Below are 576,716 nucleotides of genomic sequence, written 5' to 3'. Positions count from 1 at the left end.
TGAATAAACTTATAGATTTTCCGCACAAGTACTTGTCAAGGTAGTCTATTGATTGATATTCATCCGCTTATCCATCAACAAATATATTAAGACTTACTCGGAGTCACACACTGTGCACAGTGTTAAGTAACTAAGACATGGTTCATTCCCTTAGGGACCATCCAGTCAAGACAGGTGAAAGGGAGAATACCTAAATCAGCCTGAAGTGGGAAGGGAGTCAGAGGAGTGCACCGTGTGCCAGGCACTGTCATAGATTTTGGGAATACAAAGACGAAAGCAATTCTCAGTCCAGCAGAAGGTGACAGATAAATGGGGTAAGGGATATGGTAGAGGTTTCTGTTGCCCTAATTCTTCCCTATGGCTTTCAAGACTAGGGACCAGGACCAGGGAATCATTGCTTTTCTTACCCATTTTAAAACAGGAGGCTGATGTTTTGTAAATCTAGCGTTTTATACAGCTCAAAGCTCAGGCCTTCAGAAACAATATTCTTCGTTATTCTTTGCTACAGGCTTTCCTCAAGTTTTTGGTAGAAACACACACATGCACACACACCACACACACATGTGCACACTCTCTCTCCTCTACCCTCTAGGTCTGTGCACCTGAAGGCCCACCTCTTCTGGCTTCCTTCTGTCTCTGCTTCCCTTTTGTACCTTTCCTTATCTCAATAGTTACCTTAAACTCATGAAGGAGTTTTATGACTCCTTTACCTAAACGATATACACCAGGAACTGATATTCAGTTGATATGGCCATATAGGTGGTTCAGATATAGATATTTTCATAACATAGGTAAATAACTACTGCCCTGAGTCCCCTAAGGGCCCCCCACATACCTCCACCTTAGCCTCTTCTCCACACAATCAGAAACTAATGGGTTAATGTCTAACATTACATGGAATTTCTTGGATCTCTCTCACTGTATTGCCCATGCCTTTTCAGTTATTAAATACGTCTACTATCTCTTCTGAGCTATTCAGTACAATGCAGAGTTTGCAAAACTCAGTGCTTCCAGAGGCCAGTAGGAGATGGAACTGGGTGGAGATGGCTAGATGGAACCAGAGGTTGCTCTACACTGGAGGGCACATGACTCTTTACAGGGCGTCTACAAACGGTGGCCACTGGGAATTCAAACCCAGTATCATTCCATTCTCAGAAGACAAGTCAAAGATGTTAGGTCTGAGAAAGAGTATAGTGAGAAGGGTTTTCCTTAATCCTCCTGAAAATAAATAAGGTTTATATCCAAAGCATTATGAAAAGTTAGTATACAAAATGTGCAGATGCTGCAGAGAGTTTAAATTAGTTAAGAATCAGTAAATACATACTGGAATCTCAGTTATTTTTCTAACGTAGGTCACCACAATAAACACACACACACACACACACACACACCAATTTGTTTAATATCCTCCCTATTTTAATAGTCATGGTAAATAGAAGAAGCAAAACACACTGGAGTGAAGACATCTGTAATATTAATTTTGTCTGAAGTAAAAGTATGTCAGAGTTAGAACAACCATCATAAGGTATTATTTTATCTAGGCAACTAACTGTAAACTAAGCTACAAATAGGTGATTTGCCAGTGAAGTTTCAAAAGAAGAACAAGTCTCTGAAACATCTTCTCTGGGTTTGAATTTCTCCCAAGAATCTTCACCTGTTCAGGTCATTGCTGAATATCTTTAAGAGAAATCATTTCAGACACTCATGTGGTATGCCTGGGACACAAAAACATTCTGAAAGAGAGTGTCCTGCAGCCCACCCACCTCAGTGTGCACGGCTTGGGCTAATGTGTGTATAATCTGGCTCTCCTTGGAAGTGGTGGATCTGAGGGCTCTTGGTCTTGTTGTAAGGAACATGATATTAACCGGGCTGCTTAATATGAACTGCTGACAGTTGAAATGATGGTTTATGAAAGACAGAAAATTAATGTAAAATATTAGCTCTGTGTGGTAGAGCTAGTCCTTGGCCGAATCTAAGCCGAATACTGGTGTTTTCCTTTTCTTTCTTTTTTTTAAACCTTTTTCCACTATAAAACATAATTTATACTCACGTATAATCTTGGAGGGGCAATTTTTCTGCTTTACATTTTGAGGGCCACACAAATGTGTGTTTTACTGCTTCTAATCTCCCATGTTTCTTATAGCTTCCTTTTAATTTGTATGATTTTTTCACTTTCACAAATACATATGATTCCATTTCTCAGGTAGTTGAGCTATGCCTCAAACCAAAGTCTGTTGAAGGCCCAAAGCTTGTCCCCTGAACCACTAAAATCTATCTTCTTTTCATGCCTACTGTGTTCATGCCATCACCCAAAACTTGTCTCAAGTATTGGTTTATGGAGCACCTGCCTAGTCCCTGCTGTCCTCTGTCTGTTCACCACCTTGATGCCTGCAGAGCATTGGTCTAAGTCTATTGCAATTGCTCACTTCCATAACCCCAGCTAGACAGACAGGATCTTTGTACTGTTCCATTCCAGCACTTGGCATAGTGAATAGCATGTAGTTGGTGTTTAACAAATATTTGTTGAATAAATGAATGACTGATCCTGAGCTTTCCAAACATATGCTTTACTTTGCCTTCTGTGCCTGAATCCACCTGAGAGAATTTCCATCTGCTTCAACAACCATCAAATCTGCATAAATAAACAAATGGTGGTTGTCAAGTTGGTAATGGATATTTGTTGCTGATTAACTTAACTGATGTGGAGAAATAACTTCTCTGATGATCTACAGGAGCAATGAGAAATGTACCTGAGTGGACATGTTTGTACCTATACATTTTACTGAGATTTTATCGGTTGTCTTATTTTGTTGTAAATGGCATAAGCCCAACTCACATTAGCTTAACAAAAAGTATAGTTATAACTTTGCATATAAAACTGGGAAAGGGAATGGAGAAGCTGGCTTCAGATCCTGGTGAATCCCAAAGCTGAACAATTCTGTCTAGGTCTCTCTCAGTTTGCCCCTTCCTTTCTGTTTATTTCCACGTGTCACATTCTGGCTTTATTCTGCACAACAGCTCTCCCCACTGGAGTATAAAGGAGTACCAGTCAGTGTTCTCACGGTGTGCTGCCAGCAGAACCAGCATCCCTTGGGAGCGGGTTGCAAATGCAAATTCTTGAGCCCTATCCCAGACCTACTGAATCAGAAGTGGGGACCAGACTCTGTGTTTTAACAAGCCTTCCAGGTGTATGGTGCACATTAAAATTTGAGATTCACTTGTTTAAGGATAGGAATTGAGTCCCCACATAAATGGGCTTCATCCAGTCATTCATGTACAGAGCTAGGAGAACATAGGAGATGACCCCAAATGAGATATGTTTGGAATTCCTCTGAAGCACAAGCCACTCACTTGAGGAGTCTTACTAATTCACCTTAATTATGCCCTTATCCCTATTTTGAGAGGCCTTCAAAAAGAAAAGGATTTGGAGAAGGTTTAGTAATGAATGATATTTTGGTAAATTGCATCTTTCAGGCTGACAGACATGGGGGTCTGTGTTCCATCAGAGAAAAGCGTTCAGGGTCAAAATGTCACATTTCCTTCAGAAATTTGGGAACTCCATAACTTCCCGATTTTCATTTTTTAGCACCAGTGTTTTTTGTTTGCAGTGATGAGTATTAAAATCGTTGGATGAAAAACGGTTGTTTGTTAGTTTGGGGAGATAACACGAAGAGGAAAGGTCAAGGAGAACGCAACTGACTCTGAAGCCAGTTTTACGGAAACAGGAATCTCAGTAGATGAAGACAGAAGCCACAGCTCAGAGGAGTGAAAACTGCCAAAATTCCTTGTGCCTCCAGGAATAGACAGGCCCCAGGGACTACAAAGAATCCCCAGGGACCTCAGTTCCCTTAGAAGTGATAACAAGCCACTTTGGAGTGCTGTGTTCTGCATCAATCTGTCTTTTCAGATTTTAAGTGTTTTTGTTCTTGCTAAGTCATTTAGTTTTTTTTAAAAAAGATGTTTTCCTCCTTCTAGGCTGATGGAATTGTGCTTACTGGGGTCATAGACAGAAGATTGTCAGAACACCTCTTCGGGACAGTGAGGGCAGTGACAGCATCTTGGCACCTCCTGAGCTAAAAGAAAAAAAAAAAGTACAAGAGTGAGAAGAGAGCTAAATAATAATTCAAAACAAAATAATCCTAATAATTCTTATAAATAAAAATAATTCTAAATAATAATTATGGTAACGTAATAACGAATATTTATTGATCTCTGATGGTGTGCCAGATCTTGTTTCAGTCACTTTAGTCGTGTTAACTCATTTCGTCTTCTCAACTGCAAATAAAAAAAATTGGCACAGCTTGTCCAATTGAAAGTTTTTTTATGTAAGCGCATGAAGTTCTGTCCTCAGAGCTTAACGCACTTTGTCATTACATCATACCACCTTCCAAGAGAAAGCAAAGCTCTTCAGTTAAAGCATGCAGACATTTGCTAATATTTAATAAGCCTGTGTTTGGGAAGGCCTTTGCATGTAGTTTTATGTAGGAGCTTCTCCATACGGAAATGGGATGCAGACACCATCCTATCCCCATCAGGACACTGTCAGTACAACTAAGACATCGGAGTGGACATTAAGCTCTTTTTGAGAAGCTTTTCTATCTACTGACCCTGTATAGATGTCTTTGAGCTACCTGTGATTTATATTCTTCTTTATAAATTCTTAAAGTCTATGCTATGAAGGTTAGAGGCCATTTCTATCTGAAATGGTTTATTCATTTTTAATTAATTCATTTTTATTGGTTATGAATATGCATGGGATACAAGCTGATAGTCACCACTCGTGCCCAAGGTGTGATGGCCAGATCCATACTGGCAGCATGCTCATTACCAGAAATTGCGATTACACCCCATGTCCCCCACCCAATTATCCCTGACCTCCCACCGCATCCCCCTTTCCCCCACTCCACTTTGTATCCCTAGGTCTGCTCTCTCCCTCTGCAAGTCCAACTCGCCACTGTGGTCTTTCTTTCCTTCCTTCGGAAAAACTACCTCGAAGCTAACTACATGACCCTCTGGAGGCTGAGTAACCTGACTTCTTCACATAGTAACTGATACCCACATGTTGAGTTTTATTTTTAATTTGTCATGCTTCTTGAAGACTGCTTAGAACGTTCAATTATTTTTTAAATTTCACTGCTGGCTTATTAGCTGGTGATCTCAGCGGTTCTTATCTGAGCAGCATCAGCGTCTAGCAAAATCTTATATCATTCTAAAGAAATCAGTTTGTAAACTTTGTTTACTTCAAGAATCTAGTCGACACATAATTTAGCAGCTACAGAATTACAGATAGCCTTACCAAAAACCTATTCGCTGTTCTCTTAGAGATAATATTTATAAATGAAATATAATTACAGCCTGAAAGCACACTGTTTCCAGAGCTAAAAGCAATAAAGCTAAAGCAATAAAGACTTTACTATTAGCTCTCCTGGGGGAAGGAGGCCTCCAGCAGAATGAGAAAGTGGTTTGGTGAGGTGTGGGGCTGGGAAGGGGAAAGGAGAAAGGAGAGAATAGGGTCAAGAGAGAGGCTAGGCTCTTCCAGACAGTGGGTGTATTCTAGGCTGTCCTAAAAGAGAAGGGACTTGTGCCTGGAGAGACCAAAGTCTCCTGCCCTAAGTGGGGAAGATTTTTTAAACCATTTCTCCAACCTGATAGAAATTTTCTCATGGGAATGCTTTGCTCCCAGATGTTTTCCCAAAAGATGCTCTCTCTTATTTTCCCAGATAACTGGATTTTAAAAAAATGTTTAAATGAATATAACACCAACAAACTAGATGATACTGGGCATAGCCTTTTTCCTTTAAGTGTAAATTCAGGCCAGTAAATGTGTATTGATCAACTACTACATGGAAGGTACTTTGCTAGGTACTTTGAGGGATACCAAGACCAGTATGATGCGACCCCTGACCTCAAGAGGCATATGATTTAGAAGGGGAGAGAGGACATGTAGTACTGCCATTACTATACTAGCTACTCTATACCAGGCGTTGTTCTCAATGCTTTGGATATACTAACTCATTTAATCCTCGTGGTAATCCTGCAGGAAGATATCATTAGTTTCTTTAAATAGTTGAGGAAACTGAGGTAGAACAGTATTATATAATGTGTCTAATGTGACACGGCTATAAACAAGTTAAAAAATTGAGACAGTGGGAGATGAACTATTTGACTGAATGTCAGAGGCTGGGCTATAATTCACTTGAAGTCTCCTGACTTCCAACACAAAGCTCCTTTTATTAAACTGTGAAGTCTTTTTGTTTTTTCTTTAATAACGAATGGAACTAGAAGAGATTTCAATACTCCATCCAAGACTCCTACTTGCTTATTCTGAGAAAGCAATCAACTTTAAGTCAAACTTTGTTTTTCTAAAGAGCCTTGAAAATATTCACTAAGGGTTTTATGAAAATTTCAGCAAAGAACTGTTTGTACAAATACTGTTTTAAAAGAGTTTTCTGGCTAGAACTAATATAAACGTACATCTACTGTTGACTTTAGGAAGGCTTTCATATGAATATCAGTTTTTGAAGTTTATTTTTTAAAAATCACTCATTTATCTAAAATGTATGTTTTGCTTTAGCATATGAGAATCAAAGTTCATGAAATGATATTTTATTAGAAAAATGGGTTTTATTTACATAAAATAGGTAAAACATAACTTAAAAGCAATACACTAATTTTTGAAACATCCTTTAAGCGTGTTAATTTTCCTCGATGATTTTTAAGAAATCAGCAGGGATGATTACCATCAAGCTGGACCCTCAGACGAAGGTGAAAGGTAGGTGGTCTCTCTTCAATACCCTATTTTTTGGTCAGCTCTCTTCTTCTTATCTGCTTTCTCCTTAGTTCCTGGATCACCATATTTATCCTCCAACCACTTGAAATATCTCATTCCTATGCTTTTGGCAGACACTGAAATGTCACTATTTTCTGCTTCATTCTCTTAAATTCTGTGCTTTTTAGAGTGTTCAAGGAGATGACCGCATGAATGCATCGGTGATAATGGGTGTGGTAGTTTCCTAAGGCTGCCCTAACAAAGTACCACAAACTGGCTGCCTTAAAGCAACAGAAATGTGTTTATTTTCCTCACAGTTTATGTAGCTAGGTGTCAGCAGGGCTGTGCTGCTACTGAAGGCTCAAAGGGGAGATTATCTCCTTGTCTCTTCCCACTTCTGGTGACTCCTGGCAGTCCGTGGCATTCCTTGGCTTGTATCTGCATCACTCCATTCTCTGCCTCTGTTATCAGGTGGCCTTGCTCCGTGTGACTTCTGTATGTCTCTGTATCTGAATCTCCCTCTACCTTCTCATAAAGACACCAGCCATTGGATTTTGGGCCCACTCTAACCCTGTGTAACTTCATCTTAATTAATTACTTCTGCAAAGACCCAACTTCCAAATAAGGTCACATTCTGAGGTTCCTAATGGACACAAATTTGGGAGGACACTCTTTGACCCAGTGCAATGGGTTAATAAGAGAAGGCAAGAGGAAAAGTTGATCAACCAAACAAATATTGGTTTATATTGAGAGGAGCTACAAAGTTCCATCTTCCCAGAATTGCTTTTTTTGTTTTGTGATCATTTCAGCCTCCCTTTATGGCTAATCAGAAATGTACAATGACCTCCTTGGGTCTGACTCTTTCTTCAAAAAACCATGGTGACAAACACCCACGTTACTCAGGACAAGAGGGAGTGTTCGATTAATCAACTTGCCTAATTCTATCGTCACTAAGTGCAAATAGGATCAAGTATGTCTCGAAAAGAAATGATGACTGTTAAAAAGAAGAGAAGGCAAATTGAGCCAGGTGAAAAGAGTTGAGTTTTTAGCATCACATGAAATGGAATTCAGCTGTTAGTGCTGCCAGTACCAGTTCACTAATCATGGGATTGCTGATCATGCCCTTAGCAACAGTTTCTGGGGCAATTAAATCCACATCAAAGGTCATTTTTAGTATTAAAGAAAAATGCAATAGAATTTAAAAAATAGTAGTATGTCTTCTATAGTAGTAGTAGTAGTAGTAGTAGTAGTAGTAGTAGTAGTAGTAGTAGTAGTAGTTGTTGTTGTTGTTGTAATAATAATAATAATAATAATAGCAATAATAATAATAATAATAATGATACTGCCAGAAGGCAATAAGGCTGTTGCCTATAGAGATGGTACCTAAAATGCATTTCTTTTTTTTATTGTAATTATCAATATACAATGTAGTTGATTTTCATGTCCCTTTACCAATTCCTCCTTTCACCCGTCTTTCTCCACCCCCCACTAAAATGCATTTCTATCTTTTCATATTTTTGAGGAAAGTTAATCTCATACTCCACTACCAAAAAAGGGACAGTAGACCACCGTCGAATGCTGGAACAAAAGATGTCAGTACTTCCTGGAGTGATCAAACCTCTGAACGTCTCATGCTTTGTAAGCTGTGGTTTGGTTCACCCTCATCTCACCTTTGGCAGAGCACTGATTTTGGACCTGCTCATTCCTGGGGCCCAGGTCCGGTTCTTCCCTAAGATGGCACAAATCACACACTGTGGCCCTCCCTTCTCCCACAACAATTTTGGTGTGTAGGGAGGGTAATCTTAAAGGTTAAAAGGAGGTGAGAAGCTGCCCTTGACAAGGAGAAGGTAGTGTGTGGAAGGTGAAGTATTTCTAAGTCACCGCCCGGCTCTGCCAGACAGGGTCTGACTGTACACATGAACCTCAGAAAATCTATTAATTAATCAGAGGAACTTCTGGTAAGTAGCCATTCAACACCCCATCTGGATCTCTGTGCTCCAGTCTCTGGCCTCTGTCTTCGGCTCCCTGGTGGGCTTCTTGACTCTCCTGACCCCCTCCCCACATTAGCACATCACCAGCAGCTGGCCCCGCAGGCTCTGCTGCCCGGTGCTCAGGCAGCGCTGTCTTTCTAACAAACGCTCACTGGAGAGCAGCACACTGAAAGGCTTAAAGCCGTTGTGCTCCCTTCTGCTGGGTGGGTTCATTTTACTTTGAATAGTGATTTATTATAAGGGCAAAAAGTATATTTTAACATGAAGTTCTTATTTGACTATTTTCATTAGACTTTCAGGACAAAACAGACAGGTGACAATACTTCACACTCACGGCGTAATAGACCATTTCATTCAGCCCTGTGAGAAGGTACAGTAGACATGGTGTTTGCCCTGTGGAGGTGACAATAGTACTTTATTTTTCTCATTTTGAATATCTCATTCTTCCATTTTGAAAAAAAAAAACAAGAAAAATATTCTATCACATAGCTCTCTCCACTCCGTTCTATCCTTCTTTGAAATATCAACTACTGCCAACAGCAAAGGATTTTCTAAGCAAAACAAAAAGTTTTTTCCTTGCCAAAGGAAAAAAGGGTCAACCATTTGGAAAAGACTACACTACAGAACTGAAAATAATACAGCTTGAAATCCCTCTTTTCTTAGCATGATCCTTTGAACCTTGAAATGGAAGAGCAAAGGGAAATTGTTTTATGTTCTATGTACTACACTAGCCAATGTTACAGATAGTACCTTATTTAAGAAAGAGAACTTCTATCAACTTTAAATACTTGAAAATAATTTCTGACTTTCTTTTTCTTATAGTCACCCACCCACCCCCCACCCCCCACCCCCACACACACAGTTTTACTCAAAATTGATTATAGAAAGGGGAAATGTTAGGACAACTGAGGTCTATTTATCTCCGTAGATGAATTAGACTGTACTGGTCTTATGTCCTCAGAACCTCATATAGTTCCAGTCTTACAGTACAAAGGAAGTCAAAGAAGCGGTGGAAGTACATGTAACGTTCACGTAGAATAAAGAAGCCACACAAGAGAAAAGATGACACTGTAATGCCTCTGCAGCTAGAAAGTGGTCCAGCAGGGGGTGCAGAAAAGTCTCCACTGCAAAACAAGGGTCCAGAAGATAGACCAAGGAGAGTGGTCCCTGGATTTAGATAATTGGGAGGGCAAAGATTTCGTTGAGTTGGGAAATTGGAATTGGAAAGTAAGAAGTTTAAGGAAAATGTTCTTTCAAAAAACATGTTAGAGGCACACAGTCCAGTAGCAACTGAGGTGAGCTGAAACCAGACCCTTGCGGCACCAGGGCCCAGTCTAGGGCCCTGGGGGAGGAAGGGAAGTGCACACAGCCGAGCAGCCGCCAAGGTGAACCAAGACCCGCATGGCACTGGGGCTCAATCTAAGGCCCTGGGGAGAAGGAAGCACACACAGCCCAGCAGCCACCAAGGTGAGCTGAGACCTGCACAGCACCAGGGGCTCAGTCTACAGCCATGGAAAGCTAGAACAGGAGCCAAGGTGGTGTAATATAGATGCTGCCCATACCATCTGTCACCACAAGGACAGTTCACCACCACAGTAGCAGCCAGAGCCACGCTACGGGCAACCTGCCACTCACTTTACTACACTGATATAAGAAGAGTCATTAGTAGAGCCTGCAAATAGAGGAGGAAGTCTTTATCCTCATAGCCAACCCCAGAGTAACAGAAGAAGCAAGTCCTCTACCAGATGACCAAACATCAACGAAAAAAATACTAGAACTACAAACAAACAATAAGATATGACACCACCAAAGGAATACAGTAATGCTCAAATTCCAGACCCCGTAGAACAGGGAATCATTGAAATGTCTGAAAAAGAATTCCAAGGAATAATCTTAAGAAAGCAGGAAGAAATAAAAGAAGACTCAATTAGAGAAAATAAGGAAACAAGAAAAAATATCCAGAATATGAAGGAGGAAATTTACAAAGAGATTAATGCCTTAAAAATGAGTGTAGCAGAACTCCTAGAAATGAAAGATTCACTCACTGAAATAAAAAACACAACAGAGAGCTTAAGCAACAGGTTAGAGCAAACAGAAGAAAGTTTCAGATCTTGAAGATGGTATTTTTGAAATAACTCAGGCAGACAAAAAAAAAGGGAAAAAGAATTTAAAATAATGAGGAAAATCTAAGAGAGATAGCAGACAACCTCAAGCACTCTAACATCCAAAATTTTAGGTATTCCAGAAGGGGAGGAGAAGAGAAAAGCTATTAAAAACCTACTTAAGGAAATGATAACAGAAAACTTACCAGGGGTAGGGAGAGATGCAGACCTTCAGATCCAGGAAGCTTGAAGGTCCCTAAACAGATTCAATCCAAAAAGATCCTCTCCAAGACACATTGAGTCAAATTTGCAAAACTCAAAGACAGAGAATTCTAAAAGCAACAACAGAAAGGCATCAAGTCACCTATAAGGGAGCCCCCATCAGACTAATGCAGACTTCTCAACTAAAACCCTACAAGCCAGAAGAAAACTGGAATGATATATTAAAAAAACACTAAAAGAAAAAAATTGCCAGCCAAGAATTCTTTACTCAGCAAGGCTCTCCTTCAGAAATGAGGGAGAAATAGTATGTTTTCCAGACAAACAAAAATTGTGGGAGTTCACCACCACACGATCTGTCCTGCAAGAAATTCTCAAGGGAGTCCTTCATCTGGAATCTGAATAATGAATGTCACTGTCACAGATACACAAGAAAGAGCCAAACCTGCTGTTAAAACAAAAATGCCAGTGAGAAAGAACAAGAAACTAAATCATGCCACCTCAAATATCCAACTAACATTGAGGAAGAGAAATAAAAGGGGAAGTAAGGATCAAAATATATTTTAAACATCAAAACAAAACACAATTAAATGACAGGAATTAAACAACACCTGTCAATAATCACCCTAAATGTGAATGCATTAAACTCACCATTCAAAAGACACAGCTCAACTGATTGGATTAAAAAGCTAGACCCAAGTATATGCTGTCTTCAAGAGACCCATCTCACATATAGAGACACACACAGACCAAAAATGAGCAGGAGTAGCTATTCTTATATCAGATAAAAGACTTTAAACCAAAAAACATAAATAGGGACAAAGAAGGCCACTATATAATGTTAAAGGATCTATCCGGCTAGAAGACATAACAATCATAAATATATATGCACCCATTACTGGAACACCCAGATATATAAAGCAAAGACTCTTAGACCTAATAAAAGAAATAGGCCCTAATACATTAATAGTGGGTGACCTGAACACCCCTCTTTTAGTATAGGATGGATCTTCTAGGCAACAAATCAACAAAGAGACACAGGATTTAAACTACATGTTAGACCAACTGGACCTGGCAAATATATACAGAACATTTCACCCAACAAATAAAGAATATACTTTCTTCTTATCAGCACATGGAACATTCTCCAGGATTGACCACATATTAGGTCACAAATCTAGTCTCAGCAAATTAAAAAAAAAACTGAAATCATTCCAAGCATCTTTTCAGACCACCATGGACTAAAACTGGAGATCAATAACAAGCAAAACCCTGAAAGCTATACAAATACATGGAAACTAAACTATAGTCTCCTGAATGATCTATGGGTCCAATAAGAAATTAAACAGGAAATCGAAATATTTCTCGAAACTAATGAAAATAAAGGTACATCATACCAAAACCTGTGGGATACTGCAAAAGCAGTACTAAGAGGCAAATTTATTGCAATAAATGCTTACATCAAAAGAATGGAAAGACTTCAAATAAATGACCTAGCACTATGCCTCAAAGAACTTGAAAAACAACAACAATCCAATCCTAAATGTAGCAGATGGAAAGAAATAATTAAGATCAGAGCAGAACTAAATGAAATAGACACCCCCAAAATGATAGAAAAGATCAACGAAACAAAAAGTTGGTTTTTTGAGAAGATAAATAAAATAGACAAACCATTAGCTAGGTTAACAAAAAAAGAGAGAAAGACCCAAATAACAAAAATCAGAAATAAAAAAGGAGACATTAAAACTGATACCACAGAAATATGAAGAATCATTTAGACTATTATAAACAACTGTATGACAACAAATATGAAAACTTGGAAGATATGGGTAAGTTTCTGGACACATACAAACTACCCAGACTGAACCAAGAACCATTGCAGTAATCAGCAATCTTCCAAGAAGGAAAAGTCCAGGTCCAGCTGGCTTTACAGCTGAATTCTACCAAACTTTTGAAGAGGAATTAATACCAATTCTCCTCAAACTATTCCAAAAGATTGAAACAGAAACCATTCTCCCAAACTCATTCTATGAGGCTAACATAACTCTGATACCAAGACCAGATTACAGGCCAATATCCTTGATGACCCTAGATGAAAAAATCCTCAACAAAATATTAGAAATTAGAATATAGCAACACATCAAAAAAATTATACACCATGATCAAGTGGGATTCATCCCAGAGATGCAAAGATGGTTCAACATACGAAAGTCAATTAACATGATATATCACATCAATAAACTCACGGACAGAAGCCATATGATTATCTCAATAGATGCTGAAAAAGCATTTGACAAAATTCAACATCCCTTTATGATAAAGTCTCTCAAAAAATTAGGTATAGAAGGAAAGTATCTCAATAAAAGCCATCTATGACAAACCCACAGCCAGTATCATTCTGAATGGGGAAAATCTGAAGTCTTTTCCCTTAGGAACAGGAACCAGACAAGGATGCCCACTCTCACCACTTCTATTTAACTTAGTACTGGAGACACTAGCCAGAGCAATCGGGCAAGAGAAAGAAACAAAGGGCATCCAGATTGGAAAGGATGAAGTCAAACTTTCCCTATTTGCTGATGACATGATACCATATATAGAAAAACCTAAAAACTCTATCAAAAAACTCCTAGAGCTAGTTAATAACTTCAGTAATGTTGCAGGATACAAAACAAATGCCCCCAAATTAGTTGCATTTATATTCTCTGATAATGATCTAAGAGAAAGAGAAATCAAGAAAGTAAGTCCATTTACAACAGTCACACACACACACACACACACACACAAATATCTAGGAAGCAATTTAATCGAGGGGGTGAAAGATCTCTACAATGAAAATTACAAACCGCTATTGAAAGAAATTAAAGAAGATACAAAACAACGGAAAGACATTGCATGCTCTTGGACTAGAAAAATTAACATTGTGAAAATGTCTATACTACCCAAAGTGATCTACAGATTCAATTCAATCCCCATCAAAATACCAATGACATTCTTCACAGAAATGGAAAAAACAATCTCAACATTCATATGGAACAACAAGATACTGAATAGCCAAAGCAATCATGAGCAAAACATGTAAAGCTGGAAGCATGACACTACCTGACTTCAAACTATATTACAAAGGTATAGTAACCAAAACAGCATGGTACTGGCATAAAAATAGACACTCAGACAAGTGCAGTAGAATTGAGAACCCAGAAATCACCTCTCAGGCTTACAGCTGTCTGATATTTGACAAAGGGAACAAAAACATTCATCGGGGAAAAGACTGCCTCTTCAACCAATAGTACTGGAAAACTTAGATATCCATATGCAGAAGAATGAAACTAGATATGCACCTCTCACCATATACTAAAATCAACTCAAAATGGATTAAAGACTTAGGTATAAGACCTGAAACTGTAAAATTACTAAGGGAAATTATAGGTGAAACACTTCAGGAACTAGGTCTGGGTACAGACTTTATGAACATGAGCCTGAAAGCACAAGCAACAAAAGAAAAAATTAAAAAATGGGACTATATCAAATTAAAAAGCTTCTGCACAGCAAAGGAAAGAATCAACAGAGGGAGACGACAGCATACAGAGTGGGAGAAAATTTTTGATAACCGTGCATCCAACAAGGGATTAATATCCATAATATACAAGGAACTCAAACAATTATACAGTAAAAAAATAAATAACCCAATTAAAAAATGGGCAAAGGAATTGAATAGACATTTTTCAAAGGAAGACATACAAATGGCCAATAGGTACATGAGAAAATGCTCAACATCACTAGTCATCAGGGAAATGCAAATTAAAACCACACTGAGATATGGTTTCACCCCAGTGAGACTGGCTATAATCAAAAAGACTGAGAATAACAAATGCTGGCAAGGACGCAGAGAGAAGGGAACACTCCTATGCCATTGGTGGGACTGTAAATTAGTACAACCACTATGGAAAACAGTGTGGAGGTTTCTCAAACAACTACAGATAGATCCTCTATATGATCCGGCAATCCCACTTCTGGGTATATTCCCAGAGGAATGGAAATCATCACGTCAAAGGGATACCTGCACTCCCATGTTCATCACGGCTCTGTTCACAATAGCCAAGATATGGAACCAACCTAAATGACCATCAATGGATGATTGAATAAGGAAAATGTGATATATATGTATACCATGGGATACTACTCTGCCATAAAAAAGAATGAAATTCTCCCATTTGCAACAACTTGGATGAGCCTGGAGAAACTTTTTTGAGTGAAATAAGCAAAGCACAGAGGGATAAATACCATATGTCCTCTCTCATTTGGGAGCTAAGAGATAAAGAAGAAAGGAAAGAAAGACCACAGTGGTGCGTTGGACTTGCAGTGGGAGAGAACATACCTAGGCATACAAAGTGGAGTGAGGAAAAGGGGCTGGGAGGAGGTCAGGGATAATTGAGGGGCTAATTGGGTGGGGGACATGGGGTATAATCACAATTTGTGGTAATGGACATGCTGCCAGTATAGATCTGGCCATGACAATTTAGACAGGAGTGGTGACAATTTGCTTTGTACCCCATGAATATTCATAAACAATACAAACAAAAGAAAACATTTTTAAAAATACCATCTTAGAATTAAGTGCTGATAACCCATTCAAGATATTGTGAATATATGCCACTAAACATAAAAGAGGCTGGGAAAGACAACCAGGGTCAGAGAACTTCCTTGTCCTTTAAGCTAGTCCCACATGAAGATAGAGAAGAGGAACCAAGAACAGAATTGAAAATGTCAGAGAAGGACGGAAGGAAACTTGTAGCTGACAGCAACTTGTTTTTTTGTCTTTGAGACAAGACGGAATTTTGCACTGTTGGTTAGACATTCAAAAGGCATAGGTCCCAGAACGAAAGTTTTTTTTTTTTCTGTAGATGGAATGGAATTAGAAGGTCCATGGCTCTGATAGAATTAGAAAGAGCAGACCGTGGATCTCATGTTCTAGCACTCGTCTCTGAAATGCGTTTCTCACCATGGGATACTAGATTAAAAATGTTTTTGTATTTTAATCCTCAAGGCTGATGCCCATCACATAATCATCTCAGGTTGTTGCTTGGGACACATTTGCCCAGAGCTCCCCTCTCAAAGCAGAAGACCCACTCATAACAGCAGAGGCACACTCATAACAAACCTTCAGTGTCTCTGAGGTAGATAGCCCTGTGGTCACGTTCTCTTTACTGCTTTCCTTTCACAGCAAGTCTCTGCTATGTTGCCACAAAACAACCCTGCAAAGTTCATGTGGCTTTACGATGCCAAGAATTATCAGTAAACACATTCCAAGTAGGCTATTGCATCCGTGACCTGACGAAAGGAACCAGCCCACCGCACACATGTCCTATTAAAATCTGTTATCTTCTCCAAACACCAGAGTGGCAACTTTGACATCAGGTGCACTATTGACATTGGACAGTAGGTAATTCTTTGTCTTGCGGTGCTATCTTGTGCATTGTACGAGGTAGGCAGCATCCCTGGTCTTACCCATTAGATGCCAATGGCACAAAATGTCTCCAGACACTGCCAAATGTCCCTTGGGGGGTAAAATTGTCCTGGTTGAGAACCACTGCCCTAAGTTGTCATCTCCCATTAGTTCCTTGTGAATTGGTTCCAGGAGTCTAGCAGGGCATTGAGACAATGAGAGGGTTCTGGAGGTCAGAGAAATCCACAGCTCAGGAAACATCAAGAAGTGGCTAGAAAGGGTAGATCTGAACTGGCTATCACAGGAAGGGGATAAATTCCAGACAGCCACAAGAAGATTAGATGAGGGGGAGACAGGGATGAGGCACGAAAAGAAAGCCAACTAAAAGAAAGAAGAAAAACTGAGGACAGTGTGGCTTCACTGCAGGGGAAACACAATGGACAGTCAGAAAACCTCTCGCCTGCTGGTCTTTAGATCATGTGCTTATCCTTAGTTTTCTTACCTACAAAATGTGCGTGTGTGTCCAGACCTGATTATCTCAGATGGTTGTGTTTAAGACAACACATGAGAATATATTACTTTACAAATGTGTTCTTTATAAAAGTGTCAGGAATTGCTCTTTCTGTATAGCTGTGCCTCACATATAAGTCGGAAGGCTGAGAGGGTGTAACTCAAAACTGCTGAGGTCTGGGAATAGAGACAGCTCCAGCCCAGGGCAGCATCATACCTATTTTTTTCAGAAATTGTTAATGGTATCGCATGTTTTATTTTGGTTTCCACTTGTTCATTGTCAATATATTTTAAAAACTGAGTTTTGTGTGCTGATCATGGATCATGGAACCTATGACCCTACTAAATAAACTGTTCTAGGAGGGTTTTGTTTTGTTTTGTTTTGTTTTATAGATTACTTGGAATTTTCTATAAGGGCATAACGTAATTTACAAATAGAGATAGATTTATTTCTTCTTTTTCAATTTGCATGCTTTTTAAAAATGTCTTATTATTGCAGTAGTTAAAAGTTCCAGTACTGTGTTGAATAAAAACTGTAGTGATGAATATCCTTGCTTGGTTTCTGATCTTAAAGGAAAAGCATTCAATCTTTCACCATTAAATATCAATATTAGCTAAAGTTTATTTGTAGACGCCCTTTTTGAGGTTGGAAAAGTTCCCCTTTATTTCTAGTGTACTGAGAGATTTTATCATGAATGGAAGTTGAATTTTGTTGAATGCTTATTTCTGTGTCAATTGATATGATCATATGGTTTCTCTTCGTTAGCCGGTTGTTATGGTGATTATATTTGCTGATTATATATTATATATTTTATTATATAAATTATATATATATAATATTATATATTATATATAATTATATATATAATATATAATATTATATATTATATATTTTATTATATTATATATATTGTATATATATTATATATTATATATTTGGTGATTATATTTGTTGATTTTCAAATACTAAGTCAGCTTGCGTACATGGAATAGATTTCATTTGATCATAATGTTCTATTCCTTCTATATGATGTTTGATTAGATTTGCTAAACCTTTATTCAATTCTCCTTCTAAGATCTGAGAGTTTCAGATATGTGGAACCTGTAACAAAAAGATTTTATTTTTTCTCCCAGGCCTGGTCTACCCTTACTTATGTGAGAATAAATGTGATCTAGAGTTACTGGAAAGGGTCTCACCATATATGGTCTCATCAAAGCCTCATGGCCAGACCAATCTTCAAAATGTTTAAAATCACAGAAAATTATTTTTTAATGTTAACGTGGATGTATAACACACACACATATATAAAATAGATCTCAGTTGTTCTAGTGGAAGTGGGATAGCTGGGGAGGAGGCACAAGTCCAACCTGTTTTTCTCTGCCAACAGTTTAAAAGCCATTCTTCTAACCCACGTTCCCCCGAAAAATATGTAGGATGCTCTGTAAGGGAGAGGAAACACTTAAGTAAGCCGATTTCTTCTTTTATTAAAATTACATAGTTTTACTAAAGTCTGGATGTGGGAGGCTGGTGAAAGTCACTGCAAACTTTACTCTCTCTAACTATCTTTATTATTATTATTATTATTATTATTATTATTATTATTTGGTGGCTGACTGGTACAGGGATCTGAAACCTTGACCTTGGTGTTCTCAGCACCACGCTCTAACCAAGTGAGCTAACCGGCCAGCCCTAACTACCTTTAGAACCCAAATAAAATGGAATGACATGCAGTAGTGGAGAAGGAAAATGTCTATGCAGAAATGGTGTCGACGTTACAATGATCAAGGATAGATTCCAAATTCAAGTTCTGTCTACAAACAGGATGTCTGCTCTGTGAGCTTGACTCCCTTTCCCTACCTTTACTGTTGTCCTGTGCCACTGTGAATCCAGTGACTTTTACATCATCACAATCAGTTTTTCAAGAGGATATTTTGAAGGGTTGGAGCTAAAATTTTAGTAATTCTTACTATATAAATACAAGTAATATATGGGGCCAAAAAACGAGAAGTGACCATATAAAAATAGAAGTTGTGTTAAGGTGGTAAGGTTATGGGTTTTTATTTTCCCATAAATTTTCACAATATTATTTAAATTTAGAGTTTAGAGCTTGATAAATTGTATATCTTATAGCTTTGATAAAAAAAAAAAAGATGTTAACTGGGATTTTGGTTAGCCCAATTTACCCTCTCACGGAGAGAAGAGAACACAAGACTAATTGTGGAAGGGGGTCTTCTGCCCACCTCCCAACACCAGCTCCCCAACCAGAAAGCAGCCACAACTAGGGCTTTGTTGAATGTAAAAGGAAATTTTCAATATAGACTCAGTGATTGTAAAAGACAAAGAAATAAAGACCAGTTCTGGCATAGTGGCCAGAATTCTATTTTGAGGATGGATGTTTATGTTCAATCACTGGTCCTGGAATTACTAATAATGTAATTTTGAACAAAACACTTCAAATTTCTAGCCACAATGTTCTTTTCTATAGAACAGAACTAATACTTGTCCTAAAAGGATACATTGTTCGGTGCTTCAAAGATGCATCTGCATCTATCATGTTAGAGAAGAGCAATTTCCTGTGTACAAGTAAATAGCTCTTTAGACTTGATGCAGTTAGTCTCTAGGCATTAGTGATGAAAACATTTTATATATTGGTTCCTGAATTAGACCAAGCACTGGAAGTTTAAAAACACAGAGATTTAGACTCATCCCAGACTGAGTAAATCAGAATTTCCGTGGGTAAGATCCAAGACTCAGTATTTTTAAAAGCTCTCCAAGGTGACTTTGATAATTGGCCAGGTTTGGGGAGACCAGTGATTTTCAGACTTTAAAGTGCATGTGAGTCACTCAGGGATCTTGTTAAAATGATGATTCTTAATTCAGTAGACCTGGGGTGGGGATGAAGAGTCTCCACATCTCTCAGGATCCCCCAGGGGATGCAGACTCTGTTGTTCTGAGCACCACTCTTTAGGTAGCAAAGATTTAGATCTCCTTTGGATCCTCTTCTTTGAGAGGTGTGGCGCTCTTAATCCTGTTTGTGATGCCAATTGTTAAACTCCACGACCACCCCAGTTGTCCGGCTCTTTTATCTGCAGGTAATCCTGCCGACTGGGCTGGCTATAAAGCTAGGGCTGGGTCTGGAGCTCCCAGACTCCTCAAGCCCATTGTCCAGACTGGGTCACAAACCTTTCACATGCCAGGCTGGGTCACCAGACCCCACACACGCAGGTCAATGAGCTACGTAACCAGCAAACGGGTCCTTGGAAGCCATGGGTTGGAAAGCATGGCTGCTTGCTTGTGGGGCAGTGGCCGCACCCAAGGCAGTAAACTCCAGCCAAGGTGGTGGCGCAGCGCGGGTGCACTAGCTCCGTCCACACACAACCTATTCACAGTAAATTCTCTCGGCAAGATTCTGAACATCTGAGGCGCCCTGACCATTTTCCTATATTTTCCCAATAAGAGGTCAGGTTACAGACCCTGTCAAGGATGTTCTTTCTAGGAAAAAAGAAAGATGATTTCAGTTCAGAAACCCCTTGTGTGAGTGTTTCAAATGGCAAACCACATAGATTATTTTTGGCAGGACTAAAATATAAATGATTGAATTTGTAATTAAAATGTCAACTCCAGGAAGGCACTAGAAGAGAGAAGGCAGTTCATTAAATATCATTTCTTGTTTTTATGAGATATTCTGGGAAGTAGGGGCAGGGGTCATGGTTTGTTTTGCATGTCTATGCATAGGGCAACGTGATCATTGTCTTCTAACAATTTAGAATTATTTCAGAGAATGTTCCAGGTAATAAAATTCCTCTTTTTATTGGAAGCCTCCCTCAACAACTAAAACTTCCATTTTTAATCATTCAAGTCCAGGCTGCTCATTAATATTAAAATGAGACTAGGAAACATTCTTTTGAAAATCAAAGTAAACTTTTGATTTTTTTAAAATTAGTAAACAAAAAAGCAATCTCATCTTAATGAATCTGTCAGCATTCAGGATTGCATCCTCAACTTTGTATGTTTAAGACATTGTATTACAAAGAGTACAATAAACATAGTATCAATGTTTTTAATTTACACTAAAAAATAAAGCTGCCAGTTACAACAGCGATTTTCTTCTTTTAATCAATATATATTTTCCTACAAGGCAACTAATGATGATGTTACCATGGAGACATAGTTTCAGAACAGGGGAATTCATTATATGATCTAAATGATTAATATTAGCAAATCCTGGTAATTTGATGCTTCAGTCTCCAGGGTGGAGATACCACTGCAATGGAGAAAGCACATACTCCAACCTGTATGAATAGGTATTGTCACCAATCAGAAGGACTCTGTCCATAATCTGCTGTAATGGTGCATATCTAGTGAGTACCAGCCCAGTCTGCAAGGGGAACTGGGCACTCGGGTCATTATGTCAGGATACTCTCATCTCTAGATGGTGAATGATGCGGTAGGTGTTTCTTGGTCTATGCTTTTATTGTTGACCACAGTCTTTCTTCCTAAACCACCGAATACTACTTTTTCTCTCCCTTTGGGACAATGCAATAGAGTTAATCACGTTCCTCAGATTATGGCTAATTAAGGTCATCATTCTGTCCAAGGCTTCATGCTCATTTTAGTTTTTTTTCCTCCCCAGCCTGCATGCCCATTTCCACTTCCCTATCCCCTCAACGGGCACCCACTCTAGTATTTGCAATGAATTTCCCTCCAGTTCACCTTCCATACATGCGTTAATCTTTGAACAACATAACGTATGATTTTCTGTCAGTTTAATATACATATACATTTAATGCTAAAAATAAAAATTATACTTGCACTCTCTTTATTGCCATTTTCACAGAGCATTATGCTCTCGATAACCATCAGTGTTATGAAGTCGAGTTCATGCCTTCTGACTGCTACTGCAGTAGTTCCACTCTGTGTATACCCCACAGGTTATGTAGCGACTCCACTGGTGATGGCCTTGCTTGTTATTTCCACCTCCGCTGCCACGAGCAATGCTGTGTGAACATCCTGGTACACGCAGTCTTTAGATAGCACTGTCTTGTGTACATATTAAAGAGTGAAATCTCTAGATTAAGAGGTATATATAACCTCATGTTTTCTACTGGGTTTCAAGAATTTTTCTTGCTCGTTCCAGAAGTTCCTTGTATATTCTCAATATTTACCCTTGTTAGTTATAAAAATTGCAAATACTTTTCCCAATCTGTCTTCTATCCATTTACTTTGCGTAAGGTGTCCTTTATTGAAAAGAAATCTCAATTTTGATGTAGTCAAATGTATATATGTATTTTTCCTATTATAGCTTGTGGTTTTTGGATGTTAGTTAGGACATCTTCTCCCATTTTAAAATCACAAAGATATTATCTTGTGTCTTTTTCTGCATTAATTTACATTTAGGTTTTTACTCATCTAAAGTTTATTTTAATGCATGGTATGTGGTACATATCCAACGTTATTTTTCTCCATGTAATGACCAGTTATCCTAAAAGCATTTACAAAATTACTTTACACTCTTCCAGATTATAGCTACCAATATTATCGTATACTATCATATGGCTACAGCAGTCCATTTATGAATTCTCTACTTGTTTTACTGGTCTATTTATCTGTTCTTCTTCCTTATTTGTTCATTATTTGGCTTTGTAATGTAGCTTGAGTACGAACATCTTTGCTTTTTCCAAAATGTATTAGCCATTCAGGGATTTTTATTAATTAATATTTATTTTTGAATTAATTTTTTAAGCTCCTTTCCAAACTTTCTGAGATTTTTATTGTAACTTTATGGAATGTTTAATTAATAAATTGCTTTCGAGGAGAACTGTTGTTAACCCCATCCCCACCTTTATACATATGTAATTTTTGTGTCCTTTAATGGAATATTAAAATCTTCTGTATAAGGTCTTGTGCTCTCTTTGTTAGGCTAATTCCTAGCAACTACATATATTTTGTGCAATATCTGTTTTTTATAGTTCATTATTGCTCGCACAGAGGAACAATATTAAATCATGTATGTCTTCTATTGGGTACTTTTTAAAACTTATAATTCTAATAGTTTATATAGTAACTCTCTTGGGATTTCATTGTAAATAAAATCATCAATCAATAGTATCTACTTGTCACTATAGCTTTATTTACTTTTTTCTTGTCTTAATATATTAACCTACAATACTTTGGTGAAGAGTTACTGTAATGGCAAAAATTCTTGTTAGGTTCCTGAACATGTAAAATTTGCCTAAAATTTTTATATTAAGGGCAACTACAAGAAAGTTACAAAGTTAAGGAAGTTCTCTTTTATTTATAGTTTTCTAATAATGTTTATTTTCAACAGATTTTGAACATTATAACAGGCTTCTTCTTCATCTATTTATTTAAAATATTTTTATCGTCTAGTAATGTGAATTGTGGTGAATTGCTTTGAAAGATTTTCTTATGTTTAACCTCCTTGTGTTCCTGGGTTTATACTTTATATTACCATTATACATTTAAAAGAAAAGAAAAGAAACATTGAGGTATAAGTACATTGATTCTAACATTACCTCTATTTTTCTCTATGTTTGAAAAAATGTTTATAATAAAAATTTTAAATTAAAACTTCACAAATTTAAAGAATAACCTGTTCAATCATAGGGATTTAATATTTTATTTAGGAGTTTTGCATCCATGTCATTTTTCAGAAAATATGTTAATATAGCTAGCCACTTTTTAAATGGTTAGGACCCTTTATTTTCTGAAAGGCAATTTTGTTTACTTAATCTCTAATATATTATATGTTTACTTTATTTTTTAGGGCTCATGGGGCAATCTTATCTCCTCACTCTGAACTCATTATCACCTCACATGTGCTCTCAAAATCCTACACAAAAACAATCTTCATGGAGAATGTGTCCCCCTTCCAGCTTCTGTTTAAGGCCTAAACTGGGAGATTTGGGGAAATAAGACAAAAGGGAACAAAGTAGTTTTTCTTTTTTTTATCTTTCCAAATTTTTTTCTATAAACCAGATAGACAGTCTAGCTTCTGGTAATGGCAAAGTAGCTTGGTCAACTTACCTCTCCTAAGATAATAATTGTAAAACCTGAACACTACCTAAGAAAAAACTATCTGTAGGCACTGAAAATGGACTAAATCAAGGCTAAAGGAGCTCTATCCTTAAAAGATGGAAAATGTAGTGAGTAGGATTTGCAAGTTTACGTTTTGCCTGAGCACATTTGACACACAAATTGGGGTGGTAGGCAGCCACAGTTCATTGAAAAATGTGAATTAAACTTCCAACTCAAAAAGCTAGACAAAGAACATCAAAATAAACTTAACAAAAAGCAGAAGGAATCAATTAATAAAGATAAAAGTGGAAAACCAATGAGTTAGAAAACAAAAACTATAGAATTAATAAAGAAAATATCAAACATATTTCCCCTTTCTTCCCCAGCCTTACTAAAGTATAGTTGACAAATAAAAGTTGTATATATTTACAGTGTATAACATGATGTTTTGATATATGTATACACTGTGAAATGATTAAATCAAGCTAATTAATATATCTATCATCTGACATACAGTTTTTTGGTGAGAACAAGTAAAACATACTCTCTTAGCAATTTTTAAGTATACAATACATTATTATGAACTATAGTTACCATCATGTACCATAGATCTCTAGAACTTATTCATCCTAACTGAAACTTTGTACCCTTTGACCAACATCTCTTCTTTCCCCCGTTCCTGAGTCCAAACCTTTAACAACCACCATTGTACTCTCTGCTTCTATGAGTTTGATGGGATTATGCAGTATTTGTATTTCTATGCCTGATTTATTTCACTTAACATAATGTCATATATGTTCATCCATGTTGTCACAAATGGCAGAATTTTCTTCTTTTTAAAAGCTGAATAGCCTTCTGTTGTGTTATTACAACCATATTTTCTTTATCCATTCATCTGTTGATAGACACTTAAGTTGCTTCCAAATCTTGATTGTTGTGAATAATGCTGCAATGAACATGGGAGTTTAAATATCTCTTCAACATATGGATTTCATTTTTTTTATACATACCCAGGAATAGGATTGCTAGATCATTTAGTAGTTCTGTTTTGTTTCCTTTTTTTTAATTAATTAATTTTTTAGCTCTCACTTACTAGTGAGGACATGCAGTATTTCCTTCTGTGCCTTGCTATTTCACTTAACATAATTTTCTCTAAGTTCATCCATGTTGCTGCAAATGTCAGAATTTTATTCCTTTTTATGGCTGTGTAGTATTTCATATAGACCACATCTTTCTTATCCGGTCATCCAATGATGGACATTTAGGTTGGTTCTATCCGTTTGCTATTGTAAGTAGAGCTGCAATAAACATGGGAGTGCAGGTATCCTTTTGACATGATGATTTCCATCCCTTTGGGTATATACCCAGCAGTGGGATTACTGGGTCAAATGGCAGTTCTATCTTAATGGTTTGAGGAAACTCCATACTGTTTTCTATAATGGCTGAACTAATTTATAGTCCCACCAACAGTGTAGGAGCGTTCCCCTTTCTACAGATCCTCACCAACACTTATCTCTCCTGTCTTTTTGATAAGTTATTCTAATAGGCATGAGATAATATCTTGTTGTGGTTTTAATTTGCATTTCACTGATGATTAGTGATGTTGAGCATTTTTTTCATGTACCTGTTGTCCACTTGTGTTTTCTTTTGAGAAATGTCTATTCAGTTTCTTTACCTATTTTTTAATTAGGTTATTTATTTTTGTCATGTGGAGTTGTTTGAGTTCCTTATATATTTCGGATATTAACCCCTTAACAGATGTATGGTTTGCAAATATTTTTTCCCAATCCATCAGGCATCTTTTCACTCTGTTGATTGTTTCTTTTGTTGCAAAATATCAAGCATGTTTCTCAAGTTATCAACAAAATGGAAGACATTTTCCAATCTAGTATAAAAGGCAGGTGCTAATGCATAAAATACATGATATAAAAAGTTGACAAAGGGGAATATATAGCAATGCAGAAAGATTTTTAAACATCATGTGACTACTCTATATATCTTTTGTAAATAAATCTGTAAATGTAAATGGAGTGAATAACTTTCTAGGAAAATATCAAAATATGATTAATCAAAACTATAGTTGAGATAGCAGATCTAAGCCTACCAATACCCATTCAAGCAGTAGAGAAATTTTCAAATAGTTTTCCTTCACAAAAGCAGTGGCCTAGATGATTTCATAGGTAAATTCTACCAAACTTTTAAAGATGTAGATAGCTGCAGTGCTATTTATGCTATTCAGTACATAGAAGAAGACCTTTCCAAATTCTTTCATGATGCAACTATAATATTAATACCAATATCAGATAAAAATGGCACAAAAGAAGGAGTAATCTTGCTTATAAATCCCAATGTAAGATTATAAGTTATAAAATCATAAAACACACAGAATTCAGTATTCATTATATTAAAATTCAGTGAGATTTATTCCAGCAAAGCAAGAATGGTTTAATATTATGGGTCTCATTAATCTAAATTGTATGTTGATATATCTAAGGAGAAAAATTATGGGGTCATCTCCTTAGATTTTGAAAATACATTTGACAACAGTCAATGCCTATTCCTGATTAAAACAAAATCAATAAAATAAGAATAACAATATAACTTATACACCACAATGCCGGCATTTTATTTAATGGCATTATATGAAACACCCAACATATTCCTGCTAATGTCAGAAACAAAACAGAATTTCCTGTATCATTGCTACTATTTAACACTGTACCAGAGGCATTACTAACAAAAGCTGATTGTAAAAAGTTATTAAAGATCTAATATTTGAAACAAGAAAGGTGAAACTACCTCTACTTACTGATGATATTACTGTATATTTTAAAAACCCAAGAGAATCAATAGAAAATTAATACTGAAATGCGATAATTAATAAAATAAAATAATATAAAATTAGTATATCTATATCTTTATCTGTATATCTTTTTATCTGTCTAATTAGACTTTGTATATACAAGTAATAATTAATTAGAAAATATAACAGAATAGAAGATCCATTTATAATCATAATGGGAAAGATAAAATATGAAATGTCTTTATGAAGAAAATCCTAAAACATTTCTGAAAAATATAGAAGTTGACTTGAACAAATGGAAAGATATATGAAGTTCTTTTTAAAAAGGTATATCATAAAGATGTCAACTGCTGCTAATTTGTATATTTAATGTAGTTCTTATAACCATATCAACAAGTTCTTATTTTCTTAAGCCATACAAATTGATTCAGAAGTTCATATGGAAGAATAAATAAACAAGAACAACCAGAAAAATGTTAAAATAGAAAAGGATGAGAGGGACTAGTTTCATTATTTGTTAAAACATATAATATAAATCCTTTATAATTAAAGGATTGTCATATTGATTAATAAACACACAAACTAATGGAATAGAAAAATAAGTTCAAAATTAGACCATAAACATGGTAATTTTGTCTATGATAAATTTAGAAACTCAAATTTAAAGATGAAAAGACAGACTTTTTAGCAAAAGGTTGTGATGCTTAATTTTAAAGTCAACTTGACTGGGTTAAGAAATACCCAGATAACTGCACTGTCCAGTATAGTTACCAACTGCAACATGTGGCTATTTAAAGTTAAATTAATTAAAATTAAATAAAATTGGAATTTAGTCTCTCAGTAGAACAAGCTGCATTCAAGTGCTCAATAGCCAGATCTCTGATTACCACACTGGTCAGTTCTACCATCACAGAAAGTTTTAATATACGGCAATGCTATAGAGGGATTGAAAAGGCAATCTAAATTACATGTTCTTTAATAATATGATGCTTTGAAGGAACAACATCTGGAAAAATGTTTCTATGTCTTAGATGGAAATGGTGTTCCGATTTCTCTACTTTTTCCAGAATCAGTTTTGAGAATTTTTATGTTCCTAGAAAATTATCCAATTCTTTAATGTTTTCACATTTATTTGAATAGAGTTGGAAATTAGTCTGTTAAAGTTTTTCTAATTTTCTTAGTCTAATCTAATTTTCTTCTATCATCTTTTATTACAGGAGAAACTTGTGTTAACCTTCCTGGTTTTTTGATTAGATTAGGTGATGGCCAACTATGTAGCTCCCAATTATTCAATCAAACACTAACCTAGGTGTTGCTATGAAGGTATCTTGCAGAGGTCATTAAAGCCTATAATCAGTGTGCTCTAAGTAAAAGAGATTTTCTTAGATAATCTGAATGGGTGTGACTCAATCAATTGAAAGGCCTTAAGAGAAGAACAGAGGCTTCTCAGAGGAGAAATTCTACTATGAACTTCAGCTTTAGCTCATGATAAAGTTCGAGCCTGCCCTTCCTGGTGACCTGCTCCATGGATTTTGAACTTGCCTATGCAGCCCCTAATCACATAAGCCATTATGTTTCTCTAGTACAACCCTGACTGATATAGACTAGCTATTAGTTTTTCCGTTTTATTTGTTTTTCAAAGGGACTGTTTTCATTTACTTATTAGTGTTATCTAGTATTTCCCTATTTCCTAAATCTTTTGCTTTTATCCTTCTAAATTACTTCATTCTGCTCTCCATTGGATCATTTTATTGTATGTTTACTAACTTCTTGAAATACATGATTAATACATTTATTTTTATTCTTTCTTGTTTATAATATACATTTCAAAGTTATTAATATTTCTCTGAACACTGCTTTAGAAGAATTCCATAAGTTATAATGGAGTTCTAACATTGTTATTAAATTTCTATATATTCTGCAATTTAGGTTTGGATTTTTTCTTTGAGTTGTCTAATAAAGTAATTGAGGAATGCTGTTTAAAGATAGGTCTTTTTTTCCCCCAAAATTTGATGATTGTTATTTTCTTAGTTTTTTCATTATTTAATATCTTCTTTTATTGACTTATAACAAGAAAATATTTTTCTGTTCCCTTTCTCTTTTTTCTTAAATGTATTATTATTTTGTTTATGGATTAACGTATGGTCAAATTTCATAACCATCCCATGAGAACTGGAATGAAAACTGTACTGTGTTTTTACACTATAGTTTGGTATATATTGATTTGATCTTATTTTTCATATTGAGAGTTTCTATATGCTTAGCTATCTTTTGTCCACTTGATTATAAACTAAGAAATATGATTTAGAGTTTCCTATTATTAGGATCTATTTATTCTCATATAATTCTCTCGTTTTTCACTTATAAATATTCATGCTATGTTAGTTGATAAAAGTATAATTGTAAATGTTTTTCTTCAACATGAAGTGCACCCTTGAGTATTACAAAGTGCACGTTTTTTGTTCTTGTTTAATGCTTTTGGCCCTGAATTCAACCGTGTCTGATATTTTTTTGTTTGTATTGTCTGATATAATTGCCCTTATCTTCACTTTTAACCTTTCTGAGTCACTTTGTTTTAGAATTGAATGTTGTCTTGTGATGTAATCTGACCCTTTTATTGAATGAATAAGTTTGACCTATTTACATTTATTGACATAATAATTTGAGTTTTGATTCTGCCATTATAGTATATATTAAAATCTGTTTTTTCCCTCAAAAAAAAAATACCCATATAGCTGGTAAAACATCATTTCTGGGTGTGTCTATGTAGGTGTTTCTGGAAGAGATTCCATTTGAACTAGTGGACTGAATAAAGGAAATCTCCTGCACCAATATGGGCAGGTGGCATTCAATTCATTAAGGACCCAAATAGAACAAAAAAGCAGTGGAAGGGTGAAAGTGGAAGCTCTCTTCTGGAGCTTTCCATCCATCTTCTTCTGCCCTCAGACATCAGAACTCTAGGTTCCCAGGCCTTTAGCCTCAGGACTGAGAGTTATAGCATCAGTTTCCCTCGTTCCCAGGCCTTCTGACTTACTGAATTACATCACTGGCTCCCCTGGTTCTCTTACTTGCAGATGGCATATCATGGGACTTCTCAGCCTGCATAATTGAGTGAGCCAATTCTCATAATAAATGCCCTCTTATGTGTCTCTCTCTGTATATTCTATTGGTTCCATTTCTCTAGAGAATGCTGACTAATACAAAGCTATAGGAACAAGTGGTTAGCCACTTGGAAAAAGGTGAAATTCTATCCAGATCACACACTATAAACTAAAAAAATTTCCAAAAAAGATTAATGACATAAGAATCAAACTGTGCAAGTTCTGGAAGAAAGCATGAGTGAATTCCTTTTTTCACCTAGGTATTCCTAATAATAACTCAAAATTCAGAAGCAATAATATTGATAAGTTTGACTATATTAAAATAAAAACATACTTCTGCATGGCAAAACCCAAAAGACAAAGGACACGTTGGGGAAAAATTGTTACGACTGTATCACAGAGAAGGAATAATAATTCTAATATATAATAACCCAAAGTGTCAAAAAGAAAAAGCACAACTTGAAAAAAAGGATCAAAAATACAGACAGTTCTCAAAAAAGAAAGACAATGAGCCTCGGTGAATGATGAGTATAAGAATAGTGCTACTCAACCATACTCATAATAAGAAAAGTGCAAATTAAAACTATGCTGAGATACTGATTCTCATCAGCAATTTCTGTTGGTGTGGCTCTGGAAAGACAGGCACACTCACACTTTGTTAGCAAAAATGCAAAACGGTACAACATTCTTATAGAGGAGATTTGACTGTAGTTAGTAAAATTCCCACTAAAAATTCTCCTTTGATTTAGCAATCTCACTTTTGGAAATCTATCATGACATAAATTTGCAAAAATAAAAAGTGACATGTACAAGATCATTCACTATGGCATTATTTGTAATAGAAAAAGACTCAAAACAACACACATGTTTTTCAAGAGACAACTGGTTGAATAATTATGGTACAATCATACAATGGAATACTATACAATTATTAAAAGGAATAAAAGTATTAGAAGGGTGTCTATACATTAAAGTACAGTCACCTCCAGAATATACTACTAAATAAAGAGACCAAGGTACAGAAGAGTATACGTAGAATGCTACTTTTATATAAGAGGAGACAAGAGACAATAGATAGATACACATACACACCTACATACATACATATTGTAAAATACATATATTTACAAAAGGAAACAATTATGGAAAATATAGAGTTGATGCAAGAATTATCTGAATGTACCTCTTTCGGTCTTGAATTTGGAATCATGTAAATATTTTACATAATCAGAAAAAATTAAGATGAAGAAAAGAATATTTTGACAATGTTGAAAACTGAAAACAAACTGAAAGAAATGAATATCACTATATATAAAGTCTCTTACAGAGAGATTTATTCCACCTGACCTTAGAAAATAATACTGTGACTGTAAATCCTCAGCAGTATGCAACTTAAGAATTAAAAACTGCAGAGAAATCTTAAACTCCATTCAGTAGTTTTATTGTTAATTTAAAAACAGCTGTTATTAATTTGAAAGTATTATACGTTTGCTATGGAATAAAGCCACAGTTCTGTTAATATTGTTAGGAGATGTTTAGAATAAAAGAGATACAAGTATAAAGTCAAAGAGGTTAAGTAATATGAACTTTGAATTGGAAGTATCAGTGAAATTTATATTTTTTCTTTAAAAATATGTATTACTTAACTCTGATAAAAAAGGCCTATAAGCAATGATAACTCAGGAGCAAAGAGCATGTATAATTCCCAAACTGTGGCTTCTAAGAAATATTTACCACTAAAAGGAATCAGGGTTCTTTAGAAAAATGACTGATTTCAGCTCTGGGACAGTAAATGTATAAAATAGACCTATATATATAAAGCAAGAAAGCTATCAAATCCTAATGGGGTTGAATGAAAAGGACACAGAAGTCAGCTTGAAGAGGCACCCATTGGCTAAAATTGCGGGGGCACGCCTGGGGTCCTCCTGCAGACCCAGAAGGAGAAGGAGCCGACAGGATTACCCCTGGTGTTGGGACAGAGGGATCTCAGGGAAAAGTGAGCCTGCTGCACACCAACCCAGCCCCGTGAAAGTGACACTCAGATGCGGCAGGGGTTCTGTCAGGGCAGTTCCACTTTATTGCCATTACACTGCAATTTATATAAGCAAGCAAGTAGGGGCTTTCCATGAACTAACCAATCAATTAAAGGATCACGCGGGCATGCATTTTGTACTAACATGTTTAGCATAGTGATCACGCAGGGTTCATGAGTGTGGAAATACTGGAGGACCAATAAAGACCTTTTGGAGCTATCTTGGGTTATGCCTCCCCTACTTCCCACAGGTGCCATCTTCATCCTCCACCCATAGGCACCATGTGGCTCACAGATAATGTTTGCTCCTAAAAATGGGCCCAACATCTCCCCCTATTTTCTTTATAAAAAGAACAACCCTGTAAGGGGCAGTTGAAGGCTGCTAACCTCTCAACCTTATTGGCTTTTTTGTGACTGTGCCTGTCTTAGGTTGTCCCCCTCTGGAGATCTTACCCGTCATTGGCTAGCCAGCCACTTGTGGAGAGCCAGCGGAGCCCCTGAAAGATTACTGTGGATTTTTTGAAGGGCCATATTGACCCAAGGGTTTTGGGGGTTTTCTCTTGGACCACATTTTCTACCACTTGGGTGAGCATAGTTATGGATCCTAGATTTCGTCGAATGAGAGCCATGATTTTAGTAAAAATTAAAGGACCAAACATTATCACTAAGAGGAGGATTAAGAGGGGGCCCGCTAAGGCAGATATTAAGGTGGTAAGCCAGGGAGAACTGTTAAACCAAGATTGAAACCAGCCCTCATTGGCCTCTCTTTCTCTTTTACGTCTTTCCAAGCGCTCTCTAACCTTTGTCATAGATTCTTTCACTATTCCAGAATGATTGGCATAAAAGCAACATTCTTCCCTGAGAGCTGCACATAAGCCTCCCTGTTGTAAAAATAGGAGGTCTAATCCCCTTCTATTTTGTAATACAACTTCAGAAAGAGAAGTTAATGATTTTTGCAAATGGGTAATTGATGTTTCAAGCCTATCTAGATCTATGTCTATAGCCTCCCTTAAAGCTTGTGTATGGGTTTAAGTATATCCTATTCCAGCAGCCCCCGCCCCAGCGCCTACAATCCCCAATAAAGTACTAATGGTAACAGCGGCCTCCAGTGCCCTTTTACTGCGGTGAGGAAAGTTACTTGTCCAATATTGAAACATTTCTTCTCCTTTATGCCATAATGTTCGGGGAACAATATCTACTGATACACAAGTTTCATGAGATAAGGGTTGATTAAACACACAAGCAGTAAGCCCTGATTTGGCGCATAACCATCGCCCAAGGCTGGGTTTAGTCCAGGTGCTGTTGAGGATAATGGTATTGGAACAAAGGGAGGGGTTGTTTACACCAACACATAATCCTTTTCCCAACATATGTTGTATGGTTAAACCAGGATGGGTTCTGTTGTAATTAATGGCACACTGGGTGTTGTTAGTGGGGAAGATGGTTACGTTACTTAATGCCACAGCCTCAAAATATGGGGGATGAACATCATAACATAACCAACAATCTTTTGTCCAGGTTTGTTGCACTGGTAGGTGATTGGTTCCCCATGTGCCGGAGAGCCAGATGGTCCATAGGATGACCAGGTGACGCACCATGCTGCTGTTGACGGTGTTAAGGACAAAGGCAATCAGGATTGGAGCCAAACTCTCCCAGGAGGACTAAGAGGCAGGTTAACCCCGGTTGTCGCATAAGTCTCCTGAAAGAGAAGAATTTGCCTCAGGGTTGTTGTTGTCCCTGGGCTGGGTTATTGGTTCAAGATTTTGAGGTACAAATTTAAGGTTTTTGGCTGGTATCCATATGGGGCAGGGTTCGTCAAAGGGAAATACACACCCAAATCCCCTTCCCATAGTTAGGAGTGGGTCAAGTCCTCTCCAGTGTCCAGAAATGGGGTCTTTCCATCTAACTTGTACCTCAAGCTTTATGTCTTGATTAGACCAGTGCTTTTGAAAAGGTGTCATTAACTCATTTTTGGAAAAATTTAGAATGTTTAATGTAAATAGTGCTAATCCTAATTGTTGGTGGGGGCTGGTGGTACCCCCTTTTTGTTTTTGTAATTGCGTTTTTAAAATTTGGTGATAACGCTCTATTACAGTTTGTCCCTGTGGATTGTATGGAATACCTGTGGTGTGGCGAATGCGCCAGCTTGAAAGGAACTCCTGAAATGCACGGCTAACAAAAAAGGGGCCATTATCAGTTTTAATTTGATTGGGGGGTGCAAGTGTTGCAAAACATTGTAAAAGGTGACTTTGGGCATGTCAAGCCTTTTCCCCTGAATGTGGTAGCCCAGCAGGCATGAGAATAGGTATCAACAGCAGCAAAAACATACTTGAGCTTTCCAAAAGGAGAAAAATAAGTAACATCAATTTGCCTTAATACGTTAGGTTTTAATCCCCTAGGGTTAACTCCTGGGGATTGTAAAGGGGGCACCTGTAAGTAAGGAAGGCAAGACTTACAAGTATGAGCAATCTTTTTAAAATCTTTAATAGGGATTTGCGGGAACCGTTTATGTAGGCCCCTTCAATTTATATGATTAGGGCATGGAGATTAGATGCATCTTGTAAAGTTAAAACATGGGGGCTCGAAGAGGCTGTTTTGTCTGCTAAAAAGTTTCCTAGTGAAAGTAGACCTGGCAATTTTTGATGGCCTCTAAGATGTTGTATATAGATGGGTTGGGCCTGTTCGAATAACAATGATCGGGCCTGTATCATAAGAGGCGTAATTGGGTTGTTATTTAAACGAATATGGGAATTTAGCAACCCCGGCAGCAAATTAGTGGCATACAAACTGTCAGAAAATAAATTTACGGGTTCTGAGACCTTATTAAGTGCTAAAACTATACCTAAGAGTTCCTTAAACTGTGCAGATCCTTCACAGGGCTCATAGTACTTTTGAGGGACAGTGTTAGATGACGGTTGTTTTCCATGTGGCAAAAAGACAATAACAGCAGCCCCATGTTTACCCCCATCAGTGAACACATTATAGGCATCAGGCGTGGGTTTGTGTAGAAATAATTGAGGTGCCTCCAGTTTAAACGGCCAAAAGAAGTGACCCATTTATAAGGCCCATAGTGACAATCAAGGATGCCAGGGAAACCCTCTAGTGCCAAGGCCATTCTAGGATTGTTTCTGTAGATCCATTCTAGGTCACTCATTCAGTTTGGAACAATTATTTTGTTAGGTTCCCGTGCACAGCATTGGAGTGCTATGTCCCTTCCCTTTTGTGTTAAGTCAGCCATTTGGTCTATGTAGGTATAGACTCGAGGGGATCCCCCCAGAGATACATGAATCCATTGTAAAGGGTTTCCCTCTTGAACTAGGACTGCCATGAGGATGGTGGGATTAGGCAGAATCCATATTGCAAGTCTTTTGAGGGAGAGTATCTAGCAAGCTGAGCCTGGCTGAGAGAATTTTGAACCTCTTGTAAGAGCCGTTTATGTGCAACTGAAAGCGAGATTTTATCATGAAGCAGGCTGTCTCTTAATAGGTTAAAAAGAGGTCACAGCTGGCCCATTGAAATGGGAATCCAGGGCCGTAGCCAATTAATTTCACCTAAAAGGCATTGTAAATCAACCAAAGAACAAGAATCTGGGATACAAAGTTGAGGTTTTAAAGGACTAACGCCTTACAAGATTAACTGGGTACCTAAAATTTTAAAAGGCGAAACAACTTGGATTTTATCAGCTTCAACATGCAAATTACCCTTTGTAAAGCACATTTGCAGGACTTTATATGCCTTGGCTAATTGGGAAGTATTTAGGACTCCTAAGATAATATCATCCATGTAAACGTGCATTTCAACATGGGGGAGCCTTTTGACAGGTTGGAGTAATTCATAAACATAGTTTTGGCAAAAGGACGGACTATTGGCCATACCTTGAGGCAAAACCATGCATTCGAAATGTTTATCTGGCCCCTTAAAGTTAGTTGAGGGGACCGAAAAGGCAAATTTTTCATAATCCTGTGGGTTTAAAGGAATGGAAAAGAAGCAGTCCCTAATATCTATAATCATGAGGCATAAGTTACTAGGGATGGCTGGTACCCAAGGCAGTCCCCTTAGGGGGGGTTCCCTGTAGCAACATTCTTACATTAATTTTTCTAAGATTCTGTAACAGTCTCCATTTTCCTGAAGACTTTTTAATGACAAAAATAGGGGTATTCCAGGGGCTAGTGGATGGGCGAATATGTTTTAATTTAATTGTTCTGCGATAAGTTCCTTAAGTGCTTGCAACTTATTATCTGGGAGAGGCCACTGCTCCACCCAAATTGGGGGTCCTGGTTTCCAACGGATGGGAGGGACCCGGGGGGCAGTGGCCTTTAGGATTGGGGGTGCACCTTCCTTCTTGTAAGTGGTTTTCCCTTCCGCATGTTTTGGAATTCAGGGTCTCCTGTATAATTTGGGCAAGAAGGGAGGTTGAACTGCTGCTGGTACTCCTCCTCACCTAAAATGTCATCACAAAATTCTTTACAATCAGTGGTGATATAGGCGTCTGCTTGTCCCAGAAGGTCCTGGCCTAGGAGGTTTGCATCAAGTCCTGCGGCTATAAGAGGTTTGACTTCCCCTCTTGTGCCATCAGCATCTTTCCAGGGGAGCCAGCCAACAGTTTCTTTGGACTGAGTATTTCCTCTGACCCCCATTATTTGTGGTCCTGGGATCCAGCTAGTAGGAACTTCCTCCTCTCTAAGGACTGTGCGGTCAGCTCCGGTGTCAATTAGGCATCGGAAATTTTCCACCCTGATCATTATATCCATTTTGGGTCTTAACCCAGACACATTAGGCACCATCCAGTTAGCCCTTGCAGGTTTTCGGGCTTTGTTAACTCCTGTTAGCTCTGTGGGGGGTCAGTGTGAGTTGCATCCAGGTTTAGGTTGACTTAGAGGGTTTCTAACTTGTGGTGGAAAATGGGGTCCCCCTTGGGATGACAGGGCTAGGGGATGTCCCTTTTATAATTTAAAGCATTGCCATCCTTATCAAATTTAGATTTACAATCTGCCTTCCAGTGGTAGCCCTTTTTGCATCTTGGGCATGGGGTGGTGAGAGGTTTTCAGCCTTTTGGTTTTGAATTATTTTGGGGACGGCTATTCTTAAAGTGTTCCTGTTCCCCACAGCCAAAGCAATGGCCTGTTCTATTACCAGAGGCCGTTTCCAGGGGAGGTCATGGTATTAAAGGCCTTAGTCATTGCCTCGGTGAGGGCGTCGGTTTGGGCTTGGAGGGCAGTAGCAATGGGGCGGGCCTCATGGCCTTGGGTCCCCACATCCCTAGAGGCGATAATCCACCTTTCTATGGAGTGGTCCTTTTGACCCATACAGGCCAACTTGTGATCTGATGTCACTCCCTCCCATACCAGCATTTTAACAGACTGGTCTCTTAGGGGCCCTGGGGGGAATTTCCTTTGTATGCTTTTTTCTATCCTATCCACGGAGGAAGGGAGGTCCTCATTGTTTCTCTGGGTGATGCCTGATACGGGGGGCTCTGTAGGGCCCTCCGCAAGTTTTTTCCAAGCCGCTAAGCAGATGGCCCTGTCCTGGTCTTGATATGGAGTGGGGATGGTGGCTTGCTGAGTTCCTGTGCTGTATTGGTCTGCCGTTCCAGATAGCATCCCAAAGGTTATTGGGATAACTGGGTTAGCGGCCTGATTCCTCTCTGCCTGAGCATGGCATTCTTCTTTTAAAAAGGCACAAAATTTAATATACTGGGGGCCTGAGAGTACTGCCCTACACAGCATTTTCCAATCCTGGTGGTGCAGGGTTGGTGTGCTAATCCCTGGAGGATGGTTTCCACCCATGGGGAATTTGGACCATCTTTGGCCACAGCCTTTTTTAGCTCTTTTAGGTCCGTAGCCTCCCAGGGATACCAGGGCACTGGCCTGTTCCCCCCAGGGTTGACATTGACAGGAAAAGCCTGGGGTTGGTAAGGAAAGGGTGGTGGAGTTTCCCAGGGATTCCCCATTGGCTCATGCTGTTTATAGTTAACATTAATGGGGAAAACTTGAGGCTGGTGGTGAAAGGGCGGGGGAGCCTCCCCGGGATCATTTAGTTGAAATTTGTATTGCCAACTGGCTGTTATTTGTTTATTGTTTGTGGCCCCCTCCTGTAAGTCTTTAGTGAGATGAGGGAGGGGAGGGTAAGGGCCCTCCCCTAGGGGCTTACGCTGGAGAAAGTCCCGGTCCTCTTGTGACCCCCCATGTTCCTCTGGTGGGTCCCCGGGACTATTTGTTGGCTGAAAGGTGTCCTGGGCATGACCTTGTGAAGAGACGGTTAGGCCACCCTTAATATGCTCCCTTTCAAACTTTTCCCATTGCTCTCCTAAGTCTGGGGAGGTAGGGGCATGGCTGTCACCTTTGTGGCCTTGTGAGAAGCAAAACTTAAGGGCTGAAATAGTAGGTAAAACCCTAAGGGTGGGTCCTTCCTGCAGTGAACCTCACGCTGCCAGGCAAGGGTTTGTACACGGTCCCACGTGTCCCAAGGAAACAGGTTGGCCGAGACCATCCAGGGAGCCAGGGCTAGAACGGTTTCCCAGGTCTTGGCAGCCATACTGTCAGAAATCACAAGTCCTCTACTTTTTAACAAATATTTTAGCACCTTAAGGGCCGGTTCATCCATTTTGCCCGTGGTATTTCCCATGGTGTTTAGACATATTGGAAGAGAAAGAGAAAGCAGCTGAGGGTTATCACCAGAAAAAACCTGACGGGACTGGTGATGGCCAGTATTTTGGGAAAAGGGGATGGCCGGTCCCTCAGCTGGAAGGAGGCAAGGAGGACTTTCACCCAGTCGGGCTTCTGCTACTGGAGCCGACTGATATGAGACCTTCAAGGTCTACCAGAGAGTAACCCTGGCTATGACCTCTCAATTTCCCACACCTGTCTGATTGTTCACTGAAAGTCACAGAATGGAGAAGGAAAGGATAGTGGGAAGTAAGAGTAGGAGGAATAAAAAAAGAGTGAAAATGACTTACCCTATTTGCCTGTTGGGAATAAGGAGACTCACCTTGAAAACGTCCATTACCCCGAGATGGCATTTCTCCATAGGGAAACTCCACGCTGAGGCTCGTGGCTGCTCGTCACCTCTCTCTCAAGGCCGCATGGTGGGTTGGTTCTTCTTATGTGGTGGGCCCCATGTTGGGCACCAGCTTCTGGGGGGGTGACCCTGGGGTCCTCCCGCAGACCCAGAAGGAGAAGGAGCCGACAGGATTACCCCTGGTGTTGGGACCGAGGGATCTTGGGGAAAAGTGAGCCTGCTGCCCGCCAACCCAGCCCCATGAAAGAGACACTCAGACGTGGCAGGGGTTGTGTCAGGGCAGTTCCACTTTATTGCCGTTACACTGCAATTTATATAAGCCAGCAAGTAGGGGCTTTCCATGAACTAACCAATCAATTAAAGGATCATGCGGGCATGCATTTTGTACTAACATGTTGAGCATAGCGATCACGCAGGGTTCATGAGTGGGGAAATACTGGAGGACCAATAAAGACCTTTTGGAGCTATCTTGGGTTGTACCTCCCCTACTTCCCGCGGGCGCCATCTTCATCCTCCACCCATAGGCACCATGTGGCTCACAGATAATGTTTGCTCCTAAAAATGGACCCAATATAACATAAGACCATTTTAGCACACTCTTCCCCCAAGACTGTATATGATTAGAACATATTGAATATGTAAATATCATGAATTTGTAAGTAATATGAACCATGATGACAAGAGTACAATGAAAAAGAAGGCAAAAGAGAAGAAAAACCTCACTAACCACTACTGGAGGTTGTAGGCTAACAACTCTCCACACTGAGAATCAATATCTAAAGAGACAGAATTAGATATTTATCTTTTCCAGTTTGAGATCTTTTTCGGAGTAATCAAGTAGCCCAAGTGCATGAGGGAGAGTTCTCAAATGAAGGATTCCACATAATAAATGCAGAAGAATTTGGAAAGTTGGAAAATCACAATTTTCTTATTCCCCAATGAAAAAATACAAATTGATTCAGGCAGTGGTTATATCTCAGTTCATTTGGGCTTCTGTAAGAAAATAGCATAAATTGGGTAGTTTATAAGCAAAATGAATTTATTTCTCATACTTCTGGAGACTGGGAAATTTAAGTTCAAGTTGCCCGCAGATTCGGCGAGTGGTGAAGGCCCATATCTTGGTCCATGGAAGGCCACTTCTTGCTGCGTCTTCATATAATGGAAGAAGACAAGGCAGCTCTCTGATGACTCTTTCATAAAGGGCACTAATCCTGCTCATGAGGACTCCATGCCCATGACCTAATCACCTCCCCAAGGCCCCACTCTTAGAACCATCGCACTGTTGATTAGGTTTCAGCATATGAATTGGAGTGGGGAAGAGGGTACACAGGCAGAGCACAGCAGTTATCAGTGGTGAAAGACTGTTAAAGAACTTTACTGACAAGGAAGTTTACCACCTAAACTTACTGACCAGTCTTAGCATTATTAAAAGGAAAAATAAATTATGTGCCTCCTGATACAATGCTATATGAATTACACAGCACCGCTTAGGAAGCTTTTTTGTACACTCCATCAAAAATGTAGAAATAAAAACAAATATTGAACCTGAATTAAGCCTTTATATCTAACTTCCTAGTGGAAATATGGGGAAAGAAGGACATATAATATGATATAATTAAAAAGCCATCAGCCAAATCTGGAGTGTGGGATATTTCATAAGACAAATGACCTTGTTTCTTAAAAAGTCAATGGTATTAAAACAGAAAATATAATTTTGGGACTCTTATAACTTGAGAGACTTAAAAAAGTAATAAGAGATAAAAATTGAGTAGGCCTAGTTTGCATCCGATAAAAACAAATTTTAAATGTGTTATGTTGAAACAATTGGACATATTTGAAATTAGACTATTATACAATAAAGAAATTATTGGAGTTTTTATTAGGTATGACTGCAGTTTTGATTTGTAAGATGTCATTTATGTTATCATTTCTCTTATTATTGTTATTTTGAGATTCATTCTGAAGTAGGTAAAGATCAAATCTCATGTGATCTGGGATTGACTTAAAAAGAACAATTCATAATAAAAAGGATCATGTGAGAGAGGGGACACTAATACAGCAAAATACTGATAAATGTCAAACCTGGGTGCTTGGGCTTTCCGTTTCTATTGTTTTGTATTTTTGTGTTATAAATTTTCTTTAAAAAGGTATCACACTGTGCAACCTGGTCAGAATATGGGGTGAAATAGGGGAGGCCAGAAGCTGGGGAGCAGAAGCAAGAGTCCTGCACAGGTCCAGGATGCTGCCTGTGCAAAGGACCACAGACCCTGCAGGCTACCTGCAGAACAGAAGGCTGAGCCAGAAGCCAGAAGGAGATTGGAGGGGACCAGCTGCACAAGAGGCAGTGCAATTAAGACGGCCAGTGTTCCAGGCAGAAAGAATCACTGGAAATTAGGTCAAAGCTGGCTTCAACAGACCAGATCATTGGACGCAGGAAGATAATGTTACCAAGTCCATTATGAGGTTTGGTCCTTGTTTGGCCATTTTAGGATAAACCAAACTCAACATGTAATAATATATTTAATTAAAATTAAAGCAAGTTACAATTGGTTCTGGCATTTATTCAATGAGGCAGGCAAATTCATGATATTTCCTTATAATAATTTATATATTGAAAGACATGATGAATTTACTTCTCAATTTTCTACTTAGATTAAAAAATTAGAATTAAGTCATCCTTTTCTTATACTTTTTTCCCAGTCTTTCATTATTTTTTTCTCCTTTTGAAGTCTCAAAATCTAAATTATAATTACAGAGTATATCAAAATACCATATAAATATTAGTAAATCTTAAAGGAAAAGAATAGGGACCCAATGAAGAGCAAGAATTTTGCACACAAAATATGACTCATAGGAGTGATGGCACGAAATTGGCCTGTATATAGATAACGGCTGGTGTTAAACAGGCATTTTCAATGAAGCAAAGCTCTTTCTAAAGTGGGTATTCTATGTCCTGCATCCTGACGTGGAAATTATCTTTCTTTCTTTTTTTTAAACTGAAGCACAGTTAGAAGTCTGAAGAAGAGTTTGTGTGTGTGTGTGTGTGTGTGTGTGTGTGTGTGTGTGTGTAAAGTCCTTATCAGACTCAGCAGGATTTGTCACTTGAATTTGCATGTGAGAACTGCTCCCTCCCAATGTAAGGCCTCTGCTCCCATCTCCAAGACATCACCTTTTATTCTCCCATTATCTCCAATCAAGAAACTTCTTTCTCCATGGAGTGTTCACTCACCCATCTTGATCTCTTTTCCTTACTCCTTTTTAACTTCAAGGCACTGCGAAGCCCAAGCTAATCAAGCTTCCTTCAAGTGTTTAGGTTGAAAGACAGTATTTTCCAGATGGCTCTTAATTCTTTGCTTCATGTAAATGAAAAATTCTGTGCATCTTTCTTCTGCTTAAGAATGAGATATTATATGGAAAAGAGAAGAAAAATGGGAGGAGGATAACCAAGTAATTACTCTGTCCTTATTTTGTTTAGAATTAAAATATGTGTATGCTATGTCACACATATGTGAGTGTGTTCTTAGCCATTAAATCCTCAGTGCTCCATTTATAGTGTATTTATGAAACCAGAGTGATGTGGCTTGACAAAACTAAAAGTTAGAAAAACTGATTCCTTCAGTTTGGTGTGTGTAATATTATACACTAACTTTTAATTTTTATTTTAGTACCTGTAGATGTTTTAGACACTTATGTAGACCTAAAGTCTTATATTAAGTGCACACCCCCACACCACACAGAGCAACGGCCTACCTTCCCTTCCCTGAGTCCTACTTCCCAGGGAAAATTGTTTTTTGACATTTTCAGCTACTGTTTTAGTATTTACTTCTGTATTTCCAAGCAGTATGCTTATCGGCTATTTCTTATTTTGTTTCGTTTTGTTTTGTTTACAAATTAGGACATTGTCTAATGGCTTCCTGTTCTGGAAGATTTAACCCTTTTACATCTTACCTGCTCCATGAACTTCCATTTCCCCATCATTCCAACATATTTATTTAATGAATTTTGGTTAAATCAGCATTAGAATTAAATTACTAGGACTGTATAATGTTGTTGACTGAGGCACTTGGTATACTATGATCACATTTTTTCTTGTATAATTTTTAATTTCTTCTGGAGTTAATCTTTTTTCATTTGCTTAGTTTTCTATGCATCCAGAAAATTCAGAAGGCGAAGAGCAGCATTGGACCTCACTGTGCCTCTGAAGGCATGAGCTTTGGAATCATCAACAGCAAGTTCCTTTAGGAACTGGCCAAGAGCTGTTCTCTAGCTGACACGTACAGCGGGCAATGGGCAAACTGCCCCTCGGAGACAGGATGCATAGGCAGCAAGTGACATGGGGCTGACATGCCCTGGATCTTACTAGGGTGCAGAAGTAGACAAAAAAAAGGCTGCAGGGAAAGAACGGCAATGGATGTTGTTAAAAACGAGGGAAACTCTACTTGTAAGAAGCCCCAGTGGTTCCCTGAGAAATAACCTACACTAAATTCACGCCTAGGGTGCCAAGTATGTAAAGCTCAAAGGGAAAATGGAAATTAAGACCTTTAAATATGTGGGATCAAGGGGCAAAAATAAGGCTCAGGGAGACTGCAACGTCTCAAATGCTCTGTCTGAGAGTTAAGGCAATGCAAATAGATAGGTTTTCCCGCAGGATAGGGGAAGCTTATCATGAAAATTTACTGTCAGTGGGACATTTCTTGGAAAGGAGTTTCAGCTCACAGATTGTGAGCTTCAGACTGCTGTTCACAGACTAGAAGGCATCCTGGTCCACTGAAGCCAAAACATTTTTTCCTTCTTTCTCTTATACTTTATGTCTACCTTTCTTTCTAAGATAATACCGAGCTTTAGCCTTGGTGCACATTTCTAGGTATGGGTTGTCCTGAATTCTGGAACATAAATCTTTCCTCGGAATTTGACCATAGGGGGACCAAGGATTTGTTTCACAAGTTTTATGGGTATGAGCCCAGTGATGTGATAACCTTATATCCTATTCAGTCTGACTGGAAAAGAGGTATACACATTTTATAGTTGAAATAACAACTATGTAGGTGCCAGCAGAAGACAGCCCAAGATGCAGCAGCTGCTGATGAAACCCAGATTAAGACAGAATCCTCTAAGTTGGACTAAAGAGAACATTTTTTTCAAACTTAATATATTTTTTAAATGCATGAGTAGAACATTTCATCAAGGAATTTAATTCTCTTTGGCAACTTTATATTTGGAGGATGCATAATTATTAATTTTCAGGGCATTGTATTATTTGGAAACACTATTTATGTTGTCATTTGCTATGTCATATAATCTCAGATGAGTTATAGTGGATAGTTACTGGGCCTAATTTGAAATAACAGAAAGAATAAAGTTGACTTTTTATATAAATAGCATAACTTTGAGTTAATTAATTTTCTGTTCTGATCCACATCAAAGGATTTTGGGGTCAGCCATTGGAGCAGCCATCTCATGAATTTCAGGAGTACATATCAGGGCATTGTAGTGTGGCCTGGCATCATGAAGGACAACACGAGGGCCATTCACACTCTAGTTGACCAGGGGCTTGGCTGTAAAGTCTACTGCTATGCTAGAACCAGAATTTGTGGAATCTTGTTGACATCACATGCCTGACGTTGCTGTTTTGTCCAGAGACAAGGATATTTCTATTTCCATTCTACTTGGGAAATAGGAAAGAGTGTTAAAGTCTTATTTCATGTTCTTACTTGCTCCTCCCTTCAGATGGAGGATGAAAAATCAGTCTGTGCATTCACTGGGTCATGGCTTTCTACTAGTGGGTAGGTTACTTTGCTTTACAACTAGGAAAGTGGCATGACCCAGTCAGAAAAGCGGTTGACTTACCTTGTTCTCCACTCTCCTTGAGGAAAGAGAAAGATAGGAGCTTTCCCTGGAGGGCCCAGCTGAGTCTCTGTCTATTCCAGCTTCTTGGCCTGCAGTTGGGTGAGTAAATCAGATCATTCTGGCCTAATTTTGAACATGTCTTCATTTTGGAGTGGGGAAAAAAGTGGCTTACCGTGTCATTAAAGTCAGTCTTGCTCGAGAAAACTATACTTTAGGAAAAAAAAAAAGAAAATGACCATAAATAAGGCTGACACTCTGAGTCTGTAATACCTTTGTGGCTGTTCTCTATTACTTATGGGAAGTTAAGCCTTATCATTTCTTCCTTTGCGAAGCTTCTCAGTCTGTTGTATTGACTATGAAGTGACTTGGAATATAGCAGCTGTGTCGGCCAGCCATGTGACCACATTTGTTGACACGTTGTAGGCCAAGCTGATGAATGTTTGGCAAAGTGGGTCTCTATCCTGGATTGGAATTATCTGGGGAATTTTTTAAAAATTTTGATGTCTGGCCCTACTCTCCAGGGTAGGTTTGAGTTGGGCTCCCAGCATTAATGTTTTTATAATGCTCTTAGAAGTTTCTAATATGCAGCCAGAGGTGAGACCTAGATAAAATTAGAAGCTGACAGCAAATCCTCTTATTTTAACCTAAACAAGCAAGAAACGAGGCTTCTAAGTAATAAGATGCTACTTTAATTCAGGCTTCTTTTATCTTCTCCTGTTCTTTCACCTTAGTGGCCTTGGGGAAGTGGGGAAAAACCCTCCTTAATAATTTATAGACTTTATTTGTTCTAAGGGCTGTAAAGAGTATAGTGTCAGGTGTTAATCCTCATCACAGCAGCTGTGTTTTCATCTTAAGGAAAAATCAAAAGCTAAGAGGTAAAAGCTAAAAGTGAAATAACTTCTCCAAAGTCACACCGGGAAGTGGAAAAACAGGATGTGAACACTTGTCAGTTGCATGTAGTCCTTTACTTTATTTCTATTTGATAAACCATCTTTAAAGTTCATATTTCAGAATGTTTGTGTCTTTATTAAAATTCCTTTTCTTTGCAACTTTTTGAGAGAGAGACGTAGTGTCAAAGTGCCTTCACTCCACTATCTCTTGTTAGAAGTCAGAGGTACAACTTCACCTTGATTATCGCCTGTAGCTCCTCACCACCAGAGGTGGCACAGCTTTGTAGTCAGAAGGGTATTGGCCTGGAGCCAGACGACATTAGGTCCAATCTTAGCTCTGCTCTCCATGTAACCTTTATGTATCAATTCTTTTCACATGGTGTTTCAGTGTTAATGTTATTAATTAGTTCTGGCATATTGGTGTTAGGTATTGCATACCAAGGTTTTCCCACTAATCTTCCTATGCTCCTGTCTCTTGTCCTAACCCCATTACTTATTTTTATCACCTCAGGCAACAGCTATCATAGCCAGTAGCCTAAATAAAGTTCCCCAGGTTTAATGTATTGCAAGCCACCCAAATATTTTTACTTTATGGCAGAACACAAACCAAACATAATTTGACTGCAGGTGTTAAAACAACTCGTGGGACTTGGCAGAATTAACAGATTCCAGCTGCTTGAGGAATAAACTGAATGTTTGTGACTCTGCACCTCAGTGAACTGTGGCTTAGGAAACTTGAAACCTGTAAAGATGGCCATATGACAATCTGTTGAGGTAGGGACTTTGAAAGTCTCTATAGAACGTCTGTTGGCCAGCTTCATGACTTCCACAGCTGCCTGAAAGATAAGTAAATAAGTGGCTGGCATGCTGTGCTAGTTACAAGTGCTGTAGTTTGCTTGTTTTGCTGGTTTATGAAGTATGAGTTCAAAATTTGTCACACAGAATCTTGTGAATCTGGACTATTGTGAGGGAGACTTTTAAATTTGGCAAGGGTAGCAATGCATAACTGTATTTGTAAAATTATTCTTTTTACCTGCTTTGATACAATGATGTCATTTCTAACTGGTTTCTAACTGTTAATTTACAATCAATCTTTGTATCTTGTATTAATTAACCTTTTAAAGATTCCATGGTAATTATAAAAATATAAAATCACTCAAGTATGTTGAGTATTTCTTATTTATAAATTTATAATATCAGTGTTTGAGTAGATAATATCTGGCCAACATAGTCTACTGTTTAGATAGCAAGATAAATAAAATATGGACAACATACAGGGCCATATAAGTAATCATGCTGTTAATGTCAAAGACAAGACCCACGGTCAGATGAGTCTTCAAGGAAAAGGAAGGGCTTGAAGGAAAAGACTTGAAGCAGGGGTTTAGTGAGATTATAGTCATGTGGGACTGACGTGAGCAAAGGTATTGCCACTGGCATAAGTTAGGTATGATCACAAACGGTAAGGAGATTCAGCGGGAGGAAAGGTTTGTGTTCAATATTAGATCCCTTTTAGGAAAAACACAGTTATAATTTTACTTGCTCTTCTGATTACTCTTATTCACTAACACAAAACTCATTTTTGAAGTAGCTTCTCAAGTGTACTTTAAAAGCATACCTATTATTCTGACTGTGGTCACCAAATGTTTATAGTACTATTTAGCAGTGACCTCTGGATCACACTTTTCTGACAATGGTGGGAAGCTGAGGAGTACATTTCCACTAGTCACTGCTTGTTTACCACCTGCTACTTTCGTAGGCGCCGTGAGGATGCCGGAGAGCTCATCCACTACACGGGGCTGCTCCCCCTCCTTGCTGAGCTGTGCTTCTCCTGCAGGAAATCACATGGAACGTCTTATTTTTGAGCTCCTTCTACTTCTTTTAACTGGGTGGAGATGGATGGATATATGGGTATAAGAAGAATTTAAAATAATCCTTAGATTGCTAAGGATGGGCCCTGTTTCCTGCCCTCTCCAAGTAATAGTAGCAGCGACTTGATAGGTTCAGCCTTTCTTCCAACCCAAAGCATCAATATTATAGTTAAGGGTATGAATGCTGGAGCCAAATTACCTCAGTTTGAATTCTGGCTCCCCTGTTTTCTAGGACTGTTGACTTGGAGAAAATATTTAGTGTCTCAGTGCATGAGTATTTTTATTTGTATAATAGAAATGATGATAAATATTTACTTTTGGGGATTGTTTTGAGAGATTTAAATAATTAATATATGCCTTTTAAAAAGTTCTAGACACAAAGTAAGAACTCAAATTGTTACATACTTGTAGTTAAAGTTACGTATTTTAGTTTACTAATATTTTTTCGACAACTGAAATAGTTTTATAAAATTACTGCTACACAGGCCAATTATAATTGTCAAAACTTCAAATGAATCTTGACAGATTTTTACATATTTGGTCATTAAAAAAAATAATCCACCCTATCATAGCCACCCCATTATATAATTGTGGCAGTTTCACATTTCTCTGGATAAACAGTGTCCTTATCTTCTGTCATCTAAAATATACACTCTGATGATCACAAAGACTTGCTTTGCTTTGAGACTTTGAATGTTCAACCTTGCTTCCCCACTTGCAAAGGAGGGAGAAGAAAAAAAAAAAAAGGATATCTTCCCCTCCTTCCAATACCCACCTCAGCACCCCTAACCCCAGGCATATTGGCACTGATTTATCTTAAGGAGAATATAACAAGCAAACGTGAATAAGAACTTTTGGTCTTCCACATTTGAACCTCTTGGACACAACTTTAAACAAATTTGGCATATGTTAGCCATATGTTTAAATGTCAGCCAAGTAGTTAGATGTCTAATATTCAAACACAAGCTGCAAAGTTTAGAATTAAACAGTAGAAAATTTCCTTTCCATTCAGAGCTGGGCTTACACAGTGGAGTTTTATATTGTAGGATTTGAAGGGCACCAGACAGTCTTTTTCCTCTGTCCAAAGAATATCCCCTTTTGCCCTGGTCTTCTAAATGTCTCTTTTGCTAAACTATTTTTGGGGGAAATGACAATGACTCACAGGCTAAAGCAAGTTAGGTTACTTTCTTGCAGGGAAGATTAGGAAATATGAAAATTGTCAGTGTATTGGAACATTTCAGTTGAGTAAGAGGAAACATGGAAAAAACAAAGAGATAGGGCCCTAAATTAAACTTTGCCCACATGATTCTCTTGCTTATGGAGTTTCTGTTTTTACTCATTTCTAAAATTCTCTGAAGGCAGTTTGTTCAGTAAAGGCCTCCCTATGTTATCAGGAAAGAATTGGTTACCTCCTAGGACATGGAATCATCAAGGCCATCAAAGAACATTAGCTAGACCCAAAGACTGTTTTAATCTAAGCAAACAGAGCTGTTTGCCTTTGAAAGATGGTCTAACACTTAATGTCCACGATGTGAAATAAATGAAAATATTCACTTTCCAGAAAGCAAGGGTAGAGTAACTACCCATTGTTTAAGCTTAAATTGTCCCTCTGTTTCTTCAAAAGCAATAGCATTAGTTTCCATGTCTTGTTGTTTCCATGCAGTGCAAATGCAGAAGTAAACTTGCAAAGTATCTGCAAACCCCTTGAAGCCACATCTGACATCCAGCTATGAGAGACTGATCCAACCAAATAACACTATTCAGAAAGCTTTATTTCCATTTTTTCTCATTTGTGCCAATAATTAAGAAAGGCAACAGATTGAAATTTTCTTGTTTCAATATTGCCCTTGGAAACCTTGGTGTAACTGTTAGTTTACGATATGTTTGGGAGGCTTACCTTTAATACTAACTAATTTTTTGTTTTGTTTTGTTTCGTTTTGGATTTAGGACTTTTAAAAAAAAGCAAAAAACTTTAAGCTAAGGCTGTCCTGATTAGAAAGATAGGACAATATACTTTTTGAATCATTATGTTCACATGCAGGTAGAAGAGTTTTTTAGTCATCTGGCTGCATCTGATCATTCAGCCACATTGAAACATACTACCATACCTAGGTGATTGGATCCATTAGGGCTGGTTAAGCCAAGGTGTCATTGGTTGGCTTTATTTGGGGGCAATGAATTGTTTATGGAATGGAGAAAGAGTAGACCATGTACACTGTAGGTTACAAAACTGAATTCATTTGTGAATATAGCAAACACAAAAAACAGCAAACCATGAGTCCTGAAGTTTGAACCTAGGTTCAAATCTTGCCTCTGCCGTTACTTGTTATGTAACTTAACAAGTTATGTACTTGTTATGTACTTAAGCTTTGAATGCCAGATTCTTTTCTTTAAATGAAGATATCCAAATATTCCCGGAGCATAAGAAGGTAATAAAATAAAACATGTGAAATGTGGGTAGGCTGTAGATCATCAATAGCTGGTGCTAATATTAACGTTATAGATTTCTAAATTTTCTTTAATTCACTATTACTATCATGATGAATCTATACATTCCCTGCTTGCTTTTATCTGTGTGCTTGATGAATTAGATCTCGAGAATTTGTAACTAACCTAGTAATAGTTGATACCCCACAATGTGATTGGGTCTTAATTAGCCTGTAACACAAAGAAATATTACGCAAAAGTTTCTGTGGGTGTAATGATCCTCTTACTCTATGAGGATGTTTTCGGCCCTTTTTTGTTTTAGATGAAGAAACTATACTCCTTCCTTTATTGCCTGAATACATACCTATGCCTTAGATTATTCTGAAAATATGTAAAAGCAGACTCAAACTAATTTTTGTCAGCATTTTTTATAAGCTATGCTATATTGTCAACACGGGGATATTTAATATTCAAATGGAATTCTCCAAAACACCTTATTCTGTAAGACATTCATTGGAGGTATTAGCCCATTGATTCGGAGTATTTTCTAATCATTTATCTTATTTTAACTAAACAAGTTGGCTGATATTTCTGTTGGAATTTCTATGAGGTAGTTCTGGTTTCTTATATTCACAGTATGTTCCATGACTGGCTCTACCACAATTTTGGAAAACAAGATTTAGGCAGTCGTTAGATGTAATCATAAGGTTCATCACTTGCATTTACTTAAGAAATATTTACTAAAAGAATAAAGCAAGGGAACATCAGAGACGGAAGCAGTACCTCAATAATTCCACTCTGTTTGAAATAGATTCTGTCTCTGTGACTGCCTCATGTCCTATCAAAGGTCGTCAATATATTTGTCAGAATTTGAATTAAAAAGAGAAACTCATCATAAAATAAAATTGGCTAAATTAATCTGTGATAAAACAATTTGACAAATTTAATATAGATCCCAAGGAGTAAAATTTGGGGGAATTTATTAAAACATTTTTAAAAAATGATGTTGAGCTTATCTCTTGCATTTTAGGTATGTAAGCTTGTATTTCAATTAAGGTTAAGAGCTAAGTGGAAGTAGCTACCACAATGGACTGTCTGGTTTCTATGAGGTATAGATTTAAACCACAGATTTTATAACTTTAAACAACTGTTTAAAATAATTATTCCTATTTAGAAAATTTCAGGCTTTAATTTATTGTACATATGGTATAAATTCAAAATGAGTGAGAATAAGACTGATCTATTCTAATCCTAGTTTTACTTCCAGTTTTTGTTTGTAACGTTTCCTTCTGATTCATTCTTGGTCAACTTCTCCTTCATGGATTTAAATTCTTGATCTTTAGGCCTTTGATATTAAGGGTCTTTAGATTTTTCCTTTGGCAACTGATTTAACTGCACAAATAGTCCTTTCTGTGATCATAAACTAAAAAGTCTGTTTGTAGATTGCCTTTTTAAATATTCCCTGTCATCTGAGATTTCTCATATTCTTTCATGTAAGAAAAAAGAGAAGTTGTCTGCTATAAAGGCTGTCCCTATATGTTGAAGCCCTAAATATATCATGTTGTTGTTTTATTCCCCTGTGAATTGGTTTCTGTTCACTCAGTAACATTTGTATACTTTATCAAAATTTACAAATCACTTTCATGATCTCACTTTAACCTTATAAATCCATGAAGCTCTAGAGTCACTTTTTGAACATCTGGCATGTAGTAGTTTGTTAAGGATTAATTGAATGAAGTACAGATATTAATTTCTTATTTTTAAAAATAGGTATATAAGGTTATGAGAATTTAAAGTGATTTTCTAAGGTGACTTGTTCGAATTCGGACTCATTTTCAGCTTTTCTAGATCGCAGAGAAAAGTTTTTGCTAACATACCATACCACACTGATCCTATTTGTGACTTTAGTTTTTGTTGTTGCATTTAATATAAAATTTATATAGATTGAAGTATTCGGATATTAATTGTACAATTTGAGTTTTGAGAAATGCATCTACCTGTGCAACCAACACACTAACCAAGAGACTAACTTTTTAAAAATTTATTTATATTGGAACATAGTTGATTGTGCATATCTGCGGGGTAGAGCATTGAATATCAATACCTGTGTGCAATATGGCCTATCATGGCCTTTTACTAATTCCTTCCTTACTTCCTTACCCCTTTCCCTCTTTCCCATCTCCAGTAACCTCAGTTCTATTCTCATCTTTTGAAAGTTCGATGTCTTACTGTGATTGTTGTATCTTTCTTTCTCTTTTTATTTACTTATTTATTCAGTTTTTATTTAAAAAAAAATTTTTTTAGCTCCCACTTGTAAGAGAGAACATGCAGTATTTCTCTTTCTGTGCCTGGCTCTTCTCACTTAACACAATTTTCTCATTTTCAGTTCATCCATGTTGCTACAAATGGCAGAATTTCATTTTTTTTTTTTTTATGGCAGAGCAGTATTCCATTGTGTAAATATACCACATTTCCTTATCCAGTTGCCCAATGATGGGCATTTAGGTTGGTTCCAACTCTTGGCTATTGTTGGGGAGATTAAAATACTCAATATCAACCCACAGAGTGGGAGAAAATACTTGCAAACTATGCATCTGACAAAGGATTAATATCCAGAATATACAAGGAACTCAATAAACTTAACAGCACAAAAAACCAAATAACCCCATTAAAAAATGGGCAAAGGAGCTGAATAGACATTTCTCAAAGGAAGACTACAGATGACAAATAGGTAGGTGAAAAATGCTCAACATCACTGATCATCAGGGAAATGCAAATCAAAACCACATGGTGATATCATCTTACCCTAGTTAGACTGGCTATGATAAAAAAAAAAGATAGGAAATAACAAATATTGGCAGAGAAAGGGGAACCCTTCTACACTGGTGGGACTGTAAATTGGTGCAGCCATTATGGAAAACAGTATGGAGGTTCCTTAAACAACTACAGATAGAACTGCCATATAATCCAGTAATCACATGGCTGGGTATATACCCAAAGGAATGGAAATCATTTTGTCAAAGGGATGCCTAACTCCCATGTTTATTGCAGCTCTGTTCGCAATAGCCAAGAGTTGGAACCAACCTAAATGAGATATTGACTATTTTAATCTCCCCAACATTCCTTGGGGTTCCTTCCCCATGACCTTCACTCCTGGAGATCAGTGTTCTGATTTTTTTCCCTGCCATAATTTAGTTTTGCCTGGTCTAGAACTTTTAATAAATGGAATCATATAGAAAGTAATTCTTTGTGTCCCACTTCTTTCACCTGGCATGACGAATGAGATATATCCACATTGTTACATGTACAAGTAGTTTATTCCTTTTTATTGCTGAGTAACATTCTTTGTATGAATATACACAATTTGTCCATCTGTTGTCCTTTTGATGAGCATTTGAGTTATTTCGAATTTTTATCTACTATAAATCAAACTGCTATAAACATTTGCATACAAGTTTCTGTGTGGATATAAATTTTTATTTTTGTTTGAGAATTGCTAGGTTATAGGGTAGATGATGGAAAACATAAGAAACTGCCAAGGCTTTTCCCAAAGTGGTTGTACCATTTTATACTCTGAACAATAACATATGAGTATTTCATTTGTTCCACATCCGTACTAGTCTGTTTCTGTTGCTTATAACAAAATACTTGAAACTGGGTGATTTATAAGAAAACAAAACTTATTGTTTGTGGTTTCAGAAGCTAGGAAGTCCAAAATCCTGGGAACACATCTGGTGAAGGTCTTGGTGGTAACAACAGTGATGGCAGAGTAACACATTGAGAAAATGGTGGAGCAGAGAATAAAAGAGAGAGAAAGAGAGAGAGAGAAACTCTAGTCTCTCTTCTTTTAAAGCCCTCATAACCACACCCATGACCACCATTTTTAATCTATTCACTACAGCATGGTCATACAATCTAATCACCTCTTCAAGGCCCCACCTTTCAATTAGTAGAATAAGATTTCCCACCCTCTGAACAGTCACAGTGGGGACCAAGTTTCTGATACATAAAACTGGCGGGACATCATTCAAGCTTCAGTGAATTTTGGGGGACATAATTCAATCTACTACAACATGCTTGTTGATATTTAGTGTTGACAGTCTTTTAAATTTTAGCCAAAGTCGTGGATATATAGTGTATCTCATTGTGGTTGAATTTGCATTCCCTTGGTTAATGTGTTGAGCCTTTTGTTTGTACTTATATGCTATTTGTGTATCTTTCTTAGTGAAGTGTTCATTCTTTCTCCACTTTTATATATGATTATTTTTCTTTTGTCATTGAGTCATAGGCATTCTTTATATATTCTGGATATACATCTTTTGTCAGATATGTATGTTATGAATATGTTCTCTGAATTGGTAGCTTTTCTATTTGTTTTCTTAATGGTGTCTTAATGAACAGAAATCTACCTTAATAAGTCTTGGTAAACATTTTAATTTTATTAATCTTTCCAAAGAAACAAGTAAGCTTTAACTTTTATATTATGTTGTTTATTATTTCATTAATTTAAGATTTTTATTTCCTTCCTTCTATTTCCTAGATGAGCAAATTAAACTCGAAAGATTTTTGGAGTTCTTATTTTTATTGAATTCTAATTTAATTCTGTTGTGTTTAGAGAATATATTCCATGAAAACTCAACCTTTTAAAATTTACTGAAATTTATTTTATGGCACAACGTATGGTTCATCGTGGTAAATATTTCTTATGTACTTAAAGAACATATGTAATTCTGTTGTTGCATATAGTGATCAATAAACATAAATTAGATCAAATTGGTTATGGTGTTTAAATCTTTTCCTTACTACTTGATTTTGTACAATTGTTCTATCAATTGATTGTAAAGGGGTATTAATATCAAACTATTTTTGTATATTTCTCTTTCTTTATTTGCCAATTTACTGCTTCATGTATTTTGAAGCTCTGTTATTAGGCACATGCATATTTATAATTATTATGATTTCTGTTGAAATGGCCATTTCATCATTATGAAATAACACTTAGGTAATATTCTTTGTCTTAAAGTCAGTTTACTTCAACTGCTATTAATATAGCTACTCTAGACTTATTATGCTGACTCTTTTCATCGTGTCTTGTTTCCATCTATTTACTTTCAACTTTTCAGGGTTTTTATGTGGAATATACTATAAAGCAAATGTACTTCACAGGGCCTGGTTTTCCAAAGCCTTGCAATTTCAAATATTGACCTTGCAAAGGACAGGAAATTTTCCTCAGGTTATAAAGTCTCTGGTATAAGATAAGGAATTCTAACACAGCAAGGTTTCTGGCTTAAAAACAGACTAGTTACTGATTGATATGTAAAGATACTGGGAAATTGCTGTAAGAAGGAATATTTGCTAAGATCAAGCTTTTGTTGATGGACCATTTAATTGCCTTAATGGAATGTCATCTGGCTTGTCTTTAAGGAATGTCACCAGCTTCTATTGTTAACCCCACCTATGTCTCTTCCTGTAACTTCCTGGGCTGGAGAATAAATGCAGGAAGAGAATCCCAATTCGGGGTTAATTTCCCAAGAAAGGAATGCCTCTCTCTTGAGGGTTCTGGGGAAGTTAACTGCTTCGGGGCTGCTCACTGCTCAGAAGAGATGGGCTTTGAGTAATCCTTAGTGGCTCCATCACCCAAGGGAAAAGGGATGACAAATCCATGGGGGGCAAAGCAACATTTTTATAAAGTATGTTTCTTATAGACAGCATGTAGTTGAACCTTCCTTACCTATTCAGTCTGACAATCTCTCCTGTTTTTAGTTAGAGAGAGTTAGATCATTACATATAACATAATGATTAACATGGTTGGGTTCAATACCATTTCACATTTGTTTAAATTTTGTCATCCATTTTTTTAAAATACTCAATTCCTCCTTTCCTGTCTTGTTTTAGATCAATCTTTTTTTTCTCTCTCTCTCTTTCTTTCTTTCTTTTAGCTATGTCTCTTCACATTTTTTTTTAGAGGTTGATTCCAAGGGCTTCAGAAGCATTCTTCCCTAGTCTACTTTGAGAAAATATTTAAATCCTTTACATAAACACAAGAATCTTTTGACATTACATTTACCAACCCCATTTTACTGTTACTGCCATATGTTTTATATACATATATTATAAACCCCACAATAGAAACTTATTTTTGCTTTAAACAGTTGTCTTTTAACAAAATTAAAAGACAAAAATTATAGTCTTTTATATTTACACACATATTACCACTTTTGGTACTCTTCATTTTTCCTGTAGATTGAAGTATATATATAATGTTAATGACATACATCAAGAAGAATTTCCTTTAGAATTTCTTGTTCTGCTGTATTTCTATTATACATACCTATAGGCAATTATAATATATAATTAGTATATTAGTACATTTCTGTGCTATGATCTGAATGTTTATGTCTCCCTCAAATTCATATGTTGAAATTTTAACTCCCAAGATAATGGTTTTAGTAGGAGAGGCCTTTGGGAGGTAATTAGGTCATGAGGTGAAGCTCTCAGGAAACAGTCCCCTACAGAAAACCAAATCTGCTAATGCCTTGACCTTGGACTTCCCAACCTCCAGAATTGTGGGAAAGAAATTTCTACTGTATATAAGCTGCCCACTTTATGGTATTTTGTTATAGCAGACCAAGCAGACTAAGAATTTATACTAAGGTACAGCAGAAACATAGAATTAAAAGATAATATGAATCTTTCCATGAACTTTTTGAAGACCCTGCATATTATATTATCTATGCTGTATCTATATATAGTTATAATATGTAATATAATATACTAACATATATATATCACCACTACTTTATTTTGAGGGTAAAATATTTTCACTGGATTTATAATCCAGAGTTGCCTCTTCTACTCTTTTTTCTTTACCCCCTTCAGTACTTACAAAGTGTCACTCCATTGTCTTCTGGTCTTCATTGTTTTTTATTTGAAGTCATCTGTAATTCATATTATTGTTTGCTTGAATGTAATATTTTCTTATGGTTGTTTTCAATATTTTCTCTTTATTTTTTATTCTTAGCAATTTGTCAATAATGTACCTAGCTGGGGTTTTCTTTGTATTTATCCTGGTTGGAGTTTACTGAGATTCTTGAATCTCCATTATTTTAAAAAAAATAAAATTTGGCAAATTTGCAGCCTTTATACTTTTAAGTATTTTTTTCCATTTCTACTCTCTCTTCTTCTTTCTTTCTGAGGTTAGAATTACATGTATTTCAGACTATTTCCTGTTGCCCCCACAGGTCACTGAGGCTCAATTTATTTTTAAATTCTTTTTTTGTTTTTCAGGTTAAAATATTTCCATTAATCTCTCCTCACATTCACTTACCTTTTCTTTGATTTTCATGTTCAATGAAAGATTTTCAAATGCTTTCAATTTCAGGTTTAGAAATTCTTCTGTTTTTATCTTTTTTTCTTCTCTTAATAGCTTCCATTTTTTTCCACTGAAAGTGCATGTATTGTCAGAATGGGTTATGAACTTATACTTTATAGTCCATTTTTTAATAATAGGTGCTTTAAAGTCATTTTATGCTATTTGGAATATCTTATTTGCTATATGTGACTTTAATTCCACTGGTGATTGGTCACATTTTCTTGCTCATTCGCATGTCTAATAATTTTTTTTATTGTATATTGCACATTGTGAATGATATTTAACTGTGTCTAAATTCTATCTCCCTCTATTTTGTTCTGGCAGGCAATTAACTTACTGGTAGATCAGCTTGATATTTTTGAGGCTTGTTTTTCAGCTTTTTAAGGATATTTTTAGTGTAGGTATTACCTTTGTGCCAAGTATGTGTTCAGCAAGTTTCCTTCATTCTGGCTGGTCAGAATTTCTATTTCTCTTTGTGTATTTCTAGAGTTTCCACTCTGCTCATAGTTCTGTAGCGCCACTTCTCTGGCAGACCTCACTTAGCCTTGTCCTATGCATGTGCATATTAATATTTGCCTAAAATCTTCAGAGGAGCCATGTGAAGATTAATTTTCTCCATACCTCTCCTCTCTCTGTTAGCTTTCCCTGCAAATTCGAGACACATGGCAACATCAAAGTCTGACTTCTGACTCTCAGCTTACTGAGACCTCTGGGGCGTTCTCGAGGTCCCCTCTCCTTGTGCCTCAATCAGTAAAGTGCTCCCAGGCAAAAAGTCCGTGTCATTGTTGGGCTTATCTCATGCATTCTTCTCTTTGAGGATCATAGTACTGTGTTACCTGCTGTGCATCATCTGAAAATAGACTCCTCATATGTTTTGCCCCATTTTATAAATTTTTATATTGGGAGCATTTGTTGGGTACAGGTTACTTCATTGTGGGCAAAAGTGAAAATCTCTCATGGGCAGAAACAGAACTTTCACTCACCGACAGTTTTTTAGCTACTTTTTCCCTTAGATAGTGGTAGCTTAAAATAAGTGGTTAGTTATTTTCTACTCTTCTTCTACTCATCTACTAGGAGAATTTTCTTGCTTCCCTAGAACAGTGGTTCTCAAAGTGTAGGCCATAAACAAGCAACAATGGCACCATTTAGGATAGTGTCAAAAGTAAATTTTAATGGTCTCTCTAAGACCTGAAGAATCAAAGGCTGAGTTTGGGGACCAGCTCTCTGCTTTTTCTCTCTTTTTAAAAATAAGTCCTCAGTGATTCTGATATGTGGTAAATTGTAGTTACTGTCCTGTCAGGTGTCCTGTGAAATGTCTCCACAGCATCCTTCATTCTATGAGCATTTACTTAATGGATTGGTTAGCTTGTCTCCAAGTTCTGTGAAAACAGAAAATGTATCTCATATTTGCCTGATTGCCAAACCGATATTTGCATTAGTCCATTTCTATTGCTTACAACAATACACCTGGAACTGGGTACTTAGTAAGAAAACAAAATTTATTGCTTACAGTTTCAGAGGCTAGAAAGTCCAAAGTCCAGTGAAGACATTCGTGAGGGTCTTTCTTGATGCCAGCAGTGGCACCAGGTATCATGCTGCAAGATGGCAGAAGTAGAGAGAGAGAGACTCTCACGTGCTCTCCTTTTAAAGCCCTCAGAACCACGCCCATGACCACCATTATTAATCCATTCATTAGGGCATTGTCCTAAGAATCTAATCACCTCTTCAAGGTCCCACCTTTCAATTACCAAAATGGGATATCCCACTCTCAACAGTTACAATGCAGATCAAGCTTTGATACATAAAACTTGGGGGACACAATTCAATCCATATCAATGTTTGATCAAAAATTTGAATGCATGTACTATTACTTTGCCTTCATTTCTTAGCACAGTTTTTTTCCTTTCTATTCCAAAGAGCACATATATCTTCTCCCAAGGATTTTGAACATGCAAAGACTGTATTTTTTAATAACTTCAATTGATTTCATTTCATGGAATTATCATGCTTTTTCCTTCAGGGAGGAAAATACAAAATTTAGTAATAAATCTGATAACTTATTTATGGAGTAATCCTGTCTAAAGAAGCTTGATCTTTACAGTTTTAATTTTGATGATTGCCTTTAGGTTGCAGTAGACATGGGGGAAGCTTTCCTGTCAATGAAATTCTGCCTTCAGGAGACTCATCTGTTGAGTTTTGTAGTTAGATCAAGCCCTGGTGAAGTAAAGAATGCTTCAGGATATAGTTGTTTGTTTTTATGCCCCAGAAATAGGATCATAATATCAGTGTCTCAGGGTCTAAAAAGATAAGAAACTTGTGCTTAGTATAATAAATAGAAAGCACGTTCAAATAAGGATTGTGTAGTGAGAGTTCTAGGTCTATTTTTGGCATTAAGCTAAGTTACCATGAGGACATTACAGAACCTTTTAACCTCAGTTTCATTATCTGTAAGATAAAAGTGACATTCTGTGTCTATCCTATGTAAACACTGTTCACTCTCAGTTTTCTTGTAGCTTCACTTTGTCTTCTGCATCATAAGTTTTTTTCTTCTTGACCGGAATATTCCCATGAGCTTACAGATTTTTCATCATACTTAATTTTTTCATCCCTCTTTTAACTCCAGGGACCACCCCAAGAAATAGCTAACCTTTTACTTAATCTTTGTCCTACCAAGTGTTCAGATAAAATTTTCTTAAAAGAGGAAGAGATCAAAGTCCTTGAATCTGTAGCATAAATCTTATTATGATTTATAAATTAGTTCTAAACAGTAGCATTTAGTAGCCCTCTACTAACCTCATAGCCTCAGAATTTTCTGCATTGCCATGGCATGTGTCAGCTTTCACTTTTATTGCCATGTATCTACTCTTTTAAAAAACATTTTAACATTTATTTGTACATATTTGTAAGTACTGTGCATTGTTTCAATACATACATATACTGATAGATAGATAGCATAGTTTTGTACCCATTAGCCCACCATTTTTTTTTCCTATACCCCTTACTCCGCCTCTGGTAACCGTTATTCTACTTCTCTACTTCTATGAGAACCACTTTTGTCTTTTTAAAATTCCACATATGAGTGATGTCATGCAGCATTTGTCTTTTGGGGCCTGACTTACTTCACTTAACGTGATGGTTTCCATTTTCACCCATGTTGCTGCAAATGATAAGATATCATTTTTTTAATAGCTCAGTAGTATTCCATTGTGTATATATACCACAGTTTTTGGGTTTTTAAAATCCATTCATCTGTTGATGGACATTTAGGACATTGATTCCATCTCTTGGCTATTGTAAATAGTGCTGCAATGAAGATGGGAGTGCAGATGTGTTTTTGATATATCGATTTAATTTCCTTGGGGTATATATATATACCCAGTAGTGACATAGCTAGATGATAGGGTAGATCTATTTTTAGTTCTCTGAGGAACCTCCATACTGTTTTCCACTTTGGCTGTACCAATTTACACTTAACACCAGGAATGCAGGACAGTTCTTTTTTCTCTGCATCCTCAAGAGCACTTGATATTTTTTATCTTACTAATAATAGCCTTTCTAACTGGACTGAGATGATATCTCATTGTGGTTTTAACTTGCATTTCTATTATGATTAGTGATGTTGAGCATTTTTTTGTGTGCCTGTTGTGACAATTGTGTGTCTTCTTTTGAGGAATGGCTGTTCAGGTCCTTTGCACATTTTGGGGTTTTTTGGTTGTTTTGTTTTTTGTTTTTTGGTATTTTTTGCTCTCGAGTCATTTACATTTCTTATATATTCTGGATATTAGCCTCTTGTCTGATGTGTGGTTGGCAAACACTTTCTCCCATTCTGTAGGAGGTCTCTTCACTTTGTTGACAGTGTCCTTTGCTGTACAGAAACTTATTAGTTTGATGTACTCCCATTTATCCATTTTTGCTTTTGTTGCCTGTGCCTTTGTAGTCTCACTCAAAAACATGCTGCCCACTCCAATTTCATGTAGCATTTTGCTTATGGTTTCTTACAATAGTTTCATAGTTCAGAGTCTTTAATTTAGGCCTTTAGTCCATTTTGAGTTGATTTTTGTGTATGGTGAGAGATAGGAGTCTAGTTTCAATCTTCTGCATGTGCAAATCCAGTTTTCTCAGTACCATCTGTTGAAGAGGCTGTCTTTTCCCCACTGTGTATTTTTGGCACCTTTGTCAAAAATCAATTGGCTGTAAGTGTAGGGGTTTATTTTGGGGCTTTCTATTCTATTCTGTTGGTCAATTTGTCTGTTTTTATGGCAGTACCATGCTGTTTTGAGTACTATAGCTTTATAGTATATTTTGAAGTCAGGGAGTGTGATTCTTCCCACTTTGCTCTTTATTCAAGATTGCTTTCACTTCATGGGGTCTTTTGTGGTTCCATTCAAATTTTAAGATGTTTTTTTTATTTCTGTGAAGAATATCATTGGATGATTGTTAATTCATTCTACCCATTAACATGGGGTATCTTTCCATTTATTTGTATCTTCTTCAAATTTTTTTCACCAATGTTTTGTACTTTTCATTGTAAAGGTCTTTCACCTCCTTGGTTGAATTTACTTCTAGGTATTTCTTTTTTTTTTTTTTTTTTTGGTAGTTATTGTGAATGGAATTACTTTCTTGATTTCTTCTTGGGTTATTTCATTGTTGGCATATAGAAAGCCTTTTGATTTTTGTGTGTTGATTTTGTATCCTGCCACTTTATTGAATTCATTTATTAGTTCCAGTAATTTTTTGGTGGAGTTTTTAGGGTTTTCTGTGTATATGATCATGTCATCTGCAAATAGGGATAGTTTGATTTCCTCCACTCCTATTTGCATGCCCTTTATTGCTTTATCTTGTCTTATTGCACTGGCTAGAACTTATAGTACTATGTTGAATAAGACTGGGGAAAGTGGCCATCCTTGTCTTACTCCAGATCTTAGAGGAAATGCCTCCAGTTTTTGTCCATTCAATATGATATTAGCTGTGGGTATGTCTTATATGGCATTTATTGTGTTGAGGTACATTCCTTCTATATGTAATTTGTTGAATGTTTTTATCATGAAGTGTGTTGGGTTTTATCAAATGCTTTTCCTGCATTAATTGAAATGATCATATTTTTTTCCTTCATTCTGTTGATGTAATGTATCACATTTATAGATTTGCATATGTTGAACCATCATTGCATCACTAGGATGAATCCCATTTGATCATGGTATATGATCTTTTTAATGTGTTACTGGATTCTGTTTACTAGTATTTTGTTGAGGATCTTCATGTCTGTGTTCATCAAAGATATTATTCTGTAGTTTTCTTTCTTTTTTTTTTTTTTTTTTGTTATGTCTTTTCCTGGTTTGGTATAAAGGAAATGTTGGCTTCATAGAATGAGTTTGGGAGTGTTTCCTCTTCTTCAGTTTTTTGGAAGAGTTTGAGAAGGACTGGTGTTAGTTCTTCTTTAAATGTTTGGTAGAATTCAGCAGTGAAGGCATCTGGTACAGGGATTTTCTTTGTTGTAAGACTTTTCATTACTGCTTCAATCTCATTACTCATTATTGATCTGTTTAGGTTTTCTAGTTCTTCATGATTTGACTTTGGTAAGTTGTATGTACCCCAGAATTTGTCCATTTCTTCTAGGTTTTCCAGTTTGTTTGCATATAGTTGTTTCTTATGATCCTTTGTATTTCTGTAGTATCAGTTGTAATGTCCCCTTTTCATTTTTGATTTTATTTATTTGAGTCTTCTCTCTTTTTTTCTTTGTTAGACTAGCTAAAGGTTTATTGATTTTATCTTTTAAAAAAAACCACCTCTTTGTTTAATCTATCTTTTGTATTTTTTTAATCTCTAATTCATTTATTTATGTTCTGATCTTCATTATTTCTCTCCTTCTACTGATTTTGTTTTTGCTTTGTTCTTGTTTTTCAGCTCCTTGAGGTATAATGTTAGGTTTATTTGGAGTCTTTTTTCTTTTTTGATATAGGCATTTATTGCTAAAAACTTCCCTCTTAGGGTTGCTTTCACTGCATTCCATAGGTTTTGGTATGTTGTTTTTGTTGTTGTTGTTGTTGTTGAATCATAATTGATTATACATATTTTGGGGGTTCAATGTTGACATATGTTGACCAAATCAATATTACTAATATGTATATTATTACAAATTATCCTTATTCTTTATGCCCCTTGTCCAGTCTTTCCCTATCCCCCCTCCCTCCCACCTCCCATAACTGATAATCCTAGATTTCTTCTCTGCTTCTGAAAGAGTAATGGTTACTCTGTTGATTTGTCGTCTTGATGATCTGTCCAATGCTGAGAGATGTGTTCAGGTCCCCCAATATTATCATAGAGCAGGTGCTTCTTCTGTCACTCTGGAATGGGCTCTGTGGAGAGAGATGTCCTCTTCTTTTCTTTGGTGTATGCTGGTGACTCTCATTGCGTCAATGCACTCAAGTGGCTGACAGACCATCTATGTGGTGGTTATGACGTCTAGCCACTTTTGCAGCAGCCGTGGTTACAGTGGTGGCTGTGGTGGGCAACCCACATGGAGGTGATGTTTTTGGCATGCTCCTTGGTGCTGGCGGTGTGCCTGGGTGTGGGCAGGGGGTCTGGTGTCTGGCTCCATGGGTATGTTGTGTTTTCATTTTCATTTGTCTCTAGGAATTTTTTAAATTCCTTCTTGATTTCGTCTTTGACCCATTTGTTGATCAGGTGCATATTGTTTAATTTCCGTGTTTTCATACATTTTCTAGAGCCCCTTCTGTTGTTGATTTCTAGTTTTATTTCATTATGCACAGATAAAGTGGTTGATATGATTTTGATTTTTTAAAATTTGTTGAGACTTGTTTTGTGTCCTAACATATGGTCTATTCTAGAGACTGTTTCAGGTGCTATGGAGAAGAATATGTATTCTGAAGCTGTGGGATAAAATGTTTTATTAATGTCTGTTAGGGCAAGTCCATCTGTAGTAGAGAGTAATTCTGATGTTTCCTGGTTAATTTTCTGTCTGGATGAACTGTCATTTGCTGAAAGTGGGGTATTAAAGTCCCCAACTATTATTGTGTTGGAGTCAATCTCTCACATTAGGTCTAATAGTAATTGCTTTATATAGTTGGGAACTCTGGAGTTGGATGCATATATATTTAGAATCATTATATCATTTTGTTGAATTGATCCCTTTTTTATTTTATAATGACCTTCCTTGTCTTTTTTTACTTTCCTTGGCTTGAAGTTTATTTTATCTGACATAAGTATAGCTATGCCTGCTCTTTTTTGGTTTCCACTTGTAAGAAATATCTTTTTCCATCCCTTCACTTTCAGTCAGTTTATGTCTTTATTGGTAAAGATAGTTTCTAAGGGGAAAAAAACACCAAAGCCAACTCTACACTTTGGTGTCATCCCCCTTTTCCATACACACTTTTTGACAATTTGTTGCTTCAAGTTACAGTTTTCAATATTGCCTTACTCTATGTGAGAGGTATTCTCTATGGCTGACAGTGTTTCTCCTTCATCACTCTGAATATATCATCCCATTTTCTTCTGGCGTGTAGAGTTTCTACTGGGAAATCTACTGAGAGACATACTGGAGCTCTGTCGAATGCTATGTGTTTCTTTTCTCTTGCTGCTTAGTGTCCTTTTAGTGTCTTGTTAGGTTTGTCCTTTAGTCTTTATACTAAGGATGTAGGTGGTTTATTTACCACCTTTTAAAATTTATTTATTTATTTATTATTATTATTATTTTTAAATTTTATTTTGTTGATATACAATGTGGTTGATTATTGTGGCCCATCTCCTCCCTCTCTCCTCCCTCTCCCCCTCCCACCCAACAATGTCCTTTCTGTATGCTTGTTGTATCAACTTCAAGGAATTATAATTGTTATGTCTTCTCCCCCCCGCCCCCGGTTTGTGTGTGTGTGTGTGTGTGTGTGTGTGTGTGCGAATTTATTTATTTATTTCTAGCTCCCACCAATAAGTGAGAACATGTGGTATTTCTCTTTTTGTGCCTGACTTGTTTCACCTAATATAATTCTCTCTAGGTCCATCCATGTTGTTGCAAATGGCAGTATTTCATTCTTTTTTATAGCAGAGTAGTATTCCATTGTGTAGATATAACACATTTTCCGTATCCACTCATCCAATGATGGACATTTGGGCTGGTTCCAACTCTTGGCAAATGGTGCTGGGGGAACTGAATATCAATATGCAGGAGAATGAAACTAGACCCATACCTTTCACCATACACTAAAGTCAACTCAAAATGGATTAAAGAATTAAATATACACCCTGAAACAATAAAACTTCTTAAAGAAAACATAGGAGAAACACTTTAGGAAGTAGGACTGGACACAGACTTCATGAATACGACCCCAAAAGCACGGGCAACCAAAAGAAAAATAAACAAATGGGATTATATCAAACTAAAGAGCTTCCCCACAGCAAAAGAAACAATTAACAGAGTTAAAAGACAACCAACAGAGTGGGAGAAAATATTTGCAAAATATACATCTGACAAAGGATTAATATCCAGAATATACAAGGAACTCAAACAACTTTACAAGAAAAAAACAAGCAACCCAATTAAAAAATGGGCAAAAGAGCTAAGTAGGCATTTCTCTAAGGAAGATATACAAATGGCCAACAGACAAATGAAAAAATGTTCAACATCACTCAGCATTCGGGAAATGCAAATCAAAACCATACTGAGATACCATCACACTCCAGTTAGGATGGCTAAAATCCAAAAGACTGAACGATAAATGCTGGCGAGGTTGTGGAGGAAAAGCAACTCTCATACATTGTTGCTGGGACTGCAAAATGGTGCAGCCTCTGTGGAAAATGGTATGGAGGTTCCTCAAACAATTGCAGATAGATCTACCATACGACCCAGCTATCCCACTGTTGGGAATATACCCAGAGGAATGGAAATCATCAAGTCGAAGGTATACCTGTTCCCCAATGTTCATCGTAGCACTCTTTACAATAGCCAAGAGTTATTTACCACCTTTAAGACGCTGGAGTTTTCTGAGGGTGTCCGTGGACTTACTTTACTAATGAATTATTTACCTTCAAATGTTTTCTTGCTGCTCCTTAGAGTCATCTTCTTTCAGATTGAAGAACTCCCTTTAGCATGTCTTGTAGTGCAGGTCTACTATTGATGAATTCCCTTAGTTTTTGTTTGCCTGGGAAAGATTTTATTTTTCCTTATATTAGGAAGGTTAGTTTTGCCAGATACAGATTTCTTGGCTGACAGTGTTTTTCCTTCATCACTCTGAATAAATCATCCCATTTTCTTCTGGCCTGTAGAGTTTCTACTGGGAAATCTGCTGAGAGACATACTGGAGCTCTGTTGAATGCTGTGTGTTTCTTTTCTCTTGCTGCTTCCCCTTGAGGCAGTATTCTCTTTTGTCTTTGGTTTTTGGTAATGTGATTATGACATACTCCTCCTTGGATGGAATGTGGCTGGCAGCCTCTGAGCACATACCTGGATGTTGTCATCTTTGTTCATACTTGAGAAATTTTCAGCCATTATTTTCTTGAGTATTTTTTCCACATCTCTTCCTTTTTCCTGTCCTTTGGGTATGCCAATTACACAGAGCTTATTTTGCATGAAAGAATCCCATATTTGCTGTATTTCCATTTCATTTTTTCTTATTCTTTTTTTCTTTTTGCTCCTTCATGTGTTTTATCTTTGAGCTCACTGATTCTTTCCTCTGTTTAATTATGATTGCTGTTGTTGAAGCTTTCTATCAAGTTTTTCAATTTAGATAATGTATTCTTTATTTCTAGAATTTCTATTTGGTTTTTTTTTTTTTTTTTTTTTTTTTGTCGTTTTTTCGTGACCGGCACTCAGCCAGTGAGTGCTCCAGTCAGTCCTATATAGGATCCGAACCCGCGGCGGGAGCGTCGCCGCGCTGCCAGCGCAGCACTCTACCAAGTGCGCCACGGGCTCGGCCCCTATTTGGTTTTATTTAATTGATTCTATTCCTTCATCTATTCCATTCTGCTCCTGAATTATTTTCCAGATATCACTTAATCTTCTATCTGTTTTTTCTTGTGACTTCCTGAACGTCCTTAAAAGGTTTATTTTGAATTCTGTCTGACATTTCTGCTGTTCTTCTGCATCCATTGCTGGATCCATTGTTTGTTTTGTTTGGTGGCAACGTATTTATCTGTTCTTTCTTGATCTTTGTGTCCTTACTTTGATGTCTAGGTATTTAAGGAGTGTGCTATTTGCTGCTGATTCTCTCAGAAAGGCTTGGCTGTAGGGAAATTCCAGCCCAGGAGAGAGTCTTTCCTGCAGATTCAACCCCCTGCAGTTCTATTGCCCTAACTGATTCCCACTGAGACCAGCTGCCCATGCTGAGCCCAGTGTTCCCCAGCCTTTCTCCTACACTCCAACAGCTTCCCGTAGGACAGGTCATGCCTGTGTCCCTTACAGTAACTCGCCAGCCTCTGGACAGCTCTCCTCTCTAGTTGGTTGTGGCTGGTTGCTCCCATGGGAGCCGGGAGTAACCTGCCAGTGGTCTTTATGGCCTGTGGGCTAGTATGGTGCATTCTGAAGCTCTCCTCTCTCCTGCAGACTCCAGGCAGGTTTACCTGAAGGGTGTTGTGGCTTTTTCCAGCTTCAGTCCATGTGTAACAGCTAGTCCCTGCCTCTGTACCAGGCTGGCTCAGAACAATAGGTGTCATTCCTATACCCTCTCACCATTGCCTCATGCCTTCATGAACTCCATGAGTCTCTTCTCCTTTTCCCCCAGCTCCAGTGGTTCCAGGTGGGCAGTCTTTGCTTTTTAATAGTCGTAAATTGGTCACTTGTGGGAGAGTGTGATGCTGGGAATTATCTATTCTGCCATCTTGAGGATGTCACTTCATGGGCAGATTATATATCTACTCTTAAATTAGAAGCATGCTCAATCTTTTAAAAGTATAGTACATATTGAGATGCCATTAGAATATGGAAAGTCTACTGCTCTTTCTATGTGGCCTATCTGAATGTTCAAGTCTACATATTATTTTTTAAAATCTAATCAGAAGCCTTTATTTTATACACATTTTCATACAAGTTTGCTTCTGATATCAGCAGATTCAGAAGCATCGCACGCGATCTTTGTTTAAAATTTTTATACTTTTTATTTTAATATATGTCTATTTACTGCTTTGAAAAACTAACTAGAGTATACAATATTGTTTTAGTTTGCTTAGGCTGCTATAACAAAAATACCATAGACTAGATAGCTTAAACAATAAACTTTTTCTCACAGTTCTGGCACCTAGGAAATCCAGTATCAAGGTGCCAGCAGATCTGGTGTCTGGTGAGGGCCTGCTTTCTGGCTGTAGACCACCACCTTCTTGATTTATCCCTATAGGACAGAAAAACAGAGCTCTCATCTCTTTCTTTTCTTATAAGGAAATTAATCCCATCATGGAAACTTCACCCTCATCATCTCATCTAAACCTAATTACCTCCCAGAGGCTCCACATCCTAACACTATGGTCAGGGTTTCAATATATGAATTGGGGGAGACCAAAACATGCAGCCCATAACAAATATTTAATCAAATGTTCACAATTGGCATACGCATCCCAAGTATCATTTTATTAACAGCAAATATTGCAAATGTTAACAGCAAATTCTTGTTTATGCCTCAATTTTCTCTTATGTGAAATCCAGGCTGTTGAATAAAGTGAGAGCTTTTATTTTCTCGGGGAAATCTGTTTTTGGTAGAGCACAGAGAAATCAGTTACCATGACTACAAAATTAGTTGCCTATTCATTCACTTATTAAATTACTGTCAAACAATAGTCATTTCTACTTCCTGGCCCAGGGACATGATCTGACCTGTCACATTGAATTGTTAAGTAAAATTATAAATTCCTGTATTCATTTTCCTATTTGTGAAGACTGGTTTTTATGTGTCCTTGGTTATCAGGATTAATTTTTCTGAATTGATTCTACTCAGTCTTATTACATAAACTCTTGGCGTGAGGTCATAGGTTTTTTTGGTATAACAAGGTCTCAAAGAATACAATTGACTGTCTACATTGAAAACTATAGTTTCTTTTCTATGAAAATTATAGCATGTTAATGAATTTCTGATACCGATTTACTACTGCTTACATATGGGATTTTATATATTTTTTGAAATGAATTCAGTCAAATTAGCTAGCGATAACCAGATGCACTCTACTTATTGTTAAAAGAAATCTTCCCAAATTAAGTTTGAGGTAGGATCATATAAGTTTGAGGTAGAATCATTACAAAGCTTTATATTACAAACAATGCCTTTAAAGAAAAAGAGACATATACAGTCTTTTTTATGTTATTTTGATTACTTAATACTTCTACTTCCTGGTATGGAGTTCTGTGAGGTATGTGAAGAAAGGCATTGGAAACTTTTGAGCCTCTGGGGAAAGATATGAAATTAATTCACTAAAATGAGCTTTATCTTTGTTTATCTTTGTGTCTCATATAGCATTGTGGCCAATATAACATAGTAAGAAGTCTGCAAACAAAATGAATAACAATACCAGAAATAATACTTTTGCCCAGATGGAATATAAGAATGGTGAAATTGTGGGAAATGTTAAACTTTCATACCACTTGCTTCTTTATGTATATAGCTCTGGAACAAGAGAGATACCTTAAGTGTCGTGTAGGATTATTAGAGAAACAGTAGAGTTAAAAGGTAACAACGAGCTATTATAATAACAGTTTACAAGGTAAAGTTTTCAACTTTTTTTTTTTTTTTTTTTTTTTTTTTTACCCAATTGACTATACATCTTGGTGGAGGGAGAGAATACCATCTTAGTTTTACATAAAAGGGAATCCTGGGTCAATTTCTATATTACACTATAGCTAAAACAGGATCACCATGAGACGTTTGGAGCAATTTACCTTCTTTAGCAGCATGAGATATTGTATATGTAACAGGGATTACTCTGTTTGAGAGAGACCATCTGACTACTAGTCATACTGTTGCTACTACAGTACTACTAGTTTGAGATGGTGAACTCCTCCTCTCTAATATTCATGCCATTTACATTCAACTGTGTTTTAAAATTGTGGCTCTAGATTGTGTTTTGTGGTGATGTTTTCTCAACCTCTATTGTTTGAGGGCAAGATAAAAGAGAATTATACTGTCGATAGAATTTCAATATGAAATTATTCTGATACCCCCACCCCATATACGCACATACACCTTTTTTTTTTAAACTCTAAAGATTGTGTCCTGGTAAATTATTTGGCTTATAATAAAAGAAAATTTTACAGCAATTCAAGGGTGTGACAAAGTATCTTCAAAATAATTTTCCTTGCTTAAAATTTGATTGTCCAGAAGGACAAATTATAAAAATCTGCTTTCTATAAAGAGATTTATTATCTTTGCCACTGCCTGAAGTAAAGGAAGACAAATTTCCATACCAGGTGAAATTTTATTAGCTTTCTTGCTCAAACAAGTCTTTCTGAATGGATTTATATTTAGTTTAATAATATACTCTTGATTTATAAGAAAGTTATTGTGATAATTTTGACCCATAGGCATTAGATTTAGATTTTAAATTTTGTCATTCATTCATTCATAATTCTAAGTTTGATGGAATTTCTCCTGTATGGCACATACTGTCCTAGGCATTAGATAAATTGTCATGAACAAAACAAACATGGTGCTTGTTTCTGTGAAACTTAGAGCAATCTTGACTGAAACTTTATGACTCAGAAACATTTCTTTGGCCTTGTCATTTTTCTGACTACATGTCTTTAACAAAAAATATAATTTAAATATGAGGCTTATCAAAACAAATATTATCAGAGAGATCTTTGGTCTTGAAAGGAGTGGAGATTTCTGGCCTGTCCAGAACCTGGGGAGACAGGAAAGAAATAGGAGAAGAGGAGGAAAGTCAGTCTTTGCAAACTCTTTTGAGAGTGCCATGCCTGTCTTTCTCTGGTTACTTTTAAGGTTTTCTCTTTGTCTTTGATATCACCAATTAACTGTAGAGTGCTTAGGTATGGTTTTCTTTGTATTTGTCCTGTATTAGAGATCAGTGTATGTTGAAATCTATCACTCATCAGATTAAAAAAAACTTTCTGATACTATTTCTGAAATATTCCTTCTATCTCATTTTCTCTCATTCTCTTGGAACTCCAATTAAAGGTGTTAGATTGTTTAGAGACTGTTCTACATGTTCTATTCTTTCCATTCTTTTTGTGCTTCAGTTTTGATAATTCCTGTTGAACTATCTTTGCATGCACTAATCCTGTCTTCTGTGTTGGTCTACTGTCGAATCCAATGAGTTTATTTCAGATATATTTCATATATTGCAAGCTGCAGTTCTAGAATGTCCATTTAATTTGTTTTCAATTCTATTTCTACATTCCAATACTCCATTTTTAAAATTCCATTTGTCCACATTTTTTTCTATTTTCTTTATCACATTAATTAATGTGACATATTAACTCCTACAGGTGAATCATCTCTGGGTCTCATTATTTAATTTTTATTAATCACCTTTTCCTGCTAATTACATTTTGGATGATACATTGTTAGGCACTGTATTATGTTGTCTTCCTTTAACTAGTGTTGCATTTTGATTGTCAGTTACATTATGAGCAGATCAATTGGGTCATGTGGAGACTTGATTTTAGGTTTTGTTATGGCAGGTCTGTTTTGTTTTGCCCCTACTTTTACAGTGCAACATTTGTGAGTTTGAAACCTAATAACTAGACACTGCCCTCTGACTTAGCCCGAACTCCAACCTCTATCTCCCCAGAACTGTAGAATGTCCTCTGCTGGGTTTTATGTTGCCATGTAGGTACACAGCCTGTGGGTTAGCCTAGGATTGGAAGGGAATTTTTAAGACATATTTTAGAGTTCTTTTTTGTTCTCATCTCTAGGACTCCCCTGAAATCCCACCTGCCTCGGCACCTCCGTACTATGACTGTATCTTCTTTCCAACAAGACCATTGCTCTTTGCTTGGGCTCTAATTCCCTGCACTGAGGTTTGGAAGATAGCCTCAATGAGAGTGTAAGGAAAGCAGAAAAAGTTTGGTCAGGCTGTCTCGCCTTGCATGGGTTACAAATGGGCAACATTCAGCACATTCACTAGAAACAAGTTATAAAAGTAGTGTAACTGCGCATGTGTGCCCTTTTACTGATCCAGCATGATTGTTGTAATTATGTAATGCTTGGCTTGTGGCTGGTATTGTGTACTAAAAGTACTAAGGTAACTGCTCTGAACTGCTGGTCAGCAGAGCATGGAGGGTCCTCAGAGTGGGTGGCAGAGCTCGTCTGAGAATAAAGCATGTCTGTGAAGCTCACATCTGAAGAATAAAGTATGTCTACCCTGCATAAAGCTGCCAGTATCTTCTTTCAATTACCTGACTCATGACCTGCACAGGAAGGGGCAGAAGGATCTGAGATTCCTGCCCAACAGAGAGTAAGAAAAAATGTAGGGCTTACCTTGTCTTCTCCCTTTCTCTCAAGGATTGTAGCTATGCTCTAGTTGCTGTTCAGTGCCTACAAAGAGTTGTCTATATGTTTTGGTTAGCTCTTAATTATTTATGACAAGAGGATAAGTATAATATAAGCTAATCGCTCTTGGATAAATACAATGCAAGCTAATCCCTCTTAGCCATTGATAATATGAATTCTTTCAAATTTTTTATCAAAATAGCTCTTTTCATGTGAAATCCATTATCTTTATGTTATCAGTGAATCAAATTACCACCTTCTCTTCCAAAAATGTTTAAGTAAGGGGGAAAATATTCTAACCTTATTGCCTTTGAGTTTTTACTTCCAACCCATTAGCCCCTGCCAATATGATTTTTGACATATTTCTTTGCTCTCTGGAATATTCTGTACAAGTTCAATGACTTTTAGATCATCTGAGACAATAAGATTATCTTGATTTTCAACCTCCTTGACCTCTGTAGCATTTGTCATTAATAACAACCATGCTACTCTTCAACATTCTCCTCCTTGTATTATTTTGTATTTCTTCCTCTGACTTCAATAGACTGAATGTTTATGTACCCCCCAAATTCATATGTTAAAATCCTAACCCCCAAGGTGATGCCATTGGGAGGTGGCGCCTTTGGGAGGGTCTCCTCTCATGAATGTGATTAGCATCCTTGTAAAAGAGACCCCAGAGACCTACCTCCCTCATTCTTCTGCCACATGAGGTTACAGTGGGAAGCCTGTCTATGAAGAAACTAGCCCTCACCAGACATCGAATCTGCCAAGCCTTAACCTTGAACTTTCCAGCCTCCAGAACTTTAAGAAATGAATTTCTGTTGTTAATAAGCCACCCAGTTAATAGTACTTTGCTATAGCATCCCAAACAGACCAAGACATTGACAGTATTTCACTGGCATCTGTATTTCATGTTCCCTGTAGATATTTGAAGTTTCTCTCCTTAAAAGGCATTCTTCCTATATTCTCTCTTGTCATTCTAATTGACTCCTGTGGCTTTAACCATCACCACTAAGCCAATGATTTCTTTGGTGTGCAATTGTAGTCCTAAACTTTCTCTCAGAGCCCTGCCTCAAACACCAACTGTTTTGAAATTATGGCGTTATTGAAATAGCATCAGGCTGAGCATCTCTGCTATTATTTTGTAGAAAATTGAGAGCAATTTACCCAACATTTGCGGGAATCCCTCTCTTCTTCCCAAATCTTTCCCCACCAAGTACTTATCAGTTCATAAACCCCATCAAGGCAAAACCAAAATCTTATCTGTGTAGATTTTGCAGTGCTTCGGAAACAGTTGATGAGCATTTTATTGAGTAAACGTTTGTCAGCCGTGTTCATTTGTAGGTCCTATTAATATTCAAGCACAATTATGATGGTGGTCACTAACTAGATTTTGAGTGTGCCCTTCTTATAGAAATAAGAAGTAGATAATTTATTATAAACATGTGGCACAAATATATCTCTTAGAGAAAATTTATTTGTTTACAGGAAAAATAAAACCTTGCTCAGGTTGAGGAAGTAAAAATCCTGGGTGTGATGGCAAGCAGAAAAATAAGCGGCAAAGCCTAAACTGCTCTGCAGAAGAATAGAGTAAGAGAGAGTGGAGAGGAATCAGGAGACTAGAAGGCTGGGTGCTGGCAGGGCTAAAGTCAGAGGGAAACCAGAAAGACTTTTTAGGTACAGGAAAATGCATTCTATGATTGGAATCCGTTTGCTTTGTTTCAGTATAGAACCCCTTTTCATCGCCCTCAAATATCTCGTGAAACCGACTACATTTATGAATAATTTGGGCAAGTGTTTTGTGTTTTGCTTTACTTTGATACTTAGAATGATGAAGGCTGTGTTTCACATCCAGACCAAAAGATCCAGGTATCAGAAGACAGGTGTGGCTGCAAGAACAATTTGTAAGAATTTGGGGAGGAGCTGTAGACTTCCATAGGCTACGGGAGTTCTAAAGTATTTTACCTGTATCTCAATGGGCAGGGAGGGCCTCAGTTAATTCCTAGAAAATAATACCATTTTAAAAATATCTTCAAGTGTAGTTTCTTATTTTTCTTGGTATACTTAAGTTTTTAGAGGACAGAATCATACTTTACTCATTTTTGTTTGTTATTTCTTCTCCCATCCTTGAAGCACAGACTAGTGAATTAGGGAATGAAATATACACTTGACCAGTTTTGAATGAATGAAGTGAATAAATTAATGAATTTAAACTATTTTCTCACTGTTTCAAGCCAGTAAATGACTGTCTTACCTTGACTTCAAAGCATTTTTTTACATGTATAAAGTTGGAGGAGGGGGTCTTCTAAATTTGTTACCAATTATATAGATTTTGGGAAACAACTAGATCAGTAGTTCCCAGATTTTGACATGCTTCAGAATGCACAGGAGCATTTGTTAAAACAGATTTTGGGGGCTCTACGTAAAGTTTCTGATTCTGTAGATCTGGTGTGGGGCCCAGGACTTTGTATTTCTAACAAGTTTCCAGGTGGTACTGATGCTGCTGACTTGGAGACCACACTTTGCGAACCACTGATCAAAGTGACATTATTAAAGCATACAGAGTACTCTTCACAGAAAACACTGCAGGAACAATTCGTTCTTGAAATGCCTAAAATATCCTTCAATACTCTAGCATAACAAAGCAGTAAGTACCCACGTCACACATCTTTAGCTCTGCCACCCACTCAGGGTGACCTCAGGTAAACCATGTCATCTCTTTGTGCTCCAGCTTCTTATGAAGAGGGCCTTGATAACTTTTATATTTTGCAAGTTCTTTCCAGTGTTTCTAGAATGTAAACTCTGACTACATAATTGAGCGTATGTAAGCCTTTTACTGAGAACATTAACTAAGCTCTAGTGACTCAGTTACATTTCCCCCAGAAGCTTTTGTTATGGTATTCTAAAAATATCATAACAAGTGTTATGGAAAAGTCACATACTGATATTACTTACTAATATTACCTATTAATGTTACATACTCATTTTACTGGAAAAGTAACATCCTAATATTGAGCGTAACTAAAACCAGAATTTGACCTTGCCCAATCTTTTATGCTTTCTCTAGTACAAAGATATTGAATGTACCTGATTTGGATTGGGAGCTAGTCTCTTTCCTTCCATATCACATGAGGGCAGGCTGCACAGGAAAATGGGGCAATTGCCTTCTTGGTCTACATCTTGGGAGTACTTTAGTTCTTGGGGTATGTGCACAGTAACTTGAATAGCACAGTCATCCAAAATGAACAAGACTGGAATAGCTTCCCCTTCCCCACAGTCTCCAAGCAAAAGCATGTCAAACTCAGTATCTTTTTCTGGTATAAAACAAAATTTACGTTTTAAATTCAGATATGCGGAATAAAGATATTTTTATTCTATTCCTTTTTTCAAAAAGATTCAAATTTTTAGAATCAGAAGTTTTTTGGGGGGTTCTGTATATGCAGGGGTTGGTCTTGTGGATTTACAATAGCCATATGATTTGAAAGTGTGGGAAAGGCCTAATATTAATTTTGGGCTTCTGTAATGGTAATATGTGCACAATTTAGTTAATCATGAGCACTTCAAGTTCATTGATTGTCATTCGTCTATATGACATTGTAAGAATGTATATTTGGTCTTCATCCCCATCTCCTGACATACAGCTCCTAAAATCCTTAGAATCTCCAATGCAGTAAGAGTCTTTTCATATGCTAATGGTGGCTGGCAGCCCCTAGGTAGCTTCAGGATGGGGGCTGGTCACAGAAAAGACCAAGGCAAGACTTTTAGTCCCGTCCTCCAACCTCCAACCTTCAAGGGGCAGGGCGGGGGGAGGGGGTAGGACTGAAGGCTAAGCTGATCACCAATGGCCAATGATTTAATCAATCATGCCTACGTAATAAAGTTTCCATTAAAAACCCAAGAGCACAGGGTTCTGTGAGCTCTATGCATCTCTTCATTTGCATCCTTTGTAATATTCTTTACAGTAAACCAGTAAATGTAAGTATGTACATGTTTCCCTGAGTTCTGTGAGCTGCTCAAGCAAATTGATAGAACCCAAGGAAGGGGTTGTGGGAACCCTGATTTATGACTGGTCCCTGGTTTATGACTGGTTGGTCAGAAGTTCCAGAGGCCTGGACTTTCGACTGGCATCTGAAGTGGGGGCAAACTTGGGGACTGAACCATCTCCCCCCTTCTCCACCCCATGGGATCTGACTCTGCCCCAGGTAGATAGTGTCAGAATTGGATTGGAGGACACCCAGCTGCTGCCTGCTGGAGAATTGCTGGCTTGCTTGCCAGTGGGGAGAAATCCCCATGCATTTGGTCACAGAGGTCAGAAGTCAGTCTTCTCTGTTACTCCTGTTGTGAGAGCAGAGTAAAGACGGTGGGTGTTTCTTCTGCTCACTCGTTCTCCGTGCTTGTTCATTTTTTAATGGTTGACATTGACTGATATCGTCTAGACAAAACAATTGATTATATTTCTCACTCTATTATTTGGGGGGGATAGATGAAGCCTTGAAACAAGTGAGTTCCAAGTGGCACACTTTATCTGTGAGTTACCACATACCTTACAGAAGAGACTTGTGCAACATCAGGGAGTAATTTTCCAGTGTTAGAAGCTCTAATTTTAAGCTTTCTGATCTGCTTCCTTGTAAGTACTATATATTGGACCAACATTTGGATTCCTCCAGGAAGGAGAAAAATGATACAGATTGCAAATTTTTTAAGAATATTGTGGTACTCTTAGAGTGACAATATAGTTTTAAATACCAATTGCCTTTTCTTGATATTATGACAAAAGTGATTTATTTATTTCTAGGATGCCATTTGCCAGGGACAGTCTTGGTTTGTGCCTATTTTTCTGGCAAACTTATTAATACTCTCTTTTGCTTCCATGTGCTTCAGTTTGGATGGTAAACACGATTACCTAATTTATCAGCATTTATAAACCACACTCAAAAAACTATATGTTTTTTATATGTTTATTAAAGAGGTAAATTGTAAATATTTTCTGGTTCCCAGTGTACATATAGTTTCTAAACCACTGGGACAAAAACAGTCATTTACTTCACCAAATAATTAGCCTCTGATTCAAAGAAGGTCCCTGAGAGACACATTGAAGGAAAATGGCCACAAAACAGCAGATGTGGCATTTGAGTGACACCAGTCCTTTCATCAGTGATTTCTGGAAATTTATAAGCGACTGTTAATGCATATGGAAAAAATGACTTGACATCACACTAAATACATTTTGAGTTATTGTTATTGGTCTCCATAGTACAAATAAATTCTAGCAAATGTTTTTGAGTTCTTCAGGAAAAAGGAAAGAATTCTTACAAGTGATATTTACAGAAAAGAGAGACCATTAAATTTGGAAGGGTGGAAAATTTCTTAGTGAAAGGGGTCTTCCTTCTACTATTTATTATCAGGTTGTGGTAAGTCATAGAGACTACCTCACTATAACAATAAATATTGTAAATTTATCATAAAAATTGTATTCTAACAAGTTAATAAAACACTTATTACCAACTTTGTTCTTGGTACTGTATTAGGCCCTAGAGTATATAAAGACATAATCTAAAATTTAGTAAAGAACCACCAGACAATTATAGAAATGTAAGATCATAATAAATAGGATCTATGATCATGCTGCAAATTGTATGAATTATAAAATTTTAAAGGTATTTAAGAGGTGACGACTAGAGTTGGCCTGTTATTTGGGGCTTCAAATGATGGAGGAAGTGCCCATGCTCAATGCTTACACACTAAATGTGGACGCTTTAGCAGCATGTCACACCAAGTGCTTGAACAAACTGCTGACAGATCTGTAGAAGATCTGCACCAATAAAGAACTTACTTTATGTTCATGAGTCTGTCATTCAGACTTAGGGACCATTTAGCTCTGCATGGAATCAAGTCGCTGTCTGGAAATTCCGGGCATGGGGACAGGGCGGTAAGAAGAGATTGAAGTAACTTATGGTCTGAGAACATTAGATGAAATTGTGATTGACGTGACAGGCATTAAATAACACCATTCTGAAAAATTCAAATAGTTACCAATTTTATAACTGTCTTTCTTAGGGCTAAATATTCAATTGGAGAGCACGTAAGCACATCCTGGAAATTATTAAAGCCCTTTGTCCTCTTGGGAAAATAATTAAAACAGAGGGTAGCCTGGAACTTTTGGAGTCTTTGCCCTCCCTCCTCCTGGCAGGATGAAGGTAGTTAATCTTGACCAAGCGTAGAACTTGGCATTGGCAGGGTGGCAACCTCTAGCTTCCTTATCCTCTCTGCCTAGAACTACTAGTAGTTTTTCTTTCTCTGTTTACCCAGTTTAGAGTAGCAAGTAGCACTTTTCATACACACAATTGTCATAGAAAGCTACTGAAATGATTTTTTGGAAGCCTCCGAGACATAGTCCTCGAGAAAAGGAATTACTACTTGTAGAATTTTAGGCAAGAAGGGAAACTGAAGAATTTTTATTTCCTTCACAACGGAAGCAAACTTTCCTTGGTGAGAAATTCAAGAAGGGAAATTTTGAGGTTGTGTTCAGTGATTTTAGAACAGCTGTAGAAGCCTATTACTAAAGCCCTTTGTACTCTCAAGAAAAGGCGAGGACATGACACTGAAACAAATGGAGAGCCAGAAGAGTTAGGCAGACTAAAGCTCACCCATGGGAGAAAAGTCAGAATCTTTCCATGGCTCCTATACGTAAAAATTTTCAGTAGGAGTACTGCTTCCATGGAAACTAAGTAAAGCTTGTTTCCAACTGTCTCAAAAGCTATTGTTACCTTATATATATTTAAATGAGCATTGTGTTACTACTTCTGAGTTATTAGAGATTACTTTTCTCCATCTGTTAAAATTTTATTTATCTATAGAGGACCAACTCTTTAGAATTGATCTAAAATAAAACATAAACAAAAACCCTGTACACAAACCCCACCCAGACCAATTAAATTCACCTCTGAAGGATGGGGAAGAAGCCTTGTTACTGGGAGATCATGTCTATTAGTTTGTTAGGGCTGCCATGACAAAGTGTCACAGACTGGCTGGTTTAAACAAGAGAAATTAATTTTCTCATAGTTCTGGAGGCTGGAAGTCCAAGATCAAAGTGTCAACAGGTTTATTTTATTTTATTTTATTTTACTAATATTATTTTTACATTCTACGATATTTGTTGCGGAGCAGTTAGGGGAGGAGGGGAAGGGGAAGGAAATGGGATGGAAGGAGGAGGGGTGGGATTGAGGCTTGTGGCACCCCCCTCATTCCCACAGGGGAGATTGGGGTCTTCAAGTGGTGGTTTGGTCATTGCCAGGATAAGTGCAGATGTCAGGGGTGTGTGGCAAAAGCCCTCACCTCCCATTACCTCAGCTCAGGAACCCAGGGCCCCCCTTACTGCAGCTTGGTGGTTGTTACTGAGCTGGTTGTTCGTGTCAGGGGGGTGTGACTGACACCCTCAGCCCCCTACCACTTCGGCTCAGGAGAGCCCAGGGCGCTTCCTGCGGTGACTCAGTGGTTGTTGCTGGGCTGGTTGCTTGTGTTGGGGGTGTGTGACTGAGGTCTGAGGCCCCCCACAGCCCTGGCTCCTGAGAACCTGGGGCACATCCTGCGACAGCAGGTTTAGTTTCTTCTGAGGCATCTCTCCTTGGCTTGCAGATGGCTACATTCTTGCTGACTTCACATGGTCCTCTCTCTGTGTTGTCTGTGTCCTAATCTCCTATTCTTATAAGGACTTCAGTCAAATTGGATTAGGGCCCACTCATATGACCTCATTTTACTTTAATTACCTCTTTAAAGGCCCTATCTCCAAATACACTCACATTCTTAAAAACTCAGGGTTAGTGCTTTAATACAGAATTTGGAGGGGTGAGACAATTCACCCCAAAACATCACATGTGGGTTAGAAGTCGTACTTCAGAGGATGTCTGGGCTACTTAAAGCCGCTGTACACCTGGGAATGTTTAGCACAAACCTCACATAGTTTATGATTTTGCAAATAACAGGCTAAGTCTAGAAGGCAGCCTCTATTAGAAATCAAGAGCTCTGACTTCTCAGGAAGCAGTATAGGATATAGGATTTGTCAACGGCAAAAGCTGCTCTTTAAACTGGTAGCTACATGAATTTAACAGAGTAATTTAATTATTCCATGCCTTATTTTCTTATCTGAAAAATAGGGATAATATCTATTTGATAGGTTACTTTATAGACTAACTATGATAATATTTGAAGCGATTAATATAGTGACTAACAGCAGTATTCAAATATTAGTAAAAACAGAAATTTAGTCCTTTCTCAGCTACTTATTAACTGTGCATCTGTCTTAGTTTTCTATTGCTGCTGTAACAAATTACCACAAACTTACACCACCCATTTATTATGTTACAGTTCAGAACAGTTCTGGGGTTTAGAAGTCTGACACAGGTATCACTGGGCTAATATCGAGGTGCTGGCAGGGCTATATTCCTTTTTGGAAGATCTAAGAGGGAATCTGTTTTCTTATTCTTCCCAGCTTTTAGAGGCCACCTGTAATTCCTTGGCTTGTGATCCTCTTCCTCTATCCTCAAAGCCAACAATGGCGGGTTAAGTCCTCATTTCTCTGATCCTGCTTTGGTCATTGTCACATCTCTTTCTCTGACTCTAGCCAGGAAAGTTTCTCTGCTCTTAAGAGCCCATGTGATTAGACTGGACACACCTTGACAATCCAGAATAATTTTACCATCTCTGGGTCCTCAACTTAATTATATCTGCAAAGTCTTCTTGGCCACGTATGGTGCTATAGCCACAGATTCACAGTAATGGGCCCATTATTCTGCCTGCCACAGTATCCTTGGACACATTTTCTCTGAGCCAATTCTTTAACAGTAAAATGGAAATATTACTGTCTCTACCTTTACCTTGAGAGTTCATTGTGAAAATTTAATACATTATTTCCTATTTGAGAGTAATAATACTACAATGAATAAAATCTCTTATCATTGTTCTATTCCCATACGAGAAATAAATTCTAATTATCAAAGCCATAAACAGAAATTCTATCAATTCTCCTCACATTGTGGTAAATTTCTTACCTTTGAAACATTTTTTTTTTCTTGTACCTACCCCTGCCCCACTGATTCCATTTTACCTTAATGGTAACTCTCTCTTATCTTCCAAGTTCAAGTCCCTGTTCTTATTTTTGAGATGTACCACAATAGCAACCACATCATTCAGTTAACCAAAATACCTCATTCTCCAAATGTCCTAGAAACAAAAAATTGAAATTTGGACATGGTCCTTGTCTACTAGATACAGTAGTCACCCTTTATCTGAAGTTTTGCTTTTTGCGGTTTTAGTTATCTACAGTCAACCAAGGCCTGAAAATACGTAAGTACAGTACAATAAGATATTTTGAGAGATAGAGAAAGAGAAAGAGTGGATATGAATAAGGAAGGGGAGGGAGATTTAAAACAAACTGCTTATTTCAAAATTCTGACTGAGGTGGAGCCCTGCAATATGAGTTGTTTGTATCTAAATTCAGCTACTCAGAGTTCACATTTAAAGTCACATTTAGGCAAGGCAAGACCACAGATCAATTTGCTAACCTCAGATTTTAAAGGTCTCAACAACTAGTTTTATTTTGGGTTACATGGAAACAAATAGCTGGCTTTACTAACTGGACATTTTTAAGCTGGTGGTTTTGGCTCTGTATAGGCACAGCTAGAATCAGGGATCAAAACCAAGTCTCAAGTGTGACTGAGTAGATGCAGGGATGTGAAATAACAAGTGACATTTTCATTTTGGACAGAGATCACAGATTGCATGCTCCTGAATTTTAAATTTTGGCTTCTTCAATTAGGCCATATTTCTAGTTCTGGTATGTTGTCTCATTTTTTCCCCCTACTTTTTCTGAGAACAATAGCAATTTTCATTCAGAGACTGATCTTATGTCCAGGTAGTTGATGTCTCATTGTTTGTGCGTGAGATGTTGGTTTGATTATTTATTTATTTTTTTTGTCATTATCCAAATCCTCAGAGGCTCATTTATATGGAAGGTAAAAACTATAATAACTAAAAATCAGGAGAGCTATAGCTCTGGCCCTTTCAAATTAATACACTAGTACAGATGAGTATCAAGGTTTTAGAAGACTCTGCACTGAGGGCTACAGAAACCAAAATCAGAACAAGGCATGATTCCTACAATGAAGTGAATGATGGTCTGGCTTCTGAGACTGACAAGAACAAATCACCACAATGCAAGTCAGAAAGTGATCGTTATAAACTAAGTGACCTGTGGGTGCAAAGAAGGAAAAGGAGAAAGGTCAGCGAACGGGTCATTAAAAAGGTGATAGTTAAGCCGGATCTTTAAGATTAGGTAGTATCTATTTTTAATACCTTCCATAGCTCATTTTTCTAATCCTAAAACTTACGCATAAGCAGGTTACTGGGCAAAAACCAAAACTACTTCTTCATAATCTAAAACAGGATAACCACACTGGAATTTTATTGTCTTTTAGGCTTTTTTCTTTTTATTCATAGCTTTTACTTGAGATTTATCTGTATAACTTGTATACTACCTATCTTTTTTAAAAATGCCACTTTCTCATGATTTTTAAAATTTTGGACTATTTTGCAATGTCTATATTAAATTTATTTACTATATTATAATTTTAACAAATCCCTTCTTACCAAATATGTAAGTGACTTCCTTTTTTGTTTGATTGGTTTTTGTTGTTGTTATGAAAATTAACAATGCAATTAATACCTTTGGTATTGAGTATTTGCTGCATTAATTTCCTTAAAATAGTTTTCTGGAAATGGACTCTCGAGTAGAAAAACTTGAGGCTATAGAGGGGTAGGTACAGAAATAGTGTTCTAGGTCCGGGTAGCAGGTTAGTCAAAGGCAAGCTATTTCCCTTTGTGAAAATAGCTGTGAAAAAATAAACTTTTTCTGGAAGGATGACTTTGAATGTAGAGATAATTTTCCACATAGTTTCCACATTAATATGTTAATATTGAGTCTTCTATATACAAGAAAAATAAAACAGAAGTCTGAAAGCATGATTTAAATTATATATGGTACTGTGAATTCCTGAAAATAGCATTTGACAGAGATAAGATGTCTCAGAATGGGAGAAAGAAGAAATGTACAGAAATTCTGGGTATGTGGAGTTGTGAATTATAATGAAAAAGTGATTTTAAGATAATTAGGAGCAAATGGGATGAAGGGAGCAGCTAATTACATAATTTACTAATAGGATTAGACAGCTCAACACAGACTATCCAGAGGCTCTGATTCAAAAAACACAAAAAGGAAAAGTTAACAATGAGGTCACTGGACAAATAAAATTCACACAAAGGATCTAAGAAAGAGCTTATTTTTTTAGGAAAGAAATCATAGGAATGGAAGTCCAAATTTGGACTGGAACAACCCAGGAATGGGGACTTGAGGCAGTTTCTCTTGGTTAGGACAGAGAGATCCTGAGAACGTTGCAAAGGATTTCTGGAGCACAGAGACTAAATAAAGGGAGCTGAGCTTGGCTGCTGAGTGACATGAACCACTTAAAATACAATAGGGGTATCTCTCCCCAGGTCAAGGAACGCCAGTGTGCCCCATCTGTGCACAAAAGTGGTTGGTTGAGGGTCCTTGCTATCAGCTGGTAACAGCAGCCATGAGAAGAAAATAACCAGGCGAGGCTGTGTTCTTCAGCCAGCAATGATCTCCGTTTACCTGAGGGTGACAGCGGCAAAGAGAAACAGCTACCAACGCATTAAGAGTTTTACACAGAGTTGCATTTTGTTTGCTTCAATGGTTTAAAACAAAACAAAGAACACTGCATGTTACATCTCCAGTCTCCTAGAACTAGAACTACTCTTTCTTACAGGGGAACCTAGCGCACGTTATCTAGGTGGGGCTGCCTTTCTGGCTCCAGCCAGAGTGTTGGCAGCAAGCACAGTCTTGAGCAACTAGAATACCCAATACTCTGGCTAAAGGCTACAGTGAATGGTTTAAGGATGGGGACAAATCAGGGCAATCAAGGTCACGGGTGGGGTGAGTTAGGAGAAAATCAAAACTCTCTCATCAAAAGCTCTCTTTTTTCCTGGGCTGACCAGTAGCTGTTCGTTCGTTCGTTTGTTTATTTATTTCTGTTTTGTGGACAGAGGAAGAAGAGAGATGTAATCCTGATGTGCTTTAAAAATTCCTGGATCCATCCATTCCTGAAGCCATTATCCCTGATCTTCTTAATCATATTTAAGTCAGACTGGGTGGTTTCTGTCCGCTATAAATGAAAATGCAATGACTAATATAAGTCATGTGTTCTTGTGTGCCACAGAAATGACTTTGTCAAAAAAGAGACAGAGTTTATTTGGAAGACTCTGTAGTGAAGAGAGAAAGTAAAATCAAGATCCTGAAATTCTCACAATAGAGGTACTTGCCCTGGACAAGTTCAGAATGTTATGTAACGAAAACAAGACTGAATGATCAAATATACTTATTTATTAAGTTCACAAAAATCAACTGTTTAACACCAAGTAAAGATAATGTAATAACATGAGAACATAATCAATAGTTTTTTTTTTTTTTTTTTTTTGTCTTTTTCGTGACCGGCACTCAGCCATTGAGTGCACGGCCATTCCTATATAGGATCCGAACACATGGCGGGAGCATCGCTGCGCTCCCAGTGCCACACCCTCCTGAGTGTGCCACAGGCTCGGCCCATCAATAGATTTTTAAAGTAAGTTTTAGTATAACATATTTTACAAATTAATTTCTATATATTATTATTTACTTGCTGGAAATATTTAGATTTCTCTCTTCCCTGCACTGCCAATAAAGTGGTTGTACATTTATTTTGCTTTATTACACACTAAGAAGTATTGATGTAAGCATCCTTCCAAATATCCAACACTTTCCAGATTTTATGATTTTAAGTCATTGATGCCTAGACCCAAGGACTCTTCAATGATGCAGAACAATCCAGATGCTTGAGGTAGAAAAAGCTTCAGATAACCTTTGCGATTTCCCCCCATGTCTTCTCCAATACCGGTTTAAACAATGTTCAGTCCTCCCCTGACAACTTTAGACTATAGCACAATCATCCTCTCTAAGCATGATTGGACCCCAGCTCTTCTCACAAGCTCTGGAGTGCTACTTTTTTCCCTCCTTTGTTCTGACATCACTGAGGTTGTTCAGCTGTTTAGCCATCTGCAAGCTGCTGGCAGCAGCTGATCCTTTAGGGTGCTGCTTTGGGGGCATCATAAATTAATATACTTATCTCCTTCCTTTCACATCTTAGATGTGTTACTGCTTAATATAAGTGAGGACTTCCCATTAAAGGAGTCTGACAAATTCATGTAATGGTTATTTAAAGAGAATCTCTGATCTGAAATACAAAACAACATGATGATTAAGGAGACTTTGGTGTTCAGGTGAATCATGGTGGCCTGAGTTCTTTATACCATTTTTGTTAAACAGGTATGATTACAAAGTTGGAGTTAAACTTGGTTTCATACCATCCCTAAGAGCTATACAAATTACCTAGGTGCTTTTGTCAAAGCTCTTATAACTCTAAGAACCATGGAGAACTCTGGCTCTGGCACAGTAATGTGAAGATCTGGCACAGCTCTCCATAGAGTGGCAGAAAACTAACAATTTAGAGATAATTTCCCTCCACTCAAGATTCATAAATTCTTCACAAAATATATATTAGATATATTTACTATAGGTTTCTTGTTCTGTTTCTTTAGCCCTACAACAGAAGTTGTCACACTTTGATGTACGTAATCATCACTTAGGGAGCTTGTTATAATGCAGATCTCTGGGCTCCACTCCATCTATTCTGGTCCAATAGGTCTGAAGCGTGTCTGGGATTTAAATTTTAAACAAGCTTCCCGGATGACTCTATTGAAAGTGTTCCATGGGCTGTATTTTGGGAAATGCTGCCATAGGGAATAGAGTACTCAGCTGTGTCAGGACAGCACGGGGATTCTTACAGTTCCCCCAAGCTCCGGGTAGAGAATGAGACCTGATGCTTTACTACTTAGTGTGCTCCCAGTAGGTGTTGACCAAGACGGTCCCAGAAAAAGGGCCATTTATTTATGGATTCAAAAATTTTTTCCCCATGATTCATCCTTGACTCTTTAACAAGGACATGGTTTGCCACATAGAGGAAACATCTGGCAGGTTGGCAGTCCAGTATGTAGCCTAGTTTTAAGCCAAGAAGAATTCAGATATAGCAGTATGGTTTCTGGGTTGGTGCCCAGTAAGAACAGTTGGTAAGAAGAACTCCACTGTTTTAATTGGTCATTTGTTTTATGGTCACCATCAGATCATTTATCATCATCCTATGATTGTCTAGCATAATTTCTGAACAAATTCCACTCTGAGTTGTGACTTTAATGGATTTTTTTATAGCCAAGGTGGTAGCTAGAGATAGCATGTTAATTCATTCTTAATTTTTTTCAACTGGGAAGATTACCAGAGCAGCACATCTCACTTGTTTTTCTGTCATTGTCCACAAGAAATCTGGATGGATAGTGTTTCCCTTGCTTTGCACTCACCTATCCTTTGATTGTATGACTTTTCTTCTAAGAAAGCTCATATTTGGTACACTGATTCACTTGGGTGCATAATATTTATTATTGCTAGTAATTAGAGTAAAAGAGCTAACTATTATATATATTATACATTAAAGTAATACAGCAAACTAGAGACCCACTTTTTGCAAAAAGTTAAGATGAATATGAAATGTTCCAATCTTCCATAGAAAAATAGATTGAGAAATACTATGTAAATAATTAACTCTAAATTTTCCTATTAATCATCTTAATGTGTTCATATTTTCATTTTTTTCAAGGTCCAATAGAATGAGTTATCTGGAAAAATTAGCAAAGCGAATTTTCAAATTCAAGTTGTAAGTGATATCATTGAGCTTAGAGAAAAAAGCTGAGCAGATTGGCTTTTACCATAATTTCTCCTTTTCTAGAATTTTGTGTGAAATCTTATTTTGTAATGCTTATGTAGTATCTTGTGTTTTCTTAGCATAATGCTTTGACATTCATCCAGTGCTGTTGTTGTTATTGGTTGGTAGTATTTCATGGAAGAGATGTACCATAATTTGTTCATTCATTCACCCGCAATGAAAAGTTGAGTTGTTGCCAGTTGTTGGTGATTATGAACAAAGCTGCTATAAACAGCAGACAGGTCTTTATGTAGACATGGATTTTTATTTCTCTTGGGACGTATTTAAGAATAGGATTGCTGGGTTGTATGTAAAGTATATGTTTAACTTTATAATTAACTGCCAAACTGTTTTCCAAAATGACTTTTCATTTTGCATTTCTATTTGCAATGCATGAGAGATCCAAGATGCAGGCATCCTCATAGACATGTGTGTTCTAGTCTTTTTAAATTTTAGCCATCCTAATGCCCATGTACTGATAATATACTGTGATTTTAATTCGCATTAAAATATTTTTTCATGTGTTACCTATTCAAAACTTTGGCTCAATTTTTAACTAGATTGTCATATTATTGGGTTCTAAGAATTTTTTGTGTATTCTAGATATAAGTACTTTGAAAGATATATTGTTCTCCATGTATTTTCTTGTGGTTTGGCCTACTGTTGAATTTTCTTAATGTCTTTTAAGAGAATACATTTTTATTTTTGCTTTTAATTTGTGCTCTCTGTGTTCTATGTAAGAAATCCATACCTAGGGCAAGGTCACAAAGATTTTCTCCTAGGTTTTCTTGGGGAAGTGTGGTAGTTTTATTTATTTTTTATTTTTACTATTTCTTTTTTAAGTATCTGAATGAGAGACAGGATTTTATATATTTTTTAAAGTTTATTTATTTATTAATATTATTTTTTTATATTCTATGATGTTGTGGAGCAGCTGGGGGGAGGAGGAGAGAAGAAGTGGAAAGAAAATAGGGTGGAAGGAGGAAGGAGGAGGAGCAGGGTTGCACCCCCCTCATTCCTGCAGGAGAGACCAGGGGGCTTCCAGTGGTGGCTTGGTCATTGCTGGGCTGGGTGCAGATGTCACGGGGGTGTGGCTGAAGCCCTCACCCCCCACCACCCTAGCTCAGGAGACCGGGACACTTCCTGTGGTGGCTTAATGGTCATCACTGAGCTGGTTGTGGGTGTCAGGGGCATGGCCAAGGCCCTTGGCCCCCCACTGCCCCAGCTCGGAAGAGCCCAGGGTACTTCCTACAGCTGCTCATTGGTCATCACGGGGCTGGTTGCAGTGTTGGTGAGCATGGCCGAGGCCCCCAGCCCTCCTTCTTCCCTGGCTTGGTCGCCCAGGGGACTTCCAGTCCTTCTAGGTTTTATAGGTGTTCTTTGGTGATGTGAGACCTTTACTAGTTAATAACAAACTTTGTCTCTGGTCTGTGGGTATTTTGTTTTTACTTCCAGTTCTGTGTTGGATCATTTGTTGTTCCCACCACTTAAACTCTGCACTGGAACTAATTCATTGTCCTTTGCTTACTTCTAAAATGGGAGAAATTCTTGTAGGTACCAACACGAGCTCTGTGGTTGAGCTAAATTGTTGTTTTGCTGCTGATTCCCTGCGGAAGGCTTTTTGTGCAGCTCAGGTTATAATGGTTGACTTTATAAGTACTTCCAGGTCTCGTGAGATCTGGTGCACCTTGGTTGTGTAGAAACTCTGGTCTGGACCTGAGTCTTTTCAGCAAACTGCACCCCTCAAAATATCTCCTCTGAGTGGTTCTATGCTGATTGGGAGGCAGATCAGCTGTCCTTGCTGTGCCCCAGTGTTGTCCCAGTGGGCCTGTCTCCCACACTGCCTGTGCTCAAGACACTTCCCATGGGATGGGCCATGCACTGGTTCCTTTGAATGACTCACCGGCCTTTTTGTGGCTCCTTTTTTTCAGTTGTTGTGGCCCTTCAGTCCTATGTGGGTACACGGGAACCCTGTTAGTGGTCTTGCTGGCCTGGGGGCCACCAAGGCTCTCTTCTCCCCTGCCACCTCCAAGTAACTTCATATGAAGGGCACAGCTGCAGCTTTTGCCAGTGTCTGCTCCATGCATTCACCGGCTCCAGCCTTGAAGTGGCCAGGGCTCGAAACAGTCCGAGTGGTTCTTTCTTTCTGTCATCGTGGCTTCTCCCACCTTCATGCACTCTGTAGGTCTTTCTTCCTCTTCCCCAGATCTCTAGCAGCCCCAGCTTGGCTGTATTGCTTTTTAAGAATTGTAAATTGGTTGATTTGTGGGAGAGGGCAACACTCAGGACTGTCTATTCTGCCATCTTTACTGGAAGCAGTCAAGTGTGGTAGTTTTAGCTTCTACATGAAGGTCAATGATCCATTCAGATTTAACTTTGGTACATGATGTCAGATATCAATTGAGGTTTATTTATTTGTTTATTTTGTATATGGATATCCAATTGTTCTAGCACCATTTGTTGGAGAGAATATTCTTTTCCCATTGAATTATCTTGGTACATTTGTGAAGAATAGATGAACTATATAAATATGGTTCTACATTTTGTCTTTCTATTCTGTCCCATAGATCTACATATCTAACCTTATACTAATAACTATCCTGACTAGTGAAGCTAACCTTATTTAATATGGGTTTCTTGAGGACGGCATTGTAGGTGCCTCTTGCTTTACCCAGTCAGAAAAATCTATGATTTTAACCTAGAGGGTTTAGACTATTTACATTTAATATATTTATATACATAATTAAGTTTTGCTTTTTTGTCCAATCTGTCCTCTGTTTTTTTATTTATCTTTTCCTGCCTTCTTTTGAAATAATTGATTATTTCTTATGATTTCACTTTACATACAGTAATAAATCTATTATCTTATTAGTGGCATCTTTGTTTTAGTTTTTAGTGGTTGCCTTAAGGTATATAATATACACATTTAATGTATCACTGCCTACCTTCAAATAATATGATACTTTACATATAATTTTAGAAACTTACAGTCTATTCCTACTCTTCCTTTTTGTTAATGTTTATTATATATTTTACTTTTACATATATCATAACTCAATAATACATTGTTTAAATAATCAGTTATTTAAAGATAAAAAATGAAAAAAAATGCCTTTTATATTTATACACATAGGTATCATTACCAGTGCTTTTCATTCTTTGTGCAGATCAGCATGCCTATCCATTATGTTTTTCTTCTACCTAAAAAAATGTCCTTTAACCTTTCTGGCAATACAGATCTGCTGTTGGTGGTAAATTCTCTTAGATATTTTATCATATGAGATAGTTTTTATTTCACCTTTATTATTAAAAGATATCCTCACTTGGAATAGAATTCCAAGTTGACTTTTTTTTCTTCTAATAATTTAAATACGTCACTCTAATGTCTTCTGGTTGCATAGTTGTAGAAGAGAAGTTGGCTATCATTTTTGTCTTTGTTCTGTTGTTCATAATGTGTCTTTCTTCCCTCTTGGCTGCTTTTACAACTTTCTTTTTAGCACAGCCTTTCAATAATTTTATTTTTGTATATCTTGGTATTGTTTTCTTTGCTTTTTACTCCTCAGGGTCTTTTGAGTTTTTTTTGGATTAGAAGGTTTTATCATTTGCAATGTTTTAAGCAATTATTTATTCAAACTTTTTTAGTCCAACCATCACTCTTCTGTACTTCTGGGAGTCCAATTATATATATGTTAGACTGTTTGGTTTTATCCCTGATCACTGATGATATGTTTATTTTTGTCTTTTTAGCCTTCTCCCCCCCCCCTCTTTGATTCATTTAAATCATTTCTATTGCTTAGTCACCAATCTGACTGGTCATCTCTTCAGGGTATAATCTGATATTAATCCTATACAATGTGTTATTATTTCAGATATTGTATTTTCCATCCCTAGAAGTTACTTTTGGGCCTTGTTTATATCTTTCATTTCTGTCCTCACTATTTTATGTCTTTCTCTACCTTCTAGAACTAATTGAGCATATTTATAATGCTATTCTAATTACTTTGTTTGCTAATCCTAGCATCTGTCATTTCTTGGTCTATTTCTATTGGTTAATTTTTTTTTCTATTTGTGGGTCATATTTACCTGTTATTTTGCGTGCATAGCAATTTTTTTTACTGGATGCCAGCTATCATAATTTTTGTCTTGCTGGATATAGGATTTTGTTGTACACTTTCATGTAGTGTGTTGGGTTTTTTTCTAGCACAAAACCAAGTTCACACAATTTCAGCCTTACTTTTAAGCTTTGTTAGAGCGGATACTTAAATCTTGGTGTAGGGTTCATTTAGACTCACAACTAACAGTACCTTTCTAATGCCCTGTGTATTAACCTGTATGTGATAAGGTCTTTTCATTGTGGCTGGTGGAAATACAAACTATTCCTAGGCCTATGTATACTCCCCCAAATTTTGACCTACTGCTTTTCTGTGCTTCTTACTCTAGCCTTGGGTATTTTCCTCTCACCATGCACTGATCCATACTCAGGCAAATACTAAAGGGAACCCTTTTGCAGATCTCTGGAGCTTTCTCCCTGTGAAGCCCCTTCTTCCAGACATTCCACCCCACAGATTTTTATCAACTTGGCTTCCCCAAACTCTGATTTTTGTCTCTTCAACTCAGTCAAACCACCAGGCTTTGTCTGGGTATTTCCTTGCTGGACTGCTTCTTGGAACCTGCCATTTGGCAGTAAGCTGGTGCAATCATAGGGTTTACCTGATTTCTTTCCCTTCTCTGAGGGATCACAGTACAGTATTGCTTGTTATTCAATGTCTGAAAACAATTATTTTATTTATTTTGTCTGGGTGTTTCTAGTTGTTTGATATGTAAGGATAAATCTGTTCCTCGTTATTGCATCATGGCCAGATGAATAACATGCTTTTAACACTCAAAAAAAAAAACCCTATCCCTTTACAAAGTCAATCTTCCTTTATTGGCATTTATGAAAATGAAGCTCAGCTTCCAAGTAACTAGTAGTACTAACTTGTTTATAGCCTTCGTTTGTGGAGAGCCCCCGGGCATGAGAGCAATAACTTCTTTATATTTGTGCAATCTCATATTCTTCTGTAATTACCAGTTGGAACTTTTGCCAGTGGTTCTGATTTTTAACAGGTCTAGATTTGTATTCATATGTCTAGAGTAGTTGCTGGTCTTGGTGACTGTGTATTTAACTTTCTCAGTTTTTGACTCAAAAATGACACCCAGATATGTCTCCTTAGGAACTTGCTTTAAATAGAACTGGCTGTGCTATATTTCCAAATATAGATATGAGAGAATAAGATAGACTATGATTCTAGAAGATGACAAAATTTCAAAAATAATTTTTCTCTACTTCCATTTCTCTCATATTGCCTAAATGGTCATTTCTGAAAATGAATCACAGCTTAATTTACCAACTTGGTCTTTAATAGGTAGTTGCTCGCAGAAATATGAATTTTTGACATAATCTTTTTGCCTTCTACTCCTTTATTCTTTTTCCTTTTTTAAAAATTCTTCCCTTCTGCTATCCTTTCCTTTTTTCCCTTAAAAATGATATAAGAGGACCCTCTAAACTCTTCTTAATTGCCACACTCACTATCATCTATCATGTCTCCATATTTTGGTTCCATGCTATTTCCTTTTTTCCTTTATCTAGAATATTTTCACCATATATTTTTCTTTTCTTTTTTTGGAGTGGGGTCGACTGGACAGTACAGGGATTGAACCCTGGACCTTGGTGTTATCAGCACCACACTCTAACCAACTGAGCTAATCAGCCAGACCTTTACCATCTTTCTTTCCTGGATAACTCTCATACATCTTTTTAAGGCTCCAATCACACACCATCAAATAGACCAACTTGTGCCCAGTTATGTTTCCAACATATATATAAATATTTGTAATGAATGAATAAGCATAAATAAAGCAAAATCTTTCCTAAATTATCTGCTTTTGTGTCTTCATCCTAACAGCTTAAGAGAAAGATCTATATAGTGGATAATAGTGTGAGCTCTAGAGTCTGACTCTTTGACTCTGTGGGTTCAAATCCTGACTCTACCCACTAAAAATTACTTTTTTCCCCCTCACAGCTCAATACTTTTATCTCCACATTTGTGATCACAGTACTACTGTTGCATAGGATTATTGTGAGGATTTAATGAGATAATATATAAAGTGCATAAAATAGCACTTAAGCACTGCAAAAACAGCAGCTGTTATTATTAACAGGAACTAATTTTTTCATATCAGTCTCACTGATTCTTCAACTCTGCAATTCAATTGTCCTCTTAAATCTCTCTTCAAATTATAAACTTTGTGTGTTATCATTAAAAAGACTGCCCCAATGTGACAGAATGTGAAAATTATGCTTTTTATTACAGTCACATAAAACAAAGTCAGTTACACCAAATTGTCCAAATGCATTGGTGAATTAAATCCTCCAACTCTTACAAATTTTTATACATATATCTATGTATTTATAAATACATACATATGTAAAAGATATATATTTTCTACTAAAATAAAGTGCCCAAATCTTGATATATGGGGGCATAGTAGGGAGGACAGAATCATAGTTTTACCAGTTATACACTGTACTTCCGCAATACAGGAATCTGTTTGATACGCATTTATTCAGGTATAATGAACTTTAATCACTCACTCTTTTCTGAATTCTCCTAAATGAATTTATTTATCCAAAATATTAAAATAAGTCATGTGCCCAACTTAATGAATCAGAGGCTAATTTTTCTGACTGTGTCTGGCATGGAGCTTTAGCTTCCTAATGCAGGGTAGTAAAGCTCCATTCTTAATGTTCCTGTTTTTTGGACTGTTGTCTTTCTGCTAAGGTGATAAGCAGAGCATAAAACAAATCAGACACCTCAAATTCTAAATCCTCTACTAGCATTCAGTAAAGTCAGGGCTTAGTGGAAAGATTCCTGATGTTATTACATCACCCTGGGCTTGCTGAAAAAAGGCCTAGGATCTGAATTGTGGGTCCCACTGTTTCTGTTATAATTAAAGTCTTGTTTGAGCCAAGGAAGAAAAATTAGGATGTAATGATCAATAGATCATTGAGAGAACCAACTCAAATTAAAATGGGCTTTCTATTACAGTGAAAAACTTTAGTAAGAACATGTTGGAATCTAAGAACAAAACGAAGGATTAAAGAAAAACTAAAAGATTTAAGATCATTCTGAAAATCCTCACTTCAAATAGGCACTGGAGTGCTATTCCCTGTTCCAGCGACCCTTCCTGTGTCTTTACTGTATTATTTACTATCTTAGACTTTGAAGATGATCTTTTGCAGTCTTTGACAAAAAATGGAATTTAAAAGCGCGTTTGAAAAGATTACAACCTATATAGGCAATGTGAAGACGCCTAAAAATAGCTTAATATGAACCCAGCCATCTCAGAATCTCTGGTGGTTACACGTGCAAACTGCATCAGAGTGTATCCTATTCAAGCAGAAAAGGAAGGAATTGTCAGCACTGAAACTGTATAAAACACTCTAAAACTTCCCAACATAGTGGAGGCTGGGAACAGTGGAAGGCCCAGATGTTTCCCAGAGTCAAGACAAGGAATGGAATGTTTTATTTCTGGAAGGAGAAAAAAAGAGCAAGAGAGTGTTTCCGATTACCTGACCCACTTTGTGGGACCTCTGCAGGAAAAGAGCGGCCTAGCTACTGATTTTGGTGAGCATCTTGTTAATGGCTTGCTTCACGTGTGTCGTGGAGCTGCGTCGCCTGGTCTTGCCCTGCACCATCCTCCGGCGACGCACTTCCCGGCACAACTCGTAGAAGATCTCAGTGATGTTCCCTTCTCCGGTGCAGGCAGAACACTCATAAAAAGCACAGGCTAATTCTGTGGCTAGCTTCTCCCCTTCTTCTGTACTAACCTGTCTGGAGTGGTCCAAGTCAGCTTTGTTTCCAACCAAGATGAGAGTCACATTCTTGGGCTTTTTGATCTCGTCGAGGGTGTTCTTAAGTGGCAGCACTTCCTCAAAGCTTCCCCGGTCAGTAATGTCATAGACCAGCACGAAGCCTTCCCCCCAGCGCATGTGGCCTTCCCTCTGAATGGCGTCTTCCTGCTGGCAAAGAAAAATGGCAGTTGAGAGGCCTGGAAGCAATTGCCGTGTATCGAGGCTGCTCATGCTAATTGTAATCACTTAATCACTATTCTCTATAGCCAATGTTATTAACACGTCTTGGTAGTCCATCTGTACAAGTTTACTTTGTCAATCACCTTGGAATAGAAGCTACTTAGTCATATCAAGATGTTACAGGGAACAGGGAATTTTCTAACTTCATGGACTTTAACTTTCTGCTCTTAATTTTTTCTTGCCACATCATTAAATCTACAATCACAAGAACTATAAAGGGATTATAATTTTAGTTGAGCACATCACCTCTGAGACTTTTCATGACAATTAAGGAATTAACAAATTGGTTTCTGACAAGTAGCCCTTACCCCAGCCTTTAAGTATCAGAATTAGAGCCAAAATTTAGCAAGACGCTCTTTTGTTTTGTTCGTTTGTTTATTTGCTTGTTTGTTTTAATCTCTTCTCCCTTCAGAGATTATCGACAATTAGCCTTCAGGGACAGAAAAACAGTAAAACTGTATAGAGAGTCCAACTTTAAGTAGGGGTTTTGGCTTTTTTTTTCTATCTCCATACCTCCAAAATATTATGTAGTATCAATAATGACAGAAATTTATTTGAAGTGATTCTCAGAGGGGCTGATCACTCCTCTGCAGGAATGGAGCATGTATGATTTGAAAAAGCATTGCCTTCGCAGGTTCAAAGGAGACATGAACTTGCGCGCTGCCTCGCTCTTTAGAACCCGTGCTTGGTGAAGGTCAGAGCACAAGGAGGTGGTGATGAGAAGGAAAAGTGTATAATTAGTTTCAAGAACATTTCTTGGATTAAACACCTTAATTCAAGTCTTCTTGGGGTCACAGGTCATTTATAAAGCACCACACCACAGAAATCTTCACTTTCTAACTGTCATTCCAGGGGTCCCCTCTGTCCTTGGGAACTAAACCTGCTTATGTACCCTTTTGTAATCGCAGAACTGACTGACCTCAAAGCACATTTCCAAAGCAAATGTTACAGGAGAGATTCCTAAAATAAAGTATTCTTAAACAAACAAACTTGTGGGTCATCATATGAGATTGGAATACAATACATACTGAATCTCTTTTTTAAAGATGTACCTTATATATAAGCATATTGGAGGCTCTGGGAATTCTTTTAGTAAAGATACCTGTTTAACTTTATCTCTACATTTCAAAGCACATGACCATGAAAACCTATTCATATCTTTCTATGCCACAAAATATAGGTGGAATATTCAACCTAGATGATATGTGAACATTATAGTATTTTCAGACCCCTTTTGAAGCACTGAGCCCTTTATATAAAGATGCACACATAGGCCATAAATACTCACGTTAATATTCAAGATGGCTAAATAATTAGAGAAAAAAGTTTTCAGGCATTCAAAAGTTAGCTGGAAAAAGAGTCTTAATTTTGCTCATATTATGCATGTCTCATATACTTTAGCTAAATTCCTTATTCACCTGACCAGCGGTATCTAGTATCTCCATGGAAACAACTTCATCATCGATGGTTGCTTGATGTCGATAGGTTGATTCTGAGGGAATGAGCAAATAAAGAAGAAAAAAAGGTAAATAAATGCAAGATTTAATTTGGTCCTTAAAATTAGAAATGAGACACGGGAGAAGTATTTCTGTTTCTATAGCATAAAGGACTGTACTCATAGAGGTCCTGGAAGTAGCAAGTTCAATACAGGAGACATGGACTTTCAGACAGCAGCAGGAAGGAGGTCTCTTTGCCTCGTGATTCCTCTATCCTTTCCTCTTAAGGCTCATCTTATTCTCCTCTGAGGTTGCTCCCCGGTGCTCTTTTCCTTCTATAGTGAGGCCTCCACAGTCTAAAATGAGAGGGTGGCTTCCACAAAATGCATTCTTCCTTGACATTTCTAAAAGTCCAGTTTCTAGAAGTCACTGTTAATTCCTGTTCTTAACAAGATAACATACAAAGAGAAGCTACTAATTTCCTCCCAAACCTCAATCCTGGAAATGAAACAGACATTAGAGGGAGGTGGATGGACCTTGCTATATGATGCAAAACTATGAGAAATCGTGGGGACAGTAAAAGCAGTTGGACGCCAGTGTGCGCTGGCTGGTGAGGAACAGTGACCCAAAGTGGAGGGGGGCTGGGCGGCATGGAGGGGACAGGGAACGATGCAGAGAGCTTTTGCTCATGTCACCTTTTCAAAGCAGAAAACTGGCAGCTGCTCAGCATCAGCTGGAGGATGGTAAGTCAGTAGCGGAGTGGTTCCCAAGCCATGCAGGGTGAGGAGAAGTTAGCAGGTGCAAGAAGATTGGCTGGCCCTAAGTATGCCCCTTATCGCATGCAATGGAAACCAGAGGTCATAAATAAGTGCCAGCTGGTGCTGTTCTGTATGAAAACGAGAGCAACCGAAATAAAGAACTCAATGAATGATTGACTCAATGATGAAGGTCGGGTTGAGGAACTCTCCCAGAAGATACCAGTGAGTGATAAGAAAAAGGAGAATGTAAAAGTAAAATTTAGTACAAAGTGTGGATAATGAACTAGAAATGTTACTATCCTCTCTCAAGTGAGCCTCGAAGGAGAGAATAAAATACATAGAGTGGTAGAAACATTTCAGGTTGTAATGACAGAAAGTCTCAGAATGAGAGACACTGAACAACTTAAGATCAAAAGGACTAACAGTACATATGAGAGAAAAAGTCCCACATCTAAACCTCTTACAGCAATGACAAAGAAAAATCTAAAGGGATTTACAGGAAAAAACAAACAAAAAAGCATATTACCTACAAAAGGACATGACTCAGATTGACACTGGATTTCTTACCAGCGAAACTGAATTCAAGAAGTCCATGGCGTAAAACAAAGCAATAAAACTACCTCAAAAGCAGTAGAGAATTACAATTCTAGATGATTCCAATATGTCAATGTGAAAGTGGGGGAAAAACAGAGGAAGTTTTGGGTGAACTAAAGTACTTGTCTTATTCCAGAAGATGATAGATTAAGAAAAAGAAAAAAGAGTGGGGAAGAGGAACAGGTAAAGGGTCATGAAAATCAACTACAATGTATATTGAGAAGTTAAAAGAAAAGAAAAAGAGAAAGACTAGAAAAAGTAAGCTAAGCATTCAACACAATAAATTAGAAGAGGAGAAACAGAATAAACCCCAAAAGATATAAGAAAAGAAATAAAAGGCAAAACATGAAAAAGACAAATCCAAAACATGGTGCTTGAAAACATAAAAAAAAGAGTGTGGAGACATGAAAATATGGAAATGCTGACCAGTAAATTAAGAGATAAGGTGCAATTAAGCAAAATTTAGCATAAAAAGAAGTTGCTCACTCTATTGAAATAAAAATAAAATAATATTATGAACTGCATAGCAACAAGTTCAAATCTTGATAAATTATGGAAGAAAATGCACAGCTTTATACAATAAGAAATAGAGAACTTAACTAGATCAATGGTCATTAAATAAATTTAAATGCTAATTGTAGATCTCTCCCCATGATAAAAAGTAACTGCACCGAGAGATAGTTTTACAGGAGATTTCTTTGAAATAATAAATAAATTGTTAAAGAAAACAGAGAAAGTACAGCTACCCAATTCCTTTTATAAGGAATCATGTTGCCTCCAAGAACAAGTAGTACAGGAGTAACAAGAAGAAAACAAACAAACAAACCAAAAGAAAATTATAGGCTCATTCTACATTTGGACGTAGATTCAAACATTCTAAATAAAATATTATCCAGTTGAGTCCAACAGTGTAATAAGTACATCATGATCAAGTAGAGTTTATTTCAGGAATGTAAATACCAATGAAATTTAACATGTTAATGAACTAAAGGGAAATAAAACACCTCTATAAATGAAGAAAAAAAATTTTCTGTAGCTCACTATGATTTTTAAAAATTAAGAATAGGAGGCATTTTTTAACATGATAAAGGCCATATGTCAAAACCCACAGCATACATCAAATAAATGGAGACATGTTAGACACATCACCTGTAAACTCAAAACAAAGAAAACTATGTGCTATACAAAAATATAATCCAACATGGATCACAAACTTTAGGCAATACAATAAGATAGAAAAAATTAAGTAAGAGATATAAGGATAAGAAAGCAACTTAAAATAACGATTATCAAGGCTATGGAATTTATTTATTTATTTCTATTTTTATTTTTTTTTAAAGATGGCCGGTAAGGGGATCTTAACCCTTGGCTTGGTGTTGTCAGCACCAGGCTCAGCCAGTGAGCGAACCAGCCATCCCTATATAGGATCCGAACCCGTGGCCTTGGTGTTACCAGCACCGCGCTCTCCCGAGTGAGCCACGGGCCGGCCCTAAGACTATGGGATTTAAAGGCAATACAGAATCACTAGCATTCTTCTGCATCAGCAAAAGCCACCTAGGAAATATAACAGAAAATGAAACTACTCGCAATAGCAATAAAATAAATAATAATATCTAGGAAGTAATAAAGAATGAACAAAACTTTAGTAGAAAAATGTATAACTTTATGAAAGGACATAAAGAAAGACATGAGGGTCTGGCTGGTTAGTCAGTTCGAGGGTGGTGATACAACACCAGGATCAAGGGGTCAGATCCCTGTACCAGTCAGCTGCCCTCCCACCCAAAACACTAACTTGAATAAATAGGAAAATTGCCAAGAAAAATGGATAAGCAGCAATTTTTAAAGATGCTAATTTTTCCCCAAGTTAATTTCAATGCAATTCAAATTAAAAGCCCAGTCAGACTTTTTAAGGAACTCAGCAAACTTATCTAAAATGACATAATGCAAAATACATTTATAGTACTATCCCAAACAGTGTGGTACTAATATCAGAATGGCCTTAAAAATAGGTCCAAGTTTACAAGGAACTTATGACTGAGGTGGTATCGCAAAACTACTGGGGGAAAGAGCATGTTGTTCGACTGATGGCATTGGGATTAATGGGTTATTAAAAGGAAGAAATAAAGTTGGATTCCTAATAAAAGTAAATCCAGATAGATTAAAGATCTATATCCACCTAGATTTGAAAGGTAAATCTTAAAGTTAAAATAATAAAAAAGTAAGAAAATATAAAAACTCATGCACGCGCGCGCACACACACACACACACACACACACACACAAAAGTGAGATAATACTCACAATGGAATACTCCTCAGCTGTAAAAAGAAATGATATCCTATCATTTGCACCAACATGGATGGAACTGGAAACCATCATGTTAAGTGAAGTCAGGCACAAAAAGACAAATACCACATGATTTCTCTCATACGTGGAATCTAAAAACAACAACAACAAAAGTGGTTCTTACAGAAGCAGAGGGTAGAATAATGGTTACCAGAGGCCGAGAGGGTAGAGGTGGGAGGAAGGAGAAGTGGTGGACTAACGGGTACAAACCTATGCTGTCTACTCTAAGTGAATCATTGTGCAGTATATGCATGTATTGAAACAACACCCTGTACCCCACAAATATGTGCAAGTAAATGTTAAAAAAAATAAAAAATAAAAAATGGGTTGACTACATCGAAATCAAGAATTTTTGTGCAATATAAAATAAGCTAAAACTGGAGAAAATATTTAAAATATCATAAACCAAAAACTGATTGATATCTAACTGTAGAGGAACTTTTAGAAATGAAAAATAAAAAAAGATGAGTGAACAGAAAAGAAATATGGGCAAAGTATACAAAGAGGAAATTTACAGAGGAGGAAGCCCAAATATCTAAAACATATATAAAATAATGTTTTACCAGAGGGACGCTTATAAAATGATTTTATGACCATAAGATTGGCAAAAACTAGAAAGTGAGATAATATAGTGCTTGACGAAGTTACAGGGAGCTTCCTTGCACTAGCAATGAGACTGTAGACCGGTGCAGGACAACTAAACAGTATTAACTGTGTGTACCCTAACATCCAGCTATCCCCTTTCAGGCATATGCCTCCGAAAAAAATATGGCTCACGTTCTTGCAGCAGTGGTTCTCAAAGTGTAATCCCTTGACCAGCAACATCAGCATCACCAGGGACCATGACAGAAAACAAGTTCTCAGACTGCACCCCAGACCTATTGGGAGTAGGGCCCAGCAATCTGCATTCTAACAAGCCCTCCAGGTCATTATAATGCACACGACAGTTTGAGAACCACTGATTTAAACAAATGCTTTTTCCAGTGATTTCAGCAGTAGTTCCCATTGGAGGCAACTTGTCTGTTAAACACTGGGAAGAAAAATGTGGCATACTAAGGAATGCTATGCAGGAAACTAGAGGCATATACAGCAAAGTGAGTGGATCTTAAAAATACCACGTTTGGTTATAAAGATTAGAAGTAGACATGTACTTGTAGCACAACAAAATTTATATAAATTTAAAGTATATACATACCCAGAAAACACTATTTTTCCAATATATATAATAGCTAGCACATACTGCTTACTATTTGAACAAGAATGGTTCTAAATGCTTTACTTATATTAACTTATTTAATCCTCACAAATATCTCATAAAGTATGTTTTACTCTTATCCCTATTTTACAAGAGAAAACTGAGACAACAAGATTAAGGAACTTCCCAAGGTCACACAAGTAGTAAGTGAGAGAGATGAGATTTCAGTCCAGGGAGTTCAGGCTTTTAAACTCCATACTTAGTATCCAACACATTCGATTATACGTCTATGGAAAGGGGAGGAAAATGGGTGTCAGAATAAGGCACGCAGGAAGAAATAAAGGGACTAATATAACAGCCTCACATACACCAGTAATGGCATGGTGCCATGAAAAGAGTAGTATGATTAACCTAACTACTAACTCAACTCTGCACCTAAACTACCCGAATTACTAACCAACTAAGCAAATAAACCTACAAGTTTCTGCTCCTCTGGGAGCACCTTGTAAGCCAGTGCTTTTGTTTATTTTTTCCTACCTATCTACCTCATGTTTCTGGCTTTCATTGCATTGACTACTTTGCAATCCTTTTCTTCTCAACAGGGTTGTTTCTTTACTGTAAAAATTATCTATCCAAAATACAAAGTGCGGCAGGAGTGGGAGGCGGGGACCCACCTGGAAGCGCCGCAGCGCCGCTGTTGAGCTTACTGCGGCGGCGGCCACCCGAGCAAGTGCCGTGGCAGGGGAGGAGAGCGGCCACGGCAGCGGCACCTCCCCGAGTGGCCCGTGGCTTCCGGCCTCGCGCGAAAGATATCAAGTTGTGCTAGTACAACCATAGAAATAATTAATACCTGAAGTCTCAATGTAACATGGACATTAACAGTGATGACAGATAAATACAGACGCTTGGGAATCAAATACTAGGCGAAACACTTTTTAAAAGTGTATCAGGCTGTTGAGAAACATGCCCACAGTATCCTGTCTATCTTCATACTGGTAGAACTCAGCTAAAGGAATTTAAGAGTTTCTAGTATTCTCCATGACTGAAGCTGAGAGCCTGAAACCCTGATGCTTAAGCTCTATTGTAGATCATAGCTCCAACTCCTTCAGGATATAAGGAAAAGAGATATTTCCACAATGATAGATCTTTGGTTGTACAGAAATATCAAGCATCCATATCAGAAAACCTGCTCATTTCCCAAGCCATGCATTTAAACTTACAAATACAACACACAGGAGTTCAAAGAAGGAAAGGATGGAGTTATATGTGTGTTCCTGATTTCTTAAATGTTTCCCCATGAGTGGATCATGATGACCGTATTGTAGGGACTTGCCATAGTATGGATGCTTCCCGATCTACTCGTGTTACAAGATCAACAGTGGGGTTAAACGGCTTGGATGAATCTTTTTGTGGTAGAACTTTAAGGAATCGTAGCATTGCTCACCCTGAAGAAATCTCTTCCCATTCTCAAGTACGATCAACATCACCAAAGAAGAGACCAGAGCCTGTGCAAATTCAGAAAGGAAATAACAATGGAAGAACCACTGATTTAAAACAGCAAAGTACTCGAGAATCATGGGTAAGCCCTAGGAAAAGAAGACTTTCTTCTTCAGAAAAAGATAACATAGAAAGGCAGGCTGTAGAAAATTGTGAGAGAAGGCAAACAGAACCTGTTTCACCAATTTTAAAAAGAATTAAGCGTTGTCTTAGATCTGAAGCACCAAACAGTTCAGAAGAAAATTCACCTGTAAAGTCAGACAAGGAGTCAGTAGAACAGAGGAGTACAGTAGTGGACAATGATGCAGATTTTCAAGGGACTAAACGAGCTCGTCGATGTCTTATACTGGATGATTGTGAGAAAAGGGAAATTAAAAAGGTGAATGTCAGTGAGGAAGGGCCACTTAATTCTGCAGTAGTTGAAGAAATCACAGGCTATTTGGCTGTCAATGGTGTTGATGACAGTGATTCAGCTATTACAAACTGTGGTGACTGTCAGCCTGACGGGAACACTAAACAAAATAGCACTGGTTCCTATGTGTTACAGAAAAAGTCAGTAGCTGAAAATGGGGATTTGGATACCCAGACTTCAGTGTTTCTTGATAGTAGGAAGGAGGACAGTTATACAGACCATAACGTGCCGTGCACAAATTCAGAAGTGCAGGTTGAGTTGGAGGACCACAAGATAGTAACTGCCTGCCTGCCTGTGGAACACGTTAATCAGTTGACTGCTGAGCGAGCTACAGGCCCCTTTTCTGAAACTCAGTCATCTTTAAGGGATTCTGAAGAGGAAGTAGATGTGGTAGGAGATAGCAGTGCTTCAAAAGAGCAGTGTAATGAAAACACCAATAACGTCCTGGATACAAGTGTTGAGAGTATGCCAGTCTCCAGAGAATCAGAACCATCTTCTGTTCTAGACTGTGTTTCAGCTCAGATGATGTCTTTATCAGAACCTCAAGAGCATCGTTATACCCTGAGAACGTCACCACGAAGGGCAGCCCCTACCAGAGGCAGTCCCACTAAACACAGTTCTCCTTGCAGAAAAAATGGACAATTTGAGGAGAATAATCTTAGTCTCAATGAAACAAATGCAATTGTTAGTGATAATGTAAATGAGTTTCCCACAAATCCTGATGAAAAGTCTCAAAATGAGAAAGGGATGTGCTGTGACTCTCAGAATAATGGAAGTGAAGGACTAAGTAAGCCACCCTCAGAGGCAAGACTCAATATTGGACATTTGTCATCTGCCAAAGAGAGTGCCAGTCAGCACATGACAGAAGAGGAAGATGATGATCCTGATGTTTATTACTTTGAATCAGATCGTGTGGCACTGAAACACAACAAAGAGTATGTGTAAATATGGTAACCATGAATTCTGCTTTGTTTATTATTCCCCAAGTTTTCAGTATCTATTCATAAGTGTTTTTATTACAGCTAACTAATATTAATGCTTTAGCTAAAATTTTAGGTTTAACATATTGATTTTCTCAGCTCTTAAAAAATCTAAGGAAAGACTTTAAAACTCAGCTTTATTACTCTTCTCTATGACAACATGGTCTTTCTCGTTCTGATATTTCACATGTCTCCATTAGAAAAGACATGGGGAAGCATGGTTGTTAGTGTTTTTGTTTTTTAATAAGTTTTATGCCATTTGAGTTAATTTATAAAATGGAAACATCTTAAGTTATGACAGTATACTTTGACTTATGGTTGTAGAATTCTATGAAATGTCTATGCCTTCCAGATGGTGTAGAATAATTAATGAGTACATAGATGTCATCCAGATATGGGTGGTCTTGCAGGTTAGAAATCTACTTTTATCTTTGTTCCTTACATTTAATTCCCCATTAAAATATTTGATTTAAAAAATGTGCTTTATGCATCATCTTTGACTTTTGTGACTTAGAGAAGTAGATGTTACTTTTAACATTATGACAGTTAGTTGTATGTTGTAATTAGTATACTAGCAAGAGTTAGTTTACTCTATAGTTTACATAAAACATTTGACATAGCTTTTCCTGATACTGAATATAGTGGAAAAGTATCTTAAAATGCTATTGGCTTTCAACCTTTGCTATATATGCACTTTTGTAAATAAAAATTTCTGTATCCAAAAAAACCCAAAATACAAAGTGCGGAAAGGAAGCTTAACTAAGTAGCCTACCCCAGCCTTCTACCTGCCATCAGCTCTGTACAATGATCACGGCTGCCAACGTGGCATAGTGCTGAAGTATTTCCCGAAAAGTAAAATTTAAAAGTAAGATTACATTCAATATATTTTAATAACTGTATTTTGCATTATTGCCATTCTTCTAGAACATGCAATCCATACATGATGTGTATAGTGATGCTCAATTCTAGAACATTCCATCCCTCTACTCTTTTATGTTAAATGGGAGATTATAGTTTTGTATGATTTAATTACAGCAACTACTGGTCTGCAAGCGTTCTCTCAGTTATTTCCTTTTTTCATTTTCAAGTGCTCCAGCTTGAAAAGCCCAGACGGCATCACGCATGCCACAGATCCACGCCCTTTGGTGTCTTCCTCCACTGTTCTTCAGTGTTCTTTGTGCTGACATCCCTTTTTAAGAGACTGCCATCAGCCCTGAAGCCTAAAAAACAGAGTTCTGGGCTCTGTTCCATCTGTTTGCATCAAAAGTTGTCTGAGAGACAGGGACATTTTTCTCTGTTGCTTCCATGATAAATAGGATGTGTATTTCAACCACAGAAGGCCACAGCAGGGGGGGAATAGAATATAATGAAACTTGTATGAAGTTGTGAGATGCTTTGGCTGTTTGTTAACTGAAACGAAGAGGATGCAGTGCAGGAAATGAGGGAATGTCTGCCCCAGACACAGCAGCGGGCGGTAGCAGTGATTTCATCTAAGCTGAATATTGGTTTCGTAGCATTTCAAGCATTTTTTTTTTTTAACCTTTTCTCTCTTATTATGAGCCCACTTTCTCTACATGTAAAACAGTGGAAGTATTGCCCAAGAGGCACAGTGTTGTATATCTACATGCTATTCTGGAGATAATTCTAAAAATTGTACTAAGTGCTTTTTGTAATAAACACTATTCATTTTAAAACACAAAAGAAAATGTGTATGTGTTTGGATGATGGAGAAATTTTTTGATTTTTTAAAAATACTACCAGGAAATGACAATTTGAGTCTTATTTTTTTTTGAAGGGCAGGGAGATGATTGTTTAGGAAATATTTCCAAATGAATCAAAATGTACACTCTAAGACAAATATTAGTTTCAAAATGGAATTAGGCATATTAAAAATTATATCTGAATTTCAATGTATATGACAGATATACGATTTAAAATCTGCATTAGGTAACATTTTTATAGATGTTAATTTTGTATATTTTGTATACTCTAAGAGAATTTGATGCTTAAATGCACGTTGCCTGTGGTTAAGCCTTTTATTAATTTAGCTTTTTTGCAAATTTCAACACATCAGTATGGACACTTGGCCAGCACTGTTAACAACAGCAGTTAGTAATGTTGATTTATGCTAGAGTAGAAATTGTACTGACTTGAGTTCTACTGTTGGCCTAACCACAAACTAGCCATGCAATCTTGGATAAATTTACTTCTTTGGATCTATCTCCTTATTTGTCAAATGATGATCTCCAAATTCCTTGCAGTGCAGATATTAAATAGTTCTATGAATTGGCTAAGCACTTCTGCTTTATAAAGTATAAAGTTGAGAGAATTTGTTCTGGGTGTGTCTCTCTATTTGTATGAGCCTTTCTGAGCAGAGGGAGCTGTAGGGCAGGCAAAAAGAAGTAATCACAGAATCAAAGTGCCAATGGATCTAAAGTGTCCCCTGACTCCTACCCTCACTCCTGTCTGAGCTTTTACTAAGGTGATAGAGACAGTGCACAGTGCCTCTGATGTGCCAGTAGTAGTAGTGGTAGATGCTGAAATGCAGTCTCTCACTTTCCCTCCAAATGATTCCGACACACAAATACACACACACACACGATTGCACATGATCTAAGCCTTTGTCTGTATTCTCTGCTATAACCTGCATTCTTAGAGGGTAATAAGACTCTTGCAGGTAGGGATCCCAGTTCTTGGCTGGGATCTCATCAGAACATGTATCCTGTTGTTCCACAGCCAGAACATTGCTGCCACCACCATCAGGGGTCTTCCTGGTTAGATGGTCTGAGTCCCAAATCTTATGGACTTTAGTGGTGGTTTTCAAATGCTATTCATAGACCAGGGCTGACCTCTGGCAAAGATTGTACTGGTCTCCAGTGAAATGAGAATGATTTAAGGAAAACTGGTACTGTTCAATATAAAAGATTGGACATTTTTCTTAGAATAGATCCTTCAAAACACTTGGATGTTAAAAGATTTCCTTCTTTTATGAAATGAAAGTGCACACAGAGTGTAGGTTTAGTTCCCTCTTCTCCTTCTTGCAGCTCTAACTGGAATTCTTACGATAGCCCCTCTCCATAGAAAAAACAAAAACAAAATACAAACAAAAAAATACTGGACCTGAAATCTAAAAGTCTGGGAATCACTTGCTACAATACCAGCAAGCATTTTCTTCATAGAATTATCTTGGAGCAGTAAATATTCCAATTTTGTTAATATGTGGAATGATGTTTATAGTCTGCAGCTTCTCGTGGAGCAACAATTCTGTTACAGGTTGGCAAAAACTTCCCCATGTTTCTGACAAAGTGACTGAATTCAGAATTCAAGACAACTTTTTGTAAATATGTCACTTTGCTTTTTAATGTAGCTATCTCTTCTGGTGGTGGTTTTGAAACTTTTAGTTAAAAGAGCCATATATTCAATAAAGGATCCAGTATTTCCTAAGGTAGTGTGAAGTTAAGCACAGAAAATGATAATTTCTCTTGAATCCGGTGGATTGGGAACCTCTCTAAGATAGAACATTAGTGACTTCTAGCATGTGCACACACACACACACACACACACACACACACACACACACACACACACACACACACAAATCCAGTCTCCAGTGGGAGGTAATGAAACCCTCACCTGGGAGTGAGTCATGTATCTGTCACTCCTGCAGCCTGATGAAAGCTTGTGTTGCTTAGCAGTTACCCTCCTATTTGAGCAGGACAGTACAAGGTCATTCAATACAGTTTCATTATTCTCAGTGATGGAAGCCTGCCCTACAGATTACTAATGTAGGCAGACTTCTATTAACAGCAGTTGTTTTCCAGAATGGATAAAACAAAAGGGATAAGAGTTCACTTAAGACCAGTTAAAAATAGCAACATTAGTTACTGGAACACATTCAAAGAGAGTTCAAAAATTTCATGAGATCATTTTTTATAAGGTTCATCTTTCATTGAGGTATATGAGTATAACAGTAAATAAAATTATTATTTTCTACTGAACTCCCATAAATCAGTAAGATTCTCAGATAATCTCTGTAAAGCTTATATAAGTAATAAAAACATGAAAGGAGAATAAGTTTTTACTTAGGTAGGAGAAACAATAGATAATACATGATTTTTTTAAAAAAGCCAGATGCATTTTTAGATTCTAATATAGCATTGTAAAATTACAGTTTGGCTATATTTAAAAACATGTTGAACAATTCTGATGTGAAAAAACCAATTTATTTAAAAGCAAAACCAGAGAAGAATAAATAACAAATGTAGAGATATGCTATTCTCTTAAAAATGTGAATCTTCTCAAAGCAATTTATAGTTTTTGTGCAATTCCAACCAAAATCATATCATATTATGAGAGAGTTTCTAAAACAGACCTGGAAGAATAAACTGGAAAGAGTAGTCAATACAGTTTTGTAAAAAAGTAATAAGGGAAGATTTTCTCTACTGAGTATTGAACTGTTCCATGGAGCAAACAACTATCAAAAAAGTATGCTGCTGGTGTTGGGTGTGGAAAGCAAATCTTTGTGCCCTAGTGTAAATTATTCAATGTATGAACAGATGACATTGGAAGTAGTGGGGAAAGGAAAGGACTATTTAATAAATAATAGAAAGAAAATTAGTCAATTATTTCGACAAGAATATTAGGTCTTCACCTTGTAATTCTCACTAAAATAAGTTTCAGATAGGTTAAAAAGTTAAATATTAAATAAGTAAACTATAAGACTATTCTATATACGCCTCCCAGTTCAGTTTTCCTTCATAACACTGATTGCTATCTAGCATTTGTTTGTTTGTTTATTGATTCTTCTCTGTTTACTAGACTGTAAGCTCAAACAGCAGAAGCTTTCTCTTTCTCCCTGATTTATCCTCAGCACCTAGAACAATCTGACACATAAGAGGCATTTAACAAACATTTGTCAAATGAATGAATAAAAACAACAAAAGAAGGCAGAAGGGGAAGAGAAAGCTCCTTTTTAATCCGAACATATGTAACCTTGCAGTGATAACAAAAAAACAAAACAAAACTCCAAAAAAAAAATCCAGGAATAGTCTTTGCCCACACTTCACTCATCAACACCATTGCTACTTGCAAGATCCACAGACATCAAATTTTGCTTCCCTTTTAAGAAAACAACAACAGGTTTTATAATCAGATCCATTGCAGAGAAGAGGGAGAGAAATGTAGTTTATTTTCACGCTTCCCTAAAATCAGTTTTCAGAAGCTTCATTTAACTGCTACACTCTTCTCGGTATGCCATTTTACCCCACACCAAACCACCCATACCCGTTTTAACCTCTTTCTCCCATTAGAACGACGCTGCATTTTTCTGATGTGAGACCATCATATTGTACCCATTTCCTTTCTGACTTCGGTTGGACCTAATTTCTTCATCTATACATTAAAATTCTACAGGGTGCTAAGCACAGACAGCACAAAAAACACATCTGGTCTCTTAGAGGGCTTCTTTGCATGATTCAATAGACCATTTCCAAAACAACTGCAAGGGGCTTTAAAAATGTTGCAACGGAAAATGTCATTCTCTCTTTTGGGCCATAAACTTTGATTGGAGAGGAGGAGGAAACAAAATTTGACCTACCGAGAGTGGGATCATATTCCCAGATGAACCGTTTGGTCAGAAATCTCACTACAAGAGCTGTGGAAGAAAAGAGCAACACTTCAAACAAATTGGTTAACTTGCAGAGAGTTCTTTTCCTTGTAATTAAAGAGAAATGGGTCTTTACAACTTTATAGGTGCTTTATATTTCCTTGATAGAAATCCAATAAGTTTATTTATGTTGATTCAAATACATATTCAATTTCATATTATGGCCTTAAAACATGAGTAGTGTTTTAATAGTTTGTGCATTAATCAACAGCTTAGATTTGTTTTTTAAATTACAGGGTTGAAAGCAAAACAAACAAAAACCACCAAAATGTGAAAATACTCACATAAAATTTTGAGCAAAATGATGAATTCATATACAAGGAGTCACAATACAGATGCCTGAGGTTTGACTATTGATAAGGATTGACAAAAGTGAATTGAAATGTGATCATTTTTACTGTAATAAAAGATCATTAGCTGATAATTGTATTATAAAAAAGATACTCAAAATTAGGGATTTTATTAGGAATTCATTAAAGTTCATCAAAAGTAACACTGATAAAATACTTACAGTCAAAGTCAGGTCCTGGAACTGTGCTCAACACCCTACTTGCAATGGTCTCCTCAGTCTTCACTTCATTTTTATGAGGCACCTACTATGCTCGTTCCCACTTTTCAGATAAGGAAACTGCGGCTTTGAGAGGATAACTAATTTAACTGAGCTCATCTAGCTAGTTAGTAGCCTAGTAAGGATTTGAATCCAAGAAATTTGTTTATAATGCCTGTAATTTGTATCCATTGTACCAGACTGATTTTAAGTCTAGGCTGTCTGCACAGTAATTAGCTAGAAGACGGGTTGGAGGAAGAGAAGTGGTAAAATATGCGTACTCTGTTGTCCTTAAAAATTGATGGGACATATGCTGGACATTTGCTTATACTTGTCTTATAGCTGAAAACAGTGGTTTCTAATCTTTTTAGAAAAAAATTTGGAAGGGGGTGTCGCAGACACTCAAAACAGAATTAAAACATTGGATCTCTTTCCCGGAAAAATATGCAAAATCACAATTTGGCATATAACTTCAGCAGGCTCATGAACCCTGAGCCCTCCAAAGACCCTTTGATGGTCTCTATGGGACTCCATGGACTTTCCCTAAAGAATCATTGTCTTATTTTATAGTTATTTTATATTTTATAGTTAAAAATATCTATTATTAGTGTACTTTTATTTTTCCTGAAATGCCCTGAATGTGGTAGCCAAAAGATACTCTGTAAAGAAGTAAAACTAGTGAGCTGAAGATTACTGTCGGTTTTTGTATATCGTCACTTTTAGGATCAACACAGATAAATACCTCCTAGCACAATGTCTTACATGAGAGGTCACAGTGCAGATTGCAATGAGGACTTCTAGAACATAGCACAATCACACGTGGTTTCACGACTCCTGGCTGGAAACTGAAAGTAGCAATGTTCTCTCTAATCACACAGTGTGAGGCTGGATGTGAGCCAAAATATTTGCAGTGCCTAAAGTAGCAAGGCTCCTGACCCTACAATACTTCCCACAGTGAGCGTACTTGTGGTTTTAGCTGCAGTCTTCAGAGTCTGTCACCGTTCACTCTCTTGAGACTGAGACTTTTTTTCCATGTATGAAAGAGTAAGCAATAGACAGACATTTTTCTTTTTTTAAATCAGCAATGTTAGTAAACATAACTGCCTGTGGTATTCAAAAAGTTTTATCTTTTGTTACGGTATACAGTGTTAACTCTAAAGACTGCAACCTGGAAAAATTAATTATCCGGCATCTTCAAGGAATCAACCAACTATTAAAATTGACTAAATTTTTTACATAATTGAAGTTGGAAGTTCCCTAATTCCATACCCATTTAAGCTTTAATCATTTCTCAAAATCTTTATAAAATATATTAGACACTCCATTGCCTTTCAAACCATGTGTACTGAACATAATTGAATCATTTTATATGCCCGGATCTTAGTTAAAAACCTTGATTAGTGGCCTGTGCAGTTATGCAGCAATTTGAAAGTGTGGAGTGGATGAGGCAAAACACCTTTAGAGTGCTAGAAGTTTTGAATATGTATACATATCCAAATATATATTCAAAAATATATGTATATATTTTTTCTCCCTAAGATGCCATAACTGTCTCTTTTTGTTGTGGCCACTAGAACTATCTCTGATTAATAACCCACCTGCACCTCTACTTTGTTTCTTTTATTATGCCAAAGACTGATAAGCCATCTTAACAAGCTTGTTAGAATTTAAGTCCAATATAGGAGTAAATTGACTCCAGGATTAGGTCTAAGGAACTTCTTATACTAATAAAAACATGACTCTGCTGCATCTTTGAGACTTCATGTTTTTTGCTGGCGAGTTGTTCCTGCTGACTTCTGGGTTACTGGCTCAGTTTCAGATAGCCAATTACAATACCTAAATAACCTCCTTCCAGCAGCCAGCGTTGCTGGGCTTAATCCACATAATCAATCTAAACATTTTCAATATTCTTCTTTAAGAGATGCACATAAATGATTATTTTAACAATAGAATCATACATTTAAAAAAAATCAAATTATTTCAAACGAATTAAAAGACATCAAAAACCACTTTGAAAAACTGAGATGTTTGATGTATATTCTTTAAGGAGGTATTTTCAGGTCTCTATCACAGATTATTCATGGAAAAGACAAATGCATTTTGTATATCTTTAAGTTTCTGATAATATTTTAACAATATTATTAGTCTAAAGAAGAAAATAATGATTTTATGTCTGTAGAAGTGTTTTGTGTGAAAGGCTCTATCAGTGTTTAAATCGTGTCGGGGTGCTTAGGTGACATTCACCATTTACCGATGTAATTATCAAACTTCACCAGTATTATTTAGCCCCCAATACTATTACAAATGTATTATGGATTATGATTTTCATATGTGATGTATCCTACCACTTCTCACCTCCTCCACCACTATCGCGCTCATTACATGGTTTCACTTGTGAGCACTACAAATGCTTCCTCAGTTGTGTGTCTGCTTATACCACCCCTGCACAACCTCCTCAGACCACCCTCCACACAGCAGCCACATAATCCTAGGTCATTAGTTCTCACACAGTTCATGAAATAGCCTGATTAACGATGTTCATAGTACAATTGTTTCGTAAGACACTTAAGTATATATGACCTCCTAATCATTTGTGACGGTTGTTTTCTCCATAGGTCTCCAGGTATACAGCTATTGCTATAAAACAAATCCATCCCCAAACTTAGCAGGATACAACAATAAGCATTTATTATGGGGGGCAGATGGAAAAGTTATCATGCAGTTAAGGAAATGTGGTCAGTTGATTGTATTGGAAAAATCCAACTAAAAATATTTAAAGTAGCCAGGGTAGAAAAAGAATTTCTGCTTCAATTAAGAGTGCTTCAGGAACACTACTTATCTCCTCCACATCATGAATAACCTTTAAATTCTGCCTCTAATCCTGGTAACACGCCCAGTGAAAACTCTTGATGTAATACATGTTCTAAGACAGTGCTTATCATCTCCTACATTTGTATAATAATAAAAAGTTATTATGGATCTGTAGTAAGTGATTTATATTGTTTTCATTCTGTAACCTGCAGAATCTTAATAAAAAATATATATCTTTAAGTTGTAATATAATATAGTAATATATTACCTTTAAGTTGTAAGACCAAATAACTTTGAAATACTTTTTAATGGACTTTTGCAAGAGTTTGCTAAGTTTAGGACAATTCTGTCATAAAGAGTCTTAAATATTCTGTAAAAAAAATAAAATTTTTTGCTATATAACAAGAAGCCAAATGTGGATAATATTAGCACAATTGTAGTCCATTATGGATTATGATAAGTACATTTGCCACTTATTACCTGAATTATTTTTCCCATTTTAATTTACAACCAAATGTTTTCGTCTTTAATAGTTAGAAATGTTAAAGCTTAAAAACTGCATGAAGACATTAATAAACTTAGACAGTATCCTAAGGGTGAAATTCTCAAAATTAGGAAGCAGCCAGGACATAGAGTATTTCTCTTCCCTTCTTCTTCTCCTTTTCCACTTCATTATAGTACCTACAGTGCAAATATTTGACTTTCATACCAGCAAAAACCACGAGACCATGGTGTATACCACCAAGCCCACACGGGTTACAGAGTCAACACTAAACTCCTTTCAGTTTGAATTTTAGGATCTATAGTTAAAATATCATAATATATAAATCAAGTATTTAAAAAATAATAAAAAAGAGAACAAGAGACTTTAATACCATTTGGGAATTGTTTTCTCACTTTACAAAACACCACCTCAATTGAAACAATATCATAAACATTATAATGGGAAAAGTTTAAAAATCCTGCAGTCGTATCCTCACCTTCCACCTTCACTTATGGAGTGTGCAGCTTTATGTCAGGCACTGCGCTGGGTCTCGACACATACATCTTCACTCTTGGTTTCCTTCTAGTATGGAATATATAAGTATGGATATGGATGTGTGTGTGTATATATATACATATCCACGAAGAAACGGAAGCTCCAATCGTTTGCATTTCTTCCTGGAATATGAGCCATTCTTTCAGTGCCTCCCTCTGACCCACTTAGTGCCATCCCCTCTTTTTCCAGATGAGGAATTTGCCACCAGAGAACTTAACGGTCTTATTGCTGTATTCCTCACTTGACACTAAATTGTCAATCTGAAACATCTTATGAAAAACGGTCTAAGTATTTTACATGTACCTTCATTTTTACACACACATACACACATATGTTCTTCCATTTTTAAGAAAACACATCATCTAGTCTCGCTCAACACTGCTTTTGTCAAAAAAAAAAAAAAAAAGGAATCAAAATCCTGGTGAAAATAAAGCCTGTAATGTCTCTTAAAAAAAGTGATGTTCTAGGCATAAACTTTGGAACATTTAGTTTATTCTTGTATTGCCTCAGTGTGGAGCACTGAGACTATTCCCTCGATTCTGTAATCCCTGGTACACTAACATATACACAATTATCCTCACGATACCATTTTGCTTCATCATCTTAATTTAGTTGCTTGTATGTTTCTTTCAGGAATTGTTATTATTTTTATTATTTTAAATATAGTGCAAGAATCATTACTTATTTGAGGCACTCCACAAATACTTTCAGTCTGATTTTGTTTTAATTTGGCACACTTGAAAGTCCAAATAAACCAATAACTAGTCAGCAGATCAAGTAGGTAACTGAGAAAGGAACTAAATCAATGAAAGAGGAAAAGAAAGATATTTAGAATGCCGTAGATTCATAAATAATGTTACTCTTTCCCAGTGAGCACTTCCACCTGTGGAACTAATGAAGCATCACCTCCTCTTGCAAGTCTTCCCTAGCCTTACCAAGCCATTAATCATTCCCTATTTGACATGAAATTGTCATTTGTTTCTTCTGTTACAGAATGTGTAAACATTCTCAGAAACATCTGTAAATATTCATCTATATTCTTGTATGTCTAACAAATTGTGAATGATCTGGGATCAGAGATTAAGCCTTGTTGATCAGTGGTGGCTGGCACAGTGCCTGCTATACAATATGTGCTCGATAAATATTTCAGAAACTAATGAGGAAACAATTAAAATCGGGATAAGTTCTTTGGCTCCAATGTTGCTATTGTGCTTGGGTCTGCATTCTAGTATGTTCTTACTATTTGAAAAACATGTTCTGTAAAGTGGAAACTTCCTTTTCTTAAAAATATATCAACTACTTCTCAGATTCAATGCCTGGTTCAGATACCTGTCTGGTCAACCTGCATTGCAAACCTGATCAGGACCACAATATTTCTTCTCTTGGGCCAGAGGGGAACCACTAACCCTGCCCTCTTACTCTATCAGCCCTAAATTTAATTCCAATCCTTAAGTGGTTAAAAGGCTTCAGAAATGAGAATTACTCACAAAAATAGAGAAAACTCTACCCTAGATCTGTGGAGATAGTTTATTATTGAATGAATTAATTTTGTGAAACTAAGTATCCATTTATTAATCATATTAGCTGTTGGATCAAAGTATACGTATTCTTAGAAAATGCCCTTAGGTAGGTTTTAGTTATTTTTAAATAAAAACACTAATGGAATTTTTCGAATATTAAATATCAAAAGGGTGTTTAAGTATACATTGAATACTAATTAGGAGCTTATTTATTTCTTATAAAAACTCTTAAAAGTAGAAATTAATGTTTCTACTTTACATATAAAGAAACCTAAGCAGAAAAGTGAATAAACCTATCTATGTTTACAGAACAGCTAAGTGACAGAACTGAGATTAAACCCATGCTTTTTCTAATAGGCAATATTTACCATTATATTGTAATATTTCAACAAACATAACTTAATTCTACATGGTTGAGATTTTTTGTCTATATAAGCATATATTTTATGGAGAAGCGTGCTTTGAGAAGTCACTTTCTTGTTTATGACTAGATTTTTTCTTCCTTAGTGGAGAAAATATCCATTACCAGAAACCATGGTAACACAGAAAAAGAATATGAATTTCAAAAAGCAAGAAGAAAACTTTTAGATAAATAAGACTTTTTTCCCTTGAAAAATTCTTTAAAGATGCAGCAAATGAAGAAAACCACTAGCACATAATGAGTATATGATAAGCAGCTGTCCCCTTACTAGTTTTCCCAGTCATTAACGAGTTCATTCTTTCAACATCAAAAATTAGAATATCAGGAACCATTTTAGGCAATGAGGCAAACAAAGAAAATGAGACACAGTTTCTATTCTTGAGGAGTTGGGAATCTGCCTCCTTGCATGTCTCAGGAAAAATAAAAAGCCATGTGGGTAATTTAGATATTATCTAATTTGAGTCCTCCTATGATGCCTAGCATTCTTATCACAAGGACTGGATAAAAGAAAGAAGGCCAGATTGACGTAAGCCTGACTCAGTTTCATGCTTCAGAGGGAGAAAAACCTGTGTTTTCCAGAGGAGAAAATCTGATGGATAAAACTGGAGTAACCCAATATCACATCAGCCCCGTGGCTTACTCTGCTCCAGCTTAGAGACAGCAAACCAGAGAGTCTTCCTAAAACACGAGAGGCAGTTTTGTTTTACCTTCTCCCCCCTCCTCATGGGCACCTCTATCGACCTCCTGTCAAATCGAGCCTCCAAATCCAATTTTCCTGTCCTCCACCCCCTGGCTCCAATACTTCTGGTCTTTCACACCTTATTCCTGGGTCTTTCCTCAACCACCAAGTCTGTGTTCCTCCTTTCAGCAGTCTTTCCTCTCTTTGCTGTGATTCCTTTGGCCTCCCCCACAAAGCATGTGCCATGGTGCCTCCTGCAAAGGTGTGAAGTATAGAGACCCCGGCACTGAGCCCTGGTTCAATAAGCTATGTGGGGACCAGCACAACTCTTTGGAGTTTTTGGCTTAGCGGCTGTCAGCGATGGCTGAGACCAATAATGTGCCGGTTTGGAATCTCAAGACCCTTGGTCAAAGGGAACCAAAAGCTATTTCTGAACTGAGGAGCTGTCCTAGAAGGGAATGAAAATGAGCTGGACTGGAAATGAGACGTGAAGAAAAGCCTCCAAAATTGGGTGGTTTGAGATGTCAGATCTTAAGGACGGGGGCTCAGAGCACAGATGTGTGCAAAAAAAGTCAGATTTCAGATATATTTGCTAATAACTAAATTTACTAATTTTCAAATGCTTATCCATTTGGGTCTCCAATCCAATCTTTCTCTCCTCTTCAAATATGTGAATTTCACACATGTTCATTTAATCAATAAGTATCCATTGAACACTATGCAAAGCACTGAAGAAAGCAAGACTCAGAGGATTTCCTAGGCAAGACAGTAGAAATGACCTCATATTAGGACTCCCTTGTGAGCTGAGTTTTGGATGAACTGAAGCTTGCTAGTCTAGGAAGAGCATTTCAAGCAGACAGCAATCATGTTCAAAGACCTAGATGCAGGTGAGTGTAGTTCAGTGAGGAATCACATGTGGTTCAGGGTGGATAGAAGAGGAACATGTGGGTAAAACTATGTCGAGGACAGGTTGCGAGGTTTTAAGAGCCCAGACTATGAAGGACCTCATATGTCACAGTAAGGAGATTGGATTTTAGGTATCCCAAGTAGGAAGATGGTGTAATTTGATCTGGTGGCCTATAGAAATTGTTTATTAATTAGATGTGGAGAGTGAGGGAGAGGGATTAGTGCAAGGGTTCCATGTGGAATAAAAGTCTGGGGGTAGCATTATTCTTTGAGGCAGAACATAATGGGTAAATGAGTTAAAAGCAAGTAATGTTGGACTTGAACATGTTGAACATGAGACATTAAAGAAAACATCAGATAGAGAATTACTATTCATCCATCCATCTATTCATCCTTTATCTGCCCATTCATCCACCCATCTATCATACATTCAAGATATAATTATTGAATGTCTATCATGTCCCAGGCACTGAGCTAGGCACTGTCCATAGGCAGCTGACATCACAGCCTGAAGCTGGAGGAAGTGATCCTTGCCTGAGTGCCACCTTCTAGTGGGTGATAAATGCAATGGGCATGTTAAGATGTCCCAGGTGGATACTTTAAAGTAAGAGAAGAGGACTTAGCCTAGAACTCTATTTTCAACCTCATCTTATGGTGGTCTCTCTTGCTTCTTATGTTTTTCTCCACCTAAAAACCTCAAAATTCTTAGCTGAACTAAAAAAGTTGACAGATCAAGCCAGGGGACAAAAATCTGTTCATATAGCTGTAATTTCTGAAGCAGCCCCATCCCCCCCAGCCCTTATTTCACCTGCCCCCTTGCTCTGCTCCCTGTGAAGGTTAAAATAAATTAACATTAAGAACATCCTTAAGTCCCATAAAAATAGAAATTGACCAATTTAATGAAAATTTTTAAATGAATGCAATATAAAAATGTATGCTTTATAATGCCAGAAGTTAAAATGAGAAGTAAATTAGTTCCAGATGAGGTCTAGGGATTGCTTTTAAATTACAGTGTTAGTTTGAGCCTGAAAATTTTGACTTGCCCTGCATTCTGACAAAAACATTGCTCTGAGAAAGAGTTAAAGAATAAAGGTCAGTTTTCCATACAAGGAATTTCTTAAGAATAAATGGTGTAATCTGCCCAAATCATTAGGGAAAAACTTTGGTTTCTGAAAATCTAGCCTGGGAGTCTAGCTTCCGTGCATTCAAGTCCTGAAAATTGACTTATTTTGCTATGGAAATGGTAAGGTAAGAGTTAATTCGATACTAGCAACTGGGTCTTAAGACGACAGGTCAAAATGGGAAAAGTGACAGAACCATAGCTTGCAATTCCTGACATGTTCAATAGGGAGTAGAGATTTGGAAATGCTTACAAAGAATGAAAAATCAAGAAAATTTTAATTTTCAACTGAAAAATTAACCTATATAGTTGAATAACAGTAAATTATTGCAGAATTTAAATTAAAAGCAGAAAGAAGAGGAAGTAAACTTAGAATATGGTAATCCACTGATTTGGTTTTGTCTTTTTGTTTGTATCTTGGAGGTTAATAAATCAAAAGCTATGGGTTCTGTGTCCAAGATTTCAAACCAGTTTTACATACTTTGAAAATTATTATTTGTGTTAATTATAGGAGTGATGAGTAAGAAATAAATTACTAAATTTCCCAAACGAGAGTTTTAAATTTAACAATTTACAATTTATTATTTATTTTTGATAAAAATAACATTTCATACCATGGCATCATGTTTAAACAGAATTATCTGGAATATAGTAAGTTTTTTTTTTTAAGTTGCCAAGTGATTTGGATATACGATTTGGATTTTTAAGTTTTACTTTTTTCTGGGAGACGAAATACATATTGTGTTAATGTCTAATTTTTTCTCCCTATCCTTATATTACCAGAGCATATAAGAAATTGACAACTAGAAACATTTGGAATTTATTGTGGACAAAACAGTGATTCAGAGTGACTGAGTATCCCAGAGAAGCAGAGAAATACCTGGTATAATCCCCATCGAGTGCCATCTTATATAAATGTCCAAGGATCTTCCAGGTTACTCTGCTCGTGCATGCCTTTTTCTCCACACCGGCCATGCTTCCTGTCTATAAGACCACATAGAATTTTAATAGGCTGTGACTATGGATGCTAGTCCAGGGGGGTAACCTCTAGCAATGGGGTTTCTTCATTTGCAGCCCCATCACCACTTCCATAGCTATCTTCATGGCCCCATAAAAAGACAGGGAACCTTAAAAAATCACAGTGTGTATGGAGAATACAGCTTGGCAAAATCAGAGTGTGAGAGGAGTTGTGGGTGATTGGGCTGGAAAAGTACCCACATCATGAGGAGCTTATAAGACAAGCTAAGAAATTTATAATTATGCTTAAGATGATGGGAAGCCATTAAAGTATTACAAACACAAAGATCGCATGATCATCTTTTTACTTTTATAAAGGTCACTGCTATTTCACTGCCAAGATGAACTGGGAAGGTGCAGGTGAAACTGGAGACAAAACACAAGTTAAGAAGCTATTCCAGCATTACAGTATCATGCAAGAGAAGAAAAGTAAGACTGAATGATTCTCCCATTCAGTGATTGGCAGGTTCACTCCTACCATTAGTCAATGTATCAAATCATAACTGGAAATATACAGTAGGTAGCATTTTCCAACTGGCTTGTATTACTTTGTGATATACATGTAAGTTCATACGTGTCATTTCCTGTCTTGATCACTTATTTCTTTTTATTGCTAAATATTCCAGCGACTAACTGAAGATCATCTTGGTGGTTTCCAGTTTTTGGAGATTAAATTTTGGCGATAAACATTTATATACAGGTGTTTGGGTAAACATTTAGGAGCACAGTTGCTGGATTATGATAAGACTGTTTAGCTTTACGAGAAACTGCCAAACTGCTTTCCAGAATGGCTGCATCACTTTGTAATTTTGCATTCCCATCAGTAATGAATGAGAGTTTCTGTTGTTCTATATTCTTGTCAGCATTAGAATACAGCATTGGCAGGGGTTTTTTGTTGTTTGTTTTTTTAATTTTAGCCATTCTAATAGGTGCCTGTTGGTACCCCATTGTTGTTTTTAACTTGCAATTCTCTAATGATATACGATGTTGGGAATCTTTTCATATTATTTGCTATCTCTATATCTTCTTTGGTGAGGTGTCTGTTAGATCTTTCGCCTCTTTTTAAAAAAGAAGACTGGGCTTTTTTTAGAGCAGTTTTAGGTTCACAGCAAAATTGAGCAGAAAGTACACAGTTTCCATATACTCCCTGTCTCTACACACACACCTCCACTATTTATATTCCACACTTTTGTCTTTTCTTTTCTTTTTTACAATTTATGAGCCTACATTCTTATTACTCAAAGTCCACAGTTTATATTATTATAGTTCATTTTCGCAGTTGTATATACTATGGATTTTGACATATGTATAATGACATGTAACCACCATTATAGTATCATATAGAATAATTTCACTGTCCTAAAAATCCTCCGTGCTCTGCCTACTCGTCCCTCTTCCCCTCCCTAAACTCTGGCAACCACTGACCTTTTCTATTTCCATAGTTTTGCCTTTCCCAGAATGTCATATAGTTGGAATCATATAATATATATATATAGCCTTTTCAAATTGGCTTCTTTCACTTAATAATATGCATTTAAGATTCTCCCATGTCTTTTCATGGCTTGATAGCTCATTTCTTTTCAGTGATGAATAATATTCCATTGTCTAATGTACCACAGTGTATGTATCCATTCACCTACTGAAAGATACCTTGTTTGCTTCCGAGTTCGGGCAATTATGAATAAAGCTGCTATAAACATCCATGCTTATAAACATATGCTTTTTCTGCATATGTGGGTGTGAGCATATGATTATTCTTCTTTAGCCTGTTGATTTTTTTTAAGCCATGTGCAGATTTTTGTGTGAATATAAGTTTCCACAAAAAAACTTTTTAATTTTAATTTTATTTATTTATTTAATTATTATTATTATTATTTATTTATTTATTTTTTTACTTATTTCGATAAATACCAAAGAGTTTGATTACTGGATCATATGTTAACAGTATGTTTAGTTTTGTAAGAAACTGTGAAACTGTCTTCCAACGTGGCTGTATAACTTTACATCCCCACCAGCATTTGGTGGTGTCAGTGTTTTAGGTTTTGACCATTCTAACAGGTATGGAGTGGTATCTTGTTGTTTTAATTTGCAATTCCCTAATGACATAAGATGTTGAACAGCTTTTCAAATTCTTGCTTACTATCTGTATACCTCCCTTGGTGAGGTGTCTTTTCAGGCCTTTCACTCATTTTTCAATAGGGTTGTTTATTTTCTCATTGTTGAGTTTTTAAGAGTTCTTTGTATATTTTGGCTAACTGTCCTTTATCAAATACGTCTTTTTGCAGATATTTTCCCCCAGTCTTTGGCTTGTCTTCTCATTCTCTTGACAGTGTTTTTGACAAAGAAGTTCTTAATTTTAAACAAGTCCAGTTTATCAGTTATTTCTTTCATGGATCATGCCTTTGGTGTTGTATCTAAAATGCCATCACCATACCCAAGGTCTAGCTTTTCTCCTATGTTATCTTCTAGGAGTTTTATAGTTTTGCATTTTACATTTAGATCCATTTTGAGTTACTTTTTTTGTGTGTGTGACAGGTGAAAGTTTCGTGTCTAGATTCCGTTTTTTGCATGGATGTCCAGTCGTTTCAGCACTGTTTCTTGAAAAGACTACCTTTTCTCCATTGTGTCATCTTTGCTCCTTTGTCAAAGATCAGTTGACATTACTTGTGTGGGCCTATTCCCAGTTTCTCTATTCTGTTCCATTGATCTACTTGTCTATTCTTTCACCAATAATGTACTTTCTTGATTACTGTGACTTTATAAGATTTGAAATCAGGTAGTGTCAGTCTCCTGAATATTTTTCTCCTCTAATATTGTGTTGGCTATTCTGCATCTTTTGCCTCTCCATATAAACTTTAGAATCGATTTGTCAATATCTACAAAATTATTTGCTGGGAATTTTATTTTAATTCCATTGAATTTATAGATCAAGTCAGAAGAACTAATATCTTGACAATATTGAATCTTTTTATCCATGAACATGACATATCTCACCATTTATTTAGTTCTTTGATTTCTTTATCAGAGTTTTGTAGTTTACCTCATATAAATCTGGTACATATTTTGTTAGATTCATACTCAAGTATTTTATGTTGTGGGTACCAATATAACTTGTATTGTGTTTTAAATTTCAACCCTTGCTCTATTTATTCATTGCTGGTCTATAAGAAAGCAATTGACCTTTGTATATTAACCTGTATCCTAAAATCTTGCTATAATTGCTTATTTGATCCAGGAGTGTTTTCTGTCTATTCTTTCATACTTTGTACATAGATGATCATGTCATCTGTGAACAAAGACAGTTATATTTCTTCCTTCTCCATTTGTATACCTCTTATTTCCTTCTCTTGTCTTATTTCATTAGGTAGGACAACCAATATGATGTCAAAAAGGAGTGGTGAGAAGGCTCATCCTGGCTTTGTTACTGATCTCAGGGAGAAAGTTCCTAGTTTCTCAACATTAAGTATAATGTTAGCTGTAGGTCTTTTGTAGATGTTCCTTATCAAATTGAGAATATTCTCCTCTCTTCTAGTTTTCCGAGAGTTTTTTTTAATCACTAATGGGTGCTGAATTCTGTCAAATGCTTTTTCTGCCTATGTGGGTATTAGCATATGATTATTCTTCTTTAGCCTGTTGATGTGATGGATTACAATAATTGATTTTTGAATGTCAACCAGCCTTGCATATCTGGGATAAATTTCACTTGGTCATGGTGTATAATTCTTTTTCATTGTTGAATTTGATTTGCTAATATTTTGCTGAGCATTTTTACATCCATGTTCATGGGTGATATTGGTCTGTAGTTCCTTTTTCTTGTAATATGTATCTGGTTTGGGTATTAGGGTAATGAGGCCCTCATAGAATGAGTTAGGAAGTATTTCCTCTGCCACTATGTTCTAGAAGAGATTTTAAAGAATTGGTATAATTTTCTCCTTAAATGCTTGGTAGAAATCACCCGTGAACTCATCTGGGTATGGCACTTTCTGGTTTTGAGGGTTATTAATTATTGATTCAATTATGTAATAGATATATACCTATTCAGATTGTCTATTTCATTTTGTGTGAGTTTTGGCAGATTGTGCCTTTTGAAGAAGTGCTTCATTTTATCTAGGTTAACATACTTGTGGGAATTGAATATATGCCCATATAATATTCCTTTATTAGCCTTTTAATGTCTCTGGGATCTGTAGTGATATCCCTTCTTTCACTTCTGCTATTGTTCTGTAATTTGTGTCTTCTCTCTTTTTTCTTAACCAGGCTAGAGGCTTATCAATATTATGGATCTTTTCAAAGAAACATTTTTTGGTTTGCTGATTTTCTCTTTGAATTTCCTGTTTTCAATTATGTTGATTTCTGCTCTAGTTTTTATTATTTCTTTTCTTCTATTAACCTTGGATTTAATTCACTCTTCTATTTCTATTTCCCTAAGGGGGAATGTTAGATTGTTGATTTTAGAGCTTTATTCTTCTCTCATAGATAAATTTGATGCTATAAATTTCCTTCTAATCGCTGTTTTGTGCTGCATCTCACAAATTTTGATAAGTTGCATTTTCATTTTCATTTAGTTCAAAGTACTTTTTAATTCTCTTAAGATATCTTCTCTGACCTATTTAGAAGTGTGTTGTTTAATCTTGAAGTATTTTGGGATTTCCCAACTATCTTTTTCTTATTGATTTCTAGTTTAATTCCATGTGGCCTGAGAATATAGTTTGTATGATTTGTACTCTTTTAATTTTTTTGAGGTGTGTTTTATTGCCTCAGATATAGTCTATCTTGGTGACTGTTCCACATGAGCTTGAGAAAAATGAGTATTCTGCTATCGTTGGTTGAAGTAGTCTTTAGATGTCTATTACTAGTATATACAGTTGATTAATGCTGCTGTTGAGTTGAACTATGTCCTTACTTATTTTCTACCTACTGGCTCTGTCAATTTTTGATAAACGGGAGCTGAAGTCTTTAACTATAATAGTGGATTAATCTATTTCTCCTTGAAGTTCTGTCAGGTTTTGCCTCACATATTTTAACACTGCTGTGAAGTGCATACATATTAAAGATGTCTTCTTAGAGAATTGACACCTTTATCATTATGTAATGCCCTGTTTATTCACAATAATTTTCCTTGCTCTGAAGTCTGTCTTGTCTGAAATGAATACAGCTACTCCAGCTTTCTTTTTATTATTGTTAGGATGGTATATTTTTCTCCATCCCTTTACTTTTAAGTTATATCTAAAATGTGTTTCTTTTAGACAACATATTTTTGAGGTTTGTTCTTGGATATTCTGTTACACTTTCTTCAGTCTTTTTTCTCTTTGCTTTTCACTTTTGAAAGTTTCTACTAGCATATCCTCAAGCTCAGAGATTCTTTCCTCAGCCATGTCCAGTCTACTAATGAGCCCATCAAAGGCATTCTTTATTTCTGTTATAATATTTTTGGTATCGAGCATTTCTTTTGGAGTCTTTTTATAATTTTTATCTGTCTATTTCCATTAACCATGCATTTTTGCATGTTGTTTACTTTTTCCAATAGAGCCCTTAGAATATTTCTGCCAATTTTTAAATTAGGTTGTTTTTTCCTAATTGCTAAGTTTTAAGAGTTCTTTGTGTTTTTAAAATACAAGTCCTTTTTAAAATATATGCTTTGCAAATATTTTTCTCTAAGTCACTGGCTAGTTTTTCATTCTATTTACAGTGTTTTTCACAGTGCAGAAGCTTTGAATTTTAATAAAGTCCAGCTTATCAATTTTTTTGTTTTCCCTTTTGATGTTGCATCTAAAAAGTCATTGCCAAATCCAAGGTCACCTAGATTTTCTCCTATATTACTATCTAGAAGTTTTACAGTTTTGCACTCTACATTTAGATCAAATATCCATTTTAAATTAATTTTTGTGAAAGATGTATATCTGTATCTAGACTTTTCTTTTTTTTTTTTTTTTTTTTTTTTGGATAAGGACATCCACTTGTTCCAGCACCAAATTGTTTAAAAAACTATCCTTTTTCCATTTAATTGCCTTTGCTCTGGTCAAAGATCAGTTGACATTATTCATGTTGTCTATTTCTGAGCTCTTTATTTTGTTTTATTAATCTGTATGTTTATTCTTTTATCAATTCCATATTGTCTTGTTGCTATAAAGAAGCCTTGAAATCTGCTTGTATCAATGGTGGAATTCATTCTTCTTTAATATTATGTTGGCTATTCTAAGTCTTTATCTTTCCATATAAACTTTAGAAACATTGTTGACATCTACAAAATAATTTGCTGGGATTTCACTTGAATTGCGTTGACTCTATAGATTAAGTTGGAAAGATCTGACATCTTAATAATATTGAGTCTTTCAATACACAAACATAGAATATCTCTCTCCATTTATTTAAGATCTTCTTTGATTTATCCAAGTTTTACAATTTTTCTCATATAGATCTGGTACATATTTTGCTAGATTTATACCTAAGCATTTAATTTTCTTTATGCTGTTTTATTGTGTTCTTAATTTCAAAATCCATTTTTTTATCGCTGGTATATAGAAAAGCAAAGAACTTTTATATATTAACTTTGTATCCTGTGACCTCTCTATAATTGCTTAATAGTTCCAGAAGTTTTGTGCTGATTTGGGGGGATTTTCTATATAGACAATTGTCATCTGTACACAAGGACAGTTACATTTTTTCCTTCTCAATCTGTATATCTTTTTTCCCCTTTCTTGTCTTATTGCACTAGCTAGGACATCTGGTACAATGTTGAGTAGAAGTAGTGAAAGGGGATATCCTTGCCTTGTTCCTGATCTTAGCAGGAAAGCATACAGTTTCTTGCACATTAAAGCATGATGTTCACTCTAGATTGTTTGCAGATATTCTTTGTCAAGTTGAGGAAGTACCTCTGTATTAGTCCGTTTTCATTGCTTATAACAAAGTACCTGAAACTGGGTGATTTATAAAGAAAAATGACGTTTACTGCTTACAGTTTCTGAGGCTGGGAAGTCCAAAGTCCATCTGGTGGTGGTGACAGTGAGAGGTCTCACATTGCAAGATGGTAGAAGCAGAGAGAGCAGAGAGAAGAAAGATGGACTCTACTCTTCTTTTAAAGCCCTCGGAGCCACGCCCCTGATCACCATTTTTAATTCATTCACTACTGCATGGTCCTACAATCCAATCACCCCTTCAAGGCTCCACCTTTCATAATAGGATTTCCCACCCTCTTAACAGTCACAGTCAGGGCTAAGATTCTAATTCATAAACTTGGGGGACATAATTCAAGTTTCATTGAGTTTTGGGGGGACATAATTCAGTCCACTATAACCTCTTTATTTCTAGTTTGCTAATTGAAAGGCATTCAAGCTGCTATAACAAAATACCATACACTGAATGACTTATAGACAATAAACATTTATTACTCACAGCACTGAAGGCTGGGAATTCCAAGATCAAGGTGATGGCAAATTCGTTGTTTGGTGAGGGCCCATTTTCTGGTTCACAGATAGTACATTTTTGCTATATCCCTACATGGTGGAAGGAACCAAATAGCTCTCTGGGGTCTCTTTTATAATTTCAATCATGAGGGTTTATCACCTCCCAAAGGCCCCACTTCCTAAAACCATCACCTTGAGAATTAGAATTTCAACATATGAATCTTGGGTTCACATAAACATTGAGACCATATCACCTCCTTTATCTCTGATACTTTTCCATGTTCCAAATTATGCTTTGTCTGAAATTAATACAGCTACCTCAGCTTTCTTTTGGTTTGAGTTAGCATGGTGTATTTTTCTCAATCCCTTTACCTTTAACCTGTGTCTTTATATTTAAAGTGTTTCTTTCTTTCTTTCTTTCTTTTTTTCTTTGTAGACAACATATGTTTGTCTTTTTATCCATTCTGACAATCTCTTATAATTGGTGTATGGAGACTATTCACATTTGAAGTGACTATTTATAAAACTGAATTAATATCTACTATGTTTCTGCTTTCTATTTGTTGCAATTGTCCTTTGCTTCTTCTCCTTTCCTCTTTTTCTGGATTCTCTGATTTTAATTGAGCATTTTATGTAATTCCATTTTTGGTCTGTTCTTAGCATATTAATTATAATTCTTTTTTAAAAAAAAAATTAGTGTTTGTCCTAGAGTTGGCAGTATACATTTATAACTAATCTAAGTCCACTTTCAAATAATACTATACCACTTCACAGGTAGAGCAGGTTACTTTATAACAGAATATTCCCAACTTCTCTCTCCCTTCTCTTAGAAAATTACTGTCATTCATTTCCCTTATCCATATAATTGTTACTATTAGTATTCGAACAACAGTTATCTGTTAGATCAAGAATAAGAAACATAAAAGATTGTATTTTACCTTCATTTATTTTTTTCACCATTGTTTTTTCCCTTTTTATGTAAATCTGAGTTTCTGACCTATATTATTTTTCTTTCACGTGAAGAACTTTAAAAAAAAAAAGCAGGGCAGCTCTGCTAGTGATGAATTTTTTCAGCTTTTGTTTGTCTGAGAAAATCTTTATTTTTCCTTCACTTTTGAAGGATAATTTTACTGTATACATAATTCTAGGATGGTGATTTCATTTTTTTCTTTCAGCACTTTAAATACTCCACTCTCTTCTTGCTTGGTCTCTCATGGGAAAGACTCTCCCCACCTCCGCCCCCAGCTTCTTTCAAGATATTCTCTGCTTTGTTTTTTTTCTGCAGTTTAATATGATGTGTAAATTTCGATTTTTAATATCGATTTTTTTTTTTTGTATTGACCCTGCTTGGTATTCTCTGAGCTTCTTGGATCGGTGGTTTGGTCACTAGTTATGGAATATTCTCAATCATTATTACTTCGAATATTGCTTCTGGTACGTTGTCTTTCTTCTCTTTATGGTATTTAACTATGTGTATGTTGTCCCTTTTGACACTGTCCTACAGTTCTTGGATATTCTGGTGGCAGGGAGTTTTATTCTTTTAGCCTTCATATTTTGGGAAGTTTTTACTGACATTTCTTAAAGCTCACTGATTCTTTCTTCAGCTGTGTCAAAGCTACTGATGAGTCACTATAACAGAAATTAATTTTTTAATTTCTCTTTCCAGATTTTATGGTATGATGGATTGCCCAGGAACTTCAATTTTCTGATTGGTCTAAGAAAAGTGATTGATTTTCAGTATGTTAAGCCTTTTCCTTGTTGTAACATTGGAAGTGATAACTTACAAGCTCTTTACATGTCAGGGCTGAAATTGGAAGGCTGTTTCAGCTTTTTTACAGAATAAGTAAGGTTTCAGAGCTCCTTGCCTTGTCATTTCTGCCTCTTCAATATTCTTTTACTTTCTTTTCATCTCAGTCAGGCATGACAAGTGTACAATACAAAGAGGGGTTTTTCTGAACATCATTGACATTGTAGGACCAGAAACAGAACTCAATGGACAAGTGTTTAACATTTTACCATCAAATTTATTTATTTTATTTCTAATTTTTTCAAATTACTCATATTTAGTTAACTTTATAAACTGTGCAAGAACATATAGTTGGTGACTACATATGTATTTAATCACAAGCTCCCGATTATCTTCTATTAATAAATAAATATGCATTAAAATTATTTCATAGACACATAAACTTACATGTATTATCTTTTAGCCTTGATAATCCAAGAGCCATTACCTTATTCAAATTAGAAGATTTCAGTTTAGATTCACTTTGCTAATCTCATTTTCTTTTCAAAACAAATGACACAATAATACCCTCTTGCTAGCAAATCTGACAGTAAATTTCTCTAAGAGTAAATTGTCAGAGAAAACCAAAATCTAACAGCTAAAAATTCATGGACATAAAGCAATGTTTCCACATAGATCACTGGAGTATTTTATGAGAAGATTACACTTTACATTTCATCTATTTTAGTCCTTTTGTTTAGAAACAAATTAACCTTAAAAGCTCATCAAACTATTGCCATGTTTATTTATTAGATAGATGATCCTAATATAGATATATGGTTGATAAAGCTCATGTGGTTTGAGCATCAATTATGATTATTTGGTGGTAATTCACCAGTCTCATTTTCTATTTTAATTTTGCTTCTCCTTGCATTTCTCTGAATAATAATAATATTTTGGACCTCAAGGGAGAGAGAGAGAAGAGAGGGAGGGTGGGAGAGAAGAAATAAAAATGCAATACCAGTCTTTCTCATTAGATATTTTCGGTAGTTAAACTATCTGAAAAATTCATTGGAGTTTCTTTATACACACTTTCTGAAACTATCATCAACTATGTTCTCATTCTGAAATAAGTGGTACAAGTCTTGATAAACATATTGGCAAAAGCATACAACTTAACCAGCTTTGTTCTAGCTGTTCCAAACCCATTTTTCGTAGTGTGAGGTGGAAAAGCAAACCCTATCATAAGGAGGAGTACATTTGGATTCAGAGGGAATAGAGTGACCTTACAGAACCATTCTTTGGACTCCAAGAGCTTCGGCTCAATGATCTTCTTTGGTACATGTTGTCTGAAGCTCTGCTGGAGTTTGTGGGGGGCAGGGAATTGTGTGTATTATTGCGGTATGTAGTGTTTGGTAGCTTTTACCAAATGCATTTACCTTATATGTGCACCAGGCTTTTGCTCAAGCATGCTAAAGGAAAACTCAACAGTAGTTAATAGCTTCTTTCCATAGAAGACTTCAGAACAAAGACAAAAATGATGACAAGATAAATTAAGGACATATATATACACATATATGTATATATGCTTAAATACACTTTATATCTGTATATATAACATACAGATATATATATACACACACACATACGGTATTTGATTTTCTCTTAGTTTTAGAGTTTGAGATAACTGCTCATAGGTTTAACCTATTTCATTCATTAATGCAACATATCTTTACTAATAAATATTACATACATGGCACTGAGCTGGCTGCTGAGTAACTGTACTGGCCCTGAGTTTGATCCTTTGTTCATTTAATATTTATTGAGCAGCCACTATGTTCCAGGCTCCTTTAGGTCCTAGAGATGTAAACAAACAGACAAAATCTCATCCCTCATGCTTCATAGTCCTGGATTTCATTACATGCAAACAGATATTAAAACAAAAGACAAATAAATAGTGTGCTATATGGTAAGTGCTATGAGGAAAAGAAAATCGGGGAAAAGAAAGAAGAGTTGGAGGAGTTGGAATGGTGTATTATCTTAGGAAGTGTGATCAAGAAAGGCTTCTCTGGCATGATGTCATCTTGGCAGAGACCTGAAGCAGGAAATAAAGTGAGCTGTGTACATATCTGGGGGGAAATGTCCCAGGAAGAAAGAAGGGCAGGTGCAAAGGCCCAGAGGCAGAAATGCAATTGGCATGTATAAGGAACAGGAGGCAGCCAGAGTAGCGGGAGTAGAGAGAACAAAGGGCTGAGGAGGACGAGAGGAGGTCAGCAAGGTGAAGGTAGAGATGCGGTCATGCAGAGCCACACGGGTGAGCGTAAGGATTTTGATTGGAGGCAGAGAAATGTCAGACCATTCTGAGGAAGAAAGTGATATGATCTGATTTCTTCGTGGGTAATAGGCTATGAGGGGTGGGATCAGGAAAGAAGCAGAAAGAGCAATTAGGAGGTTATTGTGATAATTGAGATCATGGCAGCTTGGACCAGGGAAGAGCAGTGGAGATGATGGGAAACAGATGTGGTTTTGGACTGGCTGTGGCCTGTGAGAGGAAAAGAAATGAGGAGTAGAAGATGATTCCAAGGTTTACTGCCCAAGAAACTAGAAGGATGATGTGCCATTCCTGAGATGTGGAAAGACTGTGGGTAGAGCAGATTTTAGAGGAAGAATCAAGAGTCAGTTGTGAGCAAGGTAAGTTGGTGATATCTTTAGATTTGCAACGGGGATTCCAAGAGCCAACAGGATGGAAGAGTCTGGAATTGAGGACAGAGGTCCAGGCTGGAGATATAAAATTGCAAATCTGTCAGTATAAAGATGGTATTTAAAACCACAAACCAGATGAGGTCACCCAGGAGCACTGTGAATTCTGAGGCACCTGCAACTTTGAGCAGTTGGGTTGAGGTGAAAACCCGTGAAAGTGACTTTGAGGTCAAGCAGGAGGAAATACAGGAGAGCTTAGGATCCTGGAAACTGAGCAAAGAAGGCTTTTCATGGGGAAGGGATTCATCAACTGTTTCAAATGGTGCAAATACGTAAGATGAGGACTGAGAATTTTCAGCAATGGGAAATCACTGGTGACAGAGCATATGGATGACAGCTTGATTGGTGTGGGCTTAAGAGGAAAGGGAATGGAGAGCGTGAATCGAGGCTTTGCAACTATTATCAAACGGTTCTGAATCATGTACAATTCACATCAACAAAAGCATTTTAAACATTTATCCATCACCATTTTGTTTGAAGATAAAATTGTAAATGGCACAAATGTAACGGTATATCCAGCTACTGTTTAGTCGTGTTCAAAATATAGTGGAAAGGCACAATGCCATAGAAACCAGACTAGAACAGAATGGCAGAAAGTTGTAAAATAACAATGAGAAATAATGCGGTGAAGCAATTACTCAAGAGTTTTTTATCAAAATATTTCATGGGTTTTTTTTTCATTCTCCTTTCCTTTTTACATTAGACCTTGACCTCCACTCCCTGCAGGAAGGTAAGCCAGAGCACAAACAGAGAGAAACCAAAGATATTTATCCCTGGATTTTAGCATCCTAGAGACCCAAATCTTGGCATTAACACCTACATTCCAGCCAGAACCCCCTGCCCCCAACCCCAAACATCCCCATCCTCAGATGCCTGAGATAAACACCCTTTCTGGACTAGGAAGAAAGAACAGTCAGACAGAAAAGCAAGGGAGAGAAATTTTGATGTGGACCTGTGTCCCCTTTCCCTTAGGCTGAGCCAGTGATGTGGGGCTGGAGAAGAAGAAAGCAGCCGAGGGATCCCCGGTTTGCTTTAGGAGGTTTGGAGCAAGGAGAAGCTGTCCTTCACAGCCTCTCTGGGCCCAGCGAGCCCTCTCCAAATCCCCTGTGGCTAAGGAGGAAATGTAGGGGCAGCTCATGGGCTGATGGATCTCAAACAGGGTCAGAGAGCCACTCTCCAAACAGGGACCAGGGAACATCAAATGCTTGTCCCATGGCTTAGAGAGTGCCTCAGGTGTGCCAAGAGCCAGTGGGCCTGAGCGTGTCCCACAGGCTAAGTGGATTTCAACAGCAGGTGGGCTCACATGCCTCAGTGATGGCAGCACCAAGGGACAGCTCTGCCTCACCAGTGATGAAGACCTTCCAGGGCTTGAAATAAGCCCTTGTGTCTTAGGTCCAGGGAGCAGAGAGGCAGCAACAGATTCCCACAGTGGCTGAACTGAACACAAGCCCACTAGAAAAATCGGACGTTTCAGGCTGAATTCATATAAAATTGACTATTTTAAGTCAGAATGCAGAATAAAATTTAAGATTGCAATTATGTTGTTTTAGAGAAAAATAAACTTACAGTTGCTTTCTATAGCCTCAGTGATTGATTGAGAGATTTACACCAGACAAATGAACCCACAGTTGCATAGAAAATATATTTACAAGCTCTTTGGGAGAAATTTATGGCATAGAGAAAAACAAAACATTATATTTGGCATAATAAGAACTGGATTTAAATCCCAGCTCTGTTCCTCTCCCTGGAATCTCAAGAAAGATCATAATATTCTCTGAGTCTTGGCACTATTATTCATAAAACGAAGACAAGTAAATATGAAGGTATTTCAAAAACTTCATGGAATAATTCATATTATCTTTTAGTTTTCTATTTTTTTCGTGAACTTCTTGAAGTACCCTTGTCTACTTATAAGACTGTTGTGATTATCAAATGCCATAATGTATATGTAAAAGTATTCTATAAACTCTAAATGTTCAAAAAAAGGGATGAAGGAATTGACACCAAGTACTACAGTATACCAGATTCCTTGTCTAATGGCAAATATATGTATTTTGTATTGTGTTTTTATATTTAATATATATGCAATATATAGTAAGTATATTCTGTTACATTATATTATATTGTATTGTAATATATTACATTATATTATCATATAATATTATATTTATGACTTGCCTGGGATAGCCTAATTTTACTGCTATTGTCCTGGCATAATGCTATGGATTAAATGTGTCACCTGTAAATTCATGTATTAGAAGTTTGACACACACCCCCATTGTGACAGTGATAAGAGGGTAGGAAATCCAACTATGGTATTTGAAAGGTGGGGCCTTTGAGAGGTGATTGGACCATTTATGAAGTAATGAGTGGTCATGGGCATGGTTCTGAAGGCTTTATAAGGACAGTGAGTTAGAAGGTTAGCTCTCTTGCTCAGCCCATTCTCTCGCCCTGTGATACCCTGAGTTGCTGTAGATTGTCACCACCAAGAAGGCCCTCACCAGATGTGTCCCCTGGACCTTGAACTTCCCAGCCTTCAAAATTGTAAGAAATAAATTTCATTCCTTTATAAATTACCCAGTTTCAGGCGTTCTGTTATAAGCAACAGAAATGGACTAATCCACATAATTTTTAATTAATGATGCCCTTTTACTTCCAAAACTGTTGGTTTGGATGATAAATTACATGGTCACCCTATATATTCTTTCCATATAATATCCTTGCAAGGTAGGTAGGTATTTTTATTACCTTTCCACAGGTGAGGTATCTGAAGCTCACCTGGCTTGAGTAATTGACCTATACTCTCATAAGTTAGTTATGCTGTTTTATTAAAAAATCAAATCTGGGTCTGCCAACTTGACAAGTCAGGTTGTTCTGTCTAATGTTGCATTGTGTGAGGTACAACATTACTCTTTGCATTTGCATTAGAACCATATGTGTGTTTCTCTGAGGCACAGAGCATGGAACCCATCTATACTGACAGCGGCAAGTGAAGACCACAGTGAGGGCTAGTGTTTGAATTTCCCAGCAGGCAGCCTCCCAAGTCCTGTTTGCCTTTAGCAATCTGGCCTTTGCATTGGGTTGGCAAACAGTACAAACACATGCAGATTAGCTTTAAGCAAATCAACTTAGAAATATTACGTTAACAACCCTTCTCTTCAGTTTTATTTTTATTTGGGTTTTATTCAAATATTCTAAAAGAAAAACCTACATCTTCCTCAAATCTGCCTTTTCCTTGGCATTCCAAAGCTTTTAATTGTGTCCAGCTTCTAAATCTAAAAAAAAAAAAAAAAATTCAAAGGTTATATTTATTTCAGTTAAGCCTGGAGTAAAGGTTTACGCCAGATCTCATTTTAGCAAAATGTATTCACCATCCCCTGGTAAACACTGGATGAAACTTGTAATTATACTGGTGACCAGAAAGACTCCCTGGCTTTGGTTTACAGAATTATGTGAACTTGAGCTAATATTATAAATCACAATGATTAAAATCTTGGTCTGTGAATGAATACCATTCCTATTGTAAAATTTATTTTCAGCCAAAGAGCATTTCGTAACATTCTTTCACTAAAATTGTCTTTGCAAGCCAAATGAGATGGGTATTCGGGAGAACAATACTTAGTTAATTCAAGCTGAAACAATCTGAATAGAGATGGAAGAAAAGCAAAATCATCTTATAACTGTAATTCTGCATATATATTTATTTTTAAGAAGAGTGAGGGTATGAATTGGAATCCTCTTATACTGATAAAAGATCGGGGAAACTGAAACTGTTTTAAAACACGTGCACATGTAGAACCTGTATCTAAATTATCCCCACTGACCAAGAAATGTGATAAATTACTTGGGAACATTCAACATCAAACAAAATATTACCCCAGAATGATCAACTAAGGCCAAGATCTGAATACATCTGAAGGCAGATTGTAAGAAATTCACGTATTAAAATGCAAAACAAAAAAGAGACCATTCACTTGTTTTCTACTTGGAAAAATGTATGTTTATTTAAAATTGAAGCTAATCCTTCTATCATTTCTATAGGATCAAAAATGAGTCTCAGGAGTTGGACAGCACATCTATGAGTCTTGATAGATAATACTCATAGTAATGTGTACACAAAACATGGAAAACATACATGTAGAGCACACCAGATCCTCTCTGAACAACATGGAGGAATATCCAGATCTAAGATCTCCACTTATAAGAGTGGTTAGATCCATCGCAAAAGTGGAAAGCAAACTTACAGCTCAGGGAGTAAGTGAAATTCATCCTTCGATAATGTGAAGTGAGAGAAAAAAAAGTCAGAGGGAGAAGTTATCCAGAAGACAGGCTATAAGTGTATTACAGACAAAACAACAAATTATAAGAGAACTGTAGGTAATAAAGTCAAAAAGACACCCAGACGGCTAGGCAGACTAGCCATAAGGGGTACCTTGGGAAACCAAAAGTTGGTTTTTTGAAAAAATAAAAACAAAAATTGTTGAAAGATAAAATAATTGATAAACTATTAACTAAACTAAGAAAAAAAAAGAAGACCCAAATAATGAAAATCAGAAATGAAAAAGGAGACATTACGACTGATATCACAGAAATACAAAAAATCATTAGAGACCAGTATGAACAACAATACATTGAGAAATTTGAAAACCCGGAGGAAATGGATAAATGCACATACAACCTACAACGACTGAACCAAGAAGAAAGAGAAAACCTGAACAGACCAGTGACTAGTAGTGAGACTGAATCAGTAATAATGAGTCTCCCAACAAAGAAAAGCCCAAGACCTGAGGGCTTCACTGCTGAATTCTACCAAACTTTTAAAAAGAATCAACACCAATTCTTCGCAATCTATTCAAAAAAATTGAAACAGAGAGTATTCTGTCAAAGGGCCATTGGAAATGCTAATTAGAATAAAATAAGAAAGAGTGAATAAGGAATGTAGTGATGAAAAGAGTGACCTAAAACACACACAGCAAATGAAGTAGAATGGGGGTACTGGTCTGCTACAGGTAGCCTCTTGTTTCTAAAAGATCGTGGAACTGGGTGCTGCAAGAACCAAAAACTTAAAGACACTGGGAAAACATTTCTTCCCACCTAAGCACAGGAAACTTTGTAGGAAATAATCTAAGTGTATTAATTACTAAGGAATAAGTGTTTTGTTTAAAGAATTAATAAATCAGCCAGTGATGCCAAGGGCAGAGGCAGTGAGGGGACATGAAGTGAATTGGAAAAGGTCACTTTTATTGAAACTACCTATTTCATGGGCATTTAAAGATTTTTTAAAATACTCATATATTCCAGCTCCAATATTAATGTGTCTATTTAACACTGACATGTTGGTCTGTACATGCACATCAATCCTTTGGACACTGGTTCCATTAAATTCATTAGCAATCTTTTAATTATTAATGTTCAGTATTTAATAGGAACTGAGAAAAACAGGGCTGTGTTTTTTAGCTTCTTTCTTTCTTACAAATCAAAATATTTTACCTATTTTTCTTTTTTTATTACTTCATCTCAGGCTTCCCTTACATAAGCTGAATTCTGATACTTAATTCTTAGCATTAAAAAAAATATTAAAATGTATCATGATATTTAAAATAAGAAGTATTTAGCTACACCTACTGTGGACAAAGAAAACATCGTGCTAGGCACTGTTGGAAGGGGAGGTGGCTGTTATACAGAAGAACAAGACAGAATTTATATTTAGGGGCTTTGCAGTTCTTATGGGGAGACAGATTGTTCACTAACGACAGTAGCTCAGGGCGGAATGTGACCTGTGTTACACACTGGAAGGGCAGAGTGCTACTCTGTAGAAGAGGTGGGAGATTTAACTCTAATGGAAAGAATTCGACGTCTAGTAATTTATCCCAAAAGATCTATCGGACAATGCAGAAAGATGTATGTATCTAGATGACGCCTGTGTCAGTATTTCAGCCTATCTGTGCTGAACAATTAGCCATCTGCTTGATAGTGCCAACATGCCAATCACTCTGATATTAAATTTAGAGACAATAGAAATTAAAATACTTAGAAGAAAGTGTGTATGTATGATATCTAGGGCCAGCCTATAGACTTTTGAGCCCATGACAGACATTACTAATTGATCATGGCATACTTTCCTTTCTGCTCTTACCATGGCTTAGAATCCTTCCCTCTTGACATGTCGTTCCTGAGGATACCACCAACTGATTCAGGTGATACAAGAGATGAATGCATTTTACCGTCCAGGATATCATCAAGGTGCTCATGCTGTGCTCCTTTAATCTATGAAGCCCCTTGGAGGTTGCTGGGAACAATGAGTGGTGGGCAGAGCCCATGGAGAGCCAAGGTTCCTCACTTTAGCTTCCACCACAGCTCTGATGTTAGAAGTGAGCTCCCTGGTTACCCTTGGAGGGACAGACACAAGGGGACACTTGGGGGTCTGGTAAAGTTGCAGGTGTTTTTCATTTGTGAAAATTCATACAACTTTAAACTTCTGATTTGTGCATTTTTCTATATGTATCTTATGTTTCAATATTAATTAAGCAAGCAAACAAAATAATATTTAACCTGCCACATCCAAAGGAAGATGGCAAGCTCAAACTTTACAGTCACATCTGGGCTTGTATTTAGGCTCAACAGGGTAACCTGCCATGTGACTCGGGCAAGTCACTGAACTTCCCCATTTCATTTTCTTTCATTATCTGACATAGGGATAAAGAATATCTAACTCAGGATTCTAGGAGAGTTAAATGGCATTATGAATATAAAGAACTTAGCATAATGTCCAATATACCATCGTAGTATATTAATAACAATAACTTACATTTATAGAGTCCTTCTCATGTACCCAGCTTTGTTCTAAGGGCTTAATTTTCTCCCAACAATCTTGTGAGGCAGGTCCTTCATCTTACAAAGGAGGAAAGTGATATATAGACTTTAAATTACTCATCCACGATCTCACAGTTATTAGGTGGAAAAGCCAGCACTGAAATTCATTCAGGCTACATGCTTAACCACTGCATTATCTTGTGTAATAAGGACCTAATAAACAGTCATTATGACAATTACAGGAACGAATCTTGGCAGAGATGTGGGAGGCTGTAGGGAAGAATTGAGTGTGGGCTGAATTGCTGTTCTCCAGGAGGCAAATGGCAACTCTAGACTTAGGCTTTGAAATTCTGTGCTACATAAATGTCTGCTATTATATTAGGCAATTACCATACCTAATTTGAAACAGAAAATGAAAGTACATAAATGCAATATTGTCATTGAACTTTATAAATAGAGAACACAGCTGTGTGAAAAGGTTAATGACATGCTCCCCTCACTTTGGTCCCTTAGGATATACTTTGGGGAAGCAGTCTACATGAGTAGACTCTATCCGAAATCAGCCTTGGCTTTGGCGTGATTATGGGTGATTTTTTTCCTCTGTAAATTCAACATTTCTATAATGAACACACTTTACTTCACAGTGGAAAACTAACTTTAAAAATAAAAATGAAGCGAAAACAAAAACCAATCTCTGTAAGGCAATAAGAACCACATGCCTTTTAAATGGAAAACATGCTTATATCTCCTTTGTTTCTTGGAAGCAGCTTGCCGGACACACAATCCACAGCTTTGAACTATTTACATAAACACACCCAAGCCAAGTGTTTGCACGCAACGGCTAAATTGCACCCACATTTGGCAGTTTAATGACTTCACAGTCAATGGTAAAACTGATATTCACTTTGGTTGAATACACCTTAGATATTTCTTACAAACCATAAACCAGTGACAATTGTTGTAGATGGTAGCATCCCAAGTCACTTTGAAAGAAAACTGTATTCATCCTGAGATGGCGGGAAAATACTAAGTGGTAGCAAAAGGTACGAATCCTTCAGGTGAAATGCAATGCCCAGCAATTGAATGGTACCAGATCATTGTTACCACCCACCAGAGGGCACTACCAGTATGTACGAAGCTTTCTCAGGAACCACAGAACACCCCTCTTAACCCCCAATTCTAAGCAGAGAAAGCTAATGTGATAAGTCAACAGAATTGTACTTTTATTATGCTTGCTTTTCCTGTAAAAATTAGATAAGGTTTTTACCCCTTATGAAAGGACTGATGAATTGTGTACTACCCTTACTGTTATGACTCTCTTAAATTGCTGTAATCATTCGGTTGTAAAAATGCTATAAATGTGGAGTGTGTCTCATGTTCTAAGTACTGAGCTTGTCACCATGATGGTATAGGTTAACTAACTCTTGCCTGCAGATTGGAGACTAATACAGGGCTTCTTAGATAACTACGAGGCACTTGAAGTAACTTAAGAACTATAAAAAGCAGAAGGTAGATGCTGTTTGGTTTAGCACTGTTAAACACTTGCTGTTCAGTGATGGGAATATTGGCCACAGTTGTTTTGGAAAGCCATCTGAGGATGGCACAGCAGATTGCACAAATAGAATCAGCAGAAAGAAAAGCAGAACACAGCATTAGCAAAGTCGTAGAAGTAGAAATTTTATTGCTAAAAAAAACACTAATGCCTCTCATTTAACATTTCTGGTTGTCCTACACTGATTTGGAATGCACCAATTCACCTGCTTTAGACTGAGTGATATTTCTGCACCATGTAATGTAGTAGGTGGGCTTTTCATATTTTCTGGTGTTGTTACCTGTAGTTTGTACCCAGAGTTTCAAAAGCCTAGAGAAAAACAACATAGAACAACTCTTGTTTTGGACAGAGTAGGCTCTGAAGCAAGCCAACGCTTGGAGTCTGAAATCTTCACTTCGCCCTGCCTGAGCTAGGTAGGACACAGTAGGGGTTTCCTCTAAGATCAGAGAACACATGGCACCATCCCCTTTCTGCCACTGAAAACTCATGTAACAGTGCCTTTGGGAGTGAAGTTGAACACTGACAACTGGAATTGAGGAAACCAATTCAGCTGGAATGCTTCCCTGTGGTTTCCCAGGTAATAGGAATAGAAATTTGCTATGAACAAAAATATTTTTAAAAGTTCATTTTCACATAGTATTTGAAGTTTAATAGCACTCTTTTGATTGGACCCAGATCTAGCACACATGTTCTTAGGTATTCTAATCTAATACAATTAAATTTACTATTTGAGGAAAAAAAGGATTCTTTAGTCATAATAGTTTTTCTTCAAAAATAACTCTGCATTTTTACCTAAATTGAATTCTCTACTATTTCTCATGTTATGCTACTTAGGAAATGCTATTTTCTCGTTAAATTAATATGTGCAGACAAGTATTTACTCACCGAACACGAACATGACTTCCTTATAAGTCATCACTCCTACTATTTATGGTCTGAAAATGAGGTAGTTCAAGTGAGTCATATATTTACACTTAGCAGAGAGATTAAGAAAAAAATTAACACCACTATTTCCCTTAAGTAATGGAAAAAATGTGACTTGTTACACATTTATTTTCGGTGTCAGTGTTTTTCCCATTCCACAGAGTACTAGGGTCACCCAAAGTCTCTTTAAGTTTTCTTGAAAGAAAAAATAAGGGAGTTATGATGGGTGTTTGATTTTAAATTTGATAACAGTTATCTGCTACTTTTAGAGAACACAACTAACCACTGTGAAGGTCACTGTTCTAGGCAGTGAAAAATATGAACCAGTGGTATAGGCTTTGAATGTTTGAAATGAATGATCTTGAATTAAATTTCTCAAATAAAGGGCCTCAAACATGCACTTTGCTTGCAAAAGAGATCTTTTACCCCGGTCATTAGACATTTGCTTAAAAAGGGAGAGTCTAGTGTTTATAAACAAAATGGAAACAATGAGATTCATAAAAATGCCAGTGAGATCTATGAAGAAATAATAAGGAACCACAGTCCCTGGAAAATATAGAAATAATTGAATAGCATTTATAATTAATAGAAAAAGAACATTCATGGTACACTACTTTTGGTATCCTATTATCTAAGCAAGGAATCTAGAATAAATAAATTCATGGAAGGCAAATTATATGATTCACAAAAATTTCATTAATATCCACAAATTATCCTCTTTGGTAAGGATAATTATCAAGATAGATAATATGACAGGTTGAATTGTGTCCACGCAAAAGACATTGTTCTAGCCCCCAGTCCTTGGGAATGTGACCTTATTGGGAAATAGTGTCTTTGCAGATGATTGAGTTAAGATGAAGTCATTAGGGTGGGCACTAATTGATTAGGATTGCACTCTTATAAAAATGAGGAATCTGGACACAGAGACAGACACATACAGGGAGGTTAGGACATGGGGAGAATGCCATCTACAGGCAGGAATGCCTGAGGTTACCAGAAACTAGGGGAGAGGCATGGAATAGATTCTCCCTTGCAGCCATCAGAAGGAAGCCCTGCTGACACCTTCATTTTGGATGTCTAGCCTCCAGAATTGTGAGGCAATAAATTTCTGTTATTTAAGCCACTCAGTTTGTGGTGCTTTGTTAAGGCAGTGCTAGAAAACTAGTACAGACATATACTCCTAATACCTGTTGTTTGGCTGGGATTTAGCCACCGAGTGTCACTGGCGATCAATAGAGCACAGAAGTTTTGTCCAGATTGCCCTTAGATTCAACCACCTGGTCCGGTTCCGGACCACCTCACACTGCCAAACACATAAGGCAAGTTCCTTTTAAAATTTGCCAGACCAAAGCAATTAGAAGGGCAAATCTGTTATAAAAATTTACATATTGCATTATGAAGCTAAACAGAAATTCTACTCTGATTATTGCTCTATGTGAAGGGGAATAATGTCCCCAATAATCAGAAAAGAATCAAGAATTGATTGTATTTCCTTTTCTCAAGGAATATTTGGCCAAATAGCTGGAGTACCTTAATTAACGAGAATTTTGCAGAATGGGGAAATGCTGGAATTATAAGCAGTGACCATGGACATCCATGATGGCTAAAGAACACAGCAAGTCTGCTGCTGCTTCCATCTGTGGTAGCTCATTGGTCCCCTGCCCAACAGGGCAATCAATGTAGGTTAAAACTTGCCTCAGCCCCACTCAGCAATCGCACTTATAAACATTACTTCTGTGTATTATTTAGGTAAAATAATGACTTAAAAACTAGTATGTAAACAATTTTTAAAACATTAAGCTTCAACGTGGGCTTGTCCTGATATTTGATGAAGGATCTTTAGAGAAGTTCATTTAATGAGATTATAGTACCATACATTTTTATATTTTGAAACGTAAGTTACAAGTGCTTAGGCATTTAGACATTGACACCACATCATCTTGATCCTTGCTCCACAAAAAGACTTGGAAAAAAAACTATTTAGTATATGTATAAAAATAATCAATTGAGATAAGAAACTCAGCTAAGAGATATACAGACTGAAAAAAAATGAGTAAAGAGTATAAAGCAAGCATTAAAAATAAAGGGGAAAAAAGCAGGCATAGTATTAGAGCATATGAAGTTACCTAACACCATTAAGTTTTCTCATCTTTTATTTCCCAGTGTCTATGATGCATTGTCAGTATCAGAAAAATATGCACACACCTGGTGCCATCTGTGTAGGTGTGACCAGAATCTGCCTGTTGGAAAACAAAGGATTAAATAAATGAAATTAGAGAAAATGACACATAAAAGGACAACTGAAGTTTCCAGCAAAATCAAACAGATAACTGGGTTGATCAACCCTCCAGCATAGATAGGCCTCTTGAGCTGTGCCTCCACAGGAAAATGAGGGTGGAGGGAATCACAAAAGTCTTGGCTCCAGTCCACCCCATGGCCTGCCAACGCAGGCCCAACTCCCAGAGCACTGGGCTTGCACCGGTCACTGCCAGAGAGCTGCCTTCATTAAAATTGGGTAGGAAGGAGATCAGGCAGTGTGGTTGAGCAGAAACTGGGACCTGGTAGGGTCTCCTCTTCTGATGGGGAAGGGTCAGGTAGCACATTCCTGGTAGTAGCTAACAATTATCTTATTCTAGCATGTAGAGCTTTTCTCCATTCCTGGGGTCACTGCAATGTTTCCAGGGGACTCGGAAAGCAGCTAGTGGTTAAGCCATGGTATTCCCACTAAGGCTATAATGGGGTTTATGTTATAGAATGGAATCCTGAACCATTTTTGTGCTGTGGACCATTTTTGCATAGCTTATGAAGCACTTCTCATAATAATATTTTAAAATATATAACACAAAATATATGTACTTACAAATAAAAACAACTATGTTGAAATACTATTATTGATATAGTTTAAAATATTGACCTTCTGTTGTGAAAATATTTTTCAAAAACAAATTGGTGGCATAGTAATTATACGCTTTTTTGTTAACATATTAAATATGATCTAGTCTCAAGTCTAATAATTATCATAATTTCACATTAATGATGAGTATAAATGACATCTTGAGATATCAGCAACAACTGATGTGATTGAAATCATCTGTGAATTCTATTGGCGACACAATCACAGATATTGCTAATGACACTGTGATTTGTTTCTACATGCCTAATGGAAGGCAGTGCTAAATGTCACTTAAAGGTTAGAGAAAATGAAGATGAAATGTCTTCCCGTGCAAATTCTCAGACTCCTGATATCTATCCATGGACTCCTCGTTGGGTCTGGACCTCAGGTTAAGAACCCTGCTGTGGAGGTTCATCCATCCTGATACAGAAGATTACCACATCAGTTTTTATGCAATTGTGTCATGATCACCAACTTAGAAAATAAAGGATTAATTTAATCTCTATCTCTCTGATGAGTCAGAAGTCACTTCAAAATCTTCACAAGAAGTAACATTATGAGTATCAAATACCATTGCACTGTAGATTTGAGGAATGCTTGTTAATGAAATTTCAGGGTTCAGAAAATCTGTAATATTTGTTGGTGGTTTTCTTTCTAAACTAAGATAGGTAACAAATTACACCAGAGTGGAATGGTATTACCATTGCATCCTGAGTCCTCAGGGGAAAGAAGTTATTAGTCTTAAAAATAGATAATCAAAATGGCGTCAGTCACACTAACAGGATGTGGGCCCCCGCCTATGGGGCAGAAGGTTTCCAGGAAGGACCCCATAATGGAACTTTCCGAAGTAAACCACAGAGACTTCATGCCATAGGTCGATGTGCAAAGCCCTTTATGCATACTAAGACAACCAATCTTTAACGCCCTAAAAAGACACCCGATTGACATATCACTCCAGCAGCTCCTATCGGACATTTCAACTTTCACCTCCTTAGCCTAAGCTTCAGCTCATTGGAACAACAGGCTCAGCATAGTAAGGGACAAGGCCCACCCCCTGGGATTTCCAGAGGCCGGGTCCCGTACCTATGCCTCCACTGCATTGCCAATAAACATTTAGCCTGATTTCTTCTCTTGGTACCAGTTCTTTCTGAACTTTTCAGAAGTAGACTGGGGTGATCAGCATTGCCAATAAGACAGGACAGTTCAAGCTTTGTAAGACTCCGTGGTCAGGCAGAATTTCATTCTAATCTCAACCCTTTCACTCACATTGGGCAAGTCATTCACTTCTCAGGTATCTGAGCTACAAAATGGGGAAACACATGGTGCTGATCTCGTAGAAAAAGTAAGGGGAATACATGAGGTATTGCATTGCAAAAAAAAAAAAAAAAAAAAAAAAAAAAAAACACCCAGTGACTGTCGTAAAGTATCCAGTGTTGTCAGTGAGAAAGTGAGGACCCAGACGCAGATCTGCCAAACATCTCTCAGCTTGCCTTCTCTTTCAGCTTCTCTTCTGGACCTGCTCTGGATTCTCCCCTTTAGCGAATGGCCTATTTTTCTTTCTGCACGTTAGGTCTCTTAGGTTCAAGAAAACAAAAGAAAAAAGAAGAGGCCATGAAGATTGTAAATAAAGCACATGATCAGGGCATAACAGAATAGTTTAAAACTACTTATAATTAGCAGATAAGAGTGTAGTTCTGGTATCGGCTTTAAAATATTTCGTAATTTTGGAAAATATTTTACAATCCAGCCACCCCCAGTTTTCCTATGCCAAAATGTCGAGAAGGACTTACAAGAAGCTTGAGATCTGGCAGGCAATTTTGCATATGAATTCCCACTAGTTGGGACTGACTTGAAGGATATAATTTATGGCCTTTCTTGGGAAACAACCATATTCCTGTTTCACGAAAATGTGGTGCTAAAACTTGCCAACTGCTTGCTGTCCCTAAAATGGTATAGCTAAACTTACCAGAACTGTCTCATTTTAACTCTTTTTGGTTCATACCTTAAACTTAAATACGCCAAAAACAAACAAACAACAACAAGAACAACAAAAAACAGAAAAAACTGACAAACAGTACTCTAACTCTAAAGCACACAAAGATACCTGATGACTGGGAAATGAGCTTTGGCTGCTTATTTCAAGAAGCTGGGTTTTTTGTTCTTATAACAGCAAATGTAAACGTCTTCCTCCACTGATGGGGAATTTTGCTTTTTGATACTTTTTGTCATATTTTTGGATGCATTTTCAAACTGAGAAAAAAACTGAAAATGGAGTACACAACTCCTATTCTGTTTATCCAGATCCACTCACTGTTTATTTTACATTTTGTTCCATTTGTTTTCATTCATCGTCCTCTCTCTATATATATGCATATATTTTCATACTTCTGTACAATTTGAGAGTAAGTTGAACACACTATGCTTCCGTGCATCAATATGTATGCTTAATAATAAAGATATTTTTGTAATATACCAGCAGTATGATCATCAATATCAGAAAATTTAATATTGATACAATAATATAATCTGATCTGCAGTCCATATTCACATTTCTTCAATTGTCCCAATAATGCCCTGTCAGCTACTTTTTTGCCCTTGGTCCAGGATCTAATCTGGGACTGAACAATGTATTTAGTTGTTATATCTCTTTACTCCCTTTTAAATTGGAATTATTCCTGTCTTGTTTTTTAAAGATAATATTTCAAGTCTTTGACATTTTTATAGTATATAAGGAATCTTGAAAAATATACAGTTTTTGAAGAGGAACAGACCAAAATGACCCTCAGCAGTCTAATATTTCTTCATGATTAGATTTAGGTTATGCACTTTGGGGTGGAAATGCCACGAAAGTGGTGTTGGGTCCTTCTCAGTGCAAAGTAACAAAGGACACAGGTTGTTGGTTTGTTCCATCACTGGTGATGTGAAATTTATTCATTTGATTAAGGGCATTTTCAGTTTTCTCCACTGTACAGTCACTATTTTCCCATTTGTAATTAATATCCTAATCCTCATCAACCTTTCACTCAGTTTCATCATCCACTGAGGACTCTTGCTGAATCAATTATTACTCTGATGGTTTCCCAGTGATAGTTTTCTAACTCTGTCATTCCTTCAGCATTTATTAATTGATATTCTCTGTAAGGAAGACCTTGTCTTTCTCCCCATTGATTTATTTATTCATTTACTGTTTATACCAATAGGAACACATTTATTCTTATTTTATCCAATATTCTTATTTAATCCAATTTATCCATTATTTATTTTGCCTCTGAATTGGCCAGTGAGAGCCCTTTAAAGCAGGCTCTTGTGTCCTTTTGTCAGGTCCCCATCATTTGTCAAGCACAACCATGATAGTATTTCACTTTTTTGCATAATTTGCTGCCTTACTAGTACAGACATAATTTTTTAGTTTTTACATAAAGATGATTCATTTTACTTTAACAAGATGGAGAATAATGTTTGATTCAACTATATATATATATAGTTTATATAAATATATATATATTAAATTTGTATTTGGTTTATCAGAATTTTCAGGACTTTTTATGTCAGATATTGATTTAAGACACTTCTTTATATTTATTGATACAATAATAAATCAGTCTGAAAACAAAACCAACAACAAAACATTCCAACCAACTTTATTTTCCTGGCAATGGAAAAAGAAGAACTTTGATGGATCTTGGCCTGAGACAACGGAGGAAAATTTTGATATTCCATAGTTCATGCAAGAGGGAAGATAGCATTAAAGATTACCAGAACATAACTACTTGACATTTCTCTGTATACAACTGCAAATCTCTTTCATAATAATGACTGGTATAGTTCTCTGTAGTTGAGCAGTTTTTATTTGTAGAGTTCTATTTATATAGCAGCACATTTTGGTCATTTTTGTTTTAAGTCCTGTTCTTGATGCTGTGTTGAGAAAAGTAGAGTTAGATTGTGTTTGTAAGTTCAAAGCACAATGGGCAGTGTAGTAACCCTCTCTGGGCACAGGCCTTTTGACAAGTTAGAAGCAAACAGGTATTGAAGCAGGTGCAAGTATGTGCAGGTGCCACTGAAACATGGCTTTTTAACACCCACTTTTTTGGAACTTTTGTAAGAACTTCATCCATAAAGAGAACAAAAAGTAATCATACAGTGGAAGGTATTCAGAATTTAAAGTGTGACCATAGACATGTTAACCTTTTATTCTCAATTTCATCAGCCCTACAATAGGGATGACAATAATATTTATTTTACCCATCCCACAGAGTCACTGTAATGATCAAAGAGATACTGCACAATAAAATACTGTGCATGCAAAAAAGAATCATATTAGTTATGATCACACTTTGTCCAAATATATTTGAAGACATTACATGGAATGTTGGAAATTTAAAATCCATTTTTCCCCATTGCATGGATAGTAGCATAGTAGAGGTAGAAATTTAAGAACTGAGTTGAAAAACACACACTTTGGGATGCTCAACACGAAGTAAAGTCTTAGAGAATAATACTTTTTACATGAGTGTTCAGGTTAATCTGGTATGAATGAAGTATGCCACTGTGTTGCTGGGGAACACAGTGAAATCTCCATGTGTGAACCATCCCAAGAAAGACATCAGAGTGAATAAAAGTGTATTCTTTGGAGCCTGTTCATCTTCTCTTTAAGCACTCTCCTGTCTTAGGGATAATATGCTGGTTACTGAAAGCCCCTTGCACAGCTAACAGACTTGTTCTCCGTACACTCTGGACCTCTCTTCCAGCTTCTCCCCTTTTATATTTTGCCTGTTCAAGGACCAGCCAGATCCCCTTCATTCGGTGTGAATGGCTGATGTTCTCAACTAATTCTCCTGGAAGTACATTAATTTTAGGGAGAGATTTTAGAGACTCATTCATCCATTCATTCAATAGATACTTATTCTGAATCGGATTCCATGTTAGGAGTTTGGACTCAGGCCATGCGCAGACGTACCCAGTCTCTCCTGTCATGTAGCTTACCATCTGGTGGCAGAGACTTGTAGTTAAAGAATCCATAATATCGATAACAATCATAATAAACACAACAGACCATATTGTTAAGCACTTACCAGGTGCCAAGCACTGTTCTGTGTTTTACATGAAAAGGCCTCTCCGAAACATATGAAGTATTTATTGTTACTATTCCCATTTCATAATTTTAAAAATTAAGTCTTGTGGAGCTTAAGTAACTTTCACACATTTACTATGTGGCAGAGGCAGAAGTTAAGTCCAGTCTGACTCCAGTATCTGTACCCCTTGGTAAGGAAAGTACAGAGCATTATAGAAACACACTGTAACCTAGACTAGGGGTAGGGATGAAAAGCTTTCCTGAGGAAGTGCTGTTTAAGCAGGGAACTGAAAAATGAGACTTAATCAAAATGAATCTCTTGTGAAGCTTTTAGGGCACTTACAAAGGACGATGGTAGGGTAATGGAAAGAGGAATGTTTGAGGGCAAAACAAACCAAATCTCATTGCTGAAATGGCAGCCTGCTCTGGTTACACACCAAGTGGACCAAGATGCATGCATAGCCCTGGCTAAGGACTGCCACCGGGAGAAAGCATAGAGTTGGACAATCAGAAAAAAAATCAAGGGATCAAGTCTTTCAATGTACCAAATTAATCCTCTAGCTAAGAGGAGTGGGGAGAGGTTGGCTGTATGAATATTAACTATACAAGCTTAAAATCCAGAATCAAAAATCCCGTTAGTCTTTTTTCCCTTTCTTAGGGCCACCTGTTAGAGCACTGCTTCTAGGGCAAAGAGATCATTAGAATCCCATTGTACATGGGCTTTGTAAATCCACTGGTCAAAGAACAAGGGGAAATATGAATGGGAGTATTGGAGCGGGAAAATGAAGCAGAGAAAGTTTTTTTCTATACTTATGAGGATCTCTTTTTCTCTCAAGTAAGAAAAAATAAAGCATGAAGTATTCAAACAAACAAACAAAAAAACACAACCAAATTTACCATTACGTTATGTTTCTGGGCTCTTAGAGATTATCTAGGTCAATTCCCTTATTTTGTAAATGTGCAAATGGTCCCAGAAAGATGAGTCTTGCCTATCATCAAACAGCTAATTAATGCCACAATGAAGAATGAAATATAGTCCTTGTTAAAATATTGCACTGGATCTTGGAATCCTGTAATATTCATTTATATTGTGAACAGTTTAAATTCTCCCCACTAGCTATAGCTTACAGGGAGACATTCATGTTAAGCCTAGATTTTTGCTAAGGATTTTAACAAACTTTGCTGAAGCACTATGAGTACTGTCTGCTATTGAGCCCCTGGTTGTATTAATGAGGACTCCTAGTTTCTGCCTTTTGTTGAAATATCACAGAATGTAGGTGGAGATCATGAGCACTTTTCTTTTGCTGTGAGCCAAAAATGCCAGAAGCAACATTACCCCTGCCATGTGGCCCAATATACAAAAAAGAGAACGGAATAACATGCTAGGAAAAGTGGATAACTCAGGCAGCAAGCAAGAAGAAGGGATGACAATTAAAATTTATAATTTCATTTTGTGACTCACAGAGTCATTTTTCCTGGACTGTATTTCAAACTGTGCCTCTATTAATTGTAAGATGAATTGACAGATTTGAGAGAAAGAGACCATGACCCAAAAGAACTAAGGTTCAACATGAATGTAAAGAATTGGGCTAGAAAAAGGAAATGTTTCCAGTAGGGGATGAGACATAAAATGTGGAATAGGAGAAAGGCAGTAATTTAATAGTCAGATGGTCTCTATTGCAATTCCAGATCTGCTCGTTGGCAGTGTATCATAGGATCTTGGCCAGGAAAACAGAAACCACACTAGGTCTTTCAAACAGAGGGCACTTAATAGAGGGAAATTGTTATCCAAAATGAGCAGCCAGTTAGGGGATGGGAAAGCAAGAGCAGAAATCTATAACCACAACTAGAGATGAGAGGACAACAGGTGGGAGTTGGGTAACCAGAGCCTAGCGTCTGGAGCCTTCCAGAAAAAGCCGGAGTCAGTGCAGACTGCCTAGTGGGACAGGGGATCATTGAGGAAGGAGTATTTTTGAGAAAATTAGAGCACTAGACAAGATGCAGTTACTGCAGGAGACACCACAGGAAGCAAAGAGAGAGAAATACCATGGTTTTCCCTCCTTCCCATCCTTCAGTCTTCTGCCAGTACCTCACACTGACCAAGCATCCTAGGAATGTGAAGGATAAAGGAGCCTAGGAAATGTTGTTCCATTTGAAAAAGAGCAAAGCAGAGAAAGGGTAGGAATGAATCAGAGATTACTCAGGTAGCTGACCAGCACATCACACAGTTAATAAAATTTGACCTCAGCAGACTCATTGATCTCTGAGCCAATCCGTACTGGAGCAAGTTTTCCATTAGGGGCTCCATTACCATCCATGGATTTGTCCGTCTTCCCCTCTAGTGCTTTTGAAGTAAGCTCCAAACTTGTTGTCTGTTCACCAAACTTTAGAATTCTCCTGAATAACTAAAGTGCTTGGGCCATCCACAAAAGTTAGCCTCCAGCCCACGATGGGCACCGACTCTGAACATACTGCATTTTTCTGAAACTTTGACAGCCTGTGAAGCTCATTAATTCCCTTTTCCATGGGACATGAGCAAGGCCTGAACTCTCAACTTTGGGCTAGAATATTGATCCCAAACAGATTGATTATCTGGCACCTCAACACAGCCACATATTAGATGTACTGTATCACCACTGGTGACTGTCCCCAATTTCTGTGTCTCCACACAACAGATTGGATCCTTTTGATAGAGTCAACAGCAGAATTTCCCATGAGTCTCTATATCTTGAACTGTAGACTCTCAGTCTTGGGGGCCAACAGAACCATTGTCTAGTTCCTGGGCTTGGATCATTCCTGGTCCACTGAGTGGTCTCATTGACTATTCCTTCTCTATCTTTCCTTCCGTCATTTGCCACCCATGAGAAGTGTTAATTAGCACAAAAGAGTCAAAGGCATATGAAAATAAGACAGAAATAAAACCAAATTTCCTTTGGAAACTTGACCTTTTTGTCCTTGGAGAGAATCCAAAAGGCTGTGATTGAAGTTTTCCAGTGGAGTGCTCTCTTCATTAAGCCAGAGTGCCACTCTGAAGATTGTAATGTAAGAGAAAGTTGTAAATAATCCTCTTGGCACTGAGAATTGTACTCTCTTTTCAAGCCTTCAAACTGCTCCTCTAGAGCAGACTCGGAGCTAAATGAAGACAAGGAACAAACTGTACCAAACTCCAAATTGATGCTGAGGACATGATCAGATTCTCAGTCATTCCCCTTCTCCCTGCGGCACTTTAGAGCTGAAGGTTGGGGTAAGGACTCCTGCTGAGTCCTGGCTGCATTAGTCATAGCAGGGTGGTGACCACTCTGACTGCAAATTACAGATTTCTGCCTCTGCATGTAAACTGTCACAGCACGATTAAGGAAACTAGATTGGAACTCCTTATACCAACCACTTCTTCTAGCCAACTATCTTTTAACTTCTGCCAAGGCTTTTTTTTCTTTTCTTTTTTTTTTTTTTTAACTAAAATCAAGTTGTTCAGCCTCCAAAAATAACATCTGTTGCTCAGAGCAACATTTTCAAACAACATAATAACTGTACTCCCAGAAAATATACACTCTGTGCTTCCCTAAGGGAACTCACAGAATGGATGATATGGGATTCTGGGCTCCCTCATTTCATGTACTGCCTGCCCTTGGGCAAATTATTTAGTTGATATGGGTGGTGGTAAGAGCTATCATCTACAATTTACCTTCATGTGTAGCATTCAGTGACTGACATAGCTTTAAATAACAGCCCTACCTAGAGATGCCTGGCAGGATTTTACTAGCAGAATGTACTTTTAAACTAGGATCATGGTGCCCTGGAGTAGGTACCAGAGAGAGCCCAACAGGTTAAAAAATAGTAATACCCATAACACTCCAAGTACAGCACATTTTTTAGATTCTCTGCAAGGTAACTGTTTTCAGGGATCACCTTCACTCCTACCTCCCAGTATTGCTCTGCAACTTGCTAATCTTAGAATCTTATCCTCTCCATCTCTCCCTGTCAACTTTTTGGAGATGGGAGATGAACAAACCATGGAGGTGCTTGGATCAAAGTCTGCTCCGTGACTATGAGCTTCCTTGATCGTCTTGCAGGTGAAGGCCACTCTTTACAGGAGACTGGAAGAGGATATGCAGGTGGTATATAATCATTACCACTACTTGAGATAATTCAAAACTCATTTCTGTATGCACAGGGTGAAGAAGGACTTAGCTGCATGAGAACCCCTCATTTCTAATACTATGCAGATAGTATCCCGGGGTTTCTTCTAGCCTGAAAGATACTGAAAATGAATACCCACTCTCACGGTCTTGCAAGGAGAATTTTAAAAAATAAAACCTCATCTTTGTACAATTCATCCAATTTAATCTACTTTCTTGATCCTATGGAGGTGTGAGGCAAAGAGGATGGGAAAATGTAAATTTTAGTCTCAGTTGTCGGGACTCTGGACAAGGCACTCAACCCCTCTGAGCCTGTTTCCTGGTGATGATGATGATATCACTATTACCACCCACCTTCCCTAATATATATGTTATTTGAAAACCACAAATGAACGTATATGAAATGACTTTATGAAAGACATAAATATTTGAAAGAATTTATTGCTACCATTTTTATTGTTATTTTTCAGAATGTTGTAATCAACCACTATACTGCCTGACAAAGGGCTGGACTAGATGTCTCAGAGCCCTCCCAACCAACCCTAAGACTATTATGCTCTGTGCCTGTGCTCTCTTTCATCATTGCAGGTTCAAACACCAATGAAAATATGTCTTACAAGTAAGGTAGGACTTATTAAGGAGACAATGCACAAGCAAGCCGTGGTGCAGAGCATACATTTTCTTATCAAGTGTATGGTAGGTGTAAAGATGACTGAGGGTTAGCGTGACTTGGCTTTCCCAGCTGCACGCCCCCAGAGGCTCAAGCAGAGCAGAATTTCCCAGAGACTAGACTCAGCCTGGGTTGAATGCAACTCTCTGCTCTGTTACCCTGAGAGGAGTCCAGCCCCTAGATTGGTCCTCCCTCTTTCTTTGTTCTACAGTGAAATCACAGAGGATTTAGGTTCCGCTTTCATTGGGAAAACTCTCCCCACTCCTAGGTCAATGTCTGCCTCTTCTGGAGCAGTGTTTCTCAAAGTTCAACACCATCAGAATCACGTGGGGGGGCTTGTAACACCCATATTGCTGGACCCCACTCTCAGAGTTTCTGATTCAGTGGGTCTGGGCTGGGGCCTGAGAAACTGCATTTCTAAGACAGTACTGATACCACTGGTCTTGCAATCACACACTAAAAATCACTGTTCTGTAGGAGCCATCATATATTCTGGTGTCTGAAATGACCCTTTAAATGTGCCACGAAAACAAACAGCCTTGTGAGGTGGTTCTCATGGAAGCTGGAATAGAAGGTGCTTCTAAAAAGGTAGTAATCATGGGTGGTGTTAACTTTAAAAATAGATAATATAGTTACATAAATTACATCCAGATTTTTGTGCAGATCTCTCTCTTTAACATTTTTATGCAGACACAAAATCATACTGCTGTTTTGTTTTGTTGCTTAATCTTTTTTCCCCTCTGGCTATTAAAAGTGAATAAAGTTTTAATTGGTTCTTTGCCCAAATCCAGGCAAAAGGCTTTCAGAATGGTGACACAGATTTACAAAATGCCCTTTGAAAGTTGGATAATTATTGGAAATCTGGCTCCAAGAGAAGGTAAGGTCCACTTTACACCTCAGTGTTTCCCTTCATTGTACCTGCAAGTCTGGCTTATGATGGCTTCTCATGTAATTAACCGATTAAGCTCTTTACCGCTCTGTTGTCACACTCAGATCTCCAAGGCTTCACAACAGAAGTGTGCACCATTCCCTACTTTCCTAAAAAGATTACATTTCCTGAGATTTATGTGCTGTTTTCAAGTTCTATATGAATGATATGGAGGTAGTCCCCTGTAGTTTCAATCCCCCTCCATGAACAAGAGGTGGAGTATTAACACGAGGAGCGTCTGCCGTCCCTGTTGGCCTGACTAGCTGCAGAGCAACACGACAGTGAGAGGGCACTGCACTGAGTCTGAAGACCAGGATCCATTCCAGCATAGTGCTTACTGCTTCCAGAGCCTTGAGGAAGCTCCTTGGCTCCCCAGAGCTTTTGCAATTGTAAAATGGAGCCAATAATCTGTGCCCGATCTGCTTCAGAGGATTGTTTTGATGATCAAAATAAAAATGAGATAACACGAGTGAGAGCACTTTGGAAACTGTTAAGCCTTAAAAAAGTCAAGGTCTCCTTCTTGGTGTCATGTTTTGGGTACAGTGACGGATTGTCAGCTTGCCCTGATGCGTGCTTGCACGCTGCACTCCTGCTCCCGGGGAGTGACTTCTCAAACGTGTGCTGCTGGTGTATACCTGAAGACTGAGGAGACGTCTTCAACCCCACACCAACTCACCACCATTTCTCTGCTGCTGTGAAGGTAATAAAATCACTTCCAAACGCATGGATGTCTCTTAAACTTTATAACACTATACAGTTAATATTGTTTCCTCCAATTTGCAGGTGAAGAAACAAAGACGCCACTTCGTACTGTCTTCTCAAGTACAGAGTAAGGGGCAGAACCCAGTCTAGAGCCAGGTCCTCCAGAAAGTGCCATTCTCTTTCCATCTCTAAGATCTTTTCTTCTGGGAAACCAAGTTTAAGTAGATAAATAAATAGGTAGGTGGGTATACAGATAGATAGAGAGCCAACTAAAAGTTCTGTCGTGCTGCTACAATAAAGCTTCTCTTTTTGTGGATGAGAATAATATTATTTTAATGACGTTGGGGAAGAAAAGGTTGTAAATCAAAGGGCTACCAAGGCAAAGAGGTTAAACAACGCAATGGGAGTTGACTTTGGTTTGCCAGTGAAGTGAATCACAAACCCAGGCTGAAACCCACACGACTGAGGCAGTGAGGCGTAAGTGGTTTTACATCACGACAGGTGCTGTAAAAGCCAACTGATAAAGACAGATCTGCAGTTAGTGCTCCTTATAGCTTTACAGGGGTGTGATGGATTTTATGCACTACCTTAACTGAATCACAGGGTGTCCAGATATTTGGCTAAACATTATTTCTGGGTGTGTTTCTGAGGCTGTTTCCAGAAGAGATTGGCATTTGAATTGAGATGCTAAGTGAAGGTGGCCTTCACCAGTGCATGTGGGCATCATGCAATCTTTTGAGGGCTTGACTAGAACAAAAGACAGAGGAAGGGAGAATTTGCCCCTTCTGCCTGACTGCTTGAGCTGGTTGCCAATCTTCTCCTACCCTCAGCACACCTGGCACTTGGGCCTTCAAATTTGGACTAGAATCTACACCACCTTTGGAACTTTCCAGGGCCTCCGGCTTGCAAACAGTAGATTATGGAAACTGTTCAGCCTCCACAATCATGTAAGTCAATTCCTCATAATGAATCTCTTTGTGTGTGTATGTGTGTGTGTGTGTGTGTGTGTGTGTGTGTGTGTACAAGTATATGTCATATTGATTCTGTTTTCCTGGAAAACTCTAACACAAAGGATCTCTCTCAGATGTCTACAAATTTTATTTTTATGAGTTCCTAGCCAGGCATTCATGTGATACCAATTCCTGGCCAGCACTAAACTTCCCTTCTTAATGATTAACCCACACTCTTTATGGAGACCATAAAGTGGGGACATTAACAGAAGCCAAATACTACATAAGCAATGAAACAAGGAGGGCACACATCATCCACTAAAAATGTATGTAGTGTGCATGTGTGCATGCATGTGGGTATAATATCAGGGATATACAATACAGGAGTTCAGGGAGACCAGATGCTAAGACTCAACTTACAAAGTGTTTTGTAATTTTAATCATCATAAAATTCAAAGTAAATCAAAAATACATACATAGGAGTTGCACTTATAACCAAATTTAACTACTCTTATAAGAAAAAAACTTAAGACCACTTTAACATAAAGGTGCAATTTTGCTTAAATAAAATTATTACTATAAGTTATTTATAAATTAATATTAAAGGAGTGAACCCTAATGTGAGCTATGGACTTGGGTGACAATGAAGTGTCACTGTATGTTCACTAACTGTAACAAATGTACCCTTCTGGTGCAGGAGGTTGACGGTGAGGTAGACTATGCATGAGGGGGAGAAAGGGTATACAGGAACTCTGAACTTTCTGCTCAATTTAGTTGGAAATCTAAAACTGTTCTAAATATGAAGTCTATTTTTTAAAAAAGAAATATTAATAAATTATATATTTTTAAAAAGCACACTTTCTAGAGTGTGGTCTTCTGGGTTACTGCTATAATCTGCATTTTACAAACATGCAGAGGCCAGTAGCTTCTAATCTCTGAGTTCAACATGGTGGCCTGGAAGATGTATTCCTGTTTAACTTTTGGAATTATGTTCTGAATGAACATATTTTCTAGAACATGTGACAGGCAGCCAAGCCAAAGGAAGCCTACAGAATCCGGCAGTGTAAAGGCACTCCGAATCGAGACAGGCATTTTCAGCTCTCACAGGAGATGCGACAGCTTTCCCCTACAGTCTGCCTCCTTCCAAATTAACTTCCCCCAAAATAAAATCATTCCAAACAACCACTTTTAAAAATCTATATCACCTTCCTAAAAGCCAGAGGAAATAAAAATCACAATGAATTTAAAGCCAAATGCTAACACTTTCTCTTCTACTACATGACCGTGAGTATAAAGAAAGGTCTGCAGACAATTCAAGGAAGCTTTAGAAAATAACAGCTTTATTCAGAAGTTATTATTCTGTTTGATATACCAACAGAGAGAATTCAATTGATGTGTTTATTGTGTTTATAACCACGGTAACATGAATGATGATATTCAGGTCTCTCTGGCTTATGAGGACCAATGCATGTGGTGCTACTGTCTTGCTTCCGGATGTGCCCACTTGCTTTGGGATGTGTGCATTCATCCATTTAGAAAGCTGTAACCAGAGCTGGTAATTGGAGCTGGTGTTTGGCCCTTCTTGTTGCATATGTATGAATTAGTGAATACCACTAATTTTACTCTCCCTGGTGGTCTTCTGATTTTTCCCCACATATCAGTACCCTGAGCTTACAGTATGATTACTAGACATTCAACAAATATTTTAATTGAATGACTAATGCCATAGATAAATGAATTAATGCAAGGTGAGTTCAGAGGCCAAATAATTTGAAAAATTCTCAGTTTGAATGTTTTTGAAATGACAGTTTTTGAAAGAACAGGGGATAAGGCTGGACTGTAGATTGGAGATGGGCTGTGGGAAATCATGAATGGCCAGATGAGGAGCTGGGGGAAGAGCCACTGAAGATTTCTGAATGGTGCAGGAACACAATCAAAGCACGCTTTAGTAAGAATGGGATTAGAAGTGAGGAGTCAAAGTAAATATCGATTAGGCGTACTTAAATAGCAATCGTTCTTTTTATTTTCTGTTGTTATCTGAAATATTTTAAAATCAGTTTTAGGTTAACCAGAAAAGGCCTTGAAATATAAAAAAAATTAAATTATTCAGCTTCCTTGAACTCATACAAAGAGTATTTTGTAAGTGATGTAGTCCCAAGGAAAAGAACACTGAAAGACTAATAGAGTTTATAAAATAATAAAATAATATCCTAAAATAACGGAGGTTATTGGTTAAACATCCTAATAATAAAAAATGCTAATAATTAATACAATTATTATATGTAGTCCTTTAATTTTTATAAAATAAAGTATTTCAACATGTTTAAGGCCTAATACTTTTTACTAACTCCTTTAAAGCTACACATAGCTTTTTAAAATAGCTTTATTAGAAATTTAATTAACATACTGCAAAATCCACCCATTTAAGTGTGCAACTCAATGGGTTTTAGTATATTCACAGAGTTGAACAACCATCACACAATCTAATTTTAGAATATTTTTATCACCCCCCAAAATAACCTTATTCCTAATTAGCGGTCAGTCCCCATTCCCCTCCCACTCATACCCAGCCCCGAGCAACTATTAATCCCTCTGTACCTATAGATTTTCCTATTCTGAACACTCCATATAAACAGTATCATACAATACATACTCCTTTGTGACAGGTTTGTTTCATTTAACATAATGTTTTCAAGATTCATCATGTAACAGCATGAATGAGTACTCATTTCTTTTTATGCAGAATAATATTTCATTTATGGATATACAATTTTGTTTATTAATTCATCAGTTTATGGACATTGGGTTGTTTTCAATTTTGGGCTATTATAAATAATACTTCTATATAAACATCCATGTGCAAGATTTTGTGTAGACTTATCTTTTCTTTATATTTTATATATATATATATATATATTTAGAAGCATAATTGCTTGCTCATATGTTATCTCTATGTTTAACACTTTTGGGAACTGCCAATTTGTCTCCTAAAATAGCTACCCCATTTTACATTCCTATCGGCATTATTTGAGAGTCCCAATTTTCCATATCCTTGCCAATATTTGCCATTGTCTGTGTTTTGGTTATTGCCATCCTAGTGGGTGCAAGTGGTATTGTATTGCAATTTTGATTTGCATTTCTCTAATGGCTAATGATGTATCATTTTATGTGCTTATTGTTCATAGTATATCTTCTGTGGATAAATGTCTATTCAAATCCTTTGTCCATTTTTAATTGGGTTGTTCATCTTTTATTATGGAGTATAAAGATTCTTTATAAATTCTGGTTAAAAAATCTCTTATCAGATATTTGATGTGAATGTATTTTCTCCCATTCTATGAGTTGTTCTTTTACTTTCTTAATAATGCCCTTAGATGCACAAAAAGTTTTTAATTGTGATGAAGTCCAATTTATGTATTTTTTCTTTTTTCACTTATGCTTTTCATTCTATATCTAAGGAACCATTGCCTAACCCAAAGCCACAAATACTTACTCCTAGGTTTTCTTCTTAGAGTTTATAGCTTTAAGCTCTCATACTTAGATCTATGATACATACTGAGTTAAATTTCATATATGGAGTGAGGTACAGGTCCAACTTCATTCTTTTGCATTTAGATATTCAGTTGTTTCAGAACCATTTGTTGGAAAAACTATTCTTTCTCCACTGAATTGTTCTGTCCTGGATCAATTGGTCATAAATATATGGGGTTTATTTCTGGTCTATTTTACTCCATTGATTTTTTTTTTTCCATTTTTTTTTTTAAATTTTATTTTGTCGATATACATTGTAGCTGATTATTGCTCCCCATCACCAAAACCTCCCTCCCTTCCTTTGATTTGTATTTGTCTATCCTTATTTCTGTACCACACTGTCTTGATTACTGTGTCTTTGTAGTAAGTTTTAAAATCAGGGAATGAGTCTCCAACTTTGCTCCTCTTTTACAAGATTATTTAGATATTCTGGGTCCATTGCATTTTCATATAAATTTTAAGATCAGCTTGTGAATTTTAACAAAAATCCCAATGAAATTCTTATAGGGTTTGTATTAAATCTACAGGTCAATTTGGGACATACTGCCATCTGGCCATCTTAACAATATTGATTCTCCCAATTCATAAATATGGGCTGTCTCTCAAGTTATTTCAGTCTTTAATTTCTTTCAGAAATATTTTGTACTTTTCTTTTTTAAAATTTATACCTAAATATTTTACTCTTATTATTCTATTGTAAACGGAATTGTTTTCTGAATTTTATTGTTAAATTATTCATTGTGAGTGTATATAGATATAATAGATTTTTATAAATTAATTTTGTCTCTTGGAACCTTGATGAACTTGTTCATTATTTCTAATAGTTTTTTAGTGAATTCCTTAGTATTTTCTATGTACATGATTATCTGTAAATAGAAAATGTTTTACTTATTCTTTCATAATATGTATGCATTTTATTTTTAAAAAATATTTTTATGCTGCCTTTTATATTTACCTATGCAGTTCCTTTACTGTGCTCATTACTTCTTTATGGGAAGTCAGGTAGTTCCTACTGTCCTTTCAATTCTGTCTGAAGGATTCCCTTTAGCTTGTTTTGCAAGACAAAAATGCTAGAGACAAATTCTCTCAGTTTCTGTTTATTAGAGAATGTCTTAATTTCTCCTTCCTTTTTGAAGTATATTTGTGCTGGATGTTGAATTCTTGAATGACAGTCTTTTTCTTTCAGTACTTTGGATATGACATCCCACTCCATTCTGGCCTCCAAGGTTTCTGATTAGAAGTCAGATTTAATCTTATTGAGGATTCTTTATACATGATGGATTTTTTTGCTTTTGCTGATTTAAACATACTCTCTTCATCTTTGTCTTTTGAAAGTTTGACCATGATATGTACAGGTATGGATTTCCTTCAGTTCATCCCACTTAAGTTGGTTGATCTTCTTGGATATTTAATTGTAAAATCAAATTTGGGAAGTTTTGGCCATCATTTCTTTAAATAATCCTTCTGTTTTTTTCTCTCCTCTCCTCTCTTATTCCCATTGTATGCATGTTGGTTTGCTTGATAGTCCCACAGGTCCCAGAGGCTCTGTTTATCTTTCTTTTTTATTTTTCCTTTCTGTTTCTCACACTCAATTGACCTGTATTAAAGTTCACCAATTCTTTTTTCTGCCAGCTACAATCTACTATTGGACCCCTCTAATAAATGTTTCACTTTAGTTATTGTACTTTTCAGCACCAGAATTTCTATTTGGTTCTTTATTTATAATTTCTATTTCTTTATTGATATTCTTCATTTGGTGAGATATCATTTTCATACTTTTCTTAAATTCTTTTGACATGTTTTCAATAAGTTCTTTGAACATATTTATAAAAGCTGATTTAAAGTCTTTGCCTAGTAAGTCCAAGATCTGGGATCCCTCAGAGACAGTTTCTATTCTCTGCTTTTTTTCCTATACAAGGGTGTTACTTACTTGTGACTTTGTATGTTTCATTTTTTCTTTCTCTGAAAACTGGACATTTTAAATAACATAATGTGGCAACTCTGGAAATCAGATCAACACCTCCCAATCAAGATTTTTCTTGTTGTTGTCATTTTTTTTGGGGGGGGGGTTGTTTGTTTGGTAACTTTTCTGTACTAATCCTGTAAAGTCTGTATTCTCTTTAGTGTGTAACCTCAGAAGTCTCTGTTCAGTTAGCTTATTAATCAGCTAATGATTGGTCACAGATTTACTTAATTGCCTTGAAAAAATGTCTCCTAACCTCTGTGTGTATGTTGGTGCATGACTTCAGTGCTCAGGCAGTCAGTTTTCAACTCTGCCCTAGACTTCATTTCCTGCTTCCACAGGACTTCCAGGTCAGCCAGATATTAGAGACTGGGGCCCTCACAGGTCTTTACTGTGCATGCATACAACCTTGCACATGAGTGCAGCCTTCTACCTCCCCAGGAGTATGCTAGAGCTTTTCAAAACCCCTATAGACATCACATCTCACTTCCCCTACCTTCCTTTTAAGTTTCTGGCCAGGCTCTTGTTTGTCTGTGACGTTAAACAATTATCACTGATTGTTTTTGACAAATGCCCCAGGGATAGGGCTTTTCCTCCAGCAGGTGTTCTGAATCAGATCAAATAACAACAACACTCTGAATGGGATTTTCCAGAGGCTGTGAGTTAGATAAAAAAGTGACAGTACTCTGCACAAGCAACTTTTTGTGGAGCTCCAAACTGCATCTGCCCCATGAGCTCCAAGGTTTCTGATTTTCACTGCTGCCATGGTTGTGAGGCTGCTGGTTTTCAAGGCTACTGTAGAGGTGGAAAAAGAGTGATAACTGTAGATCAAGTTAAAATGCCACAAACCCTGCAGTTCTTAATGAGGCTCAAGAGTTTTTTTCTGAATAAGCACCTTTCTGATTGTTACAAGATTTTGGTTAATTTCCAGAGATCCAAAAAGTTGATTGGACAGTTTTTCCAGTGTTTTTATTACCTCTGTGGCAGGGCAAATTTACAGAGATCCTCATTCAGCCATTCCAGAAGTCCCCTACTATTATTTTTTTTAAAGGGAAACCTGAAATTTAATTGATACCTTTCTTACATTACAAATGATTCTTCATCTTTATTTTCATCTACTTTATTTAGATGATTTCACATTTTGTTCAAAATTCATGAATTTATGGCATGTGACAGAAGCCTAAATTTTTCTAATTTCTTTCAGCACCTTCTTCATATCACATAGTTTCTAATATTATATACAGGGTTTAATCTCCCTAGTGACCCTCTTTTCTATTCTCCTCAATTTGGTTATGCCTTTCTTACCATGGGGTACTCAGAACTCAACATTTCTGATTGAACATAGGAGGGTTTTCTCTTCTCCCCTGTTATGGGTGTTATGCTTATATTGTTTGTTATATTGCTGTTGTGCACACTTGCTTGAGCTTGTGAGCCTACATAGACTAATATCAGCTAGAGGCAGAACACTGGATAATGAAAAATGTAAAACAGATGCTTAATATGTTAGTTTTTCTCTGTTGGAGACTTGGTACTTGGGTATATTGGGATTTGAAAATGGCCAGAAGGCCAGTCTGCCGAAACATATCTTTCTGACTGTCTATCATGATACCTGTAAATACTTTAGAAAACAATGAAAGAAAAAAATCCATCAGTCATTCATGACTTGCAGGATTGAATTTAAAATACCAAAGCACACACATTTTTCTTTGATATTTTATTTTGTTATTCTTTAAGAATATTTTTTCAAATGTTGAACTAGATTAAGAGAAGATTTCTTCTTCCATTGTGAAATGCATTACTTTAGAGTATCTTTTTAATATTTGACCTTTCAATAAAAGAGCTCACAGCTCACTCTTGCCTATTAACTAAACACACACACACACACACACACACACACCCACACACCTTAAATACCAAGAACACAAAAAGGGTGAATATACCAATTTGGCCATTAATGCTTTCTGATATCTGATTAAAATATTATCATAATGAATTAAAGCATTAATTTTATTGAAAATGTTCTTAATTTTTCTGTATCTATATGATATATAGTATGCTTAATCCTTTGTTTACTTTCAAACAAATTTAAGAACATACTTTGGCATGATAAGTTACAGTTTTTAAAAACTTTTACAACTCATAAAGAAAAATTCTCCCACTATAATTTGGCCAACTTATCTATGAAGTTCTTCTGAAATTCATACCATTGCTTAGTAGAACACCTCAAAGTACATTTCTTTCCAATAAATTCAATGGCCCCATGTTTGAACAAGAAAAAGATAAAAAATAATCAGAGTATGTTTTAGAACTGAAGACACCTAAGCTGTCAGCTTAAAAGAACATCTGTTATCAATCTTCTATCTTATAAACATCTAGGCTCCACCTAAAGATCTAGAGCAAAGGCCAAAAAAAACTTTGACAGATCCTATGACGAACATGAGGAATGCAGAAGCAAAAGACTAAAATTGTGATATCCTGGGTTCCATCTCTTTTTTTCTTTTAACTTGTAAAACTTATCAGATTATTTTTGCTGCTCATAACCATGATATTACACTTTTCTATTTGTGGTGTTAACCAGAGGTACAGAGCACATGGAAAAGGGGAGTTGGAAACATAAATTTAGACATTCAAATACTAGAATCCCTGGATTTCACCTTTTTAGCTTCTTTCCCAAATAGGTTAAAACTCTTCTCTGGAACAGAGTTTATAGTTTCATTGCTGAGGCGAAATAGGAAGGAAGAAGGATATGTGCTATAACGGAGGAATACTCTGCAATTTTCTCACTTTGAATATGTATTAAGAAGAATTTGATTATACAATAAAATAACTTCAAGAATAGCTCCAAGCTCCTTATAAATGGCTAACTACATTCTGCTTATTCATTTCAACAATTCTAACGTGCTACCTCCCATCCCACTTAAAATGGCACCACTGAGTTTTTCTGCAATATCTACTATTATACATTTTTGGGGAGTCTCTAATAAAAATATGAAGACTGGGACCTTGGCACTAATGAAAGGACTGTGTAAAACAAATGTATCAGAAATGATCAATATATGATCTAGGAAAGAGCCCAAGACAACATCAATCTGGGTTTTTCCTTGATTTTATACACTTTTGTTTTATTTCAGGACAGAATATGCTTTAGATTCAGAGAGGCCTAGATTTGGGTTTCAGGTTCATCTTTTGCTAACTAATTGTGTGACATTATGCAAGTTACTTATATTTCAGCCTTGATTTCCTCATCTGTGAAATACAGGTAATAAAACCTCTTATGAGGACCAAATCACAAATTAAATGACTGCATAGAAAGGAGTTTGACTTCTACAAACCTCCAAGACAACCATCTAGGATATGTACACAGCAGCACTCTCCAAGTTCCTCAATTCATATGGGAATTCAATAAAGGGACCATTTCATTAGAGATTGAAAAAATATGCTTTCCTGAAGAGGTTCTCCCTATTAGCATATAATTGTTTTCTCTTCTGGAGTTATAACTGTGTTAAAAAGTCAGGTCAACTCTTTTATCTTAATTATAAGAAGTGGGTGCCTAGAATAAAATTTTCTTAATTAATTACTAAGAGTTTGTATTGAAACTGTAACTTATTACTTTCTCTAGCTTCTATGTTGCCTGGAACAAGATTGTTTCCCTATGACCTAGTTAACAAAAGATTTTGGACATCAGAAAAGAAGTAGGCTTCTGGTCAAGATGGCAGAGTAAATGGTTCCTAGTGTCACTTTCTCCCACAAATCAACCAATTTGCAACTATTAAAATGTAACAACTAGAGACCCAAGAGCCATGCTGGAACAGGCAGAAACCACGTGCCACAGGACCACCAGCCCAGGCCAGTGCCCACCGTCCAGAGAGGCCTGAGAGTTGCTGGGCCCACACTCCCCGAGTCAGCCACACTGGAACAGGCAGGAACCATGGGACCTCCAGCCCAGGTCCGTCCCCACCACTTAGAGAGGCCTGAGAGCTGCCAGGCCCACATGCCTCGAGTCAGCCACACCAGAATAGGCAGGTGCTGCAGGACCCCCACCCCAAGCCAGTGCCCACCACCCAGAGAGCCCTGAGAGCCACCAGGCCCACATGGCTCGAGTCAGCTGTATGTACCAGAACAGGTAGGTGCAATGGGACCCCCAGCCCAGGCCAGTGCCCACCACCCAGAGAGGCCTGAGAGCCACCAGGCCCACATGCCCTAAGTCAGCCATGCCAGAACAGGCAGGTGCCATGGGACCCCTAGCCTAGGCTAGACCCCACTTGCCCAGAATTGTCATTCCCCTCAGGATGCAGGCCAGACATCAGGGTGGAATGAGTGGACTGTGATATCCCATGCCACAATGACTAAACACCAAAGGAAAGATACCAGAAATATGAAAAATCAAGAAAGTACATCACCACCAAAGGAAACTAATAACTCTCAAGCTCTAGATCCTAGAAATCAGGAAGTCCTCAAAATGACTGACATGGAATTTCACGCAACAATTCTAAGGAAACTAAATGAGATCCAAGAAAACTCAGTTAGACAACACAATGAAATGAAAAAAAATATTCAGGACCTGAAAGAAGAAATGTATAAAGAAATCAATGACCTCAAAAAGAATGTATCAGAGCTTGTGGAGCTGAAGGATTCATTCAAAAAAATAAAAAACACAACAGAGACTCTAAACAGCAGGCTAGAGTAAGCAGAAGAGAGAATTTTTGACCTTGAAGACAGGCTGTTTGAATTAACACAGGCAGACCAGAAAAAAGAAAAAAAGAATTTAAAAAACTGAAGAAAATCTAAGAAAGATAACAGACAACCTTAAGCAGTCAAATATCCAAATCACGGGTATTCCAGAAGGGGAGGAAAAAGGAAATGGCACTGAAAGCATATTCAATGAAATAATAGCAGAAAACTTCCCAGGTATAGGGAAAGTCACAGATCTCCAGATTCAGGAGGCCCAAAGATCCCCAAACATATTCAACCCAAAAAGTTCCTCTCCAAGACATGTTACAGTCAAACGGGCAAAACTCAAAGACAAAGAGAGAATCTTAAAAGCTGCAAGAGAGAAGTGGCAAGTCACCTATAAGGGAGCCCCAATCAGACTAACATCAGACTTTTCATCAGAAACCCTAAAAGCCAGAAAAGAATGGGATGATATATTCAAAATACTAAAGGATAAAAATTGCCAGCCAAGAATAGTTTACCCAGCATGGTTATCCTTCTGAAATGAAGGACAAATAGTATATTTCTCAGACAAACAAAAACTGTGGGAGTTCACTACCACATGACCAGCCTTACAAGAAATTCTCGAGGAAATACTGGGTTGATACCTGAAAAAAAACCATCACTGCCATGAATACTCAAGAAAGAAAAAACCTACCAGTAAAACAAAAATGCTAACAATAAAGAGAAAAATAGTTTATCTCCTACCCGAAGAAACCAACAAACACAGAAGACAAAAAGAAAATCAGAAAGAAAGGAACAAAAGACACTTAAGAAATCTAAACAAAAATCAATAAAATGATAGGAGTAAATCAACACCTTTCAATAATAACTCTAAAAGGATTAAATTCCCCACTCAAAAGACACAGACTGACTGACTGGATTAAAAAGATGGACCCAACAATATGCTGCCTTCAAGAGAATCACCTCATCTGTAAAGACACACGTAGACTAAGAGTGAAAGGATGGAGAAAGACATAACATGCAAGTAGACATGAAAAATGAGCTGTAGCAGCTATTCTTATATTAGATAAAATAGACTTTAACCAAAAGCCATAAAAAGATATAAAGAAGGCTACTATATAATGATAAAAGGATCTATCCATCAAGAAGACATAACAATCATATATATGTATGCACCCAATGTCAGAGCAGCCAAATTTATAAAGCAAACACTATTAGATCTAAAGAATGAGATAGACAGTAACACCATAATAGTAGGGGACCTGAACACCCCACTCTCAACATTTGACAAATCATCTAGGCAAAAAATCAATAGAAAAACACAAGATCTAAACAACACTTTAGACCAATTGGACTTGGCAGATATCTACAGAACTTTCCATCCAACAACCTCAGAATATTCATTATTCTCATCAACACATGGAACATTCTCCAGGATAGACCACATGTTAGGTCACAAAGCAAGTCTCAACAAATTCAAAAACAGTGGAATTATTCCATGTTATTTTTCAGATTACAATGGATTAAAATTAGAAATCAATAACAAAAGAAACTCTGGAAACTATACAAACACATGGAAATTAAACAACATTCTACCTAATGACATATGAGTCTAAGAAGAAATTTAAACAGGAAATCAAAAAATTTCTTGAAACTAATGAAAATGATGACATATCATACCAAAACCTGTGGGATACTGCTAAGCAGTACTCAGGGGGAAAATTACCACATTAATGCTTCCTTCAGAAGAATGGAAAGATTGCAAACAAATACCTAATGCTTCACCTTAGAGAACTAGAAAACAAGAACAATCCAAACCCAAAGTTAGCAGACGGAAAGAAATAATTAAGATCAGAGCAGAACTAAATGAAATAGAAACCCCCCAAAAGATATAAAAGATCAATGAAACAAAAAGTTGGTTTTTGGAAAAGATAAATAAAATTGACAAAACTTTAGTGAGGCTAACTAAGAAAAGAAGAGAGAAGACAAATAATAAAAATTAGAAATGAAAAAGGTGATATTACAACTGATACCTCAGAAATACAAGGAATCAATAGAGACTACTATAAACAACTATCTGCCAACAAATTTGAAAATCTAGAGGAAATGGATAAATTTCTGGACACATACAAACTACTAAAACTGAGCCAAGAAGGTATAGAAAATCTGAACAGACCAATAGCAGAGAAAAAAAGAGATTGAAGCTGTAATGAAAAGGCTCTGAACAAAGAAAAGGCCAGGACCAGAAGGTTCACTGCAGAGTTCTACCAAACCTTTCAAAAGGAATTCACACCAGTTCTCTGCAAACTATTCCAAAAGATTGAAACAGAGGCCATTCCCTAAACTCATTCTATGAGGCAAACATCACCCTGATGCCAAAACAAGACAAAGATACATCAAAAATAGAAAACTACAGGCCAATGTCCTTGAGGAATATAGATGCAAAAATCCTCAATAAAATACTAGCTAACAGAATACAGCAACAGATATGCAAAAGTATACACCATGATCAAGTGGGATTCATCCCAGGGATGCAAGGTTGGTTCAACATATGCAAATCAATAAATGTGATACACCACATCAATAAAAGCAAAGACATAAACCATATGATCATCTCTATAGATGCTGAAAAAGCATTTGACAAAATTCAACATTCATTCTTGATAAAGACTTGCTACAAGTCAGGTATAGATGGAAAGTATCTCAACACAATTAAAGCCATATATGACAAGCCCACTGCCAATATCATCCTGAATGATATTAAGGATATCCTGTTCTTCCTTAAGAACAGGAATTAGACAAGGATGCCCACTCTCACCACTCCTATTCAACATAGTGCTGGAAGTACTGGCCAGAGCAATCAGAAAGGAGAAGGAAATAAAGGGCATCCAGATTGGAAAAGATTAAGTCAAACTGTCCCTGTTTGCAGATGATATGACCCTGTATATTGAACAGCCTAAAGCCTCTACTAAAAAACTCTTAGAGTTGATAAATGATTTCAGCCAAGTTTCAGGATAAAAAATCAACACACAAAAATCAGTAGCATTTCTATACTCCAACAGTGAACATAAAGAAAAAGAAATCAAGAAAGCTAGTCCATTTACAAGAGTCACCAAAAAAATAAAATACTTAGGAATAAAGTTAACCAAGGATGTGAAAAATCTCTACAAAGAGAACTATAAACCTCTGTTGAGAGAAATTAAAGAGGACACAAGAAGATGGAAAGATATCCCATGCTCTTGGATCGGAAGAATTAATATTGTGAAAATGTCCATATTACCCAAAGTGATCTACAGATTCAATGCAGTTCCTATCAAAATTCCAATGACATTTTTCTCAGAAATGAAAAAAACTATCCAGACATTTCTATGGAATAACAAAAGACCATGCATAGGTAAAACAATCCTGAACAAAAAAAATAAAGCTGGAGGCATGACACTACCTGATTTTAAACTGTACCACAAAGCTATAATAACCAAAACAGCATGGTACTGGCATAAAAGCAGACACACAGACTAATGGAATAGAATAGAGAACCCAGAAATCAACCCATACACCTACAGCCATTTGATCTTTGACAAATGCACCAAGTCTGCACATTGGGGAAGAGACTGCCTCTTCAGAAAATGATGCTGGGAAAACTGGATATTCATATGTAGGAGAATGAAACTAGACCCATACCTCTAACCATATACCAAAATCAACTAAAAACAGATTAAAGAATTAAATATACACCCTGAAATAATAAAATTCCTTAAGGAAAACATAGGGGAAACACTCTAGGAAGTAGAAGTGGGTACAGACTTCATGAATATGACCCCAAAAGCATGGGCAACCAAAGAAAAAATAAACAAATGGAATTATATCGAACTAAAAAGCTTCCACACAGCAAAAGAAACCAGTAACAGAGTGAAAAGACAACCAACAGAGTGGGAAAAAATATTTGCAAAATATACATCTGACAAAGGATTAATATCCAGCACATACAAGGAACTCAAAGAACTTTACAGAAAAAAAAAAAATCCCAATTAAAAAATGGGCAAAGGAGCTGAACAGGCATTTTTCAAAGGAAGATATACGAATGGTCAGCAGACACATGAAAAAATGTTCAACATCACTTAGCATTCGGGAAATGAAATCAAAACCACTTTGAGATACCATCTCACTCCAGTTAGGATGGTTAATATCCAAAAGACTGAGAATGATAAATGTTGTTGAGGTTGTGGAGAAAAAAGAACCCTCATACACTGTTGGTGCAAATGAAAAATGGTGCAGCCTTTATGGAAAATGGTATGGAGGTTCTTCCAACAATTACAGCTAGATCTGCCATATGACCCAGCTATTCCACTGCTGGGAATATATCCAGATGAATGGAAATCATCATGCAAAAGTGATACCTGTACTCCCATGTTTATTGCAGTACTATTTATAACAGCTACGAGTTGGAACCAGCACAAATGTCCATCATCAGAAGAGTGAATAAGGAAACTGTGGTACATCTACACAATGGAATTCTACTCTGCTATAAAAAAAGAATGAAATTCTACCATTTTCAACAACATGGATGGACTTAGAGAAAATTATATTAAGTGAAACAAGTCTGGCTCAGAAAGAGAAATACCACATGTTCTCACTTATTTGTGGAAGCTATAAATAAATAAATAAATATACAAACAAATAAAGGTGGGGAGGAAGAAGATACAATAATCACAACAATTTCTTGAACTTGTTAAGACAAGTGAAGAGATAGGATGTATTGCGGGGGAGGAGAGATAGGGAGGGGTGAAAGAGGAACAGGTAAAGGGACATGAAAATCAAGTACAATGTGTATTGAATAGGTAAATTTTAAAAAAAGAAAAAGAAAGACAAGAAAAGAAGAAGTAAAAGAAATAAGTATGAGACAAGGTTGCCTACTCTTACCATGTCTATTTAACAGAGTACTGGAAGCTCTAGCCAGAGTGACTAGGCAAGAGAAAGAAATAAAGGGCATTCAATTGGAAAAGATAAAGTCAAAATATCCCTATTTGCAAATGATATAATATTATATAGAGAAAATCCTAAAGACTCGACCAAAAAAACTGTTAGAACTGATAAACAAATTCAGTAAAATTGAAGGATACAAAATCAACATATAAAAATCAACAGCATTTCTATATACCAACAATGAAGTAGCAGGAAAAGATATCAAGAGAGCAATCCTATTTACAACAGCTACCAAAAAAAAAATAAAATAAAATACACGGAATAAATTTAACCAAGTAGGTGAAAGATCTCTATAATAAAAACTACAAAATACTAATGAAAGAAATTGAAGAAGACACCAAAAAATGGGAAGACATTCCATGTTCATGGATTGGAAGAATTAAAATTGTCAAAATGACCATACTACCCAAAGTGATCTATGATTCAATGCAATCCCTATCAAAATTCCAAAGACATTCTTTACAGAAATAGGAAAAAAAACCCCTATAATTCATATGGAACCACAAAAGACCCCAAGTAGTCAAAGCAATCCTGAGCAAGAAGCACAAAACTGAAGGCATTACATTACTTGACTTCAAAATATACTACAAAGCTATTGGAATCAAAATAGCATGGTACTGGCATAAAAACAAACAAATGGACCAATGGAACAGAGTATAAATCCCAGAAATACATCCATGTATCTACAGCCAACTGATTTTTGACAAAGGAGCCGAGAACATACATTGGGGAAAAGACAATCTCTTCAATAAATGGTGCTGGGAAAACTGGATACCCATATGCAGAAAAAAGAAACTAGACCCCTATCTCTCACCACATACCAAAATCAACTCAAAATGGATTAAACACTTAAATGTAAGACCTGAAAATATAAAATTACTAGAAGAAATACTCCAAGACATTGGTCAGGGCAAAAATTTTGAGTAAACATCTAAAATGCAGGCAACAAAAGCAAAAATAGGCAAATGGGATTGCATCAAATTCAAAAGCTTCTGCATAGCAAAAGAAACAATCAACAGAGTGAAGAGGCAGCCAGCAGAATGGGAGAAAATATCTGCAAACTATTCATCCAGCAAGGGATTAATAACCATAACATACAAGGAACTTAAACTACTCAACAGCAAAAAAGCAAATAATCTGATTTTTAAAATGGGCAAATTACCTGAATGGACATTTTTTAAAAGAAGACATACAAATAGTCAACAGGTATATGAAAAAATGCTCAATATCACTAATCATCAGGAAAATGCAAATCAAAACCACAATGAGATATCATTTCACCCCACTTAAACTGTCTATTATCAAATAAATAAGTAAATAAATAACAAATGCTGGTGAGGATGTAGAAAAAGGGGAACTCTTACCCAGCTACCATATGATCCAGCAATCCCGCCACTGGGTATTTATTCAAAGGAAAGGAAATTAGCTTCCTGAAGAGATATCTGCACCCCCATGTTTACTGCAGCACTATTCACAATAGCCAAGGTATGGAATCAACCCAGGTGTCCATCAGAGATGAATGGATAAAGAAAATGTGGTAGGTACACACAATGGAATACTACTGAGCTATGGAAAAGAATGAAATCCTGTCATTTGCAGCAACATGGATGAGCCTGGAAGACATACATTAAGTGAAATAAGTCAGGCACAGAAAGATAAAACATCACATGTTCTCACTCATGTGTGAGCTAAAAAACAAGTTTAACTCTTAGCAGTAGAGAACAGAATTGTGGTTACTAGAGGATGGGAAGGGGCAGGGGTGGGGGGATAGTGAGAGGTTGGTTAATGGACATAAAATTACAACTAGATAGGAAAAATAAGTTCTAGGGGTGTACAGTAGTGTTAGGCACCTATAATTAACAATAATTTATTGCATATTCTCAAATGGCTAGAAGAGAGGAGCTTGAATGTTCTCAATGCAAAGAAAATTTATATTTTTTGTGATGATGAATTTGCTAACTATCCTGATTTTATCGTTATGCATTGTATAAATGTATTGAAATATAACTCTGTACCACACAAACACGTACAATCAATACATTTCAATTTAAAAATAAATAAATCCTTTAAAAAAAAAACAACCAAAATATGGGGAATTAAAAAAAAGAAGGGAAGAAAAGGAGGGAGCAAGAGAGAATCTGTGTTTACGGGGTGAGGAGGGAGGAGCAGGCGGTAGGAATGTGTGTATGTGTGAGGGGTGGGGGTGTGGATAACTTCTTCTTAACTACCCCAGGACCAAGCTGAACCCCTCTATTGTCCTTTGATTAATATAATTCCTTCTAAAGACAGCTGTGATTTTCTCCTTCCATGATCAGCCATAGCTTTTTGCAGTCTCAAAAGTGGTTGGGAACAAAAGATTGTCAAAACCCAAGAAGTGTGGAGAAAGGCTGAGACCCAGGGCTCTGCACTGCTTGTATCTGTCCACCTTGAGTTGCACAACTGCGTTTAGGTCTCTCTGCCATCGATCACTGTTCAAGTGCAGGGCGAGCATTCTAGACCTACTAAACAGAAATCTCCTGACCCACATTGCTGCAACTAAATGTACAGATTTTCTAAATTTCCACCAAAACTGTTTAAAGTACCTGGCTTATTCTCCTGAATGCATTATCTTCCATATTTAGATTAGATTTCTTTAAAAAATTGTCAGGAAACATTTACTTCCTGCCATGTAACATTCAAAAATATCAAGGCATTAAGAGACGTGAGAATATGCTTACAGGTTTTCTCATTCCAATTACTTTTCCTGAAAGCCACAACAGAGTGATTCACTGCTTTTCATGGAGGAAATTACCGATCAACAAAGAACGCAAAATAAGGCACTGAGGGATACGGTGTGGGCAGATCTAGTTAAAGTCATATATATCAAAAACTGTCCACTGCACAACAGGAGCTTCAGAAGATATGCACACAAACCCAGTTTAGGGAAGCTTAGTGGAGGGAAATGAAAGAAAAAAGGAAATGGTATAAGAATATTCCTTAACTAGAAATTTAACTTTCTCTAAACACGAAAACTTTTTCTAAAAAGGAAGACAATGTAATGGTGCCCTTTCAAACAAGACGACTATTACTCTACTTGGAATTTTACTGCAAAGGACTGACATCCAAAGTGAACAAAGATTGGAATTATAAAATAAAAAATAAAGATGTAGCCTTATTTCCAGCATGAAATGAACCCACAAGACACATCCACTATGCGCCCTGGGAGTCCCTGCCCTGGGTCACTTAGTCCCCCAGAAGTCTTCCTCAAACCACTTCTTGTCCAGTAGTAAGAGGTGGGAAGAGCTGGGGCCCACAGCAGACAGGTTTGAGCTACTGGCAACGGCTCTAGCACTGAGAGGATGTCTGCCTCTCCACACAGGCTTGACAGCCAGGCCTCCCGAAGGCAGGAGCTCTGAGGGCTGTAGCCAAGAATGTTCAAATGCAAAACCACCCATGGCCCACGCCCATGAGGCAGATCTAATAAGTCCTCCACAGCGCCCTCTAACTGGAGACGCGGCTTTGAGAGTGGAGTCATACTGGCTGAAGTCAATAGGGACAACGTGAGCCCTTCTATGTGCTAGGAACTGATTCTGAACCCTCAGCTGTCCCTTGTACCATTGATTTAAAAAGCAAAAAAAATCCCTCAAATGGATCTGCCAGCCCCACTTATAGGCTAAAAGCCTCACTCCTGACTGCACGTGGATATATCTTCTTCCCCTTCTGACATGGTAAGGGATGGATGGAGCAGCTCCCAGCTTTGTGAGTAGAAAGCAGACTTTTCCCATATTCTTTCTCCAAGCTGGTGAGCAAGACCGCACAGGCAGGTTACTTCTAGTTGTTTGGCAGCAGCGTGAGTTATGAAGATATTTCATATACTCTCAGTTTCAATTCTTCTAAAATGTACAGGTGATTAATAGTGGCAATTCTATTGCATCCAGATATTCATTTTTCAGATTGTTTTCCCTCTCTCCCCTTGGGAAATGCCCTTTATCTAGGAAGAAACCAAACACAGACATCAATAGCTTTAACAATCTATTTTTCGTTCACCTTGTGCAACTGAGACTCTAGTTTCATTTAGAACTAGCACATAACATAGCAGTCCAAATAAAGCCCGCAACCCACCCAGGGAAGTGGAGGAGGCCCTTAGAGAGTCTGATAATGACTGAGTCATGCGCACTAAACCCAGGAACCCAACAGCCAGAAAGCTAGTCGTCTTCATCTTGAAAAATCCTAATAATCCAAACAATATGTAAAATATTAAGCTACAGTACTTTTTTGAAATTCCATGTCCAATTTGAAAACTGGCATGGGAGTTTTTTCATTGTTTGTGTTCACACATACCCCATTTATCAAGATTGCTGATGTCTGGGCTTTGCAGACTTAAAGAGTAAGGGATGAGTTGTTGTTAAGGAGGCAGTGTTAGAGCGTTGGCAATCAAGGCTGCTAGGTATCAAATCCTGGCCCTGCCACCTACTAGTTGTGCAACCTTTGGTATGATCTTAACCTCCCTCTCCTCAATTTCTTCATCTGTAGTGAAGACAATGTTAACTATTTCATAGGACTGTTAATGACAATTAATAGATGTAAATTGTTTAGAACAATTCCTGGACATTATAAGAGCTCCATAAAAGTGAGATTTTATTATTATATCTGGATGAACCTACTCTTTATCCCTGTGGGCAGAGAGAAAATGACTAAAGCCAGCCAGGGTGGCTGTTTAAGTTTACATCAACAAAGAGAAAGTGGTGGAGAACAGAGAAGAGAAAGTAAAAAGTGATGCCACATGTACAGCCAGGTGAAAAACGCCCCAGGAGGTTACTGCAAAGCAGGGCTCATGCCTTTACTATTCACAGAGTAAACTTGGGGAATGTCACTGTGACCACTGGCAGAAGCCATCTGGAAATTCAGTCATTTTCTTTCTTCTATACTTTGAAGAATTAAATTATATTCATGAGGCAATTTTATTTCAGAAGAAGAAAACAACTGACAGATTCAGTTTGAAAAGGGTCTCCTGGCTTCTTGCTGAAATAGCTCTCCATCCTCGCTAAGTAACTTCTCCCAAGTCTTGACCATAAAGGACCAAGGGACAACTATTGGCTAAGAAGAGTTTCAGAGGTTAAAAATAAACAAATATTGACTCAAAGATATAAAATCACATTTTGAAGTACGTATCTTATTTCTTCTGTCCTCAACTAAAACCATTAAAAACATCTACAGTTCTAGGAAAGATCAGCCAATTGTTAAATTGCCAACATATGCTTTCTACAAATTCATGTTGATTCCAGAATGACATCAACATCAAGTGATATAAACCGTTCATATTTACATTCAGACTTAACAATGATGATCTTTCACTTCCTGATGATTTCAAAATGCTTAATAGACATTATCTCATTAAGAAGGTATTAATAGGAGATTCTTATCCAAACATTATGAAAGGGTGGGATGGAAGATATGGGTGATGCAAAACCTAAATTATGGTGAATCTTTGAAATGTAATAATAGCTCATTACCATATCATCTTTAATCATCTAGAAAACATCTTCTCATGCAAACCTATGAGATGGGCAGGAAACATAATAATCTGGGATCAAAAAAGGACCAGAATATTAAAATTGCCTAATCAATTAGAATTTAAAAAGTAAACGCTAAATTAAAATAATTTTGTATACAAATTCAAAACTTTGTGTCATCTTCCTGAAATATATATTAATAAAGAAAAGCCTTTGTTTTTGGCATCCAAAAAATATGGGGATTTATCTCAATTTTTACTGAAAGAAAATCAGTGAAGGCATAAAATATGGTATTCAATCCAATCTTTGAGTTCAGGTGTACAATTTCTAATCTAGGAAGAATTTTTTCCCTGATATTAAGTTTTATGCCTATAGCATGTTTATTTTACAATCTGTCATCCCGAGATGTCAGAAAACTAGAAAGGTATTAGGATAGTTTCTTCTCTTTAAATAACTGGCCTTCATATACCTTTTGATTCATTTATTTTTTTGATTTTTTGTTAGCATATTCATTATTACAAATCGCAATTTTTCTTTATGCCCTTTACCTGATCTGTCACTCCCCGACCCACCTCCCTCCCTTTCCCCATCTCTACTATCCTCAGGTTTGTTCTCTCCTTCTGAAAGTTCAACATATTGTTGCAATCTTTTCTTTCTTTTCTTTCCTTCCTTCTTTCTTTTCCTTCCTTCCTTCCTTCCTTCCTTCCTTCCTTCCTTCCTTCCTTCCTTCCTTCCTCCCTCCCTCCCTCCCTCCCTCCCTCCCTCCCTCCCTCCCTCCCTCCCTCCCTCCCTCCCTCCCTTCCTTCCTTCCTCTTTTCTTTCTTTCATCAATCTTTCTATCTATCTATATTTCTTTCCTTCTTTCTTAGCACCCAGCTATGAGTGAGAACATGTGGTATTTTTCTTTCCATGTCTTCTGGCTATTTCACTTAACATAATTTTTTCCAGGCTCACCTATGTTGCTGCAAATGGCAGAATTTCATACTTTTTTATAGCAGAGTAGTATTCCATTGTGCATATATACAACATTTTCTTTATCCAGTTATCCGTTGATGGACATTTAGGTTGGTTCCATATCTTGCCTATCATAAGTACAGCTGTGATGAACATGAGAGTGCAGATATCCCTTTGATATGATGATTTCCTTTTTTTTGTATATACCCAGTAGTGGGATTGCTGGATCACATGGTAGTTTTATCTGTAGTTTTTTGAGGAACCTCTATACTGTTTTCCACAATGGCTATGCTAATTTACAGTCCCACCAACAGTGTACAAGAGTTCCCCTTTTCCCACATCCTTGCCAGCATTTGTTATTCTTGGTCTTTTTAATAATGGCCAGTCTAACTGGGGTGAGATGATATCTCAGTGTGGGTTTGATTTGCATTTCCCTGATGACTAGTGATGTTGAGCATTTTTTCATGTTATCTGTTGGCCTTTTGTATGTCTTCCTTTGAAAAATGTCTATTCAGCTCCTTTCCCCATTTTTAATTGGGCCATTTATTTTTTTACTGTATAATTGCTTGAGTTCTATGTATATTCTGGATGTTAGTCCCTTGTCAGATAGTTGGCATAGATGGCAAAAATTTTCTCCCACTCTGCAGGTTGTCTTTTTACTCTATTGATTGTTTCTTTTGCTGTGCAGAAACTCTTTAGTTTGATATAGTCCCATTTGTTTATTTTTTCTTTTGCTGTTTGTGCTTTGGGGCTCATGTTCATAAAGCTTGTGCCCTGACCTAACTGCTGAAGTGTTTCACCTACATTTTTCCTTAGGAAGTTTACAGTTTTGGGTCTTATACCTAGGTTTTTAATCCATTTTGAGTTGATTTTAGTGTATGGTGAGAGATGAATATCTAGTTTCATTCTTCTGCATATGGATATCCAGTTTTCCCAGCACCACTTGTTGAAGAGGCAATGTTTTCCCCAATGCAGATTTTTGTTACCTTTGTCTAATATCAGATGGCTATAATCCTGAAGAGTGATTTCTGGATTCGCTATTCTACTCCACTGGTCTGAATGTCTATTTTTATACCAGTACCATGCTGTTTTGGTTACAACAGCTTTGTAGTATAATTTGAAGTCAGGCACAGTTATGCCTCTGGCTTTGTTTTTTTTTTTTTTGGTCAGGATTGCTTTGGCTATTCAGGGTCTTTTGTTTTTCCATATGAAAGGTAAGATTGATTTTTCCATTTCTATGAAGAATGTCATTGGTACTTTGATGGGGTTTGCATTGAATCTGTAGATTGCTTTGGGTAATATAGATATTTTCACAATGTTAATTCTTCCAATCCAAGAGCATGGAATATCTTTCCATCTTTTTGTGTCTTCTTTAATTTCTTTCAGAAGTGGTTTGTAATTCTCATTGTAGAGGTCTTTAACCTCCTTGGTTAAATTGATCCCTAGGTATCGTATTTTGGGGGTGACAATTATAAATGGGCTTACTTTCTTTATTTCTCTTTCTGTTAATTCATTATTTGAGTATATAAATGCTACTGGTTTGGGGGCATTTATTTTGTATCCTGCAATTTTGCTGAAGTTATTAACCAGCTCTAGGAGTTTTTTGATAGAGTCTTTAGGTTTTTCTACACATAGTATCATGTCATCTGCAAATAGGGAAAGTTTGACTTCATCTTCTCCAATCTGGATTCCCTTTATTTCCTTCTCTTGCCTGATTGCTCTAGCTAGTACCTCCAGTACTATGTTGAATAGAAGTGGTGAGAGTGGACATCCTTGTCTTGTTCCTGTTCTTAAGAGGAAGGCCTTCAATTTTTCCCCATTCAGAGTAATACTGGTGGTGGGCTTGTCATAAATGGCTTTTATTGTGTTAAGATATTTTCCTTCTATACCTAATTTGATGAGAGTTTTTATCATGAAGGAATGTTGAATTTTTTCAAATGCTTTTTCAGCATCTATTGAGATAATCATATGGTCTTTGTCCTTGAGTTTGTTGATGTGATGTATCACATTTACTGACTTTTGTATGTTGAACCATCTTTACATCCCTGGGATGAATCCCACTTGATCATAGTGTGTAATGTTTTTAATATGTTGCTATATTCTAATTTCTAATATTTTGTTGAGGATTTTAGCATCTAGGTTCATCAAGGATATTGGCCTGTAATTTTCATTTTTGTTGTGTCTTTATCTCTTTTGGTATCAGAGTTATGTTGGCCTCATAGAATGAGTTTGGGAGAGTAGAGTATGTTTCAATTGTTTGGAACAGTTTCATGAGAATTGGTATTAACTCCTCTTTAAAAGTTTCATAGAATTCAGCTGTAAAGCCATCCAGACCTGGGCTTTTTTTGGTTGGAAGATTGCTAATTACTGCTTCAATCTCCTTGCTTGTTATTGGTCTGTTCAGGTTTTCTATCTCTTCTTGGTTCAGTCTTGGTAATTTCCATGTGTCTAAAAACTTATCCATATCTTCCAGATTTTCAAATTTGTTGTCATATGGTTGTTTATAATAGTCCCTAATGATTCTTTGTATTTCTGTGGTGTCAGTTATAATGTCTCCCTTTTAATTTCTGATTTTTGTTATTTGGGTCTTCTCTCTCTCTCTCTCTTTTTTTTTTTTTTGTTGTTGTTAATCTAGCTAATGATGTGTCTATTTTGTTTATCTTCTCAAAAACCCAACTTTTAGTTTTGTTAATCTTTTCTATTGTTTTTTGGGTCTCTATTTCATTTAGTTCTGCTCTGATCTTAATTATTTCTTTCCGTCTACTGCCTTTAGGTTTGGATTGTTGTTGTTTATCAAGTTCTTTGAGGCACAGCGTTAGGTCATTTATTTGGAGTCTTTCCATTTTGTTGATATGTTTACTGCAATAAATTTCCCTCAGTACTGCTTTTGCAGTATCCCACAAGTTTTGGTATGATGTATCTTTATTTTCATTAGTTTCTAGAATTTTTTTGATTTCCTGTTTAATTTCTTCTTGGACAAATAGGTCATTCAGGAGCCTATTATTTATTTTCCATGTATTTGTATATCTTCCAGTGATTTGCTTATTGTTTATCTCCAGTTTTAGTCCATTGTGGTCTGAAAAGATTGTTGGAATGATTTCAATTTTTTAAAATTTGCTGAGACTAGATTTGTTACCTAATATGTGATCTACCCTGGAGAATGTCCCATAAGCTGATGAGAAGAAAGTGTATTCTTTAGCTGTTGGGTGAAATGTTCTGTATATATCTGCCAAGTCCAGTTGGTCTAGGGTATAGAGTAAATCCTCTATCTCTCTGTTGACTTGTTGCCTGGAAGTCCTGTCCCATACTGAGAGAGGGGTGTTCAGATCACCCACTATTAATGTATTAGGTCCTATCTACTTTTTCAGGTCTACGAGTGTTTGCTTGATATATCTGGGTGCTCCTATATTGGGTGCATACATGTCTATGATTGTTATGTCTTCTAGCTGGATAGTTCCCTTTATCATTATATAATGGCCTTCCTTGTCTTTTTTTAATGATTTTGGTTTAAAGTCTGTTTTGTCCAATATAAGAATAGCTATTCCTGCTCATTTTTGGTTTTCATTTGCATGGTATATCTTTTTCCATCCCTTCACTTTTGGTCTGTGAGTGTCTTTACAGATGAGTTGGGTCTCTTGAAGACAGCATATACTTGGGTCTATCTTTTTAATCCAATCAGTTAGTCTGTGTCTTTTGAATGGAGAGTTTAGTCCATTCACATTCAGAGTAGTTATTGGAAGTGTTGTTTAATTCCTGTCACTTAATTGCTACTTGTTTAGGTGGTTTAAATATCTTTTGATCATTATTTCCCCTTTTATTTCTCTTCTTCAATGTAAGTTGGGGATTTAAGGCAGAATGGTTTAGCTTCTTTCTCTTTCTTGCTGGCATTTTTGTTTTAACTGTGGGTTTTGCTCTTTCTTGTGTATTAGTGATGATGGTCACCATTATTCAGATTCCAGATGAAAGACTCCCTTGAGAATTTCTTGCAGGGCTGGTCGTGTGGTGGTGAACTCCCACAATTTTTGTTTGGAAAATACATGATTTCTCCCTCATTTCTGAAGGAGAGCCTTGCTGGGTAAAGAACTCTTGGCTGGCAGGGTTTTTTTTATTTTAGTATTTTGAATATATCATTCCACTTTCTTCTGGTCTGTAGGGTTTCGGTTGAGAAGTCTGCTGTTAGTTTGATGGGGGTTCCCCTATAAGTGACCTGACAGTTTTTGCTTGCTGCTTGTAGAATTCTCTCTTTGTCTTTGAGCTTTGTGAATTTAACTATAATATGTCTTGGGGAGGATATTTTTGGGTTGAATCTGTTTGGGGACCTTTGAGCTTCCTGGATCTGAAGGTCTGCATCTCGCCCTACACCTGGGAAGTTTTCTGTTCTATTTTCTTGAGTAGGTTTTTGATATCTTTTCCCTTCTTCTGCCCTTCAGGAATAGCCACAATTCAAATGTTAGAGCACTTGAGATTGTCTGCTATCTCTCTTAGTTTTTCCTCATTATTTTTAATTCTATTTTCCTTTTTTGTCTGCCTGAGTTATTTCAAAAAGACCATCTTAAAGCTCTGAAATTCTTCTGCTTGCTCTACCCTGCTGCTCAAGCTCTCAGTCGTGTTTTTTATTTCATTGAGTGAGTCCTTCATTTCTACAAGTTCTGCTACACTCTTTTTTATGCTATTAATCTCTTTGTAGATTTCCTCCTTGATATTCTGGATGTTTTTTCTTGTTTCATTGGGTTCTCTAATTGAGTCTTCCTTTATTTCTTCAAGTTTTCTTAAGATCATTGCTTGAAATTCTTTTTCAGACATTTCAAGGATTCCCTGTTTCATGGAGTCTGACTTTGGGGCATTACTGTATCCTTTTGGTGGTGTCATTTCTTCTTGATTGTTTTTGTTTCTAGTGGGTTTTTTTGCTGATGATTGGTCATTTGGTAAGGGGTTTGCTTCTTCTATTACACTGAGGTTGGCTGTAGAGTGGCCTTAGTTGCTACTGCAGGGGGTGAACTATCCTACTTGACAGTAGGTGTGGTGGTGGTTAAGTTAAACCAACTTGGTTCCTGTTCTATACTCTGTGGTTGTAGAATGAGCCCCTAGCGCATGGAGTTCTGCTGGGCCAAATTTGGCGGGTCAGATCCGTGGGCTCGTGCTCCCCCCTGGGTTTCAGGTGGGATGAGGGGCCATGTGGAGCTACATGGTTCCACTGGCTGGCTGGTGCTGACATGCTCACCTGCGTAGTGCCAGTGTGAGGTGGCAGGGCAGGGCTTGGAGCTCCCCCCAATCTGGGTCCAAGGCGGCAGGGTGGGGGCCGCGTGGAGCCACATGGTTCCACTGGCTGGCTGGTGCCGGCAGGCTCACCTCTACATTACTGTTAATTTTATATTAGGCTTCTCTCTTTGTATTGTAACAGTTCTATGGGTTTTGCCTAAAGCATAATGTCATATATTCACCATTACAGTATCATACAGAATAGTTCTGCTTCCCTAAATATCCTCTGAGCTCTACCTGTTCATCCCTCCTTCCTCCCTCCCCTGAAATCCTGGAAACACTGATTTTATTATTTTTTTTATTACCTCAAACATTTCTCATTTCTTTGTGTTGGAAACATTCAAAATTCTCTCTTCTAGCTATTGAAACTGTACAATAAATTGTTGTTAATTATAGTCACCCTACAGCACTACAGAATACTAGATATTATTCCTCCTGTCTAGCTGTACTTTTTTATCCATCAACCAACCTCTCACTATCCCAGGGGTTACCAGCTTCTGGAAACTGTCATTCCACTCTCTACTTCTGTATGATTAACTCTCTTAGTTTCCACATATGAGTGAGAACATGCGGTATTTCTTTTTCTGTTCCTGGCTTACTTCACTTAACATAATGTCTGCCAAGCTCATTTATGTTGCCACAAATGACCGAATTCCATTCTTTTTTATAGCTGAGTAGTATTCCTTTGTGTATATATGCCACATTTTCTTTATCCATTCATCTGTTGATGGACACTTTGGTTGATCCCATATTTTGACCATTGTAACTAGTGCCGCAATAAACATGAGAATGGAAATATCTGTTCAGTAAACTGATTTTCTTTCCTTTGGATATATACCCAGTAGTGGGATTGCTGGATCACGTGGTAATTCTATTGGTAGTTTCTTAGGAAACTACAGACTGTTTTTCATAATGGCTGTAACTAATTTACATGTCTACCAACAGTGTATAAGAGTCCCCCTTTCTCCAAGTCCTCACCAGCATTTGTTATTTTCTGTCTTTTTGATAATAGCCAGTTTAACTGGAGTGAGATGATATCTCATTGTGGTTTTGATTTGCACTTCCTTATGCTTAGTGATGTTGAGCATTGTCTTTCTTTCTTTCTTTTTTTCTGTTTCTAATAGCAAACATGTATTTATTTTTATTTTTATTTTTATTTATTTATTTATTTATTTATTTATTTATTTTTGAGCATTGTCTTTCAATCGGTTTCCTCATCCACATCAGTAATCTCCAAAGGGATACAAGAAGAACATTTTCAAACTTTGATTTGTATTCATTTAAATCTTATCCTTTAAAATTTCTACACTTTATATTTTTCATAATGTGAACAACATATTAGTACAGTAATGATAGGTAGTAATTCTGAACGCACCTAGTTCAAGTGAGAGGGAAAGATGTTCCTTTGTATATGAGACCAGCTTTGCAGGGAAGAAGTACTTATTTATACTCAAATGGATGTCACTTGCTTCTCTAAACTGTCTTGCTTCTTAAAAAAAAAGAAAAGAAATATGAGCAATGAAAAGTTTTCTAGAGAATACACAATAAACCAGAATGTCTGACATTTTTAAGTCTAATAAACCTTTTTCCCAATGCATGCTATGCAATCATGATGGGCCTCATTTATCAGGAATGTACAGAGATCCAGACCATTATTGCAAGCTGTAAACCTGGAAACATGGTGTGTTTGAACTGATGGATTTAATAAGATTCAATGACAGCAAATCATAATGACAAAAGGCATGCCATAAAAGCAGTCAAAGACGAATTGTGAAAAAGGCATACTGCTGGGTAAGTTTGTGGGCGACTTGGTGATTTTCTGTGTACTTACTTCTTAAGAAATCCAACCTTCAGAAGTTATTTTAGAAGCTGAACTGAGGTACTTAGGAGGTCTCTCTCATATTGTATAATTTCAAATATCATAAGAAAAAGTGGGGGCAGAAGTAAAGAAGAACATTCTGTTTTATTGTAATTTTATTTTCCCTAAACCTAATGTAACACTCCAATGGAAAGTAACAGAAAAGCAGCTCCAATAATTTGTTGAACACAGACTGAGCACTGCACAAATAGCCTTGACATGATTTCCCCAGTATTTACTTCATTCCTAAGCAGGCAAGGGCTTGGGGAAGGGTGTATGCCCGCATTTTTTTTCCTGATGTCTTTGTTATCGTAATATTCATTTCCCCTCAACACACTTAAATCTTACATCAATTGCTACAGTTATCTGAATACACATAAACAGAACACAAATTCTGTCATATTTCAATAACTAGAATATAGAACACAAAATATTTAGTTTCTTTACTCCTGAGATATGGTCTACATTCCTAATACATTGTCCTTTAACAACCCAAAACTCAAACACATTCTCTAAAAAGAGACAGCATAGGCTGGATGAAATTTGCAACCTACACCTTGATATTCTAAGGCCTGCATTATCTCTCCATCTTGAGAAATGAGCTTCTTTCATCTTTTTCATAAGGAGGGAAAGGGTTTCTAGTATTTAAGGTAACTCTACTTGTCTGACTATTTTTTCCTCTCTTTAATCTGGCCCTGGAGGATTTAACTGGAGGCTGACCCTACACACAGGAGTTCATGTTTGCTAGACAAAAATAAGTTATAAGTACTGTTTCCACATAAGCTGCTAAAATTCTAGAAATTGGATTAAATGAAGGATTTAATCCTGGTGATTTGATTTGAGGTTTAAAAGAGCATAGATAAAATCATCTCTGCTGATCATTCTTTTTAATCTTTTAAACTATGATTTATGGAGCAGCTTTCAGGAACTTTCAAACACATTTATAATTCTGTATTCACAATTCTTTGCAGTAGGTGTTAATTGTTCCCATTTTACAGGAGATGAAACTGAGTCTCAAAGTTTAAATATCTAGCATAAAGCCATGGAGCTACACACAATTGCAGAGCAATTGCTTTTTCTTTTACACTACACTATGTCACCTTTATTGAGTTATTTCTAATAGATTAAAAACTTCAGTAAAATGCCTATTTAGGATATTGTGTTGAACACACACCCCCTCAGGTCACAGCAGAGAGTCATGAGACACTGCCGAGGGGTCTTGTAACCTCCTCCCCTCACAGCCTTGCTTGAGTGTGGAACCTGTGACTAGTTTCTAACCAATAGAATATGGCAAAGGTGATGGGATGTCACTCCCATGATTGTATTATGTTACATAAGCCTGGAATGAGAGAGATTCCCTTGCTGGCTTTGAAGAAGTCAGCTGCCATGTTTTAAGAGAGTCACATGGCAAGGAACTATGGGACCTCTGGGACCTGAGAGAGGCCTCTGGCTGACAGCAAGAAAATGGGGACCTCAGGCACACAGCTGCAAATAAATGAATTCTGTGAATATCCTAAATGAGTGTGGAAGCAGATTTTTCCATAATCAAGCCTCCAAAAGAAGTCACCTCAGCTGACACCCTAACTAAGACCCTCTGCAGAGAGCTCACCCAAGATAAGCATAGACTCTTGGCCCGTGAAAACTGTGCAATAATAAATGGGTTTTATGTTAAATCACTAAATGTGTGGTAACTTGTTATGCAGCCATTGAAAACTAATACAAATACCATCTGTGTTTCTAATATATGGGTTTTAGACACACAAGGTACAAGGTACTATGTTCAAGATCTGTGAAGATCGGAGGTAAACCACTTCTATGGTGATGCACTTCTCAACAATGAGAAGTCACTCTGCTTAGTGACATTCACCAGTGCCCATCTACAAGGAACACCCTTTGCATCCCCTCAAGGAATGCTGCTGAAAGTTGAGCTTCTGAAAGTTTCTCCGTATGGTGCGCGAGTGTTTCAGAGGCAGTCAACAGCATATTGGTCTTGCATGTTTCAGCCTGAATCCACAGGCTCTGAAGTTTGGTTGGAAGTCAGTAATCCTTCACTTCCATGATGGTGAGGCAGGATAAAGTTAAAACTGGTCCTCTTCCTGATCTCCTCTCTTCCTTCACTCCCCCTCCTCGAATGTGACATAAACACTCCCTCGCCTCCAGGCGGGAAAATTCTCTTGACCTCTGTAGATTCTTCCCTTTATCATATGGCTCTGCGTAATTCTACACTGAGACCAACAATTAAGTTCAGAGCAACAGTTTTGGGGAAAGCTTATAGCCTCCACGTGCTGAACAGCCCGTGTCTCTGTGGGAGAATCACAGACTCATACGTTTGCTTTGGTAAAGGCGACAAGACACCCAAAGGGTCAATCGGCAGAAACAAAGTCCCCATCACTCTATTTCCCTCCCTGAAGCACTATTTTCTGCCACAATAGTGTTGAAGTTATTTTACCACTCTAAGAACATAATATATTAGTTTGACAGCAAAGGTGAGCTTACAAGAAAAATAGTAGTAACAAAGACTCATTCCCTGAAGCTACAAATTAGTTGCTCCTGTCTGTTTTGAAGACTTGTAGGTCTGATTAATTCAGTATTGGGAAAACATTGCGATCTGCTCTCATTCTCAGCTATGATGAATGAGGGAGTTGGGTAATGAGTGTAAGATTCGTTTATGCAATTAGAAAACAGATTTTGAGCTCCTACTGTGGGTAAGGACCTAAGCCAGGTTCTGTGGGGGGCAATGGCTCTCCACCTTGGCTTCTTGCTGACTTCACTTGGGGAACGTCAACAGATGCTGACATCTGGGTCTAGGGTGTGCCTAAGATATCGTGATTTTTCAAAAGCTCCCGGGTAGTTTCAGTCTGCACCAACAGGTTGGCAGTCAATGGGTAAGAAAAGCAAAATGGATACGGAAGCTCCTCAGGAAGTTTGCAAATCAATTCAGCATAATGAATTAAATTTTGAACCTTCAAAAAGCAATAAAAACACTTGTCCTTGAGTGGCTAATGGCATGAGACCCTCTCCTCATTTCACCCTCCAAGCTGCTTTTCTCTGACTCCCGGGCTAAGAGATCCTAGTTCTCAGCATCTTCCTCTCCTTTCTGACCCCTAGAGTGTTCTGAGCAACTCCAACAATTTTTAGTGAAAAAGATATAAAAAGAACTCATTTGTTCATTCATTAGAAAAATATTTATTGAATACCTATTCTGTTTCAGGTATTGTACTAGGCATTAGGTGTGGCCTAGACATCAAGATATTTTAAAGCTCCCACGTAATGATAATGTGCACCCAAAGACTGAGAATCCACTGATGGAGGATGAAAAAACGGGTAGGGAAGCTCCTTAGGGAACTTGCAGTTCAATTCAGAGCAGCGTGATAATCTGCTCTTAGAATCCCTCAGTCCCCTACATCCTCTAGAATGCCACTACCTTCCACTAAATGAAGACATCTAATTTAGTGTCCAAAAAACCTCCTCTCCAACCTGTACAAAAGCAATTGCATCATTTTTGAGCAACAATAGGGTGTCTTAAGGGAAAATTCTGAGGTTGGACTCTCATGATTTTAAACTACCTTCCCATGTTATCAAGTTATGGCCCTTGTTACCACAATTAAGAAATTACTAGCATGATGACAACATTGGGAAGTAAAATTGTTTATTTTTTTCTTGATTAGCATTTATAGCAATTCATATTGTCTGGATGTTTGCCGGGCCATGCACTCAAGCCAAAGATTAACCGTGGTGGGGAAAAAAGAAAAAAGAAATGCACATTTAATTCTAATGTTTTAAATCTTTTTCTCTACTCAGAAGAAGTTAGAGGGAACCGAAAAATAATTGATATCAATCTGATATATTGTTTAAAGAATCTGACTTTGACTCAAAGAGATGAGAAAGAAGACAAAGAAGAAGGAGGAAGAGGAGGAGGAGGAAACTGTGTAACAAGAAGGATTTGGAGGCTACTTCTTCACAGCCATATGAGATAAATGACAAAGAACAGGCCCTGCTATTAGTGAAAATAGGCTGCCAAAGTACAGGAGCATGCAGAAAATAACAAAGCATTTAATTACACAGTGACAGTTGCAGTGCTGGGGATTTCCCAGAGATTAATGGAGCAGCTAGGAAGAGTCACTGGCCCTGGGGACAGCCAAAATGATCCCAGTCAATGAATAATACCCAGGAAAAGCTTCTTGTTAACTTTGCTGTTAAGCAGAAAATGGAGGCGGACTTAGATGCTTGGTTTGTTTTCCCCTTTTCCTTCCTATTAGAAAAAAATTAACATAGGGGATAGTTTGGTTTCAATTAAGATTCCTACAGAGATAATTGGACTGTCTAGTTCATCTCTCACTATTCAAGTTTCTTAACTACAGATAAAAGTTTTCCACTACCCCAGGCTAAAGTGGGAGTTATAACCAAGATAATTTTTGAGGAGGTGGGGGAGCAGGGAGAACAGACCTAACAAAAAAATTGAGCTTTCAAGGGGTGGTAGAACCAGCTCCCAAGTTAACAAGTAGGATTAACGCACGATGCTGAATACTAGGTAAAAGACAAACCTCCTGTTGGGAAACAAAGCTTACAATGTGCTGGAGAGTAGATGCAGTTTTTAGCACAACCAGTTGCTAACTATATTAAAACACACTTTACATATGATTTGACTGGAAGATAGCAAGTTCTTTGAAGTCTGGGGTCCTAGCACTACTGCTAATTTGCTCATATATTAGTGATCAGCGATAACACTGTTAGCTCTTAAACTGGACAATGTCAACTAAAACTGTGAACTAAGGCCATACATACACATTTACTGCTTTTTCATGTGCATTTGGCTGTTTTTAACAGCAAAACTAAGTGCTCTGAGAACTGTTTTCTGAGTTGTGCTAGGCAACTACATTGAAGTGAGACTTTACTATAATTTTATGACTACATATTGTTTTCCTCTGCATTATCAGGAAATAAATATGGAAGATATAAGAACCTAGAAAATCTCTTCCCACCAGAGTAAATAAGAATAGAGAACAACAAACTGGGTTTTTGAGTTCCAGAGCTAGAATGAGTCCTTGGACAGGCAGTATTCTTATTTTAAGGATGAGGAATAGATTCCAGAGAAATGGATTACCTTCTTTCCCAAGGTCATAAGGCTAATCAGTGGTAGAGTCAAGACTGTAACCTCTGCTCCCCACCCCAACCCAGTCCAGCGTTCATATATTTCTGCAGTGTTTTCTTTTTTCTCACATGGCCAGCTTTAATGCCTCCCTAGTGAAGAGATATTTACCTTTTATGCTCTAATAGAACAGGTTTTGGACAAAAGATAAGAAAGCACACTAAGCCCAGAGATCCAAGCTTGGGTAATCACTGTTACATGGAGAAGGTCACAGTGTCTCTACAGACGTATTCGGGAAGTTACACAAACACATAAAGCTTTCCAATCTTTCAACATTCTTTGATCATCATGCATGAAAAAATGCCCAGAGAGGAGGCAGTATAAAGTATATTAATGAAAACGGATGGGCTTTGGGACCAGTTTTTCCTCCAACACCAGCTCCTGCTTTTACCTTCTCTGAACTTCAGCTTTACCTAGAAATGGAGATATAAGATATTCTACATATTTAATGTAAGGATAAAAATTTTTAAAAATTTAATAATACCAAGGCCAAGGGTTTAGATAACTGTACTGGCCAGCTGCCAAAAAAAAAAAAAAAATGAATAGAAAATAAAAACTTTAAAAATTTAAATGTATTCATCACATAAAAGGTGGACAGGATATGTGCTTATATAAAAAACATGTTAAATTTGTGTTTAGCATATAAGGGCTGCCCGATAATAGGAGTTTATTTGATCTTCCTTAAAATGACAAAGATGGTGCAGCAGAAAGATAGACTTGTTGATGACACCATGGGACCATCAAATCAACAGTGCCTGACCCGCCACCAGATGCTTTGTTTTGTTTTTTACAGGGGAGAAAAATAAACTTCTATCTTATTGGGGTGTGGTGGGGGAAGGAAGGAAGGAAGGAAGGAAGGAAGGAAGGAAGGAAGGAAGGAAGGAAGGAAGGAAGGAAGGAAGGAAGGAAGGAAGGAAGGAAGGAAGGAAGGAAGAAAAGAAGGAATTAGTTACTTGGAGTTGGCTCCAGAACAGTAAAGAAACTCAAATCTTAGCAATGGTTTGTTATTTTTCCTCTCAATTATTATTTTTTAATTATGCAAGTAATACCTGATTAGGAAAAACAGAGGATTCAAAGACTCAAAAAAGAAATAAAACTAACATCTCTCAAAATCCTCCCAATTAGAATTAACCACTGTTAACATTCTAATATCTTACAAACTTTTTTCTATGAAGCTACATATAAATGCATGTATTTTATGTGTATATATATTATATGTTTCCAAAAATAGAACCAGACTCTATGCATAATAGGGCTATACATGTTTTTTCTTATCGTCAATAAATCTATATCCATGCCATTAAAAAAAGACTGGAAAAGGACTTTTCCAGTCAAAATTATAGTCTTTAGTGGTATATAAATATTCTACTTGAGAAAAGAAGGAATCTGTTGTCCCTTCCACAACTTTCTGTTCTCCACTGGCAGTAGTTATGAAAGTGCCCCAGACCCTCATATTCTTTCAGAGTGAAAGGGAGATTTCGTGAATTCTCTACATCGGTTACCAAAAAACAAAGCAAGGTGTCCTATGCTGTCCCTCATCTCTGGAAGTCCAATAGAACTATCTATGATGACGGAAATGTTCTGTATGTGCACTGTTCTACCTGGATTACTGTAATAGCCTCCTAACTCATTTCTTTGTTCCTACCCTTGTCTTCACCAACCTGTCCCCTGTAAACAGACACCAAATTGTATTCTTGGTATAGAAACTAGAATGGTGCATGTCACCCCCCTACTTAAAGTATTCCAATGACTTTTTTTTTTTTTTATCTTATCCAGTATTTTTATCTTATCCTGTTTTTATCTTATTCCAGTAGGAGTCAAAATCTCTACCATGACCTATAAGAACATATATGATTTCACCATCTCAGAATCTCTCTTCCTCCACTCTGCTCCACTCCACCTAAACTGGCCTTCCTCCTAGAAGACATGGGACCTTTGCACTTGCTGTTCCCTTGCCTGGCATATTCTTTGTCTATGCATCCATATGACTCACTCTCTCACTCTCTTCAGATCTTTGCTTAAATGCAGACTTCTCTCTGAAATATTCCTTGGCCAGTCTTTTTAAAATTGCAACCTTCAACCCTCCATTTTTATTCCCATTTTTCCCCCTTACAGCAACCAGTATCTGATGCACTATGCATTGTAAATATTAATTTTCTTATTATGTTTCTCCCCCTTTAGAATTTAAATTCCATTTCTTAAACTATTTTGTTCATTGCTACATTCTCAGAGCTTCAAATAGTGACTGACATATAGTAGGTGGCAAGTAAACATGTATTAAATAAATGGTTCTATATATAGCAAGAGGATTGGGAATAAAGGTCTTCTCTGACAGGAACTTGTATGACCTTTGCTAACAGTGAGGACTAAGAAGTAGGGAGCTTGGTGAGTCTGTCCTCAAAAATTCATAGATAGAAAACAGTATGGAGGTTTCTCAAACAACTACAGATAGAACTGCCATATAATCCAGCAATCTCACTACTGCATATATACCCAAAGAAATGGAAATCAACAAGTCGAAGGGACACCTGTACTCCCATGTTTATCTTGAATCTATGCACAATAGCCAAGAGTCGTAAGTGACCGAAATGTCCTTCAATGGATGATGGGATAAAAAAATGGAATATACACAATGGAATACTACTTAGTCATAAAAAAGAATGAAATTCTGCCATTTACAGCAACGGGGATGAGCCTGGAGAAAATTATGTTAAGTGAAATAATCCAGGTACCGAGAGAGAAATACCACATGTTCTCACTACACGTGGAAGCTAAAAAAAAAAAATTGATCTCAGAGAAGTAGAGAGTAGAATAGTGATTACTGGACATTGGTGGGGGGAGAGGGGAGAGGATGATGGGTACAGGTTGGTCAGTGGACACAAAATAGTAGAGATATAGGTAGAATGGGTCTAGTGTTCTATAGTAATGTAGGGAGACTACAGTACGTAGAAAGACACGTAAAGTATATGCAGACTAAAGTACTGTACACCTTTGGATAGCTAGTCAAAATGATGTTGAATGTTCCTAACACAAAAAAGGGACAAGTGTTTGAGGTGATAGATATATTAAGCACCCTGATATGATCATTGTACACAGTATGAATGTACCCAAATATTATTCTGTACTCCATTAAAATATACAATTATCATGGGTCAATTAAGAAAAATAAATTTAAAATGTGAGAGGAGCGAGAAATAGAGTGCGGTAGTGGCTACAAGAGGCAGGGAAAGGGAGCAGGGAGGAGGGGCCAGGGAAAGGTGACAGGTACAAAGTTACAAAGATACAGTTAGATAGGAAGAATAAGTTCTGGTGCTCTAGAGTGACAATAGCTAATAATATTGTAATATATATTTCAAGATAGTGAGAAAAGAGGATCTTGAATGTTATAACCACAAAGAAATCAAAATGTTTAGATAGGAGATACGCTAACTATCTGACTGAATTATTATACAATATATGCACATATTGAAACAACAAGCTGTACCCTATAACCATATACAATAAAAAAAATTGAAACTTAAAAAAATTCATAGAAGACCACAGCTTCCTGGTTATCAACTATGCACGCAAGGATACAAACCAGGAAGCTTGACATTGAGAAACCTGCATAATTTCTTAGACTATGAACATCTCCAAATATGCTATTTTTATAATCTCTTATCCATTTCCTAATAGTAATAAAAATATTACTTTTCTTAACAGTAAGATAGGAGAGAAGTTGAGAGTACACTACATAAAGTCCAGTTTAGGGGTGGGATTAAGGAGAGGTTCAAAAACCATAAGAATTGAAATAGATGAGTTTACATAAAGCCTTAAAGCACCTTGGGTCTACAGGGTCTGTGATAAGGGACATAGGAAAGGATGGGAAGTCAGCTGGGTCTGGGATGGGTCTTCAGGGTTTAAACAGTGGGAAGACCTTTGGAGTACTCCAACACCTGAAAGCAAATATCATTGGTAATGAGTTACGTACACAACATAGTTCTAGGTTTGTCCAAATGTAGTAAAGAGGTTACTTAATCTGTAAGTCAACCCAGTTCTGATAAATAGAGCCAAAGAATATTTTTCAATATCTGGAATATCCAGGTTAAGTAGCTGAAAACATAAAAGACAGGAAAACACAAGAAGAAAGAGTCCTCAGTTTGAGACCCTGATAATGGACAGAGATCAAGATGGGAAATACAAAAGAGGAAAGAACAGAGGCATCTGGAGCAAGTGTATTCTTTTTCTGTTGCTGCAAAACAAACCGCTACAAAATTAGTGGCTCAAAACAACACTTTTTCTATATCTTATGGTTTCTGTGGACCAGGAGTCCTTTGCTCACAGTCTTACCAGGCTGCAATCAAGGTATCAGTTGGGACTGTGGTCTCATCAGAAACTGGATTTGGGACAGATCCACTTCCAAGACTCTTTGGGCTGTTGGTAGAATTCAATTCCTTGAAATGATAGGGATAAGGTGCCTTTTTTTTTTTTTTTTTTTTGCTGGCTGTCAGCCAGGGCCTCTCTTGGCTTCCATGGTTACCCACTGTTCCTTGCCACTTACCCTCTCACAGCATGGTAGCCCACTTCTTCAAAGACAGCAAGAGGGGGTCTCTCTCACTCCAGACAGCTAAGACAGTCTTATATAAAGAAACCTAATTACAGAAGTAGTATCTGATCACCCTTGCCATTTTCTATTGGGTAGAAGCAAGTTACATTTTCTACCTGAACTCAAGGAGAGGGGACATGACTCATTAGGAGTCATGTTAGGGCATGTCTGTCACAGTCACACAAGCATCATCTTAGATCTCCAGGCAATCAAACTGCAGTCACAGGCCATTGCCATATGTGATAGCATGGATTTATGTGTAGATGTAAATAAACTACAGGTTCTGGATGTGGAAATGAATGTTCTAAACAGTCAATCTTTCCTCTCCCTCATCAGCCCTCTCCAATCAAGCATTAGCTTCTGTTGATTAAACCTTCCTGAAACCTCTCAAATCTGTCCACCTTCTCCCTAAACCTCTCGCTGTAGTGTCAAGGCCGTGCTATCCCTTGCTGGGACTGCTGCAACTGCCCCCTAATTGGTTACCCCACCCCTCTGCCTCTCCCCCGAGCCACCCAGTAAAATCTATTCCTCACTGGGAAGCCAGAGACATTTTTCCAGAATGTACACTGATGACACCCCTCCCAGGTTCAAGCTCTTTACTAACTTCACATCACATTTATGTTACGTCACAAACTTCCTCGCATGACCTGCTCTCTGCTTACCTTTCCAGTTTCCTCTCTTCTCTCCGTCCTCCCCTTGAACTCCATGACCCAGCCAAGTTAACTATTTCTTCATTTTTCAAAAGTTCCAGGTTTCCTGTGTTTCTTCTTCTTGAAACACATCCCTGTGCCCTATCTCCTCTCTCCTTGGTTGACCTTGACTTAGCTAATTCATACTCATCTTCAGCTCTGTGATTTCTGATCCCCCAAGCCTAAGTTAAGTGTTGCTTCTGTGTTTTCCCGTAGATCTACTTCCCTTATCCTGGCACTTATTCATTTAGCAGGATTGGCCTGACTTGTTAGCCACTAAATCTCTGAGGTTAACCTAGTAACTTGACCTAGTGGCTGCTGACTAGCTGTTGAATGAATGAAAGCTGTTTTACCGTAAGCAGCTGTCTTGCCACTGTCCTGGATGCTTACACTCATTTATTCTACAGTGTTGAAAGGTATAGAGAGAGAACTAGACATATCCTCTGCAATAACTTATTTTGAGATAATTTTAGACGTACAAAAGCGTTGTAAAAATAGTACAGAGAGCTCCATATACCCTTCACCCAGATTCATGTCATATTAACATCTTATGTAACCATAGTGCAATTACCAAAACTAAGAAATTAATACTGGTATACTATTATTAACTAAGCCACTGGTTTTATTTGGATTTCACCAGTTTTTCCAATAATGTCTCTTTTTTTCTTCCAGGATACCATGTTGCATTTTGCTGTCATGTTTCCTTGGTCTCCTCCAATCTGTGCCAGTTCTTCAGTGTTTCCTTGTCTTCTATGACCTTGACACTTTTAAAGAGTACTGGGCAGCTATTTTGCAGAATGTCCTTCAATGTGAGTTTGTCTGATGTTAATCCATGATTAGATTGATGTTATACATTTTTGCAAAGAATGCCACAGAGGTGATGTGCCCCTGTCAGAGTGTTATATCATCATGTCGCTATGCCTCATGCCTAGTGATGCCAACCTTTAGTATTGCTTAATGTGGTTTCTGCCAGGTTTCTCCACTGTGAAGTTACTATTTCTCCCTTTGTAATTAATACCCACTTATTTAAGGGGAGATACTTTGAGACTATGCAAATATCCCATTTCTGCTTACATTTTTCCCCACTAAATCCATCTATGGGTGCTGCAGTGACTATTACTCTGGTATTTCTAATGTTCTATTTCCCTCATTCATTCTAAATTTATTAATTGGAATTATTTTCTAAAGAAAACTTGTTTCTCCCTCTTTTATTTATTTATTCAGTTATTTGTTTATATCAGTTATGGACTCAAGGATATCCATGTTATCCCTTGAGTTATAATCAACAATGTTATTGGCTTTATGTTGTTATTTATTTTGCTCAGATTGTTCCAACTCTGGCTACTGGGAGCTCTTTTTGGTTGGTAGACATACTTCCATTCACCCTTTTATTTTTCTGACACCACAAGATGTTCCATGCTAATCCTTCATTCTCACGAATCCAACCATTTCTCCAAGGAATCCTGGTTCCTTTTATTAGAGAATTTATACCTGCCTCTCAGAACACTGTGATAGTCTTAAATCTACACTTATTCCCATGCGCCCCACACTAGAGTCCTCTCTTCTGTTTTCCTCAAAAAAAGACAGACTTAAAATGACAGCTTTAGGTACTAATATGGGTCCCTGATATAATAATGAACACATGGCCATATCGTATAGCAGAAAGAGTGCTCTGAACTTATTAGAGCTGCGAGATATTCCCAATTATCTGGCATTTTGTCTCTGGGTCTGGTTTGGATTTATATATATATATATATATTTTTTTTTAATATATATTTTATTATATATATATATATCTTTTTTAAGATATATTTTATTATATATATAGTAAGTAAGAGAAATGATAAGTATAATTGCAAATGAGAGAAATCTACCTAAGAACACCTCGGCCATTATTTCCCTTGAATGTGTTCTCATGGTCCTAAATTTTAGTGTTAGGCAAATGATTCAGGTTATTATTACCCTATAAAAAGGAGTGAATCAGGCGAAAGAGGCTTGCTTTTTTTTCTTCCCTTCTTTCCCACCCCTCCCCCGCAAAGGAATCTGAATCGGAGACTTCACTTTGCCAGCATGAAAAAAAAAAAAAAAGTAAGTACCTTTATAAGAACAATCAAAACAATGAGTCACAAACTCTGTGCAAGGATTTAAGATTATTTCCTTGTTTTGAGGACCTTTAGGGGATTATGCTAAATCATACTGTGGAGGGTGAGGACCCTGTGCAGCTGGGGGATGTCTATGTTCGCAGGACACATTCACAGGATTCGGGCTGGACTCAATAACAAACACTGACTTACTTCAACAGCACATTCCAGGCCTTGCTGTGAAGGCAACAAAGGCAAAAGACATTTAAGTCTGAACATAAATGATCTTCCAGAAGTCACTAGAAACTGGCCTCTGAAACACTCTTTTCCTACTCTCACACAAATTGTCTGCTGTACCCCAGTTCTCCAAATATATCCATTCTCCCCTCAGAATGTATGCTTTTGAACATAGGTTTTGTAAGACTGAACGTTTCTGAGGAGGAGGAGGAAGAGAAGACAAAGAGAAGATGCCCAATTGCCCTAAAAAAGCTTGGTGTTCCGTGAAATCTCTATTAGGAATGCTGTGCTCTTTTACTAGCATTCCATTATCACAGATTCATGTACTGTATATACAACCTTGGTGTTGTTTAAAAGCTTGGAGCCCATCTCTTCCAAGAATGCTTAACATGATGTCCAGCTCACAGCTGCCAAGAAAGGAGTCCTATTTTGCTTCACTTTTGTTGATCTCTTGCTATGTCCATTTTTCCCCCCTCCGGATGCTGCACAATGTTGGGCCGATTGTGTCTGACCACTGAGAACTTGATGAAATCCATAAAGAAAATCTTACTGAGGGTGTTAGATTTTCTAGGTGTGATTTCTACAACCATCTCAATATCCACTGTCTCTGTAAAACCAATTTCCAGGCTGCCAGATGGCGCATGCTCACTTATGCCAAGGATTCACCCCTTTACAGCCATCAGAAATTGAGAAGGTTTTTTTTATTTTGTTTTGTTTTGTTTAACATCCACATGTGTTATCTTCCAGCGTACACTTTGTGGAAAGGTTTCATGTACTACCCAGAAAGCTAGAGCTTCTGCTCACGATGTGACTTCAGTAAAGCCCTTCTGAACATTATTACAGCCATGGGTAATGAATAAATAACTTCCCACAAGGGAAGATTCTAATCAGCCACCCAGAGGTGATGGGAGAGCTAAGGGGATTTCCACAATGTCTCCAGGAGCATTGCTTTGGGTAAGGTCCAACACGGGTAAGGATTAGCCTAAGGGGGGCGAAAATGGAATTTGGTGCAAACTGTGTAGGAGCACCCTACCACCCTCTTCACCATGATCACACACAGCGTGCCTGATTAGGAGATGAAGAGTTGGAGCAGCAGAGAGAGGCCACTGTTAACCCCTGTCTTTCCTGCTCACTCATTCTCTTCCTGCTACGTAGGTGGCCTTCACCCTATTCTGTGAGTGATTGTGAAACCTGGTTCTGTAACCTCCCATGGAAAATTTCCACTTACCTTCTTAATGCACACAGCAAGCTTGGCTGTGTGATTTTTTGCTGTTATTGGTTTAGTTAATTACCCAAACCCATCAGCATTTATTTGTCTCAGATTGAACTGAGGTCAAAACAAGATCAGTTCAGGAAGGTGGGAGGAAATCAGTATCGGCTGCCATATGGCACCAGACGGAGACAAGCAGATACCTAGAAGTTGCATCACTAATAGCAAATACATTGCTAATGTCATCCCCACCCAGAGGGCTCACAGCTTCGTTCCCACCCTTTCCTCCTATCCCCAGTTCATGATTTCAGTCGGATGCATGAACAACTCGAGGTAAATAGCCACTCAGTTGGATGGATGGCTTTGTGTTTTGTGGGTCCTGGGATACTTTACAAGTTATAGGGACAGGCACGTGGAAGAGACATGGCCATCCACCCATAATGCTCAGTGAGCTGCACAAGGGCCCCATCCAAGGCAACACCCCCCAAAGCTGAGTGTGTGACCTTTGACCACCTAGAGAATATGATCCAGGCCCTCCCCTTTCCAGGCCGTTTAAAATCTAAGAAATGGATTGCTATGCCTCCACAAGTTTACTTGAGTCAGCCCTCAGTTAACAATTTGTTGAACCAGATTCATCTTAAGTCACATGAGAAAGTAGTGCAGTAGGACAGAAATGTAGGACTGAGCACACTGCCCATCTCAGTTAAACAGTGCGGATGCCGCGCTTTCATTTATGAGAAAAGGAATAACAAACATTCATTCTTCCCAGGCGCAGCTTCTCTGACTGAAGAGATGACCCTGGCTTCCTGAACTGAGATAATTAACATTGTCAGCTTATTACAAGGCTGACATAAACATGCTAGAAAATGACACCTTGTCTTAATCATTCTTTTCCCCTGAGGAAGTATTTCGCAAACAGATGCAACCCCAAGCTTGGGCTTCCTATTAGCAACTCTGTTCAAGTTTAAAGCCCTGGTGTCAAGGTTATTCAGGTCCTCTGCTCTCAAGACTGTGGACCTTGCACCAAAAATATGCTAAGAGTCAACTCAAGTAAACACAAGAGTAAGGGGAAAGCTTTTAGTGATTGGTGAGCATTTAGGTGAATCTAAAAGCAAAACCCATGCCACCTCTCTGGGATAAGAAATCATTTCTAAAGACCTTTAGAAGTGGTGATTCTCTAATTACTATCAGTAATTCATTCAAAGGTAGATATTTTATACATAATTACACTGAAAAGGCTATTCTTAAGCATTCATGGCACAGTTTATATCTCATAAATACTTTTAATCCTTCTCAATTGCTGCCACTGAAAAGAAACAGTCCTAGGTGAGAATAAAAAGAGAGGCAAGAAAGGCCAGCAACAAGAGAGGAAGGTTCTAATTATAAAATAACCAAACCTACTAATTGGCACCTCAAGGGACCATGGGCCTATTCAATCACAGATCCAGGGGCTCCAGTCTCATGTATAACGATAGTTAACGATGACTGAGCATTTATTAGGTGTCAGGCACTGTTCTAAAGTATCTTAAGGGATTATTCTACTTAATACTTAAACCTGAGGCAGTCTTTCATTCTCCAAATATTTACTGAGCACCTACAATATGTCAAACACGAACCTCGGTGGGGATATTGCACAGATCAAAACACACAAAAATGCCTGCATTCTGTAACTTACGATCTAGAGCAGCCAGAAAGCAGCGGAGCCAAGATTTGAATCCAAGAAGTCTGGCTACTGGACTATAAAATTATTATAACTAGCAAGTGTCATAAAAGACAGCTTCTTTTGGAGACTGGTGAGAATCTCATAAATCACAAATGGTTAAATGTGAAGCAATTGGGAGGCGTCTGTGTTCTGTGAGCGACATTACTTGACTGCTAAGAAGGAGCCGTTCTCAATTGGAATAGTCTGAGCAGGGCCTGCAACTGAAAACCGGGTTCAGGTTTTGGCTCTGGCATTTGGCAGGTGTATGCTTTAGGGAAGTTGTTAAACCTCTCTGAGCCTCAATTTCCTCATCTGTAAAATAGAGATTATAACAGGACCTCATTGATTGTGCTGTGGTGAGGGATTAAACGTGATATTATAAATAAAATACTTTGTAAAGTGCCTGGAACTATATAAAGTAAACTATTTTCATTATTTGCATTTAGGGGCCCTCAAACCTAGACAATAGGATATGAGAAGCTAATTTAAGTTATTTTAGGAATGTGAGCCCTGCACCTTATAAACTCCTGACTATACAGATGGGGTCAGAGCACCTGTCTTTAGTACATGTATACATTTTGGTGGGCAGTGCAGAGAAAAAGAACAGACTGCATTACCCAGGAGCACTGTTTAGCTCAGACTGACTTGGGGGCTGAGTCCCCTTTGCCCAAAGAGACTGGGTCTCTTATCCTGTACCGCCAGCTTTGCTTCCTGTAGGTATTTGCCCTCAGAATAGCCATGTCATCCAGGGCCTGTATAAAGCAAAGATCCCTAAATATCATAAACTGCTTTGTCTGTATGGACACTGCCTGGCCTGGCCACTCTGTATCTGGTAGTTTGGTTCTTGTAAGTTCATAACCTCTGGCTCTATTCCTTTACTCTCCATCTTCCTATCTTGTCAACTGGTGAGCAGGCTTCCATAGATAAATGGTTAGTGATTTCCTCTCTTATGTGTACAGCTCTCAGAGGCACCTCCCTTTTTTGTCAAGAGAGTGCAGGACCCAACCGCACTCAGGCTGTGCCTCCCTCAAGTGATTACCCAATGTGATCCCTTAAATGTGGAACTCAACTAGTTATGACTTTTCAGGATTTTGCTCATCCCCATCTACTGGGTGCCCCCCAAGTCTGATTTGGACTCTATTCCGGAGTTTCCAAAGGCTATTTTGACCTCAGGGTGAGGAGGTAAACGTGCGCACAGACTCAGGGACCTCATTCTGTGTAGAATATATTGATTCTGAGCAGTGTCCTATCGTTCTAAGTTAAGCATAAATATGAAATCAAAGTTTCTGGGAGCCACATTCAGCTTTCACGTGTAGGAATCCAAGTTATCACAAACTTCGTGGCCTAAAACAATACAAATTTACCATTTTACAGTTCTGTAGGTTAGAAATTTGACATGCCGTGAGGGTCTCTCTGAAGCCTCTAGAAGAGGATCCATTTCTCTACCTCCTTCAGCTTCTAGAAGCCACCTTCATTTCTTGGCCAATGGTCCCCTTCCTCTATCCTCAAAGCCAGTGACATTACTTCTCTGTGGCCATTTCTCCTTCATCACATCTCCCCCTGACCTCAGTCTCTGACCTCAGCCTGGAAAGGTTTTTCACTTTTAGAAAATCATGTGATTCATTTAGTCTCACCTGGGTAATCTGGGATAACTTCCCCATCTCAAGGTCCATAAACTCAATCACACCTACAAAGTCCCTTTTGCCGTGGAAGGTCATATGTTCACAAGATCTGGAGATCAGAATGTGGACATATTTGAGGGTCATTATTCTACCTACCACAGTCCCCGCTATGGCCTCTAAATATTCACATCTGTTCCACATGCAAAATATATTCATGCTGTCCTGAAGTCCTCAATATTCTCAATCCATAACAGTATCTACTCCAAGTCCAAAACTTCATCTAAATCTCACCAGCTCAAAAGTCCCCAATCTCATCATCTTCCCCATATAGGTCAAGTATAGGTGAGGCTCCACGTGGCTACACAGGAGGGTCTTTCCCAATGTAAATGTTTTGAAATAGTTCAGTTGCTGTTTTTTCTATAGTTTGTAAATTTTATGAAACGTTTCCATTTGGTGATGATGGCATTCTGAGGCATTTTTATTGAACAAGCCATGAGTAGTGTTTGTTTTTTCATTTTTTTGTTTTCTGTAGATGCCCATACATCTACTATATGCATTTAAATCTTCCTTTTCTGAGTGCAACTCTGAGAGTCTAGGATAGAGCTGGTCATGTGTTTTGCTTACATTCCTATGTTCTAGTCCAGTGTTTGGCATATATGGAGGAAAAAGCTAAACACGAGACTAAACATTGAGTCCTTTAGTATCTCAAATTTTTTCATATGTTTAAAATCCAAAAAAAATTACAATTCACAGATGACTTAGGTTCTGATTTTCTGGAGAAGCAGTTTTAGGTTACACATATAGGCGCACATACAGGCACACATACACACAAATACACACACATTCTCATATATATGTATTCATCAAATAACAGGAGATATGAAAATCATCTAATTTAATCTAGTAGCTAGTCCAGTATCTTTAGGGCCTGAAGAATTTAGTCTTCTTTCTACCTGTATTAATGCACCTTTATAGAAAAAGCATTCCAAGATTAAAATAAACTTGACATTTCCTGGCAATTTTCTTCTTTTAGTATATTTGCATTTGCTCCTCAATGAAATGAAACCTTTCACTATAATAAAATTAGTTTTGGGGCCACTCAAACCAATATATGTTAGAAATAAAACATAGTAATAGTGGGAATGATATTGCAACTTCAAATAAGGTACAGAAGGACTTAAAATAACATTGGCTGAGCAGACAAAGGTATTTGGTAGATTATAATGAATATTCTGTAGATGAGCAAATAAGACAAAAATGTTTACTTACTGAAAACTCTGGCAACACTATATTGCATAAATAAAGACAACTTTTAAAATCTGGTTTCATGATACTTTACATAAGACACATTTACAATAACTCATGTTTTCTCAGTGATGGTTGGTTTCAGAAATTTCTAATTTGTACTGAACTAAACTTCCTTTCTATTGATCCTGAAAAATTAACCTGCAAAAACTGTACAGTAAAGTTTCCATTTTGCCCTCAAAGAGGTTTATGCCCATTATTCATCCAAAAAAGCACACTGCAATCTAATTTTGAATAATCAATTATGGAATAAAATAAACAATCATTGACAATAAACGACAGTGGTCCCCTGTATATAAGAAGCATCATATTTTTAACAATATTTATTGACCTAGAAGTCTTCAGCAATAATCAGTCATGAATTATTCATAGCAGATAAACGATCTCTAGTTATCTGATGGGATCCAATCCTACCCAATCTGCCCTCATGAAACATTTGAAGCCTTCTGGCATTTTGCCCTGTGTAGGAGCTTGATTCTTCCAGCTATTTGGTTCACAAGAACATCTCGTATTTCAGTGAAGAAAAAAACACTCTTCCTATTGTGACAAATAATGAAGAAAATCTCTGCAAACCAGTATTTTTAACACATATCGTTTAAAATTTTTGACTTTATATTTTCCTTCATGTTGACATGCTAGGACTTTCAAGTTTTTAAAAGCTTCTGAGTTTTGCTTTTGGGGCTCTTCCAGGTCAAATTATCAATGTATCCTCCCTTTCCACAGAGGATATTTCACACGCTTCACATTTTTCACATATTAAATGTTATGCTCTTCCACATTTCTTTACAGTTTCCATCCTCCTCCCTTAACATCTCCTTCACATACTGCTGGGCCTTGAAAGCTAAGTAAGAGGTTTTAGCATGAAATCATAGGCAGAATTTGGAAAAGAAATTTTATTTTTAAAACCGAGTTGATTAAAAATATAATATAAGGCTATAAAATCTCTTAGTAGTTTAATCACAGTTTCCTCCGTTCTGGTTCCCCGTTTTTCTCTAGCAATGGTTCAAATGAAGCAAAGTACTTTTCACAGATACTGCTTAATCTCCACGAGTGTTTCTAAGGACAACAGGAAGAACACATGTGCTGAGCACCTACAATTGTGCATGGCATTTTAAAAGAAATTTTCAGCATATTGTGAATAAAAGCAGACACTGGATCCGTACTGCCTGAGTTTGAATCCTAGCTCTGCCAGAATCCCCTCACTACCTATGTGACCCTAGGCATGTTACTTCCTTGCTCATCTCAAGCTCCTCATCTGTAACGAAGGGATGAGAATAAGGTGCATGCATGGAGTAGTTGAAATGACTATGAGTTTATACATGTATAAGTCCTATAGCAGTGGTTGGCTTTTAGTAAATGATATACAAACATATGCTAATTTTTATGATTGTGAATTATTATTGCATCTCATTTGATTTGGGTCCACAATGGCCCTAATATAAGAAGGCTATTTTCATCAGCATTTTACTGAATAGGAGACCCTAGGGCTCACCAAAGCTAAGGAAGTTTACCACTCATGAAGTTAATAGATGATCTGTCTGATTCCAAATCCCTGCTTCTGCCACTGAAGGGAAGTAGGATTGATGCATGAGCTCTGCAAAGCTTAAAAAGGGGCTTTCATGTAACTGAATCAGCAAGATCCCAAAAGCCCCTATCCCTTCCTAACCATCATTTAGTTCCTATCCCTTTCTTTTATCACTGTTGTCCTATTTCCCCTTCTTCTTTTTTACAGCTTTGTTGAAGTGAAATTAATATACAAAAAAAATGTATTTAATGTTTACAATTAGATGCATTTGGACATATGCATACACCCATATACAGTCACCACGATTAAGGTAATAAAAATATCCATCACCTCCAAAAGTTTCCTTGTGTCTCTTTTCCATGTGTGTGCACGTGTGTGTGCACGTTAAAAACACTTAATGTGAGATCTACCCTTTTAATAAATTTTAAAGCTTGCAATACTATATTGTGAACTAAAGGCATTATGTTGTAAAGAAGACAGCCAGAACTTATTCACCTTAAATAACTGTAACTTTATACCCATTAAACAACTCCCTGTTTCCCCTTACTGCCATCCCTGACAACCATCATTCTATTTTTTAATCCTATAAGTTTAACATTTCGTGTACCTCATAAGTGGAATCATGCAATATTTGTCCTTCCGTGATTAACTTATTTTACTTAGCATAATGTCTCCCGGGCCCATCCATGTTGTTGCAAATCGTAGAGTTGCCTTCTTTTTTAAGGATGAGTAATACTCCTGTACACACACACACACACACACACACACACACACACTCACACACACACACTCACACACACACACACATTACATCACATTTTCTTTATGCATTCACTTGTCAATGAAGATTTGAGTTGTTTCCATAGCTTGGTTATTGTGAATAATGCTGCAGTGAACACGGGAGTGCAGATATCTCTTTAAGATCCTCATTTCATTTCTTTTGGATATATACCCAGGAGTGGGATTGCTAGATCATGTGGTAGTATTATTTTTAATTTTTTGAGAAACCTTTATACTGTTTTCCACAGTGGTTGCACCATTTTACATTTTTACCAAGCGTATACAATGGTTCCAATTTCTCCACATCCTTGCCAACATTTGCTATCTTTTGTTATTGTTGTTTTTTATATAATAGCCATTCTAACAGGTGTGAGGTAATATATCATTGTGGTTTTGATTTGCATTTTCCCAATGATTAGTGATGTTAAGCACCTTTTCATATACCTGTTGGCCATTGTATGCCAATATTGGAAAAATGTCTATTCAAGTCCTTTGCTCATTTTGTAACTGGGTTATTTGTTCTTTTGCTATTGAGTTGTAAGAGTTCTTTATATATTTTGGAAATTAACTCCTTCTAAAACATATGGTTTGCAAATATTTTCTCCCATTCTTTGAAGTGCCTTTTTACTCTGTTGATTGTTTCCTTTGCCGTGAAGAAGTTTTTTAGATTGATGTAGTCACATGTCTGTTTCTGCTCTTGTTGCCTGTGCTTTCTGGGTCATATCCATGAAATCGTTAAACACTAAACAAAGTAGGTATAGAAAGGATGCACCTCAACATAATAAAGACCGTATATGGCAAGCCCAAAGCTAACAGCATACTCAACAGTGAAAAACCAACAGCTCTTTCTCTAACATCAGGAACAAGACAAGGATATCCATTCTTACCTCTTCTACACAACATAGTACTGGAAGTCCTAGCCATGGTAATTAGGTTAAAAGAAAAAAAAGAAAGAAAGAAAAAACATACAAATCAGAAAGGAAGAAATAAAATTATCTCTGTTTGCAGATGACATGATTCTTTGCATAGAAAACCCTAAAGACTCCACCAAAAAAAAAAAAAAAGGACTTTAGAAGTAATAAACAAAATCAGTAAAGATATAGGGTATAACTTATAACTTAAAAAAAATACTTGCATTTCTATGTACTAACAACCAATTATCAAAAAGAGAACTTAAGAAAACAATCCTATTTACAATAGCATCAAAAAGAATAAAAATACTTAGGAATAAACTTAACCAAGGAAGTGAAAGACTTGTACACTGAAAACTGTAATACATTGATGAAAGAAATTAATGAAGGCACAAATAAATGGAAAGACATTCCATGTTCATGGATTGGAAGACTTATATTGTCAAGATGTCTATACTATACAAAGCAATCTACAGACTCAATGCTATTCCCACCAAAACTCCAATAGCATTTCTTATACAAATAGAAAAAAAATCCTAAAATGTATATGGAACAACAAAAGACCCAGAATAGCCAAAGCAATTTTGAATAAGAAGAATAAAGCTGGAATCATCACATTTCCTGATTTCAAACTATATTATAATGCCATAGTAATCAGAACAGTATGGTATTAACATAAAAACAGACACACAGAACAATGGATCAGATTAGAGAGTCCAGATATAAACCCACACATATGGGGTACTTCAAAAAGTTCATGGAAAGATTTATATTATCTTTTAATTCTATTTTTTGCATGAACTTTTTTGAAGTACCCTTGTGTATGGTCAACTTATCTTCAACAAGGGCACCAAGAATACACAAAAGGGAAAGGGTAGTCTCTTCAACAATTGGTGCAGGAAAAACTGCATATCCATATACAAAGGATGAAACTGGACCCCTATCTTGTACTAATACAAAAAATCAAGTCAAACAGATTAAAGACTTAAATGTATAACCTGAAACTGTAAAACCCCTAGAAGAAAACAAAGAGGAAAAGCTTCACAACATTGGTCTTTTTCCCCTTCTAATTCCAACATCAATGTCATATGTGAATTATTGTGAAGAAAATATCATAATTTTGAAATATAAAAAATAAGGGGGAAAGCTGTTTCACTCCTCACCATAAAATCCCACCGAGCCTACAGTATTTTAAGCTCACTGCCTTCCTAAAGTTCTCCTCAAATATTTCCAATTGATTTCTCTTCCTCCCATTAATTTCTGTAGCATTTATGGCCTGAGTTATACAGCTAAAGCATTGTCTTATGTATGATCTAAACAGCTAAACAGCACATACCTCCGATACAAATTTCTAAGAATAAGTATCTTGTTGGATTTCATCTTTTGAAAATTCATTATGAGCTCTAGCCTTTCTCCAAGTCTCCCTTTCTCTATCCCTTCCAAGCTGTCTCCTCAAATAGGCCTGAACTGAGTCAAAAATCAATTATTCTAAGATCTGTAGCTTAGTTGTATGCATGTCATACAATAGGCATTGCGTCTATGTCAATTTCCTGAATTGATAATGTATTGTGGCTGTGAGATGTTATCAATGGGAAAAACTAGGTGAAGGGTATACAAGAACTCCATGTATTAGTCTTGTAACTCTGTACAATTATCTAAAAATATTTCAAGAAAAAATTTGTATAAATCATTCTTCCTGCTGAATGCAAACTATCAATAGGCGATTTCTAATTGTAAGATATACATACCCAACAAAACACGATGGTCCCTGAGGACAAAGACAGTCTTATATAGTTATTTGGGCTTCCCCCACAAATACTGGCATTTTATTGGGCTTATGGTGGGGGAAATGGAGGAGTGGATGGAAGAGTCCAGAAAATAGTGGGATGTTCATAAATATTTGTAAATTGGTAAATGGGAGATATACGTAATCATGGGTTAAATTTTGGGATACATGTATTTAATATACTGTGCTCCTGATTTCACTGCTTTTGGAACACTGCTAAAAATAGATTAAAGATACAAACTATTGGAATGGAAAAAAGTCCCAGGCAGTAAAACAGATAACCATTATTCATACTGCCATGTGCGGCTAAGTCTTCCTTGAAAACATCTGACTCAAGGTGTGGTGCCAATGACTAGAAAGCTGGCTCAGTTGGAAGGTTCAGTTGCAATTTATAAGGTTCTTAATGCAAAAAGAAGTCAAGCACTTTTCAGACAAATAAATATTCACAATTTCTTATTCTTATTTTTTTGATGTTTGGCTTCACCTCTTCATTTACTGCCACATGGCTAAAACAAGTGAGAACTTTTTGAAAGGTTTTAAAAACAGGAAATGCATCATTAACAAAAAGATGTTATCTTTGTACCTAAAACAGTGGAAACTTAGGAACTTTTCTCCACACTGCAGTTCTTTCTACACTACCATTGCATAAGTTTTATAAATGCCACTGTCAAAGAGTAACTTAAAATCACTTTGTCCGAATATTGGGGAAAGAATAACTATATTGCTTTAATTTGATTCTACATAAAACTTAACTGTAAGGAAGCACGGTGTTAATAAGCTCAAGGTTATGGGTTCCATTCCTATGTGGTCTACTAAGCTTCTGTCAGTAGAAAATTTGGTGTCATTGTCCTAGACCATAAGTTTAACCCCCATGTACCTTCAGTCCTAAGACAAATATCTGAGACTGAAACACAAATGTAAAATACGATATTAAACAAGAGATTATAACCGTAATGCTTCTTCCCAGCTCACCTTTTTTATGGCATATCTCCTAAAGAGAAATTATTTAATGAACATGAAAGTAATGTGTTATGGTGTTAATGTCCCTATACTATGAGCCAAATACCTATGTTTTCTTAACTAGCTATAAGTTATCCAAAAAATGATATAATTTCATTGGGATTTTTCATCATTTCATTGAGCTAAATAATACCAAAGTAAAAAATTCTATGATTCAATGAGAGCGTCAAGGGCCTATAATGTTCCAAAACAAACATATTTCCAGATGACAGAAAGTGGAGAGGATGATACACACGTATGCTGGATCCAAAAGGCTCCTAAGAGAAATATTGATTAAATCTAACAAAATATTTAAGAGGATGAAAAGAAACTTCTACACCTGGATTAAATATACACACACTACTCAGGTATAGGTTTAAGAAGATTTGGTTCAGCAATAGCATACATTAAAATAACCAAAAAAAAAAAAAAAAAAAAAAAGGCCTTCATTGGAAATAAACTCCCCTCATGAGCCAACATTGTGTCCACTATCACCCTGAAACCAACAGTGATCTAGTGATCTTAGGATGCCTTAGCAGAAGTGTCTAGAAGCAAAACCACAGTTGTGCTCTGATCTGTTCTGTACAAACTACATCTGAAATGTCTGCATTCATTTCCAGGCCCCACATTTGATGAACTGTGCGAGTAGAGTGGATCAGGGAGGAGGATGTTGTAACCAGAAACTATGATCTCTGTGGGGTAAATGAAATGACTGTTTGTAACTAGACTATGGAAGAAAGGACTCAGGCATGCTAGCTATCTTCAGCTAAGTGAAGGGCTCTCATAAGAAAGAGGGATTTATCATGCTCTAAGGGGATAATTTTATTTATTTATTTTTCCTTTTGGAAAAAATTCTTATACAATGACTACTATCCATTCCTGATGAGTAATACAAATTACAACATTAAAAGTAATTCATTCTCAACATCTCACTGAAGATTTTGATTACAAGGGAAACTCAAAATTGTACATTAAGTCATTACCCAAATTTCTTGGAATTTTAAAAGATATAAAATATTAGCAGGGACTTGACCAGGTGGTTGTCCACTAATGTCCACAGCAGCATTATTCACAATAGCCAAAAGGTGAAAATAACCCAAATGACTATCAATGGATGAATGAATAAACAGAATGTGGTATATATAAAATATAGTTTGTAGTCTATCACAATCTTTTCATTTTTTTAAATCTTACTATCACAACCATTAATTTTATAAGTTCGGTCAACTTTTTGTGTAAAATCAAAAGAACTTATATTACTGGTAGCAAGTAGTATCAATACAATATATATGTTTACTTTTTATTTTTTAACTTTTTACTATGAAAAATTTAATACATATGCAATAAATCTGGCCACACCAATCAACAACTCATGGGCAATCTTATCTTATATATACTCCCCAGCCGCTTTCTGTCTTCCCCCTGGATTATTGAGAGTAAATCTCAGTATCATAGCATTCGTCTGTACATATTTCAGTATGTATCTCTAAAAGATAAGAATTGTTTTGTAAAAGATATAACCGCAGTATATAATCACATTTTAAAAATCAATAATAATTCCTTAATATAATCAAACATTAAATTTCTTCTCTCCCCCTCCCTCTTTCTTTCTTAAGATTGATTTGTTTACATCAGGATTCAAACAAGTTCTACTTGTTGCATTGGTTGCTATGTCAGTTGTCTCTTAAATTTCTTTTAATCCCCCTTCATCTAGTTTTTCCCCCTTTACCTCATAAAGTTTCCCAAGGTCTGGATTTGCTGGCTCCAGCCCAGTAAAGGGATAAATTTAAAGCCAATGAGAAAAGCCTTTGGTTCCAAAGAAGGTAAAGTAACAAACAGGAAGATGTGATAGCTTCATGTGTCAATTTGGCTGGGCTATAGCATCCATTTATTCAATCACACACTAATGTAGGGGTTAACAAGAGGCAGTTTATAGATGAGGTTAACCTCTACCATTGGTAGACCTTAAGTAAAGATTGCCCTTGATAATGTGGGTGGGACTCATCCAATTACTGGAAGGATTTAAGTGCAAAAACTGAGGTTTCCTGGAGTAGAAGAAATTCTGCTTCAAGATTGCAACATTAACTCCTACCTGCGTTCCAGCCTGCCAGCCCACTCTACAGATTTCAGTCTTGCCAGCCGCCACAATGATGGGAGATGGATGGACGGATGGATGGAAGGAAGGAAGGAAGGAAGGGAAGAAGAAAGTGTGTGTGTGTGTGTGTGTGAGAGAGAGAGAGAGAGAGAGAGAGGGAGAGAGAGAGAGAGAGAGGGAGAGAGAGAGAGGAGAGAGAGAGAGAGGGAGAAAGAGAGAGAGGGAGAGAGAGAGAGAGGAGAGAGAGAGAGAGAGAGAGAGAGAGAATATGGTATTGGTTCTGTTTCTCTGGGGAACCCTGACTGATACAGTTGTGCAAGGATGGAATGGTCTATTTCCAGTCACGTTGCATTCCTGTCATTGGAAACATTCAAGTACAGGCAAGAAAACCACTTTGTCCATAATAAGGAGACCATTTGAAATAGATGCCTCTTCATACAATTATAAAACATTTGTGTCAAACTAGACCACATAGTCTAACTCAATTTATTCATTAAGACCTAGTATGTATCAAACACTGTGCGAGGCTCTATGGATATAATGTTGAGCAAAAGCAGCTACTGCTCTGCTTTTTTGGAACATATATGGATCCTGTACTATGTGCAGGGTACCAGACTAGCCTTGTAGAACACAAAATTGGTGCTCAACTGATAATTGTTGAATGAATAATTGAAATAACAAATATACATATATTTTAAGATTGCAAGGAAATATATATTCACACATATAGTGTTTGAGAAATCTATCAAAAATATTAAAATTTTTAAAACTTTAACTTTTAGTAAGAATAAGATTTAATTACCAAAAAAATTCTATACCATGCAATGTTTCCTTCTCCAATAGAGCATGTCTAAGATATTTTCCTAAACATTCCTCACCTCTTGACTCCCCCCTTTCATACCAACCCTAAAAATAATTAACTTAATGTCTGTTCATTTCACATATTTGAAACTGCAAATTCCTAAGGCATAGAAACTACAACCTCTCGATAGTCTGTAGCAGTCCTGCCTGTTCTGTACTCCACGGAAGAACATTAGTAGCCAACTGCTGCAGTGAGCGTCTTCATCTGCCTCCAGCCATGGACAGCCAGAGAACTCCCCATACTGCTTTTCCAAACACTGAGGTCAAGAAAGTGAAAGGGAAGAACTGGGTGGATTTCAATAATAAGAGAAACTTAGTATTAAACCCACATTTGTACCAGACTTGTAATTTTTCAAAGTATCTTCATTGCCGTAATTTCATTTTATTCTACCTGCATAATTGTGGGGGGAAAAAAAAGAAAAGTAGGTGAATGTATCATTGGACAAATGAATAAAATGAGACACAGATGGAATGAAACTGAGGTTTAAATCCAAAACCTTACAGTCAGCTGTGTGTTTTTTTTAAATTAGATCAAATTGACAGGACATAGTGCAACATAAGGCTATCTGGATAACACTGAGAAACTTATTCTTTAGCAAAAGACGGTTAATTGGTTTCTTTACACTCGATCCAAGGCTGTAAGAAATGGAATACTGCATTACAGGGGAACTTTCTTATATACACAGGTTGTTGAGAATCTTGGCTATATTTATTGACAACATACCTGGTACTCCCAGAGGGCTTTGCCATGCATTGGTTATTCATTAATTACTAGAAATTTCTCATGAAAACAACTCATCAGTTTCTACAGGTTTCATATTATAAAATTCTAAGATCATCTGATTTTCTACTATAAAATGTTTGAGAGGTTGTGGAATAGTACTAGAAGACCCAAAATGAAAACATTTAGTAGCAAAGTTGCAAGAGCCTCGCATAGTCACAAACTGGAATTCTAGACTTGGCTGTGGCACCAATGAACTGGATGATCTAGCTGGGAATCTCTCTTATCTGTATCTCTCATATATATGTATATAAGCTTTACATATTTGTTTATTCATGCTGACATTACCTATTTCAGCTGCCTTGCCTATATAATGTAACAACTTTTATTTTTCACGGGATGAAAGAAATTATGGCTGTTTTCCTGAAACCACATCAATTTTCAAAGGTAGCTGTAGCAACAGAGATGCGTTTGCACTGGAATTTTGGCATCAAGGCCAGTACCACCTTGAAAATTTGGCTGATTCCCCCAAACCCATAAGTTGGAGAAATACCAAGAATAAAAAGGGGAATTACAAGGATGATTTAGAATTTTCTTCATTCTCCTTTAAGTTAGTCCTTGTCAGTTGCCAGGAAAACAAGCCAAGATCAAAATGGAACTGATAAATGGCTGCTATTTAACTACAGAAACAATATTTCAATGAATGAATTATCCATCACCTAAAAATAAGGGACAATTAAATTTTAACAGTACAAGGATATCTCAAAAAGTTCATGGGAAAAGAGAACTAAATAAGACCCTTTCCATGAACATTTTGAACTACCTTCATATACTCCAATAGGAAAAAGCAGGGCTTTGATTTTGTTTTGTTTTGTTTTCCGGTATTATTTCCTTCCTAATTACATTTTTCTAAAAATAATTTTTAAAAAGCTTTAACTAAGAATTGGTCATTTGGCCAACCTATAAAGTGTTTAACCACCCATCAATAAACAATTGATTTTAATTTTTTTTCTTTTCTTTTCCTAAGCTCTCTTAAGCACATACCTCATCTTTGCTTTTCTTCCTGGGCAAGCAAGAAAGGATTTTATACATATCCATAGGTCTCCACCTGCAATTTACAAACACTCTTTTATTGCTCTTCGGGTGGAAAAAACAAATGGCAATCAACTCATCCAGGCCATTTGCCTCCTTTTGCTTTTCTCTCTTTGCAGTTAAATAAAGATATAAACACTTGAAAGCCACAGATAACTATATCAGCTTATTTTATGACAACAGAAAGGCTATTTTTTCTACCCTCACCCAAACTTGTCTCAAGGCCACTTACCCTCCTTTGGCCCAGCCCTTTAAAAAATTATTAATTTTTTAATAATTTCAATTATTCCTCTAACCACCAACTACACAGAGAACCAATGGACTTCATTTCTGGTAATCCTTCAACTTCAAAAACCAACGAGGAGAAGCTTCTTCACACACACACACACACACACACACACACACACACACACACATTTCCAGCAGCATGCAAGTTCTGCACTCACCTGGGAAGAGGGAAACAAAGTCTGTGTCTCTTCTTACCTTGCATAATATTTTCAGAAAACTTGTAATTAAGATTATATAATCTTACGTCTGAATTCCCATGTTCATTGCAGCATTATTCACAGTAAATAAGATATGGAAACAACCAAAGTGCCCATCAACAGACAAGTGGATTTAAGAAATGTGGTATATATACACAATGGAATACTATCCAGCCTTGAAAAATCAGGAAAGTCTGTCATTTGCAAAACATGGGTGAACACAGAGAACATTTTGCTACATGAAATAAGCCAGGCCCAAAGAGACAAATACCTTATGATCTCACTTACAGGTGGAATCCAAAAATGTCAAACTCATAAAAGCAGTGAGTGGAATGGTGGTTACCAGAGACTGGTGGTGGGGAGAGATGGGGAAAGGGGAGATGTGGGTCAAAGAGTACAAAGTTTCTATTGCACAGCATGATGACTATAGTCAATAACAATGTACTGCACACTTCAAAATAGCTATAACGGAGGATTTTAAATGTTCTCACCACAAAGAAATGATAAATACTTGATGTGAGAGATATGTTAACTAGCCTGATTTAATCACTCCATAATGTATACATGTATTGAAACATCATATTGTACCCCATAATATATACAATTATTATTTGTCAATTAAAAATAAAATAAAACAAAAAAAACAATTGATGGTGAAAAAATTTTTTTTAGAATAAAACATTAATGCACCAAAACTTGAAGAGCTGACTGGGACTTTAGTAGGTAAAAACTGGGGTACAGAGCTGTTTTCAGGGTTCACTTTCATGTGGTTTGCACAGCCAAGGCTATTTCTCAAACCTGTGGTCCTCAAACTGGACCAGAAGCCTTGGTGTTATTGGAGCCACACATAAATTTATTTTATCTTCCTGAAGAGTCCATGTTAGTCACAGGTTTGGGGGAAATTGATTTTATATTCAAACACACATAGACATATCATGAATTAGTATTAAATTTTGCACACATTTCACACAATTAATAAAACATGCAAAATAATTACATGATTATGAGATGCTTACATACCCCAAATACCCCAGGTCCTTCTCTACTTCTATCAGAAGTGCTCAGATGACAATGTTCAAAAAGCATGAAACTACACCATTAAGTCTGACGGAAGGGAAAGACCTGTGTATATACTTAAGCTACTTAAGTAGAGAAGTTCTAAAACACAAAAGGTTAGTTCTATAGCACAAGGAAACTGACCTACCCAAGATGCGATTGACATTGTTGTTTTTTATTTAATACATATGAGACCTCATAAACATTCTAGCCATAAAGTACACATATATTTTAAAGCAGTTTTTGATACTTAATGGAAAAGTCACATTTAAAATCAGAACGGTTCCTGCCCAACTTGAAAATAAAATGAAAAAAGCTTTTAACAACTTCTTTATAAAAGAAAGAGATAAAAACAGGCGGGAACAAGAAAGAGGAGGGAAAAATAAATCACTTCTCTTTGTGCCAAGGCAAAAAATATCACGAGGTTCTTTGCATTTGGCACCCAATTTATAGCCCAGTAATCAGAGTCTATGAACTTAAGCCTTCATGGATGAGTGCATCAATTGGTTTTTGAATTGCAGGATCACATTACTCACTTAACTTTGAGACTAGCCCTTTCAAGAAGTATATTCAGCTATGGCACGCAATATTTCAAATCTAAAATGAGGATGTCAACTGTGAAACTAAACTTAAAATTTTAGTTGTTTTTCTATCAGCCCCTCCCACACTTACCTAATTTGAATAATATTAATACAGGAAGCAATTAAATAAAAATGTGAGTATTCAAGGTTTATTGGCAAGTCTTATTGCTTTAATTACTTGCAGGCCGATGCACACAAGTAAAGAAATCTGTGCCCTGCATGCCACATTATTAGTGATTTACCCTTAGCCAGTGAAGGTAAATGTTTACCCTGCTGGGGCAGAAGATGGAAAGGGCTAGGAAATCATGGCCCTACACTTTGCAGTCACCCCACAGTGCTCACCATGCTGTCCCTAAGCCTATCCTGCCAGTACAACAGATGATGTAAATACTGCCATATACATATTATACACATGCACAGGCACACACACACCCCTCACATGTGCTTGTTAGTAATTAACACACTATTAAATTTTGCTCCTGCTAACACTTCTGTGGTCAGCCTGTCAATCAAAAAGTTTTGGTTAATGCTAAATGTTTTAAACAAAAAGAGTCTATCTACTCCCTCTATTATCTGGGCTGAGGAAGCCATCTACCACATACCAGAAGCATTTTCAAATTCAAGGGTGTTAGTTTATTGATGACTCTAACATATTTCTGGCTATTTTTTCCAAGATGGATTAAGTATAAACTACGGGAAGTATTGTCAGTGGGCAACCTATACTCAACATTAATCAGACTTTGGGTTCAAGAAAGTGAGAGAAACAGAGAAAGTGTGTGTGTCTGTGTGTGTGTGTGTGTGTGTGTGTGTGTGTGTGTGTGTGTGTGTGTGTGTGTGTGTGTGTGTTAAAGGTATGTGAGGTAGGGATACAGAATTTTTACCTTATATATAAGCTTTCTGAATTTTAGTGAAAACCAAAATTCCCACTTGAATGTAGCTATATCTTTGATTATATGTTTTCACTAGAGAATTCACAAATGAAAATAAGCATACCTCAAAAAATTATAATAATAGAAGCTAATACCTGAGAATTTGCTATGTGCATGGTGCTATTCTAAAATACCTGCATGAATTTCACTCGATCCTAACAATAACTGAGATAAGCACTATTATATGTTTTTCATAGTTGAAGAAATTGAGAAGTAACTTGCTAAAGTTGCCAAGTTCACACAGCTAACAAAAGGTAGAAACTGGGAGTCAAAAGTAACGGTTTGACTCCAGAGCTTATGCTCCAAGCTGTATACCCTCTGCAAGCAGATGGTTCTTATTTACCCCAATTTCCAATTTGGTATTGAGTATGTGTGGAAAAGTAGAGGGGGTAAGTGAGACTTGAAGCCTCTGAAATAATTCACACAGACCCAAGTCAAATCAAAGACGCTCAGTTTCTACAACTCCAAAATCTCAAGCTGGTTCTCTTAGGGGCACTTCCCAGGCTGGGTGCTTGGAGAGAATTAGATTGTGTAGGCACGGGGGAAGATCACGGCCAGCCTTGGGAGGCATCTGAGTAAGTGAGGAAATGCAGTTACATTCCAACAGGTATAATTTCTTGCAGACTCAAAAAAAAGCAAAAGCTACTTATAGGACTGATACAGTCTTTACAATCAAAAGGTGAATGTGTGCTACAATGAATAAGTGGAGACATCAGATAGCCATCTTTACAAAGAATTAGAATAAATATGATTTCAATGTTTCTACAGTCTATTTTCAAAAACCGATAGATATAAAGTGGCCTGAAATTGTTTTCACCGAACTATGGGAAACAGTCTCAGAATCATCTACCATGCATAAATCAAATCAGTGCTACTTTTTATATGTAAGTTATGGTTACAGGTCTCAGGAAAACAGTCTAAAGTTGAAATAGGAAAACTGCCTGTCTGTAGATGATAGACAAAAAGGCAGCTGTCAAAGCACGTAGTCTACCAATGTCATTTTCACCTAAATAAAAATAAAGACAAATGGTGGAATGTATATAAGGTGGATAGAGAGACAAGTCCAAAGATTCATTAATCAAGAATCATAGGATTTTAGAGTTGGAAAGGGCCTTAGTGAGTGATTTCAATTTCTGCATTTTACATAAAATAAAACTGGGGTCGGCAGAATTTGTTCCTCATGTGCAGCTGTTATCTTCAGCTCTGGATGTGAGGAATCACCCCTAGGAAGAGTGTATGGAGTGAGAAGACCTGGAAGCCCTGACTTTTGAGAGGCGGGCGGATGAAGAGCAGCCCATGAAAGCAGCTGGTGAGGAGCAATGGAGAGATGGCAGGAAGACCAAGGACAGTGATGTCACGGGAGCCTCAGAAGGAGGAGATTTTAGGGAAGAATACGTAGGTGTGTTGAATGGTGAAAAGAGGTCTAAGAAGATCAGAACTGGAAAAAAAAAAAAAAAACAGTCATTAGATTTGCTGTTTATTGATTGGTGGTGACCTTAGCAAAAGCCATTTCAGTAGCATGATTAGCATGGAAGATTGTCATGGATTAAGCAGTAAATGAGAGATCGACATGGAAAGACAGTAAGAGCTCGAAGAAAAGAAAAAGATAGCACAGTGGACAAAAATACACTTAAGGGAAAACGGTCAAGAGAGAATGAGAGAAATAATTAAAACAATAATTGAAGCAATTTGGGGGAAGACAAAGGAAATTAGGGTCAAAGCTCCTGCTGATGGATGAGTCTTGACAGAAGGAGGTACCCAGCTTGCTCTGAGACACTGAGGATGGGACGGGATGGACATATGACAACTGAGTGGTTCTCTCAGGTGAGTTTTTATTCTTATGTTTAACTGTTTAAACCATGTGGAGTTGATTTTAATAAATCATGTAAGGTTTATGAAGTCCCCTTCTTTATTGCCTATGGTAAGTTTTGAATGAATAAAGAGCCAGCCCCAGGCCTAGAGCCTTCGCTCACAAGGACGTAGATGGGCCATGGCTGGCAGCACAGACCTTCCCACATCTCCCCTTCTCTTCGTCCTTCACTCACTGGAACACCTTCCTCCTTCTCCAGATACTTCCACCAGCTGCACAAATTAGGTTCTCATGCCATTAGGAAACACTGAGGAGATTTACAGGGAGGAGCGTCACTATTTTCAATCTTGTGAAGGCTGGCAGTTTCTCAGCTTGGCCAACTATCTATTTTTCTTGCTTGGTTTCTGCCAGAGGCAAGAGCAGGCAGCAAGAAGAAGAAAAGCATGGTGGCAGGAAATTAAAAGAAAAAAGAGAGAGAAGAAGGATAGGGAAGATTACTCCTGAAGTTAAACCAGAGAGCACATTAGGAAAGAGAGGTTAGTCACAGAATTAAAGGGCGATCGTGTGTGTGTGTTTAAGATTATGTGGATTACCTGTTGCGTTGGATTATCCAGCTGATTTCCAAATGGGTTTCCCTCTACGAACACACACCCACTACCTGTTAGAGTCCTTTCCTGAGAACCCAAAGGTCTGTGTGCAAAGTCAATGCTTCTTTCTTTCCGTAAGAGACCGAGGCAACACTCTGAAAAGCCACGTTACCCTGACAGTTTAGTAACATTTACTTTAACATTCTTTACTGATAAAATCTGAGGTATGTTTTTTTCAAATTGGATATTAGGTACGTTTTTCACCTCCACCATTTCACCCTTAATCTTCAAGGTCTATCAAACCTTTTCTCAGGTGGGGAATAAAAACGCTTGTGAGTTACTGTTAGCCAGAATTTGCTAATTTAAATTCATCTCAGAGCCATTGGCAATAGCTGTCTTGCTTGAGAGTATGCACTCCTAAACTTTCACAAGTCCTCACCCGATTGTAGAAGTGTTGGGCAAAAATGCAATTCTGTTTATGGTGAAGATATATTCATTCATTCGACAAGCATTTATTGGATGCTTGTCACACATGCTTGACAATGGACTGCTGGCCGAGAATATCAAAATGAATGAGATATGGAACCAATATTTCATAGAGAGAAGAAAGAGCAAATACATTGTTTAATGTCCACAACCTGATTTCTTTGGCAATTGTTTAATATCTTTCCTCAGAATACCAAGACCTAGGATATATCCATTGCCTTGCACTTTCGGCACAGCTACTTTATCATAATAAGCAAAAGTATATATAACAGCTGTTTATGCAAAATAAAAGTTCTACATAAAGAGAAAGAGACTCCATCCAAAAGAGCAACAAATGAAAATATCAGAAATGCAGACCACCTGCCTGTCCATTCCTACTAGGCAGTAAGAAAGAAACACATACACACATTACAACAACCACAACAAAAATCTTACCTGATTTGCCCACGCCTGCTCTCCCAAATATTGCCAGTTTGACCTCTGCGCTTTTAGCCATGATGGATGTTAGTAGACAATTTACTGTTGTTAAAACTACAGAGCTGAGCAAATCTTTTTGGTTCCAGCCTTTGAATTCACCATATCATTGTAAATCTTGGAAAAGTCCACGATCTTTAAACAAAAGAGATTTGGGAATTAATAAGTGACTGGAAAATAAATTAATATCTATTAAGCATCAACCATATGCCAGCCACCAATCACTTTATCAACATTTTCTAATTTGATCCTCACTGTCCTGTGAAGGGGCTATAGCAATTTGCCATAAACTATCCAACTGATAAATGCTTGATTCAGGACCTGAATTTAGATCTACATGGGCATTTTCCCATACAATAGCATTTTCTAAAGTACTTCCTCAGGAAATTTTTTTATAAAGGCATTGTTTCTTGGAAGTAATTGATAATAGATACTTGAAATAGGTGAATATATGCATTTACCATCCATCTCATGTACAACACACATGATAGGGAGAGTCACTTTGGGACTCTTTATTTCCCTTTGGGTTGAATAATATGCATTCATATTAGTCAGCTTCATGGTAACACAAATCAGTTTTGCATTTCAAGGTTAAATTGCATCTCAGTTCACACTATATCACATGATCAAGTCATGCAACATACATGCGCTTTCCAGGAATCGATATATACCATTAAGATTATATTTTTATATCTTGCTGGACACAGTGCCCTTGTACACAAAAGATAAATGTCATGCTCCATGTTCTGATTCCTTTTCTATGATGACCTCAAGTAAATTAGTTTATAGCATTACCCTAACACTTGGGAAATGACATTACATACAATGTAAACATATTTTATACAGGTTGGTGCTTTAGGAATGACATCTAGGTTCTTAGTACCATGGGAATGTAAAGTTGGAAAGAACCTTGGAGGATCAGCCAAAGCAATCCTGCAGCCATTACAAGAATCTTTCCTTAGGACCAGTCTATCACGTTGGGCCTGATTCACCACTTCCCGCTATGGGAGGTGGGTTCATGACCTCTGAAAGCTGTTTCATTTCTAGTCAGCCACCTCCAAATAAAAGAACTATCTTTCTTCTATTGAGCTCTAATCTGTCTCCTTATGACTTCTCACTTTTTCTGGTTTTCCTCTATGAAATAACTCAAAATAAGTCAACTTTTTCTTTCACTCAGAACCACCCAAGTAGCCTGGCATCTGTTAGGCACCTTGGCCATATCCTAGGCTTCTGTTTTCTAGGAAAATGAGGCCCAGCATGTTTGCTCATTCTTCATGGGTTGTACTTTCTTGTTTATGTTTTTTTGACCCTCACCTTCCGTTTTCACCTCATGCAGCTTTCTCCTGTGACACTTGCCATTTTAGTCACTATAAAACACGGCCTCCACTGCTTTCACTACTTGAGTTGTGACCTGACGTAGCATAAATTCCCTGAGATTTTCATTGTCTTTTAACTGTACACTGTGGCTGTACAGTTGTATTGTAACACAGCCACTCACAAGAAGGCTCACACCTTTTACATGGACTGCAGACTCCCCCACTCTGAACTTCTGGAACTTCTGCAATCAATGGTTTAAACCTAAATACAAGACTTCACTTTTATCAAAGTTAAACTTAATTGCATCAGTCTTCACAATTCATTCACTTTTCCAGTCTGTAAAGATATTTTTGAGACACCAATCTGATATCTAACTGTGTTAACTGCTCCTGCCAGAGTTTTGTCATCTACAAGTTTTTAAAAAAGAGCTTCTCAAGAGACAAAGAAAAAAGCAAAAATCCTTTTGAAAAAGTATTTCTACAAAGACATTAACATGTAATTGTTTTTATCGTTATGCATTTAAGCCATCAACCTGTACCTAACAAATTTTGTATTTGCTGACTTCCAAAGTGCTAGAGCTTCCTCTGAAGGAAAAGGTCAACATTAACATTAGCTATTGTTTATGTCACCCCCAATAATGAAAAAAGTTCATAGTAGTCATTAATAGTACAAAAACCAGAAGCTTAAACATCTGTAATTTGACCATACTTTTGGCTAAAGATAAAAGGACTTCATTATTTGGCATTTTATATGCATTTATTAAGAACAGGCCCCTAGGTTTAAGGTTCAGTGTCTCATCACAGAAGCATAATATATCAAGATATATTAACTATATAAATTCTAAACAAAAATCACTGCTGACAAGCATTTCTTTGCCACATAGAGCATGCAAGTGTCTGGAGCTTGTATAAACAATAATTTGCTGTTTCGTGCAAAACTGTTTATTCCAGTGTACATAAAATCCAAGTTAATTATCTGTCTGATTAATGCTACATGAAAGTAGCTCTGAAATGTGATTCTTTAAAAAACAGGTCAAATATTTCAGTAATTCCCAAATGGCCTCAGAGACATAGGAATTTCACATAAGAAAGAGAAATTGTGTGGGTTATTTCTTCCATGTATAACCTAATCAAGATACAGCTGGTTATTGTCAACCTTATGACACAAAACTGACATAGATTCTTCAACATTTTATTTCTCACATGAAAATGTGAAAAGTTCCATTTGATAAGATGGAAGACAAAGATAAATGCGAAAATTGCAGTAAAACATAACCTGCTGCCAAGTTTCTGATGTTCAAAATAATTATCTTCCATAACGTGGATCTAAGAAAACTCATTCGTTCTGTTGTTGTTCGTTCACTTTTTACTTTACAGTGCTTTATTTGGATGAAAACTTCTCAGTTCCTATCGCTAAAAGTAAAGTCACACCTAAATATTTAGGAGATTAAAGGTGTAGTGTTTTGTTGCTTTTTTTTTCTCTAAAGATAGAGTAATTAAAGAAAAATTTAGAAAAAAGAAAAAGAGCTATCATCCGAATACTGCATTATTATTAATGCATTCATTAATTCATTGCACACTTATGCCTAGCATATACAAACAAAAGTAGCTACCTTTGAAGAGCTTATATCCTGTTAGACCTATGACATTTAGATCACCAATTACTTTATTTAATTTTTTTTTTTTTTTAATTTTAAGAAAGGTTTCATTCCTAATAAATCATTCCCAAGATTGTAGTAATCAAGGTTCATGCTTTCTACTTCCTCTTGGGGGAGTAGGGGGTGGGGGGAAAGCCAGCGTCTTTATAAGGTAATCATTTTTCTAACTTCTGTTTTTATGCTCTCATCAAAATAAAGTGCAGCTGTTAAGGGAAGCAAAGAACCGAGTCTGGCCGTGGGAATGAGATTCTTTTCTCTGCGGGCCGCCCCTTCTCTGGCTCTGAAAACAAGTTTTCCTGGTGTCCTTACCAGGAATTCTCCCTCATCTTAACCCAAGGCATCGCCCACAGGGACGGGGATTACTGTGCAAGCCCCTGGGCTTAGCTGTGCTCTGAAATCAACAGGTCTCCTCCAATGACAAACAAGCCCACCGTGGGCTGCAGGGAAGGCACTTGCTTTCAGCCCAGGGAGCAAAGGCAGCCTAAGTCAGAAGGGCGTCCTCGCCCTTAGCTCAGAGCGCTCTGTCAAGCTCGGGTGCTGCCGTTTACATCTCTCTCAGCGAACCCCAAAGCCGCCCTGCGAGGACCCCGTGACCAGGAGGACTGACCCAGGGGCCGAGTGCTCAGGGGCTTGGAATGGGTCTGCAGAGAGACGTCCCGAAATGGGTCTGCAGAGAGACGTCCCGAAAAAGCCACCTACACACGCGGGTGACACTCACCTGTTCACACTCTCCAGGCCGGGAGAGCCGCGTCCCCTGCAAGTTCGGAATCGGTCCCCCAGACAGAGAAGCCCTCCCACGCTGCGCAGCCCCGGCTGCAGGCTGCGCTTCGGAGCTGCCGGGCTGCGATCGCGGGTGGGAGCGGCGGCAGCAGCAGCAAGTGCCGGCGCCTCGGCGGGGTCTGCTCGCCCGCGCTCGCTCCGACTAGCGGCCGAGGGACTGCGGCAGGACGCGAGCCCAGCCCGGCCGAGGTCGCCGCGCTCCGCCACCGGGTGCTGCAGTGCGGCGCTCCAGCGCCCCCTACCGGGACCGGGCCGGGCTCCTCCCGCGGCGCTGCCTCCCGGCCTGGCGGCTCCGACCCCGACCTTGAAGATGCCGCATCCAAGACAGGCTTCCCTTTTGCTTTCCTTGCTCAGTTCCAGGCCTCTAGGCTCTCTCAGCAGGGTGACCTTCCTTGGCTAAAACCTTGCGTGTGAAAGCATTACCACGTGCTGTTATTCTGTTCCTTACCTCAAAAGATCCCCACAATACTCTTTTGCAGTACATTTAATTATCCCCATGATACCCAACAGGAAACTGAAGGAGAAGAGCAATAACTAGTCCAAGGCTAGTCAACGGCTGGAATAAAACCCAGGCCGGATTGGAAGCTGAGAGACTCTAGGAAAGACGTAAATACTGAATTCAACTGAAATTCATATTTGCATATTTGACAAAGTTCCAAAAGCTTCACATCCTCTTTGCAAGATCAGCATTTGTAAGATTTTCCTTGCAGCCATACCCCTACACGCTCAAAAGCTAACAAAGATCATCAGTATGCGTTCTGTGCTAGACCTGGCTTCATACCCCTCATCTCATCAGATATTAACACCCTCCTTTGAGGTGAGCACTAGTACTAGCTTTTCACAGAAGAGGAGGTGAACTTCGGAGAGGCTGAATGATTTCCCAAGACTGTGAAACTTCTGAGCAAAGGAGCAGGAAACACCTACGCTATTTTTTCCCCCTTCCAAATCTGGGTGTTCTTACCAAGATACTAGGTGACCTCCAGAAAACCCATGCAATATAGAGCAGACAGGGGCTAGGACTAAGCAAACAGCCTGCAGAATGTTCTGGATGGAAAGTGATGTAGCCATGGAGGCAGAAAGGGATGTAACCATGTTACCTGGAGAGCCACTGCAGCCAGGAGGTGAGGGCCAGGCTGAATGGAGTAGCTAGACCAGTGGCAGAAGCACGAATTGCCTAGTTGAGCAGGGGTTGTCCTGCTAATTCTCTGAGAAACCTCAAACATTGTATACTCCATGACTTTCCTGGTTACTAATTTATCATCCACAACCCCCACTCTGTACCACACCCTGGATTAGATGTCCCATTCTAAATCTCTCAGTACCCATTCCTCTCCGTGTTCCTGCTTAGCCCTTATAAACCAGCACTCCTGTCTCAACTAGGGAAGCACGGGCATGCACACCTGCAGTTGCTGACATGCTGTACGAAGAGAGATAAAGTAGATGAAGTGGTTCAGATGAGTTCCTTTGTCTCAAAAGCAACAAAAAGGAGCCACTCTCCCTTGGGCTTCCTGCCTTGTGGATCAGTAAGAAAGGCAGAGGACACTTTGCACTTACACTGCCATGATCAGTGCCTACTGGGCAGGAATTCCCCTGGAGAGAGGTCTTGTCACATGCCAGTCTCTTAGCCTGGCTTCAGGCTTGAGCTAAAATTTCTAACACAAAAGTAGTAGATGAAGAGTCAGTATAACCCCAAAACATGTTAGAAAGTGAAATTCTGTGTGTGTGTGTGTGTGTATGTGTGTGTTTGTGTGTGTGTGTAGCTGTTAATCATGTTCATTGTAAATAATTCAAGCAGTGGAAAAAATACAGAGAAGAAGAAAATTACACTATCCATAAATAAGCATAGATAAGATGACCATCATCCTTCCAGATATTATAGAACATAGACATATTGATAGAGAGATATGTTAAATGGATGCAGATATGCTAAGTACCATCATACTGTAAAGGTTATTTTTAATTTAAAAATACACTGAAGCAGAAGGTGAAAAAATTACAGTGAACCTTAAAGAATGGCTGGACTTCACATGTTCACTCACCTCATGAGATATTTCATCCTAAAGATTCCTCTAAAGTAAATATTATTACATAAAACCAGATCTGAATTTGTTATGTTTAAACATATAGTTGTTTTAGTATCAATCGACTTCTTGCTATTTAAAACAAAGGAAATTAGTTCTCTTATTATGCCTCTCACTTTTCCTTCCCTCCTCCTATATTTTTACTTAGATATTATTTGTTCATTATCAAGATTTATAACATTTGCATTTCATGTATAATTCTCATTTCCAAAGTGGCTTAAACTTAGTTCTATATTTAAATGGAATAAGTGTATTTAATTTTTTTACCATAGTTTTGCTATTATTGATTCTTTATTTTGATTCATTCTTTGATTTCTTCATTAAGTAGTGTTTTCAAGAAGGTCTTGCAGGTGATGAATTGCATAATTGAGAATACTATCTCTCCCTTCTCTTGTTTTTAAACTATTTTGTTATTAGCCTACTTTTGCTTACAATGACTTCCTCCTTTTTTTTACTGCATAGCGTATTTTCATCTTTATTATATTGTTTCTTTTTTAAATCAGAAATTGTATTTGCTTGATACATATTGAATGGATTCTACTTGGCTCCATTCCTACCTTATCTGGATCTGTGTGTTTTCTCCGTGAAGCACTGGACTGAGGGTGACCACTGCATTCTGTCTACCATCCTGAGATGAGAAGATAAAGGAAAGAGGAGAGGTCATCTGAGTCTCTGTGTCTCTGTACAGCCTGTGTTAAAGGTTTATATGATCTGCTTTTCTTCTGAAGTTTTACTGAAGACTGTCTCAGGATTTAGTGCAGGCAGTCAGGACCAGATAACTGTTCCAAAGAAAAGATTCCCTTATGCTTGAGATTGCTTCCCCCACTCATTCTCGGAGGCCTCTACTCTCTCTCCTAAGCCATTTCCACTATAACTACTCACTCTATCCCATCTCCCCATAGAAAATGATGAGGATAGTTGCTCAGTTCACTTCACTCCATATTTGAGGGTCTTCTTAATTGGTGAGAAAGAATACTCAGGATTTGATGACTCATCAATACTGCTCTGGAAAGCCAGGGCGGTCCATGATCTTATATTTCTTTGGAAGATTCATTTTGAAGTTTTATGGCAAGAAATCATACCCTTTTTCTATTTCATTGCTGCTAACGATCTTTTTCTTAACCTTTGGGGTGGATATTTTATTGTTGCAATTGTTTTCTTAGATATCAGGCAAAGGCAAGTCTGACTTTAGCTATGATTAGACTTCCTTGCTTACTAGGAACAACTGTAAAAGCCATCCAAAATGTACAAAATAGCTGTCTGGAAACCCTGGAAAACAACCAAGACAGAGCTGAAAACCTTTAACACAGGAATATACTTGAGTTTAGACCCACATTTATCCAAATTTTCTCCTTGGGCGCATTTTAAGAAGTGGATCCCAATAACAGTAAGAGATTAGAGTTCAGAGCTACTAAGGCAGTTGAGTTCACAAGGTAAATGTGTCAGTGAAGACAACCACAGAGAGAGACCCCCATATATTTTCATGAAAATACCCCTGAGACTTTGACTAATTCTTGGGCTGTACCTCATGTGATGAGTCTCCAAAGATACCTAGTAAAAGAGCAGTTACCTGGAATCTGAAAGCTAGGTGGGTATTCCAGACACCTCAGAGTGCTGGGAAGACATTAGAGTTTAAGCCTCACCAGAGTTCAGGAAACTTTGTGAACAATCTGAACGTTCAGTTGAGACTTCAAAAACACCATCTTCTAGGATTGAGGACCATGCCTTGAAAATAAGGGCTACAACCTAGGAGTCAGAGCAAATCTGAAGTACATCTCCCACCCTTGACAGAGACTAAAATGAGACCTTGACATGATCAGTCTAATCCACCAGTAAATGAACTGCCTGCTGGAACAAAATTCAGTACTCTTGGAAAAGACAATATGAGCCAGAACCTCTGTGACTATCGTCTATAAAGTCAAGCATGCTGTATAAGTCTGCTTGAGCTGCCATAACAAAATACCACAGAATGGGTGGTTTAAACAATAGAAATGTATTTCTCACAGTTCTGAGCGCTAAGAAGTCCAAGATTTAGGTGCTGACAAAGTAGGTTTCATCCCAAGGCCTCTTCTCTTGGCTTGTAGGTGGCCACCATTTTACTGTGTGCTCACATAACCTCTTTTCTGTGAGTTCATGGAGAGAGAAGGCAGGCTTTCTGGTGTCTCTCCTTATAAGGACACCAATCCTATTGGATTTGAGTACCTCTTTATGACTTCATTTCACCTTCCTTACTTCTGTAAAGGCCCTATCTCCAAATACAGGCACATTGGGGGCTATGGCTTTAACATATAAATTCGGGAAGCACACAGTTATTCAGTCCATAACACATACAATAAAAATTACTAGATAGGGAAAAATCTCAAAAGAATACCAATAATTGAGAGATAAAAGTGAGTAGAAGTAGACCAATAGATGATCTAGATATTGAACTAAGTAGACAAGGAATTCAAAATTGCTAAGATTATTATGCTAAAGCCAATAAAGAAAATACTGGGCAGAAATAGATTTAAAAAAATATAAAGTATTTGTCATATTTTGATCCATTTGGAGTATTTCAACATAGAAATAAAAACTATTAAAAAATTAAATAAAAACTTTAGAACTATAAATACCTGAAATTAAGAACTCAAGCTTCCGATCTAGATGGTGGAGTAGTCGGTCCCCAGTGTCATTTTCTCCCACAAATCAACCAATTTACAACTATTAAAAAGTAATGACAGCCAAACTGGGGCCACTAGAGCTCAAGGGAAGAAGAGAGCTCAAGGGAGAGTTCATGAAGGCAGGAGAAGCCGCATGACAGAAAAAAAGGATCGCTCCTACCATTTTGAGACCTGGTTACTTCAATGCTGGAGCTGGTGAGCACATGGAGAAAGAGCTGACAAAAGCTTCAGCTGTGCCCTTCATGTGAAGTTGCTTGGAGGCAGCAGGGGAGAAGAGGGCCTTGGTGGCCCTCAGGCCAGCAAGACCACTAGTAGGGTTCCCATGGACCCACATAGGAGAAAGGGGCTGCAACAACTGAAAAAAAAGGAGCCACTCAGAGGCTGGTGAGTCATCACAAGGGACCTGAGCATGGCCTGTCCCATGGGAAGTGTTTGGAGTATGGGTGGTAGGGGAGATGGGCCCACTGGGATCAGCTGTCCATGCTGATCTGCCCTATAATCAGCGCAGGACCACTCAGGGGAGACTAGTCAGGAATATAGAACTGCAGGGGTGCAGTCTGCTGAAAAGACTTGGGCTGAGACCAGAGTTTCCACACAAATCCAGGTGTCAGACCTCATGAAACTGGGAAGTACATAAAAGGTCAACAGTTAAAACCCGAGTTACACAAAAAGCCTTCCCCAGGGAATCAGCAGCAAAGCAGCAATTTAGCTCAACCACAGGGCTCAAGTGCTGGTCCCCACAGGAAGTTCCCCCATTTTAGAAGCAACCAAAGGACAAAAAATTAGTTCCAGTGCAGTTTAAGTGGTGGGAACAGCAAATAATCCAACACAGAATTGAAAGAAAAAACACAATACCCACAGATCAAAGACAAAGTCTGATATGAACTAGTAAAGATCTAAGACCACCAAAGAACACCTATAAAACCTAGAAGGACCAGAAGCCCCCAGGCTCATGAGCCAGGGAGGGGGAAGGGTGATGCCCAGCCACAACCCCCCATGACCACACCCAGCCCAGAGATGACCACTAACCCCCCACCGAAAGTGCCCCAGGCTCCTGAGACGTGGTGGTGGGGAGCCAAGAGTCTCAGCCATGCCCCTCCCCACATCCCCTCCAAGCCCGGTGATGAACACTGAGCCATAGGTGGAAATGCCCCAGGCTCCTGAGCTGGGGTGGTGGGGGGCCAAGGGCTTCAGCCACACCTTCTTGACATCTGCATCCAGCCCAGCAATGACCAAGCCACCACTGGAAGCTCTCTGGTCTCCTCTGCTGGAATGAGGGGGGTGCCATGGGCCTCGACCAAGCCCTGATCCATCATACTACTCCCACCCTATTTCCTTCCCCCTTTCTCTTACCCCCTCCCCCACAACTGCTCCACAACATCTTAGAATGTAAAAAATTAATAATATTAGTAAATAAATAAATTTTGAAAATAAAATAAGAACTCATTTGATGAGTTTAACAGTAGACCGAAAGATTAGAAGGCAAGATTAATAAATTAAAGATATGTCATTAGAAAATGAATCACAAAGGAAAATAAAGAATGAAAAGATCAAAACAGAGCATGAGAAACAGAGCATTAGGAATGTAGAACATGGTCAGAAGGTCAAATACACATGTAGAAAGAGAAAAAAGAAAGAATGGTATAAAAACAATAGCTGAAGAAATAATGGCTGAAAATTCTGCAAATCAGTGAAAGATAGTAACCCTCTAATTCAAGAAGTTCCATGAACCCCAAGCAAGATAAGTAAAAAGGAAACTACACTTAGACACACAACAGTCAACTTACTGAAAAATCACAATACAGAGAAAATATTAAAAGCACCCAGGGAAACAAAAAATACACATAATCTTTACGGAAAAAAAATAGTAAGAATAAATAATAACTTTTCAATATAAACTATGGAAAACATAAGACAATGGAATGACACGTATAAAGTGCAAAACTAGAATTCTATATTTATTGAAATAAATAATTCTTAGACAAAATTTGATAGAGTTTACTGATTGCTAGCAGAACAATGGGGAAAAAGATTCCATGTGAAAGCAAAAAAAAAAAAAAAAATCAAGTAGTTACCAACAACTTCAGATAGGGTAAATATATAAATAAAAATAAATGAATATTGACAAATGGAAGCCACAAGCACTAAAATGTCTTGTGGATATAAAATAATATGTGGAAGTAAAATATATGACAGGAGCAAACAAGGCAAGAGGTATAAACAAAGGCATGTTGTTATAAGTTTCTTACATAGTTTAGGGTATGGAAAAATTATTAATTTAAAGTAGAATATTACTAAGAATGTATTTTGCAATCTCTAGGAAAACACCAGAAGAATCTAAAAAAGTATTTTAAAAAGCTAATAGCAAAGATAAAATGAAATACAAATGTTTCATTAATATAAAAGAAGGCAAGAAATGAGGGGGGAAAACCCAGTAGATGGAACAAATTGACAACAGATCTTAAATATAAAGACAAAGACAGACAGACAGACAGACAGAAAGAATCATGCAAAGACTTACCAAAGGAAAAGGCAATTCTGAAATTGTGCTTCATTCTATGCTGTTCCATACATGAAAGCCAACTCAAAGCCCATGTTCTTAACCATTATGCTCCACTACTTTTATAATGCAGCTGAATTCATCTCTCCTGGTTAAGATTTCCTTGCCTTGGTCAAGGTCAATTGTTTCCATTCTTTCCCATTCTCATTCTCGGTTCCCCATTTGGTATCGTCCTGAGCATTACAACAAGAATACCAGGAATAAACATGTTTTAAAAAAAGTAAACTGTAGCCAATATTCTGTGTTTCTTTTACACACATTCTCACTCTAAATCCCCACCCCCACCCCATGGTGGGCAGGATTGTTGTAATTACAGCCCACTTTATTAGGAAAGGGAGAAGACAGTGAATGCCCATTTGTGGCTACAAAAGCAAGTTTCTAATTGAACCATAATCCCTGAACCGAATTTAGCTCTCAGGAGTCCATCTCTGTTTAAACTATTTTTTCAGACCACCAAAGATTAGATTCTCCTAGTAGAATTGGATTTTCTATTGAATTGTTATTGCTGTTGCTTTTACTGATTTTTAAGTCAGCAGTAAAACACTTTTAAAATTACTTGCGTGTGTGTGTTAGTATTGCTCAAGAGAGAGAGAAAGACTATCTGCTGATAGCAAATGCAATTTAGTAACCACTATCGTTATATAAACACTCTGATTATATAAGCTAGAATCTTGAAGAAATTAATCATTTCTAATGGAATAGTAGAAGATTTTGTTGGAGGTTAATACTGCTCGGATGATATCAGATGATCTTTATCTAATAAACTGGCAGGAATTTAGAAATATGTTTCCAAAGTTCTGACAATTTGCAGAACCTGAAGTAACATATTAAAAATAAATTCAGCCTAACACAGTGTCAATGTGAGAAGTTAAGTATATTTATATGGGAAAGTCCACGTGAATTTCTACTTTCTAACTTTGCCTTAATGAAACAGGAAAACAAATTCTAAACTGGAACATTTTTTAAGTCTCACAAAATCCAACTTATCACCTATGGTTAAAAAACGTTAAAAAAACCATATGAAGTAGGGTAATTTTCCATCTGTCTTGTCTTTTCTATAGGGTTGAAAGAAGAAACTATTCTTAAGTGAAATGGTGATTTAATGAATCCAATTGCTATTATGACTGTGGGCTGGAATGAGAAAATAGTGAAATAGGAAAGTGGGTGAATAGGAGTTGAAGGCTTAAGAAAATTTCACCAGTGAACAGAAATTCTAAAGTTTAATAACAGCTACCACCTGATGCAGATGAGCAGCTAACTCTGCAAAAACTGTAAAAGGACAGAAAATATTACTTTTACGTACCATTTATTCACATTTTTATCATAGTGCCTGGCACAGAGATGCAGCTCACTTCATTTTCGTTATTGTTGGATGAAATCAATACAATAAAAATATTTATAATCTGTGGATAATCAAACATAAAATAAATACACAGTAATCTCTGGTTTAATATTTCCTCTGGCTAGCTGTCCCCGCTGTCTCTCCAAATGAAACTAAAATACATAAAATAAGATATTAACAAAGATGAAAATTCACACCAACACCAAAATCCAAGACCAACACCAAAATCTAAGGCCAACACGCAAATAAAACAAACCACTTTAGCAATTTAGGATATATTCTTCCGTCTTTATCTGTGTATTTACAGACATACACGCACACACTCATAAATATACTTTTAAAAAAATTTTACACATTGGATCATAATCTAAAAATTGCCTTTGTCCTCACTCACTATGCTTTAGAGATCAGTACATACCACATTGATTTCAACTATACCATGATATTAAGGAACTATGAACCAAACACAATTTATTTAATTTCTTGACCATTTAAAGAACACATTTTCAAATCAGAAATATTATTCATCATTTTTCAAAAAGCGGTAAATCCATATATACTAAATAAAAAAATTTCCAACACCAAAAGGTGTAATACATAAAATCTGATGCTATTTTGATGCCATTTAGCTAAAAAAGATATGAAATTTCTATGTGGCAACACACATGATTTCAGAGTAAATGTATAAAGGATATAAAGCAAACAGATTCTAGCACATTTGGGGAAGTGTTTGGGGTGGATGTTGGTAGATAAGGGGTGGGGGTGTGTGTTAGTTTTATCTGTAATGTTTTAGTCTGTTTTATTTAGTTTATCTTATAAAGGAGATATAATATATTAGTTGCAAAATAAAAATTCTATTATATTTTAAAAAATTAAAAACACATAAACTATAGCATTGATGCACGTTGCAAATGTTTTCAAGGAAAATTTATCCACTTGCAGCAAAATCAGCAGTGCAAAAATGTAAAATGTTTGGATCCTGCAGTTATAGCTTTTATAGGAACACTTCCAAGGTGCCTCCTGCACTTTTCTCTGGTGGTTGTGAATAATATTTTAGCCAGCTTGCTCATGAAGGGTGATTATGAGAAGGCATGAAAGTAAATTAAAAGATGCTATCATTTATGTCAAATTCTGGGGTTGAGGATGGGAGACTCGCTGCTGTCAATCACACGGGTTCATGGCATGTTGTGCCACCACAGGGCTGGCTGCACAAAGGGGTCGCTTTTTAAAAAGCTGGATTCCAGCACAGTCACCTTTAGGTTGCCTTGCTGCTGGTACCGTTTTCTACATTTCGCATGTAGTTTACCTTTGTTCCTTTATTTTCCCTTTCCCTTTAGCTAGTCAATAATATCAGGAGATAGTTTTGAGGGAGCTTATTGAAAAAGAAACATCAAAAGTTATAATTTACTTTTTTAATATTTCTGGGGCTCAGAAAACAAAATAAACAAACAAAAATCTCTTTCTAGGTGTTTACCAAAAATATTGGAAGAAAGCAATTTCTCTTACATTTTAGCAGTTTAAAGATCTGTAATTAAATTGAACTTTTAACTAATATGAGAACTCAGAATTCCTCAGTTCTAATGCAAAGAAGTGATCTGATCGTCACAGCTGAGAATGGAATAAGACTGACCAAAAGACACAAAGTAAAACCCACATATCCATTTCATTAAGATTCTGCAAACCAAGTAAGCAGACATCTCATCAAAACTACTTTAAAAACTTTTTTAAACATTTTTTTAAAAGTTGAGGTGTTGTGCATCATTTAGTCAGATAAATACACACCATGAGAGGGTAAATAGAGGCTTTCATGTGTGTTAATCCCAGCTAGTAGGAGAGAAGAGGGATAAATTCCTGAAGAGAAGCTCTTACATTATAACACGTATCTATTCTTAGAGAATACTACAAAAGCTATAGAAATATTTCCCTAATATCAACTGATTCGCCACTCCAACTAGAGAACCTCAGGAAGGACTTGGGTTACACACCCAGGCAGGACAAGCCAAGTTGAAAATATGCAGATATTAAAGCCTCTGGAGGTGTCACATGGCAGAAGGGCAGAGAGAGAGGCAGGTTTTAGTAAAGTCAGCTTATAGAAGCAAAGACCTGGGATGGAGAGACAGGCAGAAGCAAAAGCTGGTAAAAGCTAAATAAATAATCTGTTTGACAATTGTTTATTCTACGGATTCCATTCGCTTTTCTACCTCCTTTCAAATTCCCCAATCCACCATGCTCTCAGCTGCAATATCTTGAGTCTGTATTCTGAGTAGCATACTCACCTCATACATCTCCGTTTTCTCCCCTTCCCTCACTTTATACCTCTGTCTCCTCTTAGATCCTGGCTGGTGATAGAAGCAGTTTGATAAATTAATTCCTGCCAGGTGTTAAGTGGGGTAGTAGCTCCACGGTAAGATCAGGAACAGCATAGGTTGGAATCCAGGCTTTGCCATTTAATCACCGTGGGTCTGTGATATAGATTCTTATACCTGTAAAATAAAGATAATAATGCTTGCTTTATAAGGTCATTGTGAGGATTCCATTAGATAAATTACTAAATGGGGTTCTGGATAGCAATCAGAATTCAACTACTTTTTTTTGGAGGGGTAGAAGCTGGAGCTGACTTTTAAAGCTGCTAATAGTTTTCTGTTTCTAGAGGTGGAGACATCAGTGGGGCACGTACGTTTTGTTCAGGGAAAAACTACTTAAGAGGCCCTTTGGATTATGTAGATAGACCCCCATGGCAGGGGAGGACTTTTTGTTTGCTGTATGTTTGTATGGTTTTACACGTCAAGAGCCTGAGGCTGAGTTATTCCCTCCCCTTCCTATCTCTTTGCATCCATGAATATAAAACAGCAGTAAATGGAACCTTCGGAGAAGAATGGCATTATGAACTAGATCTCATTCTTTTTAAAGTTTAAAGTTACAGAGTCCAACTGATGGATTGGGGTGATCTCACAGAGGCCACCAGATGCAAAGGCAAGTAAAAATCAGCAGGCTCTTGAGAGGAAAACCACAGAAAGTGAGGAAGTTGGATCTAATTACCTGAACTCAAAACCAGGGCCTCCGTAGGGAGATGGAAAAGCTGCTTCAGGGCACAGCATGTGTTGAATTCCAACAGACTAGGAACTGGGAAAAGCTGAAATCTCAAATGTTGAGACCAGGGTCCCCAACCTTGGGACACCGGCAGTAGGCAGGAAAAGCAGTAGAATTAGGTGGGAATGGATACAGCTATCTTTACATTATCCAACCTTGTGCAGATTTTGAATGCCAACTGGAAGCCACTTCATGTCATCTAGATCTTTATAGACCCTAGGGAAGTTGGGAATATTTTCCAAACTGGATTCAAGAGAATAGGACAAGAGTTCCAGTTCAGCAGGGTGAATTTCCTATGGACTTTGAATATCTGTGTCAGGTATTCGATGCAGGTAACAGAAGCTGAATAACACCAGCCTCTTTACAAAGATATAAAGGGGGGAGGGGCAATGAGGTTGGGTGCTTCCCAGACAACTCTGATTACCGCTTAGGAAGAGGCCAGTGGGATAGCACTGTCTTCTGACTTTATGACAAACCACGGCCTGGCTTTAAGACATCAGTTCTCTGAATCAATTGAGTTCAGTTGACTCACATTATTCAAACTCACAAGAGATTGAAATACATACATCAGGATGACTATTGACTACATTTTCATAGCGTACATCAATTTGTGTGACCAAAAAGTTTGTGTTCCCCATTCAGGTCACTCTCTTCCTTGCATGTCTGGAGAGATAAAATAACATTCACTAGGATTTCAGATAATATAAAATTGGCACAAAGAAATATTTTATCTGGAGTAGACCATGGCAAATTATATTTTATTTTTCATAATTTTTAGTTATGTTTTCATTTTTTTTTATTAAATTAAGAATTATGCAGCTGTCATGCATTTGCAACAGGAAGGATTTCTCTGCATATCTAAAATCCATTAAATATCCAGAAAAGAGGACCTGGTTTCTCTTCTCCTCTTCATGTCTCTTCTGTTCTCTTTCCCTGGAGGAGATACAATAAATTTGATTGGCAGTTTTGTACTAAATTACAATCAATTCCACACCCAGTTTGGAGTTAAAATACTTTTCAAAATCCGTCCATCATCCAATTATAGACCATTTATTGGTTCTTTCTTATATCCATTATTTTACAAGTTCAGATTTCACAGTTTAATTCTCAGAAGGCAAAATTATTCCCCTTATTCTCAAACTTTCCTCAAAGCACACCAGCACTGCACATGTACGTGAGTAACCTTGTTCTGATCACGCCCTGAGTGTTCCACTTTTCTACAGCTTATTTCACTAAGCATCCTTTATTAGGAGGGGCCCTATTAACATTGGGTTATTGATTTATTTAAGAAAGTACCCATACCTATACAATAATCATTAAATGGGCAGTCAAGAGGAAAGTCATGCACCCTGTAGAAACTCAGTGGTTAGAGTGCCCATCCTTGTCTCCTGTGCTGGAGTCAGGGACTCTGGTGCTCCTGGCCCCTGTCCTGAGCCTCTGTCTAACTAACTACACTCCTGGAGCTCCAGCTTCCAAGTAACACATTTGAGAATTTGGTTTCTATCATTCTCCATTCCCTTGAAGCATTTCATAAAGAACTACCTGTCGTCTTAGGAGACCAGACTGTTATTTTCCACAAAGTTTTTTTACTGTCATTTGTTTCTACATTTTGATATAAAACCTGAAACACAGATTAAAATCAGGCGGAAATAACTATCAGTTTCTTTTAACCACAGACACTCTCTTGTTCCATGGGCAAGGAAAATCTTAGGAGGAATGAACTGATACACAGTAAATTAGAAGGTCTTGAATTGATAGGTACAACCTAACTGGGAGGCAGGCATGCATTATTCTCATTTTAAAGGTAAAGAATGGAAAGATGTGGTTTTCATCTGTGCCCAGCAAATCGGGGGAATGAGCCAGGGGATAAGCCTTACGAAGTTATCATGGAGACACATTACTTCTCAAATAATACAACAGGTATTAATGCAGGTGATCAACGTTCTCAGATGGTAACAATTAGACTAGCAACCTCCTGTGAATAAAGTGTGAATAAATGTGAATTCAAACAATCACCTCTGACATCGAGATAGTGCTTTTGTGATGTTGTATTTCATTCTACCATTTGGCTTTATTTTAGAGATAACGAAGCTGAGGTCCAAAGAGTATCTGATTTAAATTTACAAAGGTGGTAATTATTAGGTATTACCTAGTTATCTTTTCTTAGACATGGAAAATGGATTTCATTGTGAAAAACATATTTGGCCATTTAATCTTTTACTTTTAAGTTATTTATATCATTTATTTATTTAACTGACATGATTGAGCTCCTAATATACCCAAAATACTATGCTAGACTCTGAGGCTACTTCAGGGAGTAATTCAGACACAATTCATCCCCTGCACAATTTACAGTATATTGGCAAAAACAGCTACTAAACAAGTGGTGAATGTTATGAGTTTAAAGTTTCTCCACACTCGTCCCAATGTTTGGTCACAGATAATAGCATAATTTTCTCTCCTGCCTTTTGTACTCTACAACGTACTAGTTGACCCTGATACGTTGGACATTAGTTAGGTGGTAACTTCTTTGAAAGAACCAAGACTTATCAGGTACACAGAAAGAGGTCTAGTGATGTTCAGGAGATGTAGAATAGAAATCAAGTATTTCAAAGGTTTAACGAATGGGTAGGCTCTGAGGCTGAATTTCAATGAAGAGGCTTAGAGAGGTCAACGTGAACAAAAATACAAAGGCAGGAATTTATTAAGGCAGGAAAGGGAAGAGGAGTATGTTGCTGGGACCAAATTCAGCATATGCAGAGGCAGAGTCCATAAACTATTTTCACATGAAGAGTGTCAATGATGGCCCACACGGAAGCAAACACAAGAGTGAATCTCAGAAGGACTTCTGTGGCTTTAAGGTGGGCTGGCTGGCACAGGCTGCCCTTAATGGGGTAACTCAAGTCTTCCTTGATAGCCTTCTCTGGGGCTGTCTATTCTAGTCAGAGAAAGGAGAGCATCTACTGAGCCCGTGTCCTTAATGCAACTAGGGGTCAAATGATAAACCTCTTTATAATTCCAATGTAATTATTGGGAGGGGAGGGGGGATTGGGATTTTTCTTAGCAAAAATAATGCCCTTCTAGGTTTTGTTGGGTGAATATTTTTATAGAAAGATTGGAAGAGAGCTGAGACTCTCAAAAGGCAAGTTGAATAACAATGGATTGTTAATAAATTGCCTTTTCAGTAAGTCAAGCCCAGTTCTGAATTTGTTGGGACAATGGAAGATAATTAAGAGATTTGTGAGGAAGCCATCAAAAAAGAAAAACACCTATTGGCTGGTAGCTAAAACATCACTCTTGGAGAAAGAAGTCTAATGGAGATTGTTACTAAGTTGTTTGCTGTGAAGTGATAACCAAAAGAATCTGCTCTGACCAAGTCAGCTAAAGTACAGTGCCTTGGGAGATCTGGAATAAGTCAGAAATCCCGTCCACCTGCCCTGGAAAACATTATTATCAGACCATTTTACTTAGAAGCAGGCATAATGGCACCAGAAAGCCTAGAACACTTTTTATTACCCTTATCCTAGATCCCTACATGTAAGATTAACTTAGTAACATCTATATGTCGTGTACAACCAATAGAAAACCTGATGAGGTCATTAGGTGGGGCTGTCTTTGTTCCTCTCTTCTTTGATCTTTCCCCCTTCTTGTGATTATGAAATGTTAAGCTCTGCAGGCCCTCTTCAGAACACATTTTCTGGGCTACCTGATCTATGTGTCTCCCTCATTGTGACCATCATATTGGCTCAATAAATCCTTGGTATACGTATTCAGCTTCAGTTTCTTTTTTAGGTCAACAGAAGTATGTGGTGCAAATTTTCTCCTTTATTTCCCCAATTAAAAAGAAAAAAAAAAAATACTGCATTGCTCCTTAATGCTTCTGTGACTTGCATTTGACCTTGGAGCATGTGACCAAGTATTGAATCCTTATTAAAGTTGGTTTGGAAAAACTGTAGGTTATTCAAATGGAGAGCAACATGTGGGCTGCAATATTAATAATAATAGATACCACTTATTTAGCATTACTATGCCCTAAATTGTTTCCTTATGTTGTCTTGTTTAATTTTTACCCCAATTATATGATTTAGTGTACAGTTAGGGTTTTAATTGTCTTGGCCTTGAATTGACCTATATTACCACTTCTCATCTTTTACTGGCAAAACTTAGTCATGTGGTAACACTAGCTATAAAGGGAGTTGAACAGCCTCTTCCCAGAAATAACTCTCTACTTGAAAAGAGAGAGCAGCATTTCATAGACAGCCAGTCGTATCAGACAGGTAGATAGTATCCCCATTCCACAGATGAGAAAACTGAGGCTTGAAAAATTGGATAACTTCCTTAATGTCACACAAACAGAAGAGGAAGAGCCTGGTCCATGCCACATATTTTTCTAGATGCTTAATGTATGTATATGATCTAATTTAAATGTAAGTCAAAGTTGCTTTAAGTAAAACAAGTTAGATGAAATAGAGTTGAACTGGCAGCCCAACCACCAGGATAAAAAGGCAACAGAAGCCATTAAGAGGAATAAATAACCTCTTTATGTATGGATACGGAATGAACTCAAAGGCACATTGCTAAATGGAAAAAAAGGGGTAAACCAGTATGATACAATTTGTGTATTTAAAAACTGTATTTATACACATGTATGTGCACTCATACATATATAGGATACCTCTGGAAGGAGGACACATGGTTCCTGGTACAGTGGTTTCTTGTGGGGGAGAGAACTGAGGGCTTGGAGAGTTACTTCCCTTTCATTACACACCCATTTACACCTTTCGAATGCTCTATTATGTGCATGTAATCACTTATGCAAGTTTAAAATTTAGGTAAAACTACAAAAAGTGGTCAGAAGATACAACATCCCTCTGAGAACTGCTGCTTTTTCCCCAGGCAGGAAAAAAAATTTTTTTTTTAATTTATCAATATACAGTGTAGTTGATTTTCATGTCCCTTTACCAATTATTCTTTAGTGTTGACCTTTCCCCTCACAATTTTTTGGCTGCTGTGTCACCTGCAAGGACACCATTCCTGGGTCCCTTTGACTTGAAACTGTACTGACTCCTTAGAGGACACTGACCCTGGTTCCATTGTCAATAAGCAACTATTTGACCTGGCTCTGCCTTCCCATTTCCAGCAATTGAACAATCCAGGTTGACTGAGCACTAACCAAACCCCTTTCAAATTTACCACTTGTGCTTGGACCTACTCTCCCGAGACTGAAAGTCTAGCCAGACTTTCTGGATGGCTGGTCTCAATGCAGCACACATGTAGAAAATCTGCAGAAATAAATCAAGATGTGTGATTGGCAAATGAGTGACTTGAGAACTAAGGATAATGAAGTTACAAATGTGAATTCCTACAATTAAGGATTTGAAGGAAAACAGGGATTCCTTTTTTCTGTTCATGTTTCTCTGAGTAAATCATTAGTGATTTTCGTGCCAGCCATCTAGTTAGGTCAAGCTTCATCATGGCCACAGCTGATTTTCACAAACTTGAAAGCAGGTGCCAACAACTGAAAAATAGCCTTGAATGGAAATAATTACTACTTTATATGATCAAGAAAGCATATCTTTGTGCCAGAAAGGTGCTTTCCTACTTGGCAAAATCCCAATTACCACTGCTCACGGCAAGAGAGTTGATGCATTCATAGAAATTTCTAGCTTCCAATGTTTAAAGTTGTTTTCTAGAGTTTAGAAAAATGCTAAAAATTATCTTCTCATCAAAAAGGCTTCACAGACAATTCTTGCTGTTCCAGTAATGCACAACGTATTAAAGTCCTTTTTTCTTATTTGAGACTTTTCTTATGGGACAGAACACAACTAAAATGTAGAAATTAATCCTTAATCCTAACAGCTAAATCTCCTTGAAAATTATATACGCAATAGTTGTCTCCACTAGAAGTTAAAATAATTTGAACTACAAAGTCAAAACTACATTTGTGATTAAAAGCTTTTAGGGCATAAGATACATTAGGCTAAGTGATACCACATTTCCTAACTAGAACATGACACCCTGCTTGGAATGCAGGTGGAAAAATATAAATTCAACTTTCCGTACATTCTCAATTTCTTGTGTTGTTTGGGGTATTGAGATATTATATACTTTCCTTAACTTATTTATAAATTCACTAAAGCCCGACAAACATGTCTAAGATTATTCATTTTAAATTTATTTAGACAGTGAAAAATGTCAGTGTACAATATGCCTATTCTACTTCAGGCTAGAAACGGATGTCTCAGCTCAAATGTCAACCTTTTAAACCAGATGAAAGATCTGGCAATTGTGTTCTAGCGTTTAGATACGAGAGTAGAAATGAAAACTAGCTGCTCTCCTCATTGTTTCCTGGGGGGGGGTTTTTTGTTTGTTTTTGTGTTTACTTTTTTATTTCAATTCTCCCTCCTGCCCTGCAAAACTTTAAAACTGAAATGGGGTGACTTCTGCTTGTAAGACTTTGTTACCAATTAAATGAAATAAGGGCAATTTACTTGTATTTAGGAGGTCAGTTCATGATATTTTGCTTCACCAATGCTTTCGATCTTACTGTAAAATTACAGAACCTCCCAATATTAACTAAGGAACTGTGTCTGTCAAGAACCAACAGCAACAGAAGCAGATTTCTCTGGTAGAGAAGGATTTAACATGGTACTGCTTTGCCTTTTTCTCTTCAAAATGCTGTTATACCAACCATGCATTTTTCTTCTGGTCTCTGTGGTCATCCCCTCCTCAACTCCTTTGCAAAGTTTGTTCTGTACTTTACCCTAACTACTCATGGAGATCCTTGGAGCCCTTAGATAGGATCCTGTCGGGCTCTTTTACCTGCTCAGAATCCTGATGGCTATACCAATTGTCAGGCTAGGGCCCACAGGCCCTCCAAACCCATTGTACAGGCTAGGTCACAGACCCCTCATGTGCAGATCACAAACTAAGTAATTGGGAAAAGACTCCAAGAGCCATGGACAGATGACAGGAGCTCAGTCCTCAGTTTCCTCAGCAGCAGCAGTGGCAGCTTACAGCAGCTTACAGCACCCTCCAGCAGTCGTGGCAGCTTGCAGCAACAACCTCTAGCAGCAGTAGCAGCCTTCTTTATACTTAAGTCTGATAACCCAGGAACACCTGGGTGTGAGTTAGACAACCCAGGAACACCTGAGCACACATGCACAACTACATCAGACAATAACCAAGGGACGTGTGGGTGCACGTGTGCATATTTACATTAAACAGGCTAGGTCATGCTCTACAAGATTCTGAACATCTGAGGGGTCCTGACCATTTTCCTATATTTTCCCCATAGATCCTCTTTCTTTTCTCTCTTTCTTTGTAAATATTCTCAGGCAGCCCTAAAGTTTAAATGCTATCTCTGTACAGATGACTGCTACACTTATATTACACTATAACTATGAACTTTCCTGTGTCTGGGGCACAAGCCCCAAGGCCAAGAGCAACACAATGCTATGCAAGTACCTGCACATCCTAGAGAAGATGCTAAACCACATGGGGTGGTCATGCTGAGGGATTACGAAACCAGTATTAACCCTTGCCTGCCTTTTGAATCTATGACGGGTCTTCAAAAAGTTCCTGGAAAGACTCATATTATCTTTTAAATCTATTTTTCCATGAACTTTTTAAAGTACCCTCATATAAAGGAGGGCAGTGGATCCATTGGGGGTTGAAGGGGCCACTATAGTAAGGATCTCTTTGGAGGAAATCATCCTTGTGCTGTGCATTTCTCCCATGCTCTCCACCTAGCCATGAAGGAGGGGAGGCGTCCTCCCCTCTCATCTCGACCCATGTGAGTCAGGATTTGGGAGAGCTACTTAGAGTTTAGCAGACGAATTTTGAAGCACACAGGAACTAGTATACCAGACTCACTCTAAGGACACCTAAAGGTCAGAGTGCATCACTAGAGCACTAGAGACAGAATAGAGAAGGTCATGTTAGGTTGAACTGCAGGGACACAGGCTCAGGGCAAATGTATGTTTCCCAGGTGTGAGTTTTTCACAATGACTTCATGAGCTGTCTTGAAAACAGTCCTTCTCAGGAAGGTTCCCTGCCAGGAAATGGGCTAGGTGTGTACCAGCTGTTCACTTTCACCCTACCCAGAGGACACTAATCCCGCATTTCAATCATACCAGTGATTTTTCCTTTGTCTCCTGACCGCCTGGGAATCCTGTGAAGACTCAGAATAATCAGAAGCTACTGGAAGAGTGAGGGCATGCCCCACTGGGGCTCAGGAGTCCAAGCACAGGGCAGCTGTGGGGGAAGAGAGGTTTAAAATTGGATGAGTGTCGGGAACCATAATCATTTGGAGTTTATAACAGATTTTTATGTTGTCTGGTACTGATCTAAAAAACCGTGAGATTTCGTTAGTCAGGGGGAGGGAAAGAACAATGCAACATAGAGGAGTTGAAAGCACAGGTTGGAGGAAGTATAGGGCTGCTTTCTACTTGCAACCTACCCAGGACAGGTCTTTCCAGATAATGGTTGCAGTTTGACATTACACTCAGACTTCACCTCTGAGCTCTAAAATTAAATATGTAGCTGAATACTTGACATCTACATTTCGATGCTTTGTAGCATCTCTAACTTAACATGTCAAAACTTGATTCCAGCCCCACTCAATACCGATCCGATTCTTCCTCCAGCCTTTCCCACCTCCCCACAAGGCTTTATCATCCGCCCACTCCCCCAAGCCAGAAATCCAGAGTGATCCCTCCCTCCACCCACCACACATGTCTAATATTTTAACAAGTCCTGTCGATTCTATCTGCAAAATGCCTAACACATCCATCCTCATCTGTTCATAACTATTACTGTAACTCTTGTCCAGGACACAATCATTTTTCATCCAGCCACACACTACAACAGTTCCCTAACCGGTCTATCCACATCTATGGCTGCTCTTTTTCAAGCTTTCAACACAGCAGCCTCAGTATTAATTACTTAACCATTTTATTGAGGTGTTTCAATTCATGTGCTATAAACATAAAGCAGGTCTTTCTTTATCTCCTAGTTGCTGGCCATTGTTTACCACTACGTATTGTCTCCCCAAGCAATATCTCAGCCTATTCCCTGAGTTTTCAGTCACTTCCAATCAGTTGGCCTCTCTCAGCTTCTAAGATTCAGCTCTGTTTATTTGAGCACTTTGACTCTGTATCCAGTCCAGCTTTCCCCACCCCCTCAGCCCAGGCGACTCTCACAGGTCACACGGCTCTGAGTGGAGGGGCTCTTGCTCTTCTTGGCTCTTACCTTTCTAGATCTGGGTAAGGGGAAGAGGCTAGGGTGGCAGAGTGATCTTCTTTGTGACCTCTTTGCAATGCCACAACCATCTCCCTGTCTGCTTGGTAACTGCTGTTCTACTCCACTGTCTAGGACCTGCAGTGGACAGGTGGCAGCATCCTGCTGGACACTGGTCACCCCTTGTAACTTTCAGCTATGTCTCTGGCCGAGGCCTTGCCCCAGCAGCCCCACACATGCCTCTGGCTCCACACCACGTCTCTAACAGCCTACAAGTCATCCTCCAAAACCTCTGGCACTTCTACAGGGAGATGTGGGATCCAAGAAACTGGGAATAGAAGCGGATGGAGGCCCTCAACATGCATTTCTCTCTAAAAACAGGCATTTCTCTCTAATTCTTTATACCCTTCTCTAGTAGCACAAGAGCAGGTCCAATGCTAAGCTCCGATCTAACCAAATCCTAATTGTCAAGCTCTCCTTCCAGCACCTGCTTCCCCTCCCAGAATAAGCTCTAAGGCTTGTTTAGGAAGGATGGGGAAAAGAAAATGCAGATTATGTAATAAGCACATTGCCAGCTCCCAGGAATCTCTGGAATCTGTTCTAACTGTTCTTCCTAGGATTTATTTAAACTAATACATTTCCAAATTAAATCAGTTTAATTAAGTTTCTGTCTCTTACATATGAGAAAATAGTGACTACTACTACATATAAAGCCCAGGGATTTAGATAAATGCAAATAGAACCAAGGACCAAGCACAAGAGCAAACTCAGCAGGAGAATTTTCTATTCTAACATGTGGCCTTCCAGGTTCTGTGGGTTATTCTTTGTTTGTTCGCTTTGTTTTCTTTTGTTTTAATTCATTTTTGAATAGTACAGTGCACTAAAAGCATAGCCCTGATAGAATAAATACAGCAGGCATATAGAATAGAGAACAACATGACATTGCCATGACATCCAACATGTGACCAGCGAACTCATCTTGCTGAAAAAGGAATAGACTGCTCCAGGTGTTTTCTTTTTAGTTCATTTTCCTAGTAATTCATTTTTATTGTTTTTTGAAAAGTAGCAGTCTGTGATAGAGTGGAAAAATAAGAAGGAAGGAAAGAAAGAGAGAGGGAAGGATGGATGGAAGGAAGGAAGAAAGAAAGAGAGAGAAAGGAAGGACGGGAGGAAGGATGGACAGATGGAAGGAAAGAAAGAAAAAGAGGAAGGAAGGAAGGAAGGGGAAAGGGAACAGAAGGAAAGGTTAAAACGGTGGTCTTTTACTGTAAATAGTTTAAGAATTACTGCACTAGTATATATCATATATTCCCTGTAAACTTTTTTGTATGAAGTGGTAAAGGATAAAATCAGAACATACACACTCAGCCTCACAGCTCTGGATCTCTTAGCTGATCATTTCACCTCCCTCTCATTGGTGTTCCCTTTCCCACCCCATCCAAATATATGCACCTGCTCTTTTCCCCACCTACCTGGCCAATTTCTTCATCCCCACACTGCCAATTATGTGGCATGAAATGCTTTTTAAACTTAAATGATCACATTTGTAGTGTAAGTGAAAATGCCCTTGTGTCCCACAATGGACCATAATCCCCAATAACTTTTTTTATGCCCTATTGACTTGCACCTAAATCTCTTTATACTTTACAATGAAATTACATTCCCACCTCTTCACATCGAACATTTCACAGTTTATATAAGACCTATTTTAACAAAAATTGTTCAGAAATATTAATGATAATCAGTCTGCATTAGAAAAAGTAAGTAGGAACAGGAACAAAATGTTTATATAATGATGTTACACATTTTTCTGAGTGCAATCTGTTGGAAACTCTCCCACTAATTAAAAAAATAAACAAATTAAAATCAGTTGGGCTTATCTCAGTTTGGTTATTGTGGTTCAATAAATATCAACAAGAAAATGCTTTGTCAAGGATCAAACCAAGGAATCCCTTTTCCTCAATCACATCTGACTTTTTCTCAGTGTTAGTTTAGGGTTTTTTGTTTTTTGTTTTTTTCTCTTGCACATATAGTAAATGTGCCAATTTATCTCTCTGCAAGATACAAAACAAAATTCAGAGATGTTGTGGTTTTAAACCCATTCCACTTGATTGGAGATTTTGTTAAAAAAAAAACATAGGAAATTGAGAATGCATTTGGAATTCTACAAGTTAAGAAAAAATATATTTTATTTAATATTCAGTTTAGTGTTCAAAAATATATTACAGTAAAACTGTATATTTAATGCAGTAGAAATCAGGGAAGAAAGAGGCAACTAGTAGTGCAACAGGGAGGATAAGGGCAAAGAGAGGTTGTGTGTGTGATGTTTGTGTGTGGTGTGTGGTGTGTGTGTGATGTTTGTGTGTGGTGTGTGGTGTGTGTGTGATGTTTGTGTGTGTGTGTGGTGTGTGTGTGATGTGTGTGTGTGGTGTGTGTTATGTGTGTGTGGTGTGTGTGTGATGTTTGTCTGTGGTGTGTGTGTGATGTTTGTGTGTGGTGTGTGTGTGGTGTGTGTCTGATGTTTGTGTGATGTTTGTGAGATATTTGTGTGATGTTTGTGTGATATTTGTGTGTGGTCTGTGTGGTGTGTGTGTGGTGTGTGGTTTGTGTGGTGTGTGTTGTGTGTGTGTGGTGTGTGTGTGGTGTGTGTGGTGTGTGTGTGACGTTTGTGTGATGTTTGTGTGTGGTGTGTGTGATGTGTGTGTGGTGTGTGGTGTGTGTGTGGTGTGTGTGTGTGGTGTGTGGTGCGTGGTGTGGTGTGTGTGTGGTGTGTGGTGTGTGTGTGGTGTGTGTGTGGTGTGCGTGAGTGGTGTGTGGTGTGTGTGTGGTGTGCGTGTGTGGTGTGGTGTGTGTGTGGTGTGTGGTGTGTGTGTGGTGTGTGTGTGTGTGGTGTGTGTGGTACGTGGTGTGGTGTGGTGTGTGGTGTGTGGTGTGGTGTGGTGTGTGTGGTGTGTGGTGTGTGTGGTATGTGTGTGTGTGGTGTGTGGTGTGTGTGGTGTGTGTGTGGTGTGTGTGTGGTGTGCGTGTGTGTGTGTGGTGTGCGTGTGTGTGTGTGTGGTGTGTGGTGTGTGGTGTGTGTGTGTGGTGTGTGTGGTGTGTGTGTGTGTGGTGTATGTGTGTGTGTGGTGTGTGTGGTGTGTGGTGTGTGTGTGTGGTGTGTGGTGTGTGTGTGCGTGTGTGGTGTGGTGTGTGTGTGCGTGTGTGTGTGTGGTGTGTGTGGTGTGTGTGGTGTGTGTGTGTGTGGTGTGTGTGGTGTGTGGTGTGTGTGTGTGTGTGTGGTGTGTGGTGTGGTGTGTGTGGTGTGTGGTGTGTGTGTGTGGTGTGTGGTGTGGTGTGTGTGTGTGCGTGTGTGTGTGGTGTGTGTGGTGTGTGTGGTGTGTGTGTGTGTGGTGTGTGTGGTGTGTGGTGTGTGTGTGTGTGTGTGGTGTGGTGTGTGTGGTGTGTGGTGTGTGGTGTGTGTGTGTGTGGTGTGTGTGGTGTGTGTGTGTGTGTGGTGTGTGTGTGTGTGTGTGTGTGGTGTGTGTGGTGTGTGTGTGTGTGTGTGTGGTGTGTGTGTGTGGTGTGTGGTGTGTGTGTGTGTGTGTGGTGTGTGTGGTGTGTGTGTGTGTGTGTGGTGTGTGGTGTGTGTGGTGTGTGTGTGTGCGTGGTGTGTGCGTGGTGTGTGGTGTGTGCGTGGTGTGTGCGTGTGGTGTTTGTGTGGTGTGTGCTGTGTGTGTGCTGTGTGTGTGTGGTGTGTGTGTGTGTGTGGTGTGTGGTGTGTGTGGTGTGTGTGTCTGTGTGGTGTGTGGTGTGGTGTGTGTGCGTGTGTGTGGTGTGTGTGTGTGGTGTGGTGTGGTGTGTGTGTGTGTGTGGTGTGTGGTGTGGTGTGTGTGGTGTGTGTGTGAGGAGGAGAACAAAGAAAGATAAGAATGAGGGAGAAGGGAACTGGGAGGAGGAAGAGGAAGGATACAGAAGGAGACAGCTCATCATTTTTTCACAAAATTTAGGTTAAAACACAAGATTTAGGCTATCACATTCTTTATGTCCTAGTGTGCTAATTTTATAATGTTTTCCATTCTCTCCACTTCCCCCTTTCTCTTTACCACCTATCACCTGAAAAGGCGTTGCCAAAGGAGAAATACAGGCAAGCTTTGCCACCCACTGCAGCAGCATCCTGCGGTTTGGGTAGCAAGTGACCAAACACACAAACTCTGCAAAAAAAAAAAGAATAAGTAAAGAAGACAGACACTCAAAAGGGGCTATAGCGAAGGTAATTGCGAGGTAATTAATAAAAATCCAGCAGACTTTGAGTCATGATGACTGTCATAGGGAGCCCAGACGAGGCTGTGGGACATCCCTTTCACTTCTCATATCCTCACTTAGCATTTCTGGGCCTGTGTCGTGTACTGAACGTGCAAGGCCTCCCTTTCTCTACCTTGCAATTGTGGCAGTTCATCTTCCCCCAGCCCCACACTGGTAGCTTATATAATCGATCGACAGATGGTAGAAACGTTGTGAGGCCAATTGTTCTTGCATTTCATAAAAGCCTAAGCTCATTAAAGAAGATTATTACATGTTTCCAGGATGTAGAGGGGAGAAAAAGTATCTTTGCGGGAAGAAAGCAAGGATGAGGGAGAGAGAGAGAGAGAGAGAGAGAGAGAACCCAGCATCTTCCCAGGTTGGAGAGAGACTGGAGCACAGTAGGCAAGAGGACAGTAGGCAAGAGGAATGGAAACTCCAGCAGTGCTCTGGGGCGGGGGCAGGAAGGACAGGACCAGAGCACCAGAGCTCCAGAGCTCCTGAACTTCAAAGGGTTGTAAGGGCTTATAAACAGGCATCTGATCAGGGTGCAGTGTGGTCACCATCCTAGAAGGGCCTCCTCAAATATTTGCTTTACATAAAACCCCAGAACCTTTGCACAATTCTGGAGGAATGTTTAGGGTTTAGTGAAAGAGACTGGTGGCAAAGGAGCTTAGAGTTGGATTTAAACTGATTTCAAGAAATGAAGAGATGTGACGTTTCTTGCACATGAAGCTCATGACCATTCTACTAAAAGAGATACACATAGAAAATATATGTAATCGTGATATATCCTTATGATTAAAGATTAAATCTGTGGATTGCAGGTGGAAATTGAGAACTCTTTTAAGCAAATATCTGTCTGCCTTTAAGTGGCATGGGCATCAAGGATGGTCAGGAATTCTTCCCCAATGGGGTCCTTCACCCCAGAGCCCCCTCTTTGTTTTTACAGAATTCTAATACCCATGATCCTGGCTCTCCAGCTTATTAGAAACTGGAGAGAGTACTTTGTCTTCAGCCGACTTAGTGCAATTTCTTTTAAACCAGTTGCCACCTTGATTCTCTGGGATACACTACAAGCCTGTCCAAGCCTGTCCAACGCTTAGAGAACCAAGCTCCTCACAGCTCAGCAACTGGAAATCTATAGGGTTGTGGCAGGTCCTTAACACATATTTCTAATTCTCTATTCCCTTTATTTAGTAGTAAATAGGGTGTGTGTGTGTGTGTGTGTGTGTGTGTGTGTGTGTGTGTGTGTGTGTGTGTGTGTGTGTGTGTGTGTGTGTGTGTGAGAGAGAGAGAGAGAGAGAGATTGGGGGATAATTTCGTTGTTTTTCTTTAACACTATTATTTATTGTTTTTAAACATTCTTCTCTGTTACTGACCCCTTCATTCCAGGAGTACATTGCTTCCTCGCTGCTGGAGTGTAGCAACACAGAAATCCAGCCAGCAATTTCACTTGGTGGTCTGATAAACTCTTGTAAATGCTTTGTTTACAGCATTAAGAACGTAAATGCATATTTATGTATATTTCTGGCAAACTATTCTTTTCAAATCTGATGGCCATTAATTTGAACTTCACTAGTTTCCTGAGAAATAAACTGCAGGGGGCCAAGGAGGAATATCATGTGTTTGAAATTTTTCCTCTGCCTGGTATAAACATTAAATTAAATTTATATGCTAATTATGGCAATAATGGCCCTTTGGATGATTCTACATTACATCAAGCATCAACTGAAATGAGGTCCCCAGTTGCCACTGAGAACATCAAAATGATCTTAATGTGAAGAGTGAATATGTGATTATAGGGCTTAGGTGTGAATTGTGATTCTATTCTTCAATAAAGAAAATATGATGGGCTTAATCAGTCAATGAATTAACACATATTGAGCACCCATAGGGTTCCTGGAGCTGAACAAACAATTACTCCATCAACCTGAAAAACATCGGCTGGTGGACTGAGCTGCACAATAAACTCAGCTGAGCGTGGCCCCAAGCAGAACCACCAAGCAGGTGGAATTTATTTTCACTGTGGCCAACATCCCCATTGAGCAATCTAGAACAGTTTGGACTAGAAGTCAGAACTGGTTTCTGTTTCCAGCTCTGTCACCTGCTAGCTGTATAAGGGTATCCAACACACTTTGTCTTCCTGAGTTTTAATTTTCTAATCAATGAATGGGAAATCATTGCCCTGACTGGTGGAAAGTTGCAAAGGAAGCAACAAGTGGGAAATTATAAGTTATTAAACACTCTACAACCACAAAGTATTATTTTCTGCTTTATTTTTTTCAAGACTTGTTTTTATGATCTCTAATTCCTCTCCTTTTTCTCCTAAATCCTCTCTCCAACACCTTTCACATTGCAAATCAAAACAACAACCAATCCTCAGTTTTCATTTTACTTAACCTCTCAGCAGCATTTGATACAATTTATAGATCAGTTTATCTTTTCTGAAACACTTTTTTCATCTGCCTTCCAGATACATACTCTTGCTTTTCTCTCAAAATCTCTGGCCATATGTTCTTTGGTTGTGCTCTTCTTAAGTTTTATCCTTGGAGTTCAAGGGCTTAAGTTCTCAGACTTTTCCTTTTTTTACTCTATCTTCTCTCTACACTCATGTAGCATCATTGAGACAGGAAGTGCTCAGTTTCCCTGAGTTCAGGTTACAGGACACATCTCTGGGTTTCAAGCCACTCCCCAAGGTCTCAGGCCTCTTCTCTAAGCCCTCCCCTAGGCGAAAGCTTCTGTTGCTAGTTTAACCTATTTTCAGCACCAACGCAGGGAAAATAAGACCATAAGAGGCTGGCTTATGCAAATCCAGTGGCTGGGCATGCTCAGTAGAGAGGGGTTATATAACCCTGGTAGCCAAGCATGTTCAGTAAAGTGGAATTTATCCTTTGAGTATCCTTCTGCTAGGGGTACTAAAGAGCATAGTATACCCTTGAATATGTGTGATGCATGTGATAGAATCTGACTAATGAACATGCGCCAAAAGGAGACCAACTGAGCATGTGCAAGACTATGTTACATAACAAGGGACTACCCCCTTAATTGAATATTCATTAGATAGGATGAATATGTATTAGAGAGTGAAACTATAAAAGCCAAATCCCAGCAGAAGCCGGGGCTGTTGCTCAGTCTCTCTGGGGCCCACCACGCTCTGCCTCTGGAGTGTGCATTTCTTTTTGTATCAGACTTACCTTCAGCAAACTGCTGCTCATTCTCTTGAGCCAGCCTGTGCTTTGTACTAAACTTTAACTGTATGTTTCTTCTTCTGTATTAAACTTGTCATGGGCCCTGCTCAGTCCTTTGAGCTAGGGCACAGTCTCTCTGTGAAATGTGTATTTCTTAACTGTTACATTAAACCTGTTCTCACTTTCTACTGTGACTCTGCTCTTAAATTCTTTCCCGTGGCAGAGTCAAGAACCTGGTTAGAGGACAGGGTGGGTTGAGGCCAACTATTGGGCTTCCCAGACCCTCTCCTCTGACATCATCATGACTATAAATATTATATCTATTCTGATTATCCCCAAATCAGTTCAGACCTCCCTTGTTAACTCTACATGGACATTCTACTTATAGCTAGCACCACTGAGATCTCTCATAAATTTTTTAATAAAAATGTGTGCAACACCTAACTTACAGTCTCCCCTATATCTACTTCACCCACAATCTTCCTTTCCTCAGTTAAGGGCAACTCCATCTTTTTACTTGCAATAGCCGAAATTCTTAGTCATCATTGACGCCTCTCTTTCTCTTACACCCCATAATCGATTTCTCTGTCCCATATCCCACAGCAAATCCTATTGGCACTGTCTTCAAAATCTGTCCACTTTCCTCACCATCACTCTTGTGCAAACCACCATCGTCTCTCCAGATTATTGCACTAAACTACTAACCATTCTCCCTGATTCTCTACAAGTTATTTGCAATAAAGCAGCCAGAGTGATCCCCTTAAAATATACATCTCATTGTGTCATTCCTTTATCAAAACCCTCCAATGGCTCCCCATCTAATGAGGATCAAATCCAAGATCTTCACAATGAGTTATAAGATCTTATAAGATCTGCCTCACACACGGGCACACACACTCACCCTTATCTCTGATCTCATCTCTTACCTTCTCCTCACTTACTCTGCCCCAGGTACAATGGCCTCTGTAATATTCCTCGAAAACTCTGGCTGCCTCCTGCCTAAAGGCATTTGTTTTCTGCTTTCTATCCTTGAGTTGCTAACTCCCCAATGTAGACATGACTTGCTCCTTCAGCTATTTCAAGTCCTTACTCAGATTTCACTTTCTCAGTGAAACATTCCCTGACCACTCTCTGTAAATTGCAAAATACCATACTCCTGATGTCTTCTTCCCCTTCTAGGTGTGTACACACACATACATATAGTTTATCACTTAATCTATCAATTATCCAACCCAATATGTTGGGTAATTCCTTTTTTTATTGCCTATCTACACATTAGAATGTTTGTTCCATGAAGAAACGTATGTTTGTATGTTTTGGTACTGCTGTATCCCAAGCAATAAGAACAATGCCTGGCACAGAATAGGCAGACAGTAAATAGTTTTTAAATGAATGAGTAAATGAGTATTGTTATTACTGAACCTGTATATAAAAATAGCTCTAATGATTTCCCATTGTAGGAAAAATGCATTTTGGGGGAAGAAAAGTTAAATGACTCTTACGATAGACATTTTTACACTGATTGAATGATAGTTTTGATTATTTGTGTCTAGAATTATTTACAAAGCTGGCTTCATCTAGCATATCAATTTGGAATAACTGGAGGACAAAGGGGAATTCATACACTTTCACTAGCTCTTTTCCATAGGCCTCTACTGGGTGCTTATAAAGAGATTAGAGGAAAGATAAGAAATTGGAGAGCCCCCTGCTTTGTGGTGCATCTGTGAGAAGGTGATTGAGTTCAATGCTTCTGGGATCAAGCACAAATCATCATCCACTTCCCTGTAGTCTTCTGTCTTGTGAAGAAAAAAATCTAAGGCTCTGGGACAGGAGCACAAAACCCTTTCACCCCAGGACACAGAAAGAGATCCTTGTATTTTTATGTATTTGCCTTAATATTATTATGTTTAAATACAGCCAAAGCTGTATTTCTAAGAATTCTTTATGCTAATTTCCTTTTCATGAAAATTACTTTGCTCTTCAGAATTCTAATGGTATTTTTTTTTTTATTTTGATTTTAAACTTCTTCCCAAAGTAGCAGTATGCCAGGCAATTTTGTTCAGGATTTCAGCAACTCCAATAATAGGTTCCAGACGCCATTATAATGGTCATTTTTAATATTCAGCAGAGAGATGGAAGCTATAAGAAAGCGTCAAATAGAATGGCTAGGAATTTTTTTAAAAACCATGGTATGAAAAGTGAAGAATTCTTTTGTATGGCCCGTAAAAAGACTTGAAAGTGCAGGAGAAATAATAAGTGAACATGAAGCCAGGTGGATAAAAATTATCAAAACTAAACAGAAAGAGAAAATGGAGAGAAGAGAAGATAAACAACAGAAAGGAGCACCCAGGAGCTGTGGGACATTCATCCGTCTAACATGTATCAAATTGATGTCCTAGAACGAGAAGAGAAACAAAGCAGAGCATAAAAATATGTGAAGAGATAATTGCCATAAATACACCAAAAATGGTGAAAAATATCAAACCACAGATCCAGAGGCTCAGTAAGTGCCAAAAATAATCATTTTTAAAAATACACACACATCACACCTAGATGTATCACAATCAAACTGCTAAAAACCAAAATTAAAGAGAAAATCCTAAAGGCGGTCACAGAAAAAAGAAGCATTAAATACAAGAAAAAAGATAAGAATTGCAACAGAATTCTCATCAGAAGCTATACTATCCTATACTGTGCTATACCATACTATACTATGCACCAGAAGACAAAGGAGTAACATCTTTAAAGTACTGTCAACCCAAAATTCTATATTCAGCTAAAATATAGGAAAAAAATGAAAGATAAAAATGTAAAAAGATGAAATAAGCATATTTTCAGAAAAACAAAATTGAGAGAATCCATTGCCAGCAGAACAGCATGTTCCAAAAGAACGGTAACAGTAGACCTTCAGGCACAAGGAGTATGAGACCAGATCAAAACTTGGATCTCCACAAAGGAATGAAGAATGCAGGAAATGGTAAAAATGAGGATAAATAAAGGAAATTTTTTCATCTCATTTTTAATAACCTTAAAAGATAATTGAATGTCTAAAATAAAAATTGCCAGAACTAATAAACAAATTTAGTAAAGTTGCAAGATACAAAACCAACATACAAAACACAAGTGCATTTTTATATGTTAATGATGAACTATCCAAAAAAGAAATCAAAGAAAAATCTCATTTATAATAGCATCAAAACAAATAAAATACCTAAGAATAAACTTAACCAAGGAAGTAAAAGATATGTGCACTGAAAACTAAAAGATTTTGATGAAAGAAACTGAAGAAAACACAAGTAAATGAAAAGATATCATGTGTTCATAGACTGGAAAGTTAATATTGTTAAAATATCCATGATGCCTAAAGCAATCTACAGATTCAAAGCAATCTCTATCAAAACCCCAATGACATTGTTCACATAAATATAAAAAAACAACCCTAAAATTAGTCTGAAACCACCAAAGACCCCAAATACTCAAAGAAAGTTTGAATAATATGAACAAAACTGGAGGGATCACACTTCCTGATTTCTAACTATATTACAATGCTATAATAATCAAAACAGTGTGATATTGGCATAAAGGTAGATATGCAGATCAATGGAACAGATTAGAGAGTCCGGAAATAAACCCACACAAATACAGTTGCTGTGGTTTGAATGTGTCCCCTCCAAACTTGAGATGTTGTGAATGTAATGGTAGTAAGAAGTATAATCTTTGAGAGGTTAGTAGGCCATCATGGCTCCTCCCTTGTGAATGAAATTAAGATCCCATTAAAGAGGCTATATGCAAATATTCAGCAGTTTGCCCTGCCACCTTCTTCTCCTCCAGATGATGCAGTCCTCACTGAAAAACCAAACTGGCAGCACCTTCATCTTGGACTTTCCAGCCTTCAGAATTGAAAGAAATAAATTTCTGTTCTTTCTAAATACCAGCCTGTGGTATTCTGTTATAGCAGCTCAAATAGACTAAGACAACAGATAATTTTTGACAAGGGCCCAAGGATACCCAATGGGAAAAAGAGTGCCTTCAATAATTGGCTTTGAAAAAAACTGGATATAAAGAATTTGAAAGGAAAAACAATACTTTTGCTATTCAGCGGTGATGTGACTGTGAACATAGAAGGTTTAAAATAATCTAAATATATTTTTAAACTAACAAGATAATTTAGTAGAGAATCTGGATATAACATAAATATACAAAAATCAACTGTATTTCTATATATCAGAAGCAAACAATTTTTTAAAAGTATCACAATAACACTAAAAAATACCAAATTCTTAGGAATAAATAAAATATTTAAAATCTCTATGGAGAAAATTATAACTTTATTGAGAAATGTTTTTTACAAAAACAAAATAAAAAGGAAGATAGGCTATGTTTATGGACAAAATATTTTGTAGATGTCAATTTTATCAAAATTCATGTATATATTTCATGAAATTCTATTCTAAATTTTATACGATTCTGAAATTTCTATGAAAATGAGAGGAGCCAAGAACAAGCAAGACACTTTGGAAGAAAATTGTTAGACAAAAAAAAAAAAAAATTACCTACCCGAATACAGGATTTATTTGGAGTTAATACTTAAGACAGTGTTCTTTTACCACAGATATAGGGAACACAAATGACTGGAACAGATCAGGAGTTCAAGAAGAGGTCAACACATATATGGATAATATATATGACACAGACACCATAACACATCAATGCAGAATCAGCAAACTTCAAATAATGAAATTGAGACAGTAAGCTAAACATGTGAAAAAAATTTTAAACGGTATTTCCAGGTTGATAAAGAACCTAAAAGTGAAAGGCAAATCTATAAAATTTTAGGAGATTAGAAAATATCCCCATGAAGTCAGGGTAGAAGAATATTTCTTAAGCAATATACAAAAGTGACTAAGTACAAAGAAAAAATCTATAAGTTCACTCACTTTCAAATTAAAAATATCCCATCTATTAAAAAACAATTTTAATTAGAGTAAAAAAATAATCCATACAAAGGGAAGTTATGTTTGCAACATATATTTTGAACAAAAATCTGGTATACACACACAGTCCTACAAATCAATAATAAATACAAGACCACCTAAAAGAAAAGTGAGCAAAAGAGACTTCAACAGGTTCTTTGCAAAAGAAGAAATCCAAGTGGCTTGTTGTGGATTGAAATGTGTCTGCCAAGAATTCATATATTAAAGTCCTAACCCCCAGTACCTCAGAATGTGGCCTTATTTGGAAATAAGGTTGTTGCACATATAATTAGTTCAGATGAGGTCATATTGGAGTATGGTGGGCGTAATCCAATATAATTGTTGTCCTTATAGAAAGGGGAAATCTCGACACAGACCACAAACAGGAAGAACCCCAGCAAGCACTGGAGCAGAGATTGGTGTGATGCCTCTGCAAACCAAGGAATTCTAAAGATTGTCAGCAAATCACCAGGAGCTAGGGGAGAGGTATGAAATAAATTCTTTCTCACAGCCCTCATAAGGAACCAATGCTGCTGAGACCTTGATCTCACATTTCCAACCTTCAGAACTGTGAGATAAATTTCTGTTTAAGCCACCCAGTTTGTGGTAATTCATTATAGCAACCATTACAAACTAATACATGGTCAATTAACCTAGGAAAATGTGATCAAGCTAGTAATTAGGAAAATTAAAAAAATAGTGATCAATTTCCACACACCCCTCAGATTGGCAATACCTATAAGTGGGGAGAATGTAGAGCAATAGAATTATCAAACACTATTGTTGAAAACCACTTTCAAAACAGTTTGGAATAACAACTTGATATCATCTAGTGAAGTTAAACGTACACATATTTCCTTAATTCATCAATTCCACTGTTAAATATATTCCCTAATGACTAGTCAGTGCATGTAATGATTTCTGTGCACTCAGGATACATACACAAGAATATGTAATAAGAAGCAAAATGTAGATCTATCAATAGGAAAGTCAATAAACAGATCAGGCTATATTTATACAATGGAATAAATGAACTAAATCTATGTACAACAACATGGATGCCTGTCAGAAACAAAATTTTAAAAATATGTCAGGTATGGTTACACAGATGTTTGCTTCAGGATTATTTATTAAACAAAAATATGTGTTTTTCTCCTTTTAATTGTATTTTACAATAAAAATTTCTATTTTTTTTTTCTATTTATGAGAAGTTTCATCCAACAGCTTCAATTTTTAGGTAGAAGTGTGTAGAGGATTCATACAGCAAATGTATTTCACAGTGCCTGGTGTTCCAAAGCCTTGCAGTTTCAAATATTGACCTTGCAAAGGACAGGAAAATTTCCCCAGGCTATTGAGTCTCTGTTGCAAGATAAGAATTATAACGCAGCAAGGTTGCTGGCTCAAAGACAGACAAGTTATTAATTGATATGTAAAGTTACTAAAAAACTGCTGGAGGGAAAAGGAATGTTTGCTATATAAAGCCTTTGTTAGTGGATCACTTAATTGTCTAATAGAATGTCATCTGGCTTGTATTTACTGAATGTTACCAGCTTCTATTGTAAAAACTTGTTAAATAGTACTTAGCAAAAACCCCACCTATGTCTCTTCCTGTAACTTCTTGGTCTGGAGAATAAATGCAGGAGGAGAACCCCAATTCGTGGTTAATTTCCCAAATGGAAGGATGCCTCATGCTTGAGGGTCCTGGGATATTAACCCCTTTCCGGGGCTTCTCACTGCTCAAAAGAGATGGGCTTTGAGTAATCTTTGGCAGCTCTGTCACCCAGGGGAAAAGGGGTGACAAATCCATGGGAGGCAAAGCAACAGAAATGAGTCACCTGTCTACCCCTAAATGCACAGAGTCTAGGAGAGTAATGTATTAGTCTGTTTCTGTTGCTTCTAACAGAGTACCTGAAACTGGGTAATTTATTTCAAAAAAGATGAAATTTATTTCTTACAGTTTCAGAGTCTGGGAAGTCCAAAGTCCCTGGAATATACCTGATAAGGACTTTATTGTGGTTGGTGACTCTCTACAGTGACACAGTGTCATGGCCAGTGACTGAGCAAGAGAGAGCTAACTTTCTCATGTGCTCTCCTTTTAAAGTGATCAGAACCATGCCAATTACCACCCCTTAAACCTTCAGTGGATTAATCCATTCAGGAGGGTACAGTCCTCACAACCTACCCACCTCTTAAAGGCCCACCTTTCAATTACCATAATAGGATTTCCTACCCTCTTAACACTATTACAGTGTAGATTAAATTTCCAATACATGAACCTTTGGGGACACATTTAACCTACAGCAGATAATAACAAGATTCTATTTAAGGAAAAAGAAGATAGATATTTGGTAAGGAGTTAGCAGTGTCTGCTGCAGATGTGCTATTCCTTGTTTGAAATACTTGAGCACAGTTATACTCTTCAAGGAATGTATTTTTTCATACAACAATGTGCAAAAATAAAAGCCAACTATTTTGTCTGCTGGTCAAAAAGTAAATAAAAGGAGATCTGCTCCAAAACTTGAAGCAGAAATTTGCTGCATTGAATTTACCGAAAGTCAATGTGTCAATGGTGAATTTGATTAATTTCTAAAGGACTTTCAAGAGAAAGTGTACATCCCTGAGATTTAATCCCTGTGTGAGACAGACTAGACTATCCCTCTTCTGTGGATTTGGCTTCTTCCCCAACTTGGCGTGATGCTCTAGAGGATGACAGGACCTGAACTATTCCCGGGCTCTGCTGAAATCTTGAAGATATAAACAGGATTATACTTTTTAGGATTTATCATTGAATTTTCATCCCTGGTTCACTCTTTTTATGAATTTCAGAGGTGCTTGGCAATTCACTTTCTGTGGGTTGCCTGAGCCAGCTCTTATCCACAATCCTCTTCTCCCCAGTGACCTGTCTTGGGGGCCCAGATGGCAATGGAGAGAGATGTAATATGAAGGGAAAATTCCCTTTTATAAATGCTATGGGGATGCTGGCAGGTCTATCCTTCCACTGTGAGACAACAAGCATGAGGACTAAAGCAAACATACCATGGGTTGTAGAGCAGGAACTTGGACCAAACCTGGATCCCAATTAGCATTGCTGAACAGTTACATTAGCCCAGGACCGCCCACCTATGAACTCCTTACATCACATACCATTGATTACACATGCTACGTCCTGAGATAAAGTATTTCCAGAAGCATTAGATATACAATGATTATTTCTCACTCTGCCTGCATGGAGATAAACAAAAACTATTGTTGTAGGACCCCTCTAGGGGCCTGTGTCATATAAATCATTGAACAACAGTCATTTGGAATTTGACTTAAAATCCATAAAATACTAACTAGAGAAGAGATGATAAATAACTTCAAAATCAATTTGGTAACAAACTTATAGTAAACTCCTCAGTCTTGTATTTAAAAAAAAAATCACAACTAAGCAAAAATGCTAACAATGAAGAGGTCTTTCAGTACAGAAGAAATAACACTAGTTTGGAAGCAGATGTTTCTGAAAGGAAATTCATTCCTGATCTTTATTTTTACCTTAAAGAAGTTATTTAACTTCTTAGTCTCAGTTACCTCATCTGTTAAATTACTTAGTATTTTTGTTATGCATAGAAAACAGCAATTACATTCCTCATACATGGCACTTGTTCAATAAATAGAAGCTGTTTACTTTCCATTTATTTTATTTATTTAATGCCCACAAAATGAAGTCACTTTCTAGGGTCACTAGTTATGTTATATTGGGGTCATTTATTCTTTTATAAAGTAAGTAGATAGGACAAAATGAGTCTGTAACATTTCTGCACGAGACACAGTTTTCCTCTATGATAAGCCAGCATCTCATGCAAGTAGAGATGCAGAGAGAGAGAGTGGCAAGTCAGCAGACGAACCACAGATCCCTTCTGTTTGAACCATAGAGTAGAGTGAATCTGATTTGGGTATCAGATAAAATTCTCTGATACTTTTGGTCATGATAGGCAAACAAGAAACATGAAAGTGAAAGCAGAAGTGAGTTCAAAGTTAGAAGGTCATGTGGCTGTCCCCGTTTTCCAAGATCCACTGCTGAGACTTGGTTGTCTGGAATAATTTTGATCATAGGCTCAAAGCCACACATCTTGACTCCAGTATCTGGTATCAGGAAGTCTATTTGAGACAAAGGTGCTTCCCTTGCTCTAGGATAAAAAGGAAAGTTCTGGCTAGTATTAATGAAATGACTATAAAGTGGGGTGGGTGAGGCACATAAATAATGTAAGAGAAAACAGATGTAACCCAGCCTAAAGAAGGGATTCTGAATCCCATTGGCACAAAGTAGGCCTCAACAAGGAGATAACATAATAATAACAGAAAAGGAATTATAAACATGAGAACCTGAAAATCCCCTTTGAGTTTAAGGGACTAGTTACTTAGGGGAAAGGCATTGGGTTGCAAACATACAAAATTAAGTAGTTAATTTCAGAGGAAAAGACTATGTTTTAGAAAGCCCCTGCTCAGAGGGCAGTCAAAAAGGTGACCGTGCAAAAGAGCCCACAGCAGCATCGCAGGCTGTACCCCATCAGTAGGGAATTACTATGCTGTTGTGTGTGTGGTCTGGAACTCAAGCCATTTGAAATGCTTAGAATTTGATCTACTTATCGTTCATAGTCTTTTGGATTTTAGCCATCCTAACTGGGGTTAGATGGTATCTCAATGTGGTTTTGATTTGCATTTCCCGGATGCTGAGTGATGTTGAGCATTTTTTCATATGTCTGCTGGCCATTTGGATATCTTCCTTAGAGAAATGCCTACTTAGCTCTTTTGCCCATTTTTTAATTGGGTTGCTTGTTTTCTTCTTGTAAAGTTGTTTGAGTTCCTTATATATTCTGGATATTAATCCTTTGTCAGATGTATATTTTGCAAATATTTTCTCCCACTCTGTTGGTTGTCTTTTAACTCCTTTAATTGTTTCTTTTGCTGTGCAGAAGCTTTTTAGTTTGATATAATCCCATTTGTTTATTTTTCCTTTGGTTGCCCGTGCTTTTGGGGTCGTATTCATGAAGTCTGTGCCCATTCCTATTTCCTGAAGTGTTTCCCCTATGTTTTCTTTAAGAAGTTTTATTGTCTCAGGGTGTATATTTAAATCCTTAATCCATTTTGAGTTGATTTTAGTATACGGTGAGAGGTATGGATCTAGTTTCATTCTCCTGCATATCGATATCCAGTTATCCCAGCACCACTTGCTGAAGAGGCAGTCCCTTCCCCAGTGAATAGGCTTGGTGCCTTTGTCAAAGATCAGATGGCAGTAAGTGTGTGGGTTGATTTCTGGATTCTCTATTCTATTCCATTGGTCAGTGTGTCTGTTTTTATGCCAGTACCATACTGTTTTGGTTATTATAGCTTTGTAGTATAGCTTAAAGTCAGGTAGTGTTATGCCTCCAGCTTTATTTTTTTTGCTGAGCATTGCTTTGGCTATTCGTGGTCTTTTATTGTTCCATATAAATGTCTGAGGCTGCGGAGAAAAAGGAACTCTCATACATTGTTGGTGGGACTGCAAAATGGTGCAGCCTCTATGGAAAATGGTATGGAGGTTCCTTAAACAATTGCAGATAGATCTACCATACGACCCAGCTATCCCACTGTTGGGAATATACCCAGAGGAATGGAAATCATCAAGTCGAAGGTATACCTGTTCCCCAATGTTTATCGCAGCACTCTTTACAATAGCCAAGAGTTGGAACCAGCCCAAATGCCCATCATCGGATGAGTGGATACGGAAAATGTGGTACATCTACACAATGGAATACTACTCAGCTATAAAAACGAATGAAATACTGCCATTTGCAACAACATGGATGGACCTCGAGAGAATTATATTAAGTGAAACAAGTCAGGCACAGAAAGAGAAATACCACATGTTCTCACTTATTGGTGGGAGCTAAAAATTAATATATAAATTCACACACACACATACACACATACACACACAAACCGGGGGGGGGGGGGAAGAAGATATAACAACCACAATTATTTGAAGTTGATACAACAAACAAACAGAAAGGACATGGTTGGGGGGGAGGGGGGGAGGGAGAAGGGAGGGAGGTTTTGGTGATGGGGAGCATTAATCAGCTACAATGTATATTGACAAAATAAAATTAAAAAAAAAAAAAAAAAAAGAATTTGATCTACTATATTTGTGAGTCTGATTTATTTGATTTACAAATTCAGTTCCTAGCAAGATGCTGTTAGATTTGTATTTGAGTGTTTAAAATAAAATCTGTATGTGTCTTATGCAATTAAATATTTGAGATAATACAGATGCATTGTGTAAAATATGTCAAAATTGTCATATCCAAAGCAATTTGATGAAATATATAGTGGTATTAGTTGCTTAAAAAACAATTTGATCTATCAAATTCAAAAAAGCATTTTTTTCAAAGTCACTATATATAAGAATAAAATAAGATCTACAAGTCAAACTTAAAGTCTTAAGAAAATTTAATTTTAAAATTGTAGCTTTATCACATATTTCACAGAATTATTGATATTCAATGCAGTACCCCACAGATATGTACAATCAATTATATTTCAATAAAAAAATTTTTTTAAGTGTCCCCAGTGATAAAAAAAAAATAAATAATAAAATAAAACTGTAGCTTTAATCAAAGAACATTGATTAAAATCCAAGAATTAGATAGAATTCCTGCTCTTGCACAAACTTCTCACATGTATTACTCCCTTTACTATTTACCTTTTTATAGCTCTGGCTAAGCCAAGGAAAGTGCAGCAGGAGAGATAAAGGAATCCCACTGTAAGTAAGTAGGCACAAATCTCTGAAACAAAGGTTTATGCCAACGCCTGCATTTATAGTGCCACCTAGTGTTAGAGAGGGATAATAATATTTTCAGAAGTCAAGCAAGGCTCAGGGGTGTGAAACCAATTGCAATAATGCCATTACCAATCTTTCCTTAAATGCTCAAGGTGTGAAACTTCCAGAAACTTATAGAAATCATCACGTCTATAGCCTTTTCCCCCTGCCGTTTTATGGAATTTTTTGTGTCCTTTTTTATATTCCCATAGAACGTTCTATTCATATTACTGAGCATGTTTCTTGGCTTTGGGGTTAGAAAAACCTCTGCCTTCGTGGAGCTTATGTTCTAGGGGGATTTTTACTTCTGTTGAAGAACAAAATTACAACACATTTAAAGATCTCAATTGGTTCTACTGGGATTCTAGAAGCAGGCAACACCTTATTCCGTAAAACAGAATGTGTTCTAATGAGCTGAGCAGAGGAGGTCAATTTTGCAGACAGAAAGCAGAAACAGAAGAAGGTCGATTGGTCATTTCAGAGTTATTTTCCCTGTAAAATGGAAAAAGGAAGACAGAACAATAGAAAAATGACTGACTAGTTAACATCAGGTTACTTCAGACTATCTCTTTTGTGTAGGGATTAAAGTACAGGGAACTTCATTATCATACCTATTAAGGATTTAAACTAGCCTGTTTGGGAAATTGGCTGTTACCTCTTTCTCCTGATTTCTCAGAGGGTGAGACCACAACCTAAGTGATGTGGAACGTAGCAGGGTGATTCCGTTTTGGTTTTAGTCTGGTCTGTTGGGGCCTAGTGTAGGAACTTAATCCAAAACAATGACCTCCTATCATTTTATTTAACACTTCTATCATAATATTTATCACAGTTGGTTCATATCAGAATCATTTATATACGTCCACCTCTCCAACTGTCTGTGAGCTGTTCCTGCAAAGTGCTTTAGTACTAAAGAGGGCTTGGCATAGTAAGTGCTTGTGGAACTGTGAGCATAACATCTTAGGCCTATTATCACTTATGTCTGGGAGCTTTGCCCATAAAGTTATACAGTAACTAGGGAAAACATAGTTAGAACAGTAGATAGAAACAAACTGCTGACTGTAAAGAAGAAATGATTAAGTACTGGTGTGATGATAAGCCTATAAAGTGGCCTGGCCACCTGCATCAACGTTTGGAGCTAGTTATGTTAAGCTTGTTTACAAACTGCCTATATAAACCTGAGCTCAGTGTTGAGACGGCACAGAGAAGCCTGGCATGTGTCTTTGGGTCATCTCCTCAACACATCACTCTGTAAGTAAGTTGCCCTGTAATAAAGTTCTTGGCTTTATTGCATGGAATGGCCTATTTTGCTGTTGGGCTTTGAGATACCCTTTCAATTAGGTGGACTATCTGCCCTTGGTCCACCTAAAGACAGTGTTCAATAAATGCATATGGAATTAAATAGGTGCACAAAAAAGACTGTTGAGCATAATTTACAAATCAACTAATTTTATAGCTTTAATGCTTCTTTTCTCTAAGGATCTTTGGTCAGCAATTATTTTTTTCATTTATTCTATGCTGGAAGTCACACTGTATATTTTCTATTAGAATAAGAGATAAGATAATAGAATTTCCCTTCCTTTGCATGAGAATGATTAGATACCTATAAAAGAATTATTCTGTCAATGATTTTTAAAAAATAATTGGGTCATCTTTTCTAGTGTATTTAATTCCTTAATTTATCAAATGTTATGTCATATGAGAAAAGTATTCAAGTGCTATGTTTATTGAACATCAACTTCCACAAATTTTATGTCATTTTTTAATGGATATGGCATTTAAAAAACTCAATTTTGTATTCAACTCATTGAAAGAAATTATAATTTTTTTATTCGAAATATTTTAACATTTACTTGTACATATTTGTGGGGCTCAATGTGTTGTTTCAATACATGCATATACTGCACAATGATTTGCGTAGGGTAGACAGCAGAGTTTGGTACCCATTAATCCACCACTTTTATTCCTCCTCCCTCACTTCCAGCCTCTGGTAAATATTATTCTACTCTCTACTTCAAAGAGAGGCACTTTTCTTTTTTTAGGTTCCACACATGAGTGATATCATGTATTTGTCTTTTTGTGCCTGACTTACTTCACTCGACACAATGTTTTCCCGTTCCACCCATGTTGCTGCAAATGACAGGATATCATTATTTTTATAGCTGAGTAGTATTCCATTGTGTAGATATCCTACATTTTTTTTTTTTGTCCATTCATTTGTTGATGGACATTTAGAATGATTCCAACTGTTAGCTTTTGTGAATAGTAATATGATAAACATGGGAGTGCTGGTGTCTTTTTAATGCACTGGTTTCATTTCCTTTGGGTATATACCCAATAGTGGGATAGCTGTGTAGTAGGGTAGATCTATTGTTAGTTCTCTGAGGAAATTTCATACTGTTTTCCACAGTGGCTGCACCAATTTACACTACCCCCAGCAATGTAGGAGAATTCCTTTTGCTCCCCATCCTTGCCAGCATTTGTTATTTTTTGTCTTATTGGTAATAGCTATTCTAACTGGAGTGAGATGATAGCTCATCGTGGTTTTTGATGAATCTTGGACATGACCGGTACCATTGTGCACACAATAAGCACAAAAATAGCCGCTGCCCTTGTCTTCCACTCCAGCACAAAGCCCATCCCCACTTCCCTTTATGAGAAGCCTCATGACTTGAACAGAAACCCTCTTGCTTCTGCAAGGGTGCAATTCTCCACCTTGGTTGCATAGCTTCCACGTTAGCATAATGCCCCTCCTTGATGGTATCAGCCAGCCCTTGGTGCACTATATAAGCTCTACCACCCCCACACCTAGTGCTGTCCCCCATTTTGAGGGCAGTGCTGGGCCACATGTCACTTTGAGTGCAGCCCAGTGGATTCTTTTCCTTTAATAAAGCTTGAACGGTACCCAGCATCTCAGTTCACTATCTTTCAGTTTTGATTTGCATTTTTCTGATGATTAGTTATGTTGAGCATTTTTCGTGTGCCTATTGGTCATTTGTATGTCTTCTTTTGAGAAATGTCTGTTCAGGTCCTTTTAATTGAGTTGTTTTTTTGTTTGTTTGTTTATTTGTTCGTTTGTTTTTTTGCTGTCGAGTTCTTTAAGTTTCTTATATATTCTGGATATTAGCCCCTTGCCTGATGTGTAGTTGTCAAACACTTTCTCCCATTCTGTAGGTTTTCTCTTCACTTTGTCGACAGTGTCCTTTGCTATGCAGAAGCTTTTTAGTTTGACATAGTCCCATTTACCTAGTTTTGTCTTAGTTGCCTGTGTCTTTGTAGTCTCACTCAAAAACATGCTGCCCACTCTCATTTCATGTAGTGTTTTCCCCTATGTTTCCTGCTAGTAGTTTCATAGTTTTAGGTTTTAAATTTAGGTCTTTGATCCATCTTTAGTTGATTTTTGTATATGGTGAGGAATAGGGGTCTAGTTTCAATCTTCTACATGTGGATATCCAGTTTTTGCAGCACCACTTGGTGAAAAAACCATCCTTTCCCCATTGCATTGTTTTGGCACCTTTGCTGAAAATCAGTTTTTTATAAAAGTGTGGGTTTATTTTGGGACCCTCTACTCTATTCTGTTGGTCAATTTGTCTGTTCTTCTGCCAGTACCATGGTGTTTTGATTACTAAAATTGTTTTGAAGTCAGGGAGTGTAATGCCTCCAACTTTGTTCTTTTTGTTCAAGATTGCTTTCACTATATGGAATTTTTTGTGATTCCATACAAATTTTAAGTTTTTCTATTACTGTGAAGAATGTCATTGATATTTTAATAGGGATTGTGTTGAATGTGTAGACTGCTTTGGCTAATATGGATATTTTAATGTTAATTCTTCTGACCCATGAACATGGGAAATCTTTCCATTTATTTGTGTCCTCTTCTATTTTTTTTCACCAACGTTTCCACAGTTTTTTGTTTCGTTTATCCCGCCACTGTACTGAATTCATTTATTAAATCTAGTAAATTTTTGGTGGAGTCTTTTAGGTTTTCTATGTATAGGATCATGTCATCTGCAAACAGGGATAGTTCGACTTCCTCCTTTCTGATTTAAATATACTTTATTGCTTTCTCTTGCCTTACTGTGCAGGCTAGAACTTCCAGTACTATGTTGAATAACAGTGGGAAAGTGGGCCTCCTTTCTTGTTCCAGATCTTAGAGACAAAGCCTCCAATTTTTGTCTATTCGGTATGATATTAGCTGTGGGTTTATTGTATATGGCCTTTATCATGTTGAGGTACATTCTTTCTATACCTAATTTGTTGAATGTTTTTTGTCATGATGGGGTATTGAATTTTATCAAACACTTTTTCTATGTCTATTGAAATGATCATAAGGTTTTTTCCTTTATTCTGTTGATGTGATGTATCACATTTATAGATATGTATATGTTGAACCATCCTTGCATCCCTTGGATGAATCCCGCTTGATCATAGTGTGTGATCTTTTTTGATGTGTTGCTGAAATCAGTTTGCTAGTATTTTGTTAAAGATCTTTGTGTCTGTGTTCATTAGGGATATTGGTCTATAGTTTTCTTGTTGTGTGTGTGTCTTTTTCTGGTTTTGCTATGAGGGTAATTCTGGCCTCGTAGAGTGATAGAATGAGTTTAGAATTATTACCTCCTCTTCAATTTTTTGGAAGAGTTTAAGAAGAATTTGTATGAGTTTTTCTTAATATGTTTAGTAGAATTTGGCAGTGAGGCCATCTGAAAATCCTGGGATTTTCTTTGGAAAACTTCTCATTACTGCTTTAATCTCATTAGTCATTATTGGCCTGTTAGGTTTTCTAGTTGCTCACAATCCATCTTTAGTAAGTTGTATGTGTACAGGAATTTATCCATTTCTAGGTTTTCCAGTTTGTTTGAATATGGTTGTTCATAGTAGTCTTTTATGATCCTTTGTATTTCTGTGGTACCACTGTACACAGATGAGCTGGGGTAGAATAAAGAGACAATAGAATCTTCTATATGATCCTAAAGGTCCTGATATCAAATCTGCCATTTTAAGAAATTTTACTTGCTGGTCTTTTTAAAAAATAAAAACAATCTCAACTAGACTCACCACGAAGAAGCTGGTCTTTATAATTTTTATGTATTTGAAGCTTATGCAAGTATAAAATATAAATATACCTTATGGTGTTTTGGTTCCCAAAATAATGTCCACATTCTAACACCTAGAATCTGTGAATATGCTACATTACATGGCAAAGGGGGATTAAGTTTGTAGATGGAATTAAGTCTGCTAGTCAGCTGACCTTAAAATGGGAAGTTTGTCCTAGATTATCCATGTGGGCCCAGTGTTATCGTGAAGGCCCTCAAAAGTGGAAAAGAAAATCAGAAGAGAGAACCAGAGACAGTACCATGAGAAGGACTGAGCCTTAGATATGGAGAAAGAGGGCCAGGAGTAAATGAATGAGGGAAGTCTCTAAAAGCTGGAAAAGGCAAGAAAAAAGATTTTCCCCAGGACCCCACAGGAAGGAACACAGCCTTGATGACACCTTGATTTTAGCCCAGGGAAAACCATGCTGAACTTCTAACCTAGAGAACTGCAAGGTAATAAAGTTGTATTGTTTCATGGTAATTTGTTTTAGCAGTGATAGGAAACTAATACATACCTAGACCTTCCCACCAACGAATGATTGAAACTTTGTTATAAGTGCATTCCATAAGCTATTAATATTGTCTCTGTTGAGTATTAGAATTAGGCTGCAATAGTCAAGTAAGGAATAGATTATCCAGCCATTTGATAGCAATACTTGGAGGAGTTCATTAGCTTGGGATTTGCTATTACAAAAATAGTGATTTATTGAGAAAGATTGAGAAAGACCAAACCCCCCATTGTGGAAGAAGAGTTAGTCATTTCTTTAGTGATATATTTTTTCTATATGTAACATATAGGAACAATTTATGATTATATATATTTCAAAACCTCACTGTATAGATAAATATATAATAAATCAGAAATGAGTAAAAATACAGTAGAGAAGATCTTAGTTAATTACTGTCAATTTGCATGTTTTTTTTTTTTTTCTTGTCCTTTCTAAGTGATATTGAATTTTCTCAAGGTTTCCAATTTTATCTAGTCTGTGTCGCAACATCGTTTTCTTTATCAGGACTTGTATAAGATTCCCAGTATGTAACATTTTAATTGTTCCAGGACTCTATCACCACTACTTTTATAAGGCTTTGCTCTCTCCAATAGCCTCTAAAAAATGTTAACTTTGCTTTCAGCTTTCTCAGTGCTGCAGCTTTACACTGAGTTCTGATCTCTCTGCTTGAGTCTTTTGCATGCTCATGACCATGTTGGGAGAGCCACCTTACATCTTTCAGTGTAACATCAAGTCAGGTGCACAAGCTTTAGACTACTATTTTCATCTTGGTTCTGCTGCTTACTACCTATGTGACTTGTAACAAAATTTCTTACCCTACTTATCACTCCATTTTCTCATCTATGAAATGGGAGATATTAATACACACCTAACAGAATGGTTGTCAGAATTAAATGAGAATATATATATATATATACACACATACACATACATATATATTCTTTAATGCATAGTGAGAGTTTCACAGCTAAATAATACCTTCTACTATCATAATAATGGTATTATTCCTTGGGGAAGAGAATACATTTCTGATTAGGGTCTAAATTAAAAAAAAAAAAAACTTCTTCCCAGAAACATAGATGCTGTAGTATTTCCTTTGTGAAGCGTTAAACACTCTCTCTGATTACAGGAGTTTAAGATTCTCAGTCTCTATTTCCTTCTCACAATTATATCTTTCAGATGGAGGGTAAGTTAAATAAACATGTATGACTTCTGTGATAGAGAATTGACTCATATTGTGTCCTCTAATAACTTTTTTTTAAACTTCTGATAACATAGTTGATGGAAAATTAATCATCTGGCTATGGCATTATGGACACATGAGCTGTCATTGATTTTACTATAAGCCCAAAGTGTACATTTAAATACACTTACATGTCAGGTATAGGAAGAGTTTATATCTTTACTTGCTATCACTCATTAACAAAGTAGAGTCTTCCTAGTAAGCTGAAATGTAAAGAAATAAAGTAAGAACAAAATGGATTGTTAGGATTTATTCAGTTCAGTTATTTAGAGAGGTGATTCTTATTTGAAATTACAAAAACCATCCAAAACCCTACCCCAACTGTATCAAAGGAGCCCCAGATCTGAAAGGGCACTGGCTTAGTGTTCTCCTATTCCAAAGAAACTCACCCAATGTTGCAATAGGTAGAGACATTGGTTTATTAGACTTATGGGAGGTGCTGATGGCCGCCGGTCAGCTAGAAATCCACACTGCCACGGGGTACATATAACAGTTATATAGTGAACAGATCAAAGGAGAGGTGCAAATCATTTTCATGCTTACTTGTAGACCCCCACCCAACTCAGAGAGTGCAGGAGATCTGGCTGAGTAGATAAGTTAACTTACTTGCCACCCTCCTGGCACACCCTCCTGGCACCAGAGCACTTTCACGTCAATGTGTCCATTTACTTAAGGTCCCTGCTTCCTCCAATCTTAAAGGAGACGTGCCTTTCCTCGGGTAACTACCTTGCGCACGGGTAGTTTCCCAGGGTGGAAGAGGAACTCTGGTATGCATGGGGAGGGGAAAATAAGTCTATGTCCAACATCTACTACCTTACACCAACAATTTTGTTTCTCCTTCCAGTTAATCAGCCCCCTTAAAAAGAAATTATTTTTACTGTGGCTGTGCATTGCATTTCTCACTAATGAACCTAATGAGAGGATGACAGAAATAGGGAAAATTAAAAATAGAATGATTGCAACAGTTCTCCTTTTGATACAAAATAATTTAGCTATATTATAAAATAATTTAGCTATATTCTAGAAAATTACCCACATCCTACTTACCAAATCTTTATGAAGTATAGAGGACACTGAACTAGGAAAAAGCAACTTATCCCCAGCTCTGACATCAACTAACTTTGGGAACTTAGGCAAGTTACAAAACAATTTTGGATCTCTGTTCTTACATAAAACAGAAATAACACCTGACCTATCATTCAAAATTATACAAAGTCATTAAGCCAACATTTAGTGAGTTCTGAAGTTTTCAGAACCTTTGATTCCTGCCATTCCATTACTCAGTTGAATGATCATGCTGTCTTCCAGCACCTTTTAAGCTTCTCAGGCTGATAGGCATTGCTGCTTCTGTTAATACAGAAGGGGATAAACTATGACACTTCAGTGTCAGGAACTGTGTACCTAGAGGTAGGACAGAACTAAAATGCATTCATGATCCAAGAGGCCTGTGACTATGCTTACCACTCAACCACAGCCATTATCTTTTCAGCAAACTCTCACCTACTGTTGTTTTTGCTTTTTCTGCAACCTTAACTGCTACCACCATTGCTGAAAGCAACTGCCATCATATTTTTACTACTCTTATTTTTACTACTCTTATTTTTACTACCCTTGGCTGCCACTTCCATGGATCCAGAAAGGAAAAGATCAATAAGATGTCTTCAACCTTAAAACCTGTCTCTTATATTCTTCCACATTATATTATCTTCAAAAATTACAAAGCTTTTGTTCTGAATTTGCTGACTTGACAAAAAGGAATGTTTATTATGCTAGGTCATATTTATTTATCTTTATTCCAGATGACTCCATTAGAATGTAAGTTTCATGATAGCAGGAACCTTGTCTACTGTTATTTTCTCACATATTAGAACATTGCCGGGCACATAGTAGGCATTCCACAAATATTTAATGAATGCAATGAGTCCTTTGATAATGAGTTATATGTGTAAGAACTGTTTTTAGAAGTGTGGAGAAGTTTTAATGATATTTATTACCTTCTGTTTACTTCCGGATAAAGTATATTAATACGCATATAAGACAAAGTATTCAATATTTAATTTTTTAAATATATAAAAAATTAAGAGAGAGAAAAAATAAAATGAAGGAAGAGAAAGAATTCCAGATTGGACAGCTAAAATTAAAGTTAATCAAGCATTACATCTATCTCCTAGCTTCTAGAAAACAAAACACAAGGTACATTGTGTTATACTTCTCAGTTTTTTATAACCATAAGTAAAATTTTCTGGAGAAATGCTTTCTTTGTTTTTGTAACAGAAATCTAGGACTTATTGCATAGAACAGTATGTAAGGCACACTGGCTAAAATAAATGTCAATTGGTGATATAATACACAGAAATGTAAAACAAAGGTATATCAAATACTATAAAAGATGAGGTTATAAATTACATTACAAGTGAAGATATTTCTAAGGAAAACTAAGACTGGTCATGCTGTGGGTTGAATGTGTCCCCCAAAAGTTCATGTGTTGGAAACTTGATCCCAATTTTAACAGTGTTAAGAGGGTGGGAAATCCAATAATGGTATGTGAAAGGTGGGGCCTTTAAGAGTTGATTGGATCCTGAGGGCACAAGTGGATTAATCCACCTGTGGAATAATGGCTCAATGGATTATCATGAGTGTGGAGTGGTGGCCTCAGAAGGGGAGCAAGTTATCAAGTTAACAAGCCCTCTCACCCAGCCTTTGCCCCATGATGCCCTGTGTTGCCACTGAGAAGAAGACCCTCACCAGATGTACTCCCTGGACCTTGGACTTCCCAGCTTCCAAAACTGTAAGACATAAATTCCATTTCTTTATACATTACTCAGTTTTAGGTATTCTGTTATCAACAACAGAAAATGGACTAACACAGGTCATTACCTAGCTTAATACAAAGACAGATCATAGAGAACAAAACGAAATTGATAGATCTCCTTCTTAGCTTGGTCTCCATGAAATTTCTTCCTAGAGCTATTGGCACATGCTACATCCCTCGTTGGTGATTGGAATATGATCTAACTACATCAGTTGGCAGTTTAATTTTCTCACGAGTGCCTTCAGTACCCATATTTTGTGTGCTTTGGAGACCAGATGGGCAGGCAATGGAACCGACATTCTACCGAGAACCTTTGGAGACAATTCTTATTTGGAACAAGGGTGATCCCAATTTCACCTCATGTGAGGGCAATTTTTTCTTCTTCATCAACAGACCAATATCAGAATGGATATTGGAGCTAAGAGCAGCTCATAGCTTCTACTGTCTTTCCTCATGTTTCCACTTTACCACCTTTTATTGTTGTTTATGGATTGAACATCAGTTGATTCTCTAAAAATGACACATAGAGTGTTTATCACAAAGATTTCCAAAGGGAGTTTTCTGGTTACCCACTGTCAGTTATTCTAACTTTCTGATACTTTTTGTTGTTCTCCATGTGCCCAGGGTCTTAAGCTACCCCTTTCCATCAAGAGCCTCTTCCTGTATGTTACCATGTGAAATATTTTCCTAGGCTATCATCAACAGATGAGATTAGATTACATTCATCAGTATTAATTTGTGTGCTGTGGATGGTGGGAAAATGTTGCCAGAGTTGTCAACGATCCTATGCATTCTAAGAAGTGGGATATTAGATTTCTCCATTCTTGTCACCAACTCATGAGTAGGAAAAGGTGCAGAGATCTAACTATCTTGAAGGTTCTCTCACTTCCCTGGCAGAAGGAAGAGGGATGGCAGTGGCAATAGCCTGGGTCCCTCTAAAAGTGCCCCATGTGTTTGTTGCCTTCAGTGAGGTTAACGTAGACAACTGTCCCTTCCCTGTCTCTTCATCTTTTACATAATCAGTTCCTTTGCCCTAGAAAAGTGACTCTAAGTGTGATTGTTTAAAAAAATAAGATATTTTAGTGTCATTCAAATCAATATTTTATAACAATTAAATTTTTTAAAATTCAATATACATTGGGTACTTAACACATGAGAAGTACTGGACTGACCACTAGAAAACACAAAGATGATTTAGACAAGGTCCTCGACATGCTTCCGTCTTGGAAGTAAGACAGCTATGTACCCAGATGAAACACCATTCCATGGTAGCGAACGCAACCATGAACGTGCGTGTCAGCCAGAACCAAGATTTCTGGGAAATACAAGGGGGTTTAGCATCTACATGTACGGCTCCAAGTGCTGATGTGATATTGTCGAGACTCTCTACAGCTCTTTGTTCTGGTTTTATTTATTTATTTATTTTTCTGCATTAACCTTGTCTTCAGGCAAGCTTTCTATTGATAACATCGAGATGATTCGCAGTACCTTCAGCCTCTCAAGTTACCACAACAGAGAAAAGGCACTTCAGCGGAAGTTCCAGAATTAGTTCTGACTGGACCTCACTGAGTCATGCGTCCCATCCCTAAACCAATCACTGTGTCCAGGGGCATATGAGATTCTTATTGGACGGCCTGGTTCATATCTCCCTATGACAGGGTTAGAGCCAAGTCCATCATAAATAGCACATGGACGTAGAGGAAGTTCACCAGAGAGTGTCACTGAGTGTTACTGTCATTCATCTCTCTGTGAGGATAAGATGGAGTCTCCCCACCACTGCCCACAATTACAAGCCCAATGAGGAGAATTACTGTAGAGAATGGGGTAATTGCAAGAAGCCCCTTGCTGACTCAAAGACAGCCTAGTTACTGATTGTTATGTAAAGATACTGAAAAATTGCTGTTAAGAAGGAATGTTTGCTAAGATAAGCTTTTGTTAATAGGCTTACTGAAATGTCATCTGTCTTGTTTCACTGAAAGTTACCAGCCTATACTGTTAAACTATAACCCCACCTATGTTCTCTTCCTGTAACTTCCTGGTCTGGAAAATAAATGCAGGAAGAGAACCCCAATTTGGCGTTAATTTCCCAAGGAAGGGATGGCTCTTGCTTGAGTGTCCCAAAGGGAGATTAACCACTTCGGGGCCTCTCACTGCTCAGTAGAGATGGGCTTTGAGTAATCCTTTCATCTCCATCACCCAGGGGAAGTTGGGTGACAAATCCATGGGGGGAGAAGCAACGCAAAGCATCAGGAGCTGAGCAAGAGAGTTCTTGAGGAAAATTGGCACATATCCCCTCAGGTATATGAGTAGGTGAACGAAGACGGTGGTGCCTGCCTCTTGCCTGGAGAAGTCTGAAGGAGGAGGCTATGGACTCTCTGTGGGGACAGGGCAATTCAGCAGGCATCAGCAGATGGACAAATTATACTTCAATCATTGTTAGAGCAAGGAGATCATATTTCCCCTTGGGTCAATGAGATGCTTTGGAAGATAACTAGGACCCTGCTCAAAAGGGCTCCCTGCTACAATGAAGGATCACAGAGGGAGGCTGAGGGTGTACTGCTGGAGCGTGGGGGCCAGGCTCCAAGGACATACACAGTGTGCATCACCTCAGTCAGCATCAGCTGGAATTGTGCCTGAGGGCCTTGGGTTATTCAAAAAATTATCCAAACCCCACACCAAAATTATCACTAGGACTTATGGCACACAGAAGCCACTATCAGCTGAAATTACACCATTTGCATTTTTCTGGAAATATACCGTACAGTTTCCCCTCTACTCAAAGAAGCCAGAAGCAAAGAGAAAATGGGGAAGGATACATAAATGAACTAGGACGAGAGCTAGGACAAACAACAGGAAAAACCTTATACGCAATACACCCCCCCCCCCCCCCCCCAGCTACAAGGATTCTGAACAAAGGTGCCTGGTCAGGGGGCCCAAGCAGCAGCTAAAATCCAGCCAATCCTCTCCCTGAGCCACCTGACCGGGGGCCTAAGACCCTAAGCTGTCTTTTGTGCTATGTGTGGCCCTAATCACATCCCCTTACCCACTGCAAATCCCCAAGCCACGAGTTGGGGTTGAGTTAGAAGAAAGAGACAAGTTTTGGATTGAAGGGAAAATTTAAGTTTTTATTTAGATTCAACTAGATATTTTAATACCTGAAAAATAATAATATTCTCATAATACCTAGAAGTGACTGGAACATTGTGGGATCACCCAAGATACATTAAGGGATAAAGAGATATAAGACTGAGCAAACCTGAAGATAGTGGTTAGAATAAAAATGTAAAGTTGTGTTCAGGTTGTGCCTTTAAGTTTAGCTCATTCATTAAACTGATTACTTGTAGGTATTATGGTCTCTTTACACCACTGCTGAATTAATAATTTTGTATAAAGAATATATTGATTACTAGGCACAAACCAAGAAAAATTTTATTTCTCTGGAAAATTTTAAAAAGGAGGCCCAGAAAGGAAGCTAATACTTACTTATATGTATTGCAAATTCACCATTTTATCTTCATTAGCCCCTTTAACACTCCCAACAAACCTAAGGCATGTTATTATTTTACAGTCGAGGACACTGAGTGGCAAAGGAGAGCTTCAAATCTAGTCCTATTTTGACTAACTGGTCCTTTAATTTCTAGTACCTTGTTCTATGAAAGTTACTGCAATTTTAAGACTGGCATCTTCGACATCTCCGTGGTCATTTAGCACTTACATTGGAGCAAACATGTTAGTTCTTCAAACCTTAATCTGCCTGGAATTCCCACACAGCCTTGACCCAGGTCAAAGTAACTAAAACAGAAAAGGGTGGTGTATCGTCTGGTCCCTTATCCAAACAGCCGGAGAGCAGAGCATGTGCTTGCTTACTGAGCCATAAATCGTGGAACTTCACCACAGTTGCCTTTTAATGTGGAAGCAGCAATTTCTTTCATATTTGCGGAAAAAAACCTTTTTTAAAAGTTAAATTAATGCACTCAAATTCCATTCTCGTTTCTGGTGACTGTGTCCATTCACCTGTGTGTGCATTTTCCTTTTTTCTTGGACTGATTAGAACAGTTCTTTTTCGATATTTAAAAAAAATGACTCCCCAACGTCCTCTTTTATTTCCTTCCTGACAGTTATATAGTATTTTTTAGGAGACAGAAGTTATATTTCTTCAGAAAGTTTTATCTTTTTTCCCAAGAATTTTGTCAAATTCCCTCTAGCAATAGGGCACTAGAATATTTTTTCAATTCTTTTTTTAAAATTCAATTTCATTTATACTTATTTTTGTGGGGTACAGTATGTTATTTCAATACGTGCATGTACTGCACAATGATTCACTTAGGGTAGGTAGCATATTTTTGTCCCCTTAGTTCACCCCTTATCTTCCCCACCCCCAGCCTCCTCTGGTAACCATTATTCTACTCTCTACTTTATTTTTTTTTTTTAGCACACAAAGATTATCATCCTTATTGCAAAAAGAACTCTTAAAAATGAGTTAGAAAAATCTAAGCAGAGATTTGGCAAAGGACATGAGCAGATAAGTCACATACCCCAAAGAAACACATGTGGTTAATAAATACATTCTAAGATCTGGTTGGGGGTGTGGTGGTGGCTAGGGCTGGCCCAGCCCGTGTCTCAGGACCCTGGGTGTTGGCTGGTCCATCGCTGGCCTGAATAATGCAGTGGGTTTTTTCAATTCTTTAAGTAAGGAAAAATATTTTCTAGTTTCTGTTTTCAATTAGTTTAATGTTTTTACTAATTTATTTCCATTATTTGGGCCACATTTAGTGGAAATTACAGAATATTAGATAAAAGAAGAGTTTAGAAATCGTCTAGACTATCTCAAAAAGAAACAAACATTAGCTGCTATGCTCCATATTGCATAGCTTGTAAGTCGTAGTGGCTGGAGTGTTGCATTAAAAATGATTCTGAAGTCATTTGTAGACATTGCTGAAAAGAGTACCATGTTTTATTAGAATATCTGCCTTGAGTGTGGTACAGAGCGTGACAGTACTTGTCACATCCTACTGTTCCGGGCTGTCTCCCAAAAGCAGTGCTTCCCAAATCTTAATGCTTACATATTACAAAATGCATAGTCTGATTCAGTAGGCCTGGGGTGGGTCTTAAGAGTCTGCATTAAGTCTTCAACGAGTGGTCAGCAAGCTCCAGCCTGCAGGCTGAATCCAGTCCACAACCTATTATTGTAAATAATGTTTTATTGGAACGCAGTCCACACGCATTTGTTTACGTATGGCTGCTTACAAGCTACAATGACGCAGTAGTTGCTACAGAAACCATATGACCTGCAAAGCCTAAAATATTTACTATCTAACCCTTTACAGAAAAAAAAAAAAAAAAGCCAATATCTGTCCTGGAGTATTGGTTGTCAAACTTGGTTGCACACTACAAATGGCTGGGTAGTTTTTGAAATCCCAGATGCCCAAACCGCTTTCCACATTCCAGATCAATTATTCTGGAGGTGGGACCAGGCATTATTTTGTTAAGGATCTCTATACAAAGTTTGGAACTGCTGTTCTAGAGTAATGGCTCTCAAACATTGGTGAGCACAAGAATCACCTGACTTAAAAGTGCAGAGTCCAGAGCCACATTCCCAGAAAGTCAGATCTGATAGGACTGGCATGAGGCCCAGGAATCTACATCAACACACCAGGGCTCCTGACACCAAGGCCCAGGACCTCACTTCAGAAGTAACAAAGCATGCTCTAATTTCATAGAAACTTACTTTCTTGACTTCTTAAAACTCAGTTGTTTACAGAATTATGATTCACAAGAATGAGTCATTATTACAAAGTACAAACAGTACCAGCAACTCGACTCTTTACCAATAAAAATGATTCTGCACACAAAAAATATTTCACTCAATCCTGATCTCACCTGACCTCTGAGTGTCATTACTGCTATAAATTATAGAAGACAAAGACAAGTTTTTCCACAATTCAGTCTCCATGATTGTACTTAAGCGTTTGATTTTATAAACATGGAAAGGAGAAGTGAATAACTTACTAAATATGAAACACCTGGAAAGATTTTTATCCCTCTATGTTTAGGATTGCTTTAAAGATTAGCAAGATAAATAGCTCATTTTCATGCAATTTAATATTTAAAATTAGTAACTTCTAGGGTATCAGTATAAGTGAACAAAATCTCTAATCAAATTATAACTGTATACAAAACCTATTGTTTTTACAGGGAGCCTGGTTACTGTACTATCTGCTACCAGCAGGGACCTTGAATCAGTAGTTTCTGCATCACTCCACTTTCCATATTTGCAGAGCCTGCATGTGGCAGTGGCTTTCGGTGAAACATTCCTGCTTGTTCTTTGGGCATTACTAGGACGAACAAGATTAAAGGAGTTGGTGAGATCCCCATTAAACCTGGCTTTCACATCTATTGAAATCCAAGAGTGTGAGTTCACGTAGGTCTCCTCCAGTCCAATTGAAGACTCTCCATCTCATCACTAACTTATCTTTTGTTTACCCTCATGCCTACTAAATACGACGCTTGCTAGGATCCTGGTTGATACCTGTGTTTGGAAATGTTCAAACTGAGAGTGCAATCAGGCAATGGGAAGAAAAGTGAAGGGAGCACATGTGAGATATTGATTGCTTGTTTTTATTTCCTAAAAATTCAAAGAAACCAAAATATCCAATGTGTTTTTAAAGAAAACCTCATATATACATTCTGGCAGCAAAGTCATTTAGGTACGTGAATTACAACTCTAGCCTTCCACAAGACAAAAGAATTCTTGGAAAGAATGAAATCTTTTTTTTTTTTTCCAGAAAAGGAAATTCTGAGCATGCAAGGGAGGAGCTGTAAGGAAATAGGTCAGTTTGCCCCCAGTGTAGTGAAGAAGACTGATTCTAAAACAGAGAATTCCTGGCTCCTGAGGGTCAGAATTTAGAAAATCAACAAATGTTATGTCTCAGTTGGCCACAAGATGGCAGAACGTCAGCACATTCCCGCAGATAATGGCTTCCTGTCTCTATCAGGGTTAATGGACAGTAGTAACTAAAGCTCGACTCTCCTCTCAAGAGATTTCATATTCTCATAAACACAAGTATAGTTCAAGGGCTTATGTTTTATAGGTTTAAAATATCAAGGGTCAGCCATTCACATAGTATGGTTGGCATCCACAAACGTAAAGTCGTGGAAAAGGGCCTAGTTTTATCTGTTCGTGGATCACTCCTTTATCTCATTGGGTGAGGTCTGGGGGACCAGCTGGGTGCTGGGTGCTGGGTGCTGGGTGCTGTTCCCCTCTCCTGAGGCTTTCTCAGAAGGGGTGAGCAATGCTACCGCCGTGGTCATGCAGCTTTTGGAACTCCCACAGGACAAGGTGAGGAGAAAGGAAGGGAGGCAGATTTTGATGATAAAAATAAAGAAAACGTTTGCGAGGAAAAGGAGAGCGTTTCCAGTTAGAAAGAAAGATGGATGAAGAAGTGTCCAGCAGAGTACAGTCTGTCAGAAAATTAGACAGTGATACAGGTCTACCACATGCATTCATTCACGTGTCCATCCAGCATTGACTGAGCACGTGTGACTCACCAGGCAGTGTGGTGGGCCCTAGGAAGGAAAAGATCGAAGTGTGCTGTGACCCTCAAAGAGCTAGTCCATTAGAACATATCTAGGAGTGACTGAGAAAAGACCTCCATATGATAGCTAGACTCACACAAAGCAAAGCAGATCAAAACTACAGAACAGTTGAGGAATGGCCCAGTTACAGAGCATGTGGAGAACAAGACAGTAGCCTGCAGGATTAACAGCAAGACGGGGAAGGGGGCTATGAGGTATGATAAGGGGTTAGAAGTGGAGTCATCCCCGGGAATTGGGAGTTCAACATTTGTAAGCCCTTTGGGACCCAATGTTGGGGAAGAACACTGGGACTGGAATAAAAACAAACAAAAAAAACCAACAAAAAACGCTTGGGTTTCAACAGTGATTGCAGGACTGGCTAGCTGTATGACCTGGAACAATTAGCCAAATCTTTCCGAGCTTCTGTTCCTTCATCTGTAAAATGGAGCCTGCAATAAGTAACTCAGGGAGTGAATAAGGATTTTAAAGGTAAAAACATAAGTGAGAGTGCCCAAAATATAATTGCTCATGGCATAACGTCAGTTGCTCTATTTCCCTGTCATATCATTTACAAAAGTTAGCAGAAAACATAAGGAGAGCAGGGCACCTCCATGCTGAGTGCCCTAAACAGACACACGTTCATCCCAGAGCCCCAGCTCCTCCTCCGAGGCTGTAACTGCAGAAAAGGTGACAGTGACACCTGGGATCAGAAATCCTGAGATAGTAGGCTGGCTCCTTGCTTTCCTTACGTAAACGTGAGTACATGCTCCTTGTGGTACAGATGGGCATGGATAGAGACAGACGACAGATACAGAGAGTACAAGCTGTGAAACCTCTTTACACAATAGAATCCCATGTCCCTTTTCAACGGTAACCACATGACGGTCTGGGATGAGTTCTTTCAGCATTTGGCTGGGAGCATGCATGTGTGCGCGTGTGTGTGCACGCGTGAGTATCTCCCATATGTACATGTCTGCATACATCTGTACCAATAACTCAGATGCTGGCTGTCTCCAGGTGAAGACCCCATTTTTTCCCCTTTCCAACCTAGAATCTGAACGTAGACTTTTCTACAGTTTACACAAAAGAAATTCACTCCACAGAGCATTAGGGAGCTGGGTAGAATTTACTGGAAGGTTCTTCACTCTGAAGCATTTCTTTGCTAAGTCTTCTTCCACCCCCACCAGCCACCACCACCAGCTGGGGGTTCGCTTCTCTTTGACCTTCCCTAACACTGCACTGGACCTGCCCCTTGCCCAGTCTCCCGCCTTTATCACACTGTGCCTCTGCTCCCTTCCCCCGAACTTATCCCTCAGGTCGAGGCACTTTTCTAATGTACATGGGTCTTCTCAAAGTTTCTTTTCAAAAAAGATGGTCCCTTCCCATAGAATAATTCCTGTACCTGTGATCATAAAAAGTAATTTTCTCTACATTATGTCTATATGAATATAACCATATACATATGTATACATACAAAGATTTCTAACATAAAAGGGGATTATAACATCACATTGTTTTGTTTGTGCCTTTCAGTTGCTCCTCAATTATATCTTGTTTATCTTTCCAAGTCAGAAATAAAGCTCATTCTTTTTAATTGCTGCATAAAATTAGTACTTTAATGTGAGAAAGGGTAGATTCTTTTGTGCTGTAATTTTGTTCTGGGCAAGATAGAACAGTATAATTCAGGCTTATGATGAGCATTCATCAGCTAAGATATTAGAGGCTTAGAACAAGAGTGCTACATAAATAACAAAAATGATGTTAGCTATGTAAATAATGCTAATGAAAATTGCTAATATTTCACCAGCATTTTTCTATGCGCCAGGAACTATTTCTAGTCATTTATATACATTAACCCATTTAATTTTCGTATCAACTGCATGAAATAGGTACTGATATTATTTCCATTTTATAGATGATCACTCTGAGACATGAAAAAGTAAGTAAATCGCTGAAGGTAACACAGCCCATAAGCGACCTTGCCAAAATGCAATGAGTCTGGCTCTAGTTGCTAGTCACTAAACCATCTACCATTATCTCCAGCAGGAAATACGATGTACAGGCTTGGGAGCCAGGGACCCAAACTGATTGTCATTAACCAAATTTAATAAATCTTCTCACTGCAAGTGCAAGTTGAGCTCCAGCTGATCCTGACGTGGGTCTCTCTGTGATGCACTAGGCTAGGCAGCCAGGCCAAAGGCAGGTATGTGGCAGCCATGAAGAGCAAAGTCAGACAAGGTCTGCTGAGTGAGACATGGCTTGGAGGGGTGGTGGGGAGGGGGAGCAAGAGAGAGAGAATGGAATAATGAAGAGGAATCCTGCCAGGCACCTGGCCCAGCTGAGAGAGCCTCTGAGGTGAGCATGCCAAACCTGAACAGTTCCAAGCCCAGCTCCCAGAATAGCTGGAAGGAGGCACGCTGCCAGTGAGCCACTTACTGCAGCCAGAGCTGGGAGCACTTAATCAGATGCATCCGGTTTGTGTTCACAAGATATTAGGCGGAAATATGTGGTCAACTGCAATGAATTGGCATGCCCCGAAGTGGCCAGCCATTGCCGGAAGCCAGGATTCTCGCAAGTTGAAACCTAATCTTTCTCTCCTCTGAATGCCTGGCACACATCTAATTGATTATGTACATTTTATTCGTATGTAATATACTCTCTAATGAAGAGAAAATATTTCTTCCTTGTGATGACTCGGTGGAAATTGAGAGAGTGTAAAGCTAGCAGGACCACATCCATGAAACACTCAGGGCAGGTAGCCATCAGACAAGGCCAGCCCCCCACCTCCCGAATGTCCCTACACTGCTAATGTCATCTAATACATCAGGCCCAGGGAGTCTGGCATAGAAAACGTGACACCATTATGGAAGGGTCAAGATGGACCTGAGAATTGATGAACTTCCTTTTCTGCCAGGAATTTCCAGAAGTGATGTGTTGTCATTGCTGCCAATTGGCTTCAAGATCTTCCTGGATTAAAATCTACCAGTTAGCTATCTCAGCATGCTAGGGATGTTAACTGTGGTTTAGTATTTTTTTTCCCCTAAAATTGCTTGGCAGATGCTCTTGGTGCCCCATCCAGGTTCCCTTTACCAGGCCAGTGCACCTGCCCTCCCGTCGCTGTGACTGTGGCTGTCTTCCCCAGAAGATTGCCACCTCACCTGGAGATGCCTGGGAAGTCATGCCATCCCCAAGTGGCCTATGGCTGATCACAGGTTGAAGTGAGGTTGTAACAGCTTAGTCTTCTTACCTCTAGGCAGGGCAACATTTTTGTTGTATTTATACACCAAAATTCCATGTGGGATCAGTCTGAAGCTAAGACTCTCCTAAAACCATGATTTTCCTAGCTTCTTCTGCCCTATCCTGCCTCCCTTCCTACTCTACAGGCTTTTCTGGAAAATGTCCTCTCAGTAAAATACCTGTACAAAAATTCCTGCCTCAGGCTCTGATCCTTGGGAAGCTGGCCTAAAACAGCATGTAGGATCTTTGTCAGCAAAGGCCTTATGGTAAACAGATGTCACCACAAGCGATATAGTGCAACACTTCTCAAATCTCAGCTATTCACATACCATCTACATTATTTTGCCCTATTTGCATATTATTTATTCTACTATTTACCCAACAGTTTTAATTCTTTTTTATTTTTAATTGACACATAATAAAGTTACATACTTATGGGGTACAGTGTAATATTTGGATTCATGTATATTAATGTGTAGTGATCAAATCAGGGTAATTAGCACATCCATCACCTCAAATATTTATTTCTTTTTATTGGGAACATTCAACATCCTCTCTTCTAGTTATTTGAAAACATACAATAAATTATTGGTAACTATAGTCACCCTACAGTGCTGTAAGACACCAGAACTTATTCCTAACTGTAATTTTGTATCAGTTAATCAACCTATCCCTCTCCTCCCTTCCCCAACCCCTTCCCAACCTCTAGTAACTATTATTCTACCCTCTACTTCTTGAAATCAACTTTTTAGTTTTCATACATGAGTGAGAACATGCGGTATTTCTCTTTCTGTGCCTGACTTATTTCACCTTACATAATGTCCTCCAGGGCTCATCCATGTTGCCAAGAATGACAGGATTTCATTCTTTTTTAAGGCTGAAAAGTATTTCACTATAAGTATATGCAACATTTTCTTTGATCATTCATCTCTAACAGTTATTTTTAAATAGTTTTATTTGTTTTTTGAATTGAAACACGATTGTATATACTTATGAGGTACAGAGTTTGCTATCAGTATTTGTGTACGGTATGTGGTGATCAAATTGATATTATTAGAGTGTTCATCATTACAAATCATAATTATTCTTTGTGTCCATTACCCAATTACTACCTAACCCTCTTCCCCCTCCCCCTTTCCCACCTCTTGTAATTATAGCTCTGTTCTCTACTTTTGAAAGTTCAACGTTTTATTTTGGTCTGTCTGCCTCCCTTCCTTCCCTCCTTCCTTCCCTCCTTCCTTCCTTCCTTCTTTCCTTCCTTCCTTCCTTCCTTACTTAACCCACTTATGGGTTCTCTGTTCTGGTCCACTGGTACATGTGTCTGTTTCTATGTCAGTACCATGCTGTTTTGGTTATTATAGATTTGTAGTATAGTTTGAAGTTAGGTGCTGTAATGCCTCCCGTTTATTTATTTATTTTTTTTGCTCAGGATTGCTTTGGCTATTCAGGGTCTTTTGTTGTTCCATGTGAATCTTAGGATTCTGTGAAGAATGTCACTGGTATTTTGATGGGAATTGTACTGAATCTGTAGATCACTTTGGGTAGTATGGACATTTTCACAATGATAATTCTTCCAATCCATGAACATGGAATATCTTTTCATCTTTTGGCATTCTCTTTAATTTCTTTCAGGAGTGTTTTGTAGTTCTCATTATAGAGATCTTTCACCTTTTTGGTTAAATTTATTCCTAGGTATTTTATTCTTTTGGTATCTATCATAAATGGGCTTGCTTTCTTGATCTCTCTTTCTGCTTGTTCATTGCTGGTGTATAAGAATGCCACTGATTTTTTGTGTATTGATTTTGTATCCTGCAAGTTTACTGAATTTGTTTATGAGCCCCAGGAAGTTTTGATAAAGGTTATGGGTTTTTCTATATATAGGAATATGTCATCTGCAAACAGTGACAGTTTGACTTTATCTTTTCCAATTTTGATGCCCTTTGTTTCTTTATCTTGCCTAATTGCTCTGGCTAATACTACCAATACTATGTTGAATAGGAGTGGTAACAGTGGGCATCCTTGTCTTGTTTTTAAATAGTTTTCAAACAAACATTTTAAAAAGCCAGCATTGTCCTAACAAACATTTATAAAATTATGATTTTAAGGAGATAATAAAATTTATTAATACACATAAAATGAAATGTGTATGTGTAATGGGTATTCATCTATGCACAACTTAAAATCATTCCATCTGGGGCCAACCCCATGGCTCACTCGGGAGAGTGTGGCGCTGTGAGCGCAGCGACGCTCCCACCACAGGTTCGGATCCTATATGGGGATGGCCGGTGCGCTCACTGGCTGAGCACGGTGCGGGCTACACCAGGCCAAGGGTTGCGATCCCCTTACCAGTCGCAAAAAAAAAAAAAATCATTCCATCTGCCACCATGCATAATATGCACATGGACTACATCTTTCAAAACACAGTAAAGTGAATATTATTTGTAAAAAATCTGTTCTTATTGCTTTATAGTACTATTGCTGATTTGAGCTTATATGGATATGGAATAAATTTTTGCTGATATTTTAAAATTCAATAAATATTTTTTTTATTTCCTCTTAGCCCGTGATCTGGCCCATAGGGGTATGATCAAGACATGGAGTAAAAAGAGAAAAGATATATCAACTTAAAAAAAAGAAATTCAAAATCCTTTGGCATTTTTATCCTATCTTCAATGTTTAGATTTTTCTGGGATCATCTGCCAACATACTGCTATGAAACACATAAAAACATTTTGTTTGATGATTGAATTGAGATTTACTTGCAAGGAAAAGGAAGCTTCAAGAAACTTGAGGCTCTTGTTGCTAGGATTATTATCTGATGTCGTGAAGCTCAAATGCTCTGCTCAGAGGAAGAAGAGGCATTGGTAAAGTTCCTGAGCATCACAGGAACTCTTGACATCAGACACCTTTTTCTCCAAGTTGTAGCAAGGGAGTTGGAATGTATGAGTCTTGCAGATGGAGGCTGCTGTCAAGGATGTGATCTCCAAAGAGAAATGCAGTATGGGCCACTTCATCACAGGTATGGAGTGACCAAAAACATACTGGTAACCCAGACACTGAAGTGTTGGAGGTCTTCATCTTGACTGATGTGTCCCAACTTGACCCTAATGACTTTGGGTTTTTTCATGGCTCCTGTAAAGAAACACAAAGGATTTCAGTGTGGAAGGTGACAAGCCAATTGTCAACAAAATACTTTAGGGGTGAGATTTTGAATCTTATCTTTAGTATAATAATTTTTCTAACCAATTCATTCCTCATACATTCTTTCTGAAACAATATAGTATTCAGGAGATGGAAGCCCAAGGACAACTGTATCTTGAAAAGCAAGTCTTGTACCCTTGCAAGGATTACCAAAGTTATATATCTTGAACCTAATGGGACAAATTTAAAATTAGAGAGTGGGGGAAAGTAGCACCTGTAAATCAGGGAAATGATTGCAGTCTTGGTAAAAGAGTTTCTACTTAATCAAGTCTTAAAATTATTTCCAAAAGTAAAAACCTATTTTTAAAAATGTAATTCTGGATGGTTTTATCCGTCTGTGCATGCTTCATTGAATGACAAGTTATTCTGACAGCAGAACTTCAGCTCCATTGATATATCCATTAATGTATCTGTGTACAGAATTTTCCCGGTGCTGTGTATACAATTAACCCGGTACAAGAAAATACAGAATCTTGGTCTTATTCTTGAAGTGGCAAGGAGCTTTCTTTTACAAGAGATTTGTTTTTATTTTCCAGTAGTTACATAAGGTTAAGATTTTCAGCATGATCCCTATATATCCCTTCATTTTCAGAAGTGTCCTCAATATTAAGGCTTCAGTCCTGGGAAGACTTTTTTATTGCAGGCTCTTAATTGTTGCAATAGTTGCTTTAGTCATCTGTCATTGCTTCCATCATTGCACAGTTATGGCTTTGATAATCTAATTCTCTCTTTTCTTATAGTCCTCTAATTTAACTGAGTATATCCACAGGAGATACTGTACCCTAAAGCTAAGCCAGTCTGCTCTGGGTTGTGGAATGTGAACTAAAATACAGGAACTTTTAATTATATATTTTAAATTTAAAAAATAGGAATTTAAGCTGTCCAACCATATCATATATGGATTGATACTGATGTCCTAATTCACTCATATGTAAGACAGGCAGGTGTCACATATGGTAACTGAGGCATCCTGGGAGAAAGGCGGAAGTCCAAGTACAGAAGAGATGACAGTGACGAAATGAATGAAATCTCTAAGATTTCATGCCATCTTAAAAAAAAAACTTGGACCAATAATTCATAGGCAAACAACAAAAGTTGGCAGACATTTCTATTTCTAGTTTAAGCTCTTTATCAAGTACATCAAGAGGTTAAAAACAATGAGGATGCGAGCAGATATGACAAGAAGTAAGCCAAAATAATTCAAAATTATCTAAGCTATTTTAATCTCACACTTGGTATGTTTTCTGTCTTACAATGTTAGTTAATGATAATGTGGAGCCATCGCAATTAGTAAGACATTTAGACTCTAAACATCTGGAAAGTGCATTATGCTTTATACTTCTTTTCCACTGGTTTTTCAAGCCACAGGGAACCCAATATGGTGGGCTTTTCCATGAGAACAAGTGACTGTCAGTAATATGCTTCCCAGAAGATATATTCCCCCAAATAAACATAGTTAATCTATTCCTTCAAGGTAAAGGTGAGATTTTTAACCAAGAGTAAGAATGCACCTGCTTTTAAAAAGAAATCCTTGTCATTCAAAATACATTTTGAGAACTGTTACAGCTAATTGTTGCATCACTGTGTGATTTTATTGCTAAAAATGATATAAGTGTGTCATCTATGAAAACTTTCAAATCTGCATGCTTATAAATATGGCCACAGATCTATTTAACCTATACCAAAAATCTTCCAAAGAAATGGTTTTGATGGATTTTAAAACATATTTTTAAAAAGAAAAATGCAACATATCTCTATTTATTTTCAAGAACAATGATTGGTATGTGGGAAAATAAAAATACAATACCTGCATTTCAACAGAAACCTTTATGAATTCATGGATGGAACAGAAAAATCAATATCATGATATAATAAGCATGGACAACCGTGAGCTTTGTTTATTTAGACCTCTATATATTTGAAGGTATCTTTTTCAGATATGACAGCCATTCAAACCAATTTTCAAAATAAACTAAATTTAGGAACTTCAATTTCTGCCAAAGATGAACTAATGGGAATCAGATTTACCCTCCAGCCTGAAATTTAAAAAAAAACTAAGCTAAACTAAACACAATAAATAAAAGCATATTTTACATGACCCTGAACATCAGGCAACAAAGAAGAGTAATCCATGACAAATAGGAAAGAAGATAAACCTAAGATTGTTTGTTCTTGCTGCCTTAAGAGAATTTCCAGGCAGAAGCTGAAAGAGGAAAAACCTAGGTAGAGCCAAGTGAACTCCCTGAGTTGTGGAAATAAGCTGGGAGTCTGGTAGGACCAATGTGGCCACAGTTATCTTTCAGAGAAGAGAGAACTGCAAATTGAGAGAACCTCCTCTGCAGAGGCCATATCCTCAAGTGATCAGCAGAATACTTATGTATTAGTGCCTGTATGTGAGAAAACTACCCACTTCCAGGAAAGAACCACCTGAAAGGATTAGAGAAAGCAATAGCAAGTGTTCACACAGGACTGGAAATAGTACTAGTTTCCACTAGCCAGACTGGAAAACCTCGTAATTAACAGTACATTGGGTAGAGGGCTCATAAGATTCTTGCCTCGGTAATGGGAAATAATTAGCCTGCTCAGATCCCACCTAACAAATCAAAAACAGCCTGAACAGAATGAACTACTTCCAAGTAACTTAACTGAGTCTCAGAATAGACTCAAAAATGTCTATAGAAATACAAAATATATGGCAGCCAACAATGTCATGTTCACAATTTCTTATATCCAATCAAGAATACCTAGCAGAGAAAGAAGCAGGACACAACTCATAAAATAGAGAAAAATCAATTAATTGAAACTGACGCAGAACTGTCAGAGTTAGCAGACAACACATCAGTTATTATAACTGTGTTCCATATGTTGAAAAATTAAGTAGAGACACAAAAGAAATGAAAAAGACCCACATCAAAACTTTGCAGATGAAAACAATAATACCCCTAATTAAAAATAAACTCGATGAGATAAAAAATAGATTAGACATTGCAGAAAAAGTATTAGTGAATTTAAAGACATAGCAACAGAAATTACCCAAAATAAGATACAATTATTGATAAAAAAGAAAAAAATACCACTGATCCGTGGGAAAATTGCAAGCAGCCTAATATACATGTAATTGGAGTCCCCAAAGGAGATGGGAGAGTCAGCAGAAATAAATATTGGATGACACATAAGCAAAATTTTTCCAAATTTGAGGAAAACTATAAATGCACAGATCCAATAATCTCAATAAAGTATATGTTGAGAAATATGAAGAAAATCGTACCAAAATACATCATATTGAAGTTGCTTAAAACCAATGATAAAAAGAAAATTCTAAAAGCAGCCTGAGAATGAAGACTGTTAGACGTGTTAGTTGCAGAAGAACGACTAAAAGAATGATGGCAGATTGCTCATTAGAAACAAAGTAAGAAGAAAGTGGAGCTAAATTTTTAAAGTACCGAAAGAAAAACACTTCCAGGCTACAATTCTATGCCCAGCTAAAAGATATTTCAAAAATAAAGGCAAAATATGAAATTTGGGGGCATAAAAAAATTTATCTACAGCTACCTAAGCTTTAGTAAATGTTAAAAGAAGTCCTTCAGGCAGAAGTAAAATTATACCAGATGGAAATTTGGATCTACAAACAGGTGCAAAGGGCACTGGAAATGATATCTATGAAGGTAAATATATGATAGTTTCTCTATTAAATTTTCTTAAGGGGTAACAAACCAAACAAAAATGATAACAATCTAGTATTAATAATTTATGTGCAAATAAAATGTATAATAATGGCACAAAGGATAAGAGAAAAAACATGAAGGTATACTACTACTGTAAGTTTCTTATACTATGCATAAAGTGGTATAATATCATGGGAAAGGAGACTGTGATAGGATAAAGATGTACACTATGAAACTTAAACCAACCACTAAAGTAACACAAAAAAAGTTATAGCTAATAAGAAGACAAAAGGCAGATAAACGAATTATAAGTACACAATTCACCTAAAGGAAGATAGAAAAAGGAGGAAAAGGAAACCAAAAACAAGTGGGATGAAGGGAATATAAGATCATCTATTTAAACACAATCATATCAATAATCTTATTAAACTGGAATTACATAAATACCCAATTAAAATGCAGAGATTAGTAGGTTAAATAAAAAAGCAAAAACCTATTTGTAAGTTTTTTGTGAGAAAACCACTTTAAAAATAAAGACATAGAAGGCTAAAAGTAAAAGATGGAAAAAGATATATCATACCAACCTTAACCCAAAGAAACTGGAGTGGCTATGTTAGTAGAAGATTTTAGAGCAAAGAATATTACCAGGGATAAAGAGAATCATTTTGTAATTATAATGAGCTCAATTTGTAGAGAGAACATGATAATCCTAAACTTTTGCACCCCTAAATACAGACCTTTTATGAAGCAAAAATTGACAGAACTCTAAAGAGAAACCAACCAACCTACAATGATTGTTGGAGACCTCAGAACCTCACCTGTCTCTCAAGAACTGATAAAACTATGCAGAAAATCATTTAATGAATAGAAGACTTGGACAACATAATCCACCAGCTTGATCTATTTGACATCTACAGAACACCCAACAACAGAGTACACAGTATTTACAAGTACACAAGGAACAAAGATAAGCCATATTTGGGGCCAATTTGTTAATAAACTTAAAAGGATTTAGGTGAAAAATATGTTATCTGACCACAGTGAAATTAAATCAGAAACAAATCTTGAAGATTTCTGGAAAATACCTAAATGTTTATAAACTAAATAGCCTATAGATCAAGAAAGAAATCAAAGGGGAAATTATAAAGTATTTTGAACTAAACATAAATGAAAACACAATATGCCAAAATTTATGGGATTCACCTAAATCATTGATTCTCAACTGGGGTAATTTCTCTCTTCCCCCTCAGGAGAGAGTAATGCCTGCAGACATTTTTGGTTGTCACAATCGTGGTGGAGAGGGGAGATGCTACTGGCATCTAGTGGGTAGAAAACAGGGATTCTGCCAAACATCCTACAATGCACAGGGTAGCTCCCCGTAACAAGAAAGAATCTGGCCCCAAAATGTCATTAGTGCCTCTGTCAAGAAATCTTCATCTCAGCCAATAACTAGGGGCCATGCATATATAGTATATATATGCATATATATATGCACTAAACACATATTAGAGAAGAAAAAAATCTCAAATAAGTGAAAACTTCTGCTTTAAGAAACTAAAAAACAAAAAGCACAATAAACCTAAAGTAAGCAAAATAATAAGAAGAAGAATAATAAAGACCTGAGCAAAAATCCATTTTAAAAAATAAAAAGACAATAAATAAAATCAATGAAACCAGGAGTTCCAGTCGAGATGGTGGAATAGACAGTCCCCAGCATCACTCTCCCCAACAAATCAACCAATTTACAATAAAAATGTAACAGCAGCCAAGCTAGGGCTGTTGGAGCTCAGGGGAAGAGGAGGAGAGACCTACAGAGTTCATGAAGGCAGGAGAAACCACAATGAGAGAAAGAAAAAACTGCTGGAAGTGTTTTGGGCTGCGGCTGCTTTAAAGCTCCAGCTGCTGAGCTCACGGAGCAGGAGCCGGCAGAAGTCTCAGCTCTGCCCTTCAGATGGAGTTACTTAGAGGCGGCAGGGGAAAGAGGGCCTTGGTGGCTCCCAGGACAGCAAGACCACTAATAGGGTTCCTGTGGACCCACACAGGAGCAAGGAGCCAGAACAGCTGTAAAAGGGAGCCACTCAGAGGCCAGAAATTCCCCCATTTTAGAAATAAGTAAAGGACAAAAAATAGTTCCGGTCCGGGCACACCACCGGCACGTTGGGGCCTGCCAGGGGACATGAGGCATGAGCTGGGGACCGACACTCACATCCAGGCATACTGCCAGTGCCTCAGAGCCCGTGGGGGGACTTGAGTCACGGAGAAGTGGACTCGACCCCTCTCCCACAGCCAGGCACAATGCGACGGTGCCTCACGGTCCACCAGGTGACCTGAGGCATGGAGCCAGGGACCAAACTCCCCTCCTACAGCCGGGCACATCATGCCAGTGCCTTGGTGCCCACCTGGGGATCTGAGTCATGAAGAAGAGGAATGAACCCCCCTCCCACAACCAGGCACATTGTGCCAGCACCTTGGGGCCCATCTGAGGACCCAAGGCATGGAGAAGGGGACCAGACCCCCCTCCCACAACCAGGCACACTGCCCCAGTGCCTCAAGTTCATTCTGAAGATCAATAATATTTAAAAACTTCTAACTAAACTGATCAGGTAGAAGAAGAAACAAGACACAAATCACCATATCAGAAATGAAAGAGTTAATAAAAGAAGTCTATTCAAGAAAACATGAGTAGATAGCCTGAATAGACCTATATCTATAAAAGATACTAAAATTGTAAATAGACTTCCAACTAAGAAAACTGTAGGCCCAAATGGCTTCACATGTAAGTTCACAGAAACATTTAAGAAAGATGCAAAACCAATTCTACACTAACTCTACCAGAATATTAAAAAATGAACTACATACCAAATTATTCTATGAGACCAACATGACTTTGAAATTAAAAAAGAAAAAAGAAAAAACTACATTACAATATCCCCCATGAATGTAGATGCAAAAAAATCTTAAAATTATTTTTAAAGTTCTTAAATGTCTTTGTACTAGAAGACTCAATATTGTTAGGATGTCAATTCTCTCTCAAATTGATTTACAGATTCAGTGTAATCCCAACAGGCTTTTTGTAGAAACTTATAAGCCAATTCTTCAATGCGTATAGAAATGGAAGGGACTTAGAATATCAAAACAACTTTGAAAAAGATGAACAAAGTTGGAAGACTAATACTACCTGGCTTTAAAATTTATTATAAAGCAACAGTAATCAAGGCAGTGTGCTACTGGCATCAAGATAGGCAAACAATCTTTGGAACCAGTAGAAAACTCAGAAATAGACCCATGCATATATGGAGAACTTATTTTTCAAAAAAGTGCAAAGAGAATTTATTGGAAAAAGATAGTCTTTTTCAAAAGATAATGCTGCAAAAAAAAATGGATATTTCTATTTTTTAAAACAAACTTTAATCCATACCTAACACTGTACACAAAAACTAATTCAAAATGGATCACAGACCTAAGTGCAAAATCTAAAACTATAAAATGTCTAAAAGAAAGCATAGGAGGAAATATTTTTAACCTACGGTAAGGCAAAGATGTCTTTGATACAACACCAAAAATATGATTCAAAAGAGAAAAGACATTATAAATTGAACTACATTAAAATTAAAACTTTCTGTTATTTGAAAGACACTGTTAAGAGAATGAACAACAAGGCATAGACTGGGAGAAAATATCTGCAAATTGAATATCTGATAAGGGAATTTTATCTGAAATATATAAAGAACTCTTGGAACAAATAAGAAAACTAACAACCAGATAAAAAATGAGCAAAAGGTTTGGACAAACACTTCACCAGATAAAATAAGTGGATGGCAAATAAGTATATGAAAGATATTTACATCATTAATCATGAGGGTAATGCTAATTAAAGGGAGATATTACTAATATTAAAAACAATGACCATACTAAGTGTTGGCAAGGATATGGAGGAACTGGAACTTTCAAACACTGCTGGTAAGAATGTAAAATGATACAATCACATTGAAATCAACTGAAAAAATCAGTTTGTAGTTTCTTAAAAATTAAAAATACATCACCATATGACTCAGTCATTCCACTTCTAAGTATTTATCCAAGAGAAATCAAAGCACATGTCCATTCCAAGATTTGAACATGAATGTTCATATCAGCTTTATTTCTAAAAGCCAAAAAGTGGAATCCACCCAAATGTCCATCAGCAGGTGAATGGATAAACAAATTATGGCATTTCTATACAATGGAATTCTATTTAGCAGTGCACTATCGATAGATGCAACAACATGCATGAATCTTAAAATGATTATGATTAATAAAAGAAACTAGACAAAAAAGTGGACACTGTATAATTCCATTTATATAAAATTCTAGAAAATGCAAAGAAATGTACAGTAATGGAAAGCAGATCAGTGGTTGCTTTAGAACAAGAAGGAGGGGCAGAAAGGAGAGTTTAAAGGAACACATGGAAACTTTTGGATGTAATGGATATCTTTACCATCTTTATTATAGTGATGGTCTCATGGCTATACACATTTGTAAAAACTTCTTACACTGTACATCTTAAATACGTGCATTTTATGTATATTAATTAAACTTTTTTAAAGGTATTAAAAATACTTTTGAAACTAAATTTAAAACCAGACTTTGAACTGCTATATCACAAAAAGTTTTTTAATTCATTTATTTATTAATATTAGTTTTTTACATTTTAAGGTGTTATGGAGCAGTTGGGAGAACAGGGACAAGAGAAAGGGGAGGAGGATTGGGTGGAAGGTGGAGGAAGGAGGGAGGGGGGCATGGTTGAAGCCCATGGCACCCCCTCATTCTGGCAAAGGACCCAGGGGACTTCTGGCTGCAGCTCGGTCTTGGATGGGCTGGATGTGGACTTCATGGGGGCATGGCTGAGGTCCTTGGCCCTCCTCTATGCCAGGTTGGGAGCCCAGGGGGCTTCTAGGTTTTATAGGTGTTCTTTGGTAGTGTTAGACATCTACCGGTTAATATCAGAACTTTGGCTCTGATCTGTGGGGTTTTTGTTTTTTCTTTCAGTTCTGTGTTGGATTATTATTATTATTATTATTATTACTATTATTCCTACCACTTAAAGTCTGCAGCGGAACTAACTTGATGTCCTTTGGTTACTTCTAAAATGAGGGAACTTCCTGCGGGAACCAGTACTTGGGCCCTATGGTTGAGCTAAATTGCTGCTTTGCTGCTGATTCTCTGGGGAAGCCTTTTTGTGCAGCTCAAGTTTGAATTGTTGACCTTGTAAGCACTTCTGGGTCTTGTGAGATCTGGTACACCTGGATTATGTGGAAACTCTGGTCTGGGCCTGAGTCTTTTCAGCAAACTGTACCCCCTGCAGTTCTATATTCCTGACCAGTCTCCACTGAGTGGTCCTGTGCTGACTGGAGGGCAGATCAGCTGTCCTTGCTGTGCTCCAATCTTTCCCCAGTGGGTACATCTCTCCCACTGCCCACGCTCCAAACATTTCCCATGGGATGGGCCATGAACTGGTCCCTTGCGATGCCTCACAGGCCTCTGAGAGGCTCCTTTTTTCAGTTGTTGTGGCTCCTTGCTCCTATGTGGGCCCAGAGGAACCCTATTAGTGGTCTTGCTGGCCTGGGGGCCACCAAGGCCCTCTTCTCCCCTGAAGCCTCCAAGCAACTTCATCTGAAGGGCACAGCTGCAGCTTTTGCCGGCTCCTGCTCTGTGTGCTCACCAGGGCCAGACTTGAAGTTGTGGGGCCTTGAAACGGTTGGAGTAGCCCTTTCTCTCTCTCACCATGGCTTCTCCCACCTTCACGGACTCCGTATGTCTGTACTCCTCTTCCCCTGAGCTCTAGCAGCCCCAGCTTGGCTATCTTTGCTTTTTCATAGTTGTAAATTGGTTGATTGTGGAAGAGAATGATGCTGGGGACCATGTATTCCACCTTCTTGATCAGAAGTCCCTATATCACAAAATGTTAAAACTAACATTTTTAATATTAATGAAGCGTATTCAATAACACTGATCTCATTTAAAAAATCATTGTAACAGTTTTTACTGGGCACTGAATGTTTTTTATTTTATTCAAAGTAAAATTAAAAAATTAAAATATAATGTTTTATTCAGATCTATCTCATCCTCAAAATGTACATTTGTGTGCATTTAATAAAGTATGTATTTTATTAGTGCAATTATACATTTATGTAGTTCATAAACTTGAAAACCCTCATACATCAATGTTTTAGCACTTTAATGAAAGTGAGATTTTAAGTAGCTTTAGAGGTTACTGCTTTAACAATGCCAAGCTACTATATTAAAGGCAGTTAGGCTACATGACACTTCAAAGGGTGTGCAGGTGACTGAGTACAGTCTGTAGACTAGACAGACTTAGGCAACAAACCTGACTCCTAATGCAGACATCTCTTAACATCTACTGCAAACGCATCTGTTTCTCATTTGGCTACACCAAAAGTTTATATTTTCTTTCTACTACTGACCTCAAAGTGACTCTGAATTGTTCTGTTTGCCCAAGCAAGTATCTTTTTCTAGCCAGCAAATACTCTTCCCAGTGTACTTTGTATTAAACACATGCTTCTGATTCTCCATTCCTACTGTCTTCTCTTTCTTGACTAGATATCTATCTCTAAATATACCGTAGCTTCCTTTTAAAATAGTACAGTTTGAGCCTGATATTTTCCATCTGCCACTCCACATCTCCACTTTGCTGGCTGCCCTAGCAGGCTGACTTGTATATTCCTCAGCAGTCTTCCTTTCTTTTGGTTTGGTCTGCCGGTGGGTATCCTTGGAAGGAGATTAAAAATTATGAATGTACGATTAAGAACACAGAGAGAAACAGAAGATCATGGTTACACTGAAGGAGTTCCTTTTATCCTACAGATGCATATGGGTACGGCTGAAGATGAATGTAATGCAGAAACGTAATTTGCACAGCTAAAGCCCTGAATATAATGTTCATCCGTGCTAGTTCTCTTATGTTTAGATATGGTGGAAATCAGTTTGGGCTTGGGAAACTTGGTCCTATATTTGGATGAGGCTGAGAACTCTGAACTTCATCATCCCCACCAAACCTACCTTATCTGTGGAAGCAGCCTCTCTATCCTGTAGGTGGTAACCAACCCATCTCTGCATAAAGACTTTTCAGTGATAACACCTGGCAGTTCCATCACAAATTGATGACAATTCTCCCCAGTACCACATCCACCACCTCTCATTGCCTCCAGCTCCAAAACAGAGTTAACGGAGAAATATAAGGTATGATGCAGGGAAGACAGCCTATACATTAAAAGAGTTTTAAAAAAACAACTCACCAATATGGGTCAGTAGGAATCTAAGAGAGTGAATACTCTAAAGGTATGTGTGATATCAAGTTGGACAGAAAATAAGTCCCAAATGGGCCGATTCATTGAAATGAGAGCGCTCACCCAGGATTTGGGATTTAATGTATTGTCTGGGAATGATGTTAATGGTCTGCTAGGTTGGCTAATTGAAGCCTAGATTTAATGATAGCCTATATTTAATGTAGTCAAAATGCCAGAATTTCCCTGGCACACGAGAGGAAAAATTTAAAACAATCTAATGAAATGGATGTATCATGTAGGAAGGGAGTAAAAGGAATGAATTTCCTGACCCTTGAAGCCGCCCCGTGAGCAGAAGACTCTCTCTTTACCCATTCATTAGTGAAGGGGCACCAGTTTCCTTGAAAAGTGCTATGGAAGCCATTTGCTGTAAGCCAGAGATTATAGTGGGGCAGGGTGGGTCACAGCAAGAGAAATAGGTTCTGTTACCTCAATGGGAAAAATGGGATCTTGGAGTGGTAGAAATGGATGAACTTTACTATTCAGGGTGAGTGCAATTACCATGAAAAACTGCAAGGACCAAAGAGTAAACAGATTATTTTGACACTGAGAAAGTTACAGCAATAGCTAATTCATCACCGATGTCCTTAGAAACTCAATGAATGGTCAGGCTACAAAGTTGCTGCTTTATATCTCTAGGTGGAATAAAGCTCTGCATCTGCTAGGCAGACCTAATCTGACCTTCTGCAGAAGAGGTTCCCAGTCAGTTCACAAGTTTAAACTTCTCAAATGAAAGGGAGACCAAGTTTTATAACCAGTCCTAAGCCTTCCCTAAAGAGACCTAAGGCCATTAACTAGGGCACCTATACGATGGGAACAGAAAAATATCCAGGGCTTCCAGGAATTATTAGATATTGACTGAATAGACACTAATCATTGGAGACTCATAATGCCACATTAGCCCAGCTGTCAGGGTGGGGGTTTATGAAGGACAAGACCAAATCAAGTAGACTGGCCTTGACCAAATCTATCTCACAGTGGGCCCAGTGAGAAATGCAGGCCTATTTTGTAGTTATTTCCACAGAACCAGAATGATTAGGGAATAAATATAATTAATAAAATACAGAAACCGCAGGTTGGTTCCCTGATTCATGGTATGAGGGCTATCATGATATGAAGGATTATGTGGAAGTCCCTCCAACCAGACCTCCATTAACACCCTTACCAAAACAGCAAGTCAAAAGCAATGCCACATTCCCAGGTATATTAGAGAGATTAGTGCTACCATCAAAGACTTGAAAGTTTCTGGTGGGTCATTATTACCACATAACTTGCCTGTTTGGCTGGTGCAGAAGCCAGATAGGTCCTGAAAGAATGACAGTGAATTACTGCAAACTTAATTAGAAGGTGATGCTAATCACAGCTGTGGCTTAGAATGTGGTACCCTTATTAGAGAAAATCAGCACAGCTCCTGGCTCCTGGTATGCAGCTATTCCAGATATGGAAATCCCTTTTCTGTCTTCAAGGTTTCTATCCAATAACCATTTGTACACTTACAGAAAGCTTGCTCACTCTTGTGATAGCACATCCAACATCACAGCCAACTGGGATACCTTAGTGCCTAGGAATGCAGCAATGGGCCCTTCCCACAATTCACTGGTGTTTCATGTATCCTATCACCCAGAAAAACCAAGCAGTAGCATGGTCTGTTGAGAATTCGTTATAGTACCAGGTGGCATACAACTCCTTAAATGTTGGGTGCTGCCCTATTGTATATGGTATATTTCTTCAACGAACCCGTGGATGATATATGGAACTGCTTTCACAATATCTGTCAGGGAGGGACATGATACATGGCCTCACTGACCTAGCCATCTGGTCACCAAGATTGACCTAGCTACTGCCATTGCTGAGTGCCCAGCCTGCTAGCCACAAGAGGTCAACGCTGAGTCCCTCACATGGCACATTTATCCAGGGTTTGACCTTGCTACCAGTGCCAGGTTGGTTACATTAAAATTCTCCTATCGTGTGGGTCAGGGTCAGTGTTTTGTCCTCCAGGATTGGTTTCTTTTCCTCTAACACAAATGTTCTCTGCCTGTTTTTTAAATGGTCTTCTCTTTATATCCCACTTCTCTCTATATAACATATGCTCATATGTATCAGAATATACCATATGCTGTATTCTCTGCAAGGTGAGAGTTTTCTATAATGCTAAAGTGAAGCAACCCAAAGTACCAACCGTGCATGGTGAAATGTTTGTCTTCCTTTGGTGGGAAGGATTACTTCCTCACTGGAGATTAATCTGAAAACTGATCCACTTTAATTTTGTGATTTCATGCCATATCTTACATATGCTCTTTACCTAGCTTCCTAGCAGCAGTAGTTCAGAAATTATTTTAGCTCACGTTCTAATATGGTAACCATAAAAGTAACTTGAAAAGAGTATCAGACAGAAATTTTAGGAAAAAAAAGGGGGGTGGGGATATAGATCGACAATGAAGACCACTCAGCATTAAAGTTGTGGTGATTGCTATTACTCAATTTAAAAGATGCAGCAGAAGAAAGAAATGTTACACACCATGCTCAGCACCGAAGCATGAACACATGTGGAGTCTGTAGAAATTCTTCCAGTCATTAGCTATGTAAAATTGTAAGCAGAGGATTTTATCTTTAGTACTTGGTAAAATGGATGTTCTCTCTTGTCAGGTACATTCTTAGAATGTAGCATATACAATTATAAACAAAATCTATTTTTTTCCCTTTTTTGATGAGAATTAAGCAAAAGGGAATCAGAATTTCTCTATGTTTAGGGCCCAAATAAAACCACACACGAAGTGAAAATGTGTGGGAAGTGAATGTTTTATATATACCAAGTATTAATTTAAAAAATATAAATTTTGATCAACCAGCTAGAGGAAAAAAAATATTTTTTTTCCTAAAAATAATATTGCAATATTGTTTTTAAACAAAGAGGCAACCAGAGTATACAACAAAAACTGTAAAAAAATAAATAAATAAAGATATGGCAAATAAAAATGTAGGTTATTTTTCTCAATTTTATGATGCTTGTGGTATTTATTAACTTTTAAAATCTTGTAATTTATTGCTAGATGGGAGGAAAAAGATCTAGTGGTCTATAGCACTGTAGGGTTACTATAATTAACAACAATTTATTTTATACTTTCAATTATCTAGAAGAGAGGATTTTGAATGCTCTCAACACAAAGAAATAAATATTTGAAGTAACAAAAAAAAATCAGTGGTTGCCAGGGTTTCGGGGGAGAGAGGGGATGAATAAGCAAAGCACAGAGGATTTGACAATATGCATTTGGCAAAACCCATAGAAATGTACTACACAAAGAGCGAACCTTAATGTAAACTTTAGTTAATAATAATGTATCAATATTGGTTCATAATTGTAACAAATGTACCCCACTGACATAAGACGTTAATAGTAGGAGAAACGGTGAGTGGGGTGAGTGGGGTCTGTGCTTTCTGCTCAATTTTTCTGTAAACCTAAAACTTCTATAAAAATAAAATGTATTACTAAAAAGAATATTGTAATTTATTGTGATTTCTTTTCTCATTCTAAGTAAATATTTGTTTTCACACTTAATTTTGTATTTTCAGTTTTGTATCATTTTCCTTAAAAAAGACTCCCCATATTGCATAGGCTTTAAGGCCCTAGACCTGCCTCTGCCTCTGAAGTTGCTTAATGTCATTTGACAGGGTCATTTCTTACTCACCAATACACAGTGCCAGGCTGTCACTATAAAAGGGCCTAGGATGGTCATTCTACTTCTCTCTACTGTTAAGATGACTTAGGAATTAGATACTAGTTAATTGCTAGAGGATCAGAACCAGAATTGTTCAGATCCAAGCTTCACAGGACCCACAATATTCTCAATCACGGGAATAAAATACATCACCGACAAATAAAACCGAGTCCATTTCAACATCTATTTAATTACTTTTAAACATAAACCTTGTCTATATTGCACTTCCACTTGTTTCCAATGTGCATACATATTTTCAGTCTTCAGCACTAATTTTCTTGGATCTTTTATTAATTATTTAGAAACATTTCACATAAAATGTGAAAATGACAAAGTATTTTAAATTCTCTCTGATATAATTCAAAGGAAGACATAAATGAATAACTCTTTCTCTTTGTGATGGAATAAATTATCATGTTCTCAAATACAGAATATCTGAAAGAACTAGTGACCAAAAAAAAATGTCATAGAGCTAAAGAGTGTGCTTGCTTGAATCAGAAATTTAAAAGATGTTTTATTCCTGTATATTAGGGAATCGAATCATGTATAGATTTGGATGTGTATGTGTGAAAGGAAACAACCAAAATACATTTCTGGTTTTCCTGTCATCTTTATCTCTGCCTAACCATGGTAGGTTAATGGAGATATCTTACTGGCTCCATGATTTCGATATAGATGTCACTAACTTCTCTTAGACATATTTTAATTGCTGTTAGTTTCTAATCAAATTCATAATCCTGAGGGAAAGTTAAACTCATTGAAGGATCTTCCTAGCTCACTGCAGAATACTAAGCAGTACAAATGTCTGATACTGACATAATAATACTGCATGAGAAGAAATGTATCCCAAAGGCCTGGCAAAGGATTGAATGTATTAGATACTACACAGAGTAACATATTTTCTAACCTATCACACTTCTAATGTAATATGCTACAATAATATTGATTTTTTTCAAAATACAGACCAAAAAGCGCTTATCTGCAGCTTAATAATTCAGTCGTTGTTATATTTGTATTTTGTCATAGCTGCTGAAGTGAAATTTTGGCAACTGAGATTATGGCATTATTCTCAGTAGTGTGAAGCTAGTGACTTTAAAGACTTTTTCCTGCAGGTGTTTATTCTGATAAAATATTATATAAGGCTAATCTTTTTATATCTATTTAAAATGTATTCATTGTGTTTTGAATTATATCCCTAATATTTCCACGTCTTTAGTAAGTGTTTCACCCATTCATTTCTAAAGTAATCTATAATGTTCCAAATCTTTTAGTTAGTAGCCTTTCTATGTATTACTATTTTGTGTAAATCTCTTATATACTCTAAAGCCAATGGGCTCATCAAACATACTCTCAATGTAAATTTTTTCAGCACTTTCTAAAAGTATATAGAATAAAATGTAAAAACTTCCTTTTTGTGTCTGCTCTGTGGATCATCCTGCCCTCTTCAGAAAGCTACTTTCTGAACAACTTTTCCTGTCCACTTATACACATGCATACTTTATACATCAGTGGGATCACACCATGCATATTGTTCTACAAATTGCTTTTTCTCCTAAACAAATCTTCAATATCTTTACATTTCTGTACATGTAAGAGTATCTCATTCTCTTAAACAAATGACCACAAATGTCATAATATGGAATATTCCATTAAGTAGTTAATTATTTCCCTGCAATAGAATTCAGATTGCTTTTCATAATTTAATATGACAAGCAATGCTGCTCAGAGCATTCTTTTCTACACAACTTGTGTACATGTACAGGATCTGTAGGATACAATCATAGATGACAATTAGTTGAGGTCAGAAGTATGGATATTTCACATTTTCATTAATTTCTTCAAATGATCCTCCAATTTTCAGCTAACAACCAATATAATAATTTATAAGAGTTTTTTAATAAAATATTTATGCTTTTACATTAAGGAGAGGTAGAAATTTGTAGAACAATATATACAGTGTGATACCATTCATGTACAAAAACATCACGAGTGGATTGGAAAAACTGCTAAGAGTATTGCTTTCTGAAGAGGGCAGTATAATTTAACAATAAAAAGTTTATAAGAGTTTTTTATACCATAAAAAACACTGGATAATATTATTCAAATCAACAAAATTTATAATACATACCCAATACATACATCATAATTAGCATTTTTCTGATTACTAAAAAGGTTGAATATGTTATTGTTTAATTTATTCTGTGAATTGCCTGTTTGTATCCATTCTCCTTTTTTGTTTGATTGCCTGTTCTCTTTCTTTTTTAATTTGAAAAATTCTGAATATTCTCATAACTTAACCTTTTGTTATATGTGTTGCAAATATACTTTTTCAGATTACAATTTGCCTTTACATATTTATGTAAAATATTTTAAAATGTGGATGAGATACACATAATAATGCAGATAAAAATCCATGTATACACCATATGAGTTTTAAAAAGAATTCTATTATTACTTTTGAAATTCTCTATGTGCCTCTCTTCAGTTCCAATCACTGCTCCTTTCATGGGAACCACCACTCTGAATTTTGTGTTTAACATTCTCTTGACTATGCTTATAGTTTTATCAACTATATTTATATTCTTAAATAATATTTTATTTAGTTTTGCTTATCTTTAACCACATTATGAGATCATATGAATGTACTTTTCAGCAATGTGCATTTTTGGTTCAAAATTTTGTGTCTTCAGTAAAGAAATGTTGTTGCTAGAATTCATTCATTTTCTCTGCAATAGAACAGAATTAATTTTTTGGCACAATGTGCATAATTATATGATTATTTATGTATGATGCAATTGGAGAACAACTGATTTGTTACCAGTTTGTTCCTGTTACTAATTGGGCTATGACAAATATTTATGAACATGGCTAACAATTTTATGTGTGAGTTTTTTCTAGGGTAGTGGCTCCCAGCCTGGAGACCCAGACTCCAGTTCTGTTCTAATATCAGGCCAGTCCCTGCATCTCATGGCTCTGTTCCAGGCCCACCACAGTAGACCCAAGTGTCATGTAGGCCCTTATGAACTGAGGCCCCAGGACCCCCTAAAGACTCCATGAAAAAACTGTTGAACTAATAAATGAGTTCAGTAAAGTTGCAGGATATAAAAGCAATATACAAAAATCAGTAGTGTTTCTATTTATTAACAATGAACTGTCTGAAAAAGAAATTAAGAAAACAATCCCACTTACTGTAGCTACAAAAAAATAAAATACTTAGGAATACATTTAACTAAGGATATGAAAGATCTCTACACTAAAAATTCTAAAACATTGATGAAAGAAAATAAATGAGATAAATAAATAGAGAGATACTCTGTATTCATGGACTGGCAGAATTAATACTGTTTAAATGTCCGCACTACCAAAATAATCTATAGATTCAATGCAACCCCTACTAAAATTCTAATGATATTCTTTACAGAAATTTTTTAAAAATCCTAAAAGTCATATGAAACCACAAAAGTGCCAGAATAGCCAAAACAATCTCCAGCAAAAAGAACAAAGCTGGAAGCATCACACTACCTGATTCCAAAATATAATACAAAGCTATAAAAATCAAAACAGCATGATACTGGCATAAAAAGCAGACACATAGACCAGTGGAACAGAATAGAGAGCCCAGAAATAAATCCATGCATTTACAGCCAATTGATTTTCAACAAAGATGACCAGAACACACATTGAGAAAGAACAGTGTCATCAATACATGGTGGTGGGAAAACTGAATCCACATGCAGAAAATGAAATTAGATCCTATATCCCATCAAATACAAAAATCAACTGAAAATGGATTAAAGATTTAAATGTAAGACCTCAAATTGTAAAAATATTAGAAGAAAATATTAGGAAAATTTCCATGACATTGGTCTGGGCAATGATTTTTTTGTATATGACACCAAAAGCACAGGCAAAAAAAGCAAAAATAGACAAATGGGATTACATCAGACTAAAAAGCTTTTGTATAGCTAAGGAAATAGCAGAGTAAAAAGACAACCTATGGAATAAGAAAACATTTTTGCAAACTGTATATCTAAGGGATTAACATCCAATACATATAAGGAACTCAAGAAAACAAATAATTCAAGTTAAAAACATACAAGGGACCCGAACAGACATTTCTCCAAAGACATGCAAATGGCCAACAAGTATACGAAGAAATGCTCAAACCACTAATCATCAGGGTAATGCAGATTAAAAAGTCAACGAGCTACCACTTCACACCTGTCAGTATAGTTATTATCAAAAAGATGAAAGATAGCAAATTTTGGAGAGGATGTGGAGGAAAGGGAACTCTTTCACACTGTTGGGGGGAGGGAGAGGATATAAATTAGTAGAGCCATTATGGAAGGCAGTATGAAGGTTACTGAAAAAAATTTTAAAAGGACTGCCATGTGATTGAGCAATCTCATTACTGGGTATATAACCAAATAAAATGAGATCACTATGTTGAAGAGATATCTGCATTCTCATGCTCGTTGCATCATTATTCACAATAGCTAAGGTGTGGAATCAACCTAAGTGTCCACCAACAGATAAATGGATTGGAAAAATGTGGTAAGTATACACAATGGCATACTATTCAGTCTGAAAAAAAGAAGGAAATCCTGCCATTTGCAACAACATGGATTGACCTGGAGGACATTATACTGAGTGGAAAAAGTCAGGCATGGAAAGACAAATACCGTATAATCTCACTTATATGTGGAAGCTAAAAAAATCAAACTCATAGAAGCAGAAAGTAATATGGTGGTTACTTTCTATGGTGGTGCCTACTTAATGGGCTCTGAGGTGGGGGTGAGGGTGGGATTGAGGACATGGTGACTATAATTAATAATGTATTGTATACTGGAAAATTACCCCAAAAAGAAATGTATACAAATTTTGTCAACTGACAGTGATTAAATAAATTTAGAAAAATGTAATCTACTACTGCATAAACTCATTGGTCCAAAAATAATAATGAAAATTGCAAATTATTTTGAATTTCATAATATCCTCGGTTTTGTTTTATGTTTGCTAACTTAAAAATGACATGTGTTCCTCATTAATTTTCTGTTTGTGGAACACAAAAATTCAGACCAGCCAATTTCAGAACATCCTTTATTTTCTGCAGGCCAATAGGTAGATGAAATTTCATGAACAATTCGTGGAAAGCTTGACATTTAGATCTGTCAGCATTCCTAAGTGTGTCTTTGTCATTAAGTGCAAGTAATGAACTTAAAATTTTTTGTTTGGGGGTTTATTTACATTCTCTGCAGCAGAAATTTCCAGTATTAACAGATTCTAAACTCCATTGCTCAGAAGCATGAGGCTTCTCACTATTTCTTAACAGAGCAGCTTTGACACTTCGTTGGGGCCTGGTGTATGTTTGAGCTTTTCTTTACACATCTGTAAGTAGACAAACGCTCTCTTTCATGTTGATATGAATCTTTACTTTTACTTTATGCTCCAGTTCCATTTCATGACTCTGTAAGGGGAGGTAATTTCATGCTTTGTGAAGAACTTTGAATGGTTTTGAATATTTTGTTTTTAAGAAATGGAAATGTAGATTGTTCAGTTGCTGCTGTTACTGATATTATATGACATGGTAAATTAGAGTCAACTACCATTTAGAGTCATTCCACCATTTTAAAGTTCAAAGGTCATAAGGAAGATTAGGAAATTAAGAAGGGACATATGTCACCAAAGCAAATGAATCACTTCATTGAATCATTGTCAACATGGTCTATTAATTTGCAGAACCTTAGGGTCTAGAAATAAATCTACATCTTTTCTTCTTTTTTTTCAATGTTGACCTCATCTTGCTGTTATCCTCTGGAAAACATAAGTAACTCAAAGGTTTTATATTTAGGCAAATGAAAACAACGAGGATTCTTAATATGAAAGACAGGCCATTATATTTAGTTTAGGATCAAAAGCCCAACAGTAGTTGATATGGATCAGTGGAGACCTATAAGAATTAGTAACTTTGAGAGTAAGCAGTAAGATTCCCAGAACATCCTTCAGCTCTTCAAGGTCATTGCCAATATTTGATTGGCTTCTTTAACTAAAAGTAACAAATCACTTGCTTTATAAAATCCTTGGATGGACCAATAGTGACAGTTTTTTTTTAAATAATTTTCTTATAGCAAAGTTTCTGAACATGAAATTTAATTTGGCTGTGATTATAAAATAGTAGATGCATGTAAATTTTATTTTTGCATATCTAATTTCAATTCTCTAAAAATAACAATATTCACACTTGCTTTCTACTAAAAAAAATCTAAAGGAGAGTTTTTCAAAACATAAGGAATAGAAAAATAATAAAACCAACAATATTTATAGCCATAGGACATAGCTAAATATACTTGACACATAATAAACACTTAATAAATACCTACTGAATAAAAGGATAAATGAGTGAGTGAGAGATTTTGCCTAACTCCTTAGTTAGGGAATAATCAAAAAAATACTAAGCCAAATAAGACTGAAATACTATTGACAAAATGTTTAATAAACCACATAGACATATAGAAAGTTTTATTTTGGTACTAACATTTACATTTCAGATTGCTCCATTAAGTTAGATTATGATACTTACATTATAAACAGATAATAGTCTAACACTATTGAAGAGAAGCCCTCCACAGACTAAGGGGAAAAATTATTTCCATCCCGATGGAGCGGGAGGAGGAGGATTTTTTTCCTCCGTTTGTTTCTAGAGAGCCTATTGCTGCATTCTGTAAAGCCAAAAAATGAAAATCAGACTAATTCTGCTCTTGTATTTCTTCTTTTGGTATCTATACTCTTCCTTAGTAATCTCAAAACAGTTTCAGAGTTTTTAACACCATTTTGTATCTAATTCATGAGAAAACCTTGTTTTCTGTGCCTATGAAACTCTGTCTATACTCTCAGGAATTCTCTGCATCTCCACAACACGTTATTTCTTACCTGCATCGTCCAACAGCGTTCATATTGGTCTTCTAACCTTGCTCTTTCAAGAGTCAAGAAAATATTCTAAGCACAGAGGCCAAGTAAACATCTAAGTTAGATAACGTGACTTCTCTGCTCAAAACTCGGGACAGGTTTCCTATTCCTCAGGTTAAACACCAAAGTCCTTACCACGATCGTCATGATCCTATCACATGCCACCCTCATCCCACTACCAGGGTTGCCCCTGGACATTCCATTACAAACACACTGGCCTCCTTGCTGTTGCTGAAACAGGCACATCGCTGCAGGGCCTTTCTAGTTTCTGCTCCTTCTGCTTAAACACTCTCTGTATTCCAACCACTAGAACAGAGACTGACACTTAGTAAGAGCACAATAAATATTTCTCAAATAAGTTAATGAATTATTTTTAAACCTGTTAATTTAACTTTTTTACCTAAAGGACAGATTTTTAAATTGTTCATATTAGCCAGATAGTATGAAAGTGCTCAAAGATTAATAGGGTTCTGTAAAAATGACCCAGAAGCAATATTAAAGGGGTTCGTACAATCTAAATTGCAACACCTAGAACATCAAAAAGAGCAATTATGGTAACTGGTAATAACATACTGAATGAAAAAAAATCTATGAGGTCCCTTGGTGACGAGTTTTCAGACACAACACTAAAAACATGAACCATGAAAGAAAAAATTGATAAGTTGGATTATATTAAAGTTTAAAACGTCTACTCTGTGAAACACACTGCTAAAAGAATAAAAAGACAAGACACAGACTGAGAGAAAATAATTGCAAAACACGTATCTTCTAAAGGGCTTGTTTACAAAATACAATTATACAAAGAATTTTTAAAATTCAGCAATAAGAGAACAACCTGATTTTTAAAACATGGAAAAAGATTTGAACAAACACACCTAACCAAAGAAGACAGAGAGATGTCGAGGGGGAATACACAATGGTACAGCCACTTTGGAAGACAGTTTGTCAATTTCTTGAAACACTAAAAATACTCTACTCATATGATTCAGCAATCTCAATGATAGGTATCTACTCAATCCAGTTAAAAAGTTATATCCACATAAAAACCTGCCTGTTAATGTTACAGCAGCTTTATTCATAATTGCCAAAGCTTGGAAGCAATGAAAATGTCCTTTAGTAAGTGAACTGAAAAATACACTTTACAATGAAGAGATTTGCCCATCATCACCTTAACCAAGTAATCAATCTCAGCCCCGCCACCAGTAAATCAACCTGACATTATATCTCTTATAGTGTGATACAATGTGAAATCCTCGACACTTATGAAATATTTTTGCTAAAAATGTTTAACATGAGTCTATAAAACCTCTAGATCTAACATCTAATTTATAGCAAATGTAGGGTATATTGAAATAAATTCACTGATTTCCTGTGGAAATAATTCGATAAATCTGGAATGTGGAACATCCCGTAGGACAACTGGCCTTGACTCTTCAAAAAAAAAAAAATCAATATTAAGGGGGGATAAAAAGCATGGGAGGTTTATTTAAAAAGACTAAAGAAATATAGCACTCGCAATGAGTGAAACTTAATTAGATTCTGAATTGGAAATACATAGCTATAAAGACATTTTGGGACTATTGGGACAACTTGAATTTTTACTGCATTTTAAATGATATTGTGGAATAATTCTTAATTATTTTCAGTGTGAGAACGATATTAAAGGTCATAAAATATTTATGGATGAAGAGTATCATGGTGTGTGCAACTTAATTCCAATTATTCAGAAAAAAAACCCATTTACATAAAAGGAATAGATAGACAGACAGTCAGATAGAGCAAATTAGGTTAGCAATTGGTGAAGCTAGGGGAAGGCATATGGTTGATCATTTTTTTCTCAATATTTTATTATGGAAAATTCCAAAATACAGAAAAGTAGAAAGAATTATACAGAGAACCACTATATGTTTACTGACTAAATTCTATAATTGAAACATCTTGCTAAATTTGCCGTATCTCATAGCTCTCCATCTATGTGATGAGCTATCACACAGCTCATCATTCCATCTTATCTTTTATGCATTTCGATGTTGCAGACATCAGGACATCTCATTCCTAAACATATCTGCGTGCATATTAACTAGAAAGGTGATCATTTATTGTGTTAGTTTTTCAACTTTTCTGTCGATGTAAAAGTGTGTTTAAAAGTTGGAGGAAAACTGAAAATAAATGGCTGTTAAAACATGTTTTACTGAAAATTGGAAGTCTCCGTCTTCAACCATTATTGCCACAATTTCTAAATGTATTACTCCTCAACTCCTGATGAACCTGTCCTTTTTCTGCATCACTGTGTCTCTCTCATCTGACCTCACTCCTACACAAGTGGTGGGCCGAATGCTGGAAGCAGGGGGATGGGACTGGACTGTGGCTGCAGGGCATGGAGCTCAGAAAGACAGAAAGTGGGTAGAAGTGAAAAACCATTGGGGAAAACCAAGTAGACAAACAAAGTGAAGATAATAAGCAGAGAATAAAAACCAAGTAGAAGACAACTTGAAATCTCAACAGAGCAAGTGGATTCCAGAAGTGTGGGCGGAACCTGAAGAGTTTCCTTTGGTGCCAACATGTTGCCCAAGTGTTGTCTCTGGCATTGGTCTTGGGTGAGTAGCAGGTTATTAAGGGCTCAGAGCAGGTTTGAGCATGTCCTTAACTTCACAGTTCTTTTTCTTCCATCTTCACTTGCTTCCTCTCCCAGTCTGGATTTCATAAACTGTCATTTCACTCATAATTATACTAGAACTTAGAATATCTTGATTTTTCTTTTTTCCAACCCATCGTCCTAAAAAATGAACTCAGATCAGTTTGCCTAAAAGATCCAGTTCTAATCATGTCACTTTTCTGTTTAAAACTATGTATTCATGTTAAAATTTTAAAAAATAATAATAATAAAATGCAGGTTCTGCCCCCCCCCACAAAAAATAAAAATAAATAAAAATAAAACCTTTCATTATTCCCGATTCCCTCACCCTGGCCTTTGATGATCTCCTGGGCTAACTATGCTTTTCCAACTTTGAGAGACATCACGGCCCAAAGTGGGCTGGCTAGCGTTCTCTTCTTCTTGCAGATGCTCAGAGATCGAGGCTCTTTCCATTTTGTGTTTTTTCACTTCCTCAGACTTGTGCATGGAGATTGTATGGTCAAGGCCTAGAAGTGAATATCATTTCTGCCATATTCCCTGGGCCATGACTCTGGCTTACTTCAACATCTAACTGCAAGAGAGACTTGCAAAAGTGTAATACAGCTGTGTGCTCACAGGAAGAAGAGACAGACTTGGGCATTGTTGAGCAAAGAAATTTCTGCATGACAATCTTATCTACTCACCTCTCCTAATTGTACTGTTTTATTTTAGGGCATACCCTGCGCTTTCTAGCTTCTAGGATTTGCACATCTATCTGTAAATTACCTTTCCTTTTCGTGAATGCTGTTAGCATTTGTCTTTGTTTCTTTGCTCCTATTTACTGTATGTCATCTTGTTTGTAATTCTTTTAGTGTGCTATCTTTCCTACTAGATTGCAAGCTCCCAGGAGTCAACAACTGTACCTTATTTATCTTAGTGTTCCCAAAATGGCAGGAGTTGAAAAATGTATGCTTAGTGAATGACTTAATAAATAATCCATATGAATCTCTCAGCTAAGAGACAAAATGGAAGAGAGTTAAGCAATTTTATAAGCTTAGTTCTGAGGTTTTATCGTAAAATAATTTGGGAGAGAGGACCACATAATCAACAGGCAGGACTTGACCTGAAGTACTGATTGTTAATTGTTTTGAAACAATCTTTAAACTCCTGATATTTGTGTATATAATCATAAAGTAACATTATCTTTTTATTTTTCTAAACCACTTTACTGAGGTATAACTGACATACAAAAGCTGTACATATTTACTGTATATAAACTGAGTTTGGAGATAATTATCCACTCATAAAACGATTCTGCAATCTATGGCATAAACATATCTATCCCTTCCAGAAGTTTCCTCCTGCCCTCTTTATTTGTTGTTATTGTTATTATTATTATTATATTATGATAAGAACACTTAACAAAAAGATATTCCCTGTTAAGAAATGTTTCAGTTAACTTGTTAACTGTAGGCACTGTCTGTACAGGAGATCTCTACAGATATTAGTTAAAAACTACAAAGTAATACTGCCTTTCTTAAAAAGTAATTTTTCATGGGACAGAATGATTTTTGACCATCTTGGATTCTTGGCTTCAGTTGCTGTTTCATTTGTTTTGCTTTTTTGTTTGCTTGCTTTTTTAAAAATTAAAAAATATATAGTAAAATTCATCCTTTTAGTATAGAGTTTGATGAGTGTTGACAAACGCCTGGTTATGTGACAACCAACAAAATCAAGATTTAGAATATTTTCACTACCCCACAAGTTCCCTTCTTAGTCATACCTTCCATCGCCTCCAGACCTTGGCAACCATTGATCTGTTCTTTTCCCTATAGTTTTGTCTTTTCCAAAATGATGCATAAATGGAATCATATAGTTTGTGGTTCTTTGAATCTCACTTCTCTTCATTTGAGATTCATTCACGTTGCTGCACGTACCAGTAGTTCATTTATTTCTATTCCTGAGAAACATTCTATGAGACGTACAGCCTGTGTTTTGTTCATCCATTTACAAGTTGAAGGATTGCCTTGCTTTTGAGTAATGTTCTCATCCTAGAAAAAATTATTTGCCCTTTCAAGTTTCTCTCCTTGATCACTCATCAACCCTCATCAACATTTTGTGCCACACGAGGTTCCCCAGGATAATTCACGTGCAGATATTCTGACTTTGCGACCTTCTATTTGTTGTTTACTGAAAAAAGTCAACATGAACCAGGAGTAAAGTTTGATTTCCCATCTTCAACAATAAAACCAAAACATTAAAATACATCTTAATTTTTAAATATTGAAAATAAATATTTAATTGTATTAAATATTTGATAGTATAATTCCCATTGGCAATTATTCTACTTTATTCATTCAACCCATGCTTTTGAGTAGCTACTTTATTCCTAGAACTAACCTAAATGCTTGGGAGAAAATGGGAAGCAAACACCTGACATAATCCCTTCTCTTGCAGAGTTTGCAGTCTAACAAAAGAGACATTTATTAACAAATGGTGACAAAAATAAAAATAAAGTATCATTAGTGAATATACTAGGTGTGCTATGCAACCTTAAACTACAGAAATAGATTGAGGAAGAAAAGTTTGAGCAGAGATAGGAGTAAATTGGGGACAGGAGCTCCAGGCAGAGAATAGCACGTCTCAGTGTCAGGAGGGAACATGGTATGCTTGAGTTTTAGAATTTCAAAGAGCAAAGGAATTGGGGGTGTGACAAGAGACTTGAGATGCAGGTAAAAGATAGATTGTACACGGCCTTATGGGCCAGGCTGAGAAATTCTATCACTATACTAGAGGTATTTGGAAGCTATTGGTTGGTTATATGTAGGAGAGTCAGAGTAATAAGATTTGAGTTACAAAAATAGGTTCCAAGTGGGTGCAGTTGCAAATACTTTTCTGTTGTGCTCCAGGATGAAATGGAGGGAGCCAGAGAGGATACAGGTAGACTCTTGCAATTAGGAAGGCATTGCAATAATTCAGGGAAGAAATAATGGTAATCTGAACTGGGGTGAAGGTGGTTGGGATAGAGAGAATTGAACTGACTTAAGAAAAATTTCAGAGGTAAAATGATAGGACATTGAACCAAATTGCGTATAATGGTAATGAAGGTGTGGACAGGAAGGCATCGGGGATGAATCCTAGGCTTCTGGCTTGTGCAGATGGTTTGGTGGTAGTATCATTCGTGGAGATGGGAAATTCTGGGGATGGGGGATTATTATGCATTCAGTTTCAGACCTGTTAAATTTTGAAGTGTTTTAAATATTCAAAAGAAGATTCAAGCATGCAGTTAGATATTTGGGTCTGAAATACAAAACAGTGTCCTATTAAGACTGGTGATATGACCCTGTGGATTGTCTGCATAGCTAGAGTCAAGAATACAGAGCAAAATAGGGAAAGTATAGGATTAAGCATTGAAAATTGCAATATCAAGTGGACAGGAAGCAGAGAATGATCCAGTGAAGGAGATTCTAAAAGAAGAGCTGGAAATGTAGAAGAAACCAGGGGTGTGTACGGAACATCAGAGAAGAATGTCTCAGGAAGGAAGGAGTAGCCAACACAGCTTCTCTCCCAAGAGGTTTCTAGTTGGCCTTGGTGAGACCTGTGCTGGTGAGATGATGGGAGCAGATGACGGGAGCAGAAGCCGGACAGAGTGGGTTGAAGAGTAAGTAGGTGATGGGGAAAAAAAAAGAAAGAAAAGAAAAAAACATAGAGACAGAGACAGAGAGTATATAAAACACTTTGGAAGATATTGCCATGAAGAGGCAGTAGCAGTGATGAGAGATGGGGAGAAAAATAAACAGCAGACAAGGGCATGGAGGGTCCAGTGAAGGTTTTCTTTTTTTTAATTTTAAATATCCAAACATGATTAAAAACCAAAGAGATGATGGGCTGGCCCCGTGCCTCACTTGGGAGAGTGCAGCGCTGGTAGGGTCGAGGCTGCGGGTTCGGATCCTATATAGGGATGGCCGGTGCACTCGCTGGCTGAGCGTAGTGCTGACCACACAGTGCCGAGGGTCGCGATCCCCTTACCGGTCAAAAAAAAAAAAAAAAAACGAAGAGATGGGGTGCAATAGAAGGAAGAGGTTAAAAATGAGAAAGCAGGGAAGGCTGAAGAAAGTGAGCTTCAGAAAATAGTTGGTGGACTTAGCCTTACATGGTTATAAAGACAGAGCTCCTTGTTTTCAACAGGATGGAAGGGGATAGGATGGGAGTGGATATGGGTGGGGATATATTTATCGTCAGGGAAGATGAAAAAGTTGTCACCTAATGGCCCCTACTTTCTGTGTAAGGTAGAAGGTGAAGCCAAAGCACTGAAGGGGTCTGCAAGGCAAAGGGTGGAAGTTTGAGATGAGTAGAAAAGGTTGGAAACAGTCATTGTAGTGGGAGACAGTGAGTTAACAGAGAATGGCAATAGGCCTGACACATATTGATCCCTGATTGGATTTGCCTCAGATGTCCTCTAAACATGTGTCGAACGTTCAACGCTTGTAATTTCTCCACATTATCAAATTACCATATGAAGCAGGATGAATCTCTCCATTCCACTTGCTCTCCCAAGTTGTTCCTCTTACAGATAGTCACACGATGCAAGCGATCTAGAAATGTGCAACCTCGCTGTTTTGCCTTTCTTTCTGTCTTTTGATGAGGAAGATGTTTCAGCCCTCCCTTGGGCACTCAAATTTTCTCCAGAATATTCATGCCTTCCTCAAAATTTTTCTTCTAGATCTTTCTTCCAAGACAGGTAATAACACCAGTCTCTCAGTGGCATCCCCTACCCCTCTTCAGACTACAGGCTTCACCCCTTCTCTCACAATTAGGCTTGGGAATATTACTAGCCTTGTAATTTTAGCATAAAAATTGATTTGATTTGAAGTTTATGACTGATTTGAAGTATGTGTCAGTTCAATATTACTATACCTACTGGTAGAATCCTTACCAGTTAAAGCAGTGAATTTCCAAAGCATGTGATTAATGTTAACATAGTTTTTGCACAGCACCTGAAGTCACGATCACCAAATTTCCCATAGTTATATATTTGCAGCCACTTTTTAAGTGACACATATGTAGGCACTATGTGTGACACACAGTAGATTATAAATGTTGCATTTCTCTCTAATTTGAAGGGAAATAAAGAAGGAAGGTCAGCAGACACAATTTCCACTTAGCAAACAGTATGTCTTGCTCTAGCTATAGATTATATTTAAGTTCTTTTCTGCCAAGCTAAAGTGAATCCTCCTGTGCAGAATGTTAATACTTTAAATTATAATTAATCAAGAAGCCTAGTTATAAAGAAAAGCTAAGTAAGTAGATGATAGCAATGTCTGGAATGCTCAGACTTCTAAAAAATATTTTAGAAGTTCGTTAGCCAAGGCATCACATATAAACAAAGTGTGGGATAAAACTGCATAACGTAAGGCGTAACTTAATGTCATTCACTTAAGTTTTAGGGCAATTAAAGGAAATGTTAATAACAGATAGTAATATTAGTGTATGACTAAAAGAAGATATAGTATTTAAAAAATAACAATCTGCCTTCCTAATTTACGATTGTTTTTCCTATAGTCTGCAATCTATGTCCAATGATACATATTTGCTCATGTTTTCAATATATGTTTTCTTATTCCTTTAAGTAGATAATTTTGTGTTATAAAACCTATACCTTGTAATACAATGTGTTCTTATTTGATATTCTTTAAAATCATGTAAGAGTCAAGTAAAAAAGTAATAGATCTCTTAATGGACAGTATTTAGGGGGAAGAAAAGAGGTAATGGGAAGAATCTCCATGTAAAAACAAGAATGACCTTCTGTAGTGTATCCCACTGCTTTTCAACTGTGGCAAGAATAATAAGTCTTGGCAGGCGGAACATGCTAGTCACCTGAGGGCTGTCAATCATTCTCATTTTGAAAGACACATAATTTATGAGTTCTCAACACATCTTTTAGGTGAGAACCCAGTGTTCATAAAGAGAAAAAACTCAAACAAATGCTTAAATAAATTGAAAATCAAAATGCTGTCTGGTCATCTTATCTTAAGAACATATTACACATAATCTACTGTTCCTATGCTGAAAAAATTGCAATATGTGAAATATGGATGACAGAATGGCTATTACTCTGCTTTTCAAGTGGAATACAGTCTGGAGATCAATGGCTTGAGTGTTTTCTGCATTCCATATAAAGTAAATTATTTGTCATTGAACGGCCCACATAAATACAACTATCTACTGTGGAAACTGCTGACAGCCTTGTAGGCTATTTCAGTAGTGGAAGCCAGGACTAAATACACTGAACTACATTAGAGTTGGTCCCTGGGGGACAGAATTGAGCTTCATTGGCAAGGGCACTGTGAGAGTTCCATCTGACTCCTTATTAAACCTCTCACAGGGATTCTAGCTACTTCTCTGTGGCGGCTACTGCTTCTTGGACTATAGAAGAGATAGATAGAACCACATAGGCATGGATATATCTTCACATAGTTAGGAAAAGAGTGCTTTTCCTGATAAAAACCAAGCCTCTTACAGATTTTAAAAATACTTCCAGTTTCTTAATCATTAACCATCTTATTACTATTTTCAGAGAAAGTAGAGAGCTTTATTTCAATTTGTGAGAATTTTTTGTCTTTTGACATGTCAGAGATTCTATTTTTTTCATCTTTATTTTTTCTCCAGGAAAAGTAGCATGGGGAGAAAATAGTTGGTGATACTCTCGGCCTTCTTTACCTGACAGTACCTTTTCCCTGTGATAAGGAAATCAGAAGAAACATGTTAAAGCAATTGGTGAAGCATAAATTACTATATTCGCTATTTGTTGCCTATGGCCATTCTTGCTGATTTTGAGTCTTGAAAATAGCATAATAAGATTTATCGTACTTTGGAAGTACCGCATTGGAAAACCAGTCAATAGTTTCAAGAAACACAACATGCTCTATAGACTGAAAACCTCATGCTGCTGATAATATGGCATTCACATTCTTCATGGGAGTCTCTTCTAGGAAAATTCACAAGACTGTTAATTGTTTTAAGTGCATTAAAAACAAAAACAATAGCAATGGAAGTACTTTACAATGGAGAGGAAATTTTCTGTGATTATAAAATGATACCTTCAGTCTTCAGGCCATCTAACCCCAGTATTACACTGGAATATTAGTAATGCTAATTACTAATGCTTTACTGGATAATGCTTTACTACATACTGTTTACTATTATTGTTCCCACAAAGTAGTCCATGTGTACTATATATGAGGGCAGAAAGAGCTAAGCAAATTGGGATATAAATGACTAAGAAAAAAATAGAAAGACCTAGCAAAATATGATTTTATTATTGTGAAAGTTCTTTTTGCACTTACCAGATTAATGAATAATCATAATTGCTTTCTGATGCCGTACATACACCAGGCAAGCCTATACCCATGTATATATACATGTACATACACACAGAAATATCCTCATGTATATTCATAATTCACAGCACACATGCACACACTTTGAAACCAGACTCTATTCAAAAGAGAAATTGTTGGTATCCTGTTGGTGTGATTGATTTTGCCACCAGCCTAAACATATCTTTAGTTCTAGAGATTAGATCACTTTGGAGCCAGTTTTTGGGGTGGGTGGGAATAGAATGCTTCTTTCAGGAACTTCAGAATAAAAGGAAAACATACCAAACCCAAGTCTCTACAAGAGCAATCCCAAAGATAACATTTTCAGATAGCCCATGAGTCTGACCAGAGGGAGGGAGAAGCAACTCATATTTTCCCAAGAGAAAGGGAAAGTCCAGGCCAACAAAGGACAGGCATAAGGGCACTAAAGTGAGGGGGAAGAAGGTAAAAACAAAAGAATCTTCTAAAGGAAGACACCAAAGATAATACTCTCACAGACCATTATTCTATACTTGTACGCAGCTGAACATTCAGTAAGCATGTACACTCGTGTGAATATACTCAGCCTAAAACTTTCTCAGAAACACATACACAAAACAACCAAATGATTCGTGCTTGGCCACTGCTCACCTAGCAAGAGGCTGAGTAAACATAGCCCTGGGTCGGTCCTTTTTCAGGTCACCACTCCCTAGCTGTGGGAAAAAGTTAGTGTCTGAACTCCTACATTCACGACGAAGGTGACCTTTCCTGTCTCCTGGAGCCCAAGCATGTCTCAAGGATACGTAGGAAGTTCCATCATTGGCAGGACACAGGGAGACTCATTTACATGATAATAAAAAATGATTTATATCCTCACCGTGCACCCCATAGTTTATTTGGACAGACTTACCTTTCAAAATATACACATAACAGCAAATGGGACAGATACGTAGACTGGAGACACACAGCTTAGAAGTCATTGTTTGTGAGTCTAAAAGGTCCCAGGCTAATTATTCACAGATAATTCAGAATTGTTATTAAAAAAAAAATACGTAGGGTCTTCAAAAAGCTCATGAAAAGATTCCTATTAATTCTACGCCCTTTTTGAAGTACCCTCATATACGGGTTTATAAATATAGGTAAAATATTGTGATTTTTTCCCCACTTTATATTCAGCTTCAGGTGACCGGACAGACTTTGGTGTCAAAGGACCGTCTTTGAAATTTACAGGACTTCCTGATTTCAAATGGAAAACGTGTATAGTTGTCCTATTTCTTCCTAGGAGAGCGTGGGACGGAGAGGGTGACAGTGTTTAGATGGGCTGGAGGGATTGGAACCGGGGGAAGCACCGTCCCCGTGACACGCACGCACGCACGCAGCCCGCCCTCTCCCTCTCTGCAATCACAGCCACGGGTTACGGGGTCTCTGTGACATAACTGAGGGCAAGTGTGGGAAGATTGAGAGGGGACTGCGATCCGGCCCCCGGACTGCTGCAGAGGAGCCAGAGAGCGCCCCCAGAAGTCCCGAGTCCCGAGGCTGTGGGCAGGGTCGAGGCGGAGCCTGCCGCGGGGGCTGTCGGCAGGAGGCGGCGGCGGGCGGACCCCGGTGGGAGGGTCGGGAGGCCGCTGTCACTTTATGAGTCTGCAGCCCGGAGTGCGAGTGTCCGTCGCTGCTAGAGGACCAGGGCTCCCGCCTGTCCCGCACCACGCGGACCCCGCGCCTCCTGGGCAGCCCAGAGCCTCGCCCACTCCAGTCCCCACCTCTCCACCCTTGGCCATCAAGAACGGCAGCTCCTGGCACGTCCTGGGAGGACCCCGGGCGCAGGAGAGGAAGGGCGGCAGGCGCAGGGGGACCGGGAAGGCAGCATGCGCCCGCCCGGAGCAGCCTCGGCGCCCGCGGTCTGAGCGGCAGCCCCAGGTCGCCATTGTGAGCCGCCGTCCCCCCCGGGTCCCCGTCCGCGCCGCGATGGGGCACCTGCCCCCGAGGACGCGCGGCGGCCGCCGCCTCCTGCCTCTGCTCGGGCTCTTTGTGCTGCTCAAGGTAGGGGAGCTCCCCCACCCTCGGCCCCCGCGCCCCGGCGCCCTCGCCCTGCCGCGCGGCAGCCGTGCGCCCGGGACGCGGTGGCCCTGCGGCGGGGAGCGCCGGCCGTGCAGCCCGGAGCACGCTTTGTCGTCCCGGCGCTGCGGGCGCCTGCTGGGCTCGAGGGATGCGGGTGGAAGAAGGAGGGAAGTTCGCTTTCGCCCTTTGTGCGCTGTTGCCGCCGCCGATGCCCCCATCAAAGGGGGGCTTGCTTGCTGCACGGGGCTTGCCCAGACCAAATGAGGTCACTTTGCCTTGTGGTCTCGGCTGCACCCCCGCGCCGCTTAACCTTTCCTGCCCCGACCAGCGGAGCGTGCAACTGCTTTGTCCTACTTTCCCTTTTGCTGGAGTCACACGCTGGGGGAGGGGGCAGCGGGGGAGGGGACAGCGGGGGAGGGGCGGGCCGAGCTCCCCGGCCACAAATGGACCGGCAGGGGTGGGTCGAGGACGTTTCTTGAATAACGAGTGTCAGATGGAGCCTGGTGACGATGCCTGTCCCCAAGTCTCATCTCCACCCTGACAATTCCTTTTAAAAAGTCTCTAGACTTTCTCCACTGTATTTACAGAGGCTGCTACCTCTAAATGTAACGGTAGACAAATATATACAATTAAGTTTTTCTTTCTTCTCTGGGATGGGCTGCCTCGCTCGGGGCTTTTATTTTGAGAAGAACGAGCAGGAAAAGGGCTGTCCTTTTAAAAAAATTCCTGGATTGACAACTGTACCGCACATAAAATTTTTTGAAGAAATGTCAGCCAGATGTTTTCTTGGAAGGTGCTGTGAAGCCGTCAAGTGATTGTCTATCACTCGGGTGCATTTGGGTCTACTTTAGTTCTGTCACTAGTCCTTTCTCTCCCTTCTCCGCAAAGCAACTCAAAAATGATGACAGGTGACCTGGAGCTATCCTTTCAGCACCACGGTGATACCTACCCTGGAAATGGATGATAATGGGTGCTTGTATTTTCTCATTAAAGAGTCCCTTCTTGCTTCTATGCACCATTAATTATGAATGCCTGACAAGGATACAGCGGAACGGAATCAATGGATTAAAAACAACCTTAATTTAAATACTCCACATGTCCATTTATCTCAATAGAAAATAGGAAAAATAGTTTCAGAGAGAAAGAACAAGAGAGCTCATAAGTAAGATTCTAAATTATATTTAATATGCTTTACATTTTTTTAAGTTATCAATAATTCTTTATTTTAAAATCTGGGTCATAATAAATTCAGCTGTTTTCACTGTAGGAGGTTGTTCTTTAGTACCTACTACAAATGTGTTAGACTTATTACGTTTCCTATTATTCGTTTTTCTGTTTGTTGAACTCTGTCACGACTGTTGTATCTATGCGATACTTACGAGCCCCAAATGAGAAACTGAGTTACCATACGTTTTACTGAGTAACAGCTAGGACTTATATGTACCACATCAAATTAAAACCTAACCTTTGGCACTACTGCAGGTTTTTGCTTGAGTTTTTCATAATGACTGACGATTCCAGAAATGAGAGAATGATTGGTTTTAGAATAGGGGTAGACTGCTTCAATTAAAATATAAAATATTGTCAAAAATTTGACTCAAAATTCAATATTGAAATGAGAAAATGCAATCAGTGATAGAAAAATGGTAATCTTAGTGACTGTAACAGAGGTTCACCCTGTTTTGCATAATAGATATATTCCTAAACATTTTCAGGTAAATGTCAGTCATGGTAAACTGCATCATACGGTAAATACACTGACAAAGATTGCTGTTTAAAGAAGTATGATTGTAATTGAACAAATAATTTTGTAAGGAAAATTACTACTCTTTATTTTATGTAAGTGTACTATTTTTGTCACTTGAATATAATACACGAGGAAGAAAAATATATATATACACATAAATATGTGCCTGTCTTTTACATACTTCACATGTCATTTTATTTAATCCTATTTTGTTACAGTTGACAAGAGTTGTTCAAAGTGATATTAGGCACATAGTGTAATGTCTTACATTTAGGGGATAGTATATTACATGGTGCATTGAACACATAGTATAAACTGTTTATAATTTGGAGATGTTTTTGAATTCAGGGCCTGAATAAGTGCCAGTGAAGTAGCTCTAATCATGCAGGTGGTGATAGGAACACACAAAAAAATCTATTATTAAATACCAAATTGTCAACCATATGTCGATGATAAAATTGAAAAAGGTGCATGTGTGCTGAGTCAGTAACAAACGATTCCCCCACCCCCACACCCTCACCCCCAAATCTCCATAGTTTTCATTATGGTCAATAAAGTTTTCACTACTCCATATGAGTATACTCCATATAAGAGTAAAAATCTCTAAGGACCATAAGTAGAGAAATTTAAGTATGAGACTTTATAATTTTACATTTTCCACAACTCAGAAACAAGCAGCTGTACATAAGTGGTGAGAAAATGTGAAAGTTTGAACCTATGTGAATGGCTATAACCAATTTCACTGAAGGAGCTTAACAGTAACTGGCCATGGAAGTCTTTGTGTATCATCCCTTATGCATGGCTTACTGATGTGCACACATAATCGGGTATCTCATGTTGTCTAAATCATCCACCACATAGTATGAGGCTAATATCTGCATAACTGGTGTCACATAAACATAATGTTGGTCATGACAAATTTTAATTTCATATCAATATTGATGGTGTATATATAAATACAGGAACAAAAGTAGAATTCTGTTATCACATGGGGGACTACCAATCTCAGAGTCTTCTAAATATCTATGAATGCAAGTAGAGTATTTATCTGGTGAGTCTCCCTCTTGTTTGGGAGAGTCCCCATAATTCCCAGTGAAAACAATGAAACTTTCCTCACGTGTTCTGTCTTTACTAAACCTCTCCCTAACAACAGCTGCCTGTATCAGTTCACTTGATACCAGTACCTTGTCAACTAAGATGCAAATTGCAGCTTATGATATCATAGGAATTTGAAGTCTTCCCTTCCTGAGTCTACTAGTAGTCAACTGGAATAAACACATAGACTCCTTTCTTTCTTAACCTCCTTTCTATATTTCCTTCCGTTTCTGCTCTTATCTGGGATATCATCAAAGAACATTAAATTTGAAAAGGACCTTAATATTGTATTCTCCAAAAGAGGTTTATGTTTAATTCTATAAAGCATGAGTGTTATTATCCTGGCCGTACTACTCTTTATCCAGGAGAAATACCCACTTCCACCCACAGACTGTCGTCCTTTCGCCATTCCCTGTGTCTTTCTTCCTTGTCCTCCTACTCCTCTTATTCTCTCTCTCTCACCCACACAGAGGAAGGTTCACTTTTCTTGTTGAGATTTCATGCTGATATTATGGAGTGTTGGCAGATGAACCGTAATTCTTCCATTTTTCTGGAGCAGTCTAGACCATCCTTCTCACAATGAAGTTTGTTACCCTTAACTCCTCTGACTCCTTTGATAAATGATATTGCCAGTCTTTTAGAGAGACCCTTTTACATGAGACATCCAACTTAAAGGTATTTAAGGTATTTAAAGGTGTCTAATTATTCAACCTAAAGGTATTTAAACTCATAAGCAGATTGACTCCTGAGTCTTGAGGGTTTGCAAAAGAATCTTTGGTGTTGGATGTGACTGGTGCATCTATATAAAATATGGTGATTGGTATCAGTGTGGCACAGGAGAAGGCTTGAGAGCAATGACCACAGATATCTATTTCTCATTTTCTCCCTAATTTAATGCTTCCAGTACACAGTTTCAGTGGTGGTGCATTTTCAGAAGCATAACCCGATGCAATGAAGTGCTTATTAAGTGTTTTCCTCTAATTACTCCACATACGTTGTAAATATTTTTGAAATAAAGGAATGTCAATTGTAATTTTTTGCCTTCCACTGTGCCTAGTATGTAGTGTTAGGCACATAATAGAAACTGAATAGCAGAATTCAGATTGTCTGCATTATACAAATAGCTTCTGACTGAGAATCGTGAAATATTGTAATATTGACTTCTGAACACACCTTTAAGGAAAACATGAGAAAATGATGATTGTGTAAGTTAGACAGTCATAAGTACAGTGCACTAATTACATTAAAAACAGTAAAAGTTTTACCAATCACTTATGTTATGGTATTATTAAAACTATGAACAAAGGTACTTACATGTTATTTACCTCCCAAAATGTAATACTCTCAGTTGCTCATTTAATCATCACTGTTACCTCATCTGCTGTTTAATATTATTAGTTAAAAAGTAGCAATTGACATACTAGGAGATATGTTTTCCTTACCTATATGTATGACCTATAATTTCAGCCAACACTAACATATGCAGGTAATATTTTTGCTTCCTCTTCCATATCACCACTCTCCAATGACCACTACCAAGCAGGACTGACCAAGATTTCTGCATTCCTAGTACGGGAAGTCCCTCTAATTTTTTGCCAGAACATTGCCCTTAAGAGACAAAACCTTCTCTATACCCCGGTCTTGGTTATACCTATGGTGGTGTTTACTACAAGGTCGTAATCCAATGATTTAAAGAACTCTTCTATAGCAGTCTTAGAGACCCATTGGTATCAGCTCTTTTTTCTTAAATAAACATGTGAGAGACTTCTTTGTGCACTAGCACTGTTGATTTGAGGAGCCAAAACAAGGTTAATGTGGCACAAGCAAAGTAAGCAAGAGTGAGAGCGGGTGAGATGCAGCTGGAGGCAGGATCCGAAGACTCTCGTCTCTTCTCTCCTGGTGCTACTGCCTCCAGCAGGTTCCATATGGTTTCTACCACCCATGAAGAATATATGAATAACTCCCTTAAACACCTCTCGTGTAATCTGTGATCACTAATTACTCCTAATGTTTCCCTTTCCCAAGCTTGTCCTAGGTCTCCAGAGCACCAATCCTTAGATTTTTATTCCCCCTTCTGCACATAGTGCTGTAGAATTTATTTCTATAAGTACATCTATATCTTACTCCTATGTCAGAAAATCGTCCTCAACACTTTCAGAATCTAATTCTCCAGTAAAATTTTCTTCTTTCCTTAGACATTCGAGTTACTTAAAGCCAGCTCCTTTTTCTTCTGAATATTTTTAAACCACCAAACCGAGGATGTTTGAAGCAAGGTTATAGAGGTTTCTTGATAAAAGGCTTTCCTTTTCTTTTTGTCAGGAAATTGAGATGAAAGAAAGAAAAATTACATATGCTTGGAAAAATATTTCAGAAACAGAGAATCAGAATTGGAAATAGGACTTGAAGCTTGAGAGTAGTGTTACAAATTATAAATGTTCATGGTAATTTCTGTAAGAAAATGAATATGGAAATAATTAGAGAATGAAATGAAGAAAGTTTGATGAAAACAAATATACTGTCATCCTCTTATTTATATGCAAATAAATGTGTTTCCGTATAAAATACTCTTCATTTATTTGGTTTTTTCACTCTTCCTAAGTAGGAATGCTGTGCAATTCATTTTTCTAACAAAACTGTTTCTGTGTTAAAGTAAATTAAAACCAAATGAACTTGTTTTTAAACTGATAATTTTGTAACTCTACTAGCAAATAAAAAGCATAGGAATGTAATTTATCTACAATGTGGGGATCCAAAGCCAGAACTGTATCTGTTTATAGTAATCTATATGAGATTTAATCAATGAATGTTTCTATATTTTGTGTTATCTCATTTAGTTGTTTCTCAGATAACCGAGACTTCTGTTTTGTTTTGTTTTTCTCATCTGTCTACTGACTTTTAAAAATCAGTATGTGGGTGATAAAATATCACCATGAGTCTACCACACCTTACTGTTCATTCTTTATTAGCCCCCTTTTGGCTGAATTAAGTGCAGAGGAATTTCTGTCCCTGGTTCTCTTTACCTTTAACCCATACCAGAGATGAGCTCTGGGCCTCTTAATTGATCCAGATTATGACTCCCTCTTGGCTCCACCCACAGGAACTTGTGATTGGTATGTACAAACCAGATGTCAGAGAGTTCCAAAGAATCTTCAGTGCCCTTTGTATCTTTGTTCCTATCTGAAGTCTGGTTCCCAACTCCTGGTACTTACTTTCTCAATCAGGATTCTATTTTAATTAATTCTAGCATTCTTGCTTTTGGATCCTGGCTTTAATTTGTAATTAATCTTTCCTTGTCTTTCAGTTTCCTTGAACAAGCATTCTATAAATTTTTTTTTTTTTTTTTTTTTGTCCTTTTCGTGACCGGCACTCAACTAGTGAGTGCACCGGCCAGTCCTATATAGGATCCGAACCCGCGGCGGGAGCGTCGCAGCGCTCCCAGCGCTGCACTCTACCAAGTGCGCCACGGGCTCGGCCCCTATAAATTTTTTTGCCAACCAGTCTTTCCCCAAAGTCAAAGTAGAAACATTAAGAAGCTAATTTTTTTTTTCAATATTGTCTGTCTTTTGTTTCCTGGATAATGATTTACTGCCCCATTCTATTCATTTAATCAAACATTTATTGAGCATGTATTATGTGCCAGAAATTATACTACATATTGTAGGTACAGGAGTGGATAACATGTAGTTGAATTCCTGCAAATGATATAGTGGGACCATAGACACAGAAAAGTAAAATGTCATTAAAATGTGGGCAGATTTTTTTTAAAAATAGAGGAAAATATGGGATGGTGGAGGAGAGGCACAACTATGGTGGACTGGGAAACAATTTCTTTTAAGATGATGCCTGAGCTGAGTCCTAAAGTATAGACATGTTAGGTTTAAAAATATAGATATTTAGGTAGGAAAAGTTGCATGAGCAAAGGCCCAGGGTTGCAAAAAAGCCTAAGTGTTTAGGGAAATTCAAATGTATGCAGAAGAAAATGAAGTAGTAGGAACCAGATCAGGGAGACTTCTGTATGCTGTGCCAGAAAGTAGGATCTTTATTCTCTAGGTGGAGAGGCATCACTGAAGGGTTTAAACAAGGCATCAATGGGCTGATGTTTGCATTTTAGATAGAGCTCTTCACCTGCAAGAAAGCCTATCTCAAATGTGGGGCAAGTCTGGAGGTAGTTACACTGACTAGGTAGTTACACTGACAACAACTAGTAGGTTATTATAATGGTCCAGTAAGAGATGATAATTGACACTAGGATGATGGTAAAAGGGACTAAAGGAAAAGAGATAATGCTGAAAAATAACTAAGTTGGAAAGACCGATTAGATGTGGGAAATTGGGGAGAGAGAAAAGTCTAGAGTAATTTTCATGTAACCAACCCCTTTACCTGGGAGAATAGTGATCTTAAGATACCATGTGTGCTGGACAGTCTTTGTTCCCCTCAAGATCAACTTACCTCTTTCTCTACACTGCTCAGTGCCAGGAACTTCCCTCTAGGGACTGCTTCTTCAGTGCCCTTTGGCTTCTAGTGAGATTGGCCAATAGGAGTCACTAGCAGAAGAGTAGAAGGAGAAAGAAATCAAAGCACTTATTCCCCCAGTCTCCACCCTGGCCAGCCCCCATGTAGAGCAGTGCCTTATTTCCTCTTGCAATTCTACATGCAGCCCCTCTTACAAGGCTAAAGTTTTGGCCAAGCTCCAGAAAGAGCTCTCTCCTCTTGTCCCTCGATGGCAATAGCTTCTCAGTGCTGCTAGTCCCTGGGTACTTTTCCATCCCTGCTTTGTACCATTATTCCTGCTCCACACCTTTAATAGTCCCTTCATTAAATTCTCTGTGATTCCCCCTCTGAGTGTCCTGTTGGGACCCTGACTGATACAGAACATGATGGGTTTAGTGTTAGACCTTTGAGTTTGAAGCACCTAAAAAACAAAAAAAAAAAAAAAAAAAAAAACAGGATATGAGTCTGAAGTCCAGGGGAGATGGCAGGCCTGGGATGTGACTGGGATGTGCCAGCAGAGAAAAAGGGAGAGCAGGGCAGTGGGCCAGGCTGGAGTCTCGAGGAGCACCAGCATGTAATGGCAGGTAAGTAAGAAACTTAAGAAGATGAGGATAGCACAGCCAGAGAGGTACAAGAGGAAAGCAGAATCCAGGAATCCCAGAGTCTAGCAAATGTCAAGTGGAGGAATTAGCCCGCAGCATCACATCCAACAGAGGGGTCCTGCGAGCTGAGGTCTGGGAATATCTTTGGATTGGGACTTAGGTGGGCTCTTGGTCTCTGCGGAGCATGGGAGGTGCAGCAGCACGCCTCTGGACGATGAGGAGGAAGCAAGGGGTTGCTTATTTGTTAAGAGCAAAGGCATCAGGTCAGAGAGACCCAATTTCAATATCAGCTGTCATGGCTGTACCCCTTACCACAGTAGGATGTCGGGGAAGTTATTTCACCTCTCTGCGTTTCCTTTTGGCGAACTGTTATTCTTATCTCATAGGACTATTGTCAGGAATAAATGAGATATGGCCACAAAGTACTTGGAACAGTGCCTAGGAGACAGTAAGCACTCAATATATGCTATGTTCAGCAATGAAGAGAGGGGCAGAAATAGTACAGTAAGAACAGGCAAAACAAAGTCAAGAAGGCAGAACAATAACCATGTGTACAGTAGTCCCCCCTTATCCACGCAGAATAGATTCCAAGACCACCAGGGGATGCCTGAAACTGTGGATAGTACCAAATCCTCCATCTACTGTGATTTTCCTGTTCTCCCATACCTATGACAACATTTAATTTCTTAGGCACAGTAAGAGATTAACAGCAATAACTAATAAAATAGAACAATTATAACCATATACTGTAATGAAAATTATGCGAATGTGGTCTGACTGTGTCTCTCAAAATATCTTGTTGTACTGTGCTCACCCTTTTTCTTGTGATAATGACAAGATGAAGTGGGGTGACCAGTGTAGATACTGTGTCCAGCATCAGGCTACTTTTGACCTTCCAGTAGTATATCAGAAGGAGGGTCATCTGCCACTGTGGTCCTGGATCGTTGATCCATGACCATGTCAATGGCTGGATGTCAGGAGCAAATGATGTCAGTGACTAACGGGCAGGGAGCGTCTACAGCATGGATACATCTTGTCTCTGAAATCACTGCCAATTAGTCATAAATGGTGAAATTACCAGCAGCTGAGAAGGGGCTGTTCCACCTTTGGATAACAGTTTTGATTTATTTCTTTAAATTGTTGTTTGGTCTGGTCTTCAGATGAACTCTTTCCAGTTGTAGCTTTCACATATTCTCCTATTTCTGTTTGGTTTTAGCAGAGCATATGTGGTGACTGTTCCTGCTCTCAGGCATATTATGAGTAACTGCTTTGCCAACAGACCTGATGGCTTATAAAGATGAAATGTGGGAAGCTTGTCATCTCATTGTCCTGTCCCCAGTCCTCCATCATACCACTTTAAGCTATTTACACCCGCCCCCATTTTCCGCCTATTGACCTTTTTTTCTCTTTTATGGACACATTACGTGGTTGGGTGGAAGACAGATCTCATTCTTCCCCACGGGGGCCCATGATGAACCGTGGTAAGGAGCTGGGAATGCTAGTGTGAGGGAAATGCATGGTACCTAGTCAATACGCTATGAATGCAGATCTTACTTCATTCCAGTCTCTGCTCAGCATCTTTCCTGAATAGCCAATCTGAAACCACCCCATCACTTTAAAATTTCACCACTTTGACCCAGGTTTCTTTTTCTTCAGAGAATGTATCACTCACTATGTAACATTGTATCTTTATTATTCCTTGGCTCCTACTGGATGCTTATAGGTTCCATGAGAGCAAGGGCTGTCTCCATTTTGTTCGTTGCTATGTTCTTAGCTTCTAGAGGAATGCCTGGCACATGGCAGATGCACAGTTAATATTTGTTGAATGAATGTTGAACGAATAAATGGGGTGAGAGAGGTCAAACAGAAGGTCTGGGACAGACTCAAGACAGAGGAAGAGCAGGCTGCAGGTGTGCAAGGGCAGGGAACAGAGGTGCATGGTGAGATGAGCTAGGAGGGAGGGTCTCAGGCAGATGTGTGAATCAGGGGCTGGCAGGCACTGGCATCACAAAGAGGAGATGATCTAAAGACGTGCTTCAATTGCTCTTGTCGAGGTAACAGGTTATATTACCTCAAGTGAAAATGAACTCTTTTAGACATCAAGATAAGGTTCCTCACACTTTTTTTCTTGCTATTTTACTAAGTCAGAGTTAACCACTGAGGACACATGATGGGTGCCCAAGTAATAAATAGATTCTCTTGTGTGATGAATTCCCATCTGTAATGAATTAAAAGCCATGGTTTCTGATCATTTGTTATTCATCTTATGGACTGTGCATTTAATTTACTTTAACTTTTAAAACAAAGTTTCCTGAGTTCTTAAAATCTAAAAATGTGTTCTTTTCTTGGCCCTACAACTTGAAAATATCTAATTGAAAATAAATTTTAAACTAACTTTTTTTCTTTTCTCTCTCACTATGCATGTCAATGTACCCAGATTGGCTTTGGACCTCAAAAGGCATTCCTAGAAACTCACACAACTAATTGAAGCTCAGACAATAAATTATTATTTTGCTTGAAAACTTAAAACCTCTATGATTTCCTTTATTCCCCAAAATTACATATATGTATTTTCAATGCATATGGGTACCGCCTGGAATTTTTTTTTAAGTGGCTTTTGAAAATGGATGTCTTTTGCTGGTTGAGGTACTACCAGGTAATTTTATACAAAAACAAATGGTAAATCTGGTACTCGGTAAAAATACTAGGTAATAAATATTCTATTGTGCAACACGGACAGCAAGTTAAATGTGCTGACTAAATTAGTTTTTAATTCATTAAAGTTTTAATATATGTACAACCAAAACCTAAAATACAAAAATATGTGCTTAGAACAAATCCTATTACTTAAATAATTTAGCATTTCACTACTGAATTGAAAGGTATAAAATGATTTTGTAGTATACCGATCTATATTTTTAGTCTATTACTGTACTGTTGAAGGGCTGAAGTTTGGGTTAGGTATAATTTTTTTCTACAACTTTAATTTTGTTTTTGTTTGTTAGCAAATCAGTATGTCTTCTAGAGCCAAAAATAGGTGGAAAATTGTGATGAAATTATTTAAGTTACAGCTTGATACATGGCTAAAGGAGTTTTCCCCCCACTCTGTGAATTTATGATAAAGAGAATTGCATCCCAAGGGTATAAAAATAACATTAATAATTCTTTGATTAACGAATTATTTTGCTTAAATTTAGTAATCTTTATTTAATATCAAGTCAAAATTCCTGGAAACCTCTGAGAACAAATGTATGCACGTCTCCAACTCTGGAATGGCTACATTAAATTTAAGCTAATTGTCATACATCGTTCTTCCCTTAAGATAAATCAGGAATTTCCAAGTTATGTCAAGTTGGTGGTCCGTAAAATAGATATTAATATTAATAGATAGCAATATCGCTATGGTGTTTCTATTTATTTTGATATCGTGCTGAGAACTAAAGTGTAATCATAAAAACAAGAGTATTCTTGCCAAATACCAAAAAGTTATAAGCATCATATTTACAATAATACTTGCCAGCACCATCACTATAAGAAATGCTTTATTACTTGGATGTACTTAAAGCTTTTAGATTTTTAACCAGGAAGAAAAATTGGCTTCTAAAGTTTCTGAATGTTAAGTTGATTAATAAGGTGAATAATAAAAGACCAAGGGAATTATATATTGTCTGTAATGTATTATTAAACATTCGGTCATGTGGTCCTCCTCTAAAGGATTATAGAAAAAACAGGTTATTATGAAATGCATTGGTATAATAACATGATTTACATATAAGTATAGTGATGAGATGTGGCCTAGTTTATTTTGCATTGTTATGGGGAATTTCCTCTGCAATTTTCCCTAACTAAATTATGCTCTTTAATTAGTCTGTCAGAAATGACTATGGGTCCCACTCAAAGTGTTTTGATACTTGGGATTTATAATATGGAAATTCTGGTATTGCCAAAGCTTCGCTAAAATGATCATAAGGACTAAGATTTAAATAGTTTAGACTTCATCCTAAAAACTTAGCTTGTGGGTTTTCATTCTTTGTTTTTTAATTAGCAAAATGTGCTAAAACTCAGCCACTTCTTTCGAGGTGCCCCACATTGCTTCCTTGAATTTACTTTTTGTATATCTGCAATTAATAAAGGACATTTGTACCTTAAAGCCTTTTCTCATCTGTATTCTCTTACCCAGCAAGTTTCACTGCTTGATTGATACAACATCTTTCTTTTTTGAAGGTTAATTGAGAACCTAATGAAAATCTTTCTTTGAAATACTTGTTGCTATGCTGAGGACTTCAATTAACCTTTTTACTATATGGCTCTTGTGCTTCTGAAAGTAGGGAGTTCTTGGTTTGAAATCTTTAAGTAAATTTGAATCAGGCATGCATCATTGTATACAAGAATTTCATTATAATATATGAAGAATTGGAAAACTTATAGCTGGTCACGGTGGAAAATGTATAAAATGCAACAGGCAGAAAAAGAAGAGAGTAGTCATTCCTAAACACCCCATTCCAAAATAACTATCATCTGGGGATGTATCTTTCCAAATTTTTTTCTATGTCTGTGCATCTGAAAAAAAGAGCAAAACAAACAAACAAACAAAATAAATGGTATCAAACTGCCCTATAATGCATACTTTTTTACTTAACTGTATTATTATAATTTTCTCATGACCTGAGCATTCTCAGTGCTCTGCAGTTTAGGACATTAAGCTGTAGGTCTGTGGATCAATTGTATACAACTCTCAAATGTATTTACATTAGTTAAGGCTATAAATGATAGATATTGACCATAAGCATGAAGTAGGGAACAGGGAGTTGTTGAGCAAGGGCACCATCACCAATGTCTGTCCCTCCTATTAATGTGACTTCTTAAGAATTAAGGAGAGAAACTTCAGATGCTACACTGACAGGCATTTATTTCTCATTTTTACACAGCTCAATACTATGCACAAGAAATTTAAGAATATAGGCTTTCTAGTAAAAAGGACATAGGATTGAACTCTGGCTGTATTCCTTGCTAGCTGTATGGCATTTGGCAGTGTGCTGACTTCCACATAGAAAACAAATTACAGTGGCTGCCCAGTCTGCCATCCCTCCACCCTCACCCCCAACCTTCCATCCTGCTATCATTGTAGGAAAATTCCTCCTCCTTTTTGGTCCATATGGTCTGAGGGGGAAATACCATCCTCTTACTTGATCCCAGTGCCCTGCACAGAGTGATCATCTGAGGGGTGAACACCTGACCCAAGCTAAGCCCATCTTGGGACTGCACCTCACTGACCACTGTTTTGGGGCTGGCATTTGATCTAAGCCAGAACATTCAGAATCCAGCCCTGCAATTGTTTTCAAACTGGCAATGGTGGGGCAGTTATTCTCTTCTCCAGCCACGGAACGATGACATGAGCGAAGACACATGAAACTAAGACATGAGCTTATCCTCAACCATGAAGCTGACTCACAGGAAGAAACATTTTACAGCAGAAAAGGAGCAGAGGAAGAGTAGAGACTTCAACAAGACTCTTTCACTGCAGGAAGACTATCTCATTTCTCAGACTCCAGAGTCACTCCACAGGTACCCGGAATGATTATGAAGCAGCAGTCTACTAAAATTTCATTGTGTCATAGCTAAGCAGGCATAGTAGTGATTCTTGGAATTTTGAAGTAATCTGATTCAGAATGATTATATAATTTATCATACCAACTGGGGCCCTTCTGAGAATAAAGGGATTATTATGCCACAAATCGGCCTGTTCTGATAAAACCAGGACAGATTGTTACCCCCCCCCCCGAATATACTAACAAACACGTTTTATGCTTTTTGTCTTCACTAACTTCTCACTCATCCCACCCATGTCTGAAAACCTCTGCTCTAAACAAGATAAGCTACCAGACCAGAGGAATCGTAATTATTTTCATCAAAAGCTAATACCTGTAAACCAGTGTTCACAGAAGCTTTGTACTAGCCAAAAACTGAAAACGACCAAAATGTCCTTCATGTGCAAATGGTTAAAAAACTGGACTACATTCATACCGTGTAATATTACTCAGCGATAAAAAGGAATGAACTATTGATACACACAGCCACTTAAACAAACCTCAAAAAATTATGCTGAGTGAAAAAAGCCAGTCTCAAAAGGTTGCATACTGCATGATTTCATTTATACAACATTCTTGATATAACATAATTATGGAGATAGCAAATTCATGGTTGCCAAAGATTAGGAATTGGGGAAAATGGGGTGGAGGTATGTGGCTATAAAAGGGTAGCATGAGAAAGCGTTGTAATAATGGAACAGTTATGTAGCTTGGTCGTGGTGGAAATTACGTAAACTTACATATATGATAAAATTGTAAGATCTATACACACACACACACACACACACACATACACACACATACACATACACACACACAAATGAGCACATATGTAACTGGTGAAATCTGAATAAGTTTTATGGACTGCACTAATGTCAATTTCATAGTTCACATATTTTCTTGTTTTGATATTTGAGATATTAGCACCGGAGAATATCTCTAAGGGTGGATAGAACTTTCCTGTACATTTCTGTGCAGTTTCCTATAAGTCTATAGTTATTTCAAAGACAAAAGTTAAAAAAAAAACTTTATTAAGTTTATTTTATCTTATTGTTTTTTTGTTTTGTTTTGTTTTGTTTTCCATGCCTTGCACTCTCCTAAGTATTTTAACTTACTAGTTAATGGATAAAGTCTCTGACCTAGAGGGAATGTCTCAGAAAGACAATAATTATACACATGGAGAAAATAAGGATATCTAAGCAAATGTGAAAAAATTTAAGAAAATACCCAAAATGCACAAGAACCTCAATTAAAACACCGTTAGCTGCAAACTCAAATTCATTATGAGTAAGGTTGCATATTGAACTATATTCTTATGAGATTTATTTAGTAAGTTCTTGAAAAGACTGAATGCTAAGGCATTTTCCTTCATTAATCTTACAACACCAGAGTTAAAGACGACATTTTAATGACTCCAGAGAATGGGATAAAAATGGAGTCATGGAATAACCATTGTAGGAAGTAAGGACAAAATACTTTGTTGATTGATAGAGTAATATTATTCCAGTCTTTTAGCAATTATTAAATAGCACATCTGGAAAAAAATACAAATAAATTGGAATAAAATAGAAAGCATAAGACAAGTTTACAAGATTTGAGTAAAATGAGGGGATGGATGAAGGATTTACAAAGATGAATAGATGTTTAAATGTTTCGAGAAGTCAGTCATCAAACATGCATTAAACTAAGGAAAGCACTGTGTTCATCATTTTTAAGAGTATAAAACAAAGTGTCCTCAGAAAGTCTGTAATATAAAGGAAAATGACATAAAGATGTAACAAATTAAAAGTCAACAGTGACTTAATACAGAAAGAGAAGCCTTGACACAGTAAAGTATTAATTTGCAAATGAATGAGACAGACAGCTATTCAAATAAGTGACCTTGCATTCAGATAAAGGAGAGAGCACGTGGGCTTGAAGGAGCACTGGTTTGATGAAGGAAGACATATTTTAACCTGAATCTTGTCCAGTAGACTTTAGATAGATAGAGTAGATTAAGGAAAACATTTCAGATTGTAGAAACAGAGGAACAGAAGTAGGAACTGAGAAAACGTCCTGTTTAGGAGGCTTCAGTAAACAGGGTAGATGGATTTGGATCCTGAGAAGGATGAATAGTTGGAAGGGAGGTTGAAAAGGTGGTTTTGCCCTGCCATCGGCTTCTATTCCTACTTTCTATTCAATAGTGCTACAAAAGCAAACATTAAAATGAGCTTTAGCTCAGCAGTGGTGTGCAAGAAAAAGAATTATCATACCTCATTTTAGCTTTAATTGCTTTTATAATTTTGAATTTGCTGTTAAATGCAAATGCTTAATTCTAAATACGTGTGCTCTGTCTTAATTAGATAAAATAATCCTCTGTTGCTTGGGTAGTTTGGTAAATTAGTCCCTAGACTTAAATTCCCTTGGATGGTGTTGTTTATGCATTATGGAAAATAAATGGATTTTTTCAGGGACACGTTGTAACTGTCAGCATACTTTCAAATTTATCTCGTCTGTGTGTGACTAAAAAATTGCCATTGTTCACTAGGGTAATTATAATTCATGTATAATGCTCCCATACTGTAGAATTTCTTCTACAGGTTTATACCTTATTTAAAACTCCAAGTTAAAATGAACAGTTTGCTAACCAAAGCTAAGTACAGAATCTAAATCTCACTATTATATACATAAACATCCTACCAACTCAGCAGTCAAGGTCCTGCCAATAGTGCCACCTTTGTATATAAAGTATGTCCTCAAGGGACCAACCGATACGAGTAACTTGGGCAGAAATGAGAAGAAAAGTTCTTCCAAACTTCACTGCCTTATTGACAGTGATGGAGATGATACTGACGATCACTGCCATTTACTGAGTGGCTGCTGTTTAGCAGGGACTCTCCCAGGGACTTTACATACATTATCTCATCCCATCATTATACAGTCTTGTATATTATTTTCACCATTTCAGTAACAAAGAAACTGAGCTTCAGAGAGGTACCGAAGGAGTTAGGAATGAACCCCTGGTCTGTTTGACCACAGAACATTGTGCACACTGGTACGCACCACAGGGCTTTGTGTGCAGACTCTGACATGGCTTTCATGTCCCCACAGACTAGCTTGCCACTTCTCCCTCCTTCCTCTTCCTACAGAAATACCTTGAGCCACAGGTGCCTGAATCAGCTTCTGTCTTTGGTTGGACTGCCATTTGGAAAGAAGTGGTCTAGGGATTACTCCTGGAAACAGATGGTTCCTGCTCATTCCAAATATTTCTTGCAGTTTCTCTTTTCTGTCAATCAATCTGTCAGTCATGTGTTCCCAGACCAAAGCCTGCTGACTAGGAGAGGATTCCTCTATAGTCACAAACGTCAGGGTTATACTTTTGTTATAACCTTCTTCAGCTTAGTGTATCTGATGCTTCTGCACTTTGCTAGATAATTACACAGGCTGAATGTAATGTAATGTGCTGATGTGCAGAACCCATGCTTTCAATTCTTGTGTATCCAGAGCTTTATGGGTAGTGATAGAAGCACCTAGGTGACTCAGGCCCTGGGTTTAGAAGCCTATATGAGATTATGTGGCTTGCTGGCTTTATGCAACTTTTACACCTCAGTGAGGCCTTTCCCTCCAAGAAGGATACCACCCAGACAACAACAATTTTAACACTAATGTCTTTCTTTTGATTGCATTAGATTTGCAAATTAAACAGATTAATGGTGGTGCTCTGTGTTCCTCTCAGCTCTTCTGTTTAATACTCTTATCTGACAAAGTGTAAATAGAAGACGTAATTAATAACTCATGACTTGCGTGTCAAGTTGCGTAAAAAATTACATCCCTAGGAGGCCCATTATTACGTATCTGTCTGTTCTATGAAATTAGTTTTGCAAAGAAAAAGCATACATGAAGATAGGGCTTTGGTTGTTTTTGTTTTTGTTTTTTCTTTTTCTTTTTCTTTACTAGAGTATCTGAAAAAAGATGTGGAAGAACAACATTAGCTGTTAATACAGTTTTAAGGAGCTTACTTCATTTGCCCAAGGATATGTGATTTTTCCTTTCTTTATTTTTCAGTTTGTTCATGAAATATGAAACTGTATAGGAAAGTTGCAAAGTGATGATGCTTCTCCAGAAGGAAAGTCTCAGAATATGACTATTGCCTCCTTAGTATAGGTCCTGCCAGGAAGGTTATTAGCCAAACACGCTATGCCTTACCGTCCCCTCTGTAAATTATCTCAACTTTGAGCTGGAAGTGTGCTACCACGCCTGAAAAAAAAAAAATAGAAGAATTTATCAGCCATTTCTTCTGTCTTATCTGTCTAGAGCTGATCTAAATGAAATGAGGTTCTGCTTTAACTGGAGAGCTCAGCATTTCATGTTTAGCTCTCAATCTGTTCATGATAATTTTTGAAGGAACAGACTGCTTATGACAAAATGTGTTGTACTATTATTAAAGGCATACTGCCTTAGATTTCTATCACCGTGCTTTGAAGCAATGGCTGGGAAGAATTTTTGAATGGGTATATCTTCTGGGTTTTTAACAGATGCTTAATAAAATGTAGTATATGCTTCAGGTAAGAGAAAACCAAGAACCTGATGAAAAAAGATGGTAGAGTTGTCAATGCAACAAGGCAGCTTAAAGGAAATCAGTCATTTCACCTCTGTAAAAATGAGAGTCACGGTCACTTCTACCTTGCAGGATGACTGTGAGGTCTAAATGAGACAATCTGTGAAAGCACTTTGTAAACTGTAAAGCACAACTTAAATACATGATATTATCTTGTTATTCAAAATGATTTCATGACTTGTTTCATTTACTCTGGGACAGAGGTGTTTTCTTTCCCTACACTTTTGTATATCTGTGCGTGTGGGTAGTGTGAGTCATGGAAGGCTATGATTAATACTGCAGTACATTCTTTTTCTTTTTAAAAAATGAAGTTTGCCATATCCAAGTTAACCTCAGGTCACCTGTGTTCCCAGCTTAATTATATGAATGGAATGACAATATATAAAATATAAAATATTTCTAATTTTCACAGCAGCTCCATCTCTTACCTACTGATCAGATCATTTCCATTAAAAATGAGTGTTCACCTAACTTCGTGTATGGAATACCATCAAGCATTCAGTCTGTATGGTATTACATCTATGATCACCAATCATCTTTCATATGTTCTGTTCAACCACAATTCATTCATTCGTTCTGTGAACATTCACTGAGCACCAATTGTTTGTCACATACTGTGCTAACCGTTCACTGTTTCCTTGGATTTCACTCATCTGTAAGTATAAGTGGGTGCATATTTATAAGAACTCCTGTTGTAGAGCAGTTGGCCTCATCAGTCACATGAATCATCAGCCTTTTTCCTTTAAAGATTGCCATTAAGTGTTCCTCAGTGTCCAGTGGGCATTGCCGTGGAACACTGGTTCTCCTGGGTCCCACCTCTGCCTTTCCTGGCCATACATTTTCCTATTAGACATCTTCCCTGCTCTACCAGGTACCACCACTGCCAACCCCAGCACCTTCCTAATGCACTCAGAATTGCTCCTACCCTTAAAAACTAAGGCTTTCTTACTGGGTCAAGCTTGTGTTTTTGTTTTGTTGTTTTTTTTAATTCAAAATATTTTACCATTTACTTGTACATATTTATGGGGTACACTGTGTTGTTTCAATCCATGCATATACTGCATGATGGTTCACTTAGGGTAGATAACATAGTTGGGTGTTTTGTTTGTTTGTTTTTCCCCTTGAACCTTGTCAGTGCGGGCCAATAGGTTTCTGGAATTCCTGTCCCACTAATCATTCTGGCATCTCTGCCTCCATTTCAACACAAGCTGGGATCTCCACCCCCACCCCTGCCCATCGTATTAACAACAGCAAAAATTCCCTATCTAATTTTATCCTCCTCTCATTTACCTTGTCCATGTTCTAGTGCAGTTGAATAAACTAGTGGACAGTGAAATAATCAAAGGCCTGATGGCATGCAGAAAGAGGAAAAAAACATGAAGACAATCTAACTAAAAAGAAAAAGCCTGTGTTAAATACATTCTGTTTTATGACCTTTGTAAAAGTTTGACATCTTAATTGAATGTAAAAATAGATACAGCATCAAAGTTTTATGTTGGATACCTAGTCCCACATATTTATTTCTAAATTCCACAGTGGTTGAGATATACAAATTATTGAAATCCCTATTGATCTCAGAAGTATTAGCATTTTACATTAATGTCCCAAATAAGCAACCATTCAACATGAATTCAAAATTTTAAAAAGCTTCATCTTTCATGTGAACATACCATAAATTGAAGAATTCTTATGTGAGTCTGTATAACCATTATCAGATTCTAACTAAAATAGAAGGTAGATATAAAAATCAGGCTTTATGTCTTAAAAAACAGGAAATAATAATAATAAAGTACTATTTCAAAATTCCCATTTTTGAACATTGTTAATGTTGAAATCCCAGAACTACAGGAACATGGGAAATATGTCATCCTGTGAGTATAATGCTTGCTGATCACATTTCAAAAGCAATAGTGAGCAGCATCCAAATGGTGCTAAAATACATTTATTTGGAAATTTAAATTCAAAAAGCAGATTATCTTCAAGAAATATGATATATTTCACAAACACAGCAATGACTTTTCAGAGCACTTTTTTCCAGAGGAGTAATTCAGGATGGCCAAATTCTACCAAATCTCCCTATACAAAAATCTTATAAAACTTGGATATATGCAAATAAATCAATGAAGAGAATATTGTTTGCTTCCTCCTACCTCAGCAAAGATTAATAGGATGCCTATTAAAAAGGGGAAGGCAAATGTGGTATGCATTATTAAAACTGTCAAAACCTGTATATGTGATCTTTCAGTAAATTCATGTAGAATTTACTTCATGAAGTTTTCAAAATACTATATAAAAAAAGGATTTGAGGTTTGTGATTTTGTGGCTCTTTTCATATGCTGATCTCAATTCAATATCGTCTCTCTCTTTTCACAAACCATCTGGGAGATTGACAAGTTGCATCTCACCAGATGGCCTTAGCATACCAACCTCTCACTTCCACGGCACCACCATTCCATGATAAATCCTGGAATGCTTTTGTACAATGTGCCTGCTCAGGGAGAATTCCAGAGCTCATGCCATTGAGAACCACTTCATCACTCCCAACTTAATTTCCCAAGATTGAAATTGAATATGATTTCCACTGGGTGCTAAGTTGTTCTAGGGCTCAGAGAAATTAAGTGATTTCAGGTGAGGGCACCCTTCAACTTCCTACTATCCTATCTTTCTGTGGTTTTTCTCCTTACTACATCTTTCCCTCTCTACTCCCTGGTCTATATTTTAATTACTTACACACTATAAAGACAGGGTCCTTTCTTCTTTTTTCCTGTCCGTTTTCTGATATATAAACCATTGGAATGTATACTTTAAGGTATCAAAAAGTAACTACAAGGTTTTGAGCTCTGCATGGGGAATCATGTCTTCCTGAATCTAGCATGGAGAGAGTTTACATTGTGCAACTCGAAATATAAGTGCCTGTGTCAATTATTTTATATTATAACTGCATATTTAAAACTTGCTGCTTGTGAAGAGGTTCTTAAAGCCCTTCTTTCTTTTGTCTTTAAAAATATCAGGGAGGCACTAGAGAACTTGCCATGAAGGACAAGAATGTAAAAAAGGCTCTTTCCCCCCCTAATTTAGAGATCAAATCTAACCTCAATACCTCCCCCCATAATTTTCCCCCTACTTCTCCCCTCTGAACCCTTCTCAAAAGTTCTAAATTTTTTTTGACCATTTAGTGTTCCAGAAGAAAGTGTGAATCAGAAACGTTGACAAATATGATATGTCTCATTTCTCTGGTGCCTGAGCATCTTTCTTTTAACATACCAAATTTTAGCTTCCAAGTTTTTCTTTCTTTTCTTTCTTGACTTTAAGACTTTAGTGCCTCTGTGTTCTCTGAAAAACATAGACGCCTCCCATATCTTCACCCTCATGTTGACTACCGAGCCTAGGCACCTGCTAAGTTTTTCTTTTCATTTAGCAGTAATCGACTACCGTAAATGTACTATCACCATAAGAACAAACTATGTCATGTAGATCTTTGCTTCAAGGAACTTTATTTCAAATCTCCTTTTCTGTTTGCTTGTTTGTTTGTTTTAAACTTTTTTTTATTGAAGCATAATTGATTATACATATTTGTGGGTTACAGAGTTGACTATCAATACTTGTACACAATACATGATGATCAAATCATGATAGTTAGCATATTCATCATTACAAAACGTTATCATTCTTTGTGGCCATCAACTGATTTCTTGTACTTCCATTTCTTACTGTTCTTTCATTCAGATTTTATTTTTTTAATTTATTTTATTTTTTAAATGTAATTTTATTAACAGTATTTTTTACATTCTAGGATGTTGTTGCAGATCAGTTGGGAGGGAGGGGGTGAGAGGAAAGGGGAAGGAAATGGGATGGAAGAAGGAGTAAGGAGGAGAGGTGGGATTGAAGTCTGTAGCACCCCCTCATTCCCACAGAGGAGACTGGGGGGCTTCCAGTGGTGGCTAAGTCATTACTGGGCTGAGTGCAAACATCAGGCGAGTGTGACAAAAGCCCTTGCTCCCCGCCATCCCAGCTCGGGAACCTGGGGCCCTTCTTGCTGTGGCTTGGTGGTCATCGCTGGACTGGTTGCACATGCCGGGCTGCATGGCCAGGCCCAAGGCCCCCCACAGCCCCAGCTCGAGAGAGCCCAGGGCGCTTCCTGTGGCAGCTCGGTAGTCACCGCCAGGCTGGCTGCATGTGTCAGGGAGGCATGGCTGAGGCCTTTGTCCCCCACCCTTGGGATTGGTCGTGGGTGTAGGGGGGCGTTGCTGAGGCCCCTGGCCTTCCCCCCCTTTCTGGCTTGGTAGCCCAGGGGACTTCCAGTCCTTCTAGGTGTTATAGGTGTTCTTTGATGAAATGAGACCTTTGCTAGTTAATATCAAACTTTGTCTCTGGTTGTGGGTACTTTGTTTTTTCTTTCAGTTCTGTGCTGTATTATTTGCTGTTCCCACCATTTGAACTCTGTGCTGGAACTAATTTGCTGTCCTTTGCTTACTTCTAAAACGGGAGAACTTCCTGTGGGGAACAGTACTTGAGCTCTGTGGTTGAGCTCAACTGTTGCTTTGCTGCTGATTCCCTGAGGAAGGCTTTTTGTGCAGCTCAGGGTTTAATGTGTGGCTTTATAGGTACTTCCGGCCCTCATGCAATCTGGTGCACCTGGGTTGTGTAGAAACTCTGGTCTGGGCCTGAGTCATTTCATCAAGCTGCACCCCCTGCAATTCTATATTCCTGACCAGTCTCCTCTGAGTGGTCCTGTGCTGATTGGGGTGCAGATCAGCTGTCCTTGCTGTGCCCCAGTGTTTCCCCAGGGGGCCTGTCTCCCTCACCGCACATGCTGCAAACACTTCCCATGGCAAAGGCCATACTCTGGTCCCTTGTGATGACTCACCAGCCTCTGACTGGCTCCTTTTTTTTTTTTTTTTTTTGTATGTTATGGCTCCTCAGTCCCATGTAGGTCCACAGGAACCCTATTAGTTGTCTTGCTGTCCTGGGGGCCACCAAGGCCCTCTTCTCCCCTGCAACCTCCAAGCAACTTCATAGGAAGGGCACAGCTGCAGCTTTTGTCAACTCCTGCTCCACGCACTCAGCAGCTCCAGCCTGGACACAGCTGGGACTTGAAACAGTCAGAACAGTTTTTTCTTTCTCTCATCGTGGCTTCTCCTGCCTTCATGCACTCCGTAGGTCTCTCCTCCTCTTCCCCTGAGCTCTAGTGGTCCCAGCTTGGCTGTTGTTTTTTTATAGTTGTAAATTGATTGAATTGTGGGACAGAGTGACACTGGGGACCATCTATTCCACCGTCTTGAACAGAAGCCCTCAAATCTCCTTTTGACTTAAGTTTTCAAAATGCTACCATTTCTGTTATTTTATTTCTGCTATTGCATCCCTGAGTTGGATCTGGTAGCAGTACCCCTGCATCATGTTTACATGGACATAGGCTTCCCCTGCTTATTCTCCCAGATGCAGAAACACGAGAATTTGTCCACAGCTTACCAGGCACAGAAAGAGTTTTAGGGAACAGCCTCTGCTCAATCCAATCTAATCACAATCCCAGAAAAGTATCATGCTTCCCGCAGGTGTGATTTTGTAGACTAGAAGAACATTAGCCAATCTTTCTCAAGAATCCTGCATTACCTATTTGGTGTGGCCAAAGGAGAAATTGAGATGATCGATGAAAGAGGAATTTCTTGATATAGAAAGAATAAATTAGTTTTGGTGTGGGGATGGTGGAACAACTGCTATTTCAGTTAATTAAAAGATAATGGAATTGATCAAGAGGAAAATCTGCCAACTCACTTTCCTATTTAAAATGCATGATTGGCTTTCCATGGGTCTTCAGATAAGGTCGACAATCCTTCAGGATCATAAAGTCTTTTATGATCTGGTTCATAACTACTTCTCTAGTATCATCCCTTCTCCATTCCTTGCTTTTCATGCAGTAGTCATCGTAAACCTTTCTCAGTTCCTCAGACTTGGTACTTATTCATACCTTCTTCCAGTGCTTTGCATACACCATTCTCTCTGCCTGGAGAATTCATTCCCCTACACCTTCCCCCTAACCCAGCATGTGTCTACTCATCCTGCAGGTCTCAGCTAAGACGACACTTTATTCACAAGTGCATTGCTGACCCCTGTCCTATAAAACTGGGAGAAGTGGCTAAATTTTTCCTTCTCCCTAGAACCCCATTTATATAAGTTCATCTGGAAAAGTCCTGTTTATTCCTCAAGACACAATTAAAAAATCTTTTCCTCCTTGAAACCATCCCAGCCTGACTCCAAGTATAGTAAATTCTTTCTTCCTTAATATGTCACTATAACTTATGTTTATTAGTGATTTCACTACACTGTAATGACAATATTTGTCCATATATTTGTATTCCCAACCAGGCTATAAAAGTAACTCCTTAAAGAAAGAGACTAATTTATATTATGGTGTTTCTGCATTATCTTTGTATCGCAGAACATACTCTTTCCTCCTGTTCATCCTGCAGATGTGATTACTTTTAATTACTTACCTCCCTATTACTGTGTAAGGCTTGTAAGGGAGGGACCATGTGTTATTCATCAATTTTTACCTACCACCTTTCACATAGCATGGCTCATACAGACACTCAAACATTTTTTGAATAAATGTATGAGTTCATGTTAACTTCACATAAAAGATAAATTTTTCTGCAAGTAGTCACAAAAAAGATAGAGCCAGAGATTCTTGGCAGCTTAATAAAGCCTTTACTAATGTTTATAATTTATGGTAAATCAGAGATCATAGAAAGATTTGTTTGGTCTGTGCAGTTATAATTCATTTGCATTGTCTCGTGAAGGGCAAAAGCTATAATACCTAGGATTATAGCAGAAAACATAATACCTAGGATTCTTATAAAAAGTTACAGCAAGCAAATCAAATAAGAATATTAAATTGTCTGATCTATGGTCCTAAGAAATGGCCTAATATAGTCAAAAGACCAGAATATTTTTAATGTCATCTGCATGCATTTTCTTTTATTAAGCACCACTTTTATGTATTAGTTTTCATTCATTAGACACTATTAATCAACTAAAATATGCTAGGCTCTTTTGATAGGAAGAATAATGGTCCCCCAAAGATGTCCACACCTTAACCCTTAACCATAGAACCTATAAATATGTCACCTTACATGACAAAAGAGACTTTGCAGATATGATTAAAATTAAGGACTTTACAATGGTGAAATTATCGCAGAATTTCCAGTTGGGGTCATCTAACCACATGAGTTTTTAAAACTGGATGAGGAAGTTAGAAGAGTTGGTCAGGGAGATGCACACAGAGACTTGACCTACCGTTGCTGGTTTGGAAGATGAGGGAATAGGACCATGAGCCAAGGTAGGTAGAACCTGGGAGCATTTCTCTGCTGACTCCCAGCAAGGAAATGAGGACATCAGTTCTATAATTGCAAGGAACTGAATTCTGCCAGCAACACGAATGAGTAAAAAGATAGATTCTCCCCTAGAGCATCCAGAAAGGAACGCTGTCCTGCTGACACCTTGATTTTAATCCAGTGAGACCCATATTAGATTTCTGACCTATAGAACTGTAACATAATAAATCTGTGTTGTTTTAAGTCACTATATTTAAAAATACTTATTATGGAATCAATAGAAAACTAATACAGCACTGGACTAAATGCTTGGGAGAAAATAATACATACATACTCTTAATTGTTGTCCCTTTTCAAGGCACTCTTGAAATCCTGACCATAGAATAATCTGGTTGGTAAAACAGGTTAATGAAACAAATAATACCAATACAGTATAATAAAACCCATAATGGAAGTACATAAGTTTTATACTTCAAGAGTAGTGATGGAATTAAGGAAAGAGTCAACTCTATTTGGAGGGGAATCAGAAAAAGTTTTATAGAAGAGATAATTTTAAGATGGGTCCTTCAGTGATAAATGCTAGTTTTCTGATTGTACAGATGGAGGACACCATTTAGTAAAATGTTGAGCTGCGAAGGATGCAGTTTGAGATGGAATAAACTTATCTAGTGAGTGACACGGGGACTTATTTATCATACAAAACACTTTGGATGAATAATTTGGAGGGGTTTGCATTTAGAAAGTTTACTCCAACTGCGGTGTACTGTAAAATAGAGAATGGAGAAGGGGCAGGACTAAGCAGAGAGACTGATACAATAGTCCACGCAAGAAAGGTTGAAGTCTCTGCTTCCTAATAGCTACCGGAAATAAATTTACTAGAACTTATTATGAGTCAGCAACTATACCAACGCTTTACATGTGTTATTTTATTTAATCCCTATTAATCAGCGGTGTGAAGTAAATGTCATCATTTCACAGAGTAGGAAACCAAAGCTTAGACAGATGTGCCCCCCCCCCAAAATATGTGCCCCTCAAAAAGCTAACACAAATGGGATTCAAACCCAGGTGTTAATGACATTAAAATCTACACTCTAATCCAGTCTGCCATGGCAGGAGCAGCGGGCCAAAATAAGAGGATAAAATAAAGGGATTTAATAGGGAAAATCAACGGAGCTTATTGCTGATCAGATGTGGTGACACGGAAGAGAGAAGAGTTGTGGCTTCCTACCAGTTTTCTCATCTGAGTGACTAGATTAAATGTGGTGTGGCTAAATAAGATGGAGACCATAGAAGAAGTTTTCTGAGTCGGGCAACGTGGGATAAAAGTTAAATTTTGAATGAATTTTAAGGCGTGTATGGGATATCCGGGTAGAGATGTCCAGAATCCAGTTAGATATGGGTCTAGAGTCTAGAACTGGGGCAGAGTTGGACATAAGAATTTGAAAATCATCTACCTGTTGGTAACTTTCATAGCCTGGAATATTTCATATAAAAATATTGGAGAAATCTCCTGTTTCTAATAGAGAGTAAAAGAGTTTGCCTTTATCAATGCTTTATAAGCAACTCTCATCTGAGGCTGCATGAGAAGATGGCTCAGCCCAATGCCAGTGTGCTGAATGCCAGACTGGGGCTGCGGGCAGAATGGCAGATAGCCAAGGGTGCCAGGGACCCGACCTGTGTCCTGCCTGACAGAGTCAGAGCCCTTTTCCCATGGAAAACATGTTATGTCATGCAGGTCTTCGGCATCAGCAGCCAGAACGAATGTGAACACTTGGCTTTAGATCCCTGTTTTATCTTTTAATGAGCATATTGACTTCCCACCCCACCCCCAATTAACTGCATATCACTCAGTGGATTAGCAGATTGACAGCTCAGCCAAGGGGACAGTGAAGGCTGGTGTAGCAATAAATTGTTAAATCTGACTTGAGTTTGCTATTGGAAAATGAGAGTTTAGAACAGTTACTTCTCCCTGTCCCCCAGACTAAAATCTTTTAGACAAAATAATTGCCATCAAATAATTTGATACAAGATTTCTTAAAACTGCATGGTTACTTTACTAGAGGGAGAAGCAACCGCTAACTGCAAAAGACTACCTCTGTTGTACCAGACGCACAAGAAGAGATTCTTACCATTGCAGAGCTATTTATATACAGCCAACTTCTGTCCTCAGTTCACAAACACACACAACTCCCATTGATATCAACGGAGGCTGCAGACATGTGGCTGAGAACAGAACTTGGCCCACTGAGCCATAAGGCTTGGCACTCTTTTGCTCACTATGACAACTTCAGAACTAGATCCCTCAGCCCATGAGCTTTTTGAAGAAGAGTTCTTGATTTATTTTCTTTTTTTTTTTCCTCCTCTTTATCTTGGCCTTAAAATACAAAATGGAAACTTGAGAAACTACTGGCAGTGATGGGTTCCTTGCATAGAATCAACTGTGTGAGAGACTTGGAGAAACAGGGACCTACAAGTTTCTGGATTCCCAAACTTGACAAAATAGTTGTATGTAAGTGTGCTGCAGTCCTCAGGGTGCAGGCTGACAGCTTGGCTTCACAGTCATCCTGCAAATAAAAGCAAAAGATGCCTTGAGACTACTTCTGAGCCCATAAAATTCTCACATCTAATGTTTAACTTACAATGGCATATTCCAGAGAATATTTGAAACCTGCCATGAATATGTTCCTTGCATTCTTCTTATAGGAATTGTCCCTTCTCTAATCCAAGTGATTCTGGTGGGGCTGTCATACACAAGACTCCTACCTCCATGGTGAGGTACATGTCAGGCTGGCAATCAGTGTATTTAATCTTTTTGGTCCCCAAAATTGGTCCAGCAGTGGGCATTTGAACCAAGGAAAGACAATCAGCATGTGCTGTTACAAAGATTATAGGGGACAGAGAAACTGAGGTTCTACTTGTGAGATCAGGAGATGAAAAGATACAAAAAAATTCACCTGTTTGGGGCCAATTTTCTACACTTGGAAAAAAGTGACAAATAATGAAGCCAACAGAGAGGAAAGTAAAGATATTAGGAAAAAAATTGGTGATATTTAAGTACCTGGATCTAGCCATACCTTACTGGATTTTCCCACTATGAAAGAAAATAAATCTCTTTTATTCTTAAGTTGGTTTGAATTGAACCTCTCATAATTTGTAACTTATAGAGATTTAACAAAAAGCTTTATTCCTACATTCACTCTAGAGATTCTTTCCCCCAAAATGTTTTTTTTTCTATCATATGCAAACACTCATATTTCACCAGCTCTATACATACTGAAACTTTCCTAAATAAATAACATCAGGAGAAACACATCATTTGCAAATTACTGTGGATACTCTGCACATTAAAAAGGTAAGCACGAGGGTCATATCGGAGAATGCAAAGTACACAGTGTCTCCAGGTGTCTGCTCTATAGGGAAAGAGGAATCAAGTGGAGGACCTTCTTGTGCTTGCACTTTGAGGGAACATCCCAATATCTTGGCTCTTGGCTCCTGCCCGGTGCGGCACCCTGATGGGATCTGAGCCCAGTGTGCAGCCCTGGTAATGGATGTGGTGACAGGTAGAGCATGTTACAGAGCTCACTGCCCTTGACCAGCCACCATCCCTACATCAGTTTTCCCCAAATTATTTGACTGCCATTTTTAGAGGAAGTTAGGAATTGTTTGTGGTTGGTAGCTACAGAAGCCACCAATTTCAAAGAAGTGGACACCAGGAAAGGAGGTATAAGGGACAGGAATTTCAGAAGTGTGAAGGCTCAAGGGAAATGAATTTTCTGCCACTTGTACTGCTCGGCCACCCTAAAGACGGGAGAACGTGGTTCAGTCTTGATACGCATGAATTGGAAGAGTAGCTTACATAAACGGGTTTAGTTACGTTTATTTAGCACAGAGATGAATCTACACAGAGCCTTAATAGTTCCTCTGTGCAGTGGATTCACATCAGTCATCCAGAAAATATATGTATGAGGAATAAATTACTGTTAGCTACTTGCTGAGGGATGTAATTATTGAAGAAATTATTTGCTTTCAGCATGGTGTGATTTCTGGGATCACTATCAGTGTGTTTTCTCACATATAATAACTTATTTTCTAGATGTTCGCCTTAATATTCTCATTCATATTCAGGTTACAATATCCATTAGATATGGAAGTGTCCATCACCACACATGCATACACACACGCGTCATAAAGCTAAAAACTGTTGAAGTTTAAGTAGCTTCACTCCTGTCAGAGATTCTCTAAGCATTTGACCATAGAGATAATCAGAAAGCTGGTTTTTCTTCTATTTTAAAGTGTGCCTTTATTTCTTACTGAGTATAACAGGAACCACTTAAAGAGGGCTTGCTGTGTGCTGCAATAAGCACCCCGCATGCATGGTCTTACTGAATACTCACAACAGCACCACGAAAAAATGTGACCTCTATTTTACAAATAGGAAAATAAGACTCAAAGATACGAAATAACCAAGCAAATGGGTTTGCCTCCAAAGCCCATTTGCATAACTTCTAAGTAAATTTTAATACATTGTTGTATATTTTTCATGAATTTTATAAAAGGGTCTCTAAAGATCAAAATCCTCTGAGCCTTTAGTTACAAGCACAGCTATTCCACCATCTATGTCTCCCCTAATTCATTTTCCTTTGGTCTATGTTGATCTTCTCAATTCTATTATTTTTGGAATTCTGATTAGTAAAGAAATTTTGGAGAAGAAGGATGAAGGGAGAGAGAAAGGAAGAGAGAAGCACACAGATTAACAAGAATTTAGAAATGAAGGCAACAGTGATGCACGTTGGTGACATTTCCCTGTGCTGCTTTCCAGGGCTCTCACCTGAGATGGGCCTTTCTGAGGTTGGGTTGAGCATCTGTTCCACAGTTCTGACTGCTTCACTCCCCACTCTCTTCTCCTACAAAGGATCAAAGACTGTGAGCAAAATTGATCTTTCCCGTCATTAGTCACAGGTTGGTTTGGGTTTCATGTAATAAACTAGGGTATGGTCTCCCTTTGCCACCGATTTTCATGTTTATTTCATGGCCTTAGATGACTCAGCTGCAAATCTTCCCCCTACACATGAACAGCCCAGTTCTTGCTGGGCAATTTTAATTCCTTACTATTAAGAAAACACTTCCAACGTGGAAATAGAGCACCTGGTTAGAACCTTCCTGAGAAGCAGGGTTACCATCACATATGAGACAAGGGATGTAGGAATACACTTGAGATCTCTAATTGATTGCAAAACTGAAACTAGCTCCTATTTCCATCTTTCTTCTCATCTGAAGTTTAAAAAAATGCTTGAAAACTTGCTCCTCAAAATAGAGTAATTTGGTCAGACCTTTGCAATCTGATATTCATATGTCTTCTTTAAGTTAACAGATAGTTTTAATGCGTTTTGGACTAAAGTATTAGCATTCAAACTCCTTATAAGTATAAACAGAAGTTTTTCATGGATATCTATATGATTATATAAAAGAAAAATAGCAAAAAAAAGCGCTTTTATTCGTTTGAGGAGGTAGCTGGTATTTGCTAGCAAAGGAGAAATGCCATATAATTAACTGTGTCAAAATGTTTTCTTTGTTCACAGCTAATCTAACTGCAGCTGCTAGGAGGCAGAATGCATAAATATGACTGTGTACTTTTAATTACAGAAAATGACAGGCCTAAGTTGTGACTGGAGCCTTGCCTGAGATTGTTACAGGCGAAAATGTTGCTCAGAGATTCATTGAATTAATAAGTAGCCTTTTGTGTTTTTTGGTGTCAAAATTGTATAGATGTTAATAGTGACCAAAATAAAATTAAAATTCAGAATTTTAATCAGCCAAAGAAAATTTCAATAAAGTTGTATAACGTATATAGAGAATTCACGGAACACAATAACCATCTTATACTGAACATCATACACAATAATCATACACATGACTTTGTCTTGGAGAAAGAAATGTCTCATGTAAGTGAATTTTCTAAAGATGGCTTTAAAAATTAAATTATTTCTCATAATTTTTCTCTCCATTCTATACAAAGAAGTCATTTTCAATTCTAATTTTTACCCTAGATTCTCTATATTAATAATAAAGAGAAAATATTTCATATTTCCTGATTTTTCTGTTATCAGTGATATGTAGTCATGCCTGTAAATGGAGGCTGGGTAGCCCTGGGCCCTTGAGTTCATTCCCCACTAAGTGTTTATGTCTGTTAGAAAATATTAAAGAGAAATGAAGCAGTACTTCATTATCTGGGACATTGTTCTCTCCTTCCCCTTTTCTTTCCTACCTTTAATAGCTGAACGGCATAGGAAAATGTTCTTCACTAGGCTTTACATCAAACAGGATTTTTTATAGTCTTTGGAACCATAACCCTGAGCAAAGGACTTATCTCTCTGAACACCAGCACATTTCTCTATGAGGATGAAATGGGATAATCAGTGTTAAAATCTTAAATATTGTGGTTGCTCCAAAATGTTAATTTTTCTTTTTCCTTTCTATTTTTGCTTTCTATGATTATTTTGTTTAATTGCCTCTTTTCTTTTATTTTTACACATCTTTTCTCTCTTCTGTGCTATGTTAGGCAGGTAGGAGTGTGGCTTTGGTGAGAGAAGTGAAAGGGTCACGGTCATGGCTGAGGATTAGTGCTGATTTCAGCTGCCTTGTTGCCTTCATTCTACTGTTTACCCCTCTGTGCAGTCACTGTGGGGGTGGCTGTCACCTTGGTGACAGCAGTTTTGTGCAGCACATGTGATGCGAACACTGAACACTGACCTAGTGCAGAGTATAAACAGGTCCCGCTGCCTCATGTAATTCACTGTAAGCAGACAGGCGATTGCCTTTGTTCTCTTAGCAGCTCTGCTGCTGAAATACACTAATAATAGAACAAGAGGGTTGAAACTGTGCCTCTCCATCTCTAATTACTGCGTGCCAGCATATCCTGGCTGCTACTGTCACTCCCCAAGAACTGACGGCTCTGGGGGATTGTTTCCGATTGTGCTCAAGGGATGGCTTCCTGCCTTTGCCCCACTGCATAGTATGTTCAATAACTTGACTGATTCATTCCATTATGCTGAATGGCTTACAATAAATTGAAATGAATGTGAAGAAAATATTTTCAAATCAGCAGATGCCCATTGTGGGTTAGCTCTGCATAAAGGAAAGTGCAACAGACATGGAAATTGTTCAGTTAAGATAGTCTGATCTATTCATTCCTGAGTCCAACTCTCCTGATCTTGGTGAAGACAACTATTCAATTCCATCTCTGCTCCTACCTAACTCCCCCACATCTCCATATATTTCAAGCCAAACTTAAATCACAACCTGGTGTCCTTCCTGCTGCAGACACTCAGCTCTGGTAGTCAGGCTTTGGGACCCTAGAAACTCTCTAATCTGGTTTCTAAATAGTACAAATGGAAAAACCCAATGCTAGATGAACTGTCCAAAGTCTCGTAGTAGTTAAAGCAAAAACAGAATAAAAATCCGGCTTTCCCATCTGTTGATCTTATAAGCATTCAGCTTCACTTCATCTGCTGTATCTTTTACCTGTTAGTTCATGTACAGATGTTGCTTATAAAATGTGAACAGAAGTTGCCAGTGGCAGGTACAAATCCCAGGCCAGCATGAAAAGTTTGTCGCTGCCAGAACTTCTGTTCTGCTTTTGTCACATCTGCTAGGGACTCTAAGCTCAGTGTACATAAATTTTCCAAACCCTTGGCATTTTTACATCACTTTTTCCCCCTCCTGCCTGATACATTTTATGGAATGAAACCAAAATGATCTAGGCATGTACAGTTTATGTATTTATTCACTTAAAGTTGAATTTTGGGTGCATCCAGAATTTGATGAAACATCAGTTGGAACTGGGCTATGCCTCAAAACAAGTTTGATATAAGTGCAAGATCACCATGTATTTTCCAGATGATCCGATCTGCTATTTCTGAAAGAGTACATTATCTCATACAACACTAAAGGCAAATTGTATTTCAATGCACAGATTTGGGAGAAGAGGTATAATTAACATTTATGATAGTATTGATTCTCACCCATGAGCGAATGTAGATGTATCTTTCCATTTATTCAAGCATTCTTTCAAATCCTTCATTATTGTTCTATTGATTTTTTTAATGCACTTGTTAGACTTATTCTCAGATGTTATAAAGTTTTGGTTGATTGTTTGAACGGATCTACTTTTCTGTCATGTTTTTCTAATTTTTTAATTTTTTTGACTTACTGGGGCATTGTTGATATTTTTATGTTGATCCTATATCCAGCATCACTACAGAACTTTCCACCTTTCTAATCTCACCTTGTACAGCCCCCCTAGTTTTGCTTCAACCACAGTGACCTTCAAATAGTTCTTAGAATTCTCCAAGCATTTTCCTTACTCAGAGCCTTTGACTTTCCTTTTTCATGTGTCTCAAATATTCTTCAGCTCTTTAAGTGGTTAGCTCTTTTCACTGTATCTTTCAAGACTCCATTTAAAAATCAACATATTCAAAGAGGGTTTTCCACACCACACTGTCAAATGTGAGCTCTCCTTGTATTTTGCTTTCTCAAAATACCAGCACTGTGTTTATATCCTTCATAAAAGTTACCACAAGCTGGAAGTATTTTATTTACTTATGTGTTCACTCTAAAATATGTGTTTCATCAGGAAAGGGACTATCAGTGCAGGGCACTGTTGTCTTCTCAGCACCTAAAACAGTGTTTGACAAATAGTAGGTGCCCAGAAAATATAAAAATGCAAGAAGAGGGATCTGAGACTAATGACTGAAAATCTCTGGTTATAGGTAGGACATAAATTTTCAAAGCATATAGTAATATGCTCTGTCTTCATTATAAAAGAAAATAAATAATATATAATCATAATAAATATTTATAGCAAATAAAATGTGTCAAATTTTCTGTTCCAAGTACTATTCCCAAGTGTTATACAGGAAAACAACAAAAAAAGCAGTGTGGTACGAGCAATCTGAACTTAAATAGCTTATAATTTATGTAGTTATACATTTATATTTTAACCTATAAGATACAGTCATATATTGAAAACATATATCAATACAAGAGAACATATAATAAATATTCAATAAATAGTTCAGTAATCACTTGTTTCAGAAACTCAGAATATGCATCCAACGTCTAGTATATCAATAGAAGAATATGGCTTATTTGGTCATGGGTCATGTACATAGTGTTCTGTAATGACCCTGAATCTGCCACAGAAAAAAGTTACTCTGATCAGTCAAATGAATGCAGTGCATTTTGTTTTGTAAAAGAGCACAAATGACTAAATGAATGAATGAATTAAAAAATTGTTAGTTACATAAAATGTTAAAAAAAAGAATGCTCAAAGTTTTGTCACCATGTACATGCTTTGCTGTGTTATAATTTGCTATATAGCCCCTAATGTTCAACATTAACTCAAACTAGTGTATACATGCACCTTACATTTTATTTAATGTGATTTTGTATTGATTTTATAAATTAAATTATTCACAATAGAAGTGGAGAGATGTCTTATGTTTTGGTTTAGGCTGGTCAACTCTTAAGGCTAAGCTTGCACAGTACTGCTAAGTGTACACAGACACTGTAGATGAACAATGTTGTCCAAATAATGGATCAGAGAGTGTAATCATGAAAACCTACAAGAAACTTCCCTGTGGAGGAGAATAACTTCCCCTTCTCTATCCCCATTCTCATATCAATCTCCTCTGGCACAGCATAACCTATCAGCACAGACAATCCCATGGACACCACAAAAGGTGACGTTTCCATGTGTGCTACTATTGCTGAAGCACAGGCTGCCACTGCATCCTGTTCTCCGAGCTTCTGAAGCATGCCTGAAAGTCACTGAAAGATGCTGGACTCACCAGGAACTATGAAAGCCACCAGCAACTACTGAGAAAGTAATGCAATTGGAGTGTGACCCTGGTTGGGTAGTAAATAGGGAATTGGGTATTGTGTCCAGATGCATCATTCTTGGCCATATGCCTCAAAGCTAGATGTCAGGTTTTGTACAATAATGTCATACTTACTTTTATTTTTACAAATGCAATGTAATTCCAGCATTACAAGTTTATCAGTTTCTAAATGTTTTAAGTACATTTTAATCTAAGTATTATTTATGTTAGATTTACTCTAAATATGTCAGACCTTTATGGAGAAAACAGTAAATAGAAAATCTGATACTTACAGAGCATTTTTTTCAGGTTAATGTGTCTTATTATTACATGCCCTTTCTTCTATGGTATAGTTTAAAGTTCATTAGAGAATGAATTGGAAACTATGAACTAAGTCCAGTAAAATATCAACTACTTACAACCCCAAAATCATGGGTTTGGATCCCCATACTGGCCAGCCACAAGAAAAAAAACTATATATATATACACACACACATATATTTATATATGTACACACACACACACACACACATATATAAACCAATACACCAAAAAAAAAAAAAAAAGATCTAGACTAGAAGTGGCTTAAACTATAATATAAATCTTCACTCCAAAAAAAAAAAAAAGAAATAAAATGAAATTACAGCACACATGTCCAAATGTATTAATAAAATGACATGAAACCTTTTTTTAAAATGTAAACCCGAGTTAAGTGTTCTCACTACTATAGGCTAATGCATACAAAACTTTCCAATTCCAAATTGGAAAGCTAAACCTATACACCAAAATGTTTTCAGTTGAAACATTTTAAAACATTATATTTTCCTATTATAACTTGAGCTTTTTTAAGCTAATGATTCAAACTAATCTTGGAACACTGGCAACGTGATTGGAATGAAACTCAGAACAAATAAGCTATAAATTTATAAATTCAAGATGGCAGAAATTTAATTTCTATGCCAACCTTGAGTATGTCTAGGGAGGAAAATTAGCACTCTCTTAACAAAATAAGCCAGAGTTTAGTCTCTGTGTGGAACAAAGTTTGAAATGAATGTGGAATGAAAGTAAATATTTAGAAGATTAATTCCTCCAGCTTCCTCAATATCTTAGTTTCACAAGACTTTGAAACCATCTTCTCTGGGGACAAGAGAAAGTAATTACCTCTCCTCCACATGGTGTTTAATCATGCTCTATTTTTCGAAGAACAGCTGTGCAATACTGGCTGGGCTACAAATTAAACACACCTCCTTCAACTTGCCTAGATTTAAAAGATAATGAATATGTTGGGTGACAGAATCTGAATTCAAAAAGATTTTAATAGGCCGGAGCTATAGCCTAAAAACAAGATGAAAGCAATCAAGGTTAAATGTAAGGTCTTATACTTGGATCCAAGAAACCAAGTGAACAAACAGGGTGGGAAAGGTATGACTTAACAGCAACATAGCAAATTAACCACAACAAAATTTAGAAGCCTTATTTAATAAGAAGCTAAATATGAGTTGGTGGTTTGATCTTATTAACAAAGAAATAAATAAATGTGGCTCGTCTACCTAAAAGCATTCATAGTTCAAGACCTTACTTAGGTTGACACATGTGAAATAATTGTGAAGGACTTAAGGCTCTTTGCAAACAAATACCGTCACTGTTATTTTAAAGTTTGTTCAAACAGAGATCAAAGGGTCTACACGGACAAAACGTTCATCTTACTACTTTTACTAAAATTCCAAGAGTTCCTGTTATGACAGAATTTGTATATACTTGGATACTGGGGGGCACTGGAACATTATGTATATTAGAATATTAACATATACACTACACATAAGTCAACAAAACAAGATGCAGCCAAATGAGATTATGTTGAACTATCCATTGAACTTATGCTACACTTGTGAAATCTAGATTACTTTTGTATTTCTGGCAAATACTGACAATTTATCACTGTACAATACAAAAGGAAAAAGATGATCTACATAAAAATCACAAAGGATCTGGGAATATGACATGTAAGACATTTTGAGACTTCAGTCCAGAACATAAAGAGTGCAACATGATACATTAACTAGGAAATAAAATAAATCTCTAAACACAGTGAAAGAGAGAGGTCATTATTATCTTTGTGAATATCCATTGTTACAGAATTGGTACATTTCCCAGGTGGAAAAAGTGTTTTCTTGGCTTCTCTCTCTGCAAATAAATCACTGTGGTAAAAACTCTCAGGTGAGTTTTCTGGAAATATTTACCATAATTGATTTCTGTGGGTTCCTAAATGCTTTAGTCCAAAACCTCATTTATCAACTTTTTGTCGATTTCATTGTAATTGCAGAGTTTTCTATTACTATGTTATGACAGGTCAACACAGTGCTGTGACAAGGAGCCCCTGTGTTAGGAGAGAAGCACGTTCCACACACTAGCTCAGCAATGCAGATTCTTGGTTGTAATTAAACTCATAAGGGAGTTATCCTTGTTTGACAAGGAAGGATGTGAGATGATTTGCAGGACTTATTAAGTCTCAGCAATAGTGCTAGATGCCTGTCCCAAAACTTTCTCTGAATTTCTGCAGTGTCTGTACAAAAGACTGAATAATTTCACTCTGTGAGAGAGTGGTACATATTTTAAGAACTGAGCCACACACTGAATCCTAGAATCACTGGTTCCATTAATTGAACAATATGAACATGCTTCATGAAGAAATTGATATACCAAATTTTGTTACTGTAATAGCAGTGCGTGGCAGTCAGAGACCTCTGGCCCAGGATCCAGAAACAATGCCATTGGCAATGGGCTGGTGACTAACTTTGACCTATTCATTATCTTTTCTCTTCTGAACTTGACTCATTTTCCTTTTCACAATTAAGCTTTGTTCCTACTCTGCATCACTTCTCCAGTTTTGACCATGTTTTACCATTTTTGCTAAGAATTCTGAGCCTAATTTTGACTACACTGATTTTACTACGTAGGACATATCCTCTGACCATTCAGCGGAGGTCCTCAGGATCCCTACCTTCTGGATGTCCCGGTCTCTTTCTGCTTCCTCCAACCCCCCCTCCCCTTCTCCCCTCCCCCAAAATCTGGCCAATCCAGATGATCATTCAATTTGTGTAAGTGAGATTCTAACAAAAGTATAGAAAACTTTGTTTTCGAAAAGTAGAAATCATTCAGTCTTTTATTTTTTTGTTTTATTTTTATTTTTATTTTTTTTCTAACTGATGACCGGTAAGTTAACCCTTTTGACTTGGTGTTGTCAGCACCATGCTCTTCCAAGTGAGCCACGAGCCAGCCCTCAGTCTTTTAAATATTACTGTCTGAAATATGTTCAGGTCCTTTGAAATTCAAAAATTTTCTCATTGCCACATAGTTTTTATTTTGGTTAAGGGGGAAAGTGGTTTTAAAATAACTGAAAAGCTAGTTAAACACATTCCTTCTGAAAAATCAAGACAACCTTAGGTAAATGAGAGCAGATGGAAGTTGTGTGTTATCCAAATAATACATTTATATTACAGAGAAAGAAAGCTTAAGGAAAATCCACTAAGATAAACTAAATACAAACCCAAATCGCTTCAAGTAGCTGAAGAAATCCCTAGATGGTGATATCACTTCAAGCTCATCTTTGTGGGCCCAAGTCGCACTCAACAAGAGGCAACCACATAAGCTCCATATACTTGTTAACCAGTGTCCTGTCCCCTTCTCCCAAGCTTCTGTGGCACAGCTGTAGAAAGTGATATGCCCTTTACAGAAAATGGCAAGCGCTGACCTTGCTGCCAAACTCTGCCTCTGCCCATGGGGTATACAAGTATCATGCTGTGATTGCTAATTTTTGTCTTTATGAAAAAGAAAGTGGAAAGATTTCAGCACAGAGTCTGAGCTTGAGGCGAGACAAAGTCGAGAAACAGCAAGAAGAGGATAGGGTTCTCAGGGTAAGATTTAAGAGGAATTTGACTTTTGCTGCCTTTCCTATCTCTGTGTTGTTGGATCCCTGTGCTGCTTAATAGCCATTCTACATTCTGTCCCTTCTCACATTCTCTTTACTATTTCTTGTGTTTTATTTACTCTAACCCAAAAAGAACCTTTTCAACTCCTAAATTTGACCCTTTTTATTATCCCTGTTTTGCAGATGTAGAAATTGAGGAACAGGGAAGCAAAGTCACACAGTCAGTAAGTGGTGGTGCAGACTACTTAACCACTAAGCTGCACTGCCTCCAAAGAAATCTAAAGGTAGTAATCTAAACAGTAGTCCACAGTGCTAGCGAACAAAATCAATAAAAAGTGTATTAGTTTTTTTGTGACTCCCTTTTATTACAGGCTGGGACTGCCAATAAACATTAGGGTCATTTAAACCCGCAACACAGATTTTGAAATATTGTTTTATGTAGACTCAGTTTCTGCTTTCTGGATTTCTCCTTGGCTACAGAAACTTCATTGTGGAGTACTCTTCTTTGTTCTGTTTTTTGTTGTTGTTGTTGTTGTTGTTGTTGTTGTTGTTGTTGTTTCATTAAAATACAGTCTATTTCACATGTATGTTTTTGTCACCCCACCAACTCCATATCTGACCACCACTACCACTATGTCCCATATATACTTAAAACCAAGCAAAGTGTGTAGTTCCATCTCAAAAACTAGACAGGCATTTTGGACAGCACATTCTTGGCAATGGAACCTGGACAACCTTTATCAAACATAGCAGGGAAAGGTCTCACTCTGCATTATAAAAAGGACAGCCAGATATCAACTGTTCTGGAAATAAAATAAGGCAAACAAATTTAACACATCGTTTAAACTATTTTCTTAAAGCGACTTCCTCCACTGGGAGAGATCCTCCTGGTCAGTCATCCGGAAGTAGTTCTTCACATGATTGATGACCTTGGCTTCCACTTTGGGAAGAGAACCACCTTGCTTGCATTTTCGCTTTATTGTCTTCTATAGAACTAGGTCCTTGGGTGTTTTGGGAGTTGGTTGTCTGTTTGTTGAAGGATTCTTGACCTTTCGATCTTGGTGTTGATGGCTTTGAGTCTTTTCCTTTCTGGTTTGATTTTAATGCATTTTTGGCTATAGTGTCTTGGACAGATTTCTTCACTAGAGCTTTTTCTTCATTTCCTCATCATCAGAGTCTTCATCGTCGCCATCCTCTTCATCAGCAGCAAGTTTTACCTTTCTGTGTGGAAGCTTGCTACCACTTCCAGGGGCAGTTCGCTTCCCAGATATCTCCAAAGAGATTCACACACTCCTCCTCTTTGTTTTCCGATTCTGCATCTTCCTCCACAGCTGCTAAGTGCTGTCCACTGATATGCACAGTCCCTGAGCCACACTCCAACCATAGACTGCAGACGGTGTTATCTCAACCCCCAAGGGAAACCGTAGGCCGTGCAGACATTTTCGAGGTTGCCCACATAACTCGTTGCCTCTGCTTCAGCAATGTGCAATTCATCCTCTGCACCAGCCCCCAAACTGACCATTCTTAAAAATAACTGATGCTCATGTTCATCATTATCCACCTTAAAGTGATAATCTGTATAGGCCTTTACTTCACAACCCAAAGATACTGGTGGGGCTTCATGGGGCTCATTTCCACATCCACCAAATCTTTCATGGGGCGGCGGCACACACTTTGGTGGGGGAGAAGGTCAGCCAAGAGAAACTGCTCCAAAAAACAGCTGCTCAGGATGGAATCACACTAAAGAGGGTGTGCGTCTTTGGATGTATTAAACATCTTTCATTGATCTGACATATTCTATAAAAAAAATCTGTAGAATGGGACAGTTCCTTTTCTTCCTTCCATCAACAAAGAAAATCTTCTTCAGTCCCAATTAGCTTGCTGGTAAATGCATGCCTTTGGCAACAGAAAGGTAGAATCAATCAATGTCTGGGGATGCATCTATCCCTGCCACTAACGGGCCATGAAGGGTGATGCCTACTGTTCTTAGATAGGCAATATCTAAATATTTTAGGAATATTATTAATCCTGAATCCCAACCCATTAGACACTGGGGTAACAACTGCCAGCAGATGCAGTCCCTACCTTCAAGTAGCTCCAGAGCTAATTGACAGAGTGTAGAATATTACACTTAGGCTTATCTGAAAAAATGGCTATAAGTTGGCAGTACCAAAAGTAGCCAGATACAATGTAAAAGCAGATAATAGTGAAAAGGTTATACTCATTCTCAAGCAAAAGTCACTGTTATTAGTTGACAAATATCCAACAAAACTTCTCATTCAGAGGCAAACTCCTTACAATGAGCTACAAGGCTCTCCGTGGTCTGGACCCCTCTTACCTTTCTGACCCTATGTTCTCCTACTCTACACCTGGTTCACTCTGTTCCAGCCACAGCCTTTTGCTGTTCCTCCAATATGCCAGCCATGCTCCCACCCAGAGCCCGGCCCAGGCTCTTCTCTCTGTCTGGGACACATCTCCCACCGCCTCCTGGGCACCCAATATTATTCCCTCACTGTATCTGGCCATTTACACAAATGTGATCTTCTCAGTGAGCCTTTTCTTCCCACTTTATGCAAACATTTAATTAAACCATCTCCACATCCCTTGCAACCCTTTGCAGCACCACTCCTTGTCTTACTTTCCTCCTTCACACTATCGCCACTGAAACCCCTGTATAATTCATTTAGTTATTTGTATTTATTGATTGCCTTCATTTCTTCCATGTGGAGAAAGGTTTTGCCTGTTCCAAAAATGGCTGCATCCCCCGCATAGAACACAATCCACAGCCCAGAGTAAAACTCAAAAAATATTGTTGAATGTATTTCTTGTTTGAAAGAAATGAATAAATGTCAAGAAATGTACATAAATATGAAGTTCATTGATGACCCCTAGATTTATCATCTAGGTAATTTTCTCCAAAATATTTACTCTCTGCCCATCATATTGGTTTCTCTTAAAATGTGTCTCCTAAATTGTCATACTCGATTGAGCACTGAGAATGTCATATCACATAATTATGCTTATTGCTGCACCTTTAGCTCTTGGGAGTAGTTAAGTGGACCTGCTATATTTCTGAGAAGACATAGAGAGTTGTCACTTGGTTGAAAATAAAGGATATCTGCTGCAGGGAGGATAACACCTCACATTCTCCTTTATGGGCAGCTCCCCTGGGGGCTGTGAAATCCTGGGGTGGAAAACCACTGAGGTGGCAAATTCTGCATCTCCCTAAGGAAACCTGTCTGATGGATGACACTCGGTCTGCCAGTGCGCTGCTTCAGTAATTCTCTAACCACTGAGGGCATATGAAGGGGACTGCTGGGTGTTTTGAAAGAAGTTTGTTGTTGTTGTTGTTGTCACTGGTCTTTCAGTCAATTCAGTTTTCTATAACTAAAATTGAAAGAGGAATTCCTTCAGTAGGAAGATTTGGTGACACAATCTGCAAAGAGAAGGAATGACTTCTTTGAGTTAGTGCATGTTAAGGGGACACACTCTGTAATTAAAAGCAATTCTCAACAGAAAAGGTGCAGCAGGGGAAGAAAGCAGTCCCTCTCCCCTTGACCTTGGAGTCTTCACCCACAGTTTCCTATTAACCTGCCCTTACAGGTGTACCAACAATCAAAGGTACAGAGCTTAGTCTGAACCTACCAGGTAAGATGTGAAACCTTCTCAGTGATATCCTTGTGGTTTATTTAAATTAAACAAGCCAACCAATTTTACCTTCTCTGTAAGCCTTCCTAAATTCAAAATAAATGATGGCTTAGTTAATTAAAATATTCAATTGGAATTACTAGATTATAAATTTGATACCTAGCATAGACTATAATCTTTGGCATTGTTTTAACTCATGTCTCTTTCCTCGTTAGCTTCACTGATTACCCCAAAACTAAAAGTGATTTCAGTCTCTCACGTTTCTTTTTATATATATTGATAATACCCTAAAACAACTGCACAAAATCTGGAAAATTCTGACGAGTGAAAACTGAGACACATCAATCAACAACAAAAGTTTTAAGCTTATTTTCTCCTCAAGGAATAATATCAATATATGTGTTATCTCAATTATGTGACATATTTTAACAGAAGTTCTTTGAGTAAATCTTTGTGGACAAAGCCTTTGTATACATTTAAGATATTCACAGAAACTAGTATAAGCATTTAAAATATTTTAAAGAAATTAGGAATGTTTTCCTCCTTGTTGCTTTGCATTCCTAAAATGCCAGCCTCCTTTACATCTGAGATTGTCAGTAATTTAAAAAGAAACAGGTAGTAAATACAACTATAAATAGCAATTTCAAGTCTGTCATAACCAATTCAATGAAAATAATTTGAAATACCAAAATAAATTCCAAAGTGATTGAAGCCATAGTTGTAAATTAAAACTGTAACATAATTAAAAGAAACTATACGTGAATATTAATTTAATTATAGCATGTAGAAGGCTTCTCAAAGCATAATTCTAAAGGCATAAAATGTTAAACCTCTTATATGTCATTGTAAGTAAATTTAAAGGCCAAGAAAAATTAAGGGAAAATGATGATTGCAATGTACATATGACAAGACTCTTAATTTTTATACTGCTGATTCTCTAAATAGATAAAGCATTTTTGCAAATCAATACAAAAGAGGAATACTTCAATAGAAAAATAGGCAAAGGAACTAATAAGTAATTCCAAAACAGAAAGTACAAATGGCCAAAAGTCATGAAAAAATATTAGTGAATATTACAAAAATTATGAACTCACTCTTTTGCCTTTCAGAATCACAAAAAATAAAAATAAATCATAATTCTATTCATTTGCAGTGATACAGGAAAACTTCTATAACTTCTCAAGAGCAAATGGCATTAAAAATCAAAAACCTTAAAAATATGCATACATTTAATTCAGTAATTCCATTTAGAATTCTATCCTAAGGAATTAATCAAAGATGACACAAAGCTTTTGGTAAAAATGAATGCAATGATATGTATAAACAGCATGGCACTGGCATAAAAACAGACACTTGGACCAATGGAACAGAATAGAGAACCCAGAAATCAAACCACATACTTACAGAGAACTGATTTTCAACAAAGGCACCAAAAACATACATTGGGGAAAAGACTGCCTCTTCAATAAATGGTGCTGGGAAAACTAGACATCCATATGTAGAAGAATGAAACTAGACCCATAACTCTTGCCATATACCAAAACCAACTCAAAATGGATTATATAAAACTCCTAAAAGAAAACATAAAGGAAACACTTTAGGAAGTAGGAATGGGCAAAGACTTTATGAATATGACCCCAAAAGAACAGAAAACAAAAGAAAAAGTAAACAAATGGGATTATATCAAACTAAATAGCTTCTGCACAGCAAAAGAAACAATTAACAGAGTGAAAAGACAACCTACAGAGTGGGAGAAAATATTTGCCAACTATGCATCCAACAAAGGATTAGTATCTGGACTATATAAGGAACTCAAACAACTTAACAGTAAAAAACAAATAACCCAATTAAAAACTGGGCAAGGGAGCTGAATAGGCATTTCTCAAAGGAAAACATACAAATGGCTAGCAGGTACATGATAACACGCTCAACATCACTCAGTATCAGGGAAATCAAAACTTGCAATTTTTGATTTGCATTTCAGATTAGACTGGCTATTATCAAAAAGACAGAGAACAGCAAATGCTGGGAAGGATGCAGAGAAAGGGGACTCCTCCTGTTGGTGGGACTGTAAATTGCTGCAGCCATTTTGGAAAATGCTCTGTAGGTTCTTCAAACAACTATGGATAGATCCATATGATCCAGCAATTCCATTGCTGGGTATATACCCAAAGTAATGGAAATCATCATGTCAAAGGGATACCTGCACCCCATGTTTATCACAGCTCTATTTACAGTAACCAAGAGTTGCAACCAACCCAAATGTCCATCAACAGATGATTGGATAAGGAAAATGTGGTATATATACACAGTGGAATACTACTCTGCCATAAAAAAGAATGAAATACTGCCACTCGCAGCAACATGAATGAACTGAGAGGAAAATCATGTTAAGTGAAATAAGCCAGGCACAGAAAGGGAAATACCACATGTCCTCACTCATAAGTGAGAGCTAAAAAATAAATGAATAGATCAAAAAATTATTTAAAAAGAAAAATACAATAATACGTTGAACTTTCAAAAGGAAAGAACAGGACTGAGGTTACCAGAGGTTGGAAAGGGGGAGGGGGAAGAGGAGAAATTGATAAAGGGCCATGAAAAACAATTGCATTGTGTAATGTTGAACTCCAAAATAAAGCATTTATTTTTAAAATGTATTAAAAATGTTCATTGAAACACTACTTAGAATAATAAAAAATTGGAGCAGTCTAAATTTCCAACAGCCAGAGACTGTAAATTATGGCATATTCATACCCTGTAAGCCAGAACAATAATGCTGCATAAGATATTCAGCAACATAGAAAATGTTCATGACATATTGCTGAGTGAAAAAATAAGTGGACTGCTTAATACCATAATGCAGGTTATAATCTGGAAAGATTTTCATCAAGCTTTTTCTAGTTGGTGAGATAATAATTTTCCAAATTTTCTGCAATGAGCAAGCATTGTATTTGCAATTAGAAAAAGATAATAGTTTGTAAAAGTTGTGGTACTTTTCAACATGCAAGTTCTCTCTTAATGTTAAATAAGTAGCAAAACCTCAAGTTCACATTTTGATTTTAAGCACCGATTACAGGAAAATGATAATACTTAGTCAATCTTTTTTATTTTTCATATTTTGCAAATTAAAGCTGTCTTTTAAGGCAATTTCACTTTGCAAAATTCTTTAAATTGTGCGTTCCCCTAAAAAAAAGTTCTGCTCACTACATGTTATTCAAGAGTCTTATGTCTGCCAAGTATTTGTGGAGTATTAATGGTTGTATATATCTCTAATGAATCACTTACTTATGTATGCCGGGAATGTTTTCTTCCCCCTTAGCATGTTGGGATGCATTTAAAACTTGACATATTTGATTAACATGAATCTTGGTGTATAAGAAGAATTAACTAGAAAGAGCTTTTCTCTTTGCTCCCTATAGCAGGAACCATTTGTACAACATCTATCACTCTCTAGTTCCATAATGCCTTTCATCTAAGAGACCCTAAAGTCCATTACGGAACTAATAAGGAGACTCTTACCTATTTTTAAATCCCAATCCCTCTGGTTTGACCCCAGCTACTATGTGGCTATGAAAACACAGTTTGATAGTTTCTTGTTTGTCTTAAGAGAAGAAGTAAAGAATAACTTCTCTAATTAAAACCACTATGATTTGGTGGAATTTTGTTTTTCTTTAAGAGGGAGGACAGTGTAATTACAGAGATTGGAATGCGGCCAGAACAGTAAGGAAAAGCAAACTGCCTGAAAGTGAAATACCATGCACGAACTTGCCCACATTAATAAGGTTTTGAGGGTGGGGCAGGCAGGAGAAGTCTATGCAGGACACTCCCTATTGGTTTGTGAATTGAACCTACCGCTGAAGATAAGCTAGATATTGATTTTGAAATATGATGCTCATATTCAGTGTTCCTCTGTAATTTAGCCTGAGAAATAGACTGTCTTAGTCAGTGCCCAGAATTTTCACAGGCAATGCTGCGGAGGATATTATTTTGTGCTGGATTCAGACTAAAACTGGTACAGGCAGGTTATTTGTCAGTTGATTGATTAGAAGTTGGTTCTGAGTCAGTTAATGACATGACTGTCACAAAGGCAAATTGGAGTCTAAGTTTATAGGACAGGCACTTTAATGTTTCCAGATGTTTTACATGGAATCTAGTTAAAATACATGGAAAATTAAAGTAGATGGAATTACAGTACCTAAGAGATGCTATTACCATATTCAGATCCATATCTAAAACACTAAGTGAAGTGGGCACAGGGGCTTAATATAAACAAACATAATTATGGAATTATGAAGTTGAATGTAGGCTTTGCTGTCTTGGACCATTAATGTTAGTGATGGCAAGTTGTCCTGTGAGAGGCACACAATAGGACAGGAGAAGAAAGCAATTTGAGTAATGAGATTGGCATCACAATTGAGGCCCCTGAGAACAAATCTCCATCACTTGTTTTATATAATTGTATACAGAAGGATATTTTGGAGGGGCAAACCTCAGGAATGGTGGAACTTGAGAGATTTCTAAAGTTTCCAGTAGTCTATTCGGAATCTATTAATTTCAACAGTACTTCTTAAATCTTTTTTTCTCCACCCACTCTGATGATTCTTGAGTGTGATATATTACAAAACTATTCTAGTTCTTTATGGAGGGACATGTTTAATGGTCGAAAGTTGAGGAAACAGGGAGGCTGAAATAATATATGTATGGCAGCATTTATTCAAAATGTAATTATTAAACACCAATTATGTGCAAATCATTTTACATAACACAGAGATTGACACTTGCTAAGCTTTCAATAAATGTTGATTTTATTTTTCTTGTCTACTAGCAAGGATAAATTTTCTCAGATACCAAAACAGTAGAAAATATGAGAATGATGATTATTGACAAATGTAGTACAAAATTCCAAGACAGGAATTCATAATCTGTGTTCCAGAGAGATATTAGGGATTCAGACTCATGAACCTCTTTTAAACTGTGTGCATTTTTGCACTCACACATGTATATTTTTGGAGTCAGAGTCTGTAACATTTACCATATTTTTTCAAAGATTCTTCCACTCTAAAAGTGCAAAGAACAATTGGTCGAAGAAAAGAAATTAGGTTGAGGATACCTAATAAGTTAGAGAATGTGCACAAATATTTGCTTATCACTGTGGTTTAAAAATATTTTTGCACAAAATATTTATTACCTAGTTTTGGAATGACACAGGACAATTACCAAGGCAAGAGTAATATTCGTAGAAAGGACTTTCTTTTCCCAAATGGAATCTGGGTCACTGAAATACTAAGAAGGGAGTAAGATAAAAATAACAGTCAATAAAAGAACTTGGAACTTCTGAGATTTCAGAGTAAGGACTTCCATAAATCCACTCCTTCATGAAAACTATGAAAAAATTATCCACATCAACTTTTTCAGAACTCTTGAAATTGACCAAATGCTTGCAACAATCTGAAGAGTGTTTATTTAAGAAAAAGAGCTGAACTTGAGTAAGAACAACAGAGTTTATGGCTTTTTAATTTGACCTTCACCCATCCCCTTCTCCCCAGTTCTTCAATAGCCTTGAAAACCAACAGTCTAGCAGCACTGAAAGAGGAAGACCAGGTTTGGTAGTTCCATCCCCCAAACATCATCACTATTTAATCTGTCTTAAAGCTTTCTGGAAAAGCCCTATTCACTGAGCATTCTTATTATTTGACCTAATTCAGAGCTCAAAAACCCTATCTCTAGGGTTGAAAACAATCTGCAGCAATTGTCTAACATCACGGAAGATTACAATTCCAGGTGGGATAAAAAGAGCTTGAACAAAAACATAAAAGGAAGACCTATCAGTAAGATATCCATAGGGATCTTTGAAAAGTTCCAACATATCATTGGGATTTAGAAGCCACATGCATCATCTGGGCTGTGTGCATGCTGAGGAAAGACCAAAAAGTGCCCCAGTCTCTCATGTCTGGATGACCTTGAGGCCCTGTACAAGCAGGAAGTGAAGGTGTCAGCAGAATATAAACTGTCTGAGAATTGTTGTAGTGCCCCAACACACACAAAGCTCCTTGGCAAAGGGTAAAAAAAACTGGTGAAGGGCATTTGTCTGACCGATCATTAGCTGACAACTTAGCTAATCAGAAACTTCAATAGTTGCCCACCACAAGGAATACAGACTTTGCAGAATGAGTCTCAGAAAATCACTAAACAAAAAACAGCCGCAACAACAACAACAAAAATCAAAAACAAACCTTAGGAAGGAATCTGAATTCCAGATTTGCCACATTGCATGATCTGAAGTATTCAATTTTCAATAGTAAAACTATGCTTCATACACAGGGTAAAATTTTGTCAATTGAAAATGTGGAGCCTGAGGGAACCCAGATTTTAGACTTACTAGACAAAGAATTTAAATAAGCTATTTTATATGTGTTCAAAAAGTTAAAGGGAATCCTGCCTAAAGGATTAAAGGAAAGTATGACAATGATGCTTCACCAAATAAAGACTATTGGAGGCAGAAAGTACTTATATTTTTTCTGTTTTTTTCTTCAATTTTCTTCATATTTATTTTTATGAGGTACAGTATGTTGTTTCAATACATGCATATGCATATGCTGCCCAATGATTAACTTAGGGTGACAGAAATTGTTCTTAAAAAACAGATATTCTGGAGTTATAAAGTAGAATAACTGAAATGAAAATTTCACTAGAAGGGCTCAACAGCATATTTGAGCCTGTGGATAAAAAAATCAGTGATCTTGAAGATAGGTCAATTGAGATTATCCAGTCTGAAAAACATAAAGAAAAATGTATGAATACAAATGGAGTCTCAGAAACCTGTGGGACACCATCAAGCATACCGATATACACATAATGTGATTTTTGTAACTTTTTTCTTCTTCCATGTGATTTAAAAGACACTTGCATAAAACAGCAATTATAAAACTGTGTTGATGGGCTTTAATGTATAAAGATTCAATTTGTATGAAAATAATAATATAAATACAGGGAGAGAGAACAGAGCTATACAAGTATGGAGCAAAGTTTCAGTATAGTATTTTTAGTATTAATCTGAACTAGATTATTTTAAACTAATATAAGTGTATTCCTGGGGCAACCACTAAGAAAATAACTGAAAAAATATTAAATGGTACACTAGAAAATACTTAACAGAAAAGAAAGTGGTATTGGACAAATATAGGAACAAAGACATAAAAAACTATAGAGAACAGTTAGAATAATGGCAGATGTAAATCCTAACTTAAACTCTCTGGTTAAAAAAGCAGATATTGGCAGAATGGATTTTAAAAACAATCCAACTATATGCTATCTAAGAGAGACACACTTCAGATTCAAAGAAATAAATAGGTTGAAAGTTTTAAAAGATTTTTTAAAAAACTTACCATACTGTGAAGTTTAATTCTAGGTGTCAACTTGATTAGTTTAATAGATGACAAAAAGCCTGGTAAAACTATATTTTTAGGTGTGTCCATGAGACTGTTTCCAGAAGAAATTACCATGAGAGCCTGAGAGGACTGAATAGAAAAGATCTGTTCTCAATAGGAAGCTCCAATCCACTGGGAGCCACAAGAGAACAACAATAACAACAACAACAACAAAACGGAGAGAAAAGATGAATCACTCTCTCTATCTGCTGGAGTTGGGATACACTTTTCTCTCCTGTCCTTGGACATCAAAGCTCAAGACTCTTCAGCTTTTGGGTTCCAGCCAGTTGCAGATGGCCTGTCATGAGACTTCTCTTCATGATCGTGTGAGCCAATTCCCCTAATAAATCCCCTCATATACTTATAATGTATCCTATTGATTCTGTCTCTCTGAAGAACTCTGACTAATACACATACAAACAGTAACCAAAAGGAAAAACTGATAGAATTGAAGGGAGAAAGTGACAATTCAAAAATAATAGTTGGAATACAGAAAGAGAAATCAAGAAAGCTTGCCCATTTACAATAGCCACCACTAAATAAATAAATAAAAATAAATAAAATAAAATGCTTAGGAATTGAGTTAACCAAGGATGTGAAAAATCTTTATAATGAGAATGACAAACCACTGTTGAGAGAAATTAAAGAGGATACAAGAAGATGGAAAGATATCCCATGCTCTTGGATTGGAAGAATCAACATTGTGAAAATGTTCATACTACCCAAAGTGATCTACAAATTCAATGCAATCCCCATCAAAATTCCAATGACATTTTTCTCAGAAATGGAAAGAACTATCCAGACATTTATATGGAATAACAAAAGACTATGCATAGCCAAAGCAATGCTGAGCAAAACAAATAAAGCTGGAGGCATAACATTACCTGACTTTAAACTATACTACAAAGCTATAATAACCAAAACAGCATGGTAGTGGCATAAAAACAGACACACTGATCAATGGAATAGAATAGAGAATCCAGAAATCAACCCACGCATCTACAGCCATCTGATCTTTAACAACGGCATCAAGCCTATACACTGGGGAAGAGACTGCCTCTTCAGCAAATGGTGCTGGGATAACTGGATAACAATATGCAGGAGAATGAAAATAGACCCATACCTCTCACCATATACTAAAATCAACTCAAAATGGATTAAAGAATTAAATACATACCCTGAAACAATAAAACTTCTTAAATAAAACATAGGAGAAACACTTCAGGAAATAGGACTGGACACAGACTTCATGAATATGACCGCAAAAGCACAGGCAACCAAAGGAAAAATAAACAAATGGGATTATATCAAACTAAAAAGCTTCTGCACAGCAAAAGAAACAACTAACAGAGTTAAAAGACAACCAACAGAGTGGGAGAAATTATTTGCAAAATATACATCTGACGAAGGATTAATATCCAGAATATACAAGGAATTCAAAAAACTTTACTAGAAAAAAACAAACAACCCAATTAAAAAATGGGCAAAAGAGCTAAATAGACATTTCTCAAAGGAAGATATACAAATGGCCTACAGACATATGAAAAAATGCTCAACATCACTCAGCATTCAGGAAATGCAAATCAAAACCACACTGAAATACCATCTCACCCCAGTTAGGATGGCTAATATCCAAAAGACTGTGAATGATAAATGCTGGCGAGGTTGCAGAAAAAAAGGAAACCTCATGCATTGTTGGTGGGACTGCAAAATGGTGCCGCCTCTATGGAAAATGGTATGGAGGTTCCTCAAACAATTGCAGGTAGATCTGCCATATGTCCCAGCTATCCCTCTGCTGGGAATATACCCAGAGGAATGGAAATCATCAAGTCGAAGGTATACCTGTTCCCCAATGTTCATTGCAGCACTCTTTACAATAGCTAAGAGTTGGAACCAGCCCAAATGTCCATAATCAGATGAGTGGATACGTAAAATGTGGTATATCTACACAATGGAATACTACTCTGCTATAAAAAAGAATGAAATACTGCCATTTGCAATGACATGGATAGTCCTAGAGAGAATTAAGTGAAACAAGTTAGGCACAGAAAGAGAAATATCACATGTTCTCACTTATTTGTGGGAGCTAAAAATAAATAAATACACAAACAACCAGTGGGGGGAGAGGAAAAATACACAACAACTACAATTCCTTGAAGTTGATATGACAAGTGAACAGAAAGGAGGTTGTTGGGAGGGAGGTTTCTGTAATGGGCCACAATAATCAACCACATTGTATACTGACAAAATAAAATAAAATAAAAATAAATAAATAAATACAATTTTTAATTACTGGAAAAAAAAATAATAGTTGGAGAATTCAATATTTCACCTTTAAAAAATGGGTAGAACACCTAGGCAGAAGATCAACAAAGAATTAGAAGATTTAAACAACACTGTGTGCTAACTAGACTTAACAAATGTCTATAGAATACTCCATCCAACTACAGAAGAACACACGTTTTTATTGGACACAGAATATTCTACAAGACAAATAATATGCTAGGTCATTAAACAAGCTTCTGTAAACTTAAAAGAATTGAAATCATACAAAGTTTGTTCTCTGGTGACAAAAGATTTAAATCAGAAATCAATAGTAAAGGGAAATTTGGGGAATTCACAAATATGTCAAAATCAAGTAATGTTTCTAAATAACCAATGGCTCAAAGAATAAATAACAAGTGAAATCTTAAAATGCTTTGAAATGAATGAAAACAAGAGTGTAACATACTAAATTTTGTGGGATGCAGTTCAAATAGTGTTTAGAGGGAAATTTATAGCTGTAAATGTCTATATTAAAAAATAAGAAAGATCTGAAATCAATTGCCCAATATTCCACTCTAAAAAATCTTTTAAAAGGAGAGCAAACTAAACCTAAAGCAAGCAAAAGGAAGGAAATAATTATAAAAGTTGGAGTAAATATAAATAAAATGAGAACAGGAAAATAATAGAGAAAATCAATGACACTAAAGTTGGTTTTGAAAAAAAAAATCAACAAAATTAACAAAATTTAGCTCTACTGACCAACATATAAAGAAAGCACACTCAGATTACTGAAATTAGGAATGAAAAAAGGGACATCACTATATTATGCTTACAATAAAATGAAATCAACATATCGAAAAGAAAACGACGCCTGCACTCCCATGTTCATCACAGCACTATTCTCAATAGCCAAGAGATGGAATTGACCTAAATGCTCATCAGTGGATGAATGGATAAAAAAACTGTGGCATATACACACAATGGAATACTACTCAGCCATGAAAAGAAATAATATCCTATCATTTGAAGCCACATGGATGGAACTGGAAACCATCATGTTAAGTAACTCAGGCACAGAAAGACAAATATCACTCATTTGTGGGCTTAAAAAAAAAAAAAAGTAGTTCTCATAGAAGTAGAGAGTAGAATAATGGTTACCAGAGGCTGAGAGAAAGGGGGATGGGACAAGAAAAGTGATGGACTAACAGGTACAAGACTATGCCATCTCCCCTAGGTGAATCATTGTACAGTATGTGCATGTATTAAAACAACACACTGGACCCCACCAATGTGTACGAGTAAATGTTAAAATATTTTGAATAAAATTTTTTAATTAAAAAAATTCTTACAGTAGTAAGGAAAAAAGGGTTATGAACATGCCAACAAATTAAATAACTTAGATGAAACTGACAATTTTTAGAAAAACACAAAATACCAACAGTAACTCAAGAAAAAATAGAAAAACTGAGCAAACCTATAAAGCAACTGAATTTGTAATTTAAGAACTTCCAGTAATTAAAAAATCTCAAGCCCGAGTGGCTTCATGGTGAGTTCTCCCAAACGTTTAAGGAAGAATGCCAATTCTACACCACTCTGTACACACACACTTCCAAAAATAGAATAAGAGGGACCACTTCCTAATTCATTCCATGCGGCCAGTATTACCCTGCTGCCAAAACCAGACAAAACATTACAAGAAAAAAAAAAAAACTACAGAAGGGGAGAACATATTTGCAAATCATGCATCTGAGAAAGGACTTGTATCTTGAATATGTAAAGAACACTTTACAACTCAGTAATAAAAAACAGACAACCCAATAAAAATTGGACAAAGGACTTGAACAGATATCTCTCTAAAGATATAAAAGTGATTGATAAGCAAATAAGAAGATACAGAAAATCCTTCGTCACTGGGGAAATGCAAATCAAAATCACAATGAGACATCATTTGACGCCTGCTGAAAATGGCTATCTATGATCAAAAGATAGACAACAAAAAGCACTGGCAATGATATGGGGAATTGGGAACACTCTTTCATGGCTGATGGGAATGTAAAATAATATAGCCACTTTGGAAAGCAGTTTGACATTATCTCTGTCCAAGAGAAATAAGATCGTACGTCCACACAGAAACTTGTACAGAATGTTCATAGCCTATTTTTCAAAATAGTCAAAAAGCAGAACCAACCAAAAATGGGTGGAGAAGCAAACATGATTTGATTTATACAATTGAATATTTATTTGGCAATAAAAAGGAATGAATTACGGTTACATGCTGCAACATGGATAAACCTTGAAAATATTCTGCTGAGTGAAAGAAGCCAGTCAGAGAACAACGCATATGATACAATTCAATTTACATGAAGTAGCAGATCAGTAGAGACCAGAAGTAGATTAGTGGTTGCCTCAGCCTGAGAGGAGGTAGGGAATGGAGAATGACTGCTGAGGTATATAGGGTTTCTCTTTGGGGAGAAAAAAATACTCTAAAATTAGGTTGTGGTGATGTGAATCATCACAATCTACTAAATGGGTGAACTTAATATATGTGAATTAGTCTCAAAACAGCTGTGAATAAAGGGCCAAATGAGGAAATGAAGGGCCAGTTTATGCGTAGCTTATTCCTTCCATGAGAAATTTTTCTTCCAGAGAAACATTATGTGATGTGATGAGTACCAAACTCCAGCAGTCCACCTGTTAATCATGGAACCTTGAACTTGGATTTTCTGAGATTCTGGTCTTTCCACTTAAAAATGGAGGAAATAATACCCTCCACAAGGTCTTTGAGAGAATATATTAGGTAATGGCACATTTAAGATCCTTAATAAGTGTTAATTCCCTTTATCCCTTCCATTTGGGGCCATAAGCTCAAGAGAAAAAAAAATAGCCATGGACAATTTTTTAAATTATGAACAGAGAATTCAATAAATGAAACAAATCAAAGGTTATATATAAATTTTACATTTTTGCCAATGGAGAGGAAAGATAAATGAGGCAAGGAGATGTAAAAGAGGTAGATAGGAAAATCTGCACAAAGCAAGAGATAGAAAAGTCAGATAAACAAGTACAAAGACAGTCAAAGAATCAGCAATTTATACATATTTTTTAAAGACATATTGGGCCAACTTAAATGAGATTTTTGTTATTTCAATTAAAATTAAAACTGTGTTGCATTTTGCTGATTCAGAGAAACTCATCTAACAATGAAATTTGGCCCGTGGGCCAAGAGGGCTCTATATCTCATTTTGGCCTGGAATCTGATGAGATGATTAAGCAGAGAAAGAGTAGAAAAGTAAATTTCACCCACAGAACTAAGTAATTTGCTTATCTACTACAGTGCTGATATTTTTCTTGCTTTAAAATTTTAATTCTTGCTTTTTGTTTTTTGATTTTTCAATTGTGTTCTAAAGAAGTTTAGACCAATATAGTTATGATTATATATTTAAGACTTTAATTTGAGTGCATTGCAATCAACTGGCCTTGGAAAGAGGCCTCAATAACATTTGATAGGATTTCACTCCCATGTATAGATTTTAAAGAAACAGTCACACTTATTGACTAGTAGAATACAAGACAGTATGATCATTGAAAGACCAGTTTGTAGTTTTTTGAAGATAAACCAAAATAAAGTCCTGATGATATAATAACCTAAAGACAAAATAGGCTGAATACTGGGATCTGTCTTTGATTGAGAGTAAGCCATCTCGTTTCTACAGTTGATTAATGGTGTATTTTTCCAGTACACACAAACTGAATATTCTCAGCATCCAATTTTTCAAGATTCTTGTTGTATCTATATCACAAACCTTGTCCTTTAATTCTTGCATTTCCATTTGCATTGTGCTTTAAATATGGGATAGATAGGATATTTCTTAAATTGTTATTATTAAGCATTAATATTTGAACTTAATCAAGGTTCTCTCTCAATGTTCTACTCAGATCAATTTAAGGAGCATAATCTCTACTAGAAACCCATCTCCACAGCTGTTTTCTACATCCTTAGCACAACAGTGGTAAAGCCATGAATGATTAATGTGTGGTATATTTTCAGCCAACGACGTTCAAATGACATTTCTAAAGCTATGCATCAGGTCTTCCTTCTCACCATTAATCCCCCCGACAGTTTCAACCCTTAACTGTTGATTTACAGATAACAAGTAAGGCAACAACAATCTCTTAGGCACTCTGCAACAGCTTCATGGTGGGAAATGGTCATGTTGGTTGGCACATCTTTTCTCTGGATATTTCCTCCTTCTCTGAACTCCCATGGGAAATTTGATAACACAGTGGCCTCTGAGTGGCAAGGGTGGATTTAACGTGTTTAATTCTCTTCTCCCTTTCCTTGCCTTAAAAGGAAAGAACGTCTCAGGCAGTGTTTATGTTTTAACTTCAAACTCCTAGTTGGAAAAATATTTGTCTACATTTAATGAATGTTTGGTGGCCTTCTAAGTTGAGGCAATTTTTAAACTCTGAGTTTAAAATTCCCCCATATCTAAAATGGAAGTATAACTAATAGCCTTTTGTGGAAGATTGAGCAAAATAAAATTAGTAACATCTAAAGTTATTTTTTCTTCTTTCTTCAACCTTCTTTCTGAGCCCCAATTCTCTAGCAAACAGAGCCTGAGATGAAAGTTCATATGGTATTATTTCATTAGAAAGTATAATTTCTGGGAAATAGGAAGAAAGAAAAAGGGAGATGGCATAGAAGTGAGAACAGTATATATGAAATTGCGAAGCCTGCCATTGCTTGTATCAAGCAGAGTGCACATGTTTTTGACAGTCTTTCTAGAGGATGGGTGAACCACCGCATCTCAACACAGTCCAGTTGGGGGAATAAATGGGGAAGAATTGATCTGCTGGCTCCCATCTCCTTAACTTCAAAGTTTTGCCCTGCAAGATATCAACTTCCACACATTTTCAGGTGGAGAGACTGGGCTCTGAGCAGACCCCTGGTATCTCACACCTTGACACCAACAGGACAGCCTGGGACAGGAGGAATGAATTTCATAGCACAGGCTGCAGACACAGAAACTGTCAGAATGGTGCATCTTGATTCAGAGGCCAGGCAGAGCCAGTCACAGCACAGGGGCCTCCGAGACAAGTGAGGCTGAGAGGGAATGGGGTGGGACATAGAAGTTTCTGATTCACCATTCTTCAACACAAAGTCTCAGTATAGAAACTGGGCAGTATATTTACTGTCAAGTGATGGGAAGTCCTTTGAATCAATGTATTATTGTTCTGTTCTTGGAGAAAAGACAGTGCATAAAAGTTTGATTATAATCACCTCAAAAGAACCATAAGAACCAGAATTTTTTTAAGACATTGCAACTAAGCACAACTTTTGGCTTTTATCATAAATCTGTTATTTTAATTTAATTTTATTTTTAATTGGCAAATGACAATTGTATGTATTTATGGGGTACAATGTGATATTTCGATACATGCATACATTGTAGAATGGTCAAATCACGCTAACATATACATCACCTCACATACTTATCATTTTTTTGTAGTAAGAACATTTGAAATTCACTCTTTTTAGCAATTTGGAAATATGCAGTGTATTATTATTAACTATAATCACCGTACTGTGTAATAGAACCCCAGGGCTTATTCCTCCTATTTAACTGAAACTCCGTACCCTTTGAGCAGTATCTCTCCTTTCCCCGTCCCCCCGTCACTACCCTCCAGCCCCTGATAACCACCATTTTACTATCTACTTCAAGTTCCACTTTAATAGATTCCACATCTGAGATCATGCAATATTTTTCTTTCTGTGCCTGGATTTTTTCACTTAGCATAATGTCCTCTACTTGGTATCCAGAATCTTCTGAAACCTGTCTCCAGCCCTCATTTCCAAACTTACACCCTAGTAACTTTACCTCCAAAACAAATTTGGTCTTTAGCCTCCTTCAGTAAAAAATGTTGCTGCCCCCAGGAAGAAGTCTAAACTCCTTACCTTTTTTTTTTTTTTTTAATTCGGGGTTGAGGGCAGGTGTGGGGAGGGACATCTTTACCCCACAGAACTCCCAATTTCCCAAATACATTCATTGCTCAAGAAATGCCTTTCCTCCTGCTGTTCCTTTGCCTATAATCAGCCACCTGGGAAAACCTACTTCTCTTTAAATGTTAAGTCTTCAATGAAGCCCTCTCTGATGTCCCCACAGCAGAGTGTAATGCTTTTACCTTTATGCTCCCTTAATACTTTGTTCATATCTCTACCTATCTCTCCCACTAGACCATAACTTCACTTTTATCAGGGCCATGCCATCTGAGTATGCCTGTGTCTAGAACATAACCTAGTACTGTATATTTCCGCTGAATGAATGAATGTACAGATGAATGAAAAGCCAATAATGCAAGTTCTTTAAACAAGAGAAATAGTGCTGGAACACTAATAATTTACTGCATAACAAACCAGAACAAGTCTTAAATAGTGGTTTTCATACTCAAAAATGTATCTCCGTAATGACACCAGTCTTAGAAGAATAGTTTCTATGGTACTATTGTCATGCCAGAATTCAAAGGGTTTTTCTCAGTCCTCACAGAGACTACAGCTGTATTTCTATAAGGCTAATTATTCTGCTGACCTGACAGTTTGATTTATGTGAATCATGACACTTTAAAAGGAAAGCAAAAAGAGATCCACTTAGCTGTAAACAATGCTCATTCCAGAACAATGTCCAGCCAGACCAAAGCAGAAGACCTCAGGGAGTACTAAAAGAGAGAGTGGATTTTTTTCTTGAAAGCATTAGTTGTTTCTTAACTGTTTGGCTTCCTAATGAAAGTATGATTAATTTTCATCATGTTATAAAATAATGTATGGACTACCCAAGAATATTTTAAATTTTAAAACAAATTCAAGAAAAAGTTATGTAAATTCAAAATAAATATCGCATGTAAATTTCATATACTTTCTTTGGGTAATATAGAAGAGATGGCCACTCACCCCAGTTTTATTATAAAATTCTATTTTTGAATTAAAAGCACATTAAAGTGTTTTTCTTCTCATGTTTTAAACTGTTCTAAAATTATAAGATTCGAAAGGCCTTTGTTAATAGCCAGAGTCCTATCATTACCAAATGCCAAAAGAATAATGAAACAACTAAAATGATAATGTCTAAGCTGAATAGACCTTTAATTGGAAAAAAGTTCATGTATTGATGTTCAACATTCAGCAATGATTAATAGATACACCATGTGGTATTTTTTAGTAGGTTAGATAACAGCACTTTCAATTTTAATGTAAATTTACTCGCGATTTTAATGTGTTATTCTAAAATACTCTGTCTGATTAGCTTCAGAGGACTAAAAATATCTTTTTCAGTGAGCACATCCATAAGTGTTGATAGCAAAGCTATTTTGTAGTGGATTGAATTATGTCTCCCAAAACTCACTGAAACTTGAATTGTTTTCCCCAAGTTTTGTGTATTAGAAACTTAGCTCCCAGTGTGACTGATAAGAGGGTAGGAAATCCTATTACGGTAATTGAAAGGTCGAGCCTTGAAGAGGTGATTGAGTTGTAGGACCGTGCTGTAGTGAATGGATTAAAAATGGTGGTCAGGGGCATGGTTCTTAGGGCTTTAAAAGAAGAGGAGAGTCTGTCTTTCTCTCTCTTGCTCTCTCTGCTCTCTCTGATTCCACCATCTTGCAATGTGAGACCCTTGGGTCACTGTCACCACCACCAGATGGACTTTGGATTTCCCGGCCTCAGAAACTGTTAGCAATAAATTTTGTTTTCTTATAAATCACCTAGGTCTGTATATTTTATTATAATCACCAGTTATGGACTAATACATGCTTAAAGTAATTTTATTCTCTGAAATTGTTGCAATAGTTGGCTAGAAGATTTTCATGTTTAATAACCACATGTCATGTCTGTTTTGTTTTGATTTTTATGAAATACAAGTAAGATGTTCATTCTTTCTTCATTCTAGAAAAATGTCTACTCTTATTAACCTCTTTCCTTGTTCTCACCGACAGATGAAAGATAAAGGGGTTCTGTTTTCTGTCTCTTAAAGAAAGCACTATTTTGACCTTATGTTTTTCCTCCAGGGGATCTCTAAGTAGCCAGGTAACAGAAAGTAATAGGAATTCTCATAGTGAACGGTACAATGAACCAGAATGAAACTGAAAAATGACACTCAGGACTTTTTTCTCTTTTCATATTTGAGGGGTTCAGCTTATTAATGAAGAGATTTTGTCTAACCATGCTCCCTAAATATTGCTGTCACAAATAGTAAACTGCTGTTATCTGTTTAATATGATGAGCTCATTATTTCTCAGAGCTGTATCTATCACCCAATTCCATCCTTTCACCTTAAATCCAGACTTTCCATTCCAAGAGCCTTCTGGATGACCTCTATATTCAACCGCACAATCTGAGATTAAATTTTAATCAACCCAACTCAAGTAACTCCCCTTCCAACATTGCTTGTTTTTCATTAACATGAGCAGTTAGTTACCCAGGCTTAATAAATTGAGAGGAAGACTGGACTTATCTGCCCCTTCAGTTCATGTTTCTAGAGCATCTCCAAGAAAGTTTCCTTCAAAACTTTTTCCAGCCCTGTTTTTATCTAGGTTTCCCTCAAAAGCAGAGCCAGAGACCAAGGCTTATATAAAGATAAATAGTTTATTTTACTTGAATGTATAATTTTAGAGAAAAAGCATGAGGGGCAGTGGTTTTGACCAGGGAAGGAGGAAAAAGCAATCCTGAAATGCATTATCAACAAGCTGCCACAGGGTACCCATTGCTCAGGCTCACCGGTTCTTCTGAGGAGTCTTATGGAACTGACCACTGATGGTTTGGGGGTAATGGGGCAAAGCATTCATTTATTGATCACCTTCTCATTACTTAAGGTTAGAACTTAAGTAACGCACTCTTCATCATGCACAAATGAGGACCGAGTGTGGTCCTATGGGTATCCAACACCATGGTGCCAGAGAAGTCCCATGGCAGGAAGTAAGAGTTACATGGTCTATGCCCAAAGTATAAAGCTGGACCAGGGCAAAGCTGGTTGAAGCATCTAAAAGAACTAGTCAGCACAGCAGTGGTTGGAGTAAGAGATGGGCCGAGAGGCTATGAAGTGGCCAGTATAGCCTGTCTTAGCCTGCTGGGGTTGCTATATGAAAAAATCGTAGACTGGGTGATGTTAAATAACAGAAATTTACTTCTCACAGTTATGGAATCTGGGAAGTTCAAGATCAAGGTGCTGCCAGCTCAGCTCTGGATAAGGGCCCTCTTTCTGGTTTTCAGATAACTTCCTTCTTCCTGCATCTTCCCATGGTGGGAGAAAAAAAGAGCAAGCTCTGTAGTCTCTTCAACAGCACTAATCCCATCATGGGGACCCACCCTCATGACCTTATCTAAACTTAACTATCTCCCAAAGACCCTACCTCCTAATAGCCTTACATTGGGGGTTAGAGTTCAACATACGAATTTGGGGGGACACAAACATTGAGTCCATAACATGACCATCCCTTGCACCATTCAGATCCAACATGTCCTTCATTAAATGCAACCTGTTACAGGGTCCCCTCAAGGTAGTGATCAGTCATAATCTCAGAAAAAGCTTAATACCTGGTGTTATTGGAATAAATTCCAGTCCTCACTATGTAACCAGTCCCAAGGTCATAACTGATATTTATAATCTTGCTTCTTAACTATTTTTTCTTTTCATTCCCTTACTCTTGGCAACCTTTGGCTGGCCTAGGTTTCTTGCCTGCTAGGGTGACCCAGATTTTCCTACCTGAGAGATTGAAGACTTTAACTGGGCTTCATTTACTATAATTGTCCATTGACATCATCTCTGGACTTAGAAATACAAAATTTACCCTTCATGAGTGTTATGGTTCCATACATACTCCTCCTTGTTCCCATCATGTAGAATCAATCCTAGCACTTCATAGAAATTAAGGTGGATTACCTCCATCAGTTTGGTAATTCCTCACCTTGGCTGCTGCAATGGCATGGGCAGCCCAGAGTGGCCAAGAGGTGGCTGTCCATTCTGCCTTCAGATGAAAACAGTCCCTTTCCAGAAACCAACACCACTAATTCTATGGAACCTGAATTAGTGGGGAAGGGGAGAACAAATTCCACAAATGAGTCACTGGGAATGATGAAGAGATGAGCCAATTTCACTTGCACCCCTTGCTTCTAGGACCCATGGATCTTAGCAACTAGAGATGGCACTATATGTCAGTCATTGATTTAGTCCATAGACTACACCCAAGAAGATGGCAACCCAACCCAAAATGTGTTTTACCTAAGTTTGTGTCTTCATTGGGCCTCTAACTAACCGTTCCATTATTCTGCTTCTAAGTGATGAGATGTATGGTAAGATAAGTGGGCTGTGTGTTTTTATACCGATTTTTCACCCCTCTGTATTACAAAACTAGTCCTTGGACTGAGACAATTTACTGTAAGAAACCATAAAAGTATATATCAGATATTATATAAGACCTAGGATGATGATAATGTTAGTGGTGATTCTAGAGGAAGAGAAAGCAAATCCACATGTAGAGAACATGTCAAATCATGAAACGATAAGTTTCTGCTCCCTCTGGGAAATTGAGTCTGATATAATCAACCTACTACCTAGTGGCTGCAGCCATCACCCTGGATGATTTCATCATGAGGGTTCAGTGTTGTTCTCTGCTGCTGGCTAGTTGGCAGTAGCTGGATAAACTTTAAAGAAAGGGAGCCCTGCTATTGAGCCTGCATAGCTCTATGTCTACCCCTCTGTTCATGGCCCCATTCTGGGAGGCTTGTGACATCCGCAGGACGAATCATATCTACTTGGTTACTGACTGCCTCTTCTGAGATAGATGCTTTCCGATGGGGTCTAAGATGAGACACAAACAAATGCTCACGTTGTGCCCACTTCCACAGATCCAGTTACATGTATATTTCTATGACTTCATTTTCTCTTACCTTCTAATTGTCTTTCTTCCAAGTCGTGACCAACTAGCCAAACCATTCACTCAGCTTAGGAGACCAAAACTCAGACCACTTTTCCTTCCATGCAAAATGAATTCCCAAATTTCTTCTTCGATGATCTACTCCATCCATCAACCTTCCAAATCATCCCTGAATGAACCCATAGTGTGACAATTATCCAGTAAAGTTAACATGAACAAATCACACCAATTTATCTGTGAATCAGGCCCCCAATTTTGCCCCTTTTGTCATTTAGTCATAGGGAAGCTCATGATGTCACAGTGTGAATGGTGAGACAGAGACTGTACCTCACAGATAACCTGGTTGTTTGTCCACCTGTTTATTTAATCTACTGTGTCTTCTGGAGCTTCTAAGGTCCAATCCTGAATGTTATATTTATGATAGATCACCACTGTTCCTGCTCAACCTTAAGACACTGTGGATTTGACAATATACAGCTTCAGTCCCATCGTCAATTGGTGTTTCAGGACTAGGCAGTCAGACTCTACTGGGATCCAGTATCATGTCAGGAATTATTTTTCAAATATTGCATAATTCTCTGCTACAGAAGAATGACCTTGCTCTGGTGGCTAGGAGTCTTCTATTGAGGTTTACCCTCTGCCTACTAGGACACCTAGAATACCTGCCACTTCCTACTAATCATGTCAGGTTACCATTTATGTCACCAACGTGGTGAATCAACATGATGTGTTGCTGACTATCAAAACGATCAAGATCCCTGCAGACTATATAGTGACAGAGAGTGGTATATTTAATGAAGCTCTGAAGTGAGACAATGCATGTGTATTGTTGTCCTTCCCATGCTAAAGTCGTCTGTTTTTCTTTCTCTTACTGAGGGCGGATAGAAGAGAACACAGTCTCCAGATCACTGGTACAAACATACCAAGCGCCAGAGGCTAAATTAATCTGTTCTTGAACAGATACCACCTCCAACATGTAATTATTTGGATTACCGCTTGGTTAGTGTTTAATAGTTCACTGTCATATGCCCTTATTTGTCAGTCTTACTCATAGGACAGACAAATTAATTAAATGGTGTTATAAGGAGAGTAATAACTTACACAACATTTAAATTTTTAGTTGTTGTGCTAATCTCTGAAATTCCCTTCGGCATGCAGTGTGATTACTATCTTTGTTGGAAGGGGGTGGGAGGATGCAGTTTAAAGGGACTTTACTTGGCCTTTCCTACTATAATGGCTGCTACTTTCTAATTAGGCAGCCAGTGTAAGTGTTCTTCCATCTACAAAGTATATTTATCCAAATTATCCATTCAGGAACCTAGGGAAATAATAACTACGGGTTTGCCTATGTTCCCATTAGATCTCGTTGAGATGGACTTGAGTACAAACTGCTTATCAACTGTCAAACACATCATAGCACTGGAAGAACTCACTCAGAACAGAACAGGCGAGAACTCTGGCAACACTAACACTTAAGAAGGAGGCAAAGGAAAAAAGTGCAGTAAAAGAGACAGAGGAAGCAAGATCAGAAAGGAGAATGAAGGGAGAGAAATACTCCACAAGCCCAGGGAAGGAGATACTCTCAGGAGAAAGAAGTGGTGACCAGTGTGAAACGCTGCTGAGCATCCCAGGGGGATGAGCATGAAATGAGGGAATAGACATGGAAAACAGGAAGATGTTGTTTTCCTTTGCTAGAGCAGTTAAAGCAGAAGAGCAGAGGCAGATGGCACATTGCAGGGGGCTGAGAGCTGTATGGAAACTGGGGAGATTTAGGCAATGGGTTCCAACTATTTCAATAAGTCGGTCCTTGAAAAGAGAAAGAGTGAAGGTATGAAGGCTTGAAGGAAAGGAATAAATAGAGCAAGGCTGTTGTAGTGGTTGTGGGTTTCGTGGGTTTTGTTGCTGGCAGTATTGTTAGGATTGGGGCAGTGCGAGTCAGATGACAGAGAGAAGACAAAAATGTAAGAGAGTTCAAAGAGATTCTTCTTCCCCCCAAAAGCCTTCATCTTTCTGATTTCATAGTGAATGATAAAAATATCTTCCCATATTCTCTTGGAATAGAATCTTTAGTGTCTTATATTGGCTGGTTTTATTATCAACACCTTAATTTTATTTATTTCTGGGAGTTTAGTGCAGTAAGATTTGCAAAACTATTACATTCTAGACTATAGTATGAGAGAAGGAAGGAATGTTTTCACGATTACCTTGAAGCTGTCCAAATTTGAATTACTCTTGCTGTTGAGGAGATAACAATCTATTTCATCTTATAATCTCTTAATATATGACAGCACTGCCGAATTAAAGATCTCATACACTCTGACGACGAAAACTCTTTTATTGTAAAATGGGATCTTCTGGTGTGCCTGAGATCGATTACGCAACAAACCCCAGACAAGTTTATGGTTGTTTCAAAATAATCAGGCCTTTGGGATTACTTAAGGTTATAAACGGAAGCAGGTGTCTAATTCCTCATGAGTGCATTTACCATTGAACACAGATCACCAGTGTGTGTGTGTGCATGTGTGTATGTGTAGCATACCATGCTTAGAAGGACCTATATTTAATAGAAGTTCATTTCATTTATTGCCTTTTATATGTAGGGTGCATCTTTGGATGTATTCTCACAGAAATATATCTGAATATGTGTGATGTATGATGTGCAAATTATGTGTGTAAATTTGTACAGAAATACAGAGGTTTGTATATGTAAATATATATATTTGGTATATGCATTTGTCTGTTTGCATGTGAAAATTAAGGCTTAACAATAGGTGCTGGACTCAGTTGAATCACATTTGTGTCTTCAAATGCAATACAAGTGTTTCTTTAAAATGTGAGAAAATAATTCGTTACGCAAATATAACTTTGAGAAAATCATAGATATCCTAAGTTGTACTATACCCATAAATTTCACTAAATTATTGTTATTTTTTAAATTGAAGTGCTTTGTCAGCACTGTTTTTATAGTGGAGAATTAACTATAAAACATTTGGATCCAAATATGATTCTTAACATGATATGATAATAATGTATGATTAGGAAAAAAACAAAAGGGAATTCCTTGTTGAACAAAGAACCCAGAAACAGAAATTTATAGAGCCAAGATAAGGTACAGGCTTATTCTCTGTTAAGTTTTTCATCTAACATAGGCCCACTCTTCAACATTGTGTGTACTTTTATGGCTCTGTAGAGGAAGAAAATAAAATGGAACTCAAGGAAGCATTTTTATTAGGCCCTTTACTCCTCTTAATATAGTCCTTCCCTTTGTGCATTTGCAATAAAACGGACTTAATTCTTCACTTTCCCTTGGGAAGTCTGACAAAAGAAAATGGAATTGTCGAAAGACACATAACATAGACCAACTATTTTTAGAAATTGCTCTCCCAGGAAGTGGCTAAGTTCTATGGCTGATGTAATTAAGTCAACCTCAGTGAGCTTCACCATTTGTGGATGTCCAGGAGCTCACCTTTAGCATGAATTACTGGATACGTTTTTCTCTGCCTATAATGCATCACTAAATCTAAGACTAATCAATATTTGTCTTCAATGGAGTGGTACTACAGTACTCTGAAATAATTTAATATTTCAGCCACTGGCCTACCATAAAAATTTGTAACTGAAAGACTACATTTCTTTCTCATTAGACTTGCTTCCTTAACCACCAAGATCTAAGCAAGTGATAATATTTATGTCTCTAGCAACTGTGTTTTATTTATACAAAGGAAGAACAGAAATAAGCTTTCATTAAGCAACAACTATGTGCCAGTCACTGTGAAATATGCTTTCACATGTGTTGTTTACTGCTTGCAATAATCCTAAAAGATTAATGTGATTATTCCTGTTTTATGGACAATACGTCCAAGAAGTTAGATTCAGAGTCAGATCTTTCTGACTGAAAAGCCCCTACCTTGGGCTGACAGAAAGAATGAAGACTTACTTCGGTTAAATTGCTTTGAATTGTCCTCAGTTGTCTGATGTTCTTCAAAACAACCACAGTTAGTGAACTTGGATTTCACAAGCTCATTTCATCCCTGGCTAAGTGTATTAGTCCATTTCTGTTGCTTATAACAGAATGCCTGAAACTGGGTAATTAATAAAGAAATGACATTTATTTCTCACAGTTTGGAGGCTGGAAAGTCCAAGGTCCAGGGAACATACCTAGTGAGGACCTTCTTCTGGGTGGTGACTCTCTACAGGGTCCTGGGGCAACCAGCAAGTCACATGGCGAGAATGGCCTGAGCAAGAGCGAGCTAACCTGCTCACTCGCTCTACTTATAAAGCCGCCAGAACGACACCCACTACTCCATGAATGGATCAGTCCATTCACAAGTCCTCACAGTCCTCACAATCTAATCACCTCCCAAAGGCCCCATCTTTCAAATACCATAACTGGATTTTCCACCCTCTTAGCACTGTTACAATGGGGGTCAACGGTCAATGAGTTTTGAGGGGAGGACATACAATCCAAAGCACTAGGTGAGAACATAGACATGCATAACCCTCAGTGCTGGCCCTTGGGGAGGTCAAATGATCCACCGGGCATAGGCTTTGTGGCTTTGGTCCTATCTATCAACCAACCTATATTGAGCACCTGTGTGTCATCTACTATTCTAGGGGCTGGGAACAAAAAAGTTCCAGTCCTTGTGGATCTTATGTTCTATCAGGTTTTATGTGGTTAAGGGTGAGGAGAAATGCAGATAAGTGTACAAACAAAGCTCTGAATTCCAATTGACCATTATCAGCAAAAAATGTACCTGTCCGAAAACTTAAATACTTTTATGGTAGGTCCTGTGCAAGTTTGGGGTGTACATTATTATGGCAAAGAATTACCACCTCCCCTGCACCCAAACCTTCTTCTTTGTTCCCCTGAAGAATTTAAGAGTAAAAGAAATAAACCCGAAGTGAAAACAAGCAGCAGGGGCAAGACAAGTGTTAACTGATGCTCCCAACACAGTGCTGCTCCCATCTTTAGTGTGAAGATAAAAATGAGAGCAAAAAGGAGGAATCTAAAGTGGTCAGGATGGGACTGGTTGAAGTGAATGGTAAGCCTCTTTAAATGCTGACATCAAGCACATACATAGCCTCCTTATTGTGTTGGTGAAATCAGTTGTTTGCAGAAGCACAATATTGTTCAAATGTTTAGAAACAGTCCCTTAATATAACCCCCATCTCTCTCTTTTTCTTTTTTTTCAGCTTACTGTTTTAAAATAATGGTCCTTTGGCACCCTGAAGTCAAGTCTTATTCCCATGCGCATTTTCCCTTTCTTTTTGATTTTACTTTTGGCCTTTGATCCTCTGGGTATGATGGGGAAGGCTGACAGAGATGTGTTCCAATTCCAGCACTGCTTTTATGTACTAGCTATAGCTGTATTTTTTCAGAAAAATAACCCACTGAATCCTGGTCTCGTAGGTACTTCATCTTTATTACAGGAACAATAATACCTACTGTAGAGTGCTGTGAGAATCAAATGAAATTTAGATTGCCTAAATGCATCAGTAGGCATTTAGTAAATTTAGTTAAATCCCTAGAATACCTGTTCTGCTTCAGTGTCGTATGAATGTAATGCTTTGCAGAAAGTGTTCTTTAATTATGTGCCTGATTCAAAGCAGGTCCTCAGTAACTGCTTGTGGATTGAATGTTCACATTTGATATTTCAAATATTTTCCTTAGTCTGTACCACCATCATTTCTCCTTCATGCCAGTGTCATTCCTGTGTTGATGACTCTGCACATGTCCTTCCTTCTATTTGCCTGGAACATGCTCTCCTTTCTCCAAATGCCATCCTCACCTAGTTAATTCTACTTAAAAGCCACTCTCTGACAAGGACTTCGCCTCTGCTCCCGTAGGTGAACTGGGCACCTCCTGTCATCACAGGCCATCATCACATGCTGTATATTTCCACTGTAGAAAGTATCCATATTTTAATTAGTTCATTCAATTTCCTATTCATTTGTTCAACAGATAATTATAGATGAGCATCTACTTTGCACTGGGTACTTTTCTAGTCCTAAAATACAGCCATGGACAAAATATACATAAATCCATACTCTCATACAGCTTTTGCTCTAGTATGTGACACTAAGTTTCTTCCCTAAACTATAAGCTACGTATGGTCAGTGATGATTTCCGTCTTGTTCACCAGTGCATCCCCAGCAACTGGCATGACATGTTGCATACGGTGTGTATCAGACAGAATAGCCTGGGTAATGATACGGAAACAAAAAACCCTAAAGTTTGTAGTGGCCTAAAGCAATATAGGCTTACTTTTTGATCATTCTACATGCCCATCTGGTCAACTGGGATCTCTTTCCTTCTCCTGCTCACAGTCATCCAGGGACATCTCAGCTATTGCCAGTCTTTATGACAGAGAGGGAGAGAGAGAAAAAAAGCTCTTCAGAGTTTTAACCAGGAGTTCAATGACTCCCCAGGGTTTTAACCAAGAATTATATACTACAGCCCAGAAATGCACAAAACACTTCCACTTACATTTGAGGAAAAGATGACTGAATTACATGAAGAATAGTTATGATATAGACAAAAGCCTTCTCTCTTTCTCTGTGAAATATGTGTACATGGGATGTGCATAATATGTATAGATTAGGCTAATGATAAAATAAGTTTGCATTGTTCCAGCTTACAAAATCTACTTATAGCTTGATTAAACTCAACCAATGATGACAAATTTACTGCACACAATGTATGAAGTAGATACCCTACAGACAAATAATGGAGAATTCACTATATTAAAAGTTGATTCTTCAAATGAACTGTAAAATAGTTTTGATTTCCTAAAATTGGTTTTCATGGCTGTTTGGATTTAGACACAGTCTGTAGGATTGATTGAAAAGTAAGATCTATTGCACATTTTGTTCTCCTAGCTGACTATAATTTTGTATTTTGCCTGAACATTCAATTTTCTATATTTAATTAAAAATTAATTAAAATTCATTAGAGTATAAATTGCATCTCGTCATTTCATTGAATCCTAACTATGGGTCATGCCTCTTAAACACAAAATTCTAGCATTTTATTTCAACATGAAATGGAAAAATTATCAGGATTATTTTGTTGCGCAAATGGGGATTTGGCATTTGTTTAGCTGAATTCTGTCTTTAATTCAGGGCATGAAAGGAACCTTTGTGACTTAAATTAGAAGACTTAGCCAGAGTGATAAGAAAACCCAGTAGGAATTCCTCCTTAAGATATAAGATCTTTGTGAAATTTATTTGCCTCTGCTTAGTGGAATTTTCAACTACAAGATTCTAATGATCATGACCCCCTCTGTAGGAAGAGTCCACGATACTATACCTTATATCAGGGCTTTTCATCTGAGGTCCATGGACATATTCTCAGTGGTCTGAGAGTCCTCTGTGTAAATTGTTAAATGTTATGTTTCTAAGTGATAACAATCCAAATATATATATTTTTCCACATAACCAGGATGACAAAAGTTGGCATTTTTTTCATGTCTGTTATTTTAATGGCACCAAGCAGTACTGCTTTAGTTATTCTAACTATTGAGTATATAGAGTGCAATAAGAGAAAAGTGCATTCAAGCCAAGTAACACATAAATGATAAGCTAATTAAAGGATAGTTTCAAAGTAACTAAAATGAGAAGATTGATGTTAATAAAAGTATGTATAGCTTAAAAGAACAGTCACAGTGAGTACCAAATACACCCATCTAATGCAAGGTAGTGCCAGCTAAAGTCATCTGCCATGTTGAATCAATGCTGACAATTTAAATCTAAAGTTTTATAGTTTTATTTTATTTGGTTGGGCACCTCTCATCCACCATCTTGCCCCACTTCCAGCTCAAAAAAGTTTTTTTAATATAAAATCCATGATTGGAGAAGATAAGAGTATTATTTTTGGTAAAAAAAAAAAAAAATGTGTAAGCCATCGTCTTTATTTTCATTTGACTATACAAAGTATTGCACTTTAAGAGAATAAAAGATTCTAAACTGACTGTTTCTCATTTTTAATTTATTAGAAGTCAGTTAATTATCACTATTCCAAATAATATATCCTGAACTACAAGTTTATTTCAAGTTTATTTCATAGTAATAACAAACTGTCTCATTTCATCAAGATTGACAGATGTATGTAAGTACCAATGATGCAGAACCAGATGAGCAAGACACGAGGCACAATAAAAAAAAAAAAAAAATGGAAGAGAGATGTATGGTAGGATCAACTGCAAATCCCAAATATTTTTATATTATTGCTAAAGAAAACTTCATTTCAGATTAAGCTACTAATATCTTAAATTGTTCTATCAACTAATTTACTTTATTTTAATCTGTGGTTCAGTGAAATTGTCTTTTGACTACTTCCATAAGAAGGTAGTGGCAGTGTTGGACCAGAATTTGGAGGTCACCTGAGTCCATTACAGTATTCTTGTAACCATAAGTCACTATTTCTAGTTTAGAGGATGGTTTGCTTTGTAATTATCACTATTACTTGTACAACCTGCCTTCTATTGGCCACTGTGTTTGCAGTCATTACACATGGATACTGTTAAAAGAAACTGCACAACACATGCAAGGAAACATGCAGGGAAATGTTTTCTGTAAGTCCAGAAAAGAGAAAAAGAGCCATGAATCTTCACATGAAATTTGTGTTTCTGAAGCAGCCAAATCAATCATGAACCACATCGAGTATACTTTGATGAACATCAATTTTTCATACAGTCCTACATAGTGGCCACCTTGAAGTACTTTCATTATTCAACTTAATTTAGGTCCTATTTTTTAACCTTTGGGGTATTATAGCCCCTTTATTTGCTAAATTTCTGATCAGGCTGTTTTATATATATTTTTCCTCTAATGAACCCCTATGGTTGAACAAAGGCAATAATGGCATGGCCTTAGGTTAAGTACAGTTATGACTGTCTCCTGAAGAGGTTGAAATCTGGTCACAGTAAAAAATAAATGCTGTAAATTCAAAGTGACCTGATATAGTTGTGTTTATAAAGAAAACACAAAACGTTAGATACACAATGGGGCCAAAAGGATCATTATCATATTTCGTTAACTTTCCTTCAGTCTCCACTTGACAGAACAGGATAAAGACTAAAAGACAATACTAAAAGAACAATCGTGCATCAATAAAGTGGAATAGAATAATATTTTTTCCTCATTTTTTTGATCTAGTCACTAAAGTGGCATGTACTCAAAGATTAAATTGTATTATGTTGATTAAAACAGGAGCTAAAACAAAGATGTGAAAATAATCAGTGGTTCAGTACATAGGGTATTTTACACTCATTTGTTATTTGTTCCACCTAATTCAGTCACAATCTTGGTGATTTTCCCAAGTTTTGGGATCATAGGAACAAGAACGCTGCTTTTCCTCCACCTCCAGCAGAGCTCTGGTCCCCTCACCATGTACCTTAAGATAAACTTCATCTCTCAGCTAAGGATAAAAATCACATTCTGACCTCAAATTTAGTACTTCTATTGACTCAGAATGTTTAGAAAACTCTAGAGACACATGTCAGTCTGGACCCTAGTGTGGCTTCTATTTGGAATACAGTTTATTTGAAGGCTTATTAAAACTCACCTTGTATATAAACAAAAAATTACCAGTTTTTTTCACCCGATTCAATCGATCACCAAACCTGAAAGTATTGATCGAGTCCCTAGGACCTAATACTGTGTCTAATCCAGAAGACACTCCAAAATATGAGTCCTGGGGAAATTCTGAATCCTGTGAGAGAAACAGGAAAATTGGAAGATGCGTCTCTTTTCTTCAAGTAAATTACCATCTACTTGGAGTGCCAAAGCAGAACTACTAGAGAACAAAAGTTGTATGTAGATTGTTTAATGAGTTTATCAGTTGAGGTACTATGAGGGGTCTTCAAAACATTCATGGAAAGATGCATATTATCTTTTAATTCCAGTTTTGCATGATCTTTTTGAAGTACTCTCGTATAACCCATGACTAACATCTAACCCTGCAATTACAGCTAGGATTTCCAACTCTTCTCTTGCAATAGCCCGAAACATTTTTACTTCTCTCACCTTTATTATTATGAAAATTAGACAATACAGGATTTTAAAAAGAAGGAGAGGGAAATGAAAAGTAGAAAGAAAAGGCATGTAGATGATTATTCCTTTAATTTTTTACTTTTTTTTAATCTTTGTGTGAGAGACTTGAAACAGTCCCCTTGTGTATCAGGCTTGCTCACTTTGCCTTCCCAGCAATTTCAAAGCTGACTGCTCCTACAAGATAAGGAATGAAAGGATGAGCGAGAGAGTAGGCACCGATGGGATGGAAGGAGGGACTTGACGGTAAGGACTGATTTGATCTCCTTAAAACCCCACACCCTAGCTCAAGATTATTGCCTTAAGGATTCTCTCTTATCATCTTCCCATTTTGGACTCTAGGATTGAGATAGTATTGTTCCAAGAAAGAATACGCATTTTATATTAACCATATGAATATTTCCCTCCTTCAGATATTCCTGGACACTTCTGCAGGGGGTAAGGGGGGGCGATTTTTAATAATGTTAGTCATTGATGGTCTCTGCTAGAATCACCAGTTCTTTTTTCACCATTATCCCACACTAGAAAATGAAAGATAAATTTGACCATTTTTACTTGAATATTCTGTGGAAGGCTGTATTATCAAATACCCCTCCCCAAATAAGATCAATGGCCTGTTTTGATAAAATGACCATAGTATTGGAGAATAAGTCAGTCATGTCCAGTTCCATTCTTCTTTCTTTATGTCATCTTGAGAAAGTTTATTAACCTTGATGGAAGTCAAGGTTTCCATGTAAATTTTTTCACAAACCTTATCTCTGACATGGGGAAATATGCCTTATTTTTCACTTTGAAGTGATATAAAACTCTTAATTTCTCCTAGCCCCAGTTTCTTTACCTGTAAAATGGCAATATTAGTATCTACCTCCTTGGGCTGTTGGATACTTTAAAGCACTAAGTTTGGCACTATGGATCCAATAAATGGTACTTGCTATTATTACTTAACAGTGGCCAGTGACTAGTAGACTCTCAATAAAAGTTGTGAATAATTTAATTATGTCTCCACTTCCTTACTTTCTCGAATAAATGGGATTTTTATATTAGCCTCCTAAAATTATCATTTTAAAATAAGATTTTATGGTAATAACTTATATGATCTAAGTTAAAACTCTCATCAGAATCTATTGAAAATAAAAAGAATCTGAAGGAAATTATCCAATAAATGTTACAACGATGTCAAAACACTGTAGCTGATTTAACTTGCCAATTTACTTTCCCTGGGTTGTTCAAATAATAAGAGGCCTCACAACAAAGGGCTCAGAAGTATTGTCAATATGCCTAGGCCCATGGTATGCTGGTGGCCTCTGCTGAGAAATGTAAGTTTATGCAGTTTTCTCTAACACTTAGAAGTTCATGCAATTTTCTCTGGCACTTAGAGTTAGCAAACAGGACAATCAAGAGGTAATTTGCATTCATTTGTTAATGCAACATCAATACCTCCTAGAAATAGTAGACTGGAGTGTAAAAGAAGTGTAAAGCAGTGACAACCCATGGGAAATATCCTTCCAACAGCTTACAAAAAGCTGTTTCTCTTCCTGTTACCCTCCAAGCAGGGATCTCTAGATTTAACAAGCTTAGGGAAATACAGTCGGAGAGCCTTGTGGTAATGACACCTGCCCTATTAGGATATAACAAAGAGCTGATAATTAAAGCATAATGGAAAATGAAAGACAAACAAAAAGGAGTAAGAAACTTTACAGATGTGAGAAGAAGAAATAGAAGTTTGCATGAAAATGACACGGGAAATATCAAATGAATAAGCATAATTTGTAAGACGTACATGTCACGGTTAATTTTACATGTCAACTTGACAGGTCCACAGGATGCTCAGATATCTGATTAAATATTATTTCTGGGCGTGCCCATGAGGATGTTTCTAGAACAGATTAGGATTTGAGTTGGTGGACTGAACAAAGCAGATGGCCCTCCACAATATGGGTGGGCCTCATCCAATCCACCGAGGGCCCAAGTAGAACAGAAAGGCAGAGGAAGGTTGGATTCACCTGCCTTCTGCCTGACAACCTGGGCTGGGACATCATCTTCTGCCCTTGGTGCTCCTGGTTCTCAGGCCTTTACACTCAGACTGGAACCTATTCTGCTGTCTCTCTAGCTTTCAGGCCTTCAAAGTACAACACTGGCCTCCCTGGGTCTCCAGCTTGCAGACACGAGTTGTGGGCTTTCTTAGCCTCCATAATCATGTAAGCCAATACTATACAATGAATCTCTATTAATATATAAAGTTAACGATTAAAATAATGAATTCTTTTTTATATATTATTGCATTCTAGTGGAAAATAAGCATTGTGATAGAGAATACTGTAGTCAGGGGATTGAAATTTAGAATAGTTCATGGTGAGGAAACTACAGGTTTCTTATTAAAGGAGTGACTTTTATTGAATTCTACATCTAATATAGCTTCTCATATTTGACAATAAAATTGAAAGGATAGTAGTTTAAGTCTTGGCACATAAAAATTATGTGTCCCTGACAGCTAATTTTCCAAGCTGAGATCAGGATGCTATGCAATTAACTTCCCGAAGGGATTACATGGACAATTATGCAATACTTTTGGTAATGAGGAAATGTTAGCTCACTAAATTAAAGTCTGAGGAAGCAAACTAGTATGAGAAGTATGAAATTGATTATTTTAAAAAAGATGTTTGCACTGTATCCTAAAGATAATGAATGCCTTTTAGGTCATTTGGTAATTTTAAAAATTACTAATTAAAAAGCAAGGAGGATGTTTGTCATTTAAGAGGAATCTTTACTTCCAAAGTCAATCAAAGTAATTATCCAGATTTGTCTCCCACTACTCCCTAAATTGTTCCATTCAGATAACCGTATATGGTCTAAGTTTCTCATTTGCCTATGTTTTTCTGGGTATTTGCTTCCATCCTCTACCTTCAAAACTTAGGTTAGTGTTTTACATGAAAACGAGATAGAGAGATACACACAGGTCTTCTTCATGGTAACCATAGCAAGTTTGCTTCAGAGGAAGCGGTCCTATTTTTAACTTCTTTAAATAATCTACTTTCCTTGTTCCTCCTGGGCATATGCCTTAAACTTGGAAAAGTAACAGAAAAGGGGAGATGGTCTATGGAGAAGCTGAACAAAAAGTAGTGGGGCTCTATGATCTTAATGCAGTCAGCAGTAACCGTGCATTGATACAGAATGTTCTAATACAACCAACTACAATTCCAAAGCCTGACTATGATGCTTAACACATTCGGTCCTCGTCTGAGAGCTTGCTGAACACATTTGATATTTAAGATAGAGAGTCTAAAGGACAGTACTACATACAACAGAAATACAACCTCTTAGAAAGTGGTTTCATGTTATTCCATTTTTTAAGAGTTTATTCCTTGTGCTGTCTGTGTCTGACCATTGTATTGGCCAAGGAGCATCCTTCAAGGAGTCTAGACACAATCTAAATAATTATCACTGAAAAAGAAAAAAGATAGCCATCAAGCCTTATTGAAAGAGGCATGTTGGATAATCTGCCAAGATCATTTACTACCATGTTCTTTGTTTTTACTCCCCGGGAGAGTCTCCTACTGCCCTCTTCAGACCCATGTGTCAGCAAAATTACAAAATGTCCTTGAGGTTATTCACACATAGTTGAAACTATGAATCTTTAATCTGAAAATGCCAAATTTTCAGGGGTGGGGTGAGCATTTGAAAAATACTTTACAATATTATTATTATTTCCTGCCCTGAGGGATACTGTTCCTTTTGAAAAACAATTTTTAGAAATTAGACTTTTTCAATATTTTGTAGGTCCTTAAACCAATGTACAATGTCAGCTACAATATTTTATATATATTTCAAGGCAAATGAAACTTTTGCATTAACCGTTCTATGTCTTCAAATGCTGTAAAAATAAAACACTTCCCTGTGAAAAAGGCTATCATGGTTTCATTGAATACATCACCTAAAATATATTTTTTGTTTGTTAAGACATCTTAAGTTTAGCTTCTACTGCTGTTGGAAGAAAGAAAACCTTAATTAACACTCCTGTAACTTTTTTGTCATACTATTTATAACTAGTTGAGTCATTACAAGAAAACAACTTTAATAAACAAACTTAGTCATTGTTTTGGATAATGGTTTATTTTGTATCTTCTTACAAATGAACATTTGGTGATCTTTACATTCTCCTGAAAGATTTATACTTTCAAGTGTAGCCATTAATTAGTAGAAACAACACGTTTTATAAAATATCTTTAGTACTTATAGAAAAATAAACACCAACGGATAGAGGGTGTTGATATAATTAATGATTGGAAAGCACATTGTTTTTTGAGATTAAAAAAGATTTTAAAAGACTAAAATTTTTTTAAGTGGGAAAAATTTCATTTGAGAAAAGGGTTCCACACCTAAAAAACCATGTTTTAAAACTATTAACTTAGTATCAAGTAACATATTGAAAATTGAAGTTTTGTCAATCTGCTAAATAAATATCTCTTTACCTAATAAATTTAAAACATGAATTGTAAAGTAATTAGAAGGGAAACTACTGATTTTCAGCCAATCTGCCTTTTGTGCAGATATTTACCTAATTCAGAGATAACCAGACTTGTCTAATCATAAGAAACTCCGGGATTCCTTTTAAAATACTGATTCCCAGAAGTAACAACATGTTGTGATATATGTTTAGGAAATCCTGATCTGTTTGCATTAGAGGAGTGTTCTTCAAACGTTAAATTATAGATGAATAATGTTTATAATATCTGGGGATCTTGTTGAAAATGCAGATTTAGGTTAATTTATCACAAGCTCCCAGGTGAAGCTAATATTGCTGTTCTGCAGGACTACACACAGACTGTGTAGCATTAGAGAAGCATGCGAGCTCACAGCACAGGACCCCTTGTCTAGCAGGTTCTCAGTACATGTTTATTGCTGAAAGTCTAGCTAAGTGCATTGACATAAAACATCTCCTTTTCTTTCCTCCCTAATTGTTTCTTGCCCTAACTCAGTCCTGTGCATAGAAACCATTTTATTTTATCTAGGTAAATTCAGCACTTATGTTTGTTCCATGGAGATGTGTCTTTTCTGTTGTGTATCCTTCTAAGAGTCATCATGGTCTGATTCATCTTTCTGACAGTATTTATTTCAAATTTTAATTTAGTTAGCTGCTTCAGTGACAATCAGAAGCTACCTTTTAGAATAGCTTCTTTCTCTCACACTTACATTGGCAGAACTGTAAGAGAACCAAGAAAGTATTGACTAACATTTTATTTCAGAAAGCACATAGAAGGAAGAAATGGATGCGATCTTTTTTTCCTTAGAAAGGGGAATTTAATCAGCTAATATAGTCACTTAGTAAAACATCATTCCCAAATTTGTATTTGATTTGGGGTTCTAAATTAGTCTAAATCCACCCAATATTTTTTAAAACCTAGACTGTTACCATGGAGAGTGCAAGGCAAATACTATCCATTAATTTCTTCAAGAATAAGCTCAAAAGTTAACTCCACCAAGATGATGTGGAATTTAGAAGGTATTTTTTGCATGAGAAGTCCTAATACGGGAAATGGTGAAGAGCTGGCTTGGTTAAGACGGAGAGGCTAAGAAAGAAAACTGAGAGGCAAAAAACAGACAGCCTGCCGTGCACACTTCACACAAAGACACTCAAAGGTTTTTGAAAATCCATAAATAACCTAAATTGTTTTCTTTCCTGGCCTATTTAGCTGTCCAAAGGCAAAATGCCATAACTGGCCTCTTTGCTGTGTCCCAACTAATCAGCAACTCACTCAAGCAAAGGTAAACAAAACTCACTGTTTCAAATTGTCACCAGCTTTCACTTCTTCCCTCTCTCCACTTTCTTTTATATAAATCAGGGGTTTTGTTAGGTGAAATGAATTTATTAAACACTCTGTTGATTATAAAAGTAAAATAATGTCCTAAGAATTAACTATGTCTTCCAATTATTCTTTGGAAAAGGAAATGTGTTTAGTTTGAAACATCTAACCGTAATTATGATAGCCAGCCTCAAATATTAAAAGGCTGTCGTGAAGAACAGAACAAACATTTCCTTTCTGCTGCAGAAAGCCAAAATTATATCAGCAGGTAACAATCACAAGGATAAACATCTTTGCTTAACATGATAAAGAGCTTTCTTATAATCAGAATTCCAATAAAGTCTACCATTTAAGTTAAGGGATTATATAACTCAGACATGGGATAAATAGCACTTATCATATATTTTAATCCCTAATTATTTGTCTATCTCAACTATGAGGCCAGGAACTATTTCTTATTCATCTTTGTATCTAACTATACCTAGTACCTTGAACAAATTTTATTGAGCAGTACTAAACAGCACAGACTTAAACTTTGGATCCCTTCCCAATGCCATGATGCCCTTGTCATGTTGCATGAATGAATGAATCATGAATTTCAAGCTCACTTAACGTTTCTCACATGCCATGATTAATGGTCAAGCTAAATCTCAGATCCTCTCTGTTAATCCAATTTCCCAGAACCTTTACTGATAGCTCTCTGTTAGGAAATGAGCAGTCATTTTTCCACTTCATTTTTGGTAACAGATATGTTCTTCTCTATCACTAAGCAGAGTTGTGCAGATTTTTCTCTAAATTGTAAACAACAACACAAGTTCTCTGGCCTTTTCTTCATTATCTTTATGAGTTTTCCCTGTGTCAGTGGCTGGCCAGAAACAAATAATAATAGGAATATCAATATGCAGTATAAAGAGTGGAAAAGTGGCTGGAATATCAAATTTTTTAATTAAATTTTTTCTTTATGATTAGCATATTAATTCTTACAAATTGTGATTTTTCTTTATGCCCTTTACCCAACCTATCACTTCCCAAACCCTCTCTCTCCGCCCCCCCCCATCTGTAATACCCTTAGATTTGTTTTCTCCTTCTTGAAATTCTGCCATTTGCAACAACATGGATGAGTCTGGAGAAAATTATTTAAGTGAAAAAAGCCAGACAAAAAAATGGAATATCAATTTTACCTTAAGATTCTGTCTATACACACTTATACAGATTGGATGTAATTGAACGATTCTCTTATTCTTATTTATACAGACCCTATTCATGCCCTCCTGAGAGCCACAGGATTCTAGACTTCTGTGCTTTGTAGAATTATTTAAGCAACTTTCTGGGAATGATAAGCTTCATTATTCCTACACAGTCCAACTATATACAAAAGTACCTAGCACATGGCTAAAAAATAATTAATAATACCTGTGCAAATATAGGATATCAAGATAGAAATAAAAGTGAGTTCTACACATTTTACATATAAGTTTTTAATAACTCTGAACAAAAGAATCTTGAGTACAGCAGTTGGATAGAGGATCTTTAATTCATGCCTTAATGAAAGTGGCAAAACAATATCTTAAGAATGGCTGAGCTGAATTTTTTCTAATGATGTATGCAATGCACTGCAAATGTCACAAACACAAAGCTTGCTTCTTAATGTGACTCACTGACCAGCAGCATTGTAACCACCTGGCAGCTTGTTAGGAATGAATTTGCATTTTTAACAAGGTCCCCAGGAGATCTGTATGCACACTGTGTTTGAGAAACTACTCAATACGGTAAGTATTGATTACACTCCAATTCTTTCTCACAGGAACTGATGGTAGAGTTTAACCAGTGTGATTAAAGGAATGATCTCAGTGTTGGTCTGTCTGTCCTAGATTCTCTGTGTCTGTGCTGCCCCCAAAGTCTACTGTGAACTGGGATTCTAAAGGGCCTTTAATAGTAAGATGAAGTCTTTCCCCATACATGCACTCAAATTACAGCCTTTGTGATCTGAGTCTTTACAACTCGCAACAAGGCTGGGAGTCTAAAGCAATGCAATGGTCTAAAGCAATGCAATCCAAAGCAGGGTCAGAGAAGTGGCTGCCCATCTGCAAATTGTTTGTTACTAGTCTGCAGCAAGATAAGGACCTTGGTAGAATATGTATGATGAGATAAGGTGCTTATGCCAAAATGTAAATCACTTGTATCATTAGGCACACTCTTAATTTCAGCTGCTATTTTTTTCTTAGTAAAATTTTTTCAGTAAAGGAAGCAGCATGTTGATTTCCATTGGGATACAAGCTTGTCACCTCCCCATGGACAAGAACTTTGAGTAGCACAGGCAGAGATTAAACACACAGGACTTCTTTACTTGCTCCAACGTGGACATGCTTAATCACTCCAAGCTCTTTATATTAGAGCAAAAATTAATTACTACTTTAGATTAACTTCTCTGTAAACTCCATAATGTCTATTGTGTCTACCTGGCACAGAGATGGACTTCGATGTCTGCTGAATGAATGAACTGCCTAATACAGCTCTTATTGTGTTGTTATTATTCTTATTTTCTTTTTTTCTGGCTTAGGTTTATGAGCTTCCTGAGGTAAAGGAATGGCTTGTTTTACTTAAAGAGGCTTCAGCTGAAGTGATTTTAGAGAATAAACATAAAAGAACTGAAAAAGAGAAGAAAGGTTTTATAAAGGAGATGAAATTAATCCAGAATTTGAAGGGAAAATGGGACCCACATACACATCATAGAGAAAAAGGCATTCCAGGCAATATCTAGTAGACAGGAATGTACATGGTATTTCAAGCCATGAGTATGCCATGTATCGATATCCAAAGGCACAGGCAGCAAAGAAAAAGGTGGGGAAAAGGTGGGGAGAATTATGGAGGGACCAGATTCTCACATTAACATCTTATTTTTTCTAATGTCAATATACTTCAAAATTTGTCTGTAAAGCAATAGTAAAGTCCCCACTTGTCCATTTCCTACACACATGCAAAAAATTAAATATCCTAATAAGCATAGAAAAAATTGTGATACTTTTAAAGTTTCAAGAGTAAAATCTTGCATAACAGATGACACATTATCTACCACGGAAAATTTAGAGCTTCACTAATGCATATTAAATATTAAATCAGTCTTTCAAGCTAGAGTACACAGAAGATCAAAACAGATGTGATTTTGAAAGAACAAAGGTAAACTTGAAGCATAAACTAAATAGGCACAGGCAGATCACCTCTGATTTTTAGCAGATATTCATGTGCTCATTAAGAAAAGCCTCCTTTTCCTTCATTTGTGCTAACAAGTTCATTTAATCCTTTTTGAAATGCTCCAGTAATGATAAGAGAGGAGCCTAATTGAGATGATCTGATTTTTCAGACTCAGGAATTTTGGAGAAAGGTCAGTGTAGCAATAAAGCTGTCCATTAAAAAGAGCATCTACAAACTGTCAGAAAAGAGTAAATGCCAGAGGATGAAGCAATTCAGATTACTACCCTGCTTTTTCAAGATTCCTGGAAGTAAATATTTTCTTTACACATGAGAAGTATAGCCAAATACTTAAATGGAGATAACACAAAATCATTTTTTTCAAGATTTCAGGTTAACTTCAAGTCACCTAAGCCACAGAATAAATAGCAGTGACCTCAAAGTTTGACCAATAGGAAATTTTTCTTTTAATTAATAAACAGACTACAGTAAGAAAATTATTTGATACATGTCTTAGTCCATTTTCTGCTGCTGTAAAAGAATGCCACAGACTGGGTAGTTTGTAAAGAGAAGAGATTTATTTGGCTCGCAGTTCTGGAATCTGGAAAGACCAAGATCAAGAATCTGCATCTGGTGAGGGCCTTCTTGCTGCATCAAAACATGGCAGAAGATGTCACATGATGAGAGAGCATGCAAGAGAGCAGAAATCAGGCTGCACTCATCCTTTTTATCAGGAACCCACTCCTGTGATAACTCATTTACTCCCACGATAATGGCATTAATCCATCCATGAAGGCAGAGTCCTCTTCACCTAATCACCTCTTCTAGATTTTGCCTCTCAACACTGTTACAATGGCAATTAAATTTCAACATGGGCTTTGGAGGAGACATTCAAACCATAGCAATGCACTACATTTATGTAGTGCCCTATGAAAGCATAGCATTTAAGTTGGCATGGTGCACTGAGAGAAAAAGCAGGAAAAAAAGTGAGATCTGTTCTCCACCCCCAGGGAAAACAGAAATAATCCAAAATTGAGTCGAATTTATCAAGATTAATAGATATCATTCAAAGCATTCATTCAACAAACCATTTGAATCGGTTACATATAGGACATTTTCCCCTCTGACTCACACTCTTCAGGGCTCCCTGGGTGTCTTTTTAAAACTTAATGCTGATACTGTCACTTTCCTGCTTATAAACAGGTAGCAGTTCTTTCATAACTTTTGGGATTGTGCCCCAATTCCTTAGCATGTCATGAGAACCTCCAGTTCTAGGTTCTGCCTGATTATCCAACCTCGTCCAACTCTTGTATCAGCTGCCTCAAACTAACCCTCCTCCGTTTTGAAGGCATCCCACCTGTGTGCATCTGGTCAGGATTCGCCCACTGCCTCCAATGGGGTCAGACCCTTTTTACCTTGGGAGACAGCCATTCAGTTATAGAAACTCAACTCAGGCATCACTTTTTTCCCATCTTACCACATTTCCTGGCCAACACACACTACCATTAAATGGATCTGTAAGACTTAAATCTTCATAGTTTTGCAGGGATTAAATGAAATACTATATGTAAATTACTTAGCACAGTGAGTAAGAGTAGTAAATAACTCTCATTAAACAATGAGATATCTAATGTATAAAAGATTTGGCACATAACTGGCATTTAATTATAGTCATTATAATTATTTTTCAAGCTATTTTTGTCTATTTCATTCATTATAAAGCCATCTTTGTACCAAGTCATCACCTTAATATTTATGTAGTGAGTAATAAGTGCCTGTTTTTAAGATTGCCCCAAATGCCCTGAAAAACAGTTATTTAAAAAAAAAAAAAGTAAAAATCCCTTTCATATAGCGACGTTATTATAATGACTCTCTACTGAGAGACGGTATAACATGATTGTTAAATATGTAAAACCTGGATACAGACTGCTCAGCTCCAACACTTACTAGTCCCACGAACTTGGGCAAGTTACTGGGTCCTCTGTGTCAGTTTCCTCATCTGCAAAATGGGTATAACAATAGTTCCTACCTCACAATATGTTTGTGAGAATTGAGTGAGTTAGTACAGAAAAAGCACTTGGTACCTAACACATAGTGAGTACTCAATAAATGTTAACTATACTGCTGCTTTTGATGTACTTTTTAAACTATTTTATGGAAAAGTTCAAATATACACAAAATTAGAGGCAATAATATAATAAATGCCCAAATACTGAACACCCAGCTTTAGCAATTATCAAAATTTTGTCATTATTGTTTCATTTATCTATCCCACTTTTGTCTATTTGTTGTTACTGGAATATTTTAGAGCAAATTCCAGACATCATTATTGGCTTACCTTCAAATACTTCTCTAAAAAGTGACTTTTTAAATAGAACCACAGTATTTACCCCTGTCTTCATATATGTCTTTCATAGTGCCTATGAAATCTCATTGAACTTATTTTTTTTTTTTCCTGTCTTTCCTTGTGGACTCTGATTCTTTGAAAGCAGTGGTTCTGTTTAACTTGTCTAAGCCTCTAGCTCAATGGTAGGAGCATAATAAGTGTACTTTTTTATTTATTGAAACATAATTAACTATACCTATTTGTGGGGTATAGAGTTGGCCATCAGTATTCATGTATAATATGTAATGATCAAATCAGGATTATGAGCATATTCATCATTAGAAAACATAATTATTCATTGTGTCCATTACCGCAAATTTTTCCCTAACCTCTTTCCCAGCTCTAGTAACCATAGTTCTGTTCTCTCCTTCTGAAAGTATTCAATACATTGTAGTTGTTGTTTCTTTCTTTTTCTCTTTTTTTCTTATTCATTCATTTATTTATTTAATTTTTAGCTCCCACTTATGAGTGAAGACATGCAGTATTTCTTTCTGCTCCTGACTTATTTCACTTAACATAATTTTCTCTAAGTGCATCCAAGTTGCTGTAAATGGCAGAATTTCATTCCCCTTTCCTTTTCCTTTTTCTCTTTCTGGAACACTACCCAGCCATTAAAAAATGTGCTTATAAGAGAGAGAGAGAAGTAAAAAACAGAGAGGGGGCAAAGGAAGGGAGATAAAAGAGAAGGGTTCACATAAAAAAGTAACACAATTGATATCAAAATAGGTACAATATAGCACAGCTAGTGCCTGAATGGCAGTCAGGACCAAATACTGTGATCCTAGAGGGTGACTCAGAGATCTATGCATAGCAGGGTTTAAATTACCAGCAGGTTGTTACTTCATTGCCTGGGCCAGGTAGGAAAGAAGAAAGCAAAGATGAAAGAGTGTATCATTCTGTATCTCAGTGGTGTCAGGTGTATCTGTTTCACACCCCCAAGAATTTATATTATTTATCATTATTTAAACTCTTGTGTTTAAAGACCTGCGACACCTAGTGTGAAGCAAAAAAGTGCACAAAATTCAAACATCAGATGGCCTAGGGTCAAATTCTAGCTAGGTTTCTACTAGTTCTGTGACCTTGGGCAGGTTACTCACTGTCCGTGCTTCAGTTCTTCATTTTTAAAGTGGGACAGTATTAGCACCTATCTCATAGTATTGTTGAGAATGCCTGACATGCTTAGAACAATGTCTGATACATGATAAGAAATTTTTTTAAATTTTGCCTATAATAATAATAATTATCATTATCTAGTTACAAGAGAGCAATGAAATGAAACAAATATGATGCTTTCCCATTTAAAAAAAGAAAGAAAAATTTCATTCAAGACACTTCCTCTGCCACAGAATTGCTAAATGAAGCTTTACAGCAATTCCAAAACAATTTACCCCAGAGAGCAGGATTTGGATATTGCCAAACTGAGGATTTAAGATATATATTTTTTGCTGTAATTAATTCTCACCCCTGTCAAAATGTGATTTAAAGGGAAAAAAAAGACATCGCTATATGAAAGGGATTTTTACTTTTTTTTTTAAATAACTGTTTTTCAGGGCATTTGAGGCAATCTTCAAAACAGGCACATATTACTCACTACATAAATATTAACGTGATGACTTGGTACAAAGATGGCTTTATAATGAATGAAATAGAAAAAAGCAACTTGAAAAAGAATTATAATGATTATAATTGAATGCCAGTTATGTGCCAAATGTTTTATACGTTAGGTTGAACCAAATAACACTGCCAATGTTTAATGGTTTCGACCTAAGAAATGGCCACAGGATAAGTTCCAGACTAAATACACTTTTTTCCATTCCTCCAGATAGTAGCATTCTCATTTTTCAGGAAGGAAATCAGGGCTTAGAGAGATTAGGTGACTTGCATAACCCACAGGGCTGCAAAGCAACAGTATTTAGATGTGGGTCCAGGTTTTCAGGCTCATCTCATTAGTGACTAATTCCAGCATCCTTTGTGTATGTCCTGGTCATGTAAATAATACAATATGTAAGAAATGGTTGCTATAATAAATAAGACACTGGGCAATAAGGTATTATATATTTTAAAGAGGGTAACTATTCAGTGACTAATCAAAGGCAGCACAAAGCATCCACTGTTTTTCAGAAGATATGAACAGGAGATGAGTTCATGTCATATAAAACCAAAGAACATTTCTATTCCATATAATAATGAGAGAATCACCATCTATCAATTTTCAATTTCTATTCATCCCATTTTATGTCTTCTCTCCCTAAATTCTAAAATCTTATGGTTATATTAATATGCAAAAATTTGTTTGTTTAACTTTTTAAGGGGAAGGTGAGAAAGAGAAAATATTACACATTCAGGGAGGGAATCATTTTACAGAAATTGAAGCAAAGACTGGGAGGAAAACAGAGTCACCTGGTGGAAAGTGCCCCAGGCTAGGAAAGAGGAGATTTGAGCTCCTGACCTACTTCTCACTAATTGCTGTGAACCTTGGGTAAATCCCTCACCCCTCCTGGACTTCAGATTTCCTTTGTATAAAACAAGATAGCTAGACTACAGGCTCTCTGAGGTTTCTTAGAATTTTTCTATTTTAGTGATGTTGTAAAATTAGACCATTAATTATTTTTTTAAATGTATGTTTTGCATAGTTTTAAGATGAAAGAAATAAACTGATAAAATATAAAATATAATCAGAAATGTTTTTTATATTCGATTATAGTTCATTTATCGTAGAAATGTAAACTGATGTGGGTTACAGTTAAACCAATAATGAACCAGTGTTTGAACTTAGCTAAAAATTACTAAGCACTTACATATTTTTGGATAATCAGATATTATTCACTCTTCTGTATATAAACCCAAATTGACTAATTATTTATACCTTAAGATGAATGAAAACATTTTGATTCATTAAGGTCTATAACATAATGTAAGGGACCTAGAAGTTTTTTCGTTTTTACATTTGTTCAGTGACACTTCAGGTTTATTTGGTTTTAAAAGAGTTGCTTCTTTGCTTTCAACATCACACTGCAAAGGGCAAGTAATAGGATAATCATAGGTTCACTCCCATCTATCGCTTCCACCTGTCAATATCCTAATTATTTCCCTAATCCATTTGGGTGACTCAGAGTCAATCCCATGAATACTGATGCTAAGCAGAGAATTTATTGTACTTCCATCCTGTCATTCTACTCTTACCATTTTTCCAGCTGAGAATTGAAAGGCACACGTCAGAGAAGAGTCTGGTCATCAAAAGAGAATTTCATTAGCCTTTTAAAATATAACAGGCTAACAGGACAAGGAAAAGCATCTCTGACTTGCTGGACAGCATTTCTAATTATCAGCATTTTTCTGGCACTTTGAGTTATAACTGAATATTCTTAAGTGTTGCAAGAATATGAAATGTGGCATATGTATTATCTTTTCAGTGGAATATTTACCATCTATAAATTTCTAGGTATCTCACTGTATATCCTATTTATTTACATAGAGCACATTCTATTTTAAATCTTGTATTTACATAACATTGAAATTCACAAGGTAGTTTTTTTTTTTTCTAAAGAGGCTTTTCCATTGGAGTATGAAGATGAACATTTAAAAAATAACATTAATTAATATTGAAAATATCCCATTTTTTTCTTAATATTTGAAAATGTTTTATGTTTTAAGTAGGAATGGATCCATGAAAAACCATGAATCAATTTGTGGGTATCCATGAAAACTGAAAGAAGTATTTTTAAATAAATATTCATTCATCATTTACAAAGATATGTTAAGTCTCTGCCACGTGCTGGTCCTAGAGAAATAAACTAGTGATGGCCTTGGTCCTTGCGGAGCTTAACACTTTGGGGGAGCTACTCACACTGAATGATAAAACAAACCAGGAGATAATGAGGACCATAGTTGATGAATAAACAAAAAAACAACAGGTATATGAACGAGGAGGATCTTACCTCTTCCGAGAAGGTAAGGAAAATATTCTAGAAGGGAAAACATCTGAGCTGAGTCTTAAAGGATACAGGGAACATTCCCAGAAGAAGGAAGCAGGGCACTTCAGGCAGTGGAGATAAGAGCAGATTTTAAGGAGGTGTGTAGGATGTTCAGGGACTGGTTGCCAGGCCAAGGTGACTCAAGTGCAGATGGCGAAGGTGAGCTGGGCGCAATGTGCAGGTCATTCAGTGAGACATGGGGACAGCGCCATCTCATATGGGAGGCTGGAGAGTGTATCTTTCCTCCCACAGGCCTAAGGGCTTCCTTCCTACAGCTGCATTTATTTTGCTGCTGTTTAAAAATGTGTTGTCGCATTTATTAGAGACTATAATAAAATTGAACCCCTTGGAGTTAAGTTTTCTTTGATTTGCCCATTTATATCTCTGACCTACTTTTCTCATAATTTGCTGTTTGCTTTTTGACCTTGCTCTGTACAAGTATGTCATCCTTTGTCATTGCTCATGTTGTGCTTATGCTTCCAGAGTGTTGTGCTTGTTTGGTTATTTTATCTTCGATTTTATCCTATATGCAAGCTTCAAGTTTAGCTGACAAACACTTATTATGTGCCAGGTTTTGTTCTAATATGCTTTAAACATAATTAATCCTCAAAACAACCCTATGGGGAAGGTAGTAATATCCCTGAATGACAAGTAAGAAAACGGAGCCACATCTGGAAGGTCACACAACTCGCCCAAGGCCACAGCGTTGGTAGGTGGGAGTCCAGGAAATGCGCAGAGCCCTGCTCTGAGGCTATCCTACACTGCCTTTCTTCAAATTTGACCTCTGTTCCTTTATAGAACCTGTATTACTTATCTCATTAAATACAGCCTTGACCAAACTCAGAGATCATAAAAATAAACATCCTAGACATCCTTATAACAATTTTATAGTTCTGTGGACATTTTAGAACTTGAGTCAATCTGAAATTTATCCTTGTGTGTGATTTCAGTCAGAAATCTTCTTTTTCCCTCAAATGTCGGTCCTTTTCCCTCAAATGTTAGACCATTTATTGTCCTGGCCACTCTTTCCCTGACTGATTGAAAGTGATAAATTTATTCTAAAATAGATTTTCATATATGCAGAGGTTTCTTTGTAACTCCTTGGTTTTAGTTCACTGTTCAATTTGTTCATTCCTTCACTAACACCACACTGTTCTAATTACTGTTACTTAAAGCGCTGATGTTGAGGAATGTTAGAATGTCCCATTTTTTCAAAATATTTGCCACTCTTTTTATTCATTTAGATACTCCTCCAAAGAAACACATAGAATCAGCTTCTGAAGTTCTATAAAGTTTTTTCTGAGGGGGGGTAGGTTTTGACTTGGAATTCAATTTACTTATAAATTAATTTGAAGAAAACTGATATCATCCAAGTGATTATCTTTTTTATAGACTATGGTGTGTCTGTCCATTGATTAAGGCCTTTCTCATGCTTTACGCCATTTGTAGTTTTCTTCTTAAAGGTCTCACACAATATTTGCTAAGCCTGTTTCTAGGTATTTTATCACTGTTTTGCCTTTTAATGAGATCTCAAACTCCATTAAAATTTCTACTTGGAGCCTGCTGAGAGACTGAAAAACTATTAATGTTTGCGTGTCTTTCTTTTTTTTTTTTTTTTTTTCTGTTTGAACCTTTTTTTTTTTTTTTTTTTTTTTTTAATTTTATTTTGTCGATATACATTGTGGCTGATTATTGCTCCCCATCACCAAAACCTCCCTCCCTTCTCCCTCCCCCCCCCCCAACAATGTCCTTTCTGTTTGCTTGTCGTATCAACTTCAAATAATTGTGGTTGTTATATCTTCTCCCCCCCCCCCCGGTTTGTGTGTGTGTGTGTGTATGTGTGTGTGTGAATTTATATATTAATTTTTAGCTCCCTCCAATAAGTGAGAACATGTGGTATTTCTCTTTCTGTGCCTGACTTGTTTCACTTAATATAATTCTCTCAAGGTGCGTGTCTTTCTTGTATATAATAGCTATATTAAATTCTCCTATTACTTTTAGTAGTTTTTTAATTAGTTATATTTGAATTTTTTGTAGACAGTCAAACCCATAAAAACTGTTAGCTTTATTTCTTCCTTTGCGATGTTGAACTTCTAAATTATATTGTCTTATTCTGTATGTATGTACCCATACTGAAAACCATCAGTGATAATATTCTTGATTTTCTAGTTCCTGGTTTTAATTCAAATTCTTCCTATATTTCATCATTTAGGTTGTTCTTACACAGGAGTTTGATTTTTACTCCTAGAGTAGTTATTTTACCCTCACGTTTAAAAGACACTTTGGCTAGTGCAGGAATTCAGGTTCTCAATCCTTTTGCCTCAGAACTTTCTAGCATCATTCCAAACATAGCATCCTGTGCTTCCGAGGAGAAGTCTGATGCCAATCTGAGTCGTTTCCCTGTGGTGACTTGCTAGGGCTCTCCATTCCATTCTCTGTTGGTTTTTAAGATTGTCTTCATCTTTGGGGTTCAAAGATTTCATCTAAATTTCATCTAAATGTGTATAGATTTAAATTAAGGTTTCCAGATAAAATGCCAGACACCCAGTTAAATTTAATTTCAGATAAGCGACAAAAATAAAAACTATGTCCCAAACGTTTGTAACTTTATTTGCTAAATCTGATCCATCCTGATGGGGTACTTACTGTTATTATTATTTTTACTGTTTGGCACGTTTGCGCTCTTTAGAACTAAAGTCCTTTTTCAGCTCAGAGAAATATCCACTAGTTATCTCTTTGACACATTGTACTAGGTCAGAAAACTGGTTCTTAAAATCGTGTATATTTTGAATATAGTGTTACCTTTATTCTTCAGACACATGGTTCTTAGTTTGGTCGTGTATCTCAGATGCTCACATGAGAGAACAGGAATATGTGATCCCCTTTACTTTCTCCTCTATTCCCTCTCTTCTTGTTTTCTGGAGAGACAGATATTGGATATTCTGAATCTATTTTCCATGTCTCATAACTTTTCTATTAAATTTACATGCTTTTGTCTTTTATGCTTTGTGTTTTGGAAGTTATCTTCAGTCACCTTAATTTTATTATTTAAGCCTTTCACTAAAATTCTAAATTTCAGATATCATGGTTTTAATTCCCAAGATTTTTTTCTTGCTCTCAGGTTTTTCTTTTCTGTAGCAATTTGTTCTTGCTCTGTGAATTTTTTTTCTGTTTTTGCATTATCTTGGGTTCCTCTAGGATTCGTTCTACTTGATTAGTTTTCATCTTTTTTATATAAAGGTGTCAGTTTTCCTCCAATCTCTGGTGACCCTTGGTTGTCCATTTTTATTCATATATTATTCATATTCATAAATGAAGAATTGGGTTTGTCAATATAGGTGCCTACAGTGGTTTTAACAGTTGTTGTGAAAGCCTGTTTTTGCAATAGGCCTCACCCCTGAATAGGAGAGAGAAATCTGGAGACGCTGATCTTAGTTATGCCAGCAGGAAGAGGCAGAAAAGCTGGGACACCTTCGTCACCACCCAAGCCAGTGTTCCCCAGGCTAGCACTTTTAAGAGCAAGTGCTTTAACAAAGGGCAATGTGAAATGTGAAGGCAGCACCACTGTTTTTAGAACTTGATTCAGAGCCATTACTGCAAATGGTTCTGCTGCAGGGGGTTCCCGATACTTAAAATAGCATAATAATCCTTAGCCCTTTCAGTCTAGGTTCAACGTTGTCTGAAAAAGCAAGGGAAGGCATATAGAACATGCACGGTGTTGTTTCCATCTGTGGGAATATAATCTCTTTTCTTATTTTCATATTCATTTTAGGAGAGATCAGTAGTCAAAATTAAAAGTATAGAAACTTACTGTGATATAATTCAGTTTCTTATAAAAGGATCATATATTAAAGTAGACCCAAAGTATTTTGGATTATGCTCTTCAATAAGTTAAAATTATTTTATAATAAAAAGTGGTTTTTTAATCAAGGGCTGTAAAAATAGAAAATTGTAATTAGATTGAGGTTTGACGAAGTGACAGAAAACACAAATCTGGTGCTTTAAGTAAAAGTTTATATTTTGCTCCCATAATCTGTGTGTGGTCATCCAAGATTGGAAAGGTGCTCCCTGGTGCCAGGAACTTGGGATCCTTCTCTCTCTCTCTCTCTTTTTTTTTTTTTTCTGGGAGGCAGTGGGAGAGGGTTACTGGTTAGTATAGGGATCTGAACCCAGGCACCTTCTTTCTTGCTGCTTCTCCTTGAATGATTTCCATTTTCACCATCACCTCATGGTCTAAGACAAATGCGAGAATTTCAGCATTTCTGTTCACATTCCATCCAGCAGAAAGAGAAAGACGTTTGGAAAAAAGCACATCGTTTTCCTTTAAGAACACTTTCTAAAAGTTGCACTTTCTTCTTCCATCCCAATGACCAGGAACTAGTCATATAACTCTACGTAGCTTCAAGGAAAGCTAACAAATACAACCTCACTTCTCAGGATTCATGTGTCCACTGACAATCAGCAATTATTGGAGAAATTGGATTTTGAGGATAGTGAGAGTGTCTTCCACACCATTTGACCATGGCAGTGTTTTTTGAATCTCATTAAACTCATATTCATTCATTCATTCCAAAGATATCTTTTTAATGCTACCATGTACCAAGCACTGTGTTAGGGCTTGAATAAAAATGAGAACAGCACACGTGGTCCCTACCCTCTTAGAGTTTTAGACTAAAGGTTAAGACAGGTATTAATGAAACAATGAAACACATTAGAATATCAATGTAAGCTGAGACTCTGTTCTTAGAGAAATCGCCAAATCATGGAAAGGTTTCACAGAAGGACTTTGCTAAGTCAGGGCAGGGTGGCACAGATCCAGGAAGGCTTTCCGGAGGAGGTAATAGACGGACTTACATGTAAAGGATGAGTAGGGTAAACTACTCAAAGAAGGGGCTGAAGCAAGAATATCACTTAGAGAAAAGACAATAGTTACTAATCTCAAGATGGAGGGAAGAATATTCCAGTTAAGAAACTGAAAGATCTTTGAAGCTGGAGTACAGAAAGCAAGAGGGAAAGCAGAAGCAGATTAGACTGGAAAGGCTCACAAGGTTAAAATGACACGGGACCTAAGGCAGGCCACATAAGTTTTTATCCCAAGTGTAATAGAAATTCATTGAAGGGTATGGAGACAGAGAGCATCGTGAGTGCCTATATACATTGAAAAGATTTTCTGAATGCAACGCAGAGAACAACTCAAAGAGTATAAGAAGAGACTACTCTAGGAGTACAGAAGTAGGAGAGACAGAAACGTGGACAAAAGCAAGAGATATTCAGGAGATGCACACAGTAGAACTTGATAATTTAGATAAAATAAGAGAGAGTGAGGGTGAAAGAAGAGTTGAAGGTGACTCCCACACTTCCAGATCATACAAATGGTTGGATGGTGGTCCATTTCCTGAAACAGGGGCAAGTCAAGAAAAGGTTAGATTTAAAGTCAAGGTGTTGGTTTTCAGTGTGTTTCAGGAGCCTTGAGTTTGAAGTGCCTTTCCCACATTTAAGTAGGCATTTCAGGTCAGCAGTTAAATACACAGGTCTTAAGCTAAGAGGACTCTCAGGCCTAGCGATGCAGATTCTAGAGTGACTGGCATATAGATAGCTAGTAACTAAACAACAGTCCCAGAGGAAATCCTGTAGAGAGCTAGTACAGATGAGAAGAGACGAGAATCTAGGACTCAAATATAAAAGGTGGGCAAGATGAGGATGGCAGGCAAGGGGCTGCATCAGGAGTCTGTAGTGCGTGGAAGCCAAGGGGTGGGCGTCAGGAGCACTAAACAGAAGTGGATTCTATGGGGGAGTCAAGGAAGAGAAGGGCTAAAAGTATTCGGAAATGTTACTGCAAAGATAAGGTGTGACGAACACCTCTTCAAGGTGGTGGTGGTGGTGGTGGTGTGTGTGTTTGTGTGTGTGTGTGTGTGTGTGTGTGTGTGTGTGTGTGTGTGTGTGTGTGTGTTATGCATCAGTATTTGACCCATTTGGGGAGATGGTGATCAAAGGATACAAAATTTCAGTCACACAGGAAAAATAAATTCAAGAGATCTATTACACATCATGGCAACTACACTTAACAACAATGTATTGTATACTCAAAAATCACTGAGAGAGTAGATTTTAAGTGTTCTCACCATAAAAAATGACAAGTATGTGAAGTGACACATATGTTAAATAGCTTGATTTAGCCATTCCACAATGTATACTTGTATCAAAACATCATATTGTACACCATCAATACATACTATTTTTATTTGCCAATTCAAAATTCATTCATTCATTCATTCATTTAAAATATTTGGACCACTCTGAAACTGAATTCTGAAATGATGCTAATAATATTTAGCTTTGTTAAGGACAAAATTTCCATAGACTACATGTAGATAGCAAAGTAAACAGTTCCTTAAAACTGTACTCAATATTTTGATGTTGACCTCAATTTCTAAAAAAATGTCCCATCAATTTATGAACTTCCAGTTACTTAAGGGATAGAATGGTTACTGTTTGCACTCCTAGAACAAGGGTGTGCCCTAGGTGCTTGGCCCAGGAACACCTAGTTGGTTCTTGATTTTAAAAAGTGGGTATTTCCCTCAGAGACACTTGCCTGAACATCACAATGTTAGACTCTAAAAACCAAAATCATGGCCCACTATGACTTTGCCTTTAGTCCCTGAAAGGATGGACCTGGGATTGAAGGAGGAGTGAAGTGAGGGTCATCACTCTCATCCCAGGAGGGATTAATTAGTTATTTCACTCATTTTTGGAAGTTGCCTTCAAAAATTGTTCCTTTTAGAGAGACTTTAACTTATTTTTTAAATAATTACAATTTTAATGTTTCTAATAATTGTTATAATTCAATGGAATAGGTTATATATGATGAAATTTTCAAAGTAAATGAAAACACAATAAGAAACTCACGGTCTTTGTATATTGCTACAAATTCAGATAATTTCAAAGTGATCATTTCTCTTACGTTTGGCTTTTTATCTTGGAAAATATTATTAGAAAAACTTTGTGCAAGGTTTAGAATCTTCACCAAAAGGACTAGTGTGTTACATAACAAAAGGATTATGTTAATAACTATTTACTACTCTTATTTAATCATTTCTTTTAAATTTGCTTTCTCAACCTAGAGGAACATGTCTAGTCTCTTTCTACATCCATGCTGCATATTATAACATGAAGATCTTAACTAATATCCCATGGCCACACAAGCATCTTTAGAAATTCATGTTCATCGTGACCTTGAGTTCAGCAGCTACTTTTTGTTTGTTTGTTTGTTTTTAAGACAAAATGGTGTCCTGTGCTTTAAGTTTCAAAATCCTCCAAAACTTCCTGTCCTTTTGCTGAATATATACTTGGTCTCTGGGTCACAGCCCAGCCACTGAATTCCCTCTTAATACCTGTATCTCAGATCTTTCTTTTTATCCAGTATGCACGGAAGGTACTCACTTGAAAGTGAGTAGTCCAGTAAAATGTCCTTTGCAGAATTATTTTTTGTGTTTCTAGTACAAATTCCCCAAATGGAAGCACAACTGCATGACACTTCTGACAATTTTTAAACTATTGTTTTACTAGTTGACCTTACGATATTTCTAGATGACATATCTTAAGTTTAAATGCAGTAATTCTCCATTTCACATCAGGATTTGTTGAGCGGCCAGTCTCATGATGGTCTGAGAAAGATAGCTATTTCTCCTTCATTTCTGAAGGAAAGCTTTGCTGGATATAGTATTTTTGGTTGGCAGTATTTTGTTTTGTTTTAGCACTTGAATATATCATCCCACTCTCTCCTGGCCTGTAGGGTTTCTGTTGAGAAGTCAGCCATTAGCCTGATGGGGATTCCCTCATAGGCGATTTGACACTTTTCTCCTGCTGTTTTTAGAATTCTTTCTGTGTCTTTGACTTTGGACAACTTGACTGTAATGTGTCTTGAGTAGGTCTTTTTTGGGTTGAATCTGTTTTGGGATCTTTGAGTTTCTTGGATTGTAAGATCATATCTCTCCCAATACTTGGGAAGTTTTTGACTATTATTTCCTCAAACAAGCTTTCAATGCCTTTCCTTTCTTTTCCTCTTCCAGTACATGCATAACACAGATGTCTGTACACTTAAGGTTATCAGAAAGGTCTTGTAGGCTTTCTTCATTTTTTTGGTCCAACTGTATTAATTCAAAAAGCCTGTCTTCTAGTCCAGAAATTCTTTCTTCCACTTCTTCTAGCCTGTTGATTATGCTCTTGGCTGTATTTTTTATTTCACTGAAGGAATTCTTCAGTTCCAGGCCTTCTGCTTGGTTCTTTTTTATTGTTTCTATCTCTTTATTGAATTGCTCATATATGACGTGGATTGCTTTTACAACTTCATTGTGATTTCTCTCTGTTTTCTCATCCATCATGTTGAGTTTCCTTAATATTGCCATTTTGAATTCCTCATCACTGGTTTCCTATTGTTTGGGGTCTGGTATTGGAGAATTATAGTCTTCTTTTGGGGGAGGCATGTTTCCCTGATTGTGTGTGTGTGTGTGTGTCTGTGTGTCTGTGTGTCTGTGTGTGTCTGTGTGTCTGTGTGCGTTTCTCATATCTCTGCATGGATCTCTAGGCATCTAGTGGTGTAGTAGCTTCTTTCAATTTTTGGAGTGATTTTTGAGGGGAGAGACTAATACCTATAGAAGTGTTTTATATTGATAGGTTGGGCTTCATAGGTTTGTTTCTGGGTGAGAACAGTAGAAAGTGTTGGCCTACTCTCCGCACCTTCTCCACTGGCGCAGGCAGACCACTCTGTCAGACAGGACACTGGGTTCTCATGGAAGTTGGTATGGATCCAGGCTGCTTCTACACCCCTGGCACACTCTTCTCTGGTGCTGGCAGGCTTGCTGCATCGGGCAGACCTCTGAGCTCCCGGGGTAGGAGGGCATGTATCCAGGCATCTGACACAAAGGACCAGTGCAGACCCTGCTTGCTGTCTACCATAGATAGGTGTTTATTTAGCACTTCAATTTTAACCCATAAGCAAAAAAGTATCACTAAGAGTAAATTCATTTTGGTGGTGTGTCCCCCATATAAGTAAAGATAAAAAAAAAATGAGTACAAGTATGTGCTTTATTTTCTCAGTTTTGAATGGTAAAGTAGCAAAGATCAGCATTTCCTGGAAAAAGGAAAAACTTAATGCTTTTCCCAGGGATCTGCAAATCCATTTGAACATCAAGCATTATTCACAAATAACAAAAATATTTCTCACACACACACACAAACATACACACACGGGAATTTTTCCAATTTTTGTAGATGTTACTATGTTTAATAAAACACAGACCCACTTAAACATCACTTTATTCATATCAGCCCTTTTGACAAGCTGACCCAGTTGGGTTAATTTTTCTCAACAACTACTAAAGCTTTAATCAAGTGAATGTGTGAAATGCTTTGAAATTTAAAGGAGCTATTGTATGTGTGAAAAGATTTAGCTAGAAGGATATTCAATGTATCACTGATTATAGTAGTGAAAATGTGAAACAACCTAAATAAGCAAAAATAGGAGTTTGATTAAATAAATTATACTATATCCATGATAATTTGGTCCTTTTAGGTTGCAAGAATCACAGGCACAGTCAGGCAATCTCAAAATAATGGGTGTTGTTGCAAAGAAGCATTAGCAGCTCTGCTGTAGGACACGGCTCTAGCTCTTAACCTTTTCCTCTCAAGCTGTCTCTATTAGTTTAGTTCTGAAGATACCAATGCCCAAGTTTCTCTAACTCTGCTATAAGCAGAAAGGATCTGATTATCTTGTTCAATCACTGTCATCAATGGAGCATCTCCCATAATCATGACATTTGGGCAGGAGGCTGAGATAGGTTAGTGAGAAATGATGGTTCAGTACCATGAATAGCAGAATACTTGTTTCTCCAACTACTAACCACTGTTTTTTCAAACCGTAGTTGCTATATCACTGAAAACGTTCCTATCAACCAGTCATTGGCTCAGGTTGTGATTTCCGGGCCAAGAAGTTCTCATCAGACTAGGCAGATTGGTTATACTTTTTGAACTACCTGGGGAAAGGAATCAAAGTTTTTCCCCCCAGTATATTATGGGCCAATACTTGCATCAAAAATAGATTTATAAAAAATTAAATTAAACCACACATACAAAATACAAGCCCCAATTTGTTTTTTATTATTACATGAAAACAGATGTAACTAGTCTGATAAATTGCTATGAAAGTTGGAAATGCTAGCCCTTCACTGATATACTTAACTTTGTCATAGATGAAACCATAGACAATGTTCCCCCCCACACAAAAAATTTCATATGTTGAAACCTAATCTCCAATGTCATGGTATTTGGAGGTGGGGCCTGTGGGAGGTAATTGTATCATGAGGGTGTAGCTCTCACAAATCAGGTGAGTGCCCTTATAAAAGAGGCCCCAGAGAGATTCCTCCCCTTTCCACAAAGTGAGGACGCAGCAAAGTGATTGTTATCTATGAACCAGGAAGAGGGCCCTCACCAGACACCATCTCTGACAGTGCCTTTACATTGGACTTCCCAGCCTCCAGAACTGTGAGAAATAAATTTCTGTTGTTTATAAGCCACCCAGTGTATGATATTTTGTTGTGGAAGCCTGAATGAACTACAACAGATGATTAATGAACAGTTTTCAGACGGGCATTACTCCACAGACCACTGTTTGAATGACATTGACTAAGTAAACCTCTTGTCCCCCTGTGGGTTCTGTAACAGGCAAGCTCTATAAAGTTTCAAGTATTCAAAAATTGGAACACTGTAGAGTCATTTAAAATGAATACAAGAGGAGAATATTTATTGATGTGCAGTTTTTTTCCCTTATTTTAATTAAGAAAAGCATGTAAGAAAACAATATGATCCCATTTTTATTAAAGAACAGCTGCATGTTGAAAGGGTCAGAAAGTATAACTGTGGTCATCTCTGGATGATGTTGTTAATGTGTTATTACCTATATATCCCAATTTTATACTGTGATCAGGTATTTCTTTTATTAAAATATTAGGACTCATTGAAATGAATTATTATTTTTGAATTGATCATTCATTCAATATTTTTCTATTTCAATCTGGTGTCTATTGCAGCATCCCTATATGCTTTGATATGTAGCTGGATTGCACCTCTGTAGATGAAGTACACATTCTTAGACCCTGACACAATGAAGGCCTCTAAGCATTTATAGTATGAAAATTGAAGAGCTGAAGCTATTTGGTTTTTATTTTTCAAAGCATTTAGTTTCAAAGATATATTTGGTTAAGTGTCATTGATTCATATGGCTTAACCTAATACTAAATGGACTTAGATATAAGTAAGATTTGCTATCCCTTTTTGAAGTATCAACATGTGCCCCTAACAAATGGATAATCATTACTTTCCTTTATTTACAAAAATATATTTTGATATCTTTATTTAGAAAAAAATTACTCTACTAAAATGAATTAACTTGAACTGACATGCGCTTGTTACTGCAAAGTTATGCTTGGATTCTGTATTGTAAATTATCTTTAATAAATTAATCCTTACCTCCCTAGGCCAGACTTTTGACATGTCTGAAACAAAACTCAAATATCAAAATAGGAGGATGAAAATAGCTCAACTGAAACATATTAGCCCAATCTAAATTAGATGAATTTATGCCCTCTGGGATGAAGAGCTCTTATGAAATTGATACTTGTAAAGTAGAATTTGTAATATATTTATAAAAACTATTAAATATATGGGTTTTTAAATAGTGAATCCCTTAGTATCCTAATGCTTCTTTAACATGGTATCGATCTATTTAGAACAATACATAATAGCTCTGCATGTCCTTGGTAGATTATCCTATGCTTCTTCAATTAGGAAAGGAACAGATAATCCCAAGCCTTTTCCTTAAATTTTTGGATACTATATTTCAAATTGTGTAAGTAAAACTTGATGTTTAAATTTTGCTGATATACCACACCTCTGTAACTAAAGTTTGGTGGCCAGAGTAAAGGAAATTATCAGAAGCAGAATCAGAAAAATATACCTTTCAAAACCTTCTAGTCCCCTCCTCTGTCTACCAAAGAAATGGGGGGCAAAGATTCCCACAAGGCACTCAGAGCGGCATCTGCTGTAGCAACTAAAACAATGGGAGAATAACTCAGCGCTTCTTTATTTCCCTGAGCCCTAAAAGGAAAGGAGGAAAAGATATCCTCAAACACCACTGAGATCCATCTCATTGTCCAAGCAGAGAGAGTTCGAGGAAAGGGCTATCCTCAGTAGGAAAGCTTGGCGAGAGCAGACCAAGTAGCACTTCTTTCTTTTTTCCTATCACCAGAAGACTGAAAAAATTCAAAAAGTAGCAACTGCAAGGGGCCTACCTTCCTCATGTTTGGGATAATTACCACACACCTTTAGCCCCCTCTTCCCTGCAGGGGGCACACCATGACCACACACAGCTTCCAGCGACTCCTTCAGCATTTTGCTTACCAAAGTCTACATTAGCACATGAATCATCAAGCCCTCCACAGAGGGCTGCTGCAAAGAATAAGATTTTTGTTAGAACCAGCCCTATGGATTGATCATTGGTTCTTATCACACAACTGTTAGGACAAGTGAAACAGGATAACAACAAATGGCCGTGATTTTCTCTTTGTTAATGGATTTCAAGGGGAAAAGGCAGTCTCAAGTATAAATGTCATAAAAGAATGAATATTCAGTTCCAAATTGTGCTTAAGTAAATCTGGGGAGAAAAAGATCACAGCAGGTTCATATTGCTCAATACCAGCCTATTTGCAGAGAACAAAAAGGCAAAGCAACGTGGGTGAAAAGCAAGAGATCAAACTCAGTAGGAATTTGCCACTTTGGCTTTAAATACTACCACATTTATGAGTTTTGCCACGAGCCTTCACTGATCTCACTTAATTTCCACCCAGAAAGAAGGAGAAGGTTTTGATGAGCAAGGCAGCACTGACACAAAATTAGATCTAGGCATAAGAAAAGCACACTCCGTAGTGTAAGGAATTACTAAATTTAAAGACATCTAATGAATTCCTGGGAAGACCTGATAGCTGCATCCAAGAATAGATTCTTGAATTTGCCACAAACCTATGTGTGGGGAAAATAGGATAATTTAGCCAGGCTCCCTCACATTTCTTGTAAACAAGTTGTGTGTGGGTGGAGTTAGTGCGCATGTGCGCCCATGTATCTTTTTAGTTCATTGCTTTTGTGTGTGTTCTCAGTTAGCAGAGCTGGCCGGCAGAGCTCCCTCTCTGAAGGTAGCATGTGTTTACTCTGCTGGCAGCTGCTCAGTTTCAGTTTTTACTTTGGACTGCCTGTAGCAGTTGAGTTTCAGAGTTTCTCCTTTGTACTGCCCAGCTCTTAGATGTGTGTGTGCTGAATAAAGACTATTCCTTCTTCAACCAAGGCTCCAAGGACCTTTTTGCTGGTTACCTAGCTCATAGACCTGCGTGTGAAGGGTTGGTGAATGGGCTTGAGGGGTCTGTGAGCTCCAGACCCAGCCCTAGCTCTACACTATGCCTCGTAACTGTTACTTTTCACTAAAAAGCAAAATTTTTAAGAGCCAGATTTGCCAGCTACATGAGTGGGTTACACCTTATTGTCTTCAAACAAAAAGGACAATTATAAGTATATTGAATTGCTGGTTCTTTCGAAACTAATGGTTTCATTCTTCACAGATTAATGGCTCAATATCTTATTCAAGGTTTTTTTTCAAAAAGATTCCCCTTTTTAAGAGAAATTGTGTTTGGATTTTTAAATATCTTTTGTTCCTTTCTTCCCTTTTTATTATTTGTCTTTTATTGTTTTTTGTTCTTTTTGAGATGGTAAGATTTAGTGTCTTTCTCTTTCTTGTTTGCATTTTTGTTCTACCAGTGGGTTTTGTTTTTTCCTGTGTATTCATGGTATTGATTATCGTTTTTTGGGTTCAAGATGCAGGACTCCATTCAGGATTTCTTGCAGTGCTGGTCGTGTGGTGGTGAACTCCCAGTTTCTGTTTGTCTGGGAAATGCACTATTTCTCCTTCATTTCTGAAGGATAGCCTTGCAGGGTACAGCATTCTCGTCTGGCAGTTTTATTTCTTTTAGCATTTTGAATCTATCATGCCATTTTCTCTGGCATATAGAGTTTCTGTTAAGAAATCTGCTGTTAATCTGACGGTGGCTCCCTTATAAGTGACATGGTGCTTTTTTCTTGTTGCTTTTAGGATTCTCTCTTTGTCTTTGAGCTTTGCCAGTTTAACTGTAATGTGTCTCAGAGAGGATCTTTTTGGGTCAAATCTCTTTGGGGATCTTTGAGCCTCCTGGATCTGAAGGTCCATGTGTCTCCCTATGCCTGGGAAGTTTTCCATTATTATTTCATTGAATAGATTTTCAGTGTCTTTTCTTATCTCCTTCTCTTCTGGAACACCCGTGATTTGGATGTTTGTGCACTTAAGGTTGTCTGCTAGCTCTCTTAGATTTTCTTCATCTTTTAAGATTCTTTCATCTTTGTTTTTTTGTCCACCTGTGTTATTTTGAAAAGACTATCTTTGAGATCATAAATTCTTTCTTCTGCTTGCTCTAATCTGCTTCTTAAGCTTTTGGTTGATTTTTATTTCACTGAATCAATTCTTCGGTTCCTGGAGTTGTGCTGCCTTCTCTCTTAAGGTATTAATCTCTTTGTAAATTTCCTCCTTCATATCCTGGATATTTTTTCTCGTTTCATTGTGTTGCCTGACTTTTTTCATATGTCACTGAGTTTCCTTAAGATCGTTGATTGGAATTCATTTTCAGTTGTTTCAAGGGTTTCCTGCTGTATGGGGTCTGATACTTGAAAATTACTGTATTTCTTTGGCAGTGTCAAATTATCTTGGTTTTTAGTACTTCTAGTATCTCTACATTGATATATGATCATTTGGTAGAGCAGTTGCTTTTTCTATTACTGTGGAGTGGGCTTGAGAAAAGAGATTACTTTTTCTAGTCTCTGCTGCTAACTCTCCTTGTGTCAATGCAGTCAAGTAGGCAGCAGGCCACCCGCATGGTGGGTGTGGCTGCTACTGTGGTGGCATGCCACCCTTGTGGCAGCAGTGGGTGTGGCTGTTGCTATGGTGGACCACCTGTGCAGAAGTAGAGTTTTCAGCACAATCCTGCCTTCTGCTGGGTGGGAGATGCTGCCCACAGCTCCTGCCTAGGACCCCCAGGCATGCTCCTGCCTTCTGCCAGGCTGCCCACAGCTCCTGCCTCAGACCCTGAGTGTGCTCCTACTTTTGGCCGGGCAGTGGGGGTTGCCTGTGGCTCCTGCCTAGGACCCCAGGTGTGCTCACAATCATGCTCTTGTGATCACAGTCTACCTAAAACCAAGAAAGCACTAAAATTATTGCTGGAATTACTTTCATTTGAATTCTCTGTCTTCTATTTCTTAATTATTGGTAAAATAATAATAATAAGCTCTAAATATTGCTTTAAGGATTATGCATAATTCATCTAAAAGACCTAGAACAATCCCTGGCGTATATTAGACACTTAATATATGCCAGCTATTACTATAGTTATTATTCTTTCTCTCTAATTATAGAAGTTAGTATGGGCTTAATTATAATTACCTGATAACTAAAAATCTCTTTCTCACTCCGAATGCTAAGTGGAATACACAAAAAGATAAACACATTAATCAACTAAACAAGTACAGCAGGTTAATGGTATTTCTTATTCCAGTGAAACAGAGTATCATATTTTTATGTACTAAATATATATAATAAATCATCTTATTATAAATTATGCACCAATATATTTGGAAAATATTGTAATGAATTATCATAATGGATTATCAAATTCTTACAGCAAATGGTCCATGATTTGTTTCCTTAAAGCTTAAACTAATGGAAAAGGCTTGGGAGAAATTGTCATTTTGAAGAAAACAGATGCTGGATTCTTATGGCTTAAAAGGAAGTTTGACATTCATTTCTTAATATTCTTAAAAATTACTCATAGGTTCAGCTTTTATTAATTCACAACTCTTCAAAGTTAAGTATTGAAAGGGGTCCTGAAGTCCAATCTTCCATCCAGTATTTGAATTTCCATGGCACCATCTTAGCCGAGTGAATGGATGGCCGCTGCACGGGGAGTTAGACAATTAAATCTCTGTTAGTCCCCATAGCAGCACATGTTTTATTAATGGTTTATCTATATCTTTTTAAGATTTTGTTCTCTGCAAATCAGAAACAAATTATAACCATAGAAGAAAAAAGGAAGATGGACAATGGATAAGGAAACAAGTGAGAAAGTTATCAATATTTAGCTTCATTTTTTTCTCTGTCAATTATTAAATAGTAACACAGGTAGGAGTCATGACCAGTGACGATACGAAATATCAGTCTTACCCTGTGACTATTTTATTGTTCACTATTACTCTTATTCCGAAATTACAAGTTTTCTTCATTGTCTCCCAACTATTCTTTTTTAAAATTCTTTTAGTCTTTTTTCTTCATGTGATTCCATTTACCTTCATGCCTCTCTCCCGACTCTCTGTTTGGTCAAGTGTTCTTTGATTTCTATAGTACGCTCATATGGTTTTGCCTTAATAACCCAGAAACTGAGCTATAATAATAAATACTCTGACCCACGAGGAGCAACTGGACAGCAACAGTAAGAATACATGGTTAAAGTCTCAATAAATGTATGACAAATAGATGGACGGATGGATAGACAAATTTAATTTTACAAATATTTATTGAGATCCAAATATCAAAGTACTGTTTTAGATTCTGTGACAGATAATAAGCGAGGTTTGATTCTCTGTCCTTGGGAGGCTAAAACCTACCAAGACCTTTACATACAGAATGAATCAAACATAGAACAAAGCAGATAATGAGAAGCAATACAAAGAAAGAAGAAATTTTTTTAAAAAGAGAGAGAGATAAAGAAGAAGAACGAAGGGAAATCTTATGCAGGGAGAAGGAAATAGAAATAAAGTTAATAAACAGAAAATTTATATTGATTGTAAATATTATATTTCTGGGTATTCAAGACAAGAAAGTCATAATTCAGAACTTCAAGCACATTAACATTTGTTTTAAAGTCATGTGGATCCCACACCCAGCCATTGGTGAAAGTACTGCATGCTACTTTATTAAGTCTCTATCATGAATTGAATAATAGATTTGTAAATAACGATCTTTTGTTTAACATAAACAGCATAGATTATTGTTAACTGGCATGGTATACTTGTGTCAGGCCACCAAGAACAGCCGTCTTTACAAACAGAGGCTTTGAAATAATAGGCAAATGCATAAAAAGAAATTTAAATATTTCTGTAAAGAATCTTATGAAAATGTTTCATCATTGCTATTAGATTTAGTACCATTAAAATTAAAATGGTAAAAAATAATCTTTTAAAATTATTCAGTGATACAAAATTCCTATTTTTTACCTTTTAAAATACATATTGTAATGAGCAATACAATGAAATGCTAATTTTTAAAAAGTTCAGTATGTCAAGTAAAAGTAATGGTATTTCCTTACCACCAAATACCACAGATTGATTTATATAAATGCACATCCTTTCAAAGAATGGAATCCTTTCACTTGGTGCAGTAAATTGCACAGTGTCTTTTTACAGCTGTTCCCAATGGCAAAGATTTTTCGAGCTTCATTTATAAAACATAAATATGAGATTGTTGTTCCAGGCTTCTTGTAATTCAAAATAGCATCAGTACTGGCTGAACATGTTACTCATGCATTGGAAATTAAGAAACAGTGACAATTTAAACTTAGCATTGTGAAATAAAGATAAATGTGCAAAATATCCTAGTTTTATTCTGTTTTATATGAAAGATTTGGACATATTTTTTCTTTGTATATTGGTTTAAGTAGACGTTATGAATACCTAACAAGAATAAAAGGATTTTGGTAAAGGAGAAGAGACATTTAAAATTGATTCTACCTCTTACTGTAAGTGCAATCTGCCTGTTTCTAGGTTTGTATAATCTCATATGCAGAGTGATGTGACCTTACAGAGATTAGATAGAGGGCTGTTAGATTACAGGAAGAAAGGGACTAATTCTTTCTGGGGTGTCATAAAGGCTTCTCAGAGAAGGTAGCATTTGAAGAGAGAGAGAGCGTCAGATATTTGAAGTAGAGGAAGGGATATTTCAGCCAGAAGGAGCACATCAGTAGAACCAGAGGCAGGGAAGCACCCAGGGGCATACGAGACTGATGAATTTGCCTGTTTAATGGGATTCATGGAGTTGTGGCAGAGAAACCATGACATAAGATGGGATGATATGTTGCGGACAAATTGTGGAGGGTTTTGAGTGCCAAGTTAGAGAATTTAGTTTTTATTTGGTAACGAATAAGAAGCTCAGTGATTTCCAAGTTTTTAAATGCAGACCATTCAATTGATCAGAGCTGGCTATTTACTAGACACTTACAATGTGCCCGGCTATGGTAGCTAGTTTACAAACATTACCCAATACAGTCATCACAAAAGAATAGTTGAAAGAAGTTTTAACCCCATTTTCCAAATGAGAAAACTGAGTCTGAGAGGCCATACAATTTGCCTGTGTTCAACAATCTAACAAGCAAAAGGTTTTTTTTACCAAAAATTTTGTGCTCATCACTTTTCATAATCCTGCTGTTTTCATAATCCTATTGTTTTACCAAGATCTGATTACTTCATAATCCTGTTACTCTTCATAACCTATATTTTGAAGAAGGGAGTAATAGGAGAGAGAGTAATAGGAGGCTATTTTAATAGCACACTGAGAAGTAATATTTCTGATTCAATTATGTTTGTCACTAAAGTAACAGCCATTCGAGCTACCATAGTTCCCGAAAAATGCACATTGAAAAATTGCATGATTGCTATTTTAGAGTTTTACTATGATGTATAATGTTGAGGGTTCTTATGCAAATGAAAATTTGAATTTCTTTTACTGTCTATTAGGTTTCTTATGTGATTCAGAAAACTTTGTAATGTCTCTAACAAGAAGAGCTTCCCTAGCAGGATTCCTTAAGTGTAATTCCCATTTTTTTAAATTATCAAAATTAAGCACTTAGTATGCATAAGGCATAAAATATGGCAAGAAGCTTAATTACATTTTTTTTTCATTTTAATCTCACAACCTTGAAAGGTAGGTATTCTTTTCCCATTTTACAGATGAGAAAAATAAGGCTCAGAGAGGCTTAGTCTGTATGTGATGGAACTGACATTCATATACAGATTTATTTGCCTTTCAGTCTTTCCACTAAAGCCAAAGGCCCTGTAACTCCTCATGTAATAAAGGTGAGTGATCTTAAAGTCACACTCACGTCTCATGGTTGAAAAAAGATTAAGGTAAGAGATAGTCTGCGACACAAACCTGAAACGCAGTGTTAACTCTGCAGGCTTTGGAATCAGAGCAAGTGGGGTTAACCTCAAATCCACCACCTTCAAGCTGGGTGACCTTAGATATGTTACTTAGTCTTTCTGAGGCTCAATTGCTATATCTGGAAAGTGCAAATAACAATATCTACTTCAGAGTGTTGATAACAGTATTAAGCAAAGTAATGCCTAAAAAGTGCTTAACACAAAGTAGGCTCTTAATAAAAGTAAGCTCTAGGTATGCAACTCTAGGTATGGTGTCTCCTTGATTCCTGTGGCTTCAGTTACAATCTGTGAGTCAATCACTTCTGCATGTTAGGATCAGACCTCTCTTCTCAACTTGGGATCATGTATCCCATCCCCTACTTGGCATCTGCACTTTGATGTCCACAGGCATCTCATACTCATTATGAATCAAATTGAACGAAACAAATGATATATGTCACCCTTCCTCCTTCCCTGCCAATATCCGCTCACCTGCAGTCTTTCCTATATATGATGGGGGGGGGGGGAGTAGTGTGTGTATAAGATCAATACCTCTACCAGCCCACAATCAATCCATTCCCAAGTAACTAAGCTCTATGCCCTCTAAATTTCTCCTGGGATGGCCCTGGTCCTAGCTAATCATCTCTCTCCCAGACTACTTTAGTCGCACCCACTTCTGACTGTTCTCTCCAGCAGTTCTCCACACTGTAACCAGAAGAGTCTTTCTGCCCCAAGACCTAAATAAAATTGACTGTAAAAGTCATTCCACTCTGATGAAAATTCAAATCTCCATTGGGATTCTCGCTAATTTGGTGGAAACTTTCATCTTCCTTCAGGCACCAACTGCCACAAGCGCTGCTCCTGTGCCCTAACACATCAGTATGAAACTTAGCCCCTTCAGCCAGTTCCACAACTGACCCATTGTACAAAACATTTGTGAGCTCAGCAGACTTTAGTAAAGATAGGGATTCAGGAGATGGAGAAGTGTTTACTATTCAAAATGCTAACTTCAAATGGCACATTAGGTATTTCCAGCTTCAAAATGCCCTTTGGCTCCTTCACCATCTGGAGATTTCCTTTGGCCCCTTCTCCACCCCAGCACCACAGAATCCCGCAGGCTCTTCTCCTGTGTTTTCTCTATCCCCTTTCCTCTTATCTCTCCCTTACTTGCTGGAACAAAGCGACTCCTGTCTTTGAAACTTGAATACTAATTTGGCTGTGTGTTCATTGTTTTAGTTTTTGTTTACTGCTCCAGTTTCCTCTATTCGCACCACCTTCTATCCTAAGTGGTTAGTTACCAAGCATTTTCCAATGAAAGTTTTCCCCCAATAGGAATTCCAGAGCCAGCAGGTAACATAATCAACTTTTTACTTCTATTACAGAATGCAAATATGATCATTTTACTCCCCCGCTTAATAACTCATATGTGGCTTTCCATTGCCTTTAGAATTAAGCTTCCAACTTTTTTAGCTCTGTAAAGTTTTCCATGAAGTAGCCCCCACTATTGGCCATTCTAATGTTACTTTGGTTTCTCAAAAGCATTGTGCTTTTTCCAACCCCAGGTCTTCATATACAATGTTCTTCATTGATCCTGTTCTTTCTCCAACTCACCATCAGCCGGACTTTTAATCGCCCTTAGGCTTCAGCTTAAACAGCACTTATGTAGGTTAGAGCCTCCTGCGAGATGCTCTTTGATCAGCATGTACTTCTTAACAGTGCTTCTCCCACTTGTAATTATTTCGTTACCTAAAATAATTTATTTTCTCTATTTTTCTAAAGACTCCAACCACCACAAGGACGGGAACCAGATTTCTTTTCTTAATCGTCATATTCTCAGCAGCAAGCATAGAGCAGTCACTCAATTTTTAAAAATTACCTGAAGGTAAACATTGGGCAAAGCATGTGTGTGAAGTATTGCACTTCATCTCCCGTAACTTCTGGGCTTTAATTTATCCTGTATACAGGGACGAGTCTTCTAGGAGAACCACGACACAGATGGTAGAGGGCACAGGAAACTGTTTGCTTTAATGTTCTGACCATTTTGTTGCTGCTGATGTTAACAACTCAACAAAGAGGGGAGTTAGAGGGCAGTGCTTACAAAAGGTCACAAAGGCCGCACCTCAATATGCTGTGAACTTGGCAAGTAGGCGCTCTTGTAAGCTATCATCAGGATTTAATTAACTGGTGTCACAGTTGGAGAGACACTTCATGCCTATGGGGAAATTTGACTGAACTCATCCATTCTAAAATAAATAATTAGCACCACCATCCTTCACACTGTCTTCCAATAAGTGGGACAGCTCCATTTTTACAAGCATCTTTCTGAGGCAAAATCATTTTCAAACTATAAATACTAGTAAGGATAAAAAAGGAAGTTGGGAAATAATAAATTCCGGCAAAATTATGTTTGTCAGTGCTTCGTTTTATGAAAATGAAGTTTCACAGGCAAAATTAACCTGTCAGGAACCACTATTTTCGTAACAAATTAAGCCAGAAGAATGTTTCATATTTTTAGAATTTGCCTGATCATTGAACCATTGAGAACAAATCTATTTTGCGGCTTCCTGGGTTGTGGGCCCACCCCTCCTCCTCCGTCCAGCACAGCTTCCAGGTCTCTAACCTTCTCAGCACAGTTGGCCCTAAAACTGTTCCCATGGTAACCTTCAACCAAACAGGTTAGCTCAGGCTGTCATGCACAGGCATAAAAGAAAAGGAAATACCAGCTGCTTTTGTTCTCAATCCCACAAAGAGAAGTAATACTGCTTACTAAATAAATAGACTGAAAGTCAGAATGGTTATTGAACCATATATGAATCGTGGCATTAGGGTCCTGAAAAAGATACAGCTTCTAAAATGTTCATGTCCCAAAGAAAATCAATGAGAAAACAGATCAGATATTCTGTAGTAACAATTAGCTATTGTGTTTGGAAGATCTACTAACTATTGGGTGCCGGGACAAAAAATTTACATGTCATTTTGATTGTTCCCCTTCCCCCCCCCCCCCAAATCTGTCATAATATGTTTTGGTATTCCCATAATTTACATGAGATAACTGAGGCTGAAAGAATTAAAAGGAGAGACTACCACTTAAGTGGGATTTGACCCCAGGTCTGCATGTCTCCAATATTTCTGCATTCTTTTTTTTAGTGACACTGTAATTTTTGAGCATCCATCAAGCATATTTAGAAGAATAAGTCACAATTGGTGCTGAGGGAGTTTGCCACCAATTAAGTACAGACAGGAAAGGAAGCATTTGAGAAATCATTTTGGCACTAGAATCTTACAGTCTGGGAACTGTGGTATAATAGAGTCACAAAATTCGTAGTTAGAATTGCCTGGAGTGCCAGCTCCTACATTTTAATAGAGTAGCCTTGAGAAACCCATCTAATTTCTTTGAGCCTCAATATCATAGCTGTGAATTGAAATAATTTAATGGAATGTATGGGGGATCTAATGAGAAAATGCATTTGAAAGTGCTCTATAAAGTATAAAATATGTACATGGCTATTATTATCCTACATATCACATAAAATCTTGGCACATCTCTTTAGCATAATAGTTTCTTTTTACTTAAAATGTCAGGTTGAATTTTTTCCTCAAGGATGTTTTGTTTAATCTCTAAAATTAAGAGTTCTGCAGAGCTTCCACCCTGAGTACATACGGGTAGTCAGGAAGTAATTACTGAATTATTATGTATAACAAATTGTCATTTTACACACATACACACACATATGGCAACTTGATAAGGAAATATCATTTGTATCCATTTTAAATTAATGCTTAATGGATAACAGAATTTAGTTGTCATTTTGTACTCCGGTTGAGCAAAGCGAATACAGCAGGATCGGAAACTGAAGGGCCAAAGACAGGCAATTCTCAAGGAAACAGCGGTGCAACAAAGTCAAGGGCTGTAATCTGGCATCCTGCAGGCAGAGACTGACCTGCACATGTGTTTTCTTTAGCCAGCATAGCTTGTTTTTGTTGTAATTGTGCTTTCTAATAATACTCCCAGACAATGCATGAACCTTCCAGTTTGCTACCTACTCTGTCACTTCTATCCTCTTATACATGGCTGCTTCTTATCCTTGTATTACCTGCCCAACATTTGAGTTTGGAGCCCCTTTACCAAATAAAAGGCAAATGAGATGAGGCCTCTGTGTTCTGAAATCATAAAGGCAGAAGCGAACGTATCTGAGCAGGTACAACATGAAAGGCACGGCTGCTGTGAACTTGGGCTCAGGTACCAGATCCCGCATGAGTAGAGAACTGACACGCTGTACCTAAAAAGATACATTTAGGACACATGTAAAGAAGTCTGGCATTACACAGCAGACTGTAAATAACATCATCATTCTAGTTGTCATCATTGCTGTGATCATTGGTCAGATGCAATTCTAGGAAGGACAAAGGCACATAAAACCTACCTTCCTCTTTACTCCCAAATAGAGTGTATCCCCAGTGACCTGCTCAGTTCCTGACACAAAGTTGTTACTCAAAATATATCTGAAGAATGACTGAATAAATCATGGATGATTAGAGAGGCCATTCCTACCCTTGAGGTCAACATCAAAATTCTCTTCTGACAATTTCTGAAGTACAGTTGTGAATAATTCTGGGAAAGTGTCAGAAGGAGCCCTGGGAGGGCAGTTCTGGAATTTTGATCTTCCTGAGGAACTGAATGGAAAGACTTTCTAGCTGGAAGAAGTTTCCTGGGAGCTGGACAGGATGTAAAATGGATGAATTACATAATGTCTGCAGAGGATCATGGCTGTAAGTGCTGTGTAAGCAGCAGACATCTTTAATATTACTGTTTAAAAGAGCTGAGCATCCTATTGCTTCTTATGTGGTAACCTTGCACAGCAGAATTTTTCTAAGTGTTCTCTCTAAAATGCACTTCATAAGTCTAGTCTTTGGTTGCGTTTCCTGCTGGAGCCCTGGTAGTGTTGTGGACGTGTGTCACCAGGCAGCTTTGGTGCAGCCAGCACTGGCTCAGACTCTTGCCATGTCTCCCCCGAACCATTGCAACAACCTCCTAACTTATTACACTCATTCAGTCCATACAAATTAAGAACCTCAGTAGCACACAGTATGCCAAGTGCTGGGGATTCAGGACACAGTCCAGCTTTCTAGGAACTTCCGTTTAGTGCTGGTCAGCAGTTGTTCGTTCACGAAATGCTTAGTGAATGGAAAATTTGCATTATAGATAAATTTTCAAATTGATGGGAAAATCCTTGTTCTTTTAACCTACTGAAATATTTGCCAAAATGTGCTACCTGTTCTACAAAATGGGCTTCTTCTATTTTTTACACTAACATATTTTACAATTTACTTGGAATCTCAGAATTTTTGTATCTGAAACTAATTATTCTTATTAATAAATTTTATTGTTCATAAATATAGATAGAAAAGATATAGGATATTGGATTCATTCTCTGAAAATTTCATTTTGGGGAGAAAATATTTATTATTTGTTTTCTTTTCCTTACTATTCACCTTAAATGCATAGTAGTTCTTAGTACATAAGAGAAAAGCCTATTAACTAAAATATAGACAGATCAAGCACTGAATATCCAAATCCCATAGCACTGGAACCTGGCTATTACTTCTTATTGGTTATAGAAGCTAATTTCTAACTCAGGAAACAATAAGTTTATCAACATCAGATTCATAATTATTAAGAACTTTTTGCTTTATGTTTTAGCAGCCAATAACTGAAGGTGGTTGCAATAATAAAAAGAGGAATCGTCAATTTTGTAAAGTGTTTAAGAAATATATGTCTAATGTGCCATGATGCTTCATAGACAGTGAAATCTTCCAGAGAAAGGGATAATCTTCCAAATGCTAACGACAGCTTTGGGGATGATTGTACCAGCCATGAAAATAAGCATTGGCCCATGTGCTCTCAGGTTGCCGAAAATAAATCAGAGTAAGCTAATCAGATTCAGTCAGTGGGACTAATGAGAAGGAGGCTGCGGGCCAAGTGAGATCTAGGCAGTGAGCCTGAAAGAAATGTCATCTGTGCCATTGCTTTTTGCCTCAGCCTTTCCTGGAATCTATGTTCAGGAGAAAATTCGGAATGTATGCTGCAGGCATGCAATACCTGCTATGAAGTAGAGCAAGAAGCAATAGTCAAAAGTAATAGAAATGGACGTCATAAACTTAGGCGAGGCCAATGCTATTTATTTGGTGACTGTAAAAATATTTAAAAACTATCTTTTTTGAGACTGGGCAATAGTATTGCTTGACTCTGCAGTAAAAATGTTTTCCCCCCAATTTTCTTTACATAACAAAATTTAATAGTTATTCCTCTGATCCAACATTTTCATTTCACACTTGGGAGAGCAGCGGTGCAAATGTCACACAGCTAATTGGTGTCAGAACAAGGTCTAGGATCCACATCTCCTTCTGCCTCTTGGTATTTATCATTCCTGAACTAGAGGTTAGCTACCTGAGGTGGCAAAAGGGGCCTCGGGGCTTGGCTTCAGCAAGGAAAAGGAAGCCCGGGAGCCTGTAACCCCTACTATAGCCAGTCCTGGGTGACAGAAGCCACTGGAGGCACAGTGGGGAGGACTAAAGAGGAGAAAAACACAGGCTGAGTCTCTAAGGACAAGGAAGAGGACTGGCCAGAGATGGGTACCAGTCAGAAATCCTAGGAAGTCTTCCACTGTCGCTGATAGATATAGCAACTATTACCTATCGATCCTCCAATCTGGACCAGGCTTTGCACTGAGCATTTAAATGTTTTTTTTTTTTGCTCTTTATAACAATCCTCAGAAATAAGTGTTATTATCCCATTGTACCCAGAGAGATTAAATAATCTGCTAAGAGCACAGCAGTAGGCTTGGAATCGGGGGACTGAGTTTATAGTCCTGCTCTGCAGCCTGTTGCCTGGGAGAGCTTGAGGAAGTCCAAGAATCTCTTAACTTCATCTTCTTGATTTATAAAATAGGGCAATCCTGTAACTCATGGGATTTTTGTGAGAATTAAATGTCTTTTTAAAAAATGCTAATATTATAAACTCAGAGAATACTAGTTGTATTTCAAAAGTTATGTGTTTTAGTTTAGTTTTGAGTCACTCAGTAACCTTTACATTATGGAGGTTCTATACACATTTGTTTAACTAACTTCAAAACTCTACAATATTCTGTAATTATGTTCACTGGATGTTTTATTCGCAGGACATTGGAGAGCTATCCACTTATTAATTCAACAACAAACAAACATTAGCTGAGTGTCAGCTTGGCATTTGGCACCCTGCTAGGTGTAAGCAGTAAGCAAATGAGTAAGACAGGAAACTTGAACTCCGGGAGCTCAGACGCTAGTGGGTGAGGTGCCCTCGAATACACAGTCATAACACGAGCTGAAGTATTCTTGGTTACTCTGCAAACAGTCCAGCTGGCACCTGTCTTGCTGCCTGTCTGGACTTCCACTTTAGATGGCGCCCTCTTCTGTTGGAGTGTTGATTCTTTCCGACTCTAAAGCTCCTGATGAGGGTTGCTCATCGTGGTCCCCCACCCCCAGGTCTGAGCAGGCACTTTGACTTGGTCTGGGTGAATCAGAGTACCCAGTCCCTCCCCTATGAGGCACATGTGGACTAAGCCAGGACAACCAAAATGCTTCTTCTGAAATTTCATAACTGGAATTAGTGAAAAGAGCTCTTTTTCCTCTATGGTTTCAAGTATGTATAGATGCAAGCTGGAGAAGTGTCTGTCTGTAATTTCTGCTCCTCAAAGATAGTTGTTTGAGGTAGAGGCCCTGATTGGGTCTGAGGCCCTGGCCACAGCCATCCTAAGGCCCAGGCATTGTGCCGTTTGGCGATATGAGTGAATAAATCCCTCTATTGCTTAAGTTGTTTGAGCTGAACTTGCAAAATTGGCAACCCAAGGTCCTGGCCAATACAAGAGAACTGTTCAGTGCTATGAACATACAGATAAGAAAGCCATTAATTCTGCTTCTGCAGACGGGTATGAGGAAGGTCTCAGGGAGGAAGTAATGTCTGAGAGATGTTCAGGAGTTTGTCAGGGGAACACAGGTCAGAAAAGTGATTTGTTGAAGGGGTACGAGGATCCACAGTCTTCTGCAGTGGTTAGATGACAGTGGCAGGACGTTCAGAGCAGAGGGCTTGTAGCCCAAGCCCAGGATGCACCTTGCTGAGGAGTTTGGATATTTTTTAGGCCCAAGGAAATCGTGAACTATTTTAATGCAGAAAAGTGATATGACTAGGTCACAGTTTAGAAAGACCTATCGATTGACATGAGTGCTGTTACTCTTGCCTTTTCTCATACCCGAGTCTTTCCTAACCAACGACGACACTGCTAGCACTCCATATCACACCCCGTTAAGTTGGTCTATAGAGAATTCTAAGGAAATCAGGAGAAACAGAAGAAAAGAAAAGGAAAATTTTGTAGGCAGAGAGGTTTGACGAGAGAAGAATGCTAGGCTACGGGAAAAACAGAATGGTAAATGTGTTGCCGGAAACCTTAGGTACAATAGTCATTTCAGCTCTAGTTTTGGCTGCTGTTGCTGCTGTTGCGTTGTTTTAGTGCTGGGATTTCCATCAAAAGGATGCCAACACTGATGACTTTTCCTTGAGAAGAAGGGGAGATGATGAGCAGGAGAGGCTGAAGCCCACCTTCACGTTACTCGTTTTCCCCGCCTGATCCCAGTGATGCTTCCACCATGAGGCCGCAGCAGGAGCTAGAGAGGGCTCTTCGTTTTGCCTAGGAAATGCATTTTATTTCTACACTAAAGCAAGCTGGCGGTGCTAGAGGAAGAATTGGTGCCCCCAATGGAGAAAGGATCCAGCTCGTAGAGCTGGCAGCAGGAAGGGGATGGGAGCTTTAAGGAGGAACAGGAGTTAGCCCTCAAAATGCGAGGGGGAAGGAGGTGGCAAGAACAGGTGTACCCTTGGGCCTCCATGAAGACAGGAGTGAACGACTTCACTAGGACTGTCAGGTGCCCCAGCTGCACCTTGAGGCTGTCAAGCATGAGCACAAAGTGTGCCAATAGCCTCTGAGGCACAATCAGAGAGGTGGGAGGGATCACACCCACTCTTGAGGCCTGGCACCTCTGGGTGCCTGGGCATCTCTTGCATATCTGTAAATCACCAGCACACTTTACTTTGGTCAACAAATGCTCCTCCTGTGCACAGCACCAGGGCTTGCTCCTGGGATGGCCACTGGCACTTCCCTGCTCCACTGAGCAAGGGACAACCACAGCCCAGCTGCTCCATGCTTCTGATGGCCAAGAAAATTGTTCACAACACTCTCGGTCTATTTTGTTCACGTGCTATTGATTCCTTACCCTCTCGGGACACTGACAGAGCAAAGTTGGAGGGCATGGGTACAAGATTGGAGTGTACTTGGGGCATAAAGTGTTAATGATGCAATAGCTCAAGATGTGGCCTAGGAGGCTAGGGTGTGTCAGTGATTGTCAGCTAGTAGGTAAGAAAAAGTATAACGGGAAAGAGATCAGCATCTACAGAAGCAACCCAGACCTTTTTAGTTGTGTTAAGAATGGTACTGACAGTTGCTTGAATTAGAAGTAGAATTCTATTAATTTCAAGTCTTAGTCAATAAAGTGCTGTGGTTGACATCAACTTTCTTTAAAAATGTTCTACAGATGAATAAGCCTGGCTTAGTCAGGACTTAAGGTACATTTGGTGTCAGTACTAACCTATGTTATACAGGTAATAATCTAATATCAATTTTTCTTTTTAATGATTAGGAATGTTTATATATGTGTATTTGATTTGGGCATGAAGAAGTGAAGAGAAGCAGTTGAAGACCTTTGTTCTCTCTCTTGGCAAAAAAGGGCCAATGGGCTCAGGACACAACCACAGGCAAAAGGAAGATAAAGAAGCTTGTTGTTAAATTGAATGTTCTTCAAATACATATCTTTCTCCCACTGTCCCCTACTCCAGGGAGGAACAGAAGACCCCACCCCCTCTGTTGGACTGAATCACAGACCCCTCTGCCCTGTCCTGTGCAGGTCGTGAGACAGGCAGTTGAAAAAAGATTCTAGAAGCTGATGGCAGAGTAGACATGCTTTATCTGACGTGCACTCTGCTGCCAGCAGTTCAGAGCCATCATCTTTTATACCAAAATCGCACACTAGTGGCAACGAGCTAAGGCGTACATGGGCTCACGTGCACACTTACACCACTCTTACATAATTGTTTACAATGGATGTGCTGAATCACACCCAGCTGGGTATGAGGCGAGGGGGCCTGACTATACTGCGTCCGTTTTCCTCACACCCTCCATTCTAGGGAGTTCACGTGTAAGGCCTGAAATGGTGAGGATGAAGTAAAAGGAATACTATTTGCAAAGGGGAAGAAGCTATCAGTTGCTATCTTAACTTTCAGACATCCCCGTCCCAAGGCCCTTTTTGCTCCTTTAGATAAACCCCCCGGGAATCAATTCAAGTGTAGAACAAGCCTTTCCTCTAGAGGAGCCCTTAAACACCAACATGGAATAGGAAGCTCCTAGATTAACAGGAAGAGGGAGAAAATGGACGGCACCTCAGACCCTGGCAGGGGAAGGGATCTGCCCCTCCATTACCCTGCAGTCAGCCAGCCAGCCGCCAGCCTTTATTTCAATACGTCCCATATAAACGTTGGCTTTTTCCTTTTCTATTTCCCTGTCCTTCCCTATTTCATACAGAGCCTCTCTCACCTCCACTGGAGGCACTTGTTTCCTTGACCTTCCATTCCTTCTCTTCTAACCTTCCTATGGAAGGAGTGGAGAGAGGAGAGAGGTTTTAGGTCATCTTCTAGGTCAGGGCAACTTGTCCTCAGAAGGCAAACCTTGAAGGGAAGTGCTCCAAGTTCTGGCCCAGATAGGGGCAGGTTTCTTCCCCCAGAACAGCAACAGGCAGGCAGATAGACCAGTTCCAGAACACAGTGATCTCGATGGGAGGTGCCATCAGAACTGAGTAGCAAGGAAGGAGATTTCAGGGGGCCAAAACGTGGGGCACGTCTTGTACTGGTCTCACCCTGATGGTGGAAGACCACCCCTGCGCTAACCTCCCTTCAGATGACCGTGTGCATCACCACACAGCAATCTTGTTCACTGTAGCTGTGTGTGCAGAGGAACAGGAGGTCTTCTCCAGGTCCTGGTGTAGAGGCAGCACTCGACTTGGGCTCTAGTTATTTTGAAATTCCTTTTGGTTGCATGGCTTCATTCTTTAGGACACCATCTAGGACTGAAGAACTGAGGACAAACCAAATGTGTCATGGCTATATTGCAAGGATTCTCTTGATTTAAAAAAAAAAGGGGGGGGGAAGGGCTTTGTGATTAAACAACCCAGAACTATATTCAGTTCTAGAATTTCCTTTTTTTTTTTTTTTTAAGTTTCTAGTTCTCTGGTGAGATTTTCTGCCTTTTCATTTATTATGAGCAACCTTTTTAACATTATTAAGCATAGTTATAATATCTGATTAAAAGTACTTATTTGCTCCATTCAACATGTGGATTATCTCAGAGGTGGTCTTTGTTGATTGTCTTTTCTCTTGAAAATTTGTCACAAAATTTTCTTGGTTCTTTGTATACTGACTAATTTTGAACTATTTCTTAAATATTGTGAATACAGGCATGTGTCATTTAACAATGGGAATACATTCTGAGGAATGCATCACTAGGAGATTTTGTCATTGTGCAAACATCATAGAGTGCAATTACACAAACTTAGATGATATATAGCCTACTACACAACTAGGCTATACAGTTCCACCACCGTCTTACATGCAGCCCATCGTTAACCAAAATAGCATTATGTGGTGCGTGACAGTATTATGTTGTGGAGACTGCAGACACTAATATGTTTTTCTAATGAAATTAATATTTTTGTCTTAGCAGGAAATTCACTTGGTTGGGTACAAACTACACACTCTTGTGAGCTGCAGCTCAAACCTTAGGATAGTTCTTTTAGCTTCAACTGGGCTGCTTGTATTCTGCCCTGCACATGCATGGCTCAAGGGTCAGACTGAGGTTTAGGCAGAAATTAGGGGCCCCTCTCTCTGGCTCCCTTCTCTTAAGGATTCCCCACTCCCTTTCCTTAGTCTTGATTGGCCAGATTCTTTCATCTTTTGTATCCAGCCAGAAAGACTATGAGAGTTTGTCAGAGTTTTAGCCATCTCACATGGTGCTGAGTGCAGACTCTGTCCTCTGTCTCTAAACTGAGATAGGTGATAGATAGATAGAGAGAGAGAGAGAAAGAGAGAGAGAGAAAGATAGATAGAGAGATAGAGAGATAAAGTGATTGATAGATAAACAAAAGTAACTCATTCTGTGCCAGTACCTTCTCTCAAGTGTCAACTTCCCTCCAGTCTTTCTGCCTTTGTTCATGTTGCAGTCTTTGGTCAGTGGTTTGTTATTTTGTCAAAAGTGTATGGTTATTATCCGCTGGAGGGACAGCCAAGTAGGAGTTCACATGGTCATAACTGAAGCAGAACTCGCAGAAACTTATTCCAAAAGAAGGTAATGGGGAAGGGAAAGAGGAGGTTATATTTGTGAGTTCCGTGTATGTGCCAACACATTAAATGCTTTCCCTGTACTTCTCTGTTTTCTTGTTTTATGCTTCTCACCTAAACAATGAAATGCTCTTATGAACTTTATACTAGCCTCACAGTTCCACCTGGACCACTGGCTGTATAGAATGGCTCACATTTTATGTTTGTTCTGAGAAATGCATTACTCTGTTGTCAGAAATCTGCCCATGTCTCTGAGAAGGAGAGACAATGTAGACAAAGGGATATTGTAAAATTCATGATGATGATCTCACGTCACAGAAATCTGCCTAGGACCACCCACATCAAGAAGCACCTAGCAGGTGCCAGGCAGTAGTCTTGGAGCTGGAAATAAGATATAGTCTCTGGGGCCGAGCCCGTGGCGCACGCCGGAGAGTGCAGCGCTGGGAGCGCAGTGACGCTTCCGCCGCGGGTTCGGATCCTATATAGGACTGGCCGGTGCACTCACTGGCTGAGTACCGGTCATGAAAAAGACAAGGAAAAAAAAAAAAAAAAAGATATAGTCTCTGACCTTAGAGGGCTGTAGTCTAGTACGGTCAGAATACCAGAAACACAATTTAGTCTATTATATGGTAAGAGAGAATTAAATTTCTATTAATGTCAGATATTCTTTGTAAGTGCTAGGACCCATAAAAACTAGATTTCTTTAAAAAATATGAAAAAAAAATTTATCAATACATTTTTAGGTTTATAAAGCCTTTCTTAGGGTACTGATGTGTATCTTGTGCTTGATTTGGTTGCTGACAATATGTGAGGTTCCAAAATCAATAACTAGATTAATTCTTAAAAGGTGGACGCCCTCATATACTTAATGCAATCAGCAATTTTTTCATTCATTTAGCAGATACTTAGCAGTTATGAGCTGTGTGACAGACGTAGTGTTAGGAAAATAAGTCAAGAAGAGAAGACAGGCAGACATGTGGATCAATAATGGAGCTAATTTTTTGAACTTGTGACTTGATCTTTCTGATCCTCTATTTTCTCAGCTACCAAATATGATTGAAAATAATAATACCTATCTCATGTGGTCATTTTTAATATTAAATGAGATGATTGTAGTTACAAAGTGTCTGGCATACTACCTGGATCACTGTAGATCCTTAACAAGTTTTGGCAATTTTTTTGTCCCACTGTTATAGAAGAGAAATCTGAGGCTCAGAGCAGTAAAATAACTTACTTGTCCAAGATATCACATACCCAGAAGATAAATTAAAAACAAAGTAGAAAGTGATACAAAGTACATGAGTCTTTTTTGAAACCAGTGGGAAAGATTTACTCTGCCTATGGAGTCTGGGACAGAGTTAAGAAGGAATATTTAAACCAACTGCACAAATAGTTTTTCAAATATTGTCCATAAACATTTATCTGGAGACTTGCAGCAAAGTTTTCAGTCCACCCAGTGCTGACTTTCTCATAGATGCCTGCACATCTTCAGTCTGGTCCCTTCTTCACCATCTTAGCTTCTCTTATTAAGGGCTGGTTAATCTTTAATGAAGAGGATTATCATAGGTTTCTCAGTCCTACTTTTTTTTTTTTTTTCAGAACTGACAGGTGAGAGAGTAAATAATTGCTTTGATACATTCTCCTAGAATTTTCCTAGGACTACATTAGCATTACTCCCTCTAAAGTAAAAAGAGTATTTCTTCAAACCGTGTAACTTCTCCAGCTTAGCTGAATCCAAGGACTTCCCTGGAACATGAGCGTCAGGATGAATTCCATTCATTATTTACTCATCCATGTGATGTTTATTTTGTCTTGATTACATGATGCGATCCATAAACTGGAAGCAGCTTTTCAGTAGAGAAGAATCCTCAAAATAAAACCCTAAGAAGAACATGAGTCATAAGAGGGATAATCTCTCTCTTTCTGATTGTCTTTATGTAACTAAAGTATCTATGTAACTCTATTTTAAGAAATAACTTTATCACAAAAGTTTTAGAAAAATTATCTCAGTATAATTTTATTGCTAATAATCTGAATTTGACCTCTATCTCCTTTTTTTTCTCTTTTCTTAAACAGAATGCTACAACTTTCCATGTAACTGTCCAAGACGATAATAGCATCATCATTTCTTTAGAAGCTTCGGATGTCATCAGTCCAGCATCTGTGTATGTCGTGAAGATAACTGGTGAATCCAAAAATTATTTCTTTGAATTTGAGGAATTCAACAGCACTTTGCCTCCTCCTGTTATCTTTAAAGCCAGTTATCATGGCCTTTATTATATAATCACTTTGGTAGTGGTGAATGGAAATGTGGTTACCAAGCCATCCAGATCAATCACGGTGTTGACAAGTAAGCACCATGTGTACTATTGTCCTCTGTGTTTCTTCTTCGAGTGTATTCTCATGAGTCTGTAATTGAAAGAAAGTCAGCCCAGAATGGCAAAATCACTCTCCTTGAAGTCAAGTGACACAGATTCAAAGTTCCACATTATATTAAGAATACAGGTTCTTGCCAAAGTTTGATTATGTTTACTGTTTGCTTTTCATTAAACAAAAATCTGTTTTAAGCCAGAAAAAAGGAAACCTCAATGAAGTAATGTATTTTGAGACTGAATGATAATTTTAGATTCATGATTAGACAATGTAATTTTCTGCTATATACTTAATAGTGTGACCATAACTTGTCTATTTTTTTTTCAAATTTAATTATACATTTTTAGCTGAGAGAGAGACAAAGATATCTTTATCAGTTGCTATTTTTCACCTCACCCTCAAAATAGTCTTGACTTCCACTGTCCCCCCAAAAAATGCCAAGAAAAAAATAATCACTGGCATTTGAACCCTCAGTAGTCCAAGTCTTGTATTAATACTGATATTAGAAATTTTTAGGAGTGGTTTTAGCTATTTGTGAATTTCACTCTACTCTCTAACATTAATATCCAATCTCAAAGGAAGATACAACTCTACTGTATATCTTGAAGTACACAAAGCCTATATCTGTAAGACAGTAGAGTTTATCACTACAGCAATTTAATGGTTCGGTGAAGTTCTTTTTGCTCGTGTTCTTCAGTGCAAGTTTTCCAAGAACTGCAATTTTTTAAATGCCAGCTATGTGTGATCATTCTGGCCACAATTAAGGAAAAGGACATAGTGATATTGTCTGTCAGGATAAAAGGAGAGAGAAGTAATAAGAAGCAAGAACTCAGAACCAAGCTAGAGGGCATATTTTTAACATGTCTGTCAAAAATTAATTAAAGGCTCCATTGGCAGGGTCCCAGGATCAGTACTGAGTCTTAAAAATTGGGAATGGCACAGATCCAAGACCTTCAAGGTTTATAGACATAATGAACACATCTAGGAATGAGTTGAATTAAAGGAAGAACTTACCTGGTAAAATATTGTCTTCAGTAAGTTCTAGAAAAAGGTGAATTATAAGTCAGATTCAGGCAGCAGGCTAGCATATAATACAAGCTCCTTGAAATCAGAAGCTCTGCCTTACTTATCTTTATAGTTTTATGAACACCTGTCCCAAGCTTCACACTTAATAGATGATCTATAAATATTAGTTCAATTTAGTAGAGCAAGTAATGGGAGAAAACCGGGAAAAAAGACCAAAAACAAAACAAGAAAGGATGTAGAACTGTAGTGATTTGCTGACTGAGCATTTATTAGCACACACTCTGCTATTCCTAGTCAGACAAAGCTGGAGGATTCAGCTCTTTATCTGATTATTCATGTAGAAATTTGATAAGTAAATGCTAAAAAATTTCTGGAGTTTCTCATTGATATTTTAGCACTTGCAGGGATTTCTATTCAAAATATCTTCTTTTTTCCTTTGTGATTCCTTCTTTGACCTGTGGGCTTAGAAATGGGTTAAATGCCCAAAAATCTGAAAATTTTTCATAGATTTTTACTGACTTCTAGGTGAATGCTGTAGTGATCAGAGAACATATTTTGTGTGATTGTAATTACTTGGAAACTGTTGAGCTTTGTTTTATGACATGGTCTATCTTGCTGGGTATTCTTGTTGGGTGAAGTTTCAATAAACATTAGTTAGGTCAAGTTGGTTATTTAAGTCTGCTGTATCCTGACCGATCTTCTGTTTATTTGTTCTAATAATGACTGATAGAGGATTATGAAAGTCTCTCCAGCCAGAACCGTGGACTTATCTTTCTCCTTTCACTTCTCTTAGTTTATGCTTCACATATGTTGAAGCTCCGTTGTCATGTTATTAGGTGCAAACACTTTGAGGATGGCTAAATCTTCCTGATGAACTGACCCTTCTATGTACATGCAATGCCTCTCCTTATCCCAAGTAACATGCCTTGTGTTGAAGTCTTTTTGTCTGATAGTAAAATAGCACTTTCAGTTTTCTTTTGTTAAGTGTTTGCATGACATACTCGTTCCCTTTTCCTTTCAGCCTACTTATGTCTTTGCATGTAAATGAGTTTCCTGTACGCAGCATAGAGGTGGATCTTGCTTTCTTTCTCCTTTGAAGATCTCTGCCTTTTAATAGGAGTGTTTATACCAGCACTATTCAATAAAAGTAGAATGTTAAACACTTATGTAACGTTAAATTTTGCATATTCAAAAACTTTGAAATTAATTTTAACGCATGGTTTTTAAACACATTACATTAAAATATAACTATTTCAACATACAATCAATGTAAAAATTTGCACATCATTTTTTACTTTTAAACATATATTAATTAAAATTAAATAAAATTTAAAATTCTGTTCCTCAGCTGCACTAGCCTCATTATAAGTCATCAATAGCCATATGTGGCTACTGGCTACCAATTTAGACAGTGCAGGCCTAGACTATTTATAGGTAATGTAATTATTGATATGATTGAATTTAAATTTACCATATTGCTAGTCTGTTAATTGGGGAGGGAAGTCAATCTCGTCAATAGTTGAACTGGGTTTAAGTATTAGACACCTTAAGTTCATCACAGATTCCAGATTCTTCCAGGGGTAGGCTGCCAGAAGTAGTAGACAGGATTTCTCAGAGTTCCAGTTCTACCCTTAGTGGTCAGCAAGGCCTGAACACTGCACCACAGAAGGGGTCCCCCAGCAATAGACTGCTGTTGCTTTTTACACAGTGCTAAGTTTTTGGTGGGAACAGGGAAGGTTCTTTGTTCTCCTGATCCAGCCTCAGGCTCAGGCAAAACTTGTGGTCTTAGGTGGGGCTTGTCAACATTCCTCCCCCTTACTTTACACTGACAGCCCAATTCTACCTTATATCTGTTGGTCAGTTTCCTGCTTCTTCTCCAGTGGTAACATAACTCTGCTTTGTGCAGGATCAGGGACCCAAGAGAATTTCTGCCCTGCTCCCAGTAACAGGCATCTTTTGCCTTTACCCACCCCTTGGAAAGGGGGATCTTTTCTGAGAACTGAGAAGGGAAGATTTTTTTCTATCCCTCTCCAATACCTAAAGGCCTCGGCTTTGTATTCAGGAAAGGTCCAGGGAAGTAAGTTTTCTTGCTGGCCTCTTAGTGGCCGCAATTATCATGTATGTCTGTGCCCCTAAGAAGGAGACTCTTTCCAGTCCCCTGCCCTGCCCCCAACATTTCTCGTGGGCACCTGATGGAGGCCCAGGGAAACAGCTAGACAGTGTGGACTCCCAATTATTCTAAACCAGACTGTTCTAGAATTTTTGGATGATGGAAATATTCGATACAGTAACCACTCATTTTTAATTTTATTTAATTTTAATTCATTTTAAATTTAATTTAAATAGCACATGTGGTAGTGACTACCATTTTGGACAGAGCAGTTTTAAACTGTCATTCAGACCACACTCAGCCTTTATGAATTCATTAACATCTTAACTGCTTTTTTCTTACCTACTTCACGGTGGTCTCCACTTCCTGCCATGCTCTGCCAAAGGTGAAACAGTGTGTCCTTCCTCTCCTCATTATCCCAGATTCCAGAAGCAATAATAGGTTCGGAATATAAGAACGGGGGATTAGTGCACAAACATTTCTGTGACATTAGGCATGATGTGGCATTAGGTGACATTCGGGTTTTAGCTTCCTCCTTTATAAAAGGAGTTAAAGTACATGATGACTAAGATCACCTTTGAGCTCTAAAACTACCAGTATTTGTCATTTAATAGGACATTTTTGCCATTATTTTTCTCATGGAATGCTTTTTTTTTTTTGTAAGTCTAGAAAGCATTTGTAGTGTCTGCTCACAGAGTTGACATGTTGCTCTTGAGAATAAAAGAGTACATTTGTTACAGTCATTTATTGCGTGTTAGGTGCTTGTCTTGGTGAAATAAACAAGGACAAAGCAATTGGCCCTAAGGCAGTTCTTTGATATTTTTGCTGTAGTTGTTCTGAGTCTGGCACTCTCAGAGAAAACTGAGAAATAAAGAATAAATTCAGTACAACCTAGTCATTTGGCCAGTTCGGAAGAGTTTCACAACCCTTAGGCTCTGACATCTGATTAATATTTGCTTGATTGAGAATCTTCCATGTATTGCCTGCACTTCAGAAAGAAGGGGTAGTTTCTCAGTAGATAAAATAATACCTGGAAACAACTACTTAGAAATTGGGGAAATGTTGTATACACCCAGCTGTCTCCTGTGTCAGTAAAGTTCTAGAGGTAGTGGCTGTAAACAATGCAGAACACACATGGAGACACTCTACAAATATACTATTCTATACAAATCAATCACAAATAAAAATAATCTCTGAGTTTTAATTTTATTTATTGGATATATTCTCTGTGTCATATCCTAGGTGCCAGAGAAGTAAATATAAAAATACTTGTAATCAAAGATATTGTACTAAGGTAAAAAAAAAAAAAAAAAAAAAAGACAAATAAAAAACCATTAAAAAAAGTATGATAAATGCTGTAAGAGGATTACATAAGAGAGAATGCTTCACCTTTCTAGGGAACACTTGGAAGTTGCCACAGAAGAAACAGTCATTGAAAAATTAATGAAAATTTGGCAAAAGAATAAAGAATGGGAAGTGTTACAGTCGGAGGCAGAAAGAATGAAGGTGTGCATAGCATGGCACGCCCAGTAGGCTGTAAGAAGTTAAGACAGCGAGAGTCAGGTGTTCCAGAAAATAGCAGGATAGGTGCCTAGAAATGTTGGGAAGAACTTTAAGGACCTTGCAAAAGAGTTTAGAACTCAACCTGTAAGTGAGGAGCAATGATGAGAGATCAAAGAAATGACATACGAAGATGTGATTGGGGGAAGCTCCCTCTTGTAGCAGAAGTGCAAGCCACAGGACCCTGATTTCTGCATTGAAATGGACAAATTAGCAAGCAGGTATTTGGGGTAGTGGCTCAAAGCATGAGCTTTAGAGTCAAAGAAATCTGGCTACTATATGTGTATCCTTGAGAAGATAATTACTTCTCTAATTCTTAGTTTTCAAAACTATAATCTATTCCAGGGTTAGGAATATTTATTCTATAAAGACCTAGATAGTAAAAACATCGTGCTTTGCGAGCCATACGGTCCGTATTGAAACGATTCTACTCTGCTGTTGAAACACAAAAGCAGCCACAGGCAATAAATAAATGAGCATGGCTGTGTTCTAATAAAACTTTATTTATAGACACCAAAATTGGAATTTTTGCATAATTTTTTTTTTTAATTTTATTTTGTCGATATACATTGTGGCTGATTATTGCTCCCCATCACCAAAACCTCCCTCCTTTCTCCCTCCCCCCCTCCCCCCCAACAATGTCCTTTCTGTTTGCTTGTCATATCAACTTCAAGTAATTGTGGTTGTTATATCTTCTTCCCCCCCCCCCCGGTTTTGTGTGTGTGTGTGTGTGTGTGGGTGTGTGTGTGGGTGTGTGTGTGTGTGTGTGTGAATTTATATATTAATTTTTAGCTCCCACCAATAAGTGAGAACATGTGGTATTTCTCTTTCTGTGCCTGACTTGTTTCACTTAATATAATTCTCTCAAGGTCCATCCATGTTGTTGCAAATGGCAGTATTTCATTCGTTTTTATAGCTGAGTAGTATTCCATTGTGTAGATGTACCACATTTTCCGTATCCACTCATCCGATGATGGGCATTTGGGCTGGTTCCAACTCTTGGCTATTGTAAAGAGTGCTGCGATAAACATTGGGAAACAGGTATAACTTCGACTTGATGATTTCCATTCCTCTGGGTATATTCCCAACAGTGGGATAGCTGGGTCGTATGGTAGATCTATCTGCAATTGTTTGAGGAACCTCCATACCATTTTCCATAGAGGCTGCACCATTTTGCAGTCCCACCAACAATGTATGAGAGTTCCTTTTTCTCCGCAGCCTCGCCAGCATTTATCGTTCATAGTCTTTTGCATTTTAGCCATCCTAACTGGGGTTAGATGGTATCTCAATGTGGTTTTGATTTGCATTTCCCGGATGCTGAGTGATGTTGAGCATTTTTTCATATGTCTGTTGGCCATTTGTATATCTTCCTTAGAGAAATGCCTACTTAGCTCTTTTGCCCATTTTTTAATCGGGTTGCTTGTTTTCTTCTTGTACAGTTGTTTGAGTTCCTTATATATTCTGGATATTAATCCTTTGTCAGATATATATTTTGCAAATATTTTCTCCCACTCTGTTGGTTGTCTTTTAACTCTTTTAATTGTTTCTTTTGCTGTGCAGAAGCTTTTTAGTTTGATATAATCCCATTTGTTTATTTTTCCTTTGGTTGCCCGTGCTTTTGGGGTCGTATTCATGAAGTCTGTGCCCAGTCCTATTTCCTGAAGTGTTTCTCCTATGTTTTCTTTAAGAAGTTTTATTGTTTCAGGGTGTATATTTAAATCCTTAATCCACTTTGAGTTGATTTTAGTATACGGCGAGAGGTATGGATCTAGTTTCATTCTCCTGCATGTGGATATCCAGTTATCCCAGCACCATTTGCTGAAGAGGCAGTCCCTTCGCCACTGAATAGGCTTGGTGCCTTTGTCAAAGATCAGCTGACAGTAAGTGTGTGGGTTGATTTCTGGATTCTCTATTCTATTCCATTGGTCAGTGTGTCTGTTTTTATGCCAGTACCATACTGTTTTGGTTATTATAGCTTTGTAGTATAGCTTAAAGTCAGGTAGTGTTATGCCTCCAGCTTTATTTTTTTTGCTCAGCATTGCTTTGGCTATGCGTGGTCTTTTATTGTTCCATATAAATGTCTGGATAGTTTTTTCCATTTCTGAGAAAAATGTCTTTGGAATTTTGATGGGGATTGCATTGAATTTGTATATCACTTTGGGTAGTATGGACATTTTCACTATGTTGATTCTTCCAATCCAAGAGCATGGAATATCTTTCCATCTTCTTGTATCCTCTCTAATTTCTCTCAGCAGTGGTTTGTAGTTCTCATTATAGAGATTTTTCACCTCCTTGGTTAACTCAATTCCTAAGTATTTTATTTTTTTGGTGGCTATTGTAAATGGGCAGGCTTTCTTGACTTCTCTTTCTGCATGTTCACTATTGTAGAAAAGAAATGCTACTGATTTTTGTGTGTTGATTTTGTATCCTGCTACTGTGCTGAAATCATTTATCAATTCCAGCAGTTTTTTTGTAGAGGTTTTAGGCTGTTCGATATATAGGATCATGTCATCTGCAAACAGGGACAGTTTGACTTCATCTTTTCCAATCTGGATGCCCTTTATTTCCTTCTCTTCTCTGATTGCTCTGGCTAGTACTTCCAACACTATGTTGAATAAGAGTGGTGAGAGTGGGCATCCTTGTCTAGTTCCTGTTCTTAAAGGAAAAGCTTTCAGCTTTTCCCCATTCAGGATGATATTGGCTGTGGGTTTGGCATATATGGCTTTAATTATGTTGAGATACTTTCCCTCTATACCTAACTTATAGAGGGATTTTGTCATGAATGAGTGCTGAACTTTATCAAATGCTTTTTCAGCATCTATAGAGATGATCATATGGTCCTTGTGTTTGACTTTATTAATATGGTGTATCACATTTATTGATTTGCGTATGTTGAACCAACCTTGCATCCCTGGGATGAATCCCACTTGATCGTGATGAATAATTTTACGTATGTGTTGCTGTATTCTGTTTGCTAGTAATTTAGTGAGGATTTTTGCATCTATATTCATCAAGGATATTGGCCTGTAGTTTTCTTTTTTGGTTATATCTTTACCTGGTTTTGGTATCAGGATGATGTTTGCTTCATAGAATGAGTTTGGGAGATTTGCGTCCGTTTCAATCTTTTGGAATAGTTTGTAAAGAATCGGTGTCAATTCCTGTTTGAATGTTTGGTAAAATTCTGCTGTGAATCCATCTGGTCCTGGGCTTTTCTTTGTTGGGAGCCTACTGATAACAGCTTCAGTCTCCTTTATTGTTATTGGTCTGTTCAAATTTTCTACGTCTTCACAGTTCAGTTTTGGGAGCTTGTGTGTGTCCAGAAATTTATCCATTTCCTCCAGATTTTCAGTTTTGTTGGCATATTGTTGTTTATAGTAATCTCGAATGATTCCTTGTATTTCAGATGAATCAGTTGTAATATCACCTTTTTCATTTCTAATTTTTGTTATTTGAGTCTTCTCTCTTCTTTTTTTTTGTTAGCCATGCTAATGGTTTGTCAATTTTATTTATCTTTTCAAAAAACCAACTTTTTGATTCATTGATCTTTTGAATTGTTTTTTGGTTTTCAATTTCATTCAGTTCTGCTCTGATCTTAATGATTTCTTTCCGTCTGCTAACTTTAGGTTTGGATTGTTCTTGTTTTTCTAGTTCTTTAAGGTGAAGTGTTAGGTTGTTCACTTGCCATCTTTCTATTCTTCTGAAGTGAGCGTTTAATGCGATAAATTTTCCCCTCAATACTGCTTTTGCAGTATCCCACAGGTTTTGGTATGATGTATCATTGTTTTCATTAGTTTCAATAAACTTTTTGATTTCCTGCTTGATTTCTTCTTGGACCCATATGTCATTAAATAGAATGCTGTTTAATTTCCATGTGTTTGTATATTTTCCAGAGTTTCGTTTGTTATTAATTTCTAGTTTTAATCCATTGTGGTCTGAGAAGATACATGGGATAATTGCAATTTTTTTGAATTTATTGAGACTTGATTTGTGACCTAATATGTGATCTATCCTGGAGAATGATCCATGTGCTGCTGAGAAGAATGAATATTCTGAGGTTGTTGGGTGGAATGTTCTGTAGATATCTGCCAATTCCAATTGGTCTAGAGTCTTGTTTAGATCTTGTGTTTCTCTACTGATTCTTTGCCTAGATGATCTGTCTAATATTGATAGTGGGGTGTTCAGGTCCCCTGCTATTATGGTATTAGTGTCTATTTCCTTCTTTAGGTCTAATAGAGTTTGTTTTATAAATCTGGCTGCTCCAACATTGGGTGCATACATATTTATGATTGTTATGTCTTCTTGATGGATCAGTCCTTTTATCATTAAGTAGTGTCCCTCATTGTCTCTTTTTATGGTTTTTAGTTTAAAGTCTATTTTGTCAGATATAAGAATAGCTACTCCAGCTCGTTTTTCTTTTCTGTTTGCATGGTAAATCTTTTTCCATCCTTTCACTCTTAGTCTGTGTGAATCTTTATGGGTGAGGTGGGTCTCTTGTAGGCAGCATATAGTTGGGTCCTGCTTTTTGATCCAGTCAGCCAGTCTGTGTCTTTTAATTGGGGAATTTAAGCCTTTTACATTAAGAGTTGTTATTGAAAGGTGTTGATTTATTCCTAGCATTTTATTGGTTGTTTGGTTGTCTTAGGTGTCTTTTGTTCCTTGATTTCTGATTTACTGTTTGTTTTCTGTGTTTGTTGGTTCCTTAGGTTGTAGATAGTGCTTTTGTTAGCTTGTTTTCTCTTCATGAATGCCATTTTTATTATACTAGAGGGTTTAGATTTTTCTTGGGTTTTTATGGCAGTGGAAGTTATTTTTCAGGAACCAAACCCCGTACTCCCTTGAGGATTTCTTGTAAGGGTGGTCTTGTGGTAGTGAACTCCCGCAGTTTTTGTTTGTCTGAGAAATATACTATTTGCCCTTCATTTCGGAAGGATAGCCTTGCAGGGTAGAGTATTCTTGGCTGGCAATCTTTGTCTTTTAGTATTTTGAAAATATCATCCCATTCCTTTCTAGCTTTTAGGGTTTGTGATGAAAAGTCTGATGTTAACCTGATTGGGGCTCCCTTATAGGTGATTTGACGCTTCTCTCTTGCAGCTTTTAAGATTCTCTCTTTATCTCTGAGTTTTGCCAATTTGACTATGACATGTCTTGGAGAAGGTCTTTTTGGGTTGAATACATTTGGAGATCGTTGAGCTTCCTGGATCTGAAGATCTGTGATTTTTCCTATACCTGGGAAGTTTTCCGCCACTATTTTGTTGAATATGTTTTCAATGGAATCTCCATTTTCCTCCCCTTCTGGAATACCCATGACTCGGATATTTGATCGCTTATGGTTGTCTGATATCTCTCTCAGATTTTCTTCAATGTCCTTGATTCTTTTTTCTTTCTTTTTGTCTGCTTGTGTTATTTCAAACAGCCCATCTTCAAGTTCAGAGGTTCTCTCTTCAACTTCGACAAGCCTGCTGGTTAAACTCTCCGTTGTGTTTTTTATTTCGTTGAATAACTTCTTCAGTTCAGCAAGTTCTGCTACATTTTTTTTCAGGACATTGATTTCCTTGTACATTTCCTCTTTCAGATCCTGTATACTTTTCCTCATTTCATCATGATGTCCAGCTGAGTTTTCTTGTATCTCATTCAGTTTCCTTAGAATTATCACTCGAAATTCCTTGTCAGTCATTTCAAGGGCTTCTTGTTCTATAGGATCTAGAGTTTGAGATTTATTAACTTTTGGTGGTGTACTTTCTTGATTTTTTGTATTTCTGGTATCTTTTTTTTGGTGTTTATTCATTGTGGCCGGGGGTTTCACAGTTCACCGGTTTAAGACTAATGACTAACTAGGATGTTGCTGTGGTTGCCAATTTCGTATGGCTCCCTCCGTGACTGCTCAGTTGGCCTCTAGTGCCTTGTGTGTGTGGTTGCCTCGGGTCTTGGGCTTCTCCGGGGAGCCACCTTTCTGGTCAGCTTGGACTCTGCTGGGCTGGTGGATCACGTACCACAGGGTGTGTGATCTCTGTTGAGCTTTCACTTCCCGTACAGGACTTCTCCCTGTTCCGTGTGCTCTGGCCCAGGCTGTTAGATCGTGCAGTGGTGACCCCACCCGGTGTGTGGTTTCTGTCAAGTCTCCGCCTCCCTGGCCGCACGTCTCCCCACTCTGTGCGCACTGTGCTGGGCTGGGGCGTGTCTTCTGCACCCCTCGTCTATCAGCTGGGCCTTCAAGACCCTGCTCGGCACCGCCTCGCCCAGGAAGTCTACCAGGTTTCTGCTGGGCACAGATGACCGGTCTCTCTGGGTGCCTTTGTAGCACTATGTAGATCTTTCTCGGGTCTTGTTCACCTTTGTATCCCCCCAGTATAAACCGAGTCTAGCGCCCACCTGCAGCCTGGTCTCCGGCCAGTTCAAGCGGACCTGGGAACTCTCCTACCACACTATTCCCAACCAGAAATTCGTTAGGCTTTTTTCCAAACTGGTGGCCGCAGAGATGGTGTCTGCCTCCCAGTAACAGGGAGTTTACCTGGGGCCAGAGTCCAGGGTATGGTGGAGTGACGGGTACTTCCTTGCCCTCCCGACACTGGCCCAGGACACCCCTGCCACCAGCCCTGCCAGAGAACCGCGGAGGGAGTTGGAGCCGAGGCCGGTCCGCAGGCTCCGGAAAGCCCGGCGCAAGGCCAAGCAAGTGGGAGGGCTCAGTGATGGCCGAGCAGGGCGGAGCTGCCCGCACCTGGGAAAATGGAGGCAGCACCGGGCGGTGAGTGGGCTGGTGGTGCAGGCGGGAGCCGCGTGGGCATGCACCCCCCGAACAGGGCTATGCCAGGGATCACTCACAGTGCTGTGCCAGGTCAGGTGCTCGCTCTCTGTCTCTGGTTTGCCGCCTTTCCCAGTTCTTGGCCGCTGCCGCCTCGGGCTGTTCAGTCGCGGCACGGCTCGGGCGCTCCCAGGAATCTTCTTTAATGCCGGCCTGAAACCTCGAATCCTGAGTAGGGCAGCTGGCCGCCTTCAGCGCGGCCCCGGCCTCCGGGATCCTGGCTGCATCCACAGCAGCCCTGGCGCCGTGTTCCCTGTTTCGAGACTCGCTTTTGCAGCTAAGAAACAGTTCTTTTCCTGCTCCACACTTCAAAGCTGTTGCCTGTAGATGAGGCAGCCTCTCCTGCCGGGGGGCAAAGTGGCGGTCACCCCCCACGACCGGTCAGCAGCAGCAGTCCTCCCTTAAGAGATGGCGAGAGGAAGGTCCACAAGTTTCCCGGCTGCCTGAGGCCCAGTGGCCACCTTTTTCACCTCAGCTACTCCGCGCCAGCCGCCGCAGCCGCCGCCATCTTGAAAACCCCTTGCATAATTTTAATGTGTCATGAAATACTATTCTTCTTTGAATTTTTGTCAACCATTTAAAAACATAAAGGCCATTTTTAGCTCGAAAGTCATACAAAAACAAGTAGCAGTGCATATTTGGTTTGTGGGCTGTAGTTTGCTGATTTGATCTGCTATATAATTATAATATACCATATTGGAATAATTATAATACCTATAATGGTAGGGTGTGCTAGAATGTAAATATTTTGTAATGTAAAAAAACTTTTTAACAACGTGTGTAGCACATGGTGTAAGATGAATAAACATAAGCAGTACGAATGGCATGAAGTTGAAGATTACTCAAGGCATCAGGAGCGAAGGAGAATTGAAGCAGACTGAGCAGGGAAGTGTCAGTGAGGTGGGGGTGGCTGGCTAAGACAGAGACTCTGACTAAAGTGACAGTCTCAGGTAGCCCGCAGGCTTGATTAGAAGCTCTGAGCAGAAAGAAATAAGAAAAATTAACATGAGGTTGGAGGCAGGGAGAATAATTTAGAAAGCTGTTGAAATGTTCCAGGAAAGAAATAATGAGGACATTAGCTAAGGTAGTGGGTGTGATGGTCACCATCCCTCCTGGACCATGGGTGGCTGCTGCTGCCAGCCCACCAGAAGTGTCAGGTCAGAGCTCAAATTATCTAAGCACAGAGCAGTAGCTCTGGCTTGGGACAGAATCAGTCCCTTTTCCCTACGCCTGCCGTCAGAAGCAAGGATGCAGTCTCAGGTCCCTCTCCCTCAAGAGAATATGTCACAAGAGGCACATTCTTGGGTTGGTCGCATCAGAAGCAAAGGTTACTGATCACTGACCCAATTACTTCTTTAGTTTTTAGTCCAGCAAAGCAGAGCAATCTCAGATACAAGCACCTTTTAGCAGTTAGCAGGTACTAACAAACACAGGGCTACCTTTGTTTTCTTTAAGCAGTATTTGCTGTACATTTGCTTTTGTTTCTTTGTCTCCTCTCTGAGATAATCACATCCAGAACTTTAAAACATATCTTTCATGATCTGCCATAAATGGTTCAACAATAATTAAGGAGCATAAAGTATTCTCCAATTTGAACATGAGTTTTCATTATGTGAGACACCTAACGAGGGAAAAAGTGACCATATTAAATGTCATATCTTTTATTTTTGTCAAAAAAAATGGGAGTTTAATGTTAGGATTTGTAGTCAAAATATTGCAGTGATTTCCTGCTGTGTCATATACTTTTTGCTCCTACAACAAAGCAAAAAGAAAACCAGAAGTACATTGCCAGGCTCAAAAACAAGAGAGTTGTCTCTGTGAAGAGAAACAAAACAGAAACTCAAAGTGAAGATGTGGGCTGAAGTAACGGGCCCTCTGTGCTCCGCATCTGGAAAAGGCAGTGTTGAGTTTGGGACCCTGTAGAGTAAGAAGGACTGAAATGCTCCACACTGGACAGGGCACAGAGCCAGGCTCTCTGCTTAGAGCAAACATTCTTCCTTTTCAAGAACAAAAAAAAAAAAGTGCGTATATACAGACCTGGGTATGTGAGGGCCACATGTTTGTTTTACCACCAGGGACCAAGCCTGGTTACCCTCCAACTCAGTGAATGAATCTGTGAAAGCCACTGTATCATCCACAATATCAGGAACCCCAAAATAACATTACATGCCCTGTTTTAGACTGGCAGCTCTGGTGGGCTGGGAGGAGGCAATGGCTTACTTGTCTCAAAAGCAAGGGGTAAGTGAGAAATGGGGGATGAACAAGCATAAAATGAGCCTAGAGCTTGTCTTTCAAAACGCAGGAAGAAACCTATGCTAAAACTGATCGACATCCAAACACTTGTAACATTTCAGACTATATCTTGAATAGCAGTCTAACAAAAATTTGCAGTATGTTTATGATCTTCAAAGACATAAACGTAAGAATAGCATCCATTTTAAAAGATCAAGGAATAATGAAACAAAAACTGGCAGAAATAAAACAAAAACATATAGAATAAACATAAATAAAATAAAACTTTTAGAAATGAAAAATAAAATCATTTAAACTAATTTAAAGCTTTAATTGGCCCTACTAGGTAAAATTAATTTGGCTGATTAAATTTAAAGTTAACCTATTGAAAAACTTCAATAGATGGGATAAATTCTATGCTGGTGAGTTAAAAAGAGTTAGTAAGTTTGAGGATAATACTGTTCAGTGCCCTATAATTTAGCACAGTGAGACAATTCACAAGCATGGACGTGGGAGAGGCTCTAACTAAGGAGGCTTAAGAGTTCAAGAAAAAGAGAGTGGAGGAAATGATGGGCACAATATTTGAAGAGATAACTATGAGGTTTTCCAAGACTTGAATGACATGAATCCACAGACTGACAGAGCATTCCCAGTACCTAGTAGGGTAACTCAAAAATAATATAAATATATGATGGTGAAACTGCTGATTATCAAGGCTAGATAAAAATAAATATGTAAGCTTGAAACATACTGGAGAAAAACACGTAGTATCTACAAAAGAGTATTAGACTGACAGAAATCTTCTCTCCTGCAATAATTGGTGCAAAGAGACAAGAAAGCAGTATCTTCAAAGTCCTGAGGGAAAATCTGTCTACCTAGAATTTTATATCCAGCTACCTCAAGAGTAAACTGCATCAAAATTAAAGATAAAATACAGATGTTTTCTAATATACAAAGCCTAAGACAATTTAACACCCAGAACTCTAAATTTAAAAACTGTTGATATATTTCAGCAAGAAAAAAAGCAAATACAGAAAGAAGGCACAGAACACAATTCTTTAAAAATGACAGTAGGAGTGTGGTACATGAAAAAGATTGTATTACAGATTGGCAGGAGAAGATGGGGGAAAAAACACAAAATAAGCAAAAGAATCAAACAATTTTAAAAAGAGGGAAGTTGAATGGCTTATATAATCAGCCTCCTTAATGAGCAGAAAATTGAACAAAGAGGCGAAATTTCACACACCCAAAAGTGGCAAAAAATAAAAAGACTGATTCAAGCCAGTGTTGGAGAAGAATGTGGAGACAGACTCTCATACACTGCTGGTATGTACATTGGCACTATCAAGTTAGAAAATATTCTAATAGTATCTTATACATTTGAAGATGTGCATACACCACTATCCAAGATTTCCAACCTAAGGAGACACGTTCCAAATGTTTATTACGGCTTTATTTGTAAGAATCAATGGTCGAAAGCAACCAATCTACCAAGGAATAACAGATAAATGTTATAGTTTGTATAGCTGTAAAATGGACACTAAAATAAAGTTTCTAGAGATACTTGTATCAAGATGCACAAATCCCAAAACAATGTTAGGTGATTAAAAACAGGCCACAGAGTATGTATGGTATGATACAATTAACAAACGTGGGATCTTCAAAAAGTACATGGAAAGATTCATGTTATTTTTTAATGCCATTTTTCCATGAACTTTTTGAAGTGTGCTTCTAATATTTCAAAACATGAAATAATGTTGGACACTTACAAATATGAAAGTAAAAGAAAGAAAACATAAATGAGAAGAAAAATGCCAAATTCAAACTAATAATTTACCTCTGACTATGAGGAAATGAGAATGAATCTGGGTAAGTTGTATGCGGGGGTTTCAACTATACTTTGTAATACAGACATGGGTTGCTTAACAAGGATATGTTCTGAAAAATGTGTCATTAGGCCATTTAGTCATTGTGTAAACATCGTAGAGTGTACTTGCACAAACCTAGATGGATAGCCTCCTACACACCCAGGTTATATGGTATAGAATCTATTGCTCCTACATGAGTAATGCGTTGCGCTCCGACATTACAACAGCTACAACATCACTAGGTGGTAGGAACTTTTCAGCTCCATTTTAATCTTACGGGGCCATCATCATATTTATGTAGTACATCATTGACTGAAATGTTTTGTGGCACATGACTGTACTCTATTTCTTTGAAAAATAAAAAGACCTGAGGACAAGAATGTAATACATAAACAAAGATAATAAATGATTCCCATTTTCTAGCAACCCCGTTTTTCTGCCCAGTCCTGCCCATTTCCTAAGACAGGAAAGAGAAGTACCTGGGAGAGGCTGGCAGGGAAAAGAGTATTGAATTAGGTTAGGATTTAACTTTGTCGTCACTGAAATGCATGTGAGTAATTACAGCTCTGGCTTATGCCACATCACTTAATTTCTTGGAAGAAAAATAATAAGGAAAGTAAGTGAAGAGGTAAAGAATATTTTTAGACTCTGTATTTAAGTTCTGCTGAAAACAATAATGCTTAGACTGAATACTCCTCAGGAATGCCTGGGCATGGACTTTAGGATTTACAGCTAATCTGGACCATTTGCATTGAATCTGAGAGAAATATATAAAACAAACATGTAAGCAAGAGTTTAAAAAACGCTTCTTGTTTAAAGTTTAAGTAGTTGGCAGGAGCCAAAAAAAAAAAAAATAGAAAATAAAATACCTGTGCTCTCCTCTTCATGTATGTCTTGAATTTCAAAATTTGACTGTGGTTTGGATGTGCAGACTTCACGCCTCTGGGCGTGCAGGATTGAGTGGACCTCTAGCTTCTCTATTCAGTAGAGGGACCCAGGGTGAGGACGTGGCACAGGACCACAGCAGGAGAAGAGTTACTGCTTTGTGGCTGCTTTTTCAGTCTGCTGTTACTCTGGTTCTCTCAGAGGTCAAGAGTTGGATTTGGTAGACTTCCTGGGTTAGTAATTAGGCTGGGTGGAAAGAAAAACTTCCAAATGGCTTAAAACGTCTTTGGAAGTTTTGAACTGAAAGCAGAGTCTTTGGGGGTTTGTTTGTGTGTCTACATGTGAGCAACAGCAAAAAAAAGGGGGAGTTCATTCCAAAGTGTTACCTTTATCTAGGAAGACCAGGGATGAGATGAAGAGAAAATGGAAACTTTAACCAGAGGATGTAGCACCTAGTCGACCGTGACGTGGTCATAAAATATACAGCAATCTGAAGGCCTTCCTAATTTTTTCATAGATGTTGGCTTGGTTTTCAGAAAATTCCGGGAAAAATCAAAACTTTAACACGTAGTTTCAATCCTTTCTGGATCTCTTCAATAAAGAGCAAAAATAGGTTAAGTTCCTAAGAAACAAAATGAAATAGATTCAGCTACAGATTGAGATATACTAGGTATTCAATAGTTATTCGCTGAGTAAATTAAGTCAAATTTTGGTTTCTTATGTTATTGAAGCTAAAATTTTACACACAAACCGGGGTGGCGGGGGAAGAAGATATAACAACTACAATTATTTGAAGTTGATACGACAAGCAAACAGAAAGGACATTGTTGGGGGGGAGGGGGGGAGGGAGGAGGGAGGGAGGTTTTGGTGATGGGGAGCAATAATCAGCCACAATGTATATCGACAAAATAAAATTTTTAAAAAAAGAAAAGAAAATAAATAAATAAATAAATAAATAAATAAAAGTGTAAAATTTAAACTAAGAATAATTGCTTTAATTTAGGCCATAGATGATGCCCAAGAGTCCTCTCAAGTCTGAAACTTTGAATTTAAATTACTTTTTCAATAATACAATACTTGATTACAAACCAAATTATTTAAAATATTTTCTTAATAAAATTAATATAAGTAAAATTTTTTCAATAGCTCCTTCAGTAGGGTGGGGTGGTCTGTTATTCATAAGAATTTTTCCTGGAGGGTTGGATGTTGAGATGCAGACGTATATCAATCATGGTCTTAAAAAAATGAGTATTTTAAAAGTTTGGTGATGAATTAACAACTCAAGCAAAATAACAATAAATGTTTTTTAAATGTCTGTAGTAAGAATGGTTTAATAAATGCTATAAACCATAATTTTCACAATTTTATACTTAATATAGAGTAAAAGAAGAGCTAAACTCACACGAAGAAAAAAAAATTACATAAATATTTATCATTGGTCTGAGCCAAAGTTTATTTTCTGCTACGGGTCTGTTATTAATATCAAATTTTCTTGGCATGAAGAAAAGAAAAATGAACTAGGAATCTGGAGAAATAGACTTTACCATGTACTTGTTAAATTGCCTTTGACAAGTAATTTAAAGTCTCTGAGGTAGCATTATGTTTATCTGTTGAACGGAGATGTTCATATTTGCTCTTCCTAGATCTCAGGGTCTTGGCAAAAAGCAAATGGAAAAATGAATATTGAAGTTCTTTGAAAAGCGGAAAGCACCCTATAAAATGTACTTTATTAATTATTGCTAAGGAGAACACTCAGCTCATGGGTACTGAGGAGTTTAGTACTCATGGGGAGTAAAAATATGTGTGACCCTTGGTCCTTCCAAGTATTGATAATGGCCTTTCTCTCCTCCCTTTCCACATCCCCTTTCTCCATTTATTTCCCTTCTGTAGAACCTCTACCTGTAACCAGTGTTTCAATATATGACTATAAACCTTCTCCTGAAACAGGAGTTCTGTTTGAAATTCATTATCCAGAAAAATATAATGTTTTCACAAGAGTCAACATAAGCTACTGGGAAGGTAAAGACTTCCGGACAATGCTATACAAAGGTAAGAGGCAAAAGGAAGGCAGAGTAAAGGATGGTTATTACTTTTTACGTGACTTTTCTCAAATGGTGTTCTCTCTTACTCTATAGAGGTTGTATAACTCATTACTTGACCTCTAAATGTACCATTAAAATAGTTATTGGTTCATGAAAATCTTGCCACGAGGAGTCCTAGAACATCTGGTTCATTAGTTGAGAATCACATGCCATGCACACAGCATGAGAAATACTCAAATTATTATCACTTATACATTACTCTGGCCAAAGGTAAAAAATTCACTTTTTAGGAGCACCTTACCTAACCATTTTTTCTTCTGGGTATGATAGAAGGGTGTTTCCAGGACTCGGAAGCCAGAGAGGTGCCTTTTACAAAGTTTCACTTGGAGATGGTCCAAGATTATTCGCAAATGCGAAAGATAATACTTTGGATGCCTTAGTGTATTACATCAGTAAACAATTATTTAGCTGGTCCTCGAGGTAAATATATACCTGTGGGGAGAGGAGAGAGAGAAGAGTGCAGAGGAATTAATAATTTAAATTATGCAAAAGAACCAAGTCAGTCTGTCTGAGTAGAAGGGGAGGGGTGAGAGAGGGAGAGAAGGAGCGGGGTCATTCGGCTTTATTGGGAGTGAATCCCAGTGGAGGAACTTGAATACTCTCAGAGCAGTGTCAAATCTGGCTGGTTGTAACCAGAAACATGTATTAATGAGATGCAGAACAGGTACTGGAGCACGTAGGGCACAGTTTTCAGGAAAATGTCACTGACTTGCTGCTTCTACAAACTCCTTTTTATGAGACACTTTAAAAAACATATAGTGAATTTAGAGGCTTTTTAAACTTTAAAAACATCAAATAAGCACAAACATAGTCTCCATAAATTATTGCATTCTTTATTTTCAATGAAAACAGATTATCTACAACTTAATAAGTGGGACCTTATTTGCTTATAGATCATATGCAAATACATGATCGCAAATGACTGAAAAGCAATTACTTAAACTTTTGTTCAAGGCAAAAGCCATGAGTTTAAACATGTTACTGGAAAAAAAAATTTTTTTAATAAAAATAAATTACCGAATATGCTCTCATTATTAAATCAATTAATTTTTTAAACTATTCTTAGCTTTTAATTCAATAAGTGATACTTTTAATTTCTTTCCCTCATTTCTTTTGACTTGGATTGAATTTTTAAATTTATTATTTTCTTTAATGTTTTCTTTATTTTCTTCTTTTTTTTTTTTAAACTTGTCCTGTCTGCCAACTGGCAGATAAGCCAGTCTTCTTTTAAGATAGACTAGTTTTTATACATAAAAACATTTCATGTAAAATTGCTATTTATTATGTCAGAAAGTGGCAACATACCTTGGGTTTTTTATTTTAAAGTAAATAATTAGCATAAACCTAATCTCTGCAATTTCTGTGTATTATCTTTTCCACTTAATATCCAAAAAGTTTCTTTAACAAAAACTTAACTTAAATTGTGTCCAGTCTTCTTAGGAATTTTAGCAGGAAAAGCCTTTCACAACTGAGTCTAAAGATCCAAATTTCATCTCAGTCCTTCTACTAATTGTTTATTTCTGGCCTTGCCAGAAGTTGACAGAAATATTATCTTATGCATATTTAATTATAACCGTTTGAAACTTTCTAGAAGTTGGTGACATGTAGAAGACCATATTTTTAATGTAACTGATTTTTCTCTTCACAGATTTCTTTAAAGGAAAAACAGTATTTAATCACTGGCTTCCAGGAATATGTTATAGTAATATCACCTTCCAGCTAGTATCTGAGGCAAGTTTTAATAGAAGTACCCTCGTGGAGTCCAGTGATGTTAGTCATGAACCCAAACAGCATAGAACTGGTAAGTTCGGAAGAATCAAGTTTAGTGAGAAAATAAGTAAATTATATGCTGCTGTTTATTTTTTTATCCTTCTAAGAAATATTCTTCTTCAGAGCTAAGAAAGAAAATAAATATGAGTATATACTTTTAATAATCTAAAACAAATTTTCTATCAATGTAAAAAGAACCAAGCAAAATATTCAATAAGCAAAATGTAAACTATGTCAAAGTAATTGTACATTTATGGTCTTTGAATAAAACGGTATGTGACACTACCAAAAGTTATAACTAAGTAGGTTAACTGGATCTAGAAGTGAATAACTATTCTATCATCTGACGAATGTCCATACAGCAGAAAAACAGAGAGGAGACAGTCTAGTAAAGATGATCAGATTATTGAAGGAAAATATTGGAATTCAGATGTATCTAAAACTTGCTGTGTTTCATTTTGGTAGCATTACTAATATGAAGCACTATTATAGGTTGGATGGATGGATGGATCAATCGATTGATTGATGTAAGAATGGATGGATAAAATAAATGTATATCTACTAAGCACTCATCACCAGAAAAAGCACTGTGTGTGCCTAACATGCCTGAGTACTCAACAGGAAGGCTGGAGAGGCCACTCCTATGAGTACTGGAGGTCGGTTATGATAGATTACCCCTTGCAATATGAAATTCAAAGAAGTCATGATTCTCATTTATTAGGCCAAGACAAGGAAACGGTTTCAGCTAAATATCTAATTCACCTCATGTCAACATCTAAGATTCTATTTGCCTTTTCCTTATTCAATTCAAGTAAAGAAAGATTAATTGAGCATCTTCTCCCTGGAAGTCATTGTAAATACTGAGAGAGATGAAGACTAAGACAGGTGAGACAGGGTCGCTGTCCTCAAAAAAACTGTACAAGTGGCGATGATACAAGGCAGAATGAAATAAACGTTATGAAACAGTTCCAAAGTTATTGAACAACACAAAACAGGGAGAGATTAATTGTTATTAGAAGTTCACAGAAGAGGAGATATTTGTGCCATTTGAAGGACAGGCAGAAACTGTTGAGGCAGAGACCACACAGTGTGTCTTCATGATTTTCTACCTCTGGAACAGAGTGCTTCTGTAATTCATGAACTCATTTTTGCTCGTATGTTTCATTTGAGAGAGGTGAGGAGTGAAGCCATATTTTCACCATGTGTGGTAATGTCTCTAAGGCAAATTATATATGCAACTCTCTCACTTTTTAAAGAGTGAGATTGTGATAAACTGAAGACTATTTGCATAATTGTGCTTTAGAAGTGGTTAAATTACCACTTCCGCAAGCATCATACCACAAGTTAGTGTATTTGAAGTGTGACTGGCAATATGCTAATATGCCCACGTCATTCACAAAATATTAAAGTGTGTGCACTTAAAACCACAATTGTTCTTGCTGTAAATTTGTCTATATATTGGAAGTAAAATTAAACTCTATTTTATAAATCGGCTTGTATATTTGATTCATTAATAAATGAAGTATTTCCTATAATAGAGTTAGAAATTATTTGAAAATGAAAATTCTCTCTCTTACAGCCCCTTATCCACCTCGAAACATTTCTGTCCGCATTGTAAACTTGAACAAAAACAACTGGGAAGAACAGAGTGGCAGTTTCCCAGATGAATCATTCATGAGATCACGAGATACAATCGGAAAGGACAAACTCTTCCATTTTACAGATGAAACTCCAGAAATTCCCTCTGGCAACATTTCTTCTGGTTGGCCTGATTTGAACAGCAGTGACTATGAAACTACGTCCCAGCCATACTGGTGGGACAGTGCGTCTGCAACTCCTGAAAGTGAAGATGAATTTGTCAGTGTACTTCCCACGGAATACGAAAATAACAATACACTCAGCGAGACTGAGAAGTCAGCATCAGGCGCTTTCTCTTCTTTCCCTGTGCAAATGATATTGAGCTGGTTACCACCAAAACCACCCACTGCCTTTGATGGGTTCCATATTCATATAGAAAGAGAAGGTAAAGCAGTAGGAAATCAGAGGAAATAAGAAATGCTAAAAGGAAAGGAAATGAAATGTTTTAAATTTTGAGTTTAGAAAGAAAGACCGGTGGAAGACAGTTAATATTTAAAGAATAATGGTAAAAAAATAAAGGGGGAGGAAGGGAATTTGATTATTCAGTGCACATCGAGAACAGAAAACCAAAATGAATTGGATTGATCAAAATTAGAAGGTTTGGGTGATTCACAAGTTGTCAAAATTTGAAGTTAAATGACAGCCTTATTTTCAGGGTAGGACAACATGTAGTCTCATATATAACATATTGTTTACTCCGATCTTATGTGGTAGAATGAGATATAAAAATCTGCGAATACTAGGTGATAGAGCAATCAACTATACTCAAATATTATATAAAATTGAAGTCCTTTGTCATTTCCAATTATTAAGTCAAAAGTCATTGGCCTGGAATTGTTTATATTGAAAAAAAAAAAAGCTTTATTAATCTGTCCTTGATATATTCTATGGAAAAAATAGAATCTTGTAATTCAGATAGTTATTTTTTACTGCCTATTTCCACAAGGTTCTATCATGCTTTTATCTGACCGAAGTGTGTTCTTCTAAGGCTGTTCTAGTTATCAACTTATGATAATGACACCAAATGTAATAAGCAGCAGGAGATGGACTGTGAAGCAACATAAAATAATGCTTATGCTTAAAAGTTCTGGAAACAAACAGATGAGGGAAAAATATTACAAGTGTCAGACCATATATCCATTTTAAAGCATTTTTGAGTATTCAATGCTACCACAAAGAGCTTATAAGATATTTGGTACTGGTTCTTTTTTTGTCCCTACATCCAGATGAGAAAGCCAGCGATCGTTACCTTCTCCTGACAATCTGCTTTTGTTTTGTGCACATAATTTCACAGTATATACCCATACTTAGTTTTACTGATTTGGACACCATATCTTAGTTTTGTTATTGAAAGGTATTGTGAAAAAAATTGAACTCTTACTCATGTTTCTTTTATGGTGCCTGTAATTTAGAGGTAGAGTTGAATTTGACAAAAGAAAGGAGGCAATATCAAAAATACCTATTTTTTTTTTTTACTAATTAATTTTTCTACATTCAGCATGCTTCCAGGTGTCAAGTCATACATATTCTCTTTTTTATATGTGATTTAGAGAATTTTACTGAATATTTGACAGTGGATGAAGAAACGCATGAATTTGTTGCAGAACTGAAGGAGCCTGGGAAATACAAGTTATCTGTGACAACCTTCAGTTCCTCGGGATCGTGTGAAACTCGAAAAAGTCAGTCCGCAAAATCACTCAGCTTTTATATTAGTAAGTAATGAAGAGATTATTTTGTACTTACAGCACTAGAACAATGAGATTGGTGAGATTAACAATGCTCCGTCAATTATTCACAAACCTTAGGGATCCTGAGAATTCTTCAGTGTCAGGAGAGGCCAGGATCCATAATCTTTTGACAGCAGAGGAAATATATATATGCTTAATTGCAGCAAACCTCCCCATGGATTTAACTTGAGGATTTTTTTTTTATTGTTCTGATAATTGAACATTTATTAAACTGACCTTCCACACTAGCCATAGCAAACTCTCTAGAGACATGGACACACAGTTTGGGAAAGATGACTTTTGTTTGAGGCCATAGTGAAACTTGATATTATAGGATTGAATAAAAAATCTCTTCATAGTATTAAGCTTGTGTAGCTCCAAAAAAGGACAAAGATTCAAGTGTAGTGATATCCACGTGGACGCCATAAAGTTGACAGGAGAAGACAAAGCTAGAAAAGCCCCAATGTCAAGTCTTAGGGTGGCTTCTACTAATTCCATTAGGGGTAATAGCAGAGTGAAAGCTACACTCTCAAGGCTGAACGACAGTGCGTGTCTCTGTAATATGTTTTGCTAAACTGACTGGGTTTACTGAAAGTTTACAGGCCCAAAATCAATAACCAAGCTTATCAGGAGTTAAATGCACCTCTGATCAGCAGAAAGAAAAACCAGAAGGCAATGGATAAAAATTGCTCTCGGAAAAGGATGACTACCGTACACTCCTTGCCTTCCTCAAAGGCAAAATACCAGCTTTCGTCAAATAATCCTCAAAAAGATGGACAGAAAGGAAAGAATGAGGACAGAGGGAGAAGACCAATTTATTTTGCAGCTTACAAATGTGGGAAATGTCCCTTACGTCCAGTAAAAATAACATCTTTCCTTAAGCAATCAAAAATGTCACCCTGGTGAAAGGCCTGAAAGAGCCATCAGACAGGCAGAAAGAATATTTGGAATTGCCTCGCAGGTATTTCAAGTGTGGGGGTCTTTGACATGACATCACTTGAGAATGAGAACGAAGTCAAGCATTCAGTTCTTCTCATGAGGCTAAACATGCTTCACTAACCAAGAGATGTCCTTGTCATGGGTACAGATCCACTGCAGGTGTTAACAGCTTCCACAGAAACTCCCTCAATGATTCTGCTTTTCTCTGCTCTGAATTTCTCTTGTGTTTCATACTGTACAGCACAAAACACAGAACCTACTAGAGTGTGGCATTTTTCTAGATTTATTTTATTTGTGTGCATCTTGCTTCTCATACCAAATTATAAAATCCTAGGCTAAAGTTATTCTATTTGCTTATTTATCCACTCTTTTATATATTCAACAAATATTTATTGAACCACTTTTATCAATTATTCTGCAGATTTTTAAAATATCCAAAGTGACTAGTGCCATTTCGATGTGAGAATTGCTCAAAAATATTATTTCAAAGAGATCCATCTCAATATTCAACTAGAAAAATACTAGGGTACTTCAAAGAGTTCATGAAAAAATAGAATTAAAAGATAATATGAACCTTTCCGTGAACTTTTTGAAGACCCCCATAGAGGCCCCTAGAAATTTGTTTTTTCTCTGCCAACAAAAGAATGATATTTTTAGGTGCTAAGGATATTCTGTCCTGTGGTAATGAGTTATTATCATGTACTATATATATACCCCTTTGGTTTAAAAAAGGATACTGCAGATATAAATATAATTTTTAACTGGGTAAGTGAGCAGCAAATTAGGGTGGGTTAGTTTCCTTCAACATAATATCGTCACACACCAGCTACATTACATTTGCAGCCCATTTTCCTGACCAAGCTGTTTCAGACATTCTGGGGTTGAGCTATTACACTAACATTTATTACACTAAGATCTATGCTTCTGTTGCTGTATTATGTTTTATATTTATGTCATTTTGAAGGCTTTCCCAGAGATGAAAATTAAGGCAGAAATTTACATTAGTCCCCCAACAGCTCTATGAACGGAGCATTTTTATTATCCTCATTTTTCATATGAAAGATACTGAGCCATAGAAAGTTCAGTGACCTTTCCCAGGTGTCAGAACGAAGATTAGATACTAGGAATATTTGATAACAAAATCCTTTTCCATGTAGCCTGCAAGGACCCATTGCCTTGGGTTGATTATGAGGTCAGTCCTAACATAAAACTATTAAATGAGTGAATTTGCTTTGCTTCTTTCTACTTTCTCTCTCTGAGCCTGCACTACACCAGCAGTCTCTGTGCGGTAATAAAACTTCACATTTATGTAGTTTTCTAACACATATTATCTCATTTGATGCCAGCAGGAACCTTATGAAATAGATTAATCAGAAGGCATCATGATATGTTGTCACAAAGCACTGACTCAGGAGACAGGAGGTCTGGGGTGGGTTCCAAGCACTTACCAGCTCCGTGATATTGGGCAGGAATTCATGTCTCTGGGCCTCAGTTTCCTCGTTAGTAAAGTAAAGCATTGGATCTCTAAAGTTCCTTCCAATTTTAACATTCTATGGTTTGTCCATTTGACAGCTGCAATGGCTGAGATTCAGAGAAATTAAATAATTTACCCAAAGTCATACCACTAATAAAGAGCAAAACTGAGTCTTGAGCCGATTTTTCTATCTGCAAACCGATACTTTTCACTATTTCATTGTGCTCCAGGAAGACCCACGCAGGGTTAATAGCATGGATTTTGGAATCCCAGGTCTATTCACGCTATCTCTGCCTCAGTTTCCTCATCTGAAAAGTGAGATTTAATAACAGTACTTATCTCGTAGGCATGTTATAAAAATTAAAGTGTAAACACATGTAAACTTAAAATAGAGCCTTGTCCATAATGGGTGTTATATCTCTTTGCCATCATTATTATCATTTTTTATTGTTATTTTTCTTGCACCATTTACAATGAGCCTGAGTCTGCCTTCCCAGCAGAGCCACTTCCTCCTTTTCCTCTCCTGGGTTCCAGCCTAGAAATACAGCATTTAATTCAGGAACTGAGAAATGTATCCTAAGCAAACAAAGGGAAACTGCACATTTGCATTTCAACACAGAATTTCTGTAGATAATAATCACCTTAACACGTCTTGAGTCCTTACTTCGTGTCAGGCACATTAAACCAGCTTGTCGTCTGTTTCTTCTCTAATATAGTCACAGCCTGCCTCTTTGTTCCTGCTGTTGCCAGATTTAAAGTTTTTCACAGAATTGTACTCGAGGCTAATTTGAATCTCAAAGTAATTACCTCTAGAAACCAAAGATCCTTATAGCAAAGGAGTTATAAACACTGGTGAAATGCCACACCCAGTCTTCATTAAAAGAGAAGTAAATTCTCTCTGGTGAAGAATTTACTGGAATACTCTCAGATGCACATTATAATGGAAGTGGAGCTTCTGTCTCTCAGTAGAACAGTTTTCCATGTTGTTGCTGAGGCTGCTGTTATTTAGATCAAGGGTGAGGTCATGGAATTGAGGATTGTAGCTAGGCAGAGGATCTGAAGAGTTGCCAGGCTGACAGCCAATCTTGTTTCAAATATCTTTCCAAGGGCAAAGGGAAGACATGATTTTAAAACTAAAATCTATCTCAACCATTTCAGCGTGCAACCTTCTTTGTGCTCTGATTTGAAATATTCAGGTCCTTCAGGAGAGTGGATTGAAGAGTTGACTGAGAAGCCCCAGCATGTGACCGTGCATGTTTTAAGCTCAACCACTGCCTTGATGTCCTGGACATCTTCCCAAGAGAACTACAACAGCACCGTTGTTTCTGTGGTGTCGCTGACCTGCCAGAAACAGAAGGAGAGCCAGAGGCTTGAAAAGCAGTACTGCACCCAGGTAAAGGAAAGGAAACGTGGATGGGCACACCCACACCCCGCTGAAGCCCAGCCTCGCAGGGCAACGCAAGGAGAGAGGCATTTGCAAAGAGCCAGGAGAGGGGCCAGTAAATGCGTGGGGGTAGCTCTTCACCTACACTGTTGCCTTCCTCTTCCTTCATAGGAGGGTGATGTGCCTTTCACTTTCATTCCTTATGCAGAAGAATTTTTTGTGCACCTCCAATGCGCCAGGTACTAGGATAATGTTGGAGATCTAGGTCACTTTTAAACATCCTGCTCTTGCAGAGCTCATAATCTAGTGAGAACAATGGTTAAGTGAACATAGAATTACTGCACCCTATAAAATAAGGCCTAGGCCAAAAATAAATGAGAGTGAGGCCATACGCGTTCCCAGGAAGAAGGAGCTGGCCATGGGTGTTATGGATTGGAGGGAAAGAGGATTTGGAAAGTGGCCCGAAAAACTTCCCACGGGAGGAAACAACCAAGTAGAAGGTTTCGGGGGTTTTTTTGTTTATGGTTTTGTTTTACTTTTTTTCATCCTTTCCATTTTTATTTTGACTGTAGCAACGTGTGCTCGCTGAAGACATAATTCAAAAATTAAAAGCGTATTAAGTAAAAAAACTCCCCCCTCACCAGTCACTACTGAAAAAAGTTTTGAAGGATAAATCAAAGTTAGCACAGAGGAGAGCGAGGGCCTGCAGAGATAGTGCACAGATGAGTCATCCTGTGAGTAGCTAAAGAATAAATCCACACCCAGTCATTGGTCCTGGATGCAACCGTGCAACGGGAGCTGAGAGCAGACCTTGCTCCCAGAAGCCCTGAGAACCTAGGGTCCAGTCTTGTTTTCCTAAAATCTGCTTTTATTTTTTCATGAGGCCAAATGTGGTGGTACTTGGTGTCTTACAAATACATTAGGTTTTTCCTTATAGGCAAAAAACTCCGTTTAATTATCAATTCATGTGGAATACATTGCCGATGTAATACTCAGAAGAGATGTAAAAACTATTTGGAATGTTTACATTTCTCCCAGGAAAATTAAGTAGTTAATGAAATTCAAACAGTGAGGGATTTTAAATTGATAAGATGGATTCAGGAATCATGGCCTTTGGAGCACTAGAAACCACAGAATGCTGAGATAAGTTCTTACTTGAGTAGGAAACTACCCCTTGACTCGAATTAAATTAAAAATAAATATGTTAAACCGATTAACTAGTAATCACAGCTCATTGTACAAATTAGTAGCTTCCATCCCTGAGCATACCCAAAATGACTGACTCTTTACATTGATAGAAAAATGTGTTTGGCTCACAGACTATGACCTAGAACTCGACTGCTCCAAGGTACATTTCTCCGTTGCTCCACCTAATGTGCAAATTACACGTCTTTCACACAGAAGCCAGAGGCTAAAGGAACAGATAGTGTCAATTATAAACAAGCCAGAAAAGGCCAGTGCAAGTGCATTTTGACAATGCCTTCTCAAATGCACATATGAAAATAATGGGACATGAAATACCCTGTTAAGGACTAAGGGCGAGGAGACCCATATTTAAAGTGGAGGATGGGAATGAGACCGCTATACCAGTCATCATCTCAGTCACCGTGTGAACTTTTTGAGAAGTGTGTGATTATTACAACACCATCACCAGGTATCAAGATGTAGCAGTAAGCACTTTGTAAGGCTGTTGTAACCCCATGAAGTAATGTTGTAGAGAACATTTCTCATTTAGATGAGCTCTTCTCTGCTGTTCTTTTATTTTTGGCCCCACTACACACATACACACACACATACACTTTTCAGATGAGGAAATGTAAGTTCAAAAAGTGTCGAGAACCAACACAGAGTCAAGTGGACATTAATCAAAGGAATCTGCAAGATGTTCTCACCAAGATGGATCTAACTTGGGCTTTGGACTTGTTTCCTAAAGCAACCATAGTCCAGAATGAAAAAATAATATTTCTTTAGCTCTAAATACAATGGCACTGTGTTTATATTAAATAGGAAATTCTAAATGTGGCCCTAAAATAAGAGTGATTCTAAAGCCAAATGCATATTAATAGCTATTCGTGATGTTTCACTGTTTTATAGTCTCACTTTCCCCACTTTGCCTCTACCACTGACAGTGCCATAGGCTCATTGCTTAATGTATTTATTACCTGGAAGATCTGTGAGATTCACTGCTAATGTCCCTATTTTGCCCTGCAATTTCATTGATCTGTGTGACTGTGTGTGAGGCAGGTTCTGTGTGAGGTGCTAGAGAAAAGGTGAATTAGACCTGAACCCTGATTTCACAAAGCTCAGGTTCTGGCCCTTCATGTAGGTGCATTATAGGCATTAATTTGAATTTACCCTCATCATACGGATACGTTTATGTCTGTGTGTTGCTTTGTGCTCGAGTTTGTATGCAAATGCTCTGGAGAAAGAGTTTTGTGATGTATTCCTCCTAATGACCATTGTCGTACTATTCATTAATAAATACATGTTGAACATAAAGTCATTGCCCAATCTGTGTTAGTAAAGAACTTGGTTAATTTTTCAGAGTAAATATGCTCTCAGTATTCTCTGCAAAGACTCACACACAATCATAAATTTTAGAACTGGGAAGCATTATATAATATATGTATGTACATTTCTTCCTATATGTGATCTGCCTTGGTCCATTAATGCTTTCCGACAACTTATAGGAATGTATAATAACTAAATGACAAAATCAGACGGAAAGACAAATCCATCTTTTGGCTTTACAAATGAAGAAATGTTAAAAGTTAAGAGGCCAAATATTTAAGAGACCTGCCCAGAGTTACACAGCTGGTTAGTATCAGGGCAGAGACTGGGACCCAAAGGATCTGACTTGGCAGCCTGTGCTATTTCTGTTGGATTGCATGTGCTATTTCACCCTTATCACCCACCTTCATGGAGTCTAGAGTACAGACTCCAGTGTCACACAGTTACCAGCTATGAGAACTCGAGCAACTTTTTTCATCTCTGTATGTCTTCGTGTCTTCATCTGACATAGGGAGAAGCATATCCTACCTTGTGGGGTTGTAATAAAGATAAAAGGACTTGATGGTTAATGCAGTGTCTGGAGCATAGTGATAGTAAGTGTGCAAAAAAAAGTGTTAGTTTCTATTTTTATCCAGGCCTAGCTGGATGTTTTTTAAATCAAGGGAGGGAGATGGAAAGGTTCTAGAGATCCTTCATGGAAAAATCTGAGTGACTGTAATAAATGTATAGAAAAGAGCTAATGGAAAGAGGATCACATGAAGTGGAAATAAGACCATATCAGATTCAAAGGAACATTCACTGTCCTCTCGTTCAACCCCATTATTTAATAATCTATTGCATATTTCTTCTCCCAGCTATGCTTTCTAATACATCTTTCCTCTTATCTCCTTAGCTGAGGAAAAATAGAACTAGTGCCTAGCTGGAGAGACATTTGGTTCAACTGAGTTCTTGGAAATGAAAATTTAAGCCAAACGGGAAAAATATTAAAATGCTAATACGGGTGGAAATTGAGGGAGGGAGTGTGAAATGATCTTGTAGAAAATAAAACAGTTATTATTTAGGAAGCAGAATACAGAAGAATTTCCCCTTCTCACCTTCAAAAGGAGGTCCAGGATAGATAAAAAAGGTGTGGAGGGATAGAAGTGTAAGTATAGGTTGGCAGCTCTGCAAATATTCAGAAATTGGGAGAGGGCGTGAGAAGTGCTGTTTATAATTTGTTACAAGGCAAGCAATTCACAATACCATTGCCCTTTCATCATATTATTTAGTAGTGTGATGTATATACACATAGATACTTCTTATTTAAAAAGTACGATTTCCCTAGGACAAAGTTATTTTAAGGGCATATTTAAGTAGTATTAAAATATGATCAAACTAAAGGAATTTTAACATCACTCTAAAATAATCTACACTCTTTATGCCCTGTGTTATTCTAAATACTCTAAATAGGCAAATGCTAGTTCAGCATTTAGAAGTATGGTAGAATGTCTACAATGTGTCGTTAGAGTTTTAAAATAAGATTGGAGCAATGTTAATAGTACAACACATATATGGTTCAATAGCATATTATTTATTTTTATATGTTAGAGGAAAGTCTATAGGAATGCCTACCAAAATATTAGGATTTGTGGGAGAAGAGAAGGAAAACTTCCAATTTCTTTCATTTGCTCTTTTTAGGGGGGGGGGGGAATAAATTTACAATGAGCATGTATGAATTTTATTTCTTAAAATGTCTTTTAAAGAAATAAAACAGAACTGCCTAGTTGTGCATAATATATATGTCCTTATTCATAGTTTTTTTTTAGGAAATTCTGTATCAGATGAAATTCTGTATCAGTTGCATCACCTTGTCTATATGGTTTTCATCAGAATTAAAAATCTAGAACATGGGCAAGAAACCCTGACATGAAAGAGTGTAAATAGGAAAAGAAGGGTGGAAATGCTAACTTACTAGTTCAGCTCAACCTTATTTTGATCAAGCCAAAGGAAAAGATATTTTGGTATTCTGCTCCTTCTACTTATGCATAGAGCAAGTTGGACCGATTCAAGGTATACAATTTCTACTGTGTATAATCAGTTTAGGGTACTGGGAAAGTTTTAAATTCGTATCATTTCACCAGTTCTGCTTATCGTTAAAATTTAATGAGACAAAAAAAAAATTACAGCATAGGTAAACTGTCAACAATATTGTTCTCCATTGACTGGTGTTTCTTCTTGCAACAATTCTACAGTTTTATGTACCCCAGAGGCCAAAAAGTTGGTAAGAGTAATAAGAGTTAACATTTATTGATACTCAGGTTTAAGCATTCTCACAACTCCACCTATATTCTAGTAAGGAAGAAATCAAGCTAAGAATTTTTTTTAATTGTAAATAAATCCCCATACTAATAAAGAGTCAAGATTTGATTTGAGGCAGTCAGAATAGAGAACCTGTGTTCTTTCCACTAAATAAGATGGTCTTAAATATTAGAGGCACTTAGCGTCAAAGCAGCACACTTTTTAACGTGTCAGTTGAATTGGTCCTTGTGCATGCCAGCATTCAACTTTAATAAATACATTTTATTCATCTATAGGTTCTCATTATTTTTCTCTATATGGTATTTGTTATTAACCAAAAGTTAAAAAAAAACAAAACAGTAAAGAATAGCTCATCTGAGTGAGAAATGCTTTCTACAACATTATGTTATGGGCTTGCAACAGCCTTGCAAAGTGCTTACCTCTGTATTGAGACTTGCCTGTAGTGTAAATTAGAGGTCACAACACTAGGCTTCTAGTGCCAGCACTGAATCCAAATATGTGACCTTGGCCTTTCTCTGGCTTTACTTTCTCACTCTATTAAGTGAGAGATTTGAACTAAATAATCTCTGAGGTCATTTCCATCTGTATAATTAGATATTATATGCTTCTAAGTGACAAGAGACTAAAGACATCCCTGCACTGATCTTTGTATGTATTCAGCTGACACTACAATTTAGGATGTCAGATTATCCTTATGGTACTGCAGATTTGATTATGGTTAGAGGCTACTGTGACTCTAGTGTGCATAGTTCCAATTGACATTGATGGGTATAAAGCAGTTTAAAGGGCTTATTAAATGCAGCCGCAGAATCTGAATGTTCTGGGTTCCCTTCAGTTTCACATAAACTATAAATCATCTTAATTTTGAAATGTGACCTTCCCTCACGTGCGTAAACACTTCTGTATTTCAAAGTCATCTGTGGTTCCGAAAAGAGTTCCTGAATACTGCTTCTGCCTTTGTGTGACATTCTGAAAGCCCAGCTCTAAATAAATTTTACTGGTGTTTGCTTTAAAGGTGAACTCGAGCAAAGCTATTATTGAAAACCTGGTTCCTGGTGCCCAGTATCAGGTTGTGATGTACCTAAGAAAAGGCCCTTTGATTGGACCACCTTCAGATCCTGTGACGTTTTCCATTGGTAAGTTGCTAGCCACAAGAACAATGATTCATCTTTATCAGAGTTCTGGTGGAAGGGATGCAGTGGGGCAACCAGTGCTAGTTCACCCAATACTCTACCTTCAGAGTGTAAACAACTGGACTTGCTCACTTGGAGGACATCCTTAGCATTTACTACTCTGAGGAAAAATCACAGGCAGCTGTATTCACTCTAGTTTTCAATGATTATATCAGAAGAGTGAAAACCTTGATTATTAAGTAGAAATCTGAAGCTCTTGCTAAGATAATAAACATTCCTTTTTGTCTTTCTTTTTCCACCCCCTACCCATCTTCTTTTTAGTTCCTACTGGAATAAAGGATCTAATGCTCTATCCCTTGGGCCCTACAGCAGTGGTTCTGAGCTGGACCAGACCTTACTTAGGAGTGTTCAGAAAATATGTGGTTGAAATGTTTTATTTCAACCCTGCAACGATGACATCAGAGTGGACGACCTACTATGAAATAGCAGCGACTGTCTCCTTAACTGCATCAGTGGTAATCCTCCCGTAACCAGCTGTCACACGTCCCTATCTAAACAGACAAGCCTTTATGTACCAGATGTGCCAGAATGAGTTGTCTGTAAATTAGATCATTTTGTAGATACCCACAGGTGGTTTGCTACTTTCAAGGTTTTTAAGTGGGTTTTGCTCTGAGGTTTTGGGGTGTTTGGATTCTGTTCTTGTTTTAGAGAGGAAGAGAGAGAGATTTGCATGAAGCTAGCTTTCATCCCAGTTGAAGTTATTTGTTAATCAGCATTTTTTTTCTAACAAATTTGCTTAAAGTGGAGTAGTGCTATCAAAGGCTTATTGTTTCTCTCTGCTCCGAAGGAGCAGAACACGATTCCCCATAGGCCTTGCATAGTTAATTGACACTGCCTAACTCTGAGAATGACTCTTCTTGGCATCCACAAATCAGCTAGATGCCTATAATGTCAGGCCAGTAGAGGACGGTTTTCAAGAGAACAGGTAAAGATTGCTCTCTCTGAGACTGGAATAATTTTTTTAAAGTGTAGGTTACCTGCAGGTTATTTATGCATGAAGTACACTGTTGGTCTCTACCCAGTTGACGACTCTGGTAATTGCCACCCGGCAGGGACTCCTGTTCATGGCCCATGTTGGAAGAATATAAAGTTGTGAGAGGCCACTTGTGTTAGGAATAGGGAGATGTATGTGCACAGTCACTTAAAAATAAATACTATCTCACTTGTGTAATATTACTCAGGAAATTGCAAGGTGAAACCAAAATTGGAAACGTTTTGCTCTGTCTTCTAATCACCTTTCAAAAATTTTATTTTTGCATTTTAACGTTTTTATGTTTCATCTCATTCCAGGAAGAATTTTTTATTATGGAAAAATGGGGAAATACAAAAAGGCACAAAAAAGGAAAATTAAAAATTTCTTATTAATTTTTTTATGACCTAATGAAAGTAACTCTTACTCCAAGAATATTATTTTCCCCCTTAGTCTTTTGTCTCCTTGCTTCTTTTTTTCCCATTCAGAGAATAGCGAATCTGTTGCCGGCGTGGTACTACAACTTTCGGGTTACCATGGTGACGTGGGGAGATCCAGAATTGAGCTGCTGTGACAGTTCCACCATAAGCTTCATAACAGGTGAGTGGTGCTGGGAAATAGTTCCATGAGGAGAGAGCACTGCGTGCTTTGAGGAGATTCGAAGGGCTGTGTCTCCAGAGTGCCAGCCATGCCCCCAGCACTGATTGAGCATCAGGGTCCCAGAAGCTAACGTGCTTGACTCTGATCATTCATTATTTGCTTAGTTAGATAATGTTGAAAATTAAAATATCTTTTTTGTTGAGTCACTGCCCTTGACTTACGTGCTCCGCAGTTGGGATTGATTAGAACAGAGATGCAGCAGACAGAGCCTTCAGCTTCACACTGCACACTCAGTTGATCTCACCCATTTGATGATTATATCTGTTAGCGTGCCTCCACTTCCTTATTAATTAAGCCGTTTTTAAAGTCACAGGCCAACTGCAGTAGGGTCCATTGCAAGAGTTAAAAACAGGCTTTGGAGACCAACAGACCTGGCTTTGAATCATGGCTTTCCCACATACCACATGTAACCTGAGGAAGTTAACTTTTTCTAAGCCTCAATTGTTTTTATGTGTAAAATGGGGATGATAATAGTATCAATTATCTATTATTATTTTCTATTGTTACTTCACTAGTAAATAAGCTACTTAGCAAAATGCATGGCACAAAGTTAAGTATTTAATAAACAGTTCTGTACTGGCCAGCTGCCATAAATAATTAGACAATAAAAAACTATTAATCTTAGATCCTCAAGAACCTTAAATTATGTAGTTGCATCATCAGTAGTATGAAAAGCAGAAATTCATCAAAGAAACACTAACCCTTATTGCTCAATCTAAGATTTTTCAAAACTTTTTTGTTGGACAAGGTTATAGTTAAAGTTGTACTGAGAAAACACAGGAGAAAAATATTTAGATGAAGAATAATTTTGGCAAAATAGTTTCCTCCATGGGCATCTGGTTTTACTGTTGAAACTTATCAATGAAAAGAATGGGAAGAAATCAATCATGTGTAAATTCTTACACAATTAACTTAAATAGTAATATAATTATGTGAGGACAACTGTCTGGAAAAAGCCCAGACTTGGCAACTGAACATGGGTCTGTTCATTTCTAGCTGGAGAACTTTGAGCGACTTATCTTAGTGAATGAACTCTTATCTCCTGAACTCTTTAAAACATTACCTGACTGCTGGTTAACAGAGTAAATTATTACTTACTGTATTGGAGCACCATCTTGATAGATCTTTGCAGCATTTCATAGCGGGACGTCAGAAATAAAATATTAATAGGATTTGGTGTCCTGACTCAAGTGGTTTAAGGTGTGCCCCTCAAGGTGGGAAACTGACAGGGATTAAGCAAAGTTTATGACAGCTCAGGTGGTCATAGCAAGCCTGGATAGTAAACTGTGGTTAATAAGTAAGCTATTCACCTGGGTCAGCAGTCTGTTGTCCCCAGGAAATCGATCTTTGGGAATTTCTTATCTTTTCCTGGGACAAACAATGAAGTCATGCTGACACCAGCAGTATACAGTTTTGTCTGAGCATATTGACACAGATGGTCTCAATTCTCACACTTATAGATGGGTATAATAATAATAAATACCTTACAGGATAATGTTAGAATTATGATTTATATGATATAAGTCACTACTAAAACATACATAAAAGATGCTTTTAATTTTTTGTACTTCTCTTTCAGGCCAGTTGAAATTCTAGTGTTTGTTTTCAGGTTCATTTATTTATTTATTTATTTTTGGTGGCTAGCCGGTATGGGGAATCTGAACCCTTGATCTCATTATCAGCACCGCACTCTAACCAACCAAGCTAACCGCTCAGCCTCTTTTTTGATTTCTTTGTGGCTTTTTTTGTTTGTTTTTGCCTTTCTTTCCTCATTTCATTTAAAACAAAAATATCATTTTACTTTCCCATGCTTTCACTTTTAATCTAAATTGCTAAACTGTGTGGTATTAGAGGAAATAGGAGCAAGATATTCGAATTAGGTGTGATTTATTAGGAACTCAAGTCTACTATCTTTGTTAGACAACATAGTCTGAAAGCCAAGTTCATAGTAATTATGCTAGTGTACCAAATAATTATTAATAAATAGTGACATCTTGTGGCCCTTCACAATATGATAGATTTTAAAGCAACAATCTATATATAAAAATCTGAAGATCTAGTACATGTGAGGAAGAGATATATACTTCTGGGTTTACAATTTTAAAATGTTTCCGGTCTTCACTAAAATCAGAAGGTGAAAATATATCCTTTGGAAAAATACATGTATAGATGTTTGTATATGATGAAGTATGACAGAATATATTAAGAAGCTATAGAAAAGCCAAAGTTATTTTCTTTTTTGTAGAATATTCTGAAATATGATGTAGATTTGTGTTACACATTAAATACATTTTTGACATTCCAAGATTTTATTATTAAACATACTAGAAATGTTTTTTCTATTTCAATGAAACAGAAATGTTTTTTACTTTATGCATTACAAATTCTTCAGTTAATAATTGTTTTTGAAAGCAGTTAGTTATGAATATTTGTTATGAGTATTAACATCTGTGATATTGTAAAAATATTTATTTGGGCTTTTTTGCCTTTTATTTCCTTTTTTATTGAAACATAGCTGATTGTACATATCTGTGGGGTGCAGAGTTGAATATCAATACCTGTGTGCAATATGTGATGCTCAAGTCAGGATAATCAGTATATTCAACAATATACAGTGCAAACAAACATATTTCATGGCCCTTTACCAATCCTCTCTTATCTCCCTGCCCCTCCCCCTTTCCCACCCCTGGTAACATCAGTTCTGTTCTGTCCTTTTGAAACTTCAATGTATTATTGTGATTATTCTTCCTTCCTTCCTTCTTTCCTTCCCCCCCATCTCTCTCTCTCTCTCTCTCTTTCTCTTTCTTTTTCCAGCTCCCACTTATGAGTGAGAACATGCAGTATTTTTTTTTCTGTGCCTGGCTCATTTCACTTAACATGATTTTCTCTAAGTTCATCCGTGTTGCTGCAAATGGCAGAATTTCATTCTTTTTTATGGCAGAGTAGCATTCCATTGTGTAGATATACCACATTTGCTTATCCAATTGTCTGTTGACGGACATTTAGGTTGGTTCCAACTCTTGTTTATTGTAAATAGAGTTGCAATAAACATGGGGGTTCAGGTATCCCTTAGACATGATTTCTATTACTTTGGGTATATACCCTGCAGTGGAATTGCTGGATCAGATGGATCTATCTGTAGTTGTTTGAGAAATCTCCATACCATTGTCCATAATGGCTGCACCAACAGTGTAGGTGGGTTCTCTTTTCTCTGCATCCTTGCCAGCATTTGTTCTCTGCCTTTTTGATGATAGCCAGTCTAACTGGAGTGAGATGATATCTCAGTGTGGTTTTGATTGGTATTTCCCTGATGCTGAATGATGTTGAGCATTTTTTTCATATGTCTTTTGGCCATCTGTATATCTTCCTTTGAGAAATGCCTATTCAACTCCTTTGCCCATTTTTAATTGGGTTATTTGGTTGTCATCCCTGTCTCCTGGAATACGATTCCTAAAATCCTTAAAATCTCCAAAGTGCTGTCTTTTCATATGCTAATGAGTTGGGTGATGGCTGGCAACCTCTAGGAAGTTTCAGAATAGGGGATGGTCACTGGAAAGAGCAAGGCAGTCCCACCTCTCCCAAGCCCTGGAGAGGGCAGAGGTACTGGAGGTTAAGTTGAGTGCCACTGGCCAATGATTAAATCAATCATGCCTATGTAATGAAGCTTCCATAAAAACCTGAAAGAACTGGGTTGAGAGAGCATCTGGAGGTTCCTGGAGGGTGGCGTGCCCGGGCAGGGCATGGAAGCTCCGTGCACTTTCTCTCACACCTCGCCCTATGCATCTCTTTGCTATATCCTTTGTGATATCCTTCGTAATAAATGGGTAAATGTAAGTAAGTGTTTCCCTGAGTTCTGTGGGCTGCTCAGTTAATTAATCAAACCCCAATTTATAGCCAGAAGCACAGGTAAAACAACCTGTAGCTTGGGATTGGCATCAGAAGTGAGGGAGAGGGGTCTTGGGGACTGAGCTCTTAACCTGGGGGATCTGACACTATCTTCAAGTAGACAGTGTTGGAATTGAAATGGACACCCAGCCAGTGTCTGCTGTGGAACTGGTTGCTTGCTTGTTGGTGGGGCAAAATCCCCACACATTTGGTCACAGAAGTCAGTCTTCTGTGTTGATTATTGTTACTAAGTAAGAGTATAGAGGTAAAAACACTTTATTTTGGTGTGTGTGTGCTTCCAAACAGCATCATTAAAGAAAATTATTTTTTATGATTTAGAGAAATTCTGCAAATATTTTAATTGATATTGTGCTGTATCTCAGAATGGAATGCTTACTTGTGTTCAAACCAACATACTCTTAAAATTTAAATCAAACTGTGTATTATTTCTTAAAATCTTCAGAATAATCAATTACTTTAAAAAATAATTAAAATACGCTTTCAGAGCTCATATATTATAAACCTTGTGGTGAACTGTCCTCCCCAATTAGCAAATTTTTAAAAATTTAAATGTGTACGAATGTAAAATAAAGTAACAAGTTCAGTGTTAGAATTTACCTTTGTGGCATGAGATATTTTTAAAAATCCCTTTTTCCTTCACTGCTTGCTTCAGCAACATTTATTAAGAGCCTACTTTCTGCAAAGCAATAGGCTAGACACTATCGATAATACTGCCTTGTTATTTTATGTAAATAACATTTGTCCTTTATATTACTTATAGTGCTATTATCTTCTGTCCTTCTACCCTACTCTTCTTTATTCCCATAACCATCTTCACTGTACCTCAAGGAAAGAGACTTACTTTTACAGGACCCCAAGTTTTCCAATACTACTAAGATACTAATTTCACCAATGCCTATTAATAGTGATTGATTGATATAACAAATATACCCAAACAAGTGAACCCTATTTTAGGAAATTTGTGACCATGAAATTTGTATAAAAGACCTTAATAACCTTAATAAGCCTTAATAGATGGCTCTGGCTCTCTTGTGTCTGAGATATACAAGGTGGGATCCCCTGAAACAAGTGTCTACCCTGGATCACCAACCTTCCCTCTGTTACTGAGAATCCAGGAGTCCCCAGAACCATCATGTGCTATGAATTTTAATTCTCTAAGTTAACTCTATATGAGATTTTGTGCTCTACTGATAAGCACTTTAATTATTAGTCTATTATACTAACTTGTGCCTCTTTCTTCCCTTGTAGCCCCAGTGGCTCCAGAAATCACTTCTGTGGAATATTTCAACAGTCTGTTATACATCAGTTGGACATATGGGGATGACACAACTGACCTGTCCCATTCTAGAATGCTACACTGGATGGTTGTTGCAGAAGGAAAGAAGAAAATTAAAAAGAGTGTATGTTTCTTTGAATCCCCATGTTAGGCATCTAACCATTTAGTTGCACAAACTATTGAAGACCATTAAGCAAACATTTATTGAGACATTAAACAAGTGTTTGTATGCCAGTTGGTACTGTATTAGGCTCTAGAGACGCAACAGTGAACAAAAATTCCTTTCCTTTTCATCTTTAACAGTGAGCTGCAATAGTTGTAACTATTGGTTTCATTTATATTTAAAGTAACGATTTAAGAAATTTACAATGAATGTATTTCAGTATTTTCTCCATAATCACCAGTACCTAAATACTTGTGTATGTTCAGAATGCTGAATTCTTTTCTAAGCTTTTTGACATTGTATTAACTAATGAAGAAACAAACAAACAAAAAGAGAATGGCTCAGATGCAATAGAAGCCTGTGTCTCTCTCATGATAGCACAGGACTAACAGGGCACTTCTGCTGTAGGAGGTCATCCAGGGATCCACATTCCTCCTGCTGTGTTGTTCCATTAGCCACTATGTGTAGTCCTGCAAAGCAGAAGCTTCATCATCATTCCATACATATTCTAGCCTCAGGAAGGAGGAAAGAGAGAACATGGAGGCCCAGCACTTATAGGATGTGAACTGAACTATAAGTTGCCCATGTGACTTCCACTTACAATCTATTGGTCAGAACTTGGTCACATGGTTGCCTTTAGCCATAGGGGAGGATGGGAAATGTAGTCTTTAGGTGGGAAGCCATGTGTCTGTAGACATAGCTTCTTCTGAGCTTTTTAGATTGTACATATCAATAGCAACCCAGAAATTGCCTTTTCTAAAATCTGCTGTGAATATATCGAAAAATTTTAGAGTAATATTCATTCCAAATAAGGTAATTAATTGTAAAATTATCCTGTCTGATGTATATTATGCATTTTTAAAGCTACCTTGCCTTCGGCCCAATTGACGGATTTCTATAATTTTCAGAGGATATAACATATCCATAATATAATCAATTGTGGATTGCAGCATGTAACAGAGAGGGAATGTATGCTATAGCCCTGTAGTTGTTTGGGGTGGTGTGCTGGCTCATTCATTAGAAGCTTAAGCCCTCGGTTTTGATGATCTTGCAGGTAACACGCAATGTCATGACTGCAATTCTCAGTTTGCCTCCAGGAGACATCTACAACCTCTCAGTAACTGCTTGCACCGAAAGAGGAAGTAATACCTCTTTGCTCCACCTTGTCAAGCTAGGTAAGAAGAGAGCACAGGTATGGGTATGAAAGTAATCATGCTCGGAGAACTGGTGTTTGCATAGCTTGATTCCACATGAGCTAGTCAAGTCAATCAAATAATAACAGAACAACAGTTCATTCTCCTTTGTAAGTAAAAATAGACATTTATACTACTGAAAGAGTACATTCAACTATGAGTGAAATGCACAAGGGTACTTCAAAAAGTTCGTGGAAAGATTCATAGTGTCTTGCGATGCTATTTTTTCCATGAACTTTCTGAGGTCTCATATACTGTGCTGGGAAACAGGAGTTCACCACTCTTAGTAAAGTTGGAGGAACCAAGCAGTCTTAGGATTTTAGAAACAGAAGGACCTTAGAGATTATCTAATGCAATGTACACAACCCTATCAGACAACATTCCATTTTCATATAAATATTATACAATGCCCTCTTTAATATCTTAAATAGAAATTCACAGATAAAATAACCCATATATTGATTTTTTTAATTTGGCATAATTTCCTAACTTTAATATAAAATCAAAATAAAAGAAAAATAATTTGTAATAAAATATGAATTCCCTAAGCATAGGTTCAGACACAGCTACTCTAAAAGATATAATGAAATTGTCTGATGCCTACATATAATTAAAATGAATAAGTTTGGGTTTACAAGAAGTAAAAAGATGAGTAGTCCTTCATACAAAAAATATAAAAATAAATGAAAGAACTAACAAGTAAATATAAATTAATTAATTAATAGTAAATAATTGAGCAAGCATAGGTACAAATGGACCCTAGAATAAAAACTAGAGTTAGAATAAGTAATGAGACTAGACATAATGAGAGAAAGGAGAGAATAATCTCAATTAGAGATAACATGACAAGAAAAATAATAGAGATGAGGGAAAATGAGAAAAGTATGATATTCTTGCAAATGAGCTAGAACTTACTTAGTAGTGTAGTGTCAAAATTCTTTATGACATACAACTGAGAAGTGACACTGCGCAACAAAAATCACTTCTTCTGCATTCAAAACTCTACTATGTGTTGAAGTATACATTTAGTTTCTGATAACTAAGGGGAAACATGGAGACAGTATCCTAAAATCAGCCCCAGGCAATGGAGGTGAATTGACAAAGTTGTATGGTAGACCTCTTGGGGCAGTATGAATAAAAGAGGGACAACCCCAAAATAAATGCATAATTTCAATATGTAATTTTCACAGCACAGATCTTTTATCATTTTTTTATTTCAAAAATTTAAAATATATTGAATCGCAATAACAAAAATATTTTTCAAATACTTAATGCAATTTGCTGACATCACTCATTCAGTGTATAATATGTGTCTGAATCTGTTCATGAGAATCTCAAATCATCTCTGTTATTATATATGTTCACATGTGCAGCTGTAAGTAAAGACTGACCCAGGGGTCAGTTTTATTAGTAGATTAAATACTATGAGTAGGGCCTTCCCATGGCTCACTCGGGAGAGTGCGGTGCTGGGAGCGCAGTGGCACTCTTGCCGCAGGTTCGGATCCTATATAGGGATGGCCGGTGCGCTCACTGGCTGAGCGCGGTGCGGACGACACCACACCAAGGGTTGCGATCCCCTTATCGGTCACAAAAAAGAAAAAAGAAAAAAAAATACTATGAGTAGCCTTGTTGTCAGTGATGTATTTTTAGAAAACTCTTAGAAAATGCAAACAAAACATAACACAATCTTTTCTCAGTTTACCCACTAATTGCATTTTTCTGTAACTCAATGCACAGGATACTGAGTCTTAAATCTTTTTTGTCTCATATTTTGGGAAAAACTAACTCTTGTGCTGAAACCCTTTAAAATTATATAGGTAGTTGGAAATAGGTAATGTATAGAATAGACATGATGAGAAGAAAAAGTAAATTATTGACTACCTTTTAAATAATACCTAATTTCATTTAAATATCTCTCTTCATGACAACTTTTTTTTTTTTTCAAATCTTATTTCCTTTATTAACAACTTTACTTCAAGTTTGGTTAGTGGAATCATAAGACTGTCTAGACTAATGGTCTATGGAAAATGTTCTGGCTGAAAGATGTTATTGAGTCAAATTATTACATGCAAAGTAAACCCTGAATTAAATACAGAAATCTGTGAAACAGTGATGTATTTCCAAAAATGTGAAAAACAGGAGATTTGAGGTAGATGGTAACTCTAAGAAGAGTTACCCAAGTATTAAAATGGCACCCTGGAAATGGCTCACAGCAAAATCTAAGTTTGGATTAGTTTCATCGTGCAGGTGAAACTACTCCATCAGTAGAGAACAGAGGTGGCTGCACGGTTGGGCTGCACCGAGGCAATTCTCTTTATGGATCCACAGAAGGAAGATGACTTTTGGTGCCATGTGGTTTGCCCTTATCCCCAGCAAGACAGTCTAATTCCCTCAACCCCATGTGAGCCTGGGAAAAGATAGTAAAAACATTTCCTTAAGAGGTAAAGACTATAAAGAAGCTATGAACTCATTCTGGAAAGATATGAAAATGTCATGGAATAAGAGCACACATGTTGATTTTAATAGCTTTTTGTCAGGTACACCCCACAGAAATGCACTCCCTTCCCCACAAAAAAAAAGGTCATGCATAAAAATTAGATTTGTAATGGAAAAGTATACATCCAACACAGGCAAAAATGTGGTTTATATGTTTAAAAAAATATGCAAAATAATTTCACTATGAAATACCTTGATTTCCATGATTTAGTACTTATTTGATATTAACCAGATCCAACTGCTCTGATAAATCGCTATTACATGTTTTAGAATATCTGTTTTTTAAAAAAAGGTCTATTGTTAAACCAGAACATAAACCCTGTATTTGTGCATCCGTGTGTTAGCTATCCTGCTTAGTATCATGGTGCCAAGACCCCAAAAGATCAATAAAATAATTTTTTAAAGACTCAAGTTACAGACTAACTAATAATATATTTTTCCTCAAGTTTTCCAAAAACTTAAAAGTACTCGTATTAATACAATCTTGATTTTTAGTCAATGGTTGGTTGTCAAACTTAAAAAGCAATAGGGTTGCAAGGACCTTCACAATAATGGTCGTTAAATCTTAAGGAAAATCATTCTTACAATTGCACCATGGTATAGTTCAAGCAAACTGTAAATTGACTCTAAAATTTATAATCATGCCCTTTGGTGTGCTTTAAGCTGACATACTGCCTTTGCGGTCTATACTTTGTAAGACAGCAGGTAACTCTAGCACAGAAGAAGCTGTATAATGTGGAGCAGGGGACGACTTCAGAGGCAGTATTCCATTTTTATTTATCCAGACTGTTGCTTTCAGTCCTGCATTGGGGACTCTTCATATGTCGTTTCTGATGTGTCACCACCTATCACACAGTCCCCAGACTGCACTCCCAGTATGTCACAGCAGTAATGGAATACTGGAAGGCACTGGCTTCTCCTCTTTCTGCTTTTCTCCTACAACAACAGCACCAAAATAGGACTGACAGGCACAGGCCTCGGTCTTCTCCCTCTGGGTCTATCTGTCACCATCCGTTAATAAAAGCAGGAGGACCTCCTTTCGCAGTTCAGTGAGCATGGTTTTGACATCTTCTGCTAGTGTCGTATGCTGTAAACGTGCGGATTTCCACAGGAAAAAATAACATTCTTCAGCCAATTTCCTGTTGGCTGCGCCACCTTTTGTTTCCTGGATTGCTTCCTCCCCGTGGGAAGCCCTTAGATCAGCAATGCACGTGCTGTAAGGATGGAAGCGTTCTTTGCTGAGTTTAACCTGAACTTTACCAGAGATGATTTCAGCCTCTTCTTTATGATGGTATTTGGGTTGTAAGAGCTTTATCACCTCCAACCGCCTCTGCTGCTCGCCCCAGCCGTAGAGCGTGTTGTCCAGGTGGAATAAAACGGCCTGCGGGAGACTCGGCCCCACAGTGCCCTCCACCTGCACCTCGCCACCTGGCCCAGCCACCCGCACATGCGTGAGGTGGGCAGGCGGGACTACACGACAACTTCTAAATTATTTTACTTAGTTTTTTGGAAAAAACTTCCAATACCATGACATGGTAAAGTACTTGTGGATTTATTTGGGTACTACATTGGAGAGTCATGGAGGACATGGGACACGGGACAATTTGGTTTTTGGCATGCTCTTGATCATTGCAGGACAGCTAGGATTTCTGAGTCCTGCCCACGGAAGTCCTATTAATTCCTTCCCTCTGTTCTGGCTACCAAAGACATTCCTGCAAATTTCTAAACTCCCTCAAGGGGGCATCACTGCTCCTGGTGAGCATTGAGGGTAGAATTCAGTCTTTTGTGCAGGGAAGGCAATCTGCTTTTCTTAGCAATCTATATACTTCAATTCTAGAAATGTGGAGAGCAGTAACTTCCAACGTTTCATGATATTTCTATTAAGAAAAAAATTGCCTGTCAATTCCAATCATCACGTCTGATTTTGTCCTCTGTATATGTAAAGATTAGCCCAAAACTCGCTTCCAGGTAGCTGGAATTACTTGAAGATTATGCCCATGTTCCCCATGTCTTTCTTTTCCCACACTTTCCTGTTACAGGGACTGTGTTTCTAAGGTCCTGGCTGCTTTCTCCAACTCATTTTGTTTTTCAGCCTCTCTTAGAATGCAGGTTCAGAAGTGGTCTTACCAAAGTAGCACTCAGTGGACCTAGTGCATGCTTCACTGTCATTTTTATGTCTTCTTATGATCTACGGAGCCTCAGGAATATGGATTACAGTCACAAACTGGCATAATTATATCTACGTAGTAGTATAAGTAAAAGCCATAATAGTTTTCCAAACTTATCATGAGGTTTAGAGCCTCCATGTCTCCCTTATAACAGACAGGACTATCTAAACCAGCTTAGAAAATCCCTTTAAACTTTTCAAGAAGGAAAAGCAAGTTCCCATGGAAATTATTTCTAGTGAAGGTAACCCTTAGAATCAATAAGCTTTTCCTTATTGGTATCAATATCAGGTAGAATATTGTCTCTATCTTGTTCCTCCTTAAAACAAGACAATCTGTATGTAATGTGCCTATCTTTTTGTCTGAAGTTAAATAAACTTACTTTTAAAAGTAAGGTTACTAAATTGTTACCAGATTAGGTTCTTGGGTCCCAAAGTCATAGAAATGAACAATATACCCAGCAGTAAAGCAAACAATGCTTTATTAAAAAAGGAGATCGACTTATGCATAAGGAGGGGTAGCTACAGGAAAGCTAGTCCCCAGAAGGGAGCTGTTCAGGGTCCTTCACAGGGAAAGGGGTTAAGGGGTGCAGGCCAGTGTCATCATTCTGCACCTCTGGATGTGGTTCATTCTGTCCTTCCTAGCTGCACGATGGGCGCATGCTCAGGTAGGGCTTGGTCCTTGCACCTGCTCAGTAGGTCCAAGGTAGTAGTGGTGTTCGTGGTCATCGCCCCAGGAGGATCATTGTGGTGGTTACCTTGAAGCTTTGTGCCCATATGGGAACTCCTAAAGGGGTCTTAAGTTTAATCTGTAACTTTATTTTCACAATTATGGGAAACAAGCCTTGGGGAAGGGGTTTTGCAACTCAGTGAATCTCTCTTCCCTTCTTATTTCAGTTTATTTTATCAGGGCCATTAAGCCCAACCAGTCTCTTTCAGCTACTTTTATCAGGGCAGGCCATGGAGTAATCATGTGCCATGGAGGTCTCATGACTGAGGAGTGAAAAAGTAACAAAATATCCTCTGTACAGAAAATGGAGTCATTTTGTTTCAAACGCCTAGCCCTATCCTGTCTCAAAATAACCTTTATTGTTTTGTTAAAAGGTCTATTTTCTATTCTACTAATATTATTGTGTTTTATAAGCTCTTTCCATTTTCTATAACACAATGCCTTGCCACCTGTAACTTCTCAATAAATACTGTTGAATTGAACTGAAATTGCAGACCTAAAGTTGAAAATAGAATTCCAGTTAATATTTAACCAAAACAAGTTTCACTGTTCAGAGAAGTGAGATATTTTGCTTTAGCAATAACTGAAGTACAGCTATTTTTTATTTCATAAAACTTTCATCCTAGTCGTTTTATGTTTCTTCACAGCATTCTTTTTGGTATGCATAGAAAAGTCATGTTAATTCTATTTAGAGAAAAATACAACTCTGGCACACAGATTTTTCAGGGTTTGTTCAAATCAGAATGCCATTGTTAAAGCTAGGACCAAAACTGGTGGGCTAACCTGCAGTTCAATTTTTTTGTGACAGAAGCCTCTTTGGAATGGCTCTACCTGGGGTCATGGAGGGCAAAATCTACCTCTTTGGAAAGAAACCAAACTACTACTGAGTCCCGTATAATATAAATTAATCCAAAATGATATGTGCAAGGGTAGAGAGCCATCAAAACAGTTGCCAAGAATTTTCAACTACTATGTCATCAATAAACATCCACAAGAAGACATATACCAATAGCAGTGCTGTTTGCAGGGTGCTGAGACAAGCAACCTGTTAGGAATGCTATGATGCCAGCAGTTTCATGGTACTGTGGTGGTATGTGATGACAGAGCCCTTTGGCAGTCACTACAAATGTCAATCAAATCTGCACCTAAGGCTTGTCATTTTACAAGAACTCATTGGTCTGCATGAGACTGTCTCTTCAACCACTAACCAGTCATATCTTCTACTCCTGGTGAATCTACCGGGAACTCTGGGCCTACATTAGGAGGATTTGATGTCTACATCAGAGAATCAGTTTTCCAACATTAAAAAAAAAAGGAAAAGTAACAATAATGAGAAGTGTTAGACATATCGCAGATAGCTATGTGGTAATAGAATATCCGTTCATTAATTAATTTAGCAGATATATACTGAGAGCCTTCTAAGCACTGCTCTGATGCCAGACAACTTATACCAATGAACCCAAAGGGCTACTTTCATTTTCTGTTCACAAGGTCTTATTGATCTAATGAAGAGGGAGATAGTAAGAAGTGCTTCACAGAGTGTTGAAACAGGGTGCGCTGCAGAGTGACTACGTGATCAAAGCACTCTTTGAGGAGGTTGAGGTCTAAATAACGAGAAAGGGTCAGCTGTGAAAAAATGGAGAAAGAGGGTGCTGGGCAGAGGCAATCAGGCAGCCCAGATTACATAGGCCTTTTAAGGCACGATGTTGGGATTTTATTTTTAGAGCAATGAGAAGCTATTTAGAAAATTTTAAATAAGTACTCTGATTTATATTTTAAACAATCCTTCTGGTTGCTCAAGGGAGAAAGGATTGTTAGGTCAACAATGAAAGTAGGGGGACCGCTTAAGGGGCCCTTTGTCCTAGCTTTAAAAACAGGGTTCTAATTCAAATAAGTTACAGGAGAATGATGGTAACTTTGACTAAAGAAGTTGTAGTGGAGATGAAGAGAGGTGGAAAAAACTCAGGAGCTGTTTTGGAGGGTGTGTCCACAGGACTTTCTGATGAAGTAGAAATAGGAAATGAGAGAAAAGAAAATAAAGAATGACCCTTAGGCTTTGCTCTTGAGCAACTAGGGCGGACGGTGGTGCAATTCACTGAAACCGAAAAGACTAGGAAAACTATCAAGGATTCTTCCTTGAACGTAAAACATTTCAGACGCCTATAGGACATCCAAGTGCAGATATCAAGTAAAGAGATTATTGATATATGTGTCTGAAGATTAGGGAGAATTCTGAGCTGAAAATATAAATTTGGGAGTGTCTGGATGAGATCCCCAAGGTAGGAAGTAGAAGCAGAGAAGGGAAGAGAAGCTCTGGATCTGGCCTAGAAGAACCTCCCGAGCATTTAGAGATTGAGCAGAGGTGGAGGAGTCAGCAAGAGCGATGGGAAAGAAAAGCCAAGAGGTAAGAGAAAACCAAAAAACAGAATTTGTGCACCACTGTTGTCAAACTTCTGCTTTGCCCTGACCACAGACTTGTTCAAGCAATTCAAGATAAAGAATCATATAACCTAGTGCTAGGACAGGGTTTGGAGATAATTTCGTGCAAAGTCCTCATTAGAGCAGGCTGGAGCCTGAAGAAATTTGATTCACATCACACATTGTTGGGCCTGGGTCTGGAAACAGTGATTCAGTTCTTTTTATCCGTCTGCTGCTTACATTTTCCTGCATTGGAGATGGTATCTTTTTTCCTACAAACTTTATTTTTTGTTAACACATTTAACAGGGCAGAGAGGAGCCTCGCACACACTCTTGTGGCTTTATGTTCCTTTTTTGAAATTTGGGTATTAAGGACATTGGCTTGGTTTTCTCAAACTCATTTGTAAGGGCCATGGGAGAAATTCCATTTCAAACCCCTGAAGGTTCACTGAAATCAACTGAGAAACAGATTAATAGGAAAAAGAGGCATAACAGATTTTCATGTGCATAGCATGGGGGAATTTTTGCCCAATTACCCACTAGGTACAGATGCTTATAGACCCATCTTCTTAGGGAAAGGGGAGATGGAATGTAGGAGTAAGTGGTTCTTAGGGGGGTTCAATGGTCTTGGAGACATACAGTGGCCTGGGACAAAGTTTGTTCAGCCTGCAGAGCAGAAAATGACTGGTAAATGATTCTCTTCAAAATACGGAATGGGACCCAACTAGAAGCCAAGGGTCTGTGACAAAAGTCTCTCCAGCATGTTGACAGAATTCAGTCTTTCTTCCTGTGATATGAATTAACTTAATGAAAACTCAGGGAAAAAAGCAGAGCTGCTAATTGTTGTCTCCTTTAGCAGGTCCAGAAATTAGACAGATAAGGAGACAGTTTCATCTGTGCTTTGGAAAGAAAAAGAGGACTGAGAGACTGGAAGATTAGGGGAGAGGGGTTAGGTTAGACAGACCTTGAGGCTACTTCTTTATTCCAACTTGTCAAAGCACTATATTTTGGGAGTAATGGTCTCTAAGCCTCAATACAGTCATGAAAGCTTTTATATAGATTAGCAATCTTGCAAATGTAGTTTGGCTATGGGACAAGAAAGAATCAATACTTTGAGATACTAAGAATTTGGAGGACATTAGACCCATTTTCTCTCTCTCTCTCCCAAATATATAATATATTATATATATCCACATATATATGTATATACAAGGGTACTTCAAAAAGTTTGTGGAAAAATAGAATTGAAAGGTAATACAAATCTTTCAATGAACTTTTTGAAGACCTCTCATATATGAATATAGATACAGATATATAGATATATATTTGCAAGCTGCTAGTCAGCTAGAAAGAAATTTTAAAATATTTAAGTTCCTATACCTTTTTTCAAAATTTATTCATTCAGTCAGTCAACAAATACTTATTTAGCATTTACTATGTGCCACATGCTATTCCAGGTTCTGAGGATACAGAAATGAACAAAACTGATGAAAATGTCTGTCCTTATTCTAGTGGAGAAAAGAGAGGATAAATGTAAATAAGAGGATGTTAAGTGGCGATAGGTGTAACAGAGAAAAATAAAGCAGGAAAGGAGGGCAGGAAGTGTTGTGGGGTAGGGTGCAGTTCTCGTTGGGGGTAGAGCAAGCATTACGTGAAGGCGGTGTTTGTGTCAAAACCTGAAGGAGGTGGGGGAGTGAGTCAAGGGGACAATCGGAAGGAGATTTTGCAGGCAGAGGGAACCACAGGTGCAAGGCTCCTGCAGCAGCAGTGTGCCTGGCAAGTGCAAAGAAGAGCCGGGAAGATGGAGGGGAAAGAATAACGGGGAGAGAAGTAGGTCCCAGGGCAGAGAAGAACCAAGTGAAGAGATGGCCCAGGGTCATTGAAAAGACATTTCCACTAAGTGAGAAGATACTCCATTGGATGGTTTAAGCAGAAGCATTACACGACCCGACATGTTTCACGTGATCAGTCTGGTGAGGAGAGATTGTTCAGGGGCGAGGGTAAAAGCAGGAGACCAGTTAGGTAAGATGACCATACATCCCAGTTGCCTTAGACAATACCAGTTAATACCCATTATAGATCAGTGAAAAGGTAGTAATCCTCTTTAGCAATCCTTTTCTTCCTAAAATGTATTGCATTTTTGACACTTTTGATAAATGACATGGTCACCTTAAAGTTAGGAGCCAATTGAGTCAATCCAGATAAGAGATTATATTTGCTTAGATCAGGCTGGTAGCTGTGGAGGTGACAAACAGTAGTCAGCTTCAAAATCTATTTTGAAGGTGGAGCTGAGCAACTCTGCTGATGGATTTAGATGTTGACTATGAATGAGTGAAAGAAGCTTAGGGAGACACCAAGATTTGGGGCCTGTATTTGTCCGTTTCTTTTACTTATAACAAAATACCTGGAGCTGATTAATTTATAAGAAAATGAAATTTATTGCTTACAGTTTCAGAGGCTGTGAAATGCAAAGTCCAGGGAACACATGTGGTGAGGATCTTCTTTGGTGGTGGCTTTACAGCAATGCAGGGGTCTCACATGCATTGAGCAGGGGAGTGAGAGAGATAGCTCCTCATACACTCTTCTTTTAAAGCCCTCAGAACCATGCCCATGACCACCAGTACACCGTCAAATAGATCAATCCATTCACTATGGCATGTTCTTCACAATCTAATCAGCACTTCAGGCCCCACCTATCAATTATCACAAGAGCATTTCTCACCCTCCACCTTTACAGCCGGGATAAAGCTTTAATGACTTTGGGGGGCCATTCAATCCAGTGCAGGGCCTGAGCCATTGGAAGGACAGAGATGCTACTTACTGAATTTGGGAATATAATGGGAAAGACTGGTTTGGAGGCCAGATCAGAAGTTCAGGTTTGGAAGTGTCACACATATTAAACATGAAAGAAGAGATACTGAGTAGGTGGTTGGGTAAAGGAGCTTGGATTCAATGGAGACTTCAGGACTGGAAATATAAATTCAGGGGTAGTCAGGAAACAGACTCAATGAGGTTATCAAAGAATGAATAAAGAAAAGATAATGCTGTCCATGGACTAAGCCCTGGACCCACTCTAAGAAGTGGAGGTGGTGAGGAGAAGCCAGCAAAACAGATGGAGAAGGAGCTGCCAGTAGAGGAAGGAGGAGCCAAGTGCAGAAAGAGCTCCAGTGAGGACAGAGTGATCACCTTGTCACAAACCTGCAGACGAGTCAGGTAAGATAAGGAATGAGCATTGACCACTGAGCTTAGCAACCCGGAAGTCACCAGTGGTTTTGAGAGGAGGCATTTTGGTGGAGTGGTGAGGGGAAAAAAAACTAATTAAAAGGAGTTCATATGTCTGTTGGCCATTTGTATATCTTCCTTAGAGAAATGCCTACTTAGCTCTTTTGCCCATTTTTTATTTGGGTTGCTTGTTTTTTTCTTGTAAAGTTGTTTGAGTTCCTTATATATTCTGGATATTAATCCTTTGTCAGATGTATATTTTGCAAATATTTTCTCCCACTCTGTTGGTTGTCTTGTAACTCTGTTAATTGTTTCTTTTGCTGTGCAGAAGCTTTTTAGTTTGATATAATCCCATTTGTTTATTTTTCCTTCGGTTGTCCGTGCTTTGGGGGTCATATTCATGAAGTCTGTGCCCAGTCCTATTTCCTGAAGTGTTTCTCCTATGTTTTCTTTAAGAAGTTTTATTGTTTCAGGGTGTATATTTCAATCCTTAATCCATTTTGAGTTGATTTTAGTATATGGTGAGAGGTATGGGTCTAGTTTCATTCTCCTGCATCTGGATATCCAGTTATCCCAGCACCATTTACTGAAGAGGCAGTCCCTTCCCCAGTGAATAGGCTTGGTGCCTTTGTCAAAGATCAGATGGCAGTAAGTGTGTGGGTTGATTTCTGGATTCTCTATTCTATTCCATTGATCAGTGTGTCTGTTTTTATGCCAGTACCATGCTGTTTTGGTTATTATAGCTTTGTAGTATAGCTTAAAGTCAGGTAGTGTTATGCCTCCAGCTTTATTATTTTTTTTGCTTAGCATTGCTTTGGCTATGTGTGGTCTTTTATTATTCCATATAAATGTCTGGATACTTCTTTCCATTTCTGAGAAAAATGTCTTTGGAATTTTGATGGGGATTGCATTGAATTTGTAGATCAATTTGGGTAGTATGGACATTTTCACTATGTTGATTCTTCCAATCCAAGAGCATGGGATATCTTTTCATCTTCTTGTATCCTCTCTAATTTCTCTCAGCAGTGGTTTGTAGTTCTCATGATAGAGATTTTTCACATCCTTGGTTAACTCAATTCCTAAGTATTTTTTTTTTTTTTGGTGGCTATTGTAAATGGGCAGGCTTTCTTGATTTCTCGTTCTGCATGTTCACTATTGGAGAAAAGAAATGCTACTGATTTTTGTCTGTTGATTTTGCCATTTGCAACAACATGGATGGACCTTGAGAGAATTATATTAAGTGAAACGAGTCAGGCACAGAAAGAGAAATACCACATGTTCTCACTTATTGGTGGGAGCTAAAAATTAATATATAAATTCACACACACACACACAAAAAAAAAAAAACGGGAGGGGGAGAAGATATAACAACCACAATTACTTGAAGTTGATATGACAAGCAAACAGAGGGGACATTGTTGCGGGGGAGGGAGGAGAGGGAGGAGGGAGGGAGGTTTTGGTAAGGGGCAACAATAATCAACCACAATGTATATCGACAAAATAAAAGTTAAAAAAGAAAATATGGTCACCAGTACCCGAAGTTTTAAAATGGGCATAATTAGAAGAGTTTGGAGAATGTGAATTGTGTTAAGAAAATGGCTACAGCCTACTGTAGAGTCTACCGTATTAATAATGAAATCTTAGTATTTATAATTATTGACTCCTAATACTTTCTTACCAAGACCATTACTGGATAATAACCACATTCTTTCCCAAACATAGAATTGTTCCAAGGAAGTCTGGGGTCCAATAAAAGGCAAAATATTCTATAATAATAATAATAATAATAATAATAATAAAAGGAGTTCAAAGAGAATGAAAGGAGGAAAGACTCGATAGCTGGAGTAACAAAACTTTTGAGGAGTTTTGTTGTAAATGGGAGGAGAATAAATGAGCAGGAGCTGAAGGATAAAAAGATCAAAGAGTTTTGCTTTTTTTTTTCTTTGAGCTTGTCTATAGGCTAATCAGAATGCCTATAGACAGAGCAGGGGAAATTGATGATACGGGATATCGAGGTGGGACTCAGAGTTATGGATTGGGCCAGGGGAGATGGGACCCAGGAAGCCAGGGGAGGGGTGCGGTCTGGGTGAACCTTCAGTCAAATGATGAGAGGCAGAGTCTATGGGCACCGAGGGGGTGGTGAGGAGGGTGGAAGTGATGATGGCAGCTTGTGCAAGCTTCTTCTGACTGACGTCTTTAAAGATAAACACATACATGTTCCTTAGGTTTGTAGGGGATCATAATTACCATGCTACTCTTCCTGTCCAGACCTGCACAGCCAGCAGCCCCACACAAGAATTGTTTTCTGGTTTCAATGCCAGCCATGTCACTGTCCCATGGCTCCACACCTGGGCCTGAGACTAACCAATACCTCTCCTCGATATGTCTGCCCCTTTCGCACTGCGGTCTTCTGAGTTTCCCCGCAGTTTGCCAACTGCCCAGAGCCATGCCACACAACTTTAGCACCTCATTAAAAGCATTTCTCCTGCCCAGCATAAAGTGACTGTATGCTTTATACTTTATTCTCTTTGATACATTGGAAGAATCTGGATGATGGACTTACAGGGCAATGACTGTAAAGTCTGGCACTAATTTAAACACACGAACAAGCGCCCACTCCAGAAAAGTTGGTCTTCTGGACAAAGGAACTTTTCAGGAGGCCTTGCCATCCCCAGTTATACGGAAATAAATGGAAAACACCCACATTTTTAGGGAGGAAGTCAGGTATAGTAGAAAGGTCCCTTAATTAGGGGTGCAGAGGTCTGGATCCAGTTCTTGCTTTCATAGACAAATTGTGCTCCCTTAGAAAAGTGACTCTGGCCCTCTGGACTTCAGTTGCCTATCTATAAAATGAGGGTCTAGATTAGATGATCTTTTATGTTCCTTCATGTTTTAGAATTTAGTTCATACTTGAGTTCAGAGTAAAGGCAACCAACAAGGTTAACAATGCAATGAAATCGGTGATCTTTCTCTAAGAATTTTATAATATATGATCCCTAACCAAATAGAAATGCTAAGCAAAAACACATATTCCTGTAACCATTACAAAGGAGGAGAGTAGGTATTTGGTTTTGAAACTAAGTAATGTTAAATGTTAAAGACCATCTTTGCTTATGAAGAGGATATAGAAAAGTGCTGTCAGTGAGGCTGAAGATTGACAATAGATTTTTGTCATGTCTATCATGGATTAATGAGTTTTACAATGAGTTTTACAATGCTTTTCTACTAAATTTCCTTTATTAGCAATGTCATACATTTGTAAAACAACTCTCCAAGCTTAGAGATAGAAAATACAAACAGTGAAACTAGCTGGCCCTTGCGGATGTAATTTTGGCCCCATAAACGTCATTCTATAGGCAGCTAAATTAATAGGTCACATTAAAACAAGAAACAATGTAAGAACTATCAGGAAAAAAATAGATTTTAGACAATAAACACATTACATTCTGCTCCAAGGTTAAATATTACACCTGACTATTCCCTTTGTGATTCTGAAGAAAAAGAAGAGATTTGCTGCCAGAGCACAGAATAGGAGTCAGACACTAGCTCATACTTCACGGAAGGTCACCTTCACTCCCCGGAGATCCGGGGCAACAGCTTGAGCCTCTCATAATCCAATCTAAATTACATGGTAGAGATAGCATTACAGCCCTCCATTCTGCCTGTGTTCTGTGCATTGTACTTGATTTTCTTATAAAATTAGATTGGATTCCCAACCCAAATCTGGAGAGGCATTGAAGGGGAGAGAGGAAAAGGAAAGCGGGAGGGCCGACTAGTTGAGCAGAACACCAGCAGTGTTAGAGAGCTTTTACAGAGTGTTTAAAAGCAAGTAACCCTTATCTATACCTTGTTTTGTAACAATAGTGTATCTAACCCTTTTACCCAGCTACGTAGGTACTCACATCAAATGTCATGGACTCTAAAATTATTTTTATTTTTTTTAAAGTAACAAAGTGCACTTTTAATTGATCTGTGATAAAAAATAAAAAATAAATAAATAAATAAAACTACTCAGGCAAGGCCAGCCCCTAATCTGTCAGAGCCCTATCCTGAACAGCCTAGAGGAACTAGGTTAACTGGTTATTTTAATTATTTTGCATCATCCACAGTATTAGGAAAGACAAGGCATTATATCAGTTTAGGTTAAATAAATGCATGGCTGCCAACAAAATCTCGTCTCTCCTATTCCATATTTTCTTTTAGCTCTTTCGCTTTGTTGGCATGAGTTTGCACAGCATCTTTCCTGGAGGTCCCTTTCAGCTCATTCCAGGCATCCCACTTGGCCTTGCCTTACTGGCCTTGGCCACAGTCGCTTGTTTGTAGTGGCCGCAGATGAACAGCATCTCATTATCTCATGGCTTGGTCTTTAGGTGCTTAACGTCCTCAGCTGCTTTCTCAAACTCAGCCCGAGACATGCTGGTGGGGTTGCAAGGATGTGTAGGATCAGGAAGCAATCCGAAATTATTTTTTAAAGGAAGGAAATTTGTCATTTGAGAGCATGAGAACATTGACAAGGTTAAGATTTAAAATGCCATTTAGAGAGATAAAAAGCTTTAACCAGGAGATGTTCTATAACAAATGTCCACATGACTCTTTATATTATATGAAGTGTTTTTAAATGCATCTGGAGCTCATTTATTCTTCACATTACTGAGGTCTCCCTGTCTCTCCCCCCTTCATGAGCTAGACCGTATTTGATATTTTGAATAGTAAGACACTATATTAGTTTGCTGGGACTGCCATAACACAATGCCACATAGGATAACGTAAACAACTGAAATTTACTTTCTTCAGTTCTGGAGGCGAGAAGCCTAAGAGCAAGGTATCAGTGGAATTGGCTTCTCCCTGTGTCCTCACATGGTCTTTTCTCTGTGTGTGTGCATCCCTGGTGTCCCTGCGTGTGTCCCGTTTCATGCCAGATGTTCTCTTCTTATAAGGGTACCAGATTAGATTATGACCCCTCCTAATAGCCTCATTTTAATTTAATCACCTCTCAGCTGGCTCTGTCTTGAAATCCAGTCACATTCCGAGGTGTTAGAGGTTACGGCTTCAATGCATGAGTTTGGGGGGACACAATTCATTCCATAACAGAGACAGAGACCAAACAAATGCTTTTGCATGTCATTGTATCCCCTATCGTATGCAATTGCCTAAACAATATTTAGCTATTACCCACTTTTAGTCCTGTGCCTGATGGGAAACATGAATCACAGAGATCCTAGTCCTCAAGCAAGTGATTTGCGTACGCCACTCACTGACCCATAGAGCTGATATGCACGTAGCTCTCAGCAAAGAGTGAAGTGATCATGGGTGCAGTGACCTTGGAATAATCTGTTGACCCCATATTTCACCTGAAAAGAAAATTTTTAAAAAAAATTTTTTAAAAAGAAAGGAAAAATTTGTTACATGGTTGTTAAAAGTCCCAGATCTTTTGGAGATTTTCCTGAGAATCCTGCTTATCACCTAGATCCCCATTCTCAGCCAAAACAAAAACCCCTGCTCTACCTTACATGTCATATTCCTTAGCCCTCTCAGAACTCTTACTATAATGCACAACAGTCCTTTACTCTGCCACTGAAATCTGATGATTTTATCAGCAGGATCACCATTGAAAGGGAAGAGAGCATCAAAATTCAACCCCAGTATGTCCGTCTTGCCTGATGCTTGAATCCTAACTCTTCTGGCTGATGAATCTTGACTCATGTTTTCAATCAGTCAATAAAAAAAGATTTATTGAGTACCAAGAGGTGGCTAGTTCAAGGTGAAGACAAAGTAATTTATAACACATGGTCCCTGTTCTTAAAGAATCTAATAGGATCTAGAGGAGTGGGGGCTTTACTCACATAGATCAAATAAAAGTAGTGAAGGGCAATAGAAGATCAGAGAAGGGACAGACCCTCGAGAGCACTGCGAGAGACTGGCTTCAGCAGGGCAGCACATCTGTGTGGCGGAGACGGTGGGAAGCTAGAGAGGTAGCATGTAGCCAACATAAGTAGGTCTTCAAAACTTGCCATACCTGATACAATAGACAATGCACAGATAGGATTTAACATGAGCAACGTGGCCTTTCAAGATGATTTAAGCCATCATTGACAAAATGAAGAAAGAATCAAAAAGAGCCAAGGAATAAGGGGTAAGGGACTTTTGTAATGATCTGTGAATGTGAAAACAAAAGTCTGGACATGCAATATAATAAAAAAAAAAATAGATGAAAGGAAGAGATGACACGAATTTTTAAAAGGCATGCTATCTGGGACTGAGAAGTAGGAGGAGAGCCTCAAAATCGTTGGCTTAGACAATTGAAAGAACGGTGGTGCTCAGGAGAGAGGCAGTGGTCGGGAAGCAGAATCGATTTGTGAGAAGAGGAGAATGCCAGGTTCAGTTTTGACCATACAGAGTTTTGCCATATGGACCATATTGAGGTAATGGTGAGATTCAGGTAGGCACAGACGATAGGTGATTGAAAGTGCGGGTGTAAATGCTCGGGTCCAGAGATTGGGATTTGGGCAGTGCTCATACTGGATAGCTACATTGACTTTATCTGCCCACCAAGAGGAAAAACGTAGGTGTCCTAGGGATTCTGATTCTGATGTAGGCGAATACTCTGAGGAACAATTCTGTAGTATGTATTTTCAAAAGAGAAAAAGCCCAGGCTCATCCTAACAAACCATCCATCTCTGCCCCAAACAACTCACACTTGCTTCGAAAGATCCAAGTGCTACACAAGTCAGAGTGACTGGGAGACTTATTCTCTGACTCCTAATCCTGTTAGTAATGACAGTTATGAAGGATGTGAAAAGTGGAAATTGACCTCTGTGTTTCATCAGCAGAAGAGAAGTGAGACAACGCAGTGTCCGGAGGGGTGGACAATTCACTGCAAATGAAAAAGGGGTTCTGACATCTACAGTGACTTTTGCTTGCCCAAGACTAACTCATCTCTTTCCTCCTTCAACTCTTCTGCCTAGCTTTGTCAAGTTGCCTCTGGAAAGAAACATGCTTCCTTTTAGCTGGACATAGTTTATCTATGATAAATCAGGTCAAGAATGATTTTGACATACTTCTTGGTTGCGGACAGAGCCATGATCATGACATCCTAGAAAAAAGGTCCAAACCTTCCCACACAAAGACATATACCTGTCAAAGTGGTGAAATGGCCTACAGGACATGTCTAAGCACTGCTGAAAGCCAGGAGCCAGAGACCAGACTTGGGAGAGGGGGGCAGATAGTGAAAAGAAATCCAAGTAACAAGCAGAGAGAGATCTGTACCAGTGGGGGGTTGTCTGATGGGGATGTGCAGGTGGGCAGAGTACGCTGTTATGTGAACTTGGCAGCAAGAGAAGACTGTCAAGGAAGTCTGACAGCAGGGAACAGGGACTACAGCTTAAGACCTTGACTTCAGGCATAGCATTTTGCATCCTGGAGAAACTAGAGGGAAAGGCAACATCCAAAGGACAGGGTCACAGGCAGAAATCCAGGAAAGATTCAGGAATGGTGGAACGAGACAGCAGACCACTTACTAGAAGTGGGGAGCAGGCAGAGGCTTGAGCTCAAGCCAACAAAACCACTAAAAATGAGTATGAAGGGACTTGGACAGTGTGGCTTCCTTGACTAATGGATCAATTTATTGATCAAGATAAAATGTCTCGGATTAAGAACTCATCTCTGACATGTTGGTCATTCACTCCCCTTTTATCAACACTTTTCTTAAAATATCATATTATTCATTTAGCTTTATCACTCTTAATTGTGGCTAGATTTTTAGGAACCGGTTCCTTTTGCCAAATTATTCCAAATAGTTTTTGAGAACAGCAAAACAGGTTGTTGGCTAAGTACCAGACTGAATTTCTCCATGAGAAAAGAGCCCATAACTCAGCCTTTCTAAAGTACAAACTTTGGTTTCTCATCCAGAAAGTTCAGTATTCATGGGGCAATTCTAATTCCATTTGCAGATGTCACAAAAACTATTAATAGATTATGTCCATAGTAAAGCTGAAGTAGAAAGCAGAAGTGTTCCAAAAAGAGAACTATAAAATGGAATGGGTAGAAAAAAGGCAAATACCCTGCCTTCCAAGTTAGATGATTATGAAAAAACATATTTCAAAAGCAATATAAAGTCTTTGTGGTACCATTTAACTCCTTGCATTTGTATATTTTTGGATATTTTACCAGCTTACTAGTGAAAGAAGACAGAAACATTAAATTAAATTAAATTTTAAAAAACTTTTTCCTTGCTCAGAACCAGCTCCTCCCAAGTCACTCTTTGCAGTGAACAAAACTCAGACTTCAGTGACTTTGCTGTGGGTGGAAGAGGGAGTGGCTGATTTCTTTGAAGTCTTCTGTCAGCAAGTTGGCTCCAGTCGGGAAACCAAACTCCAGGTACTGTACATTTTGATTTTCTTTTTCTGAGTTATTTTGATTAAGGCTAATTATCTGAGTAAAATTAAAATCTTCTATTTCTTTGAACTGAAGAAAAAGAAAACTTTCCATTTACTCTTTTGTGTTTCAGTGATAGAAATTAACAGTATGCTTAGAAGAAGCCAAAAAGATGCTATGAAAACTTTTATCTTTGTATTGATCTTTTGTTCCTAATCCTTAGCCACTCCAGGTCATAGGAAGGAATAAAGGAAGTGGTTCATTTTTCCTATTGGCCATTAAATTAATCAAGAGAATGAACAGCCTGCCATATAAAAGATAATTTAACTAATATAAACCAATTGCCAGTTATTTGAAAAGCATGGTATAAAATACAAATGGTAGAATTATTTGCCTTCAAAAAATTTTTATGTGGTTGTGAATATTACATAAGTATACAAGTAAGTAAAATATGTAAAAATACATAAGAATTTGTAAGCAAAAGTGTTACAAGAGAGATCCATACTACTAAGAGAATTTAAAAGAAATGTGCATATCCAGTTAGTAAAGAGGACATGTTTGCTGGAAAATGGAGGCTGAGGGAAAGTTATTGCTAAAGGTTTAGAATCCCAAATGGCAGACCTGATAAACACTGAGTTATTCCCCAGGTCAGAATGAATAGAAGGAGAGAGATGAACCAGCAGCTCTAGGGGTAGCAAAGCCACAAGAAAAAAACTTTTTATAGCTGGAGGTGGAAGGAAAAGAGGAGATCTGTAAAGGACCTTTCATAATACAGTCTATGACTAATACTCTGAACATAAATGATTGATGCTTTTTAAATGAAGTTCATGAGATTAAGAAGGAGGAAGGATTGCTGGGAGTACAAATCTTTTCATACTAAGTATACATTATACCATGATAATTTGCTTTGATTCCTTTCCCCTTTCTGATATTCTCTTCTACAAACTTATCTCTTTTTGATCTGTACTAAACAGCTGAATCTTTTCTCTATTGTAAGAATCCTTCTTGAAAATAACTGCCCGGCCAGTAATGGATTTTCTTCCCTGTAACCATGGTAATGCCTTTCTTTAAGAACATAATAGTTAGTCAACTACTTACTACCACTGAGTCCCATGAGCAAAAGTCTTTCTTTCCTTAGAATCATTCTTTCATAGAACAGTCAGAGATAGGAGTGGAAAGTAAGTGCTGAGAGCTCTCATCTCTTAGGCAGAGGTGTTTCAGAATCTTGTTTTTAAAAAGATTACTATGCTGGCTCATCTTTTTATATTGTATGGTAGTACTTGTCACTGGTCTAGCCATTGGTCCACCAAATTAGCAACTTGTTCTACTCAAGAATAGGTTAATATTAAGTGTTTCTGAGCACACATCACCATGCCTTTGGAGGATGCTATGTAAAAGCTGAGAATTCAGACAAAGGGTAGTGTCTTTAATACATAAAGAACTACTGCAAGTCAAAAGGATAAAGACTAACAACTCAAAACAAAATATTTCATAGCAAAAAAAAATACAAAAGGTTCTTGAACATATGATAAATTGATCAAACTCACTCGTGGTTAAAAAAATGCAAAATAAAACTACAAGATACAATTTTTACTAATAATATTAGAAAATCTCAGTTTGCAAATATACTGTGTTGGAAAGAATGTAGGGACACAGGCATTGTTGCACTGATGGGAGGTAGGTAACTTGGAAAATGTGGAAGACTATTTTTCAATGGCTTGTAAAATTAAAAATGTACACTTTTTGACCTGGCAATTCAACTGCTAAGAATATATGAAAGTATATGTATGTATGTACGTATGTTCAGACATACATACATATAGAGGTTTTGTGTTTATGTGTGTGTATACACACACACATATAAAAATGTGTGTATGTACATATGTCCCCACATTTGTGAAATGATGTTCACTGTAGCACCATTTACAATAGCAAAAAAGTTAGAGACCACTTAATTGTTCATCAGTAAAGAGCGGGTTAAATAAAATACCTTTCAATGGATTTCTATGCAGCCCTTAAAAAGAATTAAACAGCTTAATCTGTACTGGTACAGAAAGAGTGTCAAAATATACTGATAACCAAGGTAAACTATGTCATTACTTATGTTTTTTAAACTATGTCTTATATGTTTATGCATCCATAAAATATATACAAGAAGAAAAAAATACCTGACAATGATGGCAGCTTCCATGGAAGAGAATTGGGTACACGGGGAATAGGGAAAGAAGGAGATATTTTTCACTACTATATTTTTTCATCTCTTAAATTTTTTACTCTGTCTATATATTACCTACTCAACCCTGAAAAATAATTCAAACATTGAAATAAATGAAGGTAATATAAAATGTATCTTATTGTCCGCATCTCCAGGAACCAATTGCTGTTTCTTCTCATGTCGTAACCATCTCCAGCCTCCTTCCTGCCACTGCCTACAACTGTAGTGTCACCAGCTTTAGCCATGACAGCCCCAGTGTTCCTACATTCATAGCCGTCTCAACAATGGGTAACTATATACATCAGTGGAATCTGGTCTTTGGAAGTTATTTCTTTTCATGTTTTTCTTCGTCTTTCTTTCTAAATACGTATAATCCATTATTTTAATGGAACCCATGTTCCATTGAACGATCCCAGGGTTTGGGTTCGGGGAGCCCTTAATTTCAATCCAAAAGTGCACTTACTAGCTACATGACTTAGAAGAAGATAGTTACTGTCTCTGAGCCTTTGTTTTTTTCGTCTTTACTAAAACTGGAATATATACCTTTTGGAGGTCGTTGTGAAGCTTAAAAATAAATTCCATAAAGCCTTAGCACACGCTGTCTAAATGCTAGTTGCCAACAGAAACTTCGTCATCATCTGATCCTTATCTTCAGTAGCAGGCACCGTCCCCTCATCAACTCAGTTTCATCTGTTTTGACCTGGGCCCTCAGCTGCCACTGACCAAATAATGGCAATACAGAATTACTGGGTCAAAGCAAGAAAGTTTCCAATCTGGCAGAAAGTATAAAAGGAAAAATGGAAATTAATGAAAGGTCTAAAATAATGTTTGTTTCCTTATTCTTTTTCTTAGTCGTATTATACGTGCTCCTCTCTGGTTTGTTACCGTCTGCTTCTGCAGTCTGAGACCCTGCGCAAAGCCTCTTGTGATAAAGCCACTCTTACTGTCACATTATCCCTTCATGGGTTCATTTTTATTTCTGTAATTTTAGACATATATTTAGTTGTTATGTTCAGTGATGACAGGTGTGAACTGCTTTCGTTGTTTTCTGTTTTTAATATTTGTTTTTTCAGAAGAGAAAACAAAGATGGACCTGAAAAGTATTTTAATGGTCTTTAATCCCTACATCCTTCTACACTTTCCTAAGTATATTTTCATGCCCGTTATTCCTTGTCATCTCCACAGCCACCTAGTATGACAGGTGATACTATTCAACTTGTTTGCAAGTGAGCAAAATGAGGCTCAGAGGGGCAGATAAAAGGGCTTCCCCAAATGGCAGTCAGCAGTCAAGTGACCTGGAGAAAACTCTTCTGACCACGAGTCTCTTGTGCTTTCGGTTCAAGCACTCTGCCCATAATCTGGAACCACACTGCCCTGTGGGAAGTGGCAAATACCCCAGGCCTTAGAGATCATATGTGCTGGCCAGTTCTGTGATTTTATGACCAATGCAAAAAATGGTATGATTCTCCTCTGGTCCACTTCGAAGAGTTTTATAAAAATACCTAATATATTTGCCTGCCTTTGATATCCTGCTCTTCCATATAATGTGAAGAACTAGGCAATGTGTAAAGTATATGAAAAGGACACAACCCCTGTTCCTAAGGGCCCCACAATTTATTAATAGGTCTAATCTCTTGAGTTGTGCAGATGGAAAACCTCTAAACATATGGTTACAAATCATCAGAATGCCTGCTTCTAGTAATGTGTTAAGTGCTGCAGCAGATGGTTGCTTGCTAATGCCTTTTTCGTATACATTATTAGTTGTGAGCAAAGTATTCAGTTGTGTTTTCTGACTTTAAAGGCATGGGCATTGAATAAGAATCTACCATGCGTTAAGTTTTTGAAAATATTAAACAGTGATAATACATGATAACTTTTAGATTTTTAGTTTTCAAATGAATTTAAACTATGACACAGGCATTCTCCACATTTTACACTTTCCCTTTACAAGAACATCTTGAATGTTGTAAGCCTTTGAAATGAACTCAATCCTTCCAGGCACCTGAACACCATTTATCAGTCTACTTTACTAAGCTATAGTTGACCAGAAATAGATCGTTGTTGGCTTGGAGAAACATTGTTGTCACTGTTACTGTTATCATCATAAATTCCCTGCTCTTAAGATTGGATGAAAAATAGTGAATGGTACTGTTAGTTTCCGTATAGTGGAACCTGCAATGAAAATGTAAGACGTATCTCCTTAGTTGCAGAGATGAATCCTAATGTGGTGGTAATCTCAGTGCTGGCCATCCTTAGCACACTCTTAATCGGACTGCTGCTTGTTACCCTTGTCATTCTTAGGAAAAAGCATCTGCAGATGGCTAGGTAAGTGCTGTTCTTCTTTTACTCACTATTTTTAAAATAGTTTTGCTTATCATACCTGTATGGCTTTTGAAGACCTAAATTGCATAAAGGTAAATTTGATTTCAGTTTTTAGTGTCTATTTCTATTTTGTGTGTTTCCTAAGTAGCCTTTTGAATATTATTTTAGAAAACATTCATGTTGCAATGGTAAAGCAAAGAATTGCTTGTTTTCACAAAGCCATACATAGGGACCCGTGACATTTGGGTATTTTCAGACACTCTGGTATTTGCAGTAAAAAGATCTATGCTGCTCAGTAATATTAATGAAAGGAGTTAATAAAAATGGAGGCCACAAGAAAGAACATGAAAAAAAATCCTTTTATTAATTCTATTAAGCTGTTTTATCAGCAAATATTTGTAGAGTTTATGATTAGATCCATTAAACCATCCCCTATTAGTTTTTTTCTTAGCAGTCAGAGTTGCAGCTGGTTAAACTTGTCTGGAAGTCAGAAAAGCCTTTGATTTATGATTTCAGAGCTTCCCTATTCTTTTTACCACAGAGCACAGTCTCAAATACTCTCTGTGGTCACCTATATTACCAGAACAATCCATCAATTCCCTTCAGAAACTGTTACTTATTTGAATACTACAGAGTTTGGGAAATTTGGTTCAAATTTATATTTGCCCAATTTTAGCCTGCTGAATTGTATGTCAACATCCTTCTCCCTTCTTAGAGTTCTATCATTCACATATTCACAAATAAATTCATCCCTTTATTAATAATTTGGTCAGTGCTCTGTTTGGTGTATCCAAAGAAAAATCAGACATCACAGCTGTCCACTAGGAACTTAAAACCTAGCTGGAGATTTGTACATGAATAGATATATTTAAAGGCATAAGCTGCCTCGTACGTAAAGGAGATAAAAATGGGATGCCATGAAAAAAGAAATATGAAAATCAGCAGCTTCTTGAAGGTTTGCATTTGAATAATCTTAGAAGGATAGGGAGGGAGGTGGTATTGCACTACGGCTAGAGTGTAGACCTCTGAAATTACACTCCTTGAGGTCAAATCTTGACCTACAATCTGTGTGAACTTGAGCAGGTCCCTGAAACTTTATTCATTCATTTAACAAATATTATTGACACCTGATGTGTGTCAAACTCCCCCTCTGGGTGCTTGGGATAAGGCAGTATATGAAACAGACAAAAATGTATCCCTTCATGGATCTCGTATTCTAGTGGGGGAGATAGACAATAAACAACAAAGATATAAGTTAAAAGATTGCACAGTATGTTAGCAGGTGATAAGAAAAAAATAATAGAGCAGAGTAAGGGAGATTAGTACTGGTAGGGGAGAGAAGCCCTGGGGGATGGGTAGGTTTTACTGAAAGGGTAACATTCGAGCAGAGACTTAAAGAACACGAGGGAGTTAGCCAGGTGTTATCTGTAGGATGGATGTGCCCAGTAGTGAGAACAGCTAGTATAAAGGCCCTGGGGCAGTAGTATAACCAGCAGGTTCAAAGAACAGCAGAGAGGATAGTATGACTAAAGCAGAGAAAATAAAGGGAAGAGTAGCAGGAGACATCAGATCATATAGGGTTTCATAAGCCATTCTAAGAAGTTTGGCTTTTATTCTGAATAAATGGGCAACAGTTGAAGGGTTTGGTGCAGAAGATTAACAATACCTGAATTATGTTTTAACACTTTCATTTACTTTTATGTAGAAGACAGAGTGTATTGAGGCAAGGACAAAAGCAGGCATGTCACCTGGAGAATGGGTTACAGTGATCCAGGCAAGAGATGGTGATGGTTCAGTCCAGAGTAGTAGCAATGAAGGTAGGGAGGAATGCCCAGATTCTAGACATATTTTGAAAACAGAGGCAACAGGATTTGCTAACAAATTGGATGTGAAAAGCGTTCAGAGTTGGGGAATATGTAGACATCAGTTTTGGAAAAGTTAAGTTGGAGATGACTTGCAAGTACTGGTGCGGAGCAGGCAGCTGAACATAAAAGTCTGGTGTTCAGGAGAGAAGACTTGGTTAAAGATATAAACTTGAGAGTTGTTAACATATAAATTGTATTAAAACCATTTGCTGGAGGAAATCCAAGGAGTAAATATAAAAAAAGAGAAGGCCTTGGATTAAGCAGTGAAACAATCCAATGTTAAGATTTTCAGGGAGAAAAGACAACAGCAAGTAACTGACAAGAGGCAACCAGTGAAAAAAAAAGGGAAACTAAGAGAGTGTGATGGCCCAGCAGCCAGGGAAAGAATGTGTGTCTAGAAGACATGATAATAGCCTCTACATTAGTGAATAGTTAGGAGCAGTCATGCAGTAACAGCACAGCATAGTACTCAGCTCATGGGAAGTGTACAATAAAAGATAGTCATAATAGTAACAGCAACATTGGTAGTAATAGATACAGTAATGGAAGTAGTGGCATTTATGAGGGTATTACTGCAGGAGAATTTTCTGTGGTGCATACAGCAGGTATTTAGGAGAGTTGGTTCCAATTCATCCAGCTGATCATTAAAGTAGGGATTCTTAACATTTTTTTGTGCCATGATCCTCTTTGGCAGCCTGGTGAGGCCTGTGGATCCCTTCCAAAAGTAATGCTTTCTTTTTAAGTGCATAAAATAAAATACATAAGATTATAGGATCATATTAACATACGGCAATCATCGTATCTAAAAAAAAACATGTTATATGCTTCTTTATTAATACGTTAAATATCAATATTTAGTAGTCTAACAACTCTAATAATTTCATCATAGTGATAAATATGAACAATATTTCAAGATAACTTAGCAAGTCTATCATAGGAAAATATCTGTAATTTCTATTGTTGGCAAATCACAAGTACTGATATTATGGTGGTTTGTTGCCTACTTCAATAATAGAAAGGAATTGCTGAATTTCAGTTACAGGTTGTGAAAATACAGATGTACTTTGCTCCTACGTATGTCATAGAGCCCTAAATTTCAGCCTTGGACTCCAGATTAAGAACCCTTGAATTAGAGGGGTTCTTAATAAAAAATAAATCCTATATAAAGGAAATTGCCATAGGAAAATTCATTGATGATGTGATTCATTGATAATATAATATGACTTCAGAATATATTAGTGTATTTTTTCAAAAGAAGAAAATCATTCTTAGAACACCTTAATGAGAACGAGAAGATCACTGAAGTGGTTAGTACATTGTGCCAATAATTTCAAAATCTCTGCTTCAATTCTGAATGTCTATTAATTTCATACAGAGAAAAAATAAGATGCATGAGCCCCAATGAGCTATGTTATTTATGAATGATATTAGTCAAAAGGTAGAAAAGGTATGAGAATATATTTACCCTTTACTCCACTTCTGGGGAAAAAAAAAAAACTGTTTACTAACAGATTAATAGGTAACATTCTGGATAAGAGGCATAGCAGAAGCCAGCCTATTTCAATATATACCACTCTTTCATTTCTCAAGTGATGGATAATATGGACACCTCAATATGAGAGAAATATTCTGGAGAAATAAACAATCCAACTTGATCCACCATCATTATAGAGAGGAAATCAAAATGCTATAACTAAACCCCACAAAGAATTTTTGCTAAAAATGGAATAGCCTCAGTTTATCTAGGAGCATTTCCATGACTTACTATTGAAGGCTTTGTAAAAAATATTATACCTCAGAGTTAATAATAAAACCAGCTAAGAGGCAAGAGAGCCACCGAGTCGACAGGCCCCAAGCCAGCCACACCTGAACAGGCAGGCACTGTGCCTTGCGACCCTCAACCCAGGCCAGTCCCTGCTGCCCAGAGAGGCCTGAGAGGTGCCGGGGCCCACAGGCCCTTAGTGAGCTGCACTGGAACCAGCAGGTGCCATGCCACGGGACCCTCAGTCCAGGCGAGTCCCTGCTGCCCAGAGAGGCCTAAGAGCCACCAGGCTGACAGGCCCTGAGGCAGCCACGCCAAATTGGCAGTCCCTGCAGGATCCAGGCCAGACACCAGGGTAGAATGAGTGGACTGTGAAACCCCCTGCCACAATGACTAAACACCAAAGGAAAGATACCAAAACTATGAAAAACCAAGAAAGTACAACACCACCAGAGGAAAACAATAACTCTCAAACTCTAGAACCTATAGAGCAGGAAGTCCTTGAAATGACTGACAAGGAATTTCAAGCATCAATTCTAAGGAAACTAAATGAGATACGAGAAAACTCAGACAACGCAATGAAATGAGAAAAAGTATAAAGGACCTGAAAGAAGAAATGTTTAAAGAAATCAATGCTCTGAAAAAGAATGTAGCAGAGCTTGTGCAGCTGAAGGATTCATTCAATGAAATAAAAAACACAACAGAAAGTTTAAATCAGCAGGCTAGAACAAGCAGAAGGGAGAGGTTCTGACCTTGAGGATGGTCTATTTGAAATAACACAGGCCAGCAAAAAAAAAAAAAAAAGAATTTAAGAAATTGAAGAAAATCTAGGAGAGACAACAGACAGCCTTAAGCACTCAAATATCCAAATCCTTGGTATTCCAGACAGGGAGGAAAAAGGAAATGGCATTGAAAACATACACAACAAAATAATAGCAGAAAACTTCCCTGGTATAGGGAAAGTCACAGATCTTCAGATTCAGGAAGTTCAAAGATTGCCAAACATATTCAACCCCAAAAGGTCCTCTCCAAGACATGTGATAGTCAAATTAGCAAAACTCAAAGACAGAAAGAGAATCTTAAAAGCTGCAAGAGAGAAGAGTCAAGTCACCTGTAAGGGAGCCCCAATCAGACTAACATAAGATCTTTCATCAGAAACCCTAAAATCCAGAAAAGAATGGGATGATATATTCAAAATACTAAAAGACAAAAATTGCCAGTGAAGAATATTCTACCCAGCAAAGCTGTCCTTCCAAAATGAAGGACAAATAGCATATCTCTCAGACAAAAACTGCAGGAGTTCACTGCCACACACCAGCCTTACAAGAAAATCTCAAGGGAGTACTGGGTTTGGTACCTGAAAATCAACCATCACTGCCATGAATATTCAAGAAAGAATGAATCCCACAAGTAAAATAAAAACATTAACAATAAAGAGAAAAAAAGTTTATCTATCATTCCAAGAAACCAAAAAACACAGAAGACAAACAGTAAATCAGAAAGAAAGGAACAAAAGATACTTAAGACATCCAAACAAAAATCAATAAAGTGTCGGGAGTAAATTGACACCTTTCAATATTAACTCTTAATGTAAAAGGATTAAGTTCCCCACTCAAAAGACACAGACTGACTGACTAGATTAAAAGTTTGTAGCCAATAGTAGGCTGCCTTCAAGAGATTCACCTCACCTGTAAAGACAACATAGGCTAAGAGTGAAAAGATGGAAAAAGATATGCCATACAAACAAAAATGAAAAATGAGCTGGAGTAGCTGTTCTTATATCAGATAAAATAGACAAAGAAGGCCACTATATAATGATAAAAGGATCTATCCATCAAGAAGACATAACAGTCATAAATATATATGCACTCAACATTGAAGCAGCCAGATATATAAAGCAAACACTATTAGACCTAAAGAATGAGATAGACACTAATATCATAATAACAGGGGACCCGAACACTCCACTCTCAACATTGGACAGATCATCTAGGCAAAAAATCGACAGAGAAACAGAAGACTAAACAACACTTTAGCCCAATTGGACTTGGCAGATGTCTACAGAACATTCCATCCAACAACCTCAGAATATTCATTCTTCTCATCAGCACATGGAACATTCTCCAGGATAGACCACGTGTACGGTAACAAATCAAGTCTCAACAAATTCAAAAAAATTGGAATTATTCCATGTACTTTTTCAGATCACAATAGATTAAAATTAGAAATCAATAACAAACAAAACTCTAGAAACTATACAAACACATGGAAATTAAACAACATTCCACTTAATGACATATAGGTCCAAGAAGAAATTAAAAAGGAAATCAAAAATTTCTTGAAACTAATGAAAATTATGACACATCATACCAAAACCTGTGGGATACTGCAAAAGCAGTACTAGGGAAAATTTATCACATTAAATGCTTACTTCAGATGAATGGAAAGATGGAAGTAAACAACCTAACACTTCACCTTAAAGAACTAGAAAAACAAGAATGATCCAAACCCAAAGTTAGTAGATGGAAAGAAATAATTGAGGTCAGAGCAGAAGTAAATGAAATAGAAACCCAAAATAAGATACAAAAGATCAATGAAACAAAAAGTTGGTTTTTTGAAAAGATAAATAAAATTGATAAACCATTAGCAAGGCTAACTACAAAAAGAAGAGAGAGGACCCAAATAACAAAAATTAGAAATGAAAAAGGTGATATCACAACTGATACCTCAGAAATACACGGAATCATTAGAGACTACTGTATACAGCTATATGCCAACAAATTAGAAAATCTGAAGGAAATGGAAAAACTTCTGGACACACACAAACTACCAAAAGTGAGCCAAGAAGATGCAGAAAATCTGAACAGACCAAGAACAATAAAAGAGATTGAAGCTGTTATCAGAAGTCTTACAAGACAGAAAAGCCCAGGACAGGATGGGTTCAATGCAGAATCTCACCAAACCTCCAAAGAGGTATTAATACCAATTCTCTACAAACTATCCGAAAACATTGAAACAGAGACCATTCTCCCAAACACATTCTATGAGTCAAACATCACCCTGATACCAAAACCAGACAAAGATACAACAAAAAAAGAAAACTACAGGCCAATATCCTTCATGAATATAGATGCAAAAATTCTCAGTAAAATACTAGCTAACAGAATACAGTAACACATACACAAAATTATACACCATGATCAAGTGGGATTCATCCCAGGGATGCAAGGTTGGTTAAACATACCCAAATCAATAAATGTGATACACCATATCAATAAAATGAAAGACAAAACCACATGATCATCTCTATAGATGCAGAAAATTCAACACTTGTTCATGATAAAGACTCTCTACTAGTTGGCTATAGATGGAAAGTATCTCAACACAATTAAAGCCATATATGAAAAGCCCACTACCAATATCATCCTGAATGAGGAAAAGCTGAAAGCTTCTCCCTTAATAACAGGAACTAGATAAGAATGCCCACTCTCACCACTCCTATTCAACATAGCGCTGGAAGTACTAGCAAGAGCAATCAGAGAAGACAAGAAAATAAAGGACACCCAGATTGGAAAAGATGAACTCAAACTGTCCCTGTTTGCAGATGATATGATCCTATATATTGAACAGCCTAAAGTCTCTACAAAAAAAGCCCTTAGAGTTGATAAATGATTTCAGCAAAGTTGCAGGATACAAACTTAACACACAAAAGTCAGTAGCATTTCTATACTACAATAGTGAGCATGCAGAAAAAGAAATCAAGAAAGCTAGCCCATTTACAATAGCCACCAAAAAAATGGAATACTTAGGAATAAAATTAACCAAGGGTGTGGAAAATCTCTACAATGAGAACTACAAACAACTGTTGAGACAAATTAAAGAGGACACAAGAAGGTGGAAGATATCCCATGCTCTTGGATTGGAAGAATCAACATTGTGAAAATGTCCATACTACCCAAAGTGATCTACAGATTCAATGCAATCCCCATCAAAATTCCAATGACATTTTTCTCTGAAATGGAAAAAAAATGATCCTAACATTCATTTGGAATAACAAAAGACCATGAATAGCCAAAGCAATTTTGAACAAAAAAAAATAAAGCTGTAAGTGTAACACTACCTGACTTTAAACTATACTACAAAGTGATAATAACCAAAACAGCATGGTACTGGCATAGAAACAGACACATAGATCAATGGAATAGAACAGAGAATCCAGAAATCAACCCATATACCTACAGCCATCTGATCTTTGACAAAGACACCAAGTCTACATACTGGGGAAGAAACTGCTTCTTCATTAAATGGTGCTGGGAAAACTGGATATTCATATGTAGGAGAATGAAACTAGACCCGTACCTCCACCATATACCAAAATCAAGAATCAAATATACATCCTGAAACAATAAAACTCCTCAAAGAAAACATAGGGGAAAAACTCCAGGAAGTAGGATTTGGTACAGACTTAATGAATATGACCACAAAAGCACAGGCAGCCAAAGGAAAAGTAAACAAGTGGGATTATATCAAACTAAAAAGCTTCTGCCCAGCAAAAGAAATAATTAACAGTTGAAAAGACAACCAACAGAGTAGGAGAAAATATTTGCAAAATATACATCTGACAAAGGATTAATATCCAGAATATACAAGGAACTCAAACAACTTTACAGCAAAAAAACAAATAACCCAATTAAAAAATGGGCAAAGGAGCTGAATAGGCATTTCTCAAAGGGAGATATATGAGTAGCCAATAGACACATGAAAAAATGCTCAACATCACTCAGCATTTAGGAAATGCAAATCAAAACCACTTCGAGATACCATGTCACTCCAGTTAGGATGGCTAATGTCCAAAAGACTGAGAATGATAAATGCTGGCAAGGTTGTGGAGAAAAAGAAAACCTCATACACTGTTGGTGGGACTGAAAAATGGTGCAGCCTTTATGGAATATGGTATGGAGGCTCCTCAAACAACTACAGATAAGTCTCCCATATGACCCAGCTATTTCACTGCTGGGTGTATACCCAGAAGAATGGAAATCATCATGCCAAAGGGATATCTATACTCCCATGTTTATTGCAGCACTATTTACTATAGCCAAGAGTTGGAACCAGCCCAAATGTCCATCATCGGATGAGTGGATATGAAAACTGTGGTATATCTACACAGTGGAATTCTACTCTGCTATAAAAAGGAATGAAATGCTACCATTAGCAGCAACATGGATGGACTTAGAGAAAACTATACTAAGCCACGCACAGAAGGAGAAATACCACATGTTCTCACTTATTTGTGGGAGCTAAAAATAAATAAATAAGTAAATGTACAAACAAATAAATGGGGGGGAGACACAACAATCACAATTCCTTGTTAAGGCAAGTGAACAGGTATGATGTTGATGGGCAGCAGTAGGGGAGAGAGGAAGGGGGGAGAGGAATTGTAAAAGGACACAAAACCCAACTACACTGTGTATTGATAAATTAAAATTTTAAAAAAATTTATACCCCAAATAGTTCAAAGATTTATTTTAGGATCATGATCATCCTTTGGAAAGGATTATAAACTGGGTCTTTTCACCTCAAGTAACTTGATTTGCAACCTTGCAAAAGATTGTTTCATTTTGTTTTGTCTTTCTGTTTTGCATTGCATGCGAAAGGCAAACATGGAATTTATATTACTTTTTTTTTTTCTAATTCAGTGCTGTCAAGGTAAAGTGTTCTGTCAAGCAGTAACCTTGACTTTGTGGTCCCTTTCAAACAGGGAATGTGGAGCTGGAACATTTGTCAATTTTGCATCCTTGGAGAGAGATGGAAAGCTTCCATACAACTGGTGAGCCTCGCTGTGGAACTAGCCTAGCCATGCCCGTGTGTGCTCCAAACTTGATTTTTACCATCTTTAGGGGATAAGTGGCTTTGTCTGATTATTGTTTCATAATTTCAGTGACAGTGAAATTTTAATGGCTAGATCTTCATAGAATATAGTGGTTTATATAAGGTTAATATAATTTCGAAGTAGAGAAAATGTGATAGTCTGAGCTGTATTTATTATATGAGACAAAGGAGTAAAAGAGTCATGCAAGGATCCCATAACTGCGCTGAAGAAGGGATTTAGAGCAGGAACCACACTGAGCAAGTGGTGGCTCAGGCACCAGGACAGGCTTCTGGGAAGCAGCATGAGACAGGGCAGCATCTCCATTTGAAGTTCCCATTTCAGTGCCTGGGATATGACCCAGCACTTCTGTTCAAAAGTGAAGGAGAAGTGTAAGCCCAGGGCTCTCAACTCTCATACATACAGGTAAATAAATACTAAGGCTAGGGATGTACCATAAGAAAACAAGGTCCATTTTTCTTTATGCTTGAGTTTCAAGGACCTGGAGGGAGGAGGTGTTTTGAGAATTTAAAAAAAAGCATTGTCAAAAGATTAAATCTGTTGACATTATACCTAACAAGGACACATGAGAATTAACAATCCTATCCAGTTCAATCAATACCAAAGAAATTACTATCAAATAAACGTTTATCATGAAGCAAGCACTACTTACATGGTCTAGCTTGTTTCTTTTGTAAGAAACTGTGCAAAGTATTTAAATGTATATATTTCATATTAATCCTTGGTAAGTGATTTTTTTTTTTGTTTCTTACACCCCAAAATGGTTAATCTTAAAGAAATAGATGTGTGAGATAGTAAACTTTACTCAACAGACTCAATGAGAGAGGGAAGGCTTTATTTAAATATAAATTATGCCCACTCCAGTTGAAAATCTGGTTGAAACAAGATTCTTTATAACAAGATACTATGTTGTGCCACTTTTAAATTTTAACGTTAATAGAATATTTTGCTATTACAGTACAATTAATCCAACTGCGAAAAAAGAGAAACCCATAAACCTCGATGGTGAAAAGTTCTGAAACATTACTAAGTTTGTTCAAATATATTAGCACACATTCCAAGATTACAAGATTGATTGACGCTTGTTTCTTGCCTGGCCCACACTGAGAAAGCCAGTCGGAGAGGCCCATCTAGGAAATGATCCAATTATACTTGTGAGTCATGAGAGCCATGCATGCCAGTCACAATTTATAGAATTTATGGGAGACCTGTTATGGAAAAACTGAGGCAAAAAGAGAATTCACTTGAGGACCTTTCTGTAAAATCAAGTGAATTCTCCCACAGCTCTTGGCAAAGACAATTTGGCCAGCACTGACATTTTTGGGCTGAGAATAGATATCTCAGTGGGGATTTGTAACAACTAAAGTGACAAGGTGACAGCATTTTCCCCTCTAATTCTCAGAATAATTATAGATGCAGGCACAGGATATTTTTAAATCTTCATTAGTAGATGTTCTGTTTTACAAGTGGTTTGAATAGTTGAACTTGGATTCAAACCAGGCATTTTAAATCAACAATCTGAATTCGGATTAAAATGACACTAAATAATTTTACTCCCACTCAGCTGAATATCAGTGAAATTACAGATCAGGCAGCTGATGAGCTACTTATTTTGAATGGATGATACCTGAGTATCATATCAAACCGCTGTTTTAAGGGTTATTTTTAGAAATTATGTCATAATTTAAACTAAGAAATAACATAGAAAGTCACACCTAGTAGGGCAATCAATCTATGATGAATTTGTCCCAAAAGCTTAGTCTTCGCCAGAGTCAGTGTACATAAACTGACCATTTATTTTTCTCACACAAGCTGCTTTAACTATCAAATGATGTTATAGAGGTTTCTTAAAATAGACTCGAGCACAGGAAGGATAATATCCAAGAATAAGACTCAAGATAACTAATGAGGCATTTACGAGCCTCATTTAACTGCATGCAAAATGTAATCACCTGATAGCACATTAATTGACAAAAAGCAAGTTGAAAGAAATATATCTGATGACAATGAGGTCGTGTGTGAATAAAAACGGATTTTGTCAGTATTGTAACACTTAAGCCCTCACATTTAAGTTTCACAGAATGAAATAATATTTAATTGTAATTAAGGTGCTTGTCATATCCAAGTAGGTAATTTACTGATATCTGTTCACAGTTTATATTACTAACTCTTGCCACTTTTTCATCTTTACATCTGTTATCTATTAATGCTCACAGGCGTAGGAGTATATTTGCTTTCTTAACCCTGCTACCCTCATGTCTTTGGACTGATTATCTTTTGGCATTTTATATTAATCCTTGGTAAGTGACTTTTTTTTTTTTACTGTTTACCTAACCCAAAGTCTTTAAAAGTTACCTTTCAAGAAGTAAACAGAAAGGAAAATTTCTTTTTAATTACTTTATGTGTTTGGCAGCATCTAAAATTATTAATCACGTATTGAAGTGGATTAAAGAAGTTAATGGTAACAAGGTGCTAACTGTAATGTTTTCCCAATACATTTTCTTCTCATGATGCTCTTGGCAAGCTTTTGTTGCACTGATTACTAGTCATTTGTTTCTTCACTGAGTCAAACACTGACCTCTCATATTTGTAAATGATGCTTTTTATTTTCATTACCAGCGCCCTCCATCAGTGAGCTCCCTATTTCCAAGAAGGTAGAAATGCATTAAGATTGAGAAATCAGAGTCCATACTCTGCATTTGGTGCCTCCTTGTTTTTATAATAATGCTAACCCAGTGAATATCGAGCAGCTGACTGTGTATAAGCCTCTTCATATAATCATCTTATTTGACTCTCCCCCCAATACTGTACAGAGTATTATTAGTCCTATCTTAGAGATATGGAAATAGAGGCTTAAGGAGATTAACTGTCTTAATATCACATGCTACAATATAAAAAATACAGGTTCCAAACCCAGGTCTCTCTGAAATCTATTCTTTCTTCTGTAAAAAAGAAGCCTCCTTGAATTTCTTATTTTCTTGATTTCTAAATCATTTTAATAATCAAATCTTGAAAAGTATCCTTTTCAGTTTTTCTCATATTTAATAACAACCTTGAATTCTGAGACTAAAATATTAAAAGGTACTATTTCTTTTCTTGAGCCATAAGGAAAAGGTAGCAGTTTCCAGGGAACTGAAAAAATAGTCATTATCCTTAAGCATTAATACATGGTGTTTAGGTACTAAATTACGTACACACAGATCCATGAATGTGTACAACTTGAGAAGGACTCAGAAGACAGCAATAAAAATATCTCAGGGACTGGAAAAATGGCCCATTGAAGGAAAAAAAAGATGAAAAGCAATCTGGGGAGTTATTTATTCAAAAAAACAATGGATCAAATGTTCTCCAGCTCTTCCAAGGACAGAATAAATCCAGCTGATAGAACTGAGGATTTCAAGTTGCAATGGAAGGCATATGAAAAAGGACTTCTGCAAAATAGAGATTTTTAATACTAGAATTCATATTTTCTTTAAAAAAAAAAAGACATTAGAGGAAAGCTTTTGAAACAAGGTAAATAATGATGTGTAAATAGTAAAGTCGGAGGAATTTACTGAGTGATGAGGACCCACTAGTTGTTGCTCTAAGTTTATTGTTATTACAGTTTTCTGTATAAGGCTCCCTCATAGTCAGCTTGGTATTTTCAGTATTTAACATCAGATAGTTTTCAGGTATGAGCTGGGCACATAAATTCCATTTTGACCTTCGAAATAAACATTTACTTTTAACTCAACGTCTACTAATAACCCTCAAGTAGTCTACCTATCATTAGAATACTGCAGCAAATTCCCTTAAAGTATCTGCCACAGATTTCTATTAAAACATAAGAAAGATACATTTAATACGAGGGGTCTTCAAAAAGTTATGGAAAGACTCATATTATCTTCCTGTTTTTAGCATATTCATTGTTACAAATCATACTTATTCTTTATTCCCTTATCCAATCTCTCCCCTTCCCCCTACCCCCATATTATCTTTTAATTCCATTTTTCCATGAACTTTTTGAAGTACCCTCGTATTATATTCATTTGCCTGCCTAATTCTCTCATACGTTCTCGTTTTCCACAGTTTGTTTTTAAACTTATATCAGGTGGGCCTGTGCTTATTTGCATGTCTTTCATAATAGGTCTTGCCAATGAACACATCTTCACACTTCAAATTTTGAAGCAACCTCTTCAACGTCTGCTATTTATAGTAGTAATCAACTAGCTTGAGACCCAAGTTAGGCAGGGAAAAAAACCCTTCGGTATTTTTAGAAGAATCTTCCTTAGACTGTAAATTGTTATCTCGGATGAGTAGAGAAGGCCACACATAGAGCCCCATGCTTTCTGTCACTTTCGGTCCATTTCACTGATACCAACCAGTGAACTATGTTCTCAGCCTTAGGCTTGTGCTATACCAGACAGGAAAGAAGTAAAATTCAAGGTCGCTGCTCCTAAAGCACAGCTCAGTACTCATTCAAATTCCCTACCGTTTGCTTCATCTAATAACTTGTGGATATTTTCCCCTGCTTTCATTTGCTAAATAGCCATTTTTAATCCTCCTTCAGATGAATTTGTCTTCATATTTCATCCACCCTGTTAACAACAGCTGTGAATACCAGAACCTTCACCAGCACACACTTCCTAACACACTGTCCATCTTCCTCCCTAAATTGTACATTTCCTAGAAAGATGTTTGGTGGACTTTCTAAAAAAAACCCTGATGCTTCTAGTGGTTTCTGTGGAAATCAAGAGACTCTTTCTCTCGTTCATAGTGTTGCCGAAATCTTTTCTCCGGGTGGTAGCAGAATCAGTGTGGAGCATTGGTGCCCAGTTAGGTTAGTCTCAGGATTATATTCTGCAAGGATTTCTGACTTTAGTGACCTCAGAGTGTGTTTCCTATTGAGAAAAATCATCTAATTTAAACTAGCTCTATCTAGATTCAGTACTATTACGTTTTTTTGCTACCATAGCCACCTTCATACTATACTCAGGGATTCATCTGCCTGTTCTAAATCCTAAACAGTTGGCATTTTCAGTATGAAGCAGCATTGAGTTTAAAATCCTGCTTTACTCATGGCTATCGCATGCTCTGTTTGGAGAATGATACAACCCCTGAAGAACTTTTTAAGATTTGGGGATGATTTTGGTTTAGCTCATGAAAGAGTAAGTAGCACTTTTATGAAATTGGTGGCTTATAGAGTTTTACTTTGTTTTGTTTTAACCATTATAAACTCCATGTCTCTGCCATTGCCTCATGTTCTTTGGAATGAATTCCAGCTTGGCCAGCTTTCCAAGACCGTCATAATCACTAAGAACCTATGAAGAATGCACTTTAACTTATTAAAGTCATTAGGGTCTTGAATCTTACCTAATGTGAGTGAAAGAGAAAAATGAAAGAGTGTGATCCTGTATGCACATATTCAGTATGTCTGATAGGTGTTATTTATCAGTTAGTTGGAAAATCTTTTACAACAAAAAGCTGATACTCTTCACTGTAACATGCACACACACTAGCTCTTTTCATAATGTGCTGAAGTTAAAGTTGCTAGCAAGCCTTAATTTACATGTTTGCAGGTGAATTTTCCCCTCCTTTCAGTCTTGGAATTAGCCCAGCAATTGAAAATGTAGAAAAATTCTATCAGCGTTGCTGTGGAGACTCTTAATTCAATCTTGCCATGTTCCACAGCCTTAGGATACAGGAACCCTTTGGAATCTGCAGAAATTCAGCAAGATCTGAATAGAACAATAAAAGTTGTATGCGAATCACGAAGACACACATGACAATAAGTGTATGACATGCAATAAGTACAATACATACAATAAGTGTGTGGCAATGTGTCATATAAAATGTGGTAGAATTTTACATTGTATTGAGTGTTCATTCAATAGTGAATGAGACTGAAAGAAAAAAATGTGCTTCTCTGTGAATCAGGTTTCTACACAGCTGTTGAATAGTAGCAGCTTAATATTTCAGCACTGAATTTATTCAGTGTCATCCTCTCACATACGTTTGTTTCTTCCTAGTTTCCCTTGAAGTCTGTTTGGAAAGAAAAGTATGTTTTTTTCCACTCCCAATCACAAAATATGCTGGCAGCCTCCTGACTTTAGCAGAGCTCTTAGCCATCTATACTGGCATTCTGCTTTCTTAAAGCACTAAGGCAGTTGGCTCTTACTACACAAAGTAAATGCAATTCCTAAAGTTAACTAAATTACCATCACAAGAGCCGAATGAAAAATGATCAATAGTTATTTCTTTAGGTTCCCAAATACCTATATGATACAGCTATGTCCAACACTACAGTGGGTTTTGAGGGGATGAGGGAGAGGCAGAGTAAAAACCAGAATGTTTATTCCTTCTAAATCCTGAGTCTGGAAGACGAAGAGGATGAGGGAGAAAAAAAAATAGAACAGGAACTACTGAATCGATTGTCCTCACTTCGAAGTGAAAAGAAGTAAAAACTACCTGACAAGCACAACCACCACTTGTCTTTATGGACGTTTCCCTACATTTCCTGACCTACCTTACGCCTCTTTCTCCACAAGTCCCTTTCCCCAACCGGGACCTCACACACCCCAGTCCAGTATCAAATTCTTATTTGAGTCATTAAGTGAAATCGTGAGAGTAACATGGCAAAGGTGTTTTGCTTCAATTCAGTTAAATAAGCATCTATTAACCACCCACTATGTGCCCCATCTGCTATGCTCAGCTTGGGAGGAGATGAGAGTCTGGCATGGGGTATATACACAAGCAATGATCCTGCAGCATGAGGAATACCCCATTGGAAAAGTGCTTTGAAAGCACTCTGAGAGAAAGTGGTGCTTCGTTCTGCTGAACTAGTACTTTATTTCTCTCAAAGTGGAGGGAGTGGACGTATCCAAACATTCAAAATTTTAAATGTAAATAAATATTTTGGTACATGAGAATACTAAGGTCACAACTGGTTATGTACTTACTATAGACTGTCCATTTTCTGAAAATGTGAGCGCTTCCATCAAAAATATTTAAAGACATTTGAAAGTACTTGTAAAAGTGTTTACTATCGTGTCACTCATACACTCAATCATGTTTCAATATTTATCATTTATATAAGACAATAAAAATACAATCACAGTGTTTCAATAGATACGATCTTAGCATCAACTAACTTAGGTTAGTTATCTTACTTGTTGAATGAAAATGATTGCCCTGAATACCCCATAAACAAATGTAATTAACAGAAGCATTCATCAGCATTTTCTGTGTTTGAGCTTACAGACTAGTAATGAATTAGGAATGAGCAAGTAATAGGTCCATTTCTTCAGATAGTTCAAAACTAGTTCAAATTTGAATGAGAAAAATGCCATAGTCGAATTATATAAGATACATGCCCACACTGATAAAACTAATTCACATCCCCAGTGAAATGGCAGAAAAGGTTATTTTAGTCTTTAAGAAACCAATATTTCACCCTCTCATCATTAGTTCTCCCATTTACTCTCCAATTCTTCCTTCCCACCTGTAGAACCTGTAGTATTCAGGCAGGGAGATACTTCTATATATTTACAAAATATGTTAGTAGCTTAATCACTAGGAGCAAGAAATTATATTTCCTGAACTCAGTTTTTGGCATACCTGAAATATAAAGTACAGATATGTTTCTGCAGTCTAACAGAGTTTTAAAAAAATGAATCTGAAATGGTTATCATTATCTTCTTATTTAATGAAAAGTGATTAAACAAACCTGAGGTATGTTTAATGAAAATTAAATAAAATTGAGGTGTCTGATGTAATTATTTAAAGCTCTTCAAGTTTAATCATTAGGATAATCAATTCTTTTGCCCAGATAAATTTGTCTTTTTTCCTTAATTCTCAGGAGTAAAAACGGTTTAAAGAAGAGGAAACTGACTAAGTAAGTTTTTCTTACCATTTCCCTTAAAAAGATTTTCATAACAATCTTGACTTTCCAGATTAAAAAGGTGGCTTGTCTTCAACTAGATGGGATGCCAAGGAAGTGGAGAGTGTTGGTTATGAGAGTTAAGCACCACATGCGTTGGTGTATTTACACCTATGAATGGCAAAAGAAAAGGTATCACAGAAACCACGTCAGGAATAAGGGCGATGTTCATCAAACCTGAGAAAGAATCTGTTGTTAAGAATTATAAAAGTCTTGCAGAAGGAAGTGTGGTGTTCTAAATATTTGAAAACCTAATATCTAGCTACATCAAAGCACAAAACCCCTCATTCTGTATTTTGAAATTCTGTATATTGCAGGGAAAAGCTTTTGCTCTATTTGATGTCAAAAATGCTTTGATAATACTGTCTCAGGAAACCTTTATAATTAAGAGAAAAGATAATGATTCTAGCTAGCCTGTGGTATTTCTCATCTACTGAACTGTCATTAGAATTATGATTCTGGCGGGTGAAAATTAACTATCAGTTGATTTCAAAAGCCTGTTAGATTATCACTTCCAGGACTTTCTTAGTTAAAACTCCACCTATAAAGAAAGAGTGGAACATTCTTGTAAATAGGCATAATTCTTGATACTTGTGCAGGATAAAACATTGATGAATCGGTACAAGGAGAAAATTGGGGGTCCAGCCAAATCTATGGCATTCATACTTATGGAAAACAATCATGGAGTAATCCATGAAATAATCCAAAAGAAAAGCTGATGTAAAAGATATTTCTATTTAGCCTCGAGTGGCATATCATTTTATGGCACATGTAGATAAAGAATAATTTTTCCCAAGTCTATTTCAAATCAGCATACATTTCATTGACATGCACCGATTGATGCGGGAGAGACAAGACCAGACTCAATAGAGGAGAGGTACTGTCACCGGAAAGGGCTGATGTGACAGACACGGAAAGGCTTTGTACCCAAAACTGTTGATTGGAACATTAAGTAAGATAGAGAGGCATAGACTACAGCCTTTAGAGGACAGACTGTCAGGACGAAAAGGGGAGACTCTATCAGATCTTGCCCTTTCCAGGACCCAGGCAGAGATGTGAAAGAGAAATAAGATCTGGACAAAACATTGGATAGGGTTTGGGAGTGGCAGAACCTCCCCACAAGCCAAACCTTCACATCCAACAGCTTCCTCCTTCCCACTTCCCGTTTCCTTCCAATCCTCCCACCTCCTGTAAGCACCATCTCATGGGAGGCTCTCTCCCTCACCTTCCCGTCTGCCTTCTCTCCGCCTTTCCTCTCTCACTCCAGGTGCCTTGCCACGTGCCCTTGGTTCCCCTTTTGTATCTGCACTTGTCTTCACTCCCTCACTCCCTTCCTTCACCCCCTGTCCCCCTTTTCCCTCTAAGTATTCATCCTGCTGGTCTCTGCTCCCTCCCAGCTTTCTTCTCTCCGTACCATTTTCCTCCTTATCCCTTGTGTTCTTTCTTCCACTTCCTGGGCCTTCTTCTGTCTTTCTTTTCCCTCTGCCTCTTGCTTTTGCTTTTTCTAATCCATAAGTATTTTCTCTGATTTGCCTTCCCTGTACATGCTCCCATTTTCCTAGTAACAGGATTAACACTAGAATTGTTAAATCCAACTTCAAGGTCAAGCCCTATGGAAGACAGTGGCCAGAGAGTGCAGTTCTAATGGACTTCATGCCAGGGCAGGAGCCCCACGGTAGCCATTCTTTTAGAAAGATAAATTTGAAGGGGGGCAATCTTTGAACCAGGACCCGTTCTGCCTGGATTCTAGTCATGGTTCTACCACTCAGTAGCCATGGGACATTGGACTCTCACTTAACTCTCTTGGCCTTGGCTCTCTCCTCTGAAGCATGAGGCTCATGTTGTCCATGTCAGATAACATATGTGAATATTTATGAAATATAGTGTGTATTCTGAATATGAGTCATTATTGTTATTATTATTTGTAAAAACATTAAAATTTAAATGTATCATCAGGGAAATATGAACATAAAATCTCAACATAAGTGCATCTATCCAATTAGCTAATCAACAATTTTAAACAAATATCTATTAAATATTCTGTATTTGCTAATAGGACATAAGACCACAGGGAGATGATATAAGCAACATGCCACAAGACTAAGGGAAAGTCAGCTATATGGGCCCCACGAAGATGGAAAGGCTTGGGGTAGATGACAGAGTGTGGTCTTCCAAAGCAGAGAGCAGCTTTAGGGGGCAAGTTTGCATAGGTAGGCTCTAGAAGAGATAAGCAGCTACAGAAAACTACAAGAAATAAATTTAGTTCTTATACACCACAAAAAAAAAGAGAGAGAGAGAGAGGTAGAGGTGAGCACCGCTACAGATGTGGAACCATAAGCTCAGATGTGTTACTCAATTGTATCTCTGAGCCATTCAATACTTTTATAGATATGCAAACCTCTAGTCATAGCTCTCTCAGGGGAGACCCCGAGAGCTCTCTCTTCATCCTACTGACCCTGCCTCTGCCCTAAGGAGACTAGCTAGCACACAATTCCTTATACTTGTAAAGCTGTTTAAACTGACAAGGTTCTTTATAACTGTATGTACTGAACGTCAACCTTGTGAGGTAGGTATAACTATAAAGTTCTATAGATGAGAACGTTGAATTTCTGGAGAATTAAGTGATTCTCCAGGATCACACAGTCAGTAAATTAAAACTGTAACTCCAACAGGTCTTCAGAATCGAATCCTTTGATCTTTCCCAAATGCCAGAGTTTTCTAGAAAAAACACATATGCATGAATATGTGAGTACACATGCACTCGTATGTAATATTGTACAGCCAGAGTAAGAGCCAAGGGGAAATCTAAAAATTTCTCCTATCTCAAGAAAGTTTGATATAGATGCCCCTCTTTTTAATCACAATATAACAGGGGCTGGTGACTTTAACCAAAAAAGCAAAAGGTGAAGGCTAAGTTTTGAGAGGTAGAATTTCCATTTTCTTTAAGCAAATTGTCCATGTTTGAGAAGTATGAGTTAAACAATATGTAAATACCTATCAACGGGATTTTTAAAACATACATTTCTTTGTGTTGTTTGACAAAGCCCGGTTCAACTGGATGACTTTGATGCCTACATCAAGGATATGGCCAAAGACTCTGACTATAAATTTTCTCTGCAGTTTGAGGTGAGTTGAGTGGAGCACTTCCTACCTTGTGCAACGGATAGGACATGGGAATGGCCGGGTTTGCACTGGGGTCATGCCCTTGCTCACTGGCAGTGCTTATGATGTGGTTGCATAACAGGCAGGATCGGACGAGCAAGGGTCATCAACCCTTGGGTAGTAGGCTTGGGTGGCACAAATGAAGGGAAGGAAAGAAGAGATGCAGGTACTGAGGTGAACAAATTTAGGCATAAGAGAAATCATGATTGAAAACCAGGGAAATTGAGAGGACAGAGGGCAAAAGCAAGCAGAAGCCTAAGACCTGAGACAGAATTTCACTTGCAGGGTATTTTTAGTGTGTTTCTCATGCCTCTTAGGCCATAGCAAAGGTGGATAATGAATGAAATTAACCCTTTGTCTCCCGGGCATGTAACAACCTGAGGTGGGGCTCTTGTACCTATAGGACTGCTGGCATTCTACTTAATATTTCTTTGTGGGGTTTTATTGTGTTCCCCTGGAGAAATTGGAAAGAGAGAGTTACACATGATTTGTATAGAAAAAGAAAAAATTGCCAACACCTCTTTTTTCCTGAAGCACACGTATTTCTTTGAGTCTGAGACCATGCATCAGGGTAGATGGGAGCAGGTAAGGAGCCTGTCAGTAGCGTGAGGGTGGACTGGTGCTCACGGCTTCTTCCCACGTACTTCCCGGCTCATAGGTCTCACATCCTCAGCTTTCTCCAGCATGGCTCGAGCGGTCAGTGACTCAGGATGAAGGGAAAGACAAAGTAACTTTTCTAAATTCTGCAGTTTTTTTATAAAGCCGCTTAAGTGTTCTTTCTTTTTACAGCAGCCGCTTCTTCCTCTTTCTTCTCATTCATTTCTTCTTTCCCTTCATCAGCCAAGGACAGTTTTGGTCTGCAAAAAGTAGTAGCCCTGGTGTGGATATTCTAACAGGGAATTTGAGGGTGAGAAGATTCTTATACATTATCAAATACAAAGCCCGCTGACTACCACCTGCTCACGAGAAATCGCACACAGCTTGCCTGGTTATCCATTGCATGCAGGCGCATCAAAAATGATAGATGCCACACCAAATGCTGTATCTCCAAGAACAGAAATTCAACTGGAATTGGAGGTCTATGGTGAGAACGGCATTTCAGAAAATTATTTCAGTGAAAGGGGGAGATTTTTTTTATAAGAAAACACAAGCCAAAACTCCAAACAAAAACCCAAGATGATTCTGATCATGGTGATGAAAATTATCATGTAGCTACATTTCAACCCTACTGAAGCCACATTTTCTTAATTCCTTCAAGATTATATGCCCTTGGTGGGAACTTGGAGTTTATGCCATCAAACCCAGGTATTACTATTACTGTGTTTCTGAATTGCATCATTATAAAAAACTTTAATAAGTCATTTTCTGGAAAAAAGAAAAGAATCTTTTAGTTGTGAGTGATAGAAACAATTCAAATTAGTTTAGACCAAAGGAAACGGGGATTTATTCAAAGGATAAAAAGGTAAACTGATATCTCATATAATCACAGGAAGTAGGTAAACCATGAGGAGCATTAAGGAGCAGCTCAGTCTCTGCAATGACTGGAACCAGGGGCCAGATCCCTGCAGGGAGTCTGCTCTTTTTATTTCTCATGTCTGCTTCTCTCTCTGTCGTGGCCTCACTTTCTTTCACTGCATGGTGGAAAACACAGCCACCAACAACTCCTGAGCATCACATCCTATTGTTTCCATGGAGGGAACTATTGACTCTCTTTCTTAGTTGCATTTTGAAAAATAACAGGTGAGGATTTTGGTTGATCAGCCTGGGTCACAGTACACATTCAAACCAACTGCAGCCAGAGCAGGCAGAATCTCATAAGCTTGTACTGGAACCATGTGGTTAAATTAGCTAAACCAGAGGAGGACATTATTCCCCATCAAAGAGAGGGCACTGGGAGAACCAACCAAATGATTGGCATACTACCTTTAGATGCCACAAAAATATAAAAAGCAGACTTGTAAATTTTAGGGGCTAAATGTTCAATTTATAACATGTTGAGGGCTTTTATACATTCAATGTATAAATAAATACATTTAGTCTTCTTTCATAAGATTTATAAGAGAGTTAGGAATGTTCTAAACTAGAAATCTAAAAACCTGGATTCTCACCACCGTTTTGCCGCTAGTTAATATTGAAAAAAAAAAAATCACATTTTCTCATTTCAGTCTCTTCGCCTATAAAATGTGTAGGTTGCATAAGATCAATGGTTCTCACCTGGGCAAGTACCAGTCAGTTTCCCAGAGATAATTTGGAAATATGTAGGAGTGTTTTTGGTTGTTATAATGGCCTGGGAAGAGGGTAATAATAATACTTAATGGGGGAGGGACCCGGATGTTAAATGTTCTTCAAGGAGTGGGACAGTCCCACACAACAAAGAATTGTCCCAGGCCAATAGAATTCCATAGAGGAATGTTGGACTAAATGTGGGATGAAGACACAACCAAGCCTTATAATCCTTGTATATTAGAAACCAATAGGATGTACAGAGAGAGGGATTTTATTTTAGGGAATTGGCTCACGAGATGTGGATGCTGGCAAGCCTGAAACCTGCAGGGTGGGCTGGCAGGCTGGAGACCCAGGGAAGCATTAAGGTTGCAGTCTTGAGTTTGAAGGCAGCGGAGAGGCAGAATTCCTTCCTCCTTGAGGAACCTGTCTTTGCTTTTCAGGCCTTTGGCTGATTGGATGACGCCCGGCAACATTATGTTGAGTAATCTGCTTTTCTCAAACTCGACTGATGTAAATGTTAATCACATCTAAAAAACACCTTCACAGCAACATCTGGACTAGGGTTTGACCAAGCAACTGGGTACTATAGCCTAGCCAAGTTGACACAAAATTGACCATCACACCATGATTTGAAGAAGTATTTAGAATTTTTATTTATTATAAAGATTTGTTCATGCATCTTTATTCTTAGAATATTGTGGGTCATATATTTAATTTACTTGGTGCCAAGTCCTGACATTGTATACATGTTCCAGTGGGAAAATACAACTTACTTTCTGAGAGTCTGTTTGAAGTCACATGCTTTCACTGTATATTTGGGACTAGCATTTGCTCAAGCATTGGCCCCACTGGTCTGACTCAATTCCTTCTTCTTTTGACAGACTCCAGGCATTGCCAACCCCCAGCTCTACCTCACCCCCCACATCCTCAGGTTCAGTGTCAGGGTTTCCTCATCTATTTTCAAAGAAGCACTGAGCTCCCATGCCTGGTTTCAGGGTGTATGTCGACCCTTTCATATGGCAGCCCTCTAATTATCCTGAACCATATTGATAGTTAATTGAGGATTAAGAAAAAAAATGTTCCTAGCTCTAATGGGAACCCAAAAGTGTACTAAGGTGGTTGTATCACCTGGGTCTGATTAAATCCAGTAGCTGAACAGTTATTTGTTCTGTTTGTATTAATGCTTAGGACTTGTATTCATCTTGATACTGACATTGAAGGATCATGCTCACATTGAGAAATTACTTCATTTTTAAGCATTATTCAAATTGGAACTGTCTGGATTTACATATATTACCAAGACAGCTATAAGTCATACGTGAAGCTATAAGAGTTGCTAATTTGTGCTTGCTGAATAAGTGCCCTTTTTTACTCTACATCTGATTTTGGATCTGCTGGAAAGACTGATTATCCTTCTGATGAAAATATACATCTTTTGTTAAGGAGGTTTGGGACCCAAGGATTAGAATCAGTTCCTCATTTCTTATGTCTCATATGAGAAATGTTTTGAAGAACCAGATATTAGAGCTTGAAGTGTGAGAGCCCATGAGACATGCCACTTAATTTCTGTGCTTTGTCTTTGACCAGGATGCTAGTAAAGGCCCTTGCCATCTTTGATCAGAAATGTAGCTGCAAAGACTGAAACAAAACTGTATTACCTGCCATGCAGCTCACAAGAGATGACCTTTGATTTCTCACAGTAGCTCCATTTGCAGCTATTTTTAGTTGTGTTTCAGTCCAGTTTACTGGAGACCTACCTGCAGTCATTGTTGAAATAAGTCATCTCGAACCCTCTCCAACAGTTCTTATACCAGGAAGTCACTGAATTTCCTGTCTTCTCATTCCTTCCTGCTGAGAGTTGATCTCTTTTTCCCAGGGCCTGTACTACTGATTTGTCCAGTGACGGGAGTGCTGCCCCTAAATCATATCCTAGAGCCCAGGGCCCTCCTAGCTATTACTAGACTTTCCTGAGGTTGACTTTCTTCTTACCTAGTCTTCCATTCCCCACGCAGATTCCCATCTTCACTGCACCCCACTCTTTTTTTAGGGCTCCTTTTGTGAGTTAAATTTTGTCCCCCAAAAGTTATGTTGAAGCCCTAATCTCCCAGTACCTCAGAATGTGACCTTATTTGGACATAGGGTTGTTGCAGATGTAATTAGTTAAGATGAGGTCACAGTGGAGTAGGGTGGGCTCTTACTCCAATATGACTGGCGTCCTTATCAGGAGGTAGGCATATGAAGACACAGAGACAAACATAGAGAATGCCATGTGATGACAAAGGCAGAGATTGGAGTTATGCAGCTGCAAGCGAAGGAGTGCCCAAGATTGCCAACAAGCCATCAAAAGCTACAAAGAGGCAAGGAAGGATTTCCCTACATACGGCCCTGCTGACACCTTGACTTCAGACTTCTAGGCTCCAGAACTGTGAGACAATAAATTTCTGTCGTTAAGCCACCCAGTTTGTGGTGGGTATTTCTTTATAGCAGCCCTAGGAAAGTGACACAGAACCTCATTAGATACTTTGTTCTAAATCCTTTCTTCTTCCTTTGTGTTTACCTGAAAAGCAACCAAACATTGTCTAATACCACTGGACCTTTACTTGATGGAACCTCTTCCATCAACAGCACTGATCAAATTGTTTCTCCCCCACTTATTCTACCCCTTTGGACAAGAAGTCTAGTACTCTAGCTCATCTGACTGCACGAGCTAACGCCAAGTACTGTCACCTGCTGACATTGTTATAAACTCTAAGAACAGAATACAGTCTGTGCTCTTCTCAGATGATGATGGTGCTGGTTATGGGCTGAATGTTTGTGTCCCCCAAAAGTTCATATGTTGAAACCCTAACTCCCAATGTGATGGTATTTGGAGATAAGGCTCTTGGGTGGGAAATAATGTTAGATGAGGTTATGAGGGTGGAAGAGACACCAGAGAGCTTGCTCTCTCTCTTTTTCTCTCCCCCAGCATGCACACAAAGAAGAGGTTTTGTGAGTACACAGTGAGATGCTGGCTGTCTGAAAGCCAAGAAAAGAAGCTTCAGAATGGAATTAACCTTGCTGGCACCTTGATTTTAGGCTTTCCAGCCTCCAGAACCATGAGAATTAAATTTCTGCTATTTAAACCACCATGCTATAGTATTTTGTTATGGCAGCCCAAGCAGACTAGTACAGTGCATATGCATGCGTTTGCACTTTATTTTTCAAAACTTGTATGTTTCAAACACAGCCAACACAACAGACTGCCATTGCACTTGGGTGACTGTATCAGTTCCTAGGGCTGCCATAAAAAATTGCTACAATCTTGTTGGCTTAAAGTAACAGAAATTATTCTCACAACTGTAGAAGCCTGAAGTCCAAAATCTGTGTCAGCAGAGCCACACATCCTCTGAAGGCTCTAGCAGAGAGTCCTTTTTTGCCTCTTTCAGCTTCTGATGGCTCCAGAGGTTCCTTGCTTCCAGCTGCATGATTCTAATCTCCACCTCCATCTTTACATGGCTTTCTTCCCTTCTCCAGGATGATCTCATGTTGTGATCCTTAACTTAATCACATCAGAAAAGACCCTTTTCCCAGATAAAGTACACTCACAGGTCTAGGGCTTAGGTTGTGAACACATCTTTCTTGAGACTGCCACTCAACGCACTACAGATGACTGTGTAGCCTGGAAGCGTGGGGGGGGGAAGATGACAAATTATATTAGAAATAAAACTGGCAAAAGGAAATTTAAAAATGATTTATGTTTGTTTCAGGCCATCACCCCCATATTTTCCTTTTATGAAGATTTAAGCCTCTGGAGTTTCCATATGGCTGGAAAGAAAATAACTGCAAAGCTGCTGAACTGGAAACTTGGTGTTTGATTTTTCCACTTAGTGACAGGCTAAATTACAAAGACTGCAAAGCATTTTGTGTATATACTCGGTTCCTGCTTTGCTGTAATTCAACCTTGGCATTCACATTTACAGTGTTCAGCCAATTAAGCCTCTCTTATCAACTTAGAGCATTTACAGCAGGAAGGCAACACACAATTAAGTTCTGTCAGTTAGTCAGCTTCCGTATGTGTGCCAGCCCTCAGCCTCAGTCTGTTTCCACAGTTTCTTTGGTATCAGGTTTTTTCCTGTGGCTTATCGATCTATCCCCAAAGTGGAGAACAGGGAGGAGAATTGTTGGTCTGTTAGTGCAAATGGCAAAGAAAGGAGAAATTATGGAACCAGGCAGAGCAAAGCAAAGAACCATACCAGAGGCATTTCCCAATCATTATCAATAGTGCTTCAATAGTATTTGTTGAGTTTAATTATTCCATTTGATGGTCACTATAAATCAGTAAGGTATGGAGAAATTATTAGCCTTGCTTATAGATAATTCAACTGATATTAAGAAGAGTTGAACTGCCTTTCCAAGACCATACATTTCATAAGTGGTATGCCAAAATAAGTGAGATATTTTCACAAATAATCTATAAAGATACTTTCCAAAGGAGGCAGACTTCCAAAATATTTTAAGCAATGAAGCATCATTTAAATAAGCTTGTAGAACCCCATCACTCAGCACAAGGCAGGAGCATGCACGGGGTCCTAGGCAGGAGCTATGGGCAGCCCCCCACCTGGCAGAAGGCAGGAGCATGATGAAAACACCACTTCCATGAAGGTGGCCCCTCACAGCCACCACCACAGCCACAGCCACTGCAAAAGTAGCCCCCTGCCACAGAAGCAGCCAAAACCACTGTGCAGGTGGGCCACCACCTATTCAACTGTATTGACACAAGGAGAGTCCCCAACAGAGACCAGAAAAAGAAGAGGATATCTCTCTCCGCATAGCCCATTCCAGAGTAATAGAAGAAACAGCTGCTCTACTAGATGACCAGACATCAACATAGAGATACTAGAAATACAAAAATCCAATAAAATATGACACCACCAAAAGAATACAGTCATTCTCAAATAGCAGACCCTATTGAGCAGGAAACCTTTGAAATGACTGAAAAGGACTTTCAAGCAACAATCTTAAAGAAACTCAGTAAGATATGAGAAGACTTGGATAGACAACATGATGAAACAAGGAAAAAAAGTCCAGGATATGAAGGAAGAAATTTCCAAAGAGATTAATGCTTTAAGAAAGAATGCAGCAGAACTTGTGGAGCTGAAAGATTCATTCAATGAATTAAAAAACACAACTGATAGCTTAGGCGGCAGGCTAGAACAAGCAGAAGAAAGAATTTCTGATCTTGAAGATAGCCTTTTTGAAATAACACAGGCAGACAAAAAAAGGAAAAAAGAATTTTTAAAAATGAAGAAAATCTAAAAGAGCTGGCAGACAACCTTAATAAGCATAAAAATATCTGAATAATGGGTGTTACAGAAGGGGAAGAGAAAGGAAAAGGCATGGAAAACCTATTCAATGAAATAATAATGGGAAACTTCCCAGGCATAGGGAGAGACATAGACCTTCAGATCCAGGAGGCTCAAAGATCCCCAGTCAGATTCATACCAAAAAGATCCTCTCCAAGACACATTATAGTCAAACTAGCATAGCTCAAAAACAATAAGAGAATCCTAAAAGTGGTGAGAGAAAAACATCAAGTCGCTGTAAGGGATCCCCTATCAGACTAACAGCAGACTTTGCAACAGAAACTCTACATACCAGAAAAAATGGGATGATATTCAAAACACTAAAAGAAAAATCAGCTGAGAATACTATACCCAGCTAGGCTATCCCTCAGAAATGAGAGAGAAATAGTGTATTTTCCAGACAAACAAAAACTGTAGGAGTTCACCACCATAAAACAAACCCTATAAGAAATTTTCAAGGGAGTCCTGCATCTGGAATCCAAAAAATAATAATCACAACCATGAATACACAAGAAAGAAGAAAACCCACTAGTAGAACAAAAATACAAATGAGAAAGAGAAAGAAACTAAGTCATGCCACCTCAATAGACCAACAAATATCAAAGACAAACAATAAAAGGGGAAGAAAAAAAAGATATATAAAACATCCAAACAAAAATTTTAAAAAGGTCACGAGTAAGACAATACTTTTCAATAACAACCCTAAACTTAAATGGATTAAACTCCCCACTCGAAAGACAAAAACTGACTAACTGGATTAAAAAGCAAGACACAACTATATGCTGTCCTCAAGAAACTCACCTCACCTGTAGAGACACGCACAGATAAATAGTGAAGGGATAGAAAAGATATACCATGCAAATGGAAACTAAAAATGAACGGGATTAATTATTCTTATATTGAATAAGATAGACTTTAAACCAAAAACCATAAAAAGAGACAAAGAAGACTACTATATAATGATAAAGAGATCTATCCAGCAAGAAGACTCACAATCATAAATATATATGCACCTAACACCAGAACATCCATGTACATAAAGCAAACACTAGTAGACCTAAAGAAAGAGATAGACCCCAATGCAATAATAATAAGAGACCTGAAGACCCCTCTCTCAGTATGGGGCATATCATCTAGGCAACAAATCAACAGAGAAACACAGAATTTAAACTACACTTTAGACCAACTGGACCTGGCAGATGCCTACAGAACGTGTCATCCAACAGACAAAGAATATACATTCTTCTCATCAGCACATGGCACATTCTCTAGAATAGACCACATATTAGATCACAAATCAAGTCTCAACAGATTTTTAAAAATTGAAATCATTTCAAGGATCTTATCAGACCACAATGGATTAAAACTAGAAATCAATAACAAGCAAAACTCAGGAAACTATACAAATATGTGGAAATTAACAACATGCTCCTGAATGACATATGGGTCCAAGAAAAATTAAAGAGGAAATCAAAAAATGTGTTAAAACTAATGAAAATAAAGACACATCATACCCAAACCTGTGGGATGCTGCAAAAGCAGTACTAAAAGGGAAGTTTATTGCAATAAATACTTACATCAAAAGAAGAGAAAGATTTCCAGTAAACAACTTAATGCTACACCTCAAAGAACTACAAAAACAAGAAAAATCTAATCCCAAAAGTAGTAGGTATAAAGAAATAATTACTATCAGAGCATAACTAAATCAAACAAAAACCCAAAAAATGATTTAAAAAAATCAGGGACTGGTTTTCTGAGAAAGTAAACAAAATAGACAAGTGATTAGCTAGGTTAACTAAAAAAACAAGAGAGAATACCCAAATAAGAAAAATCAGAAATGAAAAAGGAGATATTACAACCAGTAGCAAAGAAATACAAATAATCATTAGAGACTATTATGAACAACTATATGCCAACAAATTTGAAAACCTGGAGAAAATGGATAAATTTGTGCACACAAATAAACTACTAAGACTGAACCAAGAAGAAAAAGAAAACCTGAACCAACCAGTTACAAGCAACAAGATTGAAGCAGTAATCAGCAGTCTCCCAACAAAGAAATGCCCAGGACTAATGGCTTTACTGCTGAATTCTACCAAACCTTTAAAGAGGAATCAATACCAATTCTCTTCAAACTGTTCCAAAAAATTGAAACAGAATCCACTCTCTAAAATTCATTTTGTGAGGCCACTATCACCCTGATACTAAGCCAAGAGAAAGATACTGCAAAAAAAAGAAAACTATAGGCCAATATCTCTTATCAACATATATGCAAAAGTTCTCAACAAAATATTAGCATCATAATAGAGCAACACATCAAAAAAATTTTGCACCATGATCAAATGGGATTCATCCCAAGAATGCAAGGATGGTTCGACATATACAAGTCAATAAATGTGACCCACCACATCAACAAAATCAAGGACAAAAACCATATGACTATCTCAATTGACACAGAAAAAGCATTTGACAAAATTCAGCATTGCTTCATGATAAAGACTCATCAAATTAGGTTTAGAAGGAAAGTATCTCAACACAATAAAAGCCATATATGACAGATCACCTCCAATATCATCTTGAAAAACTTTCAGCTTTTCCCTTAAGGATAGGAATAAGACAAGGATGTCCACTCTCACCACTCCTATTTAACATAGTATTAGAAGTACTAGCCAGACAGTCAGGCAAGAGAAAGAAATAAAGGGCATCCAGATTGGAGAAGGTGAAGTAAAACTGTCCCTGTATGCAAATGACATGATCATATATACAGAAAAATGTACAGACTCTACCAAAAATCCTTAGAGCTGATAAACAATTTAAGTAGAGTTGCAGGATACAAAATCAACACCCAACAAAACAAGTAGCATTTTTATACTACAATAATGAGCTAGCAGAAAAGGAATTCAAGAAAGCAAGCCCATTTACAGTAGTCACCAAAAAATAAAATAAAATAAAATACTTAGGAATAAATTTAACCAAGAAAGTGAAAGATCTCTACAATAAGAACTCCAAATCACTAGGCTGAAAAAAATTAAAGAGGACACAAAAAGATGGAAAGACATTTCATACTCTTGGATTGGAATAATTAACACTGTGAAAATGTCCATGCTATCCAAAGTGATCTACAGATTCAATGCAATACCCATCAAAATACAATGGCATTCTTCATGGAAAAAGAAAAAACAATCCTAACATCCACATGGAACAACAAAAGACTCTGAATAGCAAAGCAATCTTGAGCAAAGAAAATAAAGCCAAAGTCATAGCACTACCTGCCTTCAAATTATACTATAAAGCTATTGTAACCAAAACAGCATGGAGCTGGCATAAAAACAGTCACTTGGACCAATGGAACAGAATAGAGAACCCAGAAACTAACCCACATACTTAACAGCCAACTGATATTTGACAAGGGCAACAGGAGCATACACTGGGGAAAGGTCTGCCTTTTCAATATGAAGTTGTGCTGGGAAAACTGGACACTCATATGTAGAATGAAATTAGACCTGTACTTCGCACCATATACCAAAACCAACTCAAGATGGATTATAGACTTATATATATGATCTGAAACTATAAAACTACTAAAAGAAACCATCAGGGAAAGACTTCAGGAAGTAGGACTGAACATAGACTTTATAGATATGACCCCAAAAGCCCAGGCAACAGAAGGAAAAATAAATGAGATCAAATTAAAAAGTTTCTGCACAGCAAAAGCAACAGTTAACAGAGTCAAAAGACAACCTACAGAATGGGAGAAAATATTCACAATGTATCCAATAAGAGGTTAATATCCAGAATACACAAGGAAGAAACAACTTAACAGTGAAAAAACAAGTAACTTGATTAAAATATGGGCAAAGGAGCTGAATAGGAATTTCTCAAAGGAAGATATACAAATGATCAACAAACACATAAAAAAAAATACTCTACATCACTAAGCATCAGGGAAATGAAAATCAAAACCACATGCACATATCATCTCACACCAGTTAGACTGGCCATTATCAAAAAGAGAATAACAAATGCTGGTGAGTATGTGGAGAAAGGGGACCCTCCTACACTCTTGGTGGCAACTGTGAATTAGCACAACCATTATGGAACACAGTATGGAGGTTCCTGAAACAACTACAGATAGAACTGCCATATGATCCAGCAATCCCACTGCTGGGTGTATACCCAAAAGAATGGAAATCATCATGTCAAAGGAATACTTTTACTCCCATGTTTTTCACAGTTCTATTTACAATAGCTAAGAGTGGGAACTAACCTAAATGTCCATCAGTGGATGACTGGATAAGGAAAATGTGGTATACAGACACATGGGATACTACACTGACATAAACAGAAATGAGATTCTTCTACTTGCAGCAACATGGATGAACTTAGAGAAAATTATGTTAAGTGAAATATACCAGGCACAGAAAGAGAAATACCACATGTCCTCACTCCTAAGTGAGCTGAAAAAAAAAAAAAAGAAAGAAAGAAAGAAAAAAAGAGAGAGATGACAATCACAGTAATTCCCTGAACTTTCAAAAGGAGAGAACAGAACTGAGGCCACTAGAGGTGGGAAAGGGGGAGGCAAGGGGGTGTTAGGGAGCAATTGGTAAAGGGCCACATGTTTACAAAATGTTTACATCATATAATGATAAAACTAAAATAAACAAATAAATAATTTTTATAAATAAATAAATAAGCTTATAGCTGCCCGAAAGAACTAAACTAAAAATAACACTGAAGTTTGCTAAAAATAAATTCTGTTTCTCTCAAGAACAATACATTCAGCCTTTAAACCCTTTAAAATGGAAAACTAAATTATAAAGTAACAATGACCAGCTTCTGCTTAAAAGCATTTGGCAAGCAAGGGTTTTGTCTGAGATGGAAGAAATGGTAAGTTGCCGACAAGAGCACTACTTGTTTCTCATTCTGTCTTTTACTATTTTCAGTAAGGCTCATTGCCTACAGGAAAAAATGCCTACTTTTTTTTTTCATAAATTTCTGTTACCCTTTTCCTCCCCAAATCTGAAAAGCTTTTCTGTTTTCAAATTTCCCCCACCTTGAGTGCTATGCGTATAGTTCTTACTTCTCCAAATGGTCACTGAACTATCCAAGGTATTTATGTGTTGCATGAGACGGCTATTACTGCAGTAATGCTATTTAAGAAACAACCTCAAAATCTCGGGGGCTACAACATTTATTTCTCTCACTCAAAGGTCTGTGGGACAGCTGGGGCAGTTCTGCTTCAGGCTGCAGATCAGAGTCAGGTCTGCTCTATGTGTCTCCTCATTCTGGGACTAGCAGCTGACTGAGATGGGGCATGTTCTTTTAAAGGCAGATGGAAGAAGCACAAGAGAGCAAACCATTGAAAGCTGACCGGACATGAGTTCATTGACCCATTCGTTGACCAAAGGAAGTTGACAGAGTGGGGTGGGGAAGTACACTTTGCCCCAAAAGGTATCTACTGCAACATCATACAGCCAAGGGCGTGTTATCATTCTACTACATGCAGGGAGTGAAGAATAATCCAATATGAACAATAAGCCAAGGTGACCAATAATCCAATCCACAACATGCATAGAAATCTCAAATCCATTCTCTGTCATTTACAGGAGTTGAAATTAATTGGACTGGACATTCCACACTTTGCTGCTGATCTTCCACTGAACCGATGTAAAAACCGTTACACGAACATCCTACCATGTAAGATATCCAATAGTGCCGATCCTACTCATGTCTTTTAAAAGTTGAAGGACTGTTACAGCAGATAATTTCACCAGTCTCTGACCAGACCCAGTCGTGGCCTGGATCTCAGGACATCTCTGAGATTGCATTGGTCTCACTCATGCTTTGAGGTCATTAGATCCTGTCGTATGTAGAAATTATCATGCGTTTAAATGCATCATATCTGAACAGAAAAGTCTGAATATTTGGCCCTTTGGAGATCAAAGAGTCTTAACCAAATGAGGGATCAGATAATTTGTGCTCTCATAAAATATTTTCAGTCGAGTCATTAACAATAGAAGGAGGCAAATGGAAGGGGAGTACAATGTATTAAAATGCCTTCTCTTTCTAACTTCTGACAGTTATGTTGTTCCTTAGCATTTTGAAATAAAAAGCAACATTGAATTTGAAAGGTAATATAAAGTACTTACAGGACAATTAAAATACATTCCAATATAGATTTAACTTTTCTCTCTGCTACGCTCTAGGTGGGCTGGGAAAGAATGGGAAAGTGGAAAGAGGGAGGCTAAAAAAGTTCTAGAAAGAATATTCTCTTCTTGATAAGATTTCTCGATAAAATTATGTAGTATTACATAACACTTCACATCCCTACACATTTCAGAATTTACTTTTCTCAATTAAAGTCCATCTATAAAAAGCCCATACATCCTCTCTTCACTAGGTCTCCCAAAGGTAGTGAATTCTCTGGAGTGTCCCTAGGTGAAATGGAAATCATATATTTCCATAAATCTGCTAGATATTTTAGTTCCTGTAAATACTTGCACAGTCCTCCCCCCCTCCAAAAAAAAACCTGGGGACAGTTTTTCTAAGGATAGAAGAGATGGTGGGAAGAAAGTAGTGGTTGGGAGATATTTATGTATTTATTTAATCAAGAGACTAAGATTGAGGTATGGCTGAAATATCAGGCTAAAATAAACTTTATCTGCCTACTCTATCAGTGGCCGATTTGACTTGATATTGGGTAGAGAGGATAAAGATAATTTTTTCTTCCATCCTGACTTACACAATTTCTTTTCTCTTTATCCTTTACAGATGACTTTAGCCGAGTGAGATTAGTCTCCATAAATGAAGAGGAAGGTGCAGACTACATCAATGCCAACTATATTCCAGTAAGTAGAAAAACAGACAAACAAAAAATCAGCCATTCAAATGCCAGCCCAGCCAGTGGAAGACTATTTAGGGCTATGTGAATGTGTCAGACAGTTAAAAAGAGAGCCATTCTGCACCTAGCAAGTGAACTCTACAGAACGGTTTCCATTATTCCATTTCAGAATAAAAAATGGGGAAAAAGTGAATTTATTAGTAATGTTCAGATTTCTTTGTACAGGGCTCGTGAAAGAGAAAGTAGATCATTTTGCTAAAGATCACCTTTGCTGCGTTTCAATTTCAGTTTTAGCAACCAAACTCAAAGGGCTTCACCTGATCATCTGTGCTTTTAGAATATTTATAAAGATAGTGATTGTTCTCATAAAAAAGTGTGGGTGCGATTTGACAGACTTCTGGAGAACGATGCTAAAATCACACACTTCTATGGGCAGTTACTCTGATTGCCTCTTTGATGGAGAAGAAGACATTACATAGGTGTGTGATCCTTTGCCAGTTTTATCAGCAGTAAATTTTCAGCTTTTTCCCAATGGGGTGAAGCAGCATTTGGTGCTGACAGTGGCTGGTTAGGTGGTAAGTCTGTCACTTGTCTTTCAGGGATACAACTCACCACAGGAGTACATTGCCACCCAGGGGCCGCTGCCTGAAACCAGAAATGACTTCTGGAAGATGGTCCTACAACAGAAATCTCAGATGATTGTCATGCTCACTCAGTGTAATGAGAAGAGGAGGGTAGGTACCTAATCGGACTGTCCCCACGTAGCCCCACATCCTGTCCCAGGTGAAGTGTTTGCCGTGTTGCAGAAACTACTGCACTTTGCTTCTTTTTCATCCTTACAACAGTCCCGTACAGATCTTCAGAGGCGAGTACCTTTATTTTCCCTGAGCACAGACTTCATTTTTTCTCTAGCCTGTTTGTTTTAAAAGCTTGTGCTATCTTCACTCCAGGTGAAATGTGACCATTACTGGCCATTCACAGAAGAACCTATAGCTTACGGAGACATCACCGTGGAGATGATTTCCGAGGAAGAGCAGGACGACTGGGCCTGTAGACACTTCCGGATCAACTACGTAAGTCACCAGGCAGGAGTGCAGATCCCCACAGTGACACCTCCACCCCTGCAAGTACTAGGAGACCAACCCACCACCATGTAAGACAATGAGCTCTTCAGGCTTTGCAGCTGCTTCCTTCAAGAGAAAAATTCAATTTTTAGTGTAGTGGTTTCCCATTTCATGAGGATGATGCGGGTGAAAAGGTTCTGGTTCGCCTGGAGAGTCTGAGGAGGTGCAATAAAAAGTCTGCCCTGGTTCATCTCAAATGAGCCCAGGGCAATAGAAGACACAGTTAGTCATTGTTTAGCAGGCATGACTGAGGCAGGACGTGTTCTCATTACCCACATTCACCGTACGAGTATAGTCAGGGTGTACAAGGCACAGTAAGGTTTTAAATTAAACACTTAACCCATGATACGGTAGTTTGTGTCTTGTTTTGTGTGTTTTTCCTTATTTTGTTCTGGTTTGGTTTTCATTATTTGGAAGGTCTTATTAATCATGGTTCCATATCTCTTGATGTGCTATTGATTTCTGATTGTTAGAGTATCTGAAAAGTCTATTTTTCTCACAAGCCCTGCTACCTTTTTACTAGTATTCTCCACTTGAACATGCTCTCTGTTGAGGACAAAATTTAATAGGAAATTCCTTTCTGAAATGTTCTTCCCTGCTTAAACACAACCCTTCCTAATAGTACAGACCAGACAAAATAAGCCTGAAGACCAAACTGACCCACTGCCTATTTTGTAAAGCCCATGAGCTAAAAATGGTTTTTACATTTTTAAATGGTTGGAAAAAATTTTAAAAGAATAATATTTCCTATGTAATATTATATGAACATTATGTAAGATTTACATTTCAGTGTCCACAACCATGTTTTATTGGAACACAGCCACACGTTTGTTTATGTATTGTCTATGATCACTTTCGTTGCAACCCAAATTATATGACACGCAAAACCTAAAATATTGACTGCCTGGCCCTTTACAGAAAAAGTCTGCTGACCCCTAATATAGACAATGAAAACAAAGATTGTCCATATCAGTCTTTCATATGGACAACAACACGAACAGCACAAACAACGAAAGCACTTGGTGACTGTTCCTTTCTTGATATTTACAAGAGAGAAATATCTTCTTACCTGCTGGTAATTAACAATGGCTTTTATTGCAATGAGAATTTAGGCAAATCCCAGTATACCTGTAACAGACTGTGTCTCGTGCTGCTCCATTCCTTTGAAATACACATCTCTTTGTTCCCCAAGCACATTTCTCCTCAAACACAGAGTTTCAGCTCAAATGTCACCTCCTTTTTCAATCCTTTCGAGCCTTCCCTGGTCTCAGAGACCATTAGCCCTTTCCTCCTCTGCTGTCGAGTCTCGTGTATATGCCCCCTCACAGCACACCATAGGTGGTTACACATCTGTCTTCACGTCTCTTTCCTCCAGTGTACTGTGAGTGTCAGAAGCAAGTACTCTCTACCTTTGTGGAATGAATACGTCAGTAAATGAATGAATGATTTCAAAAATAATAAAGCACTTGTAAAGCATCAACAGACTTTCCATCAGAGGAAATATTTGACGATCTGAACACCATTTCAACTCTGCTTGCTTTCATAGTTATTTCAGCGAAAAAGCCTGTGCAAATTGCTAAACGAATATAGAACACATCTTTCCCTAGGTTTGCTTCTAGGAGAAAAACATTGCAGAGCACAGAATAGTCTGTTCACATGCCTGTTTCCTTGACAGGGAAGAGTCACATAGATCATTGCATGGCCAATACTACGCTTCTTGCTCTTGGTCTTAAATGATGACCTGTCTTTCAACAACAACCATGGGAAGGGCTTGAAAAATAAGAATAAAACATGAAATAATAGTGTTCGCTTGTAAAGTTTTTATACAGTAGTTATAAGCACCTGGTACCATTGTGCCCCCTTTTGGTCATAAGCATACAAAATCTAAATTTCAGGCTCCTTCCACAGTGAAGGCTAAATTGTCCGAAGAACATTGTGCTGTGCTGATGAATATATTTGTCTATTAGTTTCATTTTTTATTTACACCTTTATTTTTTATTTATTTTTATTTTTATTTATTTTTTATTTTTTATTTCTACCCCTATCCTTTCATATTGATATGTGGAAACTTTCCAAGTACAACAAGATAGAATTACATGAATGAGGAAATTAGGGTGAGAGAAATTTGGGAATTTAAGATAATAAGATAAAACCAGAAGGGTTTTCTCGTTTAATAAGAAAGGAGGAAAACTACCATAACACACAACTTGTCAGTTTCCGGTGTTTAACACTTGCATGAACTGAGTAAGAGCTGGAGAGGAAAGATCAGCAAAAACTTGTTTCTTACCAGGGACTTTATACCCTGCTGTTCAGCTGACAGTTCTGATGCCAATTCTAGGACCCCCACCTTGAAGCTGTGGAGAGACTAATGACAATTTAACAGCTTCATGATTTTAAACCACCTTTCACTTTGTAGCTGAATACATTTTCAGACTGTACTGGGATATATATATATAGGCTACAATTCACAAGTCTTATACTAATTATGATCAGCATTTGAACAGGGCAGGCATTTTTGTGAGCCTTTCTGGGAAGTTATTTGGTGGCTGAGTGTCCTTTAATCCTTATGGTGTTGAATAATTAAGTTACTTGGCACAATTCATTATGCCTGGATTATGTTCTTGACATACTTCCTGCAGACAGCAGTGAGGGTAGCCAGCATCGTTGCAGACTTTGTGCTCTTTGTGTCTAAGACAGAGCCCTAGAACATAGCTAGGGAGGCACTGCTAGCTCCTGGGGATGGGTGGCTTTAGGTATCAAGGGGGCAGTGGGTGGAACTGAAGGGATGACTTATTTCTATTTATACAAATCATATATATTAATTTATGCATTTTATTTCATTTGTTTATATAGATACAAATTTTGCTCTGCCCAAGACTACTGACTCTTTGGAATTTATTTCTCTTTGATACCTGAACCTAAGTTTTAGCTCCAAACTCATGTCCTGGCCAAATTCTCCCAAATCATGATATAGTGTTCCATACACTGCATGGATTCTAGGCTTTTAGCAAGTTTGAAGGATGGGAAGTGAATCAGATCTTTGTGAAGGCTGCGTTTGAACTATTTCTGACAGTGGGTAACAAGAGAAAAATAAATCATTCTTACAAACTAGTAGGGACTAAAAAGAGTTGGTCTTGAAGAACCCATATTCTTATTGGTACTTACTCAGTTCAGAGGGAACAACAATATATTTGATATATGGATTAATATGATAGGGTTAATATATTAAATATACCTACTTACTAGAGAGTCCCAGAACCAAGCATATAAACACACTGAGCTGGATGGGAGCAAGTGGTAGTAATTATGCAGTAGTAATGATAATAATTCTAACACAAACCATCCTTCACAGACATGATCACTTAATCCACATGACAACCCTTGTTGTACATATCATTAGGCCCTTTTTATTTATTTATTTTTTAAGTTGTTTATCATTATCGTTTACATTCTAAGAGCAGTTGATGAGGGGGAGGAGAGGGGAAGGGAGAGGGTGGGAGGAGGAGGAAGGAGGGGGCATGGTGGAGGCCTGTGGCACCTCCCTCATTCCAGCAGGGGAGCCCAGGTGGCTTCTGATGGTGGCCCAGTGGTCATTGCTTGGCTGGGTGTGGATGCCAGGGTGCATAGCTAAAGCCCTCGGCCCCCCACCACCCCAGCTCAAGAGCCCAGGGCATTCCCCCCGGTTGCTCAGTGGTCATTGCTGGGCTGGGTGCTGACAGTGGGGGGTAGGGGAGGGCATGGCTGAGGCCCTTGGCCCTCCCCCGACCCCAGCTTGGGAGCCCAAGGGCTTCTGGTCCTCCTAAGTTTTACAGGTGTTCTTTGGTGGTGTTAGGTCTTTACTGGTTAATATCAGAACTTTGTCTCTGATCCGTGGGGCTTTTGTTTTTTTCTTTCAGTTCTGTGTTGGATTATTAGCTATTCCCACCACTTAAACTCTGCACTGGAACTAATTTGTTGTCCTTTGCTTATTTCTAAAATGGGGAAACTTCCTGTGGGAACCAGCACTTGAGCCCTGTGGTTGAGCTAAATTGCTTCATTGCTGCTGATTCCCCGGGGAAGGCTTTTTGTGCAGCTCAGGTTTAATTTTGTGCAGCTCAAGTTGTAAGCTCTTCTAGGTCTTGTGATGTCTGGAACAACTGGGTTGTGTGGAAACACTGGTCTGGGCCTGAGTCTTTTCTGGCACGTGCCCAACAGCACCAGCCTTGGAGTGGTTGGGGCTCAAAACGGTCAGAGCGGTCCTGCCTTTCTCTCATTGTGGCTTCTCCCACCTTCATGCACTCCGTAGGTCTCTCCTCCTCTTCCCCTAAGCTCTTACGGCCCCAGCTTGGCAGTCGTTGCTTTTCAATAGTTGTAAATCGGTTGATTGTGGGAGAGAGTGACGCTGGGGACGTCTGTTCTGCCATCTTGACCAGAAGTCCATTACGCCATTTTTAGATACTGAAGTTCAAGAAGTTTGTCTTCGGTCATGTTCCCTAGTGTCAGGGCCCAAGATAGAGATTCTCATACAAGTGATTTTTTTTTTTTTTTTTTTTTTTTTGTCGTTTTTTCGTGACCGGCACTCAGCCAGTGAGTGCACCAGTCATTCTTATATAGGATCCAAACCCGCGGCGGGAGCGTTGCCGCGCTCCCAGCGCCGCACTCTACCAAGTGCGCCACGGGCTCGGCCCATACAAGTGATTTTTTGATGTGTGTTATTGGGTAAAATTTGTAAGAGAGCAAGGGGGAGAGAACAGGACAGAGAAGAAGACACGCACAGCTGTGGCGTCAGCAGAAGTCCAGCCTCAGCCAGACCCCACAGACGTTCTGACATAAGGCACTGGAGTTTTGTACCCTGCAGGAGAATCCAACATAGGCAGTTTCCAGCGAGGCAGAGAAAGAGGTGCACCAGGATGGCAACGGGGACCTAAGTAGGGCACCAGCTGTACCTGCCACAGTGTTTAATTCATTAGCCCAAGCTGATGCAGCCTCTAAACGACAGAGCCAGGATGCAAACTCTGATCTGCTTAAGCTCTTGTCCTTAACTACCCAGGCATGGATTAGCCTATCTATCCTACTATTTGAAGATGTATGCAATTAGTGTTTTATTTTTCAGGACCTACTTTATGCCAGACATGATGCTCAGAGCTGGAAAAGGAAGTGTACTGACCAGGAGTGGAACACGGCTCTACCTTCCTGTACCATTAACTTGTGATCGCCAGTGGAGGCCTGGGTCATTTTGACAGTGGACTGGGGGATTAATACTTGTTGTTGGCTTTTTTCCCTAAAGGCTGATGAGATGCAGGATGTGATGCATTTTAACTATACTGCGTGGCCTGATCACGGTGTGCCCACAGCAAATGCTGCAGAAAGTATCTTGCAGTTTGTATACATGGTCCGACAGCAAGCTACCAAGAGCAAAGGCCCCATGATCATTCACTGCAGGTAACCTCATCAAATGCATTTTCTGTTAGACATCAGGGTTTTTTTTAATATGAAGGACAGAACCCACCATTCCATAAATCCCTGACTAGATTCAATTGACAAATGAATTATGATTTTTTTTTAATTTATGAGTAATTGATGTCTTATTGCATATACTATTTACTTATAATATGACTATCTTCTATCTATAGCTTATGGGACAAATATTGTCATTTCCATTTTCAGATGAAAAAGCAAACTGAGAAGCAGAGAGACTGAGGGATTCACACAGGCTTATGCAACTCGAAAGTGGAAGCGTTAGGATTCAAATCTAGGCATGCCAGTCTCCAAAGGCCATGCATTAAGTGTTGTGTGATATTATCCTACCCTATCAACGATCCCAAGTGGCTATAACATGGATAAATACAAGGTCAAATTATAAACAGCTTATCACAGCTTGAAATAATATAAATATACATGAAAGTAAACAGAAGGAAAGAAAAAATAAAAACCTTCAGCCTATTAAGATAAACATACTTGCTGCAGTTGTTCAAAATTGTCTCTTAATTTCCAGACAGCTAGCATGAAAGGGGACATATGATCCATTACATTATCAAAAATCAAGGTGCACATTAATTTCTTACAAGAAGAGTTACTTTTGAACTTAATCTTTCCTTCCTACCAAGTGAACAAAGCTCCATCAAAATCCATCCCTGTGCTACAATATTGTTGTACAATTTTTATTTAACCTCAAAAGAGCAGGGAACACAGACATGCCCCATTGTATATCAGAGGTAGAAGAAGGGATAAAAATGCTAAGGGAAACACTGGCAAATAAATCTAAAATCCCAGACCTAGCGCCTTGGCCTTTGTGAATTAGAATGGCTAAAGTGTGTGTGTACGTGGTGTGTGTGTGTGCATGTGCGCCCTCAGTGTATGTCCTCCTGAAAAGAGAAATGCTTTATAAGCTACTATAAGTTTAGAAGTGTCTGTTTAGGGAAGATACTATTGCTGCCAATCTGCTATAGGCATTCACAGGTTAAAAGCCGTGCTTTAGCAGATGAAATTATCTATTCTCAAAATGTTTTTTTCCCAAGAGCAGATAATAAAGCTGGTCAACCATGGGGTCAAACTCATGGATTCTTTTCACAGCAGATAACAGGTGCAGTTTTGGAGGTGACTTTATAGGTGCCACCCAGTGGCAGACCAGTTTGAGAAGTCCTGGAGGAAAGAGTTGTCTAATAGAAAAAGCAAATTAGACTCTGAACTCAAGCCATTTCGTGTTGGGTTTTTCTCCTAGCAAATTCTGCATATAAATTGACCTCAACTTTCTCTTTTCCCATAATTTCATCACAATTCAGAGTTTGGAACAATTTGGCTCTTCAGTCTAAGGATGATAGGTAGAAAAGAGGAGCTGACTTTAGTATGTAGAACGGGACTGGTGGGCAGGCGGCCAGCCCATGGCAGTGCACTTCTGCATATGCTCTGAGCACTGGGATTTGGGGACTAAATGAGACCGGGTCCAAATACTTAATTTTATATTATGACAACCATCTAACCATCCCTGGGAGACTGAATCAGACCTAGGACCCACTGGAAGGGCAGGTAAAGGAAGGTCTGTGATGGTGAACTGAACTTAGGGTTGAAGGTACACAAATCGCTATGGCCCCAGAGCTAGGTAGGGTGTGAGCATCTCAACTAGACTTTTGATCTGGGGTGTGAGGGCTGAACTCTGAGGCTGTTCAGAAGATGGGGAATTGTGTATCAGCTCTCCGAGGGCAGGAACCAACTCTCCAGAGTGCTCAATATAGAATCATTACTTTTCTCCAGAAGCAGACAGCCTGGGGGAGGCCAAGGCAATGCAAGCCCATATCTCTTTAAGGGAGGTGGCAGTGGTCATGGGAAATGTGACATTAGAAGGAACTCCAATCACCACGGCACACTTAAACATCGGTTAAGTGGAAAAGATTGTCAGGAGTTCTTTTTTCACAACCGTGCTACCGAAATCAGTTTATTTTCAGCAAGAAAGAAGTGCTGTCTGAATAACCTGCTGTCTGACATTCTTTTGCAGTGCTGGAGTGGGACGGACGGGAACATTCATTGCCCTGGACAGGCTCTTGCAGCACATCCGGGATCATGAGTTTGTCGACATTTTAGGGCTGGTGTCAGAAATGAGGTCATACCGAATGTCTATGGTACAGACAGAGGTAGGAGCAAAATCAATATGTATTTTTAAACTTGCCCTTGACTGAAAAACTCACGATTATTCAACCTCACACTTCAAAACAATTGTCTGAAAATTTTTGTATCTCCCTTTCCCATTTTCTTATTGTGTATGTATAAGATATAACAGAAACACATATTAGCCTTTAGAAATCCATTCAGTGTCTACAGTCATTACACTTCTATTGGCATCATATGCTCTTTAGTAATGCAGAGCACGTGGATGTGTCTGTAATAGAGTAAACCGTCTTTGAACAGACTAGGAGTTAGGTGAAGGTAACAGCCATTCTGGGTAAATGTCACCATATGGAGACAGTAGAACTGATGTGATCTACTTTATATTTGAAATGTTGGATTTGATTAATAAGTTTGTCATTAGTTTGCTCTCCACGTGACTCTGTCCCAATTCACTTTTAATGATAGTCATGGGTTGAATTTGATTTCTGTCCCCCTTCTGATTTTAAGAATTCCCAGCCCCCAAACCTACCAGCACTGCCAGTCCCTTTAATCTAAATGGATGGATTTATTATTTTAACACAGGAGCATTCCCAGAAATATCCTGCAGCGTTACATGCTCCCCCTTCATCCTCTTCTCCCACGTCCTCTCCTCTGTGGGTGCCTTAGAACGCACTCCAAACGGAGTGGCAGCCCCAGGGCAGTGCCAGTAGACAGTACACACTGCCTCAGAGCAGCCGTGGGCGTGCACCGGTGTGGGTGCAAAAACCCAAGTACCATAGCTTGCTCATAATCCTAGTCACCCAGCCGTACTCACAACTTCTTAGCTCCAGGCATACAATAGCCCTTTCTCTCAAGGAGTGTGTGTGGGAGGGACGCCTGTGGTGTAGAGTACAACCTGGCCTGACCTCTCAGCAAGAGATTAAAACATGCCTTGGTCTTCCTCTTGCTTTTCCCATCTTCCACCACTAGATGTCAGTATAACTCAAAAAGCCCAGCGTGGTGGCTGCTGTCTCCTCGGTTCTGTAGGTACCTCGTTTCCCACGCTTTCTACTTTTCTTTCCTCCTACCTTCTCAGTCCCATCTGACCGCGGATTGGCACAGCCGTTCCGGTGTATTTATTTCTGAGCTATCACAGGATCACACTCCTTTAGGAAAGAGTAATTAATATTCCAGATGTCTCATCGATTATTAAAGCAAGTCACTTCCTTGAGCAGGCCACCTCTCAGTCCTGCTGACTTCTAATTTACTATTGTGGGGACATGAGCATCGCCTTGTTATCTGTCGTAAGTGTGAAATGTCAGGTTTCCCCGAGAAGCCCACTGCCTAGTGAGTAAACACTTTGCTTTAGTAATCGGTCCATATTTTTGGCTTTCACTTCCATAAATTTGTATCCTAATACATGATTAAAACTCCCCCTTACATATATGGATCCCTAAGCTTCAAAGGGCTGCTCATTTTAGATTTGATGAATTGCCCCATTTACTTAATTTACACCTTTGATAACTTCATAGACTTCGATTACGGCCTGTTTGCTTTTGACTTTTCCCAACTGCAGAATCTTCATCCCTTTATACAAGCTACCTTCACGTGGCAGACCCTCCATCCCATTCAGGTGCGGTAATCACAAAAAACTAGAGCAGTCACCATGTAGTCTTCTGCAAAGCCAAGAAAATGTTTCATTTTCTCCCTTTCTTGCTTCAAATTTTGGTTGTTTATGGCAGTGTTTTAGGTTGACATCTCCATGGAAACAGGCTTTTTAAAGTGCAATATCCCTTCCCTTTACTCTCATGGGGAATTCAAAGTCAGCCAAGGGGACAGAGGGCGCCCAGGTTACTACTTTTCCCAACTGCTCTGGCTTTTCCCTTGAGTTCCTCAGGCCCTTGTGATAGATGCTCTCCAGTTCTAGTTGTTTATCTGAGTCTGTTTTGTTAGTAATGTCCAGAACATCTTGTTCATTTATCTTTATTTTTCCTCTACCCTCTGCTCTCCATGGTCCAACCTGCATTTTGAATACAGGTTGATTGACCTAGCATTTGGGGGGGGGGTTGTTTGTTTTTTTATTCAAAATAATTTAACATCCACTTGTACATACTTGTGGGTACAGTGTGTTGCACCGTGATTCACTTAGAGTAGACAGCAGAGTTTTGTCCCCGTTAGTCCACCAGTTTCCCCTCTCAACCATCCCAGCCTCTGGTAATCATTATTCTACTCTCTACTTCAATGACAGCCTTTTTTCTTTTTCTTTTCTTTTTTCTTTTTTTTAGATTCCACATATGAGTGAGACCATGTGGTATTTATTTCTCTCTGTACCTGACTTACTTCACTTAATGTGATGGTTTCCAGTTCTATCCATGAAAAAATGTCATTTTTTATATACAGCTGCATAGTATTCCATTGTGCATATACACCACAGTTTTTTTATCCATTCATCCGTTGATGGGCATTAGGTTGACTCCATCTCTTGGCTATTGTGATGAACACGGGAGTTCAGGTGTCTTTTTGATATATTGATTTTGTTCCCTTTGGGTATATAACCTAGTGGGATAGCTGAGTCGTAAGGTAGATCTATTTTTAGTTCTGAGGAAACTTCATACTGTTTTCCACAACGGTTGTACCAATTTATACTCCCTCCAGCAATGTAGGAGAGTTCCTTTTCCTCCCCATACTCACCAGAATTTATTTTTTGTCCTGTTGGTAATAGTCATTCTAACTGTAGTGAGATATCTAGCTGTGGTTTTAATTTGCTTTCTCTGATGATTGGTGATGTTGAGCACTTTTCCATGTGCCTTTGGCCATTTGCATGTCTTCTTTTGAGAAATGTCTGTTTAGGTCCTTTGCCCACTTTTTAATTGTGGTACTTGTTGGTTTTTTTTGCTGTTAAGTTGCTTATATAGTAGCCCCTTGTCAGATGTGTAGTTTGCAAACACTTTCTCCCATTCCATAGATTCTCACTTCATTTCGTTGACAGCGTCACTTGCTGTGCAGGAACTTTTTAGTTTGATGTTGTTCTATTTATGTATTTTTGCTTTTATTGCCTGTGCCTTTGTAGCATCACTCAAAAAAAGTACTGCCCACTCGCATTTCGTGTAGCATTTCCTCTATGTTTTCTTCTAGTAGTTTCATAGTTTGGGTTCTTAAATTTAGGTCTTTGATCCATTTTGAGTTGATTTTTGTGTATGGTGAGAGATAGGGGCCTAGTCTCAATCTTCTGCGTGTGGATATCCAGTTTTCCCAGCACCATCTGTTGAAGAGGCTTCTTAAGTCCATTCCCATGAGAATCCTGCTGCTTTCTAACTTACTGAAGTTGATAAGTAAAGAACAAAGTAAAAAACGATTCCTTTCACATTTGCCATCCCAGAGTATCCCTTTGATACTGATGATTTTCAAGAGGACAGTATGATTCTGCAGTTGAGTTCTGTCTTTATGAATATAACCAACCCATGAATTGCCCACCGTGTCTCCTCACTTCGCTGGCTTCTAATTTCCCAGCCTTCTATACTACCCATCACCTGGATTCCACCACTCCACCCCACCCAAAGAAAGCAGAAGTAACTGGTGACATCATGTCCTCAGATGCATATTTCAGGGTCACTGCAACACCTAACCTCTTTCTCTTTGCCCCTGACCGGACACACTTACTTCACAGCCTTCTCCACAAGGAGGAGATGGTCAGAAGGAAAAGCAGACCCTGGGGGAAGGCCTGGGTCTTGGCTTTGCCACTGCACAGGTCACATCAGCTCTCAAAACTCCTATTTCTCACCTGCGAAATGCGAATGACAATGTTCAGGAACTGTTGAACATTGTCATTGTACACAGTGTGTAAAGTGACAAAATCTCGATTCATGGTTTGAAACTGTAAAGTGCTACATATCAATGGCATTGCCTCTCGTGGGCTCTCTTCTATTTTTATCAAGTATTTTGTTTGTTTTCTCTCTAATAGCCTTTCCCTGGAGGTCAGTTAGGGCTTTGCTTTGAGCAAACTGTCCTCCTGATCTGCAGCTTGGATTTCTCAGGGACTCTCAGGGACATGTCTGTAAATAGTCTTTTATTTACTTTTCCCTTTGGTCTTTTTTTTTCTTTTTTTTTTTTTCTTTTTTTTTTTTCTTTGTATCTAAAGTTTGACCACCGAGTAGTTATGGATTGAAAGTCCAGCCTTATTTATCCCCGGTGTTGCTATAACACCAGGTTACTGATGCGAGACTATCACAACATAAGGGAATATATTTTCCCAATACCTTGTTGAAAAATACAGGTTGGGCTGCAGTACCACCCACTGAAGTCTGGAGTAAGTTCATCTTTTGTGTAAAGTTATTACACAAGAGGCTTCTTACAATTCTGTGGATATCTTGACTGAATCTTATTTAGAAGTTATTTCTAATGGTATTACTTACAGTGAAACTCTGGGAAATAAAGAAAAAGGAGAAAGACCATGAAGCTACTCTTGATTTCTTGGCACAAAAACAACTAATAAAAGCAATTAATATTTTAGTGTATTTCATCTCAGTCTTCATTCAAGTAAAACTTTTACACAATTGTGCTCATATGCTATGTATACACATAATATGCATTTATATATATAATACAGAATGTATGTAAGTAACATACATTTGTGGAAATATAAAATACACAATATATGTATGGTTTTTTACATACTAATTTTTCACTTAACATTTTACTGTTATCACAAAAACATTATAAATTTCTTTTTCAAAGCTGACTAATGTTTCATTATAGATACAACATTGCTTACTTAAATTGTTCTCCTTTTATAGAACATTAAATTGGATTCTTTTCCACGTTTTGCTATTACCTGTGTTCACACCATTTATTAGCACTTTATTAATTATCCCTCCACCAATAGGTAAAAATGTCTGCCGTAACAAATTCAAGTCACCACTGAATGTTACTTTTTTCCTTTAGGTTTGTACACTTCATAGATAAAAAAATAACTTGTTTTAATTTACATTTTTTACTTGGCCATTTTTTTGTGCATTTTAATATTTCCTCAGTTTACTTCAAAAATCCTTTAATAAGCGCAAACTAAGTACTGAGCACTAGGAATAAAAAGACATAATCCCTGCCTTTCAGGAATATTTGGTCTAATGGTTGATGTACTTTACTAATTTGTCCACTTGTATGTGCTACTGATTTCGATGACTTTTTAACAAAAATAAAGGCACCAACATTTTGTCATAATGCTAGAAAATATTTTTCCCTCCCGGATTCTGATTTGCCTTTTCTTTTTATTTATTGATTTTTACATATAGTAGTTTGAAATTCTTATTTGTAATCTATTCCATTGCTTTTAATTTTAGAATCACAGAGGAATTAACCTATATTTTCTTTCTTCTATAATTTTATGGCTTGATTGATTAAATATCCTAGAATTTATTTCAGTGCAGGAATGATGTGATGCACTCTTTTGTTTGTAAAATAGCCCCGTGATTATTGATTGAACCTTCATTGTCTTTTGCATTAAGTAGTGATGATGTAATGGACATTGTGGTGACTGTAGTTGATAGTAGCGTATACTTGAAATCACTAAGAGAGTAGATCTTAAACACTCTCATCACTCAAAAAAAATGGTAACTGTGAGGTGATGGATATGTTAATTAGCTTAATTGTGATAATCATTTCACAGTGTATATGTATGTTAAATCATCATGTGTATACCTTATATACAATTTTTACTTTTTTTACTCATTAAAGCTGGCAGAAAAATTCCACTGTAAAATAAAAAGTAGTGATGTTCAAAGCTCTATTATTAATCAAAATGCTTTTACAGTTGATTCACCTGGCTTTTTTTTTTTTTTTCTAAAAGATGACCGGTGAGGGGATCTTAACCCTTGACTTGGTGTTGTCAGCACCACACTCACCCAGTGAGCAAACCGGCCATCCCTATATGGGATCCGAACCCGTGGCCTTGGTGTTATCAACACCACACTCTCCCGAGTGAGCCACGGGCCGGTCCCACCTGGATTTTCTAGTTATAAAATTGAGTCTCTGTAAATAACGGAGTTTCCTTTTACATCAGTTCTTGGTCACTAAAACTGCCATAGTATTTAAATATTATACCTTTGCACATATCTGCACAAAACGTCCTGCTCTGAGACATGCTTCTGTCCTTGCCCAGGAGCAGTACATCTTCATCCATCAGTGCGTGCTGCTGATGTGGACGAAGAAGAAGCAGCAGTTCTGCATCAGTGATGTCATATATGAGAATGTCAGCAAGTCCTAGCTCAGGATCGGAGCAGTAAGTGGAGAAGAGCCCATCCTGGGTGCTGTGTCCTAGAATAATGGGAGGGGATGTGACGGGTCACGACAAAAGGCAGCAGTAGCCATTTGTATTGAGTGTGAATTCACACTAGTATTTCTGCTCACCTCCTGGCCCCACAGCAGTGGTCACAGGGAGAGACAAATACCATAGCAGTGCCTTGAGCTTCAATGCACCTTGATTGAAGGTAGCAACAAGCAGGACCTTCTGCAATGCATGGCGATTTGACCTCCATTTGCTCCACCCAGAACCCTAACTTATTCTTATATGGAGTCTGTGTCTGAAATATCAGGATGCTACCATCCAACTCTAACTAGGTATTTCGTGCAAATATTTTACTGACTCCAAGGGTTGTATAAAGGGTCACAAAGAAGACATGAGCCGGAGTGGACACCCCAAAGAATAAAAACAATATTGACAATAGAGTCTCAGGATAGCAGAGTCTGAAAATGCCTTGATCTCACCCATGATGGGAGCACGTATTTGACAGCTTCATGAAAACATTAGCAACATATTCATTGCCCTGTGCTCAAACTTGGACTAGATCACATTTTGAAGGTGTAAGTCATCTTCGCTAAGGTGACGAGTAATCTTCCCACTTAGCTCAGTAAACAGAATGTAGTGTCTGAAGTGATGGGGTGGGGGGGTGATTGACAGGGTGGGGAGAGGACAGTGGTGCATTGTGGGAGAAACATGAAGGGTGGGAAGCAGTGGAGCAGTGGGTAGCAGGACAGGATCAGCATTGTACCTCTGCATCCATCAAGAGAGATGGAGAACACGAGGGGCAGGAAGATAGAGAATTAGGAAAGACAGAGAGAGACAAATTTGCAGGCAGAGGGCAAGATATTCAGACCCACAGAAAGAAGGAGTCACACAGAGAAAGGTCCACAGATAAATCCACATCCCCCTGGGCTGTGGGGTTGAGTATAGTGAGAGCTAGTGACGGAGCCAGGAGGAGGCTGCTGACATCCCAGGCTGCTTACTGTCTTTCTCTCTCGTTCACAGGAGAGGACGTGATGAGCACCCATCCTCCCTTGCTTCCACAGTTTTAGGGGGGCCCCTGCTAGTCATTTTGCTGCAAAGAGCCCTTGCTTTGTAGTATGTGGCCAGGAGATAATTTATCTCATAGAAGCACCGGGAAGACTTAGCCTTAAAGAGCCTACAGTGTCTTTTGGACTTTTTCACTTCTGGACACTTAATGATGGACCAAATTCAACAGAACACCAGAAAGGTCAAGACGCTTTGCAAAGGGCAGGAAGTACAGCATTTCTGAAGAGTTTGGTTGGCCCTTTGCTAGTTGGGCTGAGTTTTTTGTGTTTTTATAAGTGCAATAATTTTTGTATGTGTGTGATTTTATCAGAAAGTTGTATCGTTTTGCCCACACCATTGTTCAACCCCATAGCCCAGGAAGGAACAGGCATTGCTGGCATCAAATTATACCTCACTATTAATAAGAGGCATGGCCACACATGAAGAAATGGGAATTCTGCTTCTAGGAAATTCAACCAACATTGTCTGCACTCCAATGTTAAGCTACAGGGTCAGGAGCGGGGAGGGAAGACAGGGAAGAAAGAGGGGGCTTCTACCCACAGGTCAACCACGTATCTTTTCCTATTGCAAATATGAAAAGCTGTAAGTCAACCTCAAAGTAGAGTAGAAAAAGTATTTGTCTTAGTTGTTCTAGTTCTTGATGGTTTTCTTCCTTATTAACAGTTGGATGTTTCTTCCTTGGCCCTTTTGGACTAATGTCACTGTCGAGGTTCTTGTTCAAGAAACCAGACCTGGTTCAGAAATTTCAAGTCTGACGCTTTAAACTCCGTTGCTGTCTGAGCAGTCTTGGTGCCTAGACTCTGCATTCCTTTTTCTGTTGACCTGCATACATGTGAGAGCCACTTCTCTGAGAACTATAGGCTCTGAAAATGCACTTTCTTTCCCCCAGAGAGCTGGGAATTTATGGTTACAGCGATGAACTGCAGCATGCTAGGACAATTATTTGGCTACAATGTTTGGTAATATTGTCAAGCGTCTCTCTGGATTCCAACAGAGATTTCATTTCATTTTGTTTTCTTTTTGGTTGTCAGTTTCACTTTAACCAGTGTAACTAGTAACATTTTATTCTTTGGATTTTGTATAATTACAGTACATGGTTGTGTATTGTGACATGAATGCTGTCAAAATGGACAGTGATGGCATCATGAAGCCTGTTTCTTTGTGTCACTTCCTGAGAAATAAGAGGTGATGGTATCGATATACAAAGGAAGACATTTTGAGTTGAAAGTAAACACGAGCTGGCTGCTTCACTGTGGCAATGTGGCGGTTGGGAGCCTTCTTGTATGTGCTTCCAGGACACCTGGCTCCTCTCTGTGTATCTGATCTCTGCCCTTTCCCCTGGCTTCTCTCCATTCCTGATCATCTTCACGAAGCCGTGTATATAGGATCAGTGTGATATCTTACCAGTGACCTTAGTGACGCTGAAGGATGCCAGATGAACAGCTCTGCACCCCACTGTCTCTTGTCACTGAGAAGGCCTGGCCACAGCAGAGCTTGGCAAAGTTCCTTGCAAGACCTGGCCAGCAAGTCTCGCTTTCGCCTTGCAGGGTGAATGGCAGAGGATGTCCATCCCCTGCAGGTCAACAGCCTGGGCTCCTCAGGGATCCTCAGTTTTCACTCACCTCCCTTCCTCCACTTCTTGCCTCCCTCATGCCACCTCCTCCTCTTCTCACCCCCACTCCTTTACTTCCCTTCTTGCACATTTTAATACTCTATCACACCATTCTTGGGGACAAACATGGTTATAGAAAGGTGGCAAATCTATGTATGACATTCTTAGACTTCACACAGGGCAGGAGTGAAGTGCACAACCTTGGAAGAGCCAATATGATGCACAGGCCAGCAGGAATACATTTCCAACACTGCCACGCAGACACTTACAGAAGTTTTGCAGCCCAGAACACTACTTCCCACGAAACAAAGCACTTCATAAATATTTCATGTTTTTCTTGAGTACTTCATCAAAGTGGGATCAAATAGTGCCAGATCAATTTTCCCAAAAGAAAAGATGAAGTATCCAGATCATTCCTTCAGGGGTCTCCAAAGTCATTACCATGTTTATTGGGACACTGATACTCCCCAACTCCACAATTTGTAAAGCTTTTGGTGGAAGAAGCATCAATGCATCTCAAGACTTGAGCATTAATCTTGATAATGACTTTGGAACTTAACTCTGCTGAGTTCCAGTTAATAAACTGAATAAAACCTAGCAATAGCCCCATCGTTTGCAGGTGTAAGGAGTATCAGATATGATAATTCACTCATAGTTGCTTTGTATCCTGTTCTCTTATGTACCCAAAGGCTATTCTAACCGGCTCTCTTTCTACCCCAAGACCCAACTTTAAGCATTCAGAAGGGTGACTTCCAGGGCCTCTGTATTTTTAATTACAATTTTAAACAAATCTTTTGAGTAGTGCTCTGTACTGAATGAACATAGAGGCATTAGCACATGCAATTCATAATAGCCTTTATGGTACATAGAAAGAGCTAAAGACTTTAGAACTACAAATATTTAACTTTGAGTGCTATTGAGATCAAATTCCTTGGCTGCAAAAGACAATTTATGAAGTTAATTGAAAAATTACCATTAGGGTGTAATTTATAAATTTAATAGTAAACACCAGTATATCCATCACTACACATTTTATAATTTCATTTAACTTGAAAAGAAAGAGTGATGCATGACAACATTTTTTTGGACAGCCTTCTAATTTAGGGTCTACAATTTCCCACTGTAAAGACAATATTGTACCCAAAATTTAAAATGAGAAAAGTTACTTTTTTTGAATGTCAAGTTTTATGTCTTTCTTTTCCTAAATGCTTTCTGTCCCTGCCCCCAAAGGGTAATATATCGCTCAAAGGAAACTGTGGTGTCAACATGTAAAGCAGGAGCTAGATGCTTTGATCGGAATTTTTTGCAGGCCACATGATAGCTGCTTGCTAGAGGATTGGCCCTTAGCCAAGGAGTTAAAGTTACTGAGTCCAATCTCTACGAGCCAAAATTCTCCAAGCTTTCTAGCAAGGAGGACTTCCTTTATACCTCGGGAATTGTCTGTTGTAATGTGCTTCAAATAGCTGGTTCGTTTCCTAGCTCACAGGCTCAAGCCTGGTACTTGGCACAGGATAGAGTCCAGGAGGCATGCCCATGACTGAATATAATACTCACTTTGGCCAAAGGGGTTATAAAGCAACAAAACATAATATGCAAAAAACTGCTGGTTTTTAACAGCCCATTTGGATGCATTTGAAAACACTTTCAGCCATGACATCTCTGATCTCTGGCCTTCCAGAAGAGTAGGATTTTTCTTTTCAATTTCAGCTGGTTCTTATTACAAGGCCTTATCCTGGTGGGTCACTTGAATAAAGACAGAGAATAATGTGGAGCTTTGGGAGCTGCATTATAAGAGGGATATTAACAGACCATTGTCCAGGGCAGGGTCACCAGAACTGTTAGGAATGTGGAAAAACAACAGGTCGTAGTAACAACACCTATGGGAAACCGGGACTATATTAAACGTGGAAGAAAGGAAGAGTCATTCATTCCTTCGATCACTCATTCAGCAAGTTTTGATTATATAATGTTGAAGAATCAATCAATCGATCAATCAATGACTTCTTGACCTTCCGATGTATGCCCTGTGGTAAGTACAAATGGTACAATATGCTGACTTTTAAAAATATATAATCAGAGTTTTATTGTTGGAAGGACTAAGAAAGCATTAGTTAAGTCTTTTTCAACATTTTTTATTCATATTTCCCAAAACTTTGTCAATGTCTTCTGGATGTACCCACCAGCCAAAGTAATGATGCTAAGCTGTTTTTCTAATGGCTTCTACAACAGATACAAGAGGCACCCATAGTTTTTGTTATTCATCAACCACTAGAGACCCTGACATGGTCCCTCTTCCTTGATGAGAATTACCAAGCTAGTCCTACTCTCCTTCTCTAAACAGGACCCTCCTAACCATATCCCTGGCAGATGGCTAGCTTTTCTACTGAACTCTGACAATAGGAATCGCCACCTCACAAGGCAGCTATCCCATCATTTTTTAAGAAGCATTTCCTTCTTTGTTCACACACCTAAGGACTGTACTAACATTAAGAATGTATGAGTTTATGCCTTTCTTGGGTATAGACTTGAAGCTCAAATCTGCATCCCTGTCTTGGTAAAAGGGCAGGTGCTGTGTGCCCACCACTGCCTATGCTGCTTTGAATAGAGGTCTGGCATCTCTCTCAGGCAGCAAAGGGAACAGCATTTAAAACTGATCTCAGGGGAGTTTTGCACTAAGCCCTTTCTATGAATATCCTCTTAACTTCCAAACATCATTATGAGATAAGAACACCCATTCGCCAGGTGGAGAAACTGAGAGGCAGGTTAAAAGGCAATGTAGGATAAAGTAAAACAACCACTGGGTTATAAAGCAGCAGAAGCAGTTTCCACTCCAGCTCTGTCCAGCCCCCAAACCATTTCCCCACTACTTAACCCTGCCTCTCATTCATACTTAGAATTGATAAAGTATAATAGAAAGAAATTCATAGCTCATCTCAAGGTAATATGTTTAACATGGAGGGTAGGCTTTCAATTTGAGAAATAGTAAATTTCTAACCCTCTGAGCAATCATTTATTTACTGAACATCTCATGCCAGGCACTGTGGAGGGGGCTGGTGAAGACAGATACGACATGGTCCTTACTTCTACGAGCTCATATTCTAGTGGGGGAGTCAGAAGTGAAAATAAAGGCACAGTTGCCATGTCAAAAGCACATAAAGCATCCAATGTAGGTGCAAGGGAAAGACAGGTGACTTTCTGGAAGGGTCATAAAAGGCCGTGCTGCCACATTAAAGTATTAAAGATGCAGAGCCACAGTAAAAATACAAATGACATGCATTCATAAAACACCCACTGCACAGCAGGCACTGGGGGCCATATGGGTGACCAGTCCTCCAACCCCACCTTCCGAACCTTTTCTTCTTGGCAGACTCCAAAGTGACAGTTTCTCTCCAGGCTCCACAGACTGCTCCAGCTCATGTATCATGCAGCAGAATCTAGTGGATTTACTGTTACTAGAACGGCACAGAGCATATTGGAACTACATTCTCTGTCCCTTTTGCAGTTAGGGTGGGGCCAGGTGGCTGAGTTCTGGCTGATGGAAGGTGAGCTTCCTGGCCCTGGCCCATGAAAATAATCAGAATCAACCTACCACCTCTCTCTTTCTCTCTGACTCTGTTTCTCTCTCTCTCTCTCTCTCCCTCCCTCCCTCCCCACCCTACACAAACAGAGATAGTGGTGCCAAAAGGTGGAAGGAGCCTGGGTCCCTGCATCACTCTGTGGAAGAGGGATATCTGCCTGCATTGGCCCATGATGTGATCAAAAAATAGATTTCTATTATGTTGTCACTAAGATTCTGTTATTGTCAGTTACAGTGCTCAACCTGCCCTTAACTAATATGGCAGCACAAGGATGACCTTTTCATCTACCCAAAGTGGTGGTGGTATGTGGCTTCCCAACAAAATTCCCAGAAGAAAGGTTAAAAATGAAACAGAGCAGAGAAAGGTTAACCCACAATGCAAAACAAGGGTTCACGAAAAGGTCACAAAAACAATGATGGCTCTTTTAATAAATAAATTTTTTTTAATGGACATATACGGATTTCTCTCCAGAAGTAGTTTTCCTCCAAGTTAGGTCTCTCTTAGTCTTTTCTTTATTATTGCTTTCCAAACCCCATAACAAGGCCATTACTTAGGTAACCCACTAGAATTCTTTTACCTTTACACTAGGCTACCAGCTTTCAATTAGAGTCCTGGATTCCTTTTAACAATAGATCCCAGAGAGGTTGTACATCAATAAAAGCCCAAACATACCAGAGACCACGAGGCCTGGCATGAGGCTTGGTGTGTGGAGGGATGCTGGACAATCCAGTCCTTTGCCTTGCATATGTCCTGGTTTGCTCCAGGGCTATGCATAGGAGTTCAAAGCCAACTGACACAAAATCTTTTTGTTCAGTTCTAAGAACACCAAAAAGTCCAAAGGGCTATTTAAACTAGGAAAAGTCAAGTGCAACCACTACTTGCTCTACGAATACAAAACAGAACAATCTTGGAAGGGTGCTTCCATGTCCAAAATCAAACTAGATCACATCACCCCTTCACCAGTAACCTTGGGAAGCACGCAGTCCAGAACAAGACCCAGCAATACAGCAGAGCACAGCAGTTTACAACAGACTATGGGTGGAGAGAATCCTGAGCTCAGAGTCATAAGAGCCTGACCATGACTCAGTTGCGTAATCTATGAAGTGGACATAGTGACAGTACCTTTCTCATAGGGTGTCTCAGTCAGTCTGGGCTGCTATAGCAAAGTACCATAGACTGGGTGGCTTATAAACAACAGAAATTCATTTCTCACAGTTCTGGAGGCTAGAAGTCCAAGATCAGAGTACCAGCACGGTCAGTTCTGGTGAGTGCCCTCTTCCTGGTTGCAGATTGTCAAGTTCTTGTTGATGAGAGAGCTCTCCGCGGCCTCTTTTATAAAGGGACTGATCATATTCATGAGGGCTCCACCCTCACAACATAATTACCTCCCCAAAGTACCACCTCCTAACACCATCACGGTGGGGATTAGGATTTCAACACATGAATCTGGCGGGGACACATTTAGTCCATTGCATAGGGCTTCAAGAAGATACAGAAGATAACATGGGTAAGAGTCTGAAAACAATACCTGGAATAACAATATATATTACATGAGCCCCAGTACAAACCAACCTCCCACAGTTCCAGAGGGCTATCCTGGAATCCTTTAATAGATTTGGTCAAGGCATCTCAAGCTGGTACCTGAGCTGGGCTGGCTCACTTTTCCCAGGGTAACACCTGAATTCCCTTTTTCCTAAGAGTCAAAGACCTCAGAATATAAAAGAGGTGCAGTCTGTGACCCAATGTGCACCCTTGTATCACGGGCATATGGTGCTCAAGGAGCTGTTCCTCCAGATGAGAGTCCTGGATTGCCCTGGCCTGGCTTTTTGCTCCAATTCTCTACTACTAAATGCAACGGCAATATGTGTGTTTTATGTCCAGTGCATGTAACCCCCATGTTTCTCAGTAAAGCAATGGCAGGGCCTGATCCATATTTAGTGAAGATGCATGCAGTTGGACAGACAATCTGTGCAAATCTGTTGCACTAAAACTGACTAAAAAGTTGACTACTTCTAAGACAAATAAGCCAATTTGTACAAACCTTAATATGCAAGTATGCCTGGGTCAAGTTAAGAATAGAAGCTTGAGTAAGCAGGTGCCACTTGTGAACGCCACTTAATCCCTCTGTGAACCAGTTTCCTTGTTTGCTCTGGGAATCATGAGAGCTTCCTCCACAGGGTTTTGTGGAGGATTAAATGTAAAGCCCTCAGCATGGTGCCTGGTGGTTTGGGGATGCAGAGTGGCATAACTGGAAAAGCATAGTCTTTAGAGTCATAGAACCTTGATGCTTAGTAGCAGCGTGACCTTAAGAAGTCACCTACTATCTCTGAGCCAAAGTGCCCCACAAAAAGAAAAGTAATATCTACTTTTTAGCCTTATGGTGAAACTTAAAACTGGCTGTGGAAAGCACTAGCCAAGGGCCTGGCAGAGTCAGCGTGGAATTAATGCTGTATGATCCTCCAAATCTCCGAATCTCCCTCTCAGCACATTTAGAGCACCAAACCCTCCTACTCATTCCAGCACCAAGACACTACAGAGTGCGCATGACCATTTGATTGCTCCACCCCCATGCGTGCACTTCTTATGAGCATGCCTGGCCACTAGTCTCCTAACCAGAGCAGCGGTAACAACCCTGCCTGCAGCATGCTGCCAAATTTGAAGGCAGAACCCTGTCACAGGCAGAGGTCTTATCTGCACATACATGCCCCATAGGGGTTCAGGAAACTCAGCTAATCAAATGCTAAAAGAAGTTGGAAGCATCCAGGCAATTCTAGATAGCTGTTTTAATTTGGATTCTGTAAATCCTCCGCGCCATCACCAAGGCAATAAACAATAGTCATTTCTCTGTTCTTCTCCACCCCCCCCCATTGCTTCAAGACAAATGAATTATCTAAACATCTAAATCCCACCCTATAATAAGATTGGTTTTAGAGATGAGGCAATAAACTAACTTCCCTGTGCTGTTTTCCTAATATAAAATATGCCCTTACTTATTGGCTGCAGGAGAGTAAGTTGCTACAGGTTATTAATGTTCCTGACCTTCTCACCTTGCAAAGGGCTGTATTTTGTGAGCTAGAAAACAGCCTATGGCAATTGTCTTAGCCTGTGGTCCAAGCTCTGTTGCTTCTGTTCATTCATTAGTGCAAGGCAAATAGATCCTTTTACCACACGCTTCCTAGGAGCTGCAGACGACCCTCTCATTGTGTTTAGTGGAAAACCACTTCACAGATGAACTCACAGCAAATGTGTATCCATTCTTGGTTCTGGCCTAGCCATCATAGAGAAGAGTGAGACTAGGATCAGCTAATTTTTGCCCTGATTTATTGGTATCTTATATCATTTCTACTCCAAAGCATAAAAGTATAACTATGAGAGGATGTCCAAAGGTAATTTTCCTTTCTTTTTTTTTTTTTTTTTTTTTTTGTCATTTTTTGATGACCGGCACTCAGCCAGTGAGTGCACCGGTCATTCCTATATAGGATCCGAACCCGGGGCGGGTGCGTCGCCGCGCTCCCAGCGCCGCACTCTACCGAGTGCGCCACGGGCTCGGCCCGGTAATTTTCCTTTCTAAACAAAATGTTGCTTTTAGCGGGTGGTCAGCCATCTGAAATTCCCCAAAGATGTAAATGACCATGGAGACTGAGAACTATATTTCCTGGTCTAACTGTTACCGTGGAGCAATACGCACCCAATCTACCTTCATGTTCTCCTGCAAGGGCCTTCATGGTGGAGGAAACCACAGAGCCTCGACCAGAGATTCCCAAATGAGGCCCCAAGCCTCCTCTCTGCAAATTCAATAAGAGAAACTCTGATTTTTACCTGTTTTACACAGTGTTATACCATACAAAATTTTATTTTAAAAAATGCTTTTTCTGCTTAAAATTTTTTTATACACTGATCTATGATATCTAGGAGAAAAGGTTTGTTTGCTAGTCAGAAGTCCGAGAGAGCTGAGTCCAAATTTCGTTGTTTCACTTACTGTGTGACCTTTTACAAGCTATTTAACTTATCTGAGTTTCAATTTCTTCTCTTGTAAGGTGGGGATATATGTGAAAATTCTCAGCACACATGAAATTCAGTTTCTGTTTCCCTTTCCTTAAATATAGATGAGATACCAGCTCAGAGTAAGAAACTTTAAAACAAGAAAAACTGTGAAAGACCTATAGATTTTAATTTCTCACCAGTCTACCGTGTGTGTGCATGTGCTCACGTGCGGGTGTGTGCATGTGCACACGTGCGGGTGTGTGCATGTGTTTTATTCCCTGTTTTTCCAGACTAAAAGAGCCTGCATGTTCATTTTTGGAGATACCAGGAAAGACTGAAGATGAGGAAATTATGTTCTACTGCACATTCGGGCTTCAAGGAAAAGGTTGTTTCAGGGCTTTTCCACCCAGGGCCATCCAGAAAAGGAGCAGGTATTGGGCCAATTCCAGACTGTGGTCTGGAAAGAATGAGCCCATGGGATCAGCCTGGGCCAGGACCATCTGGGCCTTGCAGAAGTCCAGGCTCACTGCCCGTGTCCTCCCAGCACCAAACCAAAGGCGACGTGCCTAAGGCTCTTCAGGAGGCATCTCAGCTGTTAAAATATCCCAATTCATATAGAAATCCAGTTTCGGTGCCTTCGTTCTCTCCAACTACCTGATAACTGTATCTTCCAATTCAGTTTAGTGTCTAGTTGTGTAGTTCTTAGTAATTATTTTATCTGAATTTTATTATCTTTTCATTGTTTAACCTTTCACAAATGTGCTGAGATAAATTTGAACATTTGGTTATTAGAAGATATTTTTTCTACTAAGATGCTCTCCCCCTACCCCCAATGAACCCAAGGCACTGGCTTCATTCCTTTCCTCGACTCTGAAAAGAAGAAAAGGGGCAAGTAAATGAAGCTGTGAGGTGACGTGGAGGTAGGTCTTAAAAATATAGAAGAGAAGGGATTGGGGGACCAAGATGATGGGAAGAGAATGGGTGGGGAAAAGAGACATGAATACAAACTGAAATTCCTGTATGGGACCTGGAACTGCGGGGAATGTAACCCTTCCCTGAGATTCACCTACAGCAGCCACAGTTTTATGGGCATTTTATGTTTTGTTTTGGTTTGGTTTTTATTGTTTTTATTGGTTATGAATATTAATGAAATACAAAGTTGATTGTCACCCCTCGTGCCCAAGATGTGGAGGCCAGATCCATACTGGCCGCATACCCATTACCACACATTGTGATTGTTCCCCATGTCTCCCACCCGATTATCCCCAACCTCCCTCCCCCTCCCGGTTTGGTTTGTTTTAAATGAGAAAAAGAATATCCAAGAGAAGGGTGGTAGAATGATGTGCCTTCCCTTCCCAGTTCATTCCTAGGGGTCCTTTGTACAATCCTATGAAGACCTCTCATACAAGGTACTAACTTAAAGGCATGCCCTTTGGGAAAAACTAAATGTCACAGACATAAAATACAGTCTCTGGGAAATCAGCACTGCTGCTTTTAGAATGTAATTTTGCCCTAAGAGTTCAATAAGACTAGCTCCAGGGAATTATGTGACAAGTTGAAAAACAGTTGTTTAGATTGTATATTCCTTGCTGGCAGAGACACTATCCAGGTTTCTCTTTGTTTTTGTTTATTTGTTTTAGTTTTGTTCTTGTTTTTTGGTGGCTGGCCTGTATGGAGATCTGAACCCTTGACCTTGGTGTTGTAACACCACACTCTAACCAACTGTAGGCTTCTCTTTGAATTTCCAATTTTTAAAGTAGACAGTTACTAAATGTTTATTGAATGAAAATTGTCTCCTCCTACTTGAAACAACCATTCTTTTTTTTTTTTTTTTTTTTTTTTTTGTCTTTTTCGTGACTGGTACTCAGCCAGTGAGTGCACCGGCCATTCCTATATAGGATCCCAACCCGTGGCGGGAGCGTCGCTGCGCTCCCAGCGCCGCACCACGGGCTTGGCCCGAAACAACCATTCTTTATATAAACTCCTTTACTGAATCTCTACAACTTTCTAACATTGTTCCAACACCCTTATACAAGCATTGAGAAGCAAGAAGAGCCACCCCTGATGAGATCTCCACTCAACCCCCAGCACAACCTCTATAAGTTTAGTTTTAGAAAGCAAGTGAATCTCAAACTTTCCAATAAATTTTCTTAAAGAATAGTATAAAAGGAAGAGTTTTAAATAATTAGTGTACCTCTCACATTAGCTTGCCATGCCTCAGTGCCTATTAAGGAGAGAGAAAAAGATCAAATCTATTGGTTACCTTTTGTAAGCAGTACAAGACTATAATATCTGTGATAAGAAAACTGACTGGTTCTCTGCCTGGGTACAATTCTGCATCTTCAGTGCAGCATGCTAATATCCAACCAGAGCAAGTTAGTCCCACTGAGTTGAGGAGGCAAAGATTGGAGTTCAGGACACTGGAAGTGGCTAGAATTTCTAAAGAAGTGCACTAAAGTGAAGAGATTTGTACAGAGTGGCCACAGAAATCTGTGAGTCCACCGTGAATCCTTAGCATAGGGCAACATCACCCAAGCCTTACCAGAGAGTGGCTACTACAAGGTTGAGAGTAGAATAGGGCTACTAGAGGTAGCTATGCTGGAGACAACAGAGGTCCAGCCCAACAAAAATGAGGAGTCTTGTTTAACACCTATTAATAACCTGGGAATCCAGGTGAGATACAAAATATCCCAGGCATTTATCCAAAACACAAAAAGTCATGTTTCAGAACTAAAGGAACCCACACTAGAGTAAAAACTACTCTTGACAGGTACAAAACCTAAAACCAAGCTCTGACAAGATTTGCAGAGGAGAGAGTTTGTAGACAGAATCCATCAAGTTAGAAGATCCTGAAAAAACACACAGAGCTTTCCATGATCCATTCCAACAAAACATAAAACCAAGACTATACAAGTTTAAATTGATCAGCCAGTACTGAACTGTCTGCTAGATCAAGAATAAACATTCCTTAAAAGAAGATAACATATTCTATAGTATCAAAAACATATTATCTACAATGTCAAATATATAATTAAAACAGCAACACAGGCAAAGAAACAGGAAAATAAAACCCATTTTGTGGGGGCTGCAAGGAGCAATCAACAGAAACTGAGCATGAGAAGCCTCAACTGTTAGACTTAGCAAAGGAAGATTGTAAAGTAAGTATTCTTTATATGTCATAAAAATAGAATAAGGTGTGTTTGAAGAATTAAAAGAAAATATTATTTTAATGAGCAAACAGAAAGCCGTATAAAATAACTAAATGTAAATTTTAGAACTAATAAAATACAATAATTGAAATGAAAAATTCTCTGGATTAGCCTAACAGAAAACTGGAAAAAAGAATATCACAGAAAAAAAAGAGCTAGTGAGGCTGAATATCAACAGAAATATTACAATCTGAAGAATAGGGAAAATATTTTTTTTTTAATTAATAGGTTTCAGAGATTGTGGAGATAATATAAAGTGGCCTAATATACATTTAATAGGCTGAGGAGAGAAAAAGTGAGAGAAGAGATCAGTTAAAAAAAATAGAATAAGGCTTTCTAATTATAGGAAAACTTTGGCTTATACATCCAGAAACTCACTGAACCCCAATTAGAACAAATACCCCCAACAAACAAACACACTAACATATCTATCAAATGTATAGTCAAGCTGCTGAAAATGAAAGAGACAGAAAAGAATCTTGAAAGGAGCCAGAGGGAAAGATATGGGTGACGGCTGACTTGCTGTCAGAAACAATGGAAGCCAAAAATCAATGGAATGACATTTTTTAAGTGCTAGAATAAAAAGTGGCAATCTGGAATTTTGTATACAGTTAAGTTATGTTTTAAAAGTCAAAGTGAAACTGCACTCCCAGTTTCAGCCAAGGTGGAGTCAGAGTGGCTGTATTTACTCTCCAGACTGAAACAATTTTTTAAAACCCCCAAATACATAAAAGAATGGTTTTCAAAATATTGGACACTAGGTAACGAATAACAGTGATCACTGAAAGATAGAAAACACATGAGGAAAGCCCTACAATTGTTCTAGTTTTCCACTTGAAGATTGCTTCCCAGCTGCAATGCAGGGAGGGAGAACCCACGTGGAGTCCCACAGACTCCTTTAGTTGAGAAGACAAAGCTTATAGCATAACAAGGAGAAGGGAACAGACTAGTGGAGAGGAGAGAGCAGCACAAAGTGAGAGCTCCACAGATCTGCATGGGTGTAGCGGCTTGAATTATGTCCCCCCAGATTCATTGAATCTTGAATTGTGTCTCCCAAGTTTTGTTTTAGAAACTTAGCCCCCACTGTGACTGTTAGGAGGGTGGGAAATCCTATTATGGTAATTGAAGGGTGGAGCCTTGAAGAGGTGATTGGATTGCAAGACTGTGCAGTAGTGAATGGATTAAAAATGATGGTCAGGGGCATGGTTCTGAGGGCTTTAAAAGGAGAGGAGATTTGTGCTTCCACCATCTTGCAATGTGAGACCCCTGGGTCACTGTCACCACCACCAGATGGACTTTGAACTTCCCAGCCTCAGAAACTGTAAGGAATAAATTTTGTTTTCTTT

The 576,716-nt window shown here is 37.7% G+C and overlaps 3 protein-coding genes and 3 pseudogenes across 4 annotated transcripts; 2 read left to right on the top strand and 4 right to left on the bottom strand.

Annotated features, from left to right (window-relative positions):
* Positions 1–95,439: 95,439 nt before the first annotated feature.
* RERG (RAS like estrogen regulated growth inhibitor) lies at positions 95,440–221,889 on the bottom strand. 2 transcript variants are annotated; one of them, XM_063076288.1, is made up of 4 exons: positions 221,829–221,889; positions 110,736–110,792; positions 97,341–97,414; positions 95,440–95,847 (listed from the first exon to the last, which is right to left on the bottom strand). In XM_063076288.1, the coding sequence occupies exons 1-4, from the start codon at positions 221,887–221,889 to the stop codon at positions 95,440–95,442; spliced, it is 600 nt and encodes a 199-aa protein (XP_062932358.1). The 2 variants fall into 2 exon arrangements, with proteins under 2 accessions (XP_062932358.1, XP_062932359.1); XM_063076289.1 differs by lacking the exon at positions 110,736–110,792.
* On the top strand, positions 103,575–105,104 carry LOC134360956 (ZZ-type zinc finger-containing protein 3-like). The gene has a single exon (XM_063075826.1). The coding sequence runs from the start codon at positions 103,590–103,592 to the stop codon at positions 105,102–105,104; it is 1,515 nt and encodes a 504-aa protein (XP_062931896.1). The 5' UTR covers positions 103,575–103,589.
* Positions 221,890–322,838: 100,949 nt separating the features above from the next.
* PTPRO (protein tyrosine phosphatase receptor type O) lies at positions 322,839–561,901 on the top strand. Its single transcript, XM_063115709.1, has 26 exons — positions 322,839–323,243; positions 446,032–446,305; positions 464,699–464,857; positions 466,559–466,711; positions 468,260–468,703; positions 469,869–470,030; positions 473,655–473,851; positions 479,667–479,787; positions 480,106–480,299; positions 481,303–481,414; positions 486,629–486,780; positions 487,874–487,994; positions 507,279–507,418; positions 509,786–509,918; positions 511,835–511,955; positions 521,341–521,409; positions 523,686–523,769; positions 529,307–529,342; positions 532,432–532,513; positions 545,724–545,814; positions 546,889–546,965; positions 547,558–547,692; positions 547,909–548,031; positions 553,349–553,503; positions 555,554–555,689; positions 561,797–561,901. Exons 1-26 carry the CDS (start codon positions 322,839–322,841, stop codon positions 561,899–561,901), a joined length of 3,981 nt encoding a protein of 1,326 aa, XP_062971779.1.
* On the bottom strand, positions 363,373–364,174 carry LOC134361082 (nucleophosmin-like; annotated as a pseudogene).
* LOC134360955 (N-acylneuraminate-9-phosphatase-like) lies at positions 491,167–501,258 on the bottom strand (annotated as a pseudogene).
* On the bottom strand, positions 503,225–503,457 carry LOC134360954 (acyl-CoA-binding protein-like; annotated as a pseudogene).
* Positions 561,902–576,716: the final 14,815 nt, after the last annotated feature.

Source organism: Cynocephalus volans, chromosome 12, assembly GCF_027409185.1.
Source record: "Cynocephalus volans isolate mCynVol1 chromosome 12, mCynVol1.pri, whole genome shotgun sequence".
NCBI lineage: Eukaryota > Metazoa > Chordata > Mammalia > Dermoptera > Cynocephalidae > Cynocephalus > Cynocephalus volans.
The sequence above is the reverse complement of the archived record's forward strand: the minus strand, read 5'-3'. Positions and strand labels throughout refer to the sequence as shown.

What these genes read in the sequence shown, in the direction of transcription:
- LOC134360956 (XM_063075826.1), top strand. Translation starts at nt 103,590, where the DNA reads ATGGATGCTTCCCGATCTACTCGTGTTACAAGATCAACAGTGGGGTTA.
- RERG (XM_063076288.1), bottom strand. Translation starts at nt 221,889, where the DNA reads ATGGCTAAAAGCGCAGAGGTCAAACTGGCAATATTTGGGAGAGCAGGC. An exon ending in GGAATATGATCCCACTCTCG is followed by an intron (nt 97,415 to 110,735) that starts GTAGGTCAAATT and finishes TCATTCCCTCAG; the next exon opens with AATCAACCTATCGACATCAA. An exon ending in TACTAGATACCGCTGGTCAG is followed by an intron (nt 95,848 to 97,340) that starts GTGAATAAGGAA and finishes CTTTGCCAGCAG; the next exon opens with GAAGACGCCATTCAGAGGGA.
- PTPRO (XM_063115709.1), top strand. Translation starts at nt 322,839, where the DNA reads ATGAGTCTGCAGCCCGGAGTGCGAGTGTCCGTCGCTGCTAGAGGACCA. An exon ending in ATCAATCACGGTGTTGACAA is followed by an intron (nt 446,306 to 464,698) that starts GTAAGCACCATG and finishes TCCCTTCTGTAG; the next exon opens with AACCTCTACCTGTAACCAGT. An exon ending in AAGAAGAGGAAACTGACTAA is followed by an intron (nt 529,343 to 532,431) that starts GTAAGTTTTTCT and finishes TGTTTGACAAAG; the next exon opens with CCCGGTTCAACTGGATGACT.